The sequence below is a fragment of the Typopeltis vanoorti genome, chromosome 9 (assembly GCF_054136105.1).
Source record: "Typopeltis vanoorti isolate ZY-2024b chromosome 9, IOZ_Tvanoo_1.0, whole genome shotgun sequence".
Lineage (NCBI taxonomy): Eukaryota > Metazoa > Arthropoda > Arachnida > Uropygi > Thelyphonidae > Typopeltis > Typopeltis vanoorti.
The window spans coordinates 5877037-6447078 of record NC_143557.1 but is presented as its reverse complement, the minus strand read 5'-3'; the positions used below and the strand labels follow the sequence as shown (position 1 = coordinate 6447078).

General features: G+C 39.1%; 4 protein-coding genes across 4 annotated transcripts; 3 read left to right on the top strand and 1 right to left on the bottom strand.

Moving 5' to 3' along the window:
- Positions 1 to 7278: 7278 nt before the first annotated feature.
- On the top strand, positions 7279 to 68855 carry LOC150102864 (ribonuclease P protein subunit p21-like). Its single transcript, XM_090398261.1, has 4 exons — positions 7279 to 7481; positions 30373 to 30473; positions 52470 to 52552; positions 68521 to 68855. Exons 1-4 carry the CDS (start codon positions 7428 to 7430, stop codon positions 68658 to 68660), a joined length of 378 nt encoding a protein of 125 aa, XP_090254387.1. The 5' UTR covers positions 7279 to 7427; the 3' UTR covers positions 68661 to 68855.
- A 21214-nt stretch (positions 68856 to 90069) lies between these two features.
- Positions 90070 to 144370, bottom strand: mRpL12 (mitochondrial ribosomal protein L12). Its single transcript, XM_090398223.1, has 5 exons — positions 144130 to 144370; positions 128424 to 128574; positions 121624 to 121695; positions 93413 to 93547; positions 90070 to 90279 (listed from the first exon to the last, which is right to left on the bottom strand). Exons 1-5 carry the CDS (start codon positions 144258 to 144260, stop codon positions 90163 to 90165), a joined length of 606 nt encoding a protein of 201 aa, XP_090254349.1. The 5' UTR covers positions 144261 to 144370; the 3' UTR covers positions 90070 to 90162.
- A 14672-nt stretch (positions 144371 to 159042) lies between these two features.
- LOC150102862 (uncharacterized) lies at positions 159043 to 187778 on the top strand. Its single transcript, XM_090397993.1, has 7 exons — positions 159043 to 159263; positions 168513 to 168684; positions 172848 to 173033; positions 176596 to 176828; positions 179617 to 179823; positions 185736 to 185931; positions 187407 to 187778. The coding sequence occupies exons 1-7, from the start codon at positions 159068 to 159070 to the stop codon at positions 187564 to 187566; spliced, it is 1350 nt and encodes a 449-aa protein (XP_090254119.1). The 5' UTR covers positions 159043 to 159067; the 3' UTR covers positions 187567 to 187778.
- Positions 187779 to 206774: 18996 nt separating this feature from the next.
- Positions 206775 to 562624, top strand: LOC150102861 (ankyrin repeat and fibronectin type-III domain-containing protein 1-like). The gene is made up of 24 exons (XM_090397404.1): positions 206775 to 206839; positions 209481 to 209642; positions 262176 to 262315; positions 287982 to 288077; positions 326226 to 326346; positions 326485 to 326622; positions 326768 to 327036; positions 341577 to 341681; positions 344986 to 345064; positions 359297 to 359400; positions 362119 to 362249; positions 370412 to 370490; positions 403428 to 403547; positions 416710 to 416898; positions 423798 to 423911; positions 424033 to 424138; positions 424718 to 424850; positions 427194 to 427307; positions 431287 to 431508; positions 443933 to 444099; positions 467029 to 467178; positions 502994 to 503148; positions 526236 to 526336; positions 560684 to 562624. Exons 2-24 carry the CDS (start codon positions 209602 to 209604, stop codon positions 561776 to 561778), a joined length of 3969 nt encoding a protein of 1322 aa, XP_090253530.1. The 5' UTR covers positions 206775 to 206839; positions 209481 to 209601; the 3' UTR covers positions 561779 to 562624.
- Positions 562625 to 570042: the final 7418 nt, after the last annotated feature.

Genomic DNA, 570042 nt, shown 5'->3' with positions numbered 1-570042 from the left:
TCAGTAGTGCATAAATTAAGAATATAGAAATGATCCAGAAATCATAAAAATTGTGGCGTTCATCTTTCATACAGAACAGCATAAGATTTGTTAAAAGTATGTCTTGCTTTAGCAATGTGCTCACACTTTATATAGAGATAACAGACCCCTAATGCTCGGCGACACTTCTTTATTTTATTATTAGTAGTACTGCTACTATCATTACCACTATAACCAGTGATGAGCTACGGAAATTTTAACAAAGGGCTCCCATCGTCGAGCAAAAAAAAGCCACATTTCACACAAAAGCTTTTATTAATACAGCTTGTGTACAAATGCCCATCAAAAAGTATGAGGGGACAATGCACCTGTAAAAGCTATCATTTTTAAACAAATATTTCATGATCTAAACATGAAATATTTGAACACAATCATCTGTGTTAATTTATCTTACAAGAAAATCATTCTTTAACTATCAAAATATAATAAGAATAAAATCTTTTATAATCGCACATATGAAATAGTCCGCATTTTTTATAAACAAAATAAATTTCTTTTGCTTGCGATAGAAGTTTTTATGACAAACAATCTATAAAGAATAAATAAATATTATCTAAACACAATAATATTGAAGCACGTTATATTTCTCTTTTGTTTTTATACTTTAAGGGATAATCAACGGTACCAATCAAGGGGCATTATTTTATAGTCTTATTTATTTTTATGCGATTACCAAAAGTGAATTCTTATTTGTAAAATGGTGTGAACAGTAACTATAATATTTTATTTAATCAAATCACTTTGTTAGGTTACGTATGAGTTGTCGCTTAATATATTTCAAAAAATTATCATTATTGTTTTTTTTTTTTCAAAAAATAAAAAAAGTAAACAAGAAGAACAAGGGGCTCGTAAATTTGAGAAAAAATTAACAAAGGGGTCGGGCGAGCCCCTTATAGCTCATCACTGACTATAACTACTATGATTATTATGTGACACAGCAAAGTATTCATTGCAGAAAGGCAATCTACAAAACTCACCATCCACACTTCTTCCATCTATATGGCATTATCTATCCTATTCCCCCATCCATGCGGCTGGTGAAGGTAGCTATATGCTACCATCTAGGAAGATGATTATGAGAAAGGTGGTTCTCCATTGCCTTCCTTGCAATGTTTTATGGCTGTAGCATTATGCGTTCAAGGGACAGGTTTGCCTGTTTTGAGGGATGAAAAACCCGTGTTGTTGTTGTTGTTGTTATGGACAACTCCTAGTAGCCTGTGTAGCTCAGTGGATGTGGCGTTTGCACACCACCGCGCTTGGCCGCACGAAGGAAGACTTCATTTCGAGTCTAGTCGGCGACTAGAAGAAATTTTTCTAAGCCTTTTTTCGACCGGTTCACGAGTTAGTGGATCTCTGGCATGGGCAAGCAGGTTTTTCCTCCAGGAAACTCGGGTTTTTTCCTCCAGGAAACTCGGGTTTTTCGTCCTGTAAACTCAAGAAAATCGACCGTAGAACCCACATTATTTCAGACATTAAATATATTGTGTTAGGGTTAGGGACCACGAGATGGCGGCACATTTGAGCCGTCTCTCTTCACTGCGTACCGCTTAATTAGTGATAGCTTTGGGCCATCTGTCTCTGATTGGGTACCAGTGGAGATTGAACTACCCGCTCGGTCTCCAAAAGTTAGATAGAGCTAAATGGCCTCGCCTACTCCCGTATACGGGAATAAAAAGGCGTTAGCTGATTTTTTTTTTTTTGGACAACTCCAAGGAGTCCTTAGACTCATCGAGGGAGACCGTAGCATCATTTCAAGAACAACTATTCAACATTCACACAATATCTATCATACTTCGCCTTGAACAAATTAACAGTCATTGCAACCACAACAGACTCTGGCAGCTTATTAGGTTCATTCACCACTCTCCACATAAAAAATCAAGCTCTAACATCCTTGCTAACCACATTCATGCCCAGTTTCATTGCATGGCCCCTAGTCCTCCCACCACCAGTCCTGTTTTCAAAAATATCTTCTGAATTAATTTTATAAAAGGCCCTAAAGAAATTTGATATCTTAATCATATCCCCCCCTCTTCCACCTATCAACCAATTTCTGCAACCCACAAATCTTCAACCTGTTCTCATAAGATTCATTCCATAGACCTGCTATCATCTCTGTCACTCGTCCCTGGATCCTCTCTGCCACCTCTATATCAAGAAGAATCCTTGCACCCATATCTGGGCACAATAGTCTGGATGGGTTCTTATCAAGGCTCGATACAGAGCAATTACTTATCTCTGCTCGTCAAAATATTCTTCAGTAGACAAATGCTTTGATGGGCTGATTTAGCCACTTTTGCAATGTTCCCCCTAAACTTCAACTCCCTATCCACGAACACTCCCAAATCCCTGGCCTTGTCAATCTCCTGGAGTATAGTTCCACCAATGTAATATACTGCTGCTAACCTTTTCACCCCAAAATGCATAACCTCAAATTTTGCCAAACTATCCAAATCATCCTGCAAAATTTTGATATCCTGCATTCACCAATGCTCTACCCATCTTCGCATCATTAGCAAACAAATAAACAGTTCCTCTCAGATCCTTTCCTATATCGTTAATGAACAAATTATATAGTAGTGGTCCAAGAACCGAACCCTGCGGCACACCACTAGTCACAGGCCGTCTTTTGGATTCTACTCCTGAATAAACCACTCTCTGATATCTCTCCATCAACCACCCTTCTATCCATCTCACCAACCGTATATCTATCCCCATATGCTGCCGTTTACTGATTAGAGTTTTGTGTGGTATCCTGTCAAATGCCTTAGCAAGGTCCAGTAGAATCACTGTAAACCTCTTACCTTATCCAGTTCAGCAGCCACTGTGTTAAAAAACGTGAGCAAATTACTGAGGCATGATCAGCGCTTCACAAAACCATGCTGTCTCCCATACAGTAACCAATTTTCATCTATCCATTCCTGTATTTTCCTCTTCACTACTTTCTCCAAGTCCTTGAGAACGACTACTGATATGCTGATCGTTGGATAATTTCCATCACCAGTCTTGGAACCGCCTTTATGCAGTGGAACTATTTTCGCCTCTTTCCACCCCTCGGTTCTAACCCAGACCCGGGACTCAAATTAAAAAAATGGTCAAAGGCGCCGACAATTCTCTCCAATCCCACAAATGTATTGACATTTATGTTTTGTAATTGACTATTCATCTCCACTTCATTCACCACAATTCCCGTATAAGCTGTTGGTACCTTCATTCCTGCAATATCACCACCTGGACGATATGTTCTTGCAAAATGCTCACTCAGTAATTCCACTATATCAAATTATTCGGTTTCCTCCCTACCATCGGCATTCTTTAAAATCATTCTGTCATATACTTTTTTTCTTTTATGTGCAAGATATCGAAAACACTGTTTGGGATTCTCTCTACCTGCCTGGTTAATTTTCTTTCATAATCCGCTTTTGCTTTTCTTATCACACTTGTTACCCTTCTGGCCTGCACTTTATACCCTTCCCTCCACATTTGTTTCTTTTTTTGCAGCTCAAGCATCCATTTAACCCCTACTTGATTTACTATACGGACTCTAGGTATACAGTCAGCCGTTGCCTCCTGCAAGCACTCCGTAACCACCTCCATGCACTATCAACATCCAGCCCTTGCAGTTTTACATGCCATGGCACTGAACCAAGCAATCTACAAAGCTTGCCATATGTACCAGCCTGGTAATTCCACATATACCCTGTCTTAATCAAAAATTTACACCTTTAGCCACCTCCCAGGTGGCTAAAGGTGTAAATTTTTGATTAAGACAGATTTTGATTTGACCTTATGATCACTCTCACCAATAGGTGGCAACACGGTCATATTCATTACAGTCAAATTTTGAGATGCTATTACCAGGTCAAGCACTCTCACACCCATAGCATTTTCAATTACATGCTGTCTCAGATAGTTATCCCTTAATAATTGAATAAAATCCATTTCCTTCCTCACATGTGTCTTCTCCTCCTTCCAATTAATTTTTCCATAATGAAAATCCCCCATAATAATTACCCTCCTTCCACTCATTTCATCAATTTGTTTATGCATACTATCTCCACCATCTATTCCATCACCTGGTCTATAGCAGCACCCAACTGTATATTTTATTCTGCCAGTCTCAATCTCATACCATATAGCCTCAAATGAGCTCTTTTCTCTATCCTGCAGTTCTGTTTCTATTCTCCTTTGCTGCCATTCATCAGCTATCATCAATAACACTCCTCCCCTATTTTATTCTCCCTGTCACTCCTGAACACACTATATCCCTCATATTCTATCCGACTAGGTATATCATCTTCTGTCAGCCATGTTTCACTAATGCCAATAACCTGTGGCATGGCAGTGCCAACCAAGGCCAAAAATTCTTCCTTGTTGTTCCTAATACTCCTAGCATTAGTATACATGATATGCAGAAGCCCTTTAGTCCCATGGCTATCCTGATGCCTTATATTAACTGTCCCATTCTGATTTGTTGTCCTTCGTACTTGCTCAGGCATATTATACATTCATAAGCTGAACTGCTTCCCTAAAGTCTGCATATCCACTCCCCCCTCCCTCCGTAATAACTCTAGTTTCCATGATTCTGTACATCCACTTCCACTTCATTTAACAACACTTTTTCCAGTTTCCGCACACCAAATCCATTCAAATGCAAACCATCCATCTTATATAAATCCTTTCGCCAATCAATCTCACTCCACATACTCCACACCACTCATCTAGTAGAACCTTTGCAAAGAGGCATTTGCAATTATGGCCCTCCTCAACTCTTCTCTGTCATACCGTGGCAACTGACTCATTATCTTAACTATCCCATTCTTTTCTTTTGATACCGCTAGTAATTCCTTGAGGTCCTCTCTCATATCAAATTTATCACCTTTTATATCAATTGTTCATGCCACTACTATCATTTCTTTTACCCTCTGCTTTTGCGCTCTGATACTCACTTACATCCTTAATTTTCGATCCGGTAATTACGATTTTAACAAACTCTCATCTATTACACCTCTTACTAAAGAATCACCCTACAACACTCGCTCCTTCATTTTTCTTACACTCCCGACCATGCTCTTATGTTTCTTATCATACGTTTGCCTTTCATTAGCTGATGCGCTCGGTAAACAATTTTGCAAACGCTCAAGCTATAGCTCTGCCCTATTTATCACTCTGCGAAACCGTGCGATATCACTCATTGAAACTAACTCTTCATTTTTTTATCCGTTATACCTTTACTCTCATTTTCAACACCACTCTCAAAGCTAACTGGTATACATCGCAAATCCCTATCATATATCACTATTTTCTGCATTCTGACTTTCAGCATCGACATCAATCTCGCGACCTGAAACACACTCTAAATCCTCACTTTCGGCGCAGATGTAGTCCACTATCATTATCTGACAAAACTCAAACCGCTCTCTGCAAAGCGTACCTTTCGCAGACGTTACACTGAACAAACTTCCTTACGTTAAAAATTTTGAACAAAGATGGCGATTAGGTGGCCATTATTTTATTTCTCATCGGCGCCATGTGTACGCTATCTATCGCATCTTATCAAACTACTAATTAACTAATGCAGAAACACACAAAAATCACACAGACACACTAAGTTACCAAAAGTAAAAAAAAATAGTATCTAAAATTCAAGCAATATTGCCAATTTTTACTCAAAATAACACTTATATTTTCAGGATCTCTCTACAATCAGCACTACACACAATGTAGCCCTCTTGTGGCCTTATCCTAAGTTACTGGGAGAAAACCCTACACCTTCGTATGAGACTGGTTAACTCATCTTTAATCTAAAGAAACCAGAAAAAGGTTCCTAACGCCACTGACGGGAATCAAACCCGGGTCTTTCCGATCAAAATGCTTCGTCTATACTGACTGAGCTACAGAGGCTCCTCTGTATGACACTATCAACGATTTACATACAAAGCTATCTATCGTTAACCAATAATATTCGGATTGTAAATTGTGTGTGTTTGCTTGCTAATTTGTTTTTAGGCAGAATGGAAAACTCAAGTTTCTGGAAAAAAACCTGTTAACTATATGACACTAAATAATTTATCTTCAATTGAGAAAACACAGTTTAAGTTTCCTCTCATTAAGACCAGAATTAAATAATTGGACTTCACTCCTTTTCTAATCTAAAGGAGTGAAGTCCAATCATTTTGCCAATCGCACTACAGAAGTTTCAAGGCATTTCGCAAACCTATTTTACAAGATTCCACATAGGAAATTTTCCAATATGAAAAGAATGGATTGGAAAAATAGGCTTATAAAAAGATAGAGAAAATGGCTGAATGATGAGTATCAAAGAGAAATACACAGATGATTTATGGCTAAAATAATATTTGGGATGGTCTGAAAGGGCATGAGTTACATTTGGATAATGCAAAAGAAAGGAATGGTGATAAGGGATTTATCTCATACAGAATTTCAGAGAAATGGCACTTTGTTCCTGCAGGCTGACAGGAAATGAAGAAAGAGTCTATCCAGCACAGCTTAGCTTACTAAGATAATTACTGGTCTGGAGGAACGGCAGATGGTGACAGATTGAAGGAGTACAGCCTTCCAAGTTTGAAAAAGGGAAGAAGGGGTAAAATTTAACAGAAGCATGTAGGCTATTCAGGATGACCTTACGATGGAGATACAGGTGAAATTTTGCAGAAAGTTGAGATTGGGAGGTTGATTTGAAATTCACCCATGAATGCCACCATGGTGTAATCAGAAGACATGTGCAGTCCAAATATTTTTCTTGACTTGTGGAGAGTGAATGGAATAAGTTGTTGCGGACATGGTAATGCATCTTCACTGAATGCTTTTAATCACAGGTATGATAGATTAAGCATGTGTATGATCTACAGGATGGATCCCTCTCTCAATGAGTCCAGTAGGTAAATGTTTGATAATGATAACAAATGTCACGTTTATCAAAAGTGACATCATTTATTATCGTAACAGTGAACGTAGAACAGCTTTTTATTCGTTTTTGAAAATGCATTAGCCAGTCCAAAGTATTTCGATATCACAGGTTTATAGCCTTTCGTGAGATAGAATTCACACAGAAAAGAGAAATCCCCCTAAATTCCCTAATAAAGAAAAAAACGAAAACTCCCCAAATTAGCGAAGTTTTACATTTTATCTTCACATGTCTTTTATCTTCATATATATATTTTTATAAATAATAATGTCTTTGCGATCGAGAGTGCTTTTCGGATGTTGATATTTTCGGTGTCTGTATGTGTGTGTATTCGATGGCAGTTGCGTACAAGTGGTTGGTATGTAATGATGGGGGATTAAGTTGCAAGTAAGAGTACTGTTTGTTGTAAAATCAGTTTATTTGAAAATACGAAAGGTAATGTCTACGAAGTTTGATTAAAATGGGGAAGCTCAAAGAAAATGATATGTTTCAAAGGATCAGCTATTTATATCAGGTAATAGTTTTGAAACAAAACGTATAATTATGGCGTAATTTAGGTATATTGCGTCTTACTAAAAGTGACAAGCACGTATATTCTTTCGATTCCACTGAAACTCAGTATAATAATTACAATATAACCGAGTAATTAGCGCTTGCAGCGAGTAGATATGTAATGAGTTAGAAGAAGCAAAAATGGAGAGTTGAGTTTCTTCATTATATGAAGTATGATAGGACAAAATTGAGAAGGACCATGATTGTAAATGAGAAGATTGTTCAAGATGAATGGTGTACATTTTATAGATGTGTAGTGTGAATTTGATGGGCCTACATCAAATATGCGTATAAGGACCTGTATGTGTCTGATAGACTGTGAGGGGTTAAAGTGCAAAACCAGGGAAACTATAGATATTGGGGAAAGCAATCAACGGGTGTCCAGTCACCCCTGGGATAGATGAGTGCAGGAATGATTATGAAGAGTTGGGTGCAGTTTCCCATGTTTCGAATCTGAATGGGGGTGGCATTCAGTTACCCTCACACTTTCAAGAAGATGTTGAAATGGATGCCCAGAATCAGAAAACAGGAGAGGAGTTTTTAGCATTGCTTAGCTTAACTTATGATATCTGAAGAACTTCAACAAAAATAGAAGTTAAGGAAGATTGTTGATCTGAAGGAAATGGTTCATTTGAGGCAGTCTGGGGTGAAATAGAGACCAGTAGGACAAAATATGTAGTTGGTTGCTGCTGTAAACTTGGGGATCCAGAAGAAAAAGTGAATGATATGCATCAGCAGGTTAGCAGAATTAGTGCTGGCCATGCAATTATCACAGGTGACCTCAACTATGGGGATATAGATTGAAAGGAAGAAAGGGCACATAGCAAAATGGAAATGTAAGTTATATAGTTAATAAGTATAATTACTAGAAACAGTAGGTGATGGAGGGGATTAAGGATTTGAGTGTTGTATCTGGTAATAGCATCAGATCTATAACTACAGTAGCATCTCTACTTCTGATCAGGACATGACCATGCAGTCTTGTCCTGGGAGGTTGCTCAACATGTGGGAATTTCTGTCAAGAAAGGGTTTATGCAGAACTACAAAGCTGGTGATTATGAAAAACTGAGATACTTCCAAGGACTCATCATGAGAGGGCACTCTGCTCTGCCACACACATCTTGCATATTTTTTACTACTTAAAACCCAGTTCTGTCCTATTTTTCACAAAAATGAACCATTTTCCCCTAGCATTGTTTTTGATAACACTCAAATTCCCAGATCAGATGAGATTTCTCTTCTTCGAATTACCTGACATCAAACCTCTCCTGGCATAAACACATCACAACCATTGCATCCTCAGCTTCCAAAAACCTAGGTTTTCTCTTTCGCTCAAGATGCTACTTCACCTCTAAACAGCTGTTCACATTATACAAATCACAAATCTGCCCAGCTATTGAATACTGCTCTCACATTTGGAGTAAGGCTCCCTCAAAATGCTTGACTCAATACAGAGGAGAGCAATTAGACTGATAAATGATCCATCTCTCACCAACTCTCTCCCCTCACTTTCACATAGGCACTTGGTCGCTGCGATTTGAATATTTTATAAATATTTCCATGGGAAATGTTCATCTGAAATAGCATCAATAATACCCCACTCTGTACTAAGCCCATTGGAATATGTACAGCTGCTGCCCAATATCCTTTCACAGTACTCCTTGAAGCCTGCAGAACAAGTTTCTTTTCCTTCTTCTTCATCTGTGGTACTGTGGAACAGTCTTCCCGCTGACTTATTTCCCAAGGAATACAACATACAGGCATTTTAAATAAAATGTAAACAAGTTTCTCCTTTCCCATGCCACTTAACCCTGCTACATCTGTATAGGATAGGCTAACTCACCTTCAATCGAAAAAGCTCATATAAAGATTTCACTTATCACAAGAATTGAATGTATGCCTTTCCAGTTGAAGCATGGAATGTTTCATTGTTCTTCCACTTATGCTATTAGAAATTCTTAATGTAACTTCTTTCTGATGTAAAGTTTCAGAAATTCTGCCATTCTCATTTTATTGTTATGATGATAACTGTTTAGAAACCTAATGTTTTATTAGTTTTTCAAGTATCTTTATTTGGTGTGTGTGTGTGTTGGGGGTGGGAGACTGAGCTTCTGTACTGAGCTACTTTCTTACAATTAGCTGAATTCTTAATATTTCTTTATTTTGGAGAATATTTTTTCAAATTTACCCCTGTTCAGGTATTGAGTCTGATCTCGCAACTTTTTTTTATAAATTAGACTGATCATTTAGTAAAACTAAGTTGCTTATGCTGTGTTTTGTAATTTTATTGATTCCTACTCTGCCCTTTTCAGATATTGATTCATTATGGAATCCATAGGTTTAAATACCTGTTGAGAATGATTACCAGCATAGAACGGTTTTTCCTTTGCTACTTGAATGGAATGCAGAACAATGAACAAATAAAGAATAGTCATAAACCAAGTATCAATGTTTCACTTTTTCATGGGAAAAATGGATAAAATTCATTCTGATTTATTCATTTGCTCACAAAGTTCATCATGTTGTATTCTGTCTGCAGTGTAAATATCTTCTTCACTTTCATCAGTTTACATATTTATAATAAAAGCTCTGAGAGAGTTACCTCAGTCAGACAAAATTGTTTTTGAATATTCATAGCTACAATTTATTCTCTTGATAGGAAAACTTCTGAAGCTCTTGATAACATATCTAACTACTATCATAAATCTATTATTATTATCATTGGCAACTGCAAGAGTTCTTAAATTGAGGGAGCCCCTGAACATGTCAAGAACTATCCAATATTTGTGCAGTATCTATCATACTGCTTTGAACTCATTCACAGTCATGGCACCCACGACAGATTCTGGCAACCTATTCTACTCATTCACTACTCTCCAATCAAAAAATCTGGTTCTAACACCTTTGCTAACTACACTCTTACTCATTTTCCATGGATGGCCCCTAGTTCTCCCAACACACCTGTTCTGAAAAATTTCCTCTGAATTAATCTTGTGAAAACCTGTCAGCAATTTGTATATGTCAATCATGTCATCCCTTTCCTGCCTATCCCAGTTTCTGTAACCTACAAATCTTCAACCTGATCCTGTGAAGTTCATTCCATAGACTGCTACCATCTTGGTCACACCCCTCTGAATTCTCTCCACCTCTACCTCATCACCACGAAACCCTCACCCAGATCTGTGTGCAGTAGTCAAGGTGGGATCTTATTAAGGCTCGATAAAGAGGAACAATAATAACCTGCTTGTCAAAGTATTCTTCAGTTACCAAGTGATCTAATGAGCTGCTTTAGTAACTTTTGCTATGTGCTCCCTAAACTTGAACTCCCCTTTCAATATCACTGCTAAGTCCCTGGCTTTGCCAGTTTCCTGGAGTACAGTTCCACAAATGTGGTATACAGCTAGTTATCTTTTCACCCCAAAATGCATAACCTTACACTTTGCCATATTAAACTGACATCCATTCTCTTTTGCCCAGTCTGCCATTCTATCCAAATCATCTTGCAAAATTTTGACATCATGTGTATTAACTATTGCTCTACCCAACTTTGCATCATCGGCAAATACTGAACAGTTCCTCACAGATCTCCCTTTCTATATCTTTAATGGACAAATTAAACAGTAGCAGTCCAAGAACAGAACCTTGCAGCATGGCACTAGTTAATGGGCCTTCTTTTGGACTACTCTCTGATATCTCTCCATCAATCAGTCTCCTATCCATCTCACCAACCCTATATTCATCACTGTGCTGCATTTACTGATTAGAATTACATGTGATATCCTGTCAAAGGCCTTTGCAAAGTCCAGCAGTATCACTGTAAATCCATTACCTTCATCCAACTCGACTGTTGCTGTATTATAAAACGTGACCAAGTTACTGAGGCATGACTTACCTACACTTTACAAAACCATGCTACCCCCATTTCCATCTATTTATTCCTGACCAACCCCTCTGATTAGAACAGACGTTCTTTTTAGTAAAACAACCTATCAAGAAGAAGAATGAAATCAGCAAAATTAATGAACATAGAGAAATAACCACAGTTGTCACCAAACTAAGGATGGAACATTTTAAAGGCATGAAAATTCAGCCAGATGGTACTAGAAGCTATGAAATATGCAAGAACTGTTCAGGAGTCAAACTAACACCTGCTCATATCTATTCTTGTCCAGTAGTTGCTGCTGCTTTACAGAAAATTGACAACAGTCCTGTAGAAAAGCTCTACTCCATCAAAGTTCAACAGATTGCCAAAGCAGTTGTTCTACAGGACCACAGTCATATCTAGAAGCCCTTCAGTGGACTTGACAACAACATCCAAGTTCTCCAATACTTTGACAACAATTCCTGATATTCTGATCATTCGGTAATTTGCTACATAAGTCTTAGAGCCTCTTTATGAAATGGAACTATTTTCCTTTCTTTCCACTCCCTTGGGACTAACCCAGAACTGAGAATTAGATTAAACAATATTGTCAAGGGCACTGACAATTCTCCCGTCCCTTCACAAAACGAGCTGATATACCATTCAATCCCACAACTGTATTCACACTAAGGTTCTGTAATATGCTATGCACCTCCTTTACCCCAGTTGCGGTATAAGTCTTTGGCTCTCTCATTCCTGCATCACCATTAGTATGATATACTCTTGCAAAATGTTTGCCTAGTAATTCTACTATTTCGACTGTTTCAGTTACCTCCCTACCATCAGCATTCCTTAAAATCATTCTGCCATATACATTCTTTCTTTTACTTGCAGCATATCGAAATAACCATTTATTATTCTCTTTAGCCTACATTGCTAACTTCCTTCAATAATCTGCTTTTGTCTTTCTTACCACACTAGTTACCCTTCTGGCCTGGTTCTTGTACTGTTCATGTGCCTGCTCGTCACCTTTTTCCTTAAATTCCCTTCGCAGTTGTTTCTTTTTTTTGCAGCTGTTGCTTAAAGACGATATTCATCCATTTAACTCTACTTTATTTACTTTGCTGACTCTAGATATGCAGTCTGCCATTACCTTCCTCAAACACTACTTTACCACTTCTCATGCATTATCATCATCTAGCCCTTGCAGTTTTACATGCCATGGCACTGATCTAAGCAATCTCCTAAGCTTGTCATACTTACCAGCTCTGTAATTCCACACATACCCCCATCTTAACTGAAAATTCCACACATTTGGCCACCAACCAGGTCAGGACCATATGATCACTCTCACCAATTGGTGGCAACATTTCCTGTTTATTTCCTGTCTTATTGGTATAAAGGAACTTGTGTCAGTACCCAGAAGCTGGAATGGTCTAACAAGAAATCAAACTGACTGAAGTGATGTCTTTCCTCTAAAAGGAGTTCTTATTTGTCATAAGTGTCAGGACCTAACAATTCTTTAAGTATCCATCAGATACACATTGCAAGGTTTTTCTGAAACCCATGTCCTGCCAGGGTAGTAGAATGATACTGGGTTAGTAGCTAAGATATTTCATTTAGAACTAATATTTTAGTTTTATCATGTGCACTACACTCTTCTTCTATAAATATCGAAATCATTAATGAAACTTCTCTTTAATCTATTTCTCAAATGATCTCATCTCTCTTTGTACACTGATCTTCACGACGGATTGTTAATTTGCTGGCAATGTCGGAATGCATAACAGGAGTAACTTTTGCATTATTTAGAGGTCTACTGGTTAATTAGCAATTGCTAGTATGGATTCTGCCAATGACTGACTTTCACCTAAATCACTTACCACTAGATGCATGGTATGGCATTTCATTTCTAGGGGTTTTAATTTCATATGGCATTCAGACCTGCTTGGCAAATTGCCATCACCTGCTGTAACTCCACTTTCTCCCTGGTCATTCACTGCATGTCATGGTACATGGCTCCCTCTCTTCAAGCAGTTGTCACTAATGCAGGAACACCTTGAAGCTCTATCATCTACCCTCTTTCTCTTATACATAAATGACCTACTTTCAGTCACCACTAATGCTATCCACAGCTTGGCTGAATTGGCAGCCAGCTTAGTGAAAGTGTTTCACAACTACAACTCTTTGAGAAACACACCACAAAACTTCTTTCCCAACCATTACCTGTATCTTGCACACAGTACTAATGTGCTGCAGGTATACTTCTGCCCCTCCTATGCAAAGACAAGTGACTGATTATTAAAAAAAAAAAAACCCAAAGATTTTTAAAGAATTATATTAATATAAAACAGGAGTATAAAGAGTAATTTTAGTATTGTATTACTGAAAATGGAGCTGAAGAAAAATATTAATGCATTGAATCATATCTTAATCATTTTTGGTTTTTCAGTTTAGAAAGTTTTAATTATTAAAACATGAAGTATCTGAATGATAATCATCAGATACTCCACTCCTGTATGGTCAATTTTCAAAAACAGAACACTGAGTTTGTAACAGGTTTATTGAAACTGCATAAAGCTGATCTTACATGATATTGAGTGGATGAGAATCATAGAATTGTAAAAATAATCATATTAAAAATTCTGAATATTTTTACGTATTAATTATGCTTGTTAGTTTTTGTTTTCATACACGCAGTGTCTGCACTTGTGATGTGCTCGTTATGAAAATGTTATATTAGAAGTAACATGTAAAGAAGTAAAAATATTGAAGTACTTACTAAACTGATTATTTATGTTACTTATAAGAAAGTTTGTTATATTTTAAAATGTTGAATTTTGTGTTTTGTGAAAGACTTTCTCTTAGCGCTGATGGATACAGCGAGTCAGCCATTTTATTGCAGTGCGTAGTTTCTGACTTTTGTAGAGTGCGCATGCTCCCGGAGAGAACTTGATGTGTGATTGACAGCTGACAAGGAAAGCGTTGCGTATCCAAGTTACAGTTGTAAACAAGAGAGCGTTCGGAAATTTTTTTAGAAAACTGGCCGAGATATATTCAAGTTGGAAGGAACTTGATTTTTTTTGTGCGGCAGTCAGAAGGAAATTTCATAATGTATTCCGAAAAGGGAATAGTGAAAATAATAGGTTTCAAGCAGGAATAAGTAAAGAATAAAAAGGAAATCTTGAAACTGTAAGTTTTTATAAATTGGCCGGTAAATATTCAAGTTAGAAGGAACTTGATATTTTTTTGTGTGTGGTAGTCGGAAGATATTTCATAATGTATTCCGAAAAGGGAACAGTGAAAATATTAGGTTTCAAGGAGAAATAAGTAATGAATAAAAGGAAATCTTGAAACTGTAAGTTTTTAAGGTGAAATAAGTTAAGACTGTCAATTTAGTATTGTGAATGAAAGGAGAACTTGTTGCTTACATTCTAAAGTGAATGTTTTTCTTAGAGAAAATATTGATAAGGAAGTTTTATAAGTATTAAGAATGCCTGAAAGTGAAAGTTTAGAAAATATATGAATTAAGAAGATTTTTAGATATTAAAGGTGCCTGATCTGAGTAGTATTACTACTAAAAGGAAAACAGGATATAGTCAAGAAGACTTTATGTGTGTTATATTGATTGATGAAAAGGATCCTGAAAATGAAGTACAGAACCTTGTAACTTCTGGAAAAGAGCCTTAACAGAAAGAGAAAAACACTATGAACATTTTTTTTTGTGCTTGTGAAAGAAAAAGTGTTTAGTCTTAAGAGTAAGTTTATAATTTTAAATAAGGCCTTGGATCCATATAATCTGTAGTTATAGTTATGTATTATTACTAGAAGTGTATATATATTGTTTTAGTTTTATTAAATGTGTTTATTTTGTACTTGGTATTGAGTCAATGATTAGTTGGATTCTGAAAGAGTGAGTTAAAGTCATTGCACCAATTGGAGTGAACTCTTTGTGCAAATATAATAACATATAGGGACACTCAGAGTCAAAAATAAAAATAATTGTTAGTAAAAGAAACTTATATAATATTTCATCTCATAAGTATATAGAGAGAATAATAATATACATAAAGAGGGAAATATATATAAAATACACATTATAAATAACAGAATCCTTTAGGTAGAGTAGTGTCCATTCCATGTTATGTAAGACTATATTTATTTTAATATGCCTATTACAGTTTTGGTGGTGTTCTTTATTATTATACACCTCCAGGTAGTACACAGACTCGTCGAGGAAGGGCATCTGCTCTACAGCTCTCTCCCCCACTCATTCCACAAACTACAACTGCAACTACACCAGCGCCATCTACCACAGACCACCGCTACTAGTTTTACCACAGACAATCGCAAACATCCATGCTCATAGCTGGATTCAAACTCAACCTTTTTTGGCTGCAGAGCAGATATGCTAACCACTCGGCCAGCCAGGCTGGCATAAAGCTTTAATCTTCTAATTGACCAGTCTGAGTATGATAAATGTGATAAGTAGTAAACTTAGAATTGTTGTTAAAAATGATGATCTTTAAGGAAAGAAATTCAGTTTTATTGATACATGAATCTAATTGTGAAATTTGTGGCTTTTTTTTTTTTTTTTTTTTTTTTTTTTTTTTTTTTTTTTTTTTTGTAGAACATCAGCTGCATGTAGAGAACCCTTTGTTTCATATGTGGGATTAGAATTTTCACATTGCAGTGACCAGAGACATTTTGTTTGAACTCAGTGATAAGATTATAAGCCATTTAGGGAGATGGTATGGACTTAGGAAAGTCTTGATTATACTCTATTTTCGAGAATGGGAACTTAGGTTTCAGGATGTAATAAATTCAAGTAATCAGTTTCATATTGTTTCATGTTGGATGCGAATCTCAAGAAAGGATTTGAGGTAATCTGATGTTCTTTTGAGACATTTATGTTAAGATTGAGGCCAGTAGGACAAAATGAATGAGGGCGCTAGTGGGTCAAGCGCTACGGACGTGTTTTGAAGAGCTCCTGATTCAGATAAGTTTTACTAGGAATAATTAAGTATATATGCGTAATTGTTTAAGTAAGAGCGGCTGTAAATGTTGTACGCTACCGATATTATTAGTGTGGGTTTTTTTTCTTGCTTAAACTAAATACGAAAACGTTAATATTAGACCTAGTAACCTGCAGAGAAAAAAAAAAAAAATGGCGGTGGCATTGTCATTCCATGATTTTAATTTGGATTTCAGTCAGTTCGTTAAGTGTGAGGTCTGTTATATGTATTCCTTCGATTACATAAATGATTTGTGGATGTTTAGTGCGGATGGAAGAAGGGTGTGTGCGAAATGTGACCTGAACGAGGAATTGATGAATGCAAATATGAAGTTGATGACAGAAAGTGCTAGTACCGATTGTATCGCGAGTGCACATTTGAAAGAGAAGCATGGTGAGAAAGACAGGCGAAAAAATGTTAAAAAATCAGGAAAAAAGAAAAAGAGCGATTTGACAACCGTAACAGATGTTAAAAGGGACGAAAGTGAGGCAGAAAGAAGCGAAATTGAGAGAACGAATGAAAGTAGAAATGGAGTGATGCAGAAATCGCAAGTAAAAAAAATCGAAAGAATGAATGATAGCGAAAAAAGAATGACTGATGGCGAAAGTTGGACGCATGTTGGAACGAAAGTACTGAACCAAAGAAAGATGAATGACAGTAAAAGTGAGAAGAATGATAGCGAAGGTTGGACGCATGTTAGTCCGAAAGTACGGAAACAAAGAAAGATATGTGAGAGTGAAAGTGAGAAGAATGATAGTGAAAGTTGGACGTATATTGGACCGAAAGTACGGAAACAAAGAAGGGTGTGTACGGAAACAATGAGAGGGAAAGTAAGAAGAGGGGGTCGAGAGTTAGAAAGATTTAATGATAGAGTGAATGTGTCGCGAGGTTCGGAAGGTGAATTGGATTGGATGAAGCAAGAAATGAAATGGATGCGGAATGAAATTAAGAGAATTCAGGTCAAAACTATTAAAATAAATCATGATGGCATGAAAGAGTTAACAAAAGATGAGCGAGTGGCGTTGTATGGCGACTCCATTATTAAAGGTGTGTTAGAGGATAAAATGCACAAGGTATGTTTTCCAGGCGGTAAAATGAGTAGAGTGATTGATGCATTGAATATGAGGCGGGAACGAGCAAAAGAGTTAATTGTATTAATTGGTACAAATGATTTGAGAGAGAACAAAGAGCATGTCAAAATGAATGTCAGGAGACTGCTTGGAAAGATAAAGGAGAATAGTGTGACAGGAAGGGTGGTCAGTGTGTTGCCTAGGTATGATTGTGGTGAAATGAGGTGGAGAGCAAGGATTATGAATGATATTCTGGCTGAAATGTGTGAGGAGATGGGAGTACAGTTTGTTAATGTGTGGAATGAGTTTGAGGGATGAAGTGAGCTGTATGGGAGTGATGGACTGCATTTGAGTGGTTATGGTGTGAGTCGCTTGGAGAGACTGCTGCTGGAAAGTGGAGAAGTGAATAGAGAGAATGAATCAGATCGAGAGGGGAGTGATGTGGAAGAGCAGGAGAGTAAGACAGGAGAGATTGAGGGAGTGGAAATGAATGGGGAAGTGAGTGGTATGAGTATAGAAAATGAGAGAATGGGTGTGCAAGAGGAGCAGGGAGACGGGGAGGCTCAGGGTGGACAGGGATACACAGCCTGAGAAAGGTGGATGCTCCAAGAGGAGGCGAGAGCATGTGTAGACAGGAAAGTAATGGGGTGATCAGGGATCAGAAGGAAACAGATGGAATTGCAAAGGGTTCTAAAATGAAGAAGCAGAAAGGGAAATGGCCCCAGTCCAGCATGGAGAGATCACATCGAGTGAGTGGTATCGGTGGAACTAGCTGTAGATCCAGAAATGAGTTGTTGTGTTTATATACCAATGCTAGAAGTATAAGAAACAAGGCAGATGAAATGGTTGCACTAATTGCGTCTGTGCACCCAGAGATTGTCAGAATAAGTGAGACATGGTTAGATGAGGATGACATCCTGACAGGAATAGAGATGGAAAGGTATGATGTGTTTCGTGAGGATAGAAGGGGTAAAAAGGGAGGGGGAGTGCTATTGATGGTAGAGAAAGAGTTATGTCCATACAAGGTAGAGATGCAAGAGGGAAATGGGGCCAGTGGTTTTGAGGCAGTATGGTGTGAGATAGAGGTGAATAGAATCAAATACTTGGTGGGATGTTGTTATAAACCTGGTAATATGGATGGTGGTGATAGTGAAATGTATAGTCAAATAAGCCAAGCAAATAAGAAAAGGGTGATCATTATGGGTGATTTTAATTATGGCAATATAGACTGGAATGAAGAGATAGCAACTGGAAGTAAAGAAAATGAGTTTCTTGAGTTTTTGAGGGATAACTACCTCAGACAGTATATAACAGAGGGCACAAGAGGATTAAGAGTCTTGGATTTGGTCATCTCATCGGAGGATGTAATTATCATTGAGGTATCAAATCATCCACCAATTGGTGAAAGTGACCATGAGGTGATTACTTGGGTGGTTGCCAGCAGTGCAAGGACCCCTGTGAAAAAAGGGTATATGTGGAACTACAAGGGGGGTGATTATGAAGAGCTCAGGAGACAGCTTGCAGGTGTAGCATGGAATGAGGAGTTAGCTGGAAAAGAGATCAATGCAGCTTGGGGAATTTTCAAAAAATATTTAGTGGATGCAATGTCTAAATGTATACCATGGGTGAGAAGGTTAAATAAGGTAGGTGTGAGATGGACGAATAAAGAGATTAAGCATGCAATACAGAGAAAAAGGGCATTGTGGAGGCAGCATAAGAGAAGTGGAAGTAACCAATTTCATGAGGTCTACAAAGACCAGGCAAGGAGGGTGACTTGGTTGGTGAGAGTAGCTAAAGAGAGGTATGAACAGCAATTAGCTAATGAAGCTAAAAAGAATCCTAGGGAGTTCTTTCGATATGTAGCTAGCAAAAGAAAGAATGATTATGGAAGGATGACATTGATTGGAGGAAATGGTATAAAGACAGCTGTTGCAGAATGTGTGGTGGAGATACTTAATGAGCAGTTCATAAAGATCTTTCAATCTTGTGAATGTGACTTCATGGAGAGATTAAGAGCAGTTGATAATGGGGAGGAGAGACTGACTGTAAGTGAGCAAGAGGTGTTTGGGGAGTTGAGTAAACTAGATGTAAATAAGGCTGTGGGACTTGATAATATATCACCGCGTATTCTGAAAGAATGTGCCAGAGAGTTGACACCTGCCTTGACATATTTTTTTAATACGAGTCTTGCACTTGGTCAAGTCTCTAAAGAGTGGAAGGAGGGCAAGATTGTGCCACTTCATAAAGGAGGTGATCGAACTCAAGCATCAAACTATAGGCCTATCTGTGCGTCAGGTGTTGTGGTTAAGTTGTTGGAGAAGCTTGTGAGTACTAGGATCCAGAGTTGGGTTGACAACAATGGTATAATCTTTGATGGACAGCATGGATTTGCTAAAGGGAGGTCGTGTTTTAGTAATCTACTTACTTATTACAATAAAGTGACTGCTTCCTTGGACAGAGGAGAAGGATACACAGTAATATACTTGGATTTCGCAAAAGCTTTTGATAGAGTACCTCATGATAAGTTGACAGTCAAACTAGAGCAGATGGGGTTGGATATTAGATTAGTGCATTGGATTGGAGACTGGCTATCTGATAGGTATCAACAAGTTATGTATGGGGGAATGATATCTAGGAAAAGGAAAGTCATTAGTGGAGTGCCTCAGGGGTCTGTTTTAGGTCCATTACTGTTTAACCTGTATATTAATAATATAGGTAAAGATTTGGATGGAGATATTCAGTTGTTTGCAGATGATACAAAGTTGGGACGAACCATAAAGAGTAGTGAAGATGTTGTGGCCTTGCAAGAAGACTTGAATAAATTGAGTGATTGGGCAAGCAAATGGGGATATGAGTTCAATGTTGCCAAATGTAAGGTTTTAAAATTTGGAAAACAAAGATGGGATGCAGAATTTATGCTTGGTGAGAATATATTGTTGGAAGTAGAGTAAATAAGAGATCTGGGAGTGATAGTGGATAAGGATCTAAAATTTAGGGGACACATCGCCAAAATTGTGAAGACAACACAAAGACTTCTGGGAATGATGAGGAGGACACTGACATGTAGAAGTAGGGAGATTCTTGTTCCATTGTATAAGGCTTTGATTAGGCCACACATGGACTATTGTGCCCAGATTTGGTCACCTGGTTTTCAGAAGGATGAAGAGATGTTGGATAGGGTCCAAAGGCGACTGACTAAGGTAGTTTCTGACCTCTGGAATATCGAGTATGAGGAAAGATTGAAAAGATATAATTTGCAGAGTCTAGTGGAGAGAAGGAAGAGGGGAGATATGATAGAGACCTACAAGTTGGTAAGGGGTTGTTATAGGATCAATGGTGGAGATGTTCTACAGAGAATAGTGGGAGAACCAGAGGTCATCCCTGGAAACTGTATAAAGAGGGTGTGAGTATGGGAGTGAGAGGCAGGTTTGTTTTCGTGCAGAGTTGTGAATGATTGGAATGCCTTGCCTGAGAGCGTGGTGTTTGCAAGGAGTTTGAATGTGTTTAAGAACCGATATGATGAGATGTGTGTGTGAGATAAAAGGACCTCCTAGATGAGTCTTTGACTCCATGAGGTCTTGTTTAATAATAAGAATATACAGTTGGTTGCTGTTATATTAGACTAGAGCTGAAGCATGTCTTCCATATCATCCCTGGAAGACGTAGAAGAAGTGCTTCATTAAATTATGAAATGAGGGCAGGTTGAGCAATTATTATGGGAGACTTCATGGCAAGGGAAATGGAATTCATGCACTTACTGAGAGATAATTACTTGAAGCAGTATGTGATGGGACTCTCTTGGTACAGCAGTGTTGAATCTGGGTATATGCTCTGGTAGTTTTGCATTATGGGAGATACTGAGATAGGAGTGTTGGTAGCTTGCTCCACCTTTGCAAGGAGTTGCCCGGTGTTGTACCACTTTCCCCCAGTCCTGAAGATACTTTCAGGTGCAAACTTTGTTTGCACACACTTGGTTAAAGGATTAAACTAAATTTATTATAGTCTGACCAAGTGAAAAATAAACTTTCAACATCTTTCTCTAAATCCAGAGTAATTTAATAAAAAGGTGGCACACCATTTGGCAGCTCCTATAGGAGGAGATGACCTTGCTAATGCTTCTACCTAGTATCTCCACTTGGGCCTGGCTCCCACTGAAGAGACCTCAATAAAGGTCGAAACTAGTCTGGGTAGTGGCCCTTCCCTTAATGCATAACATTATACATATCCACAAGGAGATGTGTTTTGCATTATGGGAGATACTGAGATAGGAGTGTTGGTAGCTTGCTCCACCTTTGCAAGGAGTTGCCTGGTGTTGTACCACTTTCCCCCCAGTCCTGAAGATACTTTCAGGCAGAAACTTTGTTCGCACACACTTGGATAAAGGATTAAACTAAATTTATGAATAGTTAAGTGTAAAATGGGGATACATTTTTTTCCTGTTTTTGTTTAAAAAAAATGACTGTTGGTAATTAAAAACATTTAAAATCAGATTTTGCAGTAGTATTGATAGTACATCAGCAGATTTAAAATTTTTATTCTTTCACTTTTTTCAGCAACATTTTCAGATCTTTCACATCTACCAAGTATTTTTTACAATTTCTCTTTCATTCTAATAGTCATGCTAATATCGTTTATCTTTGTACCTGGGAACTGCAATTTTGCCACTTGTGAAGTATTCCTCTTTTCATAGAATCACCATACAGTACTCGCCCATTCTCCTGTTTCATTCTCTGAATTCTCTTCTTGTACACCTCTTTGTCTTCTATGTTGTTTCACTTACCAGATGTTTCTCTAGTCATTCAAGTTCCACATTACATACTGTGAAAGAGTCTGTATTACATCTCTCATTGTCAGTTCATCATACTGATCTTCCATAACTTCATGTTATCTTTAATAAGTTTAGCTTTGTTTGTTTCCACTACTTTATCATCTCCATTTTCATCTTCATACACCCATGTTCATGCAGTTTGTTTCATTCATTACTATCAGCAGCACCAAATATAATTTATTTACTGTTTTCATTTTTCCATTGGTTATGTATAACTGATAATCATTCTGGTCTATCTACAGGTATTATTCACTCATATTGATTACATGAATTGTTAAGGTCTGGATTCACTACCACCAGAATAACTACTTATTAATTGTCAAGAGGTATTTTTTTGGCACATTTTGAAAAAAAATGACCACTTTTTATCTGTCCATATGTATGCAAGCTATTTGCATACATATTGTATGCAAATTGTGAGCATTCCTGCCGCAAAGGCATATCATCCCTAGTTGGAGGAAATGCCGACTTAACCTCTGGGTGGTAGATGTCTTTCATCACCCGGTGAAATACCACCTGACTTATTAGAGACCTGAAGTGGCTGCAGCGATGTTTGGTCATTAGAGCAAGGGTTCCGGTTTTTGTCCCTTCTACTCTTCCCACATGCAGTATAAGTGATATCCTCAAAGACATACCACTCTCACTGTACGGGGACCTGGACTCTCCCTAATTCGAGGGTACAGCAGTAAAATGGTTCTGCAGGCAAGCCGCTAGTTAGTACACAAGACTGAACCAGGTAGTAATGAACCTGGAGGCTTTCCGGTCAGCTAGTGAAAAATCTTGTAACCGTGTGTTTTGCCAGTTCGTGACTGGAGGCAGACCAAATACTGTGACTGCAGTGGGAGCTGTTGAGGCCATGTATGGACAGGAGAGACTCCTCTCTGTGTGAGCAGTATGTTTGTGAGTCTGTTACCCCTCACTGCATGCCCAACTTCCTTTTTATCTCTTCCTCACCAAACACAATGAACCACAACCGAAAGAATTTTGCTATATTGCAGATGAAAGAAAAACAAGTTGTTTTATTGTACCACTGAATAAAGTACAGAGACATTTGCTGTTTTGTAATATATTTCTTTAGTGCAATTAGAGACAACTGGAGTAAAATGGCACTAACTAATGAATCACATGTCCCCTACCATATTAACCATGCTGTTTAGACTCAAGCAAAACCATATGTTGCACCAGCAAACACAGTATTTAACTAAAAACTATTGTTTTTAGTTAGATGTGGGTGAGTGCACCCACTAACTCAAATGCAAAGCTGCAATAAAATTCATAAATGTGTTAAAACTAAGACATATAGAGGGAATTTTGTAATGTGAGTTTCAGATATTATGGAATTCGGTTGAAGAGAATTAGCATTTCAACTCAAAAATTGTTGGCTTGACTTTGTGTTTTGGTAACGCGATCTTTTGTTAATACCTCACCAGTCATATGCACATCTTCATAGCTGCTCTATTTCTATTGGCCTACCATTGCTGTCTATTTCACGCTGTGCTTTCACTTCTCGTTAGACATTCGTGAAGAGTTGTTCATTATTTATCTAAAATCTTGTAAATTACTTGTAATTTTTACTTGGAATAATGGGAAAGAAGATGGTGCTGTTTGGGAATGACTTTGACAATGCACACAAGGAAACCGCTCTTGACGCCAGAAGTAGCGATAACAAATAGGAGATTCTTGGTAAGTCATCCCCATTTTCAGTTTTTTCCTGAAAACTTTAGTTTCCAAAAATCCCCACATATCTCGCACAACGATTTTTTAGTTTTAATTTTGGGGAAAAATGTGCGAGCTATATTCAAATAAATACAGTATTGATTTATTTGTTTTCATACGGCATTTATAGTTACAATATGGATGCAACAACCTGCTCTAATATAATTACAATAATACAAATTTATATCGCAATTTCAATGGTAGATCCAATCTTAATCAGTCGTAAACTATATTTACCATGCTTTCATTGTAGTGTTTCACTGCTAGTGTGCTGAAAAATTGAATTATATTGGCTACCAGCTGTTCACGTGACACGCTGCATACGTGCTCCTGAGAATCCAGGCTGAGTTTATAATTGCCTGCTACAGTCAATCAGTGATCTTCGAAGCACATGTCAGTGTGCTGAACATGATTCAATGACAACCTAGCAGTGAGAGAATATCTTGTTTTATTATTTTTTATTTGTAATAGTATCATGCACTGGTCTACAGTTTGTGCATTTTTATTCAAAAATTTTAATAAAAATTGTTATTAATAATATATTTATTCACCCAGGTAATGTCGCTTTCTAAGAGAAAATAAGAAAAAAAAATTGCTGATGAGGGTAGGAAATTCCAAGAAAAATGGGAATTGGATTACTTCTGCACTGAAACAAAGAACAAAACTCTGTGCATTATTTGTAACAAAACAGTTAGTGTCACCACAGAATATAATATAAAAAGGCACTACGATAAAATTCACAAAAAACAATATTCACGCTTTGAGGGTAAACTGAGAGAAGAATGTTAAAAAGTATGAAGAATTCACTTCAAAGTCAACAACAAATATTTTCAAAAATTATGAGAGCCAGTTATGAAATCAGCTATTTATTGGCAAAACATTACAAACCTTTTTAGTGATGGTTCTGTTACACCCTGATAACCAAGAATAAAAAAAATTTCAGTTATCATGGTGTAACAAGAAAAAAAAAAATAATATCCTATGTAAGTAGCTAATACAAAATATTTAAAGACAGAAAATATGCTTGCATCCAAGAAATTAATTATAGCAGAAATTGTGTAACTAAATAATAAAAAAGGTATTCTTATTACAAAAAAAAAAGGATATGGAAGAAATAGGTTAAGTAAGACAAAGAAGATTAGAGATAAGAATTTGTATGTGAGAGGAGTTTAACACTCAAAGAGGAGATTAAAATATTGAAGTAAATTCTAAAAAGAGGATTAATTTGTATAGAGGCTAGCTTAAAAAAAGATGATCGCTGAAGGTCAATTCCCAAAGTGAGACGTCGTCACGTGAGAGTCGCGTGCAAGTGAACCGTAGCATGTTTTGGGCAGAAAAACACGATTTTAATTGGTGAGTGAGATCAACTCTAGAAGGGAGAGGGGTAGGAAGAAATTGAAGAAGGTGCCTATAGGGACCATGCAGATAAAAGTGTGAGGAAATCCCCCACGAGGCTTTTTTTTCTCAGAGTTTCTTCATGAAATTTTCGTATAGGTAACATGGGTTTTCCTGAGTGACAACGTTGGAGTTATCTCCGTCCAACACAACAAGGAAACAAAGTGTGCGGGAATTCGATCCCGTATTCCTATTGCAAGAGATGAGGAATGCTGTATAGTTACAAGAAGGAAGGAATTGTCTATGTATCTCATCATCCAGTACTCGTATCGAGGGAAAGAAAATCCATACAGAAATCCGTGCCCACGTGACGAGTTCCATAACGATAGGATAGAAGATCCTGTGTGTGTCCTTTATTCAAGCACGAAAGGTATAGAGTGAAAACCAGGGTTCTTCCTAGAAAGGTACTGTAAAATCTTGTATCAATTGAAATCACATATAGTTGCAATCATTGTTAATTACTGGACAGTCAAAGATATATTAGGACTTTAGTGCAAATCAGAGTAGAATGAGAGTAAACTAGTTTATGTTATTTGATAAGCATTCATGTGCTAGAGATTTATGTATGCACATGGTATTTCCTATGAGAGTGTCTTAAAGGTCAAATGTATGTATGGGCATAGCAAAAGGATAGTTTAACCTATATTGTTTGTTTGTAGACTGAATATAAACATTAATGCCCATGGTATTATGGCAATATAGAGCATTCTGACTAGTATAAGGTTAAGTAAAGTGTTAATTTGTTCCAGGATTATATGTGTATATCTATATGTATAAAGTCTGTTATGACAGCATGATTGCAAATTCCCACATAGGACTTTGCCCTAATACTTGTATTTTGCTTGTGTAATTTGTAATTTTATTTTTAGTATTGTATTGTGTATAATAGAAATTGAATTGTGCCATGTTTGAGATTTTAAATAAACTTTTGTTTCATTGATAATACAGTTGTCTGAAATTGCTGCCTAATGCACCACTTAAAAAAAAAAAACATACGAACCTAATCATGTGGGAAAAATTTAATGTGTTAAGTTACGAGATAAAGGGTCATGACTGTTTAATAGTTTCACGCTCAGACATATTTTTGCATTTTACTCCTTGTTTTCGAATTATATATCTTAAACTGAATGTCCTGAAAGGCACAGTATAATATAAATATTATGGACACTAAGGGAAGAAAAAGCTTAAATATTTGAATTTTGTAATATCTCGTGCATAGTTAGGTTTTGATTAAAGAAAATATAGAGATTCACTTGAAAGGAGAAAAAGAAAGATTAATAATTGTAAATAGGGGCACAATAGGCTCATAGCAGTGACAACTGATGGCGCTCCAGCAATGACGAACAAAAATAAAGTTTTTGTATCAAAACTTGTAGTAAAGTTAAAGGAAATGTATCCAGACATTCCAAAACTGCAATCTTTCCACTGCATTATTCATCAACAGGTCCTGTGCTCCAAAGTATTGTAAATGAACAGTATACTGAAGCCTGTGACAAATAATGTGAACTTAATCTGATTCAGAGGTCTCAATCACCACCAGTTTGCACATTTTCTTAAAGACTTGGAGAGTGAATTTGAAGGGCTACCTTATTACACCGAGATTCGTTGGTTATCTTGTCATAAGGTTCTAAAAGGCTTTCTTTTTACTTTTAGAGGAGATCATATTGTTCCTAGAAATGAAAAATCATGATGTTGCATTTCTTAATGATCAGACATGGGTACAAGATCTAGCATTCTTAGTTGATATTACAGGACATTTGAATGATTTAGATATCAGACTTCAGGGGAAAGATCAGTCAATAATGCATATGTATGATGCAATGGCAAGTTTTAGATGTAAATTTAGTTTTGTTTCAAATCATTTAAAAGAGAATATTCTAAATTACTTTCCTATGTGTGAACAGTTGAACAATAAGAATCAAAGTTTTACCTTTTCTCAATATTGCCAAAAACTAGAAAAGATCAAAGAAGAATTTGATAGGTGATTTAAAGATTTTAAGGAGCAAGAGGTTTTTTTGCTTTTTACAGATATCCTTTTTCCTTTAATTTTGAAAAAGCTCCTATTTGTATTCAAATGGAACTTATTGATTTCCAAAATGATTCCATTCTAAAAGCGAAATACCAGGAAGTTGATGTTCCAAAAATATACAGTTATTTAGGTCAAAAATATTTGGAAATAAAGTTTGCAGCAAATATTCTATGTTATTTTAGAAGCGGCTATTTATGTGAACAATTATTCTCATGTATGAAAGGTAATAACAGAGCACACAGATCAAGATTAACCGATGTCAATCTTTCTGCCATAATGAAGGTTGATTAGTCACAATCTTAGAGTTCAAATTTTGGCAAGCTGGTTAACAATAAATGTTGTCAAGTGTTGGGGGAAAAAAAAATTCTACAATTAAATTACTTAAAATTTCTATAATTATATTATGTAAGTATATATATATATTTTAACATGAAAATATTATTTTTCCCCAAAATATTTTTATTAACATTTAAAAAATTCCTCAAAAAATAGACCCCCCCTCTCCCCCACCCAAAAAAATAGAAGTACAGTATTTTATTTCAACACAAACACAAAAAATTTCAAACTAACAGGAGACTGTAAATTTTTGTGATGATTATTAATGAGAGTTTATCCTTTTTTTTTTTAGACTGTATAAATATTTGATTTATTCAAATAAAATTTAATTTTGGTTTAATTTGGTTTAAATGCTATCTATTGTGTCCGTGTCGTTAGCCTAATGTCTTTGGCTTCGTTACCATATGCCTGGGGAAGGAGTGTCCTAGGTTCGATTCCCATCAATGACGTGAGGGGCTTAAGGATCTTCCTCAGCCATAGCCAAGTTAGCCGGTCTTGGGCGTGGACAGTAGTTTTTTCTGCCAGTTTATCTGGGGGTTTTTATCCTGCAAGCAGGCAAACTGGTCCTGTGAGCGCACATGGATTACAGTAATGAATACTTAAAGGCAAAGTGCTGACCATCTTATCCTCATATTTTGGTTACGAAATTGGAAGGTTGTGGGCGCTTAAAGACCTGTTAAAGCCACTGGATAAGATAAGCTATCTATTGTAAATATTAATATAATAAAAATATTTTTTCTTTATTTTTTTTAATTGTTATAATCATTATACTGTTATTTTATGTCTTGTAATGACTTAGAATAAATAAAATTTTTGTTATTAATTTTCCAATTTATTTATACTCATTCTTTCACTTACCTTCGATTTTAATTAGTGCAGGTTTTTTTAGTAGAAAATTTTTTGTGGCCCATTAGATAAAGTTTTATAGCAAATGGCCTGCGGTCCAATTGACTTTGACACCCCTGATCTAGAGAGACATATCAACTAATCAGTGACCAGCAGTGTGGATTCTGCTACTCTCAATCTACATCTGATCATACTTTCACAACCCATCTATGGACTCAAGTTATGGAGAAATTTGGAGAAACTCATGATTTCCCTCGACATTTCAAAGGCATTTGATCAGGTTTGGCATGGGGGGGGGGGCTACCCATCAAATTGCCATCCTATGATCTGCCTTTCCCACATGCAAATAGATTAATACAGGGGTGCCTGCAGCATGGCTATTATGTTCCCTGACGTTATGCTGTTAGATTTTGTGAGGCTTTGTGAAAGATCGAATGTTTGTAACGCCACTACCGGCCAATTTGGATGAGCTGTGTTCCAGAATTATTGCTGCCATTGCTGAAGTTATGCCAGATATGCTCTGCTCATGTCAGGAAATTGATTACAGATGGGAGAATTGCTGGAGGAAGTCGTATCGAACTTTAAGTGGTATGCTATATTTGCATGGTAATAAAAAATTGTTTATCTATCGCTATTTACCTTCTGTTGTTGTTCAAAGTTGTATACCCCCCTTTTGAAACACCCTGTATTTTCCATCCCCCCCACCAGTGGCACACCCAGAGGGGGGGGGGCAAGGGGCCCGGGCACTCCCCAAAGGAAAGGAAAAAACACTAGAAAAATTTCCAAAAACTTTTCCTAATTAAAATTCATTTTTTTTATTTATGTTGTGTGCTACTTATGAATTAGTGATCACTGCAGATGCTCAGTTATAGGTCATATGCAATGTGTAGTGTGTATTCGCAAAACGTCTACTCAACTCGGCTCCCCCCAAAGGTTAAATCCTGAGTGCTCGGCCCCGTCCAAGATTAAATCCTGAGTGCGCCACTGCCCCCCACATAACTGTAATTTATCAGAAAGACAGTTTTCATTCCAGTTCTTTAACTCAGTGTCTAGACATCGTGCTTTTATTATCTTCTTTGCAAGTGATTGTCCTCAGTTCATCCTTAATTGTGTTACCTACTAATTACATCTTAAATGCAAAGTACTGAGAAAATAGACTTACCACTTAGCTTCTGTTACTGTGTTAAAATATCAGTGGGACATTTCACTCTGAAAATAAATTTGCAAGTAACATGGTTTCTTCTTTCAGAATACCTACCATTTTGTTTTACATATGTAATAAATTTAGTTTAATCCTTTATCCAAGTGTGTGCAAACAAAGTTTGCACCTGAAAGTATCTTCAAGACTGGGGTAAAGTGGTACAACACTGGTCGACTCCTTGCAAAGGTGGAGCAAGCTACTAACACTCCTATCTCAGTATCTCCCATAATGCAAAACACATCTCCTTGTGGATATGTATAATGTTATGCATTAAGGGAAGGGCCACTACCCAGACTAGTTTCAACCTTTGTTGAGGTCTCTTCAGTGGGAGCCAGGCCCAAGTGGAGATACCAAGGCAGAAGCATTAGCACTGCCTTGGTATCTCCACATTAAGCAAAGCTGAATTCCTGTTTTAATATAGGGCACATTTGTAGAGTGGAGCCATTAAAATATTTTCATTTTTGTATGATAGAATATAGATTCATTCTTATCACTGTTTTTTTACTGAAAAAAATTTTAAATGCATTATATATGATCCAGTATATTTTTATGTAGGTTGCTCAGACTCTGTTGTCCAAAAATCCCATTGCCGTTAATCAGATATGTTTTCATGGGCATATAATTACTCAGATCTCTCAGAGGACGCAAACAAAATTGTAAGAACTTTGTCTTTGTGTGTAACATTTTTTATATTAGAATAAGAAAAGTGATTTTGAAAATAATATTTTTGTAACAAGGGTTATGTGAAAGATAAAATTATGTAATGTGTAAGATTAAAACAGTGAAAGCATAATTTATTTTTATTAATGTGTGACTTATGCACATTTTATCATTACTCAGTATTTGAGTCAAATAATACAAAATGATAATTATGCTTACCAATCACTGGTGTTGTTGCAATAACCTGGTTGAGAATAAAAAAGTATTTAGGCTTAGGTGGTGGTTTACATTCGTGTTGCACTTTAATTGGATAATTTGCAGCACAAAGAAAAATAACTAAACAAGTTTAATCGATTTTCAGTATTTCATCTGTCAAAGAGACATCATCAGGGAATACAATGTTAAAATTTAATAACACACACAAAAACAATAAGTGTTAAAATGAGGTAGAATAAATAAAGACTAAAGACCTATGAGGGGTGCCGTTGTCTAGCCTTAGATGCTGAATGGGAGGGGAGGCATAAGAATTGGTTCCCCAAATTTTGGGAAGTTTGATGCAACCATATTTATTAAGATTAGGCTGGTTTTTTAAGTCTTCTGCAGATTCTAAAAAGAGTTTCAAGTTTGTATTTGCTGTGATGGATTATGGTGGTTTCCTTCCATCTGATTCTGTGTAAGGTATCCAAGTCATGGTATGCTAGGCAGTTGTGGTGATAGATGTATTTTTTCAGGGAATACAGTGTTAAAATTTAATGACACACACAAAAACAATAAGTGGAAAAATGAGGTAGAATAAATAAAGACTAAAGACTTAAGAAATATATCGACTGCTTCAAATAATGACTAAATCCATCACAACCCTCTTTTTAAAACCTCTCTTTGAAACCCCATTTATTTATGACACCTTGTAATGAAAGTTATGACGGTAATTATTTATTAATTTTTTTCTAATATACATATACGGTCATACTCCGACTTCCGCGAATCCGGAGTTACGTGGTTTCTTATGTACGTATTCCTGTCCCACTTCAGGCCTCACCATTAGTCGTATCTTTCCGCCGCCAGCTGCATTCACCAGTGTCGCACATGCTGTGAACAAGCATTGACGTGTTTTGCACGGTCTCCATTCATACATGATTTTTATAATCTACAAATCTTGCGATTGTTTAATGTTATGTTCTTGATAAAAAATTTTATCACATAAAAAATAATAAAGGCGTCCAAAAGAAGCAAGTCCGATTCTTCTGCAGATAGCAAAAAAAGAAAAACATTGGCTTTGGAAGCAAAACTCAACATCATTAAGGATTTTGAAGGCGGAATGAAAATTTGTGAGCTAGCAAAGAAGTTCGATCTACAGCAATCCACAGTAAGAACAATCATAAAAGAAAGGTTTACAGATTTTGGAGGACATAGATTTTAACGAAGAATGAATTGTAGCCACAAAGCAAGGAACAAAAAAATCATTAGCATGTTATGAAGAAATTTTGCATGATAAGAAAAAGACATTATGCCTTCAGACAAATCTATTAGATTTTATGAAACCATCGACATCGAAATACCTTTCTGTTTTTTTTATGTATGAAAAACTACAATTATGATTATATTTCTTTAAAAATATAGGTGTTTTTGTAAACCTTTGGGCCCTATTGTATGTTTGTATATATTAATTACATGCAAAATTATACCCAGAGTTACGTAAATTCGACTTAAGCACTTTTTGTTGGTCCCACCTACTGCATAACTTTGGGGTATGACTGTATAAAATTTTGAAATATTGCACAGGTTTCTTGCACAAGTGGAAATGTTTTGACTGCAGATGTCTTTTCGTTTTGCTAGGAACCATTGCTTGATTTGCCAGTTTTTTGGTATGTACAACACATGTGGGACATGGTGGATTATCTTCACTTGAAATAAAGCCGAACAAAAAATAATCTTCATTGTACTGGCAGACAATGGTTTTGGATGTACTTACATCACTTACTACTTCACTGTCATCTAACTTTCGTTTTTTAATTAGAAACTTGTCCATGTTGAATGGATCCTTATAAAAAAAAAAATCAACCAAAGTAAAAAAAAAAAAAAAAAAAAAAAATTAACAAATTGACTCTTACCAGTTAAAAGAAAATACAGGCATCACTTGAAATTACGGTCTCATAATATTTTAAAAGTGCAGCACTCATAGTTTTCACTAAAATTCAATACTGCTGAAACACAGTGAAAAAGAACTTATAGAATTTAAACAGATTCAGCTGTGTTGACAAGAAAAATGCTCAGATTTCAGTTCACTGATTAAACCTGTCCTCTCTTTACACACTGCTGACACTACAGTGTACGTTATAATTTTTGCACAACTAGAGGAACCTGTAAACATAACGATGCACATCTATAATAACAGGTATAATAAATCTATATTATACTAGTATAATCATAAATTTTATTCACTATTAACAATTCCTTTTGATGCAATATCAACATTATGACTCCTCATATGCTTGCTTTGTAGGTAAAATGCTCAAAAAAAACTTTTTTACATTAATTTTTATTCCTTTATATCAAAATCTTGCAGCACATGTATGGCATACTGGTTGAAAATAGCTGTTCTAGGCAGATGTTAACCGATCTCCCAGTCTGACTATAGTATGATAAGTCGCAAGAACAAGGAACCTTGTAAACACCTGAAATAGAGAGCAGAGAAGGGAAGCCAGCTTCAAATGAGGTTTGAAAGCAGTGCAAAAATTATATTCCTTCAAAGTTCGGGCTATTTTTTCTTAAGTGCCTCAGATATAAAGAATAGTAATGGCATTACTGTAGTCTTTATGTTGAGAGGGGTGGTGGAAGAACAGATAATTAGTAGATTTTTGGCATTGTACAGGAAGGTTTGGTGAATAAAGGCAAGTTCTGCTCTAAGGGAAGCTTGGGTGAACAGAGATTGGAGGCTCTGTTCAAAGATTTTGATGACACCATATTGTTGCAAAGGGGGGATGGGAAAGTTTGTGTATGTATCTGTGTAGGTGGGTTTCTTTAAAAGCAAAAGAAAGGGTAAATTTGGGCAGGCATGACAAACACGCGGCCTGCGAGCCGCATGAGGCCTGCCGACAAGTAACATGCGGCTCACCAACTTTTGTAACCAAAATGGTTATTTAACGTTTGACAACACCAAATTAAATAAACATATTTAAAAAATTAACATTTCAACTTAAGATTATTTTATATGCCAAACTACTCTGCAATTTCTAAAGGAAATAATGTTCTATTTGTCATTTCAAAAAATCTTCTTACACCACTGCATAAATATCAAATTTTAATGAGCAAGTCTACGTACGCAGCTACATCTGCTGACCACAACAATCGGAAGCTAGCTGTTAGCCATTTTCAAGTCGTAAGAAAGTGTAGTGTTTTCTTTATAATTGTTAAAGAATTTATAACAATAATGTCAAACCTTCAACCAATATGAGTAAAAAACAATTAATTGAAGAACATCGTAGTTTTGAAGAAAAATGGGAGTTACAATATTTTTGTATTCAAGGGGGAAAAAAAAATTATGCCTGATATGTAGAAACTCTATTGCAGTTTGCAAAGAATATAATATTAGAAGGCATTGCAATACAAATCATAAAACTATGACAAATACGTTGCGAAACTTCGTGAAGAGAAATGTCAGAATTTAAATTTGACACTTCAAAATCAACAAAGTGTATTTACCAAACCTATTGAAGATAATAGAGCTACAGTAAAAACCAATTATTTGTTATCACATTTAATTGCAAGCAAGTAGAAGCCATTCACTGAAGGGGAATTTATTTGCAAATGTATTATTAAAGCAGTTGAAGTGTTGTGTCCTGATCAATTAAAGAAATTTAAAAATATAAGCTTATCTCAAAATGCCATTGCTAGCAGAATTGATGATATAACTGGGAATTTAAGGAATCAACTAAAATCAATAATTCCAGCATTTCAGCCCTATTTCCTTGCAATTGATGAAAGTACAGATGTACGGGGTATCACTCGGCTGACTGTTTTTATTCGTGGATGTTATATGAACTTAAAAGTAAGTGAAGAACTTCTAGAAATTATTCCTATGCACGATACTTGACACCCTTATGGAAGTTTTGAAATATTACAATTTACTATTAAATAAGCTAGTTTGTCTTGCAACTGATGGTGTTCTTGCCATGACTGGTGTTGTTGGAGTTGTTACAAATTTAAAAGAAGAATGCAAAGAACAAGGTGATAATTTTCAACATTTTCTTTGCATTATTCATTAGCAAATACTGTGCTCCAAAGTTTTTAATATTGGACATGTCCTAAAAAATGTCATTAAAATTATATTCGTGCACGTGGGCTTAATCATCGTCAGTTTAGTAACTTTCTAGAAGATATTATTATTATTATTATTATTATTATTACGGGCAACTCCAGGGAGTCATTAGACTCATCGAGGGAGCCCCCAAATCATTTTCATCACAACTATTCGACATTCATACAGTATCTATCATACCTCGCCTTAAACTCATTCACTGTCACAGCATCCACCACAGACTCAGGGAGCGCATTCCACTCATTCACTACTCTAAAAGTAAAGAACCCAGCTCTAACACCTTTACTAACCACACTTTTGCCCAGTTTCCATGGATGTCCCCTAGTCCTCCCACAACCAGCCCTGTTCTCAAAAATATCTTCTGAATTAATTTTATAGAAACCCTTCAGTAATTTGAATGTCTCAATCATATCTCCCCTCCTCCGCCTATCAACCAATTTTTGCAACCCACAAATCCTCAACCTGTTCTCATACGGTTCATTCCACAGACCTGCTATCATCTTGGTCACTCGCCTCTGGATCCTCTCCACCTCCTCCCCATCAAGAAGAAACCTAGGTGACCAAATCTGAGCACAGTAGTCGAGATGAGGTCTTATCAAGGCTCGATACAGAGGAACAATAACCTGCTTGTCTCTGCTTGTCAACGTATTCTTCAGCAACCAAGATTTGATGAGCTGATTTGGCCACTTTTGCAATGTGTCCCCTAAATTTCAATTCCTTATCCACCAACACTCCTAAATCTCGTGCCTCATCAATTTCCTGGAGCACGGTTCCACCAATGCAGTAAACTGCCTCCCATCTTTTCACCCCAAAATGCATAACCTTACATTTTGCCACATTAAATTGACATCCATTCTCCCTAGCCCAGACCTCCAATCTATCCAAATCATCCTGCAAAATTTTGACGTCATCTGCATTCACTATTGCCCTACCCAACTTTGCATCATCCGCAAACAAATGAACTGTTCCTCTCAGATCCTTTCCTATATCATTTATGAACAAATTAAACAGCAGTGGTCCAAGAACAGATCCTTGTGGTACACCACTAGTCACAGGCCGTCTTGTGGACTCTACTCCTGAGTAAACCACTCTCTGATATCTCTCCGTCAACCACCCTCCTATCCATCTCACCAACCCTATGTCCATTCCCATATGCTGCAATTTACTGATTAGAATTCCATGTGGTATCCTGTCAAAGGCCTTAGCAAGGTCCAGCAGAATCACTGTAAACCCATTACCCTTATCCAGTTCAGCCATCACTGTGTTATAATACGTGAGCAAGTTACTGAGGCATGACCTACCCTTCACAAAACCATGCTGTCCCCGATACAGTATCCCATTTTCTTCTATCCAATCTTGTATTTTCCTCTTGACTATTTTCTCTAAGACCTTGATAATGATTCCTGTTATGCTGATTGGCCGGTAATTTTCAACAGCAGCCTTGGAACTACCTTTGTGCAGTGGAACTATTTTCCCCTCTTTCCACCCCCTTGGGACTGACCCAGTCCTGAGGCTCAAATTAAACATAATGGTCAAGGGCACTGACAATTCTTTTGCCGCTTCACGTACGACACGAGCTGGTATACCATCCAATCCTACAGATGTATTGACATTGAGGTTCTGTAACAGACTAGTTACCTCTACCTCATTCATCACAATTCCAGTATAAGCTGTTGGTTCCTCCATTTCCGCAAGGCCACCACCTGGATGATATACTCTTGCAAAGTGCTCGCTCAGTAATTCCACAACATCGACTGATTCAGTTACCTCCCTACCCTCAGCATTTTTTAAGATCATTCTACCATGAGCATTTTTCCTTTTACTTGCAACATATTGAAAAAACTGTTTGGGATTCTCTTTAGCCTGCATGGCCAATTTCCTTTCGTAATCTGCTTTTGCTTTTCTTACCACCCTTGTTACCATCCTGGCCTGAGCTTTATACTGTTCATGCACCTGATGGTCACCCTTCTCCTTAAATTCCCTCCACAATTGTTTCTTTTTTTGCAGCTCAAGCTTAATAGTGTTATTTATCCATTTAACCCCTACCTGATTTATTATTCGGACTCTTGGTATACAGTCAACCATTGCCTCCTGCAAACAGTTCTTGACCACCTCCCATGCACCATCAACATCCAGCCCTTGCAGTTTTACATGCCATGGCATTGAGCCAAGCACACACCTAAGCTTGTCATACTTACCAGCCCGATAATTCCACATATACCCTGTCTTAATTGTAAATTCGACTCCTTTAGCCACCTCCCAAGTCATGACCTTATGGTCACTCTCACCAATTGGTGGCAACAAGGTCATGTTCGTTACAGCCACATTGTCAGTTGCAATTACTAGGTCCAGCACTCTCTGCCCCCTGGTATTTTCCAATACATGTTGCCGTAGATAGTTGTCCCTTAATAACTGCATAAAATCCAATTCCTTCCTCCCATGTGCCCTCTCCTCTTTCCAGTCAATATTACCATAATTGAAATCACCCATAATAATTACCCTCTTTCCATTCATTTCTTCTATTTGCTTATGCATACTATTCCCACCATCCACTCCATCACCCGGTCTATAGCAGCACCCAATTGTATATTTTGTTCTGCTAGATTGTATCTCACACCAAACAGCCTCAAATGTGCTTTTTTCCCCATCCTGCAGTTCAACTTCTATACTCCTTGGCTGAAGCTCATCAGCTATCATCAATAACACTCCTCCCCCCTTTTTATTCACCCTGTCACTCCTGAACACGCTATACCCATCGCATTCAATCCCACTAGCTTTATCATCTTCTGTCAGCCATGTTTCACTAATACCGACAACCTGTGGCCTGGAAGTGCCAACCATGGCCAAAAACTCTTCCTTCTTGTTCCTAATACTCCTGGCATTAGTGTACATGAATCGCAGAAGCCCATTTGTCCCATCCCTACTTTGATTCCTTATACTAATTATCCCATTCTGATTTGTTGTCCGTCGTACTCGCCCGGGCATAATATACTCATTCATACACTTAACTGCCCCCCCTAAAGTCTGCATATCTACTCCCCCCCCTCTTAATAAATCTAGTTTCCCTGAGTCTGTACATCCACTTCCACATCATTCATCAACACTCTTTCAAGTCTCCGTACACCAACTCCATTCAAATGTAACCCATCCATCTTATATAAGTCCTTTCGCCCATCGAACTCATTCCACACATCCACAAATTCCACACCACTCTCCATGCATAACCCACGCATAAAGTCATTGGCAATTATGGCCCTCCTTCTAAACACTTCGCTGTCATACCGCGGTAAGATACTCACCATCCTAACTCTCTCACTCTTCTCTTTTGCTACCTCAAACAACTCCCTCACATCCTCTATCATTTCCATTTTGTCCTCTTTCAAATCATTCGTTCCTGCCACTATTATCATCTCTTTCACCCTCTGTTTTTGCAGTCGAATAGATTCGCTGACGTCCTTTATGTTCGCACCCGGCTGGTACGACTTCGTTAAACTCTCAATTATTACGCCTCTTAATAGCGAATCCCCATACAGCACTCGCTCCTTCATTTTATTGACGTTTAAAATAGAAAGTGAATATAGAAAGTGAATATAGCGATCTACCTTATTATACAGAAATGAGATGGCTTTCCAGTCATAGTTTTAAAGCGATTCTTCGAATTGCTGGATGAAATTACCATTTTTTTTAGAATCAAAAAATTATGAATACGAAATATTAAAAAATGATCAATGGATAAAGGTTTTTTTCCCTTTATCCATTTGACAGTTGACATTACAAGTTGCCTTAGTTAACTTAATCTTAAGCTACAAGGCAAACATCAAGTAGGTTGCCATGTTATTTGACAATATTAACATTTTCAAACAGAAATTATTACTTTGGCAAAAACAAATTCAAAAAGAAAATTTATCCCATTCTGAATGTTGTCAATTATTATTACAAAAATTGATCAAAATTTTGAGAATATGCTAATCAAATTAAGTTATTAAAAAATGAATTTGAAAGTAGATTTTAAGAAATATGAAAATCAGTTTCATCTATTTACTTCTATATCGATTGATGTTGAAAATGTTGATGACAATTTACGGTTGGAATTAATCGAAATTCAGTGTAATGCCGTATTGAAACAAAAATATATGGATTTTGGAATTCCAAAGTTCTATAATTATTTATCAGTCGATCGATACCCCAATGTGTTATGTACAGTTAGGCATATTTTATCTATGTTCGGTAGCACATGTTTATGTGAACAACTATTTTCAACTTTAAAGAATAATAAAACTGTAGGAAGATCAAGATTAACAGACCAACATGTGCAAGCAATATTGAAAATAACTACAGCTCTACAAATTCAACCAAATTTTGAAGAATTCATTAATGAAAAATATTGTCTAGTTTTTTCAAAAAAATATGTATAATTTTATTTAAATATGTAAACTTTATATGTATTTTTGTAACATGGTTGTATTTTGTACTTATATACTCTAATGTTATTATTAAAAACTCTGTTTCCTCTTTATTTCGATATTTTTTTTTGCAGCCCATGTATAATTGTTAATTTGGCCCTTGGAGGTAAATTAGTTTGACATGCCTGTATTAGAATATCCACAAAAGGCAACTGTTGTTAAGTCAAGTGTTCAAGAAGGGTGTATGTTATCTCCACTGTTATTCATCATCTACATCATAGGTTTCCAAACTTTCTCGGACCACCGCCCACTTTGCAAGACATAAATTTTGTAATTCCCCCCCCCCCCCATTATAACAGTTTTCCTCATTCAAGCTGTTTCATATTTTTGATGTAAATAGCAACTAATGATACATTACTGCTTATGCCATTAATTTTTAAAAAGAAGTGGCCAATATGTGCTTCATCTTGAACACAGTTATTGCTATACCGATTTTGGTGAAACGTAGCCCATATGTAAAGATTGTAAAATGTATGCTCGAATGGCATTATGCACAGTTGCATACAATGGTTTAAATATGAAAATGTGGAATACAATTAAGCGATTGCATTGCATTAGTAAGAATTTTATTGTAATAATTAAAAAAACACCGTTAAATATATTACAAAATTACACAAGATATAAACAACAAACCTACAAAACATAACTACAGAAAACAATATAATAAGTTTCGAATAATATTTGCTTTGTTTATTCCCTCTAGTTAGCAATATAAGTTAGTACTAACTAGGCTAACTAAAATTTACGATTTTATTTCTTTCTTGCCATTATTATTTTTACTAGTAATATTAAATTATATAAAATTTGGTTTATTTTTGTACAAATCAATTAGAAAAGTAGTTTTATATATATTTTGAAATGAAATATAACGAATATATTTGCTACTGTAAACATAACCTATTATACACACATATATACATGCTCTATTTTCTCATTGACATCTATTTCTATCTGACATGGTAAATTTTCAAATGATTAAATAATTGAAATAGAAAATTGATTGTGTAAGACGGGCATAAGATGAATTAAAATGCAATATTTTAATTTTAAATGATTATATAATCGCAAAATCACGAAAATAATTAATTTTTAGATGTGTATTATTAATTTCTTCTATGAAGAGCCACCTACCACCTGAATGCCCCCAAATGCTTCTGATCCCACTATAGTCCCCCTAGAAGGCTTCAGCACCTACTGGGAGGGGTGGTACCGCCCACTTTGGGAATCTATGATCTACATGAATTGTATTAGGAAGGAAAGCGGTATTAAACCTGATATCAAAATTGATTATGTTAATCTCAGCTCTTTACTTTATGCAAGTAATGTTATACTTTTAAATAAATCCAGGACAAGTTTGCAGGATTCCTTGATCAAATTGAATAACTGCTGTAATAAACTTGGTATGAAAATCAGCATTGAAATGGCAAAGACAATGAGAATAGGCAGAAACATTGAAAACATCAACTGCATCCTGAATGGAAAATCTACAGAACATTTCAGCTACTTAGGCACACTTTTTAGTGAAGATGGTAAATTAAATCTATAAATAGACAGCAGAATTAGCAAAGCTAATATGGTAAGAAGTCAATTTGAATAAATTTATTTGGAATTAGAGAGAAATTAGTCAAAACATTAAACTAGTTACATACAAGACAGTGTTAAAACCAGATTTAACTTATAAATCTGAGAGCTGGGTTAGGAAAAAAAAAACACTTGATCAAAGACGAGACCACAGATATGAGAGTCTTAGGAGATTAGGGGACTGAACAGATGGCATCAATGGGGTATCAAATTAAATATGAGGATAGGAAAGAAATTGACATTGTTAGTGTTCAGGAACGTGTTAGCAGAACTAATCTCAGGTGGTATGGTCACTTAAACAGAATGGGAGAGGGAAAAGATATTAGCTAAAGAAGTGCTCTTTGCCAGGATGACAAGAAAAAAACCCAGAGGAAGACCAAGATATAGGTGGATTGATACAGTAAAAAGTGCCTTAAAAGACAGAAATATAGGATCTGATAATGTTGACAGGTAACAGATTGATTTGGAGGAAAATTGTTGGTAGGAAGTTAGTAATGATGTGAGTTCTTCATGCAGTACTATCATAACATCCTGCACATCCCTTGAGGGTGCATGTCAGGAATTTGATGAGGATAGATATGGAATTACAGAGATATTAGAACATGAATAAGTTGTATAAAGGCAGAACCATATAATAAGAGAACTCCAGGGAGTCAGGATTTGAGGGAGGCCACATATATCACTTACACCACTTATCATACTCTCTCTTGTATTCATTTGCACTGTCTGCACTCACTACCTCGAAAGGCAAGCCATTCCAGTCATGTACTGCTCTGAGAAAAAAATTTAGCTCTAACCCCTTTTTTGACTGCATTTATGCTTGACTTCCATGGATGCCTTTTTGTCCCCTCCCCACCTTGCATAAAATGAAAAATTACACCTACTGGTATCTTGTGCTTTTAGATGTTTGAAGGTCTAAAACCTGATTACCAGCATCTGCAGTCCAAATTCTCTCTCTGTCTCTTTCTCCTCATTATTAGTTTCACAGTCACAATATCGTCTTGAATACTTTTTTCCACCCTCTCCACTGTATCTGCATCGCATTCGAAACCAAATCTGTGCACAACAATTCAGATGATGTAGCAAGGCCTTGTTAAGAGGGAAAATTATTTCTCTATCCTTGCATGTCATTTGTTTCAGCATTGCAATTATCTCCAAAGTTGTATTAGTAATTTGTTGTATGGCCCTGAACTTCAATGTCCTATCTACTAAACTCCATGATACCTAGCCTGGTCATTTTCTTTAAGCATAATCCCACCCATATAATACATTAATGGATATCTCATTGCACCAAAGTGCATAACTTTGTTAATCCTACTAACATTGAACCGACAGCCATTTGAAAATGCCCACAATTCTTATTCAAATCATTCTGCAAGTGCAGCATGCCATTCACATTTCTTATAACCTGCCTATCTTTGCATAATCAGCACATAGCTATTTCTTCTGTCAAATCCTTAGTCATTAATGTAAATGCTGAATAATTGTGGACTAAAGAATGATCTCTTGGGTACACCACTGGTCACCTTAAATATTGCAGGTTCACATCTGTGAATTTTTGATGTGTTAGTCAGCCATCCTCTTATCCAAACATAGGTTATAATCCCATATCCTCCAACTTATGCAACAACCTTCCATGTTCTATTGTCTAAAGCTTTAGTAAATTTCAAAAGTATCATGGCATGTCTGACTCATCTGTAACATTGCATAGATGTGAGCAAGTTACTCAAACACAACTTTTCCTTAGTAAGCCCATGCTTGTTTATTGCAAAGTATAGATTCTCTGTCTATTCCTGTGGAATCTTTCTTATGCTGAGACTCAAATTATACAGCCATTTCAGCTGAACAATCTTTTAGTATTTGTGCTTGATATCCCATCATTCCCTATCACGAAATACTTATTCACTTTATGGAATAGCCTTGACACCTCCTTGTACATGTTTCTTCATCCATTGTAGAGGCAGCATTGAGCTATATATTGCATAACACCAACCTGGGCACTCATTAGTTGATCAATCTCTTCTGCATCTGCCACCCTCATACCATCTTGTATTGAAGAGAGTCTTTCTTTTATTTAAACATGATAGAATTTTTTTTTGGAATGCCTTTAGCTTGCAGAGTCAGTTTATTTTCATACTCTCAGTTTTTTATACAATAGTTGGAACTCTTCTGGTCTGCACCTTATTTTCATAACTGACATCATCCTAAAACACGCCGTATTCCATTCACATCTATTAAAAACTGTTCTCAATAAGATTGCACATCTTTGTTTTACTCCGTTATTTTACTTTATGAACTCTGGAGATACGTTCTAATACTGCATCAGTGATGTATTTTTTTTAATACTTCCCATGCACTGCCAACATGCTTCCCACGAAGCAGCTAATATGATGGGAACAAACTTAGTATTTTCTAAAGTAGGAACATAATTTCCTGCTTTGCAGTTAAGCATGTAACCTTTTCTGAATGGGATATCCATACACTTAGTCATTTTCCCATTCAGTACAGCATAATCACACCCAGCTGGAGGCAGAAAAGTCAGGTCTTTTGCTGACCTTCTCTAACACTATAATCAGTGATTTTCTTTGACCTCAAATTCCTTCTGTTGCATGTTGCTTAAGGAAGTTGTTTTACAACATCTCAATAAATTTTGCATCATTCTCATGAAATTTCACTACTTCTGAATCAGTGTTTGAATAATTAGTCACCCATGATTAATTGTCCAGTACCCACTAGGTTTATTATTATTATTATTATTACGGATATCTCCATGGAGTCAGTAGACTCATCGCGGGAGACCCAAGCTAGCAAAACAATATCTGTCATATCTCTTCTTGAATTCATTTACAGATGAAGAGCTCACAACAAAGTCAGGCAATGAATTCCACTCATTCACCACCCTCCAGGCAAAAAACCTTGTTCTGACACCTTTGTTAACCACACTCTTCTTTAATTTCCAGAGATGACCTCTTGTTCTTCCATCACTATCACACAGCTGAAACATTTCCCCTGCATCAATCCTATAAAAACCTTTTAGTAATTTGAATGTTTCTATCATATCCCCTCTTCTTCGCCTATCAACCAATCTCTGCAATCCACAAGCTCTCAATCTATCAATGTAGGGAGCATTTTTTATATCACTCACCAACTTGGTCACTCTTCTCTGAACCCTCTCCACAGCCTCCTCATCTCCAAGGAATCCAGGTGACCAGACCTGAGCACAGTAATCCAAATGTGGAAGTATCAATGCTTTATAAAGGGGAATAATAACCTCTTTATCTCTGGATGTCAGTGTGTTCCTCAACAACCAAGTAATCCTATGTGCAATCTTGGACACCTTAGCAATGTGTCCTCTGAACTTCATCTCCCTATCTACCAATACCCCTAAGTCCCTAGCCTCATCAATCTCTTGGAGTACCTTTCCATCTATGTAGTACACAGCTGGTAATCTTTTAATCCCAAAATGCAAGACTTTACACTTTTCCACATTGAACTGATATCCATTTTCTTTTGCCCATTTTACCAGCTTATTTAAATCCTCCTGCAAACTTTCAACATCAGCTTGATTTTTTATTGCACTACACAACTTTGCATCATCAGCAAACAACTGAATATCTCCCTTTAAGCCGTTTCCTATATCATTTATATACAAATTAAACAACATTGGCCCAAGCACAGAGCCCTGAGGCACACCACTGGTCACCTGCCTCATTCTGGACTCGGCTCCTCCATACACCACCTTATGGTATCTCTCCCTGAGCCATTCTCCTATCCATATCACCAATTTAATATCCATTCCCATCTGCTCCAATTTGCGTAACAGTGTTCTATGGGGTATCCTGTCAAAAGCCTTAGCAAAATCCAGAAGTACCACTGTGTAGCCAGTTCCTTTGTCCAACTCTGATGTTATTCTATTATGGATAGTTAATAGATTGCTAAGGCAGGATCTACCTTTAACAAAACCATGTTGGCCTCTATAGAGTATCATATCCTGATCCACCCATTCTTGAATTTTGTCTTTAACCAACTTTTCCAATACTTTTACCACTACTCCTGAGATGGTGATTGGTCTGTAATTCAATACTGCAGTTTTAGAGCCACCCTTATGCAAAGGAACCACTTTGCCTAACTTCCACTCCCTAGGGACCATACCCGAGTTCAAACTTAAATTAAATATCCAGGTAAGAGGGGTTGACAATTCATTTGCACATTCACGCAACACCCGAGCTGATATTCCATCTAAGCCTACCGCAGTGTTTGCATTTAAGTTTCGCAATATATTTAATACCTCTGATTCTTTAGCTTCAATTCTCACATTAGGTATTGCTATAGGTATAGAGATATCCTCACTTGGGTGATAGACTTTTGAGAAGTGATCACTCAGTAACTCGACTATTACATCTGATTTTGTCACTTCAATACCATCAGCACCCACTAAGGTTATCCTTCCGAAGTCATTCTTCCTCTTACTTGCCACATAGCGGAAGAACTCTTTGGGATTACCCTTGATCTCTTTGGCTAAGGTCTTCTCATAATCTGATTTAGCTTTTCTTACTATGCTGGTAACCTTCCTAGCTTGAGCCTTGTACTGCTCATGGGTGTCCTGATCGCCCTTCTCCTTGTAAATTCTCCATAACATTTTCTTTTTTTGTAGTTCAAGCTTGATACTACTGCTCATCCATCTAATGCCTGCCTTGTTTGACCTCCTGACCATGGGGACACAATCTGATATTGCTTTCTTCAGATACCCGCTGATTTTATCCCAAGCACTGCTAACATCTTTCCCTTGCAATATGTTCTGCCATGGGATGGCTGCAAGCTCACTCCGAAGCTTGTTATAATTGCCTAACCTGTAGTTTCGTACATACCCCTTCTTAATAGAAAAATCCACAGATTTTGCAACCTCCCAAGTCAATACCACATGATCGCTTTCACCAACTGGAGGTAACGAGGTCACCTTACTTATGCATATAACCTCTGAACCAATAACCAGGTCCAACACTCTCACACCACGTGTCCCTTCAGTTACGTGCTGTTTCAAGTAATTATCTCGTAGCAGATGTATGAACTCCATTTCCTTTTTGCTACGTGATATTTCCTCCTTCCAATTGATATCACCATAATTAAAATCCCCCATAATAATCACTAAGCCTTCACTCATTGCACTAAGTTGCTGATGCATGAATTCAATATCTCCCCCTGTACTCCCTGGCCTATAGCAGCATCCAACTGTATATTTGGTTGCGTTGGTCACTATTTCGCACCAGACTGCCTCAAATGAACTCTCATTCACATGTCTATCATCATGATATACTACTTTCTTTGGCTGCAACACATCAGCTATCATCAACAGTACTCCTCCTCCTGTTCTATCTTCTCTATCCTCCCTGAAAATACTGTACCCATCACATTCAATTCCAGTGACCACATCTTCTGCTGACAGCCAAGTTTCACTAATGCCTACAACTTTTGGTGAGATTTCACTGACTAATGCCAAAAATTCTTCTCTCTTATTTCTAATGCTTCTAGCATTGGTATACAAAAATTGCAGATTCCCTCTAGATCTTGTACCGGCTTTAGAACTGATATATAAGTCACTAACTACCGTAGTCCTATGCCGATTTTTTTCCCCTCTCTTCTGCAATTTATTCTGCCTATAAGGATCAATAAATACACAATCAGTGCTAAAGTTTCTCTCTCTTACACTCAACCTTTTCAATATTAGTTTCCCTGCCCAATAACTTCAACCTGTTCAGAAAACAATAACTTCTTCAATCTCTTATGTCCTTCCATGTTAAGATGCAGTCCATCTCTAGCATACAACTGCCTTTTTCCTTCAAACACACTCCAAACATCAACAAACTCCAGACCTCTTTTTCTGCACATTCTTGCAATCATATCATTCATTATCATTGCTCGTCTACTTAACTCGTAATTGTCAAAACGAGGCAGCACACACACTATTCTCCCATTGACACTTTTCCTCTTCACAATATCTAATAATGTTCTTAAATCTTTTCCTACCCGATTTATACTACCTCTCAGGTCATTCGTACCCACCATAACTATCATCTTGTCTGTTTCATGCCCTCTCTTTATTGCTAAAGCCACTCTTTCTATTGTACCATCAGCCAAGCACTCCTCATGCATACCACTCTCCATACCCTTAATCATAGAATCACCATATATTTTACCACTATTAACTTCATTCAAGTTCACACTCAAGTTTATTTGACAATGCACTTAATCATCACTAGCAGCTTGATTCACCAGGCTTGTAGCAACATTCTACCATGTATTTGATCTTGTTAGATTCCTCGCATAGTATAGCTTCAAACTCATTGCTGTACTATGTGAGATGGAGTCTATTTTTGTAGATAAGCTTATACATTGGTTATACATAGCTTTTCATTTTTCAGGAAATGGCAACGTATACTAGAATATTAATTAAAAACTTTAATCAGTATTTTGGCAGTGTTACATTGCCATCTTCAAGGATCACAAAACAATGATATATGCATGCAGCCACTCACACTAAGCAAAAGAGGCTGAAGAAATGCAACTAAAGTCAGTCTTAGAATCTTAAAGGTGCCCCCTAGTGGACTAAATTTTTTGTCTTGGCTGTTGGGTTGATGATCTTAGAATGTAAGCTTCCCAAATTTGGGGCAGTCTCATGCACCTGAATTTGTTAAGGTTTGGGAAGTTTTTCAGAGCTAAAGCTGATTCAAGGAATGATCTTTTGTGCTTATACTGGTGTGGTGTAATAAAGTGGCCTTCTTCCATTGTATTTTGTGGTGGGTGTCCAATGCACGGTGTTGGATTCTAATTATGTAGAAAATAGAATAAATGTTATTTGATTCAGAATCCAACATGATTTTCCATCACAAGGGCTATGTTTGTAAATATTATTTAGTGTAAATAACGTAAATTATAATTTGATATCACATAACCACCTTAATTATATCAAATATTTAATTATTTAATCAAAGAAATGTGTTAATGGTAAATAGATTCTGTATTAAATATTATTATGCTATTTTATTTATTATGTCAGTATTATAGAAACGTATATTTGCAATATTAACTACACATTTATTGAAAAGCAAATATTCTAATTATTCCTATTTGTGTATAAAGCTTAACGTATGTAATGACTCAATGTAGTAGTATAGCCTTGTCTAACATTGGCGAGAATGTTTGTTTGTCTGTTGTCATGGAGACGCGTGAAATAAATGAGCGCAAGTGAACAGAGCGTGGGCTAAAGAGAGAATAAAAAAAAAAGGATATAAAAAGTAAAGAGTTGGGACGGAAACTTGGAAGTAAAAGGAAGTAAGGTGATAAACTAAAGAAGTAGAAGTAAATAAAAGGTTCTTAAGGGTAGGAGTTAAGTGGATAATTTTTTAAGTGAGCAGGAACGTAACGAATTTTATAGTTAGCTGAAATTGAAATCAGCAGTAATAATAGAAGGAAAATTAAAGCTACAATCGGATAAAGTAAAAAGCTGAACATTCAAGGAAGAATTCTGAATAAGCCCAGCTGATCTAGTATTGCAGCTTATTTCCGATTTGCCCTAAAGAGAACCTCACAGTGTTTTAATTAATTTATGAGTGGTAATAAGGATAGTTGAAGTGCCCTAATTGATGTCAAGAATTCTGAAGTGTAATTGATAGTGCTTTAAGTATAACTGCGGATAAGTTTTGTAGATGTGTTTTTATTCTTTAAGTGTGATAAGTAAATTCCAGAAGTTTGCTCACAACATAATAGATGTTCTAGGAACCATTTCCGGTAAGGTCTATCATAGTGAATTATTAACTTTAACTGTGGAAACCCTTTGTGATTGAGAGTTGGAGATAGAAATTGTTTGAAAGATATTTTCAGCTATTAGATCCTGTAATATTTTGAACTTATAGCATGACTGAAAAATGTGTGAAAACTAATTAGATTGGATGTTCTATTATATTCATTTAAGTGTAAAAACTTTATAACCCAGAAGCTAAGAAGGTGTATGTGAAGACTTGGAAGATTGTGCTAATGTAATTGACTTGACTTAATGTTTGACTTATTTCTATTGTTTAAAATTAGAAGTAAAATTTATGTAAGTGTTATATGACCTATATTAAATGCTTTATTTGTTAACCTAACTGTTGTATTTGCCTGAAATTCTTTTTACTGCACCGTTCACAAAAATTCGAATCTAGCGGGAATCCCAAAGAGAGAAAATAAATACTTCGGCCTGAATGAGTGAAAAGACTGCTAACTAATTTTGAATTGATCCTACTATTTCATATAGACTTATCTAAGGATAGAGTGGCGCAGTATAATAGAAATTTCTCTACCCTTATATCAGTGATCAATTTACAATTAGTTTTCCTTTATTTTATGAAAGTGACTTTTAACAAGATGGTGGATTCGAACATCAAGAGAACAACGTCACGACAACGGTCAGCAAGACCGTGCATTGGACAAGGTGGAACCTTGGTGGAACCGAATGTAGTCCTTGTTCAGGTATTCTGATATTGGCTGTCCTACCTTTTGGCCATAGTGGCTGGTCTTTGGTGGAGCAGATAAGAGTTGCCAATTTCTTATGTGGTTTGTAACTAGTTGTGAGGTCATATTTTCTTAAGATTTTTGTTAGTTTTTAGGATGTACTAGTATTTTCTAAAGTAGGAACATAATTTCCTGCTTTCCCAAATATATGGAATGGTGATAGATTTAGAGTAATCTCTGTTATGAAGTGGGAGGGGGGGTTGTAGTTTACTTTTTTTTTTTTTTTTTTTTTGAGAGTTGTTGCCATTGGCTAAGAAGGTGTTAAGGATATGGATAAGCTCAGTAGATAGGGCATTTTATCTGAACTGATTAATTTTGCCCTGTTTTTATAATTAAGGATTTTACAATCCCATATTGTTGGAAGGGTGGGTGGTGTAACTGCTGGTGAATGTATCTACCTGTATGTTTAGGTTTTCTGTAAAAAGAGAAAGCCAGGGATCCATCAGGCCAGTATGTAATATGTAATTAATCAGCGTGTCTAGGAAAGGGAGGCTGTTGTTGTTTTCCTTTTCCAAGGTAAAATGAAATAGGACTGAGATATCAGGAGGCAATTTGGCTTAGGACATTGGTGAATAAGGAGGAGATATCAAAACTGACCATTATGTCAGTGTATTGGAGTGAGAGGTTTTCTATACTGGCTTTAAAGTGGGCTGAGTTTTTTGTGTGTGAAGGTGTGTTGCCAGTTTATTGTGCGAGTGCTTTTGGCTAAATGTTCGGCTAATTTGTATGTGGGAGAAATCAATGGAATGCACTGGTACTTTTTACTTATGAATATTTGGTAGTCAGTATATCCGGGGGGGGGGGGAGATCTAGAGTTAAAAGGTTTTTAGTCTGTTCATCACTTGCAGAGGCCAAGAGGTAACTTTCTTAAGGAGCCTATGGAGTATTCTGATTTGGGAGCTGGTGGGATCATATTCAATAGGGAGGTTGGTAGACTGATCTAAAAGTAAAGATGCAAGCTTACCTGTGTAGTCTGTTTGGTTTAGAACCGAAATGGCATTTCTCTTATCTGCTATAGTAATTATTATTTTTCTGTTGTTTTTCATTTCCTGCAGAACTTTGAATTCTTTGTGCACTAGAGGAAGAGCTTGCCGTTATGCTGAATGTCGACCTTTGGACGATAATTTCCAACATCTTGACACTTCAGCAGAAAAAGATTTTCAAAGAATACGAAGTCTGCACATTAAAAAATTTGACAGTTTAAAAAAGAACCCATCTTCTAAACCTCAACTACCTCTCAACACGGTAATAAACCTGTCATCCCTTACTCTGAAGCGATCAGCATACTCGTGCTTGGTCACAACTTTGTCACAGTACCGAAAAGATCCCTTCAGAAGAAATAATGATACAGTTAAAACGAGGTATCCACAGCCTTCCCAATCATATTGCCAACAATATCAGACTAGATGTAGCCAGTGTTACATCTAGTCTGATAGATGTTACCCCCACCAAACCACCAAAAAAGCAACCTATCAAAAGAAGAATTCAAAGCTCTGCAAGAAATTCTATTCTTCATTCAAACTTGCAACCATTTTTTTCTATACATTGAATTATTTGCATCATGAAACTTTCTTAATTTGTGCTATCCTATCTGGGCAGTATACTAACCATTTTCACTTTCTCGCTTTTCACTCGCTTCTTCCAGCAATTCTTTCGTATCCTATATCAGCATTTCTCAACCTTTCTAAGCCCAAGGACCAGTAAAATGCCTAAAACAATTCTATGGACCACTAAGTTACAGAGGTGTAGCTGGGGGCATGTGATACACCCCGGGCAGCACTTTTTTGACGTTTAAGAAATCTTACCATACTGTCTATAAAACAGCAACTGAGTGATGAAATAGACTTCGACACATCGACATAGCCAAACATAGTTTTTCCCACATCTTTTATAGCTGGTAAGTAGCAAATTTTCCCCGATAGAATGAGCTTTACCTGTTTTCGCTATGCGCAAACTTAGGATGCTTTCAGTGCCTTGCTATTAATGGAACCCATGGCTGAAACTATATCTTTCCAATGATTTAATGTCCCTAAGCATCGCTGAAAAAATTCAATTCACTTATTTTTCACATCACAATGTTTAGTTTCTAAATGTCGTTGGAGGTTTGCAGGTTTCATGCACTCGTTTGACAACACTTCACAACATAAAACACATTGAGGTTTCTCTTCACTTTTATCTCCACATCAAGTAAACCTGAATTAGCATTGGGGAAAGCAGAATAAATTTAAGATTTGTTATTGGCATTTAAATAGAATGAACAATAAAAGATTACCAGGATGATGTCGATAGTAAAAATGACAAGAAAACACTTGGAAGGCCTAAAAAAAAAATTAGGAAGGATTTTAAGCAGTTTGTAATATTTGGCAAAAAGAGATTTAGGAGTTTTCTATATTAGACTTGACAAATAGGTCAGTTTGAGAGAAAACTGTTAAAAGGAAACTAATAAATATTACATCAGTTTGTTAGTTTTAACAGTCAGCATATTAGAAGACTATTATCTCATCTCGTCTTCCTTATACCCTCTTTTACCTTGCGGTGTCGAGGGTCCATTGATCATCGGACCTCACTCCGTTTACAGGATAAGGTGGTCAGCCTTATGCCCCGGTGTTTCCTATGGCCTGTAGTGTTGAGTTCTCAAGGCCAGTTTGCCTGCGCGGGATGAAAAACCCCAGAATAAACTGGGGAAAAAACCCTGCTGTCCACGCCCAAGACTGGCTAACTTGGCTATGGATGAGGAAGATCCTTCAGCTCCTCACGTCACCGACGGGAATCGAACCTAGGGCACTCCTTCCCCAGGCATATGGTTGCAAAGCGCATAGCCACTAGGCTAACCGTGCAGATTTAAAGTTATACATAGAAGACTGTTATACATTTTTAAATTTTGAATATAATCTTTTTCAAGCCAAAAATTAAATAACCATTAGTGAATAGATGTAGTTCCCTTCTGAGACTATTTCATGTATAGAGATAAGAAGGGTTTCTGTACTTTTTATGTTAATAGTTTTTAAAACAGAAAATTTTTTAATTTTCAATTTGAATATAAAAATATAAACAATTTTTATTTATATATACACCCCATGTAGAGATGTTACTTTAAAGCGGCAGATCTGTAAAAGCTGTCAAGTTATTCTGTATCCAGGTATCACATCAACAGCAAGACACAAAAGTAAGTTTTATTTTCTCACCCCCCTTCCCTTTCCTTTGGCTGTTCAGTTTACTTATCAGTAAATTCTATAGCTGTTGAAGATTAGATGCAATTTTTTGGACTAGATGAAAATGAAGTTAAATGAGATACCTGTTTTTCATTTTATGTGACAATATCTAGAGCTTTTCATTTGTTAGAATCACAGGCAGTCAGATATGCACATCCTGATTTGATCCTAGTTCCACTTTTGTGGGGGGGGGGCTTGGTTTTTACTTATCAGTTCCTGATATGTAACCTCAAGGATATACATAAGAAGTATATGTTATATTGCAATAAGTAGTATATAATTAGCTTTACATTATTACTAAACTTCCTAGCAACAATTTTCTTACAAATTAATTTTATTTGTCAAGCTTCCAGTATTGTCAGATCTCATTTTGGTATTCTAAGGCACTTCTAACTAAAAATCCACCTAAATCCTAGGCTTCCTTTGGGTCTTTCCTCGGTATCAACATTTTTTGCTAACCTTTCCTCTCCCATTCACATATCTCAGGGTACCAATTTCTTATAGGAACCAGAATCATGGGAATTTCCTTAGTGTTTGAGAAAAATTTATGCAACTGAGACAAATTGTTAAGGGAAAAACTAGTGGGAAAAAAAAAAAGTTATGTTTAGGCCAAATAGGATTTGCCAAGACCAGACTTCTGCCTTAACCTGTTTGTGTTGGGCAGTCTCCACTCTTGAATAAGAGTGGGACTAGCTTTAGCGTATGTATGCTGCTTCTGCATTGGGCAGTCACATGTTAACAAAGCTTATACATCATGTTAGTTGCAGCTTTTTAGTAGAATTTTATTTGTAAAATTAGTATAATTATATTTATATTTGTGAAATGGCTTAATGATATCGAAAATGCCAAATACAATTCAAATTGATTTCAAGTTTTACACATGCACACACATCCCTTTTGTTTGCTTTAGAAAATTTGCTTTACATAAATTATTATTATTATTTTTTTTTTTTGTATACCCAGTGGTTTGTATTATAAACAGCCGTTACACATATTTTCTTAAATTGAAAATTTGAAACAGGTTGTTAGAACAAATGTGTTTATTGTAGTTTGGCACTACAATAAACACATTTGTAGCATAGCATTTGAGATGTGTTTTTCATTATGATAGGTCTTTCCAGCTGTCTGTAATCACAATATTGTTGCTAAATATAGTATATAGACAGTAAATGTCTCTTGAGTATGGAATGTTTCGAGTTTTCTAAAACAACACAGTAAGTAAAACTTTGTCTATTTCTGAATTAAAATTAACCCTTCTATGTATTATAAACAAATGAACTGCATTGTGTTGATCTCCAACAAAATACTAGGAAAATTCTTAGGAACATGGAAATAAATAAGTACAAGAAATTTTGCAACATGATTTACTACTCCATTAACTCTCCCTCCCACTCCTAAATGATCTCCTGATCACTGGATTAGCCCCCCCCCCCTTCCTGTAGTTATTTGTGCTGCCAAATGTATAATACAGCTGCTGTTTATTATTTATTATCTATGTTTCACGAACAACAAATCTCTCTCACTTACCTCATAAGTTTTTTATTATATCATCATTATGCCTAGAGTTAATAAGATCACTATTCGTTCCATCCAGCAACTTATAGGATATACATATAATATCACAAATGTTAATTACTAATAATTTGTTTCCAGTAAAGAGAGTATTTCTATTCACATCCGTTCTCTCTCTCTTATATTCTCCATTCTCGCATGGCTCATTAATGATGGTTCACAATAATGTTAATACCTTTTATTAATTCAAACATTGCAACTAAATGTCACATTTCTGTAATTATTGTTTTCTAATAATTATTTCGAAAATGAACACAATACCCCCCCCCCCCTTTCCAAGCAGATTACGTTACAGTTGAAGTGTAATGATATGTGGCATATCCAGCGACACACTAGGGTGGAATTGTCACCGGGCATACTGTTTTCACTTGCCCTTCTAAGTGGTTAAGGTGACAGTGAGAGAGTGCCAATTTCCCTGATGTGAACATGTTCATACAAATCTAGAAAATAACAGAACAAGACTTGATTTCTGTTAATCTTAAACCTGTGCAAAGGGAAAATTGTTCAAAACTCAACACACTAAATCTGTGTTTTGCAAATGGAACATTATACAAGGTGCAATATATAATTTGTAAATCAGTAAGTGGAATGTACAGGAAGAAAGTTTTTGAGTATGGCAGAGTTGTATGCATATGCTGACCACATTATTCACGCCAAATATATCAAGCTTAGTTCTTTATAGATATGCCATTAGCCTCTTATGTAAATCTGTCTCATGTCTCTTGAAGTCTTAAGTGCTAAAAATGATATATAAAAATCAGCAGTAATATGACTAAAACTGGAAATAACAAGGAAAAAGAGAGAAAGCCAACAGCAGTAGGACCTGTAAAATAATTAATTATACATTTCAATTATTTAGGCATTTAAGTGAAATAAATTGGCAAAGTAAAACATGACCACCCAGACTGCTTGGCTGCCTGGAAATAGGCTAGTAGTGGCATCCTGGTATTATTGCGATTGCTGTCTTTGACATCAGTAGGGCCTCATCTCTACTGAACACAGCTTGACTGCTAATTTTTACCTGTGGATTGTTTTGGACCAGGCCTTGCCATACACTGTGGCCTGATGGATCTTGACTGGTATGGTGTCACTTAAATAGATTGGGAGAGGAAAGGTTAGCAAACAGGTGTTTAATGCCAAAGTGGCAAAAAAAAAGACCCAGAGGAAGACCAAGGTCTAGGTCAGGTGTGGAGAACCCTTGGCACACCAGCAACTTTTTTCCAGCACGCAACTCAGGACTCACCTTAAAAATAATTAAATAAATTCATATCCAACATCTTAAAATTATTTCATTGCATCATACATCACAGGGCTCAAAGAGCATATCCAAGCATTTTGTGTGCTCCCCTGCATAATTCTCATGATTTGAATCTCATTGAATGTTTGTGGAATCAGGTGGAATGCAGTATCTGCTGGTCAGTGCCAATGCCTCACTTGGTTGCTAACCTCTAGGATGTTCTACCTAGTTGGGCCAGAAAACCTCAGGACACCTTCTCTAATCTCTTCCAGCAAAACTAATCTCAGATTAGTTTTGCTGAGACATTCTTGAATGCTAACAATGTTAAGTTACTTCCTAATATCTTCATTTTTACTATGATCCTGCCATCTATTCCATCCTGATTTTTTTTTTTTTTTTTTTTCTGAACTCATAGGTGGTTTTTTTTTTTTTTCAATGTTCCGCATCTAATGCAGCTTATCCTACTTAGTCACGATTTTTAGTGACTAAGTAGCTGAAGAGTTTTACTTGTTCTATAGGTTCTCCATTCACAATGCAGTTGATATTTTCAATGATTGTGCCTATTTTCATTGTCTTTGTCTTGTTATTGCTGATTTTCATACCACATCTATTACAACAGTTATTCAATTTAGTCAGGGAATCTTGAAGACTTGTACTAGATTTATTTAGAAGTATAACATCTGCATAAAGCAAACAGTTGAGATTAATATCTCCAATTTTGACAACGGAATCAACAAAGCTAGTATGGTAGACAGTCAACCGAATAAATTTATATGGAATAAGAGAGAAATTAGCCAAAAACTTAAATTAGCTGGTTTTCAAGCCAATTTTAACTTATGGATCTGATAGCTGGTCAGAAGTAAAACACTTGACCAAAGACTAGAGACTGCAGATATGAGAGTCCTGAATAAGATTAGAGAATGAACACATGGCATCAATGGCAATATCATATTAAAAACGAAGATATTAGGAAAGAACTTGCCACTGTCAGTATCCAGGAATGTGTTAGCAGAGCTAATCTCAGATGGTATGGTCACTTAAACAGAATGGGAGAGGAAAGATTAACAAAAACAAGTGTTCTCTGCTAGGTTGGCAGGAAAAAGACCCAGAGAAAGACCAAGATACAGGTGGATTGATATAGTAAAAAGTGCCTTAGAAGACAGAAATATAAGATCTGATAATGTTGGAGTCTTGACAGGTAACAGACAGATTTGGCAGAAAATTGTAGTTAGGAGGTTAGTAATGATGTAAATTTTTCATTTAGTAATATCATATACTTATTTTTAATGTAATTCATTTTAGAGAAAAATTGTTCGCAATTGTACCTTGAACCGAAAAGAGTCAAAACCCCCAAAGCAACTTGTCTGGCATTTGAATAATTAGTTGGGAAAGAATTGCAACAATTAAATATTATTTCCTGTGGTGTTTCTCCCATAGTTTCCTCATTTTCTGAAGTTTTTGTACAAAGATGCTTTTATTCTGAATTTCCAGAAGCTCCATATGTAGTTCTGCAATTGAAATGTAAAGTAGTTGTTAGTTATTCATGTCATAAAATTTCATGTGTAACACATGCCACATGCATAATAGTATCTAGCGGCACGAACAGGTCGTATCAAAAAAACAATATTTAGTTGTTTGTATTAATTATGTATCTTTTAATTCAATATAAAAGAGCTGCACTTTGTTCAGCCAAGAGCCGCAGGTTGCCGACCCCTGCTCCAGACAATCTTCTTTCATCTGTTGAGGGTCATTGCTGACGTTCCTTGGCCCGTGCAGGATGTTTGCGATACCTCACTATCATTATGGGTATCCTTGTTGGCCTCTGACTGTGGAGTTCCACAGTCAGAGGCAAAGCAGGGTACAGGGTATTGTGCATGTGGAATAACTGCACAATACACTGTTTTACTGGTGGGTGAGCTGTGTGACTGTTGCATCTTGTTGCTAAGATACTAGCAGTGACATGTGATGCTCACTTCTCAGATCAACCATGCATGGCTGACCAATGTGACCCCTTCTGGTGAATGTTTGTTAATGGTTAACCCAGTCACAGTCAAATTGACTTACATCACCATGTTTCCCCATTACTAGCAAAATTTTACTGATTATGTACAGAGGATAGGTTAGCTCATTTATAGTAGCCGCATATGACATTGATATCATGTGGTACTTTGTTATCACACATAATATGTAAATCTGGGGGGGGGGGAACTAATTCAAAGCTAACTCAGTATATATTCTTACCAAAGTTTTCCCATGACTCCTGTTTAACTATTTTCATACATAGCTTAGCTCTCTTACATTTTTCTCTGCACTCTTTTAGGGCATCTGCCGACTTATTTGCTAGGAACTTTTGGTTTACTTTCTTCTTTTCCAGGCCTGCTTGATTAACTACTTGTGTCTACCATGGCGTTCTTATTTTTTCATCCTTGCAGACAACTTCCTAATATGCCTCCCAGCTGAATCAGTCAGTGTTTTCTTCAGAGCTTGCCACTGAGCCTCCAACATTTGATTCTTGTTTTCCAACTGTTTCATTTGTTCTTCAGTAATATTTTATGTGAAGGTGCTCAACTTTAGTTCTTTTTAAAACTTTTTTCATGCTGTTCTTTTCAATGTGCTCTTCAGTTTTATCCTACTTAAAACTAAGTGATGGTCACTTCCAATTTTCAATCCTCTGTGCACTCTTGTATCCTGAACCAGCATGGAGATATTACTATCAATAATAACATAGTCAATGAGGCTTTTCATATTTCTTGTCTTCTTTTCTCAATGTGAACTTGTGCACATCTTTATGTTGGAACATGATGTTAGTAATGATCAGTACATATCCTGAGCAGAAATACACCAGATAATTACCATTATTATTATCCTTGTCTTTTTCTACAAAGATTTTGAAAATATTTCTATATGCCTGGCGGGTACATTTCCAACTCTTCTCTTAGATCTCCAACAAGTACCACTTTTTCCATTTTCTTTTCTTCTATTTGCTTGCTTTAGTGACTTTTAGTAAATATTTTAGTAAAAATATTTACTAAAAATATTTTAGTAAATATTTTTCACTAAAAATATGTAAATATTTTTAGTGAAAAAATTCCTCCAGAGGAAATCGAGATTGCAGAAGAACTGGAAAAGTATCACATCGGAGAATCTTTTGTGGGGCCATACACACAAATAAATTTCAGTGTGCAATTGGGTTGGTCCATTTCCCCACATAACTACTTGAAACTACCTTCCAATCAAGAAATTTATCTTCATGTTGGTGTTGAATGCTATCACTACTCATTCCTTTCCTTGATCATTATTGTCCAAACATAACATCCTATACTTTAATAAAGTTGCACCTGTTTTTGTCTTTGTTTCTTTGATGCTAATTATGCCCATGTGGTACTTTTCCAGTTCTTCTGCAATCTCGATTTCCTCTCAATTGACACTTCTTATATTAACAGTGAGTATCTTCAATTCTTCTGATTCTGACATTGAGTTTGTTCTTTTTTTTTTTTTTTTTTAGACGTTGAGCCCGATTATGAAATTGACAAATTACATTTCATAAATGGTTCTCTTTTAGGATCTTCTTAGTGATATGTGGAAGTGTTTACTCCAGTTAAGATTATAGAAACTCTTGAATGCAGAATTAATGTTCACTCGCATACATCTTTCTGTTAAATTTTTCCAAAATCTTATCACTTGACTGCTCCCCATAAAGCTTTTTGGAATCCTCTATGTATTCTGTGCTGCATGCTTTACGATGTGTAAAATTAAGTATTCTGCATATGCAAGAAACCCATGATGAGTACGTTTGGCAGTGTTATTCCTTATGAAGTAGGAGAAGCAATAACTTTTTTTCCATCTGATTACGATGAATTTGTTTAAAGCAGTGTTTCTCAACCTGTGGTCCATGACGATGGGACAGGTGGTCCCCAGGCAGACTTAAATTAATTAAATAAATATATATTTTTAATTATCCAAACAAATTAAAATTGAATAAGTAAGTAAAAATTCTTAAAATCAAGTGGAGACTTAAAAAAAACAACAAATAGTATCAGAATGTTCAAAGGCGGAAGCAATAAACCTATATTGTTCTTCACTTCACTCCTCTTTTATTACTTGTCATTTTGGCACTACAATAATTTGTAGCAGAAGAATAAGATGGGTGAAGTGAACAACAGTATAGTATTATTGCTTCTGCCTTCCCTTGCTGTTTTGTCGGATTTGACACATTTCAACCAATTGCTTGTTGTTTATTGATTTTTATTACTGAAGGTTTTCTTCCTTCAACCAAGGCTCAGTATACCTTCAGAAGCGTTAAATGATACTTGGACAGAGTGTGCCATGAGTTAATCCCAGTATTTATATATTTTCGGAAACGTTTTTTAATAATGGAAAAGTGGCTTAGAACTAGGACTTTGAAAAGAAGGCAAATGAAACAGGTGTTGCTAACCCTAATTGTGATACACGTGTTGTAACGGCAAGTAAATCTGATACTATTAAAGTAGAAGAAACAAGCAGTTCAAAGAAAAAATACAGTAGGAAATATAACAGTTCATATTTGGAATATGGGCTTACTTGGTGTGGAGATGAAAGTGAACAGAAACCTCATTGTGTTTTGTGTTATGAAGTGCTGTCGAACGACTGCATGAAACCTGAGAAACTCCGACATTTAGAAACTAAACATTGTGATGTGAAAAATAAGCAAATTGAAAAAAAAAAGCCAATTTCAGCGACATCAAATCATGGGAAAGATGTAGTTTCGGCCATCGGTTTGACTAATAGCAAGGCACTGGAAGCATCTATCTCTTAAGTTTGCACATAGAGAAAACAGGAAAAATTTATTACTTCCAGCAATAAAAGATATGGTAAAAACTATGTTTGGCAACAAGTTACTAAAAGATGCTGATTTGACTCCTCTTTCAATGACACTGTAGGTCACAGAATTAATGATATGGCAAGTGACGTAGACTCTCAATTAACCGAAAGAGTTAAGAAGAGCCTTTATTATGCATTACAAATAGACGAGACTACTGATGTTTTTTTTTTTTTTTTTTTCATGTTGGGCCCCATATTTGAGAGGTTAGCTGGTCAACCTATAGTACTTTAAGTACTGTATATGGGTAGTGGGATGGGCAAGGAGAAACTTGTTGACGTTAGATTTAAAAGCTTGTATATTGTATTCCTTAGGAAATACACCAAGGGAAGACTGTTCAGCAGTAGCAGGGATGAAGGAGGAGGAAAAGAAACTTGTTCAATCAAGGTGTATTGTGAAGGGATGTTGGGCAGTGGCTGTATGTGTTCCAATGAGTTTAGTACAAAGTGGGGGAATTATTGATGCTGTTTCAGATGAGCATTTTCCATGAAAATATTTATAGAATATACAAATTGCAGAGACTAAACGCCCATGTGAAAGTAGGGGGAGTGAGTTGGTAAGCGATGGATCATTTATCAGTCTAATTACTCTCCACTGTATTGAGTCGAGGATTTTGAGAGAGCTTTTAGTAGCCCAACTCCAAATGAGAGAACAGTATTCGATAGCTGGGCAGATTTGTGATTTGTATAAGGTTATCTGAAGTGAAGTAATGTCTTGAGTGAAAGAGAAAGCCTAGTTTTTTGGAAGCTGAGGATGCAATGGTTATGATGTGTTTATGCCAGGAGAGGCCTGATGTCACGGTAATTCTGAGAAGAGAGATTTCATCTTGTCTGGGAATTTGAGTGCTATCAAAAATAATACTGGGGGAAAATGGTTCTTTTTTGTGAGAAATAAGACAGGACTTGGTTTTACTAATGTTGAAGTTGACAAGGTTATCTGCGCCTCATTGGAGAATGTCTCGGAGGTCCGAATTAAGGGAAGTTGTGGTTGAAGTGAGTTGTGTAGGGTAAGGTTTATCAAATGAAAGGGAGGAGTGCAATGTGCTCTCATCTGCAAAACTGTGTATTGGGTTGGAGATCAACTGAAGTAGGTCATTGATGTACAGAAGGCAGAGGGTCAGTGAGAGAACTGAACCTTGTGGGACACCAGCATTAGTTGGATGGTGGTAGGATAGGGAGCCATCTACCATCACACATAGTGTGCATCTAGACAGAACGCTGGCAATCCATATGCAGAAGTCCCGAGGCAGTCCAAATGATGGAAGTTTGCTTAGTGAGCATTTGTGCCAGACCCGGTCAAAGGCTTTAGAGATATCAAGTGCAACTACTTGGGATTTGCCAAATTTTTCCATGACAATATGTCCATAGATTGGTGATATATGAGAGCAGATCACCTGTTGATCGGCATCAACGGAATCCATGCTGGTGGTCGCTTAATAGTTGGGTACCTTCAAGGTAGTGTAGGAGTTGAGAATTGATGGTTTTCTCCATCACTTTAGATAGGATTGAGTTGAGTGCGATAGGGCGGTAGTTAGATGGCAGCGATTTGTCACCTTTTTGGGAATGGGTTGAATATAGGCCAATTTCCAGGCTTTGGAATATATACCAATGGAGTAAGAGAGTGTGTACAGACAGCATTGGAAGAGCAGTCAAATCAGCATCTTTTAGTAACTTGTTGCCAAACATAATTTTTACCACAGATGGTGTGCAGTTAATATGCTACGTAAGATATGCACATGATAACAAAATTTATGACGGTATTCTGTTTTGTAGAACTTTGTCATCCTGAACAACTGGAGAAGAAATATTTCACACTCTCAATAATTACATAATGCACAAAGGGATCCAGTGGGGAAAATGCATGGGCTTTTGTTCGGATTGAGCGCGTGCCCTTACAGGCAGGCAAGCATAGTTGGGGGTTGTTTCTATGGTCAAGGAAGTGGCTCCGGATATGAATCGGGTATATTGTTTCATACGTAGGGAATGGTTGGCCTCCAAAGGAATGCCACCAGAATTTAAAACTGTGCTATACAATGCTGTAAAGCTAGATAATTTTATTAAGGCTTGACTGCTAAATAACAAGTTATTTTCAGTATTCTCGAAGAAATGGACAGTGAATATACGAGTACACAACTTTTGCTTCATTCTGAAATTCGCTGAAATTCCAATGGCAAAGTACTAACAAGCTTATTTCAATTAAGGCACAAAGTTTTATTGTTTGTAAATGAATGTAATTCCAATTTTGCAGAACTCCTTGTTGACGAAGCATGGTTATCAACACTATCCTATCTTTCAGACTTTTTTTTTTTTGAAATTAAATGAACTAATCTCTTCCTTCAGGGAAATTCTTTAACTGTTCTTGATGCCTACGACAAATTAAAGGCATCCGAAAAAAAAAAAAAAAAAACGTTGTTGTGAATTAATTATGTAAAAGACAGATAATTTGCACCTTTTCCAACATTGGAATCCTTTTTAGTGGAAATTTGTTGATTCTGAGTTTCTGGAAAGGATTTGTGACCAGCTCAAAACTTTGAAACAGAATTTTAAAACATATTTTCCGAATAACTTTTATAAGAAATTTCTGTTGGTTCAAGATCTATTTCAGGTTTATAGTCACGAGAACGACCTTTCATTATCGAAAAAAGAACAGTTAATTGAGCTTTCAAGTGACAGTGGGCTTAAAATGCAATTCTGTGATCTTGATTTGGCTTGATTCTGGATCTCGCCTTCAGTGAGAAGTGAATTTCCTGAATTATTTGAAGAAGCACTGAAAATCGTCATGCAGTTTTCTACAACCTATCTTTGTGAGAAAGGAGTTTTACCGCTCCTTCAAATAAAAACAAAATACAGAAATCATCTTAGTGTGTGTGCCGATCTTCGACTGAAGTTTACCAATATTGAGCCAGATATCCAGCAACTCTGCAAAGGCTGAGAAGCTGAACCATCTCATTAAAAGTAAGTAGTAACATAATTATATCATATTTTTTATTTGGACTATAGTTTCCGATTATTCTCGTTACTGGTTTTGGAATTAACCCATTTCCAAAATCGGACAAAATCGAGGATGAAATGACAGTTACACAAAGTGACGTCACGGTGAGTCTCAGTTCTGCTGGCGAGGAGGATAGCTGTCTGTGTCCCTTTTAGCAAAGTTCCATATCTCGTACAGTCGCTTGTGAGAATATGCGGCTGAGCACACCAAATCCGTCGCATGCAGACAACAACATCTGTACGGTCATGGATTGTACAGAAACACACATCACAACGTAACGAATACAAGCAGTACACACGACGGATATAAATAAAACCACCACATGATTAATGAATCTGCCAGATTTATGATGACCACTGTTGTGCCTCTGGATAAAACAGAGCGGATATAATTAAAATGATGGTATATAATTTATACCATCATAACATGATTAGTATAAATCACATGCGTACGGTATATACCTGGAGGGAAAATGCACCCGACCATGTGTATGGCACTTTGCGACTGACATCATGGGTTGGACTGTTTATAGATATCAGGAATGACCTCACATTACAGGATGTCTTAAATTTTTTTGATGGTCATGGAAAACTCCTCAGGGAAATTAAGGCAATTCATATTGGCCGGAAGTGTGTGTGTGTGTGTGTAGATCGGGGACATTAAAGGCTTTGGGATGTTCTGAGTGAAAGTTTTGGGTATATGCAGGGGATGGTTTGGACAGGACATGGGATGTCAAGTTCGTATTCAATATTATGATGAACGGAGTAAGATAAGAACAACATTTTTCCCTTGTCTCACAATGCACTTAGCAAATGGAACAGTTTGCAGGTTGAATCAGAGAGTGTGTGAAGATAAAAGTTGTTCTGGGGCTAGCTTCATGAGTATGGGCAGATGAATGAGGATGACATATAAAATATAAAAGTTGCTCTGGGTAGATGAATGGAGATGAAAGATAAACGTTGTTGTGGGCAGATGAATGAAGGTATTAGCGAGACAGTGCTGACATTCCCCATGGTACCAACAGCACTAAAAATGTTGTTGTGGGGTGAGCTTAATGAGTGTGGGCAGATAAATGGGGATTTCAGCAGGACGGCGCTGATATACCCATTCATTTGCCCACAGCAAATCAGAAACTGATACCCTTTATTTGTTTAATAAAAATTAACTTTGTTCAGTGATGATACACTTTTAATCGTTTGCTTTCAACTTAATTATGTTTCCATATGTATTTGTATATGTAAATGTTATATGTATATGCTTGAAATTCCACATACATTTAAAAAATAAATAAATAACTTAGTGGTCTGTAGAATTGTTTTAGGCATTTTACTGGTCCTTGGGCTTAGAAAGATTGAGAAACGCTGGTTTAAAGAATTCAGGTTAAAGAAATTAGCAGAAGGATTTGGAGTTGGCAAGAAGGTTAGGAAGTTATTTTACGTATAATGATCTCTCAATGGAGCGCTACGAAAAATTCACGAGACAATTGGATATTTGTTTAGCTCCATATTATGAACTTAATAAAAAAAAATTGCAGCATAATGGTAAGCAATGTCCTATTACTGACTTCTTGATAACTAAACCAGCTGAAGTATGCAATGAAAATTATACAAATGACGTCGAAGAGATTTCAAGTGATGACGACGTCTGACCACTCGTAAATAAAGAACATTACATTCTTTTAGTTTTGAAGACAGTGATGACGATTAAAATATGCACTTTATTTTATTTTGCCTAAAACATTTCTGCATTATGTGCAATGAAGTTTACATACATTTTATCATTTTTATAAGTTTATACTATGTATTTGTTTCATAGTTTGTTTTCTTAAACTTACATGAATTACCTGAAGTAAATAAAAATATTGTTTTGTTGGATATGTCATTGCTTATATAATTTTAAAAAAAAAAATGATTTCAGAACATAACCCTACTTTTTCTATGAACTGAGTCTTGCATAACGCGATTTATGTAATGTGACATTTCCATGGAATCTAACATCTGTGTTATATGAGGGTTACCTATAAAAGTATGTATGTAAGGATGTATATATATGTAGAAAGTATTTTACCTTGGGTATAATAAATGTTAAAGATACCAAGCTATTTTAAACCTGGTTTTACTCCACTTCCCAAGTAAGCAAACAGACAAGTAAGTCAAGTTTGCGCCTGCAAGTATTGCAAGTCAAGGCAACTCGTGGGAAAGGTGGATAAGCTCTGATCACTATTCTTAATATTTACCCTTAATGCAAAGCACATCTTCTGGAGGAGATGTATGATGCTATGTATTAAAGGCAAGGGGCCACTACCCAGACCGGTTTCGATCTTATGAATAAGTAAAGCCATCTCTAAAAATTCGGACGATCCCTAGCCCACTCAATTGTGGGCGAAAGCCCGTCCATCTCAGCGTTGGCTCTACTCAGTGATGGCTTTCCACCCACCACCACCAAGCAGAACCGCTCATATTCCGAAGAAAAGTATTCACCGACAAAGCCTCTCACCGGGCCGTGCCGGAAAACACTTTCCCCGGAGACTCAAATTGCTCCCTTAAGGCAAAAACTTTAAGAGAGCGAACTCATAATAGCCCCCACCGGCTGCGACCTTTATTGAGGTCTCATCAGTGGGAGCCAGGCTAGCAATATCAAGATTTTGATAATACAGAGCTTATAAGTATTTTACCAGAACAAGTTTACCATAAGGTGTTTTAACCTTATTAAATAAAAATCTCAGGATGAGAGATAGATGTAGCAAGTATTTTACCTTGGGTATAATAAATGTTAAAGATACCAAGCTATTTTAAACCTGGTTTTACTCCATTTCCCAAGTAAGTCAAGTTTGTGCCTGCAAGTATTGCAAGTTTAGGTGACCCCACATGTAGTGCAAGTCAAGGCAACTCTTGGTAAAGGTGGATAAGCTCTGATCACTATTCTTAATATTTAAGCACATCTCCTGGGCTCCCACTGATGAGACCTCAATAAAGGTTGAAACCGGTCTGGGTAGTGGCCCCTTGCCTTTAATACATAAAGGTAATTATATATCTCCTCCAGGAAATGTGCTTTGCATTAAGGGTAAATATTAAGAATAGTAATCAGAGCTTATTCACCTTTACCACGAGTTGCCTTGACTTGTACTACGTGTGGGGTCACCTAGGCTAGCAATACCTGCAGGCGCAAACTTCACTTACTTGTCTGTGTGCTTACTTGGGAAATGGAGTAAAACCAGGTTTAAAATAGCTTGATATCTTTAACATATACAGGGTGTTCGGGATAAATTTGACAGTTTCGTAAGAAAAAAGAAAATCTTCTTTGTATCTATTAAATTTAATGAATTGACAAAAAAACATTACAGGCAGAGTTAATTACAATACTATCAACAAGATTTTCTCAAAATAACCACCATTAGCATCGATCACAGCTTCAATTCTGCTTCGGAACCTCGAACAAGCTGATGCTACAGTCTCCCTGGGAAGGGCCGCAAAAACTGTTTTAATTTTATCCATTAACTGGGCTTTTGTATTACTGGAAGTGCGATTGGTGTCTTTTTCAACTGCGCCCCATACAAAATAATCCATGGGGTTAAGGTCTGGGGAGTTTGGAGGCCAAACATTTGGACTGGTGAAGTCGTAGAAATTTTCAGACAACCATTTTTGACTTTTCCCAGAGGTGTGGCAAGGGGCCGAATCCTGCTGCCATACATATGGCCTACCATTGGCTACCCTTGTTATCCAGGGCTTGACTACAGTTAGCAACTCCACGAACAAAGCCCGAATTCCAATGCCAGGGTTTTTCAACACCTGTTCCTGCAGATTTGCGAGGAATTCTGCTGTACGAACGCAATCAGATCGTCTGCTAGGGATCTTTCTTCTTGCTACATCCTCGTAGTCACCATTGCAAGTCTCTAGTTCATGCCTGATTGTTTTTACTGTATTCAGGGAGCATTGGGCAGCAGTCGTAATATCCTTATTTTGATGGCGGGCACGAATCATCATGATACAAGTTATTCTCTTCCATGATTCAGGTGGGTTCCAGCTATCCATCCTTTCTGACATCTTGTATATGAATGAAGAAGGGTCCAAACTTTTAAATGAAGAGAAGTGTGTGTTAATACATGTAACTTACGGAAAAATATAATTAATTATAAATATGTCAAATTTATCCCGAACACCCTGTATATAGTCACATAGAATGAAAAATTGGCAAAAATAACAGAAACAAAACTCAGAGGAAAACACCAGAGACCTGACTTTTTTTTTTTTATGGAACTAAGTTTTCTAGATAGCCTACATACATATAATGTGCCAGAAAGTGGTTTATGCTACTATGCTAAAGTAAGATTTGGAGAAAAAACAACGTATTTGAATCCAGGCAAAATTTGAAGTGGCTTGAATGGATTTCTACTTTCTTATAAGTTTAAACAAGTTATGGGTGTGTATTCCAGTTGGAATGTGTGTGTGTGGATGTTTTTTAGGTGGTATATGAATTTCATATTTGTTCTGTAGAGCAGTGTTTAGATTATCACATCCTTAAACCCAATGATACTAATGATTTTAATGTGTAGACATTCTGCATACAAGGTTTTATCTGCTAGAAAAATAAGGTGAGAAAAGATCCCCCCCCCCTAGCAAAGTGCTGCTTTCTACGATAAATACTTCATCCATCTCCAGTAATAACATTAGCATTGCTGATGTTAGCTACATGAATATAACCATACCAATTTCTCTGTATTAACCGAGTTTCTTATAGCTATGCCGTTTTATATAATTGGATATTTTGTTCCTATTAAGCAATCAAAAAAAAAAAAAAAGATTGTTTTATCAGTTATATTTGACTATTGCTGTATTTTCATTATGTTTAGGCATTTGTGCAAATGTAGGTTAATTTTACAAGACAACCCCCCCCCCCTAAAACATATTTGCATTCCATGTTATCACACCAAAATTAATATAGCAATTAACATTAATGAGCAAACCAAAGAGATATCATATACTTTGAACAGAGAAAGTTAAATATAGTTAGTACTTTTAAATAAACATATACTAAACTTAGTAAAATGTATAAATATTAATTATTTTTTATTTCACTATTTTGATCCGGTTTTCATCACTTATTTATACTCAGATTTTAGTAATTAGTTTAATAACTGTAGTATCCCTAGCTTGTTTATGATAAGGTATCACTCCTACACAAAAATTTATAATCTCGATTCTACTTATATATAGAAAAAAAATTCAAACTGATTTCAAAAATATAACTTTCTCTTTTTATTACAGAGAAACGATCAAAACACATTACTGTTACCTGCTTGATATGTGGCACAAAAAAACGCTTCCTCAGCAGATATAATTACCACTTATGGTACAGTAAGCCAGAAGCAGAAGTTAAATCATCAGTTGGTAATAAAGAAAACTGAAAGCAGTATATTGGATTTAATCTTAGTTCTGGGACCAAAGTGAAATTAGATGCAGTTTGACTTCATATATCAACCTGACTTCCATTGCAATGCTGTGAATGGGAATCTGCTAAAAGTGTCCTTTTTTAAAATTAAGAATATAAAGTTTAAACAGATGTATATATGCTTGGTAAAATAAATAACAGGACTCCTGTGGTGGTAGGCTATAATTTATTTTAATAAGAATAGTAATATGGTCATACATTTGATTTCCACATTTTAATTCAACTGTTTAATATATATATATATACACACACATACTACAAGGATCTTGCTGTCTAATGAAACAATTAGATGTATGTTATATTGGTGATATACAGCAATCCCTCGTTATTAATGCACCCCCAATTAGTGCGTTTTCGATACCCAAATTCGATTAGTGAGCCTCTAAAATTTAATTAGTGCACCTATATACATCTTAAAAATAAATGTTACAGATTTTAAAAATTTTCGATCTATACATTTTTTATGGCTAACTTTTTTAAAAAAAATCACTCACCAGGATGAAATAATTTAGTTACCGATTTGAAACATTTTACAAGGTTATTTTTTTATGGCATACTACACTATTTCCATGTATGCTATGTTCCAAATTTATTACCGCCAAAATTTATGTCGCCTGCTTTACATATCATTTTGCTGATCATATCTCGTGCAATTGTTTTCTTTTTTATTTTAAATTATTTTCCTAACCTTTAATCATGAGTAAAAGAATTAGTGAGCAAAAAATAGAAGTGTGAAAATGATTCGAAAAAAATCCGATTGGAAGAAAAACTTGAAATTCTTCTTCTACTATGCGTTATTCCTGCTTCCCATGCAGGGTCCGCAAGTTACTTTAGATGCGACTTCTTGTTAGTACTGTACTACTCCCAACCGACCCGTCGTCTGGTCTGCCGCTGGGGGGATATATTTTTGACTGTAGAGGCATATGTTCATGGGGCCGGTTTGCCTGTTTGCGGGATGAAAAACTCCAGATAAACTGGCGGAAAAAACCCTACTCACCGCGCCCAAGACCAGCTAACTTGGCTATGCCTGAGGAAGATCCTCAAATTCCTCACATCTACAACGGGAATCGAACCTGGGTCACTCCTTCCCCCGGCATATGGTTGCGAAGCGCAAAGCCACTAGGCTAACCACGCGGTTAGAAGAAAAACTTGAAATAATAAAGAAAAATGAACAAGGCGAGTGCAGAACAAAGATAGGACAAGAACACAAAAATAGGTGAATCAACTGCTGAATATAAAGAGAAAGATAAGGCTATTTCAGTTCATCATGCATGCACTCGAAATCAAAGTATTATAATGATCATCATCATCATCAAATTCCTGCCATGTACCCTCAAGGGGTGTACAGGATATGACAGTACTACATGAAAAAATTACATCATTACTAACTTCCTATGTACAATTTTCCTCCAAATCAGTCTGTTACTTGTCAAGACTCCAACATTATCAGATCTTATATTTCTATCGTCTAAGGCACTTTGTACAGTATCAATCCACCTATATCTTGGTCTTCCTCTGGGTCGTTTTCCTGCCAACCTGGCAGAGAACACTTGTTTTGCTAATCTTTCCTCTCCCATTCTATTTAAGTGACCATACCATCTGAGATTAGCTCTGCTAACGCATTCCTGGATGCTGACAATGTCAAGTTCTTTCCTAATATCCTCATTTTTAATATGATATTGCCATTGATGCCATCTGTTCACGCCTCTAATCTTTCTCAGGACTCTCATATCTGCGGTCTCTAGTCTTTGGTCAAGTGTTTTACTTCTGACCCAGCTCTCAGATCCATAAGTTAAAATTGGTTTGAACACAGTCTTGTATACAGCTAATTTAGTGTTCCAACTAATTTCTTTCTTATTCCATATGAATTTATTCAATTGACTTCCCACATACCAGCTTTGCTGATTCTGTTGTCTATTTCTATATTTAGTTTACCATCTTCAGTAAAAATTGTGCCTAAGTAGCTGAAATGTGTTACTTGTTCCACAGGTTCTCCATTCACAACACAGTTGACATTTTCAATGATTCTGCCTATTTTCATTGTCTTTGTCTTTTTATTGCTGACCTTCATACCATATCTATTACAACAGCTATTCAATTTAGTCAGAGAATCTTGCAGACTTGTAGCGGATTTATTTAGAAGTATAACATCATCCGCATAAAGCAAAGAGCTGACATTAACATCTCCAATTTTGATATCAGGTTTAATACCACATTCCTTCATAATGTGATCCATATAGATAATGAATAACAGAGGGGATAATGTACATCCTTGTCTCACACCAGATTTAACATTAAACCATCTTCCTGTACTTCCTTCAATTCTAACTGCTGACTCACAACTCAAATAAAGACTAAGTATTGCTTGATATAATGCCCCATTGACACCATATAACTGCAGCGTATTGAATAGCTTCTCTCTTGGCACCTTGTCATATGCCTTTTCCAAATCGACAAAACTTAAATACAGATCTTTGTTATATTCCCATGCTTTCTCGACTATTTGTCGTAAAGTGAAGATCTGATCCTGACAGCCTCTATTTGGCCTGAATCCAGCTTGTTCTTCACCAAGCTTTTCTTACACAATTCTTCTCAACCGTTTCTCAAGTATACTTGCATAGATCTTGCCAGGAACACTCAGTAGGGAAATACCTCTGTAATTCTCACATTCAGTTTTATTTCCCTTTTTATATATAGGTACTATGAGAGCTCTACTCCAATCATCGGGAATTCGTCCCTCTGTCCAGGCTTTCTGAACTATGCAGTGCAGCCACTGTAAGACTCTTATACCACCATACTTCAGCATTTCTGGTCGAATATCATCTACTCCTGCTGCCTTTCCACATTTCAAGCCTTTGATGGCTTTTTCTACTTCAAGTATGGATATGTATTCCTGACTGCATGCCTGGTCAGTGTTTTTTATCACTGTGCTGTCATCACTGCTTGTTTCATTTAGCAGTTTTTCAAAGTAATTACTCCATACTTCAAGGATCTCTTTTTCTCCTGTTTTCATTTCACCTTTATCATCTCTAATTCCTTTTACAGCACTCTTTCCTCCATTCCTAAGCTTATTCAACAACCTCCAGAATATTTTGCCACCTTCTTGATATTTATTTTCTATATTCTTGCCAAAGTCCTCCCATGACTTTTGTTTAGCTAGTTTTACACACTGTTTAGCTTTCTTACATTTGTCTCTGTATTCTGTAAGGGTAAAAGCTGACTTATTTGCCAGGAACTTTTGATATGCTTTCTTCTTTCCCTTCACTACCTCTTTAACTTCCTGTGTCCACCAGGGAGTTCTGATTTTTTTATCCTTGCACACAACCTCACCACATGCCTCTCTGGCAGAATCAATCAATGTTTCCTTCAGAGTTTGCCACTGAATCTCCAAGGTTTGATTCCTGTTCTCAAACTCTTTCATTTTCTTTTCAATAATATTTCTGTATTTTAGTCTACAGTTCACATCTGAGAGCTGCTCAACTTTTATTCGCTTTAAAACTTTCTTACATGTTATTCTTTTCAATATGAAATTCAATTTAATCCTGCTCAAGACTAAATAGTGATCACTTCCAATTTCAAATCCTCTGTACACTCTGGTGTCCTGCACCAGGGAGAAAACATCACTATCAACAATAACATAGTCAATGAGACTTTTCTTATTCCTAGCCTCTTCTCTCCATGTGAATTTGTGCACATTTTTATGTTGGAACATGGTGTTAGTAATAACCAGTCCATGTCCTGAGCAGAAATCCAACAGATATTTGCCATTATTATTAGCTTTGCTCTTTTCTCCAAATTTTCCCAAAATATTTTTGTATGTCTCACAATCATTTCCTACTCTACTATTTAGATCCCCAACAAGGACCAACTTTTCATTTTTCATTGTGTCAGTTGCTTTTTCTAAAGCCTCAAAAAATTCCTCCACTTCTACCTTAGTAGAACCTTCTGTGGGACCATAGGCACAAATAAGTCTCATTGTCCAGTTTCCCATTCTCATATTTGCCCACATTACTCTACTTGAGACTGACTGCCATTCAAGAAGATTAGCCTCGTATTTTGTGTTGAATACTATGGCTACTCCTTCTTTTCCTTGGTTGTCATTGCCTGAATATAACATTTTGTATTTATTGCTCAGAAAGATCTCACCAGTTTTGATCTTTTTTGTTTCAGTCACCCCTATTATGTCGATCTGGTACTTATCTAATTCCTCAGCTAGCTCCATTTCTTTGCCATTCAGGCTTCTTATGTTGATAGTACCGATCTTTAACTCTGGTGATGTTGAGTTGGGGTTTGTTTTCAGATTTGTTACAGTAGCTGACTTTTCGCTGTTCGCCCTGGTTCCCTGGCGAAAACAACGGGGGCCTTGTTTAACCGGGCGACGCCCCAGCCGGCATGAAATTTTGTCATGTTGTACCATCATTTTTTATTTTGGTTTAACCAATAAGAATACAATTTGGTCGGCTAAATCCCAAATTGCCAGCCCATCCTCGTTCGTTCAGTATCAAAGTAGATACCCAACAGGGTGCACCACGAGAAGGTGAGGATTGGACATTAGGTCAGAAGCCCTGGTCGGTTCTCCGCATTCCTGTAAAGGCTATTATAATGATTGAATTTCTAAATAACTTAGGGAATTAAAACAACGTAGATCCGAATATAAATTAAATAATACTTTAATAGATATTTCCGATATTTCGGCAATGTCTCATTGCCATTTTCTAAAGGAACTTAACAAAAGGCAGGAGCACAAACAAGCTCTAACAATATAGTAACTGGAAATGAAGATATGAAGCTATCTTTCTCCTAGAAGTCCTGATGGTGCCCTCTGGCGGGCTAAGTAGGCATTCTTGGCCGTTGGGCTGAAGGTCTGCTGATGTATGCCTCCCAAATTTGGGGCAGTCGCATACAACTAAATTTGTTGAGGTTTGGAGAGTTTCTTAGGGCAGAGGCTGATTCCATAAATAATCTTTCGAATTTATATTTGCTCCAGTGTATTATTTTTGCTTTCTTCCACCGTATTCTGTGGCGAGGTCTGCAAGACCAGAATGGCTATATTTGTAAAACCGGATGTAGTCCTTGTGTTCAGAAATTCTGATATTCGCTGTCCTGCCTGTTTGGCCAAAGTACGACAGTTTACAACTGCAAGGGACCTGGTATACACCAGGTAGGTCTAGGGGAAGTGGTTGGTCTTTGGTAGAGCGGATAAGGGATGCCAATTTTCTGTAAGGCCTGTAACAGGAGGTGAGGTCATGTTTTTTAGAATTTTGGTAATTTTTTCAGAGGTGCCTCGGATGTAGGGAATGATGATGGATTTAGAGTAATCTTTTTTGTGGAGGGGGGGGAGCTGTGGTTTGTAGGTTTTAATATTTTTTGGATTTTTTTTTGGGGGGGGGTAGCCATTGGCTGAGAAAGTGTTTAGGGTGTGATTTAGTTCAGTGTTAAGGGCTATGTCATTAGAACAGATTAGTTTAGCCCTGTTGTATAGTGTTTTTACCACTCCATATTGTTGTGAGGGGGGGGGGGTGAGATTGTTGGTGGATGTATCTGCCTGTATGGGTGGGTTTTCTGTAAACTGAGAAAACCAAAGTTCCATCAGGCTGGCGGGTGACTAGTGTGTCTAGGAAGGGGAGGCAGTTGTTTTCCTCTTTTTCCAGGGTGAACTTGATTCTGGCATGTTGGTTGTTTAAGTGTGTGAGGAAGGAGAGGAGTGTTTCAGAGCCATGTGGCCAAATAGCGAACACATCATCAACGTAGCGAAGCCATATGGTTGGTTTTTGTGGGGCAGAGGCTAAGGCTTTTTCCTCAAAGGTCTCCATAAAAAAATTGGCTAAGGGTGGGGAGAGTGGTGAGCCCATGGCTGTCCCCTCTATTTGTTTGTAGAATTTTCCCTGCCAAACGAAATAGCCTGAGTTCATTGTGAACTGAAATAGGGCTGAGATATCAGGAGAAAATTTAGCTTGGATTTGCTCTAAAGTTTCCTTGAGTGGGACATTGGTGAATAAGGAGGAGACGTCGAAGCTGACCATTATGTCATTATGTTGGAGTGTAAGGTTTTCTATGCTGGCTTTGAAGTGGGCTGAGTTTTTTATGTGTGATGGTGTGTTGCCAGTATAGTGTGTGAGCTCTTTGGCTAAATATTTAGCTAATTTGTATGTGGGGGAATCAATGCCATCCACTATGGGACGTAATGGCACAATTTCTTTATGTATTTTTGGGAGTCCGTAAATACGGGGGGGGGGGTATAGAGTTAAACGGTTTTAATCTGTTGGTAACTTCTACAGGCCAAGAAGTGACTTTCTTAAGGAGGCTGTGAAGTTTTCTTATTTGTGAGTTGGTGGGATTGTAATTGATAGGGAGGTAAGTAGCCCGATCTAATAGGAGAACATTCAGCTTACCTTTGTAGTCCTTTTGGTTAAGTACTACAGTTGCATTCCCTTTATCCGCTCTGGTGATAACTAATTCTTTATTATTTCTCAATTCCTGTAGGGCTTCAAATTCCTTGTTGGATATATTGGTTTTGGGTGGTTTTGCTATGGAAAGGACACAAGCTACATCTAGTCTTACACTATTGGCGATTTGATGTGGAAGGTGGCGGATTCCTCTTTCAATCTGGATCATAATATCCTCACTTGGTATTTTTTTGGGAGCAATGGCGAAGTTGTGGCCACGTGAAAGCACGTTGAGAGCTTCAGGCTTCAGGGTGACTGAAGAAATTTTGATTACGGTGTTGGTAGCAAGTTCTGGATTGACGGTGGAATTCTTTTTTATTAATTTATCGAAATTCTTCATCTGTCGGCTTCGTATCTTTTCAAATTCTTTGTCTGCGGAGGCACACGAGACGTCATGTAAAATTGTCCACAGTATTTTATAATATAATTCGTATAATATAATATAATTCGTAATATAAAATAATTCGTACCCTCGAAGAGGAACTTTCGTGCACTTTGAATCAAGAACTGTGGACAATTTTACATGACGTCTCGTGCAACACACCATCACACATAAAAAACTCAACCCACTTCAAAGCCAGCATAGAAAACCTTACACTCCAACATAATGACATAATGGTCAGCTTCGACGTCTCCTCCTTATTCACCAATGTCCCACTCAAGGAAACTTTAGAGCTAATCCAAGCTAAATTTTCTCCTGATATCTCAGCCCTATTTCAGTTCACAATGAACTCAGGCTATTTCGTTTGGCAGGGAAAATTCTACAAACAAATAGAGGGGACAGCCATGGGCTCACCACTCTCCCCACCCTTAGCCAATATTTTTATGGAGACCTTTGAAAAAAAAGCCTTAGCCTCTGCCCCACAAAAACCAACCATATGGCTTCGCTACGTTGATGATGTGTTCGCTATTTGGCCACATGGCTCTGAAACACTCCTCTCCTTCCTCACACACTTAAACAACCAACACGCCAGAATCAAGTTCACCCTGGAAAAAGAGGAAAACAACTGCCTCCCCTTCCTAGACACACTAGTCACCCGCCAGCCTGATGGAACTTTGGTTTTCTCAGTTTACAGAAACCCACCCATACAGGCAGATACATCCACCAACAATCTCACCACCCCCCCTCACAACAATATGGAGTGGTAAAAACACTATACAACAGGGCTAAACTAATCTGTTCTAATGACATAGCCCTTAACACTGAACTAAATCACATCCTAAACACTTTCTCAGCCAATGGCTACCCCCCCCCAAAAAAAAAAATCCAAAAAATATTAAAACCTACAAACCACAGCCCCCCCCCCTCCACAAAAAAGATTACTCTAAATCCATCATCATTCCCTACATCCGAGGCACCTCAGAAAAAATTACCAAAATTCTAAAAAAACATGACCTCACCTCCTGTTACAGGCCTTACAGAAAATTGGCATCCCTTATCCGCTCTACCAAAGACCAACCACTTCCCCTAGACCTACCTGGTGTATACCAGGTCCCTTGCAGTTGTAAACTGTCGTACTTTGGCCAAACAGGCAGGACAGCGAATATCAGAATTTCTGAACACAAGGACTACATCCGGTTTTACAAATATAGCCATTCTGGTCTTGCAGACCTCGCCACAGAATACGGTGGAAGAAAGCAAAAATAATACACTGGAGCAAATATAAATTCGAAAGATTATTTATGGAATCAGCCTCTGCCCTAAGAAACTCTCCAAACCTCAACAAATTTGGTTGTATGCGACTGCCCCAAATTTGGGATACATACCTCAGCAGACCTTCAGCCCAACGGCCAAGAATGCCTACTTAGCCCGCCAGAGGGCACCATCAGGACTTCTAGGAGAAAGATAGCTTCATATCTTCATTTCCAGTTACTATATTGTTAGAGCTTGTTTGTGCTCCTGCCTTTTGTTAAGTTCCTTTAGAAAATGGCAGTGAGACATTGCCGAAATATCGGAAATATCTATTAAAGTATTATTTAATTTATATTCGGGTCTACGTTGTTTTAATTCCCTAAGTTATTTAGAAATGTATAACCAACGTATAAGCCTATCTACGAGAATCAATATAATGATTGAAGTAGAGAGACTTTTTTTTTACATGGATCGAAGATTGTAACAAAAAAACAGATCCCTGGTCTTATTAAATCAAAAGCATTGTCTCTTTGTAACCTGGAAAGAAAGGGCTATCAATGATGGAAAAGAAGAACTCCACATTAGTGCTGGGTGATTTGAGCGTTTCAAAAAGAGAAATAGCCTACATAATATTCTAATCACATGTGAAGCTGCAAGTGCAGATAAAGAGATATTCAGAGATTTTGAAGAAAATTGTGTAAGAATGGGACTAATGTGATCAACAAATATTTAATGTCGATGAAACCATCTTTTTTTTTTTGGGAAGCGAATGCCTTCCAAGACTTTTCTAGCCAAATCAGAGAAATCTCAGCCTGGTTATGAAGTCGCAAAGTGGAATGAAATTACTGCTAGCAATCTGCGAGCCATTTGGAAGCACATTCTTTCACATTGTGCAAATGATTTTAGAGGCTTTTCAAATGAATCTAAGTTGATTAAATCTCATTCTGCGAAGTTTGGTGATTCTGACCTGCTAAATTTAGATGCATAGCAGGAAGATCCTGAAGAATATGAAGAAAATTTAATCACTGACAAGTCTGAAGAGGTTTCACAGAAACAATTTGAAAATAGTTTTCATACAATCGAAGTTTTTAAGCAACAATGCTTAGAGACTGACCCTGGTGAAGAGAGAACCAGTAAAAATTGTAGAAGAGGCAATAGGGCCATACCGTCAGTTGTATGAAAAAAAGAAACAGAATGCCTGCCAAACTACATTAGCTCAATTCTTTGTTAAGAAGCAGAATAATAAATTTATGTTCTGAATATGTTTTATTATCTTTCAGCTTCATGGTTTTCCTTTAACTAGGCCCTGAGACATACCCTAATTCTTTTATTAAAAAAAAAAAAAAAATTAAGGGTCAAGAAAGAAATCTTGAGGAATGAATTATACATTTTCCCATAGGTTATTATATTCATTTAGTGCGTTTTCGATTAATGCACCTGTTTTAAAGAACGCATTAGGCACATTAATCGAAGGATTGTTGTATAATGCGTTGTCTGCATCTCCAGCAGAAGGGCAACATGAAGAGTGAACTCGAATATGTTACTTCACTCATTAAGAAATGACTGCTAAAGGCATATATTATTAATATAATATCAGTGCATATATTATGAATTATATCAGAGTTAGTGCAGTGAATAATTATGTATTTGTTTTTATGGGTTTAGCTCACAAAACTCATTGAGTTTCAAGGGATAAAAATAAGCATTATATATTATTTCAAAGATTAAGATAAATTACACAGGCCTGCAATGGAAAAGTTGTCTGAGAAGTAATAATTGATTCTTATTGATTTTTAGGGCTGAGTTAAAAAAAAAAATAGTAAAAAAATTCCATTACCCACCAATTTTACCCAATTTCTAATTTTATCATTTTTATTAGTAGTATTTGGATTTAAATTAAGCGCATTGGTATTTATTTTCATTCTCCTTTATTTACAGCTAATTAGTTGTATAAATGCTTTTTATGGTAAATAAAGAAATTTCCAAGAAACTTCTCATTCTTAACATAGGAAAGGGAGGGAGGAATGCAGATAAAAGTGGCTACTTTGAATCTGATTCCCCGAGATAACGGATGACTTTCCTGTTGTCACAGATACATTTTCTTCTGTGATTCTTTAGTTTAACTTTAATCGTTGACTACTAAGGTTATCATATTTATGAAAGGTGGCATATTTAATGTGTTTGCATTTTTTTTTTTTTTTAATGTTTTTACGTAGTGTCATGTAATAGTTTGATGTCATTCGTTAAAATTCGTTTAACTGTTTTTTTTGTGGTGTTTGTAATGGCTTTTGATTTTGGTACAACAAAGAGGATACACCAACCAAATATCTGTGCTTTTTGTGCAAGTGGGACAGCCAAGATCGAGAGCAACATTGGATCAAGAAGGAATGGCCACAAAGAGTCGCATTAGAACCTAGAAGTAAAAATGTGTTACACGAAACTTTGGTTGCTCGGGAAAAAATCCTTTTATTCGCGCTTCACATTAAACTGAGATTGATGAAGCAATTTGTCAAGGCTTTGTTGAAAGAAGGAGAGTGTTTTAAATACATCTGTGTAAAATTGAAAAAAGTTATTTTTATTGGTCCGGACATCGGGAAACTTATGAAGGATAAACTCTTCTTCGTCTATGATCTCTTATGCTTTTAAGCGTCGAGATTTTGCCAAAGAGATTTCCATGCTGTCCTGTCCAAGGTTTGTTGTTTTGCTTCTTTCCAGTTAATTCCCTTCTTTTCCAATGTTTCTTTAATTTCTTTTTTCCAACCTTTCTTAGGTCTGCCTATGTTTCTTTTCCCTATTTTCTGGCTTTCGTATACAGTTTTTGCTATTTTTCCTTCTTCCATTCGATTAAGACGTCCAAACCATCTCATTTGGGCTTGTGTTATGAATTGATTCAGAGGTGCAACTTGAAGGCTGTCTCTTATGGTTTGATTTCTTATCTGGTCTAGTCTTGTTTTTTGTGCTACTTTCCTGAGATATTTCATTTCAATTGTTTGTAGTTTATTTGTGTTTCCTGTTGTTAAACACCAATACTCACAACTGTATGTTAATGTTGGTAGAAACACTGAATGGTACACTGCCATTTTGGTATTTTGGGTGACTTCTTTCTTATCTAGGAGTGGGCCTTTATTGCATAGAATAGCTTTGTTCCTCCCCCCCGTCTTATCCTGTTGTTAATTTCTGTGTCTAGTCTACCATCTTCTTGTATATATGATCCCAAGTATTTAAAGGAGTGGACTTGTTCCAGTTGGTGATTCTTTATTTTTATTGTGTGTTTTTGTTGGTTTCTAGATATGATCATTGTTTTAGTTTTTTAGTATATTTATGGTCATATTCCTTTTCTTTGTTTCTTCACACCAAATGTTGATATTGTACTGCAGATCTTCAGCTGTATTTGCTAGAATCACTACATCATCTGCAAAAGCCATGTGTGAAATCCTGGTTTCTTTCCGTTTCCTGTATCCTAAGTGGAATTTTTTTGTTTTTGTTTGGCATGCCTTTAAAATTTCATCCATTACTACGATGAAGAGAAGAGGATACAGCCTTGCCTCCCTCCTACATTTGTTTCAAATTCTTTTGATCTATTATTACAGGTTCTTACATAATTTCTATTATTTTTATAGAGGCTTTGTATGGCTGCTATTAAGTTAGCTTGTTTTTCTTTAATGTTTGCCATATTAAGTGTCTGGGAACTCGGTCAAAGGCCTTTTCAAAATCTATAAAGCATGAATGTAGTTCTTTTCCATATTCCAATGTTTTCTCTGATATTTGTCTAAGACTGAAGATAAGATCCTGCGTGCTCCTATTTTTTCGAAAGCCATATTGCATTTCATCCAGTGTATCCTCTATTTGATTCCTAAGCCTCACCTAAAATACGGGCATATAATTTTCCTGGAACGTTTAAAAGCGAAATTCCTCTATGGGTTTTCACATTTGTCTCCTTTCTTAAATGTAGGGATTATTATAGCTACTTCCCAGTCTTTGGGAAGTAGCTATAATAATTTTATTTTATTTATTGTGTGTCTTGCTCTTAGGGTTCTATTTTTTCCATGTTCTGCATCTTCCAATAATTCTTGAAAGTAGTTTTCATCTTTCCATGATGTCTTTTGGAATTTGTGAGTAACTTTACATCCTTATTTTTGATAAATTTTATGGGGCATTCTTTCTCTGACCTCATTCTTCTTAAAACATTATAGAAGAGATTTTGGTTTCCTTTAAAATTTTGTTCCAAAGTATGTCCAGAGTTTTCCCAGCATTTTCTTTTCTCTTCTTTCACTAAGGTTTTAACTTTATTTCTTTGGTTGTTGTATAGTTCTCTATCAACCTGCAGCTTTGATGTTTTATATCTCTTCCATAATTGCTTTTTCTTTTTAATTTCTTCTTTTAGTTCTTCAGTCCACCAGCGTGTTCTATGTTTCTTCTGTTTATTATTTAATAATACACCACAAATTTCTTTGCTTGTTTCTAGAAGAGGTGTTTTGAACCTGTACCATAGGTTTTCTGCATCTTGGTCTTCATATATCTCTTTTTCTGCTTCTTTCATCTTCTGTTCTATTTTACTTTTATACTCAATGTCTGTTTCTTCTTTCTTTAGTTTGTAGTTCTTTATCTTAACATTTATTTCCTTGCTACTTTTTCTACATTTTTCAACTTTTATTTTATGGATTGTTTCCAATACTAATGAGTAGTGGTCACTGCCCATTTCAGGACCTCTATAGACTCTTGCATTTTTTGTTCACTTCCAGTATGATCTGCTTATGATGGCGTAGTCGATTATAGATTTTTCATTTCTATTGGGCTCTTCCCTGGTAAACTTATGGATTTCTTTATGCTTGAACATGGTATTCGCTATTACTAAATTATTTGTAAGGCAGAGATTTATTATTATTCCGGGTTATTTCTCCTTGTGATCCCAACACTTGTTTTGTTTCTTCATCTACTTGATTCCCTACCCGGCCATTAAGGTCTCCTAGTAGTATGATATGCCCTTGAACTTCTTCAATTGTTTTTTGTAAGAGGTCGAAGAATTCATCTTTAATTTCTTTATTAGCATTATCATTTAGGCCATATGCAACACAGTGAATACTTGGTTGTCGGATTTAAAATCTATAGGGATTGTCAACAACCTTTCATTTATTAGTTGCCATTTAGTAATATATTCTTTGAGATCTGGTTTAATTATGCAAGCTACCCCTTGTTTTCCCCATTCTCTTGGGTTTACCCCTGAATAGAAAAGTATATACCCATCTTTCATTTTCTGGCAACCTTGACCTTTGTTTTTTGTTTCTGTGACTGCTAGTAGATCCAATCTTGATTTTTTAAATTCATCTATTAATTCGTTTTCTTTTCCATGTAGACTTTTAACGTTCCATGTTCCGGATCTCATGTACCTTTTTCCTCACTTTGTCGTTAACCATTTAGGCAGTTTGGCTATCTCTTTGTTATTTCTTTTAATGGGTGAAATTTTAGGGTGTGCAGGGGATTAGCCTTCAGCACCCGAGTCTGATGGTAGGGCTGCCACCTTCGAAGCCCCCCCCCCAGACCAGCCTATGAGGGAAGTGCTATTCTGTTGGTCCACGGGAGGTATTTTATTTCCCTCCTACCCTTCATAGTAAACTATGATGAGCATTCCCTGATCCGCCACCAGGGGATGTGCCTGATGGTGGTTACAGGCGTCCCCCACACGGGTGAAGGATAAACTGTTTGAAGAAAAAATGGCAACTGTTGAACATGCTACAGAAATTCAAGGATTTGGGATCTTTCATTTAGACTACTTTCCTGAGAATCTGGGAACTGTCAGCAAAGAACAAGAAGAGTGATTCCACCAAGACATCAGTGCAGGTGGAATGTCAACATGATGGCGAACTATTGCTGGATGTTGCACAGAGACAACCAAGGAAAAGAATTTCACAAAAAGAAGCTTTAAAGGAAACAGAAAGACACCACATGAAATATGTACAAAGATTAATCTTTAATTAAAAAAATTTTTTCCAATACTTTCATTCCAAAAATGTTTATGGAAAATTTTAAATACTGTTATTTTACTTAATATAATTTGTTTTAAAGCTATTTTACTGTAATATTGAGATCCATTTTGTGAAAAATCTTTATATGATAAGAGAAAAATGGAAGAGAGAGAGATATTTGGTATCAGCAGTCAAAAATAAGTCAGAAACTGTTACCATATACTATCGCGTATAATGCGAACTAGAAATTTTGTTTGAAAACTGGCCCTAAAATGCCATATCCACGTATAATTCGATCTGTTAATCTTGTTCCATAACATTATAAATTATACAATACAAATTAACAAAAGAAATATTTATTTTAAAACAAAATATCAAAATCCTTTAAATTCTTCATCTTTTGAGTTGTCAAACATTTCATTTATAAATTCATCTGTAGGGATTGCATCATCAGTGTAGCAGCTGTCGTCATCATCATCTTCATGCTCTCCAATTTGTTGTGCGTCATCCTCGCTTTCGTATATGACGTGATCTTCGGATCCATCCATTGAATTACCTATTCCACATTTAAGAAATGAGTGTTGAATCATTTCAGATGGTATCGAATCCCATTCTTCTTTAACCCAGCTGGTGTCTAGGGTGATCTCAGGCTTCTGAAAATTCCCACCCTTTGTCATCTTCACCAAACCAGATGACATCCATTTTCTCCATTTTTCATGGAAGTGATCTTTAAATGGCTTATTCAAGCTGACATCAAGCGTCTGCAAAACGGAAGTTAGACCACCCGGTATGACTGCTAGGTCTGTACGTAGCTCACGTGCTTTCTCTTTGCTTGTCTCTGTTAAATGTGCCCGGAACATATCCCAGACTAGCATGCTTTGTTGATGTAACAAGCTACCTGGACGTATGTTCCATACTTGATCCATCCACAATTGTACACCTTCTTCATCCATCCAACCTTTCTGATTGGTGCGAACAATTACACCTGGTGGAAATTTCATATGCTTCGGAATTTTCTTCCTTTTAAATATCACTGTTGGCTTTAATTTGGTTCCGTCTGCCATGCATGCTAGAACGGTAAAATGAGTTTTTTCATGTCCTGTTGTTTTTATGAAGACACCCTTTTCACCAACTGACTTTACTGTTTGATTCCCAGGCATATCAAAGTACATGGTTGTATCATCCATATTGCCAATTTTGGAAAGTTCATATCCGTGACACTTCCGTAATTTTATGATAAATTTATGGAAGGACTGCACTTTTTCTTCAAACTGCTTCGGTAACTTCTGCACAACTTTTGTTCGGTGTTGTAATGTTAATGCTTTGCGTTCCATAAATCTGTTGTACCACCCAGGCGAAGCAAGAAAAGATGAAATACCTGGTGTGTCCTTGAATTTACCATTCTTGAGTTGTAGAGCTCAAACGAATTTCATTTCTTGTTACTATAATGCCATCTTGTCGTTGCTTCAAAATCCATTCATGGAGATGTAGCATCCTTTCCAGAACTCTTCGAGTTCTGGAAAGGATGCTACATCTCCATGACGGGTACGTTTCGTTTTGGAGATTTTTTCAAGACTATCTTTTTGCTTATGCCAAAGTCTAATATTACTCTCTGCTACACCAAATTCTATCATAGCAACACTGTTATTATGTTCTTCTGCAAACTGCACGGCACGCAATTTAAATCCTGCTTCAAAAGATGAACGTTTACGTTTCTGTTGGAAGTGATCATTTTCAGGCTAGGTTTGTTTAACGAATAATATTTAAAATGAACCTGTGGTTAAACCGATATACCTAACTGTGCTATATCATTCGGCAACAGAGAGCGCAGATACGATGCACACTCAGTCGCAGAATACAAGTGGGTCAAGTAGATTTGGTTGCATAGGCATTAGGTAGTATATATTGTGTGCACAAGTCTAATAAGATGTTATATTTTTTAGGATCCGCATATAATGCGAACCCCTAACTTTAAGTAGTATTTTTTACCATAAATTTTTCGCATTATACACGATAATAGTTTGAAGACAACTTTTCATGACTCGAATTTTTCAGGCCTGTGTTATTTTTAAATTTAAAAGAAATTTTAAAAATGACATCAATCTGCTTAAGGGTCAGAGCTGTATAACTGAGAGGAGACCTCCACATAGCCTTTAAAGGAATGCAGAACACCGACCAGGGCTTCTGACCTAATGTCCAACCCTCACCTTCTCGTGGTGGACCCTGTTGGATATCTACCTGGATACTGAATGAACGAGGAAGGGCTGGCAATTTGGGATTTAGCTGACCAAATTGTATTCTTACTGGCTTAAAGCAAAATACAAAATGATGGTACAACATGACAAAATTTCATGCTGGCTGGGGCGTCACCCGGTTAAACAAGGCCCCCCGTTGTTTTTCCCAGGGAACTAGGGCGAACAGCGAAAAGTCAGCTACTGGAACAAACCTGAAAGCACAACCAACAAAGAGTGCTGTAAAAGAAGTTAGAGATGATAAAGCCAAAATGAAAATGGGAGAAAAAGATATCCTTGAAGTATGAAGTAATTACTTCAAAAAATTGCTAAATGAAACAAGCAGTGATAGCACAGTGGTAAAAAAAACACTCAACAGGCATACATTCAGGAATACATATCCATACTTGAAGTAGAAAAAGCCATCAAAGGCTTGAAATGTGGAAAGACAGCAGGAGAAGATGATATTCGACCAGAAATGCTGAAGTATGGTGGTATAAGTCTTACAGTGGCTGCACTGCATAGTTCAGAAGGCTTGGATAGAGGGACGAATTCCTGATGATTGGAGTAGAGCTCTCATAGTATCCATATATAAAAAGGGAAATAAAACTGAATGTGAGAATTTTGGAAGTATTTCCCTAATGAGTGTTCCTGCAAGATTTATGCCAGTATACTTCAGGAACGGTTGAGAATTGTGGAAGAAAAGCTGGGTGAAGAACAAGCTTTATTCAGGCCAAATAGCGGCTGTTAGGATCAGATCTTCACGTTATGACAAATAGTTGAGTAAGTATGGGAATATAACGATCTGTATTTAGGTTTTGTCGATCTGGAAAAGGCATATGACAAGGTGCCAAGAGAGAAGCTATTGAATACTCTACAGTTATATGGTGTCCCTCTGTTATTCATTATCTATATGGATCACATTATCAAGGAAAGTGGTATTAAACATGATATCAGAATTGGAGATGTTAATGTATGCTCTTTGCTTTATGCAGACGATGTTATACTTCTAAATAAATCTGCTACAAGTCTGCAAGATTCTCTGACTAAATTGAATAACTGTTGTAATAGATGTGGTATGAAGGTCAGTATTAAAAAGACGAAGACAAAAATAGGTAGAACTGTTGAAAATGTTAACTGTGTTGTGAAGGGAACCTGTGGAACAAGTAAAACATTTCAGCTAATTAGGCACAATTTTTAATGAAGATGGTAAATGAATATGGAAATAGACAACAGAATCAACAAAAAAGAGGTAGGTAGGAAGTCAATTGAATAAATTGATATGGAATAAGAGAGAAATTAGCTGTATGCAAGACAGTGTTTAAACTAATTTTAACTTACGGATGTGAGAGCTAGGTCAGAAGTAAAACAGTTGACCAAAGACTTGCGACTGTTGAGAAAGATTAGGGGCACGAACAGATGGCATCAATGGCAATATCATATTAAAAATGAGGATATTAAGAAAGCACTAGACATTGTCAGCATCCAGGAATGTGTTAGCAAAGGTAATCTCAGATGGTATGGTCACTTAAACAGAATGGGCAAGGAAAGATTAGCAAAACAAGTGTTTTCTGCCAGGTTGGCAGGAAAACGACCCAGAGGAAGACCAAGATATAGGTGGATTGATATGGTACAAAGTGCCTTACACGATAGAAATATAAGATCTGATAATATTGGGGGTCTTGACAAGTAAATTTTAGATAGGAAGTTAGTAATGATGTGAGTTTGTCATGTAGTACTATCATATCCTATACACCCCTTGAGGGTACATGTCAGGAATTTGATGAATTTTATTCATAGCCCTTTTAAGAGGATTTGCAAAGTCTGGATTTATGTAAGTTGGGGACTGCCTGTAATTATTGAACTGCAGAGGCAAGTTATATGTATGGGATTGAATCACAGCTAGTGATGCTTTTGATTTAACAAATTTTTTAAAATCCCAATATGACCATAAACAAACCTAATATTTGTAAAGTTAAAAGTGACGCTACTCTTATTATAGCAAAAAATTTTTAAATTATGCAATATGGGAGGGAGCATGTCCAGAGAGTTTGAAGACTACACATCCAATTTGCTTCTACCCTATGTAATATTTGGAAGGAATACTATATGCATAAAGATGTTAGTTATGAAAAATGACTATATTGGCATGGAAAGAAGCTGGCTCTGCAAGCTAAAAAGCAATTCAAGAGAATTCTATCACTATATTGCAAGTCAAAGAAAGAATGAATATGAAAATATAACTTCTGAATGTGGATGGTATGCAAATAACAGATGCAGAAGAGATCGTTCAACTGAGTGTCCATTTTATTAAAAGCAATCAACCTGGTATATGCAATTTACATCTCAATACTAGATGAAGAAACATTTGTATGAGGAGAAAATACTTCCATAACTGAATAAGAATTTGGTAACATGGAACATCAAGCACAGATGTTGAAAGTGTTCAGCTACACTGGCTGTTCTTTTGACCTAGCTATATAATGTATTGAGCCACATAAACAGAATGCTAGAGAAAAAAAGAAACTTTTTTTTTTTTTTGGCAGATGAAAGAGACTGATATGGGTGGATTGATGTAGTTAAAAGTACTTTAGAAGACCAAAATATATAATCTGACAAATAATAGATTGATTTGAAAAATTTTCAGAAGTTGGGAATGACAAAAACTTGCTATCACATAATACACAACAAGGGAATTAATGATAGTACTAAACCCTTACATACAGGAGTTTCAAGTTAATAATGATAAACTAACAGATAACTTTACACCTTCCTTTTCCTCATTTAATTTATATGAACAACATCACAGCAACCTTACCTGTTTCCTGATTGCTTAACCTACATCCATTCTGAACTTGGGATAGACAATCAGAAAGTGGACATCAAAGCTTATAGACAATGGAAGTGAAAAAGGTAAGAGTGAGGAATGATTAAGGTCAGCAAAAAAAAGTATTTGACAGGAAAATGAACTAGCAAAAGATGCACTTAGAAGACCAAAATATAAAATCCAATAATATTGGAATCTAGGAAGTTATAATTAAAAATAAGCTTAGGTATTCTCATGAGCAACTGCAGACTGAGAATATTTTTCATAATTTATATTTAAAAAATCACTCCAAGGCTGCTTAAAAAAAAAAAAAAAGACCCCCCCCCCCCACACAGAAGTAATCGAAGTTTTATATGAAATCAGAGTTTCTTCTAATGGAAGTGAATGCCAAGCAGGACTTTTGAAGAAATCCATTTAGCATGCAACAACCAGGATTCAAAGGGAGACCCTTCACATCACTGTTGGGTTACATGTATGGAATTATAGAATCAAGCTCTCTATGATGTGCTGTTCTGCAAGGCCAAGGATTGCCAGCTTATTTGTATCATGCCTCTCCCAACCTTATCGACCACTGCTCATCCAAACTACAGATCAAGGTATGTAACTTTTACAATGTATAACTTGAAAATCTTCACTATGCTTATAAGTAATGAAGAGAAAAAATACATCAGCATGGAATTCTGATGTATTTCAACTGAAATCAAGGCATAAGAACTGCATGCAGACATGGTTTGAATACCATAGAGATCTGCATGATGGCAGCATTTTCAAGAGAAAGAGGAACAAATGTTTTAGAATTTGAAGATTCAACTCATGCAAAAGTTTTGTTCAGTTTTAGTATGCATCCCAATGCACTTCTTTTGTGAAAAGTGCACTGAAAATATTTAATTATGTGTAAAACAGATATTCTGAAAATATCTAAAGTTAACCTGTCTTACACATAGACAAATATTTTTCAACAATGTGCTACCCATAAGAGGCATCCAGTAAGCAATTGCTTTTATTTTATAATGCAAAGGTCTAATAAATACTTTTAACATACTACAACAAAACAAATAATTAAGAAAACTGAAAGGAAACTTTGTTTTCTTAATTAAACTACAGTTGTAATAGTATATTGTTTCTATGGAGAAAACTGAGTTAAGGTATACAGCATGGGAGATAATTGTATTATCTAAATCACGTCAACTAAGATAACTGTGATGAGTAAGATATGCTGTGTATGTTCTCCCAAACAGTGTAAACCTATAGTTTACACTGTTTGTGGGGACATACACAGTACATTAATAAATTTTATTTAAAATTTTTTATTCGTTTTTTTTTTTGCCTCATCTAGAAACTGCTCTAGAGACCTAACATCGAACTATTTTCAAGCCATTTCAGGCCTCCAATAAGCAGGGCAGGTTTCATTCACCACCTAGACAATCGCACATATCCATGCCCACAGCGGGATTTGAACTCATTGTCTGGAAAGCAGATTAACCACTTGGCCAGTATAACATCAAGTTTCTGATTTTTGCTTAAAACTGTTAAGAGACATTATGTAAAGCATAATGTCTTCAGGCTTTTTGGTTAAATATAATTAATGCTAGGTAATTACTCAAAATAATGCAGTGTATATTTTTCTCATATTTACAATACATAAACACACATTTTGATTACTAATCATATACTTATTCTACATTAATTACATACAGAAAAACTTGATAATTGATCTATAAGGTTATCACAACACCAAATGGTATGCAATTAAAAGCAGAATAGTAGAACTGTTGCGAAATGCAACATTCTTTTCAGCAGAAGTTTGATATACTTTCTAAATTAAATCCATTACCATCTTTGAAAGATAGGCAAATCTTTGCCCTCAAAGAATTTATTCACACCACTTGGATAATCAACATATATAGTCACTGTTTTCTAACATAAACATAAGAATCTGAGATGATCAGCTTCATTGTTTTTATTTACTTTAATGCATTTTTACAAGTTGTGCACATAAATACACACAAGCAAGTATTGTACTGTCTAATGATATTTTGAAATATTTTCACAAAATGGTATTAATTGTTGTCTATACTTTATGGCTCCAGATTTAAAAAGCTAAATGGAATTATTGAAAAATGTAATTCTCAATGAAAGAAACATTTTTTTTTTTTTTGAAAGATTCTAAGATGCATCTTCACATCCCAACAGAATGTTAAGATGTTTAAAATAAATTGTCATAGAATTGTGTCATACATAATCAAATGAGTTCAAAGTTGCACATGGTTTCCATTAATTTTTATTTAAAATAAATTCTAAAAATAAAATATACAAGAATCGTTTCTAACTATCTACAGGTCTAACAGCTGATTATAATTATTCAATTTCACATACACCCCCTACAGCTTCTAATTCCTTTTGTAATTTCTCTGCTTCATCCTTTCCAACGTCTGCTCGTACAACTTGAGGCACTGATTCTACAAATTTCTTTGCCTATAAATAGTGAAGGAATTTGATGTAAATTTAGAATAAAAGAGTAATATGTCATTGATGTGCTCAATATGTTAAATATAAATAAGATTTAAATTTCTCTCAAATATATTAAATTTAACAGGAGGCTTGGATAGCCTCACGAATTCCATTAAGCCTGCAAAATAAACAGTTATAGTTATAGGATTGATTTTTATCAATAAAAAGAACTTTTAGGTTTTAAGCCAGTTCCACTGTTTCCCCTCTAAATTTCTTTTCCTAGCATAAATAGGCAAGCAACAAATTTAGAAAAGGCTAATCATAATGGTAAGTATTTCCAGGATATCTTCCAGCCGTGGATCATAACTTGAACACAACGTTCTTCCAACATAAAAAATGTCCATATGTTGTAAGTTTATTTTTCGAATAAACTTTCGAATTCATTTCAGAAAAATAAACTTTCAACATCTTTCTCTAAATCCAGAGTAATTTATTAAGAAAGGGTGGCACACCATTTGGCAACTCCTATAGGTAGAGATGACCAGCTAATGCTTCTGCCTGGTATCTCCACTTGGGCCTGGCTCCCACTGAAGAGACCTCAATAAAGGTCTAAACTAGTCTGGATTGTGGCCCTTCCCTTAATGCATAACATTAGACATATCCGCAAGGAGATGCGTTTTGCATTATGGGAGATACTGAGATAGGAGTGTTGGTAGCTGGCTCCACCTTTGCAAGGAGTGCCCTGCTGTTGTACCACCTTACCCCAGTCCTGAAGATACTTTCAGACGCAAACTTTGTTTGCTCACACTTGGATAAAGGATTAAACTAAATTTATTATAATTCACTTACTAATGATAATATCAAACACTTTTAAAAAATATAAGCAATTTTGATAATATTAATTCACCATTTCTAGTGTAAACGTAAAAGTAAGCACAAAAAGGTGTTAGAATTGCACAGAAACAACATACACTAAAAAATCACTAAACTTACTACTAACAGTCAAATAATTAATACAACTGTGGTGTCATCTGTAGATAGCAGGATAACTAAGCAATTTTCTTTCTCTAGTTGGGCTTGTCAACACTAGGATGCTCTACAAACAATGGCAATGATAAGAAGTAAGAAATTTACTCCCCAGTTTTAAAAAACATGACAGCTTTGCCACGAATGATTGTGTGCAAAGTCGCCCAATGTGTGCTACTCGCAAATTTAAGTTTACAGGATCTTTATAACGTCTTTGTCTATATTAGATATATGTTTAACAGATGAAAGAAAGTAATATTAATTACTTAATTTTTTTCCTATCAATATAAAACTTTTTTTGACGTACCCCACATATCGACTCGCCACCCCCTGGGGTACACGTACCACACTTTGGAGACCATTAAAGGACAATTAAAAGCACTAGAAGACAATTAAAGATGCAACGAATTTTTATAATGAAAGAATTATTGCTAGAGGATATATTAATTAAAATTTGTGTACAAAGATTATCCAATTGGCGGTGGATAACATTATATGAGGGACGTCAGAGAAACAAAAATGTACTTCGCAAAAGTGGCTAAATCAGCTCATCAAATCACTTGGTTGCTGAAAAATACTTTAACAACCAGAGACAAACAAGTTATTGTTCCTCTGTATCGAGCCTTGATAAGACCCCATCTAGACTACTGTGCCCAGATATGGGTGCCAGGGTTTCTTCTTGATGGGGAGGAGGTGGAGAGGATCCAGAGACAAGTGACCAAGATGATAGCAGGTCTATGGAATAAACGTTATGAGAACAGGTTGAAGATTTGTGGGTTGCAGAAATTGGTTGATATGATTGAGACATTCAAATAACTGAAGGATTTCTATAAATTTAATTCAGAAGATATTTTTGAGAAGGGTTTCTGGATTGTGCAAAAAAGCAAAACTTAATAGAAAATAAATAAAAACCTTAGCCTGCCTATGATACTAATATACTATAGAGGTTTAAAACCTTTCATGGTTGGGCAATTCCATCACATGGGGAAAAAAAAAAAAAAAAAAACTTGGTCAGAACTGAATATTAGACCATTGAAAATGTGATATTGAAACTTGATTTATCATGTCCAACATGTGAATTATAGCAAAGTACAAAGTAGAGGGAAATTACATGCACTGTTAACATCAATCCACTAAAATTGAGAACCAAATCAACCAACTTATTCTCATTTCTGAAATGGACAAATTAAACATCAAATGCAGACTTCGCAGAAATCATTAACATTTGCTTATATCTACTGAACCACTATAATAATAGATTTTATTTTTAATGGGAATCTACCCATAAGGATTATTAACTTATATACCTTGGGTGAATTCTCATTATAGCAAAAAACCATTATCAAAAAACTATCAAACGAGTACCTAAACTAAGTCAACAATATTTTCTCTTCTAAAAAAAATTCACAATAGTAAACTATTCCTGCTGTCCCCCACAAGCTGGCTGTAGTGTATAGTAATAATAATGCAGGGTAAGATAAGGATTAGAAAATCTGAAACTCTTGTTCTCAGAACAAGAGTTTTAGATTAACATTTCAATTAATAAAGGGGTAGTCTCATACCAGCTGATGAAGTTAACACACCTACTTCCCTGCTTATTATCCAAACTGCACTTTTATGTATATATTTGTCCAAATGTCAAAATCAAATCCTCACCTCCAGAACTAGGGTATTAGAGAAGTCATATGTTGTGTCACTCACTCACTGTATCTCCCAGAAAAAAATCGAGCTAAATTGATATAATCAATATAGCAATGTACACTTTTATATTTTCTGCTGCTACTATGCCTTGTAAATAATAACTTAGGCATACTATTCCAAACACCCATACAGATTTTTTTCCACTTCTATTACTTTAAGTAGGAAGAAATTCATAAAAAATATTCTTGATTTTCAGCCAGGGTTTCACATAAGCATATCACAACTATGTACAAAAATTAAACAGATGATTTCTCTACAACCAATGCAACTATTGTGCTATTTTACTTCATAAAATAGTACTACAATGTAAATTATCTGCATTTAAATTAGTACAGAACTATTCATGACGTGTTTATAAAAAAGAAAACTTAAACTGGTACTAAGCTACTTAAGGAGAAAAAACAGTTAATACAACAAAATCATGACACACCTGAACCAAATTCATATCCTCGATACATGTTTTGACTGCTTTTATTAATGGTATTTTTTTAGACTCATCAAATTTCACCAGTTTTACTGTGAATGAAGTTTTAACTTGCTGCATCACAACTTCCTCCTCTTCTTCCTATGAAAAATTAGAAATCAAACAACATTAATGGTAATGAGAATTAATATGATGAATAATAAAAAAATAACTGAATATTACTACATTAACTCTTGCTATGACAAAATTATAGGGAGCACCACAGGAATAATTTGTTATAGAGGTCAGTCTGCTAAAAAGAATTTCTTCTCAGGAGGTATGGTCATTTAAACAGAATGGATGAGGAAAGATTGGCAAAACAAATGTTCTCTGCCAGGTTGGCAGGAAAATGAACCAGAGGAAGACCAAGATATAGGTGGATTGATACGGTACAAAGTGCCTTAGACGATAGAAATATAAGATCTGATAATGTTGGAGTCTTGACAAGTAACAGACTGATCTGGAGGAAAATTGTAGATAGGAAGTTAGTAATGATGTAAATTTTTCATGTAGTACTATCATATCCTGTACACCCCTTGAGGATACATGGCAGGAATTTGATGATGATGGTACCTATGCTTGGTTAGGATTTTTGTTACAGTGAATAAGTTTATAACAAACCTGTGTTTGCTATAGTGAGATTCAAATGCAATAGAAAAAGAAGAGGGTTATAAAATAACTTTTTTTTTTTATTTTTTAAATAGCAAAATCCCTTGATGTTTTTTGTTCTTCGAAAGGAAAAGACAGAACTCATAGACTAACTTTTTTGGAAATCAGTTGGCAGCTGATCATCTTCAATCATTATAACAGACGAGTTCAGGAGTATTGATTTTAAGATCTTGTGATGAGAGTACAATAGATAAATGGTGCTATCTTGTGACCTTAAATCCTAATATGTATTACTGTCTGAAATAGTGAGTTCAATAGTTGATTTTACTGGGCTAAAAGAATTAAAATATCTGAGTTTTCAAGGAGGAGAAAAGTTCCTGTTAAGTGGCAACTAGAATAAACTCTTCTTTTTGGTCATCTAGTTTTGAAACAAGAATATTTCCACTTATTCCATAATGATACACATGCATTTTTATAAGAAGTGAGTTAATCTTCCAATGATGTACTGCTTCAATCACATGACTAATCATGTTATAAAATATATTTTATTTATATACACTGTATAAATAAAAGAGTTTGTAAGTTACATGAACAAATTATGTTATTTACTAAGAAATATCATCAAATTCCTGCCATGTTCCCTCAAGGGGTGTACATGATATGATAGTACTACATGGAAAAAAAATTACATCATTACTAACTTCCTATCTACAATTTTCTTCCAAATCAGTCTGTTACTTTTCAAGACTCCAATATTATCATTACCAGATCTTATATTTCTATCGTCTAAGGCACTTTTTACCGTATCAATTAACGTATATCTTGGTCTTCCTCTGGGTCGTTTCCTTGCCAACCTGGCAGAGAACACTTGTTTTGCTAATCTTTCTTCACCCATTCTGTTTAAGTGACCATACCACCTGAGATTAGCTCTGCTAACGCATTCCTGGATGCTTAAAATATCAAGTTCTTTCCTAATATCCTTGTTTTTAATATGATATTGCCACTGATGCCATCTGTTCATGCCTATAATCTTTCTCAGGACTCTTATATAGCGGTCTCTAGTCTTTGGTCAAGTGTTTTACTTCTGATCCAGCTCTCAGATCCATAAGTTAAAATTGGTTTGAACACAGTCTTGTATACAGCTAATTTAGTGTTCCGACTAATTTCTCTTTTATTCCATATGAATTTATTCAGTTGACTTCCTACCATACCAGCTTTGCTGATTCTGCTGTCTAATTCCATATTTAATTTACCATCTTCACTAAAATCGTATCTAAGCAGCTGAAATGTTTTACTCGTTCCACAGGTTCTCCATTCACAACACAGTTGACATTTTCAATGATTCTGCCTATTTTCATTGTTTTTGTCTTTTTATTGCTGACCTTCATACCATATCTATTACAATAGTTATTCAATTTAGTCAGAGAATCTTGCAGACTTGTAGCGGATTTATTTAGAAGTATAACATCATCTGAATAAAGCAAAGAGCAGACATTAACATCTCCAATTTTGATATCATGTTTAATACCACTTTCCTTCATAATGTGATCCATATAGATAATGAATAACAGAGAGGATAATGTACATTCTTGTCTCACACCATATTTAACATTAAACCATCTTCCTGTACTTCCTTCAATTCTAACTGCTGACTTACAACTCAAATACAGACTAAGTATTGCTTGATATAATGCCCCATTGACACCATATAACTGTAGCGTATTGAATAGCTTCTCTCTTGGCTTTATATACAGAGGTACTATGAGAGCACTACTCAAATCATTAGGAATTCATCTCTGTCCAGGCATTCTGAACTATGCAGTGCAGCCACTGTCAGACTTTTATTCCACCATACTTCTGCATTTCTGGTCGAATATCATCCACTCCTGCTGCCGTTCCACATTTCAAGCCTTTGATGGCTTTTTCTACTTTAAGTATGGATATATTCCTGACTGCATGCCTTGTCAGTGTTTTTTTTTTTTTTTTTTAATCACTGTGCTGTCATCACTGCTTGTTTCATTTAGCAAATTTTCAAAGTAATTACTCGATACTTCAAGGATATATCTTTTTCTCCCATTTTCATTTCACCTTTACCATCTCTAATTCCTTTTATAGCACTCTTTCCTCCATTCCTAAGCTTCTTCAACAACCTCCAGAATATTTTGCCACCTTCTTGATATTTATTTCCTATGTTCTTGCCAAAGTCCTCCCATGACTTTTGTTTAGCTAGTTTTACACAGTGTTTAGCATTCTTGCATTTGTCTCTATATTCTCTAAGAGCACAAGCTGACTTATTTGACAGGAACTTTTGATGCTTTCTTCTTTTCCTTCACTGCCTCTTTAACTTCCTGTGTCCACCAGGGAGTTCTGATTTTTCTAACCTTGCAGACAACTTCACCACATGCCTCTCTTGCTGAATCAATCAGGGTTTTCTTCAAGGCTTGCACTGAATATCCAAGGTTTCGTTCCTGTTCTCAAACTCTTTCATTTTCCCTTCAAATAATCTTTGTGTATTTTAGTCTGAGTTCACATCTGAGAGCTGCTCAACTTTTATTCGCTTTAAAACTTTCTTACATGTTATTCTTTTCAATATGAAATTCAATTTTATCCTGCTCAAGACTAAATAGTGATCACTTCCAATTTCAAATCCTCTGTACACTCTGGTGTCCTGCACAAGGGAGAAAACATCACTGTCGATGAGACTTTTCTTATTTTTTGCCTCTTCTCTCCATGTGAATTTGTGCACATTTTTATGTTGGAACATGGTGTTAGTAATAACCAGTCCATGTCCTGCACAGAAATCCAACAGGTATTTGCCATTATTATTAGCTTTGCTCTTTTCTCCAAATTTTCCCAAAACATTTTTGTGTGTCTGATAATCACTTCGTACTCTGCTATTAAGATCCCCCAACAAGGGCCAACTTCTCCTTTTTCATTGTGACAGTAACTTTCTCTAGAGCCTCAAAAAATTCCTCCACTTCTACCTTAGTAGAACCTTCTGTGGGACCATAGGCACAAATAAGTCTCATTATCCAGTTCCAGATTCTCTTATTTCCCACAATACTCTACTTGAGACTGACTGCCATTCAAGAAGATTAGCCTCGTAGTTTGTGTTGAATACTATGGCTACTCCTTTTCCTTGATTGTCATTGCCTGAATATAACATTTTGTATTTATTGCTCAGAAAGATCTCACCATTTTTTTGTTTCAGTCACCCCTATTATGTCGATCTGGTACTTATCTTATTCCTCCACTAGCTCCATTTCTTTGCCATTCAGGCTTCTTATGTTGATAGTACCGATCTTTAACTCTGGTGATGTTGAGTTGGGGTGTGTTTTCAGATTTGTTCCACTAGCTGACTTTTTGCTGTTCACCCTGGTTCCCTGGCGAAAACAACGAGGGCCTTGTTTAACCAGGTGACGCCCCAGCCGGCATGAAATTTTGTCATGTTGTACCATCATTTTGTATTTTGGTTTAAGCCAGTAAGAATACAATTTGGTCGGCTAAATCCCAAATTGCTAGCCCATCCTTATTCGTTCAGTATCCAGGTAGATACCCAACAGGGTGCACCACGAGAAGGTGAGGATTGGACATTAGGTCAGAAGCACTGGTCAGCTCTCTGCATTCCTTTAAAGGCTATGTGGAGGTCTCCTCTCAGTTATACAGCTTTGACCCTTAAGCACCCCACTAAGAAATATTTCTCAGTGAATTCCCTATTTATGTTGAAGGCTTTTTTTTTTTTTTTTTTTTAATTATGAGAGCTCAAGCAGGAATGGGATATATTATTATTATTTTTTTTTTTGCATATGATCCCTGGAATTCATTTAGAAATTAATTCCTAAAATGCCAAAAAAACCCAGAAAACAATGGAAGTTTAAATTAATCAGCAAAGATATACACACACAAACTATCCCCATACTTAAAGATATCGATAGGAATACAGAAAATGGAGACAGAGGATTAGCTGAAGAATTCAATAATCACTTTGCCACAGTGAGTGAAAGCATTCTGAAAAATGCTAAACCACCCTGAAAATTGCACTCCCAAGAGAATTGATAACTCCATATATCTTTTCCCCACTTGTGAAAATGAAATCAAGTGTTATAGCTAGCCTAAAAACAACCAAAACTTCAGGATACAATGGTATTAACACTAGCATTGTGAAAGAATGCCAAATGTACATTATGGAACCCCTAATGTACATTTTTAATGTATCACTGATGACAGGTACGTTTACTTTGGATTTTAAGAAGGCCATAGTTGTATATTTACAAAAAGGGAAACAAAAATAACTTGAAAAATTACAGACCGACCTCTCTTCTATGGGTCTTTTTGAAAATATTAGAGAAATTGGTAAAAATTACGCTCATGAAATTTTTGGACAAAACCAACATCTTTTCAAACAATCAATTTGGGTTCAGGCAAAAGTTTAGCACAGAAGATGCTTTACTGAGCTTCACAAAGCTTTTACACTGTATCACATGAAATTTTAATAAAAAAAATTAGAAGTCATAGGAATATGAAGTACTGCCCTGAACTAGTTAAAAATTTATTTAAATGCCAGATCACAAATTGTAAAAATAAACAAAGCTATAGCAGCTCCAAAATAGTAGACTGCAGTGTATCACAAGAATCTGTCTTAAGACCAAATTTAATATCAATGATTTCTGCAATCTTAAACTAAACAGTAAAATACATACTTTCGCAGATGATACAGTCTACAGACACAGCCAAACAAATGCAAACTATAATGAATGCTGATCTTTTTTAAAAGTAACAAATTGGTTCCAGTCAAACAAACTCAGTCTGAATGTCTCAAAAATTAAATATGCAAATTTTAATCCTGTACCCTCAGGAAGTGTACAGGATATGATAGTACTACATGAAAACTTACATCATTACTAACTTCTTATCTACAATTTTCCTCCAAATCAATCTGTTACTTGTCAAGACTTCAGCATTATCAGATCTTATATTTCTATCTTCTAAGGCACTTTTTACTATAATCCACCTATATCTTGGTCTTCCTCTGGGTCTTTTTCCTGCCAACCTGGCAGAGAACACTTGTTTTTGCTAATCTTTCCTCTCCCATTCTGTTTAGGTGACCATACCATCTGAGATTAGCTCTGCTAACACATTCCTGGATGCTGACAATGGCAAGTTCTTTCCTAATATACTCGTTTTTAATATGATATTCCCATTGATGCCATTTGTTCATTCCCCTAATCTTATTCAGGACTCTCATATCTGCAGTCTCTAGTCTTTGGTCAAGTGTTTTACTTCTGACCCAACTATCAGATCCATAAGTTAAAATTGGCTTGAATATTGTTTAGTATTTTGGCTAATTTCTCTCTTATTCCATAAATTTATTCAGTTGACTGTCTACCATACTAGCTTTGTTGATTCTGTTGTCTATTTCCATATTTAATTTACAGTCTTCACTAAAAATTGTGCTTAAGTAGCTAAAATGTTTTACTTGTTCTATATGTACTCAATTCACAATGCAGTTGATATTTTCAATGTTTCTGCCTATTTTCATCGTCTTTGTCTTGTTATTTCTGACATTCATACCACATCTATTACAACAGTTATTCAATTTAGTCAGGGAATCTTGTAGACTTGTACTGGATTTATTTAGAAGTATCACATCATCTGCATAAAGTAAAGTGCTCAGATCACCTTCTCCAATTTTGATATCAGGTTTAATACCACTTAACTTCATAATGTGATCCATACAGATGATGAATAACAGAGTTGATAATGTACATCCTTTAAATCTAACTGCTGACTTATAACTCAAATAAAGACTCAGTATTGCTTGATATATAATGCTTCATTGACACCATACAACTGTAGCATTTTGAATAGCTTTCCTCTTGGCATCTTTTCATATGCATTTTCCAGAAATACAAAAGTTAAATACAGATCTTTGTTATATTCCCATGATTTCTCAACTATTTGTTGTAAAGTGAAAATCTGATCCTGCAAGCTACTATTTGGTCTGAATCCAACTTGTTCTTCACCAAGCTTCCTTTCCACAATCCTTCTTAACCGTTTCTCAAGTATACTTGCATAAATCTTATCAGGAACACTCAGTAGGAAAATGCCTCTGTAATTCTCATATTCAGTTTTATTTACCTTTTAATATATGGGGTACTATGAGAGCTCTACTCCAATCATCTGAAATTTGTCCCTCTGTCCAGGCCTTATGAACAATGCAGTGCAGCCACTGTAAGACTTTTACACCTGCATACTTGCATTTCTGGTCGAATATCATCTACTCCTGCTGCCTTTCCACATTTCAGGCTTTTGATGGCTTTTTCTACTTCAAGTGTGGATATGTATTCCTGATTGCATGCCTGTTGAGTGTTTTTTTTTACTACTGTGCTGTCAATCCTGCTTGTGTCATTTAGCAATTCAAAGTAATTACTGCACATATCAAGGATATTTTTATCACCAGTTTTCATGTCACCTTTATCATCTCTAATTCCTTTTACAGCACTCTTTCCTCCATTTCTGAGCTTTTTAAACAGCCTCCAGAATATTTTGCCACCACCTTGATATTTATTTTCAATGTTGTTACCAAAGTCTTCCCATGAGTTTTGTTTAGCTAATTTTGCACAGTGTTTAGCTTTCTTACATTTGTCTCTGTATTCTCTAAAAGCACAGGCTGACTTATTTGCCAGGAACTTCTGATATGCTTCTTTTCCTTCACTGCCTCCACCACGGAGTACTAATTTTCCTATCCTTGCAGACAACCTCACTACATTAATTACTAATTACTTTGAAAGATTGCTAAATGAAACAAGGATTATCACAACGGTTGTAAAAAACACTCCACAGGAATGCAGCTAGAGTAGATATTTGATCAGAAATGCTAAATTATGGAGGTATAAAAGGCTTTATACAGTGGCTGTACAGCACAGTTCAAAAGGCCTGGTCAGAGGGTTAAATTCCAGATTATTAGAGTAGAGCTCTAATAGTACAAGTCTATAAAATGGAAATAAAATTGAATGTGAGATTTATAGAATTATTTCCCTACTTTGTGTTCCTGGTAAGATTTATGCAAGTATATTTGAGAAATGGCTAAGAAAAATTGTAGAAGTAAAGCTTGGTAAAGAACAATCTGGATTCAGGTCAAATAGAGGTTGTCAAGATCAGATTTTAACTTTACGAGAAATTGGATCTTGAGAACTCCAGCTGCCTGTTGAGAAATCCTGGGAATATAATAAGAATCTGATTTGGAAAAGGCATGACAAGCTGCCGAGAGGAAAGTTCTACAAAACACTACAGTTATATGCTGTAAATGGGAACATTACATCAAGCAATACATAGTCTCTATTTGAGCCGTAATCAGCAGTTAGAATTGAAGGAGGTACAGAAAGATGGTTTGATATTAAATTTGGTGTATGAGAAGGGTACACATTCTGAATGAAAATGGTATTACACCTGATATCAATAAATAAATCTGCAAAATTATTTGACTAAATAGAATAATTGTTCCAATAAATTGGGTATGCAAATCAGCAATAAAAAGACAAAGAATGAAAAAAGGTCGAAACATTGCAAACATTCACTCAATTTGAAATGAAAACCTATAGAACAAGTAAAACATATCAGCTATTTAGGCACATTTTAAGTGAATATGGCAAATTAAATATGGAAATAGACAACGGAATTAGTAAAGCTGGTATGGCAAGAAGTCAGGTGAATAAATTTATATGGAATAATAGTCGAGGCATTCAATTAGCTGTGTTAAAAGACAGTGTTCAAACCAGTCTACATTATGGTTCTGAGAGATGGGTTAGAAATAAAACACTTAATCAAAGAATGGAGACCACAGTTGACTTCTGAGTAAAATTAGAAACAAACAGATGGCATTATCATTTTAAAAAATGCGAATATTAGGAAGGAGCTTGACATTATTAGCATTCAGGAATGTGTTAGCAGAGATAATTTCTGGTGATATGGTCATTTAAATAGAATGGAAAAGGAAAGGTTAGCAAAAGAAATGTTCTTTGCCAGGATGGCAGATAAAACACCAAGAGGAAGATCATGATTTAGGTGGATTGATACAATAAAGAATGCCTTAGAAGACAAATATAAGATCTGATAATGTTGGAGTCTTGACAAATAACAGATTAATTTGGAAAAAAATTGAATTGTCAATTAGAAACCAGTAATGTAACTTTTTCATGTAGCATTTTATATGGGCTGTAGCCATTGGCTAAAAAAGGTGTTGCGAGCTCAGTTTCAAGGGCTGTGTCATTTGAACAAATAGCCCTAGCCCAGTGAGTAAGAGTTTCGAGAATGCCATACTGGTGGGAAAGGTGGATGTGTGATTGTTTATGTAAATACCTACCAGTATGAGTGAGTTTTCTGTAGATGGAGAAGGATAATGCGCTATTAGGAAGTTGTGTCACTAGTGTATCTAAAAAAAAAAAAAAAAAAGAAGACTTATTACATGATGTTGGCTGTTAAGATGCACCAAAAATGTATCCAATGTGTTTGGACCATGAAGCCAAACAGCAAAAACATCAACATAGCACATACAAATTGTTCGTTCTCGGTATGGCCGTGTTGACTGCTTAGGTTTCAAAATGCTTCATATGGAAATTTGCTAGAAGGGATGAGGAGAAGGAGGGGGGGGGGGAGGAAGAGCCCATAGCAGTCCCATCTAGCTGTTTGTATATTTTTGTTTTCCATAAGAAATATCTGTAGAAGGGAGGATTTGTGGAAGATATTTTAGAGCATTAGTAGACACAGGATCCCAAACCTCCATTATTGCAGAAAGTTACTTCAAGAAATTCGAGCCCTATGTGAGGAGGAGGCCAGATGAGAAGGGACATCCAAGTTCGAGTGACATGACAGAAGTTAAAGCAACCATTCATAATGAAATGGTGAGCAAGGGTCAGGATGAAACATGTCAAAGGGCATTAGGGGTTAATTATATCCGCATCAAAGAAAAGGTTGGAAGAAGGCACGTGAGAGTAGAACATGATCAGTATACAACATAGAAGGGGCAAGACAGCCATAAGACTACAGGATATTTATACAAACAGGATTGTGCAACATAAGAAATTGGATGAAGCACAAGAGAGGACACACCAAATGTACTTCTGCCAGAAGATAACTTGTCTCGAAATGGCCAAGTATCCCTCATCCCAGAGAATTGACGGATAGGAAATAGCCATATATGTCCACGTGGATCGATCCGAGCGATGCTGTCTCTAGTCTGCGATGGGAAAGAAAGGCTGAACAATGAAGTCCAAAGCTAGCCTGCGAGACGATCGTCTAGAAGAAGACCTTACATTCTGTAGGATGAAGTAAGGATAAGATGACAGAATGAATATACTTCCAGAAATATGGTAATGTAAAACCTTTTGTAATTCTTTGTTAAGAAAGAGAGGAACATTGTGATATAGAAGAAAAGAGATGTTGTTTCAAAACTCTATACTTGCAGGGAAAAGGACTATAGTGAATATTAGATAGCAGTGTCTTAAGTCTTAGGGCTATTTCTCAAGTAATTATTTGAGTGAATTATAGTTTGAGTTGTTGTGAGTAATGATCTATAAAGTTATCAATATGATTGTTTTGAGAGTATGTGTAGACTAGTAAGGATATTTAGAAGATGCAAACAAAACTTTGTGCTGTGAAATTAACCTATGATTGGATATGCTGTGTGAATTACAGTTGCTATGTTTAACTTTATAACTTAGGATACCTCTATTCCAATTGAGTATATTGTTGTAAATGTGTAATCTTAGGAATTTAATAAATGTATCTTGAATATCTTAACCTGTTTTGTGCCTTGAATTCAATCCAATGCACCACTTGCTAATATCTGAATTAGAGTGGGAAAGAATTATATGACAGAGACCACGACTGCAAACTAAAGTATTTTAAGAGAGATAGATAAAATTGAGATAAAGAATAATTAATAGATTGATTAGCTTAGTATATTTTCCGAGGGTTATGCCTTGGTTAAGAGGAATTTCTAACCTAGGGATCTGGCTGGCACAGCTTGATCAAATAAATATTGCCAGAACCTGATTAGGAGGTAAATCCAGACCGTTATTGCTAAGGATCGGACTCTATTCAGAAGTCTACCCTTTGTTAATTTATTTAATATACTTAATCTTTCTAAGAATCGGCCAATTGTGTGGATAGATTTAACTGTAGATGAGAGAGTACAGTGTTCCGATGTTTGTGCATGTATAGACCATAGAAGTATATGGTTAAAGTGATAACACTACACACTGACAATCTAAGATAAGTGATACAAAAGGAGAACACAATAAAGTATATAATATATAAAATAAGGAAATGTCATGACATAACAATGGTTTGACACAATAAGATTTAAGATTTTTGGTAATTTCTTTAGGCTAAAAGTTGATTCTTTTTCTTTTGGGATTTTGTAGGATCCCAATCTATGATTTGATAAGTGGAGGATTCTTTAAGAAGTTGATTCATTTATCTGTTGTCTTGGTTCATAATAACAATAGCATTAACTTTATCCACTTTATTATTATTATCTGAGACCTCCAGGGAGTCAAGGACTCATTGAGGGAGGCTATAAATCACCAAAACCAGCTGTCATACCTTCCCTTAAATTCACTCACACTAGATGCACTCACTACGTCTAAAGACAAACTATTCCACTCACTCACTGCTTTCTGGGAGAGAAACTAGCTCTTATCCCTTTCTTGACTGTGAACAAACTTAACTTCTGTGGATGCCCCTGTGTTCTCTCCCCACTTTCCATAAACAAAAAATTTCATCAGATGATATCCTATAACACCCATTCAAAAGTTTATAGACCTCTATCATATCACCCCTCTTTCTCCTGTTAACCAGTCCGTAATCCACATACTCGCAACTGTCCTCATAATCCGGATATAATCTTTGTAACTCTTCTTTGCACCGTTTCCACAGGTTCTTTATTCCCTCAGAATCTGGAAGACCAAATCTGTACACAATAATCCAGGTGCGGTCTTACCAAAGCTTTATAAAGAGGCAAAATGACTACCATATTCTTACATGTCAAGGTTCGCTTCAACATTGCAATTATCCTCATATTTCCAGCCTATTCAAATAATTTTGAAAGTGCTAAATATCAGTAACATCTCCGATTGCCCTGCCTATCTTCATATCATCAGCAAACAATTGCACATCTGATGTTATACCCTGCCTGATGTCATTAATGTAAAGATTAATAATAATGGCTTAATAATAATAAATCTTCCTTTAGTACCTCAGGACTGAACCCTGAGGTACACCACTGGTCACCTTAAATTTGGCAGATTCACACCCACTGTATACCACACCTTGATATTTGTCTGTCACTCCCATTCCCTGATCCAAGTCAAGAGTTTATATTCCAATCCCATATTCTCTAGTTAATGTAACAGTCATGTGGTATCCTATCAAATGCCTTAGATAAAATCTTCCCTACCACACCAGAGATACTGATAGGTCAGTAGTTAGACACATCAGTTTTTGCACCACCCTTGCGCAATGAAACTATCATACATTTCTTCCATTCCTGTGGTATCATTCCTCAGCTGAGACTCAAGTTATATAAACATGTGAAAGGCCTAGCCAATTCAGCTGAACATTCCTTTAGCAAAAAGGCTGATATTCTATCTGTCCCTATAGACAAATTTCTTATCCAGGTGATGGATGCAATGGTTCTTCAACCTAATTTTCATGCATATCTAACTCTTCATCCAATGTAATAGCAGCACTATGAACCATGTTACATACACCTGGTGATATATCTTAGCAAAGTGAGCACTCATTAACTGAACAATCTCATTAGCTTCCAACACTCATGTACCATTTGCATTCAATAAAGTTATTCTTCCACATTCATTTTGCTTGTAGCATAACGATAAAATTCTTTTGAATTGCCTTTAGCTTGCATGGCCAAATTCTTTTCATACTCTGATTTACTTTTTCAAAGATATCGATGCATTGCTGACATTTTTCCCATTCAGTAATTAATAACATGGGACCAAAGATAGGAGAATGCACTAAGTTGATCATAATGATAAATTTTCAGCTTTGTAGTTTAGCATATAACCTGTTTTAATCAGAGCATCAATACAATTAGATACTTCCCAAGAAAGCACAGTATGATCACTGTAATCAACTGGTGGTAAAATAACCAGATTCTTAACAGAGACTCCTTCTGATGCTATGAGCAAATCCAATGCTGTTTGACCTAGAGTTCCTTCTTTCACATGCTGCTTGAGAAAGTTATCTCGGAACAGTTCAATAAATCCCTCTTTCTTATAATGAGATTTCTTTTCTACCCGACCAATATTTTGGCAAATTAAAGTCACCCATAAGGCTAAACTGGTGATGCATTTCTTCATTGCCTGCAAGTGAGCTGCCAGGTTTGTAGCAACATCCCACCACATATATTTCATTCCATTAGCTTCCACTTCACACCAGATACTCAAACTCACCACTACATGGAACATTACCGTCATTGTTTTCTTGTGTTTCTACCATAACTGGACTTAAGTCATCTGATATCATTAGTAGCACTCCTCATCTCCTATCTCTTCTTTCATTCTTAAAAATAGTATACCCATTACACTCGATCCCAGTTACCATATCTGATAGGTTTCACTAATGCCACTTATAATTTAAGACACACAGAGCCAGAGCCATTTGTTCTAATGATACAGCTCTTTCCGCAGAACTGAAATATCTGTGCCATACATTCTTGGCCAATGGCTACAACATTAGCATTTCTATTCCCTATGTCAGAGGTACATCAGAAAAGATAGCCAAAGTACAGACAAAACATGGCCTTCGCACAACATTCAAACATCATATCAAACTAGCAACACTAATCTACTTGCTTAAGGATAAACTTCACCCTCTAGCACACCCTGGAGTATATGAAGATCCCTGTGACTTGGCCTTACTATGAGCAGACAATTAGATCTGTTAACACTGGCTGGAAGAACATAAAAAATACATTTGCTACTATTATTATGCCAAGCCAGGACTGGCAGACTACACTTTGGACACCCATTCACACAGGATTAGATGAAAAAAAACAAATGTGCTTTTTAGAAGTCCTTACAAACCTGAAAGATTATTTTTGGAGTCAGCTATGAAGAATTCTCTTAACCTGAACAAATATGGTTGCATTAATTTGCCAAAAATTTAGGAAACTTATCTTCAGAGCAACTCCCACATAGCTACATTTTTCTTCTTTTTTTTACAACAATGGAGAGCTCCAAAATAGGACTCAGATCTTTTGTCCATGACAATTGTATTGTTTCACTTACTCACTGTCGCATATACATGCTGTGTTGTGCTCTGATGATGCCGATTTGAAATTCTGTGAAATATAAGCAGTTTAATAAAACATCTTTTTATAAAATAGTTAGTTTGGTGTTGTTAATACTGTTAAAAATAAGTCATGAATAACTGTCAACACCTAAGCTTATCTGTTAGACTGAATGCTATTGCTACTAATTCCTTTTCTTGATCATTATTGCCTGAATATAACATCATAAACATTTAATAAACTCTCACCTGTTTTTGTTTTGTTTCCGTGATGCCAATTAAGTCCACATGGTACTTTTCCAGTTCTGCTAGCTCATTTCATTATCATCATTATGAAACCATGGCTCACTGCCTGTTGGTGTCCAATGCCTCCTTCACTATCTTCTTCCACCTTCTTTTTTGTTGTCCAGTACACAGTGTCGCAGTTTCTGTAAACCCATTCCACACCGGTCCTTTATGTCATCTATCCATTCTCTGTATGGTCTACCTATTCTGTTTATACCAACTATAATACCAAACATGAATGTCTATTTTCTGGTCCTCACTCATTCCACAGATATGTCCATCTATTTTCTGGTCCTCACTCATTCCACAGATATGTCCAAATAATTGCTTCCATTGAATAATCTTCTGCATTAGATTCTCCTTTGGTTTATCTATTGATAAAGTTCTTCATTTTCTCTAACCACCCTATTCTTAAAACCTTCCTGTAACAAGTTGTTTTAAATGGACAAATTCTTTTTCTTATTTATTACCCACATTTCAGATCTATACAGTACACCACTGAAGATTATCTGATAGGTTTCGCTAATGCCACTTATAATTTAAGACACACAGAGCCATTTGTTCTAATGATACAGCTCTGTCCACAGAACTCAAATTGTTTCCAGTACGCTTAGTTTTGTTTGCCGGCTGATCTTTACTTTTCCAGATGTTATCCATGGCCTTCAGATTTGTTTTTCCCTTTGCAATCATCATTTTTTTTTCCCTTCTTTTTTTTAGCTCAATTTCCTTTCCTCTTATTTATGGTTTCTATCTTCAGTTCTGATGATGGATTTGTTGTTGTTTTTCTTCTAAATAGTGAGCTTGAGTATGTTCCAGTAGCTGACTTTTCACTGTTTGCTCTGGTTTCCTGATGAAAATAGCGGGAACCTTGTATAACAGGCAATGTCCCAACTAGCATGAAATCTCATCATGTTGAACTATCATATTTGCGGTTTAAGCCAATTTGGTTGGTTAATTCCCAAATTGCCAATCCATCCTAGCTCATTCAGTACCTAATGGATACTAACAGGGCACATCATGTGATATGCCCTGTTAGTATCATCAACTTTAAAGGATTGGATATTAGGTTATAATCCCATTTGGTTCACCACATTCTTTAAAGGTGATGTTGAGGTCTCCTCCCAATTATTTAGCTTTGACCATTAAGTGACCCCTCAATAAAAGTTAAATAAGAGAAGTTTCACAATGTTTTCTGACCATGTAATATTTTCAGCATCTGGTTTCTGTGATTAAAGCATTGGAAGACTTGCACTGCATACTATATAGAATGCTGAAAATGCTATATAGCACGGAGTCAATTACAACATATACATTGTTTCTTACTGCAGCAGCTTTGAAATAATGCATTCTGATCAGTTTCATATAACAAACAAAACATTCCTCAAGTGTTATACACTACTGAAACAAGTCTGTACCACTAAAAAAGTTCATAATTAATATAATGTAATGATCTACCCAGGTAATCTGTTGACACTTCAAGTTCTTCCTGAGACCATTCCTAGTGAAATGTTACCTTTATACAGGTCCTACAAAGCATTTTCTATTTGATGGGATCTGTATCAAATCAAACATGTCGTATTACACTATTATCATAACTGAAAGTAACTGCGTAATATGAAATGTACAATTTTTCAATGAAAAACATGGATATATATATATTATAGTGATTTTGTGATGGGAATGAGACTGCTGTAGCTCAATGATTTCCATGATAAAGCATCTGAGACTGGATGTGTGTTCAATAATGTTCACAATAGCTGTGAGAAAGTAGCTATTACCAAGTATTATACAGAATGTTGAACATACAGCATGGCGCAATATGAATGAGAAGGAATGTGTTATTTAAATGGCATATTAATACCCAAAGAATTTCCATTAATCTCCAAGTTCTACATGAGTCCAAAAAATGATATGCAACTTGTATTATAGCAATCAATGCTTTAACAAATTATTAAAACCACTATGTAAAAAGAAATTCATGTAGCTCTACAGTGCAAAGTAACTTGCACAACCTCCTCTAAATAGACCTTATGTTCTGTAAAAGATAGCATCAAGAGACTAGAAAATCTATAAAATATGATAAAACTACAGGAAGTCTAGCAGGTCAAACAAAATCAGAATCTATAACAACATTTATCATGTGAAAAATTCTGAGTTTTCCTTTCACAGAAGAGAAAAATCAGGATTCACCATATTCTGTGGCAAGCCTCAAAAGTCCTTTTTATATCTTGGTAAATTTATAATAAGAAAAGCTACTTCTTGATAGCAAAGGCTATCTGTTCACTGATCTAATCTCAGCAGGAATGATGGAGAATATTAATAATAATATGTGCTCCATGATTAGAAACTGGGTGCTTAAGGGTCAAAGCTGTATAACTGAGAGGAGACCTCTACATAGCCTTTAAAGGAATGCAGAGAACCGACCAGGTCTTCTGACCTAATGTCCAATCCTCACCTTCTCGTGGTGCACCCTGTTGGGTATCTACCTGGATACTGAACGAACGAGGATGGGCTGACAATTTGGGATGTAGCTGACCAAATTGTATTCTTATTGGCTTAAAACCAAAATACAAAATGATGGTACAACATGACAAAATTTCATGCCGGCTGGGGCGTTGTACGGTTAAACAAGGCCCCCCGTTGTTTTCGCCAGGGAACCAGGGCAAACAGCGAAAAGACAGCTACTGGAACAAATCCTAAAAAATACCACAACTCAATATCGCCAGAGTTGAAGATCGGTACTATCAACATAAGCAGCCTGAATGGAAAAATAGAGCTAGCTGAGGAATTGGATAAGTACCAGATCGACATAATAGAGGTGACTGAAACAAAAAAGACAAAAACTGGTGAGATCTTTCTGAGAAATAAATACAAAATGTTATATTCAGGCAATGACAATCAAAGAAAAGAAGGAATAGTCATAGTATTCAATACTAAATATGAGGCTAATCTTCTTGAATGGCAGGCAGTCTCAAGTAGAGTGATATGGGCAAATATCAGAATGGGAAACTGGACAATGAGACTTATTTGTGCCTATGGTCCCACAGAAGGTTTTACTAAGGTAGAAGTGCAGGAATTTTTTGATGCTTTAGAAAAACCAACTGACACAATGAAAAAGGAAAAGTTGGTCCTTGTTGGGGATCTGAATAGCAGAGTAGGAAATGATTATCAGATATATAAAAATATTTTGGAAAAATTTGAAGAAAAGAGCAAAGTTAATTAATGGCAAATACCTGTTTGATTTCTGCTCAGGGCATGGACTGCTTATTACTAACACCATGTTCCAACATAAAAATGTGCACAAATTCACATGGAGAGAAGAGGCAAGGAATAAGAAAAGTCTCGTTGACTATGTTATTGTTGATAGTGATGTTTTCTCCCTGGTGCAGGACACCAGAGTGTACAGAGGATTTGAAATTGGAAGCAATCACTATTTAGTCTTGATCAGGATAAAATTGAATTTCACATTGAAAAGAATAACATGTAAGAAAGTTTTAAAGCGCATAAAAGTTGAGCAGCTCTCAGATGTGAACTGCAGACTAAAATACACAAAGATTATTGAAGGAAAAATGAAAGAGTTTGAGAACAGGAACCAAACCTTGGAGATTCAGTGGCAAGCTTTGAAGAAAACTCTGATTGATTCAGCCAGAGAGACATGTGGTGAGGTTGTCTGCAAGGATAGAAAAATCAGAACTCCATGGTGGACACAGGAAGCTAAAGAAGAAATCATATCAAAAGTTCTTGGCAAATAAATCAGCTTTTGCTCTTAGAGAATACAGAAACAAACGTAAGAAAGCGAAACACTGTGTAAAACTAGCTAAATAAAAGTCATGGGAGGACTTTGGGAAGGACATAGACATTTCTGTAGAGTTAGAGATGATAAAGGTGACATGAAAACAGGAGAAAAAGATATCCTTGAAGTATGGAGCAATTACTTTGAAAAATTGCTAAATGAAACAAGCAATGATAGCACAGTGGTAATAAACACTCAACAAGTATACAGTCAGGAATACATATATATACTTGAAGTAGAAAAAGCCATCAAAGACTTGAAATGTGGAATAGCAGCAGGAGTGGATGATATTCAACCAGAAATGCATCAAGTATGGTGGTATAAAAGTCTTACAGTGGCTGCACTGCATAGTTCAGAAAGATTGGACAGAGGGACGAAATCCCGATGGCTGGAGTAGAGCTCTCATAGTACCCATACATAAAAAGGGAAATATAACTGAATGTGAGAATTACAGAGGTATTTCCTTACTGAGTGTTTCTGGCAAGATCTCTGTAAGTATACTTGAGAAATGGCTGAGAATTGTGGAAGAAAAGCTTGATGAAGAACAAGCTGGATTCAGGCGAAATAGAGGCTGTTAAGTTCAGATCTTCACTTTACGACAAATAGACGAGAAAGCATGGGAATATAACAAAGATCTGTATTTAAGTTTTGTCGATCTGAAAAAGGCATATGACACGGTGCCAAGAGAGAAGCTATTCAATACGCTACAGTTACATGATGTCAATGGGGCATTATATCAAGCAATACTTAGTCTGTATTTGAGTTGTAAGTCAGCAGTTAGAATTGAAGGATGTACAGGAAGATGGTTTGATGTTAAATCTGGTGTGAGAGAAGGATGTACATTATCCCCTCTGTTATTCATTATCTATATGAATCACATTATGAAGGAAAGTGGTATTAAACATGATATCAGAATTGGAGATGTTAATGTCAGCTATTTTGCTTTATGTAGACGATGTTATACATCTGAATAAATCTGCTACAAGTTTGCACAATTCCTTGACTAAACTGAATAACTGTTGTAATAGATATGGTATGAAGGTCGGCATTAAAAAGACAAAGACAATGAAAATAGGTAGAATTGTTGAAAATGTCAACTGTGTTGTGAATGGGGAACCTGTGGAACAAGTAAAACATTTCAGCTACTTAGGCAACATTTTTTAGTGAAGATGGTAAATTAAATATGAAAATAGATAACAGAATCAACAAAGCTGGTATGGTAGGAAGTCAATTGAATAAATTCATATGGAATAAGAGAGAAATTAGTTGGAACACTAAATTAGCTGTATACAAGACAGTGTTCAAACAAGTTTTAACTTATGGATCTGAGAGCTGGGTCAGAAGTAAAACACTTGACCAAAGACTAGAGACCGCAGATATGAGAGTCCTGAGAAAGATTAGAGGCATGAACAGATGGCATCAATGGCAATATCATATTAAAAACGAGGATATTAGGAAAGAACTTGACATTGTTGGCATCCAGGAATGCGTTAGCAGAGCTAATCTCAGGTCATATGGTCACCTAAACAGAATGGGCAAGGAAAGATTAGCAAAAGCCAGGTTGGCAGGAAAATGACTCAGAGGAAGACCAAGATATAAGTGGATTGATACGTTACAATGTGCCTTAGACAATAGAAATATAACTGGTAATGATAATATTGGAGTCTTGACAAGTAACAGACTGATTTGGAGGAAAATTGTAGATAAGAAGTTAGTAATGATGCAATTTTTTTTCATGTAGTACTATCATATCCTGTACACCCCTTGAGGGAACATGGCAGGAATTTGATGATGATGACGACTTTAAGAACAATAAGCAATCAAGCAGAGAAAATAGAAGAAAGTTGTAAAAGTGCAAAGACAATGCCGACAACTAAGATAACACAGATAAGGGCACCAATTATGGAGAAAATGGAAAGGATGTTGGCCCAATGGAATGAACAATAAAATCAACGTGCTGTTCCGTTATCCACCTTGATTATCCAGGCTAAAGCGAAAAGTTTGTTTGATGATTTGAATGCTATAGATCCTGATCTTAAAGTGCAATCTTTTGTTGCAAGTTCTGGGTGGTTTGAATGTTTCAAGGTGCGACATGGATTCCATAATCTCAAGCTGACTGGTGAGGCTGCAGGAGCTGATGTTGCTGCTGCTGAGAACTCTCCAGCAAAATTTCTAAGTGTATTTCAGGAACATGGTTATTTGCCTCAGCAAGTGTTCAATCTCGACGAAACGGAGTTGTTCTGGAAGTGTATGCCTAGTATAACATTTCTATCAGTGCAAGAAAAGAGGGCTCCAGGTTTTAAAGCTTCCAAGGACCGTCTCACTTTGCTGTTAAGAGGAAATGCATCTGGAGGTCATAAAACTAAATCACTGATGGTTTATCAATCTGAAAACCCACGCGCACTATCAGGGCATTATTGCAACTTTCAAGAGTTATTTATCTCCGCAGAACATTTTCACAGCTCGTTCAAGCTACATGTACTGATGGTCAAGATAAAATTTCAGTGAAAGAATTTTGGAAAAAATATGATATAAAAATGGCAATTCACAACATTGGAGAGGCATGGGCAGAAGTTAAGCAGTCCTGCATGAAGGGAGTTTGGAAGAAAATTTGGCCTGGAGCTTTATTTTAATGATTTCGATCCTTAAAGTGAGCTTGCAAAATCAAGACATGACAAAATCTGTTGGATTTGAGGATGTAGATGAGACAAATGTGGATGAACTGCTCAAGTCCCACTCAGAGCTAACTAATGAAGAACTTCTGGAAATGGAAAACAACATGAATGATGAAATTCAGGAGCCCTTTGTTGCTGAGCCCATCAAACAGCTTTCAACAAAGCAAATGACTGAATTTTTTAAACACAGTGATCATCAGAATAATTGAAGAAAATGATTCTAATGAGACTAGAAGCGCCAAAGTTGCGAGAGAAATTCAGAATTCTTCAACATGCTAGCTACAAAGACCTTCATAAAGAGAGGAAGAATGCTGCTCATCAGCTGAGTCTTGACTGATTCATTAAAAGAAAAAGTTGAAGATCATCAGCCTATGATCCCAGGGACTTCAAGAGAGTGATGATCCAGACTCACACCAGACCCAGTCCATTCATTATCTGACTGAAGACTATCAGAAGTATGTAGTGTATAGGCGTTTATAACATTGTATTAATTAAATTCTTCATCCAGCCATTCATTCATTAAAATTTCTTTTACTCACAGGTGTAAAGTTCATCATCATCAAATTCCTGCCATGTACCCTCAAGGGGTGTACAGGGTATGATAGTACTACATGAAAAATTTACATCATTACTAACTTCCAGTCTACAATTTTCCTCCAAATCAGTCTGTTACTTGTCAAGACTCCAATATTATCAGATCTTATATTTCTGTCTTCAAAGGCACTTTGTACTGTATCAATCCACCTATATCTTGGTCTTCCTCCGGGTCGTTTTCCTGGCAACCTGGCAGATTGGTTAGATTAGGAAAATACTTGTTTTGCTAATCCTCGTCCATTCTGTTTATGTGACCATACCACCTGAGATTAGTTCTGCTAATGCATTCCTGGATGCGGACAATGTCAAGTTCTTTCCTAATATCCTCATTTTTAATATGATATTGCCATTAATGTCATCTGTTCATGCCTCTAATCTTTCTCAGGATTCTCATATCTGCGGTCTCTAGTCTTTGGTCAAGTGTTTTACTTCTGACCCAGCTCTCAGATCCATAAGTTAAAACTGGTTTGAACACTTTCTTGTATACAGCTAATTTAGTTTCCGACTAATTTCTCTCTTATTCCATATGAATTTATTCAATTGACTTCCTACCTACCAGCTTTGTTGATTCTGTTGCCTATTTCCATATTTAATTTACCATCTTCACTAAAAATCGTGCCTAAGTAGCTGAAATGTTTAACTTGTTCAACAGGTTCTCTGTTCACAACGCAGTTGACATTTTCAACGATTCTGACTATTTTCATAGTCTTTGTCTTTTTATTACTGACCTTCATACCATATCCCATATCTATTACAAGAGTTATTCAATTTAGTCAGGGAATCTTGCAGACTTGTAGCAGATTTATTTAGAAGTATAATATCGTCCGCATAAAGCAAAGAGCAAACGTTAATATCTCCAATTTTGATATCATGTTTTATACCACTTTCCTTCATAATGTGATCCATATAGATAATGAATAACAGAGGGGATAATGTACATCCTCGTCTTACACCAGATTTAACATTAAACCATCTTCCTGTACTTCCTTCAATTCTAACTGCTGACTTACAACTCAAATAAAGACTAAGAATTGCTTGATATAATGCTCCATTGACACCATATAACTGTAGCGTATTGAATAGCTTCTCTCTTGTCACATGCCTTTTCCAGATCGACAAAACTTAAATATAGATCAAAATCTTTGTTATATTCCCATGCTTTCTCGACTATTTGTCGCAAAGTGAAGATCTGATCTCCTGACAGCCTCTATTTGGCCTGAATCTAGCTTGTTCTTCACCAATCTTTTCTTCCACAATTCTTCTCACCTGTTTCTCAAGTCGTCTTCTTCTCCCATAGTCCGAAATGAACCATTGGGTCATTCATGGCTGGTAGGCGATTCTCTTTGCTAGCCTCCTCCAGTAGTCTCGGTCTCTTGTTTTTGATGTCAGTTGAGAAAGGAAGAAATTTGTCCATTCTAATCGAGGTCGGCCCCTCACCCTAGATTCCGGAATGATTCCTTCTAGTGCTTGCTTTGGAATGCCATTAGCCCTCTCCACATGTCTGAACCATTTCATCTGACTTCTTCTGATGACTGTCAGAATATTTTCCCTTTTTCTCCCATCTATTGAATCGATCAGTTTTCAGACATTTTCACTGGTTTCGTGAGTGGTATAGGTAATTCTCAAAAGTCTTGTGTAAGTTTTCATTTCGAAAGACAGGAGTTCCTCTCATCTTCTTTCAATAAAGTCAAGGCCTCACAACCATACAAGAGGACAGAATTCACCAAGGTTTCAATTAGTCTTAGTCTAGTTGTGATTGCTATTCTGTTATCTCCCCACAATGGTTTTAACTTCTGTAGGGCCACGGTTGCCTTAGCAATTTGGTATTTATTGTCGGTTTTTGAACGATTATCTTGACGCAACGTGCTTCTTAGATAAGTTAGCTTCTTTGCATTCTCGATTTGTTTATTGCCAATTTGTATCTTTAAGAATTCAATGTCTGATTTTGAGGTTATTATTGTTTTTGTTTTCTGTAGGTTTATGTATAATCCATTTTTTTTAATGTTCCGAAAACACAATGGTTATCTCTTGCAATTCTTCTTCACTTTCTGCCAGCAGATCGATATCATCAGCAAAATGCAAGTTATTTATTCTTAGTCCGCCAACTACTATTCCAGTGTCATATTCATAAAGAGCTTCATCTATGACACATTCCAGAAAATAATTAAAAAGAAGAGGGGACAAGATGCATCCCTGTCTTACCCCCCGTTCTGCCCGGAACAGTTTGCTGCTGAAATTTTTAATTTCAATTCTCATATCAGATGAGGAATAAAGAGATCTTCACTTTACGACAAATAGTCAAGAAAGCATGGGAATATAACAAAGATCTGTATTTAAGTTTTGTCGATTTGGAAAAGGCATATGACAAGGTGCCAAGAGAGAATCTATTCAATACGCTGCAGTTATATGGTGTGAATGGGGCATTATATCAAGCAATACTTAGTCTTTATTTGAGTTGTGAGTCAGCAGTTAGAATTGAAGGAAGTACAGGAAGATGGTTTAATGTTAAATCTGGTGTGAGACAAGGATGTACATTATCCCCTCTGTTATTCATTATCTATATGGATCACATTATGAAGGAATGTGGTATTAAACCTGATATCAAAATTGGAGATGTTAATGTCAGCTCTTTGCTTTATGCGGATGATGTTATACTTCTAAATAAATCCGCTACAAGTCTGCAAGATTCTCTGACTAAATTGAATAGCTGTTGTAATAGATATGGTATGAAGGTCAGCAATAAAAAGACAAAGACAATGAAAATAGGCAGAATCATTGAAAATGTCAACTGTGTTGTGAATGGAGAACCTGTGGAACAAGTAAAACATTTCAGCTACTTAGGCACAATTTTTACTGAAGATGGTAAACTAAATATAGAAATAGACAACAGAATCAGCAAAGCTGGTATCGTGGGAAGTCAATTGAATAAATTCATATGGAATAAGAAAGAAATTAGTCGGAACACTAAATTAGCTGTATACAAGACTGTGTTCAAACCAATTTTAACTTATGGATCTGAGAGCTGGGTCAGAAGTAAAACACTTGACCAAAGACTAGAGACCGCAGATATGAGAGTCCTGAGAAAGATTAGAGGCGTGAACAGATATCATCAATGGCAATATCATATTAAAAATGAGGATATTAGGAAAGAACTTGACATTGTCAGCATCCAGGAATGCGTTAGCAGAGCTAATCTCAGATGGTATGGTCACTTAAATAGAATGGGAGAGGAAAGATTAGCAAAACAAGTGTTCTCTGCCAGGTTGGCAGGAAAACGACCCAGAGGAAGACCAAGATATAGGTGGATTGATACGGTACAAAGTGCCTTAGACGATAGAAATATAAGATCTGATAATGTTGGAGTCTTGACAAGTAACAGACTGATTTGGAGGAAAATTGTAGATAGGAAGTTAGTAATGATGTAATTTTTTCATGTAGTACTGTCATATCCTGTACACCCCTTGAGGGTACATGGCAGGAATTTGATGATGATGATGATGAATGATTTTGTTATCAATACCATAATGTTCTAAAATTCTCCATAATGCCTCGTGCCATATTGAGTCAAAAGCTTTTTGAAGGTCTAAAAAGTTGTGACAGATTATTTTGTTATGTTCTATGTCTTTTTCACCTAGTATATGTGTTGTAAAAATATGGTCAGTTGTACTTCTGGAAACCTGTTTGTTCATCTGATAGTCTGCTTTCTATTTTCTTTTCTGTTTCTCAAGTATACTTCCATATATCTTACCAGGAATACTCAGTAGGGAATTACGCCTGTAATTCTCGCATTGTTTTATTTCCCTTTTATATATATATATATATATATATATATATGTTAAAAATACCAAGCAATTTTAAACCTGGTTTTTTAACATTGATTATACCCAAGGTAAAATACTTTCTATATATATATATATATATATATCCAATCATTTCCAATATATTTCCAATCATTGGAAATTCGTCTCTCTGTCCACTTTTCTGAACTGTGCAGTGCAGCCACTGTAAGACTTTTATGCCTCCATACTTCAGCATTTCTGGTCGAATATCATCTACTCCTGCTGCCTTTCCACATTTCAAGCCTTTGATGGCTTTTTCTACTTCAAGTATGGATATGTGTTCCTGACTGTATGCTTGTGATAGCACAGTGTTTTTTACCACTGTGCTATCACTGCTTGTTTCATTTAGCAATTTTTCGAAGTAATTACTCCATACTTCAAAGATATCTTTTTCTCCCATTTTCATGTCACCTTTATCATCTCTACCTCCTTTTACAACACTCTTTCCTCCATTTCTAAGCTTCATCAACAACCTCCAGAATATTTTGCCAACTTCTTGATATTTATTTTCTATGTTCTTGCCAAAGTCCAACCATGACTTTTGTTTAGCTAGTTTTACAGTTTTTTGCTTTTTTACATTTGTCTCTGTATTCTCTAAGAGCCAAAACTGACTTATTTGCCAGGAATTTTTGATATGCTTTCTTCTTTTCCTTCACTGCCGCTTTAACTTCCTGTGTCCACCATGGAGTTTTGATATTTCTATCCTTGCAGACAACCTCACCACATTCCTCTCTGGCTTAATCAATCAAGATTTTCTTCAAGGCTTGCCAGTGAATCTCCAAGGTTTGGTTCCTTTCTCAAACTCTTTCATTTTTTCTTCAATCATCTTTGTGTATTTTAGTCTATAGTTCATATCTGAGAGCTACTCAACTTTTATTTGCTTTAAAACTTTCTTATATGTTATTCTTTTCAATATGAAATTCAATTTTATCCTGCTCAAGACTAAATAGTGATCACTTCCAATTTCAAATCCTCTGTACACTCTGGTGTCTTGCACAAGGGAGAAAACATCACTATCAACAATAACATAGTCTATGAGACTTTTCTTATTTTTTGCCTCTTCTCTCCATGTGAATTTGTGCACATTTTTATGTTGGAACATGGTGTTAGTAATAACCAGTCCATGTCCTGCACAGAAATCCAACAGGTATTTGCCATTATTATTAGCTTTGCTCTTTTCTCCAAATTTTCCCAAAATATTTTTGTATGTCTCACAATCATTTCCTACTCTGCTATTTAGATCCCCAACAAGGACCAACTTTTCATTTTTCATTGTGTCAGTTGCTTTTTCTAAAGCCTCAAAAAATTCCTCCACTTCTACCTTAGTAGAACCTTCTGTGGGACCATAGGCACAAATAAGTCTCATTGTCCAGTTTCCCATTCTGATATTTGCCCATATCACTCTACTTGAGACTGCCTGCCATTCAAGAAGATTAGCCTCGTATTTTGTGTTGAATACTATGGCTACTCCTGCTTTTCCTTGATTGTCATTGCCTGAATATAACATTTTGTATTTATTGCTCAGAAAGATCTCACCAGTTTTTGTCTTTTTTTGTTTCAGTCACCCATATTATGTCGATCTGGTACTTATCTAATGCCTCAGCTAGCTCCATTTCTTTGCCATTCAGGCTTCTTATGTTGATAGTACCGATCTTTAACTCTGGTGATGTTGAGTTGGGGTGTGTTTTCAGATTTGTTCCAGTAGCTGACTTTTCGCTATTCACTCTGGTTCCCTGGTGAAAATAACGGGGGCCTTGTTTAACTGGGCGACGCCCCAGCCGACATGAAATTTTGTCATGTTGTACCATCATTTCGTATTTTGGTTTAAACCAATAAGAATTTGGTCAGCTAAATCCCAAATTGCCAGCCTATCCTCATTCATTCAGTATCCAGGTAGATACTCAACAGGGTGTACCACGAGAAGGTGATGGTTGGACATTAGGTCAGAAGCCCTGGTCGGTTCTCCGCATTCCTTTAAAGGCTATGTGGAGGTCTCCTCTCAGTTATACAGCTTTGATCCTTAAGCACCCCTAGGTGTAAAGTTTTCATTTTTTATCCTTCTGAAGAAACCGCTATCCCTATCTCATCAATGCTAAATTCAGCTCACTTTATGCAATTTCATGTTATACGATTATTTCACAGAACCAATTAATCGCATAAAGTGAGGGACATGTATATCAGCACATACACTGACTATACCAGAGTTAACAATGCCCCTAATCTGGTTTGTGCCTCAGTACATGCATGCTTCCTAATCAGTGGAAAGAGATCAATATAATTACATTATACAAAGAGGCTGGTGTAGCAAATTATAGACCAATGAACAGCTCTGGTGTAGACATGAAGGCATCAGAGAGGCTGGTTAGGAATTGCTTCCAAAAGGTGAATAGATATTACTGATTTTCTACAGAGGCTAATTGGTCACTAATTTCTTAAAAGTACCTTTTTGTTTTTGGAAGCTTCAGTGGCACTCCTAAATAAACTGAATTTAAACCAATATCTGTGCATAAAAACTTCCCAAAATTTGGGAAACAATCATCAGAAGTCTCAAATTACATCCTAGGCACCTTACAAATGCTATAGAAGGCACACGAATGTTTCATTGAGTATCGTGTTATAATCCCTGATGTCTCAGTGACAGGTGAAATACTGAGAACGTTAAAATTATTCTTTTTAAACAAAACCCTCCACTAAACCTCCAACATGTTTGACCCCCCACCAGTACTTAAGCCTTAACACACGGATTTCAAGTATTGTCTTTTTCTTCACACTATTTCAGATGTTTCTCCGTTGGTAGTTCTACATATACCCAGTACTTGCTACAGGTATGTGTGAAGTTTTTTTTTGCTTTTTTCCTCCCCTCTTTCTGTTACTATTTCTCTATTTCTTTGAGAAAATGGAAACATAAGACAAAAGCTGCTAATGATGAATCAGTCATGCAATAAATTATTATGCCTTTTGCCTTAAATCCTTTTTAGAAAGAACTACATAATCATATCATGAGAAAACAACACACACACACACCATTGATACTAATGTCCAATTTCACATGTAGTAAAAGGTTATTACCTCTTGTGAAGCGGGAGATGCTGGCACAGACCCAAATGCCATCACTGGAGTGTCCTGAATATTCAAAGTTTTCTGGAAGAAAAAATAATAATAATAAAAGAAAAAAATATTGCATGAAGTAAAAAATAAAATTTGCTTTTTTTTTTTGTTTTAATTAGAAGCTACACATAATACACGTGAGAGGGAGCGAGGCAAAAAGGTTATTAGAGGATGCCCCACTAAACAAATATACACCACCACTAATTCCAAATGAAAAATTATTTATTAGTAAGTATATGATAAATATTCTGGCAATTTTTGGGAAATATGGTAGCAAACTCTGAAGAAAATGTGGTTTGATTCAGCTAGAGGTATGTGGTGCAGCTGTCTGCAAGAATAGAACAATCAGAACTCTACAGTGGATGGACTCAGGAAGTTAGATGCAGTAGAGGAAAAAAAAGAAAGCACATCAAAAGTTCTTACTAACTAAGTCGACATGTGCTCAAAGAATACAGAGAAAAATGTGAGAAAGCAAAGTAATGTGCAAAAGCAGCTAAACAAAAGTCATGGGAAGACTGGTAGAATACAGAAGATAAATATCAGGAAGATGATAAAATATTGTGGTGGCTATTAACAAAGCTTAGAAATGGAATAAAAATTACTGTAAGAGAAATTAGAAGATAAAAGTGACATGTAAACCGAAGACTTTCTAGATGTCTAGAGTAATTACTTTGAAAAAAAAAAAAAAAAAGACAGGGGTAGAAAACATTCAAGATTGAAGTAATGCATTACTTCAACCTTGGTATCTCTCCCAGATCTGGTTCCCACTGAGACCTCAATTAAGGTCAAAACTGGTCTGGGCAGTAGCCCTTCCAATTATGCATCACATTATATATGCCCAAAAGGGTGTGTGCTTTGCATTATGGGATATATACCAAGGCAAGTGATATGAAGTCACTAGCCTCTATATACAAGTAGCTTAGAAGTGAATATATTTCACAAGCAATATATATTTGCTTACTTGGGAAAAGGATTAAAACCAAGTATAAAATTTCTTGGTATCTTTAATACACAAACAGAAAAAGTCAGAAACAAAAGACAATGTGATAGCAGTATAAATGGATGAGCATTTTTCATCCATGCAACAGGTGAAAAGCCAATAGGGGAAAATTTCACCTTTATTATTCAAAAGGATTTAGGACTGGGAGGATCTACAAAAACAATTAAATGATGAAGTGGTAATATTCATGTGGAAACATGTTAGTAATACTCAGGAAAACAGAGCATCATCAATGGGTAAAATTCCAATTACAGTAACACCTCATGCAACATTAAACTCTCTTATAGGAGTGATATTAGAATGGGAGCTCCTTAATGCTTGAGATATCATCAGAGCTTAAAGATCAAGGAGTGACAGGTATGAAAGGTGCATTCTGATATGTAAGGTTGATCACCTGGTTCCAACCAGGAATATCATCCTTACTTGATTCACCCAAACCTCCAATATCTGTAAAAGCAGTTATCTCAACTATCCTCTTAGACTGTACATCTCTGGTCCCCTGAGATGCTTTAAATGTCAGAAATAAAGACATGTCCAAACTGTCTGTTATGGCTACACCACTTATGTTGAAAGTTTTTTCACTTGGTTATACTATAAATTAAAGATGCCAAGAAATTATATTCTTGGTTTAGTCCTTTATCTAAGTGTAAGCAAACAATGTTTGCATATGAATTATCTTCACGACTGGGCTACTTGTATATAGAAGCAAATGATTTTGGTTACCAAGCAGAACCTCTCTACTACTATGGAAACAAGATACCATCAGTGGGAGCTAAACCCAGAAGAGATACCAAGGAGAAGCATATTTCTCCCATATACAAGTATGTCACGTGTCACACACCTTATTATTAAAATACTCTGGATTGGAGATAGATGTTTAAGGTTTTTTTTATACTTGGTTATAGCTATAAATTAAAGATGCCAAGAAATTATATTCTTGGTTTAATCCTTTATCCAAGTATAAGCAAAGAATGTTTGCATATGAATTATCTTAACAACCGGGTTACTTGTATATACTGTCCAACTACAGATGCGAGAACCTTGGCTGGCACAGCGCCAAGAAGTCAATTTATGCTGAAGGGAAGAAAGGAATAAGGCAATGTACGAATTCGTCACCAACACGCAAAATCATGTACTTTATATGTAAAATTTTCCAACTGTTGTACAAGCAAAATAGTTACCACTGTAAAAATTAGAATTTTCCAACGCATAATAATAAACATTCATCATTGATTACCCTATTATCGGAATGGATTCACCTTCTACTATGTGCAGAAGTGTCGAGAGATCTCGCATCTGTGGTCGGACAGTAGATAATAGTTCAAACATTGTAAGCAAACAATGTTTGCTGACACCTGGATGAAGGATTAAACTAAACATTTCTTGGCATCTTCAATTTATAACTAGAATTATAGCTTTCAATTTGTAAGTGAAAAAAACTTTCAACATCTCTGTTCTGTAGTATTTTAATAACTTGTATATGGGAAAAATATGACTTCTGCATTACTTCAACCTTGGTATCTCTTCTGGGTCTGGCTCCTATTGATGAGGCCTCAATAAAGAATAAAACTGGCCCTTCCCCATAATCAATACTATTATACACATCCAAAATGGTGTGTGCCTTGCATTATGGGATATTGAGGCAAGTGATGTGAAGTCATAAGCCTCTATATACAAGCAACCTAGTCTTGAAGATACTTCAAGATTGGGTTGCTTGTGCATTACTTCATACTTATACTTGGATAAAGGATTAAACCAAGAATTAATTTCTTGGCATTTTTAAACTACTACTTATGTCTGACATAGCAGTATAGAACATGATAAACTGTGTTCTGTACTTCCAGGCATGTCAGTATGGAAGGATGAAATTTCTTGCATCATGATAAAAACCAAAGTTTATCATATCAGGATGATGATGAAAAAAAAAAAAAAAAAAAAAAAAAAAAAAAAAAAAAAAAAAAAAAAGCTACCACCACACTTGTCCTCAAATCCTCTTATGCTGAAAAGGCAGGAATTAAAAAACACTGAAAGCATCTCAAAAAAAAAAAAAAAAAAGGTTTATTCCACTACACCTGAACTTTATGATCATAAGCACTTCTCTGTGGAAGGCAGTCATGACCTAATCTCATTCCTTAAACAACTCCAAAACGATCCTTTCCAATGAAAATCCACTTGTAAAAGAAAATTATGGCAAGGATACCACAACAGAAAAAATCGATACATCTGTATCCTGCACAAATGAACTACACAAATTATGCTGTCACATGTGATGATGTATTGAACATTTGTTCCAGAGGAAGAGATAATCCCAAAATTAACTGATAAATAAAAGGCTGATAAAAGTTGGAAATTGAAGAAATCTACAAAGCCAATAAGACAAATTTTTACAGTGGAACTGGAGTGAGTTTTGCCAAAATATTGATAATATCAAAGTTCTGCTGCAGAAACACAAGTCATTCTGTTTCTGTCTGCAGGAAACATTTAAAACCCAGCAAGGACATTATCACCTTAAGGAATTTCTCTGTTATTTGTGAAGACAGAACTGAAGAGGGTTCCATTTATGGTGGAGTAGCTAATCTAGTGAGCAATCATACTTCTTCTGAACATGTCCAGCTTATTACTGCTCTGGAAACAGTAGCAATTTGATTAACTGTGGGATTTTTTTTTTTTTTATTACTGTTGGGTTGCGCGTTATAAGATTATCAGTTTTGATGTCATTTATTTCAACTATCTCAGCCAATACTTTTCATGGGTGACCCATGAACACAACACTCTGTGGGGTAATACCAACACAAATAGACAAGCTCCTATTACACAGCGAATGTTTGACAATCATGATCTCTCCCTTCGTAAAGTCAACGTCATCTTCCATTTGCCTACCCACTTGAATTCTGCAATAGATCTTACAATCCTGCTCCCCCTGCCATTTTTTACCTGCTCATGTGGAATCTTGAAGAGAATATTTTTGGAAGCAATCAATTTCATGTTATTTGCAATATATCCTCACAGGAACCATGTTCTCTAAAGATACACATGTGGAAAATGTGCCAGGCCAACTGGAGTACTTCTTTTCATCTTGCAAAATTTAATGCTGAAGCACTTAGACAAATACCTATCAATGGACCAGTAAAGTATGTAAAAGATTCTATTGCCCAGGCAGCAACAGTCAATTCCAAAACTACTCAGTTTCTACTCTATTACTACAGCAAACCCTGACAGATTAACCTAAAATAAATTCACTATAGCTAACTATAACAAGCTATTCCTGTGGTCCCTACAAGTTTTTCATAGTGAGAGTCAACTGTATACTGTTAACTATTGATAGTAAAAACTGAGCATACATTTGTAGACTAGTCTAGTCCAGGCTATCACTCAGATGATTTGTACATCCATAGATTGTATTAGGAAAAAAGTAAAAATAGCTTTTTTACATTTATGCAATATTTCAAAATTCCCCCCCCCCCTCCTTAGTACTTGTAGAAAGGCTTATAAGTTGGCTGTACATGATTATTAAATTACTTAAGGAATTCACAACGTAAACTGGAATATAAATTAAAATAAACTTTATATCCTTCCTATATTTCAGCAACATCACATTGCCATCTTCGTGGGAACTTGAGACTATAACACGTGCACGCAGGCACTAATACAGCAAATGAGGTCGAAAAGAGGAGACTACTGTTTTTCCTAAAACTCACCACAGAATACATTGGAAGAAAGCCACAGTAATACACCACAGCAAGTTTAAATTTGAAAGACTATTCATAGAATCAGCCTCATCCCTAAAAAAATGTGCCAAACCTCAACAACGGCCAACCTAATATAGCCTGCTAGGGGGCCACCATCAGGACTTTAGGAAAAACAGTAGTCTCCTCTCTTCGACCTCATTTGATGTATTATTGCCTGCGTGCACGTGTCTTAGTCTTAAGTTCCCATGAAGATGGCAACGTGACGTTGCCGAAATATAGGAAGTATATATTAGTTTATTTTAATTTATATTCCAGTTTACATTGTGAATTCCTTAAGTAATTTAATAATCAACTCTACTAATAGTAATTTCGTTCTTGGGAATATATCAGTTGCTTTGATATTTTGTTCTAGGTGTTATCAAAACTTTTCAAGCCCCCCCCCCCTCTTATTTCCCTCTTGTATCTCCACTTTGTATGGACATAACTCTCCTATCATCATCTTCTATCATAAAAAACATGATATGCCATTTCTATTTCTGTCAGGATATCAATCCTTATCCAATCATGTTTCACCTATTCCAACAATTTTTAAGTGAATAAACTAATCAACAAAACCATTTCATCTCCCTTATTTCTGATGCTCCTGGCATTTGTAAATAAACACAGCAATTCACTTTTATGTCATCTCTAACAAGTCCTAAGTCCCATTTCCTTTATCACTATTTGCGCTATATACAAGGTGTTCAAAAAAAGACCGAACTTTTGCTATAAAGACTTCATTGCTCATTTTATAACATTTTAAGCACTGTCCCCTTCAAAGTAGCCCCCCCTACTTCCCTTCCCAATGTTTCTTCCATTGTTAGAATGCACTTTCTGTGATGGCATGCAGTTTTCATCACATTTTCCTGAATCTCCTGTGTGGCTTGGAAACAATGTCCTCTCAAACTGATTCCATTCATCTCCTGTAATGATGAATTAAGAAAGCTATTTGCATTGGCAATCAGTTCCTGAATGATTTTAACACTGCTCTCTTTCTGATCGTCAGTCAACAAAAGCAGCAAGAAAATTTCAGTCAAAAGTTAAGTTAAACAACGATTTCCAAAATCACAGCACGAACTCTCTTGACATTGTCTGTTGATGTGGAAAGTTGTCCAGGCCTGGGATCTGCATCAACTGACATTATGCCCTTTTATAAAATGCTTAAACCACTCATAGCACTGTGTTTGGCTCACACAGTCCTCCCTATATGCATGATTAAGCAACTGAAATGTCTCTAAAAAAATTTCTACCAAGTTTGCAGCAAAATTTCATATTGTTCTTCAAGCTCTTTCATTGTCACTTTGTTACTAAAAATCCAACGAAAGCTTGTGCACGTGCTCACTTCAGCTGATGTAACTATGACTAATGCTCATAGCCACAGTGCTCTCTCTCTGTGCTAGTTGATATGCTATTTAAAAAAAAAATTTTTTTTTTGAATGCCCCTCTTCTATCTATCTTCTCAGACTCAACTACCACCTGCTTAATTCCTAAGCCATCTCCATACACACACACAACTATTACTTCCAATCATAAAAAGTCCACCATACCCCCCCACACACATCTTTCCTCCCAACCTATCTAGCATTCTTTTACTCTCATTTCTTGCACTATACTATTCCCATTTAAAACTATTTCAGTCTCATCAGTTGCTCTTTCCTGATTTTCACCTTACTTAAATGATGCTAAAAATATACTAGTATATGAGATGCACATAAAAACAGATTCATAGCATTTGACTTATATAGTAATGAATTAACCAGAACCCAAGTACTACTGAACACACCTGAGAAATTTGCAATATCTGTTTATAACTAACTTTAATTCCTGATCGAGTCTTTGAGTGCTATTAGAACAGCACAATCAACTGTTATTTGTCTTATTTTCTGCCTAGGAAATTCATTTTAAACAACCTGATTAAACCAAAAAGATAAATAACACAATCACACAAAGATTAACATTTCAAAAGTTGGATTTTATAGCACATTTAAAAAAAAAAAGTTAAAAATTAAAAAAGCCACACAGTTATCACTTACCTTTAATAACTCATTAAGATCAGCTACTTCAATTAATGTGAGTTTGGAAATTTCATTCACAAGATCTTTAATTTTTGTAGAATATTCTTTAGTGTTACTACTAGGAGTAGGAGGTAGAAGAACTTCTGAACATTTGTGCCTATTTAGAATACTGTTAGAATAAAGTTAAATGTCATTCATTAATTTTCTTTGGTATAACATTGTGGATTAATAAATTAGGTTAAAAACAACAATTTTTGCTAAACATTAGGCTAAACAGAGAGGCAATTGGTTTTCTTCTGTTTTTCTATTATTTGTTTTACTGCATGAATATGATCAATTGTGTTAAAGCCTTTACAGAATCCTGCTTGTTCTGCAGGTTGATTTGTTCAACCTACAGAACATTTGTTATTATTGTTTGATTTGTTATTACTTTTGTGATAATATAATACTACTAAAAATAAAAGAAAACTCACATTAAAAAAGTTCATCTTTAATGGTAAAAAATATTTCTGCATATGCATGAAAAGGCAATTTCAGAAACGGAACAGCATAATATATAAATGACAAAGATTCTAGAAAAACACCACAATAATTAGAGTAAGATAGCAATGATGAACAAATTCTTTATTATATAATTAAACAAAATTATAACAGATAGCACTTTTTTCAACTCCCCTAAAGGAGAGAGGTAAACACACACCACTAGATCTAAGTTTCAACAATGAAATAATGTTTCACCACCTCTGGGTCTGGCCCCATTGATGAGACCTCAATAAAGGTCAAAACTGGTCTGGGTAGTGACCCTTCCCTTAATGCATAGCATAATACATGTCTCCAAGGAGATGTGCTTTGCATTATGGGATACTAAAGGCAAGTGATGAGAAGTTATACCACCTTTGCCACGAGCTGTCCCAGTCCTGAAAATACTCCTGATGCAAACTTTGTTTGCTTACACTTGGATAAAGGATTAAACCAAATATATAAATGTTTCACAAGGGCTGTGTCAGTAGAGATGACATGTTGAACAAGACCAGATTGTTCAGGCTCAAGATACTTGGTCAAAATGGACAAAAGTAGATCTTTCAGATTGTTCAAAACCAAGTTACAAGAGTAAGCACTTTGTCTACCAGATGTTTGCATCTTATTGAAGAGAGAAAGGTAGAATTCATCGTATTCAGGAAGGAATTGAAAATATAAGAAAACCAAATTAATTGTAGAGAACATATACAAAGAATGGAGGAGGAGAGCTACCAAAAGAAGTAACAAGATAAACCAAAAGGGAAAAAGAGACATAGGAAGACCTAGAAAGAAAATGAAAATATAGTCCTAAGGATGCTGAAACAGGCTTTTAGCCTATATCTTGAAAGAAGGAAGAAGTCACGCAGAGTCACACCATCACTATATTAAAAAAAAAAAAAAATTGGACTTGTTAAGGCCTTAAGCTTTTAAGTATAGAATCCTTGCTTCTTCTGCTCAAGAAAAAATTTCTCTTATTCCACTGCCTCATGTGAAAGGCATATCTGAACATACTGGTTAAAATTTTAAAAAATCTCTCAAAATGTACGTATTTTGTGCATCAAACAATATATCCACATTTCTCTCTTCCTTAAAATGACAAGTTTCTCCTCCACTTACTTTTTTTTTTTTAGGTGCCCACCAGATTGCTTGCACTTGTGGCTTGTCTCTTATTTTAAACAATCTGCCTTTGTCTGTTGTAAGGAACACATTTTACGGCAAGTATCCTGAGACTGAACAATTAGGCATTGATGAACATATCAAGTACAGAGTTTTCTGAAATAAGAGTAAAATATTATTATTATATGACACCTCCAGGGAGTCCAAGGGACTCATCGAGGGAGGGCACCTACTCTACAACTCTGTCTCCACCACTCAATCCACCAACTACAATGAACCGCAACTATCATCATCTACACCATTGCCATCTACTGCCCACAGCCACTAGTATTTTCACAGACAATCACAAACATCCATGTCCATGACAGGATTTGAACCTGCAGCCTTTTGGCTGGCATAAGAACAAATTTTATAATTATACAAATTATATACATTTATTTATAATATATAAAATAATATATATATATTACATTTATGTGATATCAAATATTATACAAATTCTTTATAGAATGTCTTTATAAGGAAACTTGTGAAACATTACTTCGTCAAAACAGACAGTTTTATGGTCTAGATCAATAGTCAGCAACCTTTTTAATAGGTAAAGGGCGCAATACTGCGAGCACCATAACGCTCTTGGGCGCTGTGCTGCCACCTCCTCGTGATTTAAATAATTAAATGTTAAAAAAACGTTTAATTTTCTTGACCAAAAAGCTCTGGAAAGACTTTTATTGGGATTATATTGATCAAGTGCATATAATAAACAACTAAGTTTATACCAACTAGTTTCACCAACTAAGTCTGCTGGCACCTTCAGGGTACATAACTGATGTACGGCACTAAAAAGTAAAAAACTGTTACAAACTATAATCAACCGATTCCAATTATATTAAACAAAGAACAGAGCGCGTACAATACAATTATAGAGCGTGGATGATATCACTTGTTGTTATTTAGGAACGTTCTATAGTTGGCACTATAATTCAGTTCTGGCGAGTTGAAGAATCTGATAAGGGTCTTCCAGATCACGGGCAAGAATTGTCCTTGGTTCCTGTTAAGGTTTTGTATACAGCGGGCAACTGTTGTGGCCTCCTTAAAACTTCGGGAGCAGAAGTCCTCCTCCATGTAAGGAATTGTGCTTCTATCCCACTCTATGATATGGTTCGTTCTTGAGAAATGAAAAGCTAACCCCAATTTTTCTTCTCTGTTATTATTGACATCCCCTATGTGTTCTTTTTGCCTAATTTCAAGGCTCCTTGAAGTTTGGCCGATGTAATTCAAGCTGTACGAGCATGGTATGTTATAAACTTTGGAGAAAGGATGGCTATCTTTTGGAGATCTTAAGAATTGTCTAATCATTTCTGTGGGTTTAAAGGCCACTCTTATTTTATGTGGTCTAAGGAGGCTAGCAATCTTATTGGAAACTGTCCCTAAGTATGGAATGACGATGGTAGAAATATAACGTACATCGTCTTGTTGTCTTTGTCGGGGTTCAGAGAAAAGTATCTTGTGGACGAGTCTTCGAGGAAATCCATTCATGGTAAGGTTGGTGGATATCAGGGATAGTTCTTCCTGGAGGTCTTGTTGATCTGTTGTAAGGAGAGAGGCATGGTTCCTTAACATGTGTACAATACTAAGTTTCTGAGAAATGTGGTGTGAGGAAGTGAAATGTAAATAACATCCTGCATTGGTAGGTTTGCGGTAAACTGAGAGGTTGATACCACCATTCGGAAGCTTCTTAATTAAAGTGTCCAGAAATGATAATTGGTTATCTTCTTCAAGTTCTAGAGTGAATTTGATTGTGTGGTGTAGAAGAAGTCATCAACATTTTAGGAAATTTGCTCCCACAAGACATTAATTCTCTGTTCCGTCATTGTTTAACATCAAACTTTTTCTTGTGAAATAAAAACCATATATCAACAATTGACTCGCCTTGCAGTGGGTAGCCCCCCCTCTCCATCTTGTGCTGATCTCTTTATGGAGGATTTTGAAAGTAAAATCTTAACTCAAACAGACCCTAAACCCACAGTATGATGGAGATACGTGGACAATATCTTTATCGTTTGGAACCGCACAAAAAAAAAAGGACCTGTTCGACTTTCTTAACAAAATCAACTCTCTACACCACACAATCAAATTCACTCTAGAAGTTGAAGAAGATAACCAATTATCATTTCTGGACACTTTAATTAAGAAGCATCTGAATGGTGGTATCAACCTCTCAGTTTACCGCAAACCTGCCAATACAGGACGTTATTTACATTTCACTTCCTCACACTACATTTCTCAGAAACTTAGTATTGTACACATGTTGAAGAACCATGCCTCTCTCCTTACAACAGATCAACAAGACCTCCCCTCCAGGAAGAACTATCCCTGATATCCACCAACCTTACCATGAATGGATTTCCTCGAAGACTCGTCCACAAGATACTTTTCTCTGAACCCCGACAAAGACAACAAGACGATGTACGTTATATTTCTACCATCGTCATTCCATACTTAGGGACAGTTTCCAATAAGATTGCTAGACTCCTTAGACCACATAAAATAAGAGTGGCCTTTAAACCCACAGAAATGATTAGACAATTCTTAAGATCTCCAAAAGATAGCCATCCTTTCTCCAACGCTGGAGTTTATAACATACCATGCTCGTACAGCTTGAATTACATCGGCCAAACTCCAAGGAGCCTTGAAATTAGGCAAAAAGAACACACATAGGGGATGTCAATAATAACAGAGAAGAAAAATCAGGGTTAGCTTTTCATTTCTCAAGAATGAACCATACCATAGAGTGGGATAGAAGCACAATTCGTTATATAGAGGAGGACTTACGCTCCCGATTTATTAAAGAAGCCACAGCAGTTGCCCACTGTACACAAAACCTTAACAGGAACCAAGGACAATTCTTGCCCATGATCTGGAAGACCCTTATTAGATTTTTTAACTCACCAGAACTGAATGACAGTGCCAACCATAGATCGTTCCTAAACAACAAGTGAGATCATGCAGGCTCAATGCATGTTTTGTACGCGCTATGTTCTTTTGTCTAATATAATTGGAATCGGTTGATTATAGTTTGTAACAGTTTTTTACTTTTTAGTGCCGTACATCAGTTATGTGCCCTGAAGATGCCAACAGACTTAGTTGGTGAAACTAGTTGGTATAACTTAGTTGTTTATTATATGCACTTGATCAATATAATCCCAATAAAAGTCTTTTTAAATAATTAAACTTAAAATTACAATTGGCATGAATGATTTTGAAATGTCTTTCTATATTACTTTTTTTTAGAAATAGCCACACTATTATTGCATAATAAACAAATACATTTGCCATTATGATTGATAAAGCAAAGCGCTCGCATCTGATCTGACAAATACATGCTAATTGTTAACATGAATATTCTTTTTGTATTCATTTTTTATGGTATTTTATATTCATTCATATGTGACAAAAATATGTTGTCAAAGCGAGGTAAATAAAAGAATGTTAAAATTTGAAATCTCATTTTTCTTAAAAACAACTACTCATAGAATTTCAAAGTCTGAAATGAGAGGAAAAAAATGCCTGCGTCATGAGCCTTCCGTAATTTTCAAATTTTATATTGTGCTCTTCATATTAAAAAGGTTACTGACCTCTGCAAGACGTGCTTTACATTTATGGAAAATACTAAGGAAAGAAGTCTGGAGCTTGCTCCACCTTTACTACGAGTTGCCCATAAGGTCCTACTTATGCTTGCATCTGCCGAAACTTTTAGTTTCTATATATTCGGCACGAAACTCTTGTAGTTTCTATATTCAGTTATGAAATAATGTTGGATTCAATATTTGCTTAATTTGTACCATCATTTGCAGTGTTTTTCTTTATGTTTAGTGTTTTTTCTTTATGTTTTCTTGCATTTTAGCACATACTAGTAATGAATGTATCTCTCAGATATACTTCGATGTACGCTGCAAGCTCCAAAGCAGTTTACAATAATTTCTCTGAGGGCGCACTAAAAATTCACTGCGTTGCCGACCTCTGGTTTAGATTTATGTCCTTTATGAAAGACAGTACTTTTACAATCTGCTGCCCTTTTTTATAATTAGAATCTTTGTTATTTGCATATGTTCTATCTCTATATCGAAGATATTTGACACATAGGTGAAAATTTTACCATTAAAGGTTATTTAATGCAAGTTTTCTGGGTATTTTTGACACTCAATAATATACTATATTTCTGAGACCTATCATTTATTTTTTTAAATATCAACACCACACAAGTGAGGTCTATAATCAGGACAATACTGTGTTTAGGGACAAGTAGTCAAGGAAAAGGAGCCTCCGTAGCTCATCGGTATAGATGAAGCCCTTTGGTCAGAAAGACCTGGGTTTGATTTCGATCCATGACGTGAGGAACCTTTATCCAATCTTTTTCAACTAAAGGTGAGTTAGCCAGTCTCATATGGAGACAGAGGGTTTTTTTTTTTATCCCAGAAATTCAGGATTTTCACCTCTCAGAACAGGCAAACCAGCTCCATGAACACTCACAGATTACAGCCACGAATACTTACAATCCAGTCACAGGCCTGATTCATCAGCTATATGCTAGTCCCAAATCCAGATAAAATGGGGAGGGGGAGGGTAAAGCAATGGTAAACTACTCTGTAAAAATCTCAACAGAAACACTTTGTGGAAAAGAACACTTGCCTACAAAAGTTACCAAAAGTTGGACACACCTGAAGGGTTAAATCATCATCATCAGTCAAGGAAGATGAAGGAACCTACTGAGGTGTTTCTTGTGAACAGCTGGAAGTCTGAGTACTTGAGAAAAACAGCATGATTAGTTGTTTGAAATCTTGAAGACTAGATCATTTGAGAACTACGAGATTTGTCAAACTTATGTAAGCATCTTCACAGAATCTGAAGATTCATCACAGAAAGTTCATACTTGCCATTATGTATAATAAGTCACTACTCTCTAAGCAAAAAATTATCCTCATATTCCTGCTAATCACACTCCTGGACAATTTCTAGGGATGATCTCTTGTTCTCTTCCTTGTCATATATTGAAACCTTTCTTCTATATTAAACTTGTAAAACCCCTTCAAGTAACTTGCACAGTTCTATCATATGTCTGCTGTTCTGTCTTACAACCAATTTCTGTAATTCACAAGTCTAATTTATTCTCACATGAAGCATTCCATTGACCAGTCACTAATTGCTAGTCACAAATCTCTAGATTTTTTCCCCCTCACTCCTAGGCAACCAAATGCATGCAGACTAGTCTAGATGTGACTGTATCAAAGCCTTGTAGTAAGAGAATAACCTTATTTTCATTTGTCAGTGTTCTTCAACATCCAGGTAATCCAATCATTTACTCTGAGGAACACTTTTGAAACATGCCATCTAAACTTCCTGTCCATCACCAACCCCAAATCCTCCCTTGTAATCTTTTCATCCTCACAATATATAACTTTACACTTTTTACGCTAAACTTGCAACTATTTTAAACAGCCATCATCCTACAGGATTTTTACATATTTGTTAATTACTGCCCTGCTTGGTTTTGCATCATCATCATCAGCAATCAAGTGGATATTTCCTCTAAAATCTTTTTTTAAAAAAATCTAATGGTCTTCTCTCACGACAAATCCTATGCCGGAAGAAGGTCACTCTACTCCACTGCAGCAAATATAAGTATGAAAAACTATGCCTCAAATCTGCTTTTGCCTTAACGAACTATCCAAACTTAAATTTGAATACGTGAAACTGCCCCAAATTTTGGAAGCTCTCATTCTCTGCACTTCACCACAAAACCAAAGATAAACAGTGGCCCCTAGTGGGCTAAAATAAGACTTTAGGCTTACTTTCAGATGCCATGCTTTACCCTCAATTGCTGGGGAGTATAGCAGCTAGGTTCTTGTTCCTGCACCCTGTTAGTCATTAGGGGAAGCCAAAACTGCTATCAACCAAACGTAAGCCATCGAACTAAAATGCTCCAAAATTTATGCCCTAAAGGATCCCATCTGGGGCCAGGCCTAAAAATAATATTTAATATTGGAGGTTTCTCCAGTATCAAGCAAGATCTCATTGCAAATATTTGCAGAGATGACTGCGATGTGCTCTGCCTGCAACAAACTCACAGAAGGGAAAGTGCTGCAAGACCTTATATACACTGCATGAAACTCAAAGAGATACCCCATGATAAATATGGTAGTGCAATTTTTACAAAAGAAAACTTAATTCCATTCTCCATGGACTCAACAAGCAACAGAAACATTGAGATTATTATAATCACATTTAAAAATATCTCAATCACCTCAGTTTATAAACTGCCAGAAGAAGACTTCTCTTCCCCTTACATTCTCCTCAATAATAATCATACATGACTAATGTTGTATTAGATAACAGCTATAGTATTAACTGGGATTACACAAAGTCCAACGAAGATAGAAAACTTGTTGAAAAATGGGCTGAAAACCTTTCTCTAAACCTGATACATAATCCAAAACTCCCCACATCTTTCAACAGTGGCAGATAGAAGCAAGGCTATAACCATTATCCCATTTTTTTTTTTTTTTTTTTTTTTTTTTTTTTTTTTTTTTTTTTTTTTTGGAAGTTTATTTTTCACTTGGTTAGAGTATAATAAATTTAGTTTAATCCTTTATCCAAGTGTGAGCAAACAAAGTTTGCACCTGAAATTATCTTCAGGACCGGGGTAAGTTGGTACAACAAGATGTACCCCAACCACCTTACCCCGGTCCTGAAGATAATTTCAGGTGCAAACTTTGTTTGCTCACACTTGGATAAAGGATTAAACTAAATTTATTATATCCCATATTTGTTAGCTGAAAAATATCCAACATTTGTGTTAAAAAGATTTTAAATCTCATTCCACATACTCAACATAGATCTATAATGCTTCAATTCAACCCAGCCATTATGCATAACACAGTCCCTTACAAATGACGATTTAATTTCAAAAAAAGCTAATTGGAAGGGTTTCATGGAAGATCTTGACTGCTCCATAGAACCACTCCCTCCAAACCCTTGAGAGTATCCCCAATTCATAAAAATATTGAGGAAAATCTCCATGAAACACATACTCCCACCAAGGATGCCGCACAAACTACATTCCAGGCCTTTCCAGTGCCGTACAAGCCCAGTATGCTAATTACTTATAACTTTACAACACCACCCCCTTCTCAGAGTAGACTATCCATGCAGGAGAAAAATTATGTTCCAAGATGGCAGAAGAAAGGCATTCCTCATGGAAAAAAGAAATAAAAGCCCTTGATATGACCCACAGCAGCAGAAAGGCATGAAACTTTATCAACAGAATTGGGAAGGATTTCACTAAGCCGTATAAGCATCCACAGGTAACAGCTAATCAAATTGCTCACCAGCTGCTGCTGAATGGAAAATTCTCTCTAAAAAGCACCCAAAAAATAAGATACTTAGAACCCCAATTGAGGAACAAAATATGATTAACTCGGATTTCACCATCACTGAACTCAATACTACCATAAACCTATTAAAACCTAGAAAATCTGCAGGCCTTGATGTATCTGCAATGAACAAATTAAATATTTTGAATCCAGGACTAAGGAGTGGTTATTAAACCTATACACTTGCCTCAGAACCCTAAGGATACCAACTATCTGGAGGTATGCTAGAGTGGTGGCCTTTCTGAAACAAGGAAAAACTCCAACCAAAGCAAAAAATTACAGACCTACATCACTACTCAGCAACCTCTTTAAACTCTATGAATGATTAATTCTAAATAGGCTACAACCCCTAATCGAACCCCAACTTATTGCTGATCAGGGCTGGTTTTAGACCAGGCAAATCCTGTACATCCCAAATTCTCAACCTCATTCAATATACAGAAAATGGTTGTGAGCAAAAACTAGACACAGGAGCAGTCTATGTAGACCTAACTGCAGCATATGATACCATAAACCATCTCACACTCAGAAATAAAACATACAGAATAACTAGACTATTGCGTTGTCCTCTTGATCCAGTCACTCTTGGAAAACACGTTTTTTTGTGAACAAGAGCAGCTGGCATCCCCCAGGGAAGTGTGTTATCACCATTACTTTTCAACATCTATATCAATGATCTTCCTATCTTTCCAGGAACTAGAAATTTTATCTATGCTGATGACCTTGCCATAGCTACTCAATCAAAAAATTTCAAGTCCTTTGAAACTACTCTATCACTTGCCTTAAATAGTCTAACAACATATTATAGCAGTAATCAATTAAAACCCAACCCCTTGAAAACCGAGACTGACCTATTCCACCTTAGCAATAAGGAAGCTACAGATTTCTTGAGAAGGCTCTAATATAGAACATTCCTGGACCCCAGTCTACCTCGGTGTGACTCTTGATCACTCTTTTATATAAAACACACATAGAAAAAACAAAAGCAAAAATGAATGCAAGAAACAATATACTAAGAAAGCTTACCTCCTCCACTAATGGGGTGCAGAACCTAGCACACTAAAATCTTCTGTCTTGGCCCTTTGCTGTTCTTCTGCTGAATATGCCCAGTATAGTCCAGATCCTGCCATGCTGAAAAGCTTGACCCAGCACTGAATGAAAGCTGCTGCTTAATTACAGGATGCCTGAAACCAACACCACTAAGAGACCTGTATACTTTGGCTGGTATTGCATCCCCCTTCAATTCGAAGATCTGCATTCTCAGCTGACGAAAGAAGCACACAAATGAATGATGACCACCACCTGCTATTCAGCCAGACCACATTGCCCCAAAGATTAAGATCCCGACATAGCTTCCTAGCAACTGTTGAACCACCTAAAAACCCTCTAGAGACAAGACTTCAACAATGGCTTGTTCTATACCCTGAGACTAATACTGGTATTCCAACAGCTGAACATCTTACACATAGTCCCCACTTGGACTGAAATACTTGGAAAAGCCTCAGACTCTATGTGACAGGATGCCGCAAACAAAATCTCATCAAATGAAGCTATCTCACTGGATCAGATAACTGTGAGTGTGGGACAACCCAGCCCATGAAACACCTTTTTTGTCTCCTTCTTCAATCACCTTGCACAAAAGAAGACCTTATAGGTATTATTTCTGGGAAAATTCCCATGTTACTCCTCTAAAATAAACTATTACTTTAATGGCTAATACAGCCTACTTTCGTTTAGGAGTGCCCCTTTTTTTACAATGTCATTGGCTCTTTACCCAAATTCTAGGTTATTACTGAAGTGTTATAAAACTAATACAGTGGTATCTCGCTAATTCAAACCTCTTTAGTCTGACCCCTCCAGTAATCCGAACTGCGGTTTGAAAGAAAAAAAAGTTTTATTTATTACACATTATTTTGTGTACTGTTATTTTTATTTAATAATTATTATTGTAACTATTATTATTTATTTTATTATTACAGTACAGTATAACTACAGTGATACACAAAAAGAGGAAATTCAAAACGTGCATAATTTGGTTAAAAATATAAATCCAGATGCTGAAATTATATTGTTTTTTATAATTTTTTACAATTTTATATTGAAATTATATTATATTTAATATATATTGAAATTTTATTAAATCAGAATACAAACTAAATTTTTTACTAAAATAAACATGTGTACTGTATTATTTTTTTAAAAGTTTTACATTACAGTACAGCAGTTTTTTTTCTATCAGTTACTTCATTTATTTACAGAATTAAATTGATGTACCATTAGAATCTGATTATTTTTGTCTTTAACGCTAGTTATTGTTGTCTCTCCGGAGAAAATTCGCTAATTCGAACGCGCACGGTTTTTATTAGTTCGGATTAGCGAGATACCACTGTATATGAAGAATTAAAAACAGGAGAAAATTTAGACATACCTTTTTTGGATGTTATTTCCTATCTCCTTATTCCAGCAATGTGTCTTCATATGCTGTTAAAGTTTTTTTTTTTTTTTTTTTTTTTTTTTGAGGGGGAGTGGGGATATTATACATATATTGAAAAAAAACCCTGTTTTTTTTTTCAATTAATTCTCCCATATTACTTTATTCCCCCCTTTAACAGCTTAACAGCATATGAAGGCACATTGCTAGAATAGGGAGACAGGAAACAACATCCAAAAAGGGTATGTCCAAATTTTCTCCTATTTTCATTCTTCATATATTAGTTTTACGACATTCAATAATGCCCTAGAATTTTGGTAAAGAGCCACTGATATTGTAAAAAAGAGGATCTTATATCCTACACACAAAGAGTAGTTGATTACACAAGATTCTGAAGGAACATCTGACCATATTTATTGTCTATAAGTTATGTATAGTTTTTTTCTCTTAATATTTTACTTATTCCCTGTATAATTCACCTACCAAATTTAAACTGTTCTCATTTGTAATGTATCCTAATTTGTTGTAAATAATGCTGTACCATTGTTGAAAGTTTATTTTTCACTTGGTTAGACTATAATAAGTTTAGTTTAATCCTTTATCCAAGTGTGTGCGAACAAAGTTTCTGCCTGAAAGTATCTTCAGGACTGGGGGGAAAGTGGTACAACACCAGGCAACTCCTTGCAAAGGTGGAGCAAGCTACCAACACTCCTATCTCAGTATCTCCCATAATGCAAAACACATCTCCTTGCGGATATGTCTAATGTTATGCATTAAGGGAAGGGTCACTACCCAGACTAGTTTCGACCTTTATTGAGATCTCTTCAGTGGGAGCCAGGTAGAAGCATTAGCAAGGTCATCTCTACCTATAGAAGTACCATTGTCTACTACTGTACCACTTGTTTGGATATGAAATAAATAAAATACTCTCAATTGCTTAGTACAGTGTCTGTGTGCAAATATCATATTGTATTCCAGATAAAGGAAATTTGACTTTGGCAAAATACTAGAAATATTAATTAATTTATTATAGTTAATATTAGTCTATGTTGCAACTTTCTTAAAAAAGTACAGTTACGAATAGCCAACACATAAGCATTACCATCAGATGATATTAGCTTCTTAAACAAGTTCAGTACAAGTCGTTGGAATTCTTGAAATAAATTGAATTACTGCTGTAACAAATTTGGCATAAAAACTAGCAATAAAATGATAACTGACAGGAACATGGACAATATTAAATGCATTTTCAACGGAGAACCTATAAAATAAGTAAAATATTTAATTGATTTAGGAACAATTTTTAATGAATAGGGTAAACTAAACAAGGAAATAGATAACAAGATAAGCAAAGCTGGTATGGAAGAAATCAATTGAATAAATTTGTATGGAACAAGTGGGAAATTAGCCAGAATAGGAGTACAGTCATACCCCGAAGTTACGCGGTAGGTGGGACCTACAAAAAGCATGCAAGTCGAATTCGCGGAACTCGGGATATAATTTTGTATGTAATTTATACATACAAACATACAAAATATTAGTTAATTGGGACCAAAGATTTACAAAAACACTTATTTTTTTTAAAGAAATATAATCATAATTGTAGTTTTTCATACATAAAAAAAAAGAAAGTTATTTCAATGTCGATCGTTTCATAAAATCTAATAGATTCGTCTGACAGCATAATTTCTTTTTCTTGTCATGCAAAATTTCTTCATAGCAAGCCTATGATTTTTTAATTCCTTGCCTTGTGGCTACAATTTGTTTCCCCGTTAGAATCTATGTCCTCCAAAATCTGTAAACCTTTCTTTTATGATTGTTCTTACTGTGGATCCATGTAGACCGAACTTCTTTGCTAGTTCACAAATTTTCATTCCACATTCAAAATCCTCAATAATGTTGAGTTTTGTTTCCAAAGTCGATGTTTTGCTTTTCTTGCTAGCTATATCAGAATTGGACTTGCTTCTTTTGGACGACATTATTATTTTTTATGTGATAAAATTTGTATCAAGAACATAACATTAAACAATCGCAAGGTCTGTAGACTATAAAAATCGTGTATGATTGGAGACCACGCAAAACACGTCAGTGCTTGTTCACATCATGTGTGACACTGGCGAATGTGGCCGGCACCGGAAACATACGACTAGTGGTGAAGCGGAACGGGAATATGTACATATAAGAAACCGCGTAACTCCGGATTCGCGTAAGTCGGGGTATGTCTGTATTATATGGCATAGGTCAAATTAATTTTAACTTCTTGATCTAAGTTGAGTCAGGAATAAAACAGTTGACTGAAGAATGGGAACCACAGCAAAGAAGTGTGTACAACGAAAAAAAATTCCTACATGGATTTTCTGAACCCAAGGTTTCCGAAAAAAATTCCTGCTCATAAGATGTGAGAAAAATTAGGGAAGTTAATAGATGATAATGTCAGAATCATAAGAAAACTGAAGATATGAACTTGATATTATTAACATTTCATGTGTGCACAGAACATTAAAGTATAAATAACATACTACATCATGAAGCACTGTTATGAATAACAACACATTTAAGGCTATCTATACATGAGTTACGAGTTAAACAGAATGGGAAAGAAAAAAATTAATGCCAGGATAACAAAAAATACAAATAAAAACTGGTGAAATCATGTGATTAGTACCCTAGAGGACCAAAATGTCAGATGTGAGCATATCAGACCTGAAAAGTGCTCTTCCAAACTATCCAAAGTAGTTTGGAAGAGCACTTTTCAGGAAGCTTTTAATGTCAAATGAATCATGTAGAACTTAATAGTATCCTGTACAATCCATTTTGTACAGGATATATTTGCTACATATCAAGAATTTGATTATTACTCTAGAATATTCTCCAGTCAATCCCTGATTAGCCAAATAGACAATATCTCTGCAACCAAACCAACTGACTGTGGATTTCGATTCTCACTGTGGCACATATGTTAGTTAAAGTATCTTAGACAGTTTTCATCACTTCGTGTCAGATCATTATCCTGCTTACCGAAAGCTTGAATTAGCTTGAAAATATTCCGTTGTCTCCAGTTTGAGATTTAATCTTTGGCTTGGACATAGATTTATATGAACAAAGCAAAGGAATCCAATAGAATCATAAGCAGTTCTATTTAAATGAAAAATTATTGTAATTTTCTATAAACGCTTGTAGTCACTTATTTAGCAGCACAGCCTATATAAATTAACTCCCACTAATTTATAGTTTACCAGGGTGTACATAGTATTTGTCCACAGCACATATGAAATATTTAGAATAAAGCTATCAACTAAAGTGGATTAAACACTATAAATTCTATATAACATAGTGAACTATTTTATAGTTAGTTCTTCATATCTTCTTCACTAAAACAGAAGAATTACAATTCACGGATGATTCATTCAGTGCATTTAGAAATTTATAATATTAGTCATTTTCACACTTTTACCTAGAAAGAAAACAAGTTCAGTTATTGAAAACAATTTACTTTTTTTCTCCCACTAGGTTTATTGCTAAGATATTTGCTATATTATTATTATAAAAAACCTCCATGCAGTCAAAGACTCATCTGGAGGTTCATTATTACATATGTACACACACACACACACACACACACAAAAAAAAAAAAAAAAAAAAGAAAGAAAGAAAGAAACGATGCACAAAACTGGACTATATAAGAAATGAAGACGTCAGAAAAGAACTAGATATTATAATATAAATGAAAAAATCAAGGAATATAGAGAGGGAAAGAACATTATCTAGGATAGAGAGATACCGAATACCAAAAGATGTGGATAGATATAGACCAAAGGGGAGAGGGAGAGAGAAGAAGACCAGTGAAGTCGGAACAGACAAATGCTTAATCCTCGAATTGAAGAAAAAGAACTCATTTTTATTAAAAATTATAGCATATATTTATTTTTTTAAATATAATTGTACAATAAATTTATGCTTAATAAACTGTGTTATATACTTAATTTGCTAGTTTTTATATACTTAATTCCTAGTTTTCTTTTCATATCCTTTTAATTTTCAATTTTTTTCTGTTAACAAAGAATGAATACCGGCACCTATTGTTTTATAAAAAAAGCACTAGCAATAGATATTTTCGTGGTGAGATTTAATAATTCCCACCTATCAACTAGAATCCTCGACTGAAAGGGAAAAAAGTTGCTTCGAAATTTGGAGGTATTATGTCTTCATACATATTCAAATAACTTACCCATTTCTAAACACAGCAAATGAATCGAGGGAATGCAAGGATAACAGTGGACGAAGACATGACTGAAACGAGCACCGGAGTTCTAAACTTTTTCTAATAGCACTTCTAATGTGAAACATCACTGAATACATATATGTATGTATAATGTATTTCTAGAACTATAATAACAGGACTATCATAAATTAATTAAAACCACATAAAAACAAACCCAAACACATGGATTGCCCTATCCACATGAATTTTGTATTTAAGATCAGCGCCACCATAACAGTAAATTCCCCCCGTCTCTACCAACTTCACGATATAAATATTTTTTATATTATAGCCTTTTTAACGCCCAACGATCCAAACTATAAATTATTACTTAAATTAAGGGGATATTAAATCCCACATAGTTTTAAAACCGAATAAGAAACTCAAATATTGGAATCAGAGAGTTTCTTGCCAAATATAGTAAACTATAAAGTATCGGCGACACTAGCGCTAGCCAATGCAAGTGACCCTAGTACGTAGTACAATACCGGACGACTCGTTGCAAAGGTGGGGGAAGTTCAGATCGCTATTCTTAGGTATTTTCCATAATGTAAAAACACATTTCCTAGGAAATGTATGCTGTTATTACATTATGGAGGGAAGTCACTACCCAGACCGGTTTCAGCCTTTTTTGAGGCTTCATCAGTGAGTAGCTAGACCTAATACCGAAGTGTATAGCGAAAAGAACTTATATACTCTGCGAACGAGTTTTCCAAACAGGTGCAACCATTAAGTTACTTAAGTATAAAGAGCTAATAAGCTTCATTTCGGCAATGAAAACATTACTTAAATTAAGGGGATATTAAATCCCACATAGTTTTAAAACCGAATAAGAAACTCAAAGATTGGAATCAGAGAGTTTCTTGCCGAATATAGTAAACTATAAAGTATCGGCGACACTAGCGTTAGCCAATGCAAGTGATCCTAGTACGTAATACAATACCAAATTTATTATTACTATTCGTAGTAGTAGTAATGGGTAAACGTGTATCCCGGTTAAAATGGCGTTTACTTCCATAGCTCTAGGCTGTCGTTAAGAAAGAAGTTATGCGTTCGATTCCACACATCACTGAATTAGAAACATTTATGCAGATGTACGTAAGCGTCACAACGCTGCGTATATGCAAAATACTTGGTCACGTGCGTATCCACGTGTAATAGGCAACTATTTAAGAATGCTGCAGGTAAGTAATCGTCAATAATGATAATCACAATGGGAAAAACAAATGATCTCTCGCAGTTCGATAAAGGACTTATTTGTGGGTGCCCGTCTGGTTGGAGGCCCAATAACTGAAAAATCACTGAAAAAATAACCAATTTTACTTGTCTAAGGGGCATAATTGTGGGAACGTAAGAATCTGTAAGGAACGAGAATGCAGTCTTCTGAAAAGGCTTGTTCGGACAAACAGAACATCGTGTGTGCAGGAATTGACCGAAGCATTTAACAAAGGCTATTCCCGACCCACACTTTACCAAACCCAGTCACATGCCTATAAGGAAATCACAGATTTCTTTGAAGAATCGGAAAGTTCGACTGCCTGGTGTTAGGAACACTGTGCGAGTGACACTGGAAAAAGTCATGTAAGTGGACGAATCACGATGCATCTTATTCCGTACCGACGGTAGGCAGAGAGTTTGGTGGGAGCACCATAAAACATTGAATCCAGCTTGCCTTGTAAACAGAATTGAAGACTTATGTATGAAACATATTCTGTTGGTACGGAACGGATCCCCTGATATTGCTGGAAGGTCGGGTGTCCACCGAATATCTGAACATTGTTGCCAATCAAGTCCAATCTGCAATACTGACTTTTTGTCCAGAAGATGACGGTTACTTCATGGACGACCATGCTACTGTCCATGGCACAAGAATTGTTCGATAGTGGTACATGAAGCATGACAAGGACTTGCATCATCTTCCCTGGCCACCACAAAGCCTGGATCTGAACTCTATTGAGAATGTATGGGACATGTTGGAAACACAGATCCGGGAGCGAAGTTCACCTCCATCCAATTTCAGCCAGTTAAAGGACTAGCTGGTAAAGACATTTCTTTTACACTTCGTGGAATCTATGCCAAACTGCATATGTGCTGTAATTCGGACTAACTGAGGTCAAACACGATATTAAATAAAAGTTTTAAATTCATTGGCCGGTATGTGGAGTCACTGACTATAGAAACTTTTTCAAGTCCTTTCTTAGGTCAGTTCTAGAGTTTGTTGATCTTTGGCACGAAAAAGTAGGGCTTTTTCCTTCACGGAACATGTTTTTAACTGCAAATTTCAATATATATATATATATATATATATATATATATATATATATATGTATATATATATATCTATGTGTGTGTGTGTGTGTGTGTGTGTGTGTGTGTGTGTGTGTGTAAAATAAAATAAATCAGCTAATGCCTTTTATTCCTTTATAGTGAGTAGGCGAGGCCTTTATATCCTATCCAGTTTTTGAAGACTGAGTGGGCAGTTCAGTCTCTACTGGTAGCCAATTAAAGATAGCTGGCCCATGTCTATCACTAATTATAGGCGCACCAATGAAGAGACGGCAAACAAGTGCTGCCATCTCTTGGTACCTAACCAGGACAGGATGTATTACTGTCTGAAACAATGTGGATTCTGCGGTCGATTTTCTTGAGTTTACTGGACGAAAAACCCGAGTTTTCCGGGTGAAAAAAAACTCGCTTGCCTGTGCCAGAGATCGGCTAACTCGGGAAATGGTCGAAGATAGGTGTAGATAAAGTTCCTCCAGTCAGCTACTAGATTTGAACTTAAGTCTACCTACCGCAGAGGATGCAAGCATCAAAAATATTTTATTTTAAATAAAATGTTGAGTGTAAAAATGTATATAATGTACCTGAGCCAGCAATAAGGACAAAAAATGGGAATGGGATATTTAGAATAACGCATCAAGAAGGGGTGGGACAAAGGGAACACTGCAATTCATGTATACTAATGCCAGGAGTATTAGGAACAAGAAGGAAGAATTTTTGGCCTTGATTGGCTCTTCCTGGCCACAGGTTATTGGCATTAGTGAAACATGGCTGACGGAAGATGATATAGTTAGTGGGATAGAATGTGTAGGTTATAGTATGTTTAGGAGGGACAGAGAGAATAAAATTGGGGGAGGGGTGTTATTGATGATAGCTGATGAACTGCAGCCAAGGAGAATTGAAGTATTGCAGGATAGTGAAAGGAGCTCATTTGAGGCTATTTGGTGTGAGATTGATACTGGCAGAATAAAATATACAGTTGGGTGCTGCTATAGACCAGGTGATGGAATAGATGGTGGAGATGGTATGCATAAACAAATTGATGAAATGAGTCGAAGGAGGGTAATTATTATGGGGGATTTCAACTATGGTAACATTGATTGGAAGGAGGAGAGGACACATGTGAGGAAGGAAATGGATTTTATTCAATTATTAAGGGATAACTATCTGAAACAGCATGTAATTGAAAATACTAGGGGTGTGAGAGAGCTTGACCTGGTAATAGTATCTGAGAATTTGACTGTAATGAATATGGCCATGTTGCCACCTATTGGTGAGAGTGATCATAAGGTCTTGACCTGGGAGGTGGCTAAAGGTGTGAAATTTGTGATTAAGACAGGGTATATGTGGAATTACCGTGCTGGCAAGTATGACAAGCTTAGAAGATTGCTTGGATCAGTGCCATGGCATGTACAACTGCAAGGGCTGGACGTCGATAGAGCATGGGAAGTGATCAAAGAGCATTTACAAGAGGTTATGGCTGATTGTATACCTAAGGTCCGAATAGTGAAACAAGGAGGGGTTAAATGGATGAATAACACCATTAAGCTTGAGCTGCAAAAAAAGAAACAACTATGGAGGGAATTTAAAGAAAGGGGTGACCTGCAGGCACACGAACGGTATAAAGTACAGGCTAGAAGGGTAACGAGTGTGGTAAAAACAGCAAAAGCCGATTATGAAAGGAAACTAGCTATGCAAGCAAAAGAGAATCCCAAACAGTTCTTTCAATATGCTGCAAGCAAGAAAAAAACTGTACATGGCAAAATGATTTTAAGGAATGACGATGGTAAAGAGTTCACTGAACCAGTCGATATAGTGGAGTTACTGAGCGCGCACTTTGCAAAAGTATATCATCCAGGTGGTGACGTTGAAAAAATGAAGGAACCATTAGTTTATATGGGAATTGTGATGAATGAAGTGGAGGTGAATAGTCTATTACAGAACCTTAATGTGAATACATCTGTGGGATTGGATGGTATACCGGCACGGGTCTTGCATGAAGCGGCTAATGAATTATCAGTGCCCTTGACCATGTTGTTTAATCTGGGTGTCAGGTCTGGCTTAGTCCCGAAGGCGTGGAAAGAGGGGAAAATAGTTCCACTGCATAAAGGAGGATCCAAGACTATGGTTGCAAATTACCGACCGATCAGCATATCAGGAGTCGTTGTCAAGGTCTTGGAGAAAGTAGTCAAGGGAAAAATACAGGAATGGATTGATGAAAATGAGATACTGTACGGGGGGGGCAGCATGGCTTTGTGAAGGGTAGATCATACCTGAGTAACTTGCTCACGTTTTATAACACAGTGACGCCTGAAATGGATAAGGGTAATGGGTTTACAGTGATCCTACTGGACCTTGCTAAGGTCCTTGACAGGATACCACATGGAATTCTAATCAGTAAACTGCAACATATAGGAATGGATATAGGGTTGGTGAGATGGATAGCTGGGTGGTTGATGGAGAGATATCAAAGAGTAGTTTATTCAGGAGTAGAGTCCAAAAAACGGCCTGTGACTAGTGGTGTGCCACAGGGTTCTGTTCTTGGACCACTGCTGTTTAATCTGTTCATTAACGATATAGGGAATGGTCTAAGCGGGACAGTTCATTTGTTTGCTGATGATGCAAAGTTGGGTAGGGCGATAGTGAATGCAGAAGATGTCAAAGTCTTGCAAGATGACTTAGATAGATTGGAGTTCTGGACTAAGGAGAATGGATGTCAATTTAATGTGACAAAATGTAAGGTTATGCATTTCGGAGTGAAAAGATTAGCAGCAGTATACCACATTGGTGGAACTGTACTCCAAGAGATTGATGAGGCCAGGGACTTGGGAGTGTTGGTGGATAGGGAGATGAAGTTTAGGGGACACATTGCGAAAGTAGCTAAATGAGCTCATCAACTCACTTGGTTGTTGAAAAATACCTTGACAAGCAGAGAAAAACAAGTTATTGTACCTCTGTACCGAGCCCTGAAAAGACCTCATCTCGACTACTGTGCCCAGATTTGGTCACCTCGGTTCCTTCTTGATGGGGAGGAGGTTGAGAGGATCCAGAGGCGAGTGACCAAGATGATAGCAGGTCTATGGAATGCACCATATGAGAACAGGTTGAAGATTTGTGGGTTGCAGAAACTAGTTGATAGGCGAAAAAGGGGAGATATGATTGAGACATTCAAATTGCTAAAAGGATTCTATAGGATTAATTCAGATGATATTTTTGAGATCAGGACTGGTGGTGGGAGAACTAGGGGACACCCATGGAAGCTGGGCAAGAGCGTGGTTAGCAGGGGTGTTAGAGCTGGGTTCTTTACTTTTAGAGTGGTAAATGAGTGGAATAAGCTGCCAGAGTCTGTTGTGGGTGCTATGACAGTGAGCGAGTTCAAGGCAAGGTATGATAGATACTGTGAGAATGTTGAACAGCTGTGTGAACATGATGTTTAGGGCCTCCCTCGATGAGTCTAAGGACTCCTGGAGTAGCCCGTGGTAATAATAATAATAATAATAATAATAATAATAAACCGAACAACTAGTTTCGTCTTCTTAGAAGACTTCATCGGGTGATTTGGGAATCGGGAATTGCGAGAGAAAATCTATGCATTAAAACGCTAACATATTGACATTTGAAGGTGTTCTGGGCGTGTGCACCCGTTCAAGGTCTCGTTATCGCCATAGTTAGCAACTCAGAAACAGTCCGCGAGATTACAACTGAGGTTATTGTTGAGATATACTGGATTGTGGACGATTTCTTTAGATTCTACAAGTTTTTTTCCAGTTCATCATAGGATTGCAAGATGTTTTCCGATTTTTTCCACATGACAGTGAGTGATACAGTTTTCGTTGTTAACGTCAGCAGAATTGAGGACGTAGTTAGACAGATCGCTGGCTCTAGTGGATTGAATGGCAGGTTTCTGTTTGTTTTCAATAACTGTTTGCTGAAAGGAGTAAGAAGAAACTGAAATTTTTCGTTGATATCATTTTCTTCACAGAAGAGGGATTGAGCAAGTTTGCCTAGCGTAGAGATAATGCAAGTTTTTGAGGTTGTAGTGATGGGACTGTGCATGGGGGATATCTATTGATGTGAGTGGGATTTCTGTAAATGGAGATCTTTAATTTTTCAGATACACGAGTGATTTGACATCTAGGAATGGGAGAGTGCCATCAATCTCTAATTCTGCAGTAAATTGGATTTTCGGGTGGTAAGGGTTGAGATGGTCTATGAAATTCTTTTAGGAATCAGATCCATGACCCTACATTAGGAAAATGTCATCTATATATATACAGATGGCGAGTACCTGCTGAACAGTTGAACATATATATATATATATATATATATATATATATATATATATATATATATATATATATATATATATATATATATATATATATATATATATATATATATATATATATATATATATATATATATATATCATCGGAGTTCATATTTATTCGGAAAATAATGAATATTAATATAGTTTAAATGACTATAACATCGAGAATAAAAAAGAATAAGGTTTAATCGTGAGACACTACTAGTTTCGTTGAAAAAATCAACTTATTCAGGTGTCAAACGCAAAGAATTATGTAAAAAAATAACAGAAACATTATAAAATAACAACAGATCTAATTTAAAAAAAACTGTAATACAGTTTAAAAAGGAAAACGTGCTGAAGTTCCAATTGAAGTTAACTACTTGCGTGAGCTATCGCGAGAGGGACAATACTAGACAATAGAAATGGGCGCATCAGATGAATTGTAGCTGAAGCTGTTTTTCATATGGGTTGAATCGAGGGAGATTTCTTTAGATTCAAGTATCCTTCTCTCGAGTTCATCATAACAAGTATGTATATTGGACGTTTGAGAGCAGTCTATGAGGTGTTGGCGGCCTTCGTCGGAGTTTATAGAGAATAGAACGTGTCTTGAGAGAGCGCTGGCTCTGGTCCTATTGTAGGATATGTCTCTTTTGTATTCTTCAGTACGTAAAAGGACAGATTTGGCAGTCTGACCGTAGTATGGTTTGCCACATTCACAAATGACCTTGTAAACTCCTGGCTACTGAAGAGAGAGAATAAGGTTTCTTTGAGTCGTCTAGCGCCATGGACGGCACACACCAACTTCCACTGAGTTACACAGGCGTCATGAATGTACATTAGCTTCCATTTTGTTTACGGAATTCCATTTCATGTGTTTTTCAGATAGCTATGAGTCAGCTGTTAATGTCCACCCGTGGAATTCTGTTAGAAACAGAAGATAAATTTGGATGTCTCTAAGTGATGATATTGATAATTTAGAGTTTTGTTTAGATTACCTTCCAGAAGAGAGGTATTTCTTTCACACTGTACTGCATTCTAACACTCCGTCTCCATAAAGCGCACGTCATGCGCTGTGCATTTCAATTCTGTTTTGATATATAAAGTTTTTTTTTTAATTATTGAATTTTAATATGCAAATACTGGTCATTGTGCAATATTTGACCTGAGACACCCCCTCCCCATTTTGAAGTCTTATTCGTGGAAAACCAGACATGGAAGGCAAGCAGAACGTTTTCTGAAGAAATATGGCTTATAACTGTATCCTTTGATCGGAAACACCTGGATTTGAATCCTGTCTGGAACGTGAAGAAATTTTATAAAGTGTTTTCAAGTAAAGATGAATTAGCTGCTCCCGGAAACTCCGATTTTTCATTCCAGTGAAAGGGACAAACTGGCATAAAAACATAATCATCCAACAGACATAATACACTGATCTAAGTAGCTTCAGTTTAAAAAACTTCAGTTTAGCTTCATTCAGGTGTTCACGGTTATTCATGGCTTAAGTTTGTAACGGTATTAACAACACCAAACAATTTAATCAAAAGATGTTTTCGCTGATTTTCAAATCGGCATCATCAGAGCACAACACACTTGTACACGCGACAGTAAGTAAAACAATAAAATTGCAGTGTACAAAAGATCTCAAGTCCTATTCATGGAGCCTTCTAATGTTGGAAAAGAATCATTACAGCTATGTGGGAGTTGTTCTTAGGATGACGGTCTCCCTAATTTTTGGCAAATTAATGCAACAATATTGTTCAGGTTAGGAGAATTCTTCAAAGCCATTGCTGACTCAAAAAATAATATTTCAGATCTGTAACAACTCCTAAATAGCACATTCGTTTTCTTCCATCTAATCCCGTGTGAAGGAGTGTCCAAAGCGTGGTCTGCCAGTCCTGACTTGCTATAATAATAGTAGGGAATGTATTTTTTATGTTCTTCCAGGCAGATGTTAACTGATCTTCCTGTTTGTTCATAGTAGGCCAAGTCATAGTCATAGGGAACTTATACACCCCTGGGTGTGCTAAAGGGTGAAGTTTATCCTCAGGCTAGTGGTGTCACGAACATTGAACTCCAAGAGGTATCTTAACATTCTGGACAATGCAATGCTTAGTGGCTTTTCTACTGACAATTGTCTCTTTTAGCTAGAGACAATGCACCATCATAAGGCTGCTGCTGTAATCGCGTGGTTTGTAGACATGAACGTCACCAAACTTGACGCCTCTATAGAGCCCTGATCTCATCCCTATTGAACATTTGTGAGATGAGTTGAAACGTCTCGTTAGGTCAAGGGACGTCCTCCCCACAACAGTCCAGGACCTCAGTACATGTCTACAGGAAGAATGGTCCAGAATTCCCATTGATCGCTGTCGTATGCTTGTGGAAAGTATGCCCGTAGAATTGCTGCAGTCATTGGAGTGAGAGGATGTCTTATTAAGGTGGGCACCATGGATGTTTGTTCCTCACACTATGGTATCAGTTTTAACTTCTTTCCAAGCAGCTGTATACAGTATATATATATATATATATATAAAACCAAAAAATTAACCAGACGGGTACGATTCTGGAAGAATGTAGAAAGGGATATGAATGTGGAACTATTTCCTAATTCGATTGCTAGGGACTGCAGTTTCCTAAATATGCACATATTGTGTTCTACCTGCATTGTCTGGTCCTCGTAAGCTGTCTCAGAGCTTTCAGTTTCCTATTTACAAGACACGTTATAGTATGCTATTCGATATCCCTCGTGTTTGACTGTGTACTTTTAATGAAAGGTCTGCTAAATTTGCAATCAAGCAGTATGCTAACATTACGTATGGATTTTGTAGCATAATGTATGATCTGATAATGCGAAGTACCAACGTCGATTTCTTCACAGTATTAGTCACAATCAGGAAGTTTCATTGATTTGCATCGATATCCACGGAAGACTGGATGATTTGGCCAAGAACTTAAATGGCACATGAATTATTAAGTCCATGATGTGTTTTGAGCATAATGCAATCGCGGAATTGGACGAATATTTGCATGCTTGGAGATGCTATAAAGATCATTTGAAGAGCACCGAGTAAAGAAAGTTTGCATCTTCAGCGTTTGTTAGCGGGAAAACCTATAAGTGTGTGCAGGTACACTTTATTTGCATAAATTATATCTCCAACGTTATTTGTCAATGATTGCTTACAATCATACATGGTGGCATCAAATAACTTTCCCTATTCGGAGGCATCTGTAGCTAAAACCAATAAACGGAATGTGATCAAATTTTATATTCAGGCTTTTGAAGGCATAGGGAGATGATTTCCGCGAAAAAAAGGTTTTGTACCAAAAGTCGCCGATAGGGAAAATTTTGGCGCTGGCGGATCCGAAAACAAGCGAATAATTACATTAAAAGCAGATAAAATGGAATAATAACATTTCGACGGTGTAAGCGACAGCCGCGTCACTCATTCCAGCTGAATATGTGGAACGTTACAATGATAATAATTAAACTAAAACAACACCTTGCGAGAGACACAGAAATTAATGTAGTGATTGAACCCACAGGAAATAATGTTTTATTCATCAGAATCAGGGTCCCCTGGACCACATACACGATTTTCAATGGCTGAGCTTTAACGTCTGTTGACTGCTGACCAATAACGTCTGTTACTGTCTCTTCTTGCACTGCTTTCCGTCCTCTGCCAGATCTAACTCCTAGCGATCCAGTTTCTTCAAACTTCTTAATCATAGCTCTCAGTGCTACAGCTGACATAGGACCTGTACGCAGGTTATGAAGCATTCTAAATTAGCGAAAGGGTGCTACGGCATTGCGCTGTTTAAGGTAAAACAACTTAACAAGTAAAGCACGCTGAGGCAAGGTAGGATGCATATTGAGCACAATTCTTCAGTCATTCGAATAACTGCGTGAACGTTCCCAATCCCTTTTTAAGTGGAATTGGTGGAGCTGCTCTCACGCACGCACAGTAAAATCTGCATAATCCTTTTTACCTGCGTTTACTGCAAATATTTGACTGCTTTCGGCTTCGCCAGCGCAAAAATTTCCCCTATCGGCGACTTTTGGTACTAAATCATTTTTTCGCGGAGTTCATCTCCCCATGCCTTCGAAAGTCTCAATATAAAATGTGGTCTCATTCCGTGTATTAGTTTTAGCTACAGATACCTCCAAAGAGCGAAAGTTAATTTATGGCCACCCTGTATAAACGTGCATTTCATAACAGCATTTTCGTACAGCGATATCATTTATTATATTAGCAAATAAACTATTTTTGTATTTCTCATTTTAACATAAAAATGATCCACTTGAATGAATTTTAATATCAATACAAATAAGAAATTTCATTAAAGCCAGAGGAATTATTATCATTTCGAATCGTTTCGCCAATTACGTTTTACCACACTGTCACTCTGGTTAGAGGTTCTAGTCCCACCATTTATACGGATGTCTGTGATTATATTTACATGTGAAATGAATTTCATCCTCCAATGTGAGTCCACCACTCACTTTCTGAAGGTCCAAAGTGGCTTGGAAACATTCATGTTTAATCTCATAGAGATAATCTAAAAGAGCAGGGATACTCGTAGCGATGTATCATAAGTCTATTCGGTTTAATTGCAATGCAATACGGCTTTATAACTTTTGGTGGCAAGATTATCAATTATAATAAACAACCAACATGAAAATAAAAACCGCCCAATTATAAAGAAGGAAGAATATAACTTTAATTCTAAATTATTTTGCCAATAAGCAGAGGAATTTCAAGATGGAATTTTTATTTATTTATTTTATTATTATAGGCCTGTGTATTTCCATGGAAATAATGTTTTCATTGTGTGTTAGGCCGCCAGATGACTTAAATTCGATTCTAGTTGCTGACTAGGGAACTTTTTTCTAAGCCTTTCTTCGACCAGTTTCCGAGTCAGTCGATCTCCGGCACGAGCAAAAGGGTTTCTGATCATGAAAACTCGGGATTTTCGTCCTGTCCAATTAAGTAAATCGACTATAGAACCAACACTATTTTAGACAATAACATATTGTGTTAGGGTTAGGAAACACGAGTTGGCGACAGATGTCAGTCGTTTCTTCATCGGATGCCGCTTATAATTAGTGATAGTCTTGGACCAGCTATCTCTGATTGGCTACCAATGAAGATTGAAATGCCCATTCAGTCTCCAGAAGTTGGATTAGGACTAAAAGGACAGCACCTACTTCCTTTAAGGGAATAAAAGGCCTTAACTAATTTTTTCCATTTTATTATTTATTTATTTTTCATTTGATAAACTTAGGATAGAATTAGAATTGGCTTAACAGAAATTTCTGTGCTGAAATGTAGTGAATTACTATAATTGTAGAATCACTTTAAACACGAATGAAAAAGTGCAGTATAAAGACAGATATAGAAATTTCCTCAAAACATATGTTCATGTTCATGTTTACCATTTCAGTTGTATAAAGAAAGAAATAATAAAGGGACCGCCTTATATATATAAAAAACCGCACTTGTATATTATAATTTCAAATTGGTTTGTCAATAAATATCTAATTACAAAGGGTAAAATCTTTATCAAGCAGGAAAATAGGACTAATTTTAAAGCGAAAAGCTTAAATCTGCGCTTTATGCATTGTGACAAATGAGCTGTACAAAGTAAATTACCTCTTATTCGTTTACAAGAGAGAGATTGAAGTTGTTCAGACCAGAATTTCCGATTGTACACATTTCCTTATGGATGTCTTAACGTTCTTGAGTAATCATATTGTTCAAGGATCCCTACCTAATGATGCTACATCTGCGACAATACGACGAGTGAGTTACAACGCATTTCGTGAAACTTTAATTGGCATTGGCCTTTCATATTCCACAAATATAATTTTTTCTGCCTAATTTTGGAACTATAAATAGCCTGGCTAAAATCAAAATTAAAACTTTTCAACTAGTGGGGAAAGAAAGAAAGAGTGATTATGCAAGGATGCCATTGATTGGTCAAAATGGTGCAATGCTAACCGCTGCGTTGAGGGTTTAATGTGCAATTCATAAAGGTAATTCCGTTCTTGTGAATCTGACATCTCGCAGCATTTGAAGGCAGTGGGTAAGGAGGAGGAACTGTTAGTAAGTGAGCAGGAAGAAGTATATGAGGATTGGTGGAAATATCTTGGAGGGGGTAGAGGAGATGAAAGATGCGGGAGTGATTGTGGACAAGAATCAAAAATATCGGGGACATGTTGCTGGAATTGTGAGAACAGCATAGCGGAAAATGGGAATGATGCGGTGTGCACTGACTTGTGTCAGTGGGTCCACTGCATGCAGGGTACGTATGGATTGCTGTGTACAGATCTGGTCACCTGGTTTTCAAAAAAGATGAAGATGTATCAGAAAGCTAAGATTGATTGTAGTTACTAGTGTTTGCAGACAATGTAGTCACTAAATTCTCCAAAATTATTACACTTAAAAATTGTAAGGCATCTCTTATTAAAAAAAAAACACACCCCACTGTTTCAAACCCCTTTCCAATATATGAATTTAATTGCTTCTTTCTTGTGAACAATACTGCTCGCTCCTGTCTCTTTCTTTCTTTCCTGATTGGTTTTCCTTTGACAAATTGACGATTGTCTTCCTCAGATGCTTTGTGATTGGTGTAAATTTAATGCAATTAAATCTAAATTTAATCTTTGTGGCTTAATTCCTCCACTATTTTTCAATCTGTACCTTAAGTTAGTCTCTAATGTCGTGATTTCTCACCGTTTGTCGAAACATCTTGGCCAGTCTTCGTCACAAGTCCATTTTTCTTCCAGTAAATTGTAGTAGTAACCTTTGATTCCGCTCCCCAAACGTTTATGTATACTGTATATATATAGAAAAGAAACAGGAATTATGACCTTATTAGAGCAGAAGATCATTCACGATTTTCAGTCCTCCCTCCCTCTGCACCAAGCCAACTTACTCGGCGGGAAACATCTTTTTTAGCCATTTTGCTCTGCAAAATGTGTTCCGACTGTTTCATCGAATCTCCCTAAACGCTGATATTACTGCTTGCTGTGGCTTCTAACCTGTGGTCATTCCCGTTATCAAAATATCTTCACGTGCTATTTTTATGTGGTTTTGTTCCTCATCGGAATTTTCCTTGAAAAATCTGCTCATGTAGTCCGATGAAATGTTAGCGGAACCCGACTTTCTCACACTTCAAAAGATTTTCATCTTTCCTTTTCTACCCCCCCCCCCCACCCTCAATGATATTTTCCCCTAGTGCCTTTCAGTCGAAACTACCAATGTGTTTCTTTCAGTCACCCCCCCCCCCCCAATACACACACACATGTACGCTGTTATTCAGCTTTCTAATCACCTTCTCAGAATGATTTAAAACAAGTCTTTGACGCAAAGTTATTGTTGCAGTAACCTTCGCTATTCGTTTACTTCCGCCACGTCTGATCGGGTGACTGTCACTCACTGCTCTTCCTTCCAGTTTGTGGAATATAAAGAAAAAAAAAAAACAGGTTGATTATTTCGCTGATGTATTTATTAAGAGATTCGGTTAATTCAACTGCTTACCTCATTTAAACGCCTCAAGAAGATGAAGATCCTCACGCTGTCAACATCTCTAAGCAGTTTTGTTAACTATTTTAATCGCAATACAAGACTGCCTTTTTTATTTAATCGTTATTTTATTTTGGAAAATATAAATTAATTTACATTTTTAAAAATAAATTTAAAGTAATTTCCAAAGTTCTAAACAGAATATTACTTTCAGATGATCAGAATTATGTAAAATTGAGCGAGGAAGGATTCGGCGACTAAATACTCTGAAACGTGTATTCGCTCTACTTTCGAATCGGAAGGCTCTAAAAACAGACTGGTTCCTTAATAACCTACAGATGAGATCTGCTATTTGTCCCCCCCCTCAAATACTCCAGTGTTTTCATTACATAAAAATTTGGATCATCTGTAACTTCGCCCTCTTACAGACCTCTTCGAATCTTTTCCGTGCTGAAAGGGGGTTTCCACTGACGATGTCATCATAGATCAACGTTACAGCAAACTTCCCTTACTGGAGGGATTTCCTTTCGTTAGCGCACAGCACGAGCATCTTTTTCATGTTGTTGTCGGGTTTGTGTTTTACTTGCAAACTACGAAACGACGGATTGCTAATGTATACGTTTCAATAATGCGTGTTATTAACTACACCTCGCAGCCAGTCTTCCCAGGTGACGTTTATCCTCCCGCTACGGACATGTGACGAAGTAGCTGATTAAATTCACCTGTTATCGGTATACAGTCCTTTAGTTCGGAGTGACTGCGTGCACGAAGTGTCAGAGACAACATGACCGACAACAACGTGTCTCTTCAGGGTATTCAAACTTCCGAGAACAGGGAAGGTATTCCAATTGTCCCCGCCGAAACGGAAGCAGCTGAAAGTAAGAAGAAAGAACTGTCCCTGGTGACTGCTTCCGTGTTCATCGCAGGCGAAATGGCAGGAAGCGGAGTTCTCGCTCTTCCTAAAGCGGTTGCGGGCATGGGTGAGTAAGAATAATAATTAAGGGATTTTATGTAAGCCAAGTATGAACGCACCCCTTTTCAAAAGGAGTACTGGATTGCAATGGGGAATCGAGTGAACTCTTCGGTTGTCATTAAGCACGAAGGGCGGGAATCACATGTTCTCGCTTTCTGTGCTGGCGGATTAGCTCAAGACAGGGGCATGAAAGAAAGAAAAAAACAGTTTCGACATGATAGTTCGCGCAACTAAAATTCAAAGACGAATGACGGTATAGTCTTTCTCCCCACAAAGAGAAGTCCCTGACCCGAGAGTTTATCCAATTATTTTTCTCCTTGTTTGTTTTGTTTTTTTTTTTTGCAATGGGGAGGGCCACTTAATTTCTATCGCAACACATCGAAATAACGCTTGTCTCCGCGAATAGATCCCTCACCGTAATCAATTGACACGTTGCTGCTTCTAAGAAAGCTTCCGCAAGTGTCCAAACGCTTTCTCCACAGCTACAGAAAAGAAATTTTTCCACCTTCCCTATCCGTTTTATCTCACGCCAACGCATCAAAAGATGTCCGCTTATAAATTTTATTGTTCGTTTTTATCTCGAGATACGATAATTTGGCTCATGTGACACAGAAATAAAAAAAAAAAAACTTGCTGTGCTTTCAGATGAGACGGCTAGATAATGCACGGCAAATAAAATTTAGTGAAAATCGGTTTATTTTCGTCGGAACGAAAGAATTTTTGCACACATGAAAAAAAAGTGACCAGAAAATCACTTCTTTCCAATAGTAAGATGAGTTGCGGCGATTTAGTTACAAATATCGATGATTGATGCTTTTTTTATTTTATTTATTTATTTCTTTTTGAATAACCGACCTTCGTGCAAAATTCTGCATTGCAGTAAGAGCGGATGTACGCACCCGTGAAGTTCGTCAACTGGATTTTCGCAGGGAGAGATTTGAAAAGTACTTACTGTGAGGAATAAAGGGGAAGCAAGGGAAAGAATACAGACCCTAAGTGAGAATTGTTATGGTATTATCCTAGCATTTCTATACTAAAATTGATACAAGCTAAATTAATAAACCCGGATGGCAGCCATTTTTTCCCTTTTATTGCTTGAAAATGGAAACTTGAAAAAAAATCGTTCAACTACGTGCTAACTAACAATTACGAGGTTGATGTTGAGCGAGATTCGCGCATTCCACTGGATTAGTTTTAAATGAGTTTTAAATGAGTTCACACTCAAACGTAATTTTTAAGTAATACATGTAAGCCAAACAAATCCACGCTACAACGAAAAAAAAAAAAAAAAAAAAAAATTTTAAGCATCTGTTGTATCACTATGAACCAAATCAATGAAGTTCGCAGTCTTTGACATTCGCTGCAAGTCGTTAATCACAGTTAATTAAACCTTCATAAAAATGAAACTTTAGGGTTGCTTTCTGAACGAAATGAGAACCGTTAGAACGTATTAGAGACCTGTCCCCGACACATTTACTTTCTCCGTGTTTCGTTTTGATAAAATGAGATCTGTTTTATTTCAATATTCTTTCGCATAATGAAAGAGCTCTGTGAATAGGAATGGTGTGTACTTCGGCTGAGTGAAGCCAAGGAACTATATCATATTTAATGGTTGCTCTTTCTGTCTGATTTTCTAGATTACCCAGACTCGCTCCCAAACTACTCCTCGAATGAAGGAACAACAACAAAAAGAGATGCCTTTCTTTCGGTATCGCTGCTGAAGGTAATTAAATGCACTCTCTTGGATTGCCGGGGGGGGGGGACTCAGCTTTGCACATCAGTTATTGTGCACTTTTTCATTTACATTGCATCAATACAATCGGCCGTAAATATTCCTCAGCAACTGCAAATAGCGAGAACGACGCTCATGTTGGTCTCTGGTTGGAAAGAGCAGCGTTGGAATCTTACTTGAGGGCAGGGCTGCCACCCCTTGGGATTTTTAATAAAAAAAAACTCCCAAAATCTTTGGAAATTTGAACAAAAGTTTGAATTTTAATATTTTTGTCATATTTTACTATTATATTCACGAATTTTTTTTTTTTTTTTTTTTTTTTTGATAAATTAACCGTTTTTGCCCTGTTCTGGTTTCGTTTTCCCTTTCTTATCCCACAGGTTTTACATCGTTACATACATATAACGCAACCTCTTGCAGTGTTATCGTAGAGATCCTTGTGCTTGTACAGTGTTTGACAACTTGTTTAAATTATCAATATTTTTACTTATTTTCATATTTATGATACTTCCAATCCAACCATATGGAGCCATCAAAGAAAAAACAGAAGTGGTATTCTCGAGCATTTAAAGAAGATTGGTTAAAATATCCTGAATTAAAAGATTGGCTGCAGCAAGACGTGAACAGCAAAGATACCTGTTACTGTAAGTGTTGCAATATTACATTTAAAAACGCAAATAAAGCATAAAGATTCAGCCAAACATAAAAGTAATTATCAGTCTGCTAAGTCGACAGCTGTTATTACTCAATTTCTTAATAAGAAAGCGTCAACAGAGGATAAACAATTAGCTAGGAGTGAGTTAATAATCGCTAGCTTCTTTTCTGAGCATAACGTCCCATTTTCTCACGTTGATCATTTTGTAACGATGTGTAAACGCGCATTTCCGGATAGCCAAATTGCTGGAAAGTTGGCAATGAAGAAAACAAAACTTTCTTATGTTATTCAGGATGGAATATCATTCCATGAAAAGCCTCAGCTTATCGAAATATGCAAGCATCAAAAAAATTCAATTATAATGGATGAGAGTACAGATATCTTCGTCACTCAAATCTTGACTGTTGTACGGTATTTTGATACAGATAAAAAAACATGTAGTTGATGTTACTAGACATAGTATGTGTAGAGAACGGAAGTGCTAAAAGTCAAAACTCTTCTGCTGGATCATGGCATTCCCCTTAGCAATATCATTGGGTTTGGTAGTGATAACTGTTCCTCCATGATGGGCGTTAACAGTGGATTTCAGAAATTGTTGAAAGATGGCGTCCCATCTGTTTTTTTTTTTTTTTTTGATGGGTTGCGTTTGTCATTCATTTGCTCTATGCTCTAGTCATGCAGTCAGTGTTTTACCCTCATACTTAGAAGCTTTTCTAAAGGATTTAACCTCCTACTTCTCCCGCAGTGCTAAGCGGCAAAGAGATTTTGTACCCATTCAAGAAGCTGCTGATATAGCTACACATAAAATTCCAAAATTTGCTCAAACCAGGTGGCTGTCGAGGGAAAAAGTGGTATCAACTATTTTAGAACAGTATGATGCATTAGTTCTATACTTTCAAAATGAATGAAGGACAGATAAAATTTATGATACACTTACTGACCTTGGAACCAGACCAATGCTTTTTTCTTTCAGTATATTCTTGAAAAAGTAAATACATTAATATAGATTTTCAATCAGAGCATTTCAGGTTACACCAACTATTTCTAAATGTATCAACAGAATATCTCAATTTACTTAGTTGCTTCATTAAAGATGAGATTTTAAGAACAGCTAAATTATCAGAAATTGATCCAAGAAACCAAAACAACTATAAAAATGTCAGTGATATTTACTTCGGTGGTAGAGCAATGGCGCACTTAATTAGAAACCCTTTCGAAGATAACTCTATTTTGTTGAGATTTAAAAATGATTGTTTAATGGTTCTTGTGGAACTTAGTTCGCAAATAAAGAAAAGATTTGTCTTCGAAGAAGACAGTATTGTTGCAAAATCACGAATCTTGAACCCGAAAGTTGCTAGTGACCCTATCCAGTCACCATCTACCATGATTCCTCTTGTTGCTTAATCCCCCTCACTTGCTGATGATATTAGGTTATATCAAATAGATGATGAGTGGAGAAGTTATCGTCTCGTAGCATCAGATCTACCAATTCCTAAAGATATTGGCATTCATTGACTGACATAAAAGATGGCATGAATAATAATAAATATGATTTACTGTCATATTTTATGACAAATCTTACTATTCTGCCGCATTCATCTGCATGCGCGGAGCGAATTTTCTTACAAATGAATTGTATTAAAGCAAAATTAGCTAATTCATTTAAAACAGAAACCGTGAGAGACAGAATCCTAGCAAAGCAGTGCTTAGCGAGACAAAATGCAACGCGTACTTCTTGGGAGCCAGCCCAAACATTAATCAAGGAGTTGGAAAGTCACACAGTTCTTCTGGTTCCCATCAGCCATACGGCCGGGGGAGGGTAGCTATCTGCTACCATTCTAGGGAGAGATGATTATGAGCAAGGTGGTTTCCCGTTGCCTTCCTTGCCGTTAGTATTTATGACTGTAACCTGTGTGTTCACGGGGCCGGGTTTGCCTGCTTGCGGGATGAAAAACCCCAGATAAACTGGCGGAAAAAACCCTGCTGCCCAAGACCGGCTAACTTGGCTATGGCTGAGGAAGATCCTTAAGCTCCTGACGTCGTGGATGGGAATTGAACCTAGGACACTCCTTCCCCAGGCATATGGTTGCGAAGCGCAAAGCCACTAGGCTAACCGCGCGGACTCACATTTTTATGTCTATCGCAATAGACATAAAAATCGACTTAATACCGAAAAGCAGCAAAGGGAATGTGATCAATTACCAGAAGATATTGGCGAAGAAGAAGAGGGAGGAAATGTCAATTAAAGTAAGTTAATACATGTATTCTTCGTATAATGTAAACTTATATATATATATTTTTTAAATGAAAGTATACTTTTACAGGGAAAGAGAGAATTAATAAAAAAAAAAAAAAAAAGGAAATTTTTAAGTCATTTTTCTGGTAAGTTAGTAGGTAACTATTTAAATGTCAATTTTTTGTATTTAATATTATGTTTTTAATTTATGTGTAATGTTTTAATTAAACCATGCAGAATTATAAATTAATAAAGGCATATTTAAGTGCATAGTTTGAGTTTTTTTGCATATTTCGGATGTTTTAGATGTTTTTAGTGTATACTTGGACGCATATTTTTCACTTTTTTACGACCTAAAAAATCCGAGCCCTAGTTATTACTACCTGGGGAATTCTTGGGTTTAATCTGGGAATTTCGAAAAAGGCGAGTGGCAGCCCTGCTTGAGGGTTAACAACCTACATGAGGGCTTCTGAATTAGTCGGTTTCATACGAAGGTGGAAGGGTTTTCTTCCCTCCGTAAACTCCATTTTTTCTTTCTGCAATTTTCATCCGACATAACGCTGAACAATTCAATACATTTGGAAAATAATGCGGAAAGGCAAACCAGAAAATTCCCTCACGAGTTCACAAGCAGTTTGTCATCAAGGGATCTTCGTGTATCGACAATGCAGCAAGAAACCGCAAGGAGGATGTTCAAAATAGTTGACACTGGATAATAGTGTAACATTGATTCCCCGAGTTCGTCTACCGTGCTCTCATGATGCTCACGCAGCGACGGATGCATGCTGAAGTTTTTGGATCGGGAAGGGCGAAAATATTATTATGCAACTGAAACGTGTCGCTGTTATTTCTTCAGAGGATTTCCCCCTCTCCTTCCTGGAGTGAAAGCTGCTTTCTTTTCCACGCGGCAGGGATAAGTCGACTCGGAAGCTGCTATAGTATGCCCACAGATACGAGACCCTTCGACACGTCTGCGCATGGAGAATCCATTCCGATCATAGGGTAATCAATCCGTCTTCTGGGATGAGTGGTTTATTATTACACGTCGGAAAATTAACTTCTCTTTCACGATCATTGTAGTTTCTAAAGTGGTTTTGCTTGTACAACAGTTGAGAAATTTTACCTATAAAGCACGTGATTTCGCATGTTGGTGACCAATTCGTACATCGCCTTATTTCTTTCTCCCTTTCAACATGAATGGACTCTTCTTGGCACAGATCCAACGACCGCTCTCTAAAGTGTGGGCATACTATACAAAGGTAACTTAAAGCGTGTTAGCTACGTCTGCCATTTGAACGCGTGTTCTCAGGAGAGTTGTTTGCTTCAGGATGAAAGATTAAAAAAAAAAAAACTTATCTTGATCCCGTCTGAGATGAAGTAGCTAAAGGGTGCATTGCTCATTGGATTCGCCCCACGAACCTTCAGACTCTACTAACACTCGACCTGCCACGGGTGGAGGGATTCGTTTGTTCATCTTTTGCTTACGACATAGAAATGAAGAACTGCTGTTAATGTAACCTCTCGAATCCCATCTTCCTGCCTTCGTCGTCCTTTCTCCAAACACACTCAATTAACAGGCATCCTACACCCACCTCATAGCTTTATTTATTTCGCCCACAGTTTTAGCTAACTCATTTCAATCCTTCTTTTGTAGTTTGTTCGAGTCTTTCGGGACCTCCGTGCAAATTAAATGTGTAAGAACATCATAAAACGTCTTCAGATAAAATTGACACCGAACAAACCAAAATTCGTGTTTTGTGGTTTTCCGTGTATTAATCAGTTCCACTTTACACCTCCTTTCGGGTTCAATCCCCCCCCCCCCCCCACACAGTGAATGACGTACACGGTTTCGCTGTGACAGTTTGCATGCGATAAGGTTCGAACTTGCGAGGAATGCTGCATGAGCGTATTTGGTGTGCATTATTTTGAAAACAACCTGTGCTCAGTACTCTGTTTATCGCCCAGGGTGGTCACGAGACATATCAGGTTTACGTTTGATAAACATTTAATGCGACAGGATTTTGTCGTTAGTGCTTTATCATGTTATCATACGTCGAGAACTTATCACATGTTAAGAAATCAATCGAACCACAACACCTCTTTCTTTTGTGACTGTAGTTTATTTATTTTATTTTTTTTTTGATTAGCAGTGTAAAAAAAAAACTGATTAATTACACAAATAATTTCAATAATTAATATTCAAATTTCTTAATTCCTCATTTTCCATGCGAAAGTATTAACACCCTCCCCTCGAAAGGATGCGTTTTTCCCTAGGAAACGAAGAGGAAGAAGACGTACTTTTCTTTGATTTATTTAGGAGAAACTAAAGAACTGTCAGGTGCGGTCTGTTCTAAAAGGAACCCTGTTCAAAGCAGCAACGAGAAAACTTTTAATTCATCTACGGGAGGTCCATTCACTCAAAAGAATGAGAAATCACACTTGTAGCTAACAGCATGCCCCTCCAATAAAATAAATTAACGATATTATTAAATCATTTACGAGAAATGATCAGCGTGTATCGTTTTATAATAAATTTCTTCCGCGACAAACACACGGAAGCTGAAATTACTGATCTTGTTTATAATAAAACAATGTCTTATGCATTCCTTTCCTGCGTATTTATATACAATGCGGATAAATAGAGGCAACTTGGTGCATTCTCTAAGCTCCACAGTATCTATCCCCCTAAAGAAAGAGTACGTACTGATACGGTGATGCTATTGCAGTTAAGCGAACATCGTTTCGTTTATATCGCAGGTTAATCTTTGAGTTTTTACTTGTTTAGAACTTCCCTGATGTTCTCGTCATCAAGAGCGCAGAGATCAAGAGAACCCATTAAGGAAATCTGCAGATGCGTGTAAGTGAAGGACTTAGAATCTGATAGCATTCACTCCTATCGCGTGCCATCGTTTTCATTCGCTGTGGCATTCTGATTTCTTAGTCACTTGTTCCAGAAACAAGATCTGGCTTGGCCTTCCCCGCTGTCTCTTCCCCATCGCATTTCCTTCAGAAATCTTTTTTCATAAAATTGCTGCGCACACCTCAGAAGATGTCTTATTCACATATCTCTACGATGTCGGTTATGAGTACACACGAGCGAAGTTCGGATTTCTGTGCTTGTGGACAAACTTTTTGTTGTTGTTGTTAAAGTGGAGCCCAATCTACGGCTAAAAATAACAAAAACAAACCAGGATTTCTTAGACCAGGATATTTACAAACAAACTCAACAATTTTTAAGTTGGTTTGCAAATATTTTTTTTAAAACTTCGCCCAAATTTCCTTTGCCCGAGAGGCGATGCGCCATCTTAGAATATCAATGTTCTCGTCATCAAGAGCGCAGAGATTAAGAGAATCCCATTAAGAAAATCTGGGAATGTGTGGAAGCGAAGAACTATATTTTTATTTTCCATATTTTTGTTATCATCCTGCTATCAAGGAGATCACGCCTTCATTTGCTACCTTCTTTCATTTCTTGTACCAAATCCAACTGTTTAGTCTTCTTTCCCTTCTATAACTACTGCGCGAACTTTCCCATTAATCCCAACTTCCCCTCGTGTATCACACCGCGTCTACTTCCTCTTCTATATCACATATTGCCATGTGCACTTGTAACATAGCGGCGTTTACTTGCCGACTAGCCACCTTAACTGCGATTATCCTGTCACAGGAGGAGAGTTGAACTGCCTTTTCCCGTATCGACCTTCCCTAGATCAGTCGCCTCATCTTTTCCCCCATTCTAACTTGACGAAACCCCCGATTACTAAATATTTTACATAAGCAAAATCCGAATCATGTTTAATTAGTTTCTCTAATTCCATAACTCGTCAGTACTTTTATGCTTTTCCAAACAAGGAAGGGGGGGGGGAGAGACAGCAAACAGAGGATCATGGAGAGAGAAGCCTCTCGTCGGTTAGCGTAATTGTATCGAATTTAGATTTCATGGGTTTGTTAGTTTCGTTTTTTTTTTTTTTTTTTTTTTTTTTGCGGTTTATTTCTTTTCTCTATTCTGTCCGATTCATTCATTCTACTTGCGTAGAATCCGCCACTACTTGGGAGTTGAGTTCTGTAAGAGAAATTCGTACTTATCTTATTGTAAATGACGGCCGAGTCAACAACAAAAAGCCACGAGGCGAATCTCCGTTGATGGTGTTTTTCGTCTGTGTTTCGTGGGATGCAAAACTCTTCCGCCACCACCGCATGAGACCGGTGAACTCGTCTAATCAATCGACGGCGAGCCCTTTATAATCATTCCGTCTGACCTTGGGTGGATTCAAACTCCACAGATTTTCAACCGAATCGCAAACGTTAAGACGCCATCGTGACTTCATTACGGATGTACGAGAGAAATGCAACCCTTTAAGTGAAATCTTCTTTGGCGAATTCATGCAGCTTGCTAAGCGCGACGTGGGCATCCATCTCTACTGAAAAGATTTGCGTGTTCTTGGTTTGAACGCAGATGTCGATGCAAGTGAGAACTGTTCTTTGCGTTTGAAAATCAGGTTGTTGAGTTCGCTCGTCAAGTTCGACACCCCATCCTTACTTTCAGCTGCGTGGCATCACTTGGACCACTTTTGAAATTCTTATTGCGTCATCAATAATTTCGTTCTTTGGAATAAATTTTTCTCTTCCGCAGGATGGACCGGGATTGTGATTATCGTCGTATGTGCTTTGCTTTCCCTCTACTCCGGAATCTGTCTGGGGCGTTGCTGGTTGATCTTGGAGGAAAGATACGTCGAATATCGAGAGGAAAAGAATCGCTTTCCGTATCCGAATATTGGTGCTCGTGCAGTACATCCGTGGATGAGGTAAGCCATTATGTATCAAAGCGCCACGATCTCCCAGAAGAACCGTTTCCCACTAACGACCGCTTTTATTTTATTTTTAAATGAAATCCATCTTGGAATTTCAAGTATTATTTTTTTCCCCGGGTTTAAGGGAAAGCTCTTTCCCTTAGACACCCTTTCCAGTTTTTAAAAATTAAGTATTGCTATCGTTTTTCTTTCTTCTTCTTCTCCTACCCCCCCCCCCCCCTTCACCTTCATTTACGCTTGGATTTTGTTCGGCTTCTTTCCCTTCCGACAATACGACCTCATTAACTTCCGCGTAAGGCTGTAGATCAAAGCAAAATATCTCGCAAGCGCTGCTCCGTGGATATTTAACAGAATGAGTTCTGCTAAATATCTCGCATTCAAGTGTTTTCATTCGTGGATGACGTAGTGTTTTGACAGCTTTCCCCAAATCGTTTACCCCAAGGAGTAAACCTCCACCCTTAAAAGAACACATCACCACATTCCTTTTTCTCTCCATAATCACTTGCCCATAAACCGTCAGAAAATGTACTTTATAACGGCGTATGGACAAGTGGTTATCAAGTGTGCTTCCGCTCGTATGTGGGGTCGATTATGCTAAAAACAAAAAAAAAGAAAGGTTATTTCACGATGTACTGAAACGCATTGCTTCCCGTTTTTCGGCATTTCTTCTCGCGAATCATTTTGGATTCAGGATGAAGTGGAGTGAGGACGATAACAGAACGGAATAGCATCTCCCCCCCTCCCAAACGATTTTTGTTTTCATTAAAAGCATTCTGCATAAACCACTTTTGTGGTCCACGCTTTTCTCTGTTGACAGATTGAAGTGCACTCCGCGTTCAAATCTGATCGGATTTCACTTTTATTGATTTGGAATAGCTTATGTGATGGGTAGTCATGCGAAACACGCCACGAAGACGATGTATTTCGCATGATCACAGGAGCGGACACATGAACACTATCATCGAGCCCGAGTACAAAAGATGCACATAACTGGTAAGTCACGTTCCTTGTATCGCTCCATGAACAATTCACGCGCCTCTTGCTCTGCATATCGAAAAAGAGGAACTGTTTCGAGCTTCTAGTAAAGAAGACGGTGGTGGTCTCGCAACGGGCGACGAAAATTCATCAACCCCGTAAAGACGTACGTGCATTACGAGAGCGGATTCAAATTCCATGATCCGCTGGTCACGCCGCAGAGGCAACAGGAGGGCAATGAGTTTGGTTTAAGACAGACGAGACATTTTGCCCCCATGGCAACATCAGGTCCTTCACAAATCCCACTTAGCAGAACATACAATTAATGTTACGAAACAGTCGATATTAATGCCCCGTGCGTGCCAAAGCACCAGTACTATAATACATTCCAAAGAAGGCTTAAAATATGCTTAAGTGCTCTGGATTCGTACGCTCATTGTAGCCAAAATGGATGACTGTGACTTCTTAAACTATTCTTGTCAATAATCGCGTGCGCCAAAAGGTCTCGCAAAGAATCGTGTACTGAATTTAAGGCTGAAAAATCAGTTTGATAGATTTGGGTGAACTATTTCGCGGAAGAGATCGATTAAAAGTTACTACGCGAGTTCTTTACGGAAAGAGGTTATGTCTGCGATGTTGTGTGTGTGTATATATGTGTGTGTGTATGTGTGTGTATATATATATATATATATATATATATATATATATATATATATATACACACACACACACACACACACACACGAGCTTTCCAAGAGCTTGCAAAACATGGCTTGTATGTGCGTGCGCGGGTAACTGTCTCCAAAAGCGGATAAAGTGCGAAAGAGTGTTATGCAAGCATTAAATACTTTTGGAACGGCGGTTGGGAAACCCTGCTCTAAATGTCCGATTTAAAATAATAGCGGAAAGTGGGTTGTGAACACAGAGGCGGCCACCCGCAGAAAGTTCGTTTGTGTAATGTTACAAAATGACGGGAGGTCGCTTTTGCATTTCGTGAACGCGCTGTTGTTGCTCGAATATGAAAACATTGCCTCCGGTTGACCTCATATGTCGTACAGCAGTTGGTCAACGGGCTGTCAACCGAATGCTCTCTCGCATTTTTAAAAGAGGAAAAATCCTCCACTTCGCCGAGATGATGCATCTTGCATAAAAAAAATAATAAAAATATTAATTGGGGATTCCTTTCGTTGGCGGAATAGCTCTCGGGTATTTCCAGTCAGAGGGCATCGTCACTATCCATCGAACTGTGAAAATGCCCACAATTCGTCGAGTTGACATTTAACGTTGCGACTTACTCTCGCCACCCTCGTTTTAAAACGCACATCAGCTCTCGCACCGTGGCTCATAGGAGGCCCTCACCTCTGCTGCCGAAGCGTAAAAGAAAATTTAATCAGCATCGAAACAGTCCGCTGTATGCGAAGAGGAATGACGGCTCCATTCCTCTTCCAAAAAGTTCATGCAAAATTAAAATGACCACACGGGACTGGGACTGGTGCGGGTCATAAACAGGCTGTGATTGTCTTCGAGATGATGGCCGAATAAGACGATGAAAGGTTGCGGTGAACTTTTCGTCTTCTTATTCACCGTTTGCGATCTACGCTAACAGTTCTGTTCGCATGTGGAGTCGCACACGTGGGAGATGAATTTCATCGCCCTGTGCGAGACCGTCAACAACCCGCTTATTGGAGGTCTGAGGTTCCCTGCTTGGTCCAAAGCCGAGGTTGCCAAACCACACGCGGATGGCAGAATGACAAATAGCAGGAAAGTTAAAAAAGATGGGAAAACACGACCTCTGTGGGAAGAAAGCCGAAGCATTTGGTAACTTTAGATGCTGATGACAGCTGCTGCAAACCGGGTTCGGAATGTCTGTTTCTAGCACCACGAAGCACGCTGAGAAGAAGAAATGTCTCGGTTTGCTTTTGAGCCGAGGTTTATAATCGACCGCATCTGCCAATTTAGCGGGATTAAGTTTAATCTGGGGGGATTTAGACGATTAAATCCCCCCAGTATTCTGATCTTCCTACCTCACGATGCAGATGATTTTATAGAGATGGTCAGGCTCCCCCCCCCCCCCTCGAGACATTAGAACACTGAGGTAAGTTTTAAAAAAAAAAAAAAAAGCAAGCCTCAGAATGTCTTTATCCTGTTAGGTCAACCGAAAGTCACCTAACAGGATGAAGACATTTGAAGACTGCCTCAGATATGCGGAGCGAAACTAACTGAATTGTTAGCAGCAATTGTAGGAATACCCCCCCCCCCCCTTAGAGGATCGATTAGATCATCAGCTTCGCATTTCTGGTCAGCGGGCACGTGATGCGATTTCAGGAATTCTGATTACTCCACTCCAGGAATGCGGCGTTAAGGGGATTCCGTCTGGCACGCAGTTGGCTAATATTTCGCCTACTCGGTGTACACGCGAATCATGAATACGATTCTGCATTTTACATCATGAAAATTATTTGTTGGCCCAAATGAAAGTGGGGTTCGCAAACTGACCATGGAGGCAGCTTTTGGTGCGCGTTCACCCGATAAGACACCCCCCCCCATTTTTTTAAAGACTTTTTTTTTTTCTCTAACTCGGCTCCGATTAGCGATATCGGAACTGAAATGTTTCTGTTCTGTTGACGTGCTAATCTCTCGCTCATCGTTCTGTCTTTTTATACTCTGAGAAAATTCAATTCGAAATCAAAAACGATTTAAGATCCTTTTCTCGAAAAAGAGCGGAATCTTAAAAGCACGCGTTTGGAGGGAACAAAAAGGAATAAAAATGTTTGTTGGCTGCACCGAACCGCAGAACTTTGATTTTAAAAACATCCCCTTCTTAAAGTGTGCATGTCTTCGTAAAGTGCGCGCTGACATTAGCGGGAATGGCGATCAAAGATGCGAGAGGGTGTCATTCTTATATTACGGACTTATTCGCCGATATTCTTCCATTGCTTGCACGTATACCACAGCGTTAAAGTGACCACCGCGGCATCCGTTTAAAGTACGGAATCAAACACGTGTGTAGGGGACGGCAATAGTATTACTCCGATGCCGATTTCTCCACTTGCGACAGACCCCCACATTTCAAGTTTTTATTTGAGAGGTTCGCGATGTCGCTGGTCTAAAAAAAAAAAATAGCCGATTAGCGACGGAGGAAATTTCTCGTTACAAAAGTGCGCTTTCGTTTCTTTCCGCAGGTACGTCGTGTCCGCTTGCCTCAATATCACCATGTTCGGAGTGGCCACGGTGTTCCTTCTGCTTTGTTCCCAACTGGTTGAGTCGCTGTCTGGCGATGGAATCAAGATGTCTTTCTGCTACTGGATTCTCATCATCGCCGCAGTTCTCTGCCCGCTGATGTGGTGGGGAACGCCAGCGGAATTCTCGTAAGTAACTCACTTCTCACTTTCAAAGCCACTCGCTTCTGATTGCAAATTTTTTAGATATAAAAGAAAGAGAAAAATCGTAGAATTTGAATTTATTGATGAGAAAGAAATACGTTCGAAGACTTCGACAATCCGTCTCGAAAGCCATTTCTTTAAACTGCTTCGGAGAATTCTTAAAAAGATGTTTCAAAATATTTTTGGGCTTCCGTCATCGTCTCCTTTCGTTTCGAAATTGCGCTTCGGATATTTCTACTCTTTCAGATGCACGAAGGTCTTCACGATAGTCGCAGTTTTTACAACTTTCAAAGAGCGATCGGAGTGTTTTGCCGAAGATAATTAATTATTATATTAAGATGCCCGCTGAAATTCTCGAAATGCTTATTATACTCCTTTTTCTTTCCTTTTCTTCCAGCATGTTTCAATCCGTGCCGTTCCCTTTAATGAAATCCTGAAAATAATTTCTTTTCAGAATATTTAATTTGGCTTCGTTTACTCAACTGTCTGTCGCGTCTCCATTCCTGAAGTTTGCACCAAAAACGCCATTCGTATTTACTTTTCTCTCGCTAGTTGGTTTAATGGCGCGCAATTCCTGTTCAAGTTATGCCGAGTGATTGCGCCATTTTCCCCTCGAGGCGTTTGTTTTGACCAAAACCAAAATTTGGTTTCGTACTCTTTCATATAACAGATCATTCTCCTGTTATATTTTAAGAAAAATATTTTGTCCTCATCTCTGCACGAGATGCCCCAATTAAAATACAAATCAGCAGAGGATTCCAAATTATTTTCCTTTTTTTAAATTAAGTTTTCGATGAACAGTTAAAAGACTAAGTAATATCTAAATAAGCATATCTGACTTTTCTTGTATTGTCACTTACAGGAACTCGTCTTTTATATTTCTTATCTCCTTTCAAAACCATTTCAAATCGCGTATAAACCCCCTGATTGAATACTTAACGGATTTGTGCACTGTGAGAACAAGCTTATCTGTTATGCCAACGTCCAGAGGTCGTCGGTTTTTATCATGAATCACTAATCAATTTAGTTTAAAACACAAAAGAATGTCACCTGATCTGCTGTACTTTCTTCGTTCAAAAAAATATCAAATCTTACTATCCTGTTTTTAATGCAGAAGAGCGATTACGAGAACAGTTAACAGAAACTCGCATGCAGTTTTTGCAATCAACATCACTAATTCGAAAGCGCCAAAAAAAAACTGAAGTAACAAACACGTTGAGTGGGATTATGGGAACATTTTTCGTTGAAGTGGATGACGCGTTTTTGGTAGCAGCAGCTTAGAAAAATTGACCAAACGTATATTAGGTGACGAATGTTCGAACCTGCATGAGGAATCCTGAAGTATTGGACAAAAAAAAACAACAAAAAAACTACATATTGTGAGAGTTCACCGTCCCTCCGACTTCAAGTCGCTCGTGTCAAAATCAAACCAGGCTGACCTCGTGTTTCAGTGTTTATTCAAGATGATGATTTCACTGATTTTGCCCCCCAGCAAAAGGGAAAAAAAGTAGAGTTTTAAGTGGGGAACATGTAAGGCCAGGACTTTTCATTTTTAGAGGACTCGAATATTTGAGAGGAAAATTGAAGTTCGACAATTTTTAACTTTCTCGCTTTATTAAAGCGATTTACTTCCACGATCTTTCAGTTCTGAAGTAGAATCAAAATTCTGTTGCTTCTGTGTGAACACTTCCCAACTTTTTAATTTTACTCTTAGTAGATTCCTCCTCCCGTTCTTGATCCGCAACTACATTTTTCGACGAAAAACAGAACTAGACTTTCAGTGACGCAGCATCTGACTACACAACGAATGCCCACTTTTTTTTTTTCTTTGTGAGCAAGTGATGTGCGTTTTTTCGTAGGCTGTTTTCGTATAATTCGGGAAACGAGCATTTGAAAGAATCTCAATTTGAAGCTACCGAAGAGAAAAGCAGGGCCACGGACGAGATTTGTCGGATCGTGACTGGTTTGATTGATTGCCAGACACTTTACGGAAGTAAAGCATCGATATTCCCCCCCCCCCCCCCTTGACAGAATGAACCATATGATTATATCTTACCATCAGACATCGATGTATTCTAGAGTTGATTGTCGCGTGCTTTTTATTTGGAATTGGGCCGAGCAACAAACGCTGTGGGTTTCGTTAACTGCTTCTCTTCTGGCTGGTTTGCCTTTGCGGGTTAAAAAAAAAAAAAAAAAAAAAAACACTCGTATAAGACACGACCAAGATCCCCATTTTATAAACGTATTTCTGGAATGCAAAATTGGCGCCATTCACATTTCATTTAATCCATTTTTTTTAAATAAATAGAATTCATTGAAATGAAGGATGATGATAACAATCATCGGTAGTGTTTTATACCAGACGTGAAATTGTTTAAAACTTTCGACAGAAATCCGGACCACCGTAGTAAACACAACTTCATTATTCTCATTTCCGACAGTTCAAAACCGTTGTGTGGCTCCTGTAAGGTCCCATCGGAAGCATTGGAGTCTTTTTAAGTGGTGCATCACCAAGACGACTTGTCAGGCTTCGGTAAAACGTTTTTTTTTTCGTATCTTTCGAAACGAAATTTGAAATACAACCACTGCTTGCCACATTGGTATAAAACGTTGCCTAGTTTGCTGCCCAGTTAGTCTTTGAGGCTTTTTCTTCACTGAAATATTATTGAATGGATCCCATTCTATTTCACTTCTTTCTGCTATCAGAAGACGTAGCCCCTTTTAAAACTTTGTTCGAGTCCATCCTTCCTTTTCGGTTCTTTTTCCGTCCGGGACCCCCCCCCCCCTCATCTGTTATCCCTGCATCCTTTCTTTGTAATTCTTTCCCTTTTTGGATTCGAGTATCGTTTATTTATGCAAGTTTCTTTCCTTTTGCGCATGACAACCAGGTAGGCATTCCAGTGGCGCTGTCTTGTCTTGTATTTCCTTTCGTGTAGTGCCGTAGTTTCGTTTTCTTCCTAAATATTTTATCTTGCTTAGTTATCCGACTACCTTGATTTCATTTCTAACTTACATCCAGTAGTTCTGTTAATTTTTTCTTTTATGTGAGTTTCCTCGTGGCTATTTTACTTTCACCGAACATGACGTTCATTTTTAATTTCGTTTCGCGCGCTTTGTGTTATCCGGAACTTGGCCACGAAATTAAAATGAATTCCTTAAGGAAGATAAGCACGTGCTTGGTCATTTCACTTTAAAGTTGCAGAACGTTTTGAAGCATTTCTTTACAACCAGCCACTGTAGCGCGCTATCATCGACACGTGCAACTGTGGTAGACAACCAAGGGAGAGGAGTAGGATGAATCGGTTACTAACCAAAATAATATCAAACAAAAACGAGGGAAATTTGATAAAATTCCCTTCGTGTTGATGTTACACAAATTAAAGGAATTAGAATAAGTTTTCTGTGTTCTTGTAATGAAACGGGGTAGGTAAACACTTCTGGGATCTGCTCATAACAATAAAGAGATGTTTTAAAAGGTTAGTTGAATGCTTTTGAAAAACTTAATCAAACTTAACCACTTTAAGAGTAAACGGGATATTCCTCGCAGGTTCGCCGGCATATTAGCGTTGACAACTACAGTCCTGGCGTGTGTGCTTATTCTGAGTGGAATGCTGGCCGGCGAAGCCGAATGGTCGTACGAAAAGCCATCGTTTTCTTCCACGTTCCTTTCGTTTGGGACCATTCTCTTCTCTTTCGGAGGGGCGTCGACCTTCCCCACTTTCCAAAACGACATGAGGGACAAGAAGCAGTTTCCCAAAGCAGCAACCATTGCTTTTTCAGGTAAGATTTCATTCCAGCTTATTACTGTAATAAGAAATAACTCGTGCTTTTAACACGTCAGCATCATGGCCTCAGTTTCATCGCCAGTAGGGCAATGAAGCTGCTTTTCATTACAAATTACTGTTCAGATTAGATAGACGAATTTTGACTTACTCGAACCGATTGCAGAATTTTTACCTTGGTTCGAATCCGGTCCAGCACAAGAGGAACCTTTCCACAAGATCTCTTCAACAGTGTGAGAACTATTCTCGCGATTGATAAACCTTTTACTTCATGTGAATGAATATTTAAAGCCTTTTAATGAATAAACTGATTTAATAGGACATCTGCAGGCTCATTAAGAAAGATTGTGCGCGTGTGAACCGAATCACTTGACGTCCAGAGTTCAAGATGGTGGCGATTCACATGCGACAATCACGAGACTCTTGTTATTGTCTGCCTAGTTTGGTCTGTTTCGATTATTGGATTAGCAGGTTTTAATTTGTGGGATCGCATAACTATTCTGTTAGAAGCACATGCGGATCCACAGTTCATTTTCGTTAAGTGCAATGAGGTCAACAGGCCCTCTTCACCTTTTCCTTTCGGCAGAATTATTCAAATTGTTTTAAGAAGAGATTCCTCGAACATAAAGAACTTTATCTGTTTTAGATTGAGTATTAAGTCCTCGCACGCTCGGTTCAACATGCTTGCCGTCTTCTGTCATTCCCATTTGACTGAATACCTTTCCAACTAAAAGCCTTTTTGATTGTAATGACATAAATCCATGAATGTTTGCTGAGAAAGATTTTTCAATTTACTGAAACGAAACCTCCGCCGTTATTTCTTGGTATCCAAAGAATCGCCCCTTTCCTGTTTTGCCCTCGTTGCGAGTTTTAATACGAATGGTTTATCAAACAACTTAATTTTCGTACTTTCGTCCTCTTCTAATCTTTGGTTTTGCACGAGATTCCTTAAGTGTCCCCATATTTCGTGTCTACTGTTTACATCTTAATTGTGAAATCTTAACTATCAGAGATTCCCTTTATTCGTTTTCCATCCTTGTATACTTTCTTTTTTTCTTAAAGTAATTCTGGTTTCATTCATTTAAGCTGATCTTCGTGGAGTCGCCGTGATCCAATCTTTCCTTACAGTGCTTCTTTGTTCGTCCATTTCCACATCTTCATTTGCCTTACTTCTGCTTGTAAGGTAAACTTTCCCCCATGTGTCATCTTGAACCATCTCGTTGTTTTTCTTGACGCATGCTAACCCACAAATGAGGTCGACTAGAAACCACCTTCTGTTAATGGTTTCTGTTTGGGCGCATCTTTCACCAGATGAGGTGATATGCAAATTACCTCTTAGGCCCACTTTAACTGAAGGAATTCTCTGGCATTTGTCCATTATCCATCCTTTAATGCTGAAAGTGAAATCGATCTCATTTACGGAACGAAGTTTCTGCAAGGTCAAACTTATCTTTTGAAATAGCGCAGTAGGTTACCACTCTGAATTTTCGATAAAAACTCTGCTTCCTAATAGTCCCTATTAAAACGACAGGCGAGCCTGGCATGTTGAGTAACGTGGAAGCGATTGTCGAGTAAGGGGTTCTCCTGAAACGGTAAAATTGGGTTCCAGACCGATGTAATCCAAAGGTGCTCGCCGTAATATTTATTGAAAATGCCGAAGCGCGAGATTATGGTGTGCAGAGGGCACGAAGAAATTGTAGAAGTTTTGGGAACGCTTCGCCGAGAACAAATACTTGCATAAAAATACACGCTACATACAAGGATGGACAATTTCTTCGCTGGTTAGTTCTCTTTATCCTTGAAGAATACCAGCATTAGTACAAAAATTCGTAGTGCGAATAATTTGTATTTCAGATGCAGAGCGAGTTCTTTTAAAACGCCGAAGCTCAGCATGCGTTTCAAACTAGAGAAGCTACTGATTTTTTTCCCCCCATTTAAAAAAAGAAAACAAATGCTATCGCTTGCCTGGATATGTTCTGACATCTCGAGCTCAGATTGGCCACGGTAATGTACTTTTGGTGCGAGAACCCGAGACAGAAAGTTCCCCCTTTTTGGGACGTGGAGAGGTTGCTTCTTAATTTTTTATAACATAAAATATAAGCGCTGGAATTTTTGTCAACGAAATCCCAGGGCTTATATTTAAAAGTAATCTAAAAACAATCAAATCAGATGGATTCAAGTAATTGTTCAGGTTGGGGATCGAAATGATGAACTTCGCTGATGAAATTGTCAGTCGATGCCAAATCATTGACCAATGGGAGAGACCCAAAAACTCGACCTTTCATGAGATGCGCAACTTCGTAACGATCTTAATTTTTTTTTAGCCACTGCTATTTATTATGCGAATTATTTTATTTTGATTTTTTTTTCATTCCGTTCTGGAGAAGATTCTCACCGATAATTTACGCGGAAGCCGAGGCAACTGGCGGCACAATTTCCCACGTTCAGGTTGCCACATCGTCGTTTTGACATTTCGTCCAGTTTCGTATTGCGTACACCTGGTTGCACATCGACTTGCTTATGCGCAGTAAAATATGTGGCGACGTTGGAACTACGATGGACTGATCGGCAGGTAGCATCAATGCGTACTCGATGAAACCGATTGGGAAAGAGGAAGGTGGTAAACGCAGGGCGGTGGTAAAAGCAGATTTGCGAACCATTCGGATGACCGCGCTATTGTTGCATTTCATGTCCAGTTAAGATAAGCTTTCCTTTCTCACGTTCTGTCCTCCACGTGATATTCACCCTCTCTTAACACTAAGTGTTTCTTTCGCATTTCTTTTCAGTGCTCGTTGCCATGTATCTGCCAGTTGCAGCGACCGGTTACCATAGATACGGGGCTTCGGTGAACGACAACATCCTGCTTTCGGTGAACCACAAAGGACTTCGCATTGCAGCCGAATGCTTTCTGCTAGGTCATTTGTTCTTTGCCTTCTTGATTGCGATAAACCCAACGGCCCAAGAATTAGAGGAGGTGCTAAAAGTTCCTAAAGGTATGTATCTTTCTGTCAATCCCTCTTTCTTTTGCTCTGTAATTTACGCATTCTACAAAGCGCAAAAAATGTGGAATTGAAAGAAAAACTCGATTTTGAAAGATGGGAATAACTGAGATGCCCTACATCGTAATCTTGCTCGTATTTCCGTAGGATCATTTCTTCATGAACAGTATATGACGGACCGGGTAGGAGACCACGAATGGCGTCATATTCGACGAATAATAGATTTTTTTAAAATGTGCTAATTACGAAATCGCTATTTCGTTAATGTTTTTATTTTGTGGGGAAGCTCATCAGATCATCCGCAACGCGTTTTATGAAAATGACAAAAATAATCCCACCTCTTGTACGAGAGCATTTGCAGAAATTTTGTTGCTTGAGGGCATTTGAATTCAAATCGGTAGTCGTAATTTTTTATTTTATTTTTTTCCGTGTAATGATCGGAAATAAACGCTGCTGTTTTGATTTCTAAGTGCTCGTTTCAATAATCAAAAGAGAAAGACATTTAAAAGGTCCCACGCCATATTAATTAAACTCCATACACAACTCGCCAAGTAAGGGTCCCGGCATAACAGGTCTTAAAACTCCTCCGCGAATTGCAATCCTAATATAATTCCACTGCATTTCCACGGAATACCATTGTCTCTGGATGGAACTCTGTGTTGTACTACATAATACGCGGTCTGCACTACACCACGCTGCGCGTTATTTTTTATGTTAATTGTGTGTTCTCTGGCCGATTTGCGAGACTGAAAAAAATCGAATTTCAAGAGAGAAAAAAAACTTCAATAGGGCATTCACTAACTCGTATTGCGTACAAGTTATTACAAAGATTCCTCTCGTGACGAGAATCAAACTCGGGTCTTTTCCAGTCGAACCACAAAATGTGGCAAATCATGCGAATTCCCATTCGCTGTGTTTGCACGAGAAACGTGGCGCAAGCTCGCCTCACCGACGCCATGAAAGAGATTGCAGCGCCACTCTTTGATATATAAAATACGGGTTCACAAATTATTAATTTTTGGTCGAAAGTCACTTCGCCGAGGAAGGGACTGAGAATTCTCCGAGATTGGCGACATCAGCAGTCGGAGCATTTGTTTAAAACATCTTCGCGTTTTCTTATTTTCTTGGCCGTTTTTATTTATTTGAAAACTTTTGTGGATAGCACGGCTTGAAAGGGAAAAAGTGATCTTATGAGGCTCTTACGGTGCGCAATGAAGATGGGAAGAACTGCTCACGTTCAGGAAATGGGTGGCCTCTTGGGTCTTCGATAGAAGAGCTGACGTCCAGAGCACAGTTCGTTGCGAGGAAAATATCTGGGGAAGTGGACTGGGTGCTCGTCCGGTTATGGTCGTTGCTAGTCAGGAATATCCTCGGCATTCTTGCCTAATTCTTCCAACCAAAGGACAAATCTTACAATCGCACCACGTGGTTTCCGAGGCGAGGGAGAAAGGAACGCAAACCGTCAACTTAAGTTTTCTCGACCACACATTTTTACCGAAGTCAAACAGTTCCACCGATTTTTCGTGGAACCGGAAGTGTCGCACATCAACAACTGGCAGAAATTGCTGAATGATTGTTGGCAGCAGGGGGGGGGGAGTTCTTGTACGCGTCGTTGTGAATCGGAGTTGACTATTCGAAGTCAAATGAATATATCAACGCTACGTTTTGCTGAAAAACGAACCGACACTAACATTTCACGACCGTATGCCGGAGATTACTGTGACGACATCGGTAGTGCATTTAACAGGAGGTATTCGCTGTAGGCTGAATCCAGTCACTTGACTAATCGGACACGGACCATATATTTAGCGTGGACCGTGCATTTATTTCTCCCTGGAACGAGGAAAGGCACAGTTGGCATTTCCTTCAGGTGGGCAGGGAGAGACTGCGTACTCTGGCCATTTAAATGATTCCGAAATTATAAGCAACGGTAATTTTTTATAAAAGAATTAAAGATTTATGCTTTAATTTATTGGAGAGGAAAAAAAAAAACAGCAACCAAGATTTAGAATAAACAGTCAAAAAAACTTACGGTGTCATGTTTAGTAGACGACGATTAAATGCGAGACTGTTTCAGTTTAGGTTTGTCGGGATGATAATTAAGCATCGGCATGTTGGGACTTCGTGATGGAAAAAGGCGAATTTAATTTAGACTCATCTGGCCTTTAGTAACATTAACGAAAACCATGGATATCCCTTACATTTGGTACAAGCTATACAACGTTTGTATAAAGATACAAAAATACAGTTAGGTAATAAATTGACAGAAGTGAGTGGATAAAAATTAGGATGTCAGACAGGGATGTAACTTATCTCCAACTCTATTCAATACACACACACGGACAAAGAAATTAGCGCACCAAGACGGAATCATAGGATTCAACTGAAATTTTATTGGTGTAATGATTGGTGAGTGGTGCACATGATGGCAAAAACAGAGCTGAAGGACAATTAAAAGGGATCTGTGGTACGCAATCCGGTCATCATCAATAGCGCGTTGCACCGCCTCGTGCGGCGATACATGCTACAATACGGTCCGGCATGGTGGTGAACAGACGCCTGATGTTGTCCTGCGGCAGACTGGCCCACATGTGTTGCACGCTGTGCTCCAAATCCCGGATATTGTGGCACGGTGGGAGTTGCCGTTTCAGCTGCTCCCAAACATGCTCGATAGGGGGGACTAGTCCGGGGAACGGGCAGGCCATGGAAGTGTCTGTACACGATATAGGCAGGCCTGGGTAACCCAAGCCGTGTGCGGACGGGCATTATCCTGCTAGTATAGCGCTCCTGGTATCCCGGCCAGGAATGGGGCCGTTTGATGTCGTCCACATACCGTTGCCACGTACCACTACGAGGGGTGATCAGCCATCGTAGGCTATGGCTCCCCAGACCATAATGCCTGGACTGCAGGAGGTGTGGCGTTCGATAGCGAGGTCGGGAGTGTGTCCTTGACCAGGGGTCCTCCACACCCGAACACGATGATCATCTGTCCCCAAGACGAAGCGGCACCCATCGCTGAAGACCACACGTCGCCAGTCTGTGGCGTTTCACATCGCTCTCGCATGGCACCACTGCAAACGGAGTCGGCGATGTTGTGGTGTTAATGGGGGCACATGTAAGGGACGCTGGGATCGTAGATTCGCCTCCTCGAGGCGTCGGGAAATGGTTCGTGGGCACACAGGAGTCGCTACATCTGTCTCTATAGCGGACGGAGTCACCGTGGGATCTCCGCGCTTGCCGCACAATCCGTCGATTCTCTCTAGTGTTGGTCCTCCTGATCCGGCCGGTGCCGCTCTGCCAGAACGTGTCCACAGCTCCCAACATTGTCAGACGGTATGGTCAGAACGGTTCATGTGCACCCTTATACGGCGCCTCGACCACCCTCCGGTTTTCAGGCTAATGATCATGCCTCTGTTAACTTCTATGGTAGATGGAGTGAGCCCTTGGCTCTTTATCTCTATTTTACTTGTGGAAGTTAGGTGGGTACTATGCCCGTTCTCGGTGAGCTTTTCTAGAGGTTTTCATTTTAAGATGTCTTTTGGTCTTCAGTGTTTGAAGTGGTCTGTTGCATGCCTCTGTCACCGTAAGTTGCTTAAATTGGCGTCTACCCGGCATTATTGCCGCTCTAGCTTGCGTCGGCCGGTGCTTTTCGCTTTAATCGGCTATCGACTACACGCCGGCTTTATAAGGCTGCTGGTTCGTGCTTGCATCGCTACCGCAGGATGTATGGGCATGCGCAATCGCACCAAACTTGGATCACTTGCATACCACCCAGCACTCTAGCTATTTGCTTAGTTTCGTCGTTGTACCATGTTTTTTTTCAGGTGCGCTAATTTCTTTGTCCGTATGTGTACACACACACACACACACACACGACACTGAAGATGACCTTCGAATATCAGTTTACGAATTAAAATAAGTTAACAATACAATTTTTAAAAACTTCACAAAAGAAAACAAAAGTCGTGGCATTCGAAGATCAGGATTATGTTTTTTTTTGTTTGTTTGTTTGTTTTTTTTTTCATGCTGGGCCCATACACGAGAGGTTGGTAGATCAACCCATAGTACATCAGTACTGTGTATGGGTCGGGAAAGGAGGTACTTGTTCACACTGGATTTGAAAGAGTGTATATTGTATTCCTTAGGGAACACATCAAGGGGAAGACTGTTCCATAGTACAGCAGTTGCAGGGATGGAGAAGTTAGATCAAAATAGTTACAGAAAATACAATAATAGAGCAGATGACACAATTTAATTATTTAGGCTGCACAATAACATATCTAAAGGGCAAGATATAGATGAAAAAATAGAGAAATTTAAGGAAATCTGCGAAACAATTAAAAGGAAACTGAATAATAATAATAAAAAAACAGGATGAGAAACTCGACTAGAATTTGAAGTAGTGGCCACTCCCACTCTACTCAATAGTTCAGAACCATGGACCATTAAAAAGAAAGATGAAAGTAAAATACACGCTGCAGAGATGAGAGTTTTAAGAGCAATTAAAGGATGCACAAAATTGGACCGTATAAGAAATGAAGACATCAGAAAAGGACTAGATGCTTAGGACGTAAATGAAAAGATTAAGGAATACAGAGAGAAATGGAAAGAACGTCTATTTAGGATGGATAGATATCGGCTACCAAGAGAGGTGGATAGATATAGACCTGAGAGAGAGAGGAAGAACTAGCGGCAAGATGGAAAGATCAGTGAAGCTGGAACAGCCCGCTTTTCTGCAGAAGCATCTTTTCCATTACTTGCGTACTGGTTATCAGTCTTTAGGAGAAGTAGCATCCTGTAAATGTCTAAGTGGAAGGATATTTAATACTATGGTGTATTTGGCATTCACTGGAGTGTCCCAATATTTAATGTTGGATAAAAGCCGTCTTAATTTATTTTGGAAAGAGATTAACGGTGGACTGTTACTCCACAATTCAACAATTTGTTTGTAAGGTAGCTGAAATATTAACCTTAGTTTATTTCGGTGGTTCACTGCTGTTTCACCGAAACTGTGTCCCTTAGCACGCGATTACGATGACGTCAAGAGATCGCAGTAATCCAAGTTGGTCATTCCCTCAACAGCTTTATAAACCTAATTGAAAAAGATGCCAAGGAATTTAACTTTCCTGCGTGTGTCGACTCCTTCCCAAGGTTCGCAACGACCTCCCAAACCGAATCTTTCCTCATCCACTTGCAGCAAACTTAGAAAAATCTTTATTTTTTTATTTATTAAACTAGTAATAAATGGGGACAGGCGGCACTTGCACAGCGATACATACCCGAAATATGCTTGTGTTATGGCATTACCGAGTTTCAAAATTTCTAACTTCGGTTGCGTAAGCACTTATTCAAGAGGAGCTTTTTTTTTTTTTTCTTTCCAGCTTAGAACATTCTTTTAGTCCTCTGCGAGTGCCTTTTAATAGTTTTTGTTGTTTCAGACTTGCTTTCCCTCGTCTGCAAATTACTAATTCTATGGGGAGGGAGAGAGAGAGAGAGAGCGGGCACTTAGTTCATCACGTCTTTTAGTTTGTGGAAGAGAACTTAAAGTACAGAATAATGACATACTGACGACGCAGTGGGATTTTCTTTTCCAAGAGGAAAGCAATCACGATCTCAAATATGTAATTTTCACTTACGAAACTCTTAAGTTGCTTCTAAAAATGTGCCGTTTTGAGAAAAGACTTCTGCAGCTGCAATAATCCCAGGTCCTCGTAATCGTGTATTGCGCCGTCAGCGTAGTTGACCAGCAATCAAGAAAAGGAATTCTTGGTCGTCCACGTAAGTAAACGAAGCTATTCGGCAGCAATTATTTCGTTCAATATTTTTGTTCTCATTCGGCGCGACCGAAACGGGTTCGCCCCTTGTCTGCGATTGGGCATTCAAACGTCCTTCTCTCTTTGATTTAGGTCGTTTCGGATGGAAGCGAGCGTTGGTGAGGTTCGGAATTCTGCTGATGGTGGTATTCGTGGCCGAAAGCGTGCCTCATTTCGGGAAGATCCTCAACCTGATTGGAGGGTCGACAGTCACTTTGATGACGTTTGTGTTCCCTCCGCTCTTCTACATGCTGCTCTGCAGGCAAGAAAATCCCGACTGGCCCAATCAGTAAGTTTTTCTTGTTACTTAATAAAATTAAACTCCAAGTTCCAAATGACTTCACCAGGTGGTGCAGCGCGACACGTGAGTGAGTGATCAACCTGTTGAACGACACGGAAATATTTTGGCGTTAAAACTTTCTGTTCAGGCAGGCAATTCACGTGGCATTTAACTGCCCTTACTCCTTCGGATTGCACGTTACATCTGCGAAAAGGACGTGCACCATTTGAGGGCGTGAAGTGCCGATAGCCCCCAATGGCGCACTTCAGCACGAAATAAACCTCCGGAAAAATATTCGTTTGCATTTGTCAAAGCAGCTGACGGGATGGTGGGCGTAATCGATTTTATGATTATCCGTTTTTTTTTGTTTTTTTTTCCCCGCTTCAGATATTAACGAAGTTGGAGAAAAAAAAGGTGAATATCGTTGGCCATGACGATGCTCCCGAAGGAGGCCAAATCGTCGTGTTTACCGAAATGCCTCTTAATGCGAGCGCTCCAAATCGTGCTAAATAATGAAATTGGGGTTATTATGGGACAGCTCATCGATAACACCTGAATGTCATTTGGAACTTTTTTTTCATCATGTTCTCTTTCTTGTATGATTCGATGCTGTGTGGAGCTTCAGTCGACAGCAAATTGAAAAGTTTTTTTTTTTTTTTTCCCATCTAAATGCTGCTAATAAAAGAAATCAGTTATTTTGTCGTGCAGGACGCACCAAGTAAACATTTCTTCGAATGCATCATGTTCCGCGGGGCTGAGATGTAATACGCGATGTGTAGAGCAGTGAATATCGCGGTACACTCGCATCCACTGAGCATCGTGCACACACAGAATCTTCGCTACTTGAAGAAACGCTCACGGCGACTGCAGATGGACAAGAAGGGAACCTTAACGAGTCATCGAATGTAATAAATGTGAGGCATGTTTAAATATTTTTATATTTTCGTTGCATAAGATCATCCCCACAGAAGTAACCACCTTTAAAGTTCCATATCTTCTGGGGGGGGGATTAAGTTCTTAAATCGAAATTGATAACATTACGTGTTACATCACTGCAATTAAAGATAAACTTGCGAATATTTTTTAATTTATTTGTTATGGAATTTGAAGATATTAACTGTGAAATTTAATATGCTTAACTATTTGGGGGGTGGGAACTTCCTTGAACGATCAAGGCAAGGCGTCATATGCATTTGATAAACGACTCCTAATACTGCTTGTTAAATTGACCTTACGGTAAATCTGACGAACATTAGCGTCTTCATTTAAGGTAAATTTGACTCGATGATCTAAGCGGCTGATGGTATGCGATGGCGCCCCTGAATACACATTTGTGTCCTATCTCAGAGGGGAAATGCCGTGTGTTTTTCAACTCCCACTTCCTACACGATATCTTGAACTAACGAATGATTGATTTTTATTGCAGGAGATTTCTGCTCCCCCAACCGATTTCGCATTCTCGACTGACTCATTTCATTTTTCAGCGTGATTCCTCTGCACGAGAAGGTCGTTCTGATCGAGATCATGGCAATCGGCATCTTGGGAGGCTCCGTTTCCACATACTCCGCACTAAAGGAGATCGTTGAACCTTCGGCATTCACTTTCCCTTGTTACCTGAACATGAGTCAATGCGCCGCATGTTGAGGATCGGAAGATTATCGCATGGGGCCTCCTGGACTTCACATCGAGCTGCTAGTCAACAACGAACAAGAAGCGGAACCTGAAATTTCGTGATGTGAAAGGAGATGGCCAAAATGAGTTTCCGTACTCAAAGAAAATAAAAACTGATCGGAATGTATCGAAAAATATAAGTGTAAAATATTACAAAGAAAAAAAAAAGTTCATTTGTGCAAGTAGTTGTGGTTTGTGTTCACTTTTCATGCGAGGATCCCACACGAAGCATACATGCGATTCAATTTTTTTTCCCCTTAATTGTAAGCAATTTTTAAGATAGCAAATAAGTCCGCCGTTCAGATGGAAATCCCACCACCTTTCCTTACACTAACTTGCCTTCCCTTCCATAATGGCTGCCGCTAAGAGTGAAATTCAAACTGCCACACGAAGAAAGAAGAACGCGCGATTTCTCTCCACTGTTACTTTGCGCGCTTCTTAATGAGTTTTTATTTTATTTTTTATTGCGCACCGCGGGATGCTCAACAGGCAAAGAAATGCCTAAAAAAAAGCGTCAACTCTCATTTTATGACAGCCGCCGCACCCCCCGCCAGATAAAAGGGGTCTTCGTTCAGCGGAAAACACTTGCCGTGCACTAACTACAACCGCTTGTCCCGTCCCTCTCACATTCCAGCAGGTGGTTCGCGATGTCAGCGCCGCTGTCGGCCATTACGGCGTCTTTGTGCAAACACGTGGACTTCTACCTGCGTCTGTCTGGAGATGCGACACATCCGAAGCGTTTTAAAGCCTCTTCGAGTCGAAACTTATGGACTGACAATTTACGGAGCATGATTTGAACTGCGGCAGCAGCGTTGTCGCCGACGGCAAAGACGGGGAAAAATGCAGTCGGTCCCGCCCCTCAGCCCAGCTGCCTTATCCCAAGGAGGTTCTGCTACCTGCAGTTGTGATGTTGTCCCGACAACTTTCGCTTCTGAGGCACGCATCAGACGGGCTGTTAGTACGCGTAACCCCAGGTAGGGCAGTTCGCCGAATATTTCTTCTCTCAGTGTTCCTCCATGACTGTGCGTTGAAGAAGACCTTCCTCGAGATTCTCGTGCGTGTGTGTGTGTAAATGTGCTCGGCCTGAGTTCACGGTTCGGGTTCCCAGAAGAAAAAGGACGCTCAATCAAACAAGCCGTTCGCTAATGTCGGGAAACAAAGGGAGTCGCCGCAGAGGAGTTCAGAGTCGCTTCTAGCAGTTCGAGAACGCTACGATGAGCAGGTAAGTGCCCTGTTGAGACAGTCTGCTCGCCTCCTACTTCGCTGACGGTGCAGACACTTTCAAACAGACGCGTTCGAAAGGTATGCGGCCGAAAGAAATAAAACTGCGTGGGGAAATTAAAGGGCGACCGCGGGTTGCGTAGGTCAGGTGACTAACGCAGTCTGCGCAACTCGTTCGCAGGGTCTGGGTGGAGTTTCTCTCCACGAGCGAAGATTGAGATCTTTTGTGTCGCTGCTTTCAAGGATTTGCTGCACAGGTGGGTGAACCGACGCAAGTTCACTGCCACCCACAAGCTTTCCGTCCGCAGTCGGAAGCGCATCCCCGAAAATCGATTGCATTCGCCTTGACCGTACTCGTGTAATTTGGACTGCCCCTCTGATTGCCCGCTTCAAGTACGGCACCGCTAATTAATCACGTGCACGTTTGACTGCGGGGGATTTCTTTCATCGCCACCGGCGTCTTTTTGATTGACCTAAACGGCTTCCAATTATTCCTTCCGACTGTAAACGCCGAAATATTTGTCGTCAGTTGGGTTTTTAATGTTTCGTAGTGGTTTCGAGGCCTCCCCCAGTCAGGACGAGGCTCGACTTTGAATGCAAGGGAAACGCCAGTCTCGCTCAGTGAGCCACTTCGGCATTAACGCCAACTGCAGCGAGAATAGACGGGAATTGCCTCGTTGCGCGAGTCTTCTTTTTGGTGCCCCAACAGGGTCGGATGCATGTTGTAGAGCCAACGTTTTGCTTACCTTACGTACAAGCGATCGAAATGGCACTTTGGTTATGTCACGCACGTGAAATACTGCGCTCGCGCGTAATGACGCACTGCTGTGTATAATTCTCGAGGGTAAAAAAAAAATATATTTTTATTCGAAGCTTAGTACGTCACCGATTCCGCAGGTCATTTGGTAACGATAAAAAAAATTAAAGCTTTTCGAAACGAAGATGGTTTACTTGGGATCAAACAGAGGCGGCGGCTTTTCTACAAGAAGCTCCCGTTATCACCCCCACAAAACAAAGTAGCTTACGAATATACGAAGATGACAATACCCGGAGGATTAATTAATCCAAGCATCGATGAACTTTCCTGAACATTTTTTTTTCATCGTAATCACTCACACGGGAGGTTGTTCATCAGAAATAGCGGTTGAAGGGAGAGGAAGAAATACGCTGGAAAAGAGTGGTTTTAAACTGGAAGCAAACGAAAAGAACTTCTTAAATGGCCATCACAGCAGTTCCACGAAGACTGTTTCCTTCCACTTCTTTTCAGACTCGTTTTAAAGAGAAATGGCGGAGGAGAAAGAGAACAAAAGTCAAGTTGTTCAAATGCCGTTCCGCATCGAAATGATCACGTGCAACCAAAAGACTCCCGCTGGAACTAGTAGTCGAACATTTAATTCATCCAGGAGAGGGTGTTTGCGAAAAATGGAAACGACTCGACATTCGAAGAGCTTCTAGGGAACCGAGCAAAACGGCGGTTTGTGTTTTACGTTTAACAAAAGGTGGCGACACTTTTCTTTTAGAAGGTCACTTGGAAAGGTTCTGCGGTCGCTGCATTTTTTTTAAATAATTGAACCACTAATTTTAAGCGCCAGAAAAGGCGTATTTTAGCGAATGCTCCATCGTGATCGCCATAACGGAACACTGGAAGGTTGATGCACGGCTCCTCTAAGGTGTTGGCTCTCAGAGTTTTTTTATAAACATATGCGATGAGGACATACGATGCTAACGAGATGACCCCAGGTGTTCTGCTGGGGTCGTCTCGACAGCGCTTATGCAGCATCTTAGTAGCGGGTTCCCTTCGACCTACACAGAACTCGCAAGTACGATTGCGCATTTCTGCCGATACCCTTCTTGACATGATTGAAATGAGAAACTCCTCGCCTATCACCTCATATTTGTCGTGGCGAGCCGGATTCCAAGAATTACCTGTTCTTATTCGTCGTGGAATGAGGGACAGAATTTTATTGATTGTTGAAACAGCGACGGAATCGCTGCCGTGCACAGGAAAATGATGATTACGGGGCACAGAAAAGAGAAGACAAAAAAAGAATTCGTGAAAAATGAACGAACTCTTCTTGCTCCAAGGTTAATTTCATTCGAAGGAAAGAATGAAGAAGACATTTTTTTTTTTTTATGAGCAACGTTCAGGCGATAATCTTCAGACCCGTTCATTAAGGGGATGGATTAAAGGGGACTCAAACGCAAAGGCGATTTGAACCAACCCGTGAGAATGACAAAACGACGCCGCTTTGGATGAACGAGTTTTCACTTGCGAAAACGTCTGGTGGGGGGGGGGAGGCTCTTCGAACAGGAAGACCAGAGTTTACCAAATGATGTTAGTTTTGCACGCAGAATGTCGTGTCGCAGCAAGGAAGATTGTCCGAGGAACAAGAGAGAGTAAACGTCATACATTTTGACAACTAAAACACAAACAAACGTGGGCTTTAAATGAATTCCGTTATTTGGAGGCCTCAAGTGGCTTCAAAAAGTTCAGTGTTTGGTCGCTAGAGTAAGGTTTCCCGAGAGCCTTTAACCCCTTCTTATGCCACTAATATACTTACAGGAGTACACCTGTCATGGGCGGGATGCACATTTAAAAAAAAAAAGCGGCCTGAATGAAATAAACCGCAAGAGCAGTTTCCTTATTCTCTTTTCTTGTGCAATTTTCAATATATGTCTTATTATTTTACGATTATGATTGCAATTAAACATCGGTGGAGTCGTTATGAGAAGTTAATCGCTTTTCAAAATGCATTTTAGTTGTGAACTTAACTACCTTGCACCCAAATGTTTGCTCTTCCACCGTTTAAATCCTCCCCCAATTCTCCAACACCGGATGATAATTACTGCAGTGAGTAACGCGATTGTCTATCTCCACTTGAATAAGAAAATATAACCGAACGATAAAAACAGAACGAAAGGAAGTTCAATACGCACGGGCATTAATAACGGAAAAGAAAGACGCGTATCTAAACCTGTTAGTGAAGGAAATGCAAAATGGCCAATAATGGAAGTTGAGATATTGTGAAAGCGAAGGCATCGCCGATGACTGTGGCTAAAAGGCGTTCGTCATGCACAAAACAAACCGCAGATCCCTTTCCCCCACTTTTATATTTTGGGACATTAAGAAAAGTACTCGGGAAGAAGCGAAGGTTCAGCGCTTCGAGTTATCTTGAGCACCTGTAAAGAGTTCGGAAGGAAACACGTGACGCAGTGCGTTACGAAACACTCGACTAAATAAGGACGACGTGGGGAATGTCTTTGTGCTCGCAATATCAAGGTTCTAATTCTTTCAATCAAGCATTCCACGTCATTGAGTGATTTAAGCGAGTCAAAATCAACAGAACCTCTCGAGCATCAACACCTGCAATTAAGAAATAAACAGAATTTTTAAGATTCTTTCGCACCTTCGTTCTCATATCAAATTCAATAATTCCACCCCCCCCCTCGATTCAATTTCGAGAAGAATTCGTCGTCATCAGGGTTCTCATTGCACGTGAGCCGATTATTCTAGAAACCGGAAAACCACTTTGTTTGCACATAAGACACGAACTGCGATTAGCGCACGCTGGCCGACGAGCGAGGGAAAAGAGCAAAGCGGAGCTTTTCCACCCGCGCAGTTAATGATGAAACCGTCTTCGCAGTCCAGTCCAGGGGAATCTCCTTGCGAGGAAGGAAATCCAAAGGATTCTGTCCGCATTTGCCGCTTAAGTTTGACGCGATCGAGCATTCCCCACGCCGACGCCAGGAATATTAATGGAAACAATCCCCGTGTGGGTTTTAATGCGTCTGTAGAGCGAAAACGCCTCTTTTTTTTTTCCGAATTTCAGATGTCTCGCGAGACTAAACGGAGGTGGATGCAAGATTCGGTGCTGCAGTCGGCAACACTCGTTGCGGTTGCCATGACAACGTCAGTTTCATTTCGAGGATCTTCTAAGGCACACGAACCGAACGTTGCTCTTTTTTGTCCACTCAAATTCCACGTTCGTAGTTTTAAAATAAAATAAACATCACCTCGTCGTCGGGTCAAACGGCTACAAATTTCTTGTCTGCTGAATTGGTTCGCTCAGATGTTCTGAGATCTCGCGGTCCGCTAAAACCATCGTGCACTCCGTCGCAGTCGAACCGCTGCTGAGTCGTATCTTAACTACCCGATTCTCGTACGTCGCTTCTACGAAACACTCCCTTTCTTCTCTCGCGTGCATTTCCACATACCGAGTTCCTTTTTTTTTCCTGTTTATGCCGAGTTCTTCTTGATCATAAACTCCTGGTCGAGTCTTAAAAAAAAAACTGCGTCCTTTCTTTGATGCGACTCTTTCCCCCCTAGATGTTGGCTTCCTCGCCCAAGACGCCCCTTTTTAATTAGATGGAAGGTGGCTTCCAGGAGCGATCGCAGTGGCGAACAGGGATCGGATTTAAATTTAAAAAGAAGAAAACGCCGAAGTTAGGTTGAAAACTGATTTCATTGAAATCTTTTTCTGAAATTAATAATTTTTGTATTTCACGAATTTCAAAATCATGAACTTTGTTTTCGAAAACAGCCTGAGAAGAATCGCCTTTTCTGTATTTCTAAAAGTGACGACGAACACACAAGATGTGTTCGTCGCGAAAAAGCGATTTCCTGAAATTTTTCGGTTCCTTTCCTGTAAACGGGTATGAATGGTTGTGGGGATATGAACAATTGCTTCCCAAACTCCACAGTTTGGGGAGCCGTAGGTTTTGTTGAGGGGGCTGTGAAATAATGAAAACAAATTTAAAATGTTTTAAGACTAAGTAGATTTTTTTATCTTAAAAGAAACGTATTTATTTATTATTATTATTTTTTTTATTTTTTATATTTGAATGGAAAAAAATCACATATTTGTGCGGATTCACAAATTTCGGCGTTTAATGAATATTAGTAAATATCTGCTGATTCTTGTAAGTTTCATTTCAAAGCAGAAATCTAAGAATTGCAGTTTCAAATATTTCACCTGATATTGGTGTAGCAGTATTGAAACACATCCATCGCATTAAATTGTTATTAAACTTCTTTTATGTTTTTAATTCTTTCTTTATTACTAATCGTTTCACGTGCTTGTACTGCAAATGCACTATAACAATATATCTATCTATATAAAAATATGAGATAATGTGCCATGTCAAATGTGCATGCAAGATGCTAAAAATGTAATATTTGTATTTGATTTTTGCAATATTCGCTGTGTATGCTTTGTATTGAATATAAATACAAAAAATATTATTATAATATATCTCTCTATTACGATTTTTTCTTAATACGGGAGTGAAGCGCAACAGTTGGATTGGGAATGAAGCCGATCAGATCCCGATCGCACCTAGCCTGTCGACTATTTCTGACACTCAGCGAGTGGAAATTTCACTTGGCGACATTTTCCAAATGATTTTTTCCCACGGTTATTGTCAAGTCGACTGCGTGGCCTCGCCATGGTCGACAACAATTTTCCTTACGGGAGGGCGAAGGGTGCAGATAGTAGAAGGTTGCTTGCTGCGTCGATCCGCATTAGCGGCTCGTTGGAATTTCCACTTACTCGAATCGGTCGCTTCTGTTTTCGTAGCGCATCTTGCGGTGGCCACAGACTGCTTGAAAACGAAAGCTTTTTTTTTTCGATTCGAAATTTAAAATCCCGACATTCCATCCTGCGGTTAAATGCCGAGCGTCGTATTTCTTTTCAGATGAGTGTTTGGCCGCAAATGTCACTGCCAGCGGAGTAGACAAGAGCCTCTTCTATCCCGTCCCCTATTAACTGATCCACGTTTTTAACTCCTTTTTCAAAACTTTGAAGGACGAACTTTGCGATTATTAAGAGAGGCGTATTTAAAGAAGTAATTCGTTTCACACCCACTAAATTTCGGGAATGCGTAACCAACTTACGTTATGAATAACGTAACGCTGGCCAAGTGGTTAGCGTATCCGTTCTCCAGCCAAAAGGCTGCGGGTTCGAATCCGGCTTGGAGTGGAGATCGCTAATCATTTGCCAAATTTTTTCCCCTCCGCTTCTTTTAATTCCTTTAAATATTATTTCTTAGTTTATTTCCCTAATTTAATTCCCAGGCTTGCTTAAATGCCGCTCGTTGGGAAAGGAGCGTCTCCGTGAAGACCGAAACCCCATTTCCAAAGTGAAACAATACCTTGAGATGAAATTCGTCGTGGAAGACCCCACCCATTACGTAAATCTTGCCGTGAACCATTTACTGTCGGCACACTCATCGAAGGGAAACCGAGATAAATTGGCGGCGAGTTAGAACTTGCTATTGGAGTAAACATCCTCACTCAGCTCCCAGGGAGTAGTTTTCCCTGCATTACGCAATAAGCAAGTCCCATTCCTCCTGTCGTAACTGCTGAGCACGGAAATTCGCACTCCTTCCATCATTTTCATCAATCCGCGGTCCTGACGCAATCCACTGCACTTTCCTATCGTATCCTAAATATTCAGGCGAAGGTCAGCGTTGAGCGGCTCACAGATGCGGCCGATCAATGTATTATATTATAGGATGCCACAGTCGTTCATCTACAGTTTCCAATGCCCTTCGCATCCTCTGAGCGACTTATTTTCTCGGATTGTTTCGAAATAGGGAATCGGTGTACAGCTCGATATCCATTCAAGGTTTTCTGCTGCATGGGCAGGATTTTGCACAGAAGATGGGGATTATTTATTTGGCTTTGCGGCGGGATCCAAAAAGAGTTTTCGGCGTCTGCAATCAACGTGAGTCCCAAAGAGAAAACACGATTGGACTTAATAGTACTGCACACATAAATTAAAAATTGGATTATCGGAGATCACGTGGTTTAAATGTTTGTGGATTAAACCTGCTCATAAATGCGAGGCTCTTTTTACTTCTCACACACTCAAAATTAGGACTTGGTGAGGTGATGATAAAATCCTTTCGGGCTACACCTTATGGAGGCAACCCCCTATATATATATATATATATATATCGCCTTCCCACGTTTCACAGTTGCTCGTGTGCCGTTGGAATGGAGGGGAGGGAGGAAAGTACTAGAAGTATTAGGAACAAGGGCTTCGAGATGTGTAGCGTACTCTGGTTGTCGTCGGTCTTACGTAACACCAAAGAAAATCTCTCTCCCTTGTAGTAAGGGAGATCTTGTTAAACTACCAGCGAATTCTACTCGTTCCCTCCAATCCATTGCTGCAATTATGGTATTCGCACGAAAAAGGTGGAAGAAGAAGCGTCCACTCATTTGAGGGATTTCACGCAGTTGACTTTATTCGTTCCCAACATCAGCGACAGTTTTCTATCGCCGACAGGATCGTGCTTTGATTTTTTACAGAGCTTGATAGACGACATCTCCCATGGTGCGCTCGATGACGTTCCTTTGGCCGGGAGGAAAATCGCGGTGATTTCGTGCCCTGTCCCGAACATTCAAGTTCTTTTCTACACCTCAACACACACCCACACACAAAGGTTTCAATAAGCTGCGCCAGAGAACGTTCAGCAGATAAACGAAAATAGGTCACGTGATAAACAACCACAGTCACACAATCTAATAAGTTCACCCCTCGCAAGTGGGGATTCGTATTGGTTGTCAGTGCGTCCGTGTATTTGCATTGGAGGGCGAGTTCACTTTCGCCGAACGGAACTGGCTCTTCTGCCCTTTTGCTCTGGACGTGCCAATACAAATACACGCGAAGCACTTTAAGAAGAGTCTTCCCTTGATGGTTGAATTCAGAGAAGAAGATCAGAGGTCTTCATCACTGAATTTGTGGGCGGGACAGAAAGTAAAATATCATTTTACCTTCGGAGAGGAAGAATGGCACCGGAAACTGAGAAAAACATACTGCGCATAGCGGAAATCCACGATCATGGAGGGCTGCAGTGGACAAGGATGTTACCTCAGCAGGTCGTAGGGAGGGTCACGCACAAAAATCGGCTTCCTCCGTACCATTTCCAACGTTTTAGCACCAGACGATCGTCTTCGTCGACTGGTATTTTGTCAGTGGTTCCTACAGCAGTGTAGGCAGGAACATCTCTTTCTGTCAGCGTGCGTGACTCTCAGACGTGGCGTCCACTACATTTGTAATTAACACAAAAATCAGACGGGGGTGAATAGACATCCCCAAGCCGTTATTTGGTCCCAACATCAGCGACAGTTTTCTATTGCAGACAGGATCGTGCCTTGATTTCTTATAGAGCTTGATAGAAGACATCTTCCATGGTGCGCTCGATGACGTTCCCTTGGCCGGGAGGAAAATCACGCTGTTCATGCATGACGAGTTTTCACCACGTTTCAGGCACGAGGCCTAAGATATCCTGATCAAGCGTCCTGAAAAATGGGTCGGTCGAGGTGGGCTGATGACATAGCTTCCTCGGTCACCTGACTTAAATTCTGATTGGCAGTCCCCCATGTTGATTTCTTGATATTTTACCTTCCATCTGCTGTCGATGTTCGCACTGCTTTACAAAGAACTATTTTGGAAGTCGCAAGATTTCGGAAGAAGCGATGAGCAATGGGATATTTTCGTTAGTGGTAAGGGGAAGAATACGCTTTAAAGGATTATAACAGGGGATGGCATGGCATGGCATTGACCTCTGTATGAGGCGTGTCTTATTTTATTTATTTATTTTCGGGTTTATGCTAGAATCAGAAACAAAAGAAATGGACAAACTCAAGGTGCCTATAACAGTTGTGAAACAGCGGCCGTCGTATTCGGGCCCACATAATGAAGTTGGAGCATCTCGGTCAACTGAATTCATTTTGTCTTGTTTTGTGTTCGTGTGGATTTGCAGGGATTTTAATGGGAGGGGGAAGCGCTTTTCCGTCTGAAACTGGCTAACTTGGCTTCCGTCGAATAGGAAAACATCACTTGCAGCTTAAACAGTTGCCGGAAACCAAATGATTAGGCGAATCGGCGACATGCACTGATCGAAAGTGCCAATGCCACTGGACGTCATTCTTTAGAGAAATTTCAGATCCAAGGCTTCTGCGCCACACTTCCGCCCGAAATTTGTGATCTCGGTGTTTGCGCAGAATGAAGCCCACATTTGAAAACAGGTACATGCACACATTTCCATGGAAGGCTGTAAAGCAGAGGTCTTCAACGCGTGGTCCGCGGAGCTCTTTGCCGGGGGACGCCGGCCATTTTGAAAAAATAACTACTTAACATTAAAACGCGATTGAATAAAAAATAATTTCAATGAAGCCCGCGGGCCACTAAGCTATATTGCGGTATTTAGAATTGTAAGATGCTTTCCAGATTCACAAGGAACGTGCATTTGATACTTTACATAAAATCCTATAAAAATAAATATTAAAATGAACATGCTGCTTCTTCAGCCATCTACCAGCGCCAAGCGGTACTTTAGTACTAACATCACAGGTGGCTGAAGCAGTAGTTCATTTGAGTGCTCTATCTAGTGCCTTCCAGATACATCTCGAAGGTTCTCGATACTTCGTTATTTTCATTTAAATACAAGCGGATCTCATCCACAGTCACTCAGTTAGTTGTAAAACAGTGTGATATTTGTGTTTAAGCGCACGCAGGTTCGTCGTGTCAGCCATAGCCTATTGTGGTTTTGTATTGCCAGACTTTTTTCATTCGTGTGAGACATATTCAGTGGATAATAACCAATAATTACACGACCATTTTGGATCATTTTTTGGGTTCACCTTCCATCACTATAGCGTCTACGAGTAAAAAGCGTAAATCAAGTGATTCTTGTTGGGTTTTTAATGAAATGTGGACCAATTTGTACTCTTTTGTGCCGATCGACGAAAAGTCAGTGTGTTTAATTTGTCGTGAGTCAGTATCAATACAATATAAAACGACACTATGAGACAAAGCATGCGTCCAATTTCGATCACCTCCTAGGGGGGCTTCGTTTGGACAAAGTGAACCGTCTCCAAATCGATTAAAAATGCCAGCAGGGTACGTTTAAAGGGAAGAGAGCGAAGCGTGCGTCAAAGTAAGTTATGTAATGGCTGAAAATATTGCTAAAAAATCAAACGCCTTCTTGGACGGCGAGTTTGTGAAAGAGTGTCTCATCTCTGCTGGGGATATTCTGTACCCAAATAATAAGGAAGTGTTTAAAAAACCGGCTACAATCCAAAGATCAAGTGGTGCACACTCTGCTTGATCACATCAAAGCTTTTGTAGCCAAGCTCAAAGTTTGGGAGACACAATTCGCAAAAAAAGACAACTCATTTTCAGCTTCTCGCTGAGTCCAACTGCTCGTGTCTTGATGAATACGCTGCAAAATTAGCCGAGTTGCGAAGCGAGTTCGAAGAGAGATTTAGTGATTTTCGTAACCAACAGTCTTCTTTAGATTTATTTTCAATGCTGCCGAAATGCCAGGCTCAGTACAAATGAAGCTGCTTGAACTCCAAAACAACTCTTCTTTGAGAGAAAAATTATTCAGTGTGCCCTTGCTTACATTTTACAAAGACTACATTTCTGAGGACGCATTCCCTAATCTTCGCCGGCATGCTTTGAAGATGTGCGCTTTGTTATGAAGCACGTACGTATGTGAGCAGTTTTTCTCCAGAATGAAGCATGTGAAGTCCAAGACAAGAACTCGGATTACGGACCAACATCTCGAGGATACTCTGCGCATAGCGACTTCCAACATTGATGCCAACATCAACAAGCTGGTCAAGGAAACACATTGCCGAGTTGCCCATTGACATTGTAAAAAATGAATGTTTCTTCATTAAATTATCTGTTTTCAAGTATTGATTGTATTTACTCAGAGCCGGCGCTAGGGTCTTTGCCGCCCGCATGCAATGTCTATCTAAGCGCCCCCTGTAACGATCAGGCGTGTGTGGTTCTTTTACGATAATAAAAATTTAAATTATTTGAAATTTCTTAAATAAATATTGACAGAACAGCCACACGTTGGTTCGCTAAATGTAACGAACCGAGGGTGTTGACTAGGCAGGATAATCGTTAAAAACCCGAATATTCAAAAAATTCTCAAAAGTTAAAGCAAATTTTGATAAAGCCACTTCGCTTTAGTCATTTAATATAATGATACAGGGATTATAGCCTTCTTACCGACCCGAATCGCCAACAAAATTAAAATGAATTTTAATTAAAGTTAAAATTTATTTGAACTGAAGTTTAAAAAATACTCGCATTTTACAAGTTACTAAATTCTTAGTAACTTGTAAAAAATTTTACTAATTTTTATAAGTGGAACTATCTTTTAGGAAAATAAAAGAAACTGAAGATAGATGAGAAAATAAGAAAAGAATTCAGAAATAATTAGAACATTTAATATAAGTATTCAAAAAATAACATCTTTACAGAATAACAGAAAATAAATTAAATTACATAAATATACTTGAAATTTTTTTATTTGAATTTTAGGGTTTTTGATTTCATATTCACAAAATTAGAAATAGTGGTCTTAACGTCTAATTCCGCACGTTTATCATTTTCGATACAAACTAACAAGCTTTTTTTTTTGGCATACTTGTTCTTAAGTAGGTTTTAATCGATTTAAACTTGGAAAAGGAACGTTCACCGCTCGCTACACTAACAAGTAAGGTTAATAGTATTCTTCAAGCAATTGAAAAGTTCGGGAAAGATAAATTATTGGACACAATAAAATCAAGAATATCGAAAGGGTTTTGAATATTTAAATTATCCTTCCGAAAAATATCCCGGAAAGCACATAACTTGTCATATAGTTCTATTGCATTTACGTCTTTATTGTCACCGTCCTTCAAGAGAATCTCTAAATCGTCACAATTTTTTCGTAAATCTTCGTTATTAATTTGTAGTAATCTATACAAGAAATTGAAATTATCATAATATGTTTTTAGAAATTGTTCAAAACGTTCTATTAACGAACACATTGCAACGTCTAGACGTGTATAAAACACATTCACTCTAAATTTATCTTCTGGCGACTGCGGCGTTTCATTAACGATGCTCGTAGTCCAATTGTCGTGTCTTCTTTCGTCGTCGAACTTCCGTACCAGTTTTAAATTCTTGTTCTCCATCCACCTCTTCACTCAGTTCTTTTGCCGTTTTAGAACTTCTTTAAAATTTGTATCTGATCGATACTCTTGTAAGAATATTTTTAAGTTTTCGATAGATTCTAAAGCAAGTGAAATGTTCATATTTTTGTCTTGAAGCATTTTACTCACAGGGTTTATTCTGTTAAGTAAATCATGCCAAGTTATAAGAGAGCAAATAAATTTGTAGTCCTTTATTTTAGCACATAATGTTTGTGCTTCATGCTGAGTTTCTTTATTAAAATTTTCATTATTTAAAATTTCAAAAAGTGCATCGTAAATTTCTCTTGACTGATATCGTAGAGGGCGGATTGCATTCATTTTACTTTCCCATCGCGTTTCTGATGGCTGTTTCAATGTTAAATGTTTTACGAACTTTAAAAGGATTGCCCAACGTTTGTAAGAGAATGAAAAGAAATTTTGTTTCTTGAATAATTACAAAGAAACTAATTGTATCTGCATTCACTTTGGCTGCATCGTTAATGATTAAATTTAGAGTATGAGCAGCACATGGCGCGTAAAAAGCTCGAGGATTTTTGTTTAAAAGCAAATTTTAGAGCCCATATTTTTTCTTTTTTCATATTTGCCCCATTGTCATACCCTTGACCTCGCATGTCTTCAATGGGAATGTTCCATTTTATCAGTTGTTCCATTATTGTTGCACATAAACCACGTCCCGTGGAATCTGATATATCTGCAAAACCTAAATCGTTTTCTCTGATCTTGACAATTCCATTGTCACAGGAAACAAAGCGAATAATAATTGTCATTTGTTCTGTTTTACTTGCATCAGGTGTGCAGTCTAAAATTGTGGAATAATTTTTGACTGCACACCTGATGTAAGTACATCAGGTCATCAGTAAAGACAGTCAGTATTTCATTTTGACTGTCTTTACTCAAATAGTGTACTCTATTGTTTCGTTGTAGGGTCCTTTCAACATGATTTTTCCATAACGGGATCAAACTTCGCAAACAATTCGACTAATTTTAAAAAATTGCCATTATTCCTTTCATATAATTTATCAGATGATCCGCGAAAAGCTAAATTTTGGCTACCAAGGAATTTTATAATTTTAATCAAGCGTTCTAAAACGCTCATCCAATGTTTCTTTTCCCTTGAATCTCTCAATCAATAGTAGTTTTGTTTTTTAAATTTTTATCAACTTCCTTCAATTTTAAGAAATTTTTCATGTGAGTTAAACTAGTCTCATGTCTATGCAAAGTTGTACTTACATTTCTCCAGTCGTTATAACCTTCTACAAGACTACTTGATTCGGTAGGTGCGAAAGGTTTGCAACAAAAGCAAAAAACAGAATTTAAAGTTTCGGAATAAATGAGCTTCGTTCTTGCCACGAGCTCCCCCTTTTCCATTTTTCAATAATAATACGTGTCACCAAATTTACGACCATATGAATCTCTGGGATATATTATTTTTCTTTTGAACAGGCCCCATTTCAACTAAAACAACTTGTAATTTTTCATCAATATTTCCCCAGTTGACCACGAAACTAACAATGTGTTAGTTTCGTGGTCAACTACAACTAAATCTTCTCCTAACTGTTTTTCACTTAAATCCTGCGTCTTGTTATCTTGTTCAATAGTTGCAATAGTACTTTCATTCAAACTAGATGATATGCACGGTTCTTTAATTCTGATTTCTGATGTATCGAGTTGGTTACAATCTGCATTAGAATATTTTAACAAATTTATTAAGAGCTCCAGTTTGTTTCTTAATAGCTGCTTCTTTCGCAGCATGACGCTTATGATTTTGTGCACCGAATAACTTTTTTTTAATTTTTGATTTCTGTTTTTCCATTTCTATTTTATACCCACAAGAAATTATTACACAACACGACACAGAGACGAAATAATAGTCCGTACTGCGCTACTGTCAGTAGCCTGCTGAGATGAGTACCATATGACTGGTTAACTAGCAACAAATGTTTTGTACGTAAATTCGTTTCTGCACACAAAAACCGTTCACCGTTTCACTTTAGATAGACTGCAGTGCATGCAACATTCTGCAGACAAGCATTTAGCCTGCTCTCGCTGCAAAATTGTAAACAGTCGGCTGATCAAAGAGGCGGCAATATACAATTTTTTAAAATTTTTATTCGGTGTAACCGGCCTTATTTATTTTAATATTGATCATTCTAAGAATTTTTTGTTTTCATGATAAAAATTTTGTTTCTTAAAAATGAACTTATGAACGGTGCCCCGGCGGCGGCGCCCGCATGCACTGCATGTCCGCTTCCGTCGGCCCTGTATCATGAACCCGACTCCTATCTACACTCTTAAAGCTGAGTTTGTTTATTTTTATAGGATTTTATGTAAAGTATCAAATACACGTTCCTTGTGAATCTGGAAAGCATCTTACAATTCTAAATACTGCAGTATAGCTTAGTGGCCCGCGGGCTTCGTTGAAATTTTTAATGCGGCCCACACTGTCTGAAAGGTTGAAAACCCCTGTTGTAAAGAATTTAATGCAGTTATTGGGCTAAGGATTACGATGGCTAAGACACAGCTTTTGTCATATAGTGTTCAACGACTACGATGTTCACATATTCAAAAGAATGTCATCGGGTGCCTTCTTTCCTAACCTCTGACAAAGACACGCCAAAGTAATGTCTTCAGCTGGGCTTTCAGCGTGCATGTGAAGATGAATCTATGTTCTAGCATCAAAGATAAAATTATTTTTTCCAGTTCCAAAGGTCTTCAATAAGCAGGGTGATGTTGTCTGGCACTTTGCGATGGAATTCATCTTTAGGTGGCATTCACCATCATCTGTGCCCATGCTGGGATTTCAACTCACAGGGAGTTGATTGATCTTTTTTTTTTTTTTATGACGCAAAGCCATCAAAGGTCATACTGCGCCAGGACACAGGTTACAGTAATGGGTGTGGTAATTGGTCAATAGGACAATCACAAACATCAATGCCCTTGGCGGGATTCGAATCCGCAGCCTCTGGGCCGGAGAGCGGATCCACTCGGCAAGCCAGGCTGGCCCCACAGTTGGAGAACGAATCCGCTGTGCACTCGGGAACCAGGATGGCAGTGAAACGTGTCCGGCCCTTCATCCCAACTGAAAAGGAATGCGTCAAGTTCGGCATCCGTTACTCATTTTCTATTATTACTACTACTCTAATTATAAAAGACGCTTTTCCCAAGGAACGATATCTTTCAACAAAACCCTTCTTCTGCTAACAGAACCTTGTAGAAAGGTTTTCAGGTGAAAAGGCAAGAACCTGTCTTACGCTGTTTCAAGTGGCAAATCTTGTCGTCAGATATTCGTTTTTCTTCTGCCAACGTCGAAGTATCACGCGCTGCGCAGCTCATTGGCAAGGAGAAATGCAGCCGCAGAGGACTGCAGTCCTCTGGTTGGCATTTGCAGTTATGGCCAAAGGAAACGAGATTGGGAGACGTGTGTTTTGCCTGGTAGGTTTGTCTGCTTTGCAGGATGAAAAATCCGAGCTTCAGGAAAGGAAAAACTCCACGGGAGACCAGTTAACTCAGCCGAATTAATAGGTGTCCCATTTCCTCAGTTGTTTTTCAAATTTCTTCTCATCCTACACGGGATTCAACTCAGTTCTTTCCAACCGCTTCGTCAATATTGACTGGGTTACAGAGATTCCAAGTTTCGAGGGAAAATTCTCGGTCGATCATTGACAGTGAAGCGAGGAACATTTCTCTGAACAAAATTGCTTTTAAAATGAAAAGAAAAAAAATGGTAGCTGACCTAAAACGGATGTGGCAGAGCTTTCCTTGCGGATAAGTCGGGCAAATTGGGTCTGCAGATTTAGTAATCGGGAGAAATTCGAGTGTAGGATGCCGGTCTAAAGGATCGGATAAGGAGATCTAGAATTGTAAGAGGATTTTGAGCCTAAGGAAATATCGGGAATTTGGATTTAGGGATGGGAAATATCGGAATATACGTAGAGGGTACGGCTGACCTGAGGAATGCAAGCAAACATATCCATACGCACAACTTTGGAGCGACAGTCCAGACTGATGCGAGGGTTGTTCTTCTCTCGAATGTCAGCGAGGTAACGTGATTGTGAAGAGAAGGATTATCTTTGGGAGTGTTCACTCGCGAGGCTTCTTCCCTCCTCCTTTATTTGCACAAATCGTAATTTGTTTTGTATTTTATTTCCTCGCAGATTAACCGACGTCTGTACGAATGAAGAACTCGACCTCTGCTAAGATGAGGGCTGTGCGAAGGCGCAAGATGCGCTTGTGAGTTCCGCATCACCATGGGAACGAAGACTCCACAGTGGCTACCCATGCTTGCCAAGCCCAACATTATCACCATGTAAGTAGTCTTTAGCTTTTGGTTCGTCTTATCTTTGTTTATTCAAGTGACACGCTGTTCATTACTGCACTGATTTCTTTTGTTACTAAGCGGTAGCTTGTATGCTCGCGAAGTTACCCCCCCCCTCCTTCAAAAAAACATGCACCCTTTCACAAAACACGCTGACATGTGCGCGAGTGAATATCAACGAAAGAAATCCAATCTCGTCGATGACGGAGGAATTCGATGAATGTTTTTATTCCGATAAATGAAACCGTTTCTTGCCTTTAGAAGAATCTTGGAGGAAGTTTAAGATAAGTGAAAGTTCTCGTCGAGTAGAAAACCTCAATATTTCCGACATTCCTAATTTCTCAACATTTATTTATGTTTTGTGTTATTTACAAATTATCCCATTTCAGAACTTTTTCAGCTTACGTTAATTGGGCTTCCTCGTAGGTTTGTCGGTGTCGACGATGCCGTTTGGTTGCAAAGACTGGGTTCGTCTAGGAAGCGAAGAACTTTTATCGGGGCTTTTCAAATGAAGGCCAGTGAGGCTGTCGCGTTTTTAATCGCTCCAAAATAAGACAAACTGGCGAAGAAAACACACGCACAGTTAGCTGATGTGATACTCTTGTTGCTTCGGCTGTAATAATAATAAAAAAAGCTTTTAATAATACTTTTTCTTACATTTCTGGTTTTCTTTTTTTTAATGTTTTGTTCTGCGTCTAGGATTTCACTGATGAAGTTCCTCCATTGCTTTCTCAACTTTACATTTTTTAAATTATAAAATTTCGAAAATTCCGAAGTTTCTACATCCATTCGGCTTTGGAATGATGTTCCATCTTTAATATCCACCATTTCTATATAATTAATTATTTTTTATTGGTTTAAAATCACACGTGTGTACTCTGTTTCTTTTTACGTTTTAAAGTATTGAAATATTTACAGAAATCAGCTTGCGTAAGAGTTCGTTGGTTTCAAACCTCCTCGAATCCCAAACACTTTGCACTGACTGCGTGAACACGACATTCTGCTGCAGTGTCAGCTTCAAGGCGCATCATCACCTGCCTTGGCGCGGTAATAAACACCGATAAACCCCCACGTGTCCGATTTTCAACTTCGACTGCCCAAACCAGGTCCGCTTCTTAGCCTGTCCAGTTGCTTCCTTTCCTTCTCTTAGTTATTTTACTGCTTCATAATTTTCAAATTCATCGCGAGTTGTTTTCAACAGGACGACCCCTCACTTTCACCCCGAATATTCAAATAATTCCAACACTTTTTTTTAGCGAAATAAAAAGCTGATGAAGCGATCTGCGACGAGAGTAGACCGAATCAGAAGGGCTCTGCTCGTCTCCACACATCCCCATGGTGGATAACGTTTCGTGGGGGGAAAGAGCGTTTATGCAGCCGATCCTCGAAGCAGCTTCCTCGCCCGAAATAATTTCCCCTATCGAAATGAAACCGAGCTTCGAAAATAAAACTTTTTCTTTATCAAACGCCTTTTGAACTTTTATCGCTCAGCTCTTCTTAAGGAATTGCGCAAACACCCCCTCATTGTCTGCTGTTTCGTCGTCAGGATAATTTCCCAAGTGTTTCCGTTGCCACGAGGAGACCTCGCGTTAGTGCACGTGACAACAGCGTTTGTTTTCGAGATGAGCCAGCAAAGGAATTCTCTGGAAGTCGCGTCGAGTTTTGCTTTGCAGTTCGGTTTGGAAGAAAGTTCGAAGGAAGAACACGTGAGTATTTCGTATTGCTCTGAATGTAGTTCGGTTATTTCCTAGTTACCGCTGAATGACAGGCACGAGACCCACTTGCATTAATATCCGAAACCTCCCAGAGAATTCGAATGCAACGTTTGAAGAGCGACTTCAATCGGGATTCACTTAACCTGCTAATTGGAACGCTCAGGGTTGTCAGCATTCTGTTTGCGGTCATTTTTAACTCCTTCATGTTAGCGTAATTTTTATGCACGTGACGAAGCTCTTATTTCTTTGCTTATCTTGTCTTCGCAGTCATCTTTCGAATCCGCTAGCAAGTTAACACGGGTTAACTTCCGTCGTAGATGACTCGGTGTCTATTTTTTTTTTCTTTTTCGTTTTCTGGTGATATTTTAAATAACTGATTCCATCATAACGCGCATTTCTGTAGAAAGACGCTTCATTACATTCCGCTCTTCCTCTCTCCGCCACCCTTAACTTAAGCGCAAGCAACGGACAGAAACGTGTTCTTCCATCGGGTACCACTTACTCACGAGCCGCGGTCCGAGAGTTCTTTGTGGCGAGCTAAAGCTTACCAACCTACTTTGGGTCCATCTCTTTAGAGGGTCAGCAGTCCCCGAAGTTGGACGTTAGTATTTCATCTTGTTAAATGCTTCCTCACCCGCAAGCGCATCCATCTGCGGAACGAACGAGCGAGCACCAATCCGATTGCGCTGACGGAAGTGCAATTGGCATGGCACTATTTCTTACTCGCGAGAGAAGACCGCTAAAAGCATCGAGTGAGGTCAACACGACCGCACTCACTGTGAAGGAAAGCGACCAGCTTCGTGACGCTGAAGGAAGTTTCTCTGTACTTCACATTTCAGAAAGGAGTTAAGAAAGCGCGTGCTTAATATTTTAACTGACGGAGAAGCTCAACGATTCCCTTGCTCTTTCTCAAAAATGATCAAATCTCACCGAAATCTTTTTCTTCTGCTGCGGTCACTCTTTCTGATTTTTCGAGATGAGTCCCCGTCATAAAAAAAAAAAAAAAAAAACTCCCACTTAAAAACGGCACTTGAATTATTATCGAACGAGCTTCAAAAAAACTTAAGCCGATCCGAACTTCTTTGAACTGAGGTCAAAGCAACGAAGCTTTTTCTGAGGCCCATTTATTTAAATTGTGTGCGCGCGCAAGTTTGGATGTTTTGCAGGGTGAAAAAAACTGCACTTCCAAAGGGCCTTTTCTCCTCTGCATGACGCTCATCTTCAGGTGGGGACCCCCTCCCCTTTATAATAAAGGCGCACTGGAGATTGAAACCCAGGTTTCTTCAACCGGAGAGCATCGTTGGTTTCGACTGAGCTACGACCTCTAAATAAAAAAGGGATCCAAAAATTATCTTAAAAATTTACATCGATATCACTGTTTTTCTTAACTATTAAAGAAATTAGGATTTTTTTTTGGGGGGGGGCTTCTCCAGAAACCAGTATGGAGTTACAGAAAGCTCGCATTTCTGAACTTCTCCAACTTAACTTATTCGCCACAATATCGACCTAAGCCGACTTGAGAAGTCATCCTTGACCTCCAAAAGAGTTTTTTGCTGTTGTCATGGTGACCTCCAAAAGAGTTTTGAGAGTTTAATTGAAAATTGGAGGAATTCGAGGTAATCATTGGTTTAAGGGCTCTTTAATTTCCACATCGCAAGCAGTAAATATAAACAAAGGCTAAGGAAATTCTCTTCCGCTAAATTACGGAGTTCTTTTGTGCTTGGACCACTTTTGTGTATAATCTGCATCGACGATTCCTGCGACCCCATTAGTCGCGTAAAATAACCGATTCTGCAGATGGCGCTGCATTCGTCTTCACTTCAGATTCTCGCGAAATGCAAAATGTGGTCGATTCAAATCCGAAAATAGCGACAAACTGGTTTGACGCTAACAAACGTACTCGCAATGCTGAAAAGCGAAATATATTATTTTTAAACTGTGAAATACACCCAGTTTTAAACCCAATGTTTCATCCATATACTGTAAGTAGATTGCAACTGAATGTAAATGAAAAACATGAATACAAAACGATGTTTAGGATTAAAAACTGACAGCTGGTAACCGAATACAGATGGCGCAACGAAACACGACTTATGCTACGCAGGGAGTTTTCTTTTGTTTAAAAAAAAATATTAACTGCGATAACATTTATGTTTCGCGTGGATACAAACTGCTACACAGTACGGTGTTCTAACGGGGACGAAACCTATCGCACCCTTCACTTAGAATTAAAACAATCAAAGTGTCAATAAATAAAAGTGACAAACTACAGTTAACTGCAAATACAGCCCATTAAACACCCTCCCAAGTGGGCAACTATCTCTACGAGGATATATAACTGTTAGTAAAATCTGATAATCAGCATGCAAACATTAAACTAAAGTTATTATTAAAGTTAGATTATCCTTCTGGATAATCCCCTTTGGGGATTATCCAGAAGGAGATTATATAATCTCCACAATCATACATCACAAGGGGGGAAAAGTATTCAAAATGGTGAACGCGTACTTCAGGGTGGGGAGGAACTGTTAGAGAACGAGGACGCGTTGAATCGCTCTAACTAGGATCATTTAAATCGCGTTTGGATAGTTTTTAATTCGGCGGTACTGAAATGGCCATTTTCCTTTTGCAGAGTGGAAGAATGCGAGTGCGTCTGCAACGAGGAAGGACCCTGCTGTTGTCATGGTGACCCAAACAGAACCGATGCCCCAGATGCCGTTGCCGATCGCGGAATTCACCTAAATGGATTTCCGATGGAAGAATTTGACGGGATAGACGACATTCTAGCAGTGAGGTAAGTGATATTTCGGCTCCGAGATGATTTCAGTTAAAGTTCGTGTCAGCAGCTCGGGTTTTTTTTCATGTGAAATATTCGCAGTCGTGCTGACATCTTCCTTTCGGCACTTTCGTCTTTAATATTCAGCCAATCACGGGAAGATGGAAGTGAGCACGATAAAGGAGTACGGAAATGCGATGCAATCTACACATAAAAGTATACAGAAATACAAAAAAAAAAAAATGTTTTTATGTTGTATTCGAAGCTTTGCATTCCATCACAGTAAGGCAAGTTGAGGCAGTGATTTCGCTTTGGTCGAACTTTTGCGCCCTATGCCTATACTTATACCGCGTCAGCAGGTTTCTTTTCTCGTCCTTTTCATCAGATTAGTAAGCGGTGGGCGAAATGTTTTTATGAAATCTCGTTGAAATTCTCGCCTGTCTTTGTGTGGGAACAATTTCATTCATCTACCAGTCTGACAGTTTCAAGGTGATTCTTAAAACCGTTACATAATGGTTTGTGCTGCCATCTATGTACGAGGAATTGAATTACAATTTATAAGATATGTAATTTTCGAATCGTATTTTATAAATTGCAATTTATAAGATATGATTCAAGGCGAAGAAAATGCCTATAAAAAACATAATACCGAAAGAAATTTAACGTGGAAATGTTGTCACCTTAAGCAATCTATAAAATCGAGTTAACGGAGAAGAATAAATATCAGACAGGGCTCGCTGGAAGTTTTGCTCTTACTTTTAGTTTGACACATGCACGACTCACGATCCTAACGTCATGAAGCGAAACCCCCTACGTATTTATTTTTGTTACGTCTTTTTGTAAACATTATTGCACGAAACGAGTGCCATGTTTTCCTTGAACGTGTCTTCTTGACAGGGGTCGAAATGATTACAGAAAGACAGTGTTCGATTACTTCTGCAGCCAACTCGTTAAGACAGTTCACAATGCATTGCTGTAATAAGGACCTTTTTCGATTCCCCACCCCCCCACCCTCCCCTGGAAAAAACCAACATTTTTTTGATTAAATCTAACTATCGAATTTCTTAACCACCCATGTTGCACTGAATATATTTCGTGTTTTGGGGGCGTATTCAACTTTTCTTCCCCCCTTTTCTCCAACCCCTCTTTCGTATGTGTAGTCGTGTGTGTCACTTCCCTCCTCCCCCATTTTTTGATACTATTTTTCGAATCCAATAACTTCGCTCTATTTAACAATTCCCTCTTTCTGTCTCTGATTGGCGGTTTCCTAATTCTGCTCGACCTCGTTCCTCCGTCAGTTTTTCTCGGTGGTCTCGTCAGTACGTTTCATTGATTTGTCTAATTTTGTTTCTGCTGCATTTGTTAGTCTGAGAACTTTCTGAAGTTCTTATCATGTATAAAATATGTTGGTTTTATTTTTCAAATTTCTTTCTGATAAACCTCCTTAAGTTGTTGTACGGTACAAGCTTTTACGGTAAGCGATGTTATTTTTCACTTCGGGTAATGTCCCCCCCCTACACACACATCTTTTGGTTACATTAACTTTTCTGAAAATTATTTCCTTCCCGTGTATTAATCTTCTATGAGCAGAGCAAAAAAAAAAAAAAATCCCATTTTAATCCTTTAAAGTACTTTATTCCTGTTTAATTCTTTCGCTGTTTCTTTCGTAGAGTTTTACTTTCTTCACCCACTGATGTGTTTGACTCCACTGGTAGTAATTTACTGATGCAATTTTCTTTTCCTTCGCCTCTTCTTAATACGCCCACCTTCTTTTAGTTCTTCTGTTTTGCTGCTTTACGTGCGACATCTTCGGTCTCCGTTTTCCCTCTTCGATGTTGGTTTTGTTTTTCTCTTTTCCGGCTTACCTCATAAGATTCTTTTGTATAAGTGAAGGTTCTGAAATAATTCTTCTCTTCGTCTTTTCATTGATTCCTTCTTTAATGTCTTTCCAAGAACTAATTCATGGTCGCTTTACTTCTGCATGATGATGGAACCACTCTTACGTGAGTGACTTTTCTTCTGCTATTAGCCACATGTAATCAGTTGCTGTCGGTCCTCTTGCGTTCTCTCGTGCTGTTTTATGATCAACGAAGGGGTCATTTGTTCCCAATTCTTCATTCGTGCAAAATTTAAATGCCGCAGAATTTTCTGTTATCAGTGAACTTTTGCATATACATTTAAAGCGCCATTATTAGGATATTTTTCTTATTTATTTCGTTTTCTCGATCTATTTTTTAAATTTCTTCTTTTCTAGTTTTGGTTTTCGTCCACAGGCTTTAAATGCAGTTCGTTCTGCCTCTTAATTAATTGCATCATTGTATTTGTTTTCCGAAGTGCTTTATGAAGCGTTATTCCACCTCACGTGCCATGCATGGCATCAGACATATTATTCTGCACGATGCAATCGCCACCAGATGATCGGACCGAGAACATTTACTGAAAACGATGTACGAGGGTGGTCTGAAAAGTTCTCGGCCTCGACCCGACCATAGATGGCAACACTATCGGGAAGATTTTTTTTTTTCTAAGTTGGTACATCTGCCATAAGCATCCATGTGAAATTTTTGCAAGGTCATTCTATCAAGTAGTTTGATTTACACAGCTGTCTGAAGCGAAAGTGTTGTCTGCATCCCTTGAAATGGATAAAATTGAGTATCGTGCGGTTAAAACATTCTTTGTAAAAGAAGGTTTAACTCAAAAAGAAATTCATTCGAAGTTCATAAAAATTTATGGGCACTCTTGTCCTTTCTTTTTGACAATTAAGAAATAGGCTGCCGAGTTTAAACGTGGCCGTACCAGCCTTGAAGGTGATCCACGTGAAGGACGTCCAAAATGTGTAACACCACCAGAAATCATTGATCAAGTGCACGATATGGCACTGGATGACTAGCGAGTCAAAGTGCGTGAAATTGCTGAGACTATAGGCATTTCAAAAGAACGTGTAGGATATATTTTGCATGAAGAATTGCAAATGAAAAAGCTTGCGCAAGAAGGGTACCGCGCTTCCTCACAACAGATCAAAAACACACTCACATGAAAATCTCTGAACAGTGCTCGGAGCGCTTTAACAAGAATAAAACCGATTTTGTGCTTCGATTTATTACTATGGATGAGACTTGGATTCACCAATTCACACCAGAATCCAAACAACAGTCAAAACAGTGGACAGAAGCCGGTTGTTCAGCTCCAAAGAAGGCAAAGTCAGTGTTTTAGGATGGTAAAGGCATTTCGTTTATTAATTAGCTTGAAAAGGGTAAAACAATAACCGGGGAATTTTATTCCGATCTTTTAACCAGACTAGACGAAAAGATTCGTGAGAAAAAACCCGGTTTGCAGAAGAAAAAAATCATCTTTCATCAGGCCAATGCACCTGCCCACAAAGGAGTTTTTGGCAATGGGAAAATTAAGGGATCTGCACTATGAATTGTTGGAACATCCATCCTAGTCCCCAGATATGGCTCCCTCTGACTAATATCTCTTCCCCAAACTAAAACTCGCTGGTCAGCATTTTCCTTCAAATCAAGAGGTGATTGCAGTTGGTGAGGGGTATTTTGCAGATCTTACTGAGAACCGCTACAGGGACGGGATAATGGCGCTGGAGCATCGCCGGAATAAACGTATTAGTCTTAAGGGAGATTACGTTGAAAAATAAAAATAATTTCGAAATTATAAATACGTTTCTGCATTGTTAGGCCGGGAACTTTTCAGACCACCCTCGTAACTGATCGGCAGTAACATTCAAGTGGCATTCATATATCGCAAGTGTCGAGAAACAAGTTTTCATGATAACAGTTCACGCTCTCCTACAGCATCCTGTAGTAAAAGATGCGCGGACTGTTTCTTAATGATATCAGACTATTGATTTACACCGTTCTCTATGACCCCGAAGTCAACTTGGAACAACGGGGTTTCATTAGTCCAGAGTGGAAAAAGATTGTAAAGTGTCATCCGCTCAACTGTTTCTTATTATTTAGCTGACAGTACTCGGCGAGGTCGTGTGAAAAAATTCCCCATTACGATGTATTTATGTGAACTTGTATGTTCCTCACTAGAGCAGTTTCGACGAAGGAAGCTCACGAGAGGGAAAGAGGTGGGGGTGAAGGTATTTTGCCCTTACATCTTCCATGTGTGTCCGAACACCTTCAGATGTAAGGGCAAAATACCTTCACCCCCACCTCTTTCCCTCTCGTGAGCTTCCTTCGCTGAAACTGCTGTGAACGTTTTGCCTTTTTAGACTAACTCTTTAACATTTTTGAGGTGAGCTGGGAAGGCTGCTTAATTGATGTCAGCGGATTACGTCCCCCCCCCCCCCCCAAAAAAAAGACATTGTTATTCATCGTTTTTAATTTCACATTCCTCCAAAAATTTAGAATTCAGCCCGGTTCTTATTACAAGTCACGGGACGAGAATGAAAGCGGTGAGGGTGGACGACAATTTGTTCATCCAAAGGGAATCTTATTTGAAGAATTTGTTGCGCCTTCATAAGCAGTTCGCACGCATGTGGATTAAGACACTTACTTGACATGTCTGATGACGAGGAGAGGACAAGAAGAGAGGGCATATTGCGATGCAGAAATGTGTGCGCGAGTTTGTGAGGAAGCGAAATTCGAGTTGGTTTAAATTTGTAATTTCGGATTTCGTCACTTCTGTGCGATGATCCAAGTGGGTTTTGCATTTCGTGCAGAAAGAGAAAAACATCTCTCGCTGGACTTAAGCGGTATTAAAAAAAAAACCTTTTGGTTTTAGTTCTGTGCCTCTCCCACGAGAGGGCAGTGTCGCTGTCCATCGACCGTTGAGATTTCGAGAATTACGTTTCTCCAGACGTTCTGGCTGCCACATCCGAGGTTCTCTCAATCGCATCAAGTCCACTGGATGTACTATCCGATCGGAATCGTACGCATTTTTAAGATGTGTTGAAAGAATAGCGAAGAATGTCTTTTACCAGTTCTGAGATATTCATTTAAAGATCTTCTATTCGGGGAGGGGGGGGGGAAAGCATTCCAATGTTTTTGACACGAACACTCAATTACGATTACTTTGCAGACGGAAGGTTAGCTTTCGGTTTCAACATTAACTGAACAATGAGAACCGCCGATTGGCGTGACAGTCGCCAGTGGGCTTTTCCTCCTCGATGTTTTCAGGCAGAAGTTCTCTGCTAAATGTTGCTGTGACTTCCAGGAGATTGCTTTCTTGTTCCTTCAAATTTCCGTATATGAAATCCAACTCCCCCCCCCCCTTTCTCATACGCGCATCTGTTACCACTTTTAACTAACTCTTAAAATTCCCATCCCCTGCGTTGCATTCGCAATGTCAAGCTACTTCCTCCCGCATCTCCCCTCTGTTTTCTCTCCCCCCTCGATCAATGGGGAGCACATTGAAAACAACTTCTTTCCTTTCGCGAGGCCTTTCTTCTCAGAATCCTGATAACCCTTTTTTCTTAATGGACTTTATCGCCCGTAAAGTTTAATTTCTTAACCATCCCAAGTCTAAATTCCCCGCAGTCAACAGCGTCTGGAATCTCTTCACGTCGAACTTCATAACCATCAATTTCTTTTCTGTTTGCAGCACATTTCCCGAAAAGGAATAAAAGAACCTTTTCTTTTTCTGTGAAAAAAGTTACGAAAAACCCAAGAAATAAAAAAAAGGTTCGTTTCGTTAAAAACCAAACATAAATCCCTGTTGTCCGGATGCTGTGACAAGTACGGAAGTTCACAGGAACGAATTTCGTAACGTCTTAAAGAACAGTTCGTTATCATCAGCTAAGTTCAATAAAGAACGTGTGAAGACGAGCGCAGGACAACGACGATGCTCTTCAGTTGGGAAGATGATTCGAATCCCGTTCAGGATACGAAGAGCCACGAAAACGGTGTCAAGGGGAAGCGGATGTCTTCCGAAAGCCACGATAGAACAGCAAGAACGCGTCCATTCAGAGACGGCTCACAAATATTGAAGTTCTCAATGAAGATTCGTGGAGTTCCGTTCGGGAGTCAAGACGATGAAAACGAGGTGACACACTGAGATCGTCGAAGTCTGAAAAAGAAGAAACCGCCGCCACTGAAGCGAGCGAAGAGGTGAAGCCTTGGAAAAGAAATCTCACTTGCCGAAAACGACAGCCGCATTGGGGTTATTAGATGAACGATCGCAAGAAAACGACGCGCGTTTAGGGTCTGAAAGAAGTCGTTTGAATTCGCCATTGCAGAACGAGGATGGTTCACGAAATCGTGAAAGAGAGGAAAGACCGGAAGGTAAGGCGGACGACGAATAAGGGAGGGACGGATGGGGGTGGGCGCACTTGTGCGGGAAAAGGAATTTCGTGACTGCAACGTGAAAGGAGACTCAAAATGAAACGCGGTGCTGAAACAAAAAATAAAACGGCGCACTTCTCTGGGGGGGGGGGGGCAGTTGGAGACGAACACCGGTGGTCCAATCGCAGGATGTGTGGGTTGGAAATGAGTTTGCTGTCTTTGCTCTCTTCGATGCCTTTCAACGAAGAAAAAATCAACTCCCCCCCCTCTAAAAGGCAAATTACCGCCGTCGTGTGAGCAGGCTCGGTAGAAATGGTTTTTCTTGGTGCAAAGTCGGACGGCCCCGTTGTTTTGCACTCGCCTTCCTCTCGTTTGGAAATATTTGTGAACGTAGAATACCTGCATGCTGACACGTGAATTTGCTTCTTCCCTCTCTCCTCCACGAAACCAGCATTTAACCAACTCAATCCTGAAGGTGCGCAGAAGCGAGGTCAGCGGCAAATCTCTTTCGCTCTGATTTCTTACCCGTTGCCGAACTTTCTGCTGACAATTACGCTAATTAAGTTAATTTATTTGCGTTTCAATTTCCGCGACTGCCATCGCCATCTCGTAATCAGTGCCGTTAATGTCATCCTTTTCTGCGGAAGTGTGCAGTCGCCTACGAACTGTCCCTTTTTGTTTTTTGTGGAGAGTATTTCTTCGATCGATCTGCACCCCCAATAAACAGAATTCACTTAGCGGAAATCTCGTCAGTGTCAAGGTTTTGCACGTGACAAATCGGCTTCTCTAATTCAGCCCGCTTTAAATGCTCGCAAGGCCAAAGTGCGAGAAATGAAGTCCGAGTAACTTCGGCGTGTTCAGTCATCGAAATGACTGCGTGGGTTGGAACTGCTGTCGCTTTATCATGCGAAGGAAGATGCTGAGGAATACTTCGTGCAAGCACAGTGCCTGAGAGGGGACCGGAAACAGACAGAATTTATTATATATCGGGTTTAATCCTTTATCCACGTATAAGCAAACAAAGTTTGCACCTCAAGTATCTTTCAGGACTGTGGCGCTCGTCGCAAAGGCGGACTGACTTCACATCACTTGCCTTAGTATCCCATAATGCAGAGCACATCTCCTTATGGGTTATATATAATACTATGCATTATGGAAAGAGTCGCTACCCAGACCGGTTTCGACCTTTATTGACGTCTCATCAGTGGGAGCCAGACCCAGAGGTGGTGATACTAAGGTGGGAGTAATGTAGAACCCATACTTCCATATGCCAGTTGCCAAAAGGTGTCGCACCTTATTATTAAATCGCTCTGGATTAGAGAAAGATGTTGGAAATGTTTTTCGCTTGGTTAGAATATAAATTATATTCTTAGTGTTACGAGTTGCCTCAGTCCTGAAGTTACTTCAGGCGCTAACTTTGTTTGCGTACACTTGGATTAAACTAAATATGTAATTAATGGTCGAACCAAGTGGGAAAACTTCCAACATCTTTCTCTAATCCAACTGCACAGTATTTGTAGGCGAGGATGTCTCGATACTTGCCCTTCGGTTGGAATGATCTGAGTTCCGTATTGGGACAAAAAAACAACTTCTGGAGTGAAGATGAATTGGCTGGAATCGCAATCTGCACTTCGGTGTTTTCGAACTCGGCTATTTCACCCCTCAACAACAAACCGCTAGGGGAACACACGCAGTTAGCAGATCAAATGATCCGAAACATAAACGGAAACAACCTTTTAAAGGAACCACACCTACGTTCTCAAAACCCTCGAATTGTCCTGTTTAGAAGTTTGATTTGATTCTTGTGAAAGCTTCGTTCGCTGATCCAACTGCGTTGAATGAACAGAAAGGCCATTTCTGGTGGCCAATCAAAATGATGCGTTTGCAGTTGATGCGAAAAACGAACGTAGGTTCAATTTTTCTATGACGAAAGTGTAGAAAGAAAAATAAATAAATAATAATAAAGTATTTTTATTTCATTTTTTAAGGTAACCGTTTTTCTGTGTATTTCTATTTTAAAGCGCGTGCTTTTCATTATTCCCGAATGGCTTTTGTATTTTCTTCTTTTATTTTGCATAAAAAAAGATCGCAGAGTCCACAGTCCCGTGTGCACCAGAGGATAGACAGAAAATGCGAGTTCAGTCTTTAGAGAAACGTGTAAGGAAAGATGTTCCATGCGAGAGGTGAGGAAGAATTCTGCGAGTTGTTGCTCGTCTCTTCTTAAAAGGAAAGATGTAAACATTGCGGTGGGGTATCGCAGACGGAAGAGGTTAATATCAACGATCGTTAACCACCAGTCCAAGCCGAGTTGAGTCTCCTAAAACAAGCGTTAAAAGAACGCACTTCGAATCGCCCTTCTGAATGAAGAGAAATCATTTACGGAGGAAACCATTTTGTAGCTGAGCGAGAATCCCTCCCATCGGCGAAAGGGAATTTTCTTTTCAGGAGAGGATTTCTCGTTGCATCCCCGAGGATGAAACGCAGTTTCTGAATGCCATTCAGAAACTGCGCAGCGGCTGCTCTTGTCCGCCACAGTTCAAAGTTTAGTCATCTAAAACGACAAGCCCTGGGGTTCCGAGTCTCATTGGGGAACTTAAAACTGCTCTTTCGCTCATGAAAAGAAATGTTATTTGGGGAAAGCCCGAATGCGTATTTCTCCGAGCCAGCTTTGTTGAAGGCTCTCTCGCCAACCCCTCGATGGTGGCGACAAGAGAAACTTATTAGCGTAAGGTGCCATGTTAAACAACAAGATTATCATCTTCGCACTTGACTTCACGGAAACTTTACTAATGTCCGATAGGGTGGTGGACAGAATGTACGTAGTGAGCTGCTGTGTACACTAGCGGCTTGTACTTCCGCCGTCAGTGCGAGGCCAGTTAACGCACTTTACGATGAAAACCCCAGCGAAGGATTCCTACCAGAAATCACAAGTGGGGAATGAAGGAATTAAACGAGGTCATTTTCTATCTTCGTAAGAGCGCCTGTTATTACGATAAATTGAACTCCGAGCTGAAAAGCCTCGTCGTTAGTGCTCTCGATGAAGGTTCGTCATTTTCAAAACTTAAGATCCGAAGTACGCGTTCTTCCCTCTCCGCCTTCTGAAAAATTCTCCTCGCCAGTTCTGTGTAATTATTGTTGCAGCTTCTTCCCCGCGTTTTTTTTTTTTCAAAAATGAAGGAACCCCCGCCCACCATTCATCGTCATTGACCAGCGGACGTTCAGATCCAAGTTCATTGACGCGCGTCTCTCCTCAAGTCCCAGAGAGTGCAACCCTCCTTCGCATGCAAACCGCACTTCAATTCTCATAGTGTTCGGCCGCAGACTGGAGCGATGAAGTTCTTTAACCGTCTCGTGCATAGAGAACGGTACGCCATTTCTCGTTCTGGCCGAGGCGAGCGACTTGGAGACTGTTAGCCCGGAAAAGGTTCTTTTCTTCGACGAGAAGTCAACGAACTTGCATTCTTTCATTGCGAATGTAGACGCAACCCGTGATTTTTCTGTTTCTTGATTTAATCTTGCATTAAGACTTCGTCCGCCGTCTGCCCAGTTACAACGCTCGTGCCTTCGACCTCCACGTTCCTTGCTCTCATTGCACTTGAACTTTGGCTTGTTGCGGTGCTCCCACGGATCTTTTTCTTCCGACTTTATTCCCTCATCGTTTTAGCAAATCTCTCTCTCACACAAAAACCCCGTAATTTCCCGGCCGGAGTTCATTCCAAAACCCGTTCATATTTTCTGTTAGTCAGGAACGCAGACTTCCCTCGTTTAGTTCTTTTGATCCCCAAATTTCCAAAGAGGGATCTCATTCTTTTCTGAATTATGCACTAATTTTTTTCAAGTGTTTTTTTTGTTTGTGTCCTCACTGAAAACTACTGAGAAATGAACACTGCTTGTCCTTTATTTAAAACTTTTTTTTTCTTTCTATTTTAAGAAGGGATGATGCAGTGTCAAGTAATATACGACGTAATAGGAAGAATTCATCATAACACATTAATAACGAAATCACTTACGCTAATTTGAATGTCTTGATTCGTAAAATTTTCGTCCTATTTTCATAGCCATCGCAAATACAGTTATAGGAAAACAGACAGAAAAGAACAACCAATCAGTTGAAAGCGCGGGATATCATGTGCACTATCTGCTGCAGGAGAATAGCTCCATCTGCATCAATAGATATTCAGAATAAAACACAACAAATAATTAATAAATTAAATTAACCAAATCCCGCGCCGGTTTTCTTCATGGAGAATTTTAAACACAACAAATTCCTTTTTTCTCGTGGACCTCTGGTGCCCATCTCGTTCTGCTCCCTGAGGAGGTTTTGACCTCTCGGCAAACGGGAAAGAATGTTCCGAAATAAGCGTTTACGGTTTTCCGCCCCACGCATAATAATCTCTTAGCGATTGGCGTTAACATTTCTTGATCGTGTGTGGGACCGTGCGTGTCATTGTCAAGTCGAACCATCATTGACGGTGTGTGGTGCGTTCTTTCGTTCAAACTTATCCAGACTGGCATCGTCTCTCGCGTCAGTGTTTGTTCTCGCGTGCACTCTTGAAATGCTGCACTGCAGAATTCAAAAACCGATGTATGTTTTTTTTTATTTTCCCCCCCAATAACGACGTAAGCATTAAAAAAAGGTGGCAAAGGACTTTATCCCGTTTTCAAGTCTCACACTTTCCACTGAACTCACTGCACAGGCAGTGTAGAGTTTTCTTGGTGATCGCACGCAGCTCAATTTCACATCGCTTACAAGCGCTTAAAATAACTTGATGGACCTTTGTTTCATTCAGGATTTCTCCATGAGTGCAGGTCACAAAGATGCCTCCAACGATCTCGATCTTGAGCCTCTCTCTCTCTTCCATGTTATACCCATATATTTCACTAGTGGATCTTCCCATCTTGTAGGTGGTCTTCCTGGTTTTCTCTTCATTCTTGGTTGCCAGTCGAGTATTCTATATGTCCAGCTGTTATACCTGAGTCTGCCCACCTCATCTTGCTTTCATATACTGCAGTTACCACATCTTTTGTGCCTGATCTCTTTCTTAGTTCCATGTTTCTAACGTGTTCCATTTTATTGATGTTACAAATCCTATATTCTATTGCATGCTGAGTTATTCTGAGAGTCTCTTCTTCTTTTCTTGTTCCATGTTTCTGATCCATATGTGAGTGATGGAAGAATGTCACTATTAAATAGTTTTGCCTTCGCAGAGATCTCAAGATTTGGTCTTGATAGCCATACAGCTTTCTTTCTTTTTGCTAGTTCTTCAGATGAACTAGCAAAAAGAAATTCTTCGTAATTCATTTTTATTGTTTGTCCTAAGTAATTGTAGGAGTCCACTTGTTCTATAGGGATGGTATCAATACATAGGTGACTATCACTTTTGTAGATATTTTTGATCCTTTTGTTTTTTCTAGATTTATTTCTAAGCCCTTCTTACTGCTGTTTGTGTATACTTTTTCACCCATTTCTTGTAGGTCTTTTGGGTTGCGGATGTCAGTACTGGATCATCGGCAAACATAAGGATTTGTAGTTTTTCGCCATTCCTCCGTTTAGGTCTATTTTTTTTTCAGAATGTGTTCTAAAGTGCTGATGAATAGATTTGGGGAGATCACATCGCCTGGGCGGACCCCTCTCTTTATATCTATATTTATAGGTTGATCAAATAGGGTTACTTTCTTTTATCATGTGGATGTAAGTAGGGTCCACATTTATTTCCAGTAAGGCACTGATGAGTACATTTTGTTCAATGGTATCGAATGCTTTTTTAAAATCAATAAAGAGAAAGCATAGAGGGATTCGGTATTCTCTGCATATTTCTGTTAGTTGTGAAATGACCTGGATTATTGTGAAAAGAGAGCAGGCAGGATTCAGAAGCCTCTTCTGAATCCTGCCTGCTCTCTACTGGAGTTGTCTTCTAGAGTGTTTTGGATTCTTTTTCACTATTACTCTGTTCATAATTTTATATGTGAGAAAGTAGACAGATTGGACGATAGTTTTTTGTCTTCCTTGTTCCCTTTTTTGAATTCAAGTATGGTTTTGAGGTCTTCCATTCCTCTGGAATCTTTCTTTCTTTTAAGTACCAGTGAATCTGACAGCCAAGGCTTTGAAAATAATTGGTCCAACTTGTTGGATTTCTTCAGCCTTGACATGATCAAGTCCTGAGGCTTTATCTTTACTCATTTTCTTAAGGGCATGTTCTAGTTCTTCTGGAAGTACATCTGGTATATTGCTTGGTTTTGGAATGATAGGTTCTGAGACTTGGCACTTAGTTGCATAGAGATCATTATAAAAATTCTGCACAATTTCTTCTATCCTTTTTCTCTTATTATGTTTTTCTCCATTTTGATCCTGTAAAGCAGATGGAATGGACTGTTTAAAATTTAAGTCTTTCTCTATTTTTTTCAGGCTAGTTTTTGCCTGCACTGCTTCTCTTAGTTTTTGTATCCTGAAAGCTTTGTAGTCTTTCAGGATTCTTTTTCTTTGTAACTTACAGATAATTTTGTATTCTAGGAAATTTTCTTCAGATTTATTCAGTTCTTTTCTCTTTTTCAGTAGTTCTAGAGTTTGAGGTGAGAGTCCTTCTCTTTTCTTTTGTTTCACAGGAATTTTTGATTTTTTTTCCCACTCGTTGAGTTTATTGATTAAGTCAATATAGTCTTCATTTATGTAACAGTTCTTAGAAGAAACCAAATAGACTATTATGTACTTCCTGAACTTGTGGTAGTCTATTTGTTTGGATTGTCTTTTATGGTTTGATGTTGCCCTGATATGTTGTTCTTTTTTGTGGTCTATTCTTATAATGGCTCTGATGAGTCTGTGGTCAGAATCTATGTTTCTCCTATTGTATCAACATTTTGTACCAGTCTTTTACAGTCTGTTAAAATGTAGTCAGTTTCATTTTTTGTGTCTCCATTCGGTGATTGCCAAGTCCATCTTCTTCCTAGGCGTTTGATGAAAAAAGTGTTCATGATAAAGAGTTGTCCAGCTGCAGCAAATTCAGCTAATCTCTCTCTCTCTCTCTCCCTCCCTCCTCTTCTATTTCTTTCTCCCAGGCCATCTGGTCACCATTAACGAATGTGTATGTTGACTTGTAATTTAATGCCTGTTCGAGATTCATGTAAAAATTTTCTATTTCTTGATTATCAGTTACAGATGGTGGAGCATAGCAGGATATTAATTTTATTGTTATATTGTTCTCTATTCCAATTAGGAGTATAATTATTCTTTCAGATATGATGTTACCAGAAAGGATCGACTTGGTAAGCTTAGATTTAACAACACTCTGCCTTGTTTGCCATTGTTTGAGGATGCTCCGAGGAGTATCTGTGAGCCATCATACCATCTTGCTGTCAGTTCTTTCAGTGTTTTTGTTTCATTCACTAGCAGGATATCCAAGTTGATATTGGTTGGTTCTTTGATTAATAAATCTATTCCGTAGTCTCTTGCTAAAGTTCGAGTATCGAGGGTACCGATTGACATTTTCAAAGATCTAATAGGTGGCCTGCCTTCATCTGCAAGATTCTTAGCACTCCTGATTTCACTCAGTGTTTTACCGCTGCTGTAGAAAGGTGAGTGTGGGCCACGCAGGACTCGTGGCTGTTTCTGTTATTGCAGTAGTGGGATCTTTGCTGTAGTCGGCTTTGCACTTCTCCTGACCAGCGTTCTGAAGTGTTCGCCAAAGCTCTGTTGGTGGTGTTGGGTCCAGGTCCGATAATGGTTAGGATTCCCAACACTCCAGGGCGCACCACGGGGAGGTAGAGTTGGACTTTGCACCCCAAGCGCGAAAATTGTGGGATTAAAAAGCCACTTTAAAACTGTTCAGGAAAGCGCGGTTGTTTTTGCGTTTGAATGTCGCACTGTTTTCTGGGTTACGAAAGTGCACAACTAAAAGACCTCCGGTGGAGAATTTTCGATTAAACGCAGCAGCAAGCGTGTAACACTCGTGAATTTTCTCGGATAGTAATGAAGTCGTTCGCTTCTGATGAAGGTGCATTGTGAAAGCGAGGACATCTTGGAATCATTCGTCAGTCAGAATTGAAATGAGATTCCACAAGTCGCTGTTTAGCTAAGCATAGCGGAGTCTGAATCGAGGGCAAATTAGTGATTTACTAAGCATGTTTCTACCTGAAACAAAGCAACTTTCTTGATTGAGTTTTATTGCTTCTTCAGAGCCACAGAGGGTACGGGGGGTTGCCTATTAGCATCAACCGTTTAAATGCCTTTTACCCAAGCTTTGATGGCATCTAATAACTAAGAGAGAGAGAAGGGGGGAATGCTAATGAAACCAAGATCCGTAAGATTTGCGAATAACAAGTCCATCTCCATTCTGCCACCTTCACCCAAAAATGTGATTTGGGGGGGGGGGATATGATGGACTTGGGCACATAAAACTTCTATTTTTAGTGCCTAAAGTATTTCATTACCACGTGGCATAGTGTAGGTTAATGAAACACTTTGACCACTTAAAACAGAAGTTTCAGAACTGGAAAGCACCCTCCTCACTGAAAATGTTCGGAAAAATAAAACCAAGAACACCGTTCACTGCTAAGAAGAGCGTACTCGCACTACAACAATAAAAAAAAAAAAAAAGAAAGAAAGAAAGCTGCAACGCATGGAATTGTGGCACTCCTCTCGCTTGGCGTCGTTTTCAGCCTCTGACCACCTGTTGATCACGTTTAGACAGCATGCTGTCCTCCAAACTTCATCGGCCTTTTTCTTTTATTCCGATATTTTATTCTTGGATATCTCCTCGTGTATTTCCTTTACGTGTTCAATCCACTTTTCTGCTCTATTTTATCTATTACTGGATTCACTGCTCTCTCTTAACTGTTTCAATTTTGTCAATCTTCCTCGTTAAACTTTCGTACTATTATCATTGCATTCTTAAACAGCAGAGGTAGGACATGATTATCAGACAGAGAGAAATGTTTTAGGAAAATTTGGAGAGAAAAGATCAAAAATGATGAGTACTTGGTGGCTTTCTGTTCAGAGATGAGCTAGTTATTTCTAACACCCTCATGTTCCAACATTCACATGAGAGAAGAGGCAAGGAATAAGAAAAATCTCATTGACTGTGTTATTGTTGATAGCGATGTCTCCTCTATGGTTCAGGACTAGAGTGTACAGGGGATTTGAAATTGGAAGTGATCAACATTTAGTCTTGAGCAGGATAAAATCGAATTTCATATTGAAAAGAAGAACATGTAAGAAAGTTTTGAAACGAATCAAGGCTGAGACTAAAATACACAAATTAAGAGAAAATGAAAGCACTTGAGAACAGGAACCAAACCTTGGAGATTCACTGGCAAGCCTTGAAGAAAACCCCGATTGATTCAGCCAGAGAGGCATGTGGTGAGGTTGTCTGCAAGGATAGAAAAATCAGAACTCCATAGTGGACACAGGAAGTTAAAGAGAAAGAATCAAGGAAAAGAAAAAAGCCTATCGACAGTTGCTGGGAAGTGCCAGCACATGCTATGAAAAAATGGAGAATGTAAAAAAGCAAAAGTAGCTGAACAAAAGTCATTGGAAGAACTTTTGGTAATTAGAAAGACAATAAATATCGGAAAGGTGGCAAAATATTCTGGGGGCGATTGAAAAAGCTCGCATATGGAGCAAAGAGTTCTTTAAAATGAATAATGTGAATCACGGATAATAAATGTGACAGAAAAACTGAGGTTTTTCTGGATATCTGGAGTAATTTCTCTGAAAGACCGTTAAACGAAACATGCAATGACAGAAGCGCAATAGAAAAAAACCATCAAAAACCTGAAACGGCAGCTTGAGTAGACGGAAAAGCTAAAATATTGGGATAAAAGTTCTTACAACGGCTATACTGCATGATCCACGAGAAAGTTAATCCACTGGCATAGATTGAATTCCATACGATTGGAGTAGAGCTCTCAATAGTACTCCTCCGTAATAAGGGCAATAAACATTACTTGAGAAAAGACTAAGCAAAAGTGTGGAAGAGAACCTTGGAGAAGAAAAAGATGAGCTTACACTAAACGTTGTCAAGGTCGATTTTTCACTTTACGACAAGGAATAAAACGAGGATTTGGAAAAGGTATACAACATGCCCATTAAAAGTTGATCAAAACGCAAAATTTATATGGTTTCAATAGGACATTTATATATCAAGCAATCTACACTCCATATCTGAATTTTAAGTCAAGAGAAGTGAAGGAGATGATTTGATGTTAACTGACGTGCGAGACAAGGTTCACATTATCTCCACTGTTTGCCATTTATATGGATCGTATTATGAATAGTAGAACTGAAGATGTTAATCTCAGCTCTTTGCTTTATGCAGATGATGTTATTCTTCTGAATAAATCCACTACAAGTCTGCAAGATTCCCTGACTAAATTGAATAACTGTTGTAATAGATTTGGTATGAAGGTCAGCAATAACAAGACAAAGATAATGAAAATAGGCAGAAGCATTTGAAAATATCAGCTGCATTGCGAACTGAGAACCTATAGAACAGGGGTTCTCAACCTTTTCCAATGGCGTACCACTATATTTAAATCAAGATATTAGATGTATCAGTAAGCAAATCCGTTTTCGTACCACCCGGCAGTGGCTCACGTACCATCAGTGGTACGTGTACCATAGGTTGAGAATCCCTGCTATAGAAGAAGTAAAACATTTCAGCTACTTTGGCACGATTTTAGTGAAGATGGTAAATTAAATATAGAAATAGACAGCAGAATCAACAAAGCTAGTATGGTAGGAAGTCAACTGAATAAATTCATATGGAATAAGAGAGAAATTAGTCGGAACACTAAATTAGCTGTATACAAGACAGTGTTCAAACCAGTTTTAACTTATGGATCTGAGAGTTGGATTAGAAACAAAACACTTGATCAGAGAATGCGGACCACAGAACAGATGGTATTAATGGCAGAATCATATTAAAATGACGATATTAGGGAAAAACTTGACGTTAGCATTCAGGAATGTGTTAGCAGAGCTAACCACAGGCGGTGTGGTCATTTAAAATTGAAGAATTGGAGAGGGAAGATTAGCAAAACAAGTTGATGCTAAGATGGCAGGAAAACCGCTAGAGGAAAACTAAGATGTTGGCGGTGGATTGATCGAGTAAGGAGTGTGTTTAGAAGATCGAAATATAAGTTATGTCGATATTTGGACTCTGATAAGATTTATTTGGAGGAAGTTAGTAATCATAGAAACTCTCACGTAGTACCATCCTGTACACCTTCTGTGCGTACGTATTCCTGATACGACTTGCATTTCTTCTCATTGTCTAGAAATTATTCTGGTTTTTGTGTATGCTATTAAAATTTAATCTAAATTAAAAATATTTTCGGGGTTGTTCCCGTCCCACGCCTTACTTTTCCATTCCTGAATTCTTAAAGAAAAATTCCACGACTTCTGATGCGATTTCCAGTATTGAATTTTTTAGAATCTTCAATGTTCATTGAAACACATTAAAATGTTTTTGAAAGTTTATTTTTCACTTGGTTGGATTATAATACACCTAGTTTAATCCTTTATCCAATTGTGAGCAAACAAAGTTTGCGCCTGAAAAGTATCTTCAGGACTGGGGTAAAGTGGTACAACGCCGGGAAACTCCTTGCAAAGGTGGAGCCAGCTACCAACACTCCTATCTCGGTATCTCCCATAATGCAAAAGACATCTCCTTGCAGATATGTCTAATGTTATGCATTAAGGGAAGGGCCACAACCCAGACTAGTTTCGACTTTATTGAGGTCTCTTCAGTGGGAGCCGAGCCAGGTCCACTGGCTTACCACGGTGTTGTACCACCTTACCCCAGTCCTGAAGCTACTTTCAGGCGCAAACTTTGTTTGCTCACACTTGGATAAAGGATTAAACTAAATTTATTGCATAACAAAGTTTGTTTATTTGTTCCTTTTGTATCTTTATTTAAGTACTTAAATATTTTTTTCTCAATCAACACTGATTATTTTCAAAATTTCGGATGAATTCATTTCATGGTTAACTTATTTTTCTTGATAATTGTTTCTAAAGTCGTCATCAGATAATTCCTGGAGTGAAGGACCGAGAGAAGTCGGCCAGCGCCCACACCAACCTTCCCTTAAATTCATTCCCACCGGATGCACTCAATACTTGAACAGGAAAATCATTCCACTCGCTCACTTACTCTCTGTGCCTTTTGTAGCAGAGAACTTACTCGCGCACGCACAAACTCATCTTTCATGGATTTTCTCCTCGTCCCACTCCGCCTCCAGTGACGAAAATTTCATTAGACGGCATCCCACAACACAATCTTCGTAGTTCTTCATCATTTCAGTAGCGCAGGTGCGGTCGTATCAAGATTGCAATTATCCTCTCAGCTGTATTTGCATTTTGGCTTATATGACCGTTGAACTTCAACTACCTGTCCACCGTACGACCAAGATCCGTAACTTCGTCTATTTCTCGTAACATAATCCCATCAATATGATGTAGTTGAAATCTCATCAGACAAAAGTTGCAGACCTTTTTTACATTCAATAATATAAAAAAATTATATATATATATAATTTTTTTTTTTCATGATATGAAATTGCTATCCAACTCCAAGTGACAAAATTTATCCCTCCGTCACTTCTTCAATTTCTTTTCCAGTTTTTATTCGTGAGTAATTTTGTTATGTCAGTACGGACCATGAACTCTCTCCACCTAGTCTGCTGTCTTTAATTCTCTCATCTATAAAAAGGGGGCGCCAGACTCGACAGCAATACCGGAAGCCATTGAGATGCGGTGTTCGGAGAATATCTGAAAACGCGAAGTGAATATGGAAAGAAGAAATGGGGGAATTTTTAGGAATAACGGAGAAAAAAAAATGTCGACTGTATTTAAATGAGAAGAAGAAAATGGGTAGAGCCTAGTAAAGATATGGCGTTCGTTTTGTCGGTTCACTCCGAAAGACGAAGGGGAATTTCGTCGTGCCATTCTACCCGAATGGCCAGATTTGATGGAGGGGTGATAGCCCAGAATGCAACAAACTTCTTGCTCTGCTTAAGTGATGTGTTTCTTGCCGCACAATTTTTCTCACGACATACAATTGTAGCCACCCTTTTTATTGAGGAAAGTGGGACATGTGTTTTCATTTTGCTGTACTTTGGCGCAGAAAATGAAATCATTTCTGTTGTGGTTCGATCCTGTGATATTCTTAAAGGAGGGATTTACTGGCTGCGAAAGACTGCGGCATGGTGCGATGAGGCAGAAAGTACACTCAATAAACTTCATCCTACACTAAGTGAATGCTCTGGTTGTGCCACTGTTCAATTAAAATTACATTAAATGTTTGTTTATTATTATTCACATCACGTATACAAATTATACATATTATACTATTACTATCATATTCTGTTGGTACTAACACTTATTTTGGCTATTATTTTATTATGGTTAATAAAAGTTTTCTCGTATAGGCAAGTAGAATATTTCGAATGGTTTCAAAGTTATGATAAGTAACTGGTTTAGAGTAATGTAAGTTGGTTAATGCAAATATGGGTAACCAAGGGCCGTAGCCATACTGGTTACTAGAAAAGTAATTAGCTCAAAACAGACACTGAGAGTCCGGGGACCGCATCTAAGAGGGCTCCCTCACCAGTTATAATGATGTACATGTTGACATTTTAATTCCTAATTGAATGAACCAAATACCTTAATTGGTTATGATATATGAGTTATAATGATCTCTTATACTATACGTTTAAAATAATTGTCAACATTCTTTAATCCCATAAGGTAGTTTCTCAACCTTTTTCTGAATGTATATTCTGAGGTTATGGATTTAATTTCATTCGGAAGTTTATTATAGCTGCTCGTCGCAATGTACTCGAAAGATTGATGAAAAATTTCTTTGTTAGCCTTAGGTACTTCCAGCGTGTTTCGACCGCAGCGCAATCCCTAGTCTACATTATATACCAAGAAACTTTCAGTGTTTCTCTTTACGTATAACAGACAACCACAGAGATATAGTTTCTGAAATGGTAGAATATTATGAACGATATACAGATCATTGGTTGAGTGTGCGAAGTCCGTAGTAGTTATGGCTCTAATTATTCTGTTTTGTATTCTTATTAATGGAAGCAGATTGTTATAATAGTCTCCGCCCCAACAGCCATATTGCACTTTCTTCACTGCCCGAAGAATTTACCCAGTTATAGTATAAACATCTTAAGAATGCTGCATTTACAAATTTTTTAACATAATAAAATCTGTTAATTATGAACCTAAACTTATTTGTTAAGAAGGTGGTGTGGGAGTTCCACTTCAAATTGCTATCGATATGGAGACCCGAATATCTGACGGTTTTTTTTTTTTTTTTTGTCGATTAAGCTACATTTACAATTTAGAGTATCACTACATTTCCTTTCATGCCATTTTCTAGTTATACTGTGATCTCATTTGTCTGTTAATGTAAAGTATCTCGTTTTGTCGGTATTAATGTTAAATCCGTTGTTGCTAAACCATATACTTAGTTTTAACATATCGCTATTAATCCGATTTTTTAGATCTTCAAGGGTTGTTTCGGTATATACTAAAGCCGTATTGTCAGCAAAGGATATCATTTTGCCAAAAAGTTTGTATTTACATAGATCATTAACATATATTATGACCAGGATGGGTCCTAGTACCGACCCTTGTGGGACTCCGTATTTTATTATGTTTGTTGCGCTTTGAAATGTACCGTAGCTGGTATATTGTTTTCTATTATTCAGATAGGATCTGAACCAGTCATTAGTAATTCCCCTAATGCCGTATTTGGACATTTTTAATAGCACTAGATCATGATGAACACAGTGGAACGCTTCAGATATATCAAGAAAAACAGCTGCCGTGTGCATTCCTTCATTTATTCCACTATTGACCTTTTTACGAAACTTTTAAACACAATTTCGAAATGTAGGCGATGAGCCAGTGACACTGGTTTGTTTGTAAACTTGAATACCCACGACCACTGCAGAGTCTTTTTTTCGCACGTGTGAGGATAAACAAAAGAAAGTTTGCCGAGCGACATTCCGAAACGAAGGCCAGTTCAAGAATTCGCTGGGTGGGGGACGAACAGACAGACAGCAAGAAGTAAAGATAGATGGATAAACCAATATCAGAATTGTAAAAGTGACTGTGACATCGGTTGTCACCGTCATTACTATGTACTGTGACTATATTTTTCACTTGAAAATTATTTTAAAATAAAATTTCCCGTTCTAAAAGTTTGCCCACATTTTCTTTGACGTAGGAGTCCGATGCGTGTGTAAGCACCTTCGAGTAAGCATGGCGAAGAATCGATTGCAATCGAACTAACGGAATCGATTTCAGCTCGACTTGGTTTAGAAGTTCTTCAACCTTCTCTGCCCCCAGAGCTGTTTCTTTGCTATTTCCTGAACTTTTTTTCTTCTTGGCCAGTGCTTAATTTCTTTTTCGCGATCGTCATTTCTTGCTGTTGTTTCCTGGTTTTAATTTCTTTGCTGTCAGAGGCAAGGGAAAGACCACCTTCGTAGCGGTTGTACCGATTTGTTCTGACGTGGGGAGTTCGCATTAGGTACGGCTGCAAGCTTCGTATAAATCGTCATGTGCTATCGTTTATGACTTCGCAGGGAAGAATGGACTGCTTTCGTTTTATAAAGTTCTTAAAAATTATTAGAATAGTTCTGCCTTTTACATTATCTTGAATTCCAGTCTTGCCTGGAATCAATGGCAGAATGAACTTTCAAAGCAACGGTTGGAGTTTAGACTCAGCTGTCAACTCCGCTGTCTGTGATCGATTAAAGGAAGTGCTCGCAGAATGGCTTTGATGTCGTTCAAATTCAAGGGAGTGGCGAGAGTTTCTTACTAAGGAACTGCCCGCGAAGCATTGAAACAGCAACTGTGGCGTTTCGTTGAGAACGTGGCTTGATTTAATTTTCGCTGTCTGTTGACTCTGGTTATTCCACAAGCTTCAGTTGTTGTGCTTATGAACTTTATCAAGTAAGGAAATCCTACTCGAAGCACGTTTTAAGGTAAAGCCCTGACTTGGCACAATCTGCTCACCCTCAGGTAGACAACAGAATGTTCCACTTAACTCGCCTTCGGAGGCGAATCGTATTAATGCCATTTACTTTAATACCAACTCGTTCTCATTCAGAAAGCGTTACTGGCAAGAGATGTTCCGTATGTGTGTGTGGGTGGGGGGGGGGGAGCCTCCATCCGGAATGAAATGATGCTCATCTTTGTGACGAACATTGTGTTCGTTCATCCGGGAATTGCAGCTTTCGAATGTTGCCGCAGGGTTTAAAACAAATAAATACGGTGAAGCTCGCCGACTAATTCCTTCGAAATTCTTGCAGATGATCGTTTAGTCCATCTGGCATTTTGCCAGCAAACTGAGTCTCTATCGAGTGATCTTCGACACGAGAAGAAACTTCCATTTGAAGTCGAAATATACGCGGGTGTGGAATTCGTTTACTCGTTGAAGTAGTTCACACTTTGACATTAAAAAGTTTGCTTATGCGTGGAATTGGAAATCGCTGAACTACATTTGGTGGTGAAGTGAATTCTTGTCCTCTCGAAACCCCTTCCTAAAATCGATGCCGTTCTTAGAACTCTCCCACTGAATTATTCTTATAAGATCGTCAATAATCGTTCTGTACTGATGTCAGTTTTAAGGAATCATCTCAAATAAGTTTAGAAATGGATATCGAAACCAACGGGAATACTCGAAAGCATTCCTAGTTTTTCACTATTTAGAAAAAAAAAAATTTGATCACTTTCACACTACGCAGAAAGCACTCAAAATACGGATGACGTCAAGCTCCTGAACCGCTTTCGAACCAAAGGACTTGTTCTCATCAGCAGCCTTCTGGTGTGCACTTCAGAATTTCATCCGCTGGCTTTTTAGTTGGATGCGAATTGCAAGTAAAAGAACTGCGGTGAAAGTGGCTACACTTGGATCAGCTTCGTTGCATGCCAAGTTGAGTTTCTGCACTGCCCTGCTGCAGATTGGTGTTTTTTCCCTTCCTGAACTCGCAAATGATCGGATAGCTGCGATTCGCAAAAGCGACCATGAAGGTGTGATTGCTCTTCGCACTTCTCCTCGCTGGGGGGGGGGGGGCGGTATGTGTTTTTAGTTCGGACCAACATCCTCGTTATAGTACTGCTGAATGAATGTCGTATAAGATCGAGATGGTAAAAGAAGTCTTAATTATTGGTCCCCTCTGACATTTCAGGTTTCTTCTAATGTCAAAGAAGCAGCATGTACATTTTCAGCAGATTTTCTTTTGCAATTCTTATTAGGGATTCTTCGAAGGCCTCTCGCCCCCAGAGTGCGATGATGTCATTTGAGGGAAGCGCGCATTTCCGAAGCTAAATTTGATTTTTAATTTAATTTGTGGCCATCGCTTTGGCCTTTTGAGTTAAACGCGTTTTCACATTTCCGAGGATTCTCCTCCCGCAAATTCAAGTATTTGCGCAGCGACCTGTTCAGGAGAACCCTTCCGTTCGATCCTTGAACGCGGCGTTAATTAACTCATCACTTTCCGTCTAGCTCTGTTCGAGTGTCGTCGGGGCAAATATTAGCGGATTAAAAGTCGGGTGTTTGTTTACACAATTAGGAGGACGCTTATTCCAGCGTTCGATACCTCATAGGAAGTGAACTTTGGTTCGAGAGTAGACCTGAAATGTTGTCATCGGTCCGATGAAAGAAAGCCATCGAATCTTAGGATTCGATCCGTGGATTGCTCGTTAGTGAGAACAGCGTGTTTGGTTGGCACTGATTTTTGCTTTATTTTATCGATCGCCGCCATTGCATGCCGTTTCGAAGACTGTGAGAACGCATTTTGCAATTCCATTCCTTCTAAAATACATTCAAAATTAGGGAAAGTCATAAACCTCGAAGTAATTGGCACCGCAGAGAAAATTGAATCCTACCCCCCCCCTTTCCCCGCCATTGATGCTCGCGTTCAGAGATGAACGAACTGTTTGTTCGCATGAAGTCGCCCGAAAACGGATGAACCGATCGAAATGATAAACCTCGTGTGTTTAAGGCTTTCGTGCCCCCCCCCCCCCAATCATTTTATTATGGATTTCATAGCTCTAAGAGGGCAGAGCTTTGTGTAGCCTTGGAGCGAGCACTCGTTCAGGTTATAATTCCCATCAAGTTACAGCAGCCAGCTGTGTGATGCATCAACGCCGTCGTTGTATACACGAGTGTACAACGAAGAGAGTGTAACGTGCGCTGCTATACGCACAAAAAGTTTCTTTTCATGACAATACAAAGCAACTTTTTAAATGTTAATTTTCGTTTAGGAACACAGAAAATAAACAGCACTGTTTAAATTTTTACACGCGCGATTGGATCCTTTAACACTTATCTACCGCTCAAAAACATTACTCAAGTAATTAATATAAATTATCTTCAACAAATGTCCTTTTATTCTTCCACAGAAAAAAATATTCCGGTTAGGTTCTTGCACTTATGTTGGCTGGTCACGCTTCTTAGTCATGAAGATAAACCACTGAATATTTTTGGCGCCATTTTCCCTTACCAGCTGCTTGATTGTGGATTCCTTCTTTACGATTCTCCCAATCATCCTGCAAGCATCTGTTCTTCAGAAATAGCACGATGGTCCCTCTCCACCTAGCCCTGGATCTTCCTCTTTCCGGGGAGGGGGAGTGACAAGGCTCATAGCAAATAGGTTTCGATTATGTCCTTTGGTAAGAAAGACTTGGGTTCGAATCCCATCTAGAGAGAAAAGAACCTTTATTAGGGCTTAGACGAGTTAGCCAATCTCATACGCGGGATAGCAGGGTTTTTTCCCCGTCCCGGCAAACCATCGGAAAGAACAAACGCACGCAATTTACAGACACAATACAGTGTCCATACCATTTCAAAGCACGTGCCTTCGTCTTCTTTGTGACGGGTTGTTCATCTTCCATCTCTGTTCGAATTCATCCATTCTTTGGACGATCCATACCAGTGGATCTCCACTTTGTCTGAAGCAATTCATCCCAAGGAGTTCTACGATTCCTTTGGCTGTAAGTGGCGGTCCAACACTCATTGACAAGTCAGTCTACTCCCTGTAATCACCCAATATAGCAACTTTGTTTTCCTCGCGACCTTAGCGACTCCATGAAATACCATTAATGATTCTAATAGCTACTCGTGCCTGTCCCCCTTAAAATGCTATGCCCGCTCCATAGTGACAGGGCTTGTCCATCGTGTAGCCCAGATACTTGAAGACGTCTACTGATTTTATGGTTCTCGCCCCTCACTATCAAGAACTTGGTTTTTAAAAGAGTGGATTTCAGGTGTCAGTGTGTTTATGTGTGTATCCAGCAGTTTCCTCATTTGGTGTTCCACATCCTCCTTGTCCTGTGGGAGGAGAACCTGATCATTAGCAAACCCAATAGAATATAGGACTTGTTCTCATATGGATACACTTATTCTACTGCACTACCTGTTCTGATCCTCCAAAGCTGCATCTGAGTAGATTTGTGAGCTTCTTGCTAGCATTAAATTCCTCGGAAAGTTTGTTACTAATCTTAATACCAGATCTCGATCCTTGATATATTGCTTTTCCTTATCTACACCAGCTCACTTCAATGCCCCCTCCCCCCAAATTCTCTTCTTGGGCGTATTGTAATCCTTTTCCAGATCCACGAAATTCAAATAGATTTCTTTTTTCTTAGCAATCATTTTTTTTGTTGGTGGGGAGGAGGTATCTGTTGTAAGAAATTTATAATATCCATTCAAGACCTTCTACAAACCGAATTCTTCCGATATTAATGCAGATATCTGAATTCCATTCTATCCCTCGTAACTGACTTAAATACTTACTAATCGATATTGTCCTTCTTTTGAAAATTCCAGGAATGTCCTTACTTGCAATCACTTCGTTCAATATCACTTGTAACACTTTTATGACCACCACACTTCAGCATTTCTACCATTCAGCTAAGGCAAGGTAATTCCCCGTCATGTGATGCTCGAACAGCCAGCATCAGTTCCTTCAGCCCCGCTTCAAGTGTCCTGAAAACAACTTTTCATCTCCTTGATATTCCACCCTGTCCTATTTGCCCACGACAAACCTTGTCATATCTCGTAATATAATTTCTCTTCAAGATTTCAAGTCCTGCTCGAGATCATAAGAGAGTCTTACTTGTCATATCGCCAACTTTCCGCAGAAAGAGAGACTGCCTCAAGTAGATGTTAATTTCACTGCTTGTTCTTTTCGCACACTTCTTTAGCCTTCATAACCATTCTTTTGACTTGTCTCTTAATACTGCTGCATTCCACTCTCCCGAAATATTTTATTGCGTAACCAACTCTTCCAACGCCATCTTCCTTGCTTATCTTCCACTTGTTGACTCATCCGTTCTATATTTATTTGCTTGTCATAAACTACTAACCCCTACTCTTCTAAGCCCCCCCCCACACCCAACGTCATGTGCACATTTCTTTAAACGACCATGCGATTCAGGTGAAGTTTCCAGTCTGGTTAAATCCAATTTTTAATGGAGATACATATCAGTGGCGTCGCTTGCACATTTCGGTTGGATGTGCTGTCGTGAGGCTTATGCAAACAGCGCTACAACAAATACTCACGTCAATTTGACCGTACGATTGCATTTTTATCGATGTATGAAAGTTTACGTGTGCATAGTGCGTCAGCACTCATCTTGACTTGTCCAATGTAATTAATTGTAGGATACCTTTGAAATACTTTAATTTATCAATTGATAAATTTTAAATATGGAAAGCATAAAAGTCAGACGAACAACTTGAAATATTTTGTTTGGGATTAACATTTAGACTAAATTGACTTCAATGGAACAAATTTGTTATTTTCAAAATCATTTAGCGTTTCTCTGTTCTGCTGTGTGTCTGAAGAGAAGATCAGGAAGGAAGGACTGCCATCCGCGAACGCGTTTATTTTACAGTTTGATTTTAGTTCGCAATAGTCATCGGGATATAAAATAAAATTGTCCAAGGACAGATCGTTGAGGTACCGTAATCCAACGTTTGAAAACTGCTATCACCTTGTTTGTTTAATAGTTTGAGATCCGGCATTTAAATATAAAATCATTTAGGAGAAAAGTAAGATTTACAATTTTCTTATTGAAATTTCAAGGCATAGTCTATCAAAGCCTTGATGTTAAAAAACAAAGAAAAAAAAACTGCTGATATTTTCTGGTCATCTTGGAAGGTTTAAACTCAACTCAAAAAGTTAAACAAAGTAATTTCAGTGCTCAACTTTTGCCTAAACCCAAATTGATGTTTTTTTAAAGAACGTTTTTCTTGAAAAACACTATTACTTCACTTTACTGTAGCTAATTTCTCAAAAACTTTTGATAGAAGTAATTAAACTGATGCACATTTTTTAAAAATAATTTTGTTCCTCCTTTTATAATCCGCTACCGGGTTCGGCATCCTTAAAATCCCATTTTAAGAACGTGCTGGTCTAAGTCACAACGTATAGTAAGAGTCTCCCGTGTGCATCCCTTGACAATTTCGATGTTAATTCCATCATTGCGTGCACCTGATTTTCCCCCAGCACTTTCGATTTCGGTTTCACAAGTAGGGAGGGTTATCAATTCTATGATTCCCAAGGGTGGTTTCAACATTGCTTACGATTTTACCCTGACAAAACGATTATTGAGTTGCTCAACTCTTCTGCCTACGTTTTCTCTATTCTCATTAATTTCTTTAAGCGTAGGAAGGGCTGTTGGCACGAATCCTTGCCGATTAATATCCCACCAATTTCCACTATTTCATGGAACTGCCTTGGCGTTTCGTACTTTCCTGTTAGTACTCGTTTTTAACTTCTTTCGATTTATAGGGAATTAAATTTCTGTAATACTGTTCGAATATTGACTTATATGAATATTTTTTATGAACTTTATCTCTAATTTTTATCCAGTGTTTTATCCCCCGTGCAAATTCAGAACTTCGCTTTTGTGCTTCAGCCATTTTTATAACCTTGAATGAGTCTCGTACTTTACTGTTTAATATATTAAAAAATTTGTTTCCGTCGTTATCATTTCCCAAGAGACAGCGCTTCTGGTTCAGAAGAACTTTGTAGTCCAGAAGAACTGGGTAAAGAGTGGTTTCTCTTGTAAGATTCTTCACTTGCAGTTCTAATTTAATACCGATTAAAAAGTCCGCGTAGGTTGATGTACAATACAACTCTGCTTGAATTTTGTATTCTACTTAAAGTTCTAGCAAATGCATGATTTAGACACGGTTTAACACCATCTACATGGGGGGGGGGGGATATCAATATGTTGTTCGAGGCCATGCATTAACTTCACGTGATCTTGCGAGAACCGTCACTTAGTCTACATATATTAATATAAACAGTTATGAAACGTGGCGAATTTTGATACTCGAGCTAGCCATTATTATTTCATTATGATAATTTAAAATGCCAATTAACATTTTTATGTTATTGATATTAGCAAATATAGGTGGCGCAAGGTGAATTTAGGTTATGTGTTTTTAGATCTGTTTTGGGTTTCTTTCATTAGTACTTGAATGCTAATTTAGGACTGATTGCAAGTATTTTGGGTACGCTGCGAGTAGTTTGGATAAATTTGAGATTCCTTCTCGGTTTTAAGTGACGAGTCTATTCCCCTGTGAAGCCTAATTTTGACTGTAATATGCGTAAGACACGTGCTGTTTTAACGAATGTAATTTTACTGTGAGTTTAATTACTATAGGTGTATAGTCGCTGGTAGTGTGCTGCAGACGGCTCGCACCGGCCGGCTGTTAAATTTTAAAGAAGTTTACGAGCGCAGTGTTCAACCAACAATGGCTTTTCTCGATTCTATTTCACTCTCCGCACTGAAGTGAACAACTGCGCCTTTCTGCCATATATTCGCTGCTAATGTTACTAATTCTCAGACTTTCGCCTTTCTGAAGTCTTGTCAGGGCCAGCCGTCGTTTTCTGGCTCCACGCTTTATTCTTTGGAGAGGGGGAAATCGAGATGTTAAAGAGGTGGATGATGCGAGGACCGCGTTGAAGGTGAGATGGTGAAGAGAGGTTAGAAGATTTTCCCACAGGACTAGCTGATGTGAGAGAGCCGAGATGGATGGATGGATGGATACAGGTGTGCAAGGAATTAACCACTGTGGTGATGAAGCGAGGTGGAAATGTGGATGAGATGATGTTTGGTACGAACCTGAGAAGCCTGAATTGGGTAGCGAGGGGTCTGCGGTTTTCGTTAAGAATTGTAGGGAAAAAGTGAGCACAATAGAGAACAAATGAATGACGTGGTGATGAAAATGTGTGTGAAGAGAGGTCTTGAATGCGCGTGATCGGAGTGCATTAGAAAACAGAACGAGAATTCGACTGCGTTTGAATGTGGAGGCATTCACAGGGGTTGTTGTTATCCAGAGAAGGGAAGAGAAACTGAGTTTTCCAGAAGGGATTGCAGCAGGGATGGTGGGGAATGGCCACTTAGGAGGAGATGGGGAAAATGTATGGCGTAATATAGCGGAGTGGGAGGACGAGTGTAAGGGCAGTTGTGGGTCTAGGAGGCTGCCACACTTTGCGTATGCTAATACCAGAAGCATTCTGAACAAGAATAACTTTTGACATTGGTTAGTCGAGTGGTTTTTAAACTGTGGGGCGGCCTCCAATAGGGATAAGCCATTTCTTTGTTCCCCACTGACTCATACGTAATTATTCAAATACTGTCGATCTTTGTGTTATTTTACTTTTAATTGGAAGTATGACTGTGAAATTAAGGACATTCCTTTCACTAGAATGAAATAAGAAAACTGTCGCTCGAAACTGTTTGTTTGAAAAGTTTAGGGGGAGAACAATTTTTTTTTACAAAAAGGGAAGATGTTTCATAAAGTTAGTTCGTCTTGGCCCAAAGTAATTATTACGAGAGAGAATTATTGACCGAGGCTATGAAGGTAGCGTATTTTCAGGGCGAACAGGATGGGTGGGGCGAATTGCTGATGGCAGCGGATGAAATGAAGCGAGAGAAAGAGAGAGAGAGAGAGAGAGCAGTAGTTGAGTAAGAGGTGCGTTTGAGGGCATCCATGTTGAGACAGAGGCCCACAGAACAAATCATATACTAGGCTGATGTTCTAGGCCAGGAAATGCAAAAGGCGCGTGTGGTATATGTTGTCGACAAGTGAGTTCAGCGAGTGGTTATTGCACAGGATATTAAATACGGAGATAATTCGAGGAAGAAAAGGTCACTTCGGCTGAAGGAAATGAAATTTGTTTAGCTAATAAGAAATGATTATCTGAGAGAGTATGTGATGGATGGGGATTAATGGTGCTTGATCTTCAGTTTGGATCTGAGAATTTGTTGGTAATCAATGCGACTCTTTTCTCACCAACTGGCGAGAGTCGTCTTGCTCTGGCAGGTGGCCAGACGAGTGACCTCTCAGTTCAGAATGGAATTGCGGAGCAGTTTCTGCTCACCTCGTATAGCTGCGAACCAGATGCAAGAGTCGAGTTACCGAGTGTCCGTTTTTAAAGGTTTATCACCCGAGCGGAGATACTGCGGTGATAGGTGTGACGAGGACAGATGCGTAGGATATAACAATTTTGATCCGAATACGGCTATCGGATTAGAGAGGATATCAATTCTCTCATTACGGGGCTGTGCTACGAAACTGGCAGTGCCTTCGAATGGATTGAATCTTTTCCTAAGGGAATGGTCAAAGGTCATCTCAGGAGTGGAGGTCAGGTATCGGAGAAGTTGGTTGAGGAGAAGATTTAGTATTTGGTGGATAGGAATAGGCTATTGTATGTAGGCCGTACGTCTTTGTGAAAGTCGGTAATTTCTCACTTTTTTATAATAAAGCAACGGCTGAGCTGCATGAGGGGAGTGGCATCGATGATTCTGCTAGGCTTTGCGAAGGCCTTTGACAGAATACCACATGGAACTCTTACATGAATCGCAATAAATAGGTTTGGATATGAAGCTTGTGGCATGGACAGGAGGGTGGTTAATGGATGGACAAAGTAGTTAATAATAGAGCAGTTGTCCAGGAGAAGCGTGAAACTAGCGGAGTACCACATTGATGGAATAGCTGCACTCCTAAAAACTTAAGGTTAGAGATTTGAGGATTCTGGTGGACTGAAATTGAAGTTCATAGGTCATCGAAGTTCATTGTAAGGGTGGCCAAAATAGCTCATAGGATTACTTGGTTATTGAAGAAGACAAGGAGTGCTTTGTTTCAGTGTCCACTGGAATGAGCATCTTCGATGTCATTAAACTTGATTTTACATTGAAAATTTCTTCGCCACTGTAAGGGGAACATCAACATTTTCCAGATTTTAATTTACTGCTTTTTGATTCGGGGCATCCATTGCTTCACGGATTAATTCGAGTTTACTACACAGTTCAGAATTCGCGCTTTGTTTTCTGCATTCCTGTTTTCCATAATTTCTTCTGTCAGACCAGCAGTAATTGATAGGAATTCATCTATTCTGTTCGGAGTTTACGATGCGAACTTCTCACGTCATTAACGCCTTGTTTTGTTCCTTCTTAACAGCATTCGTTAAATCTTCGAAGCACATACTGACCTTCGGAATGTGTGATTAATCTCGCCTGGGAGAAGTGACCTGTGGATGTGGAGAAACAGTAGAATGACGCCCATTATGAAACAGAACTCTTTGTTTGCCTTCACATTTCCGGTTTTCTTTCTTCTAAGAATTTTTAAGACTGGATTTCCCTAAATCCTGCATGGAAAAGCGAGAACTGCTTTTATCAGCACGCCATACCGTATATAACGGATGTAATTTCGATACCAATCTCCTCACATACTTTAGAGCGACTGCCGGTTCACGAATTTAGGGCTTTGTTTTGAATGTGCTCGTCAATCGCGGTTAATTGGACAAAGCATTTGGATGATCACACCGCTTGCAAAGCATTTCTAAAGTAACACATTTTCTGCGGGTAAACTATTAAAAAAATTTGGGGTATTAAGCACAGCACCGCCTAGTGAGGTCGATTGTTTTTGTTCATTAAGTAGTGATGGTCGAATATGTCGGTCTGATTGGCCTGCTGGGTCCTCTCTCTAATCACGAGGCCGCGTGTTCGAATCCAGCTTCACACTTGGACGTTTGGCCGAAATGCCTCGAGGTGTCTTTTCGTCTCTTGTGCATTTGCGCGTGCCAGTGGAACCGAAAACGAAATGACAGGCGAAGGTGGAAATAATGCAGACGTAATCCAGCCGCTCGCATTTGCAACTCCCTTCCTTCCTCCCACCCTTGAAAGTTCTTTTCCGCTGAATTTCGCAGTTCGCTCGCTTTTCGTAGCTTGCGGAGTCACACAATCGTTCGTTCGCTCTCGTTTTAAAGTTTCGTAAGTCGACTGAATCGATTCCGAATGCAAGTCTTGCTTGTACGCTGTTGATGCCATCCCACGCATGCAGCCTTGCGACCGAAAACACTTGAAGGATCGCTCGACTACGGGGTTATTGGAAGAGTCGTCTGCTTTATACCGCCACGTGCGTGCATAACACCTCGTGTGCTTACGAACTCATCCCTAGAGAACTTTCTCGACGACTGCTTAATTAATATGACCGGTGTTTGCCTAATCCCCCCCCCCCCCAGTAATCATCTGTTTTCGTAAGAGTGGTTTGCATTTGTCTTGCGTGCTCGAGCTTTGCATCGATCCAAGGATCAGTATCGAAAATCAATGGAGAAGTGGTCGACTGAAATCCTTATTCGTAATACGCTCTTCTTATGTGCACCAAAGTGGGTTTCTGTCGGACGGGCGCGAAGGAACGTCTTTCTGAGGTTTTGCAAAATTATCGGAGAAATATCCTATTAAAAGAGGTTGCGGTGAATTCCTCGGTGAACGCTGCAAAGGCTACGAAACTCTCAAAGAAGCTTCGACATTTCCGTGTTCTGTGGATGCTGCTGGTAGCAAGGAGGATGGACGACTCGTCCGAGACTCACGCAACCGCTCGCGCTTTGCGCATGTCTCGTGGCACGCACAGAAAAGGAGCCGAGTTTTGCGCGCGGCGGTATTTGTTTAGAGACCGAGGGTGTCGTGGTGGGGCCAACGTGCTGTACAGCGATGACGGATACATCACGGCACCTCTCAGCTGCTCGCATACGGACTAGCGGAAGAATCGTTCTGTTGGAGCGAACATTTCTGCGATGAAGACGCTAACAGCACTGCGAGGTTCGAAGGAAGTTCACGGGATCAGGTGAATTCGATCCCGAACTTCTCGTGGGGAGCAAATCCTGCTCGTGTTAAACGGAATACCATGGCGACCGCATCCATGAGTCCCTCAGGGAGTGTGCTGACCCTCGACAAGGCTGCCTTTCTGCTTATTCGAATCAAACGGGTGTTTCAGAAGAAGAGAAGATTCGGGTGAGTGCTTCTTGTTTGTCTTCCTTTTTTTTTTTTTTGGTGCAAATCAAAATCCCCGTCACATACTGCGATGCCGCAGAAAGATCTTTGTGGAATGCATACCGAAGAAACCCACCGGACAGTCCCTCTTTCCAATGCATTCTTCTCGTTTTTTGTGATTACGGTACGATAGTTTCCGTGCCTTCCTCGTGGGTAAACCTTCACCCGAGTTGGTCTTATACGTCTTTTATCTTAACCTTCACGAACTTTCCTTTCTTACTTAAAGGGAAGCATCAGTTTCTTATTAGATCGCGTATGAATTTGTCCCATTCGGGAGACTTTTTGATTTTGCAAATATTCTGATCTCAATCTCGTTCGGGATGTCATCATATATTCTGATTACCGTAGAATCACGATGTTTTTTCCTATTCGTAATGTGAATTAATACAGACGGGCTGGACCAGCTAAACATGCGCACGCAGTCGACAAACCGTGCAAGGGATTTTAGTTTTTTTGCGCATCGACATTAATGCTATGGCGCGACCTTACTCGACTCGGAAGGGGTAAATTGTCGTAACTATTTAACCAGTAATTCCCGATTCTGTTAGGGGAAGGTTCGTTGGCGGCAGTAAAGCATTTGTCCTCCCAACTGCGAAAAGATAGACGGTGGTTGTAAAATTTCAATAAAAATAAATATTTGAGTAAAAAATACGAATTCATTTAAAAAGTGCATTTACGGGAATTGAGTTTTAAAATGGCCGAATTATTCTTTTCCTGTAAAATACTTTTTTTTAAAAAAAAAATAAACACCAATAACAAACTACTTCAAATTCAAGGCGTTTCTCATTTCCACGAGAGGCCTCGCTTGATATTTCCGCAGTTCTCACGACTCCCTCTGTGAGAATTCGGTTCGCAAGCCGCATTTCAGGACACGCAGCAAATTCCTTCTCCCGTTGAAGGTCGTCTTCACTCTTTATTTCTCGCTTTCTTTTTTACCGTTCTGCTTTTGATGAAATCGTGCGACGCCTTCGTCCCATATGCCCGAAATACCCACATCAAATGCACAACTCCCCCCCCCCCCCCCCATATTCTTATTTTAGTTCCTCCTTTAAATTGTGCTACCCTACATGCAAACGGAGCGAGACCTGCTTTAGCAAGCAGTTGGTACGCACTCTTTAGTCCGTGCTTAGTGGCAAATATTACACTTTCAGTCCATTCACTTCTTTCCTTTCTCTTCCGATTGCTTAAAACTCGAAGCGAAAATATTGCTGCGTTCATCGAATGATTTAGTTGTCACAAAGACGCGATCATTTCCGTGAACTGTTCTCGGTGCACCGAGATAAGTTCGTACAAGTTCATAGCGACGAGTAACATTTTACGGAGATCAGGGGCTCTTTCAAATGCCCCCCACCTGCGTCCCAAGTGAAATAAAACTAATCTGGAAGCGCATTTACAGAGAAGAAATGCGCGAGGATTCTTGGGGCGACATCGCACTTGCGTTGGGTAGGAAGAGGGGTGGAATCGCAGATCTACCGTGCATTGATGCGTTCCTGTGAAAGTGCTTCAGAAACGCAATATCAGTGGTGTCCTGCGCCACAGTCGGCGCACGATATTGTTGAAGAGATCAACACACGGCAGTGGGGAAGAAGCTCCAAATGAGTGTGGAGGCGGCATGATTATTTGTGGGGAAAAAGATGGAGTGTCGAGGGAAGAATGAAAGTTTCCTTCCCCTTCAAGAAAGAGAGATGGAGGTGAATATTCACTAAAAATGCGCCAATATTCTATTCAGGTTCAAAATTGCCACCTGGTGTAAGCCCAGGGAAACTGTTCTTCGCTGTACAAATGGAAGTATTTCTCTCTCTCTGTGGCTTCAATTGTGGGTGAAAGTTTCATGCGAGGAAGATGCTTTTGAGCGCAGTGAGGCATCGCTTTGGCCCCACCATCATTAACCGAAATTGTTGGTCGAAACAACAAAATTTATCATGAACTGGAAAGAAAAAGCGCAAAGGACAAGCTTTTTCTTATTGAAATCCATCACTTTGGATTCACGTTCCTCATTCTTCGTGTACCTCAGTCTGCCAGAATGGATCTTCCTTCATTTTGCAGCAAACGAAGCTTCGTCCAAGCGATTTGTTTGCAGCTTATACTTCCGTCGGCATTAACGCATAAAGACGATAAGAGAAAGGCGAAAAGAAACATCGCTTACTCAGTGCTACTGTTAATACGATCGACTTTTTTACAAATTAAATCCCTTAATATTCCTCTGAGTAGGAATGAGTTAATCCATCTGTTTGCATGTCTGCCTCTCCGTGCGTTGATCTGAGTATACAGAACTTTAAAGGGAACTTTCTCAGACACAGGAAATGAATTCAATCCAATTAACGTGTGCAGAAGAAGATCGATTTGTTTTAATGCATTGCACTGCAGAAGCCACTTGGTCGAGCAAGAAGATTCTTGAGGATGCTACTGAACGGAGCTTCAGGCTGAGAACTACTAAAAGGAACATCGCACGGGCAAATTACTTTTTTGGCGAGAAACGATTTAATTCGACTGCGTTAAAATCGCTCTGCCGGAGACGGGCATGCAAATCGGACTGAAAGAAGCAGCTGCAGAAGTTTCGTGGCGAAGTCTTGTTTGTTTGGACATTACAAGGGTCTGAGAGGCGACGTCACGAATAGGACTCGCTCTTATGAAAGGACCTGCCCTTTCTTTACTTTCCGCAGGAAGAAAGAAACAAAAGACAAACCACGAGGCATTTAGTGGAATGCCTCGTGGCTAGCAGATAAAAAGCATAAAAAAATTGGCACACCGAATTTTGAAAGCGAGAAACATCTTAGAAGGAAGGGATCCTTTTTAATGTACATCTTAGAAGGAAGGGATCCTTTTTAATGTACATCTTAGAAGGAAGGGATCCTTTTTAATGTCCAAGTTGTACGAGCCCCTTCAATTCACCACCGAAGAAAGGTATATCAGTTGTGAAACTTGGTGGCGTAGTCATAAAACCTGCTTAAGTGACCACCTCTCTTTGAATATTCTTCGAGCTGATTTCTCTTAGTCCTGGTTTTGCTGTTCTGGTTTGAACACCGTTTTGCAAAATGCCACTTCAGCGTTTTTCAGCAATTTCGCTCTTATTCCAACTCGATTGATTCGCCATAGCTTTGGTTGTTATGTCGTCCATTTCTGTATTTAATTTGCCATTTTCATTAAAATACTGCCTACTCTTACCAAACTTATTGCGTTCAATTAAGAAAGACTTGCACGGGATTTAGAAGTATAACATCACCATGCATAAAGTAAATAATAGATTAATGCCTGCAATTTGATATCGGGTTTGATGCCACTTTTTGTTTTTCGTAACGTGATCCAGAGGAATAACAGTGCATCCTCGTTCCACAACTTTTATGCCGAACCATTTTTCTTTACCTCCTTCAATTCTAACTGCTGACTTAACTGTTTGAGTACGAATCGCTCACAGTAGCGTTCATTTGTATACACCACGCAAACAGCTTCTCTCTTGGATCTTCAAGATCTATTAAACTTAAATGCAGTTCTTTCGTCTATTTCCATTATTTCTGAACCATTTGTTTTAAAGCTGGTTTGACTTCAGCTTGTTTTTATTCAAGTTTCTCATTTACGTGCATAAATCTTTATTATTATTCCGTGACACCTCCAAGGAGTCCAAAGACTCATCGCAGGAGGTGTCACGCAATAGGAGGTACTAATCCGTTATACGCAACTCGCCATTTTCCCCTATTTAATTCTGCACGTATGCCTACCATGAACACACAACGCCATCTACCACTAAACGGCATTTTTGTCTGTAAATTGCCTGTATTCTCATGGCCGATTTGTCTGTACGCCGGATGAAAAACCCTGCTAACTCGATATGACTGGCTAACTCACTTTCGAAAAGCCTATGAAATATTCCTGTCGTTACAACGAGAATCGAACATGGGTCTTTCCAAACGACGGGAGCGTATACTGTTCCGTTGTTCCTCCAATTGCATCGGAGACGCTTAAATCTTACCCGGAACACTTCGCAATTCTCATAAATCTTACCTGGGAATTCGTTTAATTCTCAAATTCAATTTTATTAAGTTTTTTACAGATGGCAACTCAACTCCAGTAATCCGGAATTTGAACTGCTGAGTAGGCCTGGATTATGCAGTGTAAGCCACTCTGTAGGTTTTATACCTTCGCACGTGAGTATTTCTGGTCGAATGTCATCTGCCTTTTTTATGGCTTTTATACCTCAAGTACTATTGGATCATTCCAAGTGATAGGCAGTGAAGATGCACCATTTTTGTTTAAGCATGCACTATGTATATAATGCTAAATTTTTCCTAGCATCCTGTTAATCATGGTGGCCATTTTTATTTGGAGAATCCACAGAATTTTCGCCATTTATGTGAGTTTTAAAAATAGACTTCTTTTCATATTGTCCAGTTATTGATTTTTTTAACTGCCATTTTAATGTTTGAGGTGTCTACTTTTTGATTCTTAATGGCATTTTCATAATCATCAAATTCCTGCCATGTTCCCTCAAGGGGTGTACAGGATATGATAATACTACATGAAAAAAATTACATCATTACTAACTTCCCATCTACAATTTTCCTCCAAATCAGTCTGTTACTTGTCAAGGCTCCAACATTATCAGATCTTATATTTCTATCGTCTAAGGCACTTTGTACAGTATCAATCCACCTATATCTTGGTCTTCCTCTGGGTCGTTTCCCTGCCAACCTGGCAGAGAACACTTGTTTTGCTAATCTTTCCTCGCCCATTCTATTCAAGTGACCATACCACCTGAGATTAGCTCTGCTAACGCCTTCCTGGATGCTGACAATGTCAAGTTCTTTCCTAATATCTTCGTTTTTAATATGATATTGCCATTGATGCCATCTGTTCACGCCTCTAATCTTTCTCAGGACTCTCATATCTGCAGTCTCTAGTCTTTGGTCAAGCGTTTTACTTCTAACCCAGCTCTCAGATCCATAAGTTAAAATTGGTTTGAACACAGTCTTGTATGCAGCTAATTTAGTGTCTTGGATAATTTCTCTCTTATTCCATATAAATTTATTCAATTGACTTCCCACGATACCAGCTTTGCTGATTCTGTTGTCTATTTCTATATTTAGTTTACCATCTTCAGTAAAAATTGTGCCTAAGTAGCTGAAATGTTTTACTTGTTCCACAGGTTCTCCATTCACAACACAGTTGACATTTTCAGTGATTCTGCCTATTTTCATTGTCTTTGTCTTTTTATTGCTGACCTTCATACCATATCTATTACAACAGCTATTCAATTTAGTCAGAGAATCTTGCAGACTTGTAGCGGATTTATTTAGAAGTATAACATCATCCGAATAAAGCAAAGAGCTGAGATTAACATCACCAATTTTGATGTCAGGTTTAATACCACTTTCCTTCATATTGTTATCCATATAGACAATGAATAACAGAGGGGATAATGTACATCCTTGTCTCACACCAGATTTAACATTAAACCATCTTCCTGTACTTCCTTCAATTCTAACTGCTGACTCACAACTCAAATAAAGACTAAGTATTGCTTGATATAATGCCCCATTGACACCATATAACTGCAGCGTATTGAATAGCTTCTCTCTTGGCACCTTGTCATATGCCTTTTCCAAATCGACAAAACTTAAATACAGATCTTTGTTATATTCCCATGCTCTCTTGACTATTTGTCGTAAAGTGAAGATCTGATCCTGACAGCCTCTATTTGGCCTGAATCCAGCTTGTTCTTCACCCAGCATTTTCAGGTTAACAATTTTTTTTAAGATGACTATCATCTGCTTCAGGTTTTCATAATGCTCTTCATCCTCATATACACTGTCCTGTCGAACCTTAGTTCGAATCCACGTGTGTGTGTTTCATTTGTACATGTAGTTGATTACGGGTGTCTACGAATACTTTCAACGAATTCGCGTTTCTTCTTTTGCCTCAAAGTTAATAAAAAGCTGATTTTGAAGTTCTTCCCTCCCCCCCCCAAAAAAAAAGTTATGTGGGTGACCAAATAAAAAATTTTAAAATTTCCTGAGATACTCCTTGGTCCAAAGAATTGGTTCGTTTCATCCCTTTGGCGTACACAACCCTTTGAAAATTAAGACACTTGTAATTTTTTCGTTAAATCTTTCATAGTGTTTCTACATTCACTCTTTTTTCATAATTTCCTAGAACTTCCTGAGTTGGTGTTGGGTGAGCAAATTACGCGATAGTTTTTACGTCACGAGCAGTAATGTGAAAGGAGAGTAAAAAATTAAAAAAAAAATTATACCCAAATTTTCTTCTATTTAACAACTGTTACTTAGAAATAACCGACACTCTCAATTAAAAGTAATTTATTTTCAGTTTTGATTTCCATTCCACATGCATGCGATAATTTAGTTTTAGACGCTCTACCGAAATACATCTGTACACAACTGCATATTTTTCCCGTTTTAAACATTTACACACTCATTTTTTATTCTTATATATGGTTTTTCTTATATATGGTTTTTACTCTTATATATGAATAGATATGGTATGAAGGTCAGCAATAAAAAGACCAAGACAATGAAGATAGGAAGAAACATCGAAAATATCAACTGCGTTGTGAATGGAGAACCTGTGGAACAAGTAAAACATTTCAGCTACTTAGGCATGATTTTAGTGAAGATGGTAAATTAAATATGGAATTAGACAGCAGAATCAGCAAAGCTGGTATGGTGGGAAGTCAATTGAATAAATTTATATGGAATAAGAAAGAAATTAGTTGGAACACTAAATTAGCTGCATACAAGACAGTGTTCAAACCAATTTTAACTTATGGAGCTGAGAGCTGGGTCAGAAGTAAAACACTTGACCAAAGACTAGAGACTGCAGATATGAGAGTCCTGAGAAAGATTAGAGGCGTGAACAGATGGCTTCAATAACATTATCGTTTTAAAAACGAAGATAGTAGGAAAGAACTTGACATTGTCAGCATCCAGGAAGGCGTTAGCAGAGCTAATCTCAGGTGGTATGGTCACTTGAACAGAATGGGCGAGAAAAGATTGGCAAAACAAGTGTTCACTGCCAGGTTGGCAGCAAAACGACCCAGAGGAAGACCAAGATATAGGTGGATTGATACGGTTCAAAGTGCCTTAGACGATAGAAATATAAAATCTGATAATGTTGGAGTCTTGACAAGTAACAGACTGATTTGGAGGAAAATTGTAGATAGGAAGGTAGTAATGATGTAATTTTTTCACGTAGTACTGTCATATCCTGTACACCCCTTGAGGGTACATGGCAGGAATTTGATGATGATGATGATTTTTTACTCTTCAGGTTGCTATTGCCCGAGGGCAAACTACTCATGATCGTAGCGAAACTTGCCTCGATAGACGATGTGCTAAATACGCTAAAAGATGCAGCAAAAGCGAAGGTTTTTCATTTCTCGGCTGAAGCGATGAAAATAGCAGAATTTTGTTTTGTACCACCTACGAAAAGCATCCCCCATAAAACTTTCATAGGGTCTTCCACGATGTTCTTTTTTCCGTTTCGAAATCAGTTATTTTTATTTTATTTTATATTATTATTATCATCGCAAGGTCTTCGATGCACTACTGAAGAGTGGAAAAAGAAATTGTTTGTCTCAGAATGCAATAAGAATCATCCTATTTTCCGGGAGGGGTGGGGATGGGAGAAGCGTCATATTGTGGATCAGTATGCATAGAAAGAAGCAGGAAATGCTGTTACACACACACACACACATTTGAGAAAGAGATAGCACGTCAGTGTGTAGGCAAATGATTAAAAGGGTATTTGCTGTTAATGTAAATCTCGCCCGTCAACAGCTGTAAACCTACCATGTGTTTTGTTTCAGCACCAGCTGTGGACTAAGGGTTTAATCATCCAATATCTTTTTCTGGAGAACAAACATGAAAGTTATTCAGGAAACTTAAAGCTTTCAGTATGAAAGCTGATGATTTCAGAGATGAAAGTCATCACACACAGGATGATGACTTTCATCTCTCTTTAGGCCATCCCCTCTACGCTACAATGTTGATTACGAGAAAGCGAATCCGCTATTTATTTCGATGCGTGTTATTCAATTGTAACCCGCTTGAATATGCGAGAAGGATTAAACTACCAGGATTAAAGAAGAATTAAACTAAAATGGATATGCATTAATTAATCGCATTGAAAAATTTAACTAATTATTTATTTGGAGTGAATTCTTGAGTGTGTCGTTCCACGAATTTATCAGGGATGTGCTTGCAGTGTTATTCAATTTACTGACGTGTATTTTGGGAACAGTGTCGATATAATTTTCTTTAAAACTGTGTTTCTCATCTTCCTCTTGGTCCGAAACGACAGAATTTAAACTTTCCTCTGAACAGGTTCGACTGGTGTTTCGTTTCGCAATGATCACCATTTCGGTGTTTGAAATGGTTTCCCGGGAGTTTGCAAAGAGAACAGAAAGCAGCGGGCGAAACAATTTGTTTTCATAAAAGTAACTAAAGCGACATTGCCGTTTCTCAATCTGGTGAGAAGTCCTCTGCGAATGCTTTGATCCAACATAAAATGAACGTGTTTTTGACGGTCGCGGAGCGTAAACATTTTTAATTGTACGCACTTATGGAGGTTCTTTCACTTTGCTGGAATACGAATGACTATGTGCTAGTAGAGACAATCCCGCTGGCATGCCATTACACCCCACACACACGCCGTATTGAAAAGAATACGGGGAGTATTAACTATACTCTCCGTAGATCGTTAATGACACTCCACCTACCTCTGTATATACAGGGGTAGGTAGATTGTCGTTAACGATCGCAAAACATTCCGAAGAAATACAACGTAAGGCTTCTTCGATCCTGCAAATCATATCGGAAACATACTGAGATATTCCCCACGCTCATGAACTGAAGAAGGAGAAATCCCTTCGTCTAGGAGAAATCAAATATTAATGCCAGAGTTCTTACTTGGTGGAAGAGGTCATTGTTTGAGGCGAGAAGGAAAATGAAAAGCACGTGGCCGATTCATTTCAAGTTAAACCTACATACGAAAAGTTGCAAATTGAACACAAGATGCAATTTCATCACGCAGTTAAACGGACAACCGAGAGCTGTAGCATTGAGCGTGCCTTCAAAGAAGATGGGCTTTTATTAAAAAAAAAAAAAAAACAGTCATAGATTCAACTCGGCGATTTTTATTTTATTTTTTTTTATTTTTCCAAGAAGTATTGTGAAACCCGAACAGGAATCTGCTGCTATACGAGGCACGAGACGTTGTCTTAATAAATCAACTGCGTTACGCATCGAATGTATTTGTGAACCATCGTTCTTCTCTTTTTGGACATTTTCAAACTTCTCCCAAGGAAGTTAAGTGAAAACATTAATCGCCCATGAAGGATAAGAATTTGCTGTTTTAAGGATACTTGTGACATAAGACTGAATGATAAATGCACGTAAATACAAGAAAGATATTTTTTATTACTGTTCTTGTAATACCACTGAGGATGGTCTGCTATTTCCAGACCGAAATATTTGGTTAATTAAATATCTTTCTTGTGTTTACGTGCATTTATCATTCATTAATCGTCCAAACCTCCCAAAATAATAAGAATAATACACTGTCTTTATTAACTAGTTTCTTGATAGGTTTTTGGCATCGATAATAGTTCTTTATGTAGGGAGAAAGGGCTGGGAGCTTTAAATAATCAGTACATTCAGGGCAAAAAAAAAAAAAAAAAAGAGAAGTACAGCAGCTCGCCATAAAATGTTAACTCCCAGAAATACGCTCCGACGTAATTTTTCCGTGTTGAGTGAACTTTGGATATAAAATGAGACGGCAGGGAATTCGGACTGCGAGAGCTCACTGTAATCGCGCCAATTTTCATTTTTTGCGTGAGCGACTCATCCGTGGGGAGGAGACGCTCACGCGACTCTGCTCCCACGTAAACATCGTTCGTTTCTTGAACCTCGCTGATACTCTTAATTCACCTTCCGTGAAATTTTTATTCCCGCGTTTCCTCACGACGATTCCTTCGGTCGCTGGAACGGCTTGCCGATCACTCGAGAGGGCTTTGGGGGCTATTTTTAAATACTCCGGCAATATTTCATTGCCCATAAAGAAGGATGCAGGTCACCGTGGGGGGAACGGAGCAGCCGCAGCGAAACATCTGGAGAAGAGATGGTTAATGCGGGGGGGGGAGTGGCCATCTGCACCGGTGGCCAAAGGGTTCTTCAAGTCGACAGGCCCTGCTTTATTTTGCTCCCTAAGAAGTAACCAGAAGCGAGCGCCTCCCCACTCCTGGTCTGCATCACTTTTTACGAACTTCCTGCGGTCGGAATCAGTTGGTCGGATGTTTTCTCGACGCTTCCTCTTCTTGTCTCGTGGGGTTGGGGAGGAATCGCGAGACACCTGAAGTGAATGCGAAAAGGAAAACTCGCACGCTGATTCCGCCTGCTTTGTTGTCATTCCGTGCGCATTTACGACTCGCTTTGAATACAGATCACCCGAATGACCCCGTATTAATTCGAAGTTGTTGCACATTCACGTGAAACTTTACTTTATCGCATTCAAGTCGGTTTCACTTTCGCAAATCGATACGTTCGTGTCGTCTTCAGAAGTGACTTGCGAGTAATCCATCCCTGCTGACGACTCGGGCGACCGTGGAGGAAATGCGTATTTACATTGGCATCGATTTGTAACGAGGAATCTGACCTCATCACCCCCTTCCTTCACGAAACTTCTAGCATAGCTGGGGATATGCTGAGAAAAATTGCAATTCCTCTCGAATAACAAACATCTCGCGCTCTTAAAATTCCTATTATGAATTTTTATTTTATTTCTTTTATTTTTTGGAATAATTGCTGGCCAGGCTGTGATCCCAATACGTTGTCTGCTAACTGCGCGTGGATTGTTCGGTCTGCTTTGTGGGAAAAGCAGACCCTTCCCCTCCGCACGAGAACAACTAATTCAACTCCATATGAAAAAAAAAAAGTCCCTTTTAAAGTCCCTAGACGGGGATTCTAATTCCGCCAATCTTTCCAACTAAAGGGTATCGACTGATCTACGGAGGCTCGCATCGTCTTATTAAATGGAATCCGGCAGTAATCTAAGGAAAAGTGACACACGAGCTGTAAACAGGAGAAAGCCTTCGTTCAACAAAGTTAGACATGTATTTGAGTAGCGTTAGACATATAACTTTGGTCCGTCACGCAAACTGGCGTGACGGACCAAAGGTCACATCCCCCACTGACACGTACGTGACCACAAAGACCTTATCGATGTGCATGGCAAACAAAGTACTGATCACATATTCCGATATAATGCCGTACAGCTGATGAAATGATTCACGAACTATGAAGATCCGTATCCAAGCAGTTGGCTGAATTGAGGGGGGCGAGGGGGGTCTCGCTTGGTGAACACAAGCAAGATTTAGCAAAGGCGGAATCGCGGCGCAGTCTACCTGAACATCGCTGCCAACTAAGTGTGTCCCTTCATGTTGACCATTCACCTTGCACGTGATGGATGGATTAAACAGGACAAAGTCTGTCACAGGACACGTGTCGTCTGTGAACGGTGACGTGGAAGTGAGGGTGACTTGATTTTAATCGAGTTGCTCCTCCCCCTCATTTACCGGATCTTCATCCCACCGAGCATCTGGAAAAATAGGGGACTTCGTCAGGGCGTCTTGTTTCGCACCTTCAGTGAATCCGATGGAAGTGCACGAATTCGTCAATCCTATCAGCGGCGTGTCCAGCCAAGTACCGGAGGAGGCTGCTCCGAACATTAACAGTGCGCTGTTAGATATCGGTAATAAAGTAGCAACTTCGTGTGTGCGTGCTTATTATTGGTCCGTGATGTCACCATGAAATGTTAATCTCTGAATGCAAGTTTTTAGGATCGTTTAGACAGGTGGCGCTGCGCAACTCGCTTCGTTCTTTGTTATTATATTGCGAGGTTGTTTGTTCGGGGGTGGCCGTACCGCTAATTAGTGAAAGTAAGTCGCTGGGCGCTTTTTCCGATAATAAATTGCTTGTGCAGCGATGCCTTTTGAGCTTCTCATTTCCGCCGAAGACCGAAATAGTCCCGAAAGCGGACAATTAGTGCTCGCAGGATTACGTCTGCTAATTCAGCGGAGTTGGAGAAGCTGTTTACTTCCTGCGGTCTGTCCGCGTTCTCCACAGGAACCCCGCATGTCACAAATAAGCGTGTGCCCTTGGCAATTACACGGCAGAAGAAAAGTCTCGTCGAAGGCCGTCCACATCTTCACGCACGTGCAGCCAAGACAAAGATCTGTTGGAAGTTGGAGAGAGAACCGACTTGATTGCGGCGACTGTGAACGGAGGGTGAATACTCGGAATTATTACTTTAGTCGGTCCACGCAGATTGTAATAGCTGAGGATCCAGCGCTGTTTTGAATGCGTCTTTCAAAGCATTCCTTGCGTGGATGAGGAAGGACCACGCGCAAATGGTTTCGCGTCAACATCAACCTGCCGAATTGTTCTGCTCCGTCTACGCTGCATTTCTGAGTCATTCACTCACTCTTATGGAACCGAGGCCACACGTTTCCGTGGGGCTCCGCCAGAATGCATTCAACCTCGTCTATAACCGATCACTCTGCGAAATAGTTACGATTCTTTAAGACACGCATTCACGTTGCGTAGCAGTTGTTGTAGGTGAAAATACGTCAGATTCATTATGTCCCTTGCGTCGGGCCTGCGGTCGTAGCCCCTTTGGGTAAGTCGCTCCAACCTTTGCCCTTTGGGTAAGAAAGGAGGAACCAAGTTCTTTCTTTTCCAAAGGGCAATGCTTCGTAGAACACGAGGTAAAGATAAAGCTGCAGGTCAAATTATGCCGACGAGGACAAATTGTGTGCAGTAAAAAAGCGAGCGCAGACCACCATAAAAGCGGGGGGGGACGAGGAAAGACTTACGTTTCACTGTAGCATTCGTTATTCGCAAGCGCTTTTGGCTTCTCGGCTGCAACGCACGTGAATTTGTTTTGCCACAAAAATGGCGAAATGAAATCAAAGCTGAATTGACCCACTCGAGTTGTAGGGGGGGGGGGCTGCGGTGCGAAATTGTGCACCGATCCAGTGCAAAATTATTGTCGCTCATTTTTTTTACAGAAATGGTTTGGTGGAAGCGAAGATTGAGATGATTTGAGAAATCTTAGCGAGCATTCGAAACGAAGTTCAAAATTTCCTTTCACTTTCCTTCTCTCAGACCCTCGATTACCTTTCGGGTAATTTCGACAGGTTTTTGCCAAAGTTTTCACGTGCGGATCTCACTGAAAAAAAGAAAACTGAAAGCTTTCTAAGGAATTCAAATTTCCTTAGAATCCGACCATCCAGAGCAGCTTGTTTGCGGAGGACGGATAAAAACAATCGGCTTCTTACGACGTTCGAAATGTGTTCGTCCGCAGAGGTGTTGATGAAATCGGACGATGAGCGTAGCAATACAAGAATAAGAGTGATGCAAGTAACTACAGAAACAACACAAATAATACGCAAGCGACAGTGCGAAGAAAAGGAACAGAAAGTTAAAATAAAGAACAGAAAAAAAGGCGAGTGAAAGAAGTGGGTAACCAGGGGCTTTTGCAGGTTACTAGAAAAATGTAAATGAAGGCGATCACAATGAAGCGGATGCCTCGAGGACCATTCTTCTTTTCCAGTATGGTTTATCGAGTGCTTAGTGAACCGGATTTCCAAAGAATAGGTCACGGGTTCGAATCCCTACTGTTGAGCAGGATGTCTCTGACTGGCTTTAAGTAGGAGATGAATTTCGTTGCCCATGTTTTTAGAGCACCGAATTATGTGAAATAATTCAATAAATAAAAATCACACGAGTTATTTTAATTTTTATCTCGCCCACAAGACTGAGGTGCTGTAGGTTGATAACCTTTCGCGGACGAGAGGCCCACATAAAGCATACGACGAAGTCTAATAAACTTTCATCATCACCAAATTCCCGATACTCAATGCGTTAACCAATACGGTGTGATGGCACCACGTGATTTAAGTTTACACTGTTCTCTGGCTTCCTATCGACAACCTTCTTCCGAATAATGTGTCATATGTCGGGATTGTCACATTTTATATTTCGGTCTTCTAAAACACTTCTAAATGCATCAGTCCACGTCACACGAACTTCGTCCTGCTCAAGGTCTTCACCTGGGATTAGTCCGTTTTTCCTAAATCCTAGTAATGTCAAGTCCCTTCACGATATCCTCGTTAACTCTCCCAATTTTTCTCAGAACCGACACAACTTTGGTCTTTGATCAAGTGCTTTACTTCTAACCCAACTCTCCGATCCGTGAATTCAAACTGGTTTGAACTGTCTTGTTCGTTTTCATCTTCACCAAAATTGTGCGATGAAATATTTTATTTGATCTGTGGACTCTCCGCGGAGAATGCAGTTGATTTTCCATGTTTCTGGCTAATTTCATTTGCCTTTTTTTATTGCTGGTTCTTATGCCACATTTTTTATGGCGTGTATTGGCATTATTTAATCCAATACGCCTTAAGCACTTATTAACTAGATTGAAGGAGTATAACATTTACACGAAGTAAAGATTTGAGATTAACATATCAAAGTTTGATATGAGACCTACTTGACACTTTCGTTGACAGTGTCATCCATATGGATGATGAATCACAGCGGAGACAGTGATTCAGCCTTCCTCGTCTCATACCCGATTTCACACCAAACCATCTTCCTGTATTTCCTTCTAACTGCTTGCATGAATTCTACCTGGGACAATCAGTAGGATAGTCCTCCGTAATATTAATTATTCTATTTCCCCTTTTTTATCGGTCGGCAGTATGAAAGCTCTACTCTTTTCACCTTGCAGTTTGAAATATTTCTGAATAGGCCATCTAAACTATGCAGTCCATGTTGGAGCATTTCTCGTCAAATACCAACTATTTCTGATGACTCTCAGCAATTGAGGTTTTTGATGTCTTTTTTGAAATACAAATATGTATGCTCTTGAATATTTTGCCACCTTTCTTGGTTTTTTTTTATCAATCCTTCTGGGTAATTACTGCAGACATCTAGAATATATTTTTCTTCAGTTTGTCACCATATTTACCATATCCAATTCCTTTTACAGTTCTTTTTCTCCATGAAGATCGTTATTAATAGGCTGTATTCAGATAAATTGTGACAGCTGTAGCAATTCTGTTTTGGATTCCCACGAAGGGCATCAGATTGTCACAGCCGCTACTCCAACTCGCAATGTGAAACTAAACTTGTTTACACTACCAGTGGGTAGTAGAAACAAGTGCTTATACTACTCACAGGAATCATCTGCCTAACAACAATTTTTTAAACATAATGCATTCTACTAATTGCCAGAATGAGATGGACTTTGTTTCACCTGCTGTAGAGAAAAATATTTTATCGCTTGGTTTTTCGGTGGTTCATATACAGTTTTGAACAGCAATGCGTTTCTTATTATACTGCTTTATTTCTCAAATAAAATTTCTCAAATGAAATAAAGCAATATATCCAGATCCCCAAAACGCAGCTGATGTAAGAACACAACCCGGTATATTTTTGGCGATATCTTTTTGCAGCAGCGGGCTCACTTAATTTCTTGAAGACAACAAGTACGGAATGCTCTTACGATGCGCTGAGAAAGCACTTTACGGATTATTTGAAGCAGTCTCTTTTCACCGCGGTGGAGTGATCACGGTCGTTTTTGTAATCTCCGATGGGAATACAAAGAAAGCGATCGATCTAAAAAGACGACAAATAGGTTTACTGGAAGATCTCTTGAACGAGGTAAAGCAAAAGAAATCCACAGAAGGAGCGCTCTTAAAGAAAGCGCCCAATCCAATTATCTTAATGAATTTCCATGAAGCGAAGAAGAGCAAGCGCAAACGTCTTCCTCCCGCCGTGGTCTGGATGAAAGAACGCCTTCGTTTTCGGGGCGAAACAGATTTGCTGGAAAACGTCTCAAGAATCCTCTGGCATGCTTCTACCCCCCCCCCCCCCGGTTCATGGACGACTCTCATAACAAAGCACTCCTCGCTTCGTCTTTTTGTCCTCTTCGCCTTTGCCGAGCGATGATGGTAAATGTCAGGTGGCAGCGACTACAGACGAAGGAAAGAGGTTATTTCGGACGTCGTGAAGGTCATTTATAAGAGCGATGGTAATTCGCAAGGAAAGCAATCGATAAGACATCAGAGGGAACACGGAGACGCGATGGAGGTCGTTTCTTACACAGGTTAATTTTCGCCGCACGTCCTTCGGAGGATCGGAAATCCCACGAAAAACACCAAGTCCATTTTTGCTTTGATTTTTGTTAGATGACGAATTGAAGACTGTCGTGGAAGGAAAGAAGATAACATAACCGGGAGGGGTTAAAACGAGGTTGATTAGTCAGTTTCTTTCTTCGTTCTGGCCACTGTTAACTCGAATATGCGGGCAATGCAAACATGCCCCTGAACAACCTTCGCTTTGGCTGACTAAAAATAATAATGTATCTTTCACTCTCGACACGGAACAACGTTGACACCAACTGGTATTCTGAAGGATGGGGTGCACACCGTCTGACTGCCATCCTGGTATTTAGAGGGATCGAAAATTAAAATTACATTTCGAGCAGCCTTGTTGACATAGCAGCGATTCCTAGTGTTGGATGAGAAGGTACTTTAACTGGAGACGATCCGTGTTTGTCGCAAGAATCCTCGCCTGCATTCGTGTGGTAAATGAAAGACCAAACTCAGTTGATCCATTTCATGAAACCACAAACCTGCGGTGGCTGCCAGTAAAGGGGTTATTCCAGATCTGCCCTCGTAGAAATTGGGTACCATTTAGCTCGGATTTTGTTTGAGTCTGTCAGCAGCGTTTTACAGAAACTTTTGTTTATCGTTGGCACGAGCGAGGGGTTTTACACACGTCTACTCTCTCGCATAAAAAAAATCTAAATGTGATCGGTCAACTTTTTTTTTTGAAGTTTGTCGTACACCGCACAATCGCCGTGGCATTAGTCCCATGTTTGATCTCTAGAGCAGCATTATCGTTCGACTATCTACTTAGCCCACCCCACGGTAACCGATACTAATGTACCGTGGGCCAATAAACATTCGAGGTTGCATAAAATTAAGGAGGAGGTGACAAAGGAAAGAGAACATTCTTCAAATGATAAGATTTCAACAGCACGGGTCACGCGATCGAAAATGTTCCTGCTGGATGAGATCGTTGCAGAAAGCTTTGGATCGGAATAACCAAATACGATGCGACTTACAGGCCAAGTAAGTGTTTTCCGCTGGAGGTCGCCACCATGCCTGCGAAGTGCTCGTAACACATCGGTTCTTCTGGTATAAGGGATGTGTTGGGGGAAAGGAAGCCTAAAGATGTCTTAGGGGCTTCTGCTAAGTGAATAAGTCCTCTTATTTGGTGGCTGTGTTTTTGTGCACGTGAAACGAAATATTAATCCCACTCTGGAAACGGGGGAAGAAAAGAATCTGGTTTGAAAACAAGTCGTGGCCGCCACTGTTTTTAGTTTTCGTGTTGCATTTCTGTACTTTCGCGCAAACGCAAATCGCTTCGTTTATTGTGGGAATGGGATTAGAGTGTGCGAGGGGTACGAAAGACTTCTTTGGAGACGAGATGTCCACTTCGCAAAATACCGATCCTTCGGCGACTCTTGTTTCTAATACGATAATGGACGGACGGAGTAAGTTCATTCGTTCGACCTGGCGGGCGCTGAAATAAGAACTTTGTTGCGACGCTCTTATCGGACGTGACTTCCCTGCACAGCACAGAAGCGTTGAGGGCGTGCGCTTTTGCTCGTCCCACCGTAATTGAAGGAAAATAAATACTTCCCCGCCGAATGGTTTCTCTCAGCAGAGCTGCGGGTTCAGAAACATCCCCCCCCCGCGGCGCCTTCTTCATTCTGAATTTCATTTCTTCCAACTGCCGCATCCTGTTGGGGTCCATATTTACGCCAGTTTGGTTACGTGGATGCTGTCCATCTATTTAACCTACTAAGTCCCCACGTCCCCTTGTGTTCACCCGGAGCAACAAAGCGCGTTTAAATCACGCTGTCTTATATATCGAAGGATCTCTGTGATTTAGGTAGAGCATCCTGCAAATTTCGGCGCGCGCGCCGTTCTAACAACACTCCAGCATTTCGACCTTTTTTAGAAAACCAATCGAGGGATGAAGAAAATGACTCGTTCTCCGATGGCTTCGGGAGGAGAGAGGAATACTGCCGTTAGCAGACAGCGAGAAAGGGAAATGAAAATTAAAAGTCGTTCGTCAGTGGAATTCACGGGGAAAGGTTAACGAATAAAATTTAATTTTTTTAAAAAAATTCAAATAAATGATTGAATCTAAAACTTCCTTTTCGATTAAAACATCGACTGCTTTCAATACATTCGCTTTAAAATCGAAAAGTGCTGAATTATATTTATGGGAGTCTTTTACTAGAGGAGTCTTCACCCCGAACAGTTGCGCATTTTCCACGTGCTTCTTTCGATATTTCGTGGCTGCAAAATGAAAATCCTCGTCAGGAATTCAAGAAATCGCGTTTCTTTTTGTTCAAACTCGAAGTAGTAACTGCGCGTATTTTTTTGCCAAACGGAGGTTCCGATATGTCGTACGTAGGCTTTGCAATTAAAGCGGAACTGTTTCCCAATGCAAAGAAGAAAACATCCGCGTGATGATACGTCGAGCCAAGAATCGCCACGCGATGTGCCCAATGAGTTACCAGTGAATCAATTGGGGTTTCCAGCGCGCATCACTCCCCTCTAACTGCCGTTGAGCACTTGAGTTCAAACTCAAGTGCCGTTCAAAGCAAGTGCTCAACTGCCGTTGAGCACTTGCTTTGAAGGGCTGAGCGGCGCACCAGTTACGAATTCAGTGTACACTTTTTAAGGAGGCGAAAAGTATGCTTGAAAAACTAGGTGATCTTTTTCTTGACATTCCTAATCAGGACTTTTCAATTAATTGTCTTCCCCTTTTTTTCCTGCAGCCACGTGACGGACAAGCCCTCGATAAAGAAGAAGAAACCTCCTCTCTTGCGTGCCAAAACCCTGCCTGCCATCATCACTCCGAGCCTCAGCATCATCCAAGCGCAGCTGGAAGTCAACAACGTTCTAAGTCCCCGCCCAGGTAAGCCGTTTCTTTAAGCGATTTTCACGTGCACTCGGATCTGTTTTATCGTGACCTCCTTGACAATCGTAAGCACCCACTGTGAGGAAACACGAAAACAGGACCACTAAGGTCGAACGTCTTAATCCAATAAGGGAGGAATCTGCGCTGAAATCTTAAGTGAAATGGTTTTCTTTCTACGTAATGATTCGATAACGTTCTGTCTTTCCGTTGTGGGATCTTCCTTCGTTTTATAAACTTTGATGCGAAAACGAGCGGCCTCGAAAGTAACTCAGTTTTAGCGATCCAGAAACGAGGGTGGAAAGCGAAGATAAACACGAACTTACGTGGGGGCTACGGGGAATCCGAAAATGAGCTTTCTCTTGGGCGTCTGTTTGTGCCGAGCGTGTTAGAAAATGACAGAAGGGCCTCGCGGCGATTGTTTGAAGAGTGAGGAGCGGACATTGGAGCCGATAATTAACGGATTTTTTCATCCCTAAAAGGCCACTCTTTTACTTCAGCACGTGATCTCAATACGGACATTTAAAGAATGCTCCACGCTTTAGCACGATGTGCACGAGAGGGAGAAGCTTTAATGTTTGCTGAAAGCTAAATGCAGCGTCGGCCCGAGCAAATTTTTGAGTGCGTGCAAGATTTTTTCCCTGCCCTTCGGTCGAAATTGTATATAAAAAATATTCACGGAGTCATTGATTCGGTTTAATGACATGTTTATAACTATTTATTCTCGGCCAATACCGATGTTGAAGGACGACAACATCCAATAGACTGGAACTCAACTTCAAACATCCATAAATGCTCCGATGAATTAAAAAGACGTATCTTGGAATCCAAAGAAAGAGCTCTCGATCCTGCCCATCTAAACAGCCATCTCAGTTACAGCCTGCCCGATTCACATTGCGCTGTAATCCAGTTTTGCTTGTCATTCACACGCAAAGTGCTTCACGCCAGAACTAACGCTCGGACTCAATTTCAAACACAACTCTACTACTTTGTTCTAAACTTTGTTTAGACTTAAGTACAATATATTTTTAAGATGTTTTTTTCTCCCTGGTACTTTATTTTATTTATTCGTATGAAGTTTCCTCCCTTTTTCTCCCCCGTCCCTATTGGGGCGAGTTGAGCCCCCCTCCTGAGGGTTAAGTATTTATGGCTGTAGATTCGTGTGTGTGTTCACGGGGCCGGTTTGCCTACTTGCGGGATGAAAAACGCCAGCCAAACTGGCCGAAAAAACCCTCCTGCCCGCGCCCAAGACCGGCTAACTTGGCTAGGGCTGAGGAAGATCCTCCAATCCCTCGCGTCTTCGACGGGAATCGAACCTGGGACACTCCTTTCCCAGGCATATGGTTGCGAAGCGCACACCCACTAGGCTAACCACGCGGATTCCATGATACTGTATTCACCTGACGAAGTCGGCGTTTCCGATGAAACTAGTAGCGAAGCCATATTAAATCTCTTGTATTATATTTCGGTGATTGGACCCCATTTTTTTATTATTCAGTTATATGAAACACTGAAATAATAGTTCCCGACAAGTTTCGTAAATCGTAGGATCTTCACGGGGTAAATAGTGTTTTTTAACTGAATAATAAAAAAATGGGGTGTAATCACCAAAATATATCTTTTGAACCAATTAGCCGCAGAAGTCTACGCCTGCAACTCTTTTTTTCTCGGTGTTGAAGTCACTTAATAAACATATGAAAATTATGTATACAGGGATCCTCGAGTTACGCCGGACATCCGTTCCTACTGACCGACGTAAGGCGATTTTCGATGCAAGTCGGAATTACCATAGCCTAAGTTACTTACCTAACCTAAAACACCCTAAACCTTTACTAGCATTAAAGTCTTCACCTGCACTCGATACCCCCCCCCTTTCACTTTTCAATGCCTCAAACAACCCTTTCGCCTTTTCTTGAATTGACACGAGGCTAATTGGGATACGGCGTTGATGCTGGTCTTCCAGCCAAAGAACAAGAAGCCTTTCCATCTCAATCATGAGCCTACTACGTTCTTTCGTAATCACAGCCGGTTTCATGGGCGACAATCCTTTCACGCGTTCAAGGATTCGAACTTTATCCTTGATAATAGTCCCGACTGTGGTACGACTTAAGTTCAACGCGCGGCCAATTTTCATTGCCGTTTCTTCCCTTTCAATAATGTCTAATTTCACTTCTAATGTAATGGCTTTCCTTTTCTTCGACTCATCGGGAGAGTGTGCCTTACGTTTAGGAGCCACACTGAAGGGTAAAAAGATGCAAAAAAAAAAACACAAAAGTGAGAGAGCGGATGTAAACAAAGCACGCGGTACCCAAAGAGTGTATGCTGGGACCCAAGCGACGCTACCTTTCCTAAACAAACGCCGCGTAACGGTGTATTCTTCCGCCGCGCTCACAAACAAGTTCGCCCGCGACGTTTGAATTTTACGTCGCGCTGCTTCAAGTCGAAATTTATTTTTTTAATTATTTATGGGATTACCGCCGGAAAGCCGAAACGACGCATGTCGAGGACGAGGTAGGTCGAGGACCCCTTGTGTATGTATGTGTGTGTGTGTGTGTGTGTATATATATATACTGTATAGTGAATAAATAAATAAAATATTTTTGTGTTTATTATATAATGAGTACATAATTTTAACACAATTTACTAATATTACATAAATCACGTTAAATATAACAAAACAAATATGAAAAAATCTAAATCGAGAATTAACAGTTTTAATTATTTAAAAAAAAGAAACCTTTCTAGCCTTAATTTCGGCAAAAGACTTTTACTTCTTCAAGATCTAATGTCTCGGCACTTTCAACAGATAAAGCCATCTCATCTCTCTTGGGACATTGCGGACCTCAAATAATTCTTAATAAATCTTAATTTAGAAAAACTGCACTTGCAACTGTAGTTGGGATTGTTAAAAGAATTCGTAGTGATATGTGTACACATTAGGAAAAAATGCAGTTATTTGCACAAATATAATTTAATTCTTTGGGAGAATAATTATTTGATATCCTCCGAGACAATATCTTTAATTCATCTAATAAATCTATTGCTGAAATATCTTTTTGATCACCATCAGACAGAACAGTTTCTGAGTGTTGAAACAAGCTTTTTTACTGTATCATTATCAAAATTTAAGTTCCCAATGTTAAACAGAAACCCAAAAAATTGATTCCTATTTATTCAGCTGCTCAAATCTCTCAGGAATTGATGTTATTGCTGAATCAAGAATTACATTTAAAAAATTAATTTGAAAGTGTCGCTCAAAATTAGTAATAGATTCGTCAGGACATTCATAATCGAATTGGGTTTTTAGATGTAGAGTTCGTGTGCTGTCGTTAGTTGGGAAATCAGCATTTAACCCAATATTTAGAGCAAAGTTAAGGGCTTGGTGCTGAACTTTCAAAAAATTATTTTCGCTTCTGTATGACGTCAAGAATTTTTTCGTGACATCTAAGGATTTCAAGGCTTCCATAATATTGCAAGAGATATTTTGCAATTGTTTGCTGGATGCATGGACTTCACTTAGAATGTCATATCAAACAAACGTGCCAAATATAAACTTGAAAGAATTTTTTTTTTTTGCTAACGAACTAGCTTCCAATTTTGTTTTAATACCTTGTTGCCCAATTAAGCTGTCATCTTCTGTGATGAAAATTAAAGCTTCATGTGTTTCTTTTACTTGATTTCGTATTGCTTTTACAGCTTCAACGCGATTTTCCCATCTCGTCGTGCATAAAGGTTTTAAAGTAAAATTTTGGATGTGGTTTAGAACTTCCCATCGATGACTCGATGAAGAAATGACATTACAGATTGACTGAATAATGTCAAAAAATAAAACCGTACCTACAGTGCAGCTTGCTGCATCGCTTAATACCACCAAGTTCAAGGAATGCATACAACACGGAACAAAAAATGCTTTAGGATTTTTGTTCGTTAAAAGTGCTTGACCCCTGCATTCTTTCCCTATCCCTGATCACAGACATTTTGAATATTTAAATTTTTTCTTCTAATAATTTTAAAATTACTTCAGTCATACCACTTCCTGTTGTATTATTAATTTTAATAAAATCTAGAAATCTTTCCTCTGTTTGTATAATATCTTGGGTTTCTTCATTTTTTTTCTTTTATAGAAACTTATCTTACAATTAAGGACATTTGCTCCAGCCGCGAAATATCGGTGGTGCAATCAACAATTATTGAAAAATGCTTAGCATTCATTATTTTAGATACAATTTTTTTAATTTCATTACTCAATATATTAATGATTTCGTTTTGTATACATTTCCCTAAATAATGAACGTGAATTTCATTGTTTTTTATGTTTTTGTAACACGCTGTCAAATTCGGCGAATAATTCAATAAGTTTCCAACATTTTCCATTATTATTTGTATGTTATCTGAACTTCCTCTGAACGCTATGTTTTCTTTTGCAAGAAATTTAATAACTGATATTATGCGTTTTAAAACACGCATTGAGTGTTCTTGTTCTTTTTTGAGTAATTTTAGCTGATGTTGATCAGTTTAATTTTTTAAACGCTTTTCCAAATCGATCCATTTTTCAAAATTATTAAAATGTTTTTGAGATTTTTCGTGGCGCTGAAGAACTTGGGACATATGTTTGCAATCGCTATTTCCTTCCGAAGTTAAGTTCATAGTTCGAATATTAGAAAATAATTTGCAGCAGAAACAAAATACTACATTTTTTGAACTTGAGTAAATTGACGAAGATCTTTTAATGGTTTCTCCGTTACTCAAAATCCTATTAGAATGCGATACATGAAAACTTCTATTATGTTCATCGCGTGGAAAAAAAAGTCTCTTTTGATTCAGCAGGAGGACCTCGTTTTACTAATACATCGATTATTGAATTGGACAAGTTTGGCCATAAAGCTGGATCGTCAAAAAGCTCGTAATTTAGTGTCGAGGTATTTGTATTTGAAGTCGAAGCTATTGGATGTTTCTCAAGAGCCTGATTATCATCTAAACACAAATTCGAATTTTCAGAGTCACTGTCAGTGGGGGACTCCACAGGAATGTCGCCTTCACTGACTCTTGTTTCTGATAATTTTAAAAATTTCCGCAATTGATTTTCTTGGCGAGCTCGAGTAACCTCTCGTTCTGCTCGTCTTTTTCTGTATTGAGGACCAGAAAGGGTTTTCATTTTTTTTCTTCTCTGGTCTGCCATTTTTGTCTCTTTCTGAAATAATAAAAAAGGTTTATTTATTTTTTCATAAAGTATGGGCCCAAAACAACGTAAAAAATTTAGAATTGAATCGTCATTTGCCAAGTCTCGCCCCTTTACACAATAATTTTTATCCGATTTGACTGCATTAAAAAAAAAACAAATAAATTAGCAAAGTAAAATTAAAAATTGCCTTGCTTAATGTTAACTCCGTAAATAAAACTCTGTATCGTATTCAATGTCACAATTTCAAATATATGCAAGAGTTCGTAAAATAAAATAAAAAAAAAAAGTTAAAAACAGCCGATGCTGTTGTGGCCACAAAGAAAACGAAATGAATAATTTATTTAAAAACCATTACTAAGGTAAATCGCATATCTAACTACAAACTTACCTTCATAAATGAGAGGTAACAAAATTCATTCAGCACGCTAATAATATAATACACATTAATACAGGGAGAGCGAACTGGCACGGAAGAAAATTTTGCGGATATGTATAATTATAGATAATAACATCTTTTACGACTATAATATAGTTTTTAAAAAATTATTTTTAATTTTTTCAAGAACTTTCGCATTTGTATTTTTTGTTAATATATCACATTTTTTGTATTAAAATATTAGTTTTAAAATAAAAATCTCGGATTAATTTTTTCTTAAATAAAAATATCCTATTTATAAGAGAATCAAATTTTTTCAGTGACATTGGATCTAAATGTTTCTGTCCCAGGGATTATCAAAATAAAAATAATTATTTGGAGCTTATATAATTAGAATAAAATATAATTATCTTTATAAATTTAATATTTTTTAAATATATGATATATCCAATTTAATTATTTTTTTATTTATTTTTTTTCTGCCTCCAGTATAATTGTAACATCAACTCTTTGTAAGTTTCTGCCTGTGGCCTTCTGGCCTGGCTGAATGCTTTGCATTACTTTTCCCCGTGAATATGCCAAATGATTTAAAATGAAAGGTTTCGTAAAGCATCGCAAACTTTGGGTTCGTGTTTCGTAAAGGAAACGAATCATGAACGAGGTTTCAAGGGGAAATTCATGCGTTTAGAAAAAAAGACTGAGAGATCACCCCGTCAGGGGACTAAATGATGTCGGCATTCATTTTTAAAGGTGGATTAAAAATGTTCCCGGATAATCATTTGAGTACTGATATTTTCCCCAGCAACCAGTACGGCCACCGCAAACATGGCCGCAGGAATATTCCTTTCACTGCTCCTGTTTTGTTTGTATGTTCGAGCACTGGATTATGGCTTCTACAACTTCTTCCATCTTAACTGTATTAGGATTAAAAATTGTTCGGAAATAAAACTAGCTTTCAATACTCGAAAGAGATTCAATTCACTTGCTTACGAAATTTGCCTTCAAGCCGACGCAGTGGTTTTCACAGGATGCCCAATTTGCACTGAATACGAAAAGCACGCTTGCGTATTACGCCCCCCGCAGGGTTCTTAAAGAAAAAAGTCTTCCGGTCAATAGAGCTAGCTTTCCAGAGCATGCAAGAGATAGTCACGACATCACGTGATACATCAGCGTCGGTAGAACGCCTTGACGAGTCGGCTCGGTTCACACGATGTGATCCCACGAAGAGCTCAAGTAGGCCGATGCCACTCGGAGCGCACGCTGGCCAACCGCGATCATACATTCAAAGCGACTTCTGTGGAGTACATTTTGGTGTCCTTTGCTCGTCTGCTTTGCACGAGAGAGAAGGCTGCGTGATGTTGATTGCAAAATGACTTGGAAAATCTGTTCCGCAAGTCTCAATCTTTGGTAAAAGCGTCGAGTTTGTTACTTCGAATGTGATGTGGCTTCGAAGATATAATGACGGAACATCTGTGTATGAGAGCATGGATTTGCTTCTTAAATACGTTAATTGCGATGAACGGCGGTGGAAGCTTTTGCTGCGACGTCCAGTTGGTTGCATTCCGATGGCCGTGCTGCTCGTGTAAGCCTCGCGAAATAAAGAAATACCGCTGTTCTTCGAGTTAGTCGGTGCAATGGTCAAGCTGAAGACCGCCATTGTGGGATTAAAAGATGGCCATTTCGACAGAGTTTGGTGTTCGGAGAGAAAAACGTCTTAATACCCCCACCCCTTTCCTTCCTTTTGTGAAGCCAGAAAAAGATTTCGTTTCCACCGCTGGATGTAAAAATTTCTTCGAAGCTTTAACTCCGAATGGCGATGGTTTGAGTGCAGTTCCGAAGAGTTGCATCGCATCACTTTAAGAAGTGATGCGATGCGAATATTCAAGAAGGCGTTTTATTGCCCGCAGGCGCTCACCCTGAGGAATTCGACAACATCTTAGATGATCCCGGAAGGTTGGACAGCTGCGTTAGTGGGGATTTTTCTCAGAATCTCAACAAGAGGATCTTATAGAAAGCACGCACCGACATACGAAGAGACGGAATGCGACACTCTTCTTAAAAGCCTGATGGCTACGTTGACTTCTTTGTACCGTCATAAGTTGGGTGCCTTAAGCGATGAACATCTGGATGTTTTCTTTCGTGTTTAGATGAAAGGGTATTTGAGGCAAACAGAACTTCGTCATGCTTGCGAATTCTGAAGGTTCGCAATCAGGGAATGCACCGAAGCCAACGACATGAGCCAGTTCATATAAGTGTGCTGCAGTGCGTGCGTTCGTGAGAAGTGCAAGCAGCGTACTCAAATGCTTATTTTGACTCGTAATTTAAAAAAAAAAAAAAAAAAAGAGTTGAAATCCGTCCAATTAATCCACTCGTTCTTTTCGGTTCAACGCGACACTAAAGCTTCCCTTCGTTTGCTAAGCCAGTGCTATGGTCTCAAGCTCTGTCGCCGTCGTAAAGGTGGAGAGAGTTCAAGTGAAGCTATTTCTGACCACCTTTATTATTTCCGCGATGTCGCTCCGTGCTTTAGTCGGGTCATTCGGCTGCTACTGGTACTTTACTGACGGGGTTAAGCATAAGTTCGCTTCTCGAAAAGGACTTTCTTCTTCTGCAGCATTTTGAAGGGATTTCTCTTCGTCCATCGCAACTGAGTTCGAAGCACTTCCTGCCATCTGCTAGTGCGATCTCCAATGCGACCATTTTGATCGATTGGTTGGCTGCATGTTTTCCTTTTCGCCCAAAAGCAAGGGGGGGGGGAGTTGAGGCAGTTTTTACCGTTTGTGTATTTCGATTGCCAAAGGTGAGAACATTTCATCGTGAACTTTTATTCTGCAAAAAAAAAAGGAGTTGAGTCAGCTATTTTCATCTTCAGACAGTCACTGAAAAGATTTTTCCACCTCTCTCTTTCAACACGCACACACACAAAAGTCACTCTTCGCATTAAACGCCCAACGGCAACCCCGCCAAGCATTTAATTTAATTTTCTTCCCAAAGACAAGAAAATCGTCCGAAAAAAGGGTCATTCGTTGTCGACCTCCGCTTATCTGCATAACGCGACACAAAGCGAGTTCCGGAGGACAAACGAGGCTCCATCGTCCTTAACATAGAAACTGCGCTTGAAAAAACCAACCAATCCTCCCGTTTTTTAATCGTTGCCGGTATTAGATTACGCTCGCGCTTGTTTGGGAGGCGTCAAATGGTGTTGATGTGCCGCTCTTAACAGCATTTCGCCGCAGGGAAACTCGACTACCTCTGGCATCTAAACTCAATCAATGGAACAAGTCGGGCGTGAGTATGTGTCTCGCGATAGTAAAACTCCTTCGCACGCTTATTGTTAGTGAATCCTTCGGGTGTTACTATTTTGGTAACAGCAGCTTTAATGCTCCGTTTTGTTGCTTGCATGGTGCTGCTACCTGTTAGCGCTTTTCGGAACGAATTTTCGTCGTCATCGTCACCTGAACAAATTTAGGTATAAGTCTTTTATGTCCCGTTCTGTAGATGAGGTTGATCTTTTCCACCTTAACGTTGGACGTCGGCGGTCTCTTCTTGCTGTGGGTTTATATTCTAATGCTAGTTTAGGAATCCTCTTGTTATCCATTGATCATATTACTTGATCATCTGCATAAAGTATTGTATTTAGCTGTTATTATTTGTTAGTTTAATTCCATCTTTGGCAGTTGTTTTCCATTCTTTTAGGATTCTGTTTATATAAATGTCGAATAGCATTGGGGATAAGCCGCAACCTTCACTTATCCCTTTATTTATAGTTATGGGTTCGGATAATGTTCCATCTGCAAATTTGATGCAAATTTTTGTTTCTTTGTACAGACTTTTTAATTAATTTAGGAGGTATTTTATCGTCTTGTAATATTTTCCAGAGTAGATTTCGGTTCAAGTGATCAAACGCCTTTTCGTAGTCAATAAATAGAGGAAAGTCGGCAGGTTAAATCCATTTCTTTTTTCTGTGATCTGTTGCATTATGAAAGAGGCATCTGTGCATCCTCTCCCTCTTCTAAAGCCACACTGTTCTAAATAATGCTCTGTATATTTAATTGGTCTGTTCTTTAAGATGTTTGCATATAGTTTAGATCTTGTTATTAAGAGAGCAATTCCTCTGCAACTTCCACATTTGGGACCTTTTTCGTTACTATTTATTTCTGCTCCAGTTCCCCATTCTTTGGGGATCTTTTGATATTTCCAGATATTACTGAAGAGTTCAAGTAGGTTCTTTTAAGCTCTTGTCTGCATATTTAAAGAGCTCAACACATTCCATTCTGGCCTGAACTTTTTCTATGTCTTGATTTTTAAAAAAAAAATATTTTTCTAATTATTAATTATATGAAGAGCCAAAGGCTTCAATTCGGCGACATATAAACTTACACATATGGAAGTTGCATTCAGAAAAGGTTATATGCTGACCTACTACAAAACAGGAAGGCTATGAAACAATATGGGATGTAATATCCCTTAACTTAAATAAGTTTATATGTCGCCGAATTGAAGCCTTTGGCTCTTCATATAATTAATAATTTATTAGGACACCTTCTTGGCTATTCTCATAGTAGGGTATGTAAGTTCTGTTTGCTACAAACTTGGTATTATTAACTAGGTCTACCTACTCACTGATGAGACCTCAATAAAGGTTGAAACCGGTCTGGGTAGTGACCTTCTTTCACTCATAATGTAAAACAGTAATACAACTCCTAGGAGCTGGGTTTCACATTATGGGGAAATATCAAGAATAGTGATCGGAGCTTGCTCCACCCTTACCACGAGTTGCCTCAGTGTTGCACTCCCTAAAGGGTCAGTTGTAACACTATCCAGGTATTTGCTTACGCTTGGACCAGTCGAACTTTATATATTTACTATATTCGGCATGAAACTCATTGAGTTTCTTATTCGGCTATGAAACAGTATGGGATGTAATATCCCTTAACTTAAATATTTTTCTAATTCTTCCACTACTATTTCTTCTGTATTGATATCTTCAATTTCTTGAGTTTTGTCATTGTTTTGTGTTTCTTGTTTTTCATTCCACAATGTTTTTTGGTGTTCTATCCAATCCTCTTTGGAAATTCGACTATTTCATAATTGGTAATTTTCTGCTGTTTAAAATTTCGCCTGAAAATTTTAAACCCTGTTCTTTCGTGGTCCAGTGATACCCTGCTCTAACGATTTAACATATTTATTCCACTCTTCTCTGCGTACACTTCTGGAAAGCTTCAGGCCTTAATTTCTTATATAGTCAGCAGTGTTTTTACTTTGCAGATTTCGATTAATTCCTTTAAGTCATCATCCCAAGTTCTGAGCCATTTTTTGTTTCTTCTTGATTTGTATCCTAAACTTTCTTCTTCTGCTCTTATTATGGTTTCCTTTATATTTTTCTAGTCAGTTTCAATATTGTTAGTGGGTTGGTTTTATTTTATCTTTTATATACGTTTCTAATACTCTCCTGTTCTGGGAGGCGAATTTCAAACTGTTGATTAAATGTTGGTCGTTGGCTTTTTTTCTTTTGAAGTTTGTGGTTTTCTTTTTATGAATTCAAATCCGCTTTCAACTAACATGGGATCACTATCGTTTTGCCCCCTCTATAAACCTTGTATCCATGATATTATTATTTAGTTTGTTGTTAATAATAATGTGATCTCTTATTGATTTAGTTCCTATTGCTTCCCACGTGTACTTAATGTACATTTTTATGCCTGAAGAACGTATTGCAGATCTGCTCAAGTCCCTTTAATAAAATTCCGTTGTTATTGATTACTGATTCTCCCTCTGATCCAATGCATCCTGTTATTGGGTTATTTCCCACTCTAGCTCCCATCAAGATTGTTGCTTCATTTTTATTTGTTTCATCAATACATTCCTGAAGTTTTCCCTAAAATTCTCCTCCTTTTTTCCATCAATTCCGAAAATATTGAATGTTCGATTCATAATTTTCATTCTAACTTTGATTATTCTATCTGATATCCAAATATAATCTAAAATTTGTTTTTCCATTTTTTATTAATCCAAATTGCAATCCCAGATGAAGCCCATTTATCTTCTGGAACTCCAGAGAAGATCATGACATAATCTTCCAGAATTTGAGAATTCTTTTTTTTTTTTTTTTTTGTCTCAGTTATTGCTGAACTATATCAATGTTTCTATTTTTAGCTCTCTGTTAATCTCATCAATTTTGTGTGCGATTCCAAGCAGCTGTTTTTATCGAACGAATTTTATTTTTATAAAACGAACCATCCAGGCCTGGAAAAATCATTTATTAGTGATAATAATAATTATTATTAGTAATTTTCTTGTAATCTTCTCGTGTTCGTTTTAGTCACAGAACTTCTTCGGCTGCGGTCCATCCCAAAATGTGTTGCTAACCCAAGCCTGCGAATGATATTCACTCAGTTGACCCGTCGATAAGCAAGCGACCTGCGTGAAGAGGTGTCAAAGGTGATCGTCTCGTAAATGATTGTTTATACACAATGCAAATAGTCTCCTTCGGTTTCAAGCATGAAAGGTGCTCAAATACCTTAAGTTGGTCTGCACTCATATTGGATGAACTTGACTCGTTTCAGAATTTAAAAAAAAAAAAAAAAATCTGTGCCTTCACTCTTAAGATGTGCTCCATACAGAGAAAGGCGTGGCAGGTTATGCCGAGAAAAATGTTTCGTATCTGAGTTTTTAAAATAACCCCACGAGCTGCTCTCAGTCTTATTCCTGCTACCTCATATGGGGGGGGGGGGAGTGAATCCAGTGCATGAGGAAGAAGAAAACGAATTTCGACCATGATATTTTGCTCATTATTACGGTTAATGATTAGCGCTGTTGTTGGCGTTGCGATACTGACTGTTCTGGTAATTCACACTTTCGACAATTAAAAGAAATGTCAGCCAATTGGCTACTAATTGCCTTCTCTACTCTGCTCGCTGTTTTTTCTGTCCACGTGAGATTTTTTACACCTTTTCCTGGAGTAAGTAAAACACTCGAGGGATAATTATCGGTACACGTGTGGAGGAAGGGATCCCCTGAAACCCCTTTCATTTTAGTCCCACTGAAATGATTTTCTCGAAGGACCTTCAGAAGTACTGGAATCAAATCCATCCCAAAGTTGATTTGAAGGATGCGACTGTAAAAGATGTTCTGGAGGAAGGAGATGGCGAACAAGAATGAACGCTATTTCGGTGTTGTCTTCACTATTTTAGATGTTTTTCTTTTAATAATAATATTCATATGGGATTCCCCTCCTTTCTCCTCTTGCCCCTAGGACGGATTGACCCTCCTAATGAGGATCGAGTATATGTGGGTGTGTTCAGGGGGTTTGCCCGTTCTTTTTTTGCGTGCGATTTTTTTTAAATGAAAGTTGTGTCGGTGATGATAGCAGCACTTGGCTTAGGAATCTGCGCAATTCAGGTTAGGACCCCTTCAAGTGCTGAACGAGCAGCGTCCCCCCCCCCCCCCCAACCCCGGAAATCATTGCGTCTCGTTAGTAGAATTAAGAGGTGTTTCTTTCGCACAAGTTCCATTTTGAGTACAAGGAAAAAGGTTTCCTGGCTCTGCTCCCTCAGCATTGGAACCACCTGTTTAAAGATTCAACAAAGCATATTTTCTAAGAAGAGTTTTGTATTTAGCACATCGCCTTGCCGAGAGGTTTCATTCGGATGGGAGTAATTCTAGCCAGGACTGAGTTACTCCAATTTAGATTTGAGAACACCACCGGTAAAAAAAAAAAAAAAAAACGGGGATTTTAGGAAACAATCTTTGGACACGTGGGGTTCTCGTCCCTAAATCCTAGTCAAGCCCAGGTGTGTGGTAAAGAGGTGCCCTACTGACAGCCTTCCCAGTAAGCACGTGTCTGAATAAATAGGTCGCTCGATTAGTCTAGTCATGTTGAACGCTTTTAGAGAAGATGACGAAATGTTTTCACGTAGGGCTGCAAATGCACTTCACACTATGAGAACGAAGTATTTTGCTTAAGCACGAGGTAAATACCCCAGTTCCCGAAGAGGGAGGGTGCTTTTCCGAAAAGAAATGAAGCGCAAGAGCGCGACACGACTTCAATGAAGAGCATTCGTCGGCTCATCGGACAGAAGAAAAATCGTTTCTGCTGCAAAAAAATGAGGTAACCTCGAAACCAGTGTTCATTTCTTCATTTACTTTTTTGTGAGAAAGCGCGCAGAAGTGACCGGTCCTTTAGAAACGACTAACTTATTTCGAGACCTTCAAAACTATGCGACGAGTCAGGAATTAACGGCCGGAGTTTCCGCGGATTCGCGTTATGATCGACTGGTTCAACTGATTGCATTCGCGCGCACCACAAACGGAAATCACTTCTGGGTGGGTTTCCCGAATGAATAACGAACGCTCTCCGCTTCCCTGCAAATATTTCAGGGGGAGGTCAGTGCGGTATGCGCAATCTTCTCAGGTGCTTCCTGAAGAAAACGTTACCGACTTGGCTGTGGATGATCTTTGTATCGATGAAAGCGACGGCATTTCCATTTAAAGGAAATCTCAGGATCTCGTCGTCTTTATCGTAAAGGGAGGTCGACTTCGGTGGCAGTTCGTTCGTGTGCAGGCTGCGTTACGAGAGGTCAGCGATTCGTGCTCCATCTATAAAGAAAACACCCGAATAGCCGCCACAATAATAATCCGGAGACAGCGGGATCTTGTTTCATTTTTGATTTTGATTTTCCCGCCGAATCGGCTGCGTTAATCTTCGAGCATTTTTGCCATCGCGTTTCTTTCCGATGAAACCGGAACTCTCGACTTCAGTTCGGGTGAGAGGCACACGTTTTACTCGGTGCTTCGAAGTTCAAATTTCGTTTCCGATGATATTTCGAGAACGTAAGGATAAAACACGCGCGTGTCATTCTCGCGTGCGCTCATTGATCGGTTAATAAAAAATACAAAATGCTTCAGAGGGAGGCGGTTTGTTGCAAAAAGTCGTCGAAATTCCACAAGTTCTGCAACGTGAACAAGATTACTAAGTTGCATTCCGAAGAATTCGATTTGTATTTGCATCGAACACTTACCATATAGTTAGCGGGATAGAATGTGTAGGTTTAGTGTGTTTATGAGGGACAGAAAGAATGATGGGGGGGGGAAGAGTGTTATTGATGATAGCTGATGAACTGCAGCCAAGGAGAATGGAAGTTGTATTGCAGGATAGTGAAAAGAGCTCATTTGAGGCTGTTTAGTGTGAGATTGAGACTCACACAATCTCACACTGGATTTTATGCAATTATTAAGGGATGACCATCGGAGACAGCATGTAAAGGAAAATACTAGGGGTGTGAGAGTGCTTGACCTGGTAATAGCATCTCACAATTTGACTGTAATGAATATGACCATGTTGCCACCTATTGGCGAGAGTGATCATAGGGTCTTGACCTGGGAGGTGGCTCAATATGTGACATTTTCGATTAAGACAGGGTACATGTGGAATTACTGTGTTGGCAAGTATGACAAGCTTAGGAGATTGCTTGGATCAGTGCCGTGGCATGTACAACTGCAAGGGCGGATGTCGATAGAGCATGGGAAATTGTCAGGGAGCATTTACAGGAGGTTATGGCTGATTGTATACCTAGGGTCCGAATAGTAAAACAAGTAGGGGTAAAATGGATGAATAACACCATTAAGCCTGAGCTGCAAAAAAAGAAACAACTGTGGAGGGAATTTAAGGAGAAAGGTGACCGGCAGGCACATGGATGGTATAAAGCGCAGGCCAGAAGGGTAACGAGTCTGGTAAAAAAAAAAAAAAAAAAAAAAAAAAAAAAAAAAGCAAAAGTGGGATATGAAAAGAAACTAGCTATGCAAGCTAAAGAGAATCCCAAACAGTTCTTTCACTATGCTGCAAGAAAAAAAAAATGTACACGGCAGAATGATTTTAAGGAATGCCGATGGTAGGGAGGTAACTGAATCAGTCGATATACTGGAATTACTGAGTGAGCACTTTGCAAGAATATATCAACCAGATGGTGACACTCAAAGAATGAAGGACCCATTAGTTTATACGGGAATTGTGATGAATGAAGTGGAGGTAACTAGTCTATTACAGAACCTTAATGTGAATACATCTGTGGGATTGGATGGTATACCAGCTCGTGTCGTACGTGAAGCGGCTAAAGAATTATCAATGCCCTTGACCATGTTGTTTAATCTGAGTCTCGGGTCCGGTTTAGTCCCGAAGGTGTGGAAAGAGGAGAAAATAGTTTCACTGCATGAAGGCGGATCCAAGACTACTGTTGCAAATTACCGACCGATCAGCATATCATGAGTCGTTGTCAAGGTCTTGGAGAAAGTAGTCAAGGGAAAAATACAGGAATGGATTGATGAAAATGAGATACTGTACGGGGGGGGGCAGCATGGCTTTGTGAAGGGTAGATCATACCTCAGTAACTTGCTCACGTTTTATAACACAGTGACGCCTGAAATGGATAAGGGTAATGGGTTTACAGTGATCCTACTGGACCTTGCTAAGGTCCTTGACAGGATACCACATGGAATTCTAATCAGTAAACTGCAACATATAGGAATGGATATAGGGTGGGTGAGATGGATAGGAGGGTGGTTGATGGAGAGATATCAGAGAGTGGTTTATTCAGGAGTAGAGTCCAAAAGACGGCCTGTGACTAGTGGCGTGCCGCAGGGTTCTGTTCTTGGATCACTGCTGTTTAAATTGTTCATTAACGATATAGGGAGGGGTCTAAGAGGAACGGTTCATTTGTTCGCTGATGATGCAAAGTTGGGTAGGGCAATAGTGAATGCAGAAGATGTTAAAATCTTGCAGGATGATTTGGATAGATTGGAGTTCTGGGCTAAGGAGAATGGATGTCAATTTAATGTGACAAAATGTAAGGTTATGCATTTTGGAGTGAAAAGATTAGCAGCAGTATACCACATTGGTGGAACTGTGCACTCCAGGATATTGATGAGCCCAGGGACTTGGGAGTGTTGGTGGATAGGGAGATGAAGTTTAGGGGACACATCGCAAAAGTGGCTAAATCAGCTCATCAAATCACTTGGTTGCTGAAAAATACTTTGACGAGCAGAGACAAGCAAGTTATTGTTCCTCTGTATCGAGCCTTGATAAGACCCCATCTCGGCTATTGTGCCCAGATTTGGTCAACTGGGTTTCTTCTTGATGGTAAGGAGGTAGAGAGGATCCAGAGGCGAGTGACCAAGATGATAGCTGGTCTATGGAATGAACCTTATGAGAACAGGTTGAAGATGTGTGGGTTGCAGAAATTATAGGCGGAAAAGGGGAGATATGATTGAGACATTCGAATTGCTGAAGGGTTTCTATAAGATTAATTCAGAGGATATTTTTGTTATCAGGACTAGTGGTGGGAGGACTAGGGGCCATCCATGGAAACTGAGCAAGAGTTTAGTTAGCAAGGGTGCTAGAGCTGGTTTTTTACTTGGAGAGTGGTGAATGAGTGGAATAAGCTGCCAGAGTCTGTTGTGGGTGCCGTGACGGTGAGTGAGTTCAAGGCAAAGTATAACAGATACTGTGAGAATGTCGAACAGTTGTGTGGAAATGATGTTTAGGGTCTCCCTCGATGAGTCTGACTCCCTGGAGTCGCCCGTAATAATTAAAAAAAAATTTTTTTTATATCTTTAACAAAACATTTATTGCTTGCATCATGTTACGTAATGTAATTCAAGTATAATCATTCAGTGAGACACTTGGTTTATTCTGACCGACGCAAAAGAAACCTTAGTTAAAAGACCTTTTTATGCTTCAGTTTTCCGGCAACATACAAAGCCATTCCTTGTGCATGCTTACAGATGTTACAAAAGGAGAATTGCAAGAAAAATAAGGGAAAGCGAAAATATGATTTCAGAAATAAAAAGTTTAAGCTATAATAAAGACGTCTTCAATTATATTAGCAGATTGTAAAGATCATTCTGAAAGTTAAATATAGAATTTAAAACAAGTTGGCAGCATTTATACTATAATAATAATAACATTTTTATTTTATTTTATTTATTTTTATTGATTTGCTAAAATATTTACACATGCAATAAACATCTTGAGTGACATTGCAACCTATAATTTAACAGAATTCAGCACAAAGTGCTACTTTTCTACATTGGATTTCAATTAAAATTTTTAAAAATACTTTTTGCCTCTATATTATGTAATTACAACACGTTCTTCTAATATTAACAATGAAGATTATTCAGAATTTTTGAATATAGACTATACAGAATAATAATATTAATATTTTTTTATGTCTCAAATAAATTGCATACATAGATGTTGTAATAATTATATAAATATTATTATATATAATATTTATAACCCATTACAATTGTGGATAACAGATACTTGCAAGGTAATAATTTTCTTCCTCGAAGCGTAGCAGAGCTTATCTGAGGAAGATAATAGATGACAGAGGGTGGTGGTTTCATGGTTATGTTCCTATAGTGGTCACAAGCCAGGGGTTGATTTTACTGTTTGTTGGTACGTGCTTGGAAGACTTCGACTGCTATTACAATTTAACTTTTTTTTTTTTTTGCAAATAGGGTTGGATTTAGACATGTTGTGTTTGTTTCTTTGTGTTCTTGTAGTGATGGTTTTTGAGAGGGGGTTTATCATAGGTTTGTGTGTGTGGGGGGAGAAACAGGAATTACTCTAATTTTCATTCTGGCTATAGTATTTATATAGCGCCTGTTTCAGCTCTCTGTATGTTCCTAGGTTTCTGTCGTCGAACGGCAGTTTGTTTATCATGTCAGGTACGTAGAAGTTTCAGGTGGCTTTGCCGTGGTGATTGTTGTACTTATATGTTATGTAGTTTGTTGACTGTGATCTTATTACCTGATATTATTTTGTTCTGGTTACTCTATAGGTTGGGCTGTAGTAATGTTTTAACATGACTGTGTAGTGGCGTAAGTGTTTCACCTTAAATATTTTGTGTTTTATCCATGCTTCCTGCATAAGAGTGGGTTGTTCCCAGAATATCAGTTTTACCATTTTATCTTGCAACCATTGTAGCCTGTTAAGTCTGTAGCCTGCGCAGAATGCGTATGATATGATTGCTTATCTTAAAATGCTTTCACATAATGCTTTATAGATTAGTATTTTTATGTGGGTTGAGGCAATGTCTTTTAATCTGTATAGTTTGCTTGCTATTATCCTAAGCTTTGTATGTAGGTAGTTTGTATGGCTATTTCAACTTTGATCAGCATCGAAGTGAAGTCAGAGATAGCGTGTTGTTTTCACCTGTGTGATGGTTGTGATTTTAGGTTCTGCGCTTTGTGTATAGGAGGATGAATGTTGGATAGTGAGATATTTAGTTTCTGTGGGCAGGGTTTGGGGGTTTTTGAATACCATTAGCTTTGTTTTTCCAGGGTCTATATATATGCCGTTTTCGGTTAACCAGTTAGTGATTTGATTGATATCGTGTTGCATATTTGTATAAGTGATATTTGAGTTGTTGTGAATGGATACTATGGCCGTGTATGGCGTACTGGAAGATTTTACTTTTTAGGGGAAGTTGGCTTATGTCGTGTGTGTGTATATGTTAAATATAATGGGAGATAGGACAGATCCTTGTGGTACTCCACAGGTTGCCGGTTCCTCTTTGCTGTACACTGATCCTATACGTGTGGTATGCTTTCTGTTTTTCATGTATGCTCTAAACCACTGGAGTAGACGACCTCCAATTCCGATATGCGTTAGTTTCGTTAACAAGGTTTTGTTTGTTAGAGTGTCAAATGCTTTTGTCAGGTCATTGAATACTACTACTGTTATTCTGTTTTTGTCCAATGCAGCGCTTATTAGATCTGTGAAATCTTCCAGGAGTGTTGCTGTTCCTTTATTTTTTTGAAAGCCATATTGTGTTTTGGGTATGATTTGAAATTTTTCAACGTATGTGGAGAGTTTCTGATGCACGATGCGCTCCATGATTTGGTTGATCACAGACAACGTGGCGATGGGTCTGTAATTACTTATAATGTTTCTTTTTCCCTGTTTGTGTATGGGTGTGATTAATGCAGTCTTCAGTGTTTCAGGTATGTGTCCCGTTTTGAAGATTTTATTTAAGTTTTTGTATAATTGGACATAGGTTGGTTGAGTGTTTCTTGATGTCTTTTGGTCTGATTCCGTCTATTCCCGGTCCTTTGTTAGGGTTAATTTGTTGAATTGCAAGTGATAGTTCTTCTTTTGTTACTGTGGGGAGCCACATCGACTGGGTTGCTCGTGGACCTAGTGGAGAATGTTCGTTTGTCTGAGGAAAGGTTGTTTCTTGTAGCTTTTGGACAGAGTTCACGAAGTGCTGATTAAAGTTGTTTGCCAACTATTTGAGGTCGCAGGCAAAGCTGTGTTTTATTGTTTCTGAGGCAGTGGTTCTGTGTGTATTGTCCAGCATTTCATTAATCAAGTGCCAGGTTTCCTTTATGTCATTCTGAGCTGTTGTTAATTTGTTGCTATAGTAGTTTCTTTTTGCCGTTCTAATCTGTGTTGTTAGGAGATTCCGTTTTCTTTTGTATTCAGCTTTTAAAGCGATATTGTTCGGCGACTTAAGTTGTTTCCATAGGGCATCTTTTCTTTGTAAGTCTGTTATAGTTCGCCCACCGATTAGAGGTCCCTCGACACTTCTGCGCATCTCAGAAAAAGGAGAACCCATTCCGATGATAGGGTAATCGGTCCGTATTGTGGGATGAGTTGTTTATTATTACCGGTTGGAAAATTAACTTCTCTTTTATGATTATTGTAGTTAACTATGTTGCTTGTATAACAGTTGGAAAATTTTACCTATACAGCACGTAATTTCGCGTGTTGGCGACCAATTCGGACGTCCTTCATTTCTTTCTCCCCTTCAGCATGAATCGACTATTCTTGGAAAGACGCGAAGTAGGGACCTACAAACGGTGGGCGAACTATATCCGTGGATTTTGTTTCGTTTGGGGGCGTATTTTTATTTTTGTTAATGCTTTGTTATATATTTTGTTAAATGCAAGTTTAAGATTATTATATACAGCTTCATCTCAAGATGCTATCTGCGTCCAGTCGGTTTTTCTGATTTCATCGTTTACTATTGTTTCGTTTAGAATGCTATGATACTGTTTTGTAGTCTCAGTGAGTTTTATGGGTTCTGGTTCAGTGTGTAACTGTAATGCAGTGAAATAATGTCAGTTTGCTTGTTATGACGGCTGCTGTGTAGCTGTTTGGAGGGGCCCCTTATATGGATCAATGCAGGATGAGGTTGTTTTGTTTCCGACTATCTCTTCTCGTGTATACGACTATATGGATGGGGTTATGTTGTATGCCGATGAGAGGTCTAGGTATTGTTCTGTGTTGTTATTTATGTTCCTAATGTTTATATTCATGTATCCTATTGTTATCTGAGGCGCTTACTTCCGTGGCTGAAAGCCACCTGTTTAGTTCTTCTAGGAATTTTGTGCTGCTTAAGTTGGGTGGTCTGCATATTGCGTTTAATATCAAGTTTTCTTGTTTGATGTTTTTAATTTCGATGCATATGTTTTCTGCGTATTCTAATTTATAGTTTATTTCTGTAGTTTATGTTTGGTGAATATTATTATACCACCACCTCGTTTTGTTGTCTGCAGTGTTTGTGTTGTTGGAAGTGTGGCATTTGGTAGGTGGATACCTCTTCGTTTGTCGTAGATACTTCAGTCAGTATTAAAATGTCCATGTCGTCTATGTCTTCCTTCAGATAAGCTTGCAGGGTCAGCCAGTATTTTTGAATGCTTCTGATGTTGATGTGGAGAATAGATAGTCCTTTTTTGGGGATTTTCACTTGTTTCCATTCTGTTATTGATTTCAGAATGTGGTAATTATCATGTTCCGGGGTGATTACGTCTGCTCGATGGTCTGCATTCATGTTGGTTGGTGTGCTCTTCCTTCTTTTAAGAGTTGTCAATATTCCTTTCAGTGTGGCAGCCTGTTGAGGTCGTCTACAGATTTTATTTCGATTGGTTTTGCGTCTTGTGTCTTTCTAAGGAATATTTTGCTGTCTCTTATCCATATGAACTGGCAATTTTTTCCTGTTTTTACTTTCCTTGCTTGGTAGAATATTTTCTGATAAAATTGCGTTAAGTATTCGGACAAGTATATTGGAGTATTGTTGTGGTCTTCTTTCAGATCCTTGACTACTGGTTTTTTAATTCTGCTAGCTTTTATGAGTGTAGTTTTTGTTGGGCTGTTGGTGAGTCGCACTACGACGGGAGAAGGACGGGTATTATTTTCTCTTTTCCTTTTTTGTGGTAACCGATGCACTGACTGGATGTCTTTTGATTCAATGGGAGAGCGCAATTTTTTGGCCTAGTTGTATTACGGTGTCTCTTAGATGTTCCGTAGCAATTTCTGGGAGACCATCTATGAGGAAATCATTTTTGTACTGCTGTTGGTTTGAGAGTTTAGTTTTTGTCGTAGTTTCGTTGTCTCTTTAATTAAATTATGCTGTCTTTCCGTTAGCTCTTTAACGTAGTTTTTAATTTCTCAAACGGTCTGTAATACACCTTCTACCAAGTTATTATTAAATTTAATAAATTCCTCATATTTTAATGCATTTAAAGTAAGTAATGCATTCTTAATGCAAAGTTGGCTCACCTGGGTTTCCGTTGTTGTTTTCTTTGTTTTTAATTCCCTCTGCTGTTGATAGCTGTTTACTGCCTGCGGTTGTTTTCAGCATTTGCTGTTTTCCGCCTGCGGTCGAAGGCGACATTCCTTTGTTGTCTCTGCAATGGGGACACTTCCACTCGTCATGATTCTTGTCTGATTTTCGCTGCCAAGTATCCTCAGGCAATCCTGTACATAGAAAATGCATGTTTCTCTGGCAGTTCCTACATGTTACGTGGTTTTCTTCCCCCGTTAAGTCTTCTTGGCATTTGTAGCACTTAATATTTCTTGTTTGACGATCTTGCTGTATTTTCTAGTATGGCGACTTCCTTTGTTCTCTTCTCGCGTAGTTGACCAACGTATACTTCGAACTTTGAATACTTATAATTTACTTATTACGTACATTTTTTATATCAATATGTTCGTCTTGAAGAACGGAATTCACTGATGTACTTTAAATTTTAATTCACAAGAAGTTCATTAGTAATAATAATAATAATATCATTTTTTAGCATTCAAATTTAAATAAAGAGAGCTTATTAGCTCTTTATATTTAAATAATAATATCGTTAACTTAATCCCCTCATGAATTAGTCCAGCAGGCATCGTAACTGCCGCAAAAAACAAGGGGAAAAAAGTGCGTACCTCATCATTTGAGCAGTCACGAATTTAAATGGTTCGAGTGAGAGTTCGTCACTCGAATTTAAATCGCTCCACACGAATTTAATTCGAGTGACTCCACAACTGATAGGTCGTTTTCGAATCCCATCGCAGCAGCGAATGTGTGCGAATGCCTTCCGGTGGTAGACATTGATGTTTTTCGCCCGATGACTCAAAAGTGACGTTTACGATGTTTTGTGGGGAGAATTCCTGTCAAGGAGTTGGCCTTCCAATTACTCAGCCAACCTTTTATCGTTTTGCTTTGACCATGGCTCTCATGATTTGCCAATTTTTTTTTCTTCCCCTTCTTGCCGAATTCTTTTTGGCATAATTCGGATCATCAGTCCAATGGACTGATGATCCGATTGGATCCAAGGGCTGCCAAGAACTAGTCTTTAAATTTCAAACCCGATTATTGTCATAGGAGGCTTCTTGTAGAGCTGTCGTGTATTAAGTCTGTCGTTTGAGTTTCTGTGCTATACTACATTGCGCGTGATCCCTTTTTGCGAGAATAACTTCTAACAAAAAAAAAAATCTGCCTTAAAAGCACTCCGGGGATTTTTCGGTGGAGGCAAGTGATTCGGTCTCGCACGTTGATGGTAGGCATCTACCCCCCAATGCGATTTATTTCCCCCTCGCAATATAGACATAAACAGTTCGGAGAATAAGAGCAACGGGCTGCCATCACAAACCTCGAGGATAAACGAACACTTTCCCGTTTAAAAAAAATGAAGCTTGGGAGAGCGAAGACAGTTCGACGGCATTGAATTCCGACTAAGATATGAGCGATGGAAACAGATTTGATCTGACGTTAAATCATTTCAGTTACGTGGTTTTAATGTAACCAATCGATTGACCTTAAATAACTTTTATGATCATACCGTCAACATGGGGATAAAAAAAAAGAAGCTGATTTTTTTAGATGTCGTAATGGATGGCTTTTCTACGCAGAATCTTTTCACTTCGGCCGAATCAGCATGAAATACCGCAGGATTTTTTTTTTTTTTTTCAATAAGTAGTCTAATAGTTTTGGTGTGTAGTACGCTCACCCCCTACCCCCCCATCTCCATGGCTTGGTAGACTTTGGTGGCGCTGCCATCCTTCGTTCATTCCCTAGTGGCCGCGTTCACAAGTGTTAACATTAAGAATGTCGTGCGAAAGTTTTCCGTGAATTTTATCGTTATTTGCTGTACTCTCCCTTCAGGTTTCCACATCACATGGAAAGTTAACCTCGTTGATAACCCTTTACAAGGAAAAGCTGCAGTTACCGTCTTGTTTTGCGCATTGTTCTGGCAGCTCCTTGCTAAAAATCCAAATCAATTCTGTTTACGGAAGGTTAATTTTTTCAGTCGACGTCATTTTTTATTAGTGCGTTGAATTTCTGCTTTTTTTTTCAAATGCTGCTTATCACAAACGAACAAACAAACCACGTCACGCAACAAAATTTTGATCCGTCACGCAGTTTGCGTCAACTCACCGAATCCAAGCGAACGAATCCGAACCAGTTGAAGAAATGCCGCCTCGCGTGGCCTGAAGGCTCGCAACGAAAACCATTGAAACGAGAGTGGGGCGGGAGCGAATTTAAAAGACAAAGTCGGTCCCTCCTCTCCCCCAAAGAGCGCACCGGTCAGTCATTCGAATGGTTTTTGCTCGCGCGACTCGCTAACGGAAAACGTTTTACTTTTATTTTGACTTCGGCCGAAACGAAACGCCGAACTTGAAACTAAGTTTTCCTTTTTGAAGCGCCTTCCACACACTCGTGTCACGAGACTTTGCTCGCGGTGCGATGCAGACCCGTTTGGATCTCCTGGAAAAAAACGCACTTTTGCTCTCAGCACCGCGGGAATGTAAACCATCAACTTCGCAATTTAAACCGAGATAAAAATTTCTCGCACGAGCGGAAAAATGGAGTTCGGAACTGCGAGTACCTCGGGGATGCTTCGTAGAATTTCTTCTTTGGAGGTTTGTCGGTCGCAGGAGACGTTTAGCAACCCGACAAAACCGCCGTTTTTCTTCTTCGATGTGGAATTCGGTAGCAGCGGGTTTAGATGAGTGCAAAAGTAACCCATGCAGCAGTAGCTCCACCAGGCGGGAGTTTCCCTGGGAAATCTGCGCCTGGGAAATTGAACGCGAAATAAATAAGACGCGATCATTATTTACATCCGAAATGCCAGGAAGAAAGAAACTCGACGTCTTTTTATTGCTGTTTTCGAGAAAGTTTGCGTTCGGGGTCTTCATTCCGCCTGTTGTTTGATTTGCCGCATAAAAGGAAACGCGCAGCCTCCCTCCTTTCCCGAACCGACTTCGACAGCTTCTGTCGAGGAGCTTTACTGAGGTGCCGCAATCCGAGCAGCTGAACTTCGTAGAGCGACTTTTTTTTATTTTTAAGTAGATTTACAGAAGTGTTTGCTTAGAAAGAATCGCAGCCCGGCACAAAAGGTCAGCGATGTTCCGAAGTCGACGAGAAGAGCAATGTGACGCACTTCCCCCGATCCAAAATGTCCACTGAAACTGAGGACAGCAGAGTGCTGCTCGCAACTATTTTATCGAAGCGAACCTCAATTCGCAACCTCCAGGCAGGCGAAAGGGTTCTCGAAAGAAGGTCACTTAATGAACGGAGAAAGACGAACGTATCGGTGGCTCATCCCCTCCTTGTGGCTTTTACGGATATTTGGAGGTTAAAGAAACGGCATGTCAGAGCGAACACAACAGTGTGTGTGTGTTTCCAGGAATCAAAATCCACGGTCGGGCTGCTATTCCCCGCGCGCAACGTCCTCGCTGGCTTCGTCGCTAATACGATAGCATTATTAATTGTCAATCTCAGAAATTTCCTTTGGGTCGTGCATTGGCTAACGAAGGCTGCCATGCATTTCAGATTCCGGACACAACAAAGCCTCATCGGGCGACTGCAGAACGAAAGCTAGCGGCCCCGTTCTAGACGACCGATCCATTCCCTCTCCAAGCACCGAAAGTAAGTGAATTTTTTTGTTTGTGAGTAATTTTCGAAATTACGAAATAGATTTGAAGTCCTTTTACTTGTTAAGTTGTGTACTTAATTAACGATTTACAGTTTTGTGCTTGGCTGGTTTTTGTGGTTTAATATTTGGGCGGTTTTCGGGAGAAGAAAGCGCACGGAAGTCTCTCGGGCAAAATTTCCGAACACAATCCACGAAGAAGCGAAGGGGGTACGTTGAAAGATGCTTCGATACGATTACTGGTAATGTGCAACTCCTGTGAATATTAAACCTTTTCAACAATATTTTATTCTTTCTGCCTTTTGAAATTAGTTTTTTTTTTTCTTTTCTGGGAACCAACTTTTGTGCGTTGGAATTTAGCGATCGAACTGCTTCAAATCTTACGATGATTATTCCGTTCCCAGCAAATCAATCGACGAAATGCATCTTCTTCTCGCGCTCCAAAAATTCGATAAAACCGGAGAAGGGCGATTCGCACGCGCCTCTTTTTATGGAATATTCTTCAACGTACTCCACGTGTGTAGACCGACTTGTTGTGGCTACTCTGTCGCTTTATTGCAAAATGGCTTCGACGCCCCCCTCTTGTAGAAATCCGTCCGAAAGTTGAAATTTCAAATCGTACTTTTCAAAGTCTTCAAGGAACAAGATGAACAGATAGAATTAACTTTGCGGTGCCCACGAAAGGGACGTGAACCCTGGAGAAACCCGGGTTCACGTCCCGCTCAAGACGTAAGGGACCTCGATGAGCTTAGTCAGTCGCTTTCATCCGAAGGGGGACGTACTTGTTCTCATTTCACAGAACAGACGGAACAAAAAAAAAAAAAAAAAAAAAAGCTGTTTTTCGAAACGCTGAACTAACACACTCCGTTTCGTAAAACATCTTCGTTGTTCCGGAAGTAATTCCCACTCAAACTTAGGAATTTGCTGTGACACCATCGGCGTACGAAGGTTTCAATTTCACGCGCATCGGTTATTTTGGAGGTTTGTGATGACGTCGACGGTGTGATTAAACCAATTAAATAAAACCAGGAATTTGACGATTTTTATTTTGTTAGTTTTTCTAATTAATTATTTTATTAACACTACAAAAGTACCAAACGTCCTCATAAACGTGTGTAGATTGACGCGGTTCTGGGTTGGTTAGTGTCGAGAACTGTTGAGTTTTCCACACGTTTTGGAAAAACTGTCAAGATGACTCGAAATCGTCGCTGAATGTAACAAGAAGTTGTCCAATTTTTTTGTACATTTTCTTTTTTCTGTGAGAAAATGAAAACCCTTTGGATGAGGTGCTTGTATTTTGCTTGGTTTCTTATTGCCAGAGGGGTAGGGTATCGAGTATTTTTGGAGCGAAGGAAGTATGATGCTGCACTGATTCCTCGCAGAAGTTTACATTTTCTGCCTACTGAAATCGCCCCCATTTCTTATTCGTTGTTTTTTTAGAGCGACAGCGAACTCCAAGTTCAGTATTTATTACAATATTTTTTTCTAGTTAACATCCGGATCGCTTTGTTCTACCGAAACTAAAGGTTTCGGCGTAATAGATTCGATTCCCCCCGACTTGACCATCATACTTTAGTGAGCTTTGAATCCACGTAGAATGTTTTTTCTTTTTTAAAGGTTCACTCTATTTCGTATCGGATAAAAAAGGGTATTCTGAAGCAAAAGTATTGATTTTACTTCGTTTCCTTATGGTTAACGACCGATTAACCGCATTTTGTTCGCGAAGCTGCTAACGCTTAAAGAAATAAATAAAAAAGCGCAATCATCATCTTATGCAGCGAAAAACATCCCTCGATCAGGCCTCGCCCTTTTCCATTGATATACGCGTGAAGGCTTCGCAGTATTCAACAAACGTGTCTTTTTGTAGACGTGGAAATTGGCCACATCAGCGAATTTCCACGTCGAAACCCGTCGCTGTCATTTCAGCTTGAAATTGGAAAGCACGAGGAGAAGAGCACAAAAGAAATAGAATCGCCGACGGATCTTTCGCTCTGACCGTGGAAATGTCGCTCGCCCGATTCGAATGCTGAAATGTCACGACGATTCATCTCTTCGGCCCTGAAACCAACTCAACTGGACACGGAAGGAATCTCGACCATTTCAATCCAGAAATGGTCTCGCAACGCTTTTCAACCACAGAAGACGTTTTCGGTTACTTCCGGTTAGGTTAGGTCAGCCAGTCGGTAACTTCTAAACAGAAAAGTGAAGCTCTCCTGATGCCAGCAAGACTCGGTTCCGATCGAGGTGTCCGCTTCCGAAGATGTCAGGTCGGCCGAATTCATGGCAATTATTTCTTATCTCCGTCAGATGAGGACGTTTCAAAAACTTCCGATAATCCCAGCGACTGCTCCTGACCTCACCCTTCCACGTGACTTTTTGTTATATATTTTTTCCGAGGGGAGTTTATATTCCAGTTCGTCAACCTACACGATGTATTACGTGCAAATTAAATGCGGAAAATAAAGTCTTCGTGATGCTGTCGCGATTATTGTGAAGCAGATGTTTGTTTATAGTAAACCCTCCCCCAACTGCACCCACTTAAACCCATCTTCCCCACTGAATAGCGTGCCACTCTGACCGCTATTCAGAGTGGCACGCTATTCAGTGGGGAAGATGGCGTGCCACTCTGACCGCCTCCTCCGCATCCTCTCCTGTTGTCATCTCTCCCTCATAAAAACACACAAATAATAATAATAAAAAAAAAAAAACATTTGAAGGTCACCTTCACGGAGCTTCCCATCATTTCGTGTTGCAACTTTACTTAGCAGTGGGTTGTTCCGTGCCGCTGATTTTCTCCTCACAATGTTGCCAAACGCTCCATGGTTCGTGGTGTCGGCGATGCAATCGAGCCGTTAGAAGCGTAATTAAAACCCGTTAATCTCTCTGTACATGTCCACGGCTTCCTTCCGCTCACACTGAGGCGTTTGTTGCCAGAAGTCTCATTTCCGCGCAGTAATCCCGGAGTCGAGGAAGATGGGGGGGGGGACGTATTTTGCAAGATGATGCGGAATCAAATTCGGAGTGCAATGGAAAGAGCGCTGCAAGGTCGAGTTCGCGTTGCACACAACACAATGAAGCGTGCAACAAACGACATTCTCATTTTGGAAGTCCAGCTGTTTGTCATTTGGCCGTCATCCCCCCCCCCCCCCCCATAGCAACCATTCATCATCGTTCGCAATCGGCGAGATGGCGGATTTGTCTACTGCCGGATCACACGACGCTAAATCTCGTCATCGATCGATCCTGTTTGGAGTGGAATCCCACCAGGTGGTGCCACCATGCTCGACCGATCATGTGGCACGATGAAATTCGCAATGCCTCGCATCCCGACTGCGAACAAAAAGTAAACAAAGCATCCCAGCTGTTACCGGGCGAAGGGAGTAAATGCGGCAGCGGCATCTCGTTGCCAGGATACGAAACCCAAGGCGATTCTTCCTCTCTTGCTGCCGTTGAAGGATTTTAATTCGTTCGCGTGGAGGATGCAATGGCCGCGGGTGTGAAGCACAGAGAAGCCGACCTGCACGACGAAAGTGGACTGATGTGGTGCGTGAAAGGAGACGGCAGTGGCGGACAGTCCCGTTGGTCCGCTTCATTGTTGTGGGCGCAGTGAAATGGACCACTCGTCGCGTCGCAATCTGCAGAGCGGCTGCCATGTTAATTGGGACTTTCTTTGGTGTTGCTCGAAGCAGACAAAAGAATCTCAAGCACAGCTTGTAGAAATTCGGAATTTTTCCGCGATTACAAAAGTGCGCTTTTTTTTTTCCGCATTAAATTGGATTGTAAAACGCCACTGCTCACCCATAGTCCAGCGCTCGGCAAATACACCCGTCCACGCGGCGAGTAGCTGCAGACTGGACAACCATTTTTTATTTAATAAAAAATAACTCTGCGGAACAAATGTTCTTCAATAAAACAGAGAAATACGCGTCACATCAATTAGTTCAAATAACAGAAATTGTGAAATGAAAATATTTTCTCTATAAAAAATGGAATGTTGTTTGTTCTGTTCTTCCTCTTCATATCGCGTATTCCTTCTTCGAATGAAGGGAGTCTTCCCCAACCGCGACGCATTCCCAGCAGTCGCTTTGTGGAACGGAACTCCTATTCACTCATTGGGCCATTTCATTAAGAAATGGGAGGGGTGGAATCGGGGTCTAGCATAATTTGCGAAGCCCTGCACTACTGAGTGGGCGTACGTCCTCTCCAAATCCCTCCAACGACACAGTGCAAAAAACTGCCCACCGATACTAACGTACGTTGGGCAGTTTTTTGCACTGAGCGACTGATGGGAATTCTCGTGGGAGGTTATTGGTGCTTCCCAGCCGTGTGCTCACACGATTGTAAACCTTTTCCAACGTCTAAGACATTTCGCTGTCCTTTCGTTATCATTCTGCATGATTTATGAGCACGGCAGTCATTCGACTCGTGTTTGGTTCTTCTGCATACTCTAAGTAGAGGAAAGTGACTGTCAAACGCACGAGCTCATTCTGTACAAATCTAAAGAATTAGGAAGAGATTGGTGATTGCAACATCACGTGGACATTCAAGTTATTATTATGTGACACCTCCAGGGAGTCCAAAGACCCATCGAGGGAGAGTGTGCCGACGGCATCGAAAGAGGGTCCCCTTCCAACTACTAACCGCGCTCAAACTTGCTTAACTTTTTGCTGGCCATTAGTAGCAGAGGCTCTACCAAACGACCAACCTTTGCTGGCATTTGTAACCCGCTCCGATTTTAACCCGCTTCAGCAAAAGACTCGCACACGCCGAGAGAGATTCGGTAATCATTAACTCCTGAAGAAAAGCTGAAACTGCACCGAAACAAAGAACTCATGAGGAACTTATCTTTAATTGGCTTTCTGCTTTGCCCTGATGACTTAACGAAACCTCTTTCGTCATCCGCCATTCTTTAAGAGCATCCTGCTTGGTTAAGATGCTGCAAACATCCGCTTGTCCCACAATCGCACCTTAACTTTCGAATAGTCGCTCGCTTACTTACATTCGACAAGAAGCCTTTTGGTAGTGAACTCGCTCCTTTCCGAGAACAATTCTTTAATGAAATTTTCTTTCCGGTGGTGCTTACGAGTTGCATCACTCTTTCCACGCAACGCTTCCTTTTATTCTCTCTGTGGAGCGCATAATTTCAGCCTCGTCATCTTCGGATGTTACAAAATCGGTTGCGGGCGGTGATCTTCACGAGTTCAAACAACGTCTTTAACGGGGAAGTGATTTCTCATTTCATCTTAACTTGCAGATCCTTCGATGACTGCAAAAGGAAACTCGTTACCGAATTATATACGAGCGCATCGACGAGGATGACCCTAATGGAGGGAGGTTTTCATTAATACGGCACCGGCGAACGGTCACAATTGTCGATCGAAGTTCACTTTGCAGACGTTCAGCGTGTATGTTGAGGACATCGAGCAAAGTGGAGCAAACACGCGCTTCATCAATCACACGCGGAAGTTCGAGAAGGGGAAACGAAAACGCAACCTCAAAGACGATCCTCAAGGCAGATCACCCGAATCCAGCCTGAGCGAGTCCAAAATAGAGGAGCAGAGTTGGCGTTGCATTTCGACGTGTTTGTTTGCCTCTTTCACTCTAGAGGGCGACACTTGCTGGGAAGTGACCATCGCTCCCTAAATGAGTATCAGCAACTTCCCCGAAATCCGGCTAGGAATCATGAGTAGGGACGGAGATATTCTCGACCCCCCTGCTTCTTTTCCTCCGACGTTCCCTGAACAATAACTCGGATCAGACTTCCTCACTTCTTATTTCGCGGGAATCTTATTCGAATGACACGAGCATCGTTCGTTTCGGTGCGTTTTTACTCACACTGAAGTTGTTGCCGTAAAATATTTCATACATTCGGAGATGTTTTACGAAAATAATGTGCTTCGTCTCATTCGGCGTCGACGACAAATAATCACTTTTAAATCGCGCTGCTCACCTGGCTCGGCTCCCAGAGAGAGAGAGAAGATTAGCAAGTCGTTCTTCTTTTCAGCGAGCGAACGGCCGCCAATTAAGCGAGTCCATCAAACTACCGTCAGTTTTGTGTCGCTTAACGAAAGAATCCGAGTGTTTATTGACTCCACTTGTCATCTTGTTGCCGGTCTGAAGGGATTCTCGCAGCGCTCCGATTAAATTGTGTTTCCTGGTTGTCATAGAGACAGCATCGCTTTGTGAAGAGCGTGGGCTGCCGACTCTGTAGCTGCACAGGTACACCTTTCACGTGCATCTTCGCGATTCTTGCGTCGGTGAACACCGATGAACGAGGAATAACTCACATCGCGATCACTCGCCACTGCAAGTCCACGCCGGATGGCGTGCAAAAAACAAACCCATTCATCCAAGCGACCCATGGCCTTGCCGGCGATATGGAGGAAGTTTCGGAAATGGACGCCGAAGAGGATGAACACGATCGACTGCACGTTTGGAGAGGAAGACAGTTTGTCGACATCGTCGGATATCGCCGTGTCCAGTGAAGAAAGAGCAACAGTGTGCCGACCGAGGAGTCTGTCCTGTCAACTGCCGGGAATCTCGCTACGTAAGTACCATGTGTTTGTGTGTGAGGATCGAGTCAGATGTTTCGTGATAAGACCTCAAGGCCACCATCTTAAGGTTACTCGTAAACATGGCCGAAGGAGTCTCGAGAAATAATTTCGGGTGTTAATCTCGGCATCCCCGTTCATTGGAGTCCTCGTTTCGTGTCGATGTTTCGCGGTGTTTCCAACCTGTTTCGTTTTGGTTTCAGTGAAGAAAAAGAAAGAAAGAGTGATATTTCAGTCAGAGAATTTGCCGGCAGCAACCCCGGATGACTTTTAAGCCGCTTCGCCGCAGTGTTGCGAGGCGAGATTTCTGCCACGTGAACGCAAAATGACAGCAGCTTCGATTGCGCATCGAGCTGCCTTTTTCTTTCGGAAGACAGGAGAGGAAGAAAGTAAGATATTTTCCTCTTCATCGATTCGCCGTCTTCTTTGCAACTTGCTCAAATCGTCGCAGCGAAGTGATGTCCCGAAATCACAAGAGAATGTGACAACACCCTTTCGTGTTTCGGGGAGAGTGCTGGAAAATGGTCTAAAAATCGACCAAATCTTCTCCATTAAAGATTCGACAAACGTTGAAGGCCCTTTCACTCGTGAATCCCCTCCAGCAATAACGAGGGAGTAGCAGAGACCGTCCTTTTTAACAACTCCTCCTATCCCTAGTTCAAGAAGTTGGTTTGCATTTCCATCTTCGTGTTTCTTTAGTTTTCCTAAAATGAAGCAAAAGGTTCATTTCTTGGTGTCATTTCTTAGAAAAGCTTTCTTGCGGATTAATGAGAGTTTCTGCGACAAAAGATTACACTTCACTGCTCGTGCTTTTTGTTACAGAACTGCGAGTTCTTCTAGGAAAGAAAGAACCCATTAATTGCGTACTTGACGCCGTGAGTCCTTTTGGCCCATTGCGACACATTTTTGTTTAGAGCGCCGAAAAATATTGGTCTCGAGAGGAATTTTCGCGCTGAGCTGCTGCAATGCATTCGGATGGCGGATCGAATCGCCCAAGCAAGAGTCGAAATGAAGATCAGAATCAATCAGTTGCTCATCTTATCGTGGTTTTATCTTGTCTGATTTCGGAAGTAAACAATAATTGCAAACTCAACTTCTCGCGGAAATTGGCGAAGCAGAATTTGTGGGAAGTACGAAAGTGAACACCGTAGGCGTGCGATTGATGATGGAGCATAAGGAAATCCACCTTCTTATTTATTTTGTCGAGATTGTCATTTACTTACTGGTTGTGGGACAGAAGGCTTTGGACGAAGTTCCTGCCCAAGAAACTCTGTAAAGGCGCCTGGAATTTGGTCGCTTGCTTCCTCACTGAGGTCATAGTTCCTCTTCGTGCTTCCGCCAACGAGAAACTTCAAGCCTTTTATTGTGTTATTCCTTTCCATCACAGACGTCGAGACCCCTCCCATTCACTCCAAATCGTATTCTGTGTATTTTGTACAATTCATTCCTGATACATCACGTGACAAACCACATGATATTAAAGAAAAATCAGAAGTACTTCTTCCACTGCAGATGACGTGTAATAAAAGACGCACGTAAATTTCAGTTGAAGCAAGTCGGTTACGACTTTCTCCCATTAAAAACGAAACTCCCCCAAGAAGGAGCGAAAAGTGTACGAGGGCACTCTTTCCGTCAATATTACCTGACCAGGCCACGTTTTTTCGTGGGTGGAGTTCTCGAGTGTCTTATAATGCGACGCGCAATCTTTGTGAACAAACGCAACTTCCAATACAACTGACAACCCCCCTCGCGGTTTCTTTCTGGACCAGCTGATGAAAGCGCCACAGAATGCTGTTTCGGCGTATCGCAACAAGGTCCTCGACTCCGTCCAGGAAAGGGGCAGAATGACAGTCCATTCTGCTGGCTCATCGACAGCAGACAGTTTGCGCGTGGGATTCTCGCTTAGCGTTTGTTGTAGGCGGCTGCTTTTCAATGGGACTTGCATTTCTTTCTCTCTTTCCTCCACTTCAAATCCATAATAACAAAAGCACCGCAAGACAGTGCACGCTCCAACTTTAGACCCTTCCATCCTCCGCATTTCGTCTTTTATTCCTGCCCAGCGCAGTTCTACCGACAACGCAATATGCGCTCTTTGCTTGGAAGATCAGAGTTCGAATCCCACCTACAGCGCAAGCAGTGCTCATACAAAGGCAGCGGGGTTCTTCCCTTCTTCGTCCCCAGACTTTGTCATCGGTCTTCCTACCCGTAGTTTTAAGGACGAACCCCTTCACAACAACATTTGCAAGTTTCTTCTCCATTCTTACCGACCCGCGGATGGCACCGGTGTGCTGCGGGTTCTGTGACCTTTCACGTCTGGAACTGCTTGAAAAAAAATCTTTATATGGTTAGATATTCCGAATCCCCTCCCACGATTGAGGAAAATGGGGAGTCGCCCATTACGCGAAGGCCAAAATGGATCTAAAAGAAGTTTTGTTTTCTCTCCTAATTACGCTCGTTTCGGATAACACACCTTTTGACTGGAAAAATATCCCTTTGGAGGGGGGTCGAGGTTGCATTTCAGTCTAGACTCGACAAGGTTTTTTTTTTTTTTTTTTTAACTGTTTTGCTGTTACACTGAGATCGTACAATTCTAAGAAATGAAAACTATTTCTGTGACTTGCACGAGTGTTTTTCCAACCCCCATTTTAAAATGGAAATGCCGCTTTCAGATATTTGATGCTTTTTCTCGCACGTTGTGGACGCGAAAGGAGGAACGAGGAGTCTTCGTTTCAAAGGTGAAAATCCATTCGCTAACTCGGTATTTATTTCGCACGACTGAACCCCCCCCCCCACGCACACTAATTAAATCAGATGTTCCGCCAGGGTTGTTGTCTCTCTCCGACCGGAGCAGCTCCGTTTTAGTAACGCTGTATCCAATCCTCCCTTTCAATTACGTTCTCGACGATGCTTCATTATGCCCTCGTGCACGGAGACTTCCCTTTTCTTTACTGATGAATATTTCACGAGGATTCTGCACGAGCTCTTCTCACTATTCGTTCTGCATAATTTCGTTTCTGCTTTGATTATTTCGCGTCTTTTTTTTAGGGGGGGGGGGTCAGAAATTCCCTCTGCAAAGCTGCGATTTTCTTCCCTTATTCCTTCTTTATCACACGCACATCTTCACTTTATTTTATTATTTCTTTATTTGCGACGTCTTCAGTTCTAGTTTTAAATCAACCATCCGAACCCATTCTTCTCAGTTCGCGAGACAAAAAAAGTCCTTTTTTTCGAGGGCTTTTTTACATCTCAACAGCGCAATACTTTTTTTGGAGGGGACGGGAACCACCAAAAGGGTATGCAGTTGTCGATCGAAAACTGACACGTGACACAAACTCCTACGTAATGCATTTGAGTTGGAAAGGCGTCGGTTTGAATTCCGTCGGTGAGAAGAAAACCTCGTGGAAGGATTTCGAGCGAATCTGATTGTTTATCCTTCATCACGCGGAAGGTTTCTTTTTCATTTCGTAAAGCAGACACGTGCGATTAACGGAAGTAATACTCGTCGCGACCGTTGATTCCGAATAATCCGATCCAGCGATAAACAAAAGATCGCGTTTTAAAAATTCACGAATTCTTTTTACCAACGTCGAGACTGGGTGAAGTGTTGCTCAGGGAAGAAACCCTGAAGTCTTGCGAGAATCATCGTTTGCGTATTTATTTTGTGGTCTTCCAACGCCGCTTCCTTTTTCAGGCGTGCAGCGCTCTGGAAAGGAAGGGGCTGGTCACGCATCCACAAGGCCGCTTCAAAATGGCCTTGCTAGACGGATTGAATCCTGATTACGAGCCAGGACGATGTCTGCGATTGTCTCTAGGTCGAGATGACTTTCATCGCCTGGTGTGATACCACACGAACTCCATTTGCTTGGAGGTCGGAAGTAGCTCGCAAAATGGTCCCTAGAATAGGGTTTCCGGTTATGTGCTTTGCCAGACGTTCGAGATAATGAATGTGGAAAAAGAGTTTTTTTCAGGAAGCGGGATTCACGTTAGACTGCGCGTTCCTTCATTTTAATATATCGACGAAGTTGCACCGTCATTTCTTCCTGTCGTCCTCCTTGCGGTTATTTGAATCCCGACGCTATTTCTTCCCGAAAATTCCCCAAACAGCTTGAAGGTACTTTATCGGGAACGAATCGGTTTACCAGAAAACACGACCTTTGCATAAACGGCCGGCATAAAAGCGGTGTCTGATGAACTGTCGTAATAACGAAATCAAACGCTTACGTTGAGAATGATTTTATTGCAGTTTTCAGTTTAAATCTTTCTTTCTTGCGTTATGATAATCAGTGGAAAATCGAGGTTTTCATTTCTCTTCTCCATCGCGGAAAATAAACAACATCAAATCGCTACTTTTATCTGCAGATTTTTACGATCGAGTATTCCGAGCGACTGCTCGTCTGAGACCTTCAGTTTTAGTGATTCCTCATTTTTGCAAATAAACATTCCGTATCTTAAGTGTTCATTCACGTTTTTCCCCCTGTCCCTGTGTGCACGAATTGAATGGTCCGTTGATTAGCGTTTTTATCAAAATTATAATCGCGCTACATTAAAAACAAGATATTACGTCCACAGCCTTTTTCAAATTCGTTTTCAAACAAAAGACGCCATGCGTTTAACCCACGAGCGCAAGCCCATCCGGATTACAAAACATGTCAGCACACGTGACACAACGGCGCAGAACACAACAGAAGTGAGCGAGAAACAGACGAACATTAATCATCAGGAATAAAATAAACACGCACATCGTAAGAGCCGCCAGCACTTCAGCTAATTCACTATTACGGCATTAATCAGTTTATGAATTTATTCTGAATACAGGGTCAGCATTCTTACAGAAATTCGAGGGTACGCCCTGATCCTAGTACCCCTTTCTTATTAAAATGTGCGGGCTATTCACGATTTTGATAAGTCCAACTTTTATTTCTTTTGGCGCTTTGGGATTACGCATTTGCTTCTCTGCAACTGGAAGCCTCTTGCGCGATGCTCGCACCCCGATTAGCAGACTGAAAGAGCAGTCGTAATATTCTGTAGGCCTGTCCAAGCAGAAAGATATTTGATAGTGCATTTGGAGTTGCTTAGGGTGTCTGTATTTTCTGTTGGTAAGCCTGCGTGTTAATTTACGTGGGAAAGAAATTATACGCATTCGTGTGGTGTGACAAGTTCTTCTCCACCCCGGGAGTAACGTGGCGTATAATAGTTTGCATCCACGCAAACTATAGCGTTCTCAGCATCGTCACAGTCAGGCACCTTTTTACAAAAGAAAAAAACATAAAAACAGCAAGAATCTTAAGAGTGGTTTCCAACTGTCACCTTTTAATCGCCCATATGTCATAGGGTTCAAGTTTTCGATCTCCATTCAGTCACAATTTCAGCTACTATCACAATTCGGATTGTGTACGAGTATAGTATGCGGATGAAGAAACTGGCTTTCCAACTGTGTTTTTTTTTTCGCTTTAAAAATGAAAAATTGTTATAAATTTTGGCCCTCTCGGTACTGAGAGTGCGTTTGTTAGCGTCAAACCAGTTTGTCGCTATTTTCGGATTTGTATCGCCCTTCTTCACGTAGCTTCCTCAATGAGAGGGCGCAGCACCTTCCTGTCCTTCCAGTCCTCTCCGTTGGCAGCTGCTCTGTTTGTTTCAGCATAATCACATGATCTTGTATAATCAAACCATGTCCTTCTTTCTTTACCTCTTGATCCTCTTCCCATAATCTTTCCTTCTAAAGCTGTTACTGTCCTCTGTCCTGTTGATCCCCCTCAGTAAATGTCCTGCCAATCTCATCTTTCTCTGGATCATTTCCTGCAATAAAGATCTGTGTGATCTCATTCTCTGTAGTACCTCTGCGTTTGTCACGTGTTCTGTCCATGAGATTTTCAGAGCTCTCCTACAGCACCACATTTCAAAGGCCATTATCTGTTGCCTTACTCTCTTCTTGAATATTCAGGTCTCACTTGCATATGTGAAAGCTGGTCACACTAATGTTCTCATCATTCTTTTCTTTGTCTCGATACTCACAGAACTTCCGAGCAGATCTTTATTTTTCCAGAAGGCATCTTTAGCTATAGCTGTTCTTATTTTTATTTCTTTATCTTGCTTTACATCGGCAGTAAAGTAGGTAACCAAGTATTTGTATTCTGTTGTATGGTCAATTTTCATATTGTTTATGAATATTTCTGGCTCGGATCTGCTTTCTTTTGAGATTCTCATAAAATTGGTCTTTTTTTGCATTTAAATGTAGGCCAAAATCTTTACCTTCTCAAATCAGTAATTTGATTAACTTTTGTTTCTGTTTTCTGCTATTAGAATGGTATCATCAGCATATCTAAGATTGTTGTATTTTATACCATTGATACCAATTCCTAATATTTTGTTTTTCAATCTTTTTCATCACTGTAAATATTAAATAAACTTGGTGAAAAGATAAACCCTTGTCTAACTCTTTTTGTTTTTACTTCAGAGTTAAACAGCTGCATTTTCTGCTTGGGGTAATTCATTTTTATAAGTTTATGTAATGAACTTCTACGTCTAATTTTTCTAGAATATTAAACAGTTTATTGTGTTTTACTTGATCGAAGGTTTTCTGAAAGTTTATGAAGCATATGTATATGATCCTATTCCTTTCCAGTGATCTTTCCAATAATATTTTTAGTTCCAGGATACTTTCATTGATAAGTTCTTCATATTTACTGATGTGCTTCTTAGCAGAAGTAGTTGTTCGTAGTTTGTTCCATTGGGAAGTTCACTTTCATTTTTTAACTGTGCAGCCAGTAGTTCTGAAACCTTTTCATTAAATTTTGATTTTACTGTTGCATTTTGAAGTATCCGTAAATCCCATTTATGGGTTTGTTTTTCGTTTTAATTTTTATTGCTTTCAGACGAATATTTATCATCATTAGGACTAGTCTATGGTCAGATCCACAGTGAGCACTTGGCATGACCTTTGAGTTCCGTACTCCATTGAAGTAACGCTTATTGATCACAATATAGTCTGACTGATTTTTGTATCTTCCATCGGGACTTCCCCAGGTGTATCTTGCTGTTTGTTTTTGTTCCAAATAAGAGTTAGTTATGATGAGACTGGGATTGTTGCAGAAGTAAGCTAATTTTTGTCCTCTCTTATTCCGAATTCAAAGTCCAAATGGTCTACATGCAGATGTTCTCTCGGATCCAACTTTTGCATTCTAGTCGCCTGTAACTCGATTTTTCTTGCTTACCTTTATACACCCCCCTCTATTTCATCATATCAGCTTCTACTTCATTCTGTTCTGTAGGAGCAAATATCTCAATGATAAGCATATCTCTGGGCCTGGCATTCACTAGAATTACTATTACTCTGTCTGATTTTTTTAATTACGTAAATGATTTTGTTACTAATTTTATTCTCCACAGTCACTTCTCTGGATGTTTCTCCACCTGAAGGATATACTTCGTATGTCTTATCATTTGGAAGTTTCGACTCAAAGTCCGATGAACCCTTCCAAAAGGTTTCATTTATTCCCAATATACCGATATTCAGTCTCTCTCATCCCATTAGCCAATTCCCCAGGTTCATTCAAACCTCTTGCGTTCCAAGTAGCAACTTCTGCATTGGGCTTCTTCACGGCAGTCACTGACTGACGAGAATTTGCAATGAAACGAATGCAGCGCCATCTGTAGAATTGGTTATTTTACGCGATCATTGGGGGTTGCAGGAATCGTAGATGTAGATTATAAACAAAAGTGGTCCAAGCCCGGAAGAACTCCGTAATTTAGCCGAAGGAAACTTCCGAAACCTTGGTTTATTTTCACTGCTTGCGATGTGGAAAGTAAGCAGCCTCTAAACCAGCCAAGAGCGTTGATTACCTCGAATTCCTGCAATTTTTAATTAAACTATCACGGGACGCCGTGTCGAAAGCTATTTTGGGAGTTAAAGAATGATTTCTCAAGTCGGCTTATGTCGATATTGTGGCGAATAAATTAAGTTAGGAGAAGTTCAGAAATGCGTGCTTTCTGCACTTCGTTTCTCTCTAACTCCACGTTAATTTTTGGAGAAGAGACTCCCCTCCCCCCTAAAATTACTAATATAATTTTTACTAATTACTCTAATAGTTGAGAAAAAAAGGCAGATCAATACAAAATTTTAAGATCAAATTTTAAGCAAGGGCAGTCATCGGCGGTAACAAATGAGAGTCACCAAGAAATCTCTCAGATATTTCTGGCACCGTCCCGGTGTTCACATCGTTTCTAAGAGGGCAATTTATAGACAGGTCGACATTGAGAAAAATTTCATTGCCTGCCACGACGTAATTTTAACTTTCAGCCGAAGTTCTTTTGCCTCGTAAATCTAAACGATTGCGGGTTTTTTTTGCTCAGTCTTGGAAGTGTTGGTTCTTTTTATCAACTTTGTTGTTTACAAATCACCTTCGCATTTTAAAAATTCATTACGGTAATATTACCCCCCCCCTTTTAATTACCAGATTCATGCAATTTGTCGACCATTCCCATGCTGTTCGAAGCTATGCTCGTAGCATTCATTGTGAGAATATTTTTGTGCTTTCGTGCATTAAAAAAAAAAAAAAACTTGTTACATGCATTTTCGTTGATATTGTATGAGTACAATTAAATTTTAATAACAATTTAATAGAGTATTACTTTTCACAAATTATGCGCTAATTATGTTACTTCTCATGCATTTGCGTTATACATTGACGTATATTTATTGACATTTACTACAAAATTCTGCGATGAGTGATTATCGCATTACTCAGGTGCTGGGTATACTCTGAAGTGCTGCTGCAACACGAATCTAAGGGATCAGAGGAACTCGTTCAAGATCGATGTGGTAATGTGTGCGCGCAATTTACAGTGAAGATCAGCAAGCTACTCTGAAAACTCCATTTGTGCTTATCTTGTTAAAGATAAGCATCATGCATGGCTCCAATAAATGGTTTGAATCCTCTCTTATAGGTTGCTTCCGAAGCCTCGCTTCTGAGCCCTCCCTTAAGAGAGTTAGATTCTTGGTAGCAGGAATGTGAAATGGTACTGCAGGATGCTTTTTTTTTTATTTATTGTGGTACCTGGAAAAAGTAGACCATCGTGCCTGAGAGTACGGTTCAGGTCGAGATATGCCATAAAGGTATACGCCTGACCCTGAGGAGAATTGAATTACAGTTAACTGCAGCCTGATTAAAACTGATGATTTTCTTTAATGTTCTGTTGTGCAGACTGCGTGTAATTTGCCAAGGACATTTCTGCATGCCCCCCGCAATTACAAATTCCGCACCGAATTCTTAAGTATACCGAATGCATAATAAAAAGCCTGCAAAACGCGTTGAATGTTATGCCACGAGCACCTTTAGTCTGTTCGTAACTGCTTGGACATGCGTTTTTCGTTTTAGATGATGATCCACGTGTATGCCTTGATACTAGTAGGTGTGTACCCTCGGGATGGTTTCACAACTGCAGTCACCTCTAGGTTCAGTCAAATCGGACAATTTTCTGAATGTCCGTTTTGATCTTTTTTTCATCGAACCATCTCTGGAGGCTTGATCGATCATCTCCAGCTGTTTTGCAGCGAATCATGTCTTGCGTTATCCGTGACTTCGTTGGTCCGATTCCGTCTCCTGGAGGAAATAGAACCGAGTGTTCTGTAGGAGCACTTTGTATATTAATGAGTTTGCAGTGAGTTTCATCGAGGTTGGTTTCGCAGTTCATAAACCAAGTACCAGCGAATAACACTTCGTATAGGTTTTAATATTCCGTAGTTTGTTCTAGGCTGTTCCGACGTGTCATCCTTGTTGCCTTTTGAGGGCTGTTTGCAAATCGATTTTGACAGCTATCGAAAGTAATCTGATTAGCTGATCTGCTGCCTGGACTTGATTTGTGCTCGGTGTCCTAACTATGCGCGATCCAGACACAATGCGCAGTTATTGAATTCTCTGCTTGGAACGCTTACATATTGCTCGAGACCATACATGGCTAATAAGTCCATGTAATCCGCAAAATAAAGACTGTCTCCTAGCATTTGCCACGAATTAAAATAACGTTATAATAATCATGCAGGATGTTGCCCAATTCTTGTGCGAAGTCATAAGGAGAGCGAGATATATAAATAGCCTTCTGTACACTATGTAGTGATTGTAATTCTCTAAGTAAATATTCATATTCTTGGCTGTTTTCATTACTAAACCAATAATATGATTATCTGTTAATAATATTCATACGAAGGTCATTAATAATCTCTTTTGTACATTTAATATTTCAGTTCGGCTTTGACCTGCACGATGACCTGTCTGCCCACAGATGTCACTGCTTTTAAAATCCATGTCATTATCGAGGCGCAGCTTGTTTAGCCCTCAACTCTTTGCCCCCCCCCCCTTACTAAATAGGGTGGGATTTTTCTATTTCGCATATAAGGTCACATGACCAGGACTAGAAATTTATAATAAATGTACTCATTACCTCGGCGGGCCACGCGCCTCTAAAAGATGCGCCCGTGTGTGATGAGATGGATTTTCCAGCCGTATTTCCAATTGGAATTAGTGGCCTGGGCTTAGCCATCAACAGTGAGTTTTTTTACTGAGAGATCGGATAAACCGGTTTCAGATTCATAAGAAAAATAACTTCGCAAGTCTGCGAATCGTCCAAGACGAATCGCAGTGTTAGTAAGGACCTCCACCACATGTTGTATCGAGTCCCAAAGGAACCTGTTGCTTTTTTTTTCTCTCTCTCTCTCTCATGAGTTAAATCGTTCCTCAGTTCCCACCTCCATTCGAGTAGCATTGCCTCGCTTCACACGAATCCCCTTAACCCTGAGGGCAACTGAGATGTTCTGCTCTGAATGAGAACAGTTCCGCTGTAAATAAAAGTCCTCTTTTCTTCCTTCTTTCCCAGGAGTGAGAGAGGGAGGAGAAAAGAGATTTTATTCCTCTTTTCCTGTTCAGCACTGGTTAGAATGTCTTCCTAATGCTGGCAACTATTTTTTGGTTCTTTCAGGGTCTCATCGCTCCACCATATTTGAAATGCGTCCTTTTGGTTGTTGCATTTCTTAAGGAAAATTGGACCTAAGAGTTTGTATTGGCAGTGGCACAGAAAAATGCTCGCATACGTGCTGCACCACTTGTTGTTGGCTTTTCGTGCTCCCTCTGAACGAGCAGCACGTAGTATCTGTTTCGCAACTTTCGGATGGTTTAGGAGAGCTCTCTTACCTTTATTTACTTTTATATAAAAGGAAACATTCTTCTTTACGAGAAGTTCGTTTTTTGTTCACCCCCTGCAGCCTCCATTTTTTTTCGCCATGAAGCGGCTGGATTGAAAGTGAAAAAGTGATGATTGGGGCACATTAAGTGTAGTGATGCCAAATGAAAATTACTAAAACAGCTAAATCTTAAAAAAAAGAGCTAAAAAGGAGTTAAAAATAAAAATTTGAAGCTAAAATTTTAAAAGTAGTAGCTGATACTTTTAAGCTACTTACTTTATTCAAGTTGAAGTGATACTTGCGTATAAGTGGCAAAATGCATCTTCTATGTGGTTCTTCTGCGCTTAATTCACCCACATTTTCACTTACATTTTCAGCTTTATTATATATGGCCATCGTTGCAATATTACTCAGTGTAGATGCTGGTAAATGATAGTCTGTACAGCACTTGTTATTACGCCTGGGGCCAAACTTGACTGACAAAATAGCTGGCAGCATTGGCAATTCCATCTTGTTTCTTAATTTAGTTTTAATTACATTCATTAAACTAAAAATTCGTTCAATTTCCGCATTAGAAGTTGGAAGTATTGATAAATTTATTGCACATTGAGCAATTTCTTTAATTGGATTCATTCCAGATGCATCTTTATATTCTCGTACTTCAGTGCAGAATAGCTCAGTGTTTTCTATGTTCATCCATTTATTTAAGTGGATAGTATTGTACTGGTATTCAGCAGCAGTAACATCTTTTTTTGTTTTCAGCGTTATTTCTAAGATGGGAGTAGCAGGTTCTTTTATATGTTTTAGGATATTGTCAACAGAAAAAGAAGACATCATTCTTAAAATATTCAAGTTTTCAGGCAATCTTTGCTTAAGCTGTTTGAAGAGACCAAGAAGAAACTGTCTTGCTCTACTTCTAAGATTTCGCTCATCATTTTGCGTTATTTTCGTTTGTATCATCAACTCTGAAATTTTTCTTTCAAATCTGTAACCAAGAATTGGAATGGGATCCAAATAGTCGTCAATCTCTGACTCTAGAGGGTCGACTGTGGATGATGGTAGCACTAACATATTAGCAATAGAGCGAATCAAATGATGAAGCTCTTCAAATAATTTCATCTTATCCGCACAGTTAGATGCGAAAATTTTGTTAACTTGCTGAACTTTAACTGGAACAGGATGCAAAAATAAAAGGTACAACAGATCCCTTTCATCTTTGTACATCTCCCACAAAATTTGAGCTTTGTAACATTTCTCATTCACACTCACGACTTCGAAGTGAGTTTTTAATTCCAACCACTGGCTGAGAATTCTGTCTACTGCAGGTTCAATGGCGAGCCACCTTGTTGCCCAATTGCTTTCAATTTTCAGAGACGCATCATTTTCGTTGATAGTTTGATACAACTCTTTGTATGCTGCTTGTCTTGAAGAAGAATGTGAAACCACTTATACGTTTCTGAAACTAAAAATTCTAATTTTCTTAGGAGAGATTCTGCACAAGTGTGAGACATTGCTAGTTGTAATGAATGGAATACACATCTAATTAAAATTAAGGCGGGAATATATGCCTTCGGTTGTTCATAAACGCCATTATTAACACCAACCATAACACTGGCGTTGTCTGTACCAATTGCAATGAGATTTTAATGTCCAGTTTCTTGCACTCTTTTTTTTCAGTTCAGCCACAATACCACTAGCTTCACACTTTTCTAGAACCATCATGCTCAGAAATGTATGCATAATTTTGATGAATTTCCTGCTATAATAAATGATGGTCATTCCTAAAATCTTATTCACGGTGATATCATTCGATTCGTCTATTAGTAAGCTGAAATTTTCATCTCCAATGTCCGCAATTAGATCTTCTTCAAATGCTCACTTAGAATAGTCTTTACCATTGCAGAGCACTTAGTTCGGTGCATTTTTATCTTTGGAATAATTTGACTGTCGGGGATGATATTTTTGCAAAGATCTACAAGATGATCGCAACTGTTGAATGATGAGTGACAACAAAGAAATAATGCTAACCTACTTTCAAAGTTCGCGGTCTCATCAGACTTTTTCACAAGCATGTTTGTAATAGGGACAGCCTTATATGGAACTGCAGCAAGATGTTTGTTGGTTTCGCTATGCTTCACAAGTTGACAATATTTAGCAGCTCTATCACATCTGCAAAACATACAGTGGCCTTTTGTAGCGTCACCAGGAACTTAACACAACCATTTACTAAACATTCCCATTTGCAACCACTCCCTCCTAAATTTTTGCATGTAAGCTTTATTTTTCTCTTTCTTCATTTTTGAAGAAGGGTGTACAACTCTTTACTGCAACGAATTACGATCAATCTTTGAAACTTCCCACTCGCTGTCGTAACTACCAACCAGAAAATTCTGCAAAGACTAACTTCTAGCGGTGCTATCAACTTTAAGGCGACAAAATGGAAGACTGTTGGGCCACGTGACTAAATGACGTCATCATGCGTTTGAAACGTTTACGATGCTCGCGCGAAATGTACAATACAATTCCTTATCAAATGCGAAGATCTGGAAAACTTTCAAAATAATTTCTTTAACACTAAGTTATAAAAACAACCAAAGAGAGCTGAAACTAGTTCTGAAGGAGCTAGATTTGGAGCTAGGTGCTAGATTAAAATTTTTGCAGCTAGGGAAGAAAAAAAAGAGCTGGATCTAGCTCAAAAGAGCTAAATTGGCAACACTAGGTAAGTGTGTCCAAAATTTGAGCAACAAGGAAGGTGGGGAAGGAATTCGAAATAAACTGACCAGTAAAGTGTGCACTTCACTGGTCAGTAAAGATGCTCCACCAATTCGCCAAAAATAAGTCACAGGAAGCCGTTTGCGCAGTTGCGTTTGGTCACAAATTTCGAACGACGTTGGTTTTCGATTACAGAAATCGTAATCGAAAATCAGCACGTACGACCCCCCCCCCCCCCACGCACGTTTTTAATACTCACTTGCGTAACAAAAACGAAATGTTTCTTGGCTGTGGGTATTCATTGTTTGAATGCGAGATCATGCCTGCAATTTTTTTTACAACTTGATTTTTACAACAAGAACTTGTTACCTTCGCCTAAAGACAAACTCCCACCTCTGTTACTACCTGGCGTGTACGAGGTACCATGCTCCTGTAAACTGTCGTACTATGGGCAGACAGGCAGATCTCTTCTTAAACGCATCTCTGAACATCAAGATTACATCCGTCTCATCAAGCCGTAGAAATCCGGCCTCTCCCAACACGGAGTTGAAAATCCAAACCATAGGATCCATTGGGAAAAGACCAAACTTCTACGCAGATCTTAATACAAACATGAACGTTGATATAAAGAAAGTGCTAAGTCCTACTTCACAGACCCAATCTAAACCGCAATGATGTTCTTGCCATTCCTAGTTTTGGGTTAAACAAAATTGGGTAAAACAATTCAATTTTAATTTAATTTAAATAATCTTTTTTTTTACGCTAGAAAGCGCTGCTGCAAGCATTTGGATTCCATTGTATTCATGCGCCCTATCTGTGTGTTATTCCTAGTATTGTTCCCAACTGTACTGACGATGTGCTAAAACACTTAGGTCGAAATATTTACGTATTAAAAAAAACCTATTACTGTGGTTTTACGTGTGTTTATTTAGTCAATTTTTTTTTATAACATAAAAATATCTTCGATGAGTACTGAGAGATTGACACATCTTTTGGAATGCTGCAGAGGACATCCACGTTTGAACATAATCAGATTAGTAAGTAATCTCGCCCGACAACGAAAGAGTTTAAAATTAGCTTGCACTATTTCTTAGATTTCTTGAAGCTTCTCGCGTGTGCAGGATTCATTCAAAGTCCTTCGTCCATTGAGATGGTGAACAGAGGCGCATCGTCCCTGCCCGAATTTCCTTGTGTGTATGCCGCGCAAAGATGCACTTGCTGGTCGCTCCATTGGAAACTGTAAATAAAACATGTTCGTTGCGTGCGGTACGGTGATGTCGTCATTGAGAGACGATTAAAACCTGCAAACTTCGTAAATCGCGAGAGTGGATGGGATCGTACGGACAACCAGAACACCAAAGAAGTTCAAGAAGCAAGTTTTGGAAGGTTTATCAGACAGGGTTCGGCGTGGAGAGACGAATGCTCAGCCTTAACGTTTCTGCCGTGAACGGCACTGCGAAATTTCAGCACTCTCGGAGGATAGTCGACGACGCCGTTTGGTTGGAAAGACCCAAACGCGATTCCAGTTTCTTCTGGGGAGCGAAGAATCTTGTAATCAATGCTTAACTCACGTTCATTGAAGGTGGCTTCATAAAGAGGCTAAAAGAGTCTTCCTCACCCACCGACCAAGAATTCCTCACTCAGTCTCGTGGCGCAAATTACTTTGGCATTAATTCCAAACAGTGTCTGCAACATGCGTTGCACTGCGGTTCGTTCGGGCCGTAACAACAGTCGGACCACGTTCATTGCATGTCTGCAAAAAATCCGGAGCCCTTTTTTAGCAGAGAACAAAATAAAAAGAATCACTCGGAGGGAGTTTTCTGTTTGGATGAATCTAGATGGCCGTGGTGCTTGCCATTGAAAGGTTCTGAAATGAGAAAGTCCGTGGACCTGGCAAGTCCGGACCAGCGCCGACAGAACAGCTCTGTTCTCGTGATGTCAGCGAACCAAACTGAATTCTGTCGAAGCATCGCTGCGGACTGGTCTGTTGCTTGCTCGTTTCGTGCAAGCCACTTCCAGCAGGATGTCATTGCAGATACACGCCTTTGTTCATGGCGATGAACAAAGCTCACATTCTATGTGTGCTTTGTTCCGCTACCAACCCCTTCCCCATAACAGAATTAGTACCCGTGGTTTCGTTAGTCGATTTTAAGTGAGAGCAGCAAATCAGCGGCATCTTCTGTCGTCGATTGGCTCGCTTAGCCGTTTGAATGCTTGTAATCGTCGAGTGGAGGAACTTTCTTGTCTCGCTCTGCATTCCGACCTCTTTCCGCATGCATGTGAAGGATTTTTATTTTGTAAAACGAATCCTGATCGATTTTTTTTTGTTTTTAACATTAGCTTTCGAACAGATTTTATCAGCTAATTACGCAATATGTTACGGATTTTGCTGTGATGGATCGTTAAGTGGTTTTTCACTGGCCACCCCGCATCGTGCGTCAACTGAGATATTTTGTTCCTGGAACTGTGCGCGAACAACTAACTGCCGAAAAGTTATTGAATATCTTAATCGAATTTCAGATCATTGACATGCTCCAAATGCTAAAACAAATCTTATCCAGTAGTTTTAATTTATTTTAAATCCTTAATAGGCACGTGATGCTAATTTTTGCTTTAGCATTGGGTGCATTGGGAGGGGGTAGCCTTGTGCTGCAAACCACAACTACTAGGCTCTGTGCCCGTTCCCAGTTTCGATTTCAATTACTTTTCGTCCTACTTCGGCAGCTCACGTAGCAACGACGACAACAAACGACGCCCTTGAGTAAGACAATATCCCCGTTTACCTTTGAATCTGTGACTTGCGGTAAATACTGCGGAGCACGCGAAAGGCGTTTATTCTTTGCTTCGTCGAAGTTAATCGATTCGTTACGAAGCGGTCGTAGAAGTTTCGCGTTCGCATCCGTTTGTTGCTTTCGTCGAATAATTGGATTGGCGCGGGACTGTTTACTCAAGAACACGCTCGGATCTCACGAACGCATTCTCATCGTCGAATTCAAGCGCGCGCTTTAGAAGAGTCGGTGGGTTTGAATGCGTCGCTCAGCAAGAAAACGAAGTAGGATTAAAAAATAAAATAAAATCGACGCACTGAGCAACAGATCGCCGCGGTGTCGCCTGTGATTTTTTTTTTGTTTGTTCATTCATCTCTTCCTGTTCAAAACGAACTGAATATGAAAATATCTTTTCCGAACGGCGATCACGAGCGCCAGTCGTATACTCTTTCTGTATTTTACGATAGCAAACCAGTTTTTACTCGTTTCGTTGGAGCTTCTGAGACTGCGGCATCGCCGGTTGAAAACGTTTCTCGAAACAAAAGTCTTAACTGCGAGGAAAAACAACAAAATAAAAACTTCCGTCAGTGATGCGCTCATTAAGCCGAGCAGTTTCCATTCCCGTCGAGTTGTTTCTCCCCCCCCCCCCCCAGTGGGTTTCAATCATTCCCGCTAATGTCACGACTCATCGCTTCATAACTAAACGTGTCGACGTTTTCTGTTTTGTTCCTTCCGCTTACGAATCGCCGGAAAGGAAGGGGGGGGGGGTTAAGGATGGAGGAAAGGGCAATAGGGATTGTCGCAAGCGCAATCGACTCGCTTCAGCGCAGCAAAAGGGATACGAAAATACCGTCGACATCGGCACGAGAAAACACACGCCACGATGAGCGAAGCTACGAAGAAGAAGAAATGAAGGGAAGCGCGCATCGATGAGGTGCGACCCAAAGGTGGAAGAATGCATTTGGCGCTCTGCGGTTATGCGCCAACGCGAAGAGCACCTTCGAGTTTCAGTTCGTATATTTCGTTTGCAATCGTGATCCGGAATAAAGAAAGGTGGGTTTGCCGATCTCATACGGATGTAGCAGTTTTTTTTTTTTTTTTTTATAGCGGAAATCAGCCAGAATGATGCCTGCTAGTATTTTGCCTGAGTTGCTTCTGCAGGATTTTCAAACCAAAACAAGCGCAGTGATCAGAAAGAAAACAAACCGATCTTCTTGTGTGGTTTCTAAAATCGAAAGGGGATGATCAAAAGGAGTACCACCTCTTGCGAAAACGCGGTGGATTGCTTTTATTTATTTGAAATAAAATCAGTCTCAGAAACTAAATACGTAAATTTTAACTTGCGAAATACAACAGGCAACATGAACTTCACTGCACAATTAATTTTGCACGATTGGAATTGCAGGACAAATTCAAATTGCAACTGCGAGAAAATAGAAAAAGTGAGTGTAATAACTTACTTGGGATTAAAAATTAATAGTAATTTAAGCTGCAAACCTCATATGACCGATGTCGTAAATAAAGTAAGGATTATGTTAAACAGACTTGACTACCTAAAAAGATTCTTAAATTTAAATATGCTACAAATATTATATTCTGCCTGGATTCAAAGCGCACTACAATATGGTGTATTAAGTTGGGGAGGAATCTGTCGCACTACTCTCTTTTATAACGCTGAAACCTTTAGTCTCGACTCTGCATAAAGTAATTAAAATCTTAACTAGAAATAACAAATGCATACATCCTTTCTTTCATGCTTGCACGGTGATCAGAATACATTTTGGAAAATTATGGAGACAACTACCGTGTTGAAGTAAACCAAAATCAACACTCGACGTTTCGACCTTCATATCAAGGTCATCATCTGGAGCATACACAATATATATATATATATATATATATATACACACACACACACACACAGAGAGAGAGAGAGATAGAGAGAAACACGCTGCACCACAATCTTCTTGCAAAGTAATTTCATACAAAGCATGTATGAAATGGATAAGAAACAACGGTCGAGTGTTTTATAACGCTTGATTGAAATTATAAAATTCCTTGGTAGCCAATTTAGCTTTTCGCGGATCATCTGATAAATTATATGAAAGGAATAACGGCAAGTTTTTAAAATTAGTCGAATTGTTTCCGAAGTTTGATCCCGTTATGGAAAATCATGTTGAAAGAGCCCAACAAAAACAATAGAGTACACTATTTGAGTAAAGACAGTCTTTAAATGAAATACTGGAAACTTTAAGTAACGCAATCAGGGATAAAATTTTATTATCAATTCGAAAATCTAAATATTATTCCATAATTTTTGACTGCACACCTGATGCAAGTAAAACAGAACAAATGACAATTATTATTCGTTTTGTTTCCTGTGACAATGGAATTGTCAAGATCAGGGAAAACTTTTTAGGTTTTGCAGATATATCAGATTCCACAGGACGTGGTTTATGTGCAATGATAATGGAACAACTGGAAAAATGAAACATTCCCATTGAAGACATGCAAGGTCAAGGGTATGATAATGGGGAAAATATGAAAGCGAAAAAATATGGGCTCCAAAATTTGCTTTTGAACAAAACCCCTCGAGCTTTTTACGTGCCATGTGCTGCTCATACTCTAAATTTAATCATTAACGATGCAGCCAAAGTGAATGCAAAAGCAATTAGTTTCTTTGCAATTATTCAAGAAATATACAATTTCTTTTCATTCTCTTACAAACGTTGGGCAATCCTTTTAAAGTTCGTAAAAAATTTAACATTGAAACAGCCATCAGAAACGCGATGGGAAAGTAAAATTAATGCAATCCGCCCTCTACGATATCAGTCAAGAGAAATTTACGATGCACTTTTTGAAATTTTAAATAATGAAAATTTTAATAAAGAAACTCAGCATGAAGCACAAACATTATGTGCTAAAATAAAGGTCTACAAATTTATTTGCTCTCTTATAACTTGGCATGATTTACTTAACAGAATAAACCCTGTGAGTAAAATGCTTCAAGACAAAAATATGAACATTACACTTGCTTTAGAATCTATCGAAAACTTATAGAGTGAATGTGTTTTATACACGTCTAGACGTTGAATGTGTTCGTTAATAGAACGTTTTGAACAACTAAAAACATATTATGATAATTTCGATTTCTTGTATAGATTACTACAAATTAATAACGAAGACTTACGAAAAAATTGTGACTATTTAAAGATTCTCTTGAAGGACGGTGACAATAAAGACGTAAATGCAATAGAACTATATGACGAGTTATGTGCTTTCCGGGATATTTTTCGGAAGGATAATTTAAATATTCAAAACCCTTTCGATATTCTTAATTTTATTGTGTCCAATAATTTCTTTCCCTAACTTTTCAATTGCTTGAAGAATACTATTAACCTTACTTGTTAGTGTAGCGAGCGGTGAACGTTCCTTTTCCAAGTTGAAATTGATTAAAACCTACTTAAAACAAGTATGCCAAAAAAAAGCTTGTTAGTTTGTATCGAAAATGATAAATGTGCGGAATTAGACGTTAAGACCACTATTTCTAATTTTGTAAATATGAAATCAAAAACCCTAAAATTTAAATAAAAAAATTTCAAGTATATTTATGTAATTTAATTTATTTTCTGTTATTCTGTAAAAATGTTATTTTTTGAATACTTATATTAAATGTTCTAATTATTTCTGAATTCTTTTCTAATTTTCTCATCTATCTTGAGTTTCTTTTATTTTCCTAAAAGATAGTTCCACTTATAAAAATTATTAAAACATTTTTACAAGTTACTAAGAATTTAGTAACTTGTAAAATGCGAGAATATTTTGAACTTTAGTTTAAATAAATTTTAACTTTAAAATTCATTTTAATTTTGTTGGCGATTCGGGTCGGTGAGAAGGCTATAATCCCTGTATCATTGTATTCAACGATTAAAGTTAAAGTGGCTTTATCAAAATTTGCTTTAACTTTTGAGAATTTTTTGAATATTCGGGTTTTTAACGATTATCCTGCCTAGTCAGCACCCCCGGTTCGTTACATTTAGCGAACCAACGTGTGGCTGTTCTGTCAAAATTTATTTAAGAAATTGCAAATAATTTAAATTTTTATCATCGTAAAAGAACCACACACTCCCGGATCGTTACAGGGGCGCTTAGATAGAAATTGCATGCGGGTGGCAAAGACCCTAGCGCCGACTCTGCCGAGGATGTTCTTCGATACGACAACGTCATCCTTCTCGTTGCAGAGCGGTCTTCCTTTTGGTATTATTGCGACAGTCTTCCGATGACTTGCATCGAATCGCATTCGCTCGCTCTCCCTCCAATTACTCGAATGATTTCACTTGAATCTGCAAACGAGGACGATTCGGACAGAATCAACAGATGGTGGGAAGTCCAAGAGCTTCTGCCAGATTTTCTTTCTCTGTGTGCGGGGTGGTCTTGCTTCGACTATCCACAGCACGGGCCGTTCTGTTTGACGAGTGATTTTTCTTTTTATATTTCAAGCAGACCGCGCAAATGGAACACGATGTCCGGGACTTTGAGAAATTTCTTCCGACGATATGAGAGGGGGGGGGAAGGCGGTGGCATTCTTCCAGACTTCATTCACGAAACAGAAGAGCAAACAAACTGCTGCTCTCCGCGCTTAAGGATACCGATCGCAGTTCGCCCTTCTTTCTTGCTGACTGCTTTTCCGAGTTCCACTGTACATTTCTCTGCCGAACGAACTTGCGATTCACGTTCAGGCAGCTGAACAGAAGACCTCGCGTTTACCTGCAGCTGCTTGTAACGGAGAAGAGTTCAAGGAGACGTGTCATTCCACCGAGTAGTTGCGAAGAAACTTGACGAAGGCGGAATAAGAAGATGATTGAATCCAACTTTAAATGAAAGTGCAGTCAGAGGATTCGAAGAGATTAAATTTAAATCGGTATTTATAACTAATCTCTCTCTCGCACGCATACACAAATAAGCCTTTTTATAATCAGTATTTGTCGCCACGCATCGCAGATTATGACATCCGTAGCGTGTGCTGATTGTCATCTAAACGCGAGTGACTTCATATCAAGGAAGTGCGAGTTTCCGAATTCACACATCATCGTTACTCGAGCGGAGGGGGTCAACTCCAATCTGGATGTTGAAATCTGATGATAGACGAAGAGCGTCTCTCCGCCTCGTCTTGTTGAGCCTTCTTGTCTCGGTTTAAGAAGGGATTGTTTGCGCAGCTGAAAGAGGTTCTCCACGAGCATGAACGCAGCAGAAATGAGTCGGGGATGCTCCAACGATGACAACCGCTCATCAGAGTTAAATTGCAGGTTTCGACTTCTTTCTCGGCTGCAGTGGGGACATGGCAGAATTCACCAATGTTCAGTAGCGGGTTACGAATTGGCCACAGAAAGCGCAGTTTAATATACGACGAGCGCATCGTGCAGCGTGTGAACCTCTCTCTTTATGGGACATTTGTGACTGAATGTAACGTTGCGCTACGAGCAAAACACACGTCACGGTTTCATTTTATTTTTTACAGGAGGAGGGTGATGGAGGATGGAATTCGAGTTGCAGCTTTCGCTAGAGTTCACAGGCAAAAGTGCCCTCACGAATGTCGAAAATTATTCCCACTCAGTCGATTGCTGCTGCTTGACGGTCATCACTGTCAAAGGCAGACGCGAGGAGAGCGAGCGAGTGGTTCAGGAAAACGCAGAAGCTCAGTTTGGAATGCGAAGTCGATGATCCTCATGATAAACTCGGGATAAACTGGAATTATTTTCAGGATAACAGTGCATTGATTGAATTGCAGTGTTTTCACTAACCAGACTGATCTCACCGTAAGGTGAAAGTAGCGCAGAGACATCCAGAAAAAGAAAGAATCTTATGAACTTTATTAAAAGTCTTTCGCAACAACACAAATAACGGGAGTTGCAATCGAGATTCTGAGTGTGGCGTGTAATGGAAGCAGCGGGATAGTTTGCGTTAGTCATATTAAACACTGATAAGGCGTGACTGGTCTCCAGTGCTTCATAAAAATAAAACGAAATCTTTCGGATGAAGACGGAGAGCTGTCACGCACCTCGTGATTACAAGGCTGGATGTGTTGGAGAAGCGTAGAGTGAAAGCAGTATCGCGTGGAAGTGATGTTCGAATGAACGTGTTTCATAACACCCCAACGACGTCATCATGCGCGGTGTGAAAGTCTTCTCCTCGCCGTTTTTCCTCAGGAGGACACAATGGTGAACTCTTGCGGTTTCTTTTTTCACACCATCTCGGATCGAAAAAGTGTCTTGTTTTCGAATCTGCTGTGGCGTCGCAGAGAAACACCGTGGGAGGCAGCGATGCTTCTTCTGGAAACTGTTCTTTCCATATGCGAAGGCAAACAAGCCCATTGATAGAACGCAGTGCACTGGCTGCGTTTATTTGCGTCTTCTTAATAGCAAGTGGATAACCACAGCAACCCTTAGAAGAAAAAAAAAAGCTGGGAAAAATACTCTGAATAGAAAAAATACAGAAGAAAATAAGCAACAGGTTGAAAAGCAAATAAAGAATTTGCAGATCTGCCCAAAATGCTCGATCGGAAGAAAAATGCCAAAATATGTTAAGAATCTAATAATAAAGAGTGCTGAAAATTATAAAAGAATTAACAAAAACAACCCGAAACGAAAAGCTAAAAATGATATTGAAACTGGAACAGAGTAAGAGATTTTTTAAAAAAAATTGTGAAGAATATTAGCAGATACTTTATCAGGAGGAAAGAAGACTGGAAAAACACGAAGAGACAGAAAGAACTTTCTGAACTTTTTAACAAATATTGGTGAAATTTCCAGATGACTGGAAGACGGGCATCTTAATATCGATTCCCGAAGGTGTGAAAATTGTAGACCCACAACATTGCTATGCCATAGCCGTAAAATCTTCACACGCATTCTTAAAAATGGAATCCAGACGTTAATGAATGAGAAAATAGGAGAAGATCAAGACCAGGAATGTCCGTCTAGCATATTTCTATCGTTAATATCCTAGCTGAAAAGTACACAACTCACTTACGTACTACAGTTTCGTTGATTTCTAACAAGCATTTCATTGCAAATTGATAAAATTCTTAAAATCTATGATACTTTAAATTCAGATCTACAAACCTTTATTACGAATTCTTATAAAGATACTAAAGAAACCGTCAAATTTAATAAAATAGCAACAGTAGAAAAATGAGTCGTGTAGGGTTGTCCACTCGCATCAACATTATCTATCTCGAGGAAATATTCAAATCTATAGCTGAAGAACCAGATCTACAAATAAATGGCACGAATATCAGATATAGAGACGATATTATTTTTCTTTCAGGATCTAAGGCGCAATTGAAAAAAACAAAACAAAACATTTCAAACGAAGATTGCAAATCTTTTGGAATGTAAGCAAAACTAACAAAACAGGAAAAAATAGCAAAAAAATAAAAATAAAAATAAAATAAAAAATTCAAGAAAAGTAGAAAATCGTATGCTTGAACAGGTAAAGCAATTTACGTATTTTGGCAGTCTCGTTTCTCACAACCTCAACACAGAAACAGTAAAACAGAGACTTAACAAAGGTTGGTCTAATATGAATAAATGAAACAAAATAGTGAAAAATAACACCAATTAAAAAAGCGTCGAACTGAAACTCTGTAAAACCTGAATTACATCCACAGCAACGTTTGGATCTGAGACTCAGTCAGAAAGAAATACAGAAAATCAAAGCATTCAAAATGAAATGCTTAAGAAAATAAATCGTACTCCAAAACACAAATGAGAAGACAAGTTAAACTACAGTTTAATTTGTCTTCTCATTTTGTACACTCGCAGAGATTACCAAATGCAGTCTTGAATGGAATCACTGGAGGAAGAAGATTAAGAGGCAGACCAAAAAGAACTTGGCTACAAGGAAAGGTCACAGTAATCGAGCTTCCGAGAGATGGCCAAAGATAGAACCAGATGGAAGGGATTTGTTCACAGGGACTCAACCCATCATCTGACAGAAGAGAAAGAAGAAATCGTTCACCAAAGCAAACTTCGTCTGAAGTAAAGCACGCTCTCGTTTCCCCCACTGAAGACGCGTTTGCATGCAACAGCACCACGAGCTTGGGATATATTGAGGAATGCTCTACTGCGGGCGGAATTATCCCCTCCCCCGGGTGCTTGGAAATTGAATGAAGGTTAGCCGCAAATAACAAATTAACCGCAAACATAACAACACGCAGGTTTTTTCCTGCCCAATCCTCGTGCTTCTTCGCCTTCCTGTTTTGTTTTCAGAAGCTCTCATAAACATCGTCAATAAATTTTACTCAACGAACACAAATCACGTGGGTGCTTTAAATCAAGAATGTATTGACGTACCATTTTTATGTAAGCGTGTGGGAACTTTTCGCGCGTGTCGATTGCGAATAAAATTCCTTCAGCGTGACCGATGGGTTTCTGCACGACGGTGACTTTGCACATCTTGGCGGTGTGTGGGGGAGGGAGGAAGGGAAATGTACGCGCATGTATGTGTGTTAGAAGAAGATTTGATCTGGGTTAGGTGAAGCTTGTGGTCGTTTTTCAGCTAAAAGAGGGATCGAAGCAGTGTCTTATTTTTGGAGGAAAAAGCGATTTCTGTTTTGTTTTAAAGCAATTGACAGCACTCCTTTAAGACCGTGAAGTCACGAAAACATGCAGGCGCCCGTAAGAGCCTAGTGTGTCATTCCTTTCGCAGGAACAGTCCTCCCCCCCCCCCCTTTTTTTTATGTTGCGATGTGTTAAGTGTGGTTTCGAGCGTGATGGGATAAACGAGAAATGCACCTGAGCAATCTTTCAACTTCAATTCCGAGAAGCCTTTTGTACTTTGCTCCGCAGTCACGTGCCAGTGCAGTACACACAATGGTGTAGACTTTGGTAGCGGTACCGTCTTGTGGCGTACGGGTACATCAAGAACATCACCACACACGTCCGCGACGTGTGTCAGTAGTCAAAGCTCTGTGTCACACACTAGGGGTTCGTTCTGGTCCGATGTTATTCTGCGAAACCCACCGCAGGTACGTTACTTCCGCTTCTAATAGTTTGTATCAGAGATCGAGAGCTTCGACTTTCGTGCGATACTAATTACGAGTGGTTGCCCACCCACGAAAGGTCGGTGGATGGAGGCTGTTGAATCACTGTTCAGTGCGATTAGTTGACCCCTATTCCGGAATTTCAGCGAGTGTTCCGCCCTGATCATTGCTAAGCTGTTAGAATCAGAATACGCTGCGCGTGCGTGTGTTATGGTTGCTTTATCGTTTTATTAAAGCGACGAATTACGCGACCAAGAATCGTGAAGAGTGCTGAAACGTTCGAAGTACTAAAGTGCTTCGAGTTCGTTGGCTTCGCCGTGCAGCGTCCGATGGCAACCGCTTTTTATCGCGTCTCCTAATAGCGGATTTGGTCGAAGTGTAACAAATGTCAAGCGCGACAGCCTTCTAGTTGAGAAGTTCGCTGGCCGCCACAGGTCGTACGCTGTCTCGTCATGCAAAAGCGGAGGAAGGTTGGTTACGACAGGAGGGATTCGTCTTTCCATTTCCTGAGGCAGCACGTTCAATAATTAATGCTTAAAAGTGGATCGTCTTTCGCAGACGTGTGAGCAGCCTCCTGTCGTGGGTGATTGGGTGGAATATTTATTTATTTTAAACTCCTCAGAACTTTTCTTTGGACGCCCAAGAGTCGGAAGTGACGACTGCTGAATATTGCATTTGGCGAGGAAGAAAATTGAATTTCTCTGCCACGTTTCATTTTCTTAATCGCAACACGTTTCTGAAATCGTCTTTCATAGCATTGGTTCGTACAAATGACGCGTCTGGTTTGCAGGAGTGTTTGTCCGCGCTCTCTTGGATAATAAGCATCGCTTCCGAAGATAAAAAGTGCACGAAGCGATATTCAACGCACGTTTTCATTTATTTGTTGGTGCGATTTAACTCGAAATAAACTCCGAGAACTACCACGTGTCTCGTGGTGTGCAGTATTGCTCGACATTTCTCGTTGTACTTGTTGCCGACAAGACAAAATAGAGAAGGAAATTTGAAAAAAAATGCTCTGTCGAACTTATAAAATGCCGCTTCCACGTTGTTCGAAATCTGGTTGTCGCGCAGTGCTTTTCGCTATTTCGAGGGTGAAGCAGGTGAACGAGTCGGTTGGTTTGGGGGAAGTAAAAAGCTGAGGCAGCATTTTCTTGTGCAAATTGAAGGATGGCATTTAAAGCAGTGGATCAAACTTCTTATTCTGCCGAATCGATAAGGAAGGCACTTAAAACGACTTCCATTTTCCCGTGTTCTTATCTGAAACAGCATTTGCGATAAGGTGTAAAGAAAAAAAAAGGAATTCCAATTCTCATCGCTGAAGGCCAAAGCAGAGAAAGCAACTGTAAACGTCAATTCGCCTTGGCGAGAATCCGAATGTCATCTTGTGCAGAGGTTGAACGTTTGCCGGATCTCCTACAGGCGAAAGGAAATGGGGCTTCGCTGCACCTGGACAACTGACACGAGACGACCTTCTAGTATCGGGCAGGCCATCTTGATTTTTCAAATGGACAGCAGCAGCGACAAGCGATTCAAATGGCGGAATCTCAATTTCATTCTGTCTCTCAACAGAAAGCATTAGCAATACCTTGCGACTGTAGTTGAATCAAAAAAAAAAAAAATCAGTCGGGTATTGGTACAAAAGAGTTGAAGTTCATAATGAACAGAATGTTTTGTTAAAAGTTTGTAAATGCAGCATTCTTAAGATGCTTATACTATTCTTGGGTGAATTCCTCACTGCAATTTCCTCACCTTTGATTCGAACACAAAACAGAATAATCAGAGCTGCAGCCATTACTAATTTCTTCGCCTAACAACGAGTGACCTCTTTGCCATTCTTAACATTCCGCCATTACAGACACTCCATCTATTTAACTGAATACCTTACATAATAGAAGAAAGAACGTTCTGGATTTTTCTGTCTATAACATACAGTTTTCGCTGTGGCCGGAACAGTTCCTAAGGGAGACAAAGAAATTTTCCCCGAATCATTCGCGTAGCTGCTTGTTGCTAAATACTCGAGAGAGAGATCGAGTCTGTGACATCGGATTGCGCTTTTAGAAGAGGATCGAGAGACTTCCTCGTGGCATGGCACCGAATAATGTCGACTTTTATTTTAAACTCGCTCTAATCGTTATGTCTCAGTTATTTTCCGTGGGTATTGGTGTGCCATCGTAGACGCAGTCATTTAGTTTTTTTAGTGACCGGGATCGCCTTCATTTGTATTTTTATAGTAACCAGTATGGCTACGGTTACACACATTGGGCAGTTCTTTCTCATCTATTTCCATTTTCTGTTCTTTATTCCCAAGTCTTTTATTTAACTATCAATCTCCATATTACCACTTTCCAAGTGGTAATATGGAGATTGCAGGATACTTTTTATATCATATGCAGTGTTACTTGTTATTTATCGGTTGTATTGTTCCCACTACTTGCTGCACCTGTTCTATTATATTTTTCCATTTGTATTCGGTGTTTTAATGATAATGTTTTAACTACTTACTTTAAAAAAAATACGCGCACTCAACTCAGTGTTGTAATGTTATGTAACGGGATAGCACCATTTGGGATAAATCTAAATTTGCGCGCTTACACTTTGTACGTGTTCCTCACCCCCCTTTCATCCTGATTACATGTTCCACCCTTTAAGGATACTCGTCATCAACCCCCGCTATGCAATAACGAGTCGAGCATTTGTTCTTCCCTGAACACGGTCGTGGATCGTCATTGGGATGTTTCAGCTCATTCCAGTCTTCCAAGTGCGTTTTATCTTCTCGTGTGTTGTAATCGCAAGTCCATTCCAGGGAAAAAATCCATTACGTTACATCGCGCCGATCGGGGGATCGCTTGATTCGTTGCTGCGCAACGGATGAGGCTATCTTTTCCTTTGCACGTGCAGGCTGCGCTTTGGTTGATATTGGACTGCAGGGGTGGCGGCCCTTCTGCATCAACCGAGACTGTGCAGCTGCATACTCAGCGTTTCCCTACCGATCTCAATCCATGGGCTGCTCTTCGAACTTCTGGCTGATCGTTTGTACACCCTCTTGCTAAGATTTGCCCGCAATCATTTCACGCAACTTTCCTTGTTGTCCTGTAGCATCTTCACCTTTCCATCAGCTGCTGATGCGACATCCTCCGATAACGCATTTTCTGATCTGAGTTCTCCTCTCGCCACCGACAATGCACAGAAGTGCAGCCCCTCTACAAATATCGCTCGCTTGACATGCGAGAGCTAATTTCTGCTTTGGTTTTAGTTTATTTGAAAAGCGTGAAAATGAACTCGTCTGGAATTATTTCGCTGAAAGGGAAAAATGCAAACTTTTGCTGCCGTTTTGTGCATCTTGAAAGTGCGGGTTCGTTCTTTTAATGAAAACTGTCGCCTATGTAAACACGTCGCATCAAAATTAAACGGTGACACCAATTGCCCAGGGTTTGGCACGTTCTTATTCCAAGAAAAGGAACTCAGAGCATCACGTTTGTCTTCGTTTTTTCTCTTAACAAAAATCAAACTGCGACCATAATCTTAACTGTTAGGCACTTTTAAAAATGCGTCTCCTTCTTTCTTTCTTTCGGCGTGTTGAAGCCCCTCAAGGTGTATCCATTTCCAAAAGCTGGAAATTGCTGCGAAAATGTGCCGTCGTACTCGGCGAGGAACCCGTTGCAGCCCCAAGGAGTCGTTCTCCCTTGCCTCGAACACGCAGCCATTTGCTGAGAGGACTTTCGCCGTTTGTTGAATGCTGACGGCGTTGCTGTGGTGCTCGGGTGAGTTATCAAAGCACCACCACAATACACCCAAGAAGGTGACGCGCCTTTCGAGTGGAAATGGACGAGATGCGGAGAAGAACCCGGTCTCGCATGTGAAAGGTTTTTCCGACTGCAAAACAGATAAAAGTGGAAGAAGAAGAACACGCGCGAGTCATGCTCACTGTCATTAACTGTTCCGGTCATAATACGAACCCCGTCTTGGATTATCACGAGTGTGTTCGCTGTTCATTCTTCGCCGTTTTCGAAAGCTTTCCGCCGGAAAGTAGAGAGGTGGTTCAAAGTTGCTGGTGGAGGTCATTCACGATAACCTCGTAACAATCGGATTCCGCGCTCCACGAAAGTGTGGTTTGCGCGGTGCGATCTTCCTTCAGACACCGCTCCTGTTCAACAGGCTGATTCGTTTTCTAAGGACGGACAGAGCGGACCAGCACCAAGAACTGTGTGGAGAGTTGCTTCGCTTTCGTGCTTCTGCTGGTCGAAAGCACACAAACCGCAGTCGTTTAAGTGGACGAATTTTTTTCTGTGTCAACAAGCTGCGGACCGTCCTTTTTTCAGCGCCTTTCTGTTTAAAAAAAAAAAAAATCTTTCCGCCATGACTCGTCACAAGGTGGCTCGCAAATAGCGCACGTTGTTATTTTGTTTTCGAACAAACGCCATTAAAATTAGTGTCGCTCTCGTGATGAGCTCGAATTGCAAAAAAAAAAAAAATTATTTCATTTTATTTGCCGTGTCTCCGCTTAAAAGCCTCCATCTTAAGTTGCTGATCATTCTGCTTGTGCCCATTCTAGACATCCATTTTGTACGGTTCTTCCGGAACTGTCTTTGACCCGTTAAAATATCTTTTGTGTGACGGAATTGATTTCTATCCCGTAACTTCGCATTTCGGTCACCTGTGCTCCGACCTGACCAGAAGTGGCTTCTCGCTTTTCATCGTTCTACCGCTTCGCATTTTTGGTGCTTTCAGATTTCAAGTGTTCGTCATTCATTGCGGTATTTACGGCTTTTCTCCTCCCGTTTGGAAACTAATGCCGCAGCTCGCCCTCCTGCTTAATCCTTTTCTTTACTCCGCTCTAAAGAAGGCGAATAAGCGTTTCCTGACACTAAGGAAACATTAATAATCGTGTGCGACAATCTTGTACGAAGTAATCGAGTTAACAGCATCCCCTAGTCGATGGATGTCTGCGTCAATTTGTGTCGCGCCTCGAATAACATTACCCGCTCCTGCTTTGATCGCCACTGTTGCAAGCGCACCTTTGCAGCAGCTCCAGTCACCTCGTTATTATTCTCCTCGGGGTGAAATATTGATTGGCAACGGCGTTGTGTCGCTGCTTGCTTGCGAATGTCATTTCCATTTCTGTGCCTCAACAGCAGTCAACTAATGGTCGTTCTGTTTATAGATCGCGAGACGCTCTCAAAGACGTCATTCAAAATTCCGCTTGTGTTGCTTGTAAAGTTGGCTTTTGTGTTGTTCCTGGTTTGAGGTGCTGCCTGTTAGCTTTTCGCATCTTGTGCTGCTGCATTTGTTATTCGCTGCTGACCATAAATTTTGTACTTGGGGACGTTCATAATAAATCCGCGTCTTTGCGCATACACCCTCATCGTTACTTCTCGTGGATTAGTGAACTGAAGTCGGCTCCATAGCAGTTGAGTAAACCGTTCGACGGTTTCACAAATGGGATCAAAAGATGGCGCAATTAAAGAAGATCCAAAAAATTCATTCTTCACCAAACTGTCTTTTAAAGTCCCTTCCGTGTTACCCTTTGAAGCTTGACACTTTGCCATTTAAGTCTCTAACCTCAATGTCTGCTTCGGTGAGGTCAACTGGAGTCGAGTAACATCCGATTTCGACCACACCTTTTCGTATCGGGTCGCTTAGAAGACTTTGAAGCGTGTCGTTTATTCCTTAATGAAGGAGTCATTTTCCGTGCGCAGCGGAATTCGCTTTGCGTTCATCAAATCCGTCGCCGCTTTTTAAATAAGACCAGAAAAGTTGGTTAAATCTGCGTTTCTTTAGCTCGTCCCTTGTGACGAGAAGCAGTTTGGCGATGCATTTTCCGGGTGCGGTGGCCCCTCGCGTTTTAAATCTTCTTCGCTGGCTTCTCAAAGATTCACTTTTCTTTTTTTTTTTTTCAGAATGGAACCTCATGCTCGACGACGCTTCTAAGTCTCCCAGCGTATCCCCCAGACACAGCCTATCTTCCACAGGGTCAGGATCTTCCCAGCATTCCGCTAGCAAGGAGTCCACGAAACAGAGGTAAGGTCTGCCTTTGTAATTCATTTCGCTTGCGCATCTTCTCGAAAGTTCATGCGGATCCTTTGTTCGTGCTGCGCTCTGTCGGCGAAAATAAGTAAATATTTATAAAGTAATTATTTCGTTTTTTTCTCTCCTAAGTTGGTGCAAAGCTTCAACTAGTGGAAGTCAAAGTTCCCGAGCGGGTTTGTCGAAACTGGCGAGACTTCTCACTCCGAAAGAAAAACCTCCAGTCGAGAAGAATTCCTCAATGGGTGATGCTCCCCTCGAAAGGGATGTGTAAGTACATGCGGATCCTTTTATTCGTACAGCTTCAAATGCTTCGTGTTTTTGTTTGGTGAGTTTAGGCGCTCGTCCTTCTCCGAAATCTCTGTGAGTTCCGTCAAGAGTTCTGATTTTCTGTTTTGTCTCTCCCGCGAAATAGGGGAATTGCGAGCATGAAGAAAGCCAGCAGCATCGACAGTCTGTTCGACTCTCCCACTGCCCGCCCGCTGGACGCCTCCACTACCTCAGAAGGAAACACGATCTCATCCTCGGCGTCGACTTCCGATGCCACTGGTACGTTGGCCGTACCCACCTCCATAAAGCTGTTGACGTCCTCTCCTAGTGTTCCTGCTAAACTGGAGTCCCACAAAAAAGAAAACATTCCCACCTCTCCCAGCATGCCCAGCAAGCTGACCAAAGAACTCGCAGGTGAGTTTCTCTTTCGTTTTATGGTAGTTCCGAACTGCAGGATTCAAAGGAAGAGAAAGGAATGGCCGCTTCCTTTTTGAGTCCTTAAAAATAAAAGCTGGACAGAAGCTTCCTGGCAGGACACTTAATCGTCGAAGCCTTATGCGGATTAAAAACGACTTTTCCTGTTCCTAGGGGAAAAGTACTAAATCAACTTTTCAGCAGTGCTGTCGGACTTGATTTGAATGTAATTTTAGTGATTCGGCTGAGGAATGGGAAACGTTCCTCAGCTGAATTGCTTTTGGAGTGCTTTGTGTGAAGACTGTTGAACAGCAGAAGCTCCTTTTATATCCTGAAGTCAATTTTTCGATAAATTATACCGCCCGAGAGTGCATGTTGAAGGCACACCATAACGTATTAACAGTAATGATAACAACCCCACGACCTTTTCTTTTTACAGCACCAAACATACGCGGCGAAATGTTTGGCAGGTCAAGGAATGTACGTAGAAACATTCGCTTCGAGCTCTTTCATATTCAACACCACGTGCGTGATGGTGAATGAAAAGCATTCGACAGCTTTTCGTGTTTTCTGCTCGCGTGTGTAAGCGAAGCTGGCGCCGTAGGTGTATTTCGAATTTGCTAGGACTCGAAAATAAAAAAACTCCGTCCCAAAGCGCGAGAAGAAGTCCGCTTGGAATGGATTAACTCGACTGAATTGTGGTTCTTCGAGAAAACGCGCTTGCGTCTGTTCGCTGCGTGGAAGAAAGAAAGGCGTTTGTCTTCGCCACGCATACACGCTGTGGCGAAACCCCCATTGCAGTTTACTCCACACGAAAATCAGGTGAAGAGGAAATCGAAAGTGACGGTTTTGACGATGAATTTCACGCCTTCTTAGACCCGCAGTAGTGCCGACCTTTGTTGAATTGGAGTTGCACTGGCGGAAATTCATTTATTTTAAATGATTAAAGCATTGACCAGCAGTCGAGCTTCGGCATTCGCGGAAATGTTTTTTCGTTCTTGAAAGTGCCTGCCGGCAACTGGGAGTTTGCCGCTCACCAGTAAGCGACGGAACGTTCTTCGGCTGTTGTCAGCAAATATCGTCTTGTAGTACACTCAAGCAAAACCACCGTTGCCATAACTCTTGAGCTTGGCGCACATTCAACGGATCCCCAAAAGCGCGTTTTTCCACTCCACATCTGCTGGGGTCATCCAACCGAGAGCACACGAACCAAGTTCGGTCATCCTGAGTTATTTTTCTTGAAATTTTCGTTCGGTTTCTTCAGAACACAGCACTTCTGCTCGCACTGTGAGTTTGCGGTCTGTCGTCATCGAGATTGAATGCCGTTGATGTGTGGATTTCGTAACCAATTATTGGAAATATCTTACGAGTGGTTCCTTCATTTATCCAGAAAACGCTCAGCATGGCTTAACTGAGGTCAGTTCGTTTTACACGAAAATATGCCGTAAAAACATTCACAAAAAAAAGAGCGAAATCGTACGGCCGGAGATGCCTCCTCTTGATTAAGGATCGAAATATTGCAGTGCCATCTGGACGAGAAAGGCGGAAGCACAGACGAGAAGTTATATCAGATGGTTTTGACTAACCAAAAGACACGACTGTCATTTGGATAGGAGGCGAGTTCTCTTTTTCACCTCTCTAAGAAAAAAAATACTCGGATTGACTGAGGATCGCTTTGCGTGACTTCTTGTCTCCGCTTCTCCTGGCCTGTCTTGGCGCATCTGCTCTTAACCGTGGCTTGGATTGGGAACAAAAATGTTCAAGTAGGGAGCGGAAGGTAAGGTTTCGGTGGCAAGGTTAGTGGAAACATTAGTCTGACTACGGCAAAGGGTGTTAGAGTTTTTTTTTTATTCCAACGGTGAATGTCATCAAACCACGTGCCGTAGTTATTGTGGGGAATCTTCGGACTGCATGAAGGCGTGCGAATAATACTAACACCGTGCTTAATACGAAAGGATGATTACGATCACCACTTATTGGGAGGGAGAGGAGGCACAGGTAAATAAAAAATAAATAGAAACATCGAGAATCGAAAATATTTTGCGTGAGAGCTTCCTGGAGCGTAAATTAGGATGACTATTGGGATTTTAAAATATCCATTACACTCAGACGAAACACCTCTAGCAATTCGCGTTCATGCCGATTAATATTAACTGTTTGCATTTTCCTAATGAGGTTAATCGCCGTCAAGTATTCTTCTCGGCTGGCAGAATCCTGCGTTCGTTTAAAAGGGCCCTTCTTCGATATAGAAAAAGGGCGCTGAATTAGCTTGACCTTTCGCTTGTAAATCCATTTCTCGCTCTCAGAATTCATGGATGTTGCGACTTATGCAGGAAACTCTGCTGACGTTGTTTAGCTTCCGTTTCTTGAACTCGAGAAGCGTTGATTTGTGTCATCCCTTGCGGCACAGCTTCGATAAACACGAATTGCTTCCCTGATAATTTGAAGAGAATCAAATCGTAGAGGAACGGGAAATTCGGATTCGTAATACAAACGATAATTTGCGTACCGCTAATACGATTACCAGCGGTAATTCAGTTACGGATACGTTAGAAGCAGATCAACCGGATTCGTAGAGAACTGCCGCATTATGCAAACGACTTGCAGTTTCGGAATGAATTGCACCAACTGATGGCGAAAAGTCGTCCGCAATTAGCGAGTGCGCTCTCATCAGCCCACGTTTTTGCTGGGAAGGACTTCTGTGTCACTTCTACGTACGAAAGGCTGCGAACTTGCAACAGGTCAATGCCGTGTGTTGGCAGGGGATCGAGAGAAAAAGATCTGCTTTAGATTCGATGAGAAGAGTTTCCTTCTTTGTTTATAGAAAACGCAGCATTTCCATCCATCTGAAAGCAATTGGCTGCTTCATTGTTTTTGTGTACACGGACGGAAGCCTGTCTTCGTAAGAAAGGACCAAAAACTACATATCAAGGCGGCTCGGACATCATTTTACTAATTTTCATTTGTTTTTTTTTGCTTTTCTGAAATGTTTCGTTTGTTTGTGTTTGAGGCGAACATACGAGATGTGTTATCCGAATGGGGGAAATGAGAGCACCCGTAATTCCGCCTCATTTAAATGAAGAAAAAGAGAACGACATCTCCACAGACGTGTACATCAGCACTTGAGGTAAGAAATGAAATGGGAGTAAGACGGATGATATCGTTCAAATGCGCGCAGAGGACTGTGGGATTTAGGCCTCTGCGAAATATTTGGAATTTCGTTGAGGGAACTGCAAAACGCAAGTACATGTGATGGTTTTAAAATTGATAAAAAAAAAATATAATCATGCAGTGCACCAGTTCATATACGATGTGAGGATCAGAAGCGTGATGGCATTGATAAAGGAGGAATACAAGAAGAGATAAAGGAATAATGCAGAAGAAAAATATTGGGGTTAAAAAGAGAAGGAGATTTTACCAAATTACGTTTTAGGATGAGAGATAAAGCTGGAAAAAAATTTATTTTTTTTTGAAGAGACAATGAAGAGGTGACCACACTGTGAAACGTGCGAGACTCAAATTGAGTCTCGCACCTTTCACGACAACCCTCATCTTGTAGCAGCAAGTTTCTTGCATCTTCTTAATTGTAGAGCGATGACGCCAAGACGAGCGAAGTAATAAAACCCAATCTTCGCCAATGAGTTGACAATGTCGAAGGGTTCGGAGTGGGGAGTATTAGCGGGATGACTCGTCAACTTCTCTGCACACAAAAGCACAGGTTGGAGAGAGAAGTGCGGAACTATTACGCAATCGTGTCGTGCGTGAATGCCCCGCTTCCAAGCAGAAGTACGTGTGGGTTGAATCAAGTGACTCGTTCTGGGTAGAAATTCCTGGAAGGAGAACTTTTGAAGGCTACGGATGGTGAACGCCAAGATTTTTCAAGTCACCGATGCGGGGGAAGTTTATAATTACCTCTCGACCGCCAGTTAACAGACTGCTTCGGCTCCGGCTGTCAGGAGCTACTCGGTTATCATCTGATTATAGTGAAGAAAAAGCTCACTTTGAGGGACTCCAGCATGTTGCTGGAGTCCCCCCCCCGCCCCCAAGGGTAAACAGAATTTGGAGTTTCCTCCAGCAAGTGGAAATTTTCGTTTCACTTTACAATCAGTATTAGCATTTTTTTTTTTTTTTTTTTTTTAACGTGGACAGCGAAACGAAAAATACGGAGATGGATTTCCCTCCTTGCCTGTGCAATTCCCATCGCGAAGACGGAACTCGGCTTCAATTAAAGCAAAAGTGTGGTCATCCGGCTGCCACAAGTATGAAAGTGAGCGAATTACGACATAATCGAGCTGTTAATTCTGTTAGTGGGGAACCCGAATTAGGAAAACAGTTCCCTTCTTGTTGCAAAACTAGATTAATCCCGTGTCTGTCACTTGTCTCTAAGCGCGTGCTCCTGAAGAACGCAGTGCGGTTCCCGATGTGGAGCGACATTGAAAAAGAAAAAAAAAAATCGCTTATTGTCGATCGTGAAGCTCTCTTTCCCGTGCAATGCTCATCGTTGAAGTGCCGTCTGAGTGGCACACGTGAACTAGCACAATTCGACCCTCTGAGTGGATTTCCCACCGAGGGAAACGAACTCTCGATTGCGGACAGCAAAGCCGTGTTTGTGGCTAAATGCAGTTGGGTTTGGCAAGTCCGTTCACAGCTCGTCCCTGAAGAAGGTTAAATGGAATTCAAACGAGTCACAGAACCGAAGAGCAGTCCGTTGTTAAAGCGCTGACGATGATCCTTCTTATGTCAAAGTTCACGCTATCCATTTATTTGACAAACGAAGTAAAAATTCTGCCCTCGTGTATTATACCAGCGAGTGTATGCACAAATGTAAACGCAAACATTTTTAGCTGTCGCGCTTGGTAGTTGTCTGTTACGCCACATTAGGGACTGACTCGGAGAGTTATGTAATCCAGGAAGTGCAGTGCAAGGCAGTGTTTGAAGGCCCGCGCTATTATTAGCCCTATCTGAGCACTTGTTTCCCCTCCCCACCTGAGAAACAATACGAGACTAAACGATGCACTTTTCTCCCATCTGTTTTTTTTTTTTTTCCTTCAGACAACTCGTTGCTGGTAGGTTAATGCTTCTTGGAAACGCCCCTTCCACTCTTCCTGGCGCAGTACACAAAGTGTAAACAACCGTAATGGATTCCTACGCGGCTTACACTTGGCAACGAGAAGTCTGACATGCGTGCTCCGAATGCCATCCACGAGCAGACAACTCCACGCGAAAAATTCGAGAATGAATGGAAAAAAAGAAAAGTAAAGTAACTGCATTCGAGCGTGCGCAGTGCAACATTGATGAACAGGATACATTGCGATGGTCGCACCCAAGCGAAATTTCTTCTCTCGCGTTTTATCTATTTATTTTTTCACCCAGAAAACTACTTAAGTGTCGAACCATCAAGCTCTCGTTCATCGCTGCGAGGATTTCTTTTTTATTGTAAGCTTCATATTATAGTACAAAATTCTAAATAATCCTATGTGTGACCTAAGAGCAACAGCTCATCCAGGTTACGACGTGCATAAAGTTACAAAAATCTATGTTTATATACACATATGTACATTCATTTAATATACATATTATTATAATATAATTGCATAATAAAATCGCAGATAAAATAAAATTTCATCATACAGAGAAAGTTGCATAACAATTAATTAGGAACAAAATAAAACAAAGCAGTTAAAGAGCATTTAATTTTTTTACATTTTACAGCTGAAATTGATCTTTTTAATACCAATATGCTAAAAACCAATACTTGATACAATTAATTTGAACAGAGCTTCCTCATTTCTGTGGGAAAATAAATACTCTTTGATTAGAGTTTTGTATTTGTTGGGGTTAGTTTCATTTCTTATTGTTAAAGGAAGTGTGTTGAATACTTTTGGCGCTAAATAAGTGTAATGTGTGCGTATTGCTTATTTATTTGCTTTTGGAACTAAATATTTTAGGCCCTCATGTCTACTAAGGAAAGCATCTTGTTTGGTATTTACGTATTCGTTGTCGTTTTTTATGAATAATAATACCCTATAGACCAGTGATGGCGAACCTTTTTACCCAGGTGTGTAAAACTTTTTTTTTTTTTAAATATTGACGTTGTTGATGTGCCACTTGCATACATGCATTATAAATTTAACTACATAATCATGGGTGGTGACTTATATCATATTAGGCTATTTATTTAATAGGACATTGATATAAAATCTATGAATTCATATTATACATTTAATTTAATAAACTGAAGTTACAAACTTCCATTACATTTCATGACTTTTCTGTTGCTGAGTGCTGGTAGAAAGTTTCTTTATAGAAGAAGGGATGTAGTGTGTCCATTTTAATACGACACTGGCAGCGCTCAAATCATTGTTCAATCAATTTCTCCCTTTCGATTTGATATTATTTAAGGCAGAAAATAGAGTTTCACAAGAGTATGTAGAAGAGCTTGAGCAAAGATTTTAAGTGCATGAAAGTTTTCGAGAAGGCTTTCCACATGCTTAGAATTTCACAGTCTGAATTTTTACACGCGGTATCATGCAGACATTCTCGCTCAAGTTCTAATTCATTTCTAAGAGCGATAAACTTTCTTTTCCAGATAGGATTATACTGGAAGTCGGCTAGTTGCATTTCTAGATCTTCTAAATCCAACTACTCAAAGCCATCTAATTTAAGATCCATGAATTCTGTTTCATCAGGATACTTTATGAATTGGATTGTTTCTTCCAACGTTCGAAATTGCTCAAACCTAGAAGAAAACTGCTCAGTTTCTGACTTCAGAACTTCGATAGATTGGTTGATATGTTGTTCACGATTTCTGGGGCTGGTTTCGTTAAAAACAAATTTCACTCTTTGGAAATACTTAAAATTGTTACTTTCTAAATCACGTTGAAATATTTTGAGTTTATTCTTAAAGCCCAAACCTACCTTCGCCTTAACTGAGAGCGATCTTAACGATTTATCGCAGTTTTTTCATCAGAATACCAATATTTTTCAACATCCAAGGTGTGTCACCTGAAACCCTCAAGTGTGTCATAGGTTCGCCATCACTGCTATAGACGTATAAATATCTAAGGGATAGTATGTTTAGTATGGTGTATTTATTACACTATCCTTATATTTGTTTCTAGTCAAAATTTTAATTCCTTTATTCTGAGTCGAGACTGAAGGTTTCAGCGTAGTGCGATAAATCCCCAACTTTAAATACCATATTGCAGTGTGCTTTGGATCCAGGCAGAATATAATATTTTTAACACGTTTAAATTCTACTTGTTAGTAAAGTCTGTTTAACATAATCCTTACTTTATTTAAGACATCGGTAATATGCGGTTTCCAGCCTAAATTACTATCAATTTTTTAATCCCGATTAAATTATTACACTGACTTATTTAAGTTAAGGGATATTACATCCCATATTGTTTCATAGCCGAATAAGAAACTCAGAGTTTCATGCCGAATATAGAAACTATATAAAGTTCGGCGAGTTCAAGCTTGTAGATATGATTGATGTCTCGATGTTCGTATGAGGGTTTACACTGCTTGTCTAAGTTTTTGGCAATTGCTTCTGCTTTTTCTGCATCAGACTGGATAAGACCCAGGTCTGTCGAGAGGGGGGGGGGGTTTGCTTTTGTTTTTGATGTTTCTTATCAGTTTCCATATGGAGTGATTGTCAGGAGTGATAGAAGTCAATCTTTTTTCCCAGAGTTGACTTCTATGTGCTTCTTTAAAGGCATCTCTCACCTCAGAGTTCAATCTGTTCGGGATTCGTTTGTCTTGTGGTGCACGGGTATTATGAAACCTTTTTCTTGCTTTATTTTTCTCCTTAATTAGGTTCATGATGTCGTCTGGTAAGTGGTTGGGCCTGAGGGTAGTTGCTGCTGCAGTGACTGTCATGAGGGCTGTATTAATTTGTTGGGTAAGATCCTTAACCGCTGTTTCAATATCTTCCTTAGATTTTACAAGTGGTACAGGACCTATGAATTTTGGAAGTATTTTGGATAATTTATCCCATGATATGAATGCGTGTGGGGGACGGGACAGTTTTTCTTGGTTTCCCAGCTGTAGCAGTATAGGATTATGGTCAGATGAAAGGTCATTTAGTGTCATCAAACTGTGCTGGAGTCTCACATTCTGTAACATGACTATGTCTAAGACATCGGCAGTGCCATGTGTGTTGTGATGGGTAGGTTCAGTGGGACCTTCCACGACTGCGTAGCTTGATCCAGTATAGTTGGCGAGTGTATGACCATTTTTGTTGGTAGTTCGACTGTTTCAGGCAGGGTGTTTGGCATTCAAGTCCCCAGCAATGATGACAGGCTGTCCGTTGCCACGGATAGCATCCAAATCCGAAGGTAGTAAAGATTTTAATGGAGGATTGTATGCTGCGTAGACTTTTAGTCTACCAGCCGAGCTTGTGAGAACCTCCACGCCTGTAACCTCAAGATTGGCAGTAGTTGGGATGTTTACAGTGTGGTGACTAATGTAGTTCTTTATAAAAATGGCCGTGCCTCCACCTCTGTAGCCTAACCTGTCAGTTCTATATATATATCATATCCTCTGATTCTGGGGCAGTCAGCCGGTCTTAGATGTGTCTCACTTATCAAAATGATGTCTGGGTGATGTCTTTCGGTGAATTCTTGAATTTCTAATATTTTGTTAGAAATTCATTAGAGAGTGCAGCTAAGATAAACTGAGATTCATGCAGAAATCTTTTTGTGGAGTCTAATGATGGGTTTGCCTTTACAAAATCCTGTAGCATAATTGTAAGAGATGCATTGATGGTAGCTTCCAGATTTGGGGTTGATGTCCGATGGATCTGGCTTGCATAGTTTTTGATGAGCGAGTCACATCTGCGTAGGATCTTGTCTGTTGTTGATGACAGGTTGTTTTAAGGGCCTCAGGCTGCGGAGTTGTAGTTGATGCTCGCGAACTGGTAGAGGAGTTATTCTGATTGCTAATTTCTGTCTGTCTGTTTCTTGGATGTTTAATACATCTTCTATAGTTGGCTGGGTGGGGTCCACCACAGTTGGCGCACTTAGCCGGGGTGGATTTTGGCTTGGTGCAGGTGTTTGTGGGGTGGCTCTGCCCACATTTTAGACATTTGAAATCTGCTCTACACAGTTTCTGAGCATGGCCGAACTTCTGACAGCGGTGGCATTGTCCTGATGGTGCCCTTTTTCTTAAGGGCTCTGGGCTAATCTTGAGGCCACAGACTGTTGTCAGGTTGTAAATATTTTTGTAGGCCTGGTGAATTTCTACCAAGACCAGTGGCATTGGAGAGTTTTTTCAGCTCTGACCATTCTGCTAACTTTAACGGGTGGCAAGTCTATGGAGCTGAGATCTTCGGCTATTTCGTCCGTGGATGTGTCCTCGGAAATACCTCTAAGTACCACCTTCAGGTTTTTCTCCGAGCTCAGGGAGAAAGTATGGTATTTTACACCTTTTGAGTTCATTTCATTCGTTAGCCTTCTGTAGTCCATTACCGTGGTGGGGTGGATTTTAATGCCATCGTCTGTGTTTTTGGCCATTTTGTAGGATATCTGTTGTTCCGCCATGGTTGTCCTAATAGTTGCCCACCTGTGCTTTTCACGAAGAATAATGGGGGCACTTTCTCCTCGGTAGAGGCAGTCGAGTCTGAATCGGGACCGTCTTCTTCCATTTCGTTTTGTTTGGGTGGGTCTGTGGTTGTTCTGCGCTTCTTTCGCGTGCGGACCTCCTCGAATTCCGAGGAAGTAAAGTTCGTCGGGTGCAACTGCTCCTCCATATTAGCGGTGTTATCATCTGTAACGACTGTGGGGGGAAACGTATCATAAAGTTTTATTTTCCCTGGCCAGTTGGTGCTGAGTACTTCACCTAGTCTGAGGAATTCGGGATACACTTGCTCGAATATCGTCTCATCTATTTGATTTTCCATGTCGATAAGTATATGTTCATTTCAAATTACAGTAGTTGAAGGAGGGGAGAAAAAAGAAAAAAAAAACCGCTTGCCGTGCAGTTGTAATTCGGCTGGTATCTTCGCGATGCTCTGAATTTTCCGGGTGTAATCACTAGCATAAATATCGGGATCTCTGGAGTTCATCAGCGACAGGTGTCTTGTAAAATCCAGTTATAAAAATCGCTTCCGCCTCCAGAACTGCAGAACTCCCGATGCTCGATAGTCCCTCTATTATCCTTTTATTTGGCTTCTCGCAGGACCCTGCACGAAGGTTTTAGACCCCAGATATTCCCGCGCAAACTTTGAATTAAGGTCTGAGACCCCCTTACCTTTCACATGCAAACTCTTATCCTTCTAGAAAGTGCAGAGTTCTAGATCTCCCTTAAGTGTACGTTTAATCCCTTTTATAGCATAGCGTAACAGCATCTGATGTATACCGCCCTCTTTTGCTGTTGACCTTGAAGGCGGTATCGGACTGCTTTGGTCACAATAGGTTTCTTTTTCACCCAATACTAAGTGATAACATCAAATACATTTCCGAATTCTAAAGTATTGCCCCTGAACTTCTATCTTAAGATATTTGTTTACTCTATTCTAGCATGTTTAATTCCTCTGGGTCTCTATAGATGGGCTTTGGTATTTACTTACATTGATAAATTCTAACATATTTCTGATTTCTAGGGCATTTTCCTTTGAACTACTTATTCATACATCTTCTATTTACACAGTATCATGCTAATTTTTCTGGGCTAATTTATGTGGGCTGTTAGTATTATTTACATATAAAATTTACAAGTTTACTTTTTGTGAATTTTGGATGTGACTCCTGTAAAAGTCGATGCAATAAAATTTTGGAAAAATTATGACGCTGCATCGATTTTACAATATTAAATCTCGACGCAGGTAATTTTTTCTCAGATCATAAGTTCTTTAATGGGAGAGCGAAGAAGAAAAAAAAAACTGTGGGTAAGGGACCTTCAGTTAGTTTAGTCTTTAAGAGCAGAGAGAGATCTCCCAATTGGAAATATGTTTCGCCCCCGAAAGAATTTGAGCAACTGATCACATTACATCTTGGTGTGTACTCCATTGTGTTACATTGTATGAATTTCGATTCATTGTATGAATCGAAGGATCAAATGACCCGTACAAGATTCATGTGTTGTTATGTATGTATATACGGTGTATGTGTGTACGTGCGCGCTAGGCCCTTCCCATAATGCACATCTAAACGGGTGTGTGCTTTGAATTATAGGACACACTGACTTGAGTATTATAATAATCGCAAATAACAAACACTTCCGTTCCTACCAACTCGTACAATCCCAGTTTTAGCTGTAAGACGGCCGATCCTCCAGCCCGTAAGTTTTTCTGAAATCAACCTCTTTATATTTTCGTGTTTCGTTCACATTTTTCAGAGTCACGGAATCATTGGGTGAGCCCAGTTTCCCACGAAAACGCACTTGTCCAGCTGACGAGTATTAAAAGTGTGTTCTTTGTAGAATTCTTTTTCACTTGGTTACAAAGCAATTTATCTTGCACAAGAAACTATTTTTGGTTTAATTCTTTATCCACGCGTAAGCAAAGTTTGCTCATGAAATATCTTCACAATTGGGTTACTTATAGGTTACTTTCTACTACTTGTATATGGGAAATATGCGATTTCTGCATTGATTCAACCTTGGTATCTCTCCTGGTCTAGCTTCCACTGATGAGACCTCAGTAAAGGTCAAAACTGGTTTGAGTAGTGGCCCTTCCCGATAATACATAGCATTACGCATCTCTAAAAGGAAGTGCATCTTGCATTATGGGATACATACTAAAGCAGTTAATATGAAGTCGTCGGTATCTATATTCAAGTAGCCCAGTCGTGAAGTGTCTTCACGCGCAAATTTTCTTTGCTTACACTTGAATAAAGGATGAAAGCGAAAATATAATTTCTCACCGAGTGTCATTTAAATGTGTTCGTGAAGTGTGAAACGCTTCTCAAGATTTGTTCCTTCGCGTTTACCTTCATAACATGCTCGGAAAGATCAAGGTTGCAGTCTCGCCGAGACAGCGAAGCAGCTTTAAATGGGTTTCCTCTAAAGCCGAGCTACTTCAGCGTGAGTCGTGCGGTGGCAGATTTTTCATTCCAGAAAATTCCGTTTTTTATTTCCCCTCACGAAACAAAGCTGGCGTTTCATATCAGGCTTAAATTGCCTGAGCGCAATCTCGGGCTTTTTTTTTTTTTTTCCCAACTATAAAGTGCGTCATGATGTGAAGGTTGCGCTAATTATAATTCTGTCCTTTCGTATGGTAGGATATGCAACGTTGTGCAGCACGTGTGTTGTAATTTCGACATCTTGCAGTATGATATTCCTATTTTGCAACTGGAAACAAACAAAAGAAAAAAATTGAGACTTTCTCTGTAAAAAGGTTCCGTAATTTAAGAAATATCAGCACAAGAAAACGAAGTTTCAAATAAATTCATTTAACAAACAGTCAGAAAATCGATTCCTCACCCAGCAGTTGATAGAAGAATGAGTTGCATTGCCAACAGTCACTTGTGGGTGACCCGTTTCGTCCAGCAATATTAAGAGCTTTTCCCCCCAGAAACCGCATTTTTTTTTTTTTTTTTTTTTTTTTTTTTTTGTCCCACATACCACGAGGGATCAAAAGACGCACACATACTCACCTCGTAGCCCCGTTAGTTGCGGAGCCAATCTCGCCTCCCGTCGAAGTATTGATCACTCAGGGGGACGCGTAGCAGACCAGTGAGCTCTGCAACCTGCGGGAAAAGACGAAATTCCTCCCTCGCTCCCCTACACTCTTTCTTGAAAGGCAGCATTCTTTTGGAGAGTTCAGCTTTTCTTTCGATAAACCATCGATGGATTGTTTAGTCATTGGTAAAAGAGCTTAAAAACGAGAACTGTGACAACTGCGTCAGCAGGCTTCGCCCTTCCGAAACTGTAAAGATTGGTTAGGACGCATTCGATGCAGTGGAGTAGGACGGATGCTTTTCTGCCACAAATGCTGACTGTTGGTTAACTTACTGTGTGCCACTCGAAGCAACTTGCCTCCCTTGATTCGTGTGGCATCCGTTTAACGAGGACAGGAGTAGTCTTCTCCTTACAAATTGCGTCCCTTTATTTCCGTATTCGGATTTCCGTAGTGATTCATTGAGGTTTCTGAATGAAAACCCGTAGAAACAGAATTTAAAAAAAAAATGTGCTAAACAAATTAAGTATTTATAAACTGAGGTTTCACCAGCTGAATCCAGCACGCCAGAAATTGCCACTCAGAACGAAAGTGGCACTCTCCGTGTCAATTTTCTCTGCTGATGGGAGGATAGGGCGGTGCGCCGAAATTTGTGTAGGGTTACATCATCAGTGCTGTTGTAGTCCAGTGGGTGATTTAAAATGAGCGTTTCTGGGATTTGAGACGGGATCTTTGTGCCATTCCACTTTTGGACAACCAAAACCTGAAGTTATATTCCTTTAATCGTTATTCGGTGCATTTACAAGTTAAAAGAAAAGATACTTCATTCAAGAATAAAATTTGTTGAGATAAAAGCTAAAGCTAGCTTCAAACATTTAGCTCTACAAAAAAGAAATGAAAGTAAGTACCATTTTGATTTTTTGTCTCTACGGTAGGGTCTCAAAAAATAAATAAAAAATACCAAAAAATCAAGTAATAAGATAGAAAAAATAGTAATCCATAGCCCACCTACGGTATGAATGTATTACAGGTTTACAAAATCGTGTCATGGATGGAAGTATCATAAAAAAAAAACTGTTTTCTTTTATCTTAAAATATTTGTCTTACTTATTTTAACACATAAAATATTCAGTCAAAACTTTTTAAAATAGTTTCGAAAAACTTGTCGATACTTACTTTCCATCACTAAGATCAATTATCATCTTGAGTTTAAATCAATCTCTCTCCTTCAAAAAAGCCTTTCAACAGAAGAAGTCGGAGGAGTGTTTTTCACTACATTCAGTCAATTCCCGATGTTTGCAGTTCCATTCTTCCCTTCGCTCTCTCAAATAACAGCAGTTTTCTTCTTCTTTCTTCAAATGCTTGTTTAAACGGCGAGCCTGACCAGCCTTGGCACAGTAATGGGAATACCCCACTTTTTTCCCATTTCGCTCTTTCTTCATCGACGTTCTTAATAAAATATTTTCGTCAAACAAAAGATTTTCGAGGGGTTTCAAACCGCCACAACAAGGCAGCAAATCTTCCTCAAAATAAGGGTTGACAGTGAGAACTGAATCCGTGCTGCTCGATGGACCATCAGAACACAAAAATATTCGAAAGCATCGCGCTCAGTAGAGAAGTGTGGAATTTTGCGTATTGCAATGATTTAGTGAGCAACATTACACGCTCTCTTGTGTGGGATGTAGAAAATATTAATATTTCGGGATTTTCAAATCCAATAAAACTGACTTAATCTCGGTTTTTCAGAATAGAAGTGCTTCTTTTCTTTTAGTTGATGATACGCAAGCCATTTGAAAAATTATTAACATTTGAATGTGTTTATCGCACACTTTGTTTAATTTTGTATGAGCACGTGACTGTTTCAATAAAGTTTCGTTTCAAGAACATCTGACAGCGGTGCGTGCTTCGTTCTTTTCAGCCCCAAGCCAAGGAAGCGTCGAGTATGTGGTGGACAACCTTCCCCTGACCAAGTCCGAACGGAAGAAGCAGGAAAAAACCAACAAGTTCAGCATCGACCTGCAAGGTACGTGGAATGAGTTTCTTTTTCTTTAACACACACAAAAACAGAAAGAAAGAAAGTGTTCAATTTCGCCGATTTCGGATTAAGCAACCAGACTAGCCCTTATGAACTTAGAAGTTGGGAGAAGCCGCGTTTTGCATCTTTGTGGAAATGTTTTTCTTGCCTCTTAACGCGATGTATTCAAATAACAAACGCGGTCATAAAATCCTGTTCGTGATTCTCGTTACCTTTTAGAATGGTAGAAGACCACCCACTTGATGCAGTCCTCTTGCTCTCCGAAGAAATTTCTCAAAGCTGCTGCTTTGTTAATTAATCAGAAATCAACAAATTACGGCGTGACATTATTAGTAAATGCAAAACTTGTAGAAAATTAAAAGTGAAAAATATAAAAAAATTAAAAAGTGTAAAGCATAATAAAAGAGTGTGAAGGCCTTGAAAGTAAAACATAACAATATATGATGAAATCAATTTACGGCGTTGAAGTGAGGCCGTTTAGGGAAAGCCGTCATGATTCTGATGAGAAAATGAATATTTGATTGAAACGTGATCGTCGTATGTGCGAAGGTAGCGAGAGTGGGAACCTCCTCATTGAAATATCGTTTGTCGCAGTTTTCAAATGAAGATTGTGTACCCGAAGTGTGGCTTCTGCTATAGGGTAAGGTTGCTCAAGTCGTACCACCGCCCATGTCTCACCTCTTTAATTTTGAATTTAATACCGCGACAACAGCACCTCTAGCGTCAAGATGTACACTTCAGTCAACCATATTGGTTCGAACAGTGAATGTCGTTCACCTACAGCGTACTAACAAATCCTTCAATAAGTAAGTTTATTGTTGTTTTCTTATAAGTTTCTGTGTATTTGGTAGTTTTTGTAGCAACCAAATTATTGATAAATTCATTTTCCTGTTCAGGTATACATTCTGTAGTATTTAAATAGTTATTTATTCAAAATGAAATCGTAGCAGCTTTATTCAGTGTTTTCATATATTTGAAATGTACCACGTGCCGTGTTTTAAGTCCTACCCACATAAGATTCTTTAGCCGTACTGGTACGATTTAAGGAATTCCTCTCTCTGTTATTAAATTTTATCTGCCGGTGCAGGTAAGACGGTAGAACATGAAATACCTAGATACTGCTTTGATTGTCATTTATAAATTATTTGAAAGTGGTACATTTTAAAGCCAATATTAAAAAAAAAAAAGACATTAATTTGAATATGTTCAAAACTTCTTCCTAATTCTGTTTTTTTTTTTATTTTTATTATTATTATAGACCTAATAACATGTCAAAACGAATCTATAATGGTTGGAAACAAGAAGATATGTATGAGGCGTTAAGCAAATTACGCAGTGGTGATATTGGATTTAATGAAGCACACAAACAATATAAAATCCCTTAACCAATCTGCGACGTCATCTTCGAGGGTTAAATAAGCAAATCAAATTCGGAAGGCCTAAAGATCTGTCTGAAAAAACAGACAAGGAGTTAGTTAAACATGTTCTTACTTCGGAATCCTGTTTCTTTGGGCTTACTATAACTGATCTAAGAAAACTAGAGTTCCAATTGGCGAAAAAATATGAATTACCACATCGTTTTAATAAAGAAAACAATGGCAGGGAAGAAATGGTACTATAAATTCATGAAGGACAATCCTACCTTGGCTTTTCGCACTCCACAGGCAACTTCAATGGCGAGAGCTAAGGGGGTTCAATAAAGAACGTATTTATGAATTTTTTGATAAATTCGACAATATATTAGATGAGCATAGGTTCACCGCCAATCAAATGTATAACTTGGATGAAACTGGTCTGTCAACAGTTAACAAACCATTTAAAATCACTGCTCAAAAAGGAAAACATGAAGTAGGTGCAGTTACTAGTGGAGAAAGAGATTTGCATCTACATATGTATGTTGTATGAATGCTGCTGGTGAATTCATATCTCCAATGTTAATATTCAAACGTTCCCGTTTGAACGATTGTTTGAAGAAAGGAGCACCACCAAGGACCGTATTTGGATGCTCAAAAAATGGATGGATAACAGCAGACCTTTGGAGAAGGTTGGAGAAGAGTAACAAGAAGCAAGTACTAATTCTTTTGGATGGCCATACCACCCACACAAAGAATATTGACGCTATACACCTAGCACGCGAGTATGGCATAATAATGCTATCTTTTTCCTGCTCACACAACCCACCGTCTTCAGCCTTTAGACAGGCCTTTTTTTTTTCAAATCACTGAAAACCTATTATAACGAAGCGCCATCTGTTTGGTTAAGAAAAAATCCTGGCAACAAAATTAAACAGACTACTGTTTCGGAACTTTTGGGCATTGCATACTGAAAATCTGTCCGTATGGATATCGCGTTAAACGGTTTTCAATCTACCGGTTTATGGCCATGCAACAGATATGCGTTTAGAGATGAGGATTATTCTGCTTCGACTCTAGTCGCTGAAAACTTGTTATGAACAGAATCAACTCAATCGGTGACTTCAGGGAACTGAAACTCCTCCAATTGACACCCTTACTCAAGACAATCTTACTGCAGCAATTACGATTACAGAAAATAAAAGGAAAGAAGCTAAAAGAAAGATACAAACAATGGAAGGTAAAAAGAAAAAATGTCAATAAAAATAATGGCGATTGGTTTTGTAATCTTTGTACAGAAGACCGTCAAGAAAACATGATTCAGTGCTTAAAATGTAAGACATGGGTACATGATCTATGTGCTGGAGTTGCCAAAAAAAAGAAAGAAATATGTTTGTAATAACTGATTATGCGACGGTTACCGGAAAAAATATTTTTATTTAAATATTTTACTTAAGAAATATGCCTTTTAGTTCGCCTATGTTTTGTTTGATTTTATTTTTAGGTATGACTTAAGCTGTAGGTGGTTAGGACACTGGTTTCCTTAGTCGTACCGATGTTTTATTAAAAAATTTAGTTAATTTCATGTTAAAGCATATTTCGAACTTTATCATAATAAATAACAACAATGTTCACAAAAATTTTGAATAAAGCAAATGCTTCTTGTTTGATTAATGAATCCTGCAATTTATACTTGATTTTTCTTATGGGGTACGACTGGAACAACCTTATTCTAAATGGAATAGTACCGAAAATACAAAGACCCCACCATCCGGTCCCGCCCCTTTTTAATAAACTCCACTCTTCACTCTCCCATTTCCATTCGAGCCTAGAAATGGCAGAGTGAAGAGGTGTTCGCTCTTGCCACTCAAGCGAGCTGATACGATGTACGAAATGCAGAAGATGCATCGCATGGTAACTGATTTCTTATTCCATTTCAGCCGTGTTTGCCGCAGTGGAACATCAGCACGAGGATCGCGCTCGCAGCATTTTGGAAACCACGGACGTTGATGTCAACAGGTACGCTTTTCTTCTGTAATCATTTGAAATGTCGGCAAAAAGTTTCATTGAGAGTCCAAATGATGTCGTGATGCGAAATGTACTTCACACGCACACAGTTGTAAACTGTGTGTGTGTGAGAGAGCTATCTGCGGAGGTCACTTGTTTTTCCAGTCTTCTCAGAAATCTTCTTTGAGGCGCCATCTTTTCATCTGTTCGCTTTTTTTCTTGATTTTTTTTTTTGATTTTTTTTTTGGGGGGGGGGCATTTAAAAACGCTTACTGAAGTTTCTTAGTCTCCAGTTGTTCGGTAGTTTAGGACGAAATTTCTCTCATTCATTGCCCCGTACATTGTTTTCCGACATCATCCTTTGGAATTCTTATTTTAGGGATTTTCGATAAAATCTTGCGATGCTTTTATGGCCCCTAGAAGGGCCCATTGTTATGTAAAACAGGGTCCGTCCCACAGCTCACGAACAAAGAAATTCGTTAGAATTGCTTGAAAACACGCCTCGGTTTCCTTTTAAAAAAAAAACTCAGTTGAACTGCTTAACGTTTTGCGACGTGCGAAATTGATTGCGCGTTTTTAATCCAAACTGCCACGCAGAATGCGTACGAATTAGTCGACGCCATCAGGGAAGTGAGAGCTTCGAGTGGTTCACTTGCCGTAACGCATCTCTGTGTAAGACGAGCAACGGCCGCTTCAGGAAGAGATTCGTTCGCTAACAGCCGTCGGCTTCATCCTCGAATCTTCGTACGAACCTCAATGAAGTGAAGTCTTGGAAAGAAAAAGCTCCTCATATTCACTTCGCCAAGAAATAGAAACTCCCCAGTTTCATCCACAGAAAATTGGTGAAACGCTAGCGCATCATGGGTTCGTTTTCCTTGCCACTCGAACCGAATTCGATCCTGCATCGCAACGACATTCTCGGGCTCTTCTTTCTCGCCAGCCTTGCTGGTGTGCCGCATTCCCTTCATAGTTCCGCTTATCATGACCGAGGGTGCAGAAAAAGAAGTTCGACTGCGAACTGTTAGCGATGTCCACAACGTAAATCGCGTTCATCGTAGACCGTCAGGAGCACTCAGCACCGAAAAGAGCTTTTCGGTAAGGAGGTCGCCGTGCTTAAGTTGTGATCGCTGTTCCGTAAAATATTCGATGTTGCTCCTTGACGCTCCGAGTAACGGCTTGCATCATTTGTTACTGCCTTGCTTAAAAAGAAAAAAAAAAAAAACCTTCCCAGTCATCCCAACTTTACGTGAGTCTCGTTCCGACTTTATTATCGTAGAGAGCCGTCAAATGCATCCTCACGATTCCACCTCTTTTCGGAGTTTTCAAAGTTTCTAGATGTAAGTGGTCGGACGGTTTTCATCGCATGATGCAAAGAATGCTTTCCGAACAATAACATTTTTTTGGTCTCCGCAGACGAAACATTTACAGCAGTAATAACTGTGCTGTTGCATTCTCATTACAGACTCGTTCTCAAATAAAACAACAAAAAATATTTTCTGTTAATGCATCGTTTCTGTTTATATCGCTGCAGTAGCGCAGCTTCTCTACTCATCTTCCTCCCTCAGGAATCTCGTTCCAGCGTATCGTTTGTCCGCCATTTCGTTCTGTATTTCGGTGAAGTGTTCGTTATTGGTGTTTGGGCTTAGTTCTTCCAGCATGCCTTCATTTCTCTTTTTAATTGGCTCTGTACAGCCTGATGTTGTTCGCCTGTAATATGGCGTATTGTCTTGACAGGTTTGAGAGCAATCATCACGCAGTCATCCTGTCATCGAGTATCGTCATCCCTTATGAGGGCTCAGTGTCAGCAAAAATTGCCAAACTCCTTAAATCTTTCATCGTCAGAGTTGCTCTCAAACCTGTCAAGATAATACGCCATATTTTAAGATCACCAAAGGACATTAATGCCTTCTTCAAATACGCTAGTGTATGCAACATTCCATCTTCCTGTGGATTAAATTGCACAGGACAAACATAAAGAAGCCTGGAAATTCGAAAAAAAAGAACATGTAGGGGACGTGAACAACAACAGAACAGATACTTCAGGATTAGCCCATCACTTCTCGATCTCTAACTACACCGTCGATTGGGATAAAAGCTCCATGCCCTACACAGAAGAGGAGTTTCGATGTATAAACTTCAAAGAAGTCGCGTTTGTGCTCCGCACTGGAGAAAATCTAAACAGAAATCAAGGAATGATTCTGAAAGACACTGGAAAAGCCTAATAAATTCGCTCAGCTTACCGGAATTTCATTTCGATAAAAACTATATAACGCTCTCAATAAACAATGACACTGATACACCACGTTCCATGCGTATCATGTTACGCGTCGGTTTAATTTATTTGCCTGTGTTACTCCATTCTTCTTTTTTTACTGGCCAACGTTAGTATCATGTACCGTTACACTTGTCCTGAAGAAGCCAGACAGAACAGCTGGTGAAACTTGTAGACAATTCTTGTATATCTCTTACAAAAATCTTTGTTCACTAATAAAGCCAATAAAAAAAGTTCTAGTTTTAAATTATTTTCTATTTGGATTCGTTCTTTGACTGCTAGCCTTCATTCTTTGATTATTTCATTCATATATATTTCCAAATAATACTAGAGAGAGAGAGAGAGAGCATCCTTGTATAAGTTTTCCTGTCATTGCAAATGTTTTCGTTCTGTTCTTTTTTATTGTTTTCTCACGAAGTCAGGAGAGTGCGTTTAATATTTTTCTGGGTGAGTGGTTTTATAGTGTATGTCAAAGAGTTGACATTTGTCTGTTTTGTCGAAGTTTTTTTAACCCCTTAACACACAAAGGCGTCTGTGACACATATTTTGTTTATTGCACCGAAATTGATTTTGAATTTTGGTTTCACATATAAATACAACCGAATATAGACGCCAGACAATCTTGTGCCTATTTCCTTTCAGCCGAGAAAAGTTGTCAACGGCGTGTATCGGCTATTTCGTTTGCGTTTGCACAAATTCGTCATGATTTTTCAAATAATGATGAATTTGATCCAGCAAATCACCTTCGCCCAAATAATTGGCAGAAAAACGACCGCTTTCTGATTTTTAATTGGTACGTTAAGGGGTTAATGTATACCCTCTGAATGCCAGATGTTTTTCCAGGTCGAATTTTCTTCTTTTCTCAATTTATAGGAGGAGGATGAATTTAGGATCTTCCTTTTACTAAAGCCATTTGTTCTTCAAAATGGCTTTAAGAAAATCGTCATCAGAAGATCACCATGATGGTGTTCTTCAGTATTTCCCATATATAACTTATAACCTGAGTTTAATTGATAAACTTCTTCCTCCGTGGTCAGTTATTCCTTTCATCTCTTTTTAAAGATGGAAATCGCAGTTGCATGGCTTCGGTGTCACCGGGATTTTTCTAGCGTTGAATATTTTATCATTAATATAAGAAATCTTTGATTGAGATTTGTTCATCGCATTATAAAATTCAAACGTTTTTCTATTGCATATTTCTTCTGGTGATTTTTTTTTCCATTTGTCTTAATGGTTCATTAAATTCGTTTGGTGTAACTTGAGAGTTATCAGTTACGTTTTCTTAAAGGTCTTTTAAATAATCGTTTATTTCCTTTCCAGGGTTTACAATAATAATTATCCGTTGTTGGTCGCATATTTCGCGAATATCTGCTGTTTCTTTTAAGAACGTCGTTGCTTTATAGGTTGCGGTTTGTGTATTTATAATTTTCTGATATAAATATCCCAACTGCTTTGTTGAAGTTTTCTCGTCTCTCTTTCTGCTGTAGTACTTTTCCTTTTATATTCTGCTTCGTCTTCTAGTTTTCTTGACGTGAGTCATTTAATGGATGCAGTTTTTTTTATCTTCATGTATATTCTTAATTTCATCTTTTCATATTCGGAGACGTTTTCTTTTCCATTCTTCTCCCCATTGTGCTTCCTTTAAATATTTATTTGTATTTTCTTGGTATGCGTTTATTTTATCTGTTTGTAATAAATTTATTTTACATTCATTATGTTCATTACCACGGATGTTCTTCTCTCTCTCCAACTTGGTGGTATTGTTACGTTTCCTATTACTTGAATGACCCTGGATCGGCATTATAACCTCTTTATAAACTCTGACATTTATTAATTTCAATAGGTTATTATTGGCTATCAAGCAGTCAGCTACTGAATTTTGATCTCCAGGTAAGTTTATGAGCGTTCTAATATCTAAAAAACTCCAGTATTCTTAAGTTGTAAGATACGAATTCTGTTAATCTGTTTTTCTATTTTCTTAGACAATTTGCCATCACAGGTGGCATTGATTCATTACCCCATGCATGCAATGTTCTGATTATTCTTTTTGCCTTCGATCAACGTATAGCACGGAAATAGCGTAGATGAACCAAAAGGTAAGGGAAAGAAAGAAGCTTTGGATCGGAAGATCTGGAGATTCTGCTTTTTAAGAAACAGAGAAAGATTCCTGAAAAAGTAGGAGGAATTGAATGTCTTCAGAGGAAGAAACTTTTGTTCTATGAGTTTGGATGCGAAGGGATATTGAAAAGCTGTTTAACTTGTTTCGAAACTGAGAACCTCAAGATGTTTGTTATGTTTGTCAAGGGAGAGTTTAGAAGAGAAATCCAATCTTGTCTGCAGACATGGATGTTACCAAGAGCAAGCCTGGAAGACGAGGGTTCTTTTCTTTTCTTGCGCAGAAGGAAACCAGACGTTTTCTAACATTTGAATGGCAAGGTGATGCGGGCATTGAAGAATGGTTTGAAAATCAGAAATTAGGGTTGTAGAAGTTGATATTCTAGAAGTTTTGGTGGTTGGTTTATATAGGCCAAGTTTTGTTTAAATGAGAAAGATGAGTGTGATGTACTGTGATCAACAAAACTATAAATGGGAATTGCAGTCAACTGCAGAAAGTTGTCTACAGAAGGAACACAGTAGATGAAAGAACGGAGTCCAGTAGGACTGCATTAGCGGCGAAGTTTCAGGGTAAAGTTCATTCCACAAAGAAAGATGGCAACACACTTGCTAAAGAACTTTGTGCCATACCCAATCAAGTGCTTTATAGAGATCAACAGCAACTACTAGAAATTTCTAACCTTTTCCGTAGCATTTGTCCAGAGATCCGCTACCGGTCTACGACGGCCGATCCCATACGGGTGTCGTTTATTAAGGGAGAGGATTCGAGGTAGCGTAGAAGTTCAGTGCCAATGATTTTTGACATCACCTTAGAAAGAAGTGGAGTAAGTGAGCTGTAATTAATGGTAAAGATTTGGCATCCGTCTTAGGAATGGGAATGTGGGTCGTTTTCCGGCTATAGGATAAGATATCAGTGAAATGGAATGAATAGCAATGGCAACAGAACAAGAGCTACCTTTAAATCCATTAGGTACAGGAGACTTCTTGGTATCCGTTTTCGATACGATCCTTTTGATCTTTTACTGACAAAAAAAACCAATGGGCACATTGTATATACATCTTCGTACCACTTAATTATATTTTATGGATTGCCCATAAAACATTTTGAGAGTTATGATAATACGCTTGAGTTTTTGAATGAAGAGAAATGATTGTGAATAATTTCAGCGTCATACTTTGAAGAAAAAGTTTGAACATTTGACGCCGTGTTCAAAATTCAACTGCCATCGAGTAGGACAGAGTATTTAAGACAGAATGCATCTTTATTCCAGACACGCACTTACCTGTGGATTTCACATTCATGATTACAGTGGAATGACGAAGTCCAAAGCACTCCCATGAGGGTTCTGAGAAACGTTAGGGGAGTAAACCGATGGTATCAATGGCAGAATCATATTAAAAATGGAGATATTAGAAAGGAACTTCACATTGTTAGCATTCAAGAATGTGTAAGCAGAGCTAATCTAAGACGATATAGCCACTTAAATAGGATGAGTGAAGAAGTTTAGCAAAACAGGTGTTTGATGCCCAGATGGCCGGAAAGAGAACCAGAGGAAGACCGAGGTCCAGGTGGATTGATTCGGTCAAAGTGCCTTCGAAGCACTAAATGTTAAATATGACAATATTGGGGTGCTCACAAGAATGATAGATTGATTTGGAGGCAAATTGTTGATAAGAGATTAATAATAATGTAAACCAATTCATGTAGTGCTGTCATAGTAGCCTGAACACCCACTGAAGATGCGTATCAGGAAATTGATGAGTACAAAGGAATGAAGTCCAAATCACTCCCACTTGAAGTGGTTTGGATATGTAACGAGAAAGAATGAATGTAATGATAAAGAAAAACGAGAAGACAGTATGGAACGAAAACTGAGGAGAAAACACCAAGGGAAAGACTACAGAAAAGATTGAGAGGCCAGATAAGAGAAGATTTTACAAAAAAAAAAAAAAGGAACTTGTGCTTGGACGGTGTTCAAGATGAAAGCATGTGGCAGGTCGAGAGGGTGGGAGTGGAGGGCGTGGATCCGACTGACCGGACGGTTTCCGTTAGGCTTGTTCATTTTATCTCTAATCATTACACTGGAATTCAAATACGCACCCGTCCCTTCCTCCCCGTTATATCTTGAGTGTTACGCGGAGACCAGAAATGTTTAACTCGAGTACTGCAACAATTACAGGTCTTTGAAAGCTCAGCCTATCAGCTTCGTATTCAGGGACAGTTATTACTTGACATAATCGGGGTTCAATCCTCTCCAACGTAATATATTTTCGACGAGATAATCAAATTTCCCAAACACTAAGTTTTCAAAGAGTTTAAAAATTCGGAGGGTTTGATTCTTGTTAAATGGATTAAGTCTACTTGCTTTTCGACATGCGTTACAAAATAGCAAGTTGAGCTAAAGGAGAATTCCGCGTGCTTTCCGCCTTGCCCTTGCTTTTATCCTTTCTCCATCGTTTTGCTCCATTTGTGTGGAATTATTTCTCGATGTTCTGATACAAATTCAATTTGTGTTCACGTAACCCTGAGTTATTGGTCGATCGCTGGGGATGGCTTGTAATCAAGTGTTTTCCTTGACAGTATGTTGCACCAAGGAAAACGATGTTTTGCGATGGTTCTTTTGACGAAAGGCGCTTCTCTGCTTCCGACAAATTCACCCATCCACCCAACACTTCTCCTGTTCAGTTTTCAAGTTTGTTTTGAGCTCCTTTCAAGTTGGAACGGATGTTGGTACAATTTCTCCATCTGGTGGTCTGAAAAGCATGGTGTTTCCCATTCTGTTCAGAGTAGTTCCCACATAGCTGCTTATTCTGTGCTGAAGTGTTCGGAAGTCTTCTTTACGCATATTTTGTTTGGGAACTGACCATGGGTCAACTGGCATTAAGTGAATATAGGAATGTCGCGGTGGTAAGATGATAAGGAAAGTTTGCAAGAGGTGCTCTCTAAGAAGGGGGGGGTTGCGATCAAGTCGGATCCACCTCCACTTAGGCATGAAGTTGAAAGAACTGTAAGTATCACCCCCCCCCCCCCGAGTAGTGTAGACGGAATCGAGGTAGAGCTAATTAAGCCTACAAGACAGAGATTGAGTGTTTTAAAATATCATGGGAGACAGGGGGTTTGGCCCAGACACTCGAAAATGAGTATTCATACTGCTGCATTAAAAAGTGATGCGAAGGACAGCGAAAAATAATAAATAAATAAAATATAATAAAAGTCGAATCTCATGAAAGCAAGATTCTTGCTTTCTTTTACTCCTTTTTATGGCCACTTCTGACTATAGATGTCTCCCAGTTCTCTCCATCTCTTTCTATCCTGAGCGTATTGGTGCCACAGAGTTCTAATTGTTTTCCTTATACTTGCTAACCCCTCTTCTTTCAGGTCTTCCAGCTGATCTTTTACCTTCATATGGTCGCCACTCCAGTATAGCTTTTGTCCATCCTCGAGTCTTGAAATGTGTCCTTCCATTTCTATCGAAGTAAGTTTCTCCAATATCAAAAAATTTTGTTTTAGCGCTTATTTCTTAATTTTTGATTTTATCTTTGAGTCTTATGTTTAGCAGACATCTTTCCATTCTTCTTTCTATTTTTTGCATTTTATCTATTATTTCCTTTTTGAGTGGCCAGGATTCAGATCTCCGTATATAAGGAGCAGAAACAAGGTTCTACTAAAGATTATTCCAAATGGGGTTAAAGCGAAAGTCGTAGCTGAGATGTCCGAGGAACAGAAAGACAAAGACACCAGAGATTAGATCCTTTGTTCCAGGCAGATCATTGAAACGTATAAAGAGTTTAGACTTTCTTTGTGTTTCATAGACACTACTCAAAAGCTTTTGAGGTATTCAGCATTCAGAAAGTAATAGTAAAACTTGTGGGGGGGGGGAGATGCCACGGTAAGAATAGTGGAGGATCAACCGATTGATTCAGCTAGGCAAGGATGCTTCCTTTCTCCTCACATGTGCAGCATCTATGCTGAGGTATCACGTGTGCAGAACTGGATGAGCTGAAGATGGGAATTAGCACAGGTGGCAGATTAGTCTGCAATCGCAGATATGTTGATGATCTAGAAGACCGTGAAGAGCTAGAACAGAGGACACATCCAATTACAGAAAGAGGAGTATTATGGTTCTTGAAAGACGTATAGACAAAAATTGCCCGAGTGCACTTTACTGAAGAAATAACTGAGGTAGTCAGCAAACTTGAGTGCTGAGATCCATCATCAGTGGAAAGAACTGGTGCTAAGAAGATTAGAATGGCCAGGACAATACTGAAAGATTGTCCTGGCCATTCGAAGCAGAGGCTTCTGGATGTTTTTATAGGCATTTGACTGATGTGCGGTGTTACAGGAGACTCTGAATGTCTCGTTGGTTGAAAGGTAGATGGATGGACACGAGAGAGAATCATGAGAGAAACAGTTCTAAGGATGGATAGACTTGAGATTTATAACGTTAGCACTTGTACAAGTAAGAAGTGGTTACCTGAGCGGAAAAAGGAAGCCAAGTTTTAGGAAGCGGAAAAGAATATGATGGGTTTGGGCTAGGAAAGACAGGAGAAGTGAAGAAAAATATGATCTTGTTTGGAGATCTGAGTGGTGAAGGGATCTTATGAGAAGGGTTTTGGTAGCATTGAACTTCCCAACATCATCCTCACTCCACCGAAGAAATGCAAAAAGAAGCAGGATTTAAGAGACTGGTTCATGAAGACTTTGATCACTTGATCGGAACAGGGACTCGGATCACGGATCGGAACTTCTTCATTTGACAATGAAGAAGTAAACCTGAACGTACCTTCGTCACTCAAGCTGCGAATCGGATTGACCTTCACTAGAGAAGGTCATTTACATGGAGGAGGAAGAGCGGGGATAAAGGTACAGACCCTTGGGCATTTCAGGCACTGGAGGGAAAATCTCAAGAGAGAAATCATCCGCATTAACACACGATGAACGACTGGAGAGGAGGAAACAAGTAACAAGAAACGACTGCACGGGATGGGAAGTGGACCACAAAATGTGGTCGATTGCTCAGTTGATGGTCATGCTGGATCCGAACAAAATGTCCAGGAAATGTCAAGATTCGTTAACCTCGGGTATGACCTTGTATCGTGTAATGGCCGGCATGAGGAATCTCTTTACTGCTATATCCTCGAATTTTGTGGTGGGTTAGTTCTTACTGAATGTGTTTGGGACTCACTTGGACTCTCACCAGCACGATATGCAAGAAGAGAGTGTGAAAAGAGAAACTCCGAGAGTTACTTTGGAGATCTGTTAGTTTTGTCAGAGTATTTGCAATGGCAACTCTGAATCGTTTTCAGTTAGATGGTGCTCCGGCCTCTATTACAGCTTGTTTCAAGCTGTGCAAGACTCACAAAACTAACAGACCTCTAACCGAATCCAAGCTCTCCAAGAAGCAACGATCAGGTTTGTCTCCTGCACTTTGTTCTTCCATAAAGGATTGGTGCGAAAACCTTCAGTGACTTCGCATGACTTTGAACTGCGTGTTTACAGTCAGTGAAGGAGCAGAAGAATGCAAAGTTGGATTAACAAAGTAATTGAATTAGTTGTATTTTGTTACTCGAATTAATACATCCGAGTCAGAAAAAACGTTAGTTTGTAAAATTCTGTACCTCCCATTTGTGAAATCTCACGGAATCTTTGAATCAGGATTTTAGTGGCGAAAAGCATCGCCATCATCAAATTCCTGATATGTAACTTCAGGGGTTGTACAGGATAATTATGATAGTACTACATGAAAATGTTACACTATTATTAACTTCCTATCAACAATTTTCCTCCAGATTAGCCTGTTATCTCAGCACTCCAACATTGTCAGATCCTATATTTCCATCTTCTAAAGCACTTTTTTACTATGAATCCACCTATATCTTGGTCTTCCTCTGGGTATTTTTCGTGCCAACCTGGCAGAGAACACTTGTTTGGCTAATCTTTCCTCGCCCATTCTGTTTAAGTGACCTGATATTAGCTCGGCTAACACATTCCTGGATGCTGCCAATGCTTTCCTAATATCCTCGTTTTTAATTTGATATTGCCACTGATGCCATCTGTTCAGTCCCGCTAATCTTTCTCAGGACTCTCATATCTGTGGTCTCTAGTCTTTGGTCAAGTGTTTTACTTCTGACCCAGCTCTCAGATCCATAAGTTAAAACTGGTTTGAACACTGTCTTGTACACAGCTAATTTAGTGTTTCGACTAATTTCTCTCTTATTCCATGTAAATTCCTACCATACCAGCTTTGCTAATTCTGCTGTCTGTTTTCAAATTTAATTTGCCATCTTCACTAAAAATCGTGCCTAAATAGCTGAAATATTTTACTTGTTCCACAGGTTCTCTATTCAGGATGCGGTTCATATTTAATGTTTTTGCTCATTTTCATGGCATTTTTATTGTTGATTTTCATACCAAATTTATTACAGTTATTCAGTTTGGTCAGGGAATCTTGGAGACTTTTCCTGGATTTATTTAGGAGTATAACATCATCTCCAAACTTGATATCAGGTTTAATAACCGCCTTTCTTCATAATGTGATCCATATAGGTAATGAATAACAGTGGAGATAATGTGCACCCTTGTCGCACACCTGGCTTAACATCAAACCAACTTCCTGTACCTCCTTTAATTCTAACTGCTGTTTCTTACAGCTTAAATAGAGACTATGTGTTGCTTGATGTAATGTCCCATTTACACCATATAACTGGAAAGTTGTGAACACCTTTCCTCTTGGCACCTTGTCAATATGCTTTTCCAAATCTACAAAACTTAAATACAGATCCTTTATATTTCCACGATTTCTCATCTATTTGTCTTAAAGTTGAAAATTCGATCCTCACAACTTCTGTTTGGCTTCAAGTCAGCTTGTTATTCTTCTCAAGAATATTTGCATAAATCTTACCAGGAACACTCAGTAGAGAAATTCCTATGTAATTCTCACATTCAGCTTTATTCCATTTTTATAGATAGGTACGGTTGAGTGTTCTACTCCAATCATCTGGAATTTGCCTCTGTGACCATTCTTTCTGAATTATGCAGTGCAGCCACTGTATACCTCCCATATTTAGAATTTCTAGTCGAATACCATCCACTCCGGCTGCCTTTTCACATTTCAGATTTCAAGTACAGATATACAGGGTGTCCACAAATGATGACCCTGGTTTCAACTGGTTATAATATTTTAACAATGAAACTAAATGAATAAATTTTGTTGCAGGTAAACTTGGGCACTCATAAAGTTTCCATACTGGTATCTTTAGTATACTGCTTTTGCCACCAGGAGCGCTGCTGATTTTCTTTAAAAATGGCTTCAGTACAGGAAAATGCCTAATGTGTTCTGTGGCTAGCAGAAACAAAATCTCCAGTTATAGTGCAGTGAATGTTTAGGGCACAGTATGGAAAGAACCCACCTGATGTCAAGCTCATTAAATCATGGAAGACAAAGGTTTTAGAAACAGGTTCAGTTCATAAGGGTACAAGCAGTGGAAGACCATCGGTTTCCGAGGAGACAATTCAAATTGTCTTCACCCGGTCACCGCAGAAGTCAATCAGAAGAGCTTCACTAGAACTTCAAATGCCAAGGAGTAAAGTCCACAAAGTGGTACGCAAACGTTTGAAATTGCTTGCGTACAAAGTCCAAATTGTCCAAGAGATAAAGCCAGATGATCATTCAAGACGTGAAGAATTTGCTAACCTTATTTTGAACTGCGTCGATGAGGATAATGATTTTTTTGCAGTGTGTTTGTTTCTCTGATGAAGCAACACTTCACGTGAGTGGAGTAGTCAACAGACAAAATGTAAGGATCTGGGGATCTGAAAACCCACATGCCATAAGGAAACACACTCGAGCTAGTCCAAAACTCAGTGTGTGGTGTGTGAACTGCATGATCGAGTGATTGGCCCTTTCTTCTTTCTTGAAAAAGAAATTAATGGAAATGTGTACTTAGACATGCCCAATAATTACGCCATTCCCCAGCAACGGGGGATGCAACCAAATGATATCTTTCAACAGGACGAATATCCCCCCCCCCCCATTGGTCTCGTGATGTTCGCAATCGTCTTAATCGAGAATTCCCGAATCGCTGGATTGGAAGAGATGGTCTAACCGCATGGGCTCCCAAGATCACCGAACATTACACCCCTAGACTTTTTTCTTTGGGGGTATGTGTTAAGGATCTTGTTTATGCAACACCAGTTCCAGATCTTGTGACCTTACGACAGCGCATCAGAAATGCAGTTGAAAGAGTCACACAACAAATGTTGGAGAATGTGTGGCGTATTATTGATTACCGCTTGGATATTTTACGTGTTACTGGCGGTGCACATGTTGAAGTTGTTCATTGACTTTTTTTCTATATGTTATGCTTTGAAGTCTAACTTTGTGTTCCATTCCAAGTATCCACTGAAGAGTTATAATATATTATAATCAGGGTAAACATTTGTGGACACCCTGTATATTCCTGTTGAGTGTTTTCTACCACCATGCTGTCACTGCTAGTTTCATTTAGCATTCTTTCCTCCATTTCTGACCTTTTCAATAGCCTCCAGAATATTTTATAACCTTCCTGTTATTTACTTTCTATGTTCTTGCCAAAGTCCTCCCATGACTTTTGTTTAGCTAGTTTTACACAGTGTTTAGCATTCTTGCATTCTCTAAGAGCACAAGCTGACTTATTCGACAGGAACTTTTGATATGCTTTCTTCATTTCCTTCACTACCTCTTTAACTGCCTGTGTCCGCCATGGAGTTCTGATTTTTCTATCCTTGCAGACAACTTCACCACATGCCTCTCTGGCTGAATCAATCGGGGTTTTCTTCAAGGCTTGCCACTGAATCTCCAAGGTTTTGTTCCTGTTCTCAAACTCTTTCATTTTATCTTAATAACTTTTGTGTATTTTAGTCTCAGCCTTGATTCACTTTAAAACTTTCTTACATGTTATTCTTTTCGATATGAAATTCAATTTTATCCTGCTCAAGACTAAATAGTGATCACTTCCAATTTCAAATCCTCTGTACACTCTGGTGTCCTGCACAAGGGAGAAAACATCACTATCAACAATAACATAGTCAACGAGACTTTTCTTATTCCTTGCCTCTTCTCTCCATGTGAATTTGTGCACATTTTTATGTTGGAACATGGTGTTAGTAATAACCAGTCCATTTCCTGAGCAGAAATGCAACAGATATTTGCCATTATTATTAGCTTTGCTCTTTTCTCCAAATTTTCCCAGAATATTTTTGTATGTCTGACAATCATTTCCTGCTCTGCTGTTTAAATCTCCAACAAGCCAACCAGGTTCTACTAAAGTAGAAGTGGAATATTAATATTCCACTTCTACCTTAGTAACACTTTCTGTGGTACAAATAGGTCTCATTGTCCAATTCCCCATTCCGATATTTGCCCACATCGCTCTACTTGAGACTGCCTGCCATTCATGAAGATTAGCCTCGTATTCAGTGTTTATTATTATTATAGCTACCCCTTTTCTCTTATTGTTATTACTTGAATATAACATTTTGTGTTTATTGCTCAGAAAGATCTCACCAGTTTTTGTCTTTTTTTTGTTTCGGTAACACGTATTATGTCGATCTGGTACTGATCCAATGCTTCAGCTAGCTTCAGTTCTTGTTCATTGATGCTTCTTATGTTGATAACGCCAATCTTCAACTCTTCTGATGTTGTGTTTGGGTTCAGATGTCAAAAAGTATTTGGCCGTAAGCAAGCAGTTACTAACAATAACTTTCTTTTCTGAAACATTGCATGAAAAACAAATAGAAAAATTAGAATGAATTGCATTTCGGAAGAATTGTCACGCGAAGCATCAGTCTGAATGGTAATCTGTAAAATATTTTGCAGCGTGAATGCGGATGGCTTCAGTCTGTTGGACATCGCGGCCATGACGAACAACGTCGCCATGGTGAAACTCTTGCAGTCCCACGGAGCGACGGAGAGCGAGAAGTGTAAGTAACGAACCTTTTTTGTTGTTGTTGCTAAATAAATATTGACAGTGTCGCTAAGCGGCGTTATTTTGCCACAGATTCAGATTTAATGTTGTTGCAATTTGAGATTTCATCATTGCGAAGTCGGTAGCTGGTGGAATCTGAGATCAAAGTACACCGGAAATGGCGAGTACAGATGTTGAATACTTTATTGCATTTTTATTCTCCATGTTTGTTACCTGAAATTTGTTTTGTTTTGTACTTGTTCGACTTTTCTACAGAACTGAAGACGGACCTTTATTATTATCGCCTTAATCATTACAACCAGTGAGAGCCCAATTAGCTGCTTTCCTTCATGAAGCCAATCAGGCGCTCAATTCCCAAGTCTGTGGATCGTGCAACGAAACTGTTAATAGAACAACAAAGTGCTCCTTTCTTTTGATCAACGTTGGTTTGAACAGCGTAGCATTTGCAGTCATCGCATTATTCTTCTTGGATATCGAAAAAGAGGAGAGTTATTGTCTTATCAACGCCATGCCAGCTGGACATCTGCATTTGAAGAAGTGTGTTGTCCACTGAAGTACGAGTTTGCTCGTTCAGGAATATCTGAAAGATTTACGACCAAAACGGCTCTGGAGCTCTGCTTCTTTTAATGAGAGTTTCATACAGAATTATGTTAAGTGTGCATATTTTCCAGTTCTCTGGAAAATATTCAAAAAAAAAAAATCCCGAAAATTGTAATGTTAAAGAAAATTAAAAGGAGTGCAGTACGAAATCACGAGTTGGCCAATTCCGAGCTGAATTTGTTCATTGGGACTTCCCATAACACTCGTGGCCTCCTCAACATTGCCTCTTGTAGCCAGTATCAGTCTCACTATTAATTTAACCAAGCGTTGGTCTTCCACGGTGCGCCTTTTATTTATTTATTTTTTTAAATCGAAAAAGGCTTGTTTTTAACATTAGCTGCACGAGTCATTTCGCTGTGCACTCATGGAAACCACGGCGACCCTGTAATCTTAATCGATCTCGTGGTTCACCTAACTGATTCAGGAGAGTCACACGTGCTTTCAGTGTGTGTGAACTTCCCTGGACGATTCTGCCGTCCTAGCCAATGAAGGAGATAATCCATGTTAAGAATTGCTTGGAATTCATTCTGCTAAAACCGATTAAGACAATGGCCATTTCTGTTAGCCATTAGTAACCGGATGTTTTAGTTAAATAGGAGGGATTAATGTACTTCATTGCGCAAATTTCCTTCAGCAGCATAAAAAAAAAAAAAAAATAGAAGAACTGAACTTCTCACGTATTTGTTAATGCAAGTTTCGAACTCAACATGCAGGCAGAAAGAAATGAAGAGTTTTCGATGTTTCAGCTGCCCATAAGAGATGAAAGCAAAGTTTCTTAACAAAAATTCTCCGCTGATATAAACAACCATCAGAAATTAGTGAAAAACAACACCCCAGTCAGCGTCGCTCTTCTAAATAATTACCGTGTAGAATTCTCACATTACAAGAAGATTTTTTATAATTAGATGCAAAGAAACTGAATTGAGAAGATGCAACAAGAAATTATTTTATGCGAACTGATGCATTTCGGCTCAAACGAAACGCTGGACGAAATCTCATCGAGGTAGTCGCTTGGCCTCCGACACTTCGTCTGCAGAAAACCTCTCGTTTCCTTTCCAGGGAAGTTTTCCTCCCCGTCCACACCACCTCCTTAACGGAATGCATCCGAGAGGGGATTCAGTTGGGTAAAGGTTTCCGCAAAAATTCAAAGTTGCCCGAAAAGCAGCCGAGAGCTGTTCCGGTGGACGCAAAGCAAAGCAGCGCATTTGATACGGAGGAAGGCGGGGGTGGAGAAACTTGAATGTGATCTGCTAAAGAACTAGTTCGAAGTGTTTGTGTTGTGATCCTGTCTGTTTTCGTACAGAGAATGGAAGACATCGCCTCGGAGAACATTCCTTCTTCCAGCGGAGTGGCTGCTGGTGCTCTCCATATAAGATTACCAGCACGAGTCGTTTGCTTCGTGTAACCTCTTGACTTGCTTACACGGAGTAACGCACTTAAGCGAAGTTTGCGACAATACTTCATTGTTTTTTTTTTCTCTCTCAACATACCCCATAACAGAAGCATCGAATTCAACTTTTTGATCAACATCGGCATCAAGTTAAAAAAGTGAATGCAGAAGTCTGTGGAATGAGCCGCCATGTTCTCTCAGTACCAATAAAAACTTCCACAGGCATTACGAGACTGCACGCAATACAAATCTACTTATTAAGTCTTCAGCAAGAAAATTATTACTCGCTTTTCATAATCGGAAATTCGATTCTGATGATATGCAATTCTCTGGGCATTATTCAGGCATCGAACCTCGACTGATATATTTGACATGAAGATTAAAGCTCTCTGAAAGGTCTGGGTCGTGGTTTATTTGCGTGCCTAAGATTTAACCCATTCTTCGAAATAGAGGAAGATGGTATTTTTTGTATTAACTTTTAAAACAATTTTTTGGTTGGTTTTTCGTGTGTATTAGTGCGTGCAATGTTATCATAACCTAAAAAAATTTTGGTTTAAGATTTATCCGCTAGATGACGCCAGTGCATGCTGTCAGCTTGAACTAATGCCTACCTGCAAAGAAATGTGATTGTTCTGCTGGCTCAGTGCCGTCTGCTTGAGTTGTTCCTCACTAGACGTAGGAGTATCGCGTAGGTCATTGAACTTTTTTGTGTCTCCTCCCCAGTCACCAGCCAGGATAGCCGAGCGACCCACCTGAACAGTCTCATGAAGGAAGCTGGGAGGTGCGTGGAGGACCTGACGACCTGCGTGCTCAGTGCTGCCACCAACGGGAGTCTCTCTGCTGCCCTTCTCAAGGTCAGTTGGATTTGTTTTCTTGTAGTAAACTGGTTAGTAGCTTCGACTAGGTAGACGCGAACGAAACACCTCGAGTCGTTGCCGACCACCCCATAGCCTTCCGGTCACAGCATGACCCAGTTTCGCGGAAATGTTTAGCGACGGGCAGAACGGTGTGGGTAACCTGGGCGAGGTGAACTACCTGCAATCGGACGTCGGCACGCAGTGCGATGTACAGACAGCGGGCGATTGGGACATGGGGCGAAAGGTGAGAAAACGTTTCTTCTATTCTTCCTCCCGCGTGTGCACCTTTTCGACCAGCGGTGCTTGCTCGATGTTCGTGTTGCGCATTGCAACGGCTACCGCACGCGAGGATTTTTTCTTTCACGTGCATGCACACCTGCTTCAGCTGTTGGCCACTAAAGCGTACGCAATCCCAGCGCGAACCAGCGCCGTCCACAACACAGACGCGAGGAAGTGCAACACCTTTTAACAGCCGTCTGGTTGTGGCCGTCCCTCCTTCTTTCTCCCTTCGCTTTGACCTGGCGTGTGCTCTCACAGAACAATGGCTTCGCTATTGTTTCCGCGAAGCGTTTTCGTTCCTGAACCCAAAACGCTAGATGACGTGTCGAGTTCCCGGTCGAAATGAAAGGATGAAATGACTGCGCGTGGACTTTCGTCTCCTAAGATTCGTCCGACTGCGATGTTCATTTGAATTAACTTCACCGAACAAAACTGCGAGGGGGATGGGGTGCCTAGTAAAAAGCCCCCTATAAACATGCGACGAATCTGTTTTCGTTCGTGTTACTTTGCTCAGGGTTCTTGCATGTCGGCATAACGAAGGGAGGGCATTTTTCTGTCTTAAACATTCGTGTCGTACGATCCTTCCCATTGCAAATTACAACACTAGACCTAAACTGAAGTATTACCCAACATTCCGACCACTTAGCTTATCAGCATTCGATATTTTTAAGTTCCTAAATTTGAATATTTTTTCTTTTATGTGCAGCGCGATCATTGACTCCATTTTTTAAACTTACGTGAGCTGCAGGAAGATTAGTGAAACATTCTTTTTGTTTTGCACATTCGTTTACACCGAACAAAGAAAGGGTGTTTTCATTCCTGCAGGAACAAACACACATTTCGAATATAATATTGTGTGTGCTTGCTGCTTCTGTGGCTGCTCTTTGGTGAAAACTAAATTTAAATCTGGAACCGCGAGGTGTGTTTACTTAACGTGGGTAGTCATCGCCTGTTGTTGTTTTTTAATTGTATTAGTGTGTCATATGCAACGAGGTCTGATTTTAAAAAAAAATGTCTCGAGACTGAAGTTGTGAAAAGCAAAAAATGTTGAAAGTTGTATTTACATGTGGAGGGTTAAAATTCCCCTTAAAAGTAAAGACCTCCCCACTTGTATGTCCTCGTTCCGATTTCTGCATAATTGCTGGAGTATAAAAAAGGACGCAATTCTCAGAACTTTTGCGTGAGTGTGTATAAAGGGAGGTGGACATACGACATGATGTAAAGCAACGCTGTGCTTGTTGACGCAGGAGTTAGAAGTTTGTCTCGGAGTTCGCATATTGGACTGGTGGTCAATGTTTTGCCATTCCCCACCCACCCACCCACTTCAGCAGATGATTTGTGGTTGGACGCGTGCATTTGTGAGCTCGTCTGTTTTCGCACCAAGCCGAGAAACAAGTCAAACGCTTGCATGGCTCCCATCGTTAACGAGCGCCATCTGCATTAATTCGTGTGAATCCGTTGGCTATTTTTTAAAGATGAAACTGCGACGCTTTCCTTGGAATCGCAGAAGGAGGCAACGCTAATAACACCCGACTTGCAGCACCGACCTAAAATAGCAGCGACTGTGCTGTGCGTCGTCACTTGATTTTATCGAGAAACAAGCAGTCTCGATAGTTTATTATCAGACCTCGTATTATTAAAATGTTGTTTAATTTGATTTCTGTTGCTTTTCCTCATTAAATGTTGTCTGAAATTACATCGCACACTTGCAATTATTGTGCATAACAATTTAGTAATGAAGTTGTAACAAATCAAAAGATTTTTTTTTTTTTTTAATTTGCTTTGGTGAAGAGAGAATTACCTGAATTACACCAATAGCGAACGCTGAGTGTAAATGCTGATGTCGTCCTAAGTACGTTGTACGAGGCAGGGAAAAAGCTACAAAAAACTCAATCACATACAAGTCACTCTGGTTTTTCTTTCCAAGCCCATCCTTCGGTTGTTCAAGGAGTCTCTAGTAGTCCTGCTTGCGTTGCTGCTGTGCCAGATTTCCTTTGACCCCACCCTTCGAGGTCGTCTTTTAGCCTGAGCGAGACGATCTGAAGATGGCGCACCACAGAGAAGCGTGCTTGCCAAATAGCCGCGGAGAGTTGTATCGAAGGCGGTGGAGAATGACTGACAAAGAAGTTCCTCATTCGCCAAAAATCCTTCGAGGATTTTTGGCGAATGAGGAACAGCGAGCATCTTTCCCTGGACCATATGTTTGCGTGGCGTGTTTTAGTTAGCAGGATAATTTGACACACACACACACACACACACACTTTGCTCCATCAGCAAATCCATCTGCCACAGTACAACCAAGGAGGCAGACATGCCGGCAGTTCTGATATGTTCCCATTGACGAAGAAGATAAACTTCCACCTTTCCCACAGATGACGTTGACAAATGCAGTACTCCATATTGTGCTCATTGTTTTTTCATAGAAAATTCTGTTCGTGATATCGAAAATGCGCTTTCAGTTGGCCCATGAAGTGTTTTCGCTTATTGTTGGAATATTTGTTTGAGATGAGCTCATCATCATCTGTTAAATTAAGTTTTTTTATGCGAGTCCTACTCACGAAAGGTTACATACTAATACCGTCGGTGAGCTAAGACCAGATAATCGATAAGATATCTTGCACCTGAAATAAAGCTTTGATACCTTTTCAGGCCTCTTCAGTATCTGTTACCAATTTTTTTTGGAATCCTTGGAATTTGGAAGCGATCAGCTAAATGCGAAAGGGTTCACTAAGCATCGGTCAAGGTAGAAATCTAACGCGTGGTGAATTTGTTCGAAGCCAGGCGCCAGTTCATTGCCATCGTTCACGACCCAGATAGTAATTAGGAATGCGTGTTTGTACTGCTGTCGAATTTGCTGTTCATCGCTCCAATTCGTAATTATGACGAATCAGACTAACCGGGTGACGCATTTTTGATCGGAGAGGCGAAGAAGAGCGTGAAAAGCTGAGCGCAATAATAATATGAAGGAATCCAACGTCACAAAGAGTTAAAGGCTTAACCATGCTTACAAAGCGATGGCTCAAAATAACTTGCTGGATTCGGAGTTTACTCTCTTGGCCGTGCTGCAGCAAAAAAAAAAAAAAAAAAAAGCAGCCGCATTTTGGTGTCGTTCAGGCCACTGTGGGAAAGCATCGAAGGAAATTGTTTCTGAAACATCTGCCAAGTTGCATTTCGTTTACTGGTCTTAAAGTGAATTCCTGCATAATAATAATTTAAAAAAAAAAGTTGCAGGGTGCGAAATCTGAGTGAATAGGGGGCTGCTATGCTTGAGATGCCCTGTTGAATGCCAAGAAAACTTGCAGAAGCGCTACGATCTGATTTTCGCTTAAAACCGAGTCGCTAAGGGGAATATTCTGGTTAAGTGGCAAGTTTAAATCGTCCATCGCTTTAAACGAGTTCGCCCCCTTTTCACTGTGAGACTTCTCTTCTGGAGCGATGGAACCGGTCCGAGATTTTTTTTCATTGCAGCAGCATCGCTGCTTCTTGCATGTTTCACTGCCTCGTTTGCAGTCGCATCTTCCCTCACAGTCGCATCGCTGAAAAAAAATCCACACACTAAACAGAAGGTTAACATCATCGCAAGAGATGACGTCGGCTGAGCGAATCACGTCTCCAACCGATAAGTCGTTGGTTCGAATCTAACTGAGGGCATGGGATGCTTGCGGATGTATTTAGGAGAGAACGAATATTTATCACGAAGGTTGAGAAATATTCGTTCTCTCTTACCCTTATCTAACCAATGTGCGACAGGTTGACGACCTCTCGCGGATGGATCTAACAGATAAGCTTAGGTGTTGACGGTTATTCACGCCTTATTTTTAACGGTATTTACATCACCAAACGAACTTTGTTTCGTTTGGTGTTGTTAATACCGTTAAAAATAAGTCGCGAATCTCGTGCATGGAATTCGTATAAAGTCTACCTTACCTATTTTTTTGGAATCCACGTGTCTGTGTGCAAGTGACTAGCACGTGCACACAGACACGTATTCGTTGTCGTAATAACGAGTGGCGATGACATCGAAATATGCATACAATTCGGATACTTCTTGCCTTAATCCCGAATCGACGGCATGTAAATGCTGCGAAAGCTTTTCTGTTTGTATCGGGAGGGCAGAAGTGCCCCATCCAACACCGTCAGTCTAAAATACCACGCGGATTAAAGCAGAAAACACATCGAGACTTCTGCGGCGCATTCTCTTACCGCGACCATCCTCAGTAATCCAGCATATGAAGTGGAATTCGTAAACTGAGTTCATCCCACACAAAAGTAACACCCGTTGCGTAATTAAAACGCGAATTCAGTTTAGTTGAGGGTGTCCTTGCAAGAAGCCCGCACGCAGGACTGTGTCAGTCCTGCAGAGAGCGACAAGAAATTTGTTTAAGTCGGTCCCTGCAGAATCGGTCCCTTCCCGTAATAATATAATGTGTGAATTAATTTTTGCTTAAACAGGAATCAATTTGTAGTTAGTCACCTTTCTCGGCAGGTTAAATGCGAAATTTCTTCATTCCATGCACGAGCATCCTCAAGATGCGTGTCGTTTGTTAGAAACGAGCAAATTATTGGGATGGTGCACGCTAAACGAGCAGAACATTCGAATGAGTTTGCCGATCAATGCAAGCCTTGCCAAATATAAAACATTTCGTGTAAACCAAAGTGTCGTATGGAGTCGCCATCATTTTGGCAAACCGGAAGTGCGCTTTCGACCTGACCCCGTTTTTTCTATGTGATTTCCTTCGTTTCAAGCCGAATTTAAGGTCAATTAGAAACCATTTAAATGCGTCTAAAACGCTTTCAGCGGTTGTATGTCCCCCCCCCCTCATCCTTCCATACCCAGGTTTGGAAGCTTGGGGTAGGGGTTCAGGGGGGATTTTTGATTTCTTTCAGTTTGCTGCAAGTCAGTCGTTGGCAGAAATGAAACATCACGTGAGTTCACAACATTTTCCGCTTATTCGGCTGAAAATGCTTTCGTTCACTGTCGGTCAGGAGGAGTGAGTGAAGTGCAGAGGTCTCCACCCCTTCACAGTATTTTTGGAGGGAAAACTGGAAAGAAACGAGCTCGGCATGGATTTTTAGAGGAGCGATTTTGGGCCCCTTGTGTCGCATATGGGCTACACGTCCGAAGAGCGTAAGTTATTCCGAGCATGTGCGGCGGAAACTGCACAGAGGTTGTCTTTACGCGAGTTAAATATCGTCCACAATGGGATCAAACAAACAATGCCCCCCCCCCTGCTTTGCAGACAAGTGACGGGAGGGATAAGGGACTTTATTTCATGATGAAGCGAATCACCACGAAACGAAAGGTGATTCGCTTCCGTTTCGTGGTAGGAAACTGCCGTGCGCGAAGTGTTAAGCGAGCATCTGTGAAAACGAAGGGCGTGCGATCGTTCTTCCCGCAGGGATGAGAAGTGAAATGGAGTCAAGGCCGCCTCTGATCCGAGAAATCGATCCGACCCATAAAGAAGTCATCCCACCCTTGAATCTTGTTGGTAGCCCCCCCCCCCCCACACACACACCTCTTCCGTGCATCCCCTAAAGCAGACTCGGCATCAGAGCTCCGCGCACACAATTAGAGAAGAGCTCGTCTGATGTTTGGGTGCGTTGTTTCCATAGCCGAATTTCCATTCGCCGATCGCATGTCAACCGACGTGTTCTCATACCGAAGAAGAACACGCCACTGAAAACACCCTCCCGATTTCACCCAGTAGCTTATGCGATTTCATGACGTGGCGGAGGTGATAGCAGGCCCGTTCCCACTCTTCGAGAAATCCCCTTCGCAAAATGGACAAAAACTTACTGAAGGACACGTGCATTTTGCAGACGTCTTTTTTCCGCAGGCACCTTCGCCACATTTCTACAAATCGCCGTGGCTTCTCCTGCTTGCTTCTTTCTTCGCAGACAAGCAAATAATGGGACAGACAGCGCGTCGATGTTCATTCACTCCGAGTGTCGTCATGCTGATTAAACAACTCCCTCCCCCTTTCCTCGAGGAATTCAAGTTCCAAAGTGTTACCCATGATGCTCTTCGGCTGGAAAGACTTGGGTTCGAATTCCGTCAAGGACGAGAAGAGTTTTGATAAGGGCTTTCTCGTCTGAGGGTGAGTTAAGCAGTCACATGCGGTGGTTAAGGAAATCTTATTCCGCTAAACAGGCAAACCAGCCAGAAGAACACGCACTACAATTAATTGAATTGGGACATCGTTCAACTTGGAACTTGCATCGCGCTTGCATGTTATTAAGACGGATCGTGATATGAAATGCGCATGCGCAGACCTACACGAGCATCTCATTGGAAGATGCTTTAATAATGACCGAAAGTTCAACGTAAATGAACTCTCATTATCTTTCCACTGGCTCCACGGAATATTTTTCTCTCCTTACCAGTGAATGGTTTTTCAGACGATTGATGCATTCACAGCCGAATCTCATCCGCCATTGCTCGACGGATGAGAAGTAAAACTGTTCTCTCGAACCTTACTGTTGTGGAGTTCCTAAGCAGGTCATCAGGAGACGGAAACATTTCTGTCCGCGAGCGATTTATTGGAAGACATCGTTCCCATTGTTTTTGTAACGAGAATCGGCATTTTCCATCCTCGGCGGATCCATCTGACTCGAAAGACCCTGCGGGGCTCATTTAGTCGATTGCTGTTGATGGCGGATTCATCTCTTTTGCTCTCCTCTTTATTATACTTCTTTCTTCTTCCGTCCCCATCGTGAATTACCGAGAGGGAGGAAAGCCCCTCTTCAGAGAACCATTTCACGTGCTCGTTCGTAACGATCAACGCTGCTATCAACAATGGAGGTTTTCTTCTCCTCGCTTTATCCCAAATGTTCTGTTCACTTAACCTTTCGTAATCGTTGACCCCATTCCTTCTTCCCACCATTTCTCTGTCTCGACATACAAATTCCTTGCCGTCTTCTGTTTTCTTTTGAGACGAAATTCAGCATCCCGGATAGTATTTATCTCTGAGCCATCAAGCGCGTTTGTGAATACCTTTCGGTGAAAGATGGAGTTCAAATATTGCACCTCCCCCCCCTGCGAGAACATTCAACGCTTATTTTATTGGCCTTGAAGTGGCTTGAAAAAAAAAAAAAAAAACAGGATTGCATTTGTACACTTTTAGAGCAGAATTTTCGTTCTCTCTGCGGTACTAAATTTACGACACGTCGACATCTTTTCACCTTTTTGGATGCAATTAAAAGGTGAAAAGGAGAACTGCTCCGCTTGTTTCAGCCAAGCAAATTGCAGATCATCCCCGAGGTTGCCTTCTCTTACGTGCAGTATGGTTGATGTGTTTCGTTATGATTTTATCGCTAGCTTAATGTATAATTTTCCCGTACTGTGTATCCGACTCGCTTCCTTCCCTAAAAATGCATTTGTTCGATTGCCTTTGCTATCAGTACCACGTGCAATGCGATGATCACTGCGCATTCGTTATCGAAGTTTTTAACGTTATTGGTTTGTTGTATGTTGTGTTAATGCAATCTTTATATTTATGGGAGGAAAACCATCATTTGGTCAGTAGAACCACCGAGGGATTAAAGAGGGGATGATCCAGAAACCAGTTCTCCCTAACCTAAAACTCGTAGCCGAGAAGACAAACGCCCTTCGACCGGGATTCGAAGGGTTGAGTTCCAACCCCATGGAGGAAGTTTTTCTCAGATGTCTCGATCCGAAATCACTCTCGCAGGAATGGCGATTCCGAGAAACAGGAAAACATTGAAATGGATCGTGCAAGATTTACGCGATCCGAATTGTCGGTGATTAAATAAATTCCGTGCGAGTTTGCGATGTCCTTTTTCATACAGTAGTTAGCGCGAAGTGTGCGTAATATTTAAAATCACCTCGAGGGTATTAATCCTGTGTTTTCTCGATGTAGGAAAAAGAAAGACAACTGTCGTTATGGCAACGGAGATACCAACTTCTGAAGCGCATGAAAGCAGGCTTTGACCGAATACGTAAGTAGCATTTGTTTCTTTCTGTTTTAAACATTTGAAAATTTCCCAAAATGCATTTGTTAAAAGCGCCTTTCTTTATAAATATGACGACGCAGCAGCGTGACTTACAGACATTGACGCGTTTCTTTCCGGCAGAAGTTTTCCGGATGCTTCTACTGATCATCCCGTAAAACCTGCTTGCACAATTATTTGATTGAACTCTTCGTCCGCTCACGTCTTACTTTTCGGGCTGCTCTAAAAGTTCGAGGGTACATCCGCTTGCCGAGGAGATCGAGAAATATTTCCGAATTGCCATCGTGGTTCGTTAGCAGCGGTTAACTTTCCGCTTTCGACACTGCGAACACAAACCCACCTGAATGTTGAAAGACAGAAAGAAGAAACAAATGTAGTTAAATGAAAGAAGTGCTTCTTTTGGGGAAGCGACAGTTTCTTGTCGATCACGACTGCGTTTCACTTGATTATTTCAGGAGCTATTCTTTCTTTCTTTCCTTCCTTCTTGGCCATTCGAGTTTGTCGCCTCCTTCTAAATCTACTTCGCCCCTCTTCTTCCTTCTTTCAACTTGCGGCGTCGAGGGTTTTCCTGCTCATTATAACCCCAACCGTACACAAGGATAAGGTGGTTGGTCCTATGCCTCCAGGTGTATCTTACGTCTGAAGAAGCGTTGAGTTCTCGAGGCCAGTTTGCCTGCTTGCAGGATGAAAAACCCTGTTGTCCACGCCCAAGACCGGCTAACTTGGCTAGGGCTGAGGAAGATCCTTAAGCTCCTCACGTCGGCGACGGGAATCGAACCGAAGACACTCCTTTCCCAGGGGTTGCGAAGTGCATAGCCACTCTTCTAACCGCGCAGACCTCCCCTCTTATACTTTTTCCAACAGAATCCTCGCCTAAAACTGCGACGGAGTCTCCTCGGTCGAGTATCTTTAGGGATGTCGAGGTTCTTTTTCCTCCTTGAGAGCGTCGAAGGATCTTCCTTTTTGCTTGCGTATTTCTGCACACCCGCAATCTGCCTTTCCCTTTTTCTAGTATCTTTGATGCTGATCGAAAGCAAATGTTCCCAAATAATTGTGCCCAGAAATTCACCTCAAATAAACGTCTCGACCTGTTTTGGGTCAAACCGCTTTCACCAGTACACGAAAATCTGCCTGTCCGTCCCTGGAATTCGAGGTGTAGTGCAGTGCGAAATTTGTCACGACTGCTTCAGATTCTTCCACTTTTCATAAGTAAACGAGTTTTGCGTAATTTGATGTCTTGGTGCGAAAGACAGTTTCATACAATCTGCCCAACTTTGTAATGTTTAATATTACCAACCAGAGATCATCTGCCATTGCTGAACTCTTTCGTTCCTCAAATAATACCCGAACCACAATGCGTTATTTCTGGTTATTCCGACATCGAACATCCCCACCAACTGAATTTTTTCTTTTGCGTGGTCTCGTTTTGCTGGAAATTTACGAAAACCGGTTCCGAATGTCTTTTTAATGTTGACTTTCGGGATGCAAGGGAGCACCTGCGTTTTTTATACACATGAAATAGATCTTCACGGTTTGACTTATTATTTTTTCTTTGACTTTGTTTTTCATTTGAGTGCGACATGATCGGAATATTTTGACACATTAAGAAGTATTTTGTGATCGGAAATAATCCCCCAAATCCCACCGTGTTTACTGAAAATTAGCCTCGCAATCAATTCTTTCGACTCCGATTCGTACCAAGTATCACTTTCAGTTCGTCTGCCATCTAAGCCCCCACACAGTTTCACCAGAACACGTTATTCATTGGATTGGCTTTCGATTCGGTCTCTCAGCTTATAATTTGAGTAATTCCCTTTCAGTCTTTCTTTTAAATCGGATTACGTTTCTTGCTCACGTGTGTGGAACAGGAGGGAGTCCAAAAGTATTGAAACAGATAAACCACATTCCTCCCATTTTTTATCCTTTTATTGCTTCCCAGTAAGCACCCCCCCCCCCAATTTTAATTTTAGCCTTGCGATTCAGAGTGCACTTCTAAATATTCGCTGGGAGAGCTAACAGTCCAGTCGGACTTGATACTAACACAAGTTTCAAACGCATGGAGGCAAGTTCCCCCCTGCTATGAAGGCATGCCCCCAAATACACCGCAGCAAACCATTTCTTCTTCTTCTATGATCTCTTGTGCTTTTAAGCGTCGAGATTTTGCCAAAGAGATTTCCATGCCGTCCTGTCCAAGGCTTGTTCTTTTGCTTCTTTCCAATTAATTCCCTTCTTTTCCAATTTTTCTTTAATTTACTTTTGTCAACCTTTCCTGGGCTTGTCTGTGTTTCTTTCTTTTTCATATTTTCTGGCTTTCATATACAGTTTTTGCTATTCTTCCTTCTTCCATTCGATTAAGATTCCCAAACCACCTCATTTGGGCTTGTGTTACGAATTGGTTCAGAGGTGCAAATTGAAGGCTGTCTCTTATAGTTTGATTTCTTAGTGTTGCTTTTTGTGCCACTTTCCTAAGATATTTCATTTCAATTGTTTGAGTTTATTTGTGTTTCCTGTTGTTAAACACCAAGACTTGGTGGTAGCAAACCATTCCGAACACTGAATACATTGGCATTCGTGAGAATATCGCAAGGCGGGTGGCGAGGGAAGCCCACTCGTACCAGGTGAAGGCTTCACGTTGTAATTTCCTGTGGGGTGGATCAGCACCATCCACACGGAACTTCGCCAGAATATACTTACCAAAAATTAAAAAAAAGTGCACTCGATATCCCCGAGACGTAATGCATCTACACCTCCCCATCCCAAACGGATCCGACTTAACTGTCGGTGACTCCCTCCCTCCGCCATCTCCATACAATGTGCGTGGTCTGAAAAGTTCTCGGCCAAACAATGCAGAAACGAATTGTTTCTGCATAATTTCCACAATTCAACATAATCTCCCTTAAGACTAATACGTTTATTCCGGCGATGCCCCAGCGCCATTATCCCGTCCCTGTAGCGGTTCTCAGTAAGATCTGCAAAATACCCCTCTACAGCTGCAATCACCTCTTGATTCGAAGAAAGACGCTGACCAGCAGCTAGGAAGAGTTTTAGTTTAAGGAAGAGACAGAAGTCGGAAGGGGCCAAATCTGGGGAATAGGATGGATGTTCCAACAATTCATAGTGCAGATCCCTTAATTTTTCCATTGCCAAAAACTCCTTTGTGGGCAGGTGCATTGGCCTGATGAAAGATGATTTTTTTTTCTTCTGCAAACCGGGTCTCTTCTCACCAATTTTTTCGTCTAGTCTGGTTAAAAGATCGGAATAAAATTCCCAGGTGATTGTTTTATCCTTTTGGAGATAATTAATAAACAAAATGCCTTTAGCATCCCAAGAGACCGATGTGATGACATTGTCTTCTTTTGCGCTGAACAACCAACTCCTGTCCGCTGTTTGGATTCTGGTGTGAATGGTGAATCCAAGTCTCATCCATAGTAATAAATTGAAGCACAAAATCGGTTTTATTCTTGTTAAAGCGCTCCGAGCACTGTTCAGAGATTTTCATGCGAGTGTGTTTTTGATCTGTTGTGAGGAAGCGAGGCACCCATCTTGCGCAAGCTTTTTCATTTGCAATTCTTCATGCAAAATATATCCTTCACGTTCTTTTGAAATGCCTGTAGTCTCAGCAATTTCACGCACTTGGACTCGCCGGTCATCCAGTGCCATATCGTGCGCTTGATCAATGATTTCTGGTGGTGATACACATTTTGGACGTTCTTCACGTGGATCATCTTCAAGGCTGGTACGGCAACGTTTAAACTCGGCAGCCCATTTCTTAACTGTCGAAAACGAAGGAGAAGAACGCCCATAAACTTTTATGAATTTCTTTTGGCATTAAACCTTCTTTAACAAAGAATATTATAACCGCACGATACTCAATTTTATCCATTTCAAGAGATGCAAACAAAACGTTTGCTTCAGACAGCTGTATAAAACAAACTACTTGATAGAATGACTTAAAATTTCACATGGATGCTTACGACAGATGCACCAACTTAGAAAAAAAAATCTTGCCGATAGTGTTGCCATTTATGGTCGATGCCGAGAACGTTTCAGACCACCCACGTATAAGACCACCTTAGTTAAAATTGTCTTCAGGTGTAGCAGTAACTTCTTCGTTCTGTAAGTCACTCGCCAGCTTTCCTTAATGCACAACACCATCTTTCACGAGGACAGTAAAACGCAGTGCCCTGAAAATGTATGCTTCAGTATTGTTACAACCCATGGTAGTGCTAGACTTGGCGACAGAGCGAATATCAACCCCTCTGTGCAACCAACAAACCACGAGATTGTGATCTTACTCCACAGGGAGTATCGATGTCTCCGTGAAATGCCATTTCAGCGGTAGAAGAATGTCTTTGCTCCGTGTGAAACACTCAAGAGGCCTGAAAATTTCGAGTTTGTAGCTGGACTCCCTGTTTCTCTTCACGCGCAGGATGGAGCCACGAATCTTCCTTTGCACGTTGTATAATTGGGAATTTAAATGAAATAATTTTATTTGATTTAGTTGAAGTTCACGCGAAAGCCAGCAGCATCGCATGTTCATCATTTGGAAGTTATAATGGGGGGGGGGGGGGGGGAACGGCTTCTGTTTTGTGTTGCACATTGTTCCAAATACAAGGAATATGAAAATGGAGCAAAAGAAATCGAGATTTTAATATTAAAACAAGCGACCGCGCACGCATACATAAAAATCCATGTTAAGCATTTGTCCCCGAATTTGGGGGACTGGCCTCGAATCAAGGCCCTTCTGGCTTATTTTGGCCTCTATTTTTTTATTTGACCATGCTAGCAAACAAATAAATTAAAATGAGCAGCCGGAACAAAAATATTTGCGTATCTCGAGAGGCATTCAGTGCGAAATTGCAAAGGCATTTCAACAGTTGGTTGTCTCACGATCAGATTAGTAGATCGGATCGGATTAGCAATGTGATAGATTTCAGAGTTGTGCATGGAAGAACATCAAGAAGAAGGAAAGTTATTAGTGGGGTTCGACCTTTATATCAACGAAACTGTTATTCTGGTGGACATGCATTGAGACATTCAGTTGTTTCCAGGTAATGTGAAGTTAGGGGGGAGGGGTGTGAGGTCGGGTATCGTCTCTTCAGGAAGATCTGAATAGGCTGGAAAAGGAGTTGCGCTCATATCTGATCACCGGGATGTGGAGAGGGTGGAAAGGCGGTTGAGGGCGCCACTTGAATGTTCCGCCCACAACCGCCACATGTGTATAAAGACGTAAGAAAACGATCTTCGAAAAGTGGCAGTGGAAATAATTCAAGAAGTAAATCTACCCGAGTTTACTGTCAAATAACTAACTTCATTGCTTAGGTTAAAACCATTTTTATCTCCCAGATCCGTCCGGTATTTTGACTTCTTGTGATATTGGAAAGTTGGTAATTTCATGGGAGCAAACGGTTTTCTTATAGCTGAATGGATTTATTTAATCTTAGAAATGTTTTCGTAGCTGTAAATTGGGTGGGAGGAGAGTGGAACAGCCAATATTTTATTTATTTATATTTAGTGGTTTCATTTACGATTATATTTGTGTGGAGCAGTTACATTCGTGTACGATTTCCTTGCCCGTTCAAGGGGCATTTCGCTGTTTGATGAAAGAGTTTCAAGCGAAGGAAATTCCCTGTTTCACACCGAGGGGCTAAACAACATTTGGTCAATGAAAGTTCTCAAGCGACTTGGAGTTTTACGGAAATCACGAGGCTTTCGGCACGGGTTGCGCAAGTTGTGCGCTGCTTTCGAAATATGCGATCCGGAAAATATTTCCGTCAGTTAGCGATTTACAGTAAGCATGCCATTGGCCCGATAGCAAATTCTAAGCCGCATTGATTTTAATGAAACGGATTCGAGGAATTAAAAAGTGAATCGAGGCACTTGGCTGTCATTCAACTGGAAAATCCTCGGAAGGATGTTCAGGAATTTTCACTCGAATCCTTTGTGGCCAAGAGATGGATGAGGAGGTCTCAGAAATAGCTGACACCTCCTCATCCCGAATGAAAACATACGCAACTGCAACCACACTCTGCGTGACATTTCAGACGGAAAAAGCGGTTTAAATGACTAGCGTCCTGGTTATGGACGTGATCGCCGTCTGCATGGAATTTCGTTCCAGGATAAACAAGTGCTATCCGACAATTAAATCCGATTCTGTCGCTTCAAATGAAGTTGTTTTTTTCGTCTATATTTGGGGAAAAAATGTATTATTTCAAAGAACGTCGGCAAACTTTTAATGTTTTTGAATTATTTTCCGTTTGTGCCAACAGAGAAACTGATTAAAGGCCAACCGTTTGTTATGATTCGTTAAGAATTTCCTTGATGAATTAAAAAATAAAAATTCATAAAATTTATTACAGCATAAACAGCAATAACCGAGAAGTAGTTCTTGTTGGTAGAGGACTCCATTTAAAAAAAAAAGGGAAAAAATATATTTTGGCATATTCGAACTCGAAATAAGAATGTCCGTTTGACGACGTTATCTTGTGGGAGACCCATCAGCAGCGGATTTTTACTGATGATATCAGGAAGTTCCCAAATCGGCGAAATAAGCGTCTCTGAAAGGTTGATTTGCAGTCGTGCGTTTATTCGAGTGTTTCCTTCCCCTCCCCTTTGGAAGCGGCGTGTCGTACGTGGAACATCTGTTTCAAAATTAACAGCGGGAAGGATCGTTGAAAGAAAAGCATCTTCGGGTTTTCTTGAATGGGAAATCGATAGGAACGAAACCAGCACTGGAGAACACCATTCACGCGTGAGCGGCGGTTCTTATTTTTGACGTAAGGAAAACAAACAGCGGCGATCCCCCAGAGGACCTCCACAATTACTTCGTCTTCGACGAGGCGGAATGAAAACGGATGATCGAAGGCGACGTGTACATTTCGCAAGTGTTTGGTAGGATGTGCGCGGAGACTATGTTGGGTGTTATTGCGCCACTGCGCAGTCCGATTCTGGAAAGGTAGAAAAGCCGCGGAATGCTTGCGCCAAGTGACCCATGACCCCAGGTGCACGACTGTGTGGAGACTCCTCCTCCAGATGGCGTCCAACTTCATCAACAAACTCTTCGAAAGCGGTAAGGAACAATTTAGGCTTAAGGGGTTTGCTGGATGTCCCTTCTTGTGCTCAGCTTGCCGAGATTCGTAACTGCCATTCATCATTGCAAACGTGTTCTCGAACGCCAATCCACCGACCACAAGTGCCTCAATCCCGCGCTCCTCGCGATTACCAAGTGGATTACTTGGGTTCTTTCCAAACACCGATCTGCTGCTGGCACCGCCGAATGTATCAAACGAAGCATTCACCGTCACACTGAAACTTGCATCGGTCCAGGTCAGTCAGGTTTTGTCCTCCGTATACGATTCGCTTTGGGTAACAAAATTATTTCTAAACGTCGGTTCATTCTAAAAGAGGAATCAATAGGACAGTTCGTGAGGTTTTGTTTTTAAACTCTGAATCTGTGCCGAATCAGCGGCCAAGACCAAGAAGGGCAGTCCCGTCCATCCACTCCTTCCCAACACCGCCTTTCGTGAGGAGCTCCATCGAAACATTTGTTCTGCGCCGAAGAGGTCGGCTATACCAGCTCGACCATGACACGTTTTCTGCTTCTCCGTAATAACCTTAACGTCTTCGCTGCTGGAAATGGCAAATCTTTTATTAGTGCGCCGTCCTTATAAAACCACACCAAAGCGAGTGACGATGACCTTGGCACTTGTTTTGGAAAGCGGTTTCTCTCCGACTGCCGTGGCACTGCTGGGACCTTTCGTCAAATAAACACGAGCACAAACGCGAATTGGGAAAGTAACAGTCAGAACCAAAACAAGCCTTAAAGTACAAGCCATTAGGAAAAAGAAAACCAGGACGTCCTCTTAAACGATTCAACGATGACTTCTGAGGCCGGAACAGGCCATGCTAGGCCTAAATCCTTGATACGTATGATGATGATAGTCAGAAATGGCATTCACGCGAACGATTGCGAGATTAAATGAGAATGCGTGAGATTTGGCATGATTTGGAGGAGCGAACTACAAAAGGGATTTCTTCAAGATCGAGAAGAAGTGCTTCAGCTGTCAAATCTCAAAGTGATTAACCGGAAATTCGGGGATGTTTTACAAAACGCTGAAATTTTCACTGTTTTAAAAAAGAAATCGTGTGCGTGTGGGGGGGGGGGGGACTGAATTATCCGCCTTTAAACATTAAATGCTAACCTCATAATCCAATTATGTATAACCCTCGTTGGAAGGTTAGAGCTGAACAAAAACAAAAATCGCACCTCCCCTCCCCCCGTGTAACTCTAGTGAATTAGTTTCGCTGCGATTGGCTGTTGAGAACACGCAGGAAGTGCGCCACTGTGTGAGCTTTAGAAATAGCTGATCGTCCCAACCGAATGTTGAAAGTGAGACGGCGTCCTCACTAACCCCGATTTGCGCAGAAACATGAAAACGGCGCATCGTGGGTTGGGCACGAGGGATAACATCTGAAGAGGAAATTGTGGCCTTAAGAAACGCTGCATTCGATGAATGACTCGCACGCGACAGAGCTTGATAGAGCATCGAACGAGTGCTGTCCAGTTAGTTCTCAGGGTGTCCCGATTAATGGAACAGTCGGTGCATTTTTCGAATTCCCTTATCGCGGGTTAGCAGTGCTCGTTTCTGAGCAGTTCTGCATTGCAAGACGACTGTCGCGAATCCTGCGAAGTATGACCCATTCACCTTCGTAAATGTGCGGAAGGTGAATGCACAATGACTTCGTGTTGACCCCATCGTCCGAGGCCGTTGCTGCTTTCGGATATACACCACTGCTTTAACTCTCGACGTCGTCACGTGACTTTTTTAAGACATCAAGAGAGCTGTAATCTCTTCCGTGATATCCGTTCGGCAAACATGCGAAGAGCGGGGGGGGGGGGGTGACAAAGAATTTTGAATGAAATTTGAAAATGCTTCAATGGTTGCATTTGCTCAGTGAGGCGAATCGCCATCGTGCAAAACATCGCCCCCATTTTATTTTCCGAGCACACCTTTCGTGTGTGCTCGCATGCCTCTGCAAATCTCTAAGGGACTGCCCCATCGGGTGGCAGAACTCCGACGGATTCTTCGCTGACGTCAGAATCTCAACCGAGTGTTTTTCGCGGGATTGTAAGAGACGGTGAACACGGCAACTGGGAAGACGCGTTTGGACTTGTTTATCTGAATAAGTACAAAGACATGAAATTGTAGTCTTGTTACACGCGCGCTGCCTTTCCCCTGATTGGTTTCTCCTCGTCTTGCATTTCCACTTCGCATGCGGGGCGTTGACAAAGAAGTCCGATGAGGATTATATTGCAGTGCACTGACTTCTCATAGCTACTCCAGTGACAGCTCGAAACATTCGTAACGCATCGTATATTCTGCTTCCATTTTCTTTTGTTTGGTTCTTAAAACAGAACGGAAGCAAATGACGTCATTTAATCACCAGCAGTTAAGTGTTAGTCATCGTAACGACAAGTCCGCTGTTAGTTTTCCATGTGGAGTCGACGCAACGACGACACTCCGGACATAAAGTGCAGGTTCAACTTCGACTATCTCGACCAGCAGGGCGTTTCTAAGCACTTTCCCTAACAAGCGGAACTCATTTCATGGATAAAACTTTCCTATATTGGAGCTGTGGTTAGTCCGCTGGAAAACAATTCCACTGTCCCCCCCCCTCCCTCTAAAAAAGGGATTTTTTTTTACTACGACTGGGTTACACGGAAGAACGATGTCATTCGGCCACTTGTATTATGCCGCTGTCGAAGAACTTTTTGCATGTAGCAAAAATTGTGTTTTGAAGTGCCGTGTTGAACGTGCATTTCCGTTGTTGTTTTCTTTTCTGCTAACACAGAAAATATCGAAAAAAAACTCATTCTGATGGCGCCAATTTTACTTTTCGCATTTTTTCTAAAACAAAAAAGCGCTCAGATTTTGGAAATGCAATTTTTGAGTTCCGAATCTCGATCAGGTAACTGAAATGATGAGATGGTCCATGGGAAAGAAAGAAAGAAAGAAATTACCATTTGGGATGAACTCCTTCGCTGCGCTTTGCATAATTTGGTTTGATGACGTTTAAAATGAAATCCGTCTTCAGCAGGAGGAAGTGGATACTAGCCATCACGCATGCGCTTAATCTTAGTACCCGCATTTCTTTTGAAACCTTGTTTACAAATAATTCCGCACGGGAAAGTTGCAACTTAAAAATTGTTCCGCCCTCCATCTTAGATAGCCTTGCGACGCGTTTCGGTTCACTTAACGCGAAGGCGTTTGGTTTATTGGTGCCAGGATAGGCGACGGCAGCACGCACTGTTTTCTCTTAGGTGTGTACGCGATACACTGGGAAAGACATCAAGATCTCGAATATTAAGTTAGTAGTTTTTTAAGCTAATATTGCGCAATTTAAGAAGTTCTGAAACGCGATATGTTATGGCTCTGAAGATTTTTTTTTTCTCTCATCAATCCACCCCACGGTGGCCTCTGGAAGGGAAGGCTTCATCGCAAACAGCTGCTCTGGTCCAGTAGTGAGATGGCAGAAGCTGTCTTGCAGGAGAGCATCATGGACGTTCTAGGGCTTTGAAAAATCAAGTTTTGCCGAAAGAATTAATTCGAGCAGTCTTTTTTTCTTTGTACTTCGGCTTCGTTGGCATAAATGTAATTAATCGCAAAAGTATTCCAGATTTTCTGAGATTGTTTGCCCTACTTCATCATAAATTAATTTTCTCACTTCATACAAATGTCAAAACTAGTTGTGCAGAATAAGAACGTAAATAACGCGCCACGAATGGAATTGAGTGGAACCGCATCCACATAACAAAAACAGGAACACAAAAGAAGAAATGCACAGTCTTTGCTGCAGTTAATTTTTCGATTTACGCTCATGTCGATGCTGGTAGTTCTGCACTGCAAGATGTGATAGAAGCACTCGGAATATCACGTGGCTTACAATGAAAAGAAGAAGAAAAAGCAAATGCTAAAAGAAATGAAAAATACACATACACAATCTTTATTCATATTTCCAAACAGTGTCGTCCATTCATCATACCCGCCCCCCACCCCTTGCACAGCTGCTTCTGGTAAAGTCCTGTAGAAATCATGACAATCTGCATCCAGTTGGTTCAAGATTGATAAGCGATCTCGTTTCTTAAGAGGGGAAGATTCCCATGGGATTGGCACAGTTCCCTTCGTCTCGTTACATGCAAAGTTCTAAAGGTGTTTCAGCATCATGGCTGTACGTAAGGTAGATTTTACCGAAGCTGCAGTGCACTATTTAATCTTGAGTCATCGCACTTTTCCCTTTTTTATCATCGAAGTTTTTGATCACCGAGAAGTTGCGAAAAGAAAGGAAAGAATTCCGCTTCATTTCGGTGACTTTGAACTTCGTTTTACCTCCGGTCATCCTTACCAACAGTCTCTAGGGTGGCAGAGCTGAGTAGCACATCATGTTCTGCGGTCTTCATAAGTAAAGCAACCTCAACATATCGAGTAATGCAACCTCCGCGAATATTTGACTGCTGATGTAGCAGGTTTTGCCATCATTCTCTCGAAAGCAGCAGGAACCCACAGAAAACTCCGTTTCGAAAATAAAAAGTGACATCAACTTTTGCCATCTTTCTACGGAGCATTTCGTCCAAAATTATCCAAAGGTGCTTTACATTTTGTATAAGCTGCGTGGTCATGGCAACTGAATCGACTAACAGAAGGAAGGAAAGAGTGGTTAAATTTATTATTATTGCACAAACACCTCCTGGAATCGAGGCATGAAATCCAACAAGATGGCAAAAATACCATATAGTGGGTGGCAAGGAATGTATTTATGTGATACAGTTTTCAATCAAATGCTACTCATTTCGAGAAATTAGACAGAATTCCCTGCTCCATATTACTAGGAAAATCGATAACTCGAAAAGAATCCTGTTTTCTCGAAGATGGTGTTTGGTTGTTTTGCGTATCCTGGGAAATTTGGGAAAAAAAAAACGATGCTTACCATTCTCGAATGTCCTTCAGAGCAGAAAGATGCCCTTCAAGTTTCCGCTTCTCCCAAGGTCTACCTCGTACAACTCATGAACCCAGCGTTGTCGAGTGACACTTATCCACAAAGCTAACCCTCTCATTTTCCAGCAAGAGAGAAAAATTGCTGATAATTGAGTGTATTATGAAATTCTTGTCGGTAACCTTTCGTGTTGTCACTAAAATAAAAATGCCCCAGAAACAGCCATTGAAATCCCTTATCAGAGACAGCCATCATGCAAAGCAGATAATTCATTGAGAACTATTCCCAAGCGCATTTCTTTTTCTCAGAGGGGTAGTTAAAACGCGTTTTTTGTGGAAGTGTCTTCTTCAAACTGTCATCTGCCGTTGAAATTGGCTAGTCTGTGGCAAGCCGTTATGATTGTGGGAGCTTTGCACGCGTATTAATGCCGAGGCTAATCGAGTTCAAAATAACTGCTAATCACATTTCGAAAGAGATCGAAGGAATGTAACTCGTGCAAGAAAGAGTTCCAAAGAGGCGATTATTTCGACGCATTAATGCGTGTTACAGGCGTGCCCGTAAGGATGGGACTCGATGTTTGGTAGCACAAGAACGTTATTACATCACGAACAAAAGTTCTAACATTCATTGAAGCGGTTTTCAGCGATGCGAATTCTGCCCACTAAAAGCGGGCTGTCTCTTAGTGCATTACTTTTTGTCCGTGGGTATGCTAAGGGTTAGACAATCCGAAAACCCGGCTCTCCAGGCCAAACGGGGGACTTTTTGAATCCCCTTCAGTAATCGCGGTGGTCTCACAGACAAAAAACGCCTTTAAAGGCTGTCTTACAAAAATGAACCGACGACGTGCAATTCACATCCACAGCCTGTTTCGGTGCAGAGTGGACGCACTCCGCTAACCCAAGTTATCCTTACGTTAATTTCGCTCCCTTCTGTCGATTTGGGGTTGCAGTAGAGAATGGATAAAATTTTAAAATGCTGGAAAGAAATTGAATTTCTAGCCGATCTCTTTTGAGACCACGGCACGCGCGCTCTAGAAAAACTTGCATTGGGCTTAAGTTACCTTCAACTTAAGATGGATCGAAGGTTATCGCTGTAACCTTCCACCGAGAAAATGCGGATCGCTTCACTTATTATTCGAGCACGCTGCTTTACCATCGAAGTCCCCTCCAAAAAAAACAAATCTCTTGTCTCGAATGGCTTCAATTTTTTTTTTTTTTTTGATCAAAGAATGCTCGTTCATCAGATTTCGGGCAAATCTTAGCTCATTATACTTTTCCTCTGCCATTTCTGGTGGCTTTTTCATCAGCGTACCCCCCCCCCCCCGACCATCCCAGTCTTATATTACCGTTAGAATCATTTATAAACGTCGTTTGCGTCTGATGAAGTTATTAATGTTTGAATTCGCACGCGGTTACTCATTTCATTAGTCAGTACAATGGCGATAAGAAAGACGCGCAGTGTGTGTGTGCGCGTGTGTAAAATTCAAGCAAAAGGGTAGAAAGGACAATTCGAGTTTAGATGAAAACCCATTGTAATAGAGAAGGAAATTCCAGGTTGAGTAATTTTTCCTTTGTGAAGCTTTTCTATAAATGGAAAATGATGATAACCCGCAGCAAACTTCCCCGTTATGCAAACAAGACTTCAGTTCAAGTGAAATTGCTTTTCTGCACATTCACTATTAGCAATGACCTTAATAAATCTTAATGTCAAATGCTTAGCAACCCTGACACGACTTTCTCGCCAGTTTTCTGCCAAGGACAGTTTTGTGTCACTTTCTCTGAACTGCCACGCGCCACCGACGCTCGCAGTAATACCTTCGTAAAATCACTAAAACGGTGACGAAGTCTGAGCGGTGTTTTGGTTCTGCTCGAGGTCGTGTGCTGATTTGAAAATCTCGAAGCAGGTGTTTGCCTTCACATTTCCGAAAGTAATCGCGTAAGATGGATGGCCGCAGTTCTTGTCTCACAGACTGTAGAAAATGGGGGGGAAACAGTTATGGCAGAAATCAGCTGAATAGCTTTTGAAAGTGCCAGCGAGCATTTCACTTCTTGGCTACTAATAACCGATGCAGGCTTTAGTGGTTTGCGCATCCGCTTTCCAGCCTGCGTGTTAGAATCCCGACAGGGGCATGGATGTTTGTGATTGGCCTACTGCCGATTACCATATGCACTGCTGTGACCTGTGTCCTGGCGCCATACAAAAAAAAACAACTAACCTGTTACCATGGAAACCAACATTACAGCATATATTCGTCTGTTACCAAACGAAACTTTATTTCACACACACACACGTTTATAATTTCCTGTTGAACTTTGACTTCCAAGCAGCACACCTGCCATCCGTCGGTTAAATACTCGATGGATTGCTTTACTAACCCGTAGAGAAGGAAGAATAATAAAGGTGCAACTGGATTTGCTGAAAAGCGAAGAAATGGGAAATGCGTCCCCCACACAAATTCAGCGATATCGTGGTTCGATTCGTATTCCGTGAAAGCGTCGTTCATATTGGCTTGAGATGCGCTTGTTACCAGGAATTTGACCCTTGCGATGCGCGACTGGCACCGAAGAGTTTTATTGTCGTTCTCAACAGATGCGGTATTTTTATTTGATGGAGCTTCTGTGCTGCTCATTTTGTTTCGTTGGTGTGATAATTTCTGATTACAACAAGAAAAATAAATAACAGTTCGAATGTGCGACGTGTTTTTTTTTTTTTTTTTTTTTTTTTTTTTTTTTTTTTTTTTTTATATGCGTACGTCTGCGATAGCTGAATCCAGTGCGCGAGTTCGGAATCCAAGCGGATAACTCTGTAGTGGTTATCGAGTACTAAAGCCGTTAAGTTCTAGCGGAACCGACGCTCTCAAATCATAATGACGTAAGAAGAGAAATGATGTCTGTCTGTCTTCATGTATGTTATGCGAATCATCTAATCATTATAAGATGACTGGAATTGCATAAAAATTCGAACAAAAACAGATAAATAAAACATGAAAATTATGGGCAGTCGCCGTACTGACGCTTCTCAGTCCTTCCAATTTACACCCGATAGTTTAAAGGTTAACTTTTAACGGAGGAAATATTTCATTTATTCTTCTGCATGGGTGCACCCTCATTCTTGGCTATTTTGTAACCGGGCATCCGAGTCAGTGCGGATAATTAAGTTTTGGTTTTTATTTGCGGGTTCTTTAATCCCATTTAGGTACAAACCACACAACCTGAAGAGGGTATCCGGAGAGTTCATCGAATGAACAATTCGTCGAAAAAACAGTTCGCCGAAATTTTTAAATTTTCGAAAATGTCATGAGAAAATTGATCCGTTTAGAACAAAAACGGAACCGTGCAGAGTGAGATAGCAATGCTACTTTAATAGGGAATAATTATAGAAAAATATAGTTTCAGATAGTCTTTCTTGTCCGATGTCTGTTCATGGGACAGATTTGCCTGTTTCCGGGAGGAAACGCCCGGCCATTTCCGTATTATGCTTGCTAACTTACCTTGAGCCCAGTGGTTCGTAACCTTTTGAAATCACGGAACACTTTTGATATAAGAAAAATTTGGGGAACGCCAAAAGCATTAGGGTCATAAAACTAACAATAAAAATATGCATGGATTTGCCTTTTATGAAAATGGAACTGATTTTAATGCGATGCTTGAGCTTGTGCAGATTTCAGCAATATCAGGTGTAATATGTGATGTAGCTGCCCTCATCTCTTTGCCTCTATTATTAAGTCTTTCACGCTTTTTAGTTTTAATGTCAGTTAATATTGAGAAACCGAGCTCACACAGATTTGATGTAACAAAATTTTCAGTGCTCTTATGGAGAGAGAGAGAGAGAGGTGGGTATTCGGCTTGGAGACAAAAATCCAAACTTCCTCAAGAGTTATTTCAGAGAACTTCATTTTTAGAGTTCGATCCTTTGACGAGGTAACGAATTGTTCTTGTAACGAAAATTCACGGCTCGATGTATTAACTGTGCCCAATGGATTTCGTATTGTTCTGTTATAGCGGAAATAATTCCCGCGACATTTTTATTCAGAGCAGCCAATTACCCTCAGAACTGTGCCATGTGACATCTTTCACCGGCGGAACACAAGTGTTCCGGGGAGCACCAGTTAAGAACCACTGCTTTAGCTGAACAGGACTGATAAAAATTATGCGCGTCGTAAAAGGGATTCCAACAACCCAGATCTTTCTAACTGAACGGCTTCGTTTATACCGACTGAACTACGCAGGCTCCATTATTATTATTGTTGTTGTTGCCAGTAGTAACATGCGACTTCAATAAAGCAGTTATTATGGGATGAATTTTACTCAGATTCGCTATTCGAAACTTTTACAAGAAAATGTCGAACGTTCCAGTTTTCAGTTCAGCTGTATTCGGGGCGACAAAGAAATCACGTGTCCCAATTATGTATTACAAAAACTCTCTGACTTAGCGGAATTAGTAGAAGTTGCCAGAACAAGAAGCTGTTTGCACGGTTCAGTTTTTGTTTTAAATAGACCACTATAACATTATCGAAAATTTAAAATTTTCGATGAATTTTCACGTAACCCCTGAAGAGAAGTGCAATTGCAAGAAATATTTGGCATCTTGTATATGCTTGAGAATGACATCTGATACTACTCTCCTCCCCTCCTAAATGAAGTAGGGTGAAAGTGAGGGGAATCCCATCATTGGCCTACGAAGAAGGGCGGGGTCAGAGTGCCCCTAGTAGAAAAGAAAAAGAAGGGAGGGGAAGTGACAGTTGAGGTTAAGGTGGGGAGATGAGGGGGATGGGAAAGGGGAAAGTGATGGGAAAAGGAATAGGATGGGAAGGGCGGGTGGGGAGGTGGGGAATAGGAATAAGGAAATGTAGGCCTCAGCTCATATCTCACATCTATTTAGCTCCACGCTATCAGATGCTACTCTTTCACCCCGCCTTTAGTGCCTGGGTCTCAAGATGGAAATGACCACGGAGGTAGCCGGTGCCCGGGTGACCTGCCCCTTCAGGGCAGCCCGCCTCGAGTAAGCCTGCGCTGCCCGGGTTTTTCCTCCGGACTACCTCCGTGGGAGACCAGGGAACATAACAGACCTCAAGGGGGACGCAGAGACCAAGGAAATGACTCAGAGTGGAGCTGCTGCTGCAGATGGAGATCTTAAAGCAGCAGCAGGCAGAACTTGATGTTATTGTGTCTGACATTACACAGGATTGGAGGAGAACACCACTTGATCTTAAATGTGGTGTCCCCAAGAGCCTCTCTTTCAAGATGTAAAAATCTCCTTAAGGAACCGTAGAACTTGTAAAGAACGATCCTGGAGAGATCCAACAGATTAGGAGGATTAGTCGGATTAGAAAATTTCTTTCTTACCTTCCAGATGTGGTATTTTAACTCGTTATTAATAAACACCACTAACTTCTGCTTGTTGTTAGCTGGGGGAGCGAACTGCAGGAAGATGACTTGCTCCTGCAGTAGGAGGGGGATGCGGAGCACGTCGCTTAGCCTCCTCCAGATGAAGATGGAGATGGGACACCGGTAGAAGGCGTGCTCCACGGTGTCCAGGCTCCCGCAGAAGTCGCACATGGGGTTCCGGATGTTGCTGTTGACTGGAAGGTGTCCGTACGCAATCCTCCATGCCAGGTCCTTTCTCGACGGGTAGCCTCGATGTTTGGTGAGGTGGCCGAAGAGGATCTCGTTGTGGCTAATCCCCAGATCCGGAACGTCGGTACGAACGATGTTGAAGAAATGTTCGTACCAGATGGAACTGTTCCGGATCGCGGCGATGTTCACACCCGAAGAGCGGAGTTGTTGCATTAACTGGCACAGTCTGTTGTAGTCCTCTGGAACAATGTCCGCCTTGGGACCCTGATGGACTGGGATCCCAAAAAGGGGAAGCTTGTGACCCAAGAAATACCGCACAGGGTAACTGCAGGGATGTGTAGTCTGCAGCACCCTGTTTAGATGGAACGCGGTATTACTTAGGTACCTGATGTTAAAGGAGGGGAGGCCGAAGCCCCCCCGCTTCTCCGGAAGTTGGAGGATGTTAAGGCCAACTTCCTGGCGTAGATTGCCCCAGACGTGCTGGAGCGCAGGGCAAATGATGGTCTTGATGACGGTGGCCCTGGAGGAGAGTGACAGCTGTCCATTTTTCCAGTCCTCGAGTTTCTCGACGGTGTTGTTGTCGAGATGTTCGGTGTTAAGCACGGGCTGTTCATCAAACGGGACCCCCAGGATGGTGAGGGGGTCGGCAGTAGGGACGAGACCTGCAGGGATGTTGTGCAGGTCCCAGACTCCGTACAACTTGATCTTGGTTTTGTCGGGGTTGGATGTTAACCCCGACACTTTGAACTTCTTTAAGATGTTGAAGAAGTTCAGCACGGAGTCGTTGTCCCTAAAGGTGCCCACCACGTCATCCGCGTAGGCGATCACCTTGGAGTCATCCGTGGTGAGAGGGAGTGGAATCCCTCTAACCGCTTGAGAGTTGTTCACAGCCCGCAGGAACGGTTCAAGGACTAGGGCAAAGAGCAGCGGACTGAGGGGACACCCTTGTTTGACCCCTTTCTGGATGGTAATGGGGTCAGATAGGTGTCCGTTGATGAGGAGGCGAGTAGTGCTGTTGTTGTAGCCTCCTCTGATGATGTCAAGAAGTCCACTGCTGACCCCGACTTTCTCTAGGATGTTGAAGAGAAAGCAATGCCTGACGCTGTCGAACGCTCGGTTCAGATCTATAGACAACAGTGCCATGGAATATTGCTTGAGATTAACCAGACGAAGCACTTCTCTGATGAGGATGAGATTGAACTCCATCGATCGACCAGGAACACCATACACTTGTGTACTTTTGATGATGTACCTCATCCCGATTTTCAGCCTGTTGTTGAGAACACGGGCGAGGATCTTGTAGTCCGTGTTCGACAGGCTGATGGGGCGCCAGTTTTTGATGACCGATGGGTCCCTGTTGGTTTTCGGGATGAAGACGGTATGGCATTCCAGGAATTCTCGCGGCAGGTTCCCGGTGGTAAGGAAGATGTTGTAGACTGCCACGAGAATGGGGAGGATGTGGTCCCAGGCCTCTCGATAGAGTTCCGTGCTTAGGCCGTCTGGCCCAGGCGCTTTCTTGTTGCGGCACTGTTTGAAGGCTGATGTAATTTCGGCCGCTGTAAATGGTGTGTCCAACCCTGCTTGGATGTGCGCAGGGAAGGAGTCAATGTTCCAACAGGAGTAATCCTGGGGGGTACTGTTGTCTGAGTAGAGTTGACTGTAGTACCCCCAGAAGGCGTTCATGATGTCGGGTGTTATGGTGTAGTCACACCCGCCTTCACTGATGGTGGTGATGGTTCGCTCCTGCCGGAAATTGACGTAACGCCTGTTATAAAAGGCGGCCGATTGCCTGTCTTCCGAGCGGAGGTGGAGACGGATCTTGATGTTCTTTTCTTCCACCTGCTTTTGCTTCTCCAATTCAATGTCGAGATTAATGTCACGGATGGCGTTGTGACATGGAAAGCCTTGGCGTTGGCTGGCCACGAACCAGCTCCTCTCCTTGTAGAGGTCACGGAGCCGAGCTCTTCTGAGGAAGGCACGTTCCTGGCCCCATTTTTTCATGTTTTCTTTGATGTTGTTTTTAAGCCGTGCCCAGGCGTCCCAGTCCCAGCCAGCGGTGCTCCAGGTGGAGCACAGTTGGTTAAGCTTGGCCGAGAACAGGGACGGGAAGTTTGATGGTAACTTCCAGGGGCCCGGACCAACATCTACAGCTTCTAAGGGATGGTACCTGAGCACGACTAATTTGTGGTCCGAGATGGTGTTGTTAACTGGAACGTGCCTTATTGCTTCGGCTCTGGACACAAGGGATGGTGTTAAGTAGAGCCGGTCGAGTCTTGTACCGATGCCTTGGCCCGTCCAAGTGTAATCTCGACGATAGGGGTTGTGAGCTCTCCAGATGTCCGTCAACTGGAGATTCTTTAGGTGAATTTCCAAGTCTTGGTAACCAGCGGTACCTGTAGTTGGATTTCCCCCTACTTTGTCGTAGGCCGGGTCCGCCACACAGTTAAAGTCCCCCATCAAGATGACGTGATGGGCGCCGTATAGATAGTTGTGTAGCGACTGGAAGAATGCAGGTCTTAAGGTTGCATGTGCCGGGGCGTAGATGTTAATGTACCTGGTGGTACAGCCCCGGTACTTCCAGTCGACGGCAAGGACTCTCCCTTCTGTGTCCCTCTGGATGTTATGGAAGGCTCCGAGGAGGGCGGCTAGCATAAGTACCCCTACCCCGGCACGTTGACTTGTGCCGAAGCTCCAGTAAGATGTGACGGGGTACTTATGGCTCAGTTCCTGCATATCACGGAAGTGAAAAAAGTGTGTCTCCTGCAGGAACAAGAGCCGGATGTTATGCGCTAGCATTAAGTTCCACACCTCCTGTTGCTTTGATGGTGAACGGAGCCCTCGGATGTTGAGAGAGGCGACACAAAAGGGGGGTGGCGACACTACGATGTTTTAGGTTGTTACACCCGGCCTAGATCTTTGATACGTAGCCTCTTCACGTATCTGCTGAGGTCGTCGATCTGTAGGGGGGAGGTAGTGTATCCCGCGTCCTGCAGACCGGCTTCCAGTTTTGAGCGCGAGTTCGAGAGGACCTCGAACTCGTGCTGGGTGTTGGAGATCTTGAAACTTGTAATTTTATTATCTTTGATTTTATAAGTGTACAAGTTAAACTGGGAGCCGGTGTATCTTTGAATTCTAGAGTTGATACTTTCTCGGCGGGAAGAGGAGGTTTCTACCTCCATCTCGGACTCCGATGTTGTGGAGTCCAAACCTCCCTTGGAGCGACTTCGTTGATGTTTCTTTTCAGTTTTTGGAGAAGCCGCCTCTTTCCTCTTTTTGGGGAGGTCTTGTGGGGGTAGAAGCTGATGTTCCCCCTCTTCCGTGATCAACTCTACTGCAGGGGGGATGCTGGCTACTGCAGGGGTAGCTTGTGGAGCGTCCACAGACGACGCTTCTTCTGATGTTGTTGAGGGGGGGATAGCTGTTGTTGTGCTATCCATCGCGTCGTCTGCTTCCTCGGCTGTGTGATGTTCTGCTTCCGACGGTGGTGGTGGAATGTCGGAAGTGGCCGAGGGGGGGACTGGTTCCTCAGTAGATGTTAGCACTGGGGGGGAAACAGTCTCTTCTGCTGATGGTGTTGCAGATACTGGACGCTTCTTTATTTTCCCCAAGATGGTCTGGGAAAATGCTTTGTCCCCTGCGGTGGAGGTGATGGTAGGTGGTGCTGGGAAATCACCCGCGTCTATCACAGGCTGCGGGTTTAACGGTTCTATTGGCGCCCTTGCCCTCTCTGCGAATGTGCGCAGAGAGCATGATGTAACAGTGTGTTCGGTGCTTGCGCACTTACGGCAGGGGTGGGTACATTGATGGGATATGTGCCCAACGCCGGAACAGTTAAAACACCTGGCTCGGGGGCAGTCGCTGCCCAGATGTTCGACCGAGCCGCATCGCAGACACTGTCTTTGAACTCCGGGGTAGTTGACTAGAACACGCGCCGTGCCGATGTTAACTAGATTTGGCACTGGTTGGCGCATGTCCATTGTGAAGGTTACCTCCCCGGAGTACCAGGCGGGGTCTTCCTGGGAGACGCTCTTTTTGACGTTGCTCACTTTACCCCATTTAGAGAATGTTTGGATAAGCACGTCGTTGCCGGCTTCTAGGTACTCCATAGGGAAGCGGCTGATGGTTAACTGGCGCACTTGGGACCCAACCATGGAAGGGGTCACCAGCTTCCCTTGGACTAGGAAGCCCTCTAAAAGTCTATCTCTCGTAGTGACGTTCTTCACAACAATCAGAAATCTTCCCCCTCCATAGAAGGTGAAGGAGAAGATATTCTGAGCTCCTACTAGCTCCTTAAGTACTTTCGAAAGGATCCGGGGGTCCTCCAGACCTGGTATCTCCACTCCTAGAGTCCTGGTCCTGGGGGGGACGAGGATCGTCTTACTCATTCTGGTCTCTGCGTCTAGAAAAAAAAGAAAAAGAATTAGAGTCCGAAGACTCTAGGTGAATCCCGTAGCACTTCCAAAGAAGTGCTACCAGCAGGTTAAATGTTAGTATATAACAAAAGGAACAGGTTAGTACTAAACAACAAATTAGTATTAATATAAGGAGAACACTAATGAGATATCGTGGATTGATCACGCGACTTTCCGTAAAGAATAGAGGCCTCGCCAGTGAGTAGCAGACCTGATACCTTTACATTAAAGTAAATTAGCAGCATGCTCTTCACTAAAATACAACAGCCATCCTATACATCGGCCTTATATCGCGAGTGGTTTCGGCCATAATTCCAACGGGTAAACCCCCTTCCCCCCCATTTGGAGCTAGTTATCTTAAAATCATAAAACTGAAAATGCGCAGCCCCAGGCAAATATATGCGTCGTCTTAAAGCATTTTCGAAGATATTTGTTTGCATAAATGTACTGTAGCTTAAGATTTAAGCGAACAGAAGCCTAACGTTACCTAAGCCCAGAGTTGACACAAAAGTATTTAAAAATTAATGAAAATAAGCGTAACGCATGCTTTTAAAAGCATGCGTTACACTTGAAAATCCACTTTGATCGCCCTCAGGAATTTTTGTGAGATGAGATTTGCGTGATGACAATTTAAGCGAGTGTCTCAACTGGAAGTGTTTCTTATAATGGAGAGAATATTACTTCGAAACGATTACATTTCTGTGACCCTTCAGAGAGAAATTGCCGAAACGAATGGTGAGTAACCAGATTGAATATTCTTTCCACTTTGGAAAGAATTTCGAGAACGTTTCTTTTTTTTTTTTCTTTTTTTTTAAAATCTGTTGCTGCAGCAACAGATGAAAGATCGTCTTCCAAATTTAAAGTACCGAAGAAATCTTTGCTCAATCCAATATCCCAACACCTCCTTCGTGACCTTTCAAGGCATTTCATGACACTTCGCAATGCGAAATCAAGACGAAACCATTTCTTTATCAAGAAGAAATTAATTTTCGATCTCCCCTTTCTGAAGCCCGTTTCTATTCTCCGCCCTTTCTGCAGATCGCCGTAATTTTATGCATTTATTTATTTTTTGATCGCGGTGTTGAAACTTAATTTAATTTCAATGACGGCATCGCATTACTTGATGCGGCAACGTCGTTATTTTTATCTGATTCTGTCACTGATGTGTGGAAGGTGTGCGCGTGGCATACCGCGACGCTAATTAGACGCATCAACTTCGCTCCACAAGGGGAACGCAAGGTTTCCAAAGTAAAACGTGAGATTATTGGGATGGATCTTACGGAATCACGGGCAGAGAGTTACTATGACAACAAAGATGTAAGTGTAGGTGGTACGAACATCTTCCATATGCATGCGCATAGTGGGATTTCTTTATCCGGCGATGTTTTAAGAAACTGATAGCTTAAAGAAATTCATCGTATTAAACTAAAATCCAACGTCATCGTAACAAACCAAACTTTATCGGTGCGAAAATTGCTGGAGTGGTCTTCGATGTAAATACCAAACAGTCTTCGTTCAGTGATTTGCTGCTTTTGTGCAGTTTACAAAATGGCGTAAGAGTAGGAATGACGTGAAACGTAGATGCAAGCACATCGCACTGCTGTAGTTTGTATGTACTCTCTCTCTCTCTCTCTCTGTGGTGAAACGCTTCAAGAATCAGCGACTGAGAAACTCTGAAATTTTCTAGAAAAAAATGATATTTAGCGATTAGAAAATGCTCAAAAGCGTCACATTGTGCGAATGAGTGTGACGCAGTTAAAAATGTTGCAGCCTGGAGAGCCTCCGTAGCTCAGTCGGTATAGACGAAGCCCATGGGTTGAAAAGACCTGGGTTCGATTCACGCCCATCACGCGAGGTACTTTTATCAGGTACCTCGCGTGATGGGCGTGAGGCGTTTTCCTCTTTCGACTAAAGGTGAGTTAACCGGTCTCATACGGAGCTTTTTTCACCCGTAAACTCGTTCCCCAGAACAGGCACATCACCACTCCCTAACGCCAAACCCTGCGACAAGCCGGTTGGAGTTTCCCACAGTCGCATAATCATAGCGGACCCTTCATCAAGCGAGGTGTTAGCATTGAAGAACGCGCGAGCACAGCTCATCTGCTCTCGCGTTCGAAACGAGTGTTCGTAACATTTCAGTCTTCGACGGAATAGATCTGACAATATTTGGGCTCCTAATCTGGAGGATTGTTGATCGGAAGTTGATAATGCTGTTATAGTGAACCGGAAAGAACGTTTGATGTTATTTTTGGGTAAAGTTTGACTTTATTTCCCTGTTCGAATCACTAATCCGGATTCACGATGAAAGTTTAAGTCTGTAGCACTTCAGTATCGTGTATGAAGAGAAGGTAAGAAATTTCATTCCCTCCGGAAACCAGACACGTGACTTTTCTGTGCGCCCTTTCGGACCCGAAATAGCAGGGTGGCGAATCACACCATCTACGATCGATCAGTTCAATTTGATGCTCTCACATCTCATTAGTCCACACTGCTTCTTTCCGCGCTTTCTTCGGAAATGGAAGGGAACCCAACATTTGTTGGTTAGGTTTGCTCACATTTATTCCAGTGTTCCCCCCCCCCCATTGTCTTAGTCGTGTTCTTGAAACGGAGTGTCACTTTTCTGTTCATTCACGTCCCGTAGTAGGCACAACCACACTATTCCAGTTATTTAAGAGAATCTCGTTCGTTCTTTTCCGTTTTAAGGCGACATTTCAAACAGCCCTTATTCTCCTCCACCCCAAAACAATTGTGCATCTCCCCTGAATTACCTGCAATTCACGCTGTTTGCACTCCTAACACATAATCTCCTGAAGATGTGTCCCCCTCTATTATACAATTGCCACCAACGATCCCCTGAGTGACGAAAAACCTTTTTCTTTCTGTCGTTTTCCTTAGCGTTTCAGTGCAAACTGTCTCCGACTATTAATATATTTTTCATCTGCAGCAGGGAAAATACGAAATATTTGTTTAAAACCGCGACCAGCACACCCTCTGGCCAATTCAGTTCGCGCTTTGCCGAGGCTCTTCTACTGAACGCGAGAGCCTCTGTGCCGAGTGACATAATTCTGCTGCGCGAGAAACAGAGGAGGGGCATGATTCTCAAGCCACTGACGATTATCATCTCTGCCACGTGATTCATTTCTCATATTTAGCTCTCCACTGTCAAGGAATGACGAGAAGATGGTGATTTTGTTTTTCACGTTCCAGTGACTTCTCCCCCCCCTAGACCGAACTGTGGTCCGTTCTGTTTGTATGCAGCCCTTTTTGAGATAAATATGGCTACGAGGGCAGCGAACCAGAGACGCCTCGCTAGCGGCGAGAACACTTCGCAGCAGGACGACGATTGTTTCACTTTTAAGAAGCCACAAATCATCGGAGTAGAAAGTTCGCTTATGCGGATACACATCGCAAGTGGACCGCGGAAATGAGCAAACAATACGGGGAGATGTGGCAGCACTGCCGCACGGATCCCCTCATTTCGTTATTCAATCAGGAATGGGGGAAGGGAAGAAAAGCGTCACTTTCTTGAAAGGAGATAAGAAGTAAAAACGTGTCGACGATGATCCACAAATACGATCTGTTCAAACTTAGATTCTCGTGACTTGTCAAGCGTAAGGAAATGCGAATGTTTAGCTTGAACCAAAAACTTTCGAGTATTTCACAAGAAAGCGCACGCTAAATGGTCACCGTCTTCTCGTCCATTGCACTCAAGTATCATTGACAACGCGCGCACAGTCACTGTTGGTTGTTGTTTATCAACGTTCCTTTCGGGTTATTTCTGAGGTCACTGATCTCATCAGATCTTCCATTTCAATCTTCTTCCAAGTACTGAATCGAACCCTTTGGATCTCGGCCTGTCTTCGGAGTTTCTCCTGTTTTTTTCTTTAAGCACTATTTTTGTTTTTCTAATCTTTCGTTTCTGTTTGTGCAGCTATAACTTAGGTGAGCTCAGTTTACGCCTAGTAGTGCAGCCGCGAGGACGGGCGAGACATTTCCCCTTCGGTTGGAAAGCCCTCGTCCCGTTTAAAATAGTCCCGAGGACCTATTAAATGACATCGTTACAAGTAAGATCAAGTTACAGCGAATCTAAAAAACATACAATGCGCATTGTGCGGGAAAGAATTTATTTTTTAAAAATATCTTTTCAAATTATTTGCGCGATGGCGAAACGAGAGGAGCACATCCGATTACCACTTTTAGTCCATTTCCAGATCATCATTTCTTAACATTCCAACTTCCTGGTGGTAACACTTGAAGTGTTACTACGAGTGACTGTCATATTCTGACTCGTGCGGTGGTGGAAGAGTTTTCTTTTCCTCGTGCACAGTAAGCAGACCGACCGGAAAACGTGCAATTAACAGACGTAAGCCTCGTAGCCTTCTTCTCTTCGATCGCAATTCGAACAAAACCAAATCAAGCTAACACATTTCCCAATATTAACAACGTCAAGTTCCTTTCAGACACCTTCATGTTTAATTTTTGCCCACTGACCCTTGAATATGATCCCCGAAACTCTCACGTCTGCGATATCTACTCTTCGATGGAGTGTTTTATTTCCAAGCCAGCTCTGAAATCCACGAGTTAAAACTGATTTGTCTTGTCCAGCTAATTCGGTATTTTAATTAATTTCGCCCTTATTCCGTAGAAACGTATTCATTGCCCCCCCGCCACCATACTTCTCACCTCTATTTCACTTGTGCGGGATTAATATAAAATTTATATTTAATAGGATCAGTACTGAATACCTCACCCATTCAAATGATTAAAATGGAGTTTTTTTTTTTTTTTTTTTTTGTTCGTGCAGACAACTTCACTCTAGTCGTCGTACTTCGAATCCCGTTTATCAAAACCGTCGCTTGCTGCCACCAATAACATAAAACCTTTGATTTCCTCGTAAGCTCTCAACTCGTCGTGCATATTTTTATGTTGGATGCGATGTTAGGAATGATTAATCCACGTTCTGTCCGTCATTTTTCTCCAAGGTCCTGCAAACATTTTTGTATTTCTGGAATGCATTTCCCTCTCTGCTATTTTGGCCTCCATTAGAACCTTTTTGTCATTTGCGTTCTTCCGTGATTCAGAAAATTCCTCCACTTCTTTTAATGAGATAAGTGAATGAACTGGGTTTTATAATACAGTGAACTGGGAAAACAATAAAATGCACTTCAGTTATCTTAATAAATTAATTTTGTGGTCGAAAATAACATCCTGATCATCCTCCACTTCTTCTTTGGTGGAACCTTTTGTGGGGTCGTAGGAATAAATAAGTCGCATCGTCCAATCGCCATTTTGACATCACTTCCTGAGGTCTCTGCCATTGCAGCAGCTTGTGTTTAGTGTTGTGTACTGTGTCATCTTTACCGCGATCACTCCTTCTGGAATGAATCTTATTAGATAATTTCAAACCTAATTTCGTCATTCTTGGTCTCAGTAATGCCAATTATGCCAACTCGGCATTTCTCCAATTCCTCCGTAAATGTTTAAATTTTTTTCCGTCAATGTTTCTTACTCTGATGGTGATCATCTTCAGCTCCGTTGTGGTTGTTCCTTGGAACAGTTTGCTCATGTTTCTTGACCTAAACGGTCAGATCATTATTTTACCAGGCGTGTTCAGTTGCAAAACCAATACCACGATGACTCTATGTTTGGGCAAAACATATCTAATTAAAGGCGGAAACAGAATGTACGTGAGAAAGGGATAGGTGTGTGTGTGAACGAAGGGTCATCAGTTAAGTGGAATGCCCTCTTCTGAATATAGCATCGAGCACTTTTAGAGATTTTCGGTGAACCACACCGAATGCCAGATAAAAGAATGGCGGATTGTGAGTGGTGTCTTGAGTAGAAGAGTAGACGGTTTTTGAATGCAGATGTTGTGCGATTGTGACAGGAAATGCCAGAAGTGTAAGCGAGCCCAGCGAGAGAAATTTGATCTTGTCTGGTGGTCATCAAAGATAAGGAAAAGTAAAATACTTCTTTTGTAAATAAGTAAGATAGGAGTTGTTTTGATAGCAGTGAAGTCGGATTTATGTTGTGCTCTCGTAATTCTAATCTGGCTCCAAATATAAAGCCCAAATTCATAGTACATCTACATGGATATCAAACAACAGAACATGCCATGGGAAAGCGAAGATTGGTCACTGGAATAGAAGCTCCCAGTGGGTTGTCACAATACTTCAGCATCAAATGATACAATTTTTCTTCAAGGACAGGCAAACTGTCCTTGTAATGATTTTTTTCCAAACGGCAATTGCTTAAACTGAAATAAATAATTGAAGCAGTTATTCTAGTTTGAATATTTGTGTTACTTGAAACCTAGTGGATAGAGTGTCCGCTCTCCAATCATCAGGCCGTGGGTTTGAGTTCCACCGTGGGCACGAACATTTGGAATTGTCTTCAGGCGAAATGAATTTCATCGCTCGGTGTGAGACAACAGTCCTGTTAATTGGTGATCTGAAGTGCTTGAAAAAAATTGCAAGTTTGATCTCTGGAACAGAAGTTCCGAATTTTCCAACAACCCTTGACTTATCCACGTTACAAAATCTACGATAAGTTTACAACCTTTCGTAAATAGGATTCAGATTTTAAAAAAAAAAGTTCCCGTGAATAAAAGCGCGCCCGAAAACCATTCGCACGTTATGATGACAACCTTGCGAATTTCTGAGCAAGAGTGCTTGTTCGGGTCATAAATGTTGGCTAAATGCTTTTCTAATTGATCCCTTACGGTTCGTCCTAGTCATTTTATAGTGGACCCCCCCCCTTCCCCTGTCGTTGATATTTTCGCCAAGAAAGGTTTCAAACCTTCAGTATGCTACCGTTGTGTAATCTGGAGACCAAATGAACTTTTTCAAGCCTCTAACAAGCAGGGCGGTGATGTTACTTGGCTAGGAAATTTACCAACCCCCGTAAGGACATTCAGAAACCATCTCTGCCCAGGGCAGGACGAATCCACAGCCTCTTACGTGGGGGACAAAGATGTTGCCAGCTTGGCCGGCCAAAACACGTAGTTCAATTGCACAAATAATACATCGCAGCGGCCTCCATAGCCGTGAAAGGAGAATCCTATCGGAGTGCGTTGATGAATATGAAACGGTGTTTGTCAACTGCATCAACGTTTACGGGCGGCTAATATCATGACCAAGCAAGATGCTGGTGGAAAACGTCATTTCAATACAATCAAGTTGATCTTGCGATATCCGCGTGGGTGTGGCTCACCGTGAGAGATCAACCAAACGGTATTTAGCAGCCTTCATCACCAGAACGGGGTGACGTGCACTTCTTTGTCATTTTGTAGACAAGAAGTGGACTTCCACTCTTCACCATACTGAACGAATGTTTCCAGTCTTCTATTGAGAACCCACCGAGCATTCGAACAACTCGTCTTCCCTCTTCGATGACCGGCTCCAACACTTGCGCGAATTTTGTATCTCTGAAAACACTAAAAGAAATCGTCCAGTTTGTCGCTCGAATAAGAAATGGATTGTTTTCCCTTGAGAAACAAATTTCTGGTATTATGGGGGAGGAATGCATTGAAGAAAGAATGCAGGGAATACATTATTTTTATGTTTACGCGCTTGAAAGATGAGCGGACTCTCTCTCGGTGTCTTCAATAGCCCGCCACAGAAATGTGTCCCAGTCTTCTCTCCCTGTTCCTAATAAAGAGAGCGACGTTTGAAAGAAGGAAAGGCATCCGTTGCAAGATCAGGTTGTGTTGCGTGACTTATCAACAGCTTCTAACGGTTTCGTGTTTTCTCCTTCAGGTTGTAACCATGCAAATCATTGATAACGGGAGAATTCCTTTTAAATACAGAAACCGTTGAAGAGGGGGCACGCGGCTCGTTATGCTGGTTTACGTCAGAACGAGAACCCATCGTCAAAATTTGCGATCTTTAATATCTTTTTCTCCGTTTTTAATATTTTAATCTCCACCAGTGAGGTTCCTTCTCTGTTGATGGTTCACTCCACGCGCTTCCTGCGCGGGTGTTACAAAGGAATGGAATTGCAATAGCGCTGTGTCGGGGAACAACTTATACTTGCAGAAGTATTGAAAATTCGTTTATGGAGGCGATCGTAAATATCTTTATTTGGGAAAAATTACCAAATTCCTGGTGTGTATCCTCAAGAGGAGTGTATAAGAGAGTGATTGTACTTGAAAAGTGCACCATATTGTTAACTTCTCATCAACAGTTTCTATCCAAATTAGTCTTATCCGTTAATATTCCAATATTGTCAGAATTTATATTTGGCCTCATAAAGTACGCCAGACACATTGTGACCCTCCTCCCGGCCGGCATTTTTCCTGCCAGAGAACACTTGTTTTGCTAATCTTTCCTCTCTCCCATTCTATTTAAGTGACCATACCACCTGAGATTAGCTCTGCAAACGCATTCCTGGATGTTGACAATGTCAAGTTCTTTCTTAATATCCTCGTTTTTAATGCCATTGATGCCATCTGTTCACGCTCTAATCTTTCTCAGGACTCTCATATCTGCAGTCTGTCTTTGGTCAAGTGTTTTGTTTCTAATCCAACTCTCAGATCCATAAGTTAAACTTGGTTTAAACACTGTCTTGTATGCAGCTAATTTAGTGTTCCGACTAATTTCTCTCTTATTCCACATGAATTCATTCGGTTGATTCCTTGTCTGTTACCATATTTAATTTCTAATCCTCACTGAAAATTGCGCCTGAATAGTTAAAATATTTTACTTCTTCTGTAGGTTCTCCATTCAGGATGCAGTCATTTTATTTTCATGTTCCTTCCATTATTTTCATAGTCTTTGTATTCTTATTGCTAGTTTTCATTAAAAATTTATGAAGCACTTCTTATTCAAGAAATATAAATAATCCTGCAGACTAGAACCGCAGTTATTAAGAATATAAGGCTATCTGCATAAAGTAAAGAACCGAGTTGAATGTGTCCAGTTACAAAATATCAGGTTTAATGCCGCTATTCTTCATGGGTGATTCCAATAGATAATAGGTTCGGAGATAGTGCGCACCCTTGTCTTGCATCTGATTTTACACGAAGCCGTCTTCTCTTTCAACAAACATTAAACTCACATGTAGACTCTCCATCGTCTTGCATCCTATTCACATCATATAACTTAGCGTTTTAAACGAGCAGCTTTTCACTTGACGCATTGTCGTCTTTTCCGGCTGGCTGCAAAACATCAATCCAGATCTCTGTTATATTTCAATGAATTCTGAACTATGCAGCTGACTTAAATTGAAATTTAGATGATGATCACCTGTATTTGGTTTGAGTCGAGCTTATTCATCTCAGATAATTTTTCTAAGGATCTTATCTGAAACACTCAACGTGGATTTGTTGTATTTAAATGAATAGTATGAAAGATCCACTCTGGTCATTTGGAATTTGACTTTCTGATCATTCCTTCTAGTGTAATACAATCTCCTCCTGCTGTTTTTTTCTTCACAATTCTCGTTTCCGATGGCTTTTTCCACCGCAAAATCGATTGATAATCATTCCTGAGTGCATTGTTCTTCAATCTTTTCTAACACCATTCTGTCACTTGTTTCATTTAGCAATCTTTCAAAGTACTCTAGACACGGACAATATCCTTATGGTTTGCGCTGTGGCTGGAACTTGCTGGTAGTACCCAAGACAAACAAATTATTTTTTCACAAATCTTTTGAGCACTTAGCAACAAACTCCCAAACGAAATCAAGTCTGTAATATCAGGTGATACTTTTAGAAACAGATTGAGAGACTGTCTCATGGGACTGAATAATGTCGACATTTATTTTAAAGGCATATTATAGAATACCCTAAATGTAATATATTCTTTTGCAATTATTTCTACGTTATTCGTGTGCCATCGTAGATGCAGTCATTTTATTTTTTTAGTGACCGGAATCGCCTTCATTTGTATTTTTATAGTAACCAGTATGGCTACGGTTACACACATTGGGCAGCTCTTTTTAATCTTTGCAGGATACTTCTTATAAGATATGCAATATTTCTTTTTATCTGTGATTTATCGGTTGTATTCTTCTAAATACTTGCTGCACCTGTTGTATTATATTTTCATTTGTACTACTTATTCAATGTTTTAATAATATAATAACTGCACGCTTTCCTCCGTTTTTCTGAGCTTTTTCAATGGCCTCCAGACAGGGACGTATTAAGCCGGTTGGGGACCGCTGACAGTAAAATTTACGGAACCCTAAAATTTTCTATATTTGTCAAAAGTTGACATTCTCTTGCAGCCTGGTATACTTGTGTGGCAGTATTGAATTATGTCCGTTTTAAAATAATAGAAACTGTTTCAATTCATCATAGAAATGTGTAATATCCATATAGTTCTTATAGATCTTTTAATTTCTCCACATAGTCTCTTGTGGCCGTCAGGTCCGACACCCGCTTGATTCTCCTCTGCCTCCGGAGCATTTTGTCATTTTCATTCTGTTTATCTTCTGTATACTTTTCGGTCTTTCTGTGACTTTTTTTTAGCTACTTTCAATGCTATATTTAATTCTAGCCTGCTGAAAACTAGATGATCACTTCCAATTTCGCATTTGCTGCATACTATTTTGCCCGAACCAGTGTGACCTTTCCTTATTCTTGCGTCTTCTCATTCATGCACAAAGATATTCATGAATTCGTATCATGTTGGAACATGATTCCAGTGCGTGACCTGAACAGAAATCCAGCAGGTGCTTTTCATAATATTAGCTACGTTCTTTTTCTCGAAGTTTTCTCAAAACATTTTGAGTGTGGCAATCAGACATGAATAAATATAAATTTACAGTGTCGATAAAAAAAATCTTGCAGCTCTTCCGATTCCGGCCATTCTACGTTCTAAAATTCACCTGAAAAGAACGTGTAGCAGCCCTAAATGCGCTTTAGTATCGGAATTCTTGCAGTCTTATTTTTAAATATGTAAGATTATTTGAATGAGATTGATAATTTATGATTTTTTCCCCAGGACCACCCGATCCTCCAACATCAGTCCATATGGAGGTGGTGGGAACGCGTTCACTCAAAGTAAAATTCGTCGAACCCGAAACTGCCAATGACGCAAGCAGCATCGTCACGAGGTACAGAGGTAAGTGAAAGATCTCCACTTTCCTAATTACAATGAGACAAAAAAAAAAAAAAACTTTTCCGACATTTTTTTAAACTTCAGATGAGAGATTTTTAATGTATTTGCAAACTCTTGTCCTATCGTTTGACGTGCTTCCAACGGGTCTGTTGTGAATGCGACCCGCTGCTCACGAATTTATTTCATGGAGACGATCGTCCGTAATATCGTAACTGCATCTACGAAATACAGAGATCACCACCTGTTTCGATATTTCGCGTGCATGTTGCTCGCAACATAAGGCATGACATAGCTCGACGTGAACGAGCTAAATAGCAAGTCCGTTCAGCGAGGAAGTGGGATAAATGTCGCGTGGTGGGACTTTCTAGAAAATCGCACGAAACTTCACAGTTCTGGCGTGGGTGTGTAGAGGAGAGAAACAAAGCGCGAAACAGTGATGGCTTGCCAGTTTCTTTAAAAACGTACCAACATACATTGATTGAACTTATATTTTAGAGAAAAAAAAATTTTCTTCTAACGTCCTTTGTTCCCAAAAGGGAATGAGAAGAGTTCCTTTAGTTCTACCTTACTTTTTGAACCCAGTCGGACACTCAGTCTCCTCTTTCACTAAGAGTGAGCTGAAGCTATGAATGAACCAAGGTGTTTGGGGAGAGAGAGACACAAATGCGACGATCTCGTGATCCAAAATCCCAACACTCATGTTACTGTCTGTAACGGTGCGAGTTCTGAGGTTGTCTTTTTGAGGTGAAGGATTGAAAAACGGAGTTAACGGGAAGGAAACCCTACTTGTCCGTGCCAGAGAACCGGCCCAAGAAAAGCCTACGTAAGTTCCTCGAGTGGGCGAGTAGAATGAACCTACAGTAGGTAATCTTCCTCAGGTCCCCCTAACGCTATGGCAGCAAACACTATTTCTGCATGGCCACGTGAGCACCATTTACATTCGTGAAATATTCAGAGCACGCTCCAATACGTCAAATAAAAAAACACACACCGCCAATGCCTTTTGTGCCTTAAGTAATGAAACAAATTATTTCTCGCGAATTTTCTGGGCTCGCCTTTATTCGCTAGTGATCGGCGCATCTTCTTGAACGATGGAGGTGATACCTGTTCGTTTGTGCATTAAGGAAATTAACTAGCGCTTGAAACCAGCCGCAGTTTATAATAAAGCCAACAGTATTGCTTGCGCGATATTTTATTGGCGAAATGTAGTTAAGAACGGCATTGATTTGCAAGTATTTGGGAATTGCGTTTTTAACGGCGAGAGAGAGATGGCAAATTCTAAAAGGACCAAACGGGCACAGCAAACAAGCCATCAGAACCGAAATTTTCAAGAATAGAAGATCGTAAACCTCAGCGATTCGAAAATATCGTAGCTGCAACTCGGAGGAAGGCAAAAACGTGCTACGTGCGGACAAATTCATATTGATATTCTTAAGGGGTGATAGTAATAGATTTCTGTTAGTCATTCTATTTCCTGTAATAATAATCGTATGATGGTACAAATTGCCGTGAGTCCCCTTTACGGGGAGATACGGCACCATCTCAGTCCCCCCAAATTTTATCCGAGCCCCGGAACCGGCATAACTGACGAATCAAGCCTATGGCTGGGTCAGTATTCCTCACTGTAATCCGTGTGTGTTCACGTGGCCTGCTTGCGGGATGAAAAACCCCAGATAAACTGACGGAAAAAACCCTGCTGTCCATGCCCAAGACCGGCTGACTTGGCTATGGCTGAGGAAGATCCTTCAGCTCCTCGCGTCGTCGACGGGAATAGAACCTAGGACACTCCTTCCCCAGGCAAATGGTTGCGAAGCGCAAAGCCACTAGGCTAACCGCGCGAACTCTATTTCCTGTATCTCCTCTGATCAGATTTGCATCATTTACAAGGCTATGCAGAGTAGGAGACGCACTGGGTGGCGTATCCCAAAGCCCGCCATTCCTCAAATCTCTTATTGCAATCTTCATTACAATACAAATCTCTCCATTTTTTCCCTTTCATTCTGTTCTCGTGAATATAAGTATTCCATCCTTCAAGTTTATACATCAGTTTCCACTTCTAATTGGCCATTGTAACAATAATTTAAACATAAAATCCTTGCCTTCTGCTTTTTTTTTTTTTTGTAAGATTCTTTTAAGTCCCCCCCCCCCCTCGTAGGATGATGTACATAAAAATTTCAAAATAGAGTATTTGTGTGGGATTACAAATGGTAGTAACAGCAAAAATTATTATTGAAGGGGCACCAAATGAGGTTTGCTCACATACTTTTGCACGACTGTGATCAAGGAACAGACGAAGATGCAGGCATAGTTAAGTGAGACCAAAGTGAAGAAACAATGCAAGGCTTACAGTCTCATAATGTGCCACCTAGTGGGTTGGACTGGACACTTAAAAGCTGTTGGTAGCTGATGATAATTGTTTGGCTGAGGACAGTTGTGATTTCTGTTAATGGCGTGTGTTCTCATGTTTTTGCAGAATGAGAAACCCGAGAGTCCAGTTGAAAATCCCAGAGTTCTTCCCGCCGTGGACTGGTTTTCAGGACTCTGCACAAATATTGTTTTGTGCGATGGGGGATTCCTGTAGATTATGTTGGAAGCTTCAACCAAAGAAGCTCAGGAATGGTCTTTTGTAGTTGAATTTGCTTTTGTGAAAAGCAAGGTAGCCTTTTTTCTAACATATCGTGTAGTGGATAATCAAAAGAAGGTTTGCAAACCCTAAGAGGCCACAGTAATAGCACCAGAATGTAGTCTTTGTGTTCAGAGGTTCTGATGTTGGCTGGTTGGCCACTGTGGAACAGCTTTCAGCTGCAGGATACTTCGTAGACACCAGGTATAGACTGAGGAACTGTAACTTTTTCAGGAGAGAGCAGATAAATTTTTGTGTGATCTTGAAGGGAGCAGCAGGTTATTTCTTCGAGATATTTACTAACTTAATAGAATAGTGGGATAGTGATGGATTTCTTGTGGTCCACATGGCTGATAACAGTTGAGAGAGCGATATTTTCAGAAAAAAAATTGTGCGGTTAATCGAAGTTTTTATAATATCATACTGTTTGTTGTGGGGGGGGGGTGTAACTGTTAGTCGATGTGTGTGAACGGGTGGGTAGGTTTCCTGTGGATAGCGAAAGGCAAGGATTCATCAGGTTGGCATGTGATCATGACGCACATGAATCCTAGGATGGTGGATGTTCAAGCGTGTTAGAAAGGTGGTGAGTATGTCCCATAGCCAACAAGTCAAACAAAGAACATGCATATTGTATATTATGTGTGCATTTGTTCCTCTATTTGTGGAGAGATGTGTTGTAAACTTCTTATCTGAAAATGCTGAAGAACTACCAGGTCAAAGCATAAGCTTGAACAACAAGCATGGAGATCGATGACCATCGGGAAAGCACTTCGCGATGACAGAAACGAAGAATAGAAGAAATGAATGAATGCACACAGCACACTAATAAGTCGGACTGATATCGAATCCTGTGGTTGAAAACGAATTCAAGATGTTACATGCTCAGGGGAAAATTGGATGGAACTGTAGGAGAGACTAAGGGGTTGGGAGGACGAACGTATTATCAATTCTAAGAGACGATCTAATTCTCCGTCGCTGTGGCGAGTTTCTTCTAAGTTTCCTTACTGGATTTTCTCTTGAACAACTTAAACAGACGCATATGGTCAAAATTATGGAATCGGGGAGGAGGATTCATAAAAGAGGAAGGTTTGAAGTTTAGGGTTTGTTGCAAAATCAGTAACGTGTAAAGAAAAACAGTTTGCTTGATATGTAAGTGGACTCTCTTTTCACTGGAGTACAGGATTCAAATATTTCCGTTTTTTGTGCACTGCAGACAAAAGAAAATATTAAATATTGCATCGTGCGCGTGCACACATTAATTAGAAGGACGTATCCGGTATTGGAGACATTCTAAATGAAATCCACCAGTAACACTAATAACATCGACGTAATAAATAATTTTGTAGTAAAAACTATCCGTAAAAATTAACCCATTCATATATATATTATAATTAGGCTCATCCCACGAAAGAGGAAAATCGAGAGAAACCAACTCTAAGAACACACCATGACAAAGGCTCACTCATGCTGGAATATAAATCATCGGCAAGTTGATGCAATTCGCAGTCCGTGGTTGAATGTGCAGTTAACTTCGTGCCCACACACGAAACTGTGTTATAAGCACTGCAACCTCTCGTGCACGGAGTTATAGCATCTGGCGACAAAAATTTAATCCAGTTGATCTCTCGACTACCCTTCGAATCAATCAACTGCTTCCGGCCACGTCCAACATGATGGTGATATTGCACGTGATCAAGCCACTCAACGGTCGGTATTCGCTCTTCATCCCTGTTTCGAGTGCCAGTTATTATTGCACATCTGCGGAATAACTTTTACTGCGAAATCCACCGGCGATGTTATTAGTGTTACTGGTGGATTTCATTTAGACGTCCCAATGTCAAATATTGGTATGTGAGGGGGATCTGTTAATTCGTCGAGTTCTTGCCCGTTTTCCATCCCACGCACTAGCGGCTCGTACATAAGCACTGCAACACTGCAGCACTCCCCTTCCCCCCCAAGGAAAAAATTAAATTTTGTTTGTGTTTATAAATAATAACAATGCTTACAACATTATATAAATGCAACAGAACATGTTAAAGGTTACAGCTAATATTTCGACATTGATTGAATAGTTAATAATTGGAATTGTCCGATTAACGCTTTAGATTATGAAACAAATGCACTGCGATCTAACGCAGTGTCGGAATTATCACGTTCGGCCAATTGCAGCTATACTCGCCGATATTCGTTTGCGCTTGTGATTGCACTTTACAAGTGATTCCGGCACTGCTCGTTGGGCAGCGTCGCTACAGATAAATTGTATGCATGCACGCGTTATTTCTGTGAGATGCGAAACTTTTATTATTGGCGTTTGTTCGTGGTGAGGGTGAAATATTGTTAATAAAGCAACTTTTTAATATGTAAATTTATTTATTAATAAATTCGTTACTGATTAGGAAAAAAATATTTTTTTTTTATTTTGTATATGCAGCACCCCCACTTAAAATTTTCACCTGCCGCCGCTGATCCCAGGTGTGCTCTGGGCGAGCTGTGTGGTCGCAGTGCTTGGTGTCACGCGATTTCATAGGAGGGCTGCACAAGCCTTCAAGGCTACAAAACTTCTTCGGAACGTAAGACGTTATTTCCCCAAAAATAAAAATATAATTTTGCTACAAGTACTTTTAAATATCGCAGAATTTCCGAACGGCTCGTCTTACAACGTTCCACGAGGTGCAAAGCAAAAATACGAAGACTCCCGTTTCTAGCTGGCTGCGTGTACAAATCGTGCTTTTGTTCGTGGTTCGAGCGCTTTTCTGCAGCGGGAAAAATTTACACAACTCGCCGATGTGAAAGGTTTAAATTCGCAGAAATAACCGAGAGGGATCGTCGCGTTGTTCCACACTGCGTTCCTCTCTGCTCTGACGAGTGGTGTTTCATTCGCACGGGGAGCGTCTCGTCGGCCACATTTGGCAAGTTGATTGATTTCGAGGAAATTTCTTTTAAACTATTAGCATCCGAGCACAATTCCCTGCTCGAGCAGCGCGTTGAGTCAGCAGAAGAGCAGTTCAACCCTGACTCCTCATTCCGCGTGATTCGATCACTGGAAGTGAGGAAATTGGCGTTTGAGATGGCAGATCTGGACGTGGAGCGACGACGCTTTATTAATGCTGATGCGATAAATCTGTTAACCGAGCTGCTCGGTGTCACCTCGCCGTGACCTATAGTTAGCGGATGTAATGCAGTTAGACGGGTCAGTATATTTCGGTTCCCTCTACAGCGGCGTTTATTTCATCTCTCGAAATAGTCCGCCCTGATTATTTAAACTTCTTGTGCGTTTCATCTGTACTGAACGCGTTCATTCGCCGACTTGATTCGAGGAGGAAGTCGAGCTTCTGTTCGCGTTACTTCCTTGATGGGGGTTGAGCGAGTGATCTCGGGCAGGCGGGCCAGTGAGTTTTGCTCGTCTTAGCTTAACAAGCCAAAACTGCAACCACAGAACTAGTTTGGGTGCATTCTAGTTAATCGTACGTTGGTGAAATGAACTTTTGGTCCTTCCTGAAAATTTGAAGAAAAAAAAAAATGTGGACCGATTTGTCTTTTTTCTTTTTTTTTTTTAAATAAGATAACACTCAGCAAACTCGAGTTCCTGTATTTATAAATAACTGAACATTGCACTTATTCTTAAAACAACAAAAACGTTACTAGCAACACATGAAAGATTTGTGTGGCGCAACTATTAACGCAAACAGATGGAATTTCTACCGTACATGAACGTTTCAATATTTCTCATCATCCGCAGAATTCTTGGAAGTTAGTTTCAGGTTTTGTTTCATTCTATACGTGACATATTGAGATATATGCGTTACAAAATATTTTTAGAGACTTGTAATATGCGTAATATTACATATAAGCAATTCGATTTTTATGTTTGTTTCATGCTTCTTAATTGCTCCTTAGCGTAGCAAGAAAAACATCTTGGAAATTATGCCCTTCAATTGGGGATGGAGGAAAAGAGACCCGAGTCCCATCCTTGTTGTGGCATGAGATGTACTTTGTTAAATTGGTGCGTTAGCCAATCGGAGATGAAGTGGTGTGGTTTAACATAAAATTTTTCTGAAATTTAGAAGAACAAAAAATAGCAAAGCTTATTTGATGAAGCTTCTCCAACTGGAGGCTAAGTTAGATGAATATATATATATATAGAACTGCAAAACACACATTATTAGACCATAAAAGGAATGAAGACACTTTAAAAGAACTAAAAACAAAATCAACAGAAGAAAAACTAAACAATTATGAACAAAAATGGGTAGAACATGTAAACCGAATGGCCAACACCCGACATCCTAAACAATTGGAAAGAGAAGGCAGGGTAGACATCAAAAAGGATATTGGATGGATAATGAGACGGGAATAGACCAACATGGTCTGTATAATTACAGTTATGATTGATGATATATATTTAATTTGTATTTAAAGAATAGTTAAAAAGACATACCCGGTTGTATGCTTTTAGGTAGAGATGATATTTGGAGCCAAACTTGATTGAACGAAAACATATCGTAAGAGAATAAAAAATGAAACTCAATGACGGGAACTTAAATTTGTATATTCAACAGTCGAAACTGAAACATAAATAAAACCAGCAAACAAAGACGATGATGAATCGAATGGACGATAGGTTTTGAAAGCTTCAGAATTAAAAATATGGATGAAACTAGTTTAAACAAAAGCTAAACATTAAAGACTAAAAAAGGAACAAAAACTAGTCAAGTGTATACACGATCTGCAACATTGACGGATGTGCTGTCCGTTTCGTCGGAATTGTCGTCTGTTGATAAATAACTGACTGAGCTTTCTGCGTATTTTAAGATGATGTAAGATTATGTATTTAAGATTACGTATAAGACGTTTCTCCCCCCCCCCACCTCCGGAAACTCGAATTTTTCACCAAGCATACAGGCAACTCAGTCGAGAGAGAGAAAAAAACACTCAATTCACAGACCAAAAAATAGTGCTGGTCGGCAATAAAAAGTGGTATGAGCGTATCATTATTACATTCCTATTACGCTGCTAGAGAGTGCGAACAGCATCCCTTTTTAAAGGGAAACATGGATATTTCGTAGTGGCTAAGATGAAGCGTTATTTCATTGTGAAATGCGAATCAATTCTTCTCGTGAAAAGTTTCAAGAGAAGAATTAATTTTGCATCATGCTTTATGAGATCAAACACCTGCACTTAGTACTCCCGATTGACAGATATCCACTGGATAGTGAACGAGCGAGGATTGGCTGACACTTTGGAACTTAGATGACCAAACTGTTGTTATTCCTGTCGGCTTAAATCAGAAAAAAACTTGATACAACATGACGAAATTACATGCTGGCTGCTGTAGTCCAGTTTGTCCTACTGTTTTCGTCAGAGAACCAGGGCTAAAAGGGAAGCCAGCTCCTCTCTACACCGCTCACAAATGCTTAATATACGAAAGGTTTACAGTTGGTGAGCTTCATAATCCCGAAGACGTGGTCAGAAGATATATTTCTGCAGGATTGGAGTAGAGCTCGCATAGCACTCATTTATAATAAAAAGGGAAATAAAAGTGAATGAGAGAGTTACAGAGGAATATCCGTACTGAGTATTCCAGGTAAGTTTTATGCAAGCACTTTAGAAAAGGCTAAGAAAAATTATGAAAGAGAAACTTGAACAAGCTGGGTTCTGGCCAATCTGATGTTGCCACTATTGGATTATCACTTTAAGATAAAACAGTTGAGAAATCGTGGGAATATAAATACTTAAGTTTCGTAGATCTGGAAGAAACACACAACAACATGCCAAGCGAGAAGTTACAGTTATATAGAGTAAATAGAACATTATATAGAACAATGCATAGTCTATATTTAAGCTGTAAGAATTGAATTGAAGGACTTAACTTAATCCTGGAGACTTAATATAAGTCTCCAGGAGTCTTTTAACAAATGTGGCATTCATCTATTTAGACACAGATTTTTAGCGAAAATGGCAAGTTAAATAGACAAAGTAAGCAAGCAAGTGGAAAGCCGAATTAATAACTTTATAAAGAATAAGAGAGAAATTAACCGGAACAGTAAACTTGTAGTATTCAAGGCTGTGTTCAAACCAATTTCAACTTGGGAGAGTTAAGTGATGCATCGATGGCAGAATCATATGAAAAATGAAGATATTTTTAAGGAATTTGACAGTGCTAGCATTCAGGAATGTGTGAGCAGAGCTAATTTAAGGTCACTTAAACAGAATGGGAAAGGAAAAATTAGCAAAACAAGTTTTTGGTGTCTGGACCAGGATGGCATAAGGAAGAGACCAAGACTAATAAATGCAGACAGAAACGTCCTGGAAGAGAAATATAAAATCTGACAATATTGGAGTGTTGACGGTGTTAAATAGATTTGAAGGAAATTGTTGGCAGCAGTTAGTAATAAGGTTAGCTTAATCCCTGTGGTATTCTTGTACACCCAAGGAGGGAACATTTCAGGTAATTGATTTCGTTTCCCGAGACGCATAATTTAATTAACTTTGAAACACTGCGCATGGATTCATCTCATTTCGATCACATTTAAAATATTGTTGCACTTTGTTTCTCTGTCTTATTTCCAATTCTAACTAGCGAAATATTAGAGTTCAAAGCGCAATAGTTCGTTTGTCTTCTGCCACTTGTTTGGGGATGTAATCCGTGTTTTTGAAAGGTGGTGAAGAGTCGCTGGTTGGCGAGAGCCATGGACTTGCCAAGCTCGAATGCTAAAATAATATTTCATCATCACGAACCATGGGCTCACTGCCCGTTGATGTCTGATGCCTGTTTCACTATCTTCTTCCACCTTTCTTTGTCCGGTGCACAGTGTCGCAGTTTCGGTACACCCATTCCGCACCAGTCCTTTATGTCGTCTATCCATTCTCTGTATGGTCTACCTCTTCTGTTTAAACCATCCAAAATTCCAAACATAAATGTCTTTATCTTCCGGTCCTCACTCATTCTACAGATGTGTCTAAATAATTGCAGCTTCCGTTTTATAATCTTCTGCATTAGATTCTGTTTTGGTTGTATCTTCTGATAGAGCTCTTCATTGGTGATTTTCTGTACCCATCCTATTCTTAGAATCTTCCTGTAACAAGTTCTTTCAAATGCCAAAATTCTTTTTCTTGATTCCTTATTTATTACCCACGTTTCAGATCCGTACAGTACACCGCTGAAGATGCATGTTTCCAGTACTCTTAGGTTTGTTTGCAGACTGATCACTTTACTTTTCCAGATGTTATCCATGGCCTTCAGATGTGTTCTTCCCTTTGCAATCCTGATCTTTATTTCTTTTTTACAGTCCAAGTCATATGTTAGTTTACTATCCAAATATGTGAATTGTTCTACATTTTCTATATCAGTTCCATCTACTTGTATCTTTTGTTTCATGTTCTTCTCACCAAATACCATTGTCTTTGTTTTTTCAAAGTTCATAACAAGTCCAAATCTCTTCCCTTCCTCCTTTAACAGTTCCAGTGTTTTTTGTAGTTCTCTTTCGTCTTCTTCAATAATAACAATGTCATCTGCAAATCTTATATTGTTAATTCTCATTCCATGTACAGATATTCCTTTGGCATCTTCTTTCATTTTATCCATTGCTCTTTCTAAATGTGCGATAAAAATGCTTGGTGATATTGGGTCTCCCTGTCTAATACCTCTGCTTGTTTTAAGCCATTTCCCCAAATCACCACCTATTCTAACTGCTGCTACTGCATTCTGATAAACATCTTTTAATATAGCTATTAGTTTTTTTATCAATTCCACAGGATTCCAGAACTGCTAATGTCACTTTCTGGTCAATACTGTCAAATGCTTTCTGAAAGTCAACAAAGCAAGTATATATGTTTTTATTTTTTCTCCTAGCTTTCTCTGCTATTAACCTCGTTGTCAAAATCTGTTGAATTGTAGTTCTAACCTTCCTAAATCCTGCTTGCTCGTCTGCAAAGTATGCTTCCAATTGTGTTTTCAATCTTTCTGTCAATATGATCATCATCACTTTACCAAGGTGACTTATCAAGGCAATTGTTCTATAATTTTTACATTCTAGCTTATTTCCTTTCTTGTATAATGTTACTAATATTGATTTCACCCAGTCCTCTGGCATTTTCCCTTCTTTCCATACCATATTACATAGTTGGTGCATTTCTGTAACCATACTTTCACCCCCATATTTAATCATTTCTCCAGTAATGTTATCGTTACCGGGACTCTTGTTGTGTTTTAGCCGTCCTATTGCTTTTTCTACCTCTCCTCTTAAAATGTCCATATCATGGTGAAAATAATATTTACAATTTATTAATTTGTTTAATTTTTCAGTTAGATATTAATTATTGGACTAGAATATTTCTTTTATTTTAGGTTCAGCATAATAAATTTGAGTGTAAAAAACAACATACAAATAAGCAGCTCAAAGGGTTTCTAAAAAGCAATGTTTTTATGAGATTTTTTTTTTTGAAAGAAATCTTCGAATGCCTTTTATTCCCCAAGGAGAGTAAGAAGGTAGAGCGCCTCTTTTTGTGGTTAATTCAGTGAAAATTAGGAATTCTGTTACTTTTTTCCGCAATGAATAATATCTGATAATTTTCTGTGCTTATTTAGCAGAATGGAAGAAGCGAGGCTTCGTCGACCAGTTTTTTCTCTGTTTATGGTAGAAAAATTGGATTGGACTGTCTTTAAATATGCAACTGTTTCTGTTCTTCTTCTCACAGACGTGCAAACAATTTCCTCCCTCCAAACGCATTTCAGGATATAATTTATTATTTTTTATATTTCACTGACTTTACCAACAAATGCAAATTCTAGCACGACAAGAATAGCGTGCCAGAGGTCGCCATTACTTTCCAGTTAGGTAAAATCAAAAATTTAATTCTAGACTTTGCCAGATTTGTGCAATTTTGCTTAAAGTTAAGTTAAACATCAGAATGTACTTTTTGCGTAGTTTGGATGAATCTTTGGTGCGTGCCAAAAAATGAGCAGAATTTGTGACAGTACACTGGCGAAGTTGGTGAGAAACACGACTGGAACGAACAAAAGACGTCGGGGTTAATTAATGAAGTTCGAGGGCATCGTAGCGAAGTTCCGATTTTGGATTTAAAGGCGTTTTTTTTTTTTTTTTTTTTTTTTTAAGATCAGAAGTTACTGTTACAGTTAAACCGTAGGCACAGTAGCAGATTTTTAACGTCCGCCAATCTCCTATTTCCTCATATTGACCCGGCACTGACCTTTCTGAAGAGGGCGCAGCTGGCAAAAAAGTTAACTCGGTCTTCATCGTTCACCGGATTTCATCTGAAAACTCTTTTACGATATTTCGATTTTCTCTTATAATGCGGCCCCCATTTCGGTGCCAAAATTCCCAAGGACCACGAAATGTTTTGAATTTGATTGAAAGATCCGATATGTGTCGGTGAACTCCACACGCACTTTCATTTCTGTCTGATTTGAACCGAAACTCGTAATGGGGATAACGCAGCTCCATAAAGAAGTGCAGGCTTTCAAATCTGGACACAACCCCCCCCCCCCACACACACACATAAACAGCCTTCTTTTAATGAATGGCTCTGAACTGAAGGATCGTCACTGTCAGCGTTATTTCAATTTTTTTTTCTTTTTTTTTCAAATACCTCTATCTGTTGTTTTGTTATTTAACAAATTTGGCGCTTCACATTGGCAGGTGGCTTCTTCCCTAATTCGATTAATTAAAACTGGCAAATCGATAACATTCAACTTAAAACCGAGGTAACTGCAAATCGAATTTCATCCCGTAAGAATGTTCATTCTTACGGGATGAAAAAGATTAGCCAGTGACGCGCTGCAGCATTTGGCTGAACAGCCGCTGCAAGAGAGTTACTTATTTCATTGGATAGTGTCGAAAATAAGTTTTTTTTTTTTTTTTTTTTTTTTTAAAAAAGACGAGTTATTTACGTCAGGGGACAAGTGAGTACTGCGACCGGAACAATCGGAAAGATGTTAAACACAACACGCTTTCCATCTGGATGGCGTTTGCTTGCCACCACGATATTTAAATTTCGCAATTTGAAAAATCTTTTATTCTTCGATCTTCGCAAGATGCTTGCATTGAAGGGTGCATAACACCGATGATAGGCGTGTTTCATAAGTAATGATTAATGTTCATGTAAAACGCAAGCGACATTATCCGATCTGAACCCAAAGCCCATCAGACTCATAAACTGAATGCCTCTGCTACTCGTGTCAGTAAATGATAATATTGAAGGACGTTGTTTCCAGTTAGTTAACGAGCGCCAAGAATGTTTTTGTTGTTATTATTACATCCGAACGGTAAAACATTTCAACACTGGTGACCAGTTTTGCAATTCTAGTGAAGTTCTTCCAGATGTCGAGCCAATTGCAAATCGCCAAGTTAATCTTGAATTTGGAGGCTGAGGATAAAGCGGGTACCGATGCTCGTTCTCACATAGGACGTTGGGTGTCACTTGGGATAAGTCATTGCACAAGATTATTTTTAAACGGAACTAATTTCCAAATTGATTTTACCCTTATTACAACTGCATTATTTTGTTTTCTTTCTTTTCTAGTGGAATGGAGTTGTTATGAAGACTTCAAACCGCTAGCAGGCTCCCAAGAAATCTCCGACATCCAGAAACTCGAAGTGACGATCCCCGATCTCACCCAAGGCACCACGTATTTTGTCCGCGTAGCCGCGGGAAATTCCACGGGGTACAGCACGTATTGTTGCGCATCTCCGCTGTCGGCGACACCATCAAGTAAGTAAACCTTGGAATTTTTTTATTTTTTTTTTTCAGACACTCGTTTGAATTATGGGGTGGCTACGAAATTAAAGCAACAAACTCGAACCTATGACAAACATCGCGAAACTACACTTCTTAAAGGAAGCTTTTACTTTTTCAGTTCTGCAAAGAGTGAACATCTGAAGCGTCCCGTCATTTGGGTATCCGGATGATAAAAGTAAGAAAATGCAAGAATCAGAGAACTTACCGCATACAACGTGGAATATTTTGGCAGATGCTACGCTGAACTGTCCATCTGGTTTGGCCCAGAATTTAACATTTAAGCAGAGGAAATGAATGAATATGAAATGCATCTGCAGAACCAAATATTTAGACATTAAATCAAATTCAGTTAATCAAAATAAGTGTCCCATCACAGTTCTGGGTTGCCCGCTCTAACAAACGAACCACAAGAAAGGTATCATATCGGTTTTCGTATCAGGCTTCGTTTCGCACCTAAGCATCACCAGTTCATGGTTTCGCATCGCAGTTCATTCAGTCTGAATGGAAGAAATTTCGGGTTTTAAGAATTACATAATCTAGAGAAATAAGAGTGGAAAGCTATCACATAATATTAATTAATCTTTCAGCTGTATACTTTAACTCGGCGGACATAACGAACGAATGTAGTTGGAATTCTCTTTGAACGCGCATGTTTAATCGTTTACGACGATTGGAAGGATCGGCTCCGTTCTTGTATGTTAAAGCTCATTGAATAGGTCAACGCCTCCCGAAAACTATTATCCAAATCGCAGTCTTTACACCCTTAAAAAAAAAAATATTGTAGTTCGATTTATGCTGCTATGAATGAGTGAAATCTTCTCATTCAGTGCAAGAGATTTGAGCCAATAGATGGCCGGGGCTTAAAACGGAAACGAGGCTGACGTAATGTGTAATGACAAACGACTGTCAATTGCAGTTTCTTTTGCTCTCAACTGTAACTCTTATCACTTGACCACTGAACGGTGCATTTTCCATACGAGAAAACAGAAAAAAATGTTACAGGCCAACATTGGAATCAAAACTAGGCTTAAATGGACTCCTCTTCTCAAAGAAATAATATTACACGAAACTTTTTTTTTTTTCGGAAAATTTTGAAAAAGTCGTTCAGGGATTTAAAAACTGATCCCAATTAAAAATTAGGATAACCAAAAATTCTGCAGGGTATTCCTTGTTGCCGAAGGCTGAAAAGAATGCCGGAATGGAGGTTGTTGGATTTATCGAAGCTTTGATTCTTGAATTCCCTCCCACCACGCATGTAGTGGAACACGTTCGTTTCCGACCATTGTAAATCCAGTGAATCGATTTACATACCAAAAATGCCGCATTCGTAGTCGCTGTTCATATCGTCAACTCGTCATTGCACTGCTTCGAAACTTGCGAACGCAACTGTCGACCATCTACTGAACTTCTGGTATTAGGGAAATCGTTTCTGTTTTATTGCGACAGCCAGCGGGGGTTGGTAATACGTGTGACTCATTTGCAAAGTGATTCCTTCGTTGATTAAAGAAGTGCGTCAGTGATGCAGTTTTATTTTGCATCGAAAGATACCTCGCGTTCCGACGAAAATAGAATTAAGCGCCTCAGATGTTTAAGACTTTGTTGTATAATGAAATCTGTGGAGCATTCATGACTGAACATACGGACGTAGGCATAGCAATAAGATCTTTTACGAAGTAAATATTTCTTCCTAAGTATCATTGAACATCTTCAGTACAGTTAATTCAAATAATACTAGGAATTAACAGCTAGGGCGCATCCTTACAATGGAAGCCCTCTATGCGTGCAGTGTTATAGAAATAAATTAAAATATATCTTAAAAAAAAAAAAAACCAAGCTTCTACATAGATCTTTATATAAAGAAAGTGCTGAAGCGTAGGGCTTCAGCACTTTCTTTATATAAAGATCTATGTAGAAGCTTGGTTTTTTTTTCTCCAATGGATCCTGTGGTTTGGGTTTTCAATTCCGTGTTGTGCGAGGCCAGACTTCTGCGGTTTGATGAGATGGATATGTTCTTGATGTTCAGAAATGCGTTTGTTGATGGATCTGCCTGTCTCTCGATAGTAGGGCAATTTACAGGAGTGTGGGACCTCGTACACCCCGGGTAGCATAAGAGGTGAAAGTTTGTCTTTAGGGGAAGGTAACCAATTGTGGATTTGGTTGAATAGTTTGTAGGTAGCAGCCAGTTTATATTTCTTCAAGATTTTTGAAAAACGTTCGGAGATGCCTTTGACATACGGTATGGGAATCCTACTGGTTTGTTCTTGTCTAGGTTGATGTGCGGGGAAGTGACTGATGATTTTATGCGTTGTTTTTGGATTGTATCCATTTTTTATGGCGGTATTTTTGATTATTTCCAATTCTTGATTTAAAGAACCTTCGGAGGAGGAGAATCTGTGTGCTCTGATTACTAATGATTTAATGATGCAAATTTCTGAGATGGATGGTGAGCAGAATTGTGAATGTAGCGTCCTGAAAAAGTCGGCTTTCGACAGACATAGGTGGAGATGAATTTGTACATCCAGGAAGGAGATACCCTGTGGAGATTCTTTTTTGAGTGCGAATTTGATTGCGCGGATGAAGAAGGTTGATTTTATCAATAGGAACATTCTGAACAAGAAGTGTAGTTCTTGTTCAGAATGCCCCCAGACAGCAAAGACGTCACCAACCTATCGTAGCCAGATTTTTGGTTTAGCATTAAAAGTGAAAAATTTTCCTCCCAGGTGGTCTAGAAAGAGGTTGGCTAGGTCTGGTGATAAAGGAGACCCCATTGCTGTTCCTTCCTCTTGCTTGTACATTTTCTCTTTCCAGGTGAAGTATCCCGATGTAATAACAAATTTGAATAATTCGACAGTGTCGGATGGGAATTTCTGAGTTACCAAGTCCATCGTTTCCTCTTGGAACGTGTTAGTGAAGAGGGAAACAATGTCGAAGCTAATTAGCATGTCAGTTTCCAACAGTTGAATGTCTTTTATTTTTGCATGAAACTCTGTGGAACTTTTAATTGATGATACTGAGTGGCCTATGAGAGGACGAAAAAGGTTAGATAAATATCTTGACAATTTGTAAGTCGGGCTGCCAATAGAATCCACGACAGGTCTGAGTAGACCGTATATTCTAGGAGACCTGGCATGGTTTGTTCTGAGTTTTTTTATTGTTTCTTGATCTAAGGAAATGGTTTCATCTAGTAGCTAGTTCAGTTTCTTGAGCTGTGTTTGGGCGTATGTATTACTATCTCGGAGTAGTACATTCATTTTGTCATAAGTATTAGTATCTAGGACAACCGTGGTATTTCCCTTGTCAGCTGTGGTGATAATTATGTTTTTAATACGTTTTAAGGAGGTAAGCGCTTTCAGTTCTGATGGAGAGATATTCAAGTCAGAAGTTTTGGCATCATATATTATTTTTACAATTTCGAAACGCAGTCCATTTTCTTCAATATTGGACAGATGGCCGATGTTTATTTCAATGTTGTGTATAAAATCCAAATATGGAATGCGTTTAAGTGAAATGGCAAACTTATGACCTCTTTGCTAGAATATTTAATTCATCTTCTGTTCGTGGACGACTAGATAAGTTGACAACCCATTTTTCGGTCGATAATTAGTTGGTATTTTAATTGGATCGATTTAACAAGGTAAGATATGTTTTATGTAGATTAGTATTACTTATTTTTAATTGCTTTGATTCCCGTATTTTTTGAGACAATAATCGATAGTAGAAATTCTTGATTTAACATGCTAGATAATTCCGCTTCTAATTCTGTGATTTCTAAAATATTTGTTTCCAGTTCTTGTTTAGAAACTCGTAACTGATTAAGCAGTAAGATGATGGTACAACATGACAAAATTTCATGCCGGCTGGGGCGTTTCCCGGTTAAACAAGGCCCCCATTGTTTTCGCCAGCAGCCAGGGCGAACAGCGAAAAGTCAGCTACTGGAACAAATCTGAAAACGCACCCCAACTCAACATCACCAGAGTTAAAGATCGGTACTATCAACATAAGAAGCCCGAATGGCAAAGAAATGGAGCTAGCTGAAGAATTAGATAAGTACCAAATCGACATAATAGGGGTGACTGAAACAAAAAAGATAAAAACTGGTGAGATCTTTCTGAGCAATAAATACAAAATGTTATACGCAGGAAATAAAAATCAAGGAAAAGAAGGAGTAGCCATAGTATTCAACACAAAATACGATGCTATCTTCTTGAATGGCATTCAGTATCAAGTAGAGTGATGTGGGCAAATATGAGAATGGGGAACTGGACAATGAGACTTATTTGTGCCTATGGTCCCACAGAAGTTTCTACTAAGGTAGAAGTGGAGGGATTTTTTGATGCTTTAGAAAAAGCAACTGACACAATGAAAAAGGAAAAGATGGGGATCTAAATAGCAGAGTAGGAAATGCTTGTGAGACGTACAAAAATATTTCGGGAAAATTTGGAGAAAAGAGCAAAGCTAATAAAAATGGCAAATACCTGTTGGATTTCTGCTCAGGGCATGGACTGGTTATTACTAACACCATGTTCCAACATAAAAATGTGCACAAATTCACATGGAGAGAAGAGGCTAGGAATAAGAAAAGTCTCATTGACTATGTTATTGTTGATAGTGATGTTTTTTCCCTGGTGCAGGACACCAGAGTGTACAGGGGATTTGAAATTGGAAGCGATCACTCTTTAGTCTTGAGCAGGATAAAATTGAATTTCATATTGAAAAGAATAACATGTAAGAAAGTTTTAAAGCGAATAAAAGTTGAGCAGCTCTCAGATGTGAACTGTAGACTAAAATACAGAAAGATTATTGAAAGAAAAATGAAAGAGTTTGAGAACAGGAACGAAACCTTGGAGATTCAGTTGCAAGCCTTGAAGAAAACCATGATTGATTCAGCCAGAGAGGCATGTGGTGACGTTGTGTGCAAGGATAGAAAATTCGGACTCCATGGTGGACACAGGAAGTTAAAGAGGCAGTGAAGGAAAAGAAGAAAGCATATCAAAAGTTCCTGGCAAATAAGAGAGAAGCTATTCAATACGCCAATACGCTACAGTTATATGGTGTCAATGGGACATTATATCAAGGAATACTTAGTCTTTATTTGAGTTGTAAGTCAGCAGTTAGAATTGAAGGAAGTACAGGAAGATTGTTTAATGTTAATTCTGGTGTGAGACAAGGTTGTACGTTATGTCCTCTGTTATTCATTATATATATGGATCCCATTATGAAGGAAAGTGGTATTAAACATGATATCAGAATTGGAGATGTTAATGTCAGCTCTTTGCTTTATGCGGACGATGTTATACTTCCAAAAAAAAATCCGCTACAAGTCTGCAAGATTCCCTGACTTAATTGAATAACTGTTGTAATAGATATGGTATGAAGGTCAGCAATGAAAATAGGTAGAATTGTTGAAAATGTCAACTGCTTTGTGAACGCAGAACCTGTGGAACAAGTAAAACATTTCAGCTACTTAGGCACGATTTTAGCGAAGATGGTAAATTAAATATGGAAATAGAGAACAGAATCAACAAAGCTGGTATGGTAGGAAGTCAATTGAATAGATCCATATGGAATAAGAGAGAAATTATTCGGAACACTAAATTAGCTGTATACAAGACAGTATTCAAACCAGTTTTAACTTATTGATCTGAGAGCTGGGTGAGAAGTAAAACACTTGACCAAAGACTAGAGACCAGAGATATGAGAGTCCTGAGAAAGTTAGAGGCGTGAACAGATTGCATCAGTGGCAATGTCATATTAAAAACTAGGATATTAGGAAAGAACGTGACATTGTCAGCATCCAGGAAGGCGTTAGCAGAGCTAATCTCAGGTGGTATGGTCACTTGAACAGAATGGGCGATTAAAGATTAGCAAAACAAGTGTTCTCTGCCAGGTTGGCAGCAAAACGACCCAGAGGAAGACCAAGATATAGGTGGATTGATACAGTAAAAAGTGCCTTGGAAGAAAGAAGTATGAGATCTGATAATGTTGGAGTCTTGAGAAGTAACAGATTGATTTGGAGGAAAATTGTAGATAGGAAGTTAGTAATGATGTAAATTTTTCATGTAGTACTATCATATCCTGTACACCCCTTGAGGGTACATGTCAGGAATTTGATGATGGAATGGCTTGCCTTCTGATAAATTTTATGCGCACCTGGTGATTTGATAACTTCCTTTAGTTTAGCGAACGTGGGAATGAGCCTATCACGTGTGCACTTTTTTAAAAAAAGAGATTCTTGCACGTAGTCTTACCCTGTTTCAATTGAAGTTTGCCTAGTAAGTTTGTCTTCTGTAGGAGGTGCCACGCCCCTGTAAATTGTCCTACGATAGATCAAGACCATATTCGTCCCATCAAACCGCAGAAGTCTGGCCTCGCACAACACGGAATTGAAAACCCAAACCACAGGATACATTGAAAAAAAAACCAAGCTTCTACATAAATCTTTATATAAACATGAACGTTTATATAAAGAAAGTGCTGAAGCCCTACGCCTAATTTGAACCGTAAAGCCGTTCTTACTGTTCCTAAAATCTGGGAAATTGTCATCCTGAATTGTGTAACATAATTCTGTATGTTATGTCATTTTAATGTGATCATGTCTTTTTTTTTTTTAAGATATATTTTAATTTATTTCTATAACACTGCACGCATAGAGGGCTTCCATTGTAAGGATGCGCCCTAGCTGTTAATTCCTAGTATTATTTGAATTAACTGTACTGAAGATGTTCAATGATACTTAGGAAGAAATATTTACTCAGTAAAAAATCTTATTGCTATGCTTACGTCCGTATGTTCAGTCAAATGTTAAAGATTCTTTCTCATATAAGAATAGCTGTTGCTCGAAATGTCTCATGCTTTTTGCTTCTTTCTTCTAGGCTGGAGAGATGTCGACGATAAAAAGCCACGCTCGACAGGACATCTGGGGAAATTAGACGACCTTTTTCATCAGATCATTAATTCACGGCCGGCGCATGCAGCGGAAGTCAAAGGTAAAGAATTCTTTTGGAAAAGAGTCGAAAAAACCTGTAAGAAGGCATTTTCAGACAAAAATCTAAAGTTATGCACGCAGTAAAACATGCCCGTTATGGTTCATTTCTTATTTATTTGCAGGCATTGCAGAGTCGACGGAAACGCCTCAACAACAACGACGTCAAGTTAGAAAAAGCATCAAACATCTCTTCACCCCCTCCCCGAAATTCCAGAAAATAATGAAAAGGTGAGCTGGTCTACTTCTACTTTTCTTAATCGGGATCATCTAAAACAAACCAATCGGCTCGGGTATAAACTCGTCCCTTGCTTATTGAATCCCCTATCATGATGAAAATATTTCGGAATTCTTGTTTTCATCAGCGATTTGAGTCCTGCTTAAAGAAAACCGTTTATGCTAAGAAACACTTCCTGTTATCATTTTTATTTCTTCAGAGAGAGTTCACATTCCATTCCATCCCATATCAAACTCGTTAACCACTTACTCCGTTGACGTCAATTTTGTACTTTATAAACCTACAAGGTTTGTGAATTACGCAGTTTTTGGCTGTTGGATATCTCTTAGGTTAACCGTAGATTAAGATGCCATAAGAGTATGGCGTATTTATTAACGAAGTGCACTGCGATAAACGCGAAAGGTTGCTGCAGTTCCCTGACATTCCCAGGTGACACGAATTTTGCTGTAATAATTTAAAATGAGAACTCGGAAAAAGTTTAAAATAATTGGGTGGAATCTTTTGCACAATGAGATGCATGTTTACCTGTTGGCAGAATTTCTTATTTCCGTTTGTTTTATTTGGTTTCTCAGGGGTGCGTATCTTGCTTGCCTTCTCTACAACGAAGATAAAGTTCTGGTGACAGCAGAAGAAATGCTACCGATCCTTGAAGTTGACGAGACCTACCCATCCTCTTTACACAGCGACTTCCACTGGCTGATGAAGGTAAGACTCGTGCATAAATGGCCTTTCTAAGTAATTCTCTTGAACACCTTTTTAGCAGAAACTTAAAGTTATCCCACCTCACGATGAAAATTTGCGATGCGAGATATTTCCTCCGATTAAGGTTGGTTGAACACAGAGAACCGCACGTTGAACAAAATCTGTCAAATTCTTGCACACTTTCCGTCGTCAAACGGAAAATGCCTCAACCATTTTCACATAATTTAAGAATAACTTTAAATTAGAATAACGGTGAAGAAAAGATCCTGCGAAAATCTTCCTGAATTGCCCTTGACACCTGAAAGTGGTAAAAATGTACCAAGTACATTTTTACAACACCTTCGAGTATAAACGTCTTCACTACAGGAATTAAGGTTTGATTTAAGAAAGGAAGAGGGCACGCGGAATCGTTAGAACCTGAAATTTAAAATTTTCTGAAACGTTTGCTGATACAATTGAAGGATATCAAACCTGTAAAAGCCTAAAAATCGTCTCGCTTGGCAGTTACATTCATTGGAGCAAGGAAAAACTAATTGTGAATCAAGGAAGGGCTACGACGACAACAAGTCGGTGCTGTGTTTAGGTGAGTGCAAAAAGGTTGATGGGGTATTTCGGCTGTCATGATGCGTCATTTTACGAGACGAAGTATTTGTTATGAAACTAGGCGATGCTTTAAATGAATCTGAAAGTAACCTAACACAAAAACGGCCCCAATGTTGATAGCATGCTTCAGTTACCTTAATGTTAGAATGAGCGCTATAGGTTCGATTGCAGTACCCTATTAACTTTCTCTGGCCTTTGTTCAGCAGAGTTTCGAGTTAGTCAATGTTGCTGCAGGCAAAAATTCAAGTTCCATCCCTCGTCTCAGAAAAATCCACCCGGAGAACTCTCTATTAGGAAAAGCAGTACCTAGTATTAAGCTTTAGGATCGCGACTGGCTTTGGGTGCCTCCCTTTCTGATGCCTTGAAACGCATCAACGAACTCACCTCTTGAATGATTGACTGAAGGTGGAGACCGTCTGAGATTTTCCAAAGCCAGTTGGGGCTCACTTGGGGTCCCTCTCACTTCCTTTTAGGGCAAGAAAAAGGTTTGACGATTCATTTATTTACAGAAATGGTGTATTATTGCCACCCATACTTTTTTCCATATTTATTAGTTTAAAGTCATCCTATTGTTGAGGTTGGAAAATGCCATGAAAAGGATTCGCGATGGCGACTTCAGCAAGATGTGGCAAGTTTGAACGATTATTACGAGAAAGTGAAGAGGCCGAACTAAAAGAGCAACTCCATAAGGAATGTGACTTTCTAGAGATTAAAAAAAATGTGCTCTTTGTGGTAGCTCGCAAGACGATAGCTGCTAAAGGGCCATTACTGCACTCGCGGTGTTGTATCAGACCGAGAAAAGCAAACGGTGCTCGACGAACAACGAATTGCTGTGCAGTAAACAGAATGCTGCTGTTCGGAACGGGTATTTGGATGGCTCCACGTCTCAGAGAGAGAAATGACCAACGAAAGATAATAGTCACGAAATGAAAAACGTTTGCAGCTTATAACAGACCAAATTTCTGAAAGAAGACAGCTACCATCTCTCTTGTGGAGAGGGCTCCTCGTAGTACTCTCGATGCACAAATGAAGTCGAACATCCTTTGGTCATCCGCAGACATTTTTGTCTCTTACTCTTGGCATCGTCTTCTTTTCCCGCATAATTTATTCCTATTTTTTCAAAATAAGAATAAATAATATGCATTTCCTTCTCGTAAGACTACCCTCCCCCTCCTTCACACACACACACAGTGACGTAGAAAGCATGTTTGCAAGAAAATATTTGCAGGGTGGTTTCGGTATTTATTGGCGGTCCTCTTTTGACATCCAAGAACGCAAAGAACATGCTTGTGGTCGCACTGTATTGCATGCAAATTTGTTTATGCTTATTTACGGTATGGACACCACCCAAATTTGAATCTCTCTCAGTTGCTAGAATCACAAGATGTTTCTCGGTGAAAAATTGGAGAATTTTTCACTAAGAAGCATCCTGATATTCTAGATTCTTTGCTTACCCACATCCTGGTCCGCTGCTTAATCATGCAAACTTTGTTAGCTCTTCCTGGATACGCCTAATTCGTTTTCCCATCCACAGAGATTAACGAAATTATTGCAGCAAAAAAAATCGTTTTCAGTTGTTCAATGAGAATCTCTTCGCTGCGATTTATTAACACGATTTGAACGAATGATCTCACTTCAAGTGAAATAATAAGAATGATGCAATCTAGTGAGCCAAAACTATTTAATAAGAACGTTCAGTTGCTTTCCTTACTCATAATGAGTGCTGCATATTGCTTTTTACAGGTAGCTTGCACGTGGGAGGATGTAAAGACGCTACGACAGGATATGGAAAAGAGTCAAAGTTCCTCCAGCGTCCATTTCAGGAGCAAGCTTCTTCAGACGGCTGAACAAATGCAGGTGAGGCGACTTTTTAACTAAAGTTCTTTCTCTCTTCTCCACCCTTCTCCCGATAGAGCTTTAATTTACAACTTTATAAACGTTAATTATGACAGTAATCTTTTAATGTTGATTGGCAGTAAAATGCACTTTGTCTGAATTTCCATACATTTCAAAAAAAGAAGAAAAAAAGCCCTCTGGACAGCGAAGCATAACTAATACTAATCTTGTTAAGGATTGCTAACCAGGATACGTTGTTTAAAAAGTAACACAAAACCAACCGAAACGGAAAACCAAATGTCTAAATTTATCTCTAAGATAAGATTTCACAAAAAACTTGATTATGAAAGAATAATCAAGTTTTCAACAACAAAAAGGTTGGTAAAGAGTATAGATCGGGTACATCAGCTGTAATATGCCGACCTGCATTAAGCAAAGTATTAATGAGAATTTAACCAGTGGAAATTGAACTTTCCTCCCTCAGTCTCCAAAGTGCCTTTGGAATAAAATGAGTTAACGGATTTATTGATTTATTCTAAATAAAATTATCAAAGAAACAATCCTGAATGAAGTCGTACTCTCCAGATGGATTTGACCAGGCAGGAAAGAACAGCCATCAGTCTCATTGGGCATCAGATACCGTCTGGTCACTCCTTTCCTTCGTAATGTTCCACGCCACTCATCGCCAGGTGGTTCTATCGTATGCCTTTCTAAAGCCTTCAACTCTCTGAAGATTAGTCACTCCACACACACACACCACACACAAAGTTCCTCTTTGTCCAGGAACTTTACCTTCTGTTAATGTTCTGAGAACTCTCCCTCCCATCCTTTCAATGTATCCAAAATATTTTAACTTTCTTCTGTCAATATCTTTAAGGAGCCTTAAAGCGCTGATCTTTTCTAGCACCCATCCATTTGACCTCCTTTCAGTATATGATACCCTCAACAGCCTCCTTTAACACGACAAGCAGCTATCTTTTCCCTATCAGACGTCTTAGGTTCTAGGTCTGACATCAATAAGTTGCTGTTGGAAAAACAGCTACATCCAGAATCCTCAACTTTGTTCCCATGGAGACAGATCCATTCTTCCAGATTTTAGAATAGTTTCTGACTGTTGTTTTAGTCATTTCAAGTCTTCTTATGATTTGTGATGTCTTTTGGACAGCAATTCTACAAATTCAAACAAACCGGAAAGAACAAAGACACTGGAATGCGTGTGCGATATTTTTTAATCAGTTAGTAACGTTGGCAGTAGACGTAAGTTCAAGGATTTTCATGTTCCTAGTGTTAACTGTTTACAGAGACTCGACTGGAATGAAATGGAGTAAGATTACATCAGTTTCGCACAACTAACGACTTTAGAATGGAAGATACATTTTTAATCACACGAATTAACATAACGGTGGAGAAATAACATGGACCACGCATCTTCCATAGGTCATCTAATAACGTGAAATTACATGCGTTACAAATAAAACAACCAATCGAGATGAAATATTAGCTCCTACGTCTGCGGTTACCGGAAGTTATCATGGACTGTTAATATTCCATTTTTCGCTACAACAAAATATATACAACAAGCGCAAAAGCAAAGTATTGTAATACATGCTGGTAGCAGAATTAAGGTGGGATTATTATAAGAAGACATAACAATGCTTTACCATAAAGAGAAAAAGAGTAATTCAAATAGAAAATAAATAAAATAATAAGGAATTCTACGAGAAATTTGAAGTAAACATCATTTCGAAGATGGAAACGGGAAATCACAAAACCAAATGAATCCCAGTAACACATTGATGAATGGACAAAAAAGAAAAAAGGACAACGCAATAAACATGTTAATAGAATGGATTCGAAAGAATAGCAAATTAGCAAGGAACCGAAAATGAAATACAAAAAGGACCGATTAAAACGGCACACACACAAAAACGCGAACAGATTTTCTACGTTGAAGTATCGCAAACGCAGCATGCATGAGCTTAAAGCGGGGAAAAAGACAAGACATTGCAGGAAATTTTGAATTTCAGCTAACTGGGTTTGAAACCGGGTTTTGTTTTACTTGAAACCTTTTTCTTTTGTGGAATTCGAAGATGCAAATATGGAAATATTTCGGCGCCATTAACATGAACAACTTTTCATCAGATGCGCTCGAAACCCTTTTCTACGTCTTCGCCAATGATTTAGTTATAGTAAAAAAATTGTAGCATTTCATCATAAATGCCGAACCTTCAAAGTTAATGCGATTTCTTCTCAGAGACACCTCCATGTGCACGCAAGCATCTGAGCATGCGTCAGAAATTGAAATTCCGTTGGTTATTTTTCTTCCTGACACGTGCACTAAAGTGGGACTTTGATTCTTCATTTTCATAACATTCAAATGACGTGTGCGCGGCTTATGAATAACGTAGGCAGTTTATTCTCTATAAAAGAAATGCCAAGAAGAATATCTTTTCGTGATTTTAACGCGAAATGTTTCCATGGGCCCGAAGTGCATTTCCCTTTGCTATAGAGTTTCTCATCTCACATCAGCCCGTGCTGTTTTGCTGTTGTGAAAATTAAGCCGACCTTCCTTCACGCCTTTAATCTCATATCAACTCACCCATTCCTAACGCCGGGTTCATGTAAACAAATCAACAATTTGCTTTCAAAAAACGAGCCTTTTCTAAAGGCTACAGTTACAATGAATGGGGGTGGGGAATAACAGAACACACATAGTTACTCTAGAAAATGAAGGGAGGGAGGGAGGGAGGGGAAAGGACCAAAGAAAGTAAAACCAAAAAAAAAAAAAAAGCGGAGGTCAACGAGGTTTGACCGAATCATTTTTGAAATTGATTGCGATGACGAGAAAAGTGAATGAATGAATCAGGAGGATAAAACAACTTCAAAGGAATGACAGCGCTTCACTGGAATGACGATGAAACGAAAAAGGAAGGACAATTAGAAGCGCCTCCTTACATGCTTTGGTTCATTTCGCGCAGAGTTGCCGAACCCTGCTTGAAAAATTTGCATGAAGGAATCTTTTGCACGAGAATGCGAAATAAAACTTTACAAGCGTGTCGGGAGGATGGCAGCAAATTTGTGAGATGGTCTGAGGAAATATTCGACGCCAGTGAAGCAAAAATTGCCGCCGACTAAACCGGTTACATTAAATGGCGCCACTTCTTACTTTTCGAAAGTATCGTGTGAAAGAATTTTCTAAGATTTGTCTTGTCACCTTGATAATCACGAAAACTTTCTTTTCGCGATCCCACTTATGAACCTAAGTGTACGATGGAGTTAATGATGGGAAAAGGTATTAATTTTTTCCCCCAATCTGATATGAAGAAATGACTTAAATAAAGATGAAGAAAAAGGCTTAATACTGTTTTAATAAGAAAACTCTTTCTATCACTCAGTCAAAACATGTTCAAAACAGCGAATTTATAGAAACCACTTGTTGCTCCGAAATGTAATTCACGGAAGGCCACCGAGTCAGAAAATATGTCAGACAATGATTTAATGACAACGATCACTTATTGACATCTTTCCGTTGTCGTTACTCGTTCGACATAAGCAGAACCTGTTTATTCCCATAGAAATGCGAAGCATCTTAAACGATTTTGTAATACTACATATGTGATAACTCCAGAATGGAGTTTGGTATTCATTTGCGAGATGAAAAACTTGGGTTTTTCATCCCGCGTAGACAAATCGGCCTTCAGAATACTGTACAAGCAATTTACAGACAAAAAATACTGCTGTTAGTGATGATGGGCGGTAGATGGCGTTGATGATAGTAATGTCGTAGTAGGTGAATTAAGTGGTGATGGTGGAGAGCAAGTGAGATGTATTTAGCCTTCCAGCGATGAGTCCGTGGACTTCCTGGAGGTGTCAGGTAATAATAATAAATAGAACATAAAACTTGGGGGGGGGACGCAACCTATTTCATTCGAAGAAGTGTAAGAAGGCTTATATTTTACATTATATGACCCACTTACATTGAGTCGTTGTTTCTTTGTAGGCATCTCTGGGTATCCAAGACCTAGGACAATTCCACTATAAGCCTCTTAAGGATGGCGAGGGCACGATGGTGTTGTGCACAACAAAATTTATCTGTGATCCAAAGAGCCTCACGACCCTCTCTGTCCGGTGGCTTCCCTTATCCAAAATCCAGAGGAAGCGCGGTGGCAGTGAGACTGCAGACGCAATCACAACGAATGAGCTGATGGTTGATTCTCTTCAGGTAAGTTCCTCTCTATCTGAACGACTATAAGGATCACGAATTAGCTTAAACATCCGCTTAGCATGCATGTTTCGAAATATCTTTTTCTCCTTACGATAACTCATCTCGTCAAGTAAATAAGTATAATAACTGTAACAGTGTTGGTACAGTCCTAGTTACGAAAGATAAGAAACTTAGAGTACATTAGTACCATGAGTAGGTCAAGGTAACCCAGCTCCGGCTGTTCAATACGTTTTTTTTTTCTCCTATTTATTTTCTCTGCCTTGCCCCCCCCCTCATGCTTCGGATATGCAAAATGACTGTCTACCATTGAATTCTGCAGCCGTTCTAAAACGACAAATATCCACGACGGATTTACATATCGTAGAAGCATTTTTTTCTCGAAAGTTATGGGGATTTATGATTTTAAAAACGAACCCAACTGGCAGCTTTTTATGGTGGTAGCATGCTATGCAACACCTGCTTAAAAGAAGGTTCTTGGTTTATCTGACTACTGGGTACACCCGGGGTACTAATATGTTCAGATAAGAGAATCCCACACAGTAAACTTTAATAGAAATGTCAGTAAAGTGATTACGTTAGCATGTATAAATGTAATCTTTAAAAAAAAAAAAATCACGGTGTTCTTTTTAGATAAGTGTTTGTCTCAAGGACAGTATTCCAAATTACCAATAGCTATAAACCCAGGTAAAAATGCGTTTCACATGCGAGTTTCGTAAACACCGGCGTTTAAAGAAAAAAATGTGTAACACGCAAATCATGCAGAAACTGAAGCTAAGAGACGTAATATTCGAACTTGGAACCGTTTTTCAACTAAAACATATCGAAATTGATTTTATTACAGTGTTGCCCAATGTGTTTTTATTCTGTTATGCAAATTAGCTATATACCCGATCACAATCAGAAGTGACAGCTCAACCATAAAATTTTTGTGTAATGTCTCGATAAAAGTATATCGACACTGACTCAACATTTTTCGAAGTTTATAATATTAAGAAAATTACGGAAAGCTAAAAGTGGGAGGTACCTAAAATATGGCGTCATATTTACTTGGATTGTGCGAAGAGTCGCATCTTTTCTGGACTCAGCTTGAGAACACATTGCTAAATGTCTACGATCAGTGTAACCCGATAATAACGGCTTACAAACTTATGCTGGAAGAGGTGACGTAAATGTACGCTACCCCTTCCAACTCGTGTGTATTTAAGACCCTGTAGAAGCGTCATAAACAAACTCAGTTGTATTACTTAGTCTACAGTAGGATTTAAAGTGACAAATAATTGACAGAAGGAATAAAATGATTTCTCAGTTAAAATTTAACACATTCTTCTTATTCGTATTAATTCCAAATATCGGTATTTCTTCGCGAGTTAACAACTTAGTTTGTTGGAGGTGGGGGGGGGGAGAAGATCATATAGGGCAATCCAAAGAACAGGAAATGTGAAAGAAAATGCTCTTGACTAGTTCACTGCAGCACGAAGACGTGGAATGGATACAACCGGAAGGATACAGGATGATGCTTGGAATTTGCTGATTTTAGAAATGATCTCTAAATGTCATCAAAATAGATTACAATTAAATACCATTAACGTTCTGATACGAGCCATTTATGCACTATACAGAAAACACCTACTCCCTATAAGGGAATAAAAGGTGTTAGCTGATTTTATTTTATAGAGATCGCCAAAAAAATAACCCACGATCATTATTTTCTTAGTGCTGTAAGCAGCTTATTCAGTTGGTGAGGCGGCCACTCTCATACGGGGATGCTTTTCTCCCTGATGAGCCGTCAGAAGACACAAACCTTGTTTGCTTCGGTTAAATTCGTAGCAAACAAAAACAATCATAGGGACCAGTGAAAATTCGACTATCAGAATCATCAGGTATCCACTGCATCCATTCCCCCTCCCCCATTTCGAAATCATCAGCCCCTTAACTACTAGACAGATGAAGGAAAACCTTACAAAAGATCATTCTGGCTCGGTCGTCGCGAGACAAACGAGGACAGCGTCATCTTTTGGAGACACCAGGGGGAGGGGAAGAGAGAGAGGATGAAAAATGTGCTACTAGTGACAGTGACTCTCAATTAATATAAAAAAAATTAAACGTGAATTTCGTCTGAGAAACGGATTTCTGATCAGAACGTGAAATGATAGAATCTGGAGAATTACCAACAGACGAAGGAAATCTTTCTCTACTCCAGAAAGAGGGCAAGAAGAGTTTCTTGATCCAAAACTATATGAAGCACTGTGACTTACAGCGATAAGATTAAAGGACCATCATTAAACATATCTGGTATGCAAATATATGCGAGTCTCCGTAGCTCAGTCAGTATAGACGAAGCCGTTTGGTCGGAAAGACTTGGGTTCGATTCCCGTCAGTGACGTGAGAAACCTTTATCAGGTCTCATTCGACGAAAGGTGAGTTAGCCGATCTCATACGTAGGTAGCGGTTTTTCTTTCCCCAGAACACGCAAACCGACCGGTAACCCACGCATCTACAGACATAGGACACACACCAGGAGGCATTGGGCTAACCACCTTATCCTTGTGTACAGTTGGGTTAAATGAACAGAAAACCCTCGACACCGCAAGGTAAAAGAGGAGGGAAGGAATACAAGTACATACGCCAACAAGCTGATATGATGAGGAAGGGGATCTCGTTTATGACCAAATCATTAATATGATCAATGAGACACCCAAGAAAACTAATAGTATAAGAAGTACTAAAACACAATAGTACAAAAACTCAAAATACATATAGGAAGGAATTTTCTCCTCTTTGTCGGCCCTTTTGGATTAGGAGAAACAAATAACAGGAGTATGAAACTAATAGAATGAGCTTTGCAAGATGATCTTACCATAACTAAAATATTTTTCCCAAGTAAAAGTTCACGAAAATGGATATGGATCTCTCCAAGATTGACTCGGAACCTAACTGATTATATATGTATAAAACTAAATATAAAACATGTATAAACTCAGCAAGAACTAGATCTTTCCAAGGTGTGGACACCGAAATTTACCATAATCTACTCATAGCAACATTTATTTTCAATTTGGAATTAGAACCACAAGAATAAGAAGACAAAATTTTAACATTACACAAATCAAATTGCTACCAAAGAACTATTTAAAATACATATTACTGCTCCTTATCTTTCCGAAATCCCAACTTACTAACTTGATCCTGATGCTTCTTACGAACAGTTTTCTGTTCTTCAAGCAGTTGAAAATATCCTAGAAAGGGAATGCATTATCAAACCAATTTAGCACATTGCCGAACAACAAGGAACAGTGTATAAATTAAAGATACCAAGAAAGTATATACTTGGTTTAATCCATTATCCAAGTGTAAGCAGACACGGTTTGCGCCTGAAGTGTCATTCAGGACTGGGAAACTCGTGGCAAAAGGTTTAAGTTTTCATCACTTGCCCCAGTATCCCATAATGCAAAGCACAACATCTCCTTTCCGGACATGTATAATACTATGCATTAAGAGAAGGGTCACTACTCAGACCAGTTTCGACCTTTATTGATGTCTCATCAGTGGGAGTCAGACCCAGAAGTGGTGATACTGAGATGAAGCGAGGCAAGTGATAAGAACTTATACTACTTTTGCCACGAGTTTCCCCAGTCCTGAAAGATACTTCAGGCGCAAACTTTGTTTGCTTACGCTTAGATAAAGGATTAAACCAAGCATATAATTTTTTTTGGTATCTTTAATTTATAATATAAACAAGTGAAAAACTTTCAACAAGGAACAGTGTAATTATCTGAACAGCAGATTAAAACGAAAATAAGCTTAAAAAATAAATTGGTTATTCAAAGAAATTGTGTAATAATAGAAGAATAATCATACGACAGCATACCAAATAAATAAGAAATTAAATCCTTTTGTTCGCACGCGCTGGAAAATTGAGGATGAGGATGGATCAAATATTACTGATGATGAAAAATTATCGAGAAGTTTGTATGATGATAGCTTGGACCAATAAAAGAGCAGATTTGTCTGAATGATAATAGAAAACACTGTCCTATACTTAGAGAAGAAATAGAAAGAGTTCATCCCAAGATCAAAAACAAGAAAACAGCAGGATTGACAATATTCCACGAGAACTGCTTAAGGAAGGGGTGAACCTGCTTTTACGCACTTCACAAAATTTACCAGCAGGTGTGGAACACTGGGATGTGTACGAAAGATTGGCGAACACACTTATTCCCATCCCCTCCAAAAAATAAAAATAAATAAGAAAACAGCAAAAAGTTGCATACTTTTAGGACAATTTGCTTCATCAGCCATCCAAGCAAATATTTTTGGACATCTTATTCTTGTGTATTGAAGCAAAAATGGAATTTTTACAGATTTCCTGGCTGAATTTAAAAAAGAGCAAGAGTACAAATGATTATAAATTTCCACTCCTTATCATTGGAGAAAAACACATAAAACATAATGGTATGCCATAATTTTATTGACGTACAGATAGTCTTGGACGCTATTTGGCATGATGGCCTTTAAAAAATTCTGCACTGTCATGGAATAGATAGCAAAATAATGCGATTGAATGTGATCCTTGAAATGCATGGTTCATGCGAATTGTTCCTTTGGCTTTAATTCTATCATGTTTCCGGTGTGCAGATGACTTTCTCATATTTGACATGTCACCGATATTTCATAACAGTGGAGATGGGCAACTCCATGGCCATTGACCACACGTGGCCAACGGTGTTTTTGGAAAAAGTTAAATTTATTATTTTATTTGTATTATAAAAATTATATTTTTTGTCTATTTTCATAGGAAAAATCTTATTTTCTTAATTCGCGAGTTTTGGAATCAATTTTCAAAATTCATTTTTTATCGCAATTTTGGTGATATGCGGCAACCGCATATCACCAAAATCACTGCCTCAAGCAAATCGTTTTCATTCGTGACTCAGCGCATCTTGTAGTCTGGCTTAGTTGTTTTTCAGCAAGTGTAAGTAGGCAATTGCGTACATTCTGCATACTCTCGCAAACATATTTGTATTGTGCAACTTTAAGTGTTTAAATAAATTTTATTTTAAGTGGATAATTCGAAAACAAAAGAATTCAGAAGATGATAGGGAAAACTCAAAAAGTAAAGATAGTTTAATTGAGTCTGGCATTGCTGCCGAAAAGAGAATGGCGTGTGACTGGAAAAACGTGAAACGAAAATTTAACGGAAGTTGGGAGTTGAAATTTGTAGTGATGGAAGTAAATAAGCCAGTGGTATTTTGTGTAACAAAGGTTTTAGTGATTAAAAAAAACTATACCACTTTAAGCAACACTTTAGATTACTCTGAGCAGATTTGGTCTTATTGGTTCCAAGGTGATAAAGAAGTTGTGGAAAGGGTGCAAAGAAGAGTACAAAGATATCAGAATTTTGGAATTCAGATTATTGGGACAGATTGCGAGTATGTGGGTTAAAGACTGGGTAACAGAAAAAACAGGGGTGATAGGAATGAGGTCTATAAACTTCTGAATGGGTGTAGTTATAAAATATGATGAAATTTTTCGTATGGAAGGTGGTGAAGAGAACACGAAGGCATCCATGGAAGTTACGTTTGTAAGGGGTAGTGGTAGTGCAATATACAAGAAAGGGGTAAGAGCTAGGTTTTTTCTCTCACAGAGCAGTGAGCAAGTGAAATAGTTTGCCTCTAGAGTGAGTGCATCTAGTATGAATGCATTTAAGGGAAGGTTTGAGTGATGTATAGCCTCCTTCGATGAGTCCTTGATTTCCTGTAGGTCTTAGATAATAATGCTTCGCTATTCTTGTCATTGCATCGTGTATGCGAGCAATTGCCGATATATACGTTATTCATTTGTTTTGATTCCATTGCTGCCTCAATATCGGATAAAGACCAATTGAGTTTTATCAGATTTAACATACCATAAACAATATTGAAAACTCATGGCGGCATCAATATATTTGAAATTGAGTCGCTAGCAGATTCTTCAACAAATCTTGAATTTAATATGGGCTTTCGTGCTCTCTATTTATGTTCATAGAGAAACTCCCCTAGTCAAGTATTTTTATTACAGTCATTTGAGATTACTAATCATACGCACCATTCCTTGAACACAGGGTAATATTTTCTGCTATTACTCTTAAATACTTATTTTTTGAACAATTCTTGCATCCCAGTTTGCCTTCTTTTACTTCAAGCCATTTTCACTGTTCTGTAAACACTTGTTTTTCGTGCCGGGAAGGATAGGTCTATTAGGTATATTATTAAATAGATTATCATTTCTTTCAATGACCAACAAAATCTGTTGGTTTCATCAAATTCAAAATTTGGTTCCGTTGAATATGATGCTCCACAATGATTTCCATTACTTTGTGTCTGTTTCACCGTCATAAATCACAAAAAAAAAAAAAAAAAAACCTGCGAAGATTACTCATCGTTTCGAAATTGTTGGATTGTAATCCGAAACGTTACTTATGATGATTTTTTGTTTTCATATTTCTTAATACTACTTTCAGACAACTGTTTTTGCAACGATATCATGCCGTTGTTGCTCAGGGTGTTATTAGAAACTGACAACTTGAATTCAGCATAAAATAAATAAATAAAGTTTCCACTTTCTGGCCGCATTCGACGACATGCAATGGGAAGGATCACTTGATCTGTGGGATACTAATTAAGGTGAGGTCTGGACACAATAAGTAACTGACTACTAATCAAAATGTTTCTGCACTTCCCATCGAATAAGGAAGTTGAAACTGAGCGAGGAGGTAATCTTCTGTGAGTAATCGATGGGGAAAACCTAATATTTTTGAGTTTCAGTAGTTCAGAAAAAAAAAAAAAAAATTCTGAATTTTCTTTTCTGAAAATTCTTAATTTCTGAAAACTTCTGAATTTTCCAGAAATGTATGCGCGAATTGTGCGGCTAAAAAATCTTTTGCTTTAAACAGCCCAAAATATCGAGATGGAGTTTTTTATGATATCTGTATCAAATTTAATATTAAAAAAATCAAAAATCTATTTTTGAGGAATTCTACAAATCATCTATTAGGATTATATGCACAAAACACATTGTTCACGTCAGCATTCCTTAGTAAACAAAACGAATAAAAAAATATACTGATTCTCGCTATATTTCCTCTCCGTCGGGGCTTCCCTAGCTTAGATGGTATATAGATGAACCCTTTGGTTGGAAAGACCTGAGATCGAATCCCATCGATGATCACGTGAGGGACCTTATCAGGTCATTTTAATCAAATAGTGACTTACCGGTGTCATACGGAGGTAGACGGGTTTTTCCCCGAAAAAAATCGGCAAACTCCTGTTTTTTTCTCCTTCAGAACATGCAAACCGTCCCCATCAACACAACTTTACAGACATAAAATACGTACCTCTAGAGGGATACATCACGAGAGAGAAATAGCAAGACGCTGCATTAAATTGCTTAAAATCCTTAATCAGGAATCCGTCTTTGCGGAATTATAAATAGTGGTCAGTTCTTTCCCGTTTTGTTTTATGTTTTTTTTTTTTTTTAATCATTAAACTTTAGGAATTATGCAAATCTACTGGTGCTTAAGAGCGATTTGAATAGATTGGCTATGTGGGCAGAAAAGTGGGGTTATCAATTCAATACCAGTAAGTGCTTGGGTTGCGCACTTTGAATCTCGGAAATCTAATGCTGTGTATCATACTGGAGGCGTTGCATTAGAAGAGGTAGAGGAAACGAGGGATATTGGTCGATAGAGAATTGAAATTCAAACGACGTATTGTAAAAGTGATAAAAACAGATCAAAGAAATGCCAATATACTAAGAAGACATTCACAAGTAGAGATAAGGATGTTCTCATTCCACAGTACAAGGCTTTGGTTATGATTAGATTCATCTGGACTACTGCGCATCGATTTGGTCACCAGCGTTCCTAGGTTCCATAGCAAGCTATGGAAAATGTTCTGAGGCGAATAGCAATAGTAATATTGGGTTCATGGAACACCGACTGTGAAAAGAGGTTGAGCAAATGTAATTTGCTGACTGGTAAATAGGCCGAGGAAGGCGATATGATTGAGACATAAATTGTTAAGAACTTATCAGATAGATACTCAGGGTATATTTGAAAGGGTTGAAGAGAAGAAGGAAGGGGATCATTCTTGGAAATTGTATAAGGGTGTGATGCATAAGAGTGCGACATGACTTTTTTGCATGGAGAGTGGTTGGTGAGTGGAATGTCTTGCCAAATAAGGTGGTAAGTGCACAAATATTGAACCAATTTAAGATGAGGTATGATAGACATTATTCCTGTTGGAATAATGTCTATCATACTGCATCGTACTCTTGCCTCCCTCGATGAGTCTTGACTCCAGGAGGTGTTTGTATAATAGTAGTAATAACTTTTTTGTGCACGTGTTCTACAATTCAATCACATCTTACGCTTATTCTTCCTCTTCTTCTGCAACTTCTCACACTTAAGTGGGGTCACTGTTCATAATGAGTCTCCTCCACACTTTCCTGTCTTGGGCTGTCACCACATCCAAGTTCTTCATCCTCAGGTCCTCTTCTACCAGCTCCCTCCATCTCTTCTTTGGCCGCCCACGCTTCCCCTTCCTTGCACATCCATCTGCATGACCCTTCTTGCCACATATCGTCCTCCCTCCTCATCACATGACCAAACCATCTCGACCTTGCCTCCTGTATTTTCGCTCCTAAGTTTGTAACTTTCACTGTTCCCCTGACATAGTAATTTCTCAGACGATCCTTTCTGGTCACACCGCACATCCACCGAAGCATTCTCATCTCTGCTACTTCCATCCTGCTGATGTTATTTTTCCTCAGGGCCACAGTTTCTATAGCATATGTCATAGCTGGCCTCACTACTGTCCTATAGATTTTGCCTTTCAGATTGATCGGCACCCTCTTATCGCATAACACTCCAGCCATCTCCCTCCAGTTCCTCCAACCCGCTTGTATCCTGCATCCCATTTCCTTCTCACCTCCTCCATCTTCTTCCACTGTCGAACCTAAGTATCTAAAGTCTCTCACCTTCCTGATGACATTTCCTTCCAGCTCCAGGTCTGTCTCCTGGCCACCGCCCACTGCGCAACACATATACTCTGTCTTACTTCTGCTCAGTCTCATACCTCTCTCTTCCAGTACTTTTCTCCATCTTTCCAGTTTAGTTCCCGCTTCTTCTCTTGAATCTGCACACAGCAAGATGTCATCTGCATACAACATTGTCCAAGGCGCATCTTCTCTCACCTCCTCTGTTACCATCTCCATCACAATATTAAACAGAAACGGACTTAATGCTGACCCTTGATGCAAGCCAACTGTTACTTGAAAATGTGAAGACAGGTCCGAACATTTGTCTTCACATTTCTGTACATTACCCGCAACAATCTGACATATTTCTCCGGCACCTTCTTCTCCCTCAGACACCTCCATACTTCTTGCCTTGGCACTCTATCGTATGCTTTCTCCAGATCAATAAATGCCAGATGTAGCTCCCTTTGTTTCTTTCGATACTTTTCCATCATTTGCCGTAACCCAAAGTCTGCATCTGTTGTTGATCTACCAGGCATGAAGCCAAACTGTTCCTTTGCAATCTCCACCTCCTTCCTCAATCTACCATCAAGAACCCTTTCTAGGATTTTCATTGTGTGGGACATCAACTTTATTCCTCTGTAATTTTTACAGTCTTGTGCCCTGTACCCTTGTAGATGGGAACAAGAGTACTCCCCTCCATTCCTCGGGTATATTTTCCTGTTGGCAAACTTTCATGAACAGGTCCCACAGCAGGTCAATTCCCTCTTCCCCCAGTGCCTTCCATGCCTCCACTGGAATTCTGTCGGGGCCCACCGATTTTCCATTCCTCATCCTCTGCATGGCCTCAGTCACTTCCACTCTACTGATGTTTTGCACCATCCCCTCAGAAGGCTGCCCATCTCCTCTGTGAGTCCTTGCATGTTTCAATTTGCAAATTTGCTTGTTGTGAAATGTAATTAAATTAGTATTTTTATTATGACCTTTTTCTTGACTACTAGTATTATTAAATTAAAGACTTAATTCTGTATGTTAGTCAAGTAAGTATTAGTTTAATATCCAACGTTTCACTGACTGATATCTGTCAGCATTTTCAAAGGAATACACTGGTAAGCAATAGAAACTAAGGAAACTAACCGACAATTCTAAATATTATATAAATTTATCACTGTGCGTGATACAATGATATAATACGCGTGTCGCAAGCGCAACGTTTTATTTGTTGAGATATTTAATGTAATTTTCATGAAAGTTCATTTCTTTTTGGTTGAATGATCTGATTAGAGTTTTCTAAGATTAGGCCTTGATTCTTATTTAAGTTACCTGTTGAACGGGTGACTGTAGCAGCTTCTTTAAATGTTCTGGAATGGTAGTTGTCTTCTATGTAGGGCATATGGCTGCTATCCCATTCAATATTATGGTTGGTAGAGGCAAAGTGTGAAGAAAGGCCTGATATATCTTGTCTGTTATTCCTTACATAGCCTATGTGTTCTTTCTTTCTTTCTTGTGTCAAAACTTCTAGATGTCTGTCTGATGTAATTAATACCGCAATAACACAAGGTATGCTATAAACTCCAGAGTATTTTTAGAAAGGATGGCTATCTTTCGGTGATCTTATAAACTTTTGAATGGTCTCAATAGGTTTGCCGACCTATTCTTATAAAATCTAGAAACTCAAATTTTATCCCAAATTACTCCAAAACCAACCACATGGTTTAGGTATGTTGATATCTTCATCATTTGGAATCACAAAAAAGAATTAATAGATTATCTAAACAAAATTAATTGCTTCCACAACACCAAGTTCACATTGGAACTAGAAAAAGATAATAAACTTCCATTCCTAGATGTCCTTATTAAGAAACAAACTGACAATAGCATCAACCTGTCAGTATATAGAAAATTTACTAACACTGGACGCTACCTCCATTTCGACTCGTCTCACTACATATCCCAGAAACTCAGCATTATCCATATGCTCAAAAAAAAAAAAAAAAAACAGCTATTCAGTGTACCACAGACCCTGGCGACATACAAGAAGAATTAATGAAAATATCCAAAGATCTATCCCTAAATGGCTACCCTACAAGAATCATCAACAAGATTCTCTTTAGTGACATACCGCAAAGACAACGAGATGAAACCCAATACATCAGCTCTATAACAATCCCATTTGTTAGTACCATATCCAGAAAATTAGCTCTTCTTCTAAAACCATATAATATCAGAGTAACCTTCAAACCTATGGAGACCATTCAGAAGTTTATAAGATCCCCGAAAGATAGCCATCCTTTCTAAAAATACTCTGGAGTTTACAGCATACCCTGTTCGTGCGGCATCAATTACATCGGACAGACATCTAGAAGTTTTGATACAAGAAAGAAAGAACACATAGGTTATGTAAGGAATAACAGACAAGATATATCAGGCCTTTCTTCACACTTTGCCTCTACCAACCATAATATTGAATGGTATATGAGTCATATGCCCTACATAGAAGACAGCTACCATTCCAGAACATTTAAAGAAGCTGCTACAGTCGCCCGTTCAACAGGTAACTTATTATTATTATTATTATTCCTGATACCTCCAAGGCGTCCGAAGACTCATCGCGGGAGGACATCTTCAACTGTCTCTACACCTTACCTCTACTACGAATCAACGCCATCTACCGCCCACCTCCAACACCATCACAACTAGTAATTTTTGTCTGTAAATTGCGTGTGTTCTGAAGGGCCGATTTGTCTGTATGCGGGATGACAAACCCGAGTTTCCGGGAGAAAAAACCCTGCTACCTCCGTATGAGATCGGCTAACTCACCATCGATTGAAATCGACCAGATAAAGATTCCTCCCGTCGCGACGAGAATCGAACTTAGGCCTATTCCAATCGAAGGGCGCAATGTACCGTCGTTCTTCCAATTGCGCTACGGAGGCGCCTGAATAAGAATCAAGGAATAATCTTACCAGATATATGGAAAACTCTAATCAGATCATTCAACCAAAAAGAAATGAACTTTCATGAAAATTACATTAAATATCTCAATAAATAAAACGTTGCGCTTGCGACACGCGTATTATATCATTGTATCACGCACAGTGATAAATTTATATAATTTTTAGAATTGTCGGTTAGTTTCCTTACTTGCTTGCTTACCAGTGTATTCCTTTGAAAATGCTGACAGATATCAGTCAGTGAAACGTTGGATATTAAACTAATATTTGCTTGACTAACATACAGAATTAAGTCTTTAATTTATTAAATTAGTGTTTATTCTTCCTTATTACAAAGGACCTCAGTTCACTGTATTAGTTGAAACTCAGACGTGCTTTTAAGTTCTAGCTGTGTGAAACTTTCATGGACTGCTTTTCGGTTATGCCTACTGATTAATTTTTTGTCTTTCTAGGAAATGATCTCATATAACCAAGCCAGCACTATTTCATTACCTCGTGGTCTTTACTTAGGGTATGTAAAATTAAAGAGTTCGGTTGATCTCATTCGAGTACTAGCACCACGAAAAGCTCCCAACGTTCTTCCATACTGTCGAATAAGAGAAAATCCTCATGTGTCCTGGTAAGTTTTAGAAAGACTTAACAAAGTACTGTACTTCTATTAATTATATCAAATGTAAGTTCTTAAATGTTGTAAAATTAAATGAAATCCACAAGCACAAAAGGAAAAATGCCTGATTTAAATATGTTGTTTACGAAGGAGTCATAACAAAAATGTGGCCACTCCTCCAAGAATAATTGTTTCCTTGAGTGGACCTATACTGACATGTAATTCCTTTACAGGTGGATTTGCAATTACTATAACCAAAGTATAAAATATAAGAGACAGACACCTAAGAAATTGTTCAGTATATAATAAATAAGATTATGCCATATGACTTCATTGTGAGTCCATGAAGGATAATGGTGCATGTTTTTTTATTAATTTGAGATACCATGCTGCATATTTAATGTACATTACCAAACGGCATTTTTGAAATATTGGAACGACTCATTATGGGATTGGGCCACAGTTATCCGGAATTTCATTTGATTTTGGACCTTAAACTCATAAGTGTTGTAATAGTAATTTTCAAAGCATCGTGAAACTTCCATCAAAGAATTTTTAGCAATGGTAACTAAAGTAGATGAGTCATAATAATATACTGATAGTGTGCGTACCACAAAAAGAGGTGGAATGATAGTCATGGTTTATGATAGTCAGCACGGATTTGTAAAGAGTAGATCTTGTTTTAACAATTTATTTGCATTTTATGATAAGGTAACGGTAACGAGCGTGTTAGACAAAGGAAATTCATGTATAGTGATATTCATGGACCTTGCAGAGGTGTTTGATTTGCCACACGATAAGTTGGTGCACAAGCTGCAGAGAATGAATAAATAGTATATTGGTTAGATGGATTGGTGATTGGCTGAACGGTACCAGCAAGGTGTGAATGATGGGGGCAGCGTCTCAAAATAGAAGAGTAATAACCAGTCGCATGCCCCAGGATTCTGTTCTTTGGTCCCTTCCTATTTATCTTGTTTGTAAATGATGTATCATGCCGACTGACTGGGGATCCTCAGTTACTTGCTGATGATACAAAGTTGGAGGGAATTATAACTAGCACTGCTGGTGTTAATTTTGTTAAAAACGAAGATTTGAATGGACCTTTGGCCTAGATAAATGAATGGGGTTGTAGTTTTAATAAGTGCAGTGTTGCATTTTGGAGTGCAGAAATATATAGCTGTGTGTTATATTAATGCAGTGTACTGGAAAAAGTGAATGATATTCGAGATCCAGGAGAAATGGTTGACAGTAGACTGAAAGTGTAGCGGGCATAGTGCATATGTTGCGAAGACTGCGCATCGCATTGCCAGTATGATAAAAAGTACACTAACATGTAGGAATAAAGAGGTGGTTATGCCACTGTATAAAGCACTAGTCAGATCGCACTTAGACTACTGTGCTCAGATTTGGTCACCTGGTTTTCATTGCGATATAGAAACATTGGAGAGGATCCACAGATGAGTGAACAGGACAATATCAGGGCTCTCGAATGTTGGCTATGGAGGGTGAAGGCATGTGGATTGTAGGGAAAGAGTTGATATGATAGAGACATTTAAGTTAGTGATGGAATTTTATCAGATTAATCCAGATGTGATTATTATTATTAGCATCTGACCTCCATGGAGTCAGGGGGTCATCGTGGGAGGTACACACTATTGCACAATGCTCATCTAACCATGTCTTAAATTGATTAAATGTGTCTACATTCACAACGCACACTCATTCCAATCAGCAACCACTCTCCATGTAAAGAAACTGCTCCTCACTCCTCTTCTCACACCCTCCCTTATACAGTTTCCAGGGATAGCTTCTTTCTACCCCACCCTTCCACTATATGAAAAATTTCTTCCAAGTTAAACTGATAACAACCCTTCGCTAACTTATGTTTCAATCATATCCCTCCTCCTGCTATTCATAAGGCTTTGCAATTTACATTTTTTCAATCTGTCTTCATGCTCCACATTCCAAAGACCACTTATCACCTTTATGATGTTCTCTAGACCTTTTCCAACATATCGTGGTCACCATAAAAACCCGGTGACCAAATCTGTGCACAATTATAAAAAGGGTAGAAGGCGAGAGGAGAAGAAAAGAACCAGAAGTCATCCCTGGAAATTATCTGACTCCTCAATTGGCCGTGTTTCCTGATATTACTATCTCCAATCACATCCCACTTGATTGCAGTAATTATACAGCAGAGTTGCATGGCATTCAGTTTGTATTGGTGCATATAAAAGAACTACCAAAAGTGTGTGATTTATACAGACTCATTGAGTTCTTTACAGGCCATCTTGTCTACGTCCAGTGCTTTGGGAGATTTACAGATGTACAAAATGGATACACATAATTATGATATTCAGTTATGCTGGATTCCCATCCACATTGGAATTAAAGGAAATGAGAATGCAGATGCAAGATCAGCTCATACTTTTTTCCAGTACTGTTTGACAGTCTCATATACACACTTCACACAGCTAATTATCCAGTGGGAGTCTTCATGGCAGGAAGCACTGAAATACAAATTGCACGAGATTAGGTCTGAAATTTAGCATTGGCAGTCTAGTCGACGTAGAAACAGAAGAGATGAAGTTGTTCTTGCTAGGCTTAGCATTCGTTAGTCATCTTGCACACTGTTATTTACGGAGGGCTGATACCTACCTAAGTGTGCAGAATGCAGCAAACATCTGGCAATTTGTTATTCTGATGGAGTGCCAGAACTACACAGAGAGGAACTGAAATGTTTACTAATCTAGTCAGGTTATATACACTCATGCAGATCTTATCAAACTCATACTTTCATGACGTTTTTAATTCTTTTTTACAAAGAATTAATTTATATAAACACATTCGATTATGACTTAGATACTACCTTGTTTAATTCATATTTTTTAAAATTTTGTTTTCTGCGCAGAATGTATACTTTATCACTTTATTATTATTTATTAATTTATTATTACTTTCAGTAAACTTTGCTTTGGTGCAGTATGACCTTTGCTATCATTGCACCAATAAACCATAAATCAATCATTCAAATCAGAGAGAGAACCTCCGTCTATAGATGTGAGCCTCCAGCTCAGTCAATAACAACACAGTTCTTTTTTTTTTAAAAAAAGGCCTGCTTCAAATTCCATCTATGGTGCAAAGGAACTTTATGCGGATTTTTCAAGTGAAAGTAAATTAGCTGGGCCCAGAAATGTTGGGGGTGGGGTTTCTTCCACAAAGCAGACGAATTGATCAAAAGTGCACCTGCAACCACGCTACCGACCAAGACGTCTATAGACATCAAGGTTATCATGGATGCGAAGTGCATGTTAAAATTTTAATACCATTGATATTACATTGAAATATATGATGGATACGAAGCGTATGAGGCGTATTTGATCCATAATGTCCAGTAAGGTGGTTAAAAGACATGCTCTGCTTGGAAAGAAATCAACACACACACCCACACACACACCCACCCATGAGCAAAGTAAATCGTGCCATTTAACAAGTCACATGTTTGTAGCTGGTATAAATTGATTGAAAATGATGCTCCCAAGTCATTGCAACTGTGTCTGGGTGAAATGGCTGCCAGAAGGAAACCGACTGAGTTTGAAAGAGGCATTGTGATAAGATGTTGTGTTTTAGGCTTATCCGTTTGACAAATTGGGCGATCCCAGGTAAACATGAACACCACCACACTTGACTGGCCTCCACAGAGCCTCGAACAAAACTCTATTGAGTGTCTGTGGAATAAACTGGAACGTTGGGTGAGTTCAAGGGATGTTCACCTCCACAAGAGTCCAGAACCCCATTATGTGCCTACTGGAAGAATGATCCAAAATTCCCATTGATTGCTATCGTATGCTTGTGAAAAGTATGCCCGTATATGATTTCGTGGAAGCGAAACGAGGTCCTACATCTTATTAAGGTGCTATGGTAGTTTGTTCTTCACACTATGGCATTGGTTGACTTTTTTCCAAGTAGTGCAATATACTATGCAGGCTTCGTTGTTTTAGTTACTCTAGCAGTAATTGCTTGTTATCCAGTCCACTATTGATAATTTACAGGTCTATCGAACAATCAATATTTTCAAACCATAATGTTGGTGCCGTGGGATGAAAAAATTTCTTATTTTCTTTAAGCCTCAGAATTTGCCTATTTGATTGAAGATTGAGTACTTCATATCAGATGATGCCATTAAATTGCACTATTCATAATAGGCTGGTTTACTATGCAGTGGCTTATTTGTATATAGGCCTTCACAATACTCTGTTATTCCAAATTTTAACGTACATACTATATCAATTTCTCTTCCATCACAACCTTTATTAAATTCCTTAGATCTCTCTCTCTCTCTCTCTCTCTCTCTCTGTCTCTCTCTCTCTCTCTCTCTCTCTCTCTCTCTCTCTCTCTCTCTCTCTCTGTGTGTGTGTGTGTGTGTGTGTGTGTGTGTGTGTGTGTGTGTGTGTGTGTGTGTGTGTGTGTGTGTGTGTGTGTGTGTGTGCGTGCGTGCGTGCGTGCGTGCGTGCGTGCGTGCGCGTGTGTGTGTGGTGCGTGGAATGCATTGCTGGAATGTGAAAGAGTGTGTAAATATAAGGATCAGTGTAATTGATATGTTGATCTTTCATTTGTTGATCTGAAAAGTTCTCGGCCTAACAATGAAAAAACGAATTTATAATTTCAAAATTATTTTTATTTTTCAACATAACCCCTTTAAGACTAATACATTTATTCCAGCGATGCTGCAGCGCCATTATCCCGTCCCAGTAGTGGTTCTCAGTAAAATCTGCAAAAGCGCCTCCGTAGCGTTGCGCCCTTCAATTGGAAAAGGTCTAAGTTTGAGTCTCGTCATGACGAGAGGAATCTTTATATGGACATTTTCAATCGAAGGTGAGTTAGCCGATCTCATACGGAGGTAGCAGAGTTTTTTTCTCCCGGAAACGCGGGTTTTTCATCCCGCATACAGACAAATCGGCCCTTCGGAACACACGCAATTTACAGACAAAAAATACTAGTGGTGGTGGTGGTGAGAGGTAGATGGCGCTGATGTAGATGATTGGTAGTAGAGGTTCAGTGTAGTGGTGGAGATGGAGAGAGTTGTATAATAGGTGTCCTCCCGCGATAAGTCTTCGGACTCCTTGGAGGTGTCACGAATAATAATAATACTCCTCTACAGCTACAATCACCTCTTGATTCGAAGAAAGCCGCTGACCAGCGAGGAAGAGTTTTAGTTTTGGGAAGAGATAGAAGTCAGAGGAGCCAGAAATGGGGTGGATGTTCCAGCAATTCATAGTGTAGATCCCTTAATTTTCCCATTGTCAAAATACTTTTGAGGGCAGGTGCATTGTCTTGATGAAAGATGATTTTTTTTCTCCTGAAACCGGATCTTTTCTCACGAATTTTTTCTTCTAGTCTGGTTAAAAGATCGGAATAATATTCTCCGGTTATTGTTTTAGCCTTTTCAAGATAATTAATAAACGAAATGCCTTTACTGCCATCCCAAAACATCCGAAATGCCATCCCAAAACACCCGAAATGCCATCCCAAAACACCGATGTCATGAACTTTCCTGCTAATGGAACCTATTTGTCCTCTTTGGCGCTGAACAACCGGCTTTTGTCCACTGTTTTGACTGCTGTTTGGATTCTGGTGTGTAATGGTGAATCCAAGTCTCATCCATATTAATAAATCGACGCACAAAATCGGTTTTATTCTTGTTAAAATGCTCCAAGCACTGCTCAGAGATGCGAGTGTGTTTTTGATCTGCTGTGAGAAGCACGGCACCCATCTTGTGCAAAGATTTTTCATATGCAATTCTTCATGCAAAATATATCCTACACGTTCTTTTGAAATGCCTATAGTCTCAGCAATTTATTGCACTTTTGACTCGCCGGTCATCCAATACCATATTGTGCACGTGATCAATTATTTCTGGTGTTACACTTTGTGGACGTCCTTCGCGTGGATCATCTTTAAGGCTGGTACGGCCACTTTTAAAGTTGGCTGCCCATTTCTTAATTGTCATAAACGAAGGAGAAGAGGTCCCTTAAACTTTTATGAACTTCGAATGAATTTCTTTTGCCGTTAAACCTTCTTTTACAAAGAATTTTATAACTGCACGATACTCAATTTTATCCATTTCAAGGAATACAGACAACACTTTTGCTTCAGAGAGCTGTATAAAACAAAATACTTAATAGAATGACCTGCAATTTCACATGGATGTTTATGACAGATGTACCAACTTAGAAAAAATGAATCTCTTGCCGATAGTGTTGCCACTTGGTCGAGGCCAAGAACTTTTCAGACCACCCTCGTATACTGACGTTGCGTGTGTGAGTATATCTATCTACATATATGTTATTATTATTATTATAACGGTGTCTCCATGGAGTCAAAAGACTCATCGTGAGAGACTCTACATTGAAATACTAACAATTATTTACACAGTACCTGTCATACTTCTCCTTGAATTCATTCACAGACGAAGCATTAACAACCACCTCTGGCAACGCATTCCACCCATTCACAACCCTCCAAGCAAACAATCTGCACCTTAACACCCTTGTTAACCACACTCTTACATAATTTTCAGGGATGGCCCTTCATTCTCTTCCTTCCTGCACTGGTCTTGAAAATGTCATGAGTATCAATTCTATAAAATCCCTTTAATAATTTATATGCTTCTATCATATATCTCATCTCCTACTTCTATCAGCTAGTTTTTGGAGCCCACAGATCTTCAATCTATCCTCGTAGGGAACATCCCACAGACCTGCAATAATCTTTGTAATTCTCTTCTGAATCCTCTGAATCCTCTCCACTATTTCTTCATCAACAAGAAATCCAGGTGATCAGATCTGTGCGCAATAGTCCAAATGTGGTCTTATTAATGCCTTATAAAGTGGAACAAAAACTTCCTTATCGCTGCTTGTTAGTGTGTTCTTCAACAATATGCAATTTGATTTCATGTTTCGGCAATCTTTGCAATATGCCCTTTAAACTTCTGTCCACAATAACTCCCAAGTCTCTTGCCTCCTCAACTTCTTGCATCAATATAGTAAACAGCATGTGATCTCACCCTCTCGAAGTGCATTCCCTTACACTTAGCTACGTTAAATTGACAGCCATTTACCATGGTCCATAATCTCCTAGCAGAGATGTATGATGCTATACATTAAAGGCAGGGGCCACTACCCAGACCGGTTTCGACCTTTATTGAGGTCTAATCAGTGGGAACCAGGCTTAAGAAATGCCAAGGTTTAAGTAATACAGAGCTTATAAATTTTACCTAAACAAGTTGCCACAAGGTGCTTTGACCTTATTAATTAAAAATCTCAGGATGAGAAATAGATGTAGAAAGTTTTTTTTTTTTTTACCTTGGGTATGTTATATATTAAAAATTCCAAGCAATTTTAAATAAAACTTGGATTTAATCCTATTTCCCAAGTAAGCAAACAGACAAGTAAGTCAGGGCGACTCCGCAAAAAAAAAAACTTTCTACATCTATCTCTCATCCTGAGATTTTTAATTAATACGCACACGCGCGCACGCGCACACACACACACACACACACACACACACACACACACACACACACACACACACACACACACACACACACACACACTAAAATAAAGAGCCAAAATGCTTCAGTTTGGCGATGTGAAGTGGATATTAGATCCAGCATTATTTCAAAGCCGAATGTAGAAACTATTCAAGTTTCGTAAAAGTAAGTTGACCAGAGAGAGCTTACGGCAGTGTTTCCCAAACTTTTTTTGGATCATTCCCCACCTCAGATTTTGATGTCCTCATAGCTAGGGATCCCATACGTCCCGGTTTTATTACTTCTGTCCCGGCGTCCCGATATGTTTATTTCGGGACGCTAAATGTCCCGGATTTTTTAGAATATAAAAATATTAACATTTCTAAGAAGAATAAGTACAAGTCGTAATATTTTTGGGTGCTTTTAAAAATGTATGTTTACAAAACAAAAAGCAGAGACATATTTATTTTATAGTTCGGTGAATTACCAGAATGTTGGAATTTTGGGAAACGATTTAGTTCCATACATCTCATTCAACGGGAGAAAAGAATGTCAGAATGAGGATGACAGTCGCCCAACTGTATGTTTAACTAATCGCAACCACGGCATCTATTTCGTTCGTCTGTTTAAGTTTTAAGTTATTACTATTATTACCACCCCAAGACCTCATGGAGTCAAGGACTCATCTGGGAGGTCCTTTGATCACACACACACACAGCTCATCATACCGTGTTTTAAACACATTCAAACTCTTTGCAGACACCACATTCTCAGGCAAGGCATTCCAATCATTCACAACTCTGAACCAAATATACCTGCCTCTCACCCCCCCTACTCACACCCTCTTTATACAGTTTCCAGGAATGACCTCTGGATCTCCCCAGATCTCCCACTATTCTCTGTAAAACTTCTCCACCATTGATCCTATAACAACCCCTTACCAACTTGTAGGTCTCTATCATATCTCCCCTCTTCCTCCTGTCCACCGGACTGCAAATTACATCTTCTCAATCTTTCCTCATACTCGACATTCCAGAGATCAGAAACTACCTTAGTCAGTCTCCTTTGGACCCTTTCCAACACCTCTTCATCTTTCTGAAAACCCGGTGACAAAATCTGGGCAAAATAGTCCATGTGTGGCCTAATCAAAGCCTTATACAACGGAACAAGAATCTCCCTCTTCTACATGTCAGTGTCCTCCACATCATTCCCAGAAGCCGTTGTGTTTTATTCACAATTTTGGCGATGTGTCCCCTAAATTTTAGATACTTATCCACTATCACCCCCAGATCTCTTATTTCTTCCACCTCCAAAATTTTTCCTCACCAAGCATAAATTCTGCATCCCATCTTTGTTTTCCAAATTTTAAAACCTTACATTTTGCAACATTGAATTCGCATCCCCATTTCCGTGCCCAATCACTCAATCTATTCAAGTCTTCCTTGTAGTGCCACAACATCCTCACTACTCTTCATGGTTCGTCCCAACTTTGCATCATCTACAAACAACTGAATATCTCCATCCAAATCTTCACCTATATCATTAACATACACGTTAAAAGCAGTAATGGCCCTAAAACAGACCCCCGAGGCACTCCGCTAGTGACTTTCCGTTTCCTAGAGATCGCTCCCCCATACACAACTTGTTGATACCTATCAGATAGCCAGTCTCCAATCCAATATCCAACCCCATTTGCCCTAGTTTGACTGTCAACCTATCATGAGGTACTCTAGCAAAAGCCTTTGCGAAATCCAAGTATATTACTGTGTATCCTTTTCCTCTGTCCAAGGAAGCAGTCACTTTATTGTGATAAGTAAGTAGATTATTAAAACATGACCTTCCTTTAGCAAATCCATGCTGGCCATCAAAGATAATACCATTGTTATAAACCCAACTCTGGATCCTAGTTCTCACAGGCTTCTCCAACAACTTAACCACAACACCTGACACACAGATAGGTCTATAATTTGATGCTCGAGTTCGATCACCTCCTTTATGAAGTGGCACAATCTTGCCCTCCTTCCGCTCCTTAGGAACTTGACCGAGTGCAAGACTCATATTAAAAAAATATGTCAAGGCAGGTGTGAACTCCCTGGCACATTCTCTCAGAATACGTGGTGATATATTATCAAATCCCATAGCCTTATTAACATCTAGTTTACTGAACTCCCCATACACCTCTTGCTCACCTACAGTCAATCTCTCCTCCCCATCATTAACTGCTCTCAATCCCTCTATGAAGTCACATTCACAAGATTAAATGATCTTTATGAACTGCTCATTAAGTTATCACCACCACACTTTCCGCAACAACTGTCTTTATACCATTTTCTCCAATCAGTGTCATCATTCCATACTTATTCTTTCTTTTGCTGGCTACATATCGAAAGAACTCCTTCGGATTCTTTTTGGCTTCATTAGCTAACTGCTGTTCGTACCTCTCTTTAGCTACCCTCACCAACCAAGTCACCCTCCTTGCTTGGTCCTTGCAGACCTCATGGAATTGGTTATTTCTACTTCTCTTATGCTGCCTCCACAATGTCCTTTTTCTCTGTATCGCATGCTTAATCTCTTTATTCGTCCATCTCACACCCACGTTATTTAACCTTCTCACCCTTGGAATACATTTTGACATTGCATCTACTAAACAGTTTTTGAAAATCCCCCCAAGCTGCATTGATCTCTTTTCCAGCCAACTCCTCATTCCACGCTACACCTGCAAGGTGTCTCCTGAGCTCTTCATAATCACCCCCCCCTTGTAGTTCCACATATGCCCTTTTCTCACAGAGTTCCTCGCACTGCTGGCAACCACCCAAGTAATCACCTCATGGTCACTCTGACCAATTGGTGGATAATTTGACACCTCATTTATTATTACATCTCTGATGAGATGACCAAATGCAAGACCCTCAATCCTCGTGTGCCCTCTGTTACATACTGTCTGAGGTAGTTATCCCTCAAAAACTCAAGAAACTCATTTTCTTTACTTCCAGTTGCCATCTCATCATTCCAGTCTATATTGTCATAATTGAAATCACCCATAATGATCACCCTTTTCTTATTTACTTGTCTAATTTGATTGTACATTTCATTATCACCACCATCCACATTACCTGGTCTATAACAACATCCCACCAAGTATTTGATTCCACTGGCATTATATCCCTCTTTCATCTCTACTTTATATGGACATAACTCTTTCTCTCTCATCAATAGCACTCCCCCCTCCATTTTTACCCCTTCTGTCCTCACGAAACACATCATACCCTTCCATCTCTATTCTTGTCAGGATGTCATCCTCTTCCAATCATGTCTCACTTATTTCGACAATCTTTGGGTGAACAGACGCAATTAGTGCAATCATTTCATCTGCCTTGTTTCTTATACTTCTAGCATTTGTATACAAACACAACAGCTCATTTCTGGATCTACAGCTAGTTCCACTGATACTATTCACTCGATGTGATCACTCCATGCTCGACTGGGGCCATTTCCCTTTCTGCTTCTTCATTTTAAAACTCTTTTTCAATTCCAGCTGTTTCCTCTTGATCCCTAGTCATTCCATTCCTTTCCTGCTTACACATGCTCTTACCTCCTCTTGGAGCATCCACCTTCCTCATGCTGTGTACCCATGTCCACCCTGAGCCTCCCCGTTTCCCTGCTCCTCTTGCACACCCATTTTTTCATTTTCTGTACTCATACCACGCACTTCCCCATTCATAACCACCTCTTGAATCTCTACTGCTCTTCCACATTACTTCCCACTCGATCTGATTCATTCTCTCTATTCACTTTTCTACCTTCCAGCAGCAGTCTCTCCAAGCGACTCACACCATAACCACTCAAATGCAGTCCATCGCTCCCATACAGCTCACTTCGTCCATTAAACTCATTCCACACATTAACAAATTGTACTCCCGTCTCCTCACACATTTCAGCCAGCATATCATTCATAATCCTTGCTCTTCACCTCATTTCACCACGGTTATACATAGGCAACACACTAACTACCCTTCCTGTCACACTATTCTCTTTTATCCTTCTAAGCAGCCTCCTGATATCCATTCTGACACACTCTTTGTCCTCTCTCAAATCATTCGTAACTATTAACTCTCTTGCTCGCTCTTGCCTCATATCCAATGCCTCAAATCACACTACTCATTTTAGTGCCTGGAAAACATACCTTGTGCATTCTATCTTCCAGCACACCTTTAATAATGGAGTCACCATACAACGCCACTCGCACATCTTTCTTTAACTCTTTCATGCCATCATTATTTATTTTAATAGTTTTTACCCGAATTTTCTTAATTTCATTCCGCATCCATTTCATTTCTTGCCTCATCCAATCCAATTCAACTTCCGAATCTTGCGATACATTCTCTCTATCATTTAATCTTTCTAACTTTCTAAGTCCAACATGCGTCCAACTTTCGCTATCATTCTTCTCATTTTCAATCACATTCATCTGTCTTTATTTCTGTACTTTCAGTCCAATATGCGTCGAACTTTCGCAATCAACCATTCATTCGATTTTTTTTTTCACTTTCGATTTCTGCATCACGCCATTTCTAGTTTTATTCGTTCTCTCAATTTCGTTTCCTTTCACCACTCTCACCTCACTTTCGTCCCTTTTAACATCCGTTACGGTTTTCAAATCTCTCTTTTTATTTTTTACTGATTTTTTAACCATTTTTTTGCCTCTCTTTCAAACGGGTACTCATTTCCCCGCGACGATCTCGCTACTTACACTTTCTGTCATCAGTTTCATATTTGCATTCATCAATTTCTCGTTCAGGTGACACTTCGCACACACCCTCCTTCCATCCGCAGCAAATATCCACAAATCATTTATGTAATCGAAATAATACATATAACAGACCTCACACTTAACGAAACGACTGAAATCTAAATTAAAGTCATGGAAAGACAATGCCGCCGCCATTTTTTGCCGGTTACTAAGTCTAATAATAACGATTTCGTAATTAAGTTTTGGCAAAAAAAAAAAAAAAAAAAAAAATCCCTCCCCCCCCCCTACACACACTAATAAAACCGGTATCGCACAACGTTTACAGCCTCTCTTACTCAAACAATTACGCATATATATTTAATTATTCCTAGAAAACTTATCCCAATCAGGAGCTCTTCTTATACATGTCACTGCCAGGGTGACCACCCAGCAAAAATATTTCGTACTGACTTATGCAGGAAAAAGGTACTAGAGCTGAAAAAAAGTACTAAATTTTTATTTGCTTTCGTTTCACTCTATTTAGGGCATTTTACGATATGACTACCTTATTATCATAGATGAACTCAATGTAAAACCGCTAAATTAATACATGTACAACAAATACGAAAAGAAAAAAAAAATCAAAATTCGCCTCACTGTAGTCATCTATGAGTCCAAGAGCTGCAGTTGTCATTCATCATAAAAGGCCCAGTTGTAACTCTATCATTTCACATGTGTATTAATTTACCATATAATTTTAGTCTCATTTTAGTATTTAAAATAATGCGAGATTAAATTTTCAGTTATTTATTATGCTATTTACATATATACAGGGTTCCAACCCACAAGAAAAACACTGGAAGTATTTATTCGTTATTTTTATCAGATTTGCTAAATTAATAAACTCTTCAGAAACAGTAAAATCTGTAGCTGGTGAATGTTTCAATTTTTCTTTTGTGAAAAGGAGTCCATTCATCAAGGTAGGTTTTTGAGATTTCATCGCGTGAATCTACAGCCAACGCATTTTTTATAAGATAATTACATTTAGTGCGTCCACACTGTATTTTCTTAGCAATTTCACTATCAGGAGCAATTGTTTTCAATAGAGTTGGAAGAGTATCCATAAGCTACAAAAGCAGATTGTGTTCGGCATCCAGGGCCGTTCCGTGAGTTTGCTTCGCCCGAGTGCAAAATTTTTGTGCCCCCCTTTCCATTAAAAATTAAAGAATCCCGAAGTACAATAACACGTTGCGAATCATTTTATTATGCTGCACATTAAGAGGAATGTATATTAAAATAAAGAAAAAACACAAATAGTAAAAAAAAACTTATTTTTATATAATAAACAAACATACTCCTGTAATGTAAGATGGAACATGACAAGAAAAGAAGAAGAGACTCCCAGAATAACCCAGCGTGCAGTGGAACGTAGGATTTGTAACATCAGAAAATGGAACATGTTAGAGTCACGGAACTAAGAAAGAGATCAGGCATAAAAGATGTGGTAACTGCAGCATATGAAAGCATCATGAGATAGCAGGTCACATAGCCAGACTCAAGAATAACAGATGGGCATATAGAAGCTTCAACTGGCAACAAGAATAAAGAAAAAACCAGGAAGACCACCTACAAGATGAGAAGATCCACTAGTGAAATCAATGGGTATAACATGGAAGAGAGAGGCTGAGATCGTTGGAGGCATCTTTGTGACTTGCACGCATGGAGAAATCCTGTGAAACACAGGTCCATCAAGACGAAAACTCAAGAAATTCCTAGAATGTTTGTTCACTGTGCTAAGAGCAGTGATTAAAGTAAGTTGTGTTGAAGCTCATACCATTTATTTAACTAGCCAGCGACTCAGCCCCTCACTGAAATCTCTCACATTCGAAGGTGACAAGTATGCACAAACAGTTCAGTGTATTATTTATTCCATATTTTTTATGAACGTGTTCGATTATATCGCCCCTAAATTGTGCCGCCCGGGTTCATTGCACCCCTGTATGGAGGGACCTGTCTGCATCATATGGACATAATCTTAATTCTGCCTCTTTAATTTATTTTTCCGACTGATATTTGGAACTGGATTTAAACAATGACATTATACCTGGTGAGCTTCTTTTAGATTCTACATTCTGCTAGTGTTTGCATAACGAATCAATAGACATTTGCTACCATTAATGCTTATATCGCAAAATTTACAATAAGCAGTGTGTCCTTTACTTTTATGTGAATAAATCCAGGATTTAAGAAAGGGATCCTCCACCCATTCTTCTTTGAATTTTTGCTTATATGATTTTTTCATCTTTTTAGATGAGTCTTGCAAACCTGAATTTGAATCATAACTAACATCACTTTTTCTTTTATCTGAATTACCTGTGTGAGAAGTTATTTCTTGTGAGTGGAAAGGACTAGCATTGATATCTTTACTTTCAATAGCTCGTTTATGTACTTTACTGATTCATGCACTACACATATTCTCATGAGATTTAGAATCAAATTTAAATTTAGAACGTTTTTTCTTGTCACTTGTCCATGTTTAAAAGTAAAATCTAAATAATATTTTCGATGAAGAATTAAACAAGTTTTTGTTAATAAAAACATTGGACTTCTTATAACGCTCGCGAAGTGTTTGAACAGCGAAGAATATATTTTCATTGGCTAATGCCAGTTGGATTGCCTGAGTACGGGATCGTGGGGGGAAGACTAGCGAACAGTGAAAAAAGAGAAATCATATTCTTGTGTCACTGAATGTGACATATGGGGAGGTGGGAGAAGAGAAAAATATTCAATTCATATGTCGAACTCTCATGTTATTATTATTATTCGGAAGGAAAAAAGTACTAGATCTGTTGGTGAACGTACTAGAACACTCAAAATTTATAAAACGTACTCTGGTCACTGCGCTTGACTCACGAGCGCCCTCTGAGTTTAATTTTTAAATTAAATTAAATGTGTTTATTTTTCATATAATTTCAGATATTATGCATCTATACAATACGCATAAGGCTCGTGTTGTTTATATTTTATTGTATTTACGTTGTAGTTCCCGTTTTATTGACATATTAACATTTCATATCTTTATTCTTTGTCTTTATATTTCATATATTTATTAATGTTTGATTTAAGTGTTACGTGTTTAAGTTTTGTCATATGTGTTAAAGTGTTATTAGAATTCTATTTATTTGACGTATGTATAAACATTTATGTTATCTACATTAATAATTCAAATTCAAATAAATATTTACTTTTTTTATTTTAAAATACATAATGTTAACGAACAAAAATTTATTTCTCTTAAACCTTAATTCTACAAAATTTATTGTGTCCCGGTTTTTTGTTTTCAAAAAATAGGATCTCTACTCATAGCATAATAGTCAACCAAGTTCTGAAAAAGTATAATATAAATAGGTATTCAAATTAAAAAAGGAACATAGGTAAAACTGTTTTTAATTTGGCTATCTTCAATGAATATAAATTTTGTATTAGACTTTATATATTATAAAACATAAATCAAACTCAGGAAAATAAAATCCAAGTTAATGTGATCCTTTAGCTTGATGTCTGCTGCAAAGAGTTTTTATTTGATGTACTAATTTAGTCAATTTTAATCTCAAATGCATGGTTTGTGATATCCAGATGATTTATTTATTTTTTTTTTCAACAAGTCATTTACAGCACTGAAGCCACATTCAACTAAATATGACAATGGGAAGGATAACAGTAATTTTCTTGCAAACCTAGTTGAATTTGGGTATTTATTTTCTGTCTCATCATAAAGCCGTGCCATTGTTCCTTTTATGTTGAATAAAGTTCTAATAGACTTGTCATGTTGCATTTCTTCAAGTTAAATTGGTACTGTTTATTTTTCAGAAGTGACAGATGCTATGATCTAACCTTAACACACTTATGCTACCAAGTATTTATGTTGATTGCTGTACTAGTGTTGTCAGCTTTTTTTCTCAGAAAGTCAGGATTGCAACATCGATAATTTATTGCTGAAAATGGTGATTTTTTTTAGTGTATTGGTGATAAGGTGATGAATGCAACATCATTCTCTAATTTCCCCTCAAAATATTCAAATTACCCCACTTTGGGAAACACTGGCTTACAGGAATACACTCACTGGCATTCACTAGTTACCTTAACACGGACTACTTAGAAAACATAGGTACCTCCCAAGTGTCTATATATTTGCTTATAGATGCTTGGGTGGCCCTATGTTTTCTAAGTAGTCCACACTAAGGTAACTAGTGAATGCCAGTGAGTGTATTCCCGTAAGCTCTCTGGTCAACTTATTTCTACAAACATAGTTTCTACATTCGGCTTTGAAATAATGCTGGATCTAATATCCACTTTCATTAGCTATTCATATACAGTATGTTAAGCAGCAGAATTTTGTTTATTCTTGTAAGCTGCTGGCAGAGTTTATGGAATTTTACTCATCATGGAGGTCTCATTCAGAGATCAACATATCAATTATGCTAATCCTAGCATTCACATTTCACCAGTGCATCCCACTTGCCTATCACTCTCCATGCAAACAAAATAATAAAAATAAATATATATGAGCATATTTCAGTAACCTTAGATTAGATCTGTGTAGTTTTATCACAGAGTGGAATTTGCTTTATTACTTTGCATGGGATGAAGTTATATATAATGCCATTTATCAGCATTTTACATTAAAAAAAAAATTCAGATGTAAAACTGAGAATGGTCATTAGTAATCGTGCCGATGCACTACTAATAGCCCTTGGAGTGTCAGTTTAATGCAACTAAATGTAAGGTCTTTAAGTTTAGGATCCATTGATGGGAAGCTGTATGAAGCTTAGGGGACATATGGCAAAGGCAATGAAGGTAACCCAGAGGATTCCTGTAACATTGAGAAGGATGCTAACTAGGAGAGTTGTGATTCCATTGTATAAAGCCCTGATCAGACCACATCTGGATCATTGTACTCAGATTTGGTCACCAGGATTTGAAGAGGAGAAATTAACCTTGGAAAGGGCTCAAAGGTAAATAACAAAAATGATACCAGAACTCAGGACTGTACAAATCAAGACTTATACAATGTTAGGTATGAGGATAGACTGAGGATATGCAAACTGCAGAATTTGGTCAATAAAAGGAGAAGTGATATAATTGGGGAATTTAAACTGTTGAGGGGTAGTTGCAGGATTGACACTGGGGAGGTCTTTAGTATGATAGATCAAATGGAAGGAGTAATAGCATTGCTAGAGCTTTTGCTGCCCGGTCTCAGTACACACCAAAAATACTACAAAAAAATTAAAATGATGTAGAGGGTAAAGTTCAAAGTGCTGCCCCCACCCCCAGCTATGCCACTGGGAAGGAGCATGGACAAGGGAGACATCCTTTTAAAGTTATGAATGGAAGCAGTGAGGAGTGACTTTTTTGCATGGAGGATGCATAGAATGCATTTCCTGATAAGGTAGTCAGAAGAAGTGAATGAGTTTAAAGCATGGTATAGATTTGTGCTGTTTAAGATTGGTTTCCATGATGAGTCCTATGAATCCATGGAGACCAATCTTAAACATCACATATACCATGTTATATGGAGTTAAAAATTTTATTTGCAAATTAAGTGAATAATGAGATGTTATTTGTATTTGTGATTTAAAGCTTTTATGCATGGCTTTTCAAAGTACAGTGTACTTTCCAAAACCTTGATCAGAATTATAGGAAACACTCTGGTGACTGTAAGGAGAGAATAAAAAAAAATCTTAACATACAGTGTCATCTATATAATTATAACTTGTATTTGAATTATGATGCCAAGCAAGACGGCACTCTTTACTCAGCCAGATGGAACAGAACCTACACCCCAGATCTGTGCATAGTCACTAAAGACTCCGAAGACCACCCTCTACCATCAATCAGAACCATCCTTAATAGATTCCCTAATAGTCAACATCGTTCTACATTAATAGAGATAGGAACATCAATCCCAGTCATCAGCAGAACACAAATCATTAGATGGAATCTCTGCAGCTCCAACTGGACTGCATTTCAGAAACAAATCGAGCAAACCATTAGAGCAATTCCTCCCACTCCTAATTGCTATCCTAGATTTGTTAAACTACTCAAATCTGCAGCAAAAGCCTCTATCCCTACAGGCTACAGAAAACAATATATCCCATGTTGGAGTAGAGAAAGTGAGGCACTCCTAACCAAATATGAGGAATCTGAAGATCCAACTATTGCTAAGGAGCTCATATCAACCCTGGATAAAAACAGAAAGGAAAGATGGATCTCAACCATCAATGAACTCGATTTCATCACATCTAGTCAGAGAAGCTGGTCACTTCTGAGAAAATTAGGTGGAGCAGAGCCAACAACAGAGAAAACTCCTGATCAAATGGCTAACCATTTATTGAAAACCTCCAAGATTCATCCCAGCCCTACCAGGAAAATTGCTGTACAAGCTTCCACCAGACAAATCCTGAGAATGGAACCTGAGTTTGCTGAACTCATACACCCAGTACTTGGAAAGAGTTACAAATTGCCTTAAAACTTACCAAGAATGGCAAAGCTGCAGGAGTGGATGGTATACTCCCTGAGTTCCTAAAATATCTTGGTCAACATGGCCAAACATGACTGGCTGCTCTTTTCTCAGAAATCATCATGACTGGTAAACTACCAAAGCTGTGGCGAGAAGCCAAAATAATTGCATTGCCCAAACCAGGGAAAGATCCAAATGATGTGAAAAACCTGCGACCTATCTCCTTACTTTGCATCACCTTTAAGCTCTTTGAAAGAATTCTCCTTAAAAGAATGTCACCACTCATCGAAAGAGCACTCCTGACTGAACAAGCTGGCTTCAGGCCAGGAAGAAGTTGCTGTGATCAGGTCCTGGCCCTGACAACTTAAAGCTTCTTAAGTTGTCAGGGCCTGCTTCTTAAATTGAAGCAGGCTTCCAGAAGAAACTTAAATCTGGAGCCACTTTCATTGACCTAACATCAGCTTATGACACTGTCTGGATCAGGAGCCTCCTCTTAAAACTAGGAAATATTATAAAGTGTAAAAAAACTTTACAACTTTTTGATTCTGTTCTCTCCAACAGAAAGATCCGGGTCCATATTGGCCAAAAAAAGAGCAGGCCCAGATTCCTTCACAACGGTCTTCCTCAGGGCTCTGTCTTATCCCCTATACTTTTTAACATCTATGTGTATGATCTACCTCATACCAGATCAAGCAAGTATATGTATGCTGAGGACCTAGCGATCTTGCATCATTTCACCTCCTTTACCAACCTAGAATCAACCTTGAATACAGACCTGAACACCCTGGAAGAGTACTTTAAGCAGTGGTACTTGAAGCCAAATCCAGCATAAACAGTGTCCTCAGTATTCCACCTGTACAATGCAGAGGCGAATCAACAACTCAACCTTTCTTTCTGTGGAAAAATGGTAGAACACGAACCTCACCCAAAATACCTTGGGGTGAGCGTGGACAGAAGCCTAACCTATAAAAGGCACATCATCAACCTCTCCAATAAAATTAAAACCAGAAATAATATCATTTCAAGGCTTGCTGGAACAACCTGGGGTTGTGGTGCAGAAGTCCAAAGGTCGTCTGCACTAGCCCTCGCATTCTCTGCAGCAGAATATTGTGCCCCTGTCTGGGAAAGAAGTACACACTAACATTATAGACACCCAGCTAAACTCTACCATGCGCACAATTAGTGGGATAGTGAGAAGCACCCCTCTCTCCTAGCTGGCTGTTCTATCTAACATTGCTCCACCACACATATGGAGAAGACAAGCCTCAATTAAGGAATTTAATAAAGCAGTGAGCAAGCCACTCCTGCCCCTACATCAGACTCTCATAAATCCACCTAGTCTATGCCTCAAATCTAGTAAGCCTCTCTGGTCCATGGACGAACTCTCTTCAGCTGCGCTGCCATCAATATCTGACATATGGAGAGAACACTGGTCCAACAATCTCCCAACAAATGGCTTCCTGGTAGAAGATCCCTGTGTTCTGCAGCCTGGTTTTGATCTTTCTAGGAAGATTTGGTCATCAATAAACAGGATCAGAACTAGTCAGGGCAGATGGCTACCTTCTACATAAATGGGGGCTGTCAGATCACCCTTATTTGTGATTGTTCTCCTGTGGCTCAGACAATTACTCATATTGTGTATTTACTCATAATCATAATATTATGAGTAATATAATATTATAATTATGAGTAATATATAATATTACTCATAATTTACTTGGGTAATTACTCATATTGTGTAATTACCCAAGGCGCCAATTTCACGGTGGTGGCCTACAGGACATCCACAAAGTGATGGATGAGGCCTTAAATTGGCTTTTCAGCCTGGACCTTGACCTGTAGTTGGTGTGGCGGTGGTTATGGAGGAAACAGAAGATAATGGTCCCTCACCACGAAGACGTTATTCTCATAGTCTTCTCATGGTATCAGCAGAACTCCTCCTCATGTTAGAAGATGATGTAATGTGAAATGGGGCCCCCTCTAATGGATCAAGTTTTCTCACACAAGACGCAACTGCTCTCTAATTAAACCTAGGATACAGCTACATTTATGTTGTGAGAACATGCAGCCTTGTCATACTTGTTACAGTAGGACGATAATTGCCCCTGGCTTGATTACGGCAGGTTACTTTTGCTTTATTTTTTAAAAAAAAGGAAAGATTTAGAAAGCTGGTTGTGCCTTTTATGTAATGAACTTTTATATGTTAAGATTTTCATCGTTTGTTGCTGGAAATTGTGATTTGTACTCTTCACTTACCAGTTTCATGTAGCCATAAGCATAAATAAATAAATAAATAAATCTTATATCATTGCTTATATACATGAATGCAAAAACATAAATAGTTTTACTCTTACTTAGGTTGAACCATCATGAAATTTTCTACCCAGAAAGAGACAGTATATATAAGTGTGTGTGTGGTGGGGGGGTGGGGGTGAAAGAAAACATAATATCCAGTGCATAATAATAGGGATTAATATGAATCCATACAGATGTGAAAAATGGGGATGGATATGAATCTGGTGATTTGGATGAGAAGGTGGGTGATGGACAGATATCAGATTGGTTTATCGAAGTGTTGAATCTAGGAGAAGGCAAGTGGCCAGTGGTATAACAGAGGATTCAGTACTTGGTCCTCTATTGTTTAATTTGTATACAAAGGATATAGGAAATGGTTTGACAGGAAATTATTATTACATGACACCTCCAAGAAGTCCAAAGACTCATCAAGGGAGGGCACCAACTCTCCATCTCCACCACTCACTGTACCAACTATAGCAAATTGCATCATCTACACCAATACCATCTACTTCCCACCACCAGACTAGTATTTTCAATAGACAATCGCAAACATCCATGCCCATGGCTGGATTCAAATTTGCCACCTTTTGGCTGGACAGTGGATATGCTAGCCGCTCAGCCAACCAGGCCAGCAAATATTCGGCTGTTTTCTTATAATGCTAAACTGGGAAAGCAATGACAAATGGAGGTGATGCAGAGATCCTGCAGGAAGACTTAAACAGAGTAGGAGTATATGCAGAGTAGGCTGCTAGTTTAATGTGGCCAAGTGTAAGGTGATACACTTTGGGAAGGGATCAGAAGCTGTGGGCAGGGACTTGGGTGTGAATGTGAACAGGGAGTTGAAGTTTAAAGTGCATAGTGTGAAGTTAACTAAAACAGCACATCAAATTACGTGGTTGTTGAAGCAAACACTAACAAGCAGAGACAGAGAGGTTATTATTCTTGTATATAATTTATTATTATTGTGTAACACCCAAGGAGTTGGACTCATTATGGGAGAACACTCTACTACACACACATATAATCGTATTCCTTATCACTTAATTCTCCTACAGATCTGGACTTCTGGATTCCATAGAAATGAAGTTGCAGAGAGAATTCAGAGGCGAGTGACAAAGATTGTAAAAAGTCTGGAATGTTCCCTATAAGAAGAGATAGATTGTCTGTAAGCTTCGAAAATTAGCTGATAGGTGAAAACGATGAGACATGATAGAAGCATTTAAGTTATTAAAGGGGTTTTATTATTATTATTATTACCATCCCAAGACCTCATGGAGTCAAAGACTCATCTGGGAGGTCCTTTTATTACACACACAGCTCATCATACCGTGCCTTGAACACATTCAAACTCCTTGCAGAGACCACACACACTCTCAGGCAAGGCATTCCAATCATTTACAACTCTGCACGAAAAAAACCTGCCCTTCACTCCCCTACTCACACCATCTTTATACATTTTCCAGGGATGACCTCTGGTTCTCCCCCGATCTCCCACTATTATCGTATTGACTGAAGACTTTTTTCAGTATATGGCAAGAAGGGAGAGAACAGGGAGTCACTAATGGAAGTTGTATAAGAGTATGGCTAGCAAGGGTGTTAAAGGAGTAGATTTCTTGTTGGAGGGTGGTGTGAATGGGTTGCCATAAGTGGTTGTGGATGCTTCATCAGCGAGTTTAAGAAGAGATGTAAATATTGTGTGAATTTATGGCTAGTGTTGTGAATAATGAATTGCATATGATGAGTTGTCTGACTGTATGGAGTTACCTGTATAATAATAAAATAATAATAATATGGTAAAGAACACCTTTTGAAAATTATGTGTTTCATTTATGAAACAAATTTTTTTTTCATATTTCCTCGTAGTGAAGAATGGCAGTGGCTCCAATCTTTGGAAAACAATGAAAGGTGCAGTGTACCTACAGGCATTCAGCAAAAATTTCAAAGGGCCATCTCTCTAGCTTCTCGAACTCTGCTTTCTCAGTTAGAAATTTCTGAACATGCAGATATACATAGGTGAGAACATTTGAACTTGATTTAGATGGACTGAGTATAGACTATTTTAAACTTTTGTCTTAATAAATTTAGCACTGTATTTTTATTTAAATAGATTAATAAATATAACATTACAATTATTGAAATATGTAATCATTTATGTGTGGAAATTTTGTGATGTTATTAGAGATGGGTATTTCTGGAATGATGTCACATCAAAAAAAAAGGCCAACCTTTAGTAAATTAACATATTAGGGGTGCTTAAGGGTCAAAGCTGTATAACTGAGAGGAGACCTCCACATAGCCTTTAAAGGAATGCGGAGAACCGACCAGTCCAATCCTCACCTTCTCGTGGTGCACCCTGTTGGGTATCTATCTGGATACTGAACGAACGAGGATGGGCTGGCAATTTGGGATTTAGCCAACCAAATTGTATTCTTATTGGCTTAAACCAATATAGAAAATGATGGTACAACATGACAAAATTACATGCCGTTTGGGACGTCACCTGGTTAAACAAGACCCCCATTGTTTTTGCCAGAGAACCAGGGCAAACAGCGAAAAGTCAGCTACTGGAACAAATCTGAAAGCACACCCCAACTCAACATCACCAAAGTTAAAGATTGGTCCTATCAACATAAGAAGCCTGAATGGCAAAGAAATGGAGTTAGCTGAGGAATTAGATATGTACCAGATCGACATAATAGGGGGTGACTGAAACAAACAAAAAAAAAACTGGTGAGATCTTTCTGAGCAATAAATACAAAATGTTATATTCAGGGAATGACGATCAAGGAAAAGGAGTATCCATAGTAATCAACACAAAATATGAGGCTAATCTTCTTGAATGGCAGGCAATCTCAAGTAGAGTAATGTGGGCAAATATGAGAATGGGGAACTGGACAATGAGACCTATTTGTTGCCTGCAGTTCTACAGAAGGTTCTACTAAGGTAGAAGTGGAGGAATTTTTTAAAGCTTTAGAAAAAGCAACTGACACAATGTAAAAGGAAAAGTTGGTCCTTGTTGGGGGATCTGAATAGCAGAGTAGGAAGTGATTGTCAGACATACAAATATATTTTGGGAAAATTTGGAGAAAAGAGCAAAGCTAATAATAATGGCAAATACCTGTTGGATTTCTGCTCAGGACATGGACTGGTTATTACTAACACCATGTTCCAACATAAAAATGTGCACAAATTCACATGGAGAGAAGAGGCAGGAAATAAGAAAAGTCTCATAGACTATGTTATTGTTGATAGTGATGTTTTTTCCCTGGTGCAGGACACCAGAGTGTACAGAGGATTTGAAATTGGAAGTGATCACTATTTAGTCTTGAGCAGGATAAAATTGAATCTCATATTGAAAAGAATAACATGTAAGAAAATTTTAAACTGAATAAAAGTTGAGCAGCTCTCAGATGTGAAGTGTAGACTAAAGTACACAAAGATTATTGAAGAAAAAATGAAAGAGTTTGAGAACAGGAACCAAACCTTGGAGATTCAGTGGCAATCCTTGAAGAAAACCTTAATTGATTCAGCCAGAGAGGCATGTGATGAGGTTGTGTGCAAGGATAGAAAAATCAGAACTCCATGGTGGACACAGGAAGTTAAAGAGGAAGTGAAGGAAAAGAAGAAAGCATATCAAAAAGTTCCTGGCAAATAAGTCAGCTTGTGCTCTTAGAGAATACAGAGACAAATGTAAAAAAGCAAAACACTGTGTAAGATTAGCTAAACAAAAGGCATGAGAGGACTTTAGCAAGAACATAGAAAATAAATATCAAGAAGGTGGTAAGATATTCTGGAAGTTGTTGAAGAAGCTTAGAAATGGAGGAAAGAATGCTGTAAAAAGAGTTAGAGATGATAAAGGCAACATGAAAATGGGAGAAGAAAGATTACTTGAAGTATGGAGTAATTACTTCGAAAAATTGCTAAATGAAACATGCAGTGATAGCACAGTGGTAAAAAAAACACTCAACAGGCATACAGTCAGGAATACATATCCATACTTGAAGTAGAAAAAGGCATCAAAGGCTTGAAATGTGTTAAGGTAGCAGGAGTAGATGATATTCAACCAGAAATGCTTAAGTATAGTGGTATAAAAGTCTTACAGTGGCTGCACTGCACAGTTGAGAAGGTGTGGACAGAGGGACTAATTCCGTATGATTGGAGTAGAGCTCTCATAGTACCCATATATAAAAAGGGAAATAAAACTGAATGTGAGAATTACAGAGATATTTCCCTACTGAGTGTTCCTGGTAAGATTTATGCTAGTATACTTGAGAAACGGTTGAGAAGAATTGTGGAAGAAAAGCTTGGTGAAGAACAAACTGGATTCAGGCCAAATAGAGGCTGTAAGGATCAGATCTTCACTTTACGACAAATAGTCGAGAAATCATGGGAATATAACAAAGATATGTATTTAAGTTTTGTAGATCTGGAAAAAGCATATGACAAAGTGCCAAGAGAGAAGCTATTCAATATGCTACAGTTATATGGTGTCAATGGGGCATTATATCAAACAATACATAGTCTTTATTTGAGTTGCAAGTCAGCAGTTAGAATTGAAGGAAGTACAGGAAGATGGTTTAATATTAAATGTGGTGTGAGACAAGGATGTACATTATGCCATCTGTTATTCATTATCTATATGGATCACATTTTGAAGTAAAGTGGTATTTAACATGATATCAGAATTGGAGATGTTAATGTCAGCTCTTTGCTTTTTGCAGACGATGTTATACTTCTAAATAAATCTGCTACAAGTTTGCAAGATTCCCTGACTAAATTGAATAACTGTTATAATAGATATGATATGAAGGTCAGCAATAAAAAGACAAAGACAATGAAAATAAGTAGAATTGTAAAATATCAACTGTGTTGTGAACGGAGAACCTGTAGAACAAGTAAAACATTTCAGCTACTTAGGTATGATTTTTAAAGATGGTAAATTAAATATGGAAATAGACAACAGAATCAACAAAGTTGTATGGTAGGAATTCAATTGAATAAATTAAAATTAAATAAGAGAGAAATTAGTTAGAACACTAAATTAGCTGTATACAAGACGGTGTTCAAACCAGTTTTAGCTTATGATCTGAGAGTTGGGTCAGAAGTAAAACATTTGACCAAAGACTAGAGACTGCAGATATGAGAGTCCTGAGAAAGATTAGAGGCATGAACAGATGGCATCAATGGCAATATCATATTAAAAGCAAGGATATTAGGAAAGAACTTGACATTGTCAGCATCCAGGAATGCATTAGCAGAGCTAATCTTAGGTGGTATGGTCACTTAACAGAATAGGCAAGGAAAGATTGGCAAAACAAGTGTTCTCTGCCAGGTTGGCAGGAAAACAACCCCGAGGAAGACCAAGATATAGGAGGATTGATATGGTACAAAGTGCCTTAACGATAGAAATAAGAGATCTGATAATGTTGGAGTTTTGACAAGTAACAGATTGATTTGGAGGAAAATTGTAGATACGAAGATAGTAATGATAGAATTTTTCATGAGTACTATCATATTCTGTACACTCCTTGAGGGTACATGTCAGGAATTTGATAATTTTTTTTTTAAATTATGAACAATTTGACAAATTGCAGAAGGTAGCATTCAATTATTGATCTCACTTTTGATTTCACAATATGATAACATAGAACACTACCACATCTCTAATTATTTAAGTTTCAACACTAGAAATGAATTCATCTGAAAATTTTAAAGACAGTACTTGAGAACGAAAGTCTGGAACCGGAAGTGAAGAATACCAGATGATAGGTGTAAGGCAGTGATGGCTGGAAGACTAAGAATAATAGCTGGAAGAGTGAGTGTAAGAATATATTGTGGAGGATGTGATTGTGAATATGGAAGTAATTAAAAAAAAAAAAAAAAAAAAAAAAAGGAAAACTTGCCATGATTATGGAAGCAGAAGAGTGGCTTACTGATGAGGTAAAGCAACAGTGACTGCAGGAATGGAAGAAAGTCTGGCTAATGAACCAGACTTTCTAATGAATTTTTTATTTCTTGCTTGAATGCAAGAAATAAAAAATCAAATGATTAAGATGAGGAACAAGATCGCACATGTACAGAATGACATTAGATGTATAGTGGATATGACTGGATGAGTGCAAAAGAATAAAATGAGAGATTGTTGAGAGAAGTGGCGAATAACTCAAGAATAGCACTATATCGAGATTCTATCATAAAGGATGTGGTAGATGAGAGGGTGTGCAAGGTCTGTTTTCCAGGAGGGAGAATGAAAAGGGTGATTGACATGCTCGATATGAGAAGTGTGTGAAGGAATTTGTGGTTGGAACAAGTGATTTGGTTGGGCATCGGGAGAATATTAGTATGGATATCAGAGATTGAAGAGAGTGAAAGACAATAGTGTAGTAGGAAGAGAGTTTGCATGTTGCATTGGTATGACAATGATGAACTGGAGCAAAGATCATGAATGGAATGTTAGCAGAATGTGTGAACAAGAAAGAAGTGCAGTTTATAAATGTGTAGGATGAGTGGAACCGTGTAAGCAATGGACTGCATCTGATGGTTTTTGGAGTTGAGTTGTTTGAAAGGTTGCTGCAGAAAGTGCAATTAGTGATGGAAACAAGGTATTAGGATGTCAGAGATATGAATGAGCAGGAGAATGGACCAGGTGAGACTGTGGTTGTGAAGAGAGGAAATGTGAGTACAGGAACTCAAGTTGGATAAGTTAATGGGGTTTGCCACGGAGGTAAGGGAGACAGGGTATAAGAGAGTGGATTCTGAAAGTAGTAACGGATGCATGTATGTGGATAATCAGAATGGAATAGCCAGGAATACATTGCGAGTTAAGTCTGGGGGTGGGAGATGGGATATCATAAAGAGATTAAGCATGCGATACAGAGAAAAAGGACATTGTGGAGGCAGCATAAGAGAAGTAGAAATAACCAATTCCATGAGGTCTGCAAGGACCAAGCAAGGAGGGTGACTTGGTTGGTGAGGGTAGCTAAAGAGAGGAATGAACAGCAGTTAGCTAATGAAGCCAAAAAGAATCCTAAGGAGTTCTTTCGATATGTAGCCAGCAAAAGAGAGAATAAGTATGGAAGGATGACACTGATTGGAGAAAATGGTATAAAGACAGTTGTTGCGGAATGTGTGGTGGTGATACTTAATGAGCAGTTCATAAAGATCTTTCAATCTTGTGAATGTGACTTCATGGAGAGATTGAGAGCAGTTGATGATGGGGAGGAGAGACTGACTTTAGGTGAGCAAGAGGTGTATGGGGAGTTGAGTAAACTAGATGTTAATAAGGCTGTGGGACTTGATAATATATCACCACGTATTCTGAAAGAATGTGCCAGGGAGTTGACATCTGCTTTGACATATTTTTTAATATGAGTCTTGCACTCGGTCAAGTTCCTATGGAGTGGAATGAGGGCAAGATTGTGCCACTTTATAAAGGAGGTGATCAAACTCCAGCATCAAACTATAGGCTGTGTGTCAGGTGTTGTGGTTTAGTTGTTGGAGAAGCTTGTGAGAACTAGGATCCAGAGTTGGGTTGATAACAATGGTATTATCTTTGATGGCCAGCATGGATTTGCTAAAGGGAGGTCATGTTTTAGTAATCTACTTACTTATCACAATAAAGTGACTGCTTCCTTGGACAGAGGAAAAGGATACACAGTAATATACTTGGATTTCGAAAAGGCTTTTGATAGAGTACCTCATGATAGATTGACAGTCAAACTGGATATTAGATTGGTGCATTGGATTGGAGACTGGCTATCTGATAGGTATCAACAAGTTGTGTATGGGGGAGCGATATCCAAGAAAAGGAAAGTCACTAGTGGAGTGCCTCAGGGGTCTGTTTTAGGTCCATTGCTGTTTAACTTGTATATTAATGATATAGGTGAAGATTTGGATGGAGATATTCAGTTGTTTGCAGATGATGCAAAGTTGGGAAGAACCATGAAGTGTAGTGAAGATGTTGTGGCCTTACAGAAAGACTTGAATAGATTGAGTGATTGGGCACGGAAATGGGAATGTGAGTTCAATGTTGCAAAATGTAAGGTTTTAAAATTTGGAAAACAATGATGGGATGCAGAATTTATGCTTGTTGAGAATATATTGGAGGTAGAGGAAATAAGAGATCTGGGGGTGATAGTGGATAAGTATCTAAAATTTAGGGGACACATCGCCAAAATTGTGAAGACAACACAAAGGCTTCTGGGAATAATGCAGAGGACACTGACGTGTAGAAGTAGGGAGATTCTTGTTCCATTGTATAAGGCTTTGATTAGGATGCACATGGACTATTTTGCCTAGATTTGGTCACCGGGTTTTCAGAAGGAGGAAGAGATGTTGGAAAGGGTCCAAAGGAGACTGACTAAGGTAGTTTCTGACCTCTGGAATGTCGAGTATGAGGAAAGATTGAGAAGATGTAATTTGCAGAGTCTGGTGGACAGGAGAAAGAGGGGAGATATGATAGAGACATACAAGTTGGTAAGGGGTTGTTATAGGATCAGTGCTGGAGAAGTTTTACAGAGAATAGTGGGAGATCAGGTTAGAACCAGAGGTCATCCCTGCTAACTGTATAAAGAAGGTGGGAGTAGGGGAGTGAGAGGCAGGTTTTTTTCGTGCATACTTGTGAATGATTGGAATGCCTTGCCTGAGAATGTGGTGTCTGCAAAGAGTTTGAATGTGTTTAAAACACGGTATGATGAGCTGTGTGTGTGTGTGATAAAAGGACCTCCCAGATGAATCTTTGACTCCATGAGGTCTTGGGGTGGTAATAATAAGGGACAGATGTTGAGCAGACAGGAACAGGCGACAAGTCACAGATGGTGGGGGGAACACAAGTAGGACTGGTTATAGTCATCCAAGAAGTGAATTATTACTTATTATGAATGCCAAGAGTATCAGAAATAAGGGAGATAAAATTGTTGCATTGATTGAAGTTTTGTTCCTGAAAATAGTTGGAATGAGTGAAACATGGGTAGATGAGAATGAATTTCGACGCGAATAGAAATTTAGGGATATGATGTTTTTTTGTGAAGATAGGAAAGACAAGAAGTGAGAGCGAGCACTGTTGATGATAATAGAGGAATTTGTCTGCAATGTTGAGATGCAAGGGGGGGGGACGGAAGGAACAGCAGTTTTGAAGCAGCCTGCTGTGAAGTTGGAGGTTCCTAGAATGAGATATTTGGTGGGGTGTTGCTACATGCCAGGGAATGTGGAAGATGAAGACAAAGAAATGGATAGGCAACTTGGCTTAGTGAGCAAGCGAAGAGTGATCATTACGGCTGATTTCAATTATGGCAATATTGAATGGAATGAAGAGATAGTGTCAGGAAATAAGGAGAATGAATTTCTTGAATTCTTAATGATCAGCAATCTTACATATCATCTAAGGTTGCTGATCCAGAAGGATCAGTAATGTTTGACAATATGTAATGGACAGCACAAGTGAGCTAGGTGTTGTAGATTTGGTTATATCATCAGAGGATGTGATTGTAAATGGAATGTCTAATCTTCTGCCAGTTGGTGAGAGACCACAAAGTGATCACCTGAGTTACAGCTAATCATATAACTTCTATGAAGAAGAGATATATTTGGAACTACAAGGCTATAAAAGATTAGAAAGCAACTGGGAGCTATAACGTGGAAAGAAGAGTTGAGAGAAAAGGAGACAGACGCTGTGTGAGCATTGATCCAGAGATATTTAACAGCAGCAATGTTTCAGTGTGTTCTAAAGGCCTGGTTGGCCGAGTGGTTCGCAAATCCACTCTCCAGCCAAAAGGCTGCTGATTTTAATCCTGCCACAGACATGGATGTTTGTGATTGTCTGTGAAAATACTAGTGGTAGTGGTGGGTGGTAGATGGCGATGGTGTACTTATGGTTTGTTGTAGCTGGCGGATTGAGTGGTGGAAACAGTTGTAGAGCAAATGCCCTCCCTTGATGAGTCTTTTGACTCCCTGGAGGTGTCATGTTGTAGTAATTTGTAGTAATAATAATAATTGTAGTAAAAGGTGAAACAGCTATAAACAAGATAGGAGTAAAATGGATGAATGAAGAAATTAAGTGTGAAATCTAGAAGAAGGCACTGTAGAGGCAACACACGATGAATGCTGGTAATGATCAGTTGCATGAACAGTACAAAAATCAGGCCAGGAAGGTAACTTGATTGGTAAAACAGCAAAAATGCAGTATGAGAAGAAATTAGCCAATCAAGCTAAGAAATATCTTTGGACATTCTTTCAATATATGGCAAGTTGAAATAAAAATAACTATGGAAGAATGATGCTAGTTGATGACACTGGGCAGAGTGAAAACTAATGTAGAGGATCTAGTTGAAGTTTCAGTGATCAGTTCATCAGTTTATTTCATTCTTGTGAAGGCAATGTCATGAGAAGCTGGAACATAGAGGGTATGGTAGAGGTGAGACTGATGGTAAATGGGCAGGAAATACACTGATTGGAAAGAAATCAGTAGACATTCCCCCCCCCCCCCATGGGCAAGTTTCATTGTGCCAGGTAATGAGTCGCATGTTTGTAGCCAGCAGTGGCGACTCGTGGCTTGAAATCGTGTGGGTGCTGCAACTTTCGAAATATACATACACTGTAAGTACAGTGTATACGTGTTTGGATAAAATATCAAAATTATGGTAAAAATTTTTTTAAAAAAAATTAAACATGAAAAAAATATTGTTTATTATCGATAAAATTATACAGTTTTTGGTATAATTCAAAATTACTTAAAAACAAAATTCATCCATTTAATTGTAATTAAAGGAATGGATTTACAATTTTGGACATTACAATTAAATCCTTTAATTGTAATGTCCAAATATTTAAAGAGACAGAGTAAACACGATAAGCACTACAAGCTTTCTACTACTGGTGCAAACTGCATATAAACAACAGTGGAAATGCATGACGGACAGTGCCGCATTATGCTAATAGCTCGCATCTCACTATGACACGTATATGCTTGCATGCGTAGCAATATGACACTGTGGTAAACACAGTGTTCCTAGCGTCCTTCGCTCTCGTAAGTGCTACAAGATGGATTTTTATTACTTTTTATACAAAATAAGAGAATTGTATGGGATTGTTGATGATAAAATTAAATATTGCAAGCATACATACATACATACAACTTCAAGGCCCACCTTTCCTAATTGGGTTGTGGGGACAACAGCTGCAAGAGGAACTTCCAATGGTCACGATCCTTTGCCACCAAGCTCAGGTGTTCTGGTGGGATTTCCAAATGTGTCCACCCAAGGTTTTGGATATAATCTATCCAGCGAGTCCTTGGCCTTCCACGTGGCCTCCCACCCTCTGGCTTGGCAAAGAGGGCCTGCTGAGGGAGCCTCTCTTGTGGCATTCTGACCAGGTGCCCATACCAACGTAACTGTGATCTCTCAAGATGGAGAAGCAGCGGTTGAGTATTGAGAGTTTCCCGAATTACAGAGCTTCTGACTCTGTCGAGTCTTGTCAGCCCCGCAACCCCTCGAAGGAACCTCATTTCAGCCGCTTGGATTCGTGTCCACATTCTTTCGGTCATTACCCAACTCTTGTGACCATAGGTGAGGATGGGGACATAGACTGTATTGAAGACAGCCAGCTTTGCCTTCTGGCATAACTCCCGCTTCAATATTTCAATACCGAACGGCCAAGCTCCTGCAATATTGAGCTTGCTATGCCAATTTGAGTATCTAGCTCTAAGTCCCATTTTCCATCATTCGTTAATATGGACCCAAGGTATTTAAACTTCTTCACCTGCCTCATTGGGAACAGACTCCACTTACATTTAGAGTGCACTGGAATGGTTGTCTTGAGACCACAAATGTTTCAGTTTTGCCACACTGATCTTCATTCCGGCATCTACACTAACAGCTACAAACCTATCCAGGGTCCGCTGGAGGTCATCTGTGGAAGAGCTAAGCAGAACTAGCTCATCTGCAAAAAGCAGACATCCAATGCTACATCTTCCAATTCTGACATACTCACTGCCTCGGCTGTGCCTATCAATCCAGTCCATAAATATTATGAAAAGGAGGGGTGACAGAACACACCCTTGGCGGAGGCCAACGGAGGCTGTGAAAGGTTCAGACTTTGTGCTGTTTACCCTGACACAAAACTCTGGGCATTCATACAGGGACTTGATGGCAGCTAATAGTTGGCCATCCACATCAGAGAGAAGATGTTCCAGTTGCCTAAAGCCATAGTCTGGTGCCGTTGTCGTTGCCATTTCTGTCCTTTTGCAGAACCATTTTTTGCACTGCCCCTAAACACCTCCCCAAACGGGTAGTGGGCCCATCGATGGAGTTTCCTCTAGCAGAGTGCTGAGGAGTGGTGTCTAAGGGAGACTGTAACATATTTTTCGAACAGGTCCCTCTGCCTAAAACCCGAACGTGTCCCTTGGTAACCCACGCGACTGACAATGCAGTATTATTACAAGCAAATATAAATAAATTAATAAATACAGGTATCCCTTGCTTAATGTGCCGAAATTAATTGCAGCAATCCCTTGATATATGCAGCAAGAGTTTTGATTAACGTGCCTTTAACCCTGCGGAGCTCACAGCTGATCTGACAGATATATGCAAAATGTTTAATATAAATATTCTTACACAATTCCATGTGTAGTTTAGAGATCATGAGTAGCTGTGCATTCATATGTTACGAGTGATATTCCACACTGTTTTCTGCTCTCAGTTTTGTTTAACATATGTTATGTAAACGGTTGTGATATTTGACAGTAAATTGTATCGGAGAGATATACCACAACCTCTGATGTCAGTATAGTATGGTTTAGTTGTTGTTTTTTTTATTCTTTGTTCAATAATTTCTAGATTGTAACTGAAAATAAATAAACAATCATCTATTGCTGAAATAGATAGCCAAAGGCTTATTGATCTTACATCTCCTCTAGGAGATGTGCTTTACATTATGGAAAATACTAAGGAAAGTGATCTGGAGCTTATTTCACATTTACTATGAGTTGCCCATAAGGTTGCTTATGCTTGCATCCGCCAAAACGTTTAGTTTCTATATATTCGGCACAAAACTCTTGTAGTTTCTATATTCGGCTATGAAATAATGTTGGATTCAATATCCACTTAATTTGTACCATCATGTATTATATTTGCAGTGGTTTTTTTTTTATGTTTTATTGCTTGTTTGCCGAGGTCTGGAGAGTCATTTTGCTTGTTATCGTAGAATTTATGCCGAAAAGAAAAAAACTAAACCTGTCCAAACTACTCTTGATAACTTCTTTTGATAAAAAAAATTGCAGTAAATAATTTAGGTACAAGTATTTATTAAACATTTTCTTTGCATTCATTTTTTGTTTCCTAAAAGAGTACCATATAAAGCAAATTATTAATACAGTAATCGATTGTGGACAAATTGTAATTTTTACCGTTGATTATTAGATTTGATTAACGCGATTTTGATATATGTGGTAACATCGAGGGATTAATTAATCACGTTAATCGAGGGATACCTGTATATATACCGAGAAAAATTGGGGGTGCTGCAGTTCTGCAGTGCCTATGCATGAGCCGCCTCTGGTAGCCAGTATAAATTAGAGGAATATGATTGTTCCCAAGTTGGTGCAACTGTGTCCGAATGAAATTGCTGTGAGAAGGAAACCAGTGGATTTTGAAAGAGGTGTTGTAATAGGATGCCATGTTGCAAGCCTATCCGTTTCGGAAACTGTTGACAAATTGGGCCATCCCAAGTCAAAAATCAGTGATACAATACTGAGATGGAAGTGCAGGGAATCTGTTGCAGGATGATTCACCAAATGTAACCATGGGGTACGACAAAGGATATGTAAAAACCACAATTTGTTGATATGCTGAATGTGGAGTTCCAGGAATTGAATGGAACATGAATCTACACAATATCATTGGGAACTGAGGCTCACAATGTGGGTTTGCATGGTAGGACTGCAATATACAAGATCCGCATTACCTGAACCAATATGCAGCATCATCTTTAGTGGTGCAAAGAGCATGGAAACATGGAAAGCTGTGTTATGAAGTGACAAATCAAGCTACATCCTCTACTGAGGAGATGACAGTTGAGGTGCAGCAGATGCCCAGTTAACGTCTTTCAAGAGTGCGTAATTCCAACTAGGAAATTCAGAGGTTCCAGTGTGATTGTATGGTCCTGTTTCTCCTGGTCTGGCCTCAGACCTCTGTTTGTAGTTCCACTCCAAGAGGTAACTGAACATTATTGACAATGCAATGTTACCTACTTTATGGTGTTTCTACTTAACTGACAATTATCTCTTTCTGCAAGAACTGACCATTATCTCTTATGCACTATATCATAAGACCGCTTGCTGTAACTGCATGGTTTGTGGACATGAATGTCACCACACTTGACTGGCCTTCACAGAGTCCAGATCTCAACCCTATTTTAACATTATGGAATGAACTGGAGTGTCAGGTAAGGTCAAGGGATGTCTACTCCAAACAGCCGAGGACCTTATTACATGCCTATAAATGGTACAAAATTCCCATTTATCACTATCATACACTTGTAGAAATTATGGTCCATTGGATTTTTGCAGTCATCACAACAAAAAGGAGGGAGGTCCATATCTTATTAATGTGGACATCAAGGGCGCTTGCTCCTCACACTGTAGTGTCCATTAACTTCTTTACAAGCAGTGTGTTTGAGAAATTAAGTAAATCTGATGTTAAGAAGGTAATAGGATTTGACAGTATATCGCAACGTGTCTTCAGAGAATGCTCTGTGGAATTAATGACACATTTGGCAGGCATCAAAAGTATAGAAAGTCTTATATGTTCGTTGTACATCTTGTTTAACCCTTTCTGACCTGAATTTTTTTTTCCAAGTGAAAAAAATTTTTCTTTCTATTTATTTTGTCTTTTGGTCTAAAAAAGCAATAGTATCAAGCATTTTAATGAAAAATACATTTCAGGATAGGAATTCTGACCGACTGATTCCATATGGAATCATTATATTCTGGTAGCAAATATTCAACTTCTGAGCTTATGCTCTATAATCCAATATATGCATATTATTTTACTAAGTCATAAAAACCGATATTGGTAAGATTTATATGACTGGCTCTCAAATCTTAGGCAAATTTATACAGCCATATTTGTTGAGATTCGGAGTGTTTTGAGGCTTCTGTTGCTTCTAAGAACAATCTCTCTGACTTGTAAAAGCTTCTATGCAGCATTTTCGTTTTCTTCCAGTTGATCCTGTGTGCAGGGGTATCCAAAGCATGGTCTGCTAGGCTCGACTTACCATAGTGATTAGTGCCTGATGTATCTTTTATGTTCACTGATGCAGATGTCCATAATTCTTCCGTTTTGATCCTACCACAAAAAACCATAATGACACCAATGAATTATTATGTGGAATGAATAACTGGCCTATAGAAATTATAAAAAAACTAAAATCTAAGCACCCACTTACTCCTGGATTGTATGGCCTTCCAAAAATTCATAAAGAAGGTATACCATTACGTCCAATAGTTGATGGAATCTGTTCTCCTACTTACCAACTGTCCAAGTATCTTGCGAAGATTTTACAACACATTCACGTCTCGGATACTTATATTAAAAACTCAAAACATTTTATAGATAAAATAAAAAACATCCCTATTTTTGAAGAGGATATACTAGCAAACCTGGACATTACATCTCTGTTTACTAACATTCCAGTGGTTGAAGTCATCAACATCTTAGACAACTTGTTCCCAAGAAACATCACTACTTTGTTCAATCACTGTTTAACTTCTAACTATTTTATTTGGCAAAAAACTGTCTACAAACAACTCACCGGATTAGCCATTGGTAGCCCCCTCTCCCCTCCTTGTGCTGACTTATTCATGGAAGATCTAGAAGATAAAATCTTATCCCAGATCATTCCAAAACCGAAAATTTGGTACAGATATGTGGATGATATCTTTCTCATTTGGGATCATACGAAAGAAGAACTAATGGATTACCTTAGCCAAATCAATAGTTTCCACCATACCATCAAATTCACATTAGAAATTGAAAAAGATGGAAAACTGCCATTCCTTGACATCCTAATAAAGAAACAAACCAATAATAGTATCAACCTATCTGTTTATAGAAAATCTACAAATACTGGATGTTACCTCCATTTCAACTCGTCTCATCATATAGCTCAGAAACTTAGCATTATCCATATGCTCAAGAAAAGAGCTATACAGTACACAACAGATAAGAATGACCTACAAATGGAATTAACTACAACATCCAGAGAACTATCTTTAAATGGTTATCCAAAAAGAGACTCTACAACAAGATTCTCTTGACTGATATACCACATAGACGTGATGACGTCCAATACATCAGTACTATTACTATTCCATTTGTCAGCAGCATTTCCAAAAAATTAGCTAACCTTTTAAAACCACATAAGATCAGAGTGGCATTCAAACCAATCAACACTATTCGGAAATTTTTAAAATCACCGAAAGATCCTCACCCATTCTACAAGTACTCTGGAGTATATAATATACCTTGCTCATGTGGTATTAGTTACGTAGGTCAGACCTCTAGAAGCTTTGAAACGAGAAAGAAAGAACACATAGGATATGTCAGAAATAACAGACAAGACATTTCAGGCCTTTCATGCCACTTTGCCTCTACTAACCATCACATTGAGTGGGATAAGAGCCTTATGCCATACATAGAAGATAACTACTATTCAAGAACCTTTAAAGAAGCAGCTACAGTCACCCGTAACACTGAAAACCTAAACAAGAATCAAGGTCTAATTTTACCAGAAATTTGGAAAACTTTTATCAGATCATTAAACATCAAAGAAAGGAACTTTCATAACAATTACGTAATGAGCCATAACGAATAAATCACGTTAACGAGACACGCACATTGTCACGCACAATACCAATTTTTTGTATGAATTAGAACCATCAGTTATAACCTAGTCTGTAACCTTCATTTTAGCTTACTAGTTTGTATTCCCTGAGGATGCCAATAGAAAAAGATTGGCGAAACATGTAGGAGGATAAAATAAAGCTACTTGACAAAGATTATAAAAAAAGTGTAATAGTCTTATGAATAATTGTCAAGAAAAAAATTCAACATACAGAACAAGATAGTTTTTGGGGTATATTTCATAGATACCCCTACCACAACAAACCTAATAGCATTAAAACCTGCTTGAGCCAGAGCATGTTATATGAGACGTCAGAGTCAAAAATAATCCTGGATCTAATATACATCATTGATTAAAAAAACAATCAGTGCAAAAATTGTATGGGATAAAATCCAGAAGATGAAAGGTAGGTATAAAACACACTCTTTGTCTACTTTGGAACATAATGGATGTATTGTTCCTGATCCCAAAGCTATTACAGATACTTTGAAAGTAAACTTTGACAGAATCTCAGCATTGGTTTCATAGCCTCCTGAATTCTTAACATTGAAAGAGCAACACGAGAAATAGCAACTAAGCTTTTGCACAAAGTTGATGGGAAAGTGTTTTATCATCGTGAGGTGATAAAACACTTCCTATCACCTTCTTACAGAGAAAGAGATCCTGGATACTTGGCATAAGTCAATTGTCATTGCTATCCCAAAATAGGCAAGAATCCAGCTGAATTCTTGCCTGGTTTTTCTCTGACTAGCTGTCTTTGTAAGGTTTGGGGGGGGGGGAATGGTAAAACACTAAGCTGCTATGGTACTTAGAAAACAACAGACTTCTTTCGCATGTATAATGTAGCTTTTGCAGACACCAATTGACCTTGGACCATTTGGTCTGTTTTGAAACATATATAAGAGATGCTTTCCTGATACAAGAACATGTGGTTTCAGTATTCTTTGACATGAAAAAAGCTTCTTTCACAGCCTGGAGATATGATATCTTAAAAGATCTGTTTAACGTTGGTCTGAGGGAACACCTTCCTGTTTTTATTAAAAAACAACTTTCTATTCTAATAATAATAATATTCTATCCAGCTGAGTCAATTTTCACAAATAATTAATTTATTCAAATATCTTTTTGATTATTTTGTTTATATGAAGATACCACACTGTAGATACTAAACCTTGCACATACATTTTGTTTACTCATTTATAAGATAAGTGCGTAAACTATTTGTGTAGCTCAGTGGAAGTGGCAGGTGCCATCTATGGCACTAAACCGCCGAGAGAAAGAGCACCGTAAGTTCTATTCTTTCCCGAGTTAGTCGATCTCTGCCATCGGCAAGTCAGTTTTATTCCTGGAAACACAGATGTTTCATACCGTTAACTCAAGAAAATCAACCACAGAACTCATCATGTTTTCAGACAGTAAACATAGCGTTAGGATTAGGGACCATGAGATGGCGGCACTTCTCAGCCACCTGATTCACCAGATGCCATGAATAATTAGTGATAGTCTTGGACCAGCTATCTCTGATTGGCTACTGGTGGAGATTGAACTGCACCCTCAGTCTCCAAAAGTTACATAGGGATAAAATGGCCTTGCCTACTCTCTATACAGGAATAGAAAGCATTAGCTGAATTTTTTTCATTACTATTTATTAATACCTTGTATAGATAACTATTTATTGTTGCCTTTAATATATAGATTTTCCATTTTTGTATATAAATTTTATTTGTATATGTACAAATAAAGTATATGTACAAAACGTTATAAGGAGTTATACTCCTTATAACTATTTATTAATGCCTTTACTATGCAGATACTTATACATCCATTTTATCTTTTTCAATAATTTATCTTTCCTTTATAACTATTTATTTATTTATTAATACCCTATGTATTGCTGTAACCTGTCATCACAAGGACAGCAAAGGTCATAAAAGTACAATTCAATCAATCAATCATTCCTTGCCAGCACATTACACATGGCCAACTGCTTTTTTTTCCACAGTGGAAAAAGCTGGAAGACTCGGAAGAAGTTGAAGACTACCACACGACTGTTTTGTTTGCGAATAAAAGCCCTTCTTCATTTCTCTTGTTCTTTCCACAGTGGACAAAGCTGGAAGACTCGGAAGAAGTTGAAGACTACCACACGACTGTTTTGTTTGCGAATAAAAGCCCTTCTTCATTTCTCTTGTTCTTATTCCTCAGTTGTAGATATTGGTCTGGACAACATAGCCTAGATGCCACTAAACACACTTCCACTGTGGCCCTCACATCTACCACGATGTAACTTTTCTTTCTGTGAGCTACCAAAATATTCCATCTCTCCCAAACCCACAGAAGGGAATACATTTTGTGCTTGTCTACATAGTCGGCTCAAAATTGGAAGACAATACCTTTAAGAGTGATAAAAGAAATCACTACATGATGATTCCTGGATTTTCCAAAAGCATTTAATCAAAATCGACATGGAACTCTGTTATGCAAAACAGAACAAATGGGATAGATATGACACTGGTTATGTGGATAAGAGGGTAGCTACTGGACAGTTATCAAAATGTGGTATATGCAGAAGCCGAATCCAGGCAAAAGCTGGTGACTAGTGGTGTTCCACAAGGTTCAGTGCTAGGACTACTACTGTTTCATTTGTACATTAATGATATAGGAAATGACCTGAAGGAAAATATTTGGTTGTTTGCTGATGATGCAAAATTATTATTATTGTTATTAAGAGAGACCTCCAGGAAGTCAGGGACTCATCGAGGGAGGCCACATACTACATGCACCAGCTATCATACTTATTCTTGAATTCATTCACACTGCTTGCACTCACAACATCCAGTGGCAATCCATTCCATTCATGCACCACCCTATGAGAGAAATGTCTAGCCCTCACCTCCTTTTTAGCAGCATTCATTCTCAGCTTCCCTCCTGTCCTTTCCCCACCCTCCATAAATTAAAAAATTCCATCAATTGAAATCCTGTACGAACCTTTCAGAAGTTTTGAATTCATATAGTTAATTCCCAAGTGAGTACCAACCTGAGGCAGAATAGTTACATCTTTAACTGAAATGCCCTCTGACACTATAATCAGATCTAACACTCTTTGACCTTGAGTTCCTTCTGTCACATGCTGCTTGAGGAAGTTGTCCCACAGCAGCTCAATAAATGCATTTTCATTCTTCTCATGAGATTCTACTGCTATCGAATCAATATTTGGATAATTAAAATCTCCTATTATGATTACTCTTTTCATGCTGATCTTTTTATTTGGTGGTGCATTTCTTCATCATAGCAACCAATCCACCAGGTCTGTAACTACACCCCCACTATGTGATTGATCTTGTTAGATTTCACCTCACACCAGATGGCTTCAAACTCACTGTCACACGAAATATCATTAGTAGTAGTAGTACTACGATCATAGATCTTAACTCTAACTGGATTCATGTCATCTGATATCATTAGCAGCACTCTCCCTCCTCTCCTGTCCTCCTCTATCCTTCCTTAAAAATAGTGCATCCTTTACACTCGATACCAGTTAGTATGTCTGATTCTGATAGCCATGTCACACTAATGCCTACAATCTGAGGTCCCAACATATTGACCAAGGCAACAAACCCTACTGTGCTGTTTCTGATACTACTAGCATTCATGTGCATACATAATAATTTACCTGCATGTTATGTTCTTTTGTATACTCTTGTCTGCACTCTGCATGACATAGTTGGACAATTTGCAGATCTCTATTCTTCTCTAGTGCCTTATACATGTAGACATGTTGCACATGTTTGATGGGTCTGAACCAGATGAATACAAAGTCGAAATCATTCTCTCCTTGTCAACATTTCATCATTGCCAGCCTGTGATTGGCTGAGTGGTTAGCATATCCGCTTTTCAGGCAACAGGCTAGGTTCAAATCCTACTGTTGGCATGGATGTTTTTGATTGTCTGTGCAAATACTAGTGGTAGCGGACAGTAGATGGCATTGATGTAGATGATCTGCTTCGCTGTAGTTGGTGGATTGTGTGATGGAGTGATGTAGACTAGGTAAACTCCCTCAATGAGTCTTTAGACTCCTTGGAGGTGTCAAGTTATATAATAACAATTTCCACAACAAAGCCCATTCCTGTAATTAACATCGTCTCCCTTAAACTCACATTCTCACCATTGCTCCATTTAATTTAGTTCCCCTGATTCTGTGTTAGGTCTCATACCATTTATTAGTTTTTCTAGACTCCTGATACCAAATGTATTCAGGTGTAGGCCGTCTCTCTTATACAAATCCAATCTTTCCTCAAACTCAGTCCACACATTCAAAAACTCGCATCCATTCCTTTCGACACAGCCTACGCATCGAATCTTTTGCCATCATGTGCCTTCTTCTTAATTCATTTTTATCATATCGAGGTAAAATACTGATGATTTTCACTTTCTCACTCTTCACTCTCGCCTCTTCCAACAACCCTTTCACTTCCTTCATATTCTTTATATTCTTAATTGTGCTCCAGGAAAATTCGAAGCTATAACTCGCTCATCAATAGCATGTTTTATTATAGTCACCATACCAAATAACATCTTTTTTTACAAACATCACTTACTTAATTTTCGTTACTTCCTGACTTACCTGTTTCTGTGCTTTGTTGTTTCTTATTTTGCTGCTTAATTTTCCTTTTCTCCCTATGCTCATTTAAATGCCTCTCAACTTTTTCTAATTCCTGCATCGTCTCTCTGATGATCTGCTTTAATTTTGCTATTTTGGAGGTTAATTCATTTTTATTAACCTCCTTCACATCTCCAGTAACCTCATTAGCAGAGCTAGCCTTCCTCTTCTTGCCTGTGGTGCTCTTCTTAGCATTACGTTTCTTTTGCATTTTTGGTGCCATTTTAAATTTATACTTATTGTTGAAAGATCTTAATAAAAATATGTTATAAAATACTAAATACACTAAAATCTACACTAAATTACTATAAAAAACTAATTTTCTAAGGGAAGAACACAATAAAACAGATAAAAATCACCAATTTTACATGAGTGCTAAATTCACCAACCAACCACAATGTATCCTTGAGCCAGTATATTTTAAAGTAATAATGAATCAAGGCAATGTTGGAGAGCTTGCAGGATGATTTAAATAGGCTCTCAGTATGGGCAAAAGGTAATAAGTATCAGTTTTTTATTATCCTGTGGTATTATTACACCAGATCATAGAGGTCAAATTCATGTATTTTATACAGCACCTTTTCTGGGTTGTTATAAAGTTCACATTTAGAAATATTCATAGAAGTTAGTAAATGCAGTGGTGATGCTTCCTCGATATTAGATTTTGCAAATTTTTTTGCCATTGCTTAACTTGATTGTCTTGTGTAGCTGGTCTTGAGGTGAGAGATCACAGTAGTGGCATAGCGATTAAACTTTGAGTTGATGGTAGATCCTGGTTTTTCTGCTGAATACTAGTGGTGAGTTACATCCTGCAGAATCATTCTTTTTATGTTTTCTCTTTTGAGTAGTTTTAAAAAGATCAAAATCTGTGGTATTATTTGAAATGAAATGAAGGGAAATGAAACTGCAGATGAAGTAGCAAAAATGGCTGCAACATCTGCAGTTTCATTTCCCTTTAATTCCACATGGGATGGAATCCACTGGAAAATTATTTTGGAATCCTTATGTAGTTTGTTTATGTGTTTTGCTATATCTCTAAGTGTATGGCTAGTGTAGCAGTTTTTCTTAATAGCTTCAAGGGCTGCTAAGGAATCTGTGAAAAATATAAATTCCTTTGGGTTTTGTTTATCCAAATGTTGCAGTGCTGTGTTAATGGCTATTAATTCTGCATAATATGAGTTGCATCCTATACTTTTGGTTGTTTTTATCTCTATGTTTCGAGAGCCATAGATAGGTACGCCACTCCCAGAATTACCATTTGTATTTTTGGAGCCATCTGTGTAGATCGTTATTGAGTCAGGTCCATATTTCATTATTTTTGAAAGCGCTAATGATCTTAAGATTTCGGGGTTTTCTAAACTTTTTTTCCTCATGTTCCTCTATTTCAAAATTAATAACTATATTTTTCCTGTCTTGATTTGAAGGAAATGTGGATAGTTGGTTATTTTATTTGGACAATCCAAGGGAATTTTATTTTCCATGATTTAATGCATTGTCAATTTTTTCTTTATTCTGTTTGTTGGTTGCCACTTTCTAAAAAGTTCACTTGTTCTATGATGTGCAAGGTTGGCTCTTTCTTCTACAAATTTAGTAAGATTTTCTTCCACCTAATTTTTAATTATTATTATTATTATTAACATTGGACCTCCATGGAGTCAAAGACTCATTGTGGGAGGTACTCACTATTGCATACAATGCTCATCCAACCGCATCTTAAACAGATTCAATGTATCCACAACACACTTAGGCAACGCATTCCACTCACCAACCACCCTACATGCAAAGAACCTGCTTCTCACTCCTTTGCTCACGCCTCCTTATACAGTTTCCAGCAATGGCCTCTTGTTCTACTTTCCTCTCCCATTCTATGAAAAATCTCTTCATGTCTACCTGATAACAACCCCTGACTAGCTTATATGTCTCAATCATACCTTCCCCTTTTCCTCCTATTCGCGAGGCTCTGCAATTTACATGCTCTCAATCTGTCCTTGTACTCCACATTCCAAAGACCACTGACTACCCTTGTGAATCTTCTCTGTACCTTTTCTAGCATATCCTCGTCTCCATGAAAACTCAGCGACCAAATCTGTGCACAGTAATTCATATGAAGCCTGATCAAGGCCTTATACAATGGAATCATAACCTCTCTATTTCTGCATGTCAGGGTTCTCTGCATCATTGCCATTATTCGATGTGATGTCTTCACAACTTATACAATGTGACCCATGAATTTCAGGTCCTTGTCCCCATCACTCCTAGATCTCTCATCTCCTCTACTTCTATTAAATTTCCCCACCAAGTGTATACTTTGCATCCCATCATTGTTTACCAAATGTCAAAACTTTACAATTGGACATTGAACTGATAATTCCACTTATCTGCCCATTCATGCAATCTATTCAAGTCCTCTTGTAAGGCATTAACATCAGCCTGACTGTGCATTGCTCTTCCATCATCTGCAAACAGCTGGATATCACTAGTTAAACCCAACCTGATATCATTAACATACAAATTGAACAACAATGGTCCCAAAACTGACCCCTGCGGCACACCACTGGTGATGACCTTTCTCTTTCGAGATACTGCACTGCCATATACAACTTCTTGATACCTATCCGACAGCCAGTGACTGATCCAACACAGAAGTCTGTTATCCAATCCCATCTGTTTCAGTTCATTTAAGAGCTTGTCATATGGCAGTCTATCAAAAGCCTTTGCAAGATCCAAGTACACCACTGTATATGCATCTCCATTGTCCAAGGTATTTGTCACCCTGTTATATTACACAAGTAAGTTAATGAAACGTTTCAACAAACAAACCTCTTAACAAACCCATGCTGATAACCACAGAGAATATTGCTGTTATCAACCCATTTCTGTATCCTATTTCTCACCAATATCTCCAGGACCTTCACCACAACTCCAGATATACAGACCGGCCTATAATTTGAAGCTACAGCCTTATCACTGCCTTTATGCAGTGGAACAATTTTACCCTCCTTCCACTCCCTTAGAACCTGTGCTGTTGCAAAACTCTTATTAAACAGGCATGCCAATGCTACTGCCAGTTCTCTGGAACATTCCCTTAAGATGCGTGGTAATATGTCATCAAATCCTATCGCCTTATTAACATCAAGGTTATTTATTTCCTCAAATACCTCCTGCTCACTCATAATTAAGCTATCCTCTCCTATGTCCTCTACACTTAAGTTCTTCATCATTCCACTCTGATCAGGATGAAACACTCTTATAAATAAATTGATCACTGAATACCTCAACGGTGTCTTTGGCAGCAGTTACCATTCTACCACTTTCATCCCATAACTTCATCTTTCCATGATCATTCTTCCTTCTACTTGCCACATATCTAAAACAACTTTCTACGGTTTTTCTTAGCCTGATTTGCCAATTTCTGCTCATACTCTATTTTTGTTTTCCTTATTAACTAAGTCACTCTCCTGGCTTGTTCTTTATATTCTTCATGTGACTGATTACCATTATTCATCTTGTATTTCCTCCAAAGTACTTTCTTTTTCCAGATTTGATGCTTAAGCTCCACATACATCCATTTTACACCTACCTTATTCAGCCTTCTGGCCACGAATGTATCCCAAAGGGCTTATAATTCCACATATATCCTTTCCTCGCAAAAGTCTGCATATGACTAGCCACAACACAGGTGATTAGTTCATGATTACTTTCACCAACTGGAGGAAAATGTTAAACCCCTCTAACAATTGCATTCTCTGATAAAATGATGAGATCTAGAACTCTTGATCCTCGTGTGCCTTTCTTTACATGCTGCCTGAATTAGTTCTCTCTCAAGAACTCGAGAAATTCATTTTCCTTATTCCCAAATGCTATCTCTTCATTCCAATCTATACCACCATAATTGAAATCACCCATAATGATTACCCTTCCTTTGTTCACTAATCCAAGTTGTTTATACAGCTGCAGTCGCAGATGCATGTCACCAAGTCCTCCGCTATTTAGGCACTCTATTGTAAGCAATATAATAAGGGAGTTTGTGGCATGCAGTATTTGTGGCATGTATGCGTCTTGGGAATTGGATATCTGGCTTGTGAGAGATGATGGGGTGCGTGTGTGTTTAAAGTGCAGGCAGTGAGAGGAAATAAATGCAGCAGATATCTCAATAACTGACCTTGTTGCTCCAGGAACGGGAAATGAATATAGGAAGATGAGTAGTATGATAGGAGAGAATGAAGAAAAAAATGTGAATAAGAAAATAATAGTTGATAGTGTAGAAGGCGTGAGTGACTGTGAAAGTTTAGGAGATGGTTTTGTTTGGGAGAGTGAATTTTTATTTAGAGTGGCTGACCTGCAGAGGGAGATAGAGGAAGTGGAATGTCTTGGTAGAAGTATGATAAGTATGAAAGATGAGATTAGGAGAATGGAAGAGATAAACAAGGCAAATCGGAGTAGGGGAGAGAGAGAGTTTTGGGAATGATAGGAGAGGAGAGAAATTTGTGAATGATAAAAGAGAAGAGAATAGAATTGGATATGGAAATGGAGAGAGAGGTATGGGAGTGCTAGAAGAGGAGAAAATGGAAACAGTAGGAGAGAGAGGTATGGGAGTGCTAGAAGAGGAGAAAATGGAAACAGTAGGAGAGAGAGGTATGGGAGTGATAGAAGAGGAGAGAATGGAAACAGTAAGAGAGAGAAGTATGGGAGTGCTAGAAGAGGAGAGAATGGAATGAGAGAGAGATATGGGAGTGCTAGAAGAGAAGAAAATGGAAACAGTAGGAGAGAGAGGTATGGGAATGCTAGAAGAGGAGAGAATGGAAACAGTAGGAGAAACAGAATGAGAGAGAGGCATGGGAGTGCTAGAGGAGGAGAGAATGGAAACAGCAGGAGAGACAGAATGAGAGAGAGAGATATGCAGTGCTAGAAGAGGAGAGAATGGAATGAGAGAGGGGTATGGGAGTACTAGAAGAGGAGAAAATGGAAACAGTAGGAGAGAGTGAATGAGAGAGAGGTATGGGAATGAAAGAAGAGGAGAAAATGGAAACAATAGGAGAGAGGGAATGGTAAGAGTTATAATATACGGGAACTCAATGATCCGTGGTGTTCAAGATAGGATGCGTGAGGAGTGTTTGCCTGGATGATCGATAGGAAGGGTGGCTTTGGCAGTTAAGAGAGGTGAAAGGGTGGATGAGATCATTGTGGTGGTGGAAACAAATGACAAGTGCTGGTGTAAATAAGGCAGCGAGAGATATGAGATTCTTGCTTGAGGTGGTATGAAAGAAGACACAGAGAGGAAAGATAGTGTGTGTGTTGCCTAATATTGAATATACATAATAGTTAGAATGTGTGACAAGAGAGGACTGGAATATTTGGATGCTTGGAGTGCATTTGAGGACAGAGAGGAATTGTATGCAAGAGACCACTTACATTTGAATGAGGAAGGACGTAGGCATCTGGAGAGATTGCTGTTCTGAAAAAGTCAGTGTGTCCCAGGGAGGATGGTAGCAGGGGTGGCCTCTTGTGGGAATGGGTACTTGGGAGAAGGAGGACGACATCAGGTAACACTGAGCCCAGTGGAATCTAGAGGGGATAATGCTGGGTATAGAAACAACAGCATTTATATGCTATATACTAATGCCAGGTGTATCCGGAATAAGGGAGAGGAATTGATGGCACAGATAGCATCAGCCTGGCCAAAAATTATTGGGATCGCTAAGACATGGTTGACAGAAGAGGATATAATAACAGGAATAGAAGTAGCAGGGTACAGCATTTTTCGGCAGGATAGGAAGGGAAAGCGTGGTGGTGGAGTACTGCTTATGATAAGTGACGACCTATGTCTTCTAAGAGTGAAGACTTTGGATGGCAGTGACACTAATGATTTTGAAAGCATATGGTGTGAGGTAGAGGTGGGCAAGACAGGATATTTAATGGGGTGTTGCTACAGACCCAGGAGTACAGAGGGTGGGGACCAGGAAATGTTTAGACAGTTGAGTTTGGCAAGTGCAAGAAGAATGATTGTTATGGGAGATTTTAACTACACCTGAATAAATTGGGGAGAGGAAGATGTATGTAGCAATAAGGGAATGGAATTTCTAGAATTCTTGAGGGACAAATGTCGTAGGCAACATGTAATAGAGGGAACAAGAGGTTCAAGAGTTTTGAATTTGGTTATAGCATCAGAAGAGTTGATAATAACTGAGATGACATCTCTCCCACCAGTTGGAGAGAGTGACCATGTGGTTTTGACTTGGAAAATGAATAGACATGCAGGAGTATCAAAGAGATGGGAACATATGTGGAATTATAAGGTAAGTGATTATAATAGTCTAAGGCGTCAACTTGGGGAAGTTTCATGGAGTGAGGAATTGGAAGGCCGGGATATCATTGGTGCGTGGGAAATTATGAAAGAATATTTGTTAGTAGCAATGGTAAGTTGTATACCATGAGTGAACAAGAGGACACAATTTGGAGTAAAGTGGATGACAAACAATATTATACAGGAATTTCATACGAAAGAGAGGCTGTGGAAGAGATATAAGGAGACAGAGAAGAGAAGATGCATGAAGAGTATAAGACACAGGCCAGAAGAATGACTAGTATGGTAAGGAAGATGAAACTGGAATATGACCAACTGCTAAGAAAATCCTAGGGAATTTTTTAGATATGTATCCAGTAGGAGGAGAAATGACTGTTGAAGAATGATATTGTGGGATAAAAATGGGAATAGCGTGACTGATGCAGAGGACATAGTAGAATGTTCAGTGAACACTTTATTGAAGTATTTCATCCTGGAGGAGTCTGTTTTAATGCTAAAGGGCTAGGGCAGGTTCGAAGTTTAGAGGTACAGGAGGAGAATGCGTTTCAAATACTGACTACTTTGGACATAAGTAAAGCTATAGGACTGGATGGTGTTTCACCATGAGTTTTGAGAGAATGTGCTAGGGAACTGACAGTGCCTTTGACCTGGCTATTCAATGAAAGTCTGGCTGCTGGAAAGGTGCCCATGGAATGGAAGGAAGGTAAGATAGTGCCATTGCATGAGGGCAATAGCAGACTGGAAGTGTCTAATTATAGGCCAGTTTGTGTGTCATCAGTAATTAGTAAGATCTTGGAGAAAATAGTGAAGGACCGTATACAGCTTTGGGCAGATGATGGTAATGTTATCTGTGAGAATCAGCATGGATTTCTGAAGGGGCGCTCTTGTTTTAGCAATATGCTAGCCTTGTATGAAAAAAGTTACAAGAGCATTAGATGAGGGAAAGGCATATATACTGCCATATTCTTAGACTTAGCGAAGGCATTTGGACAGGGTGCCACATGATAAGCTAATATTTAAGTTGCAGCACATGGGTCTGGATGTCAGATTGGTCAACTGGATTCAGGATTGGCTGTCTGATAGGTATCAGAGAGTTGTGTATGGTGGGGCAGTTTCAAGGAACCAGAGGGTTACAAGTGGGATCCCACAGGGCTCAGTACTAGGACCTATATTGTTTAACCTTTATATCAATGACATTGTCAGTGGATTGCAAGGGGATATTCATTGTTTGCAGATGATGCGAAGCTGGGAAAGATTATTAGTAATAGTGCAGCTGCGGCAGCCCTGAAAAAGGGTTTGGTCATGGGGGATGTCAGTTTAATGCAGCAAAATGTAAGGTCTTGAGGTTTGGGAAACATCGATGGGACACTGCATACTCTATGGGAGGAGTTATACTCGAGGAAGGGGAGACGAGATCTGGGGTTGATGATTGATAGAAACCTGAAATTTAGGGGACATATTGCAAAGGTGGTGAAGGTAACACAGAGGATTGCTGCAATAATGAGAAGGGGACACTGATCTGCAGAGATAAGAGTTATCATTCCATTAGATTATTGTTCTCAGATTTGGTCCCCAGGATTTGAAGAGGATAAATTAACTGTGAAACGGTACAAAGGCAGATAACAAAGACAGTTTCAGGACTGTACAATGTTAGTTATGAGGATCGTCTGAGGGAATGTGGACTGCAGAGTTTGGTGGATAGAAGAAGGAGAGGTGATATGATTGAGACTTTTAAACTGTTGAGAGGTGGTTACAGGGTTGACACTGGGGAGTTCTTTCACTTGGTTGAACAGCGGGAAGGAGTGATGACAAGAGGCCATCCCTGGAAGTTACGAAAGGAAACTGTGAGCAAGAGGGTGAGGAGTGGTTTCTCTGCATGGAGGGTGGTTGAACCATGGAATGCATTGCCTGATGGAGTGGTGAGAGCAAGAACGGTCAGTGAGTTCAAGGAGTGGTATGATAGACTTTGTGTTTCTTAGGGGGGACCTCCCACGATGTGTCTTGATAGACTTTGTGTTTCTTAGGAAGGACCTCCCATGATGAGTCTTTTGACTCCATGGAGGCTTTGATAATAATAATAATACATTTCTTCATCACCACCTTCCACATTCCCAGGCCTATAGCAACATCCAACTAAATATCTCTTCCTCTCAACCTCCACATTACACCACACTGCCTCATAATCATTGCCGCTATTTCTCCCTTTCATGTCTACCTTATGTGGACTTAATTCTCCTGCTATCATCAGCAGCACCCCTTACTGCCCTTTCTATGCTCATGAAAAATACTGTACCCTTCCATTTCTATTTCCGTTATGATATCATCTTCATTCAACCATGTTTCACTTATTCCAATAATTTGGAGGCTAATAATCTCAATCACTGAAACCATTTCATCCCCTTTATTTCTGATACTTCTGGCATTTGTAAACAAACACAACAGTTCATTTTTAGGTCTATAGACCTAAAACTGAACTGACTATAGACCTAAACAGTTCATTTTTAGGTCTATAGTCAGTCCTATCCAAGCCATATTTTGGCTGTGATTTCCCCACCACCTGCCAAATCACCTCTATTACTGCTTACCACATATACCTGCTCAGTCTCCACTTCTCCACCCACATTGCAATATATTCCATCTTCATACACACTTTCACCGAAACTGTCATACACATTCACATCACACCTGTATAATTTCATTCTTCCCTCTAACACATGCCATGCATCCACAAACTCCACTCCCTTCTCCTCACACAGCATACCATTTTCATGATTTTGGCTCTTCATCGCAACTCATCATCATCATCATCATCATGACGGGTAACACACTGACAACCTTTCCTACCACACTGTTATCTTTCACTCTTCTCAATAGTCTCCTGATATTCGTCCTCACATCCTTTTTATGTCCAGTTAGATCATTCTTCCCTACAATCACAAGTAACTCTCTCGCTCGTTTCTTCCTCATGTCCAACGCCTTAATTATCTTACTCATTCTCCCACCCGAATAGCAGACCTTATGGACATTGTCAGTAATTAGTCCTCTAATTATGGAGTCTCCATATACTGCTATCCTGGAATCACTCATCACTTCTTTTACTCTTTGTTCTTTCATTCTGTTTTCTTGCATGCTTTCATTAGTTTCTATTAGATGCCTAACATCACTCAACATATTTTTCATTTCATTTTTCATTTCCAATATCTATTTCATTAAATCTTGCATTCCGACAATTTCACCGTCTATCTCGCTACTTCTCGTTCGGCTGCACTTTACTTCCTTTTCCTCATTCATACTTTCTTTCACCCCCTCATCACTAACTTTTGCTTGTACATCTTTGCATTCTTTCATTCCTTCAGTTTCTCCAACTTTCGTTTCACTTCCTTTTTTCACAACTTTTTCCATAACTTTTGCTTCTACATCCGTGCATTCTTTCACTCCCTCAGTTTCTCTTGCTTTCATATCATTTCAGTTTTTTGTAACTTTCACTTCTACATTCCTGCATTCTTTCACTCTGTCAGTCTCTCTATCTTTCATTTAATTTCCATTTCTTTCATGTACACTATCTTTTCAGTCAGTTTTACATTCTGTGTATCATGGTCCAACAGAAAATGCATTTATGACAAATCCATACTTTCTCTCGTCTTTCGCTCATTCTCTCCCTCTCCACAAAAGCATCTCTTACATTCTGCCATACATACATATCGCACTCGGGACATCGAATCAGTTTTGAAAAGTATGTCAGCATACTTTCATATTTTGAAAAGTATGACTTGACTTTCACAGCATTCGCCTAATAGCACCATTTGATGCCTGTGTGGTTGACCTCCTGACCAGCATTGTATGATATTTAAAATGCAATTTAGACTAATAATTCTGATAGAATTCACACCAAAAATCACTCAGACACACTTTGTTCTCAAAAATAAATAATGAAACCCTAAAATGTATGAAGCACTGCCAATTATTATTCAAAATAGCACTTATCTTTCTCGAGCTTTTCTGACACTACACACCTTACGGCCCTCCAGCGGCCAATATGGAACAAGGTTAGATTTGAATTCTGCTATTTTTCCAGGAGTTGTATTCCTTAGTCCATATATGATTCTAGCTGCATTTTTCTGAATTTTTATAAGTTAGTCTAAACTGGTTTGTGATTGATGTTTGCACCCAGATGGGCAAAGCATATTCCATTATGAGTTGGATAATAGGAGGTGTATGTGATTTTTAAGGTTTTAGTATCGGTTCCCCATCTCTGCAGAGATATATGATATTTCGTCTTCTTTGCGCTCTGATTGCAACAGTATTGATATGTTTATTGAAGCTTAGTGATGGATCCAGAATAACTCCAAGGTATTTGGGGTTTTCATTAAATGTAATTAGTTGATTGTTTAGCTTAATCTTTGGTCTCCACTTTCTGAGGTGGTTATTAATGGTAAATACATAAATTTTTTATCTAGTAGTTAATTTTGATTTTTTGGTTTTCACAGTATGTAGATAAACTTTCAGTGGCTTTGTTTAAGTGACCTTCTGTTGTTTCTAAGTTGTCATGAGCTGAGAATGTAACCAAATCATCAGCAAACACAGCTATTTTTATTTCTTTATTTATATTTTTGTCTAAGTTGTTTAAATAGATGGAAAAAAATGAGTGGGGTCAAAATGCTGCCTTGAGGGAGTCCCTGTCTTATTTTCACTTTCTTGGAAAAGGTATTATTTATTCTAACTCGAATTGTTCTGTTTCTTAGAAAGTCACAAATCCAGTTTAGAACTTTCCCTTCTATTCCAATATGACATTTTGGAAAAGAGTTTCTGCCTCCACTCTCCTTGTCAAAGGCATTGCTAAAATCTATAAAAGCTGCAATGGTGGATTTGGTAGGTTTGATCTGGAAGATGTCTTGAATTGACTGGGTTAAAGTAGAAAAGGTGATCAGTTTTGAGTGATTTTTTCTAAAGGCAGCCTGAAAATGTGGTAGTATGTTTAGATAGTAGTTCAAACGTTGGAGTATCATTTTTTTCCATCAATTGCCCGGAATTGAAGTGAGTGCAATTGGTCGACAAAAATTTGATTTCGGGATAAACAGATTACAAAGCTGTATGCCACTTTGTTCAACTGCACTTCAGGAAATAGATGAAGCTAGGGATTTTGAGGTGATAGTAGTCAGAGTTGAAGTTTAGAGGACATACTGCTATATTAAGATTACTTGGCTATTGAAGAACACACCAAGTAGAGATAAGGAAGTTCTTATTCCTCAGTTAAGAGAGGTGAAAGGGTGGATGAGATGATTGTTATGGTGGGAACAAATGACTTGAGTGGTGGTGTAAATAAGGCAGCGAGAGATATGAGATTCTTGCTTGAGGTGGTATGAAAGAAGACACAGAGAGGAAAGATAGTGTGTGTGTGTGTATTACCTGGGTATGATAATGATGAACTGAGCAGAAGAGCTGTAATATTGAATAACATAATAGCTACAATGTGTGATAAGAGAGGACTGGAATATGTGGATGCTTGGAGTGCGTTTGAGGATAGAGAGGAATTGTATGCAAGAGACCACTTACATTTGAATGAGGAAGGACGTAGGCATCTGAAGAGATTGCTGTTCTGAAAAAGTCAGTGTGTCTCAGGGAGGATGGTAGCAGGGGTGGCCTCTTGTGGGAGCGGCTACTTGGGAGAAGGGGGACGACATCAGGTAACACACTGAGCTCAGCGGAGTCTAGAGGGGATAATGCTGGGTGTAGAAACAACTGCATTTATATGTTATATACTAATACCAGGAGTATCCAGAATAAGGGAGAGGAATTGGTGGCGCAGATAGCATCAGCCTTGCCAAAAATTATTGGGATCACTGAGACGTGGTTGACAGAAGAGGATATAATAACAGGAATAGAAGTTGCTGGGTACAGCATTTTTCGGCAGGATAGGAAGGGAAAGTGTGGTGTACTGCTTATGATAAGTGACGACCTATGTCCTCTAAGAGTGGAGACTTTGGAAGGCAGTGACACTAATGATTTTGAAAGCATATGGTGTGAGGTAGAGGTGGGCAAGACAGGATATTTAGTGGGGTGTTGCTACAGACCCAGGAGTACAGAGGATGGGGACCAGGAAATGTTTAGACAGTTGAGTTTGCCAAGTGTAAGAAGAATGATTGTTATGGGAGATTTTAACTACAGCTGAATAAATTGGGGAGAGGAAGATGCATGTAGCAATAAGGGAATGGAATTTCTAGAATTCTTGAGGGACAAATGTCTTAGGCAACATGTAATAGAGGGAACAAGAGGTTCAAGAGTTTTGGATTTGGTTATAGCATCAGAAGAGTTGATAATAATTGAGATGACATCTCTCCCACCAGTTGGAGAGAGTGACCATACAGTTTTGACTTGGAAGATGAATAGACATGCAGGAGTCCCAAAGAGATGGGTGGAATTATAAGGCAGGTGATTATAATAGTCTAAGACGTCAACTTGGGGAAGTTTCATGGAGGGAGGAATTGGAAGGCTGGGATATCATTAGTGCATGGGAAATTATGAATGAATATTTGTTAGCAGCAATGGTAAGTTGTATACCACGAGTGAACAAGAGGACACAATTTGGAGTAAAGTGGATGACAAACAATATTAAACAGGAATTACATGCGAAAAAGAGGCTGTGGAAGAGATATAAGGAGACAGAGAAGAGAAGATGCGTGAAGAGTATAAGACACAGGCCAGAAAGTGACTAGTATGGTAAGGAACAGGAAACTGGACAATGAGAGGAGATTAGCCCTAACATCCAAAGAAAATCCTAGGGAATTTTTTAGATATGTGGCCAGTAGGAGGGGAAATGACATTGGAAGAATGATATTGTTGGATAAAAATAGGAATAGAGTGACTGATGCAGAGGACATAGTAGAATTGTTCAATGAACACTTTATTGGAGGATTTCATCCTGGAGGAGTCAGTTTTAATGCTAGAGGGATAGGGAAGGTTCATGGTTTAGAAGTACAGGAGGAGAGTGCGTTTCAAATACTGAGTACTCTGGGTGTCAATAAATCTGAGGGACTGGATGGTATTTCACCACGAGTTTTGAGAGAATGTGCTAGGGAACTGACAGTGCCTTTGACCTGGCTTTTCAATGAAAGTCTGGCTGCTGGAAAGGTGCCCATGGAATGGAAGGAAGGTAAGATAGTGCCATTGCATGAGGGCAATAGCAGACTGGAAGTGTCTAATTATAGGCCAGTTTGTGTGTCATCTTGGAGAAAATAGTGAAGGACCGTATACAGCATTGGGCAGATGATGGTAATGTTATCTGTGAGAATCAGCATGGATTTCTGAAGGGGCGCTCTTGTTTTAGCAATATGCTAGCCTTGTATGAAAAAAGTTACAAGAGCATTAGATGAGGGAAAGGCATATATACTGCCATATTCTTAGACTTAGCGAAGGCATTTGACAGGGTGCCACATGATAAGCTAATATTTAAGTTGCAGCACATGGGTCTGGATGTCAGATTGGTCAACTGGATTCGGTATTGGCTGTCTGATAGGTATCAGAGAGTTGTGTATGGTGGAGCAGTTTCAAGGAAGCAGAGAGTTACAAGTGGGGTCCCACAGGGCTCAGTATTAGGACCTATATTGTTTAACCTTTATATCAATGACATTGTCAGTGGATTGCAAGGAAATATTCATTGTTTGCAGATGATGCGAAGCTTTGAAGGATTATTAGTAATAGTGCAGATGCGGCAGCCCTGCAAGAGGATTTGAGTAAGCTAGATAGATGGGCAAATGAATGGGGATATCAGTTTAATGCAGCAAAATGTAAGGTCTTGAGGTTTGGGAATCATCGATGGGACACTGCATACTCTATGGGAGGAGTTATACTGGAGGAAGTAGGGGAGATAAGAGATCTGGGGTTGACGATTGATAGAAATCTGAAGTTTAGGGTAATATTGCAAAGGTGATGAAGGTAACACTGATGATTGCTGCAATAATGAGAAGGGGACACTGACCTGCATAGATAAAACAGTTATCATTCCGTTGTATAAGACCCTGATCAGACACACTTGGACTATTGTTCTCAGATTTTGTCCCCGCAATTTGAAGGGGATAAGTTAACTGTGGAAAGGGTACAAAGGAGGATAACAAAGATGTTTTCAGGACTGTACAATGATAGTTATGAGGATCGGCTGAGGGAATGTGGACTGCAGAGTTTGGTGGATAGAAGGAGGAGAGGTGATATGATTGAGACTTTTAAACTGTTGAGAGGTGGTTACAGGGTTGACACTGGGGACTTCTTTCGCTTGGTTGAACAGCAGGAAGGAGTGATGACAAGAGGATATGAAATAATAATTACCTTTCGTAACCTCCAAGGGGAGGTCACGAAAGGAAACTGTTAGCAAGAAGGTGAGGAGTGGTGAGAGCGAGAACGGTCAATGAGTTCAAGGAGTGGTATGATAGACTTTGTTTCTTGGGGGGGGGGACCTCCCCTCGATGAGTCTTGATAGACTTTGTGTTCCTTTGGAAGGACCTCCATGGAGGCCTGAATAATAATAATAATAATTATAAAGCCTTGATACCTCCACATTTAAATTACTGTGTTCAGGTCTGGTCTCCTGAGTTTCTTGGAGATAAGGAAGTGATAGAGAGGATTTGGAAGCGAGCAACAAGGAGAATTATGACAAATTGCATGGACAGTTTGGGTCTCCTGCAATGTCTTCAGACTCCATAGAGGTGCCTATACAATAATAATTAAACCCTAAAAAAATGAATGAGGATGTCAGTTTAATGCAACTAAATGTTGATTTCTTGAAATTTGGGATCAACCGATGGGAGGCTGTATACTCTGGTGGTGCAACCATACTGCAGGAAAGTGAGGCGGCAGGAGATCTTGTGATGATGGTTGATAGAAAAGTGAAGTTTAGTGGACATATTGCAAAGGTGATGAAGGCTGCCCAGAGGAGTGCTGCAATACTGAGGACACTGACCAACAGAAATAAAAGGATGGTAGTTGCATTGTGTAGAGACCTGTTCAGATCATATCTGGGAGTACTTTGCTCAGATCTGGTAGTCTCTGGAATTATCATTTAAGTAGCATTCTAATATCATTTATGTTACACACATCTGAACCCTCTTCAGATAACCTTGGAAAGGGCAGAGAGTTTGGATAGACGATAGTGATATGATTGAGACGAACTGTTAAGGAGGTACTTACTGGATAGATACTGGAGAGATTTTTCATATGATAGAACAAGGGGAGGGGGGGACTAGGACTACAGCCATCCCTGAAAGTTGTGAAGGAAAGTGACAAGAGGGTGAGAAGTGGTTTCTCTGCAATGGATGGTGGCATTGCAACCAGGGAATGCATTGCCAAGTAAGAGTAGTAAGACTACTCTTAGACCTAGCAGAGATCTGCCAGCATCTGAAATAACATAAATGCCTCTGAAGCCACAGTTATGGTCAATTAGGTATAGCATACAATACCATGGACACCATGTGCAGAATCAAATGGAATAAAGATACATAGTAGTATCTTTTTTTTTTTTTATATATACTATGCTTCTCTAGTAAAGCAAAAAACATGAGAATTTTTTTGGAATTAGTAATGGACCTTAAAAAAACCATCCTAATCTCAGTAAATATGGATGTGTAAAATTCTTAGACAAAGAAAGAAGAAAACAGTAATTCTTTGACCTTCTGCCCAACAAAGTTGCCTTGCAGTGCCTATAGACTACACTCCTCCTATCACATGAGTTACAATATAAAAGTTGTAATGTGCACACTGTTTACACAAAACCCAAGTGAAAGTGATTTGTTTTTAAACTAATCACTTTCACATGGGTTTTGTGTAAATAGTGTGCACATTACAACTTTTATATTGTAACTCAGATGATATCTCTATGACAAACAAAATATTAGAATTATTAAATTAACATGATCAAAAAAGAAAAAAAAAAGAATTTCAACCATCATAAATAGACAATATTCTGAAGATATTTTTTTCCCTAGGGTATACGATGCTGAAGTGTTGGAGCTAAGTGAGAATGTCTCTTTCATGCTCCTACTTCCACCTGTTGAAAATGTATTTGCTGTTCCTGGACAGTCAGATGAGTTGACATCAAGACAAGACTGTATATTACTTCCAGTACAGATATTTGAAATAAGTAAGTAAAATATTATGTCTTTTATGTCATTCTAGCAGAGCACATTGAAATTGATGGATTCACATTATTTTGCTATATAACTTTGCGTCACCTTTGCTATTATTATATAAGCACAGTTGTGATATTTATCGGTATACTGGAGATGAACATAATTAGGAAATGTAACATATTTTCAAGGGGGGGGAGAGAGAGAGAGAGTGTGTTCCTGAGAGAAGTGGAAGTTATGAAAAATGAGATTGGGAAGTATGAAGGAAGAGATTTACAGATTGGGAAGGCTAACTGGTGTGAGGTGAACAAGGGTTAAGAGTAAGAGAGATTGGAATGATGGGAGAAAGAAAATGGGAAAACTAGAGAAAAAGAAGAAATTAGAGGAAACAAGATAGTGCAGTAGCAAGGGATAGAGAAATGAGAGGAAGGGAGGTAAGTGAAAGAGCAAGGAGGGAGCGTTTCAAACAGGGACGAATGCTTGTCTTGAAATTCACTCTTGCTCTTGTTATCATTCAGGGAATAAGAGGTGTGATTGAAGTCTGATTAGAGGAATAATGAATTACCGACCATTTAAAACTATGTACAATTAACCCTCGTATAACACGGATGTTAGGTTCCACAGAAATGCTGCGTTATATAAATGGCATTACGTGAGTCTCAGATCACATAGAAAAAGTAGGGTTATGTTCTGAAATCGTTTTTTTTTTTTTTTTTTTAAATTGCATAAACAGCGACATATCCAACAAAAAATATATTTTTATTTAATTCAGGTAATTCATGTAAGTTAATAAAACATATAAACTATGAAACAAATACATAGTTTATATGTATTTATATAAATACAAATAGCATAAAAGTATAAAAATTACAAATTGTACTTAAACTTCATTGCACATAATGCATAAATGTTTTAGGCAAAATAAAATGGTGCATATTTTAATCTTTCATAGCACGAGAATTTGAGGATTGGATAATAAACACTGGTTTTGTCATGTAATCACCTGATGCATTACTACAAAACAGTAGAGTAATTCTATCTTTGGAAACATTGAATCCAGGAGCTGATCATTCATTTTTCGAAATATAGGTGCGTTTTTGCACTTTTTTCCAATATAACCCGGATTCATCTGCATTGAACACCTGGTCTATACTATAAATGTTTATAAATTTTGAGAATTTTTTGTTTAATAAGATTTCCATCCATAGGAATTATTTTTGAGGTGCAATTTTCTATCGAAATCATTAGAGATTTCTCCATTTTTCCATTAGAATATCACGTGCATGAACAATGCGCTTTGTACTTATTGTTGACTCAGCAATAAACACTTTCTTGGATTTTATATTCATTTTGTTTGATTGTTCGAATTGTGGATTCATTTAAATTCAAAGTCCCTGCAAAAACTCTTGGTTTTTCTCCATTTTTCAACTGATCCAAGATTTTGAATATTTTTCTTAGAGAGAAATTAATTTTGTTTTCAATGTTGGTTTTTCCCTTTCATTGCAGTTTGTGGCCATTACTATAAAAATAATTTTTTACACAAAAAAAGCAAGCATTACATATTGTAACTCACCAGAAAATGAAGTGCTCAGCTTGAGATGAACACACTTATAATTTTTAATGCACTTTCCTGGCAGAAATGAGGACAATTTTCAGCAATAAACGTTTTATACGGTAAAGTAAACAATTGAGGTAAATGCATGCTGAAGGGTAATTCCCCTAATATAAATTCGCTACTTATAATTACATTTAATTACATGAGGGATATAAGCAGATACAAATTTAACGAAGATAAAATTTGATTTTTAAGTCTTGCGGTGAAAATCATATGAAAAGATAAAGGGTTACAACTTGTAGACTGTTTTTATCAGACCATGTTGTATAAGTACTGCGTTCAACAAGGGTTACTACAAGTTTAGGCCGCGTTATATCGAAACCGTGTTGTATAAGTACCACATTATATGAGGGTTACCTGTATAAATCTACAAAGCTGAAAGAATAGGTGAATTCTTAAAATAGAACTGTTGCAAATTTGGCAGAATATTAATGATATTAAGGTTCCTCTGCAGAAATATAAATCAGTCTGCAAGAGGCATATATAAACCTCTACAAGTGAGGCACCTGTTCATGGGGAAGGAGGAGGATATCTCCCCCCCCCCCTCCTAGTGATGGTACTGGCTATTTTCATTCTCCCTCTATTTCCTTGCTTATTTTCTTGTATTCTTTGCTTAATTTCTCCTGAGTCTTTTTTACTGTTCTATCTTCTAGACTACCATCACTGGAATCCAATGCCTTGCCGCCATGTGGTGTGACCTGTGGGCATCCAGAAAGGGGGGATCCTGTAGTCTTGAACTGCTGTTGACTCTGCTTTGGCAAGATGAGCAGTCCTGGATGACCTGGCCAAAATTAATTGGCTAGTGGGCTTGCTTGCAAGGATCATGGTTGTTGCAGTAAGTCTCCATCCACATGGTCCAGGGACAAGGCCCAAGGCTTGCTGTAAGCCTCATATAGCATCCAGGGGTAACCTTGGTGTTCTGCTCCTGAGCACAGTCATTAGTCCTTGCCAGATAGTAGGTGTCCATATGTGATTAATTTCAGGGGCTCTAATTCCCAACCAAATAATGATACCATTGATATATCTTTCAATAACAGAAATAAGAAACCAAAGACATGTGATAACCAGTACAAATGTACCAGTTTTACTAATCATCCGTGCAACAGGTGAAAATCCAATAGGTAAAGTGTCATCTTTCTTTATTCAAAAGAGTCCATCTCAGGGTTAAATTTTTTAACGTAGAATAGATCAAATAATATCACTACTTACCAATACTGGCACACCACAGACTGATAACATGAAATTAGTGAATATTACCTGAATAAGGGAATTCCCGGACCAGGAACATTTTTCTCTTTTGTGACTTTTCTCCCTTTACGGTAATTAAGCCTAACGCGAAACAGACAGCAAAGGCAGGTTATTAAAACGTGCATATGATTGGTGCGGTATTAACAAAAGATCGCGCAACTGAAAGATAAAAGCATAGCCAACAATTGAGTTGAAATGCTAATTCTCTTCAACCGAATTCCATATGTGAAACTGCCATAACATTCATTATATATATATATATATATATATATATTACTTAGGTTTAACTTTTAACACTTCTACGAATTTTAGCACGTTTGGTTGAATTTTATTGCTGCCTTGGGAAATCGAACTCGCACACATCTAATTATTATTATTATTATTACCACGGGCTACTCCAGGAGTCCTTAGACTCATCGAGGGAGGCCCTAAACATCATGTTCACACAGCTGTTCAACATTCTCACAGTATCTATCATACCTTGCCTTGAACTCGCTCACTGTCATAGCACCCACAACAGACTCTGGCAGCTTATTCCACTCATTTACCACTCTAAAAGTAAAGAACCCAGCTCTAACACCCCTGCTAATTAATAACAATAGTTTTCAGTTAGATATTGTGTTTGCAACATATGGTTTTGTTTCAGTCTATATAGCATAGTTTCTGTATGAGGGGACATGTGATTCATTAATTAGTGTGTTTTTATCCCAGTTGTCTCTAATTGCACTATTTGTTGAGAAATATATTACACAGACTCCTCATACCTTATTCACTGGCATAATAAAAGTACTTGTTTTTATTGCCTCTGCAGTATAGTGGCTGTTAGGGAGGGCATGTTGTTTATCACTGCAAGCGAGTTACTATCTCCCCACATGAACTTGTTTAAGCTTTTTTTCATGTGTGAAGTATATGAGAAACTTTTATTGGTAACAGAAAACTAGCTCGGATGACAGTGATATTATAAAACGAGTTTTGATCAGTCCCTGATTGATGAAAGGGACAGGAAGATTTGGAGCTTCCCTGGAGAGCATTCAAAGTAAATACAATTAACCACTGCTTTGAAATGAAACATATGAATAAGCAATATTTACTAATATTCATTAAGCGCCGAAATACGCAGAAAGCAAAGTTTGTGAACCAACACCAATGTGTGAATTTTTCCATTAAAATATAAAAAATAACAAAAAAGAAATAATAAATAATAAAAGTTAAATACGTTTCTTTTAAAATAAAAAAATCTACTTAGTCTTAAAACATTTTAAATTTGTTTTCATTATTTCGCGACCCCCCTCAACAAAACCTATGGTCCCCACGGGGGCCGCAGCCCACAGTTTGGGAAGCGCTGCTGTAGAGGAGTGACCTCAGAATAGAATCTCTTAGATGTTCCTGATGAGAAGATATGTGTCAGAGCTGAAAGATCAATGTATGAGGCACATCCAGATACATAGGGATGGACACTTGGTTCCAACCAGAAACATCTTTCCTTACCTTTGATATTACTAAGCTTTCAACATCTGTTAAAGCAAAATTTCTCAACTGTCCAGTCAGACTCCCTAATCATCATCATTCTAATCCACTAACATGCTTCAAATACCAGAAATATGGGCATTCCTAAACACAATCTTGCTCTGCAAGAAAGATAAATTGAAATTGTCAGGGAGATAATCCAGCTTACTCCTGTGCATGTCAAAAGTGGAAAGATGAGAAAGAAATTAATATTATTATGATTCAGGCCTCCATGGAGTCAAAAGACTCATCATGGAAGGCCTTTTCTAGAAAACATGAAGTCTATCATACCGCTCCTTGAACTCATTGACAGTTTGTGCTCTCACCACTATCAGGCAAAGCATTCCACAGTTCAACCACCCTCCATGCAAAGAAACCACTCCTCACCCCTTGCTCACAGCTTCCTTTCGTAACTTCCAGGGATGGCCCCTTGTCCTCGCTACTTCTCTCCTGTTCCACCAAGTGAAAGAACACCCCAGCATCAACCCTATAACTACCTATCAACAGTTTAAATGTCTCAATCATATCATCCATCTATCTTCTATCTACCAAACTCTGCAGTCCACATTCCCCCAGCCGATCTTCATAACTAACATTGTACAGTATTAAAACAATCTTTGTTATCTGTTTCTGCACCCTTTCCACAGCTAATTATCCCCTACAAATCCTGGGGACCAAATTTTGGAACAATAGTTGAAATATGGTCTGATCAGGCCTTTATACAATGTATTCTCGGTATCTTTGCAATATATTCCCTGAATTTCAGGTTTCTATCAATCATCATCCCCAGATCTCTTGCTTCCCATACTTCTTCCAGTACAGAGTATGCAGCCTACCATCGATGTATCCCGAACTTCAAGACATTAAACTGACACCCCCCATTCATTTTGCCATCAGTCCAGTTTATTCAAATCCTCTTGCAGGGCTGCCACATCTGCACTATTACTAATAACCTTTCCTAGCTCCACATCATCTGCAAACAACTGAATATCCCCCCCCCATGCAATCCACTGACAATGTCATTGATATAAAGATTAAACAATACGATATTTTCCCACCATACACAATTCTGATACCTATCAGATAGCCAATCCTGAATCCAGTTGATAACCTGACATCTGAACCCATGTGCTGCAACTTAAATATCAGCTTATATGTGGCACCCTGTCAAATGCCTTTGCACAATCCAAAAAAAAAAAAGGCAGAATATGCCTTTCCCCTCATCAACCACTCTTGTCACATTATTATAAAAGGAAATCATATTACTAAAGCAAGAGCACCCCTTAACAAATCCGTGTTGACGTTCACAGATTACATGACCCTCATCTGCCCAACACTGTATATGGTCCCTCACTAATTTCTCCAAGATCTTAGCAACTACTGATGAAACACAAACTGGTCTGTAATTTGACACTTCCAGTCTGCTAGTGCCCTTATGTAATGGCACTATCTTCCACACCTTGGGCACCTTTCCCATGGCCAGACTCTCATTGAAAAGCCAGGTCAATGGAGCTGTCAGGTTCTTTAGCACATTCTCTCAAAACCCATGGTGAAATTCCATCCAGTCCCATTGCTTTATTGACATCCAGAATACTCAGTATTTTAAACACACTATCCTCTTGCACCTCTAAACCTCAAACCTGCTCTATCTCTCTAGAATATTAAAACCTAGTTCTTAGGATGAAATACTCCAATAAAGTGTTCATTGAACAATTCCATTATATCCTCTGCATCAGTTCCCATTGCACTATTCCCATTTTTATCCCACAATGTCATGAAACATTGTGGGATAAAATCCCACAATGTTTCATGAGTTTCATGAATGTTTCTTCCTACTGGCCACATAGCTAAAAAATTCCCTAGGATTTTCTTTGCATCTTAGGGTCAATCTCTTCTCATATTCCAGTTTCACCTTCCTTCCTTACCATACTAGTCACTTTCCTGGCCTGTGTCATATTCTTCATGCATCTGCTCCTCACCTGTCTCCTTATATCTCTTCCATAGCCTCTTTTTCTCATGCAGTTCCTGTTTAATATTGTTCGTCATCCACTTGTTAAATATTGTTAAACAGGGATGACAAACAATATTGTTTGTCATCCCTGTTTAATATTGTTTGTGTCCTCTTCTTCATTTGTGGAATACAGCTTACTATTGCTGCTAACAAATATTCCTTAACAATTTCCCAAGCACTAATGATATCCCTGCTTTCCAATTCCTCCCTCCACGAAATTCCCCAAGTTGACATCTAAGACTATTTTAATCACCTGCCTTATAATTCCATATACGTTCCCGTCTCTTTGATACTCCTGCATGTCTATTCATCTTCCAAGTTGAAACCACATGGTCACTCTCTCTCCATTGGTGGGAGAGATGTCATCTCAGTTATCAGCTCTTCTGATGCTATGACGAAATACAAAACTCTTGAACCTCTTGTTCTCGCTATTACATGTTGCCTAAGACATTTGTCCCTCAAGAATTCTAGAAATTCCATTCCCTTATTGCTACATGCATCTTCCTCTCCCCAATTTATTCAGCTGTAGTTAAAATCTCCCATAACAATCATTCTTCTTACACTTGCCAAACTCAACTGTCTAAACATTTCCTGGTCCCCACCCTCTGTACTCCTGGGTCTGTAGCAACACCCCACTAAATATCCTGTCTTGCCCACCTCTACCTCACACCATATGCTTTCAAAATCATTAGTGTCACTGCCTTCCAAAGCCTCCACTCTTAGAGAACATAAGTTGTCACATCATAAGGAGTACTCCACCACTGCATTTTCCCTTCCTGTTCTGCTGAAAAATGCTGTATCATGCTACTTCTATTCGTGTTATTATATCCTCTTCTGTCAACTATGTCTCAGTGATCCCAGTAATCATTGGCCAGGATATGCCATTAGCACCACCAATTCATCTCCTTTATTCCAGATACTGCTGGCATTAGTATAAAGAAAGTTATCAGGTAACGCTGAGCCACTGGGCTCAGCATTACCTGATGTCATCCCACTTCTTCCAAGTACCCATTCACACAAGAGGCCACCCCTGGTACCATCCACCATGAGTATTCTAGTTTCCCTGCATTGACACACCGACTTGTTCAGAACAGCAATCTCTCTAGATGCCTACGTCTTTTCTCATTCAAAATCAAGCAGTCTCTCGCATAATTCCTTTCTGTCCTCAAATGCCCACCAAGCATCCACATATTCCAATCCTCTCTTCTGACATATTCTAGCTATTATGTTATTCAATATTACAGTTCTTCTGCTCAGCTCATCACTATCATACCTAGGCAACGCACACACTATTTTTCCTTTATGCATCTTTCATACAACCTCAAGCAAGAATCTCTTGCTGCCCTCTTTACATTGCCTCTCAAGTCATTCGTTCCTACCATCACAATCATCTCATCCATCCTTTCACCCCTCTTAATTTCCATAGCCACACTTTCTGTCGTTCCTCCAGGGCAAACACTCCTCACACATCCTATCTTGCACACCACATTGAGTCCTCATACATTACACCTCTTACTACCCTGTCCCTCAATTGCTCACCTGCATCCCTCACTCTCTCTTCTCTAACACTTTCTCTCTGTGTTCCCCTACTTACCTGCCTTCCTGACATCACTCTATCCCTGGTTCCAGTACTCTCTCGCATTCTTCTAATTCTCTCTCTCTGACTGTTTCTATTCTCTCCTCTTCTATCATTCCCATAACTATCTCTCATTCCCTCTCTTCTACTGTTCCTATTCTCTCCTCTTCTATCATTCCCATAACACTCTCTCACTCCTACTCTGATTTGCCTTGTATTCGTCTCTTCCATTTGCCTAATCTCATCTTTCACACTTCTCATCTCAATCCCTAGACATTCCACCTACTCTTTCGGCTCATCTCTCTCTCTCTCTCTCTCTCTGCAAGTCAGCCACTCTTATTTGCCATTCATCCTCTCCGTTCAGATCATCTCCAAAAACTTCACTGTCACTTTTCCCCACTCCCCACTTTCATTATTTTATTCATATTTCTCTCACCATTCTCGCCCTTTATCATACCACTCATCTCTCTATGTGGAGAATCTCCTATCTCTGACTCAACTAGACCAGTTATAGTCATCTCTAACTCACCAAGTTCCTCCCATTACCTGCATTTTGTGCATATACATATTTCCCCTTTTCTCACCTGCCACTAAATCTCTTATTATATCATGCAAAATGGGGGAGGACTTGGTGATATGCCTTTTGCAATTTTAGCTGCTGCTGCCACCATTATTCAAAATAGTGTCGAGAAACTATTACAACTAAATGCTAAATAAGTATAAGTGAGTATAACTATATAAGTAAAAGTTAACTATAAGTATAAAACATATTTAAGTATTCTAAATAATGAAAACTTATGTTATCTTCCTTCTCTTCTACCACTATGCATCAGATTCCGACCCCGTCTTCATGGTAACCAAAAATACAGAATATAGAGACAACAACTAACTCTAAAAACAACCACTGAAGGACACCTGTATTACAGAAAAACAACATAGCACAAATCTTGACAGGAGTCACACTATTCACTGATTAAAAAAGCACTTTTTTTTCAGCACAGCTCAAATCCTCTACCACTTTCTCTGGTGACTCTTTATTTTATCTTTATATTTTATTATATATAAGATTATATAAGAGATCTGGAATAAGAAGGATCAGGCCTTGATTCTAATGCCATTGGCACTAGACAGTGTTCACTGAAACCATACCAAGATGCTACGCTACAGTAGGTTTAAATTTGATAGCCTATTCTTTGAATTCTGTGAAGTGATATGCCTCCATCCTAACCTTAATCGGACAGACTCTATACCTATCTCTAAGTTTTGGGAAGTGATTATTATTATTTATTATTATTATTCAGGCCTCCATGGAGTCAAAAGACTCATCGTGGGAGGTACTTCCTTGGAAACACAAAGTCTATCATATCACTCCTTGAACTCATTGACCATTCTTGCTCTCACCACTCTATTAGGCAATGTATTCCATGGTTCAACCACCCTATTGCTCACAGCTTCCTTTCGTAACTTCCAGGGATGGCCCCTGGTCATCGCTCCTTCCTGCTGTTCCACCAAGTGAAAGAACCTTCCCCCCCCCATGTCAGTCCTGTAACTACCTCTCAACAGTTTAAAAGTCTCGATGATATCACCTCTCCTTCTATCTACCAAACTCTGCTGTCCATATTCCCTCAGCCAATCCTTATAACTAACATTGTACAGTCCTGAAACTATCTTTGTTACCTGCCTCTGTCCCCTTTCCACAGTGAATTTATCCCCTTCAAATCCTGGGGACCAAATTTGAGAACAGTAGTCTAAGTGTGGTCTGATCAGGGTCTTATACATTGGAACGATAACTCTTTTATCTCTGCAGGTCAATGTTCTTCTCAGTATTGCAGCAATCCTCTGGGTTACCTTCACCACCTTTCCCAATATGTTACCTGAATTTCATGTTTCTATCAATCATCACCTCCAGATCTCATCTCCCCTACTTCTCCAGCAGAGTATGCTGCCTCCCATCAATGGATCCAAAACTTCAAGACTATACATTTTGCTGCATTAAACTGACCCCCATTCATTTGCTCATCTGTCTAGTTTATTCAAATCCTCTTGCAGGGCTCCCACATCTGCACTATTACTAATAACCTTTCTCAGCTTCACATCATCTGCAAACAATTGAATATCCCCCTACAATCCACTGACAATTGTTTTGACACTTGATGGTTTAATTGTTTATTATATTTTTTAAATTATTTTTATAATCATACATCTATACCTAGTTCTCTGAACTCTAATAGTGTCTCCTCCTACTTGTACAGCTTTGCTGAAACTGAGACCTGTGGCGCACTCATGATTTAATCTTGGAGGGGGCCGAGTTACTCGTGATTTAATCTTGGGGGGGTTGAGTAGACAATTTGAGAATACACACTATGCATTGCATACGACCCATGACTGAGCATCTGCAGTGATCGCCAATACATGATACCCGTGATCTCTGGCCTGGCTGGAGCACTATTTTGTTCGCCTTGCGTTCACAATGGCCGGGATTCCCGAGAGCTATAGGGTATTCTCACCTTATGTGACCGCTAATTCATAAGTAGTATAGAAATTGAAGACACGACACAACATAATAAAAATAAAATAAAAAAATAATTAATTAGGAAAAATTTCTAGTCTTTTTTTCTCTTTTTCTTTTGGGGGAGCCAGGGCCCCTTGGCCCCCTCCCTGGGTGTGCCAATGACTGAGACACATATTATACACATGCTGTTTTGACTCAGTTGAGTTTAATTTAAATGTTGTAGCCAATTCTTCTGCTTGAATGAAGCTTATGATGTATTGAATGAAATATATAGGAGTAATAAATTCTATTTAGTTTTCTATTGCATGTGTGAATCCATTATTTAAAACATTATACTAGATTATGGCAATGATGCAGAGGACCTTAATTTTCAGAAATGAAGAGGTTCTGGTTCCATTGCATAAGGCTTTGAACAGGCTTCATATGGATTACTATGCACAGATTTGATCCCCTGGTTTTCATGGTGATATAGTGGAAAGGGTCCAGAAAAGATTGACTAATGTGGCAAGTAACTGGTCTTTAGGATGTGGGATATGAAGAGGAATTGCAGGAATATAGTTTGCAAAGCCTTGTGAATACGAGGAAGAGAGGAGATATTCTTAAATGTCTCAATCATTTAATTGAAACATTTAAGTTGGTAAAAGATTGTTACCAGATTAATATGGGAGAAATTTTTCATAGAATGAAAAACTTCTTTGCAGTGGAGCTTTGCCTGAGATTGTGGTGAATGTAGATTCTTTGAATGAGTTTAAACCACTGTTAGGTATGCTTTGTATGTATCAGTGTGTACCTCCTGTGATAAGTCTTTCGACTCCATGGAGGTCTGGTATTCATAACTTTTTTTTGTCCTTCCTATGCTGCTCTAAACACTGCTCGATTTGTAATTCCTCTATCTTGATATTTGAGAAGTTAATCTTCAGTGGTCAAGTTTTCTTGTTCTCAACTACATTATACTTGTTAGCATTCTCTTCTACTGCGGCTCTCTTCTTGTGTGTTTTTGGTACCATTGTATTGCACTACTTAATTTAGCAAATATCTCAAAAAAATTATGAAATATACCACAAAAAAAAATACAAAAATCAGCAGTAATAAACCATAAAATACTGTAAAAAAGATAGAAATCACCTATTTACATCAGTGTTAAACAAACTAACTTCACAAAATAGCCTCGTACCATGAGCCAACTCCCCTAGTTATAAGATGACAAAGTATCTCGCACTACTTCCATGCATCTACTGCTCTTACCAAAATACCAATGAAAGCACATCATTTTCTGTGTGTGGGGGGGAGTAATTTTTTTTTTTTTTTAAATCTCACACACAACATACATAACCTATAGCACATCAGTGCTTTGTGTGAGATGCAGATATGGACTGAGAAAGAAGAAATCTATTGATTTCTTAGAGCTGCAGGCTGAAGTAGTTTGGAAACACATTATGAGGAAGATGGTTTCAGAGGACAGAGATGGATGGGATAGAGGAGAAGCAGGTATGATGTGTTTCCAGTTGTATTGAAAAAGGAATGTTGGGCAGCTCATCCTCTTCCCAAGCCAGGAAAAATCTATAACTTTCAAACAGTTACCATTCTGTTGTAACTGTTTGAAAGTTATATACAAGTTATATACAATAGTTTCTGTGAGATCATGAAGAAAATGTCTATGTACATAATTTATTTCAACTAGAGAGCATTGACTTCCAACACTTAATGACTTTCGTAAATGATCGATGTTGGACTATTTATTTCATATCCAAACACAAGTGGAACATTATTAAATGATTGGTACAACATTATTTACATCTAATTAGCATATATTACAAATGAGAACAGATTAAATTTAATAGATAAATTATAAAGGGAATCATAAGTAAAATATAAAGGAAATGGTAAACTATATACAAGTTATATACAATAAATATAGTCAAATGTTCCTCCAGTATCTTGAGCAATCAACTGCTCTTTCTGCAAGTGACTGAAGAAGGGGGTGGGGGGCAAGAAAGAAGGTGCCCATAGACTGGGTTGTCCCACACTTACAGTTATCGGGTCCAGTGAGGAAGTCCCATTTGATGAGATTTTGTTTGTAATGTCCTATCGTTTGTAGTCTGGTGAGGCTTTTCCAGGTTCCAGTCCAAGTGGTCACCAGGTGGAAGATGTTCGGCTATTGGAATATCAGTATTACTCTCAAGGTACAGTATATACCATTGTTGAATCCTTGTCTCTGGAGGGTTTTGCGGTGGATCAACAGTTGCTAGAAAGCTATGTTGTGTGAGATCTTAGTCTTTAGGTCACTGGAGTCTGACCAAATAGTGGGTGGTGCTAATCATTCATTTGTCTCCTTCTTTCATCAACTGTGAGAATACATATCTTTGGGTTGAAGGGGAGTAATACCAGCCAAAGTATACAGGTCTCTTAATGGTGTTGGTTTCAGGCATCCTGTTTTACAACATTAAGTGGCAACTCATTCAATGTTGGGTCCAATTTTTCAGCATAGCAGCAGAATCTGGCCCATATAGGTCAGGCATAATTCAGCAGGTGAATAGCAAATGGCCAAGGTAGAAGATCTCAGTGTGCTAGGGTCTGCACTTCATTTGGAAGAAGTAAGCTTTCTTAGTATATTGTTTCTTGCATTTATTTTGTTTTTTTCTGTGTGTGTGTTTTATATGAAAGAGTTACACCAAGATAGACTGGGTTTCAGGAATGTTCTATATGGGATCCTTCCCAAGAAATCTGTAGCTTCTTGTTGGCTTCCTTATTGTTAAGGTGGAAAAGGCCAGTCTGGGTTTCAAGAGATTTGGTTTTAATTGATTATTGCTATAATATGTGGTTAGACTAAGGCAAGTGATAGGGTAGTTTCAATGGACTTGAAATTATTTGATTGAGTGGATATGGCAAGGTCATCAGCATAGATAAAATTTGTAGTTCCTGGAAATATAGGAAGACCATTGACAGATGTTGAAAAGTAATGGTGATAACACATTTCCCTGGGGGGAGGTTGTTTTTTGGGGGATGCTAATGACTCTTCCTACCCCTGAAGTCCACAAAAAAGTGTTTGTTTTCCAAGAGTGATTGAATCAGGAGGACAAGGTGATAGTTTCTAGTTATTCTACATATCTTATTTCTGAGTGTGAGATGGTTTATGGTATTGTATGCTGCAGTCAGATCTACAAAGACTGCTCCTATGGCTAGTTTTTGCTCATAACTATTTTCTATATGTTCAGTGAGACTGAGAAAATGTGATGTACAGTATTTGTCTAAAACTAGCCTGCTCAGCAGTAAGGTGAGGTTTGATTAGAGGGTTGAAGCCTAATCAAAATTAATCATCCATAGAGTTTAAAGAGGTCGCTGAGTAGAGATATAGGTCTGTAATTTTTTGCTCATTTCGTGTTTTCTGTAGTTTCAGATAGATCACCACTCTAGCATGCCTCCAGATGGATGGTATCCTTAGGGTTCTGAGGCAAGTGTTGTATAAGTTTAGTAGTTGCTCTTTAGTCCTGGATCCAAAATGTTTAATTTGTTCATTACAGATATCATTGAAGCCTGCAGATTTTCTAATTTTTAATAGGTTTATTGCAGTATTGAGTTCAGTGGTCATGAAATCTGGGTTAATCAAATTTTGTTCCTCACTTGGAGTTCTTAATATCTTATTTTTTGGGTGCTTTTTGGGGAATTTTCCATTCAGCAGCAACTGGTGAACAATTTGATTAGTTGTCACCTGTAGATGATCTGTTGACTTAGTGAAAAATTCCTTCCTAATTCTGTTGAAAAAATGCCATGCCTTCCTGCTACTGTGAATCATGTCAAGGGCTTCTATTTCTTTTTTCCATGAAGAACACCTTTCCTTTGCCATCTCGGAGCATATTTTTCTCCTGCATAGATAGTCTACTCTGAAAAGGGATTGTAAAGTTCTAAGTAGCATACTGGGCTTGCATATCCTTAGAGAGGCCTGGAATGTAGTTTATACAAGATCCTCAAAGAATGTGTTTGGTGGGGATTTTCCTCAGTATTTTTATGAATTGGGGATACTCTTGAAGGCTTGTAGGGACTGACCCAATGGAACGGTCAAGTTCTCAAAGTCCTCCAAATTAGGCTTTTGGAAGTTAAATTGTCATCTTAAGGGACTGTGTTAGGCATAATGGCTGGATTGAATTGAAGCATTATAGGTCTGTTTTGTGTGTGGAATGGTATTTAAAACCATTTTACACAAGTGTTGGATATTTTTGAGCCAACAAATATGAGGTAAGGGTTATAGGATTATTGCCCTGCTTCCATCTGACATGGTTGAAAGATGCAAAGTGTTTTGGATTATATATCAGGTTTAGTGAGACGTTTTTCGCCCATTTTTCAACAAGTTCTCTATCTTCATTGGCCTTCGTATAATCCCAGTTAGTGCTATGGCTGTTAAAGTCACCTAATATTACATTAGTCATGTAAGCATTATTATTGAGGAGGATGTTGGGAAAGGAGAAAACTTCTTCTGGTGGTTTATAAATTGAGATATTATTAAATTTGATTATAATGATCTCAATCTTTCTGTAGTTCATTGAATCAATGGACGATGGAATTAAGTTTTCTTTAGTAAATATTGCACTACTATATTTATCATGGGATGTCTCTTTGATGAGTTTCATGCCATGGATATAAGGTCTGGGCTCGCCTTCCCCTCTATGAGTTTCTTGCAGGCATAGCATGTCGTAGTCATCGCTGCAAATATTTGCAATAACATTTTGCTTGACACTGGAAAAACCTTCTATATTAAATGATATTATTTTTAGGCCTGGCCCCTTTGGACTCCTTGGAGGTGTCATGTAATAATAATTACATAATAGATGTGTTGCTGCTGATCCCAAAGCTATTGACCTCACCAAAATTCCCCAGAATCTTAGAAACAGTTTCCTATCATACTGAGTTTTTTAATTTTGAAAACACAACAAGAGAAACATCAGCAAAGTTTTTGTTCAAGGGGATTGAGCCATATGATTGGACATTTGTTTTGTTAAAGAAGAACTAAAAAGAGCACTTCTCTCCCACTCTAGTGCAGTTGGCCCTGATGATATCCCTTATGAGATAAAACAACTACCATCATCTTTTATGATCTCCTTCTCTTACAATTCTTCTTCTTCTTCTTCTTCTGCAGCTTCTCCCACTTAAGTGGGGTCACTGTTTGTTATGAGTCTCCTCCACACCTTCCTGTCTTGGGCTGTCACCACATCCAAGTTCTTCATCTTCAAGTCCTCTTCTACCAGCTCCCTCCATCTCTTCTTTGGCCGCCCACGCTTCCGCCTTCCTTGCACATCCATCTGCATGACCCTTCTTCCCACATATTCGTCCTCCCTCCTAATCACATGACCAAACCATCTCAACCTTGCCTCCTGTATTTTTGCTCCTAAGTTCGTAACTTTCACTGTTCCCCTGACATAGTCATTTCTCAGATGATCCTTTCTGGTCACACCGCACATCCACCTAAGTATTCTCATCTCTGCTACTTCCATCCTGCTGATGTTATTTTTCCTCAGGGCCACAGTTTCTATAGCATATGTCATAGCTGGCCTCACTACTGTCCTATAAATTTTGCCTTTCAGATTGATCGGCACCCTCTTATCACATAACACTCCAGCCATCTCCCTCCAGTTCCTCCAACCTGCTTGTATCCTGCATCCCACTTCCTTCTCACCTCCTCCATCTTCTTCCACTGTCGAACCTAAGTATCTAAAGTCTCTCACCTTCCTGATGACATTTCCTTCCAGCTCCAGGTCTGTCTCCTGGCCACCGCCCACTGCGCAACACATATACTCTGTCTTACTTCTGCTCGGTCTCATACCTCTCTCTTCCAGTACTTTTCTCCATCTTTCCAGTTTAGTTTCCGCTTCTTCTCTAGTATCTACACACAGCAAGATGTCATCTGCATACAACATTGTCCAAGGTGCATCTTCTCTCACCTCCTCTGTTACCACCTCCATCACAATATTAAACAGAAACGGACTTAATGCTGACCCTTGATGCAAGCCAACTGTTACTTGAAAACTTTCTGTCTGTCCCAAACAGGTCCGAACACTTGTCTTCACATTTCTGTACATTTCCTGCACCAACCTGACATATTTCTCCGGCACCTTCTTCTCCCTCAGACACCTCCAGACTTCTTGCCTTGGCACTCTATCGTATGCTTTCTCCAGATCAATAAATACCAGATGTAGCTCCCTTTGTTTCTCTCGATATTTTTCCATCATCTGTCGTAACCCAAAGATAGCATCTGTTGTTGATCTACCAGGCATGAAGCCAAATTGTTCCTTTGCAATCTCCACCTCCTCCCTCAATCTACCATCAAGAACCCTTTCTAGGATCTTCATTGTGTGGGACATCAACTTTATTCCTCTGTAATTTTTACAGTCTTGTGCATCCCCTTTACCCTTGTAGATGGGAACAAGAGTACTCTCCCTCCATTCCTCGGGTATATTTTCCTGTTGGCAAACTTTCATGAACAGGTCCCACAGCAGGTCAATTCCCTCTTCCCCCAGTGCCTTCCATGCCTCCACTGGAATTCTGTCGGGGCCCACCGCTTTTCCATTCCTCATCCTCTTCATGGCCTCCGTCACTTCCATTCTACTGATGTTCTGCACCATCCCCTCAGAAGGCTGCCCATCTCCTCTGTGAGTCCTTGCATTTTCCTCATTCAGAAGTCCCTCAAAGTATATTTTCCATCTGTTTCTTATGTCCACATCCCTCCATAATACTCTTCCTTCAGCATCTTTGATCTGCCTCACATGTAAGATGTCCTTAGCTGCTTTATTTCTACATTTCGCTAGTTGGTAAATTTTTCTCTGTCCTTCCTTTGTTTCTAATTGATCATACAGATCTTGATATGCCATGGCCTTCGCCTGTGCCACAACTCTCTTGGCTTTTTGCTTTCTCTCTTTGTACACCTCTCTGTCCTCTTCCACTCTTGACTCATCCCACTTCTGCTTTGCCTTCCTCTTAGCTGTCACTGCCACTTGTACATCATTATTCCACCACCAACCCTCCTTCTGCTTTCTAATCTTTCCAGATGTCTCACCAAGCACTTCGATTGCACAGCTCAGGATTACTTTTGAATTATGTTTCCACCAATCTTGTACACTTTCCAGTCCATCCGAAATCCTCTCTAACACTCTCTCCCTAAAACGATTCCTCACACTCTCTTCTTTTAAGCGAAACCACTTAATTGTCTTCATCCCATGGCAACCAGAAGTTCTTATTTTCGATCTTAATTTAAAGTCTGCGTACAGCAGTCGGTGTTGTTGTGCTACTTGATCTGTTGGAATTACCTTACAATTTGTCACAACCTTAAGATGTTTTCTTCTAGTCAAAATGTAGTCAATTTGTGAGCTGTTGTTACCACTTCTAAATGTTATCAAATGTTCTTCCCTCTTGAAGAAAAACGAGTTCACAATTGCCAGATCAAACGCTACTGCAAAGTCCACAACCCTCTCTCCTTCCTGGTTCATCATTCCCACTCCGTGGCCACCATGCACCCTTTCACAGTCTCTATTCTGTCTTCCTATGTGCCCGTTCAAGTCTCCTCCGACAATCACCATCTCATTTTCTTCCAATTCCCTCATTTCTTCATCTAACACGTTCCAGAACTCATCTTTTTCCTCTGCTGTACAACCAACTTGCGGGGAATATCTCCTTCTCTTACAATACAACAAAATATTTACAGAGGAAGAGTTTCCAGACTCTTGGCATAAGTTTATTGTCCCGTTGCTCTGGTTAGCTGTCTTTGAAAGGTCTTGTAAAAAAGGGTAAATGCAAAGCTGCTGTGGGACTTATAATGCAACAAACTTCTTTACAACACACTGTATGACTATTTTGACACTGATCAATTTTGGTCCATTTAGCAACAACATGTATAAGAGACACATACTTGAAACAAGAACATGTAGTTCCAGTGTTCTTTGACATGGAAAAAAGCCTACTATGACACAGCTTGGAGTTATGGCATCTTAAAATACCTGTTTAATCTTAATACTAGATGGCACATTACTGTTTTTATTAAGAACTTTTTGTCCAGCTCACATCTTAGTGGGAAGCACATTATCTTGGATATATCATCAAGAAGAGGAGGTTCTTCAAAGATCTGCTTAAGTGTTGACCTTCTTCGTTATTAAAGTTAAAAATTACTGACAGTCTAGTCAACATAGGAACAGAAGAGAGGAAGTTCTTGTTGCTAGGCTCTGAATAGTTCAGTCATCTTGCACATTCTCATTTACTGAGGGCAGATGATCCACTTGTGTGTGGGAAATGCAACACCTGACTTACCATTAGTCATTTTCTGGTGGAGTGTGAATGGATTACATGAGAGAAATTACATTTTTACTTATCTAGGTGAGTCCTATACACTCAACAGTTATTATCAGGTTCAGATTGTATGACATTTTAAAATTTTTACGAAACATTAATTTATTCAAATACATTTCATTATGGACTTGTTTATATGTAGATACCGCATAGTATGCAATAAACTTTGTACATACATTTTTTTGTTACTCATTTCTTACAACTTTGTATATTAATTAGTGAATAATGTAAAATATATCTCCTTGTAACCATTTATTTACCTATCAACACCATTTGTATTACTGCATGTGTGTCGTGATGCAGTGTAACCTTTGCTTCCTTGCACCATCATCATCATCAAATTCCTGCCATGTACCCTCAAGGGGTGTACAGGATATGATAGTATGACACGAAAAATTTACATCATTACTAACTTCCTATCTACAATTTTCCTCCGAAGTTCCTACAATTTTCCTCCATCAGTCTGTTATGTGTCAAGACTACAACATTATCAGATCTTATATTTCTATCGTCTAAGGCACTTTGTACCATATCAATCCACCTATATCTTGGTCTTCCTCTGGCTCATTTTCCTGCCAACCTGGCAGAGAACACTTGTTTTGCTAATCTTTCCTCGGCTATTCTGTTTAAGTGACCATACCACCTGAGATTAGCTCTGCTAACGCATTCCTGGATGCTGACAATGTCAAGTTCTTTCCTAATATCCTCTTTTTTAATATGATATTGCCATTGATGCCATCTGTTCATGCCTCTAATCTTTCTCAGAACTCTCATATCTGTGGTCTCTAGTCTTTGGTCAAGTGTTTTACTTCTGACCCAGCTCTCAGATTCATAAGTTAAAACTGGTTTGAACACTGTTTTGTATACAGCTTATTTAGTGTTCCGACTAATTTCTCTCTTATTCCACATGCATTTATTCAATTGACTTCCTACCATACCAGCTTTGTTGATTCTGTTGTCTATTTCTATATTTAATTTACCACCTTCATTAAAAATTGTGCCTAAGTAGCTGAAATGTTTTACTTGTTCCACAGGTTCTCCATTCACAACACAGTTGACATTTTCAATGATTCTGCCTATTTTCATTGTCTTTGTATTTTTATTGCTGACCTTCATACCATATCTATTACAACAGTTATTCAATTTAGTCAGTGAATCTTGCAGACTTGTAGCGGATTTATTTAGAAGTATAACATCATCCGCATAAAGCAAAGAGCTGACATTAACATCTCCAATTTTGATATCATGTTTAATACCACTTTCCTTCATAATGTGATTCATATAGATAATGAATAACAGAGGGGATAATGTACATCCTTGTCTCACAACAGATTTAACATTAAACCATCTTCCTGTACTTCCTTCAATTCTAACTGCTGACTTACAACTCAAATAAAGACTAAGTATTGCTTGATATAATGCCCCATTGACACCATATAACTGTAGCGTATTGAATAGCTTCTCTCTTGGCACCTTGTCATATTCCTTTTTCAAATCGACAAAACTTAAATACAGATCTTTGTTATATTCCCATGATTTCTCCACTATTTATTGTAAAGTGAAGATCTGATCCTGACAGCCTCTGTTTGACCTGAATATAGCTTGTTCTTCACCAAGCTTTTCTGCCACAATTCTTCTCAACCCTTTCTCAAGTATACTTGCATATATCTTACCAGGAACACTCTGTAGAGAAATACATCTGTAATTCTCGCATTCAGTTTTATTTCCCTTTTTTATATATGGGTACTATGAGAGCTCTACTCCAATCATTGGGAATTCGTCCCTCTGTCCAGGGTTTCTGAACTATGCAGTGCACCCACTAAAAATTTTATATCACCATACTTCAGTATTTCTGGTCGAATATCATCTACTCCTGCCGCCTTTCCACATTTCAATCCTTTGATGGCTTTTTCTACTTCAGGTATGGATATGTATTCCTGACTGCATGCCTGGTGCTGTCATCACTGCTTTTTTCATAATAAATTAGTACTGGGGTAAGGTGGTATCCACCTTTACCCCAGTCCTGAAGATATTTTCAGGCGCAAACTTTATTTGCTCACACTTGGATAAAGGATTAAACTAAATTTATTATATTCTACCAAGTGAAAAATAAACTTTCAACATCTTTCTCTAAATACAGAGTAATTTATTAAAAAGGTGGCACACCATTTGGCAACTCCTATAGGTAGAGATGACCTTGCTAATGCTTCTGGCTGGTATCTCCACTTGGGCCTTGCTCCCACTGAAGAGACCTCAATAAAGGTGGAAACTAGTCTTGGTAGTGGTCCTTCCCTTAATGTATAACATTAGACATATCTGCAAGGAGATGTGTTTTGCATTATGGGAGATACTGAGATAGGAGTGATGTTAGCTTGCTCCACCTTTGCAAGGATTTGGCCTGGTGTTGTACCACCTTACCCCAGTCCTGAAGATACTTTCAGGTGCAAACTTTGTTTGCTCACACTTGGATAAAGGATTAAACTAAATTTATTATATTCTAACCAAGTGAAAAATAAACTTTCACCTGTTTGTTTCATTTAGCAGTTTTTCAAAGTAATTACTCCATACTTCAAGGATATCTTTTTCTCCCATTTTCATGTCACCTTTATCATCTCTAACTCCTTTTACAGCACTTTCCTCCATTCCTAAACTTCTTCAACAACCTCCAGAATATTTTGTCACCTTCTTGATATTTATTTTCTATGTTACTGCCAAAGTCCTCCCATGACTTTTGTTTAGCTAGTATTTAGTATTTATATGTACACAGTATTTAGCTTTCTTTCATTTGTCTCTGTATTCTCAAAGAGCACAGGCTGACTTATTTGCCAGGAACTTTTGATATGCTTTCTTCTTTTCCTTCACTGCCTCTTTAACTTCCTGTGTCCACCATGGAGTTCTAATTTTTCTATCCTTGCAACTTCACCACATGCTTCTCTAGCTGAATCAGTCAGAGTTTTCTTCAAGGCTTGCCACTGAATCTCCAAGGTTTGGTTCCTGTTCTCAAACTATTTAATTTTTTCTTCAGTAATCTTTGTGTATTTTAGTCTGCAGTTCACATCTGAGAGATGCTCAACTTTTATTCGCTTTAAAACTTTCTTACAAGTTCTTGTTTTCAGTATGAAATTCAATTTTATCCTGCTCAAGACTAAATAGTGATCACTTCCAATTTCAAATTCCTCTGTACACTCTGGTGTCCTGCACCAGGGAAAAAACATTACTATCAACAATAACATAGTCAATGAGACTTTTCTTATTCCTTGCCTCTTCTCTTCATGTGAATTTGTGCACATTTTTATGTTGAAACATGGTTTTAGTAATAACCAGTCCATGTCCTAATGAGCAGAAATCCAACAGATATTTGCCATTATTATTAGCTTTGCTCTTTTCTCTAAATTTTCCCCAAATATTTTTGTATGTCTGACAATCACTTCCTACTCTGCTATTTAGATCCCCAACAAGGACCAACTTTTCCTTTTTCATTGTGTCAGTTGCTTTTTCTAAAGCTGCAAAAAATGTGGGACCATAGGCACAAATAAATCTCATTGTCCAGTTCTCCATTCTCATATTTGCCCACATTACTCTACTTGAGATTGCCTGCCATTCAAGAAGATTAGCCTCTTAATTTGTGTTGAATTCTGTGGCTACTCCTTCTTTTCCTTGATTGTCATTTCCTGAATATAACATTTTGTACTTATTGCTCAGAAAGATCTCACCAGTTTTTGTCTTTTTTGTTTCAGTCACCCCTATTATGTCGATCTGGTACTTATCCAATTCCTCAGCTAGCTCCATTTCTTTGCCATTCAGGCTTCTTATGTTGATAGGATCAATCTTTAACTCTGGTGATGTTGAGTTGGGGTGTGTTTTCAGATTTGTTCCGGTTACTGACTTTTAGCAGTTCGCCCTGGTTCCCTGGCGAAAACAACGGGAGCCTTGTTTAACTGGGCGACACCCCAGCCGGCATGAAATTTTGTCATGTTGTACCATCATTTTTATTTTGGTTTAACCAATAAGAATACAATTTGGTTGGTTAAATCCCAAATTGCCAGCCCATCCTTGTTCGTTCAGTATCCAGGTAGATACCCTGGTCGGTTCTCCGCATTCCTTTAAAGGCTATGTGAAGGTCTCCTCTCAGTTATACAGCTTTGACCCTTAAGCACCCCTTCCTTGCAGCATAAAACCCAAATCCGTCAGTCAAAAATATAAAGAAAAAGCTAAAATTTCAGAATTATTTAATATTCTTAATTATGATAGGAAAGAAAAATGTAAATGAATATTTTGGAATAATTTATTCATTCTTCTCTCCAGTTCACATGACTACCTATGAAGCCACTTTCATTGCTCGTTATTCTCGCCTGTCTTCTATCCTGGAGATAGACACAATGGCAGCTCAACATGCACATAGAGAAGTAAGTATCTAATTTAATCATCCTTCAATTATTAAAGCAAATGCAAACTTAATTATTAATGACACAAGAAGCTTATTTTCTTAGATTTCTTGATAACTACTAAAATATAATAAGATTTATAAAACAGATGATGAAAATTTGTTTTTCAGCTAGCTAGCTTGAGTTCATTTTTATACACTTAAGTTTCCCAGGTTTTGAATCTGAATTGGCAGGTAATGACATAATGTAAGGGTAACTGTGGACCCAAGAGGAAGTTGAAATGTATGTACACAAATACCCGAATCATCAGAAATAAAGGAAGCGTTTTAGCATTGGTCAACTTGGCCAAAAATTATTGCTACCAGCAAGACCTGGTTGTCTGAATGATGTAGTTACAGAGGATAGAATGTAATGGATATTGTATTTTCAGAGAAGATAGAAAGACATCTTTCTATCTAAAGGATAGGAGAAGGGGTATTATTATTAATGATAGCTGAACAACTTCAACCAACAGAACTAGAATTCTTTCTTTTATTATTATTATTACCACATGGAGTCAAAGACTCATCTAGGAGGTCCTTTTATCATGCACACAGCTCATCATCCTGTGCCTTAAACACACTCAAATTCTCTGCAGACACCACACTTCTCAGGCAAGGCATTCACAACTCTGCATGCAAAAACCTGCTTCTCACACCCTCCTTATACAGCTTCCAGGGATGACCTCTGGTTCTCCTCTGATCTCTCACTGTTTTTTGTAGAACCTCTCCAACATTGATCCTATAACAACCCCTTACTAACTTGTAGGTCTCTATCAGTGGCGGCCAGTGAAATTTTAAGTAGGGGTGCTGCCTATACAAAATAAAAAAAAATATATATTTTTTTCCTAATTAGTAACCAGTTTATTGATAAATAAATTACAGATTTATTTATTAATAAATTGGTTACTGATTAGAAAAAAAATATTTTTTTTTATTTTGTATAGGCAGCACCCCCACTTAAAATTTCACCGGCCGCCACTGGTCTCCATCATATCTCCCCTCTTCCTCCTATCCACTAGACTCAGTAAATTGCATCTTCTCAACCTTTCCTCATATTCAACTGAGATCAGAAACTACCTTAGTCAGTTGCCTCTGGACCCTTTCCAACATCTCTTTGTCCTTTTGAAAACCAGGTGACCAAATCTGTGCATAGTAGTTGTGGCCTAATCAAAGCCTTATACAATGGAACAAGAATCTCCATGCTTCTACAAGTCAGTGTCCTCCACATCATTCTCAGAAGTCTTTGTGTTGTCCTCACAATTTTGGCAATGTGTCCTCTAAATTTCAGATCCTTATCCACTATCACCCCAAGATCTCTTATTTCCTCCACCTCCAACAATAATAGATCCCCACCAAGCATAAATTCTACATCCCATCTTTGTTTCCACATTTTAAAACCTTACATTTTGCAACATTGAACTCGCATCCCAATTCCCATTCACTCAGTTTATTCAAGTCTTCTTGTAAGGCCACAACATCTTCTCTACTCGTCATGGTTTGTCCCAACTTTGCATCATCTGCAAAGAACTGAATATCCCCATCCACATCTTCGCCAATATCATTAACAAAGAGTAATCGCCCTAAAACAGACCCACTAGTGACTTTCCAGGATATTGCTCCCCCATACTTATCTTGCTGATGCCTATCAGATAGCCAGTCTCCGATCCAACACACTAATCTAATATCCAACCCCATCCACTCTAGTTTGACTATCAACTTATCATGCAGTAATCTATCAAAAGCCTTTGCGAAATATAAGTATATTACTATGTATTCCTCTTCTTTATCCAAGAAAGTCTTATCCTTCTTCAAAAGAAGGATAAGGCCTTGTTTATTTTCTGGAAGGGAATTTCAAACAGCAGTGCATCTCAAACATGTTCTATAGGGTTGAGATCTGGGGAGCATGCTGGCCACTGAATTTCATTAATATCCTCAGTCTCTAGAAGTATCTCCACTTCTCATGTATGATGTGGTGTGGCATTGTCATCCATAAAAATGAATTCTTTGCCTACAGCACCACAGAATAATCAAACATGATGTTGAAGAAGTTCACTGCAATATTGTTCATCAGTCATAGTCCCTAGCACTTGGAGCTCAGTGCATCCATTAAGCATAATACCTCCACACTATGAGGTATTATGCTTAATGGATGCACTGGGGTCGTGCAAAGGGGTCGTGTAGTAGCACTCGCCATGATAAAAGGCAAGAGGCTGCACATACGAATTATGTTTGCAGGAAGCTCTTTTTTGTGAAGGAATAAAGTTGCAAACTTAGATGTTTTGTGATGTCTTAAAGACATCATCTTTAATTATTGCAATGAAATTCTTCAACGTCATGTTCGATTGTTCCATTGTGCTGTAGGCGAAGAATTCATTTATATGGATAACAATGCTACACTACATTGGACACGAATAATGCATACTTCTAGAGACCAAAGATATTAACTGAATTAAGTGGCCAACATGCTTCACAGCTGCTGAAAATCCCCCTCCAGGAAACAAACAATACCTTAATAAATTTAGTGTAATCTTTTATCCAAGTGTGAGCAAACAAAGTTTGCGCCTGAAAATATCTTCAGGACTGAGGTAAGGTAGTACAACACCAGGCAACTCATAGCAAAGGTGGCCAAGCTACCATCACTCATATCTCAGTATCTCTCATAATGCAAAACATGTGGATAAAGGATTAAACTAAATTTATTATAGTCTAACCAAGTGAAAAATAAACTTTCAGCATCTTTCTCTAAATCCAGAGTAATTTAATAAAAAAGGTGGCACACTAGTTTGCAACTCCTGTAGGTAGAGATATGTATCTATATCTTGATATAGATACCTTGATACCTTGAGGATATGTATAATGTTATGCATTAAGGGAAGGGCCACTACCCATACATAAAGATGACCTCTCCATTGCTTCTGCCTGGTATCTCCACTTCAGGGCCTGGCTCCCACTGACGAGACCTCAATAAAGGTCGAAATTGGTATGGATAGTGGCCTTTCTCTTAATGCACAACTGAGATAGGAGTGATGGTGGCTTGGCCACCTTTGCTATGAGTTGCCTGGTGTTGTACTACCTTACCTCAGTCCTGAAGATATTTTCAGGTGCAAACTGTGTGAATGTGTGTAATATGCCCAAGCGAGTAGGAAAGACCACGAATCAGAATGAGATAATTAGTATAAAGCATCAAAATAGGGATGGGACAAATCGGCTTCTGCAATTCATGTATACAAATGCCAGAAGTATTAGGAACAGGAAGGAAGAATTTTTGGCCTTGGTTGGCACTTCCAGACCACAGGTTATTGGCATTAGTGAAACATGGCTGACAGAAGATGACACAGCTAGTGGGATTGAATGTGAGGTGTATGGTGTGTTCAGGAGTGACAGGGAGAATAAAACAGGGGGAGGTGTATTGATGATGATAGTTGATGAGCTACAGCCAAGGAGAATAGAAGTGTAACTGCAGGATAGAGAAAAGAGCACATTTGAGGCTATTTGGTGTGAGATTGAAACTAGCAGAACAAAATATACAGTTGGGTGCTGCTATAGACCAGGTAATAGAAAAAATGGTGGAGATAGTATGCATAAGCAAATATAAGAAATGAGTGCAAGGAGGGTAATTATTATGGGAGATTTCAACTATGGTAAACATTGATTGGAAGGAGGAGAGGACACATGGGAGGAAGGAATTGGACTTTATGCAGTTATTAAGGGATAACTATCTGCGACAGCATGTAATGGAAAATACTAGGGGTCAGAGAGTGCTTGACCTAGTAATTACATCTGAGGATTTGGCTGTAACGTTGACTACGTTGCCACCAATTGGTGAGAGTGATCATAGGGTCTTGACTTGGGAGGTGGCTAAAGGTGTGGAATTTACAATTAAGACAGGGTACATGTGGAATTATTGGGCTGGTAAGTATGACAAGCTTAGGAGATTGATTGGTTCAGTACCATGGCATGTACAACTGCAAGGGCTAGAAGTTGATAGTGCATGGGAGGCGGTTAAGAAGTGTTTGCATGAAGCAATGGCTGACTGTATACCAAGAGTCAGAATAATAAATCAAGTAGGGGTTAAATGGATGAATAATACCATTAAGCTTGAGCTGCAAAAAAGAAATAACTATGGAGGGAATTTAAGGAGAAAGGTGACCGGCAGGCACATGAACGGTATAGAGCACAGGCAAAAGAGTAACGCGTGTGGTAAGAAAAGCAAAAAAGATTACGAAAGAACATTGGCCATGCAGGCTAAAGAGAATCCTAAACAGGTTTTTCGATATGTTGCAAGTAAAAGAAAAAATGTATATGGCAGAATGATTTTAAAGAATGCCGATGGTAGGGAGGTAACTGAATTAGTTGATATAGTTGAATTACTGAGCAAGCACTTTGCAAGAGTATATAATCCAGGTGGTGACATTGCAGAAATGAATGAACCAATAGATTATACGGGAACTGTGGTGAATTAGGTGGGGATGAGTAGTCTGTTGGAAAACCTCAATGTCAATACATCTGTGGGATTGGATGGTATACCAGCTCATGTCATACATGAAGCGGCTAAAGAATTGTCAGTACCCTTGACCATTTTGTTTAATTTGAGTCTCGGGTCTGGGTTAGTCCCGAGGGAGTGGAAAGAGGGGAAAATAGTTCCACTGCATAAAGGAGGTTCCAAGACTGCTGTTGTAAATTACCGACCGATTAGCATATCAGGAATCATTGTCAAGGTCTTGGAGAAATTAGTCAAGAGAAGAATGCAGGATTGGATAGATGAAAATGGGATACTGTATGGGGGACAACATGGTTTTGTGAAGGGTAGATCATGCCTCAATAACTTGCTCACGTTTTATAACACAGTGATGGCTGAACTGGATAAGGGTAATGAGTTTACAGTGATTCTACTGGACCTTGCCAAGGCCTTTGACAGGATACCACATGGAACTCTCATCAGTAAACTGGAGCAGATGGGGATGGAAATAGGGTTGGTGAGATGGATAGGAGGGTGTTTAATGGAGAGATACCAGAGAGTGGTTTATTCAGGAGTGGAGTCCAAAAGACGGCTTGTGACTAGTGGTGTGCCGCAGGGTTCCGTTCTTGGACCACTACTTTTCAATTTGTTCATTAATGATATAGGAAAGGATCTGAGAGGAAGTGTTCACTTGTTTGCTGATGATGCAAAGTTGGGTAGAGAAATTGCGAGTGCACAGGATGTCAAAATTTTGGATGATTTGGATAGTTTGGAGGACTGGGCTAGGGAAAATGGATGTCAATTTAATGTGTCAAAGTGTAAGGTTATGCATTTTGGAGTGAAAAGATTAGCAGCAGTATATCACATTGGTGGAACTGTACTCCAGGAGATTGATGAGGCCAGGGATTTGGGAGTGTTGGTGGATAGGGAGTTGAAGTTTAGGGGGCACATTGCAAAAGTGGCTAAATCAGCTCATCAAATCACTTGGTTGCTAAAAAATACTTTAACAAGCAGAGACAAACAAGTTATTATTCCTCTATATTGAGCCTTGATAAGACCCCATCTAGATTGCTGTGCCCAGATATGAGCACCAGGGTTTCTTCTTGATGGGGAGGAGGTGGAGAGGATCCAGAGACGAGTGACCAAGATGATAGCAGGTCTGTGGAAGGAACTTTATGAGAACAGGTTGAAGATTTGTGGGTTGCAAAAATTGGTTGATAGGCGGAAAAGGGGTGATATGATTGAGACATTGAAATTACTGAAGGGTTTCTATAAGATTAATCCAAAAGTTATTTTTGAGAATAGGACTGGTGGTGGGAGGACTAGGGGCCATACATGGAAACTGGGCACGAATGTGGTTAACAGGGGTGTTAGAGCTAGGTTTTTTACTTGGAGAGTGGTAAATGAGTGGAATAAGCTGCCAGAGTCTGTTGTGGGTGCTATGACTGTGAATGAGTTCAAGGCGAGGTATGATAGATACTGTGTGAATGTCAAATAGTTGTTCTTGACATGATGTTAGGGCCTCCCTCGACGAGTCTGTCGACTCCTTGGAGTTGCCCGAAATAATAATAATAACATTATACACATCCTCAAGTAGATGTGTTTTGCATTATGGGAGATACTGAGATAGGAGTGATGGTAGCTTGGCCACCTTTGCTATGAGGTGTTGTACTACCTTACCTGAGTCGTGAAGATATTTTCAGGCGCAAACTTTGTTTGCTCACACTTGGATAAAGGATTAAACTAAATTTATTATAGTCTAACCAAGTGCAAAATAAACTTTAGACAATACCTTATCCTTTCTTTGAAGGAGAAGCGGGCCAGTTTCCCTCAAGAACTCCTGAATCACTTGATGTTAAGTATAATATGCCATTGTGAGAGCTGCATTGCATTTCAAGGTGGACATATTCCATATACTGAAATGTCTCTCCACATAGTTTTCTGTAAACACTGTACGTTATTTCCTTAACTACATCCTTAGGAAATTTGCTTGGCCAAAAATGTATTGTAGTTTAATTTGTATGAAATTTATAACACATTTTTGTGTAATATAATTTATTAGTATGCTGACTATAAATCTGTTCACGTTTGGGTGTAGTCATGAAAATTTTTTCATGTAAATGTAAAAATATAGTTTGTCCTTTGATTTTGCAAATCAGTGTAATAATGCCCTCACCTGCCCAATTCTGTGAGTACTTACTAATTTCTCCAAAATGTTAACAGCTTCAGTCAAAATACAAACTAGTTTATAGTTTAATTTCTCCAGGCACCTGTCCCATTGCAAGACTTTCATTAAACAGCTAAGTTAATTGCATGGTCAGTTTCACAGCACGTTCTTTTAAAATACATGGTAAAATTCCACCTAGTCCCCTTTTGCCTTACTGACATCTAGAGTATACTCAGTATTCAGAGTGTATCCTTTTTCATTCACTTCTTATGCTTCACCCCTCCTTATCCCTCTAGGAATAAAGCTTGGTTTATCAGGATGGAACACTCTAATCAGATGATCATCAAATAGCTAAAGTAGGTCATCTCTCTTGACCTACTTTAGCTATTTAGGTCACTTGAATCCTATTTCCATCTAGCAAGATAATCTGTCCACATTCATCATTCCTTCTGCAAGCTACATAGTGAAAAAAACTTCTTGGGATTCTCCTTGGATTGCAGCACTAGTCTCATCTTGTATTCTAATTTCTCTCCTTACTGGCCTGGTTGGCTGAGTGGTTAGTTTATTCATTCTCCAACCAACAAGCTGTGTGTTCGTATACCAAGGGCATTGATGTTTGTGATTGTCTCACCAACTCTTTGTGGAAAGGGCATCTGAGACCCTACCACTTCTTCTAGCACAAGACTTCACTTCCAAAACCCATTGAGGTACCGGAGTGACCATATGACATCAAAATGGAGTCAGTCACATTGTGATTAATTCCTTAGTATACTAGTCACTTTCTGGCCTGAGCCTTATATTCCTCGTGTATCTGTTTTCACCTCTATTTATATGCCTTCCATAATCTCGTTTTCATTTGTGAAGAAGATAAATCTCTATCTCCTTCATTTGAAGGATTCAAAGTGCCATTCAACAATATTTTCTTAGATATCTCACTACTGATCTTTCTTCCTATCATGGTTCATAAATTATTATTATTATTTGACACCTCCACGGAGTCCAAGACTCATCGATGGAGGGCACCTACTCTACAGCTCTCTGTCTCCACCACTCAACCTCATCCAACAGCTGCATCATCCACACCAATGCCATCTATTGTTCACTACCATCACAACTAGTATTTTTAGCAGACAATAACAAACATCCATGCCCACGGCGGGATTCGAACCCACAACCTTTTGACTGGAGAGCGGTTATGCTAATCGGCCAACCAGGCCAGTTTTTTTTTTTTTTTTTTTTACAACTTCCTCTTACAAAAGGCACTGAAGTGTTGTGGTATGTTTATGGTGTGATGGGTAAAGGACATTTTTTGGTGGTGTTTTATTACTTTTTTTTTTTTTTTTTTTTATTCATGTGTACTTGGTTCATAAACCAAGTAGGAACTAAACATGGAACTTTTTCAAGTCACCTGAGGCCTCCCTTTAAACAGGGCAGTTTGATGTTCATTGATTTTTTTTTTTTTTTTTTCCCCCACAAAACAGCCTGTCTGCTCAAAGTATCTCAAATTAATGAACATTACTACTACATTGAATACATGAAGCTCAGAAGCCTAATCTAGCACAGCATAGTATTGATAATAAACATAGTATCCTGTGGGGTGAAGCTTGTCTTCTCCATAGAAGCAGTTTTAAATATGAATGCCTTTTCAAAGAATGTTGTAAAGCCCTTTTATATTGGTCTAACCTGAATTGGAATGATTATCTCTCATGCCCAAAAATCTAGTAGATATTCTCTTTCTATGTAAACATCAAAAATAGTTTCAATATTACTTATTAATATTAATTTCTAGCATGCTGCAACTGTTTGTTGTATGTACCTTGTATTCATCTTCTTTGATTTACTTTTGTTTCTACATGCTGATGTATTGTTATTTTCAGTACGAAATACCTTACTTTCATTAAACTTTATTACTGTGATTATTGTGAAATTTTTGTTGTTTTATAATTATGCCACAGGTACTGTTAAAAAACATTAGAATTATGAAAATTCATTGTTCATTCGTTGATTTCAAAATGTAGAAGCATTCCCCTAGATAAAAGATTTTACAAGGTGATGCAGGACGTGTATTCACAAGAATAAATAATTTTTATTATTGCAAATATTTTGACCAGAAACTGACTGTTCATCATCAGTACATCGGCATAATCACAAGGTTGATGCCTAGAACAAAGAATGTTAATCCTATTTATACAGCTGTGCCACATGCTGGAATGCCGCCTTGTGGGTGGTTACAAAATAAAATTAGATTGCAATTAAAGCCAAAATTAAGTGATTGAAATAATAATTTTAATTTAGATAACATAATGCTGTCATCAATTTGTTATGTTAGTAAAAAGGGGGGGGTCATTATTGCTTGCCATTTATGAGGATGAGAGACTAGCAAATCTTGGCAATAGAGAGGTAGTCATTCCTATTTAAATTTGGAAGGTGTTGAAGTGCTTCAACACTCTCTTTAAATAACTGCTCAGCCTAAACTTGCACCAATGTAAAAGGCAAGTATTGGACTGAGGATATTGTGGTCAGTGTTACCATGCTGAGAAAGGCCAGATTTTTCAGGTTTATTGTTCTTGTAGCCGTTTTTTCAATAGAATGTCCTGTTTGCCAAAAAGTATAAATAGGGGCACTCACAGGGGTACTGGATCTGGTAAACAGGGAGGAAGAGAGAGAGAGAGAGGGAACTCTTATCTTTCATGATTGATAACCAAGAGAAAATTTTGTTGATAGCGAAAAAAATGTAGGAACTAAGTTGTATCTTTTCAAGATCTTAGCAATAGTCTCAGAGGTGCTTGCAATATATGGGTTAGGAACTCGCTCTACAGGCTCAGGGTTCTTAGGGGATGGGCTTGGTTCAGGATGTATTAAACATCCTTGAAATGAAGAGCTCAGTTCTTGTTGGAGATTTTTGGAATTGGAGCAGATAACATGTGCTCTGTTGAGCAAAGATTTGAAGATGCTTCTGTTTTGAGATGGATGATGTGCTGAATCCTATTGTATGTAGCAGCCTGTGAAGATAGGTTTAGCTGGGGTCGGGGAGAAAATTCTGTCTGTCTGTTCCATTACAAAAGATTTATCTCACTATTTCATCCTCTTAGTTCATCTCTGGGACTGACTATAAGATCACTGTGAAGAGCATTTCACCTGAGCATAATCTCAATTTAGTGAAGGCCAACTTGAGGTGATTAGCCTTAGTAAAGGCTAATCACCTTGAGTTGCCTGTAACAGGTATTTTGATCATTCACTTTCATGATCCTGGAAAAGAAGGTAAAAAGGATGGCAGCCTTTGGCTGCATGATCGTGATGATATTAAACACCTAAGACCTTTTTCTCTACCTCTGCTACTACCAATTTCTTCATCCTAATATCATTATGCTTTCTTGCCCTCTTACATTACTTTAGACCTATGTGAACATCCTCTCATTTTTTTTTCTCTTCAATAAAAGTTGAAACTGGTTCATGTAACAAAAATTATAAGTAAAGAAATGAAGTTCATATCTGTAAAAGTCAGCTGGTTGTGGAAGAGGTGATGACTAATTGTATCCCAAAGGTCAGGAGATTAAATAAGGTAGTTTTAAAATGGATGACTGAAGAGGTGAAGCATGCAGTCCTGAAGAAAAAGGCATTATGGAGGCAGCACAAAATTAGCAAAAGTAATCGGTTACATGATGAGTACAAAGAGCAAACAAGGAAGGTTACATGCTTGGTAAGTGTAGGGAAAGTGCAATATGAGTAGCAGTAAGCAAATGAGGTTAAAAGAAATTCTAGGGAGCTTTTTCGATATGTGGCCAGTAGAAGGAAGAATAATTATGGGAGGATGATGTTGGTCAGTGATAATGGGAGAATGATAAACACTGAGGAGGATATAGTAGAAGTATTAAATAAGCAGTTCATTAAAGTATTCCATCCTTGTGACTGTAAAATAATTGAGGACTTGAGTAAATTTGATGCTATATCACTGCATGTCTTGAGGGAATATTCTAGGGAGTTAACAGCTTTAACTTAATTTTTAAACATGAGTTTTAGATTGGCCCAAATTCCAAAGGAAAGGCAAAAGTGCTCCATTTCATAAAAGGGGTGATAAGACTAAGGCTTTGAATTATAGGTCAATTTGATTGCCTGGAGTTGTGGTCAAAGTGGTGGAGCTAGTGAGAACAAGGATTCAGAACTTTGTTGACAACAGCAGAATTCTCTTTAATGGACAGCATGGGTTTGCTAAGGGTTTTTATTATTATATTATTATTATTATGCTTGCTTATTATAACAAAGTGATGAATATGTTTTGACAAGGGATGGGGATGCATATACAGTAGTATATGTAAATTTTGCAAAGACTTTCAATAAACTGCCAAATTACAAGATGGTAGTTAGATTGGAATGGAAGAAGTTGGATAGTAGATCAGTGTAGAGATTGGCTATCTGACAGGTATCAACAGGTTGTGTATGAGAGAGAGTGATATCCCAAAAGGGGAAAATCACTAGTGGCATGCCCCAGGGGTCTGTTTTGGGGGCATTATTGCTTAATTTGTGTGTAGATGACATTGAAAGGGGCTTAAATGGTGATATATAATTGTTTGCAGATGATTTCAAGAGGACTTGCATAGACTGTCTGAATAGGTGAGTGTGTGGAGATGTCAGTTTAATATTGTTAAGTGTAAGATTTTAAAATTTAGGAAGTAAAGATGCAATGCAGAATACAGAATTGGTGGGAATATCTTTATAAGAGGATGGATCGAGATGAAATATCTAGGGATGTTGGGGAATAAGGACTCGAATTTTCAAATTTTGTGGACATTTTGCTGAAATTGTGAGGACAACACAGCAAATTATGGGAATGATGTAGAGAAGACTTAACTGTAGAAGTAAGGATGATATGATTCCACTGTACAAGTCTTTGATCAGACTGCATATAGATTACTGTGCATAGATTTGGGTGCACAGTATTCAAATGAATAATAAGTTGTTGGAGAGGGTTCAGAGATGATTCACTAAGTAGGAGAGAGGGAATATGAGAGGGGTTTGGGAATGATATAAGAGGAGAGAATAGGAACAGTAGAAGAGAGGGAATGAGAGAGTTATGTGAACGCTAGAAGAGGAGAGAATAGGATAAGTGGAAGAGAGGGAATGAGAGAGAGAGAGCTATGGGAGTGATAGAAGAGGAGAGAATGGGAACAGTAGAAGAGAGGGAATAAGAGACAGTTATGGGAATGATAGAAGAGGAGAGAATGGAAACAGTAGGAGAGAGGGAATGGTAAGAGGTGTAATGTATGGTGACTCAATGATCCATGGTGTGCAAGATAGGATACGTGAAGAGTGAAGAGTGTTTGCCTGGAGGAACAATAGAAAGTGTGGCTATGGCAATTAAGAGGGTGAAAGAGTGGATGAGATGATTGTGATGGAAGGAACAAAGGACTTGAGAGGTAATGTAAATTGGGCAGTGAGAGATATGAGATTCTTGCTTGAGGTAGTATGAAAGAAGATGCAGAGAGAGGAAAGATAGTGTGTGTATTGCCTACGTATGATTGTGACGAGCTGAGCAGAAAAGCAGTAATATTGAATAACATAATAGCTAGAATGTGTCAGAAGAGAGGATTGGAATATGTGGATGCTTGGAGAGCTTTTGAGTACAGAGAGGAATTGTATGTGAGAGACCACTTGCATTTGAATGAGGAAGAACATAGGCATCTGGAGAGATTGCTGTTCTGAACGAGTCAGTGTGTCAATGCAGGGAAATTAGAATGCCCAAGGTGGATGGTAGCAAGGGTGGCCTCTTATGGGAAAGGGTACTTGGGAGAAGTGGGACAACATCAGGTAGCAGTGAGCCCAGTGGAGTCTAGAGGGTATAATGCTGGGTATAGAAATAGTGGCATTTTTATGCTTTATATTAATGCCAGGATATCCGAAATAAAGGAGAGGAATTGGTGGCGCTGATAGCATCAGCCTGGCCAAAGATTATTGGGATCACTGAGGTGTGGTTGACAGAAGAGGATATAATAATAGGAATAGAAGTAGCAGGGTACAGCATTTTTTGACAGGATAGAAAGGGAAAGCGTGGTGGTGGAGTACTGCTTATGATAAGTGACGACTTATGTCCTCTTAGAGTGGAGGCTTTGGAAGGCAGTGACAATAATGATTTTAAAAATATATGGTGTGAGGTAGAGATAGGCAAGACGGGATATTTAGTGGGGGTGTTGCTACAAACCAAGGAGCACAGAGGGTGGGGACCCAGGAGATGTTTAGACAGTTGAGCTTGGCAAGTGCAAGAAGAATGATTGTTATGGGAGATTTTAACTACAGCAGTATAAATTGGGGAGAACGAGGATGCATGTAGCAATAAGAGAATGGAATTTCTAGAATTCTTGAGGGACAAATATCATAGGCAACATGTAATAGATCAAGTCTAAGAGTTTTGGGACTTGGTCATAGCATCAGAAGAGTTGATAATAACTGAGATGACATCTCTCCCACCAGTTGGAGAGAGTGACTATGTGGTTTTGACTTGGAAGATGAATAGACATGCAGGAGTATCAAAGAGACAGGAACATATGTGGAATTATAAGGCAGGTGATTATAATAGTCTTAGACATCAACTTGGGGAAGTTTCATGGAGGGAGGAATTGGAAGGCCTGGATATCATTAGAGCTTGGGAAATTGTGAAGGAATATTTGTTAGCAGCAATAGTAAGCTGTATTCCACAAGTGAAGAAGAGGACACAATTTGGTGTAAAGTGGATGACAAACAATATTAAACATGAGCTGCATGCGAAAAAATGGCTATGGAAGAGATATAAGGAGACAGGTGAAGAGCAGATGCATGAAGAATATAAGACACAAGCCAGAAGAGTGACTAGTATGGTAATGAAGGCAAAACTGGAATATGAGAAGAGATTGGCCCAGATCCAAAAAAAATCCTAGGGAATTTTTTAGATATGTGGCCAGTAGGAGGAGAAATGATTGTGGAAGAATGATATTGTGGGATAAAAATGGGAATAGAGTGACTGATGCAGAGGACATACTGGAATTGTTCAATCAGTACTTTATTGGTGTACTTCATCCTGGAGGAGTAAATTTTAATTCTAGATGGATAGGGCAGGTTTGATGTTTAGAGGTGCAGGAGGAGAACGCGTTCCAAATACTGAATACTCTGTATGTCAGTAAAGCTGTGGGACTGGATGGCATTTCACCATGAGTTTTGAGAGAATGTGCTAAGGAACTGACAGCCTCTTTGACCTGGCTTTTCAATGAAAATCTAGCTATGGGAAAGGTTCCCAGGGAATGGAAGGAAGGTAAGATAGTGCCATTGTGTAAGGGCGATAGCGGCCTGGAAGTGTCTAATTATAGGCCAGTTTGTGTGTCATCAGCAGTTGTTAAGATCTTGAAGAAATTAGCTAGGGACTGATACAACATTTTGCATATAATAAATTTAGTTTAATCCTTTATCCAAGTGTGAGCAAACAAAGTTTACACCTGAAAATATCTTCAGGACTGAGCTAAGGTGGTGCAACACCAGGAACTCGTTGTAAAGGTGGATGAAGATATCATCACTACTATCTCAATATCTCCCATAATGCAAAGCACATATGCTTGCAGACATGTATGCTGCTATGCATTAGGGTAAAGGCCACTACCCAGACCGGTTTCGACCTCTATTGAGGTCTCGTCAGTGGGAACCAGGCCCAGTAGTGGAGATACCAAGGCAGATGCAATGGAGGTCATCCTTACCTGTAGGAGTTGCCAAAAGGTGTACCACCTAATTATTAAATTATTCTGGATTCAGAGAAAGTTGTTGAAAGTTTATTTTTCACTTGGTTAGTCTATAATAAATTTTGTTTAATCATAGCATCATAGCAGCATACATGTCTGCAAGGAGATGTGCTTTGCATTTTGGGAGATACTGAGATACTAGTGATGATAGCTTCATCCACCTTTGCAACGAGTTGCCTAGCGTTGCACCACCTTAGTTCAGTTCTGAAGATATTTTCAGGCACAATCTTTGTTTGCTCACACTTGGATAAAGGATTATACTAAATTTATTATAGTCTAACCAAGGGAAAAATAAACTTTCAACATTTTGCAGATGAGGATAATGTTATCTGTGAGAGTCAACATGGATTTGTGAGGTGATGCTCTTAGTTTTAGTAATATGCTAGCCTTTTATAATAAAGTTACAAGAGCAGTAGATGAGGGAAAGGCATATACTGCCATTTTCTTATATTTAGCAAAGGCATTTGACAGGGTGCCACATGATAAGCTGATATCTAAGTTGCAGCACATAGGTTTGGATGTCAGGATGGTCAACTGGATTCAGGATTGGCTGTCCGATAGCTATCAGATAGTTGTGTATGGTGGGGCATTTTCAAAGAGGTTGGTTGGTTTATAGTTTATTTGGCACAAAAACTACAAAGGTCATACTGTGCCATACTAAAGGTTACAACATTAACATTTACAGAAAATTGTAAACAATGTTTACAATTTTCTACAAGAATCTAGTTTCACAAAGCTGCATGTCTAGGTAAACAGAACTGCTGCAGAGGGCACACAAGGTCAGAGGTTATTACAGTCGTGCAAAAATTGTTAACAATATAAGTTAATACATAATATATGAAACACTAAGACAAGGAATGCAGTATCTACATATATGTAAAATTATAATAGATGCCTTTATAGCAGTACAAAAATAGGTAAAAAGGGATTATTATACATTTAAATTAAAAATTAAATTTAACAATGCAGTATAAACAGAATTTAGCAATACGTATAAACAGAATTACTAGAAAGTACACAAATAGATAAGATGTCCTACAGCACTACATAATTTTTCGAAAAATAAAGTAGTAAATAAGATGCATACACAAAATGTATGTTAAGTGATACAGTATCTACATATAAACAAAATTACTGCAAAGATTATCAGCATTATATAAATAGATAACTATAGGTTAACATTTAAACTGTTGAGAGGTGGTTACAGGGTTAACACTGGGGAGTTCTTTCGCTTGGTTGAACAGCGGGAAGGAGTGATGACAAAAGGCCATCCCTGGAAGTTACGAAAGGAAACTGTAAGCAAGAGGGTGAGGAGTGGTTTCTTTGCATGGAGGGTGGTTGAACCATCGAATGCATTGCCTAATGGAGTGTGAGAGTGAGAACGGTCAATGAGTTGAAGGAGTGGTACGATAGACTTTGTTTCTTAGGGGGGATCTCCCCTCGATGAGTCTTGATAGACTTTGTGTTTCTTTGGAAGGACCTCCCACGATGAGTCTTTTGACTCCATGGAGGCCTGAATAATAATAATAATAATAACATATGTATATACAAGACAAGTCAAGGAAAGCAGTGTCTACATCTAGTAAGATTACAATAAACATTATTATACCAATACTTAAAGAGTCAGAAAGGAATTATTATACAGCATTGATGCATAAAATTTAAGTTTAGCATTATGGTATTTACATATTAACCACGCTACCGGCCAAGATGTCTTTAGACGTCAATGTTATCATGGATGTGAAGTATATATTAAAATTCTAATACCATTGATATTACATTGAAATATATGATGGATACGAAGCGTATATGGATGCATATTTGATCCATAATGGCCGGTAAGGTGGTTAACAAAATTACAGCAGGATGATAAAAATATACAAGATCAAGGCCTATGGTGATACATAATTGGTCAGATTTAACCTAATGAATAATATGTATGTATAAAAGTTAAGTTAAGCAAAAAAGTATTTACATCATCATCATCATCATCAAATTCCTGACATGTACCCTCACTCAAGGGTGTACAGGATATGATAGTCATCATCGTTTATTTATAATTTTACAATTATAAATAGGGAACCCAATCAAAACAAAAGTAATCTGTGTACACTAAGAGAGAGAGGACGTGGAGGTTCTTATGACGTGAAGGAAAACCAGGCTTCTCTGTCATATGCTAATTGATGGATGTCTGATGTGGAAAGTTGGAGAGAATATTGCTGATGTATTTCCAATATTGAATTCGGGCTCTGGTCTCTACAGATGGGAAAAGAAAAAAGCACAGAGGGTGGGTGTCTGAGCCATTTTATTTTATGTATATATATATATATGATAGTACTAAATGAAATACTTCATCGTTACTAACTTCCTATCTACAACCCTCCTCCAAATCAATCTGTTACCTGTCAAGACTCCAACATTATCAGATCTTATGTTTCTATCTTCTAAAGCACTTTTCATTGTATCAATCCACCTATATCTTGGCCCTCCTCCTCCGTTTACCCTTCCTGTCAACCTGGCAGAGAACACTTGTTCCACTAATCTTTCCTCTATTTACATATAAACAAATGTATGGTCAAATGTGTTTGTACAAATTAATTCTTTCAAAAAAATTAAAAACATCATGCAATTTGCCTGAGTCTGCTAGAATTTCCCTGGGTGTATATGGCTTGGTTAGATAGGTGAAAATTTCATTCCTCACTCGTGTAAATTTTTGACAATCTACCAGAATATGATGAATAGTGAGATGTGTGTTGCATTTTTCACATATGGGAAGGTTATCAGCTCTCAATAAATGAGAATGCGTAAGGTGACTGTGACCTATGCGGAGCCTAGCAAGAACAACCTCCTTCCTTCTCTTTGTACGTACTAGAATGCCAGTGTTTAATTTCAGGTTTAATGTTATATAATTTGTTTGTTGATGCTTCTTGCCAAGTTAACTCCCACTGAGCAATTAGCTTTGATCTTATAAGTTGTCTGTAGTCTGTATATGGAACTGTCAAACAGTATGTGGAGAAGGGATGAGCTGATTTAGCAGCTGCATCTGCAGCCTCATTTCCTTTGATTCTGATGTGGCTGGGAATCCAGCAGAACTGAACATCGAAATTAAGGATTTTTATTTTGTGAAGCAGGTGTAGCACTTCATAAAGTACTGGATGTGGATTATACATAGGAGAGGAGATAGCTTGTAAAGAGCTCAATGAGTCTGTATAAATTCACTTTTGGTAGCAGTTTTCTTTTATATGCCCAAGTGCAAGCTGAATGGCATGTAACTCTGCTGTATAATTACAGTTTGGTGGGTTCTGATATGAGATAATAATGTCAGGAAGCACAGCCAACAAAGGTGTTAGTTCTTGAACCATCAGTATAGATGGGTAAGAAAAAATCAGTGTGTGCATTAAACAATTGCAGGTAAATGGATGATGGGGTATAAGATTTCTGTAGCTGACAAAGTGAGAGGTTGCAGGATGGTGTGCAAACCTGCCATGGAGGAATGCTGTTATGTTTAGTGTAGCTAATGTTCTCAACATTTATACTAACAGCTTGCACAGTTTCTTTAATACGCATACCAAAAGGATGTATAGCAGTTTGATGTGTGTGATATTGAGCTTCCCAATGCAGAGAGAAGATACTATTCCATGTAGGGTGATTTGGGAGAGATTTTATTTTTAGGGCGTAATTAAGAGACAACTCCGTCGAAGTGATAGAGCCAGTTCATTTGCTTCAACATAGAGACTTTGAGTGGGTGAGGTGCGAAAGGCACCAGTAGCTATCCGTATACCCTGATGATAGATGGAATCCAACCATTGTAGGTTACTCTGTCTTGCCGAACCATAGATGTGGGACCCATAATCCAGCTTTGAACGTATAAGTGCACTATAAAGATGGAGCAATGAAGCTCAATCAGCACCCCACTCAGTAGAGGATAGAGTGCAAAGGAGGTTCAAAGTTCTTTTGCACTTTTCTCTTAGTTGACGGATGTGTGCTAGAAATGCGAGTTTTCTGTCAAAGATGAATCCTAAGAACTTGGTTTCTGTAGCTACTGGAATAACAGTATGTCCCATTCTTAGTTCAGGATTTGGGTGATGAGTGCATTTTCGACAGAAGTGTACACAGACATTTTTTTCTGTTGAAAACCTAAACCCATTGTTAAGAGCCCACAGAGAGACATGATCAATTGCTTGCTGAAGTTGTCTTTTAATTACCCTCATGTTACGTGAGTGACAGTAAATTGTGAAGTCATCAACATATAGAGCATTGTCTACAGTGGAAGTAAGCTGTTCAATTATTGAGTTAATTTTAATAGCAAAAAGGGTTACACTTAAGACAGAGCCTTGTTCTTGATGATATGGTCGAGATAGCGTACTTCCCACTCTGACTTGGAAAGTTCACCTGGACAGAAAGTTTTTAATAAATATAGGGAGGTGTCCTTTGAGACCTAGGTTATAGAAGTCTTTTAATATGCCATATCTCCAGGCTGTGTCAAAAGCTTTTTCCATGTCGAAAAAAACTGAGACAAGATGTTCTCGCTTAAGAAATGCATCTCTTATACAAGTTTCTAACCGAACTAAATGGTCTAAAGTTGATCGATGTCTACTGAAACCACATTGTGTATTGGAGAGAAGACTGTTGCATTCTAAATACCAGAGAATTCTGGCATTAATAATTTTCTCTAGTATCTTAGAAAGACAGCTGGTCAGAGCAATGGGTCGATAATTATTTGCTTGTGTTGGATCTTTTCCTGGTTTTGGGATAGCGATGACAATTGACTTATGCCAAAAATTTGGAAACTCTTCCTCTGCAAGTATTCTATTGTATAATAGGAGAAGAAGATCCATAGAAGATGATGGTAGATGTTTTATCATTTCATAATGGATGTCATCAGGTCCTACTGCACTAGGGTGAGATTGTAGGAGAGCTCTTTTTAGTTCCACCTTGACAAATGGCTGATTATATGGCTGAAGAATGTTGGTAGAAAAATTAGGCCTTTGTTTCTCTTGCTGCTCTTTCAGTATTAAAAATTCCAGAGAATATGAAGCTATTGCTGAGATTTTAGCAAAACGTTTCTCCCAAAGTATCTGCAATAGCTTTGGGATCAGCAAGAACACTTCCATTATAGTCTAAGGTGGACAAACAGTGCGTACTATATCTGCCTTTCATTTTCTGGATTTTATCCCATACAATTTTTGGACTGGTCATTTGATTAATTGATGTAGTACATGATGTAGGATCCATGATTGATTTAGGATCCATGATGTAGGATCCATGATTGATTTTGACTCTGACGTCTTACATAAAGTGCTTTGGCTCGAGCACGCTTGAAAGTTATTAAATTTGATGTGGTGGGATATCTATGAAATATGCTCCATGCTCTGTGTTGATCTTTTTTGGCTACCTGACATTCTGGGTTCCACCAAAGCTTTGGATAGACTGAAAATCGAGATAATGTTTTTCGGATGGAGGTTGTTGCTGCCTGGACAATGCATTCTGTTATATATTTTACAGCTTCATTGATAGGTGTTTGACTGATGGCATCAGCATTAAATTTTGCAAGATGAGAGAAAGTGTTCCAGTTAGCCTGGTCCACTTTCCATATAGGCATCTGTGCATGCGAATATTGTTCCTGTGAAGACATTGTACAAAGAACAGGAAAGTGATCACTTCCATATATGTTCTCTTCAACATCCCACATGAGCAGTGGAAGAATGGAAGGGGAACAGATTGCAAGATCAATTGCAGAATATGAACGGGTAAGCATATGGAAGAAAGTATCGAGTTTATTATTTAGAAGGGAAAGGTTATTATTATCAAGAATTTTTTCAATGATTCGACCTTGTCTATTAGTGTTGGCACCATCCCACAGAGTATTGTGACCGTTAAAGTCACCCATCAAAAGTATGGGTTCAGGCAGTTGCGAGATAAGGTTATCAAGATCAATTTCATTTAACTCAGCATTTGGTGGTAAATAAATTGAACACACTGTAATAAGAAATCCCACAGAGAAGCAAATCGCCACTGCTTCCAGAGAAGCATTAAGCTGGACCTGACGGAAAGGAATATGACCGCCCACCAGGACAGCTACTCCTCCACGAGCAGGACTTTCTCCAGTTCTATCCTTACATCAGAGGGTTACAAGTGGGGTCCCACAGGGCTCAGTACTGGGACCTATATTGTTTAACCTTTATATCAATGACATTGTCAGTGGATTACAGATGATGTGAAGCTGTGAAGGGTTATTAGTAATAGTGCAGATGTTGGTAGTCATGCAAGAGAATTTGAATAAGCTAGACAGATGGGCAAATGAATGGGGTCTTCAGTTTAATGCAACAAAATGTAAGATCTTGAGGTTTGGGACACATCGATGGGACGCTGCATACTCTACTGGAGGAGATATATACTGGAGGAAGTAGGGAAGACAAGAGATCTGGGGTTGATGATTGATAGAAACCTGAAATTTAGGGGACATATTGCAAAGGTGGTGAAGGTAACACAGAGGATTGCTGCAATAATGAGAAGGACACTGACCTGCAGAGATAAGAGTTATCATTCCATTAGATTATTGTTCTCAGATTTGGTCCCCAGGATTTGAAGGGGATAAATTAACTGTGGAAAGGGTACAAAGACAGTTTCAGGACTGTACAATGTTAGTTATGAGGATTGTCTGAGGAAATGTGGACTGCAGAGTTTGGTGGATAGAAGAAGGAGGTGATATGATTGAGACTTTTAAACTGTTGAGAGGTGGTTACAGGGTTGACACTGGGGAGTTCTTTCGCTTGGTTGAACAGAGGGAAAGAGTGATGACTAGGGGCCATCCCTGTAAGTTACGAAAGGAAACTGTGAGCAAGAGGGTGAGGGGTTTCTTTGCATGGAGGGTGGTTGAACCATGGAATGCATTGCCTGATGGAGTGGTGAGAGCGAGAACGGTCAATGAGTTTAAGGAGTGGCATGATAGACGTGTTTCCTAGGAGGGACCTCCCACAATGAGTCTTGATAGACTTGTGTTTCCCAGAAAGGACCTCCCACGATGAGTCTTTTGACACCTTGGAGGCCTAAATAATAATAATAAAAGTCAGTTTCCAGTCGCCAGAATGTGAAGTATGAGGATAGACTGAGAGAATGTAAATTGCAGAGCCTAGTGCATAGAAAGAAGGGGATGACATGATCAAGACATAAGTTGGTAAGAGGTAATTACTAGATTAATGTAGATGAGTTTTTCCTAGAGTGTTTGGAGACATTTGGAGAACAAGAGGTCATCCCTGAAAGCTATATAAGGAGGATGTGAGCAAACGGGGGTGAATAGTAGATTTCCTGCAGGGAGAGTGGAGGGTGATTGGAATGAATTGCTGATAATGTGAATGCATTTAAGTCAAGGTATGATGAACTGTGCATGTGACCTACTGCAATGAGTCTCTTGATCCATGGAGGTCATCTGATGATGATAATAATGTTCTATGCACTTGAGCTTTTCATGATTTCACCCTGATGAAACACTTGTCTAAATTGTTCACTGAATGCCTCAACGATATCTCCTGCAGCAGTTACCATTCTACTACAGTGAAACCCCGTTTTTACATTCCCCCAATTTATGTTTTCCTGCCATTTACGTCATTTTCTGTTGGTCCCATCTTAAGGTCTATTCTTACGATATATTGTTTTCCCGTCATTAACAACTTGATTTGGACATTATTTCCCGTGATTTGCATTTTTTTTATCAGGTGGCAACACTGATTTTTGAATCAATTTCCTCTCATTCAAATCGATTTCTGCGGAAATCTGTGTATTTCTGTTCCCAAATGGTGTTGCTTTCGGCTGTAGTTTTGTTTCTGCCATCACGTTGACTTGTACACTTGCAGCAGTGATGTAGTGATGAGTGATACCTTGATTTTTCAATCATAGTATGAATTGACATTGCATAATTTCTGCTATGTAATTTAGCATGTGATAGTTGCTTTCAAGTTGTGGTGGCGGATGATCCATGTTAGTAACATGGAGAAAAAAGACAGAAAATGTATTTCGGTAGAAGAAAAGATGGCCATTCTGCTACATCTAGATTGGCATGCCGGAACACATGTGCAATTAGCAAAAGATTTTGGACTCTGTGTCAACTTTGAACACAATAGAAAAAACAGGTCAAGCATTGAACTCAATGCAAAGCAATCTGACGCTATATCAAAATAACGATATATCCAGACATCGACATACAATGAATTGGATAAACTTGTGTCGGAGTGGTTTGTTTCTACGAGAGCATCGGGTATTCCAGTCTATGGTACTATACTCTGAGCGAAAGGCCTTAAATTTGCTGCGAGGTTGGGGATTAATGGTTTTACTGCTTCAAAAGGATGGATTGATCATTTCAAGACTCGTTGCAATATTGTGTATAATCAAGTGTGTGGAGAAAGTAATAGCGTTGCAGGGGAAATGTAAACCAGTGGAAACATGAACTAAAGACTATTATTCAGGACTACGAACCGAAAAATATTTTCAATGTTGATGAAACTGGGCTCTTTTATAACATTCTGCCAAGTAAAACATTGTGTTTTAAAGGAGAGAAGTGTCACAGTGGAAAAATCAGCAAGCAGAGGATAACTGTTTTGCTCATGGTCAATGCTGATGGATCAGAAAAATTACCTCTGCTGGTAATTGGTAAATTTAAAAAGCCAAAGTGTTTTAAGAACGTGAAAAATCTGCTTACTAAGTATGATGCCAACAGCACAGCATGGATGACCAGCAGCATCTTCATATCCACCAATGCTCTGGATGCTAAAATGGGGGCAAATCACCACAAAATACTATTACTACTGGACAAATGTCCTGCACGCCCTGAAAATCTTTAGCTCAGAAACATTAGATTATTATTATTCAGGCCTCCATGGAATCAAAAGGTTCATCATGGGAAGTCCTTCCTAAGAAACACAAAGTCTATCAAGACTCATCGTGGGAGGTCCCTCCTAGGAAACACAAGTCTATCATGCACTCCTTAAACTCATTGACCGTTCTCACTCTCACCACTCTATCAGGCAGTGCATTCCATGGTTCAAACACCCTCCATGCAAAGAAACCCCTCACCCTCTTGTTATTGTTATTGTTCCGGGCAACTCCAAGGAGTCGACAGACTCATCGAGGGAGGCCCTAACATCATATCAAGAACAACTATTCGACATTGACACAGTATCTATCATACCTTGCCTTGAACTCATTCACGGTCGTAGCACCCACAACAGACTCTGGAAGCTTATTCCACTCATTCGCCGCTCTCCAAGTAAAAAACCTAGCTCTAACACCCTTGTCAGCCATGCTCTTGCCCAGCTTCCATGCATGGCCCCTAGTCCTCCCACCACCAGTCATATTTTCAAAAATATCTTCTAGATCAATCTTATAGAAACCCTTCAGGAATTTGAATGTCTCAATCATATCACTACTCCTTCGCCTATCGTCCAATCTCTGCAACCCACAAATCTTCAACCTATTCTCATAAGGTTCATTCCACAGACCTGCTGTCATCTTGGTCACTCATCTCTGGATCCTCTCCACTTCCTCCCCATCATGAAGACACCCTGGTGCCCAAACTGGGCACAGTAGTCCAGATGGGGTCTTATCAAGGCTCGATACAGAGGAACAAGAACTTGTTTGTCTCTGCATGTTAAAGTATTTTTCAGAAGCCAAGTGATTTGGTGAGCTGTTTTAGTCACTTTTGCAATGTGCCCCTAAACTTCAATTCCCTATCCACCAACACTCCCAAATCCCTGGCCAAATCAACCTCCTGGAGTGCGGTTCCACCAATGCGATATACTGCTGCTATTCTTTTCACCCCAAAGTGCATCACCTTACACTTTGGCACATTAAATTGACATCCATTTTTCCTAGCCCAGTCCTCCAAACTATCCATATCATCCTGTAAAATTTTGACATCCTGTGCACTCATAATTGCTCTACCCAACTTTGCATCATCAGCTAACAAGTGAACACTTCCTCTCAAATCCTTTCCTATATCATTGATGAACAAACTGAAAAGCAGTGGTCCAAGAACAGAGCCCTGTGGCACTCCACTAGTCACAAGCCATCTTTTAGACTCCACTCCTGAATAAACCACTCTCTGGTATCTCTCCTTCAACCACCCTCCTATTCATCTCACCAACTCTATATCTATCCCCATCTGCTCCAGTTTACTGATTAGGGTTCCATATGGTATCCTGTCAAAGGCCTTGGCAAGGTCCAGTAGTATCACTGTAAACCCATTACCCCTATCCAGTTCAGCCGTCACTGTGTTATAAAACGTGAGCAAGTTACTGAGGCATGATCTACCCTTCACAAAACCATGTTGTCCCCCATTCATTAACCCATTTTCATCTATCCAATCCTGTATTCTTTCTTGACTAATTTCTGTAAGACCTTGACAATGATTCCTGATATGCTAATCGGTCGGTAATTTACAACAGCAGTCTTAGAACCACGTTTATGCAGTGGAACTATTTTTCCCTCTTTCCACCCTCCCCTCGGGACTAACCCAGACCCGAGACTCAAATTAAACAAAATGGTCAAGGGTACTGAAACCTCAAGGGCTCACTTTAGTGAGTACGGGCATGGCAAACCTGAGGTACCTGATGCTGGACCATGCCTTACTTCATGTAATATATATCTGTTATATTATTCTGTAGACTGGTCCCTCCTCTTCTTTCTTTGCTTCTTTCTCCTCTCCTTGCTCCTTCCCTCTGATGCTATTAGAGTATTCAAGGGCTAGGGGTGAGTCGTTCCTATCTTGCTAAGTCATTTCGTCTTACAGTCACCGAAGGAGGCAAGCTAGCCTCAATAGGTGCCGGTCCCAAGCCCGGATAAATGCGAGGGTTGCTGTCAGGAAGGGCATCTGGTCGGAAAACTTCAGTGCCAACTCAAACTATGATTATGAGTCAAAGAGAAAATGATATAAGGGCTAGGGCATTCCCCTTAAGCTACGTGCAGCCACATCACCCTACAGCTGCAAGAAGTGGACGAGGGCTACCACATCAAGTGCGGGTGCAGTTAAAGAAGCGAGCCCAGCAGGCGGAGAGGATGTTGCGAGTGGTAACACTGAATGTTGGAAGCATGACTGGAAGCAGAAGAGAGGTGGCAGACATGATGAGGAAGTTGGACATTTTATGTGTGCAGGAGTCAAGGTGGAAAGGGGGAAAGGCAAAGGAACTGGGAGATGGAGATAAATTGTTCTACTCTGGAGCGAATAACGAGGGAAGAAATGGTGTAGGAATTGTGGTGTGTGGCAGAATGAAGGGTGAAGTACTGGATGTGGGTAGAAGGAACGACAGGATCATGCGAACGAAATTGGGTCTTGGAGAAGAGCCGGTGGTCGTATTATGTGTATATGCCCCGCAAGTTGGTTGTACAGCACAGGAAAAAGATGAGTTCTGGAACGTGTTAGATAAAGAAATGAGGGAATTGGAAGAAAATGAGATGGTGATTGTCGGAGGAGACTTGAACGGGCACATAGGAAGGCAGAATAGAGACTGTGAAAGGGTGCATGGTGGCCACGGAGTGGGAATGATGAACCAGGAAGGAGAGAGGGTTGTGGACTTTGCAGTAGCATTTGATCTGGCAATTGTGAACTTTTTTCTACAAGAGGGAAGAACATTTGATAACATTTAGGAGTGGTAACAACAGCTCACAAATTGACTACATTTTGACTAGAAGAAAACATCTTAAGGTTGTGACAAATTGTAAAGTAATTCTAACAGATCAAGTAGCACAACAACACCGACTGCTGTGCGCAGACTTTAAAATAAGATCGAAGATAAGAACTTCTGGATGCCATGGGATGAAGACAATTAAGTGGTTTCGCTTAAAAGAGGAGAGTGCGAGGAATCATTTTAGGGAGAGGGTGTTAGAGAGGATTTCGGATGGACTGGAAAGTGTACAAGATTGGTGGAAACATAATTCAAAAGTAATCCTGAGCTGTGCAATCGAGGTGCTTGGTGAGACATCTGGAAAGATTAGAGAGCAGAAGGAGGGTTAGTGGTGGAATAATGATGTACAAGTGGCATTGACAGCTAAGAGGAAGGCAAAGCAGAAGTGGGATGAGTCAAGAGTGGAAGAGGACAGAGAGGTGTACAAAGAGAGAAAGCAAGAAGCCAAGAGAGTTGTGGCACAGGCGAAGGCCATGGCATATCAAGATCTGTATGATCAATTAGAAACAAAGGAAGGACAGAGAAAAATTTACCATCTAGCGAAATGTAGAAATAAAGGCAAAGGACATCTTACATGTGAGGCAGATCAAAGATGCTGAAGGAAGAGTATTATGGAGGGATGTGGACATAAGAAACAGATGGAAAATATACTTTGAGGGACTTTTGAATGAGGAAAATGCAAGGACTCACAGAGGAGATGGGCAGCCTTCTGAGGGGATGGTGCAGAATATCAGTAGAATGAAAGTGACGGAGGCCATGAAGAGGATGAGGAATGGAAAATCGGTGGGCCCGACAGAATTCCAGTGGAGGCATGGAAGGCACTGGGGGAAGAGGGAATTGACCTGCTGTGGGACCTGTTCATGAAAGTTTGCCAACAGGAAAATATACCTGAGGAATGGAGGGAGAGTACTCTTGTTCCCGTCTACAAGGGTAAAGGGGATGCACAAGACTGTAAAAATTACAGAGGAATAAAGTTGATGTCCCCCACAATGAAAGCTTGATGGTAGATTGAGGAAGGAGGTTGAAATTGCAAAGGAACATTTTGGCTTAATACCTGGTAGATCAACAACAGATGCTATCTTTGGGTTATGACAGATGATGGAAAAATATCGAGAGAAACAAAGGGAGCTACATCTGGCATTTATTGATCTGGAGAAAGCATATGATAGAGTGCCAAGGCAATAAGTATGGAGTTGTCTGAGGGAGAAGAAGGTGCCGGAGAAATATGTCAGGTTGGTGTGGGAAATGTACACAAATGTGAAGACAAGTGTTCGGACCTGTTTGGGACAGACAGAAAGTTTTCAAGTAACAGTTGGCTTGCATCAAGGGTCAGCATTAAGTCCATTTCTGTTTAATATTGTGATGGAGGTGGTAACAGAGGAGGTGAGAGAAGATGCGCCTTGGACAATGTTGTATGCAGATGACAGCTTGCTGTGTGTAGACTCAAGAGAAGAAGCGGGAACTAAACTGGAAAGATGGAGAAAAGTACTGGAAGAGAGAGGTATGAGACTGAGCAGAAGTAAGACAGAGTATATGTGTTGCACAGTGGGTGGCAGCAGCCAGGAGATAGATCTGGAAGGAAATGTCATCAGGAAGGTGAGAGACTTTAGATACTTAGGTTCAACAGTGGAAGAAGATGGAGGGGCTGAGAAGGAAGTGGGATGCAGGATACAAACAGGTTGGAGGAACTGGAGGGAGATGGCTGGAGTGTTATGCGATAAGAGGGTGCCGATCATGAAAGGCAAAATTTATAGGACAGTAGTGAGGCCAGCTATGACATGCTATAGAAACTGTGGCCCTGAGGAAAAATAACATCAGCAGGATGGAAGTAGCAGAGATGAGAATGCTTAGGTGGATGTGCGGTGTGACCAGAAAGGATCGTCAGAGAAATGACTATGTCAGGGGGAACAGTGAAAGTTACGAACTTAGGAGCGAAAATACAGGAGGCAAGGTTGAGATGGTTTGGTCATGTGATGAGGAGGGAGGATGAATATGTGGGAAGAAGGGTCATGCAGATGGATGTGCAAGGAAGGCGGAAGCATGGGCGGCCAAAGAAGAGATGGAGGGAGCTGGTAGAAGAGGACTTGAAGATGAAGAACTTGGATGTGGTGACAGCCCAAGACAGGAAGGTATGGAGGAGACTCATTACAAACAGTGACCCCACTTAAGTGGGAGAAGCTGCAGAAGAAGAAGAAGAAGAAAGTCAAAGGTACTGACAATTCTCTAGCTGCTTTTCGTACGACACAAGCTGGTATACCATCCAATCCCACGGATGTATTGACATTGAGGTTATGCAATAGACTGCTCACCTCCACTTCATTCACCACAATTCCCATATAATTTACTGGTTTATTCGTTTCTGCAATGTCACAACCTGGATGATATATTCTTGCAAAGTGCTCACTCAGTAACTCAACTATATCAACTGATTCAGTTACCTCCCTACCATTGGCATTCTTTAAAATCATTCTGATATGTACATTTTCCCTTTTACTTGCTACATATTTAAAAAACTGTTTAGGATTCTCTTTAGCCTGCATGGCCAATGTTCTTTCGTAATCCTTTTTTGCTTTTCTTACCACACTCGTTACCATTCTGGCCTGTGCTTTATACCATTCGTGTGCCTGCCAGTCACCTTTCTCCTTAAATTCCTTCAATAGTTGTTTCTTTTTTTGCAGCTCAAGCTTAATGGTGTTATTCATCCATTTAACCCCTACTTGATTTATTGGGACTCTAGGTATACAGTCAGCCATTGCTTCATGCAAACACTTCTTGACTGCCTCCCATGCACTATCAACTTCTAGTCCTTGCAGTTGTACATGCCATGGTACTGAACCAATCAAACTCCTAAGCTTGTCATACTTTCCAGCCCGATAATTCCACATGTACCCTGTCTTAATTGAAAATTCCACACCTTTAGCCACCTCCCAAGTCAAGGCCCTATGATCACTCTCAGCAATTGGTGGCAATGTGGTCTTATTTGTTACAGCCAAATCCTCAGATGTAATTACTAGGTCAAGCACTCTCTGACCCCTAGTATTTTCCATTACATGCTGTCGCAGATAGTTATCCCTTAATAACCGCATAAAATCCAATTCCTTCCTCTCATGTGTCCTCTCCTCACTCCAATCAATGCTACCATAGTTGAAATCTCCCATAATAATTATCCTCCTTCCACTCATTTCTTCTATTTGCTTGTGCATACTGTCACCACCATCTTTTGCATCACCTGGTCTATAGCAGCACCCAATTGTATATTTAGTTCTGCTAGCCATAATCTCACACCAAATGGCCTCAAATGTGCTCTTTTCTCTATCCTGCAATTCAACTTCTATTCTCCTTGGCTGTAGTTCATCAGCTTTCATCAACAATACTCCTCCCCCCATTGTATTCTCCCTGTCATTCCTGAACACACTATACCCATCACATTTAATCCCACTAGCTATATCATCTACAGTCAGCCATGATTCACTAATACCAATAACCTGTGGTCTGGAAGTGCCAACCATGGCCAAAAACTCTTCCTTCTTGTTCCTAATACTCCTAGCATTAGTGTACATGAATTTAAGACCCCCATTAGCCCCAACCCTACCTTGATGCCTTATATTAACTATCCCACTCTGATTTGTTGTCATTCGCTCGGGCATATTATATTCATTCATACATTCAACTGTCTCCCTAAGGACTATATATCTACCCCCCCCTTACTAAATCTAATTTCCCTGAATTTGCACATCCACTACATTCAGCAGCACTTTCTCAGGTCTCCTTGCACCGTAACCATTCAAATGCAAGCCATCCATCTTATATAGATCCTTTCGCCCATCACACTCACTCCACACAGCCACAAATTCCATACTACTCGTCATACATAACCCACGCATAAAGTCATTCACAATTATGGCCCTCCTTTTAAACATTTCACTGTCATACCATGGCAAAAGACTAATCATTCTAACTCTCTCACTCTTTTCTTTTGCTACCTCAAACAATTCATTCAGGTCTTCTATCATTTCCATTTTATCTCCTTTCAGATCATTCGTACCTGCCACAACAATCACTCTTTCCTTTTGCTCTCTAATAGACTTAGTTACATCCTTTAGTTGCACCAGGTTGGTACGATTTTGCCAAATCCTCTACTAACACACCTCGTACTAACGAGTCTCCATACAGCACTCTATCCTTCATTTTGTTCATGTTCACACTCATATGCCTATTTTTCCTGTCATACTTTTTATTAATGGCTGGTTCATTCATACGACTTTTGCTCATACGCTCTAGCTGCTGTTTTGCCCTTTGTATCGCACCATTCAACAACGCGATCTCACTCATTGCATCTATCTCATCTTTTTTATTCTATGTAAAACCATTAATACTATCATTCACACTTTCTACATTCACACTCTCACAATTCTCTGGTACAACCTCGCCGTTTCTTGTCATATCCCTATTTTCTTCATTCTGAAGTTTGACAAAAATATCACACTCACGATCCGAAATACACTTCAATTCCTCATTCTCCCTACATTTTCTACACACATTGACTCCTTTATTATCATTTAACCACACTCTGACTGCACCCCGCAAACCTTACATTTCGCAGATAGTACACTGAATCATCTCTTTTACATTGCCATTCTTGAAAGAAGATGGTGAACCATCATTACTGGCCGCCATTTTCCTTCGTACTGGAGCCATACTTACTAGTAACGTATTTTATCAAATTATAAATTATAAACACCAAAAACACACAAACAGATGCACTAAGATACGCAACACAAACAAAACTACACAATATTAAAGTAAATTTATCAACGATTACTGAAAATAATGCTTATCTTATCAGGAGCTTTCACGAACACTACACACTACGAATCCCTCTAGCGGAGACGATAATACCGGCGATGATACTCTTGCTCACGGTTTCCTTTCGTAACTTCCAGGATGGCCCTTTGTCATAGCTCTTTCCCTCTGTTCAACCAAGTGAAAGAACTCCCCAGTGTCAACCCTGTAACCACCTCTCAACAGTTTAAAAGTCTCAAATCATATCACCTCCTTCTTCTATCCACCAAACTCTGCAGTCCACATTCCCTCAGACGATCCTCATAACTAACATTGTACAGTCCTGAAACTGTCTTTGTTATCTGCCTTTGTACCCTTTCCACAGTTAATTTATCCCCTTCAAATCCTGGGGACCAAATCTGAGAACAATAATCTAATGGAATGATAACTCTTATCTCTGCAGGTCAGTGTCCTTCTCATTATTGCAGCAATCCTCTGTGTTACCTTCACCACCTTTGCAATATGTCCCCTAAATTTCAGGTTTCTATCAATCATCAACCCCGGATCTCTTGTCTCCCCTACTTCTTCCAGTTTAACTCCTCCCACAGAGTAAGCCGTTTCCCATCGCGGTGTCCCAAACCTCAAGACCTTACATTTTGCTGCATTAAACTGAAGCTCCCATTCATTTGCCCATCTATCTAGCCTATTCAAATCCTCTTGCAGGGCTACCACATCTGCACTATTACTAATAATCCTTTCCAGCTTCACATCATCCTCAAATAACTGAATATCCCCTTGTAATCCACTGACGATGTCATTGATATAAAGGTTAAACAATTAGTTTAGATTAGTTTAAACAATTAGATTAGTGTTCTTTCTCCCTAATTGTACAAGTGAGCTCCAGTCATTAGATCCTGGCATCATCTATGCATTTAAATGGAAATATAGAAATATGCTTGTTGAAAAAGCTGTGTGTATGCATGATAATGGTATGGACCCAAAATAAATGAGACCATATCAATTCTTTGATGCCATGCATTATGTGGCCAAAGCATGGTTGCATGTTACTCCTGAACCATATCCAACTGTTTCCAGAAAGCAGGAGTTAAGTTTGTGGAAGAGGAGGAACAACTACAGGAGGAAGAAGATATGTCAGAGCCCAACAACTGTTATGTGATGGATGAGTCTTCCTCATTTCAAGACTATGTTGATGCTGGTGCGATCACATCAATGGTACCAAGTGTAGAATACATCCTTTCCAACCACCTTGGTGAAGAAGAAGTGGTGGAAGAAGACTATGATCAAGAACCTACTGTCCCTACTAGTAAAGAAGCAATGGAAGCTATCTCTGTTTTGAGCGGTATATTGCAAGTGCATCAGGAGACGATGGGGCATTTAATGCCTTATACACTGTGGAGAGGCAGGTGGAACTTATAAGAGTGCAGAAAAAGCAAAAACAATCAATAATTAAAGATATTTCTAAATAGATAAATATAAGTAATTGTAAATTCATTTATTTTCAGTTATTAAATTCTGTAATCCAGTATGTAGAGTCACATACTAGCAGTAAGTCATCTTTTAGCCTATTTTTAATGTTTTTTTACATTTCCTGCTATTTACACTTTTTTCCATCAGTCCTCTGGAAAGTGTAAAAAAGGGGTTTTACTGTATTTTCATCCATCACTGTCATCTTACCACATATCAGAAAAACTCTCTACAGTTTTTCTTTGCCTGCTTTTTGTTTCTCCTCATGCAATTGATTGCTACCATTAAGAAGATAGTTATCTCTCAAAAAATTAATTTTCCTTATTTGTGAATGCTATTTCTTCATTCTAATCTATACTGCCATAATTAAAATCACCCATAATAATCACCTTTCCCTTTTTCACTTAATGAAGTTGTCTATACATTTCTTCATCACCACACTCACATTCCATGGCCTGTAGTAGTATCCGATTAAATATTTCTTCCTGTCAACACCTCCATCCCACCATACTGACTCAAAACCATTGTCACAGTATCCTCTTCTTCCAGATTTTATGATTAATCCATTTATTCATCCATTTGACACCTATTTTATTCAGTCTTTTGATCTGCAGAATGTATTTGCATATTGACATTGTTATATATCTTTTGGTCAGTTCCTATGCAACATTTATCTTCCTTCCATTTAACACCTCATTCCATGCTATAGCTCCAAGCTGTTTCCTATGTTTTTCACAATCACCAGCCTTGTAATTCCACATATATTTTTTCCTCATGGAAGTCTTCATATGGCTAGCCACAATCCAGTTGATCACTTTCACCAACTAGAGGAAAGTGTGAAACCCCACACACAATCACATCCTCGGATGAAATGATCAGATCTAAAACTCTGGATCCTCGTGTGTTCCCACATTGACATACTGCCTAAGAAGATAGTTATCTCTCAAGAAATTAATTTTCCTTGTTTGTGAATGCTATTTCTTCATTCTAATCTATACTGCCATAATTAAAATCACCCATAATAATCACCTTTCCCTTTTTCACTTAATGAAGTTGTCTATACATTTCTTCATCACCACACTCATGTTCCATGGCCTGTAGTAGTAGTATCCGATTAAATATTTCTTCCTGTCAACACCTCCATCCCACCATACTGACTCAAAACCATTGTCACTATTTATATCTTGCATCTCCACTTTGTGCATACACAATTTGCCTGCTATCATCAACAGCACTCCAGACTGACAATCACAGAGAATACTTGTTATCAACCCATTTCTGTATCCTATTTCTCATTAATCTCTCCAGTACCTTCACCGCAACTCTGGATATACAGATTGGCCTATAATTTGTAGTCTTTTCATTAACTTTATGCAGTGGAACAATTTTACCTTCTTTCCACCCCTTTGGAATTTGTGCTGCTGTTGTAAGACTTATTAAACAGGCATGCCAATGCTACGGCCAATTCCCTGGACCATTCCCTTAAGACACATGTTGATATGTCACCATGCATTGATATGAAAATCGATTTTTCTCTTTAATATTTCATTTTATGGAAAAGTGCAATGGTATGATGTTTAAAGAAAACTGTGCACAATAAAACATTGACTAAAAATGGCAAGAATGACTAAGAATCTTAATCAATGCACGTGCACAAAATAGGCTTCATATGGCCTGCTAAATTTATCATGCTTGTTTCATTCTTTTTTTACCCCAATTCAAAATAATATATATGGGTATGATGCACTCAAACACAAAACATTTGAAAGTAAGTACTGCACATTTTATCCATGTGTTGCCCTTCCTTGTATATTGACAATAAAACACACACTCGGACTACTTTACATAAGTCGAACTGCTGTTGCCATGGGAGCAGTTTAATTTGGGATGGATGTGACCGTTTTATATTATAAAGATATATAGTAACTGTTATTATTATTTAGCATCTTTCTTTATATATATATTGTATTTCAAATTTATTTATATTTTCCAAATATTTCAGGCCTTTTCTTCATCTGAAGTTGCATCAGCTAAATTACGTCTTAGCCAGTTACATGATTTCCAGACTCAAGTGGATAACACATGGAGAGCAATGCGGTGGATCATGGATGTGTTAACTTTTGCCCGAGATAAACAAACTCCAGGAGGTATTCCTATATCATCAGTATGGATGGAAAAGTATGAACAGTTCTCTCCAGATTCATCTCCTGATCATCTGCAGGAACAGGCAGCTTCAGCTAGACAATTAAGTACTCAAGCAGTTCAGTATGACTCAGAAAGTTATTTGCAGATTAGTAACATCTGCTCTGATACAAGACCCTGTCATATGAATAACCTTGAAATTCGTCGGAGTGCTTCCACTTCCAAACTCCCTATAAATACTTGTGATTATGACAGTCAAGGGTGTAGTGATGCACCTGTAACAAGCAAAATATTGAGTTCAGATAAAGCAAATTCTGGGTTCAATTATGCAGAAATTGGAGAAGATTACAGTGATCCACAAGGAGAACCCAGTAAAAACAGCCACAATGGTAGTAGCTGCACTGGAAGTTTTAAGTCTGTATCATCACAGGACACTGAAGGATTTCAGGGAGAAGAAGATGGTTTAGAAAAGGAGAGCATTCATTCTAGGGATAGTGCTTGCAGCATTGGAGAAGGAATACATTGTAAGAAACTCGAGGATGTAGAGGATGGATTTTCAGCAGAATTACACAGACCATCTTCATCTAATTCAAGCTCGTCATCTAGTTCTATCTCTGGAGATAGCCAATCAGGAATTATTCGAGTATATGCAGCTTATGAAACTGGGCTGCCAAGTGGAACTAGTGTCAAATTGCATGTAACTCCTCAAACAACAGCAAGAGAAGTAGTTGATTTGGTAGTAAAGCAGTTAAACATGGCAGTCATATTAAAAGGGCGAGGTGGCCCAATCTATGGAAATAGCCAGCTTCACAACTTTTGTTTGGTGGCAGTAGTTGGTAGTCGGGAATGCTGTCTTGCGGATGACTTTCAACCTCTTAACTTGCAAAATCCATGGACTAAAGGAAAATTGCTTATAAGGGTAAAAAGTGGTGTTCTAAACTCTACTGTTGACTAGGTCACTTGGGTGATGTTTGTGTAAATATGCATACTGCTGGTGCTCTTTTGTATATTATCCTCATTATCAGTATGCATATTTATATAACATCACAAATAACAGAGAAGTATCACAGTACTACTTTGCAAGTATTATAATTAATTATCAACATGTGTAAAGCATTTAAATCATTTAAGTAATATGTACTGATTCTGTGATAAATTCATATCAGTATCATATCTCAATGAAATGTGTACTCCAGAATCCCAGTGAAAGTGTAACGGTCTTTCTGCATCTGGTCACGTTGATATTCCCAAAACCGTCAGTTACTATCTTAGGCATATGTCATATTCATTATATAAATTATATAATTCCCACAAAATAATTTAATTATTTTTGTCATATTTTAAGACTTAATCATTTGATCAGCAAGAAATTCCAAAGGAATTGAACTGTTGAAAATGATGCAGTCAGAGCACTGTGGTGTAGTATATTTAAATACAAAAAAAAAAAAAAAAAACCTTCATATATAAAATGAAAAAAGGAAACCTTTTTTAACTGTGCCTCCTCAACATAATAAGGTGAATAGTTTTATAAACATGCTACAATTTTGGTTACACAGAAGAAAGTCAAAATGGAAAAGGATGCTGTTGTTTATATATTGGAAACTTCTACTTTTTTGATGCTAAAGCTCAACACTCACACCAACCAAACACATTTCTGTAATGCTTTAGTGATCAAAAAGGAATGACTGCTAATGAACTATTTGCATTTGAATGCAATTTCCTGTATGTTATTGAAACATCCTGTTGTAAAAAGCTGATTGGTAAGAAATATTTTCATAAAAATTACAAATGTTAAATTTAATTATTGAATTTCCTGTGTTATATTGCAAATTAAAAACTAAATTATGTTACAGTTTTCATTGAAAAGTCTCTCTAATCTCATTCAGGTTTAAATTTTTTTCCCTATTATATAAGACTGGATTTTTCGGGATATATATTAGAATACCTGTTTAATCCACCCTCTCAGGCAATGCATTCCATGCAAAAAAAAAAAAAAAATACTACTTGCCCTTTTACTCACCACTTCCCTTTGAAACTTTCAGAGATGACCCCTTGTCCTTTCCAACAGCTTACATGTCTCAATCATATCTACCAAACTTTGCAGCCTGAATGCCCTCATGCTCAACATTGTACGGTCCTGTTATCATTTTTTTATCAATCTCTGTACTCTTTTCCAAGGTTACTTCATCCCTTTCAAATCCTAGTGATCAGATCTCAGCATAGAAATCTATGTGGTCTGATCAAAGGTTTATATGATGGGGACAGTGGAAGAAGCAAGGAATCTTGGGATAATTATGGATAGTGATTTGAGGTTCTGAGGACATATGAAGGTGGTCTGAAAAGTTCTCGGCCTAACAACGAAAAAACAAATTTATAATTTCAAAATTATTTTTATTTTTCAACGCAATCTCCCTTAAGACTAATACGTTTATTCCAGCAATGCTCCAGCGCCATTATCCCGTCTCTGTAGTGGTTCTCAGTAAGATCTGCAAAATACCCCTCTACAGCTGCAATCACCTCTTGATTCGAAGAAAAATACTGACCAATGAGGAAGAGTTTTAGTTTTGGGAAGAGATAGAAGTCAGAGAGAGCCAAATCTGGGGAATAGGGTGGATGTTCCAACAATTCATAGTGCAGATCCCTTAATTTTCCATTGTCAAAACACGTTTGTGGGCAGGTGCATTGTCCTGATGAAAGATGATTTTTTCCTTCTGCAAACTGGGTCTTTTCTCACTAATTTTTTTGTCTAGTCTGGTTAAAAGATCGGAATAATATCCCCCAGTTATTGTTTTACCCTTTTCAAGATAATTAATAAACAAAATGCCTTTAGCATCCCAAAACACTGATGTCATGATGCTGATGGAACCAACTTTGTCTTCTTTGGTGCTGAACAACTGGCTTCTGTCTGCTGTTTTGACTGCTGTTTGGATTCTGGTGTGTGTAATAGTGAATCCAAGTCTCATCCATATTAATAAATTGATGCACAAAATCAGTTTTATTCTTATTAAAATGCTCCAAGCACTTTTCAGAGAATTTCATGCAAGTGCATTTTTGATCTGCTGTGAGCAAGTGTGGCACCCATCTTGCACAAAGCTTTTTCATATGCAATTCTTCATGCAAAATATATCCTACATGTTCTTTTGAAATGCCTGTAGTCTTAGCAATTTCATGCACTTTTGACTCACCGGTCATCTAATACCATAACGTGCACTTGATCAATGATTTCTGGTGTTGTTACACTTTTTGGATGTCCTTCACGTGGCTCATCTTCAAGGCTGGTACAGCCACATTTAAACTCGGCAGCCCATTTCTTAATTGTCAAAAATGAAGGAGAAGAGTGCCCATAAACTTTTATGAACTTCAAATAAATTTCTTTTGGCATTAAATCTTCTTTTACAAAGAATTTTATAACTGCATGATACTCAATTTTATCCATTTCAAGGAATACAGACAACACTTTTGCTTCAGACAGCTGTATAAAACAAACTACTTGATAGAATAACTTGCAATTTCACATGGATGGTTATGACAGCTGTTCCAACTTAGAAAAAAAAAAATAATCTCTTGCAGATAGTGTTGTCATCTATGGTCGAGGCCGAGAACTTGTCAAACCACCCTCGTATATTGTGCAAAGGTTGTGAATACATCTCAGAGAATTGCTGCAATCTCTCATGGTCAATGTCCTCCTCAACATTGCAGCAATTCTCTAAAATGTTATCACAACCTTTGCAATATATCTTTGGAACTTCAAATCTCTATCCACAATCACTCAAGATCCCTTCTTTCCTCTACCAAGTGCGTAAGAAGCATCTCATTTGTGGATCCCAAGTTTTAAAACCTTACATTTAGTTGCATTAAACTGATATGCCCATTCATGGCTTAGATTTCCAGCTTATTCAAATCCTCTTGAAGAGCCAAAACATCAGTACTATTACTAATAATTCCAAGCTTCACATCATCCCATAGTCCTGTGACAATAGCATTGACATAAACACTTAACAGAAATGGTCCCAGTAATGAAACCTGTGGAACTCCACTTGTAGCCTTCCTACTCCTCCTTGATACTGCTTCCCCATATACAATTCTCTGATATCTATCACAGAGCCAATCCACTAACCGTACATCCAAATACCATATGTTGCAACTTAAAAATTAACTTGTCATGTGGTGCCCTGTAAAATGCCTTTGAAAAATCCAGAAAGACAGTGAAGGCCTTGCCCTCATCTACTGCTCTTATTACTTTATTTTAAAAGGCAACGAGAGCACCCTTTAACAAATCCTTGCTGTACTGCATAAATAATATTGTCCCCATCTTCCCAGTTCTGTATACAAGTTCTTACCAATTTTCCAGAATCTTAACTACAGAAGAAATACAAACAGGCTTATAGCGTGATACCCCCATTCTGCCACTGCCCTTATACAATAGTACTATCTTATCCTCCTTCCACTCTCCAGGAACCTGTTCCATTACAAGACAGCCTGTTTGGCCGAGTGATTAGCATGTCCACTCTCCAATCAAGAGGCTACGGGTTCGAATCCTGCCATTGGCATGGACGTTGTGATGGTCTGTAGAAATACTAGTGGTGGCGGTAGATGGCGTTGGTGTAGTTGCGGTCAATTGGTGGATTGTGAGTGATGGAAGCAGAGTTGTAGAGTAGATGTCATCCCTCGATGAGTCCTTGGACTCCCTGGAGGTGACAAATAATAATAATAATAAAGACTTTCATTAAACAGCTAAATTATTGGCACATTTCCTTAAAACACATGCCGAAATTCCATCTAGTCTTCCTGCCTTATTGACATTTGTGCTCAGTATATTGAATACATCCTCTTCATTCAATTCTAACTTTTCACCACTCGTTCCTGAGAATATAATAATTTTACGCTTTTGTACAGTACTCTTTTGCCAGCCTGGTTGGCCGAGTGGTTAGCGTATCTGCTCTCCAGCCAAAAGGCTGTGGGTTTGAATCCCGCCGTGGGCATGGATATTTGTGATTGTCTGTGGAAATACCAGTGGTAGGCGATAGATGGCGTTGGTGTAGTTGCGGCTAGTTGTACTTGGTCAAGAGTTATAGAGTAGGTGCCCTCCTTCGATGAGTCTTCGGACTCCCTGGAGGTGTTACGTAATAATAATAATTATGTTTCTATCATATTACTATTATAACAATCTTCCATAGTCAACAAACATACACAAGAGGTTTTGTTTAGCAAGCAGCATATTTGTCATATAGAATTTCATTCATACTCCTAGCATTCCCAGCAGTGTATTCTACTCACCTAATACTCTCCACATAAAACTATCTACTCCTCATTCCCCCACCTTTACATAACTTCCAGGAACAGTCTCGTGTTCACCACTTATTAACCAATTTGTTTTAACCCAGCAACCTTCAGCATATCATTATAGATAGTAGATATTTCATGGATTTTATACTGTCATGGTCATATACCTCTGAATCTTCCCCACTAATTCTTAATTCCTAACAACTCCATTATTCAATGTGGTCATATCCAATCCTTATAAAGAGGGATGATAACTAGCATAAACCTACTTAGCAGTGTTTTTTAACATTGAAGTTGATCCTGTAAGCATGTGTTATTTCACTCACTTTTCCAACATGCTCCCCGAATATCAGTTCCCTATCTACCATCACCCCTAAATCTATGGTATCATCAATTTCTTGCTACACTCCCCATCAATACTATAGAGTTTGCATTCATTGTGGTTCATCGTGTATAACTTTATTTGCCATAGTTTATATTATGTAAAGTGAGTAAATTACTCAATCAAGATTTCCTCGATACTACCCCTTAGAACAGGGATTTTCAACCTTTTCCAGGCATACCGCTATATTTAATTCAAGATATTAGATGTACCAGTAAGGCAGTGGCTCACGTACCACCAGTGGATTCTCAACCTATGGTACGCATACCATAGGTTGAGAATCCCTGCCATAGAATATCATAATTCTCTCTCTGTTCCTAAATGAGCATTGTCCTTAGTAGTAGTGGCTGCCATAAATGTTGCTCAGATAAGTCCTTATATTTAGTAATTTGCGATATTGTTAATTATAATGTTATTTTCTTTGACTATGCTGTTAAGTGTGTTGTTTTGTCATAACTAATATTTCATGATATTATTTCGAAAGTGTTCTACATATTATGGCACCAATGAATATGAAAAAAATGGCAGCCAAGACATCGATATCAATGCTATTAACATGTGGGATTTAGTGTGATGTAGCATGTGTTTAATGCATTCACTGCCAAGAGTGAAGGTTTGTGGTATGAGAGCAAGAATGGAGAAAATGTTTGTCCGAAATATTTTGTGAGCAAATGCGAGTCATATTGGGAGTGGAAGAATGAAATGACTGATATTAAGGATATAAGGCAGGATTGTGAAATTGTTGTGATTGTGTTATGGAGAATACAACGGAAGCAGTGAATAATGGTGCATGAAATATGAATGAGAGTTTGAAGAATGTGGATGAAAGTAATAACGTGGATGATGAGATGCCAATGCAGAAAGAAACTGCATGCTTATGCAGACTCCTTCACAGGACAAAAAGTGAGTTCAAGTGAGAGGAGAAATGATTGGCATGCGATACAGCAAGAGGGAGAAAGAAAGAAAGATAGAATGAGAAAAGCATAAAAGTACGAGAAACTGGGAAAAAGGAGAAAGTATGGTTTGGGATTCAGTATACTTAATGAGAAAGTAATGAAATCATGTTCCCCAGGTGCAAAGATAAAGGATGTTAGTGAAGCTGTAAGTATGCAGAAAAAAGAAGTGAATAAATGATTTTGGAAGATTAGAAATATAGCTTGAGAGAAAGGATATGAAGGAGTTATTGGGAATCGTGGCCTATCTCGGTTCTTTCCTATCATACTAAGGCATACTAAGGCTCACAATCTTTACATTCTTACTCTTCATTTTTGCTTCTTTCAATGAGAAGATTGTGTAGGAGGAATAGTGTGCAGTTTATGTGTAGTGAATTTGATGAACAAAAGGACCAGTATATGCCTGATGGCATGTGAATGGTTTTGGAGTTAGATGCTTGTTAGAGTGTTGTTCAGTGAGAGTTTGGAAGTCCAAAATAATGGAAACTAGAGATTTTAGGGGAGAAGCAATCAAGTGTGTGTCCAGCCATCACTGGGAAAAATGAGTGTAAGTACAGGAATGACTGTGAGGAAATAGTTACACCTGGGATAGATGAGTATGATTACAGTAATGATTGTTAACAGCTCCATACAGTTTCCCAGGTTTCAAATCTGAATGGGCAGGTAATAACATTATGTAAGGATAACTGTTGGGCCCAAGGAGATGTTGAAATGCATGTACATAAATGCCTGAAGTATCATAAATAAAGGAGATGAGTTTTTGCCATTGGTCAGCACAACTTGGCCTAAAATTACTGGCATCAGCAAGACCTGGTTGCCAGAGAATTATATAATTACGAGGATAGAATGCAATGGATACTGTATTTTTAGGGATAAAGAGGGCAGGAGTAGGGGTATTATTAATGATAGCTAAAGAACTTCAACCAACAAAAATAGAACTTAAGAAAGATTGTTGTAGATATGAGGAAAATGGTTCGTTTGAGGCTATCTGATAGAGATAGAGGCCAATGGGACAAAATGTATTGTCGGTTGCTGCCTGCTATAGACCTAGCAGTTCAGAAGATGTGCATCGGCAGATTAGCACAATGGGAGACTTCAACTATGAGGATATAGATTGGAAGGAGCAATTGGCAAAATAGAAATGACATTTATACAGTTACTAAGGGATAATTACCTCAAACAGCACATGATGGAAGGGGCCAGAGGTTTGAGAGTGTTGGGTCTGGTAATAGCATCAGAAGATCTATCTATAACTACAATAGCAACTCTACCTCTGATCAGGGAAAATGACAGTGCAGTCTTATCCTGGGAGCTTGCTCAACATGTGGAATTTTTAGTCAAGAAAAGGTTTATGTGGAATTACAAAGCTAGCAATTATGGCAAACTTGGAGCAGTGCCATGGCATAAGAAGCTACATGGAATGAATGTCATTAGTGCATGGAAAGTGGTCCAGAATCATTTGAGCAAGGCAGTATCAGACTGCATACTCAGAGTCAGGGGGATAACTGAGTAGAGATCAAGTAGATGAATAGATATATAAAAGCAACAGCTGGAAAAAAAAATGTGGAGGGAATGTAAAGAAAAGGTGATCAGCCTACTCATAAGCAGCACAAAGTACAAGCAAGAAAGGCTAGATCAGATTATGAGAGAAAATTAGCTAAGCAGGCCAAAGTAAATCCATAAGTTTTTTCACTACATAGCAAGTGAGAAAGAATGATTATGGAAAGATAACTCAGTGCTTTACTTAGTGCTGATGGTAGGAAAGTGACAGAAGCAGAAGAAATAGTTCAGTTACTAAGTTATCACTTTGCATGGGTATATCATCCAGGTGGTGACTTTACAGTTTCTGACGTGATAGAGACTGATGTGAGTATTGCGGTTGATGAACAGGAAGTACTCAGTATATTGAAAAATATCAATGTAAATACAGCAATCCTTCGATCAGTGTGCTTCCAGTTAGTGCGTCATTTTTTTTCAATACCCAAATTTGATTAGTGCGCCTCTAAAATTCGATTATTTTTAAGATATATACATCTTAAAAATAAATGTTACAGATTTTAAAAATTTTCCATCTATACATTTTTTATGGCTAACTATTTAAAAAATCACTCACCAGGATGAAATAATTTAGTTACCGATTTGAAACATTTTACAAAGTTATTTCTGAATGGCATACTACACTATTTCCAAATTTACCGCCAAAATTTATGTCGTCTGCTTTACATAGCATTTTGCTGATCATATCACGTGCGATTGTTTTCCTTACTTTTTTATTTTAAATTATTTTCCTAACCTTTAATCATGAATAAAAGAATTTGTGTATAAAAGACAATTTGAAAATAGTTTTCATACAATCGAAGTTTTTAAGCAGCAATGCTTAGAAACTTCGAAATTAGAAATTGACCCTAGTGAAGAGAGAACGAACCAGTAAAATTTGCAGAAGAGGCCATATGGCCATACCATCAGTTGTATGAAAAAAAGAAACAGAATGCCTGCCAAACTATGTTAGCTCAATTCTTTGTTCAAGCAGAATAATAAATGTATATTCTGAATACGTTTTATTGTCTTTCAGCTTCATGGTTTTTCTTTAACTATGCCCTG

Excerpts from the sequence above, each read along its gene's own strand:
- LOC150102864 (XM_090398261.1), top strand. The coding sequence starts at position 7,428 with ATGGGGAAGCTCAAAGAAAATGATATGTTTCAAAGGATCAGCTATTTA. Across the intron at positions 7,482-30,372 it reads GGATCAGCTATTTATATCAG|GTTGCTCAGACTCTGTTGTC; the intron begins GTAATAGTTTTG and ends ATTTTTATGTAG. Across the intron at positions 52,553-68,520 it reads ATCAACAGCAAGACACAAAA|AGAAACGATCAAAACACATT; the intron begins GTAAGTTTTATT and ends TTTTTATTACAG.
- mRpL12 (XM_090398223.1), bottom strand. The coding sequence starts at position 144,260 with ATGTATTCAGTGATGTTTCACATTAGAAGTGCTATTAGAAAAAGTTTA. Across the intron at positions 93,548-121,623 it reads CATCTCCCGCTTCACAAGAG|GAAGAAGAGGAGGAAGTTGT; the intron begins GTAATAACCTTT and ends AATTTTTCATAG. Across the intron at positions 90,280-93,412 it reads AGGATATGAATTTGGTTCAG|GCAAAGAAATTTGTAGAATC; the intron begins GTGTGTCATGAT and ends CACTATTTATAG.
- LOC150102862 (XM_090397993.1), top strand. The coding sequence starts at position 159,068 with ATGACCGACAACAACGTGTCTCTTCAGGGTATTCAAACTTCCGAGAAC. Across the intron at positions 168,685-172,847 it reads GCAGTACATCCGTGGATGAG|GTACGTCGTGTCCGCTTGCC; the intron begins GTAAGCCATTAT and ends TTCTTTCCGCAG. Across the intron at positions 173,034-176,595 it reads GGAACGCCAGCGGAATTCTC|GTTCGCCGGCATATTAGCGT; the intron begins GTAAGTAACTCA and ends TATTCCTCGCAG.
- LOC150102861 (XM_090397404.1), top strand. The coding sequence starts at position 209,602 with ATGGAAGAATTTGACGGGATAGACGACATTCTAGCAGTGAG. Across the intron at positions 362,250-370,411 it reads TCTCTGCTGCCCTTCTCAAG|GAAAAAGAAAGACAACTGTC; the intron begins GTCAGTTGGATT and ends TTCTCGATGTAG. Across the intron at positions 424,851-427,193 it reads ACTTCCACTGGCTGATGAAG|GTAGCTTGCACGTGGGAGGA; the intron begins GTAAGACTCGTG and ends TGCTTTTTACAG.